General features: G+C 44.4%; 4 protein-coding genes and 1 long non-coding RNA gene across 8 annotated transcripts in view; 3 read left to right on the top strand and 2 right to left on the bottom strand.

Moving 5' to 3' along the window:
* Window positions 1-145,409: 145,409 nt before the first annotated feature.
* SPDL1 (spindle apparatus coiled-coil protein 1) lies at window positions 145,410-167,226 on the top strand. 4 transcript variants are annotated; one of them, XM_045551205.1, is made up of 12 exons: window positions 145,410-145,570; window positions 150,072-150,254; window positions 152,629-152,805; window positions 154,570-154,764; window positions 155,311-155,460; window positions 155,560-155,658; window positions 155,736-155,846; window positions 157,769-157,909; window positions 161,184-161,287; window positions 161,856-162,043; window positions 163,984-164,326; window positions 166,840-167,226. In XM_045551205.1, the coding sequence occupies exons 2-12, from the start codon at window positions 150,096-150,098 to the stop codon at window positions 166,985-166,987; spliced, it is 1,815 nt and encodes a 604-aa protein (XP_045407161.1). In that variant the 5' UTR covers window positions 145,410-145,570; window positions 150,072-150,095; the 3' UTR covers window positions 166,988-167,226. The 4 variants fall into 4 exon arrangements, with proteins under 4 accessions (XP_045407161.1, XP_045407162.1, XP_045407159.1 ...); XM_045551206.1 differs by having other exon boundaries at window positions 166,845-166,936; XM_045551203.1 differs by lacking the exon at window positions 166,840-167,226 and having other exon boundaries at window positions 163,984-165,789.
* A 14,934-nt stretch (window positions 167,227-182,160) lies between these two features.
* LOC123637976 lies at window positions 182,161-186,926 on the bottom strand. Its single transcript, XR_006735123.1, has 3 exons — window positions 186,891-186,926; window positions 185,589-185,725; window positions 182,161-182,303 (listed from the first exon to the last, which is right to left on the bottom strand). It is a non-coding gene; the product is annotated as an uncharacterized LOC123637976 (long non-coding RNA).
* On the top strand, window positions 186,212-569,237 carry DOCK2 (dedicator of cytokinesis 2). Its single transcript, XM_045551201.1, has 52 exons — window positions 186,212-186,330; window positions 200,332-200,415; window positions 212,157-212,197; window positions 213,342-213,397; window positions 213,879-213,975; window positions 216,748-216,896; window positions 221,793-221,928; window positions 223,961-224,115; window positions 228,567-228,648; window positions 233,855-233,990; window positions 235,864-235,939; window positions 236,862-236,938; window positions 237,495-237,620; window positions 239,344-239,468; window positions 244,539-244,637; window positions 247,970-248,042; window positions 248,154-248,257; window positions 250,262-250,445; window positions 250,584-250,681; window positions 252,342-252,431; window positions 253,475-253,575; window positions 254,444-254,578; window positions 273,384-273,492; window positions 283,641-283,711; window positions 284,553-284,659; window positions 320,676-320,824; window positions 347,505-347,600; window positions 478,526-478,624; window positions 481,098-481,192; window positions 492,439-492,517; window positions 502,141-502,241; window positions 502,333-502,391; window positions 512,978-513,126; window positions 521,353-521,438; window positions 527,709-527,865; window positions 530,130-530,170; window positions 534,137-534,227; window positions 535,093-535,212; window positions 538,799-538,888; window positions 540,473-540,577; window positions 542,548-542,689; window positions 546,022-546,103; window positions 547,388-547,472; window positions 548,216-548,302; window positions 554,303-554,479; window positions 555,870-555,953; window positions 562,115-562,252; window positions 563,743-563,870; window positions 564,838-565,009; window positions 566,039-566,159; window positions 567,698-567,840; window positions 568,685-569,237. The coding sequence occupies exons 1-52, from the start codon at window positions 186,288-186,290 to the stop codon at window positions 568,745-568,747; spliced, it is 5,493 nt and encodes a 1,830-aa protein (XP_045407157.1). The 5' UTR covers window positions 186,212-186,287; the 3' UTR covers window positions 568,748-569,237.
* On the bottom strand, window positions 366,322-384,806 carry INSYN2B (inhibitory synaptic factor family member 2B). Its single transcript, XM_045551202.1, has 3 exons — window positions 383,020-384,806; window positions 381,828-381,902; window positions 366,322-366,669 (listed from the first exon to the last, which is right to left on the bottom strand). Exons 1-3 carry the CDS (start codon window positions 384,363-384,365, stop codon window positions 366,483-366,485), a joined length of 1,608 nt encoding a protein of 535 aa, XP_045407158.1. The 5' UTR covers window positions 384,366-384,806; the 3' UTR covers window positions 366,322-366,482.
* Window positions 569,238-575,154: 5,917 nt separating the features above from the next.
* Window positions 575,155-576,716, top strand: part of FOXI1 (forkhead box I1) — a 3,826-nt gene continuing 2,264 nt past the window's right edge. The window contains exon 1 of the mRNA XM_045552681.1: window positions 575,155-575,779. Within this exon, the coding sequence (XP_045408637.1) occupies window positions 575,203-575,779 (577 nt within the window). The 5' untranslated portion in view covers window positions 575,155-575,202. The remainder of the gene's footprint in view (window positions 575,780-576,716) is intronic.

Genomic DNA, 576,716 nt, shown 5'->3' with positions numbered 1-576,716 from the left:
GTGGGGCTTGGTGGTGTCAACATGGGCCCACCTGCTATCTGTCGTGTTCTGTGTGCCCACTTTCGCCGGCCTCTGAGTTGCCTGCTCCTCCCAGGGCAGCAACACAGCGAGGCGTGCCAGCTTTGGAGTCCTAGGAAATGAGTTTTGTCTTTCTCTGCATTTATGCACTTATGAAATTTTTAATCAATCCATTTTTAAGGTCTCCATTTCCTCATCTCTAAAATGAGGGGTCAGGAAATCATGACCCGTGCTCTTGTCAAGTACTAAGACATATGAGTGTTCTCTGAGTCATGGGCAACAAAGGCCAAGGTTAAATTCCAGGATTCATGGAGGCTGTTCTCATAGAAATATGTGGCAGAATTTAAAAGCTTCAAACTGCACATCAGACATAACAAGACAGAAGGGCTATAACTGGCCTCTCTGGAATCTTGGTCTCTTTATAGTTGCACTAGTTCATTATCAAATCCCACGGGCAAGAGCAAAGCAAAAACAGTTTGCATCAGACATGTCTCCTAGAGGGACTGTCCCACCCACGTCCCTAATGAAAGGGCCAACTTGGGTTGTTATGTTTGGTGCTATTGGGCCCCACCCACATCTAGCCACAACTGACAGCACAGGGAACCATGGGCTGCCCAGTGAAACCTTCACCCAAGCACAGTCCTCTATCAAGAATTTAAAATTTTTGAGAGGGGCAAGATGGCGGAGTGGAGGTGACCGCCTGGATTCGTGCTCCCGGAAAGGAAGCCATGGATCTCGACCTGCCACAGCACTAGAGGATTGCTCCTCCACAGGAACGGTGCGGTGAACCCACGGAGAATCACCGTGGGACACAGGAAACAAGAAAAAACAGAGGCGAGTGGGAAGTCAGACCGAGATAATTTGGAGAGTGCGGGACGGAAAACAGACAGCGGAGTGCGGGACGGCCGTACCTGCCTCACCGACGAGAGAGGCGGGTTCAGCCCCACAGCAAAGCGGCTTGATCTCCCCACTGACCCCGACATCCACTCGGTCAGGGATCTGACTGCAATTGGTGCAGAATCACTGCGGGAGACGTGGAGCTCCGAGGACAGTTCTTCCCCTACGGCGGCTTTCCGGCCGGGGAGCTGCTGTGGGCCCTGGCGCCTGCCGAGCTCTGAACACTCTCCCCTGGCGCCCGCGACCGGCGGACGCGCGGTCGCCATCTTGGTTCCCACAGCTAAGCGGAAAGGACCTTGGACTCTGGCGGGTCTCCCTCCGCGGAGCCCTATCTCTTAAAGGGACAGACGCGGACCTGCACCGAGGCGAGGGGCCGCGAGCTTGAAATATTAAAGCGGGACTTTTTTGCTCTTTTCTTCCCCTACGGCGGCTTTCCGGCCGGGGAGCCGCTGTGGGCCCTGGTGCCTGCCGAGCTCTGAACGCTCTCCCCCAGCACCTGCGACCGGTGGACGCGCGGTCGCCATCCCGGTTCTCACAGCTAAGCGGAAAGGAGTTTGGGCTCTGGCGGGTCTCCCTCCGCGGTGCCCTATCGCTCAAAGGGACAGACGCGGACCTGCACCGAGGCGAGGGGCCGCGAGCGTGAAATATTAAAGCGGGATATATTTTTTTTAATCTCTCTCTTTCTTTCTTTCTTTCTCTTTTCTTTCTTGTTTTCTCTTTCTTCTTCTTGTTATTCATATTGTTTCTCTCTCTTTTTTTTTTTCCTTTCTTTTTCTTTTCTCCTTTCCGGTGGCCCTCCAGCCCAGGAGCTACTGTATACTCCTGAGTGCTCCAGACCCCCAGCTCTGATTCCTATCGGACCCTGAAAATTGCCCCCCAGTGCCAGTGATCTGCGGGTGGGCAGCAGCAATTGTGCGGGCCAAGGTCTAACTGCTGCAGAGCCACAGGGTGCCAGGCGGCTCCCCAGGAGGCTCCATCGCCTGATCCATAGACCCTCTCCAGGTCCCCTTCCCAGGTGTGAACACTGAGTGCTTCCGCAGACGCAAGAGTGTGGAGCCCGGACCTTGGGAACACTGGGACAGGGTAGACCCTTGCCCGTGGGAGCTGCAGCAGCTGGGGCACTGAGTGAGTGAGGGCACCGCCTCCTCCACCTAGCCAGTGTCTTTCCTGCGGAAAGAGACAGAAACCACACATCCAGAGGAAGAACCAAAAGACAGGGGGAAAAAAAAAAGAAAAAAGAAAAAGAGAGGGAGAAGAGGCTTTCTGCTTGCAAATAGTGTGAATCCTGCCTACTAACTGAAAGTCCACAACACAGTGATTTAACTTGCCAAACTGGTCTTAGGTCAAGCCAACCCTCTGGGGGAGGACCCATCAGAAGCAGTCCCCCAACTGAGATAGAAAAAAACTCTAAACAACACACAATAGTCTTCCCCTCTAGATAAAGGAAGCAACATACCTAGACTGTTTCACAGCCTAAGAACAGAGTATAAGACGTGCTGTTAACTAGACTAAAGCTGTAAGAAAAGATCTAACGATAGAGCCAGATGGGAAGGGCTCAGCGGAAAAATATGGGGAGCACAAAAAACCAAATGGAAACCTTGCCCCCAAAGAGAAATACCAACTCTCCTCCAATTGGCACAAGCCAGTTTCAGAATACCAACATGTTACCAGAAGAATTTCAGTCTTGGGTTATAAATAAGCTGAATGATATACAAGAAAAAATAGATATCCAACACAAAGAAACCACAAAAAAATTCCAGGATTTGGAAGAAAAATTCACTAAAGAAATAGAAATATTGAAGAAAAACCAAACTGAACTCCTAGAAATGAGGGATTTATTCAGGGAGCTACAAAACACAGTGGAAAGTCTCAAGAACAGGGTAGATCAGATAGAAGACAGAATCTCAGAGATCGAAGATAACTCTTTCCAATAAAATAAGACAGTCACAGAGATAGAGCAAAGAAATAAGAAAAAAGATCAGAGTCTTCCAGAAATGTGGGATTATGTGAAGAAACCTAACGTGAGAGTTATAGGCATCCCTGAAGGTGAAGAAGATAATAAGCAAGGGCTGGATCAACTATTTGAAGACATAATAGAAGAAAATTTCCCAGGCCTTGCTAAATCTTTAGATATACAGGTTCAAGAAGCTCAAAGAACCCCTGGTAGATTCCTAGCAAATAGGAAAACACCACGCCACGTAGTCGTCAGACTGACCAAAATATCCACTAAAGAGACCCTTCTTCGAGCTGTAAGGAGAAAGAAACAAGTAACATACAAAGGGAGGCCCATTAGAATTACGCCAGATTTCTCAACTGAAACTTTACAAGCAAGAAGAAGTTGGGGCCCCGTTCTCACTCTTCTGAAACAGAATAATGCCCAGCCTAGAATCTTGTACCCAGCTAAGCTAAGCTTTCTATATGAGGGAGAAATTAAGACATTCTCAGATAAACAAGGACTGAGGGAATTCACCAAGACAAGACCACCCCTCCAAGAAGTACTCAAAAGAGAGTTACACACGGATCATCACAACAAAGGCCCACGAATGTAAAACCACCCAAGACCTAAAGATCAAATTCTAGCCACCACAATGGCTCAAGAGAGAAAACATAGCAATGAAGTTCTACCCAATAAGATAAACAGAAATCTGCCCCAATTATCAGTTCTCTCACTAAATGTCAATGGCCTGAATTCCCCACTCAAGAGACATAGACTGGGCCAATGGATAAAAAAACACAAACCAAGTATCTGCTGCCTTCAGGAAACTCACTTAACCGGAAAAGATGCATTTAGACTGAAAATAAAAGATGGAAATTGATATTTCAAGCAAATGGTAGCCAAAAGAAAGCTGGTGTGGCAGTTTTAATTTCCAATAACTTAGTCTTTCAACCAACAAAAGTAATAAAAGACAAAGATGGTTACTACATACTGGTGAAAGGCACAATTCAACAAGAAGACATAACCATACTTAACATATATGCACCCAACCTAGGCACACCCAGATTCATAAAGCAAATCCTACTCGATCTAAACCAAATGATAGACAACAACACTTTAATAGTTGGAGACTTTAACACCCCACTGACAGCACAGGACAGATCCTCCAAGCAGAAAATAAGCAAAGACATAGTAGACTTAAACAGAATGCTAGAACAAATGGGCCTGACTGACATCTACAGGACATTCTACCCAAAATCCACTGAATATACATTCTTCTCATCAGCTCACAAGACATTCTCTAAGATTGACCATATCCTAGGACATAAAGCAAGTCTTAAAAAAATTAAAAAAATAGAAATCATACCCTGCATCTTCTCAGATCACAATGGAATAAAAGTAATAATGAACCCTAACAGGAACTCTCATTCCTACTCAAAGTCATGGAAGCTAAACAACCTTCTCCTGAATAACAATTTTGTAAAGGAAGAAATTAAGTCAGAAATCAAAACATTCTTTGAATTAAATGACAAAGGTGACACAACTTATCAAAATCTATGGGATGCAGCTAAAGCAGTCCTGAGAGGAAAATTCATTTCCATAAATGCCTATTTCAAAAAGACAGACAACTTACAAATAGACAACTTAATGAATAGACTCAAAGAGCTGGAGAAAGAAGAACAGACTGACCCCAAACCCAGCAGAAGGCGAGAAATTATTAAGATCAAATCAGAATTAAATGAAAAGGACAACAAAAATAGTATAAGGGAAATTAATAAAACAAAAAGTTGGTTCTTTGAAAAGATAAATAAAATAGACATACCACTGGCTAGACTAACCAAGAGCAGAAAAGAAAAATCTTTAATAACTTCCATCAGGAACATGAAAGGAGAAATCACAACCGAAGCCACAGAGATACATGACATTATTTATGAATATTACAAAAATCTTTATGCATACAAATTGGAAAATGAGGAGGAAATGGACAAATGAATGAATGAGACAGAAATGGATACCTAGTAATAGTCCAGGCCAGAGGTTTGCAGAAGCGAGTGCCTGGATAATTACTCACACTAGCAAAGCCTTCACAAGTCTGTAATGTAAAGGGAAATATAAAAACAATGTCAGAATTTATGTTCCTGAATCTAAATTTATTTGAGCTAATGAAGGCAGCCTGTGGAATGAGCTATTCTCAGAGTCTCAAACGTGAAGCAGGACAGCACCAGATCCCCGGCACCAAGCATTAATCATCATTTTCCTGGTCCTCAACAGATGGGGACAGTCATGCCTCTCCCCACCTCTCCTCCCTCTGTCTCCCTTCTCCCCAGAAGCCCCAGCACTGAAACGGCTGGGATTTGCTTTTACTCCCATCCTGGCCAGCCTGTGCTTCCCTTAGGGAAGAACTCTCACTTCTGCTACGTCACGTCCTTCTTCTCCCCTACCCCAGCACCGTGGCGAAGCACCAAGGGCAGAAAGCAAAAAAGGGGCTATAGGAAGTACAGATATCTGGGGAACGGGAGGATGTGTGTAGCTTTTATCAGATGCAATGAAAGAAGCTCCCAATGTGACAGGAGGAGAATCTACTATTTCTCAAAGCCTTGACCTTGTTTTTAACTTAGCTACTTAACCTATATTTGAGTAAAAATAAGTAAATAGATAAAGTCTTTTAAACAAGATGCCCTCTCCAATGCCTCCCATGGTGTAAATGACCAGAACTCGGGTAGTTTCATAACTGCTGCTACAAATCATGTTACCCTTCTGCAAAGCGAAAGGAAAGACCTTCTGCAGGCTCCACCTCATCCAAAGTTAAGGAGAGCGGGGGTGAGCAGGGGCCAGGGCCCAGGCGTTCCCTGCTGGCCTTCTCCTTAGGAAGGAGATCAAAGCCCGGGCAGAGGGCCTGCTGACTCTGATTTGCATCGTGAAAGTCACCTGTCCAGCTCTGCCCCAGAGGCAAAGCGATCAAAGCTGTGAGGGGAGCCGGGAGCAGGGAGGAAATAAAATATTCATGTGATGAGACGCACACTAATTCTGCGCTGTCCACCTGCTCAGTGAGGAAAGCAGGGCTGTGAAATGACCGTTAGCCATGCTCCTTCCATGAGCTCACATCACGGCTCCCATTGCCCTGCCAGATGGGCCTCTGCAGCTTTGCCCAGGAAAGGAAAAACTGGAGGGACAAGCAAGCCTGAGCGATGCCGTCTACTCAGATGGCTTCCCGAGCACCTCCGCCACCTCTGTGGAAATACCGTCAGGAGGCGAGTTGTGAACTCTTGCAGTCCCAGTTCAAAAATAATTACATGCAGAAGCTCAAAATCTGAAACAGACAAAACAGAGCATCTGCTGCCCTTAAAAAGAGGTGGGGAAGGTACCCAGGACCCCCCTCCCTCCTCCCTGGTAGCTGAACAAGCCACAGAGGACAAATGGAAAGTGACTTTTCTAACTTCTATTGCTGAAACACCCTGAAGTTGACCATACTTGAGCTGCGCTTCGGTGAAACCAGGTGGGTATGGGGTGGGAGGGTGAGAATAAGAAGGGATGTTGAGCTTGGTGGCAAGCTGAGATATTAAAGCAGCGTACAGAACTCAGAGGATGGGCATATTTTCTGGCTGGGAAGGCAGTGGGGGCAAGAGACACATTGACTGCAAGATCTCTGGGGAATTCTCTGTCTCTACTGAAGATGACGTCACTGACCCTCACCAGAGGCCAGGCCCCCGGGAGCTGTGGCTCACCGCAGAAACGGCTATGGTTTCCGTGCAAGAGGAGCCAGGGCCCCCATGGCCCGGGCTGCAGGGTGTGGGCGGGCAAGGGAAGGTGTAAGGATTAAGTGGTGAAAATGATAAGTGAACACAGGCTCCTTAGTCCTTGTCTAGATCTGGAAATCTTTCAGCTTTCTTACTCCAATACCCAAGGAGGACAGTGTATGTATTTGTTTGCCATATTTCTCAAAATATGATAAAATTTGTCTTAAATAAAAAAGGTGGCCTCATGACATTTGCCCCTGGTGCCATTTGCAATCTGGTCAGTCTGTCTACAGCTGAATTTCCCCACTTTCCTCAGCTGCAGTGAGCCCACTGTTCCCAGCTATGGCTTGTCCTGGGTGGCAGGTGTTTTACCCTTTGTCCTGTGCACGTACATCACTGTTCTTCTCAGATGGCCTTCCCACCTTTTTTTTTTTTTTTTTTTTTTTTTTGAGACAGAGTCTTACTCTGTCACCTGGGCTAGAGTGCTGTGGTGTCAGCCTAGCTCACAGCAACCTCAAACTCCTGGGCTCAAGCGATCCTCCTGCCTCAGCCTCCCGAGTAGCTGGGACTACAGGTGTGCACCATCACCCCTGGCTAATTTTTTCTATTTTTAGTAGAGACAGGGTCTTGCTCTTGCTCTTGCTCAGGCTGGTCTTGAACTCCTGACCTCAAGCAATCCTCCCATCGTGGCCTCCCAGAGTGCCAGGATTACAGGTGTGAGTCACCTTGTACAGCCTTTTCCATCTTTTTTATAGCTAAGTGCTATCACCAAGAGCAAGGAATTTTGGGTTCTGGGTTCAAATTCTGGCTCTACTACTTACTGGTTATGTGACTTTGGGAGACCATTGAAGCTCTCGGAGTCTCAGCTTCCATATTATGAGATCTCATACGGATGAAAAGAGGCAACAGGTATACAGCTAGTTCTGTGCCCAGCACAGAGTGTGTGCTCGTGGAGAAAGGCTATTTGCCTGGCAAAGTCCAACTCCATTCGTCAACAAGTAGCTCTAGGGGAACAAGCCCCAAGAACTACCAGTGACTGGGGCTCACTTGCTTCCAAGCACGCCTCTGTATTGTTCACAGAAAGTTGCCCTTGTGCTGCAGCAAACTTACTTCACCAGCAGATGCTGAGGAACAAGCACTCCCCGCGTCAGGACAAGGAAACTGTTTTGTGCACGTCATGCTGTATAGGCAAGATAGAGGATCTGCCTCATGATGGAGTCACAGGAGAGCCAGGAGGATGGAATTCACCCCTTCTAGGTTCCACATGGATCCAAGCAGAGGAAGAGAAAGTCTCCAAAGAGCTCTTCTTTCCCTGTCTCTGGACCCAACCTGTCCCACCTCCACCAACGCAGCAGCCCAGTGATTTTCAAGCCCAGTTGCTCCTAACACCTTTCATCTGGGCCCAAATGTCCTTTCTTAGCCAAGAACCCACCCAAAACATCTGGAGCTCTGAATGTAAAGCAGGTATATCGGATGGTAGAATCTCATTAAGGAGCGTGGGAGAAAAGAGCCCTTGAGACGCCCTGAAGATTGGTTGTGACACAGAGAGCTGTTGGGCTTATGCTTGTGGGGCCTCAGGGTAGTGGGGCCTCAGGGTAGTGGGGCAGAATGTGTCAGTGGGCAAGAAGTGAACGGAAAGAGAAGCGCAATCTGCAGCATTCAGAACATCTGTCCCCACACCCAAGTCCAGCGAGGGAAAGAGCTAGCATCTCCTCAGTATTAACCAGACAAAGGAAGAGATTCAGTACAAGATGGCCCTGCAGATATTTCTCAGGAGGGGAATTTTCGTGGCTGCTGCTACTCCTCACAGGCCCCTGCTGGACTGCAGGCTCACATAGCATTTTCAGTTAGCCATCGGCCTCAAGACACCTGGCCCGCACAAAAACATCATTCATTCACAAATATGTATTGCAGATCTGGTACCCTCTAGACACTGTTCTAAGTTTTTCAGATACAGTTAAGAAAACAGATACCAATTCCTGCCCTCTTGGAGCTTACATTCTAATGAGGCATGCTCATCTGTCTAACATGTAACACGACATTGAGATTCGAGGCCAGCATTCACAAACCCCACGCACCCGGGGGCTAGAGAGACAACAGCCGTGAGCAGAGTGAGCAAGTTGCAAGGCAATAGGGAGAGGTCGGGGCTGTGGGGACTCGAGACCTCACCTAAAGGAGGAAGTTGCTATTTGAATTGTTTCCACATGAGAATGTAATTTCATTGCTTCCAGATTTTCTGGTTTGTCAGAAGTCAGAAATCTAGATTCCTATGAAATTCTCCACTTTTTAAAACCCGGAACAAATCAACCTAAACTTATCTACAGCCAGGTCCTACCTGAAGGATATCTGCTTGTGACTCTCACTTGTGATGTCCAGGGTGGGCTGGTGGGAACTGAGGGGTGGAGTAGATCAGTTATGTGGCTGGATCAGAAGGGTGTGGCCTCAGACCAGCTTCACCTTTGCTCCCAGGTAGTAGGGTCCCTTTCTAAAGGCAGGTTACTTAAACTCCCGAGTCTCAGTTTTTTCATCTGTAAAACAGTAATAAAATCATAAAGTTTACATTAAGCAATAGATGATAACTGTATTGCACCCATGCCTGGTACATAGTAAGAAGCCAATAAATGCCAATTGTTGTAAGTGTCTGGGTCCTGACCAGAAGCAGATGCACATTCAATAGTTTCAACTCAAAGAGTTTAATTGTTCTGTTTACAGAGGCATAGACAGGGGTTTTGGGCAGGGGGTGATTTTCAGGGCTGATGCATGACCCAGAGACTGGAAATATCAGGGAGCCATTACCACCCCCGGCCTGAACAAGCAAAGGGGAAAAGAAGAGTTCCCAGGTCCAGGTGGGAGATGCAGCCATGGATGAAGGGCACTGGGCAGGGGCTGTGGTCCTGAAGGGATGCCGACTCTGCCAGAGTTGGGGGAATAATGCCCCTACCTCGTGGTCTCTCCTTCCAATCTCCTGCAGCTGCCCCCATTGGCCAAACAATCTAGAAGCCAGAAGGCAGGAGAGGCCAGGTGGTGCAGTCTGCAGAGCGCAGTCTCCCAGGGCTCAGGCCAGGGTGGGAAAGAGCAGAGTGGGGGTCAGTGGATTTGGAAGAAGACACAGTTGTCCCTCATGTCTCCTGTCTGCTGCGTATGCACCAGTCCTCTTTCTCACTTTCTCTGCATCCCAGGGGCAACAATCCGGTGGAAACTTCTCCACTCTATCTCAAATATGCTCCCGATTTTAAACCTGTCGAGCAAACCAAGAAGTACTCAAAGGGTAATCTTCTGGGAAAGACTAGGGTGTCCACACTGGGTTCCACATGGAAGGGCCAGGCTGTGTACAAGGCCCAGCAGCTACGAATGGACAGACCTAAAGTCACGGTTTGTCTAAACTATTAACAGTCAGACTTCCTCTTCATTACAGGTCACTGGGAGAGGCAGTTTGCCAGAGAGGATGGAGCGAAGGAGAGAGCAGTCTCAAAGGGCGGCAGGGTGGCCTTCTCTACGGCCAGTTTGGGCTGAGAGTTGGGGGGTTGTGTAGGGAAAGGGGTGGTCAGGAGAAGCTAAACTTCAAGCAATGCTTTTAACATGACCTGACAGCACATGTTAGGCTGCAAGTGACTGAAAAGTCGCTCATGTAAACAGACAAGTCCAGAGGTGAGGACAATGATCAGCGTGGCTCGTGCAGATCTGTGGCACTGTGGCTCTGGGTCCTGCCTTCTTCCCCACGATACACAAAGGCTTCCTCCTCCAGCTCATCATGGGAGGCAGCAGCGGTCTCAGGACTCAGTCCAGACATGACAATGTCTAGAGGAAAGAGGAGATTCAGCTTCTGGCAGTGCAGTCAGAAAAGAATGCTCTTTTTCAGGGGCATTCCTGCATCCATTCCTCTGTCCAAGCAAATACCACATGGTAATTGGCTTAGGTCTGGTTATAAGAAACAATTTCTATAGCAACAATGGTGGGTGGGATTTTTCTGATCATGTGACAGCTTTCTCAATTCTCCCTTGGCTGGTACCTAACTAGTACCATTTAGATACACAGAAAAGAATTCATTACCTACACAGAACATCTTAGGGCTTTGAGACTTAATTCTCTCAATGAGCCTTGTAAAAAACCAATTCTCACATTTCAGCGCCTTTTAAAAACAAAAGTTTATTTCTCATTTATGAAGAGCGTCCAGTGAGGGCTGACAGGCCGCTTTCTCTGCTCCACTGTCCTTCCCCAGATACCCAGGCAGACGGGGCTTCCACCACCGGGAGTGCGCCTGGTTGCTGAGGCAGGAGGGAAAACCTGATTTTCACCCTGCCAGGTAAGCTTCCCCTGGAAGCGACACATGTCAATACCACGCATATTTCAGTGACCAAAGCAAGGCACACAGCCACTCCTAACTTCAAGGCAGCGGAGAAGTATAATTTACATTATTCCTAAAATGAGAAAAAAAAAATACTTGGGAACAGGTGAGCTGGACACTCACAGGCATTGGTAACAGTGCAAATTGCATAGATTGTCTAGAAGGCAATTTGACAATGCATGATAAGGATTTAAAGGAAAGTTTATACTCTTCTTCATAAACCCCTCACAAAGTAGAAACATATATGTGGAAACACTGCATATACAAACACAAAACCTCAGAAACCACCAGAATGTCCAACAGGAGGGTAATTCTTAAATAAATCAAAGTCTAGCCATATGATGGATAATTCTCTAGTATTTTAAAATATTGCTTTTGAAGGGTGTTTAATGACATAGAAAAATCCCCATGTGTTAAGCAAAAGATAAAGAATTACACTGTTCTATTTATGTAAAAATAAAGCACGAAGAAAACAAAGGAAACACACTAAAATATTAATGATGGTTACCTGTAGTTGAATGTTATTGTCTTGTTTGTATTTTTTGTATTCCTTTAGTTCTCTGTACAGATAAGTAACTTTTTCTAATAATCAGTTTTAAAAGATTATTTAAAAACAGAAATATAAAGACATTTATCACAGCAATTTTTGTAATAGCAGAAGTGGAAAATTATCTAAACTTCACAATAGGGAGTTAGTAAATAAATTACAGTTTAGTCAAATAATAGATTATGATGAAGCATGTAAAAATTAAGATCTATTTGATCTGCGATGCAACATTTGCTAAGACATACAAAAAAAGCAAGGTGCAGAAAAGTGGGTTATAGAATACTGACATTTGTTTTCATGTGTATATGTACACACACACATACACACACAACATTTTGAAAAGAATGCACTAGAAACTACTAAACTCAGTTGCCTTTGGATGGGGAAAATTGAGACTGGAGAGGTTATTCATGGTCACGGAAGATGACTTTCAATTTTAAGTCCTTTATGTTATTTGACTTTTTTTTAAACCCTGTGTGTGCATTATTTATCTTGAGTCATATTTTATAAACAAATAAATAAATCAGGTCCTGGCTCTGCCAGATGCCTCGTAACTACCAGTTACCTCCCCTGCCCTGCTCCTGTCTTCAGGCCATTTGACTCAGTACCTTGGTCTCAGGTGGGGCTGTAGCTACAGCTTAACGAGGCTCAGCAATTGACAATGGACTTCACTGATCTGCCTGCGTTCTGAGGATGAGTAACAGAGGGTCTCCCACGGGGGCCTGACTCAGGCGCAGGGAATCTGAGTCATCTTCTCACCTGGGCTACAGGCAGCTGGCACCCTTCCCGGAGACCCGGCTGTTAAAAACACAAAGGCCTCGCTCAGGTGATATTGAACACTTCCTGCACCCGGTTGACATCTTGAACCCAGGTCTTTGTGTCTGCCCAGGGCCATTTAATTCTTGGGAGCTGTTTATATTCATGGATACTGAGCTGCACCAATCACTGTGGACAATCTCAAGGACAAGCTTTCTGAAGAAAGAGAGGCTTTAATACCCGAGCAGAAAACTCTGCTCTCAACTCCCCAGAGCGAGGCATTGGAGAATGGCTTCTTGTAGTTCCACGTCACAAACCTGGTGAGAGGACAGGCAAGAGTAGAGGAGATTTTCCTCCTTAATTTGATTCTGAAATCGAGCTCTACTCTTCTTTTGGCTTCTGCCTCTCGGGTCTTCTCCTAGTTCCTCCAGTGCTTATGTTCCCTCCTTCCCATCTCCCCTGGGAATGCTCTGTGACAAATGTTACTTATCCATGCAGCAAACCCCAGTCTGGGCCCTGGGGACATGGTCATTAGGAGAACTGAACAGAGAACGTTTGCTCTTGTGGAGTTTACATTCAAGTAGACATGCACAAATTATAAACACAATTTTAAAAGTAAAATATATAGGATGACACAAGTGTTATAGAGCAAAATAAAGCTGGGATGTGGGTAAAAAGCTAGAGAGAGGCCTCAGGCCAAAGGTGACGCTCCAGGGACAATCTGAAGGCAGCAGGCAGGGAGCCACGTGCAATGGGGGAGGTGCGTGTGCTTTGGGAGAAGTGGCTGAGTTTTACCCCTCACTCAACCGAAGGTAGAAGCAGACCACGAGCTGAGTTGCAGGAATAATGTTTTAACATTTCTGCAATAAAATATTTTTAAAATTTATTTCCAACAGTTATAAGAAATAACACACCTGTCCAATAGTGCTTATATTATGGTACAACCACGAAATGGATTATAATCTAGTCACTTACAACCATGGATTTTCAAGAGTATTGAATAAGGTGAGAAGACACACCCACATGAAATGTTGAGTGGGAAGAGCAGAATGCAGTATTTTAATCAGGTTGTCCGGTTCCCTGTGATAACCTAGCGTAGCACTGAGAATAGTGGGTGGTGCATGGTAGAGATGCGATCAATAGTAACAAATAGCTGCTGACTAAATTAATTGTTCCATGTAAGCATACTGGGAAAATAACTAGAAGAAAATGCACTGGGTTCACAGCGGTTGGCCCTCAGTGATGCAATTCTTGATCATTCTCATCAGTATAAAGTTCCCCAGATGATTTCAACGTGCAGCTGGGGTTGAAAATACTGTTTTACGGAGGTCTGATTTTATTCTCTGAGATAAGTATTTCAATCCCCAATGTGTAGATGAGGACCTGAGGTTCAAAGAGGTGAGGGTCAGCTTGCCCAAGGCCGTAAGCTAGGAAATGGGAGGGCAGGTGATTTAACCCCAGACCTGGTGGGGATCACTGGGCTGGTATTTTTATTTGAAGCAGCTGATGCCCAGAGAAAGCACTAGGAGGGCTTACCCTCAAGGCACAGACTGGTTACTTGTGAGTCAGTACACCCGACTGAGCTTCCTACACCCTGTTTGGGATCCTTTCCAGATACTTTGCGCTGCAGAGACACTCGGAGAACAGATGACAAAAATATCACACAAAACTGTGACTCACCTCTGACCCAGGCTCAGTAAGAATTCCAGGCTTGGTTCTAGCTAGTCCTGCCTTAGTGAGAATGCAGGGGCTTCCCTCTCATGCCAGCACCTGGTAGGGTGCAGGGTCCACCCTCCTCTTAAGGTTGCAGGAGGATCCTGGAAGCCCCTCAATGAGGGTTGTCTATGTGGGTGCTTGGATGGAGGCCGAGCGACATCTGAAGCCCAATCATTACTTGATTATTGGGGACCATCCGGCTGATGCTTGCTCTCCCTCACCGGTTGGCAGTGACAAAGATAAATGAGTGCCGTTTGCCTCTGCTGATGAATAGTTCCTGCTGTGTTGGAAGCTCCTGGTTCATCAATCTCTCACTGTTGCTCTTCCTCCTCTTCCCTCAATCCGACTGCGTTATTTTTAGTGTTAAGGTAGGAAAACTAACCTGTAGGTAGCCACTAGAATCTTCTTTCCTGCTCACCTTTTGGAAATGGATAGTATAGGTTTTGTGGCCTTTGTTGCCTGTTCCTGCATTTGGTGACTCATGCCTTGTGACAGCAACGGGCTGGAGGAGGAGGGAGGAACCTGTGGGGTTATACTCATCTAGTCTTACTGACTCAGAGTGCAGGGCAAATGTGGAGAGGAAATCAAGATGACTGAGAAAGTAGTGCCTCCCTTTGACAAAGACAACAGGCTGAGAACCTCAATGTAGTCTTTAAAATGCTTTCCCCCCCCTGGGTGAATGAATGTGAAAGTAAACGGAGTGTTATCAATATTACTGCAACTATTATCTCTGCCTTAGTCTACCTACACTGGAGCTTAAAAGAAATCTGGCCAGAGCCTGCCTCTCCAACAGTTGATTTCCTTTTTAGGCAGCCCGAAGAATTTCCTTGGAAGGTTGCAGAAACCACCAAGCACTCTGGGCCGGATGGAACACTCTGGCACACATGCAAAAGGTCACCTCTGGCCTGGGCCAAGCTAGTGAATGCCAACGAGCTGGCGTTCCCTGAAGCTTGGGCGTAGGCATGTCGGGCAGTGAACTTCACCGTCATGCCCAGGCCCTGCCTCTGTGGCCCACGCTGACCGAGGTTGTCCCCTGGGAGACCCCTTCGGAATTGTTCACATGGGAACCTGTCTGTCCAGGGTTCTCAACATAATAAAAGCTCTGGCCAGGCCCCTTTTGCCAACTAGCTTTTTGTCTGCATATAACCATTTACAGATTGGGTTTTTCCCTCCCTGACATGAAGAAAAATAGTAACAGGGAGGCTCGTGAAATTGCAGAATCAGGGAACACAGCTCTCTGCGCCCTTTCTGCAGGCACACCCTCTCGGCTCCGTGTAGGAGCACAATTCTTCATTGTTCCAAGGGCTTTTTGCCCAGAAGTAAACTACAAAGAAATAGGAACATGAAGATCCGCATGTGAGCAGGTCCAGAGAACACGCTGAGAACCTCATGAAATGGGAGGCCCGACACACCCTAGACAGTAACCTCCCCAGTCCCACTGCATCAGCTTAAGCCAGTTGAGAACTTGACCTTCTACTGAAATGTAGACCTTCCTGGGGAAGGCTCTGCTCCAGGTTAGGTATCAGCCTCTCTTTGGGAATCTGTAGGGTGTGGAGAGATGACCTACATTCAGATCCAGGTTCCAGCACTTGCTAATTAGGTGAACTTGGGCAAATTTATCTAACTTCCTTGGGCCTCAGTTTCTCCATCAGCAAAACAGAAGTTATAGTAATATGTATCTCGTAGGGTGTTGTGTGGTTTCATTGAGTTAATCCATGCAAAGTTTTTCGAGCAGCATCCAGCACACAGTTAGTACTCAGTAAATATACTATTTTATTTCTAAAAGTCGTCTCTGATTAGGAGAGGCTCTTAGACAGGACAGGACCCTTCTGGGGGAAAGCAACAAAGAAGAATGTGTTACAGAAAAGGACACACACACACACACACAAAGAAAGGCTGGAGATACTGAAATTGAAATGCCGTCTTGAAATTGTGCCCTGGGATCTCCTGCAGACAGGTGCATAGGCTGAGGTAGGGACAGGGACACAGGTGCCAGTGTGAGGGGGCACAGAGTGCTGACAGGGGGCCAGGGAGTGTGTGGGTGGCACAAACAACACTGTAGTCTTCAGAGGCTAAATGTATATTAAGATTATGAAAATAATGAATACTTCTATAAAAAATTTGGAAGAATGCAAATAAAATTTTTTAAATCAATAGTTCTACTATCCACTGACCATTTTGATGTATTTCATTTCAGTCTTTTTTACCACGTGTGGCTTATATATATAATATTCATTTTGTCCCACTTTATATCCAACTTTAACCATATTGGGATCATATTTTGAACTACTTTTTTTCACTTAAAACAGCTCGAGCACTTTCCCCTCATTAAAGATGGCTTTTAGAGGCTACATTGTATTCCATCATATGGATTCATTTATCCAATTCACTGTAAACATTTAAGCTGTTTCCAGTTTTTTATTATTATAAATCATGAAGCAATGAGCATCTGCATACATAAATCTTTATGTGCATGTCTTGTAACTTCCTGAGGATAAATTCCTAGAAGTGGAATTACTGGATCAAGAGTTTTCCTCATTTTGAAGGACCTTGATACATACCACTCTGTTTCTTGCTGTGAACCTGCACACACAGGTATGGCACGATCATAAGTCAAACACCTTTCTTCCTTCCTCTACTTTCTTGCCTTGACCGAATCCTCCTATTATGCCCATACTCAGCATGCCTTCCCCTGTCTTTCCAGACTGGCTTAGATGCCCCTTGTGTGCACTTCTACACTGCAGTTAGCATATTACATTGCACTTGATGATTTGCATATATGTCTACTGGCTAAGCTAGAAACACCTAGCTGGTGTTTCTGGGTGACCGGTCCATGTGTGTGTTGAAGCAAAAGACATCCACTAAGGAGCTTTCCTTCCATGGGTGAGGGTAGAAGATGTCTGTCCCCAGAGAGAAAGGTGCAGGCTTCTACACACACACACACACACACACACACACACACACACACACACACACACAAGAAGTAAGTCCTAGGGCTTATCTTTAAGTTTTTCACAGTCCAGTGGGGGACCGGACAGGTAAAATAGGCAATTATAAGATCGTGTATTGAGCACACAGACAAGAGAAAGTGCCTGGTATTTATGGTTTCTGAGAGGAGAGGCAGCTCACCCAGCTTAAGCAGTCAAGGAAGGCTTCTGGATGAAGTCACTTGTAAATTGAATCTTTTAGGAGTAACAGGAATTGGATGGATAAAAGATAGAAGAAATACATATTATATGCAAAGGAAATAGCAAGCCCACAGGCTTAAGGTGACGGAAAACACCAAAACTAAAATCGAGAAATGAACACGATCTGATATTGCAGAACTGACAAGGGAGGAAAGTGAAAAGAAGCTCTCTGTTGATATAATTGCTACGTATGGGTATGACGATTATTATCAGATGTGTCAGACAAACCAAATCTTACCTTAATGCATGCCCTATTTTCCTCCCCTACCCACCAAAGAAAACCCCTCGCCCCGTCCCTTCCCGTTGCTTCCCGAGATTCAGTGGTAAGACGGAGGTCATTGGTGGAGTGGAGACTGCTGGAAAAGGCAGAGAACAATTCACCCGAAGGGATGAGACCCTAAGGGGAAGGAAAGATGGAGGAGTAGGGGCAAAAGTACTCCAGCTTTTGTGGTTTTTTAAAGGAATGTGTCATAAAGATTTAAATTAGTTTCAATTTTTCCAACTATTACTTCTTTGAATTTGATTCCATGCCAAGAGTGGACTTTGGGGGCCCAGTTTGAAATACCTTTCACATCTATATATAAATCTGAACCTCCTCTAGCCAGACTATTTCATTTATTGTTCCTTCAAAATACCTGTCTCTAACCCTTTACTTATGCAGTTTGCCCTGCATGGAATGCTTTCCCCACTTACCTAAATCCCTCCCAGTCTTCAAGGGCTAGTTTAGGCTCCCTGGGCTCTGTAAAGCCTGCCCCTGCCCAGGGGAATGCCCCTTTGGTGAATTTAATGCATTTGTTTCTGTGTCATAGACTAGTACTTATCTTCCAGAAAATCTTCATAACGTCCCAGAAAGATACAGAGAAAAATGCATCACCCCTTAAGACTACTGCACTAGAGGAACAATTATTTATTAGGATCCCTTCCAATCCTTTACTATGGGTATAGATAATCGATAATCTTTCAATCACAGTAGGCGTTTTGATTCCATCTCCTAACCTTCTGCCTTATGAGGTTGGTGAACTTTTTATGTCTTGGTCCATGTCTCCTCTACATTTCTGGCTTTTACAGAGCATGGAGTCTAATAAGGTTAGAATCTTGAATCTTTAGTGGAGAACAGCGTCTCAAATGCAGAAGATGCTCAATAAATGTTCATTGTTCCCTTGGGTAGCTTTTTTTCTTTCAAATCTCCCCAACAACTTTACAAAGATCACCCACTCAAAACTCCTCTAGGAGCCGAGCAGGGTCTGTAAATAAATTAAACAGGCCAGGTGTAAGACAATGTGGACAGATTCTGCAACGTTCTGGAGTGTCTGTGAATAGCTTGCGAGAGCTAGTTGTTATGTTGTCAGGAATTTGTGAGTCAGTTTAAACAAAACTTTTATTAACTTACCATTAAATAAATTACAATAAAAACAAAGGTAATAAATACTCAAAAGTCATCACTTCCTAATTATTTTACTAAACGGTACTCTTACTATACTCTTGAGGTTATTATTATATCTGCATGATGGAAATGCTGTGTAACGCTATATAAATAACCCTGCACACCCCTTTTCAGTTCCTAGTTCAGGGATGTCAATTTGCCAAACTGAAGTTAGCTATGGTAGGAAGATACACATTATGGAAATTGGCAGGTACTGCAAATCAAGGCTTGATTGATTTACAGTTTGGTTGATTTTCTGAACTCAGGAGAGGGATGGAGAAAATATCATGAATGAAGATAAAACTTAAAATTGTCTTATGTGTGCAGTTGTTACATTCTGAACAGCACAAAATAACTGAGAGAATGTTCTAGTAACAAAAAAACCATCATATGATTCAGCATAGAAGTTATGTCATTGGAGAATGAGTGCAGTTCTTCAATGCTAAATGCAATACAGCCTGCTCAGTTAAATCTGAACATCAAATAAAGAATATTTTTTAGCATTAAGTATATCACAAATATTGTAAGGAGCACACTCATACTAAAAATTTAATTGTTTATCTGCAATTCAAATTTAACTGAGCTTCCCGTATTTATATTTGCTAAATCTGCAATCCTAGACGTGTATTCATTGTTTCACTTCCATCTTATTTGTTAATATAAACAAAATATCATGTTGGAACAACACCTGTTTGTCAATTATAGCCAGAGATTGTCTGTGGCTTATAAGAGTTTAATAGAAATCAAACTAACCCCACTGAGATTAAAATGGCTATGTGAAATTTACAATAAAGAGTACTAAATATGTCATTGTTACTGTTTATAAATTTTATGCTACACATCCTTTACATCAATAAAATTTATCATAAACTTATGTGTCTATGTATGTGTGTACATATATACACTTTTTAAATTTTGGAGAGCTGGTTGTTAAATATTCATCAGCAAACCACTGAAGACATTGAGACAGTGGTGAATCACCCCTTGAGAATGCACACAAATTTACTTTTTAAACACTGTTCTTCCAAACAAAACTTCACCCATCCCCTTCCAACTGTCATTTTGCTGTGTCAGACTCAGGACAGGTCAAGGTCAGGGCCCAGTTGAGTAGTAAGGACAGAGTTCACACTATAGAGAAATCAATCATCTCTGAAGCAACTAAGCACAAGCAACTGAAATAAGTTATCTCCTGGTGTAAAGGCTGAGTTTTAAAATAATAAAAGGAGGAAGAGGATCATTTCTCCCCAGGACCCTGACCACCCTCTTTGTGAGCCCCAGGCTAATCATCTGAGCTATTGCACATCCATCCTCATCTCCACTCCATTACCCACCCAAGCTGGGAGGCATCTCTGGGTGCCATCAGGCTCTGACACACGGGACTCGTAACCACGAGCAGATAGCATCCCCATTCTTGCCAGCGTAGTGTTACATCTTGGAAAGATCGATGCAGTTGCGAGCTGCCCAGTTAAGCTCTTCTGTTGACCAGAGGCCACGTGCACCATGCCTAGGGCAGTCTTAGGGCCCAAGAGGTCCCTGGAATGAACAGTCCCTCTGAATCACCATTAAAACACATGAAAAGCAGGAAGCACGTCAATGAGGCGACATCTTTAGGCCGTCCCATCCCCAGAGAGGCAGATTGGCAAGGGCAGAAAGGAAGACAAGCAGGGCCTCCAATCCAGATGCCTGGAAAGAGCCGGGGGCTCCAGACAGACTGGGTTCCCACATTTCATGGTTTAGCTCGGCTCCCTCTTGGTTCTCGTGCCATACACTTGCATTGTGTTAGTAAGTAACAAGGGAAAATCAACAAACTTCAGAGCAATACGTACTCTATTGCTTACTTTATGCTCTCTCTCTTCTCTCTCACCCTCTTCCCCGCCCCCACCCCTTCAAAATGAGCAAAGACACAATAGAAAAAATGTAAGAACAGAATCCGAAGTTTTAAGTAAGGGAAAGAAATTAGTAGCTTGGCCCCAAATGCAGAACATTAAACTTCTTATTTGGGTGTAATTTTAGTATTAAACATCCCCATGGATATATTCCCAACTGTAAATCTATGCTCTTGGACAGCACTCCCCAAAGTGTGTTAAGACAGCTGTTTATGCACATTTTATGGAAAAATGGGGAAAGAGTTCCATGATCAAATAAGTTTGGGATATTTCAGGTTTAAAACTTTAATTAGATTTGTTTGCTGCAGGACTTCTCAGAGCCTTCAATATGCAGATGTCTTTGGGAGTCTATTCACGGGAGGAAAGTTCACAACAATTTCTAAATTTATTTGAGTGCAGAATCCCCCTTTCATGGAGTATCTTGCAGAACTAGTGTTCTGTAGAAGAGACTTTTCAAAACTCTATCTTAGGCTCCAACTATTTTCAATACTTTCTCATTAATCAAGAGTAGAGTGGCACTCACATTTCCTGACTTTATTTATTTACTCTCTTCCCTCATCTTCACCTGTCAAGGGACCTCTCTTTCTTCAAGACCCTCCGGTTGTGCTCTCAGAGCCCCCATCTTCGTTCTCCTCTCTCCTTTCTTTGCCTGCACAAGGCTTTCTCCGTACCAATGCCACCACCATCACTGCAAGCTTCTGGAAGGCAGTGGGCCTCAGTGGGCAGGGCCTGGCCTCAAAGTCCAGCCCCAAGTGACCTCATTCAGGCTACTTTACCTTCTAGGGGTTCAGTTGCCTATTATGTAAAATGGGAATAATAATATTTTTGCCACAGAACCTCTGTGACGATCTCATGAAAGTGTTTCGAGAAAGTGCTTTGCTATCATAAAGTGAAACTGAAAAATTATCATTAACCCCATTTCTCCTAAATTCTCCTTATCACAAGAATCACCTGGGCCCCTTACTAAAAAGAGCCAGTCCTCTGAGGAGTCTGTTTCCATGGGTGAGACCTAGAATCTGTCATATTAACAAGCACCCCCAGATGATGTTCACCATCAGGGGAACTTAGAAGGTACTGAATGATCAGAAAGAAATGAGGACTAAATGGTGAATTTGACAGCAAAAACTACAGACAAGTGGGAGATCTTTGGCTGGAGGTTGGGAGGAGGAAAGTGAAACAAAACACTGCAAGTCTCCTACTGATTGCAGATTACACCAGGTAGGCGTGTGTTATGTCCCTTTGGTGGGCAGAGCTAGGCTGGGTATTTGACATTTGTACAGCAATTCTTGAAGTATATACTCCTAAAACTATACTGTCAAATACCCCACTGATCAGGATTTATCTAAAGTGGCCCTGGTTACTTCTTTATTTTAATCTTGTTTTTTTTTTTAAAAAAAAACAAAACAATTATAACCACGTGGATCATCGTAAATAGAGATCTTCATTCAAGAAATCAGTCTCACTGCATTTCTAATTAAGCATTCGCTGGACCCAAGAGAAAGAACCAAAAAAAAAAAAAAAATACATATATATATATATATATATATATATATGCGCCCTGGTGCCACATGTGACATTTATTTATAACTCTTCACATAATTGTTGAGGTGCTCATGAATGACAAAAATAAAAAGGCCCTATCTCTGAAATACTCTCTCTGTGTGTTTGTGCGCATTCTTTACGCTGGCTGCCTCTAGGAGCTGGGATTCCTTAGGATTTTATTTCTTCAGCAGAGGAACTAAATAATAAAAAAGATATTTGCTTTATTAAAAATAGAATAAACACCCCCAAACAAAAACTCGTTATTTCTAGAAAATCCCCTTTCATGTCGAACCACCAAGGGAGCCTCTCCTGCAACTGATTTCTTGAAAAAGTCCAAATGAAAGCCGGGAAAATCTTGTAGCCATTAGACTGTAATCTTATGAATCACCAATTTGTTTTTCATGACTTCTTCTGCATTCCTTCTTTATTTTGTAGTTTATTTTGTTCGATGTTTTCAGCAACAGCTTTGCCAAGCCCCAGAGTCTAGAAGTCATCCAAGCAGGAAGCGTGTGTGTCCTGCTCTGCAAGCTGCTTGCTCAAGAAACGAGGCACACATCTGACTTCTCTCCCACCCGTCCTTGCCCGTCTGGTTCCAGGGACAGGCAGAAAACAGACCTAAACACTCATGGAACAAGGCCTTCAACAGTCGAGGATGCCGTGAGCAAATTCTAAGTGTCAGGAGTGCGTCTTATGAACACTGAGGCCTTTAAGACAAAAAAAAAAAGAAGGAACTGCATTTGTGACCAGTTGGCAGCGGCCTCGCTGTGGCTTAGTTAGTGCAATAAATAGTTTACTTTAACTTAGCTCCAGCTTACCGAGTCTCTCCCTTTTCTACTTCTATACACAAACAATCCACTTTTCATTTACAAACATTACACATCTGCATGTGAAACCACAGTCTCTCTTGTTGAATAGATATTTATTTCTCTTTCTCCCCAACATGGGGAGCTAGTTTGAAAGTAAGTTAACCAGATCAGCCCCTTTCACTGCCCTAGGTAGACTGGTACTTCTGGATCTATTCCGGTGGGGGCAGCAGGGTGGGTATCAAATTTATTCATTCCACCACCCATTCATTAATCCATTCACCCATTTATTTATTGAGTAAATATTACTAAGTGTCTATACTGTGGAGTGCAGGCATTGGGGTAGGTACTGGGGGTGTGATGGTAATTAAATACACGGAGTCCCTGCCTTGGTGGAACTGTATGGTCTAACGGGAGAGACAGACATTAAACAAATGATTGCATGTATTTTTAAATTTTAATTTGAATAAGGGCTGCAAGGAGAATTAAAAGGAGCTATGAATGTTAATAAAGGGGGAACTAAGGACCATGTATTATATGATTCCATTTATAGGAAATGTCCAGAATAGGCAAATCCTGGCAGACAGAAATAGTAGATTAGTGGTTGCCTGGGGATGCGGGACTGGAGGGGGAGGGGATGATGGCTAAGGGGAGCAGGGGTTCTTTTTGGGGTCAGGAAAATGTTCCCAAAGGGATTGTGGTGATAGATGCACAACTCAGAGCCACTGAATCTCTCTATCTCCATTCAACACTACTTCCTTTTCTTTTATTTTTTTAAATATTTATATATTTTTTAATTCAGAATATTATGGGAGTACAAATGTTTAGGTTAAGCATATTGCCTTTGCCCCACCTGAGTCAGAGCTTCAAGCACGTCCATCCTCAGATGGTGCTCACTGCACCCATTAGTTGTGAACAGACCCATCCCCTCCTCCCCCTCCCATCTGCCCGACACGCGATGGATATTATTACTATATGTGCACTTAAGTGTTGACCAGTTAATACCAGTTTGGTGGTGAGTACATGTGGTGCTTGTTTTTCCATTCTTTTGATACTTCACTTAGTGGAATGGGCTCCAGTTCCATCCAGGATAATACAAGAGGTGCTTGATCATCATTGTTTCTTGTGGCTGAGTAGTACTCCGTTGTATACATAAATCAACAGCACTACTTTCTTTGGTGCTGGATTCATTCTCAGGGATTATGTCCACCTACCTCATTTATTCCACCAGCCTAGCAACCCAGCAACCGGGGGGGGGGGCTTAATTCTCTGGTTCCAGCCAAAGTCCAAAGTAGGGCTTTGCTAGGCTTTGCTGGTAACATGCCTACCCCCGCATCATTCACTGGGCAGGAGAATGTGCTGCCACAGCAGGTCGCATGCCCACCCCAGGGGGTGGAGCCAGCTCCACCAAAACCTGTGCTCTGAGACTGGGGGGAAAGATGGTTCTGTCACCAGGTGGAGAGAGGCTGGATGGGCCAAAGCAGCGCCTGCCCATCTGGGGACTGATCAATTGCCTCGTGCAGCCTTGAAATAAGGCTTTAGTCTTGAGGGACCATGGCCCTCCAGGATGCAGACTCACTATATTTCAACTATTGTGTATGCAGCCTGCAATTGCTGAATTATTCAAAGTGTCACACAGAGATCTTTCCGAATGTACAACTCTTAATGGATTCTATTACTTGAATACAAAAGCAACAACAACAAATCAGTCATTAACTATATAGTAAGATTTTTAAAAAGTTAATATTTTTATAAACTGACTTATAATAGCATATTTAATTCATATTAATAATTCTAATTGGCATTGTGGATTTGAGAGGGTTTTAGGGGGGAGGTTGGGATTTCGGTTTGGTGTGGTGTCCTTCCGATGTGCCTACATCAGCTTCTGGGAACCTTGAAGTTTTAAGAGGTATGTAATAAAAACTAGTCAAGTAACTTACATCTTGGGATATTTCCACTAACAAATGTAGAGGAATTACAGGCAACACATTTATCTGCTAATTACCGTCATGTGAAATTTGCTTTGCTAGCAGAAAATGTAATTGCACAATGATGGCAAACTCATGGCAGGCATGTCTCACTCCCTTCTCACATGCAAACAGCATGAATCGATCACAGCAGCGCTTTTCCCACTGCGATCAGATGTGACCTCAGAATCCTCCTCAACACGATGCTCTTAGGACCACCGCCAGTCAAATGGAGTTGGAGACCAGGATAAGCGGTGTGAGGCTGGCTATTATTTAATTTTACGAAGGCTTAGATCACTTGCTTGTACTTATAAAATGTACTTGTGCCTGATAAAGGCAGTTGTGATGATGATGATGATTATTGCCTTCAGATTACATCCACAGAGAATTGTTTCCGCAGTTTCTCTCCATGGGTTAGTGGTGAGGAGGGCAGCAGCAATGATTCCTTTTTTGGTTTATTTCAGACTCCTTCAATCCCTTGAAAAGAGAGCTCCTGGTTCCAAGAGAATGCATGCTTTCATGAACGGTCAAGATACGAACACCCAGATGAAAAACTGCCCAATTCTGTAAGAAGCCAGGGAGGGAGATACCGTCCATTCTCTCTCTGTGTCCTTTACACACTGACTCATGTGATAAATGCCTATGTCTGGTTCCAGGAAAAAGTTTGTCTCTAAAGAAAAATTTGTATGTTTTCCATTGTCAGAAAACCAAAACTAAGTAACCCAACATGTTTCCACTTGGCCTTTGCTGCCAGGAAGCTTGTGCCAAAATGTGTTACCCAAGTGTTACAATTAGCCCAAATCAGGTGCCTAAAGCCATCAACTCCTTTTGCATCCTTCAGACATTCCTAGTTTTCTTTTACCCTTGAATGATTTATTCTATACTGATTGGATCTGTAAGTGTCTTCAATCTCCTGAAAGAGTCGAGTCATCTGACCTTTTAATGTCTCTTTTGACTATAAAATTCAATGAAGTCTTCAATAAAACTCAATCATTAGAGCAAAAATGATTAGTTCTAAACAGGTCCTGTAGCCTGTGGCATCCCAATAAACGGTGGAGAGATGAAGGGACCTTAAGTGTATTCAGGACCTACTGCAGGCTGAGCACTCTACACTGCTCCCCAGCCGTGAGGACAGATGTGGCCAGGCTGCCATTCACAGCCACATTTGCAGCCCGGCGACCCACCACCCCTTGCAAAGCAGCAGAGCTGCTGAGTCCCCACCACCCGTCATTCCTGGGAGTCACTAGAAGTGTCTTATGAGTATTCCTTGTTCTTGGAATGCTGCTATCATGAATATAGGCTTTGTCAGCTGAGCATATCACCATTCAGTCAACCCCTAGTGCTCCTCTGGTAGGCTCTGACCTACCTAGAGGGATGTCTTCTGGAAAAATCCAGAACCTGAGAAACACTTGGTGTGCCAAAATATTACTGTGTATTCCCTTCCCCTTGGTTCTGTTCCATGAAGTAATGGAAAAACCACCTCCCCACCCCTTCCAGTGGACTAAAAATGGATATAGTATGGGTGGAACCAGGGAAGACAATGGTTTCTATATCCAAGTCTTGAGGAGCTTTAACTCAAGCTGGCCCGGTGCGGGAGGGGGCAAAGGAGACTAAGGAGGAAGAGTCAGAAAGGTAGGGACAAAATGCAAGAGAGGATGGTATTGAAAACCCCAAGGGAAGAACATGTCTTACAAAGGGGAATCAACTCTTGCTACATGTATTGTCAAACCTTCACAGCACTGAGGCAGATGCTGTCACTCCCATGTTATGGATGACGAATCTAGGATCCGACAGAGAAATGGGATTCACCCAAGGGTACAAAGCTAGTTAGTGTCAGGCTGAGATCCAACACCAAGTTTGCTGTGCTCTTTCCATGGCACACCTGTGTGAAATGGATGGCAGAACACACCTTTCCTGTTCCTCTAATCTTGTCAATACCTATTTCCCAAACCTATAGTAGACTATGTTTCTATTATAATGTTTCCAAAGTCAACCTCTCCCTCTGACAAATGCCAAGGACAGCAGCCGAACGGCTTAAGAAATCAGACTCCCATCCTCCGCTCTGGCCCACGGCAACAACGAGGGAAGGACTCACGGGGCAGATTTGAAACTGAGATAGGGTTTGGAGGTTTCACTTTTTAATGTTGTTTTCTACCAACATTCAAATAGATGTAAATATGCTTCATAAAAATTATAAAGCACATATGTAAAAGGGATTATCAGCTTTGTGAGCATGAGAAGGGAATGGATCTGTGGGGATTCTGTATTTGCTTATTCTAGCTACAGGCCAACATCAATACATAAAGCCAGATTGAGAAACTCTAGAATAATACTTTCTTTTCACCGAGAGAAGTCTCTGCCTGTCTGTGTCGTCTGTGTGATTGACTTTTTTGGAGGCAAGGTGGATTAAAGAGGCCAGAAATATTCTGAGAGTTAGGAGATAAAATATTTTTTTGAGGAGAACAGCATATTAGGTGAATATTGGTCTAGGTTTTGGCCTTCTGGTACTGTAGCCTTCTTGACTCTTCAGAAAAGGGTCAACAGTGTCTTCAAGTTCCTGGGAAAATGCTGGAGACTGGGTGTCCAGCATGAGTGTATCCTGGTTCCTTATTGCAAGACATGCACTAAGGCATCTCCCACCACTGGGAAACTTTTCTTCCCCAGAATCATAGGGTATTTCAAGGGTGACAACATCCTAAAGACCTGTCCAGTGTTTCTAATGTTTACTCAAATATTTATGGAATCCTTTGTGTGTATATATAAATATACCACGTTGAGAAAGTATTATCTTGACATTTGACATCTCAATCCCTGCCAGGGAGGAAGCTATCATGTTTGGAAAATACCTTGGGGAACATGCTTAGGATATGACATCAATGAGAGCCTAGACCTCAGAGGAGAAGGAAGACAAACTATTTTTTTGATTTTGTTCTTGAATGGGAGGCAGAGAGAGGATTGAGGAGGGAAAAAATGAAGACAGGAGTGAGAGGAACCAGAAATTAAAATAATAATAATTGTGGTCTAACATATACACGTGCATGAGATCTATCTCTACCTATTATCCATCTGTCATTTATATAGCTGCAAAAGCTTATACTATACCTGGCACTGTTCTAATCATTTTACTCATATTGACTCATTTCATTCTCCTATCAATCCTGTGAGTAGATACTATTATTACATAAGCTGCATTCAAAATATGAGAAACTGAGACACAAAAGGCTAAGTAACTTGGCCAGATCCCACAACTAGCAAATATAGAGCAGTCTAGGAGTAGGGGAAATTGCATGATAAAAACAGTAATGTCTGTTTTTGAAGTTAATTTGCCTTGCTACAACATAAAACTGTTTTTGCTTCCTCCCCACATCCTTACCAAATATGTCTTCTGTAAAGTCTACAGGTATTTTGGGTGATTGAGTTAGTTTCTTATGAAATTCAAAGAAAGGATCAAGTCCCTTGTCTGGGCACAGTGCAATGTCGAGCGGCAACACAGCAACCTGAAAGAGAGAGGGTGAGAAAAATATGCTCCAATGCCAGGAACTCTCAGAACCTTGCACAGGATTTTGAACTTTGGAATTGGTGGATTTTAAGCAGTTTAAACTGGATCTCAGGAGGCAAGAAAAACCCAAATGACATCCGGGAACACCGATGGACACAGAGGCCCTCTGGTTGAAGCTGGGTGGGGCAGTGCCCTGGCAGGGTAGCCTCTCTCTGGCCCCAGCAGCAGCCTGGAGTCACTGCCCAGACACCAGACTCCACAGATTTAGGGTCTCGTCTTGCCAATGAACAAGTGGAAAGGAAGGATTTTGTTTTTACCATAAGAGACTGCAAATTGGCCTTTTTTTCATTTTGCCTCATCAGTTTTTTTTAAAACTTTTACTAAGTCATCATTAAAATATTAATATTTAAAATTAGAGGACTTTGCATTTTAAAGGTCAGGATTTCTTGTTTGTCTTGAAAATCTGAAAACCTGTGCACTGTCTTCCAGCAGAATAAACCTCACCAGAGGGGGGGTCTCACCACCTCCTTTGCATGGGACATGAAATTTCTAGAGTGACATGGTCCCCATCCCGCCTGCTGCACTCATTTATTGCCTGATCAAGTTTGGAATTTGAAGCCCCTTGTCATAGTGCACAGATGACACAGTTACTGTCAACTTGGACCTGAACCTACATCTCTGGCTGCCTTGTTCAGAGCTTTACTGGATCGTAGTGATCAAATTCCAGAACCAGAATTTTTGTTTACTAAAGTATTCCAGCACCCAGTACAGTGCTTTGCACATTAAAAGAACTCAAAACATATTGCTTGATTCAAGGGTAAGTGGATGGAGGAAGGCTCATAGTAGCCAATGAGCAAGAAGAGCTATACCCCCATCACTCCTCCTCACCACTACTGTCAACACTAAAGAGCTACATGGACAGGGCAAATGTCACTGCTGACTTTGGCCCTTTGAAGAAAATCTGCCAGATGCCACTATTTTATCAAGGTCTGAAGATTTCCACCTAGGGAGTAATGCGCCACCCCTTCTTATGTGTCAACCATTCCAGCCGGTTCCCAAGGTCAATCTTCTCAGACTCTGGACCTGAAGACCATAAGCCAACCCAAGCCAAAAAAGCAGGGGTGTGGACAACTCAGGGTGGTTTCAAAAGACGGGGTGGAACCCAAGGAAAAATCTCAAAGGAATCAGAAGCTGAGTCATCAAGATAAACCCCAGATCCCAAGGCACAGCCCCGTGCAGCTTTGCTGTTGGCTGGATAGTATTTTAAGGCTTAATTATTATTCTTTTCTGCTTGCAGTCTCGGAGCCTTGCTATTAAAGTGCTTTCAAATGTTTGGGAAGTCAGTCGTGTTTAAGTTTATCCTCTTACTGTTTGGATGACAGGAACTATTTGTAAACGGAGCCCCCTGCCAGTTACCCGCATTTATTTGCAGTTATATCACAAATGTTTTTGAAACTTGTGTTTATCTATAATTTGACACATCAAGAGGACTTTTGCTCTTGGCCAGAGCTCCTGCCAAAGCAAATGGTTATGTGTTAAAGTTGCTTTCATCAGCCCTTCCCAGACCTAATGGCTGACTCTCACATCTCCCTCGCATCAGGGTTACCCAAGCCGATGTTAAGAAGGCAATTGAACACACATGTGACAAGTTGGAGAGCCCAAGTAAGAGAAAAGGGGTAGGGGGCGGAGGGCAAGCTCCACTCGGAGTAATGGTTTAAATAAAGGGCTGTTTTCAGAGAAGCTGGCTCTGACATCCACAAAGGCAATTTGGCAGAGGACCTAGTTACTCTCTTATCCACCTCTGCACTGATTACGATGATTGCTCTTTGCTCTACTGAGAAACTCAGGAAGATGTGTCGGCACCCGAAGGCATCTGTTGCACTCTGCCTGCTCACCCGCCATTTCAGTTAAGCCCTGGGAAATCCTGTCTTGGCCAATACGTGAAGAAAAGCTCTCAGTTGGAAAGACGAATGCTTTTTGTGATGGGTTTTGAAAATCACAGTACTTCGTCGCTGGAAGGAGACCCTCAGAGATGAGCTAGTCCAAACCCTGGTGTATCTAATTCATGCATTCATTCAACAAATATTTGCCAAGCTGCTCGCACATGCCAGGCGCCATTCAGCATGATGGGGAAATATTGGGAACCAAACAGACAAGGCTCCTCTTTCACCGAGCAAGTAAACAAATAGCCTCATTTCAGGAAGACAAAACGGGGTAATGTGCTAAAGAGTGATTGGACAAGTGGTTCTTTAGATTGGGAGGCACTGACAGGAGGCAGTATTTGACCTGAGACTAAATGGTAGTAAACTAGCCAAGCAAAGTCTTTGGGAAGGCAAACAGCGAGTGCAACTGACAGAGTGAGCTTGGCATGTAGGAGAATAGAAACTCCAGTTTATAAAGTTGGAGAGAAGCAGGGACCAGGCACATAGACCCTGGGGACCTGCAGGAGGGTTTTTTGAATTTAATTTAAATGGAAGCAAGAACAGTATGGGTCTTACTTAATGTCTGTCATAGCAGACGCAAGCACAGGTCTCTCCACCCCTATTTGGGACTTTACAATCAGCAAAGTCCCAAATAGGGGTTGTCCCTAAAACAAAAGCCACCATCCTTTCTGTCATATTTTCCCACCGAATTCATCTTCTAGGAGGCAAAGGACGTAGGAAAATATGTCTTTACAAAACACAGGGATTAATCCATGAATATGTCATTCTCATAATGAAAATTACTCTTAATTAAAATGATTGCTCCCCTGAGTTGTTTTATGTTCTTGTTTCTCTGTGTGCTTTTCACTATTTTCCATGCCCTCTGATCCAGGTTATTAACCCCTCTGATCCTGGGAAGAAAATCCCTATATCCAGAATTTTCCAAACTTCACTGATTTGTGGATCACCTTCAGAACTTTTGTCATATCCATGGCCTGCCTCACCTATATTTTACTTAATATTTTTATCCAAACAAATGTTATTTTAAATTTGTTCCTACATGCTCCAGTTGATAACATCCATAAAATCATAAGTTTGATATGCTAGCTAGATGTTTTTGTTTTATTACACAAGAAATAAACACAATATTAAAGTTTAAAAGTTTTGACCTTTGTCTCTAACTCTTGGCCTCAAGCAATCCTCCTGCCTCGCCCTCCCAAAGTGCTAGCATTACAGGTGTGAGCCACCAAACCTGGTCCAAAAGTTTTGATCTTTGTACCACCTAACATCATACCCTAGGGGTATATTTTTTAGGGGAAAGATCTTACTTCCTGTATCCAATAGAGGGTGTGCTCTCTCAGAAGGTTACGCATATAAACCTTCCTTCTCTGTTTCTCGTTTTTATTTTTGCTCCTAACGTCAACATCTATATCAACTTCCAATTGCTGCTCTTATTTCAAGGATAGAATATACAGAATCGCCAGTATGTCTTATTTCTGACAAGCATAGAATTCCTAAATGAGAATAAGTAATAAAACCATCAACTGTTTTCAACTCCCTTGAAAAGTGCTACCTGTAAGTGACTACTGTAGGTCACTTGGGAGAAGTGCAGATGGAATTCCCTCTGGAAAGCCATCCTCAAATGTCACATGTGCCATTGGCAAGGACAGAACCCACTAATAGCCAATATTTGTCAGAACCAAGAACATTTAGAAAATCTTTAGTGCGAAAATTCAAACATTCACCAAAGGTAAGGAGACTAGTGTCTCATGTACCCATCACCTACTTTTAAGAATTATCAACTCATGGCCAATCTTGTTTCACCTACACTCATACCCATTCCTCCCTCCCCAGTGAATTATCGATCCCATCGAATGGAAAAGCAAGACCACCTGTCTGGTTGCTCAGTAACCATGTATGCAGTTTGCCTGAGAGGGCGCTTATAGACAATGGACTGTTTGTGAGAAGAAAATTGGAGTCAGAGCTATCATCAGGCTTGAAAATTTATTCAAGAAACATATACTGAGCACGAACAACTGGACACTTTCTCAAAATTAGAGATACAGTGAAGAATAAGCTCTCCGTCCTACCCTGAAGAGGGCAGAATCCTAATAGTAGGGGGTGGTGCTGGAGGGTCAAAAAACAAATATAGAAATAAATACATCAATATGCAAGAGAATCTCAACTTGGGATATGAGTGTATAAAGAAAATAAACAACATGAGATAATAAAAAGTATGGAAGAGGAGGAGACTACTCTGGATAGCTTGAAAGAAGGAGATGCGGAAAGCTGTGGGCAAAGCAGGGAAGGGCATTCCAGGCAGAAGGAAGAGAGGATGCCAGGACTTTGCAGCAGAAAAGAGAGAGCTGTGTTCAGAGCACAGGTCATGGGTCAGAGTGACTGGAGCACACTGAGCGAGGGGCCTGTGGAGTGAGGCAGGTCAGAGGCACGGGTGGGACAATGTGGCCATGGTTAAGCTTTGGGCTTTTACTCTAAGAGTGAGGAGAAGCCATTGGACCACTTAAAACACAGATGTGGAATGATATGATATATATAATATATTTTTAAAATAACAATTTCATTGAGATATAACTACCATAAAATTCACCCTTTAACAAGTGTTTTTAGGATGCTCACAGAGTTGTTGCAGTGCTTTTTGGTATGATCACAGAGTTGTGCAACCATCACTATCTAATTTAGAACATTTTTGTCACCTTGAAAAGAAACCCCATACCCATTAGCAGTCACTTGCATTCTCCCCTGCTCCCAAAACCTAGCAACTACTAATTTACTTTCTTTCTCTATGGATTTGCCTATTCTGGTTCTTTGGTTTACTGGAATCATACAATATGGGGCCTTTTTTGTGTCTGGTTTCTCTCACTTAGAATAAACTTTTCAGGGTTCATAATGTTATAGCATGTGTCAGTACAGTGCCTTATTTCTTTCTATGACTGGATAATATTGCATACTATGGAGATACAATTTTAATTTATCTTTTCATCTGTTGATGGACATTTGTGTTTTTTCCACTTTTGGGGTATTATGGAAAATGCTTCTATAAACATTTGTGCGCAAGTTTTATGTGGACATATGTTTTTGTTTCTCTTGGGCATATGTTTAGGAATGGAATTATTGACTCACGTGGTAACTCTATATTTAACTTTTTGAGGAATTGCCAAACCCTTTTCTAAAATGGCTGTGCAATTTTATAATCCCACCAGCAGTATATGATGGCTCCAATTTCTCCACATCCTCACCAACACCTATTATTGTCTCTTTTTTATTTTAGTCTTCCTAGTGTGTATAGAGTGATATTTCTTTGCAGTTCTAATTTGTATTCCTCTAATAACAAATGGTGTTAAGCCACTTTCCATGTGTTTCTTGGTGGTTTTTACGTCTTCTTAGAAGAAATGTTCTTTCAAATCATTTGCCCATTTTTAGTTGGGTTATGTCTTCTTATTTTTGAGTTGGAAGAGTTCTTTACATTTTCCAGATACAAGTCCTTTATTAGATATGTAATTTGTAAATATTTTCTACCATTTTGGGGATTGACTTTTCACTCTCTTGATGGTGTCCTTTGAAGCACAAAGGTTTTTACTTTTGATGAAGTCCAATTTACCCATTTCTCCTTTGTCTCTTGTGCTTTTAGTGTCATATCTAATAAGGTTTTACCTAACCCAAGGTCACAAAGATTTACTTCTATATTTCGTACTAAGACTTTTATCTCTTATATTTTGGTATATGATTCATTTGAATTAATTTGTGTGTGTGGTATGAGAAAGAGGTCCAAATTCATCTTTTTCACATAGATATCTAATTGTCTTAGCAAAATTTGTTGAAAAGATTATTCTTTTCTTGTCAAATGGTCTTGGCATTGATGTCAAACATCAGTTGACCATAAATGTGAGACTTTGTTTATGGGTTGTCAATTCTATTCCATTACCTGCCTATTTTATGCCAGTACCATATAGTTTAGATTACTGTAGATTTGTAGTAAGTATGGAGAAGTGTGAATCCCCCAATTTTGTTATTTTGCAAAATTGCTTTGGCTATTCTGCTTCCTGTAACTTTCATAAGAATCTTAGGTTCATCTTGCCAATTTCTAAAAAAAGCCAGCTGGAGGTTTTTGCTGGAGATCATGTTGAATACGTAGATCAGTTTTGGAAATATTGCCATCTTAAAGCTTCCAACCCATGAAAATGGAATGCTTTTCCATTTCCTTATGTCTTCTTTAATTTTTTTTCAACGTTTTATACTTTTCAGTGTACACATCTTGCACTTCATTATGATTATTCTTAAGTATTTTATCCTTTTTGATGCTCTTGCAAGTGGAATTTTTAAAAGTTCATTTTGGATTGTTCATTAGTTATGTATAGAAATATGCATATATGTGTGTATTCCTTTGGATTTTCTATATACGGGATCATGTCATCTGTGAATAGAGATAGTTTCACTTCTTTTACAATCTAAGTGCTTTTTATGTTCCTATGTTTGGCTAATTGCACTTGCTAGAACCTCCAGAATTGTGTTGACTAGAAATGGCAAAAGTGGACATTTTTGTCTTGTGCCTGATTTTAAGGGTAAAATTTTCATCCTTTCACCATTAAATATGATGTTAAAAGTATGTATTTTATAGATGTCCTTTATCAGGTTGAGACAGTTCCCTTCTATTCCTAGTTTTTTAGGTGTTTTTATTATGAAGAGGTATAGTATTTGGTCAATGCTTTTTCTGAGTCAATGGTATTATCATATATTTTTGTTATTTATTCTATTAATGTAGTATATTACACTGATTGATTTTCATATGTTAAGTCAACTTTGCATTCCTGTGATAAATCCCACTTGGTCACAGGGTATAATTTTGCAAATATGTTGCTGGATTCAGTTTGCTAATATTTGTTGGTAAATTTTGCATTTATAGTCCTAAGGGATGTAGGTCTGTAGTTTTCTTGTGATGTTTCTGTCTGGTTTTGGTATCAAGGTAATACTGACTTTATAGAATGTTTTAGAAAGTATTACTCCTCTATGTGGGGGGAGAGTTTGCAAAGGATTGATATTAATTCATTATGGGCATATGATTGCATTAAACAGTAAAGCCATGTGGCTTTGGGCTTTTCTTTGTGGAAAGATTTTTTATTTACTTCTTATAGGTATATTCAGATTATCTATTTCTTCTTGAATCATTTTTGATAGCTTGTGTATTTCTAAAAATTTGTCCATTTCATCTATGTCAGCTAATTTGTTGACATACAATTGTTCATAGTATTCTCTTATGATACTTTTTATTTCTTTAAGCTTAGTAGTGATATCCCCTGTTTCTTTCCTGAGTTTAGCAATTTGAGTCTTCTCTCTTTTTTTCTTACTCAATCTAACTAAAAGTCTGTCAATTTTATTGCTCTTCTCAAAGAATCAACTTTTGATTTCATTGATCTCTATTGTTTTTCTAATTCCTTTTTTCCAATAATTTCCGCTCTCATCTGCATTACTTTCTTCCTTTTGCTAGCTTTGGATTTAGTTTGGTCATCTTTTTCCATTTTCTTAAAGTGGCAGTTTAAGCTATCAGTTTGAGGTCTTTTTAAATATAAACATATACAGGTAAAGTTTTCCTCTAAGCACTACTTTCACTATATCCCATAAGGTCTGGTATACTGTGTTTTCATTTTCATTCATCTCAAAGTATTTTTTAAGTTGCTTTGTGATTTCTTGTTAGTCCCTTAGTTATTTTGGAGTATGTTGTCTAATTTTCACATATTTGTGAATTTCCCCAATTCCCTTCTGTTATTGATTTCTAATTTTATTCCATCATGTTAACAGAACATCTTTTGTATGGTTTCAATTCTTCTAAATTTTTTGGGTGTGTCTTATGTCCTAAAATATGGTGTATTTTGGAGAATGTTCCATGTGTGCTTGAGAAGAATATCTGTTCTACTCCTGTTGGGTGGAGTTCTATAGATATACATTATGTCTAGTTGACTTACAGTGTTGTTTAAGTCTTCTGTTTCCTTTTGATTTTCTATAAAGTTGTACTATCTATTACTGCATATGGGATATTGAAGTTTTCAACTATAATTGTTGAATTATCTATTTATCCTTTCAATCCTGTCATTTTTTGCTTCATGTGGTTTAGGCTCTGTTGTTAAGCACATAATTTCTAATTGTTATGTCTTCCTTATGGATTGACACTTTTATCATTACAAAGTCTCTTTCTGTGCCTCTAATAACATATTTTTTTCTTAAAGTCTATTTTGTCTGATTTTAGTATGGTTCTCCCACCCCATTTCTCTTTGGTTGTTATTTGCATGGTATTTATTTTATATAATTTTATTTTCAACCTAGTTGTATGTTTGAATCTAAAATATGTCTCTTTTAGAGAACATGTAGTTAAAACATGGTTTTTAAAAATCTATTTTGTCAATCTCTGCCTCTTGATGAAAGTGTTAAATTGGTTAAAGGTAAACATAAATGTAAAATTAGTTAAATGTAAATAGACTCATTTACATTTAATGTAATTACTGATAAGGTAAGATTTACATCTGCATCTTGCTATTTGTTTTCTATATGTTTTATGTCTTTTTTGTTCCTCTATTCCTCCATTATGGCCTTTTTTGTGATAAATAGGTATTTGCTGGTATGCCATTTTAATTCCCTTGTTTTTTTCTTTTACTATACATATTTTTAAGTTAACCTTAGCAATTTCCCTGGTATCTAAGTTTAAAACAATTTAGTTTAGATGAATACCAACTTATTTTCAACAATATAAAAAACTTTTATCCACTAAAGCTTCCTTTTCTCCCATCTTCATGCTACTATTATCATCCAAATTAATATTTATACATAAGTCCATCAAAACAGTTTATAATTATTGTTTTATAGACTTATTTTAAATCAAATAGGAGAAAAAAGAATTATAAACACAAATACATTTATGCTTTCTCTTATATTTACCTATGTAATTGGTAACTATGTAGTTACCATTACTATACTCTTTACATCTTTCTGTAAATTCAGGTTACTATTTAGTGTCCTTGTATTTCAGCCTGAAGGACTTCCTTTGCTGCTACTTACGGGACAGGTCTGCTAGTGACAAATCCTCTCAGCTTTTGTTTATGAGAATGTCTTAATTTCTCCTTTATGTCTGAAGGATAATTTTCTGGTTATAGAAAGTTTGGTTGACAGTCTTTTTCTTTCAGCACCTTGAATATGTCATCCCATTGCTTTCTGGTCTCCATAATTTCTGAAGAGAAATCAGCTTTAATTATTATTGAGGATGTTGTGTACATGATGAGTTGTTTTTCCCTTGTTTCTTTCAAGATTTTCTCTTTGTCTTTCAACAGTTTGACCATTATGTGTTTAGTATGGATATCTTTGAATTTTTATGAGCATCTTGGATGTGCAGATTAATGTTTTTCATCAGATTGGGATATTATTCTTCAAATGTTCTTTCTTCCTCTTTTTCTTTCTCTTCTCTTTTTAGGACTCCCCTTATGTGTGTGTTGGTAAGCTTGATGTTTCCCAAAGTTTTCTGAGGCTCCATTTATTTTTTTTTTCCATTCTTTTCCTCAAATAGTTAACTTCAATTTACTCACCTTCAAGTTTGTTGATTCTTTCTTTTGCGTGCTTAAATGTGCATTTGTGTTCCTCTAGTGAATTTTTCATTTCAGTTATTGTGCTTTTCAACTCCAGAATTTCTATTTTTTTTAAATAATTTCTATCTCTTTATTGATATTTTCTATTTGGGAGATCTCATTTTTATATTTTCTTTTACTTTTTCTATGGCCTCTTTTATTTGTTTGACAATATTTACAATAGCTGATTTAAAATCTTTGTCTAGTAAGTCCAATGTCTGGCATTCCTCAGAGATAGTTTAGTATTTACTGCTCTTTTTCTGCTTCTTTGCATATAACATAATTTTTTGTTGAAAACTAGGCATTTTAAATAAGGTAACATAACAACTCTAGAAATCAGATCCCACTCCCTTCTCAGAGTTTGTCATTGCTGCTGGCTGTTTGTTTAGTGAGTTGCCATGACTAATTTTGTAAAGTCTGTGTTCTTTATGGTGTGCAGCTGCTTCTCTGTTTGGCTAGATTCATATTCAACTAATGGTTGAACAGAGCTTTTCTCAAAGGCCTAGAACAAATATGCCCTTCAGCCATCACCAAGAGGTTCTATAGGTGTACTGGGACATGTTTCCAACACACCAGCAAGGAGCTTACAACTCTGCCTTAGCCTTCACTTCCTGATTGTGCAGATCCTCAAGATGAGCCAGAGGTGTGAAATTAGAGCCTGTCATGTTTTTCCTGGGCGGGTGCACTGCCCTGCACATATGCATAGCCTTCTAGATTCCCAAGAATATATCAGAATTTTTCAAATTCCCCTATGGACATCTCATTTCCCAATTTTTCCTTTTAAGTTTTTTGGCTGTAGTCTCCTGTAGCCCCAACGGATACGGACACCTCAGGTAACTGTGATGTTAATCAATTGCAACTCATTGTTTTTGACAAATTCCCCAGGGATAGAGCTGTCCACACAGAGCAGAGCTCTGCATCAGACAAATAAAGACAAGCTCTAATATTGGAGCTTTTCATATTTTTAAAGTGATATTTATTATGGCATATTCAAAGAATATGAAATTCAATGAAATTCACTCTTTTTAGTGTTCATATTGATGAGTTTTGATAATGCATACATTCATATAGTCAATGCCATAATCAAGATACAGAATATTTCCATCACCCCACAAAAGTTCCCTTTTGGCCCTTTGTAATTAATTCCCCCATCCCCCAACCTGGGTCCTAGAAAACACTATTTCCTTCTAGTTTTGCCTTTTCTGTAATGTTATATACATTGGTAGCCTTTTGAGGAATGTACATTTTAAAAAGTACATTCCTGCTGCCTTGTGAAGAATGAATTGGAGAGAGCCAACAGTGGAAGCAGTGAGAACAATTAAAAAGTCATTCTAGTCCAAGTGTAAGCTGTTGGAAACTGAGCTACATTGGTAACAGTGGATGGTTGCAGTCTTTATGGAGCTGGAAATAGAGAGAAATACCAAAAGTTCTAATTTAATCACACTAGAAACATTTTAGGTTAAGGAAAAAAAACATGCTTTCTATATAAAGCTATCAGAACTTACACACTTTCAGATATAAATCTATTCATCTTTTCTCATGGGCACTCAGAATTCCCCACAAAAATACCCATTTTTAAAGGCACTCAAGAAAATACCACTGTCAGGAAGCTCTACCATGGACTACATATCTGAGGGCAGAGTTCTAAGGCGAGCTTTCATCTTCCCCAGGACTGACAAGCTGCACAGGAGACACTCTGCTTTGCCAATCTTCCACTTAAGATGGACCCTAATTAGATCGTCTTCTGGCTTTGATCAAAGAGGGTCTTTGGAAAGTTTAACGGGTCTGAATGAATTCAATTGCCAGACAGAAACCAGTGTGCCAAAAATAAAGCATTAACCAAAGCCAAGAAAACGGTGTTGGCTGAGGCATGACTTGGTATGGGGCTCTAGGTATTTCAAACAGCGGGGTTTGATGGAAGCAATTAGGAACAGCAGTAATTGCCTGTCAGGCAACATTGCCATTTGCTGAGGACAGAGCTGATACATTTAGACACAAAGGCTGCCAGCCCTCCATTGTAGCCTTTCACTTTTGGAGATTGTCTTCTGGTTTCCATTACAATGAAGCTCAAACTGCCAACCCCATTAAAATGTCAAGGTGGGAGGGAGAAGGTCTTTGAAATAAGTCTTTCAAGGCTATTGCTACGGTTGGTTTTATTTATGGAGTAGGGTTCCTGTACACACTTATTTTACCTTTCCTTTCTCTTAAGGGAAGAAAGCACCAAGTCCCTCAGCCCCATCACCAGGGAGCTGAGAAGCCAAATTTTGTTCTCTGTACTCTGTATGGGGGTGGGATGGTAGGGATTGTGGGGAGGGGCACAACCAGGTCACACTCTACCCTTTTCTGTTTTTCCTCATACCTGAAAGAGTAAGTTCAGGTACTCCATAGAATCTTTTCTGCAAAAGTCCCTTAATCACTGACTCCCAACCCTTCATAAGCCTTTGAATACCCAGTTCCACAATCAGAGACCTTGTAGCAATCTGGAATTCCTGTTTCCCTCCCTCTGTTAAGAAATTCCCCCTCACAAGCAGCTACTCTAGCATCAGATTATTTTAACCCAAATTATGGGTCAAGTAAAAAAAAAGATCAGGCATCCATCCTTAGGGCTAGAAAGGCTGTGATGATACATGTAAGATATCTTCATGGAAATGTAAGTTCATTAGTAAGGAGTTCACTGAGTTGCCTGAGACCCAGGCATATTTACGTGCAGTAGAAGCATTGTCAATATTAGAGTCACTCCTTACTTAGAGAGGATATAATTGAAATAAACCAAAACAGAAATGATGACAGGTTTTATTTTACTTGTCTCTAACCAGGTGTGTGCCCCCTGCGTATAATTTTAACTTTGTTCTGTTTAGAGCTGAATACCCAAGGGCCTAGAAGGCCACCTGGCACACAGGTGAGGTGGCTTAAAACAACAGAAATTTATTCGCTCACAGTTTGGGATGGTAGAAGTCCAATATAAAAGCGTCAAGAGGGCCATGCTACCTCTGAAATCCATAGGGAAGAATCCTTCCTTGCCTCTTCCTGGCTTTTAGTGCTGGCTGTCAGCCCTTGATGCTTCTGGGCTTGCAGCTGCGTCACTCCAGTCTCTGCCTCTGTCATCACATGGCATTCTCCTGTGTCTCTGCCTTTCCTCCTCCTCCTCCTTCTTCTTTTTTTTTTTTTAAGTAGAGAAAATCATTTAATGAATCCAGTGAAGAGATGTTGCTCTCAAGTTTAGGCTAGTTTCTAACTTGTTGAGTGGGGCTTACAAGCCAACATTTCTGGTTGTGTTTTTTTTTTTTTATTCCATTAAACATTTCTTTTGTATAAATTTAAGAAATACACATGCAGTTTTGTTACGTGGATATATCTCATAGTAGTAAAGTCTGGGCTTTTAGTGTGACAATTACCCATATAATGTATGTTACACCTATTAAGTAATTTCTCATCCCTTATCTCCTCCCACCTTCCCACCTTTCCGCATCTCCAATGTCTATTATTCCACACTCTACGTCCATGTGTACACATTATTAACCTTCTTCTTATAAGAGAGAACATGTGGTATTTAACTTCCTGTTTCTGAGTTATTTTATGCAAGATAATGGTCTCCAGTTCCATCTACGTTGCTGCAAATGACATGATTTCATTCTTTTTTATGACTAAATAATATTCCATTGTATACACACTACATTTTCTTTATCCAATCATCCATGAATAGACATTTTTCAAAAGAAGACATACAGATGGCCAAGAAGCATATGAAAGAATGTTCAACATCACTAATCATCAGATAATTTCAAATTAAAACCACAATGAGATATCATTTTACACTAGTCAGAATGGCTATTATTAAAAAGTCAAACAATAACAGATGCTGGTGAGAATGTGAAGAAAATGGAATGCTTACACTCTGTTGGTGGGAATGTAAATTAGTACAACCTGTATGGAAAGCAGTATGGCAATTTCTCAAAGTATTAAAAATAGACCTACCATTCAATCTAACAATCCCACTACTGGGTATGTACCCAAAGGAAAAGAAATCATTACATCAAAAAGACACCTGTGCCCTCACGTTTATCACAGCACTATTCACAACAGCAAAGATAGCCAATCAACCTAGTGTCCATCAACAGATGATTGGATGAAGAAAAGATCTTCTCTTCTTAAAAGGACACTAGTCATAATGGATTAAGGGTTCACCCTACTCCAGTATGACCTCATCTTGACTAATTGCATCTGCAACAACCCTAATTCCAAATAAGGTCTCATTCTGAGATACTAGGGGTTAGGACTTCAGCCTATCTCTTTGGGGACACAATTCAACCCATAACAGGGATAATTCCAGTTGTCTAATCCATCTCATCATTAGGAGAACCTGCTAGGATAAGACATGGAAAAACTCTTTAGAAATAACAGATTATCATTTATTTGCTTGAAAGAGTTTCTTCTCACCATTTACCGTGAGGATATAGTAATATATCATAAAGCTTAAGTTGTCAGCTTGGATACTTAATAGGACTTCACAGTTCATTAATTCTATTAATATGCATTATCCCTCTTCAGCCTGCAAGATGGGCAGGGAAAGAACTATTATCCCATTTCAGAGGTAAAAAAAAAAAAAAAAAAAGCACCAAAACTGAAGACTCGGATACTAAGTTGAATGGCACAATTAAAGACATGACATGTAGAAGAACTGGTACTAGATCTCAGGCTGTCAGCCTCCCGGTTGTGACACTGTCTAGCTCAACATGACACCGAGAAGACAATTTTTCCCTGAAGCCTTCATTGTCTCACCATTAGATGGCCTGTTGCAGAGAACCACAGGTTCATCTCCTGATCCACAGACCTGCCAGCACTAAGAAACTTCTGTTCAATTGGCTCTAACTCCCTGCATTGTGGTGCTGGAGATACAAGGTAGGAGAGATGGGAGTGGTGAAAACAGGGATGAGGGTAAGGAGTAATTACAGTGAGTAGGTGAACTCGCAACTCAGCCAACAAGGCATGCATTAAGTGTGGTGTATGGGATAATTAACAGTCCTTTAGCGCAGGAAAATTGCTAGCAGCTGTTCATAACCCAAGACTGAAGGGCCGGTCTGTAAACAGTTATCTGAACAACCGGGGAGACAGCTCCAAAATGAAGCTGTGCCCTAGGGCCTAAAGGGTATGCTTTATTGTCCAGAGACAGCTTTGCCCTGGGATGAATCCATTACACTCCTTAATTGCTATTACGCAAATTTCACGTTCTGGCCCAAAGCCCCTAGAGAACATTGGGTCGAGGGTGTGCAGGGAGTCAGAACAAAAAGGGGCAAAGAGGAATGTCAGAGTCCTGACATGCCAGGGTTGCTCCTCAATGTGTATCTCCCAGTTTTTTCTTTGTAGCCTGCTCAACAAACACGATCCTATCCATCATCAATGTCCACTTCCTCATTGTATCCCCCTGCCTGCCCCTCAGTAGATCAACACAGGCAATATCCTGAAGAGTCTGACATCTCTCCTCAATTTAGTGCCCCAGTGTAGCTGCTCTTCTGAGTTACCTGGGAATCTTCAGAACAATACCAAAAACCACAAAGGCAGAAACTGCAAGATGACCCTGGCATGGCTTGTCACCCTGACAGCAAGGAAACCATCAAAGACTATGAGTATCATGCCAGAAAGTCAGGAATCAACTCAACAAGGCTTCCACTGACTAAAGTGGGATGGTTTGAACATTGATACAAATAATAACATACCAAGGGATTAAAACACCTCCCTCAAATATTTTAAAAATCCGTGAGTTCATAAAGACACTAAAAAGAATATTCATCATCATCTTTGGAGCTTGTTAGGAGAACCGATACATTACTTTGGAAACTGGATAAAGGAAAGAATCAAACGCTTAGTCTGCTTTTCTGCAGGAACTGTTGATCAGATAACAAAGAGTTGATGGAGGAAAGTGTCTCTGCAATAAATGAAAAATAAATGATATTATCCTTTTGCAAACCCCTAACTAAATAATAGGTATAGGCCATGATCAACAATGGCCACTAACCACACAAAAAGAAAGACCACAGGACATTATGTTCCCCCTGGTGACAAATCACTGTCACATCAGACCTAGCCTCTGGATCTCACTACCAGTTTACAGGAAACACAAAGAACAGAGGAACATGTCAAATGACACTACAAAAATGCAATCACAAAATTCTAGAACTTGGAAAATTCCACAGGTCAAATGATTTGGGTTCTTCCGTGAATAAATTATAAGGGAGAAGAAAAAGAGGGAGGGGGAACTGTGATTGACTGAATTGTTGGCTTCTGATCTTCACCCCTTCCAACACCCATGTCCATGCCACAGCCTCACTGTGACAGGAGTGTACTTCCCTGGCCCTTGACTCTGGTGATGAGACTCTCTTGAGTGACAGAATGGAGTAGAAGTGGAACAAGCTCTGAGCTAAGGCCTTCTTGCACCTCTGCCCTTGTCTTGAGAAGAGCTTTCTTCGGGTAGCTGTTGATCTTCAACTGGACAGTGAGCATCTCAATGGCAATAACTGTGGACAGAAGACAGCAAGACACAACCCAATATCCTAGGCAAGACATATGCTATGGATTGAATGTGTCCCCACACTATTTGTATGTTGAAATCCTAAGCCCCAAGGGATGATGTTAGGAGGTGGAACTTTTGGGAGGTGATTCATTCACAAGGTTGGAGCCTTCCTGAATAGGATAAGTGTCCCTGTAGGAAGAAACACACATGAGAGTGCTTGCTGCTTCTCTCTTTCTCTGCTCTTGGCTATATGAGGATACAATGAGAAAACAGCTGTATACAAACCAAGAAGAGGCCCCCCACCAAACACTGGATCTGCTGGCACCTTGATCTTGGACTTCCCAGCTTCCAGAACTGAGAGAAATAATGTTTGTTGTTTAATTCACCTAGGCTATTGTATTCTCTTATAGCAGCCTGAACTGACTAAGATAACATACAATCCCAAGAAGGGGAGAGACTGCTCCCCATCCAAATATGCCCCCATTGATCTGCCACTGCCACAATCATAGCTGCATTTATATTTCCTGACTTTTGTGCAGATGGAAAGAGACAAAAGGAAGCTGATTTAAGAATAAGAAAGAGTGAAGTGTCTTATTTAACTCCACTATAAATTAATTTTAGTTCTCAATCTTTAGTGGCTTGAATACTAAAGACAGAAAAATGTCTCAACTGACACTTAGGACAGAGCCCTTTACTTTTATGGCAGAGAAAAATAGAATTTTTTTAAATCACCGTCACTAGGTTAAAATCTTTATGTTGAATGTTTCTAGGCAGAAACCTGAGTGTGTAAATGGGCAGAGATGGGCATTCCTTGCCATCAGCTCTCCTTCAAGAAGGAAAACTGCTTTTCTAATTTGGAGTATTTAGTCAGGTCCACAGTCTAGGCTCTTCCCCACAATAAGTCATGAGGAAGGACATGGGTCCTTGCCATCAGCTGGTAGGACTTTGGGATCCAAACATTAGGACTTGGTGAAAAGGCAGAAGATGTGCTCAGTTGAATCTCTTAACTTTTAAGGGAAGAATTTATTTTGGAATTTTTTCAGCCTGGAGTATGGAACATGTGAAAAGATTCTCTGCTGTAGGTCTTCACTTTCCTGCCAGAGAAAAACAATTGGGAGAAACCCTAAAAGCCGGGGCCATACTCAGCCCTCAGCACAGCTCATTAACTCAAACCATCAACCCATGAAGCTCCAGACCACTTCAATTAGCAGTCAATCCAGAAGTTGCAAGTGTGTAATGATCTCTCCCTTCCCAGGAACTCCATAGCTTATAAACTGTGGCAGTTCATAATCCCCAAAATGGCTACAGCACTATTTCTGGTCCCATGTGCTCTTCCAGAACCTTGTCGCTCCCTATCAAGAGGTGCGATCTATTTCCCACCCTTGAAACTGGGCAAGACCTCGTGACTGATGTGATGAACACCGTGCAGCGAAGGTGACACTCCATGGCTCCTGAGGCTAATTTATAGAAGGCTATCTCTCTCGAGATGCTTGTGCCTGGAACCCAGTCACCATGCAGTGAGGAAGCCCCATCAAGCCCACGTGGAGAGACCATTTGGAGGCCCACATGGAGAGCAACTGAGGCCTCTAGCCAATAGCCAGCATCAACAACCAGACATGTGAGCAAATGAGCCTTCAGATGACTCCAATGACTCCAGCTCCCAGCCCACGAGGCCCCAAACACCTTGGAGCAGAGCAAGCTATCCTTCTTGTGCCCTGTGTGAATTCCCAACACATTGGATCTATAGAAAAACAGAGTTAGTATGTAAACAGCCTCTGAACTTCAAATCTCTCAAGGACCAAGAGCCTCAGTATCTAGACACCCCTCTGTTGCTATTCTATCATAGGCATATTGGCCTCAGCAATGTGTGAATAAAACGACCAGAGGAGTCAGCCCCGGTTGGAAGAAGATTTGAGCCCATACTTTGAGCAGACAAGTTGTTGCCCCTTTAGAAGAAAGCGCTTAAGGGGCACAAACTGGGAAAGTCAAGACTGCAATGGCAGCAGCAAGCGGGGTCACAGGGCATAGGAAAACCTCCTAAGACAGGGGTACACAAGGGTGAATGAGAGAAGACAGCAGAGAGCCAGACACCCGCCTGGGAAGCGTCTGTAAGTTATCTAATAAATCACTGAAAATTTTAAACACTGTAGGTTTTCAATCGTCAAGAAGAATAAAACAGTGCCAAAATAACTTGTTTTTCTCAAGGACGACCATGTGCCCCAAATTCTCATGTATGTCATTTCAATTTAACTTTACAACAACTCTGTGAGATATTTACCATTTTTATTACCATTTTCTCATTTTATCTTTTATCATGAAAGACTTTCCTTGTGAAAAATAAAAAACAATAGGCATGTTGGAGTGAAAATGAAGATTTCCCTTTATTATCTTACCTAACTTAATTATTCTCCCTGTCTCAAAAGTACCTACTATAACATCTCAAAAGTACCTACTGGTACCTCTTTGTAGATATACCACGGGTGTTCTTCCTCTTTCTGGAGCTTTTTCTTTGTGTTAATATACTTCTATATTTACACATATATTGCTGTTTAAAGAACATAATGTGATTATATTATTTTTGTCATGCCTTTTGCTTTTGCATTTAATAATATATTCTGGACCATTCCCCTTACATGATGTTATTTCATTTCTTTTGAAAAAGGTTTTGGGTTTTCTAAAGCATGGATACACCACAATCATTCAGCTTTTCCCTCATTGATGGACCTAACTTCAGGCTATTACACACAATACTGCAACAAGTATCTTTGTACATATATCATTGCACACATGTGGTAATACTTCCATAGGATGGATTCCTGAAAGTTTGCTTTCTGGGCCAAGAGCATGTGAATTTTAAATTTTATGTTACCCTAATTTTTAATATAAAGAAACATATTGAGAGGTTAAGAAATATGACCATGCTCACGCAACTGGAGAGTAACAGAGCCAAGATTCAAACTGAAGTTACCTGATTCCATGTGTTGGCTCCCATGTCACGCTGTCTAGGAAGAGCCGGGGCTGCATCACAGCCAATGCCTATGAGATGGATCCCTGCATTTTCTTAAACCTGTGCCTGCTCCTCAGGAAACAAGAAGGAGGAACAAAGCCCTAATCGCTTCCTGTGTGAATTTTAAGCAAAGGGACTCACTTGGTATCAGTCAGGGCAGACTAACTGCTATCACAAACCCACTCCCAAATCTCAGTAGCAAATACACCACAAGTTTCTACCTTGCTCAGAATGGGGGTGGAGGGGGGGGCTCTGCTCCACGCAGCCATCCAGGGAGCCAGGGCCCTCTCAAATCGTTGCCTATGTCCCTGGAGCACCGCAAAGGACATAGACAAAGAACCCCTTTTAAGCCATCTTGGCCTGGAAGAGTCACGTCACCTCTATTCACATTTCGTTGGCACAACTGAGTCATATGCCTAGATAGATCATACTGTAAAAAAAGGTTGGGTATTAAAGTCTAGCTGTGTGCCCAAGAGAAAAAAAAACAAAAACCCAAAACACCGTGGTTCTGATGAACATATAGCATTGTCTCCACCACAGTAAGGAATTAGAACACAGGAAAGTAATGAACTCGCATTGAGCAATTACTCCATGCCAGACCGTGCTCTGAGGGCTGTGCTGTACGATCTCCTGAACCCTCACACAAGTCTGAGGTAGGGACCGTTTCCTCTTTCACATGTTATATATGAGAAAACTGAGGAACAGGGACATTAAGTTACTCGTCCAAGTTCACACCTCCTATAAGTGGCAGAGCCGAGAATTCCACGGACTGGCCCCGGGGCCACACTCCCTGGACTTTCTTTCCGCAGCCTTCTAGATCTCAAAGCAGCTGCTCTTGTCTTGAAAAGAACAACAAGCAGCTCTACTTGTGTTACAAAAACAATTTTACATGCAACCTTTTTTTCAGGCAAATGTATTTGAATTTTTTCCATGAATGTTCTTCATGGCATCCTGGCCTTGACACGGGACCTAATTAATCATCTCTTTGGGTCCCCCATTATTCTCTGTGGCAGCCACAAATCCCTCTCTAGAAAGAAAAGCTTCAAGTCTTGTCCTAAGAGAAAGGCTGGGGAAGAAAAGGAGGGGCCGCGTTGTGTTCCTGTTTGAATCAATTGTTTACTTAACCCTGTGGCTGAATTATAAACAGAGCTTTTTTTTTTTTTTTAAGGCTAAAGAGATAATCAAATTAGTTCAGTACAATGATTTAGATGGGAGAGGGCCAAAGTCTGACCAGGGCTCCGAGTGTGCATGAATGTATCCATTTTTTCATACCCTTTTCCTTACATACTGTGTTAAAAGTAGTGAGGAAGAGAAAGAGGCGGGGGAAGGGTGGAGGAGGAGAAAGGGATGAAGAAGGGGGAGACAGGAAAAGAGGAAGAGGAGGAGGAGGAGATGAAGATAGCTCCAAGGCTCTTTGCCCAGCTCCTTGGAGGTAAGGTTAATACTTGTTATGCTTGGGGAAGAGCAAGTCTGCTACCTATCTGATAGTCTCACCTAAGGCAGTACTGAAATGGTTACAAAGAGAAAATGCAAAAAGATTTGCAAACTGGTTGATTAATATCTGTTGCTCCAAGCCCCATAAGCGCCCCACATCACACTACGTGCTTGGTCCACCCCCATGACCAAGACTCCATCACCCTACAACCACGGGAGTATGCCTGATACTGCAGGAGCTCCGTGAACTTGCTCCTGAACGTGGTATTGGCCAGACCTCCTGTCCTACAGGTTGTCAAATATTTTCACTGCCCCTGGGAAGAAATCCATGCACTGCAGCCTGGGAGTGAGGCTGTCATTATGCCCAGGCTTCCTCTCCTTGCTGACCCTTGACTATCCCCAGCTGAACGTCTGATGGTTTGACAACACCAGCCACCAGGTCAGTCTGATGTCACCAATCAACTTGCCTTTCACCACCCAGTCAAAGCTGGGGGTGGAATCGCTGGAAAGGCTCAGAGAGAGCGCGGATGGGGCATACGCTGACTCCCTGCTATTACACAGTTTGTAAAACTCTTTCACATGCATGACCTCACCTGATCATCACACCAAATCTTTTGGTAGGCAGCACAGGGGTGATGATTCCAGTTTCACAGAGAAGGAAATATAAGTCCACAGAAGAGATGTGAATTGCTGAGGTCCTAGAGCTAAGATTCAAACCATGGCATGTGGACGCCAAGTCCCCTCCTCCATGGTGCCTTGTTAGTAACAGCAATTGTTATCACTTCCCTGTCTCCTCTTCCTGGTGGCTGTGAATTCCATTCCCAGGCTGCTCCCATTTCACGGCAGCAGCCCACAACTTCCTCCATGCACTTTCCTAGGGACTGGAGAGGGGTTATCAGATGGCAGTGGCCTGAGCTCTTGTAGGTCTCCAAATGTCCTGGCCTTGAGGGCCCATCTTCATTTGGGCCAGGCTTGACCATGAGGCAACTGAGGAGGAAAGTGGGGACTGTCCCAATTCCTAAGAAGAGTGGTAAACCCAGGTCTGACAGCACTCAAAATCCTTGGGTTTGCATAGCATGTTACTCATTTTGATTTTATTTCATCCTCACTCTTTCCTTGTTCTTTCATAGTAACCATGCAAAGACATTGGAGGACACATGACCGACATTTTATAATAAGAAATGGGATCTCAATGACATTCAGTGACTGAAAAGGTCACACACATGGTGGGTGCTGTCAGGGCCAGGCTGGGGCTCCAAAGTCCAGGCTCCCTATTCAGGGCTCATCACTGCATTGCGCCACCTACTGCCGCACACACACCCCACGTCCTTCCAGGAAGGCAAAGGCTGTTTGGGTAAGAAAATGCTGAGTCATCAGCTGCCCACGCTCCGTCATCACAAGGAGAGTGGGGATGCCGATGATCCACGACACCGAATGAACCAAAAAGGATTCTTTTACTATCTGAAAGTATATTCTCAGGTAAGAGATCTACCTTTTCCATTATATTTTGTTCTGTTTAAATAAGAAGTAAGAAGGGAGGCTGAAAAGAAATGGCTAGTTACTACTTCCACCACGTTATCTTATTTAACCACCCACTGTAACAACTGTTGGGCAAGAGTATTATCATCTACTTGGCATAAATGAGGAAGCAGGGTCTGAGATGATCTGTAATCTGCCTGAAGTCGTACGGCTAGGAATTTGCCTTCCCCAGTGCTCCTGAATGTTAAGGAGGTCCCCCTGTAACGTGGCACAGCTCTGCCATTTGGAAGGAAGAGTGCAAATTCTGGCTCTCTCTGTTCGATTTTGTGTGGTTCAGGCCAGTTATTATCTTGGTCCCTGAGACTCACTTTCCTCATTTCTAAACTGCAGATAATTTGCTGCCTTTTCAAGACGGTTATGAGAATTAATATCAAGAGCTAACACTTGTTGAGTGTTTCCTAGTTGATCCTGTTCCCCTAGTATCTCAGTAACTGCTCCACACATCTCTGTGGGAGTGGGGACTGTTTTTCTAGCCCCACGTCCCAGGAGAGAAATCTGAAGCACAGAGCATTTGAGAGACAGGTCCCAGCTAGGAGCTGGGAGGGCCAGTATTTGAAGTCAAAGAATCTGACTCCACAGTCCTTGCTCCCCGCCTCTGCGGGCTGCCGCCCCTCTGACTTAGGATGACTGGCGCCTAACAGGCTCGATACCCAGCATCCGTTTCATCATCCTGAGGGCTGGTAGCTGAAGGGAACTGAAGTGACCCTGGCCTGGGACATTCACCAGGACCAACTCCCCCAAACAGCTTAAATTACTCAGGAACATAAATGAGGAGGGGCACTGAGTCATCCACAGACAGCAGAGGTGACGGAGGCATTGTCAGGCTTTAAATGCCTGGAGGAGGCCACAGGGAGAGAAGGGCCTCGTCATCCACACGGGGCCCCACGCCATCTGTGGAAAGTCCGGGCCTCCCGTGCCTTTTATCTCCTTTCTCTGCTTGGATGGGAGAATGAGCTTAAGGAAAACAGCTAAGTTCTAGAAACATCCAGAAGACAAAAGAGTCTGTTATTAAAGAAGAAAATATTTGTAAGAAATAAGTTGAATGTTACACGGACACACCCAGACACACACACACACACACACACACACATGCAGATAGATACCCATACAATTTCTCTTCTCTTTCTCTCTCTCTTTCTCTCCCTCTCTCTCTCATACTTTGCAAACATGCTCCTCAGCAGCTGGTAAGCTGTTCCCTGTCCTCCCACTCAGCCGAATGCCAGTTGTCCCTCCATCCCAACCTAGGCGCGTGTAATGCTTTCAGCTTCCAAGAGACAGCTTGACTCAAAATGCCATGCAGTCCCGCTGCCAGGGGGAGAGCCAGGCCTCATCCAGCAGAGAGGGACAGAAAACACGGTGGCAGAGCCAGCGGCCCCGGGAGAGCTCTCTCAGCGTGAGCAGCTGGGAGGTGTTTCTGCCCAGAGGTGGAACTGTGACCTCTGCAATTGCCAGCCTATTAGGGAATGTTTCACGGGGCAAGAGGGGTCTTCAGTGTTAGCCTCTGGCATCAGCGCACGTTTCCAGGAGTTAAATGCATGGGGCAAGCCATGCGTTTTATGTTACTTGTCTACACCTTGTTCTTCTTAGTGGTGCCTCATAAGTACCCCACTTTGTTCTATATTTTACTGATATCTTAGCAAGAACCACAGAGACCCCAGAGGAACAGAATCTAAAAGTCTGAGAGTTCTCTGATTTACCCTTTCTTTGATTCTGTCTCTTCCCTGTCAATTCCCCGTAATGGACTCATGACAATCCTCTGTGGAAACGTCTATCATGTCTCCTTTATCTGGGAACAGACCTGACCACACCCACAGCCCTGGGTATGGATCGGTGACCTAAGCTGAGCCAGTCAGAGCTCACCACCTGTCCACAGAGCTTAGGTCAGGGGGTGAGCACATGACCCAAACCAGCCAATCAGAATCCTTTCCCTAAATTTTTCAAACCAACTGGGATTGAGAAGTTTCCCTTCTCATCTGGTGACACCGTGAGTGGAGCCTGAGCCACAGTCCCAGTCCACTGAAGACAGCCGGTCAGAGGAAACGGGAAGGTCATAAGCTGAGAGGATGACTTCTGTGGTTTCCTGATGCTCCACTTCCTGGTTTCATGAGCTAATAAATCTCATTGTGTGGGTTTTTTTTTTCCTTAGAAGCCAGGATGTTTGAATTGGGTTTCTGTTGTTTAACAAAAATAATGGCCAGTGTTTGAAATGTGGTGGTGTGGGGAACTATTAAGCCATCTCTCCTCCCAAATCTTGTGATAATATAGTAACCAAAGAGGAACTGACTTTTAAGGTTTATAGCTCAGGTAGGGCAATGTGTTGCCAAGTTACTAAAAATCCAATTCAAAATGGCTATATAATAAAGGGAAGGTATTGACTCATGCAGCTGAAAAGTCCCGAAGCGACTCTCACACACAGACACAAAGCTTAATCCAAGAGCTCAAATACTGTCACCAGCACCTCAGACCCTTGCATCTCTCCTTTCTGCCTTCTGCGGTGTCAGCTCCATCCTTGGGCTCCGTTCAGACCACCACGAAAATCACTGAAGGCTGGCAGACTCCCACCCCAATTTTGTTACCTGCAGCCACATTTAGTTGTGAACGAAAGTGAGAAGTTCCAGTATGATGAAAATGAGAATTGTGCTTCCATTTCTTCAAATAATCTCGAAATCATCTATCAGAGTGTGTGTGTGTGCGTGTGTGTGTGTGTGTGTGTAAGCATGAAAATGCTAGAAAGGATACATAGCAGGCCATTAAAATCATTCCTATTGGGTGGGGATGTGGACACAAGCAAAAGTGGGTGAAAGACTTGGGGAGAAAGTGTCCTTGATAATAACAGTATTTACAGTATGTATTAGTTTTCCATGGCTTTTCCAGCTTTCAGTGGCCGCCCACACGCCATGACTCATGGCCCTTCCATTTCTAACACCAGCACTGGTTCACGTTGCATCACTCTCCCACTGATGCTTCTGCCTCCCTCTTCCACATTTAAGGACCCTTGTGATTATGCTGGGCCCAGCTGGATAACCCAGGACACTCTCCCCCACTTCAAGGTCAGCTGATGAGCAACCTTAATTCCATCTGCTACCTTAATTCCCCCTTGCGATGTAATGTAGCACATTGACAGGTTCCGGGGATTAGGATGGGGACATCTTTGAGAGGCTGTTGTTCTGCACTCCATGCATCATGATCCCATTTATGCAGACGTGGCTGCACAGGTGCATAACACAGCAAAGTGGAAAAGCATACGTGTATATACATAAAGTGGCAAAGTGATAAAGTAGATGGGTCATCAAAATGATAGTGGTTATCACAGGAACAGAAGTCAATTCTCTTTACTTTTTTTCCTCAAAATTTTATGTAGTATTTTATCTTTTTGAATATTTTAAAATCTATGTACAGCAAAAAGCAATAATGCTAGTTTCATTGGTGAAAGTTATCAAGTTTAGTGGGGTGTGTGGCCTGAACTGCCTTGTGCGTCTGAAGCTCTGGGCCCTGAAGGTCTATGAGAGGCAGGAGGAGCAGCCCCAGAGGAACTTTGTGCCCACTGGGTCTCCCTCCCACCAAACACCCCTCTTCTGTACACAATAGGAGACACTGAGCCAAGGCAATACAAAAACTCCCATCTGCTGATAATCCAATTAGAGAGATTCAAAGCCAAGTAGCACATGTGGACTGACGGCTGTGCCGAAACCTACTTTGCAGTGGCTCCGCACTGGGGGCAGAGGGGTGGGGAGGCAGGGAACAAAGGAAACTCTGAAGGTCTCAGATTATACACCCCGGAGGAAGTCACCTCCCCTCCTTCCTCCAACAGCCCTCTCTACAATGTCTCCTCATTTTCAGAATCTGTCATCTGTCCCTTTCCACATTCTTGGTCACCCTCATGCACATTCCTTTCAACCTCTCCATTTCCTGGTCCCAGAGGGTCAGCACAGCAGCCCTCTAAGAGCATCCTCCTTCCATTAATTCTTGCTCTCTAGAAGACAATCTGTGACATTAGCATTCCCCGAATCATGAGATATCTATCAGGTGGTCAGTGAAATATACAACTCTGTGGTCAAAATTTGGGAAGACAGAGCTAACAAAATTAAATCCATTCCTTCTCTGCAGGACACCCCAGAGGCGTTGACATGCTAATGTGCACTGCAATGCACTGCAATACTCCAGGAGCTGTCTGGGGTAAGCAGTAAATCCACCTACCTGTGGGATCATGTGATTAAGGAAAATCGATGAAATTATTGCTCTACATGTTAGAAACAGTGTTTAAAACCTCTGTATGATGATAGGGCAAGTTAAGAACTTAATCTGGGAGCCCAAAGAGACTTAGAGATCAGATAGTCCAACTTCTTGATTTTAAAGCTGAAGAAAGGAACAGAGAGGGGAAGTAATTTGCCTGAAGTCACACAGCAAAGATAAAACTCTCTTTCCAGTGCCCTTCCTTGCTCACTATCTTATGCCATCCCAAGTTACCTCTACCACACACAGAAAGGAGGCACACTTCGTATGGCAGCTCTTTGGCAGATCACAAATTAGCCCTGGACACTTTAAGCCTTAGGGAATACTTGCTGTGTTACCTGTTGAGGTATTTCAGACATCATGGTCAAATGACTTGGGTTGTTTTTGTTTGTGATAGTGGTTCGACAGCAGGACATGCAAAATTGTAATGCTCCTTAAAGATCTCTTTATCCAACATTCCACCTGGGACATAACTTTTATCTATGGAAATCCAGGAAAAAAATATTATAAGGTTTTTAAAACCTGCTTTATTAAGGTTTATTGTACAATAAACTATATGCTGTTATTAATAAACTATACATTTATAATTTAATAAGTTTTTATATGTATGTACACCCATGAAATGATTACCACAATCAAAATAATAAGTTTATCCATCACCTCCAAATATTTCTTCATGGCCCACGGGAATCCTGCCTTGTCACTGTCCTGATCCTTAGGCAACCACTGATCGGTTTCCTAGCACTATAGATTAGTTTGCCTTTTCTGGAGTTTTGTATAAATGGAAACATACAAGTACTTTTTGGGGGGTGTTGCTTTTTTTACTCAGCATGGTTATCCTGAAATCCACCAATATAGTTGCCTATATTAATTGTTTATCCCCATTTACTGTTAACTAGTATTCCGTTGTACGTATATACCACAGTTTGTTCATCCATTCACCTGTTGATGAACTTCTGGGTTGTTTCCAGTCTGGGGATATTACAAATACAGCTTCAGTCCGGGCTCAGCGGTGACACTCGGAGCGAACACACACTCCCCGCTCGGAGCCGCCAGACAGCGGAGCGAACGGAGCCGCGCGCCCGGCATCGTCCCGCCGCCCGGCGTCCGCACGCCCCCCGCCTTTTCAAAGGCCCTCCCGCCGCTCCCAGCTCCACCCGGGACTCCCCGACCGGCGCGGCTCCCGGCTTCGCTTCGCGGCCACTTCGGCGGCCGCCCGCCGCGCGCCCTCGCCCGCCTTTGAAGTTTGCTGTGCCGGCGGCAAAGTTGGGACGCTTCCGCCGACGGAATTTTTCGCTTCTCCCCGCTCCGCCCCCTCCCTCTGGTCGCCCGGTTTCCGGACGCCGGCGCCGGGCTGCTCGCGCCGCATCTCGGGGCGGCCGCTCTCCGCCTCCCCCGGGAGGCCGGACGGATCTCTGAGGAACGGCGGTGTGAACCCACGGAGAATCACCGTGGGACACGGGGAACAGGAAAAAACAGAGGCGAGTGAGAAATCAGACCGAGATAATTTGGAGAGTGCGGGACGGAAAACAGACAGCGGAGTGCGGGACGGCCGTGCCTGCCTCACCGGCGAGTGGGGCGGGTACAGCCCCACAGCAGAGCGGCTTGATCTCCCCACTGACCCCCACATCCACTCGGTCAGGGATCTGGCTGAAATTGGTGCAGAATCACCGCGGGAGACGTGGAGCTCCAAGGACAGGTGACATAGGCGGGAGAGAGCTTGGACTCGGGCGGGTCTCCGTGGTGCCCTATCTCTTAAAGGGACAGACGCGGACCTGCGCCGAGGCGAGGGGCCGCGAGCGTGAAATATTAAAGCGGGACTTTTTTTGCTCTTTTCTCCCCCTGTGGCGGCTTTCCGGCCGGGGAGCTGCTGTGGGCCCTGGCGCCTGCCGAGCTCTGAACGCTCTCCCCCGGCACCTGCGACCAGCGGACGGGCGGTCCCCATCTCGGTTCCCACAGCTAAGCGGAAAGGACCTTGGACTCTGGCGGGTCTCCGTGGTGTCCGATCTCTTAAAGGGACAGACGCGGACCTGCACCGAGGCGAGGGGCCGCGAGCGTGAAATATTAAAGCGGGACTTTTTTGCTTTTCTCTTCCCGTACGGCAGCTCTCCGGCTGGGGAGCCGCTTCGGGCCCTGGCGCCTGCCGAGCTCTGAACGCTCTCGTGTGGTCGCCATCTCGGTTCCCACAGCTAAGCGGAAAGGACCTTGAACTCTGGCAGGTCTCCGCGGTGCCAGTGCCCTATCTCTTAAAGGGACAGACGCGGACCTGCACCGAGGCGAGGGGCCGCGAGCGTGAAATATTAAAGCGAGACTTTTTTGCTTTTCTCTTCCCATACGGCAGCTCTCTGGCTGGGGAGCCGCGGTGGGCCCTGGCGCCTGCCGAGCTCTGAACGCTCTCCCCTGGCGCCTGCGACCAGCGGACGCGCGGTCGCCATCTCGGTTCCCACAGCTAAGCGGAAAGGACCTTGAACTCTGGCAGGCCTCTGCGGTGCCGGAGCCCTATCTCTTAAAGGGACAGAAGCGGACCTGCACCGAGGCGAGGGGCCCCGAGCCTGAAATATTAAAGTGGGATTTTTTTTTTTTTTCTTTTTTTTCTTTTTATCTCTCTCTTTCTTTCTTTCTTTCTTTCTCTTTTCTTTCTTGTTTTCTCTTTCTTCTTCTTGTTATTCATATTGTTTCTCTCCTTTTTTTTTTTTTTTTTTCTTTTCTTTTTTCCTTTCTTTTTCTTTTCTCCTTTCCGGTGGCCCTCCAGCCCAGGAGCTACTGTAAACTCCTGAGTGCTCCAGACCCCCAGCTGTGATTCCTATCGGACCCTGAAAATTACCCCCCAGTGCCAGTGATCTGCGGGTGGGCAGGAACAATTGTGCGGGCCAAGGTCTAACTGCTGCAGAGCCACAGGGTGCCAGGCGACTCCTCAGGAGGCTCCATCCCCTGATCCATAGACCCTCTCCAGGTCCCCTTCCCAGGTGTGAACACTGAGTGCTTCCCCAGACGCAAGAGTGTGGAGCCCGGACCTTGGGAACACTGGGACAGTGTAGACCTTTGCCCGTGGGAGCTGCAGCAGCTGGGGCACTGAGGGAGTGAGGGCACTGCCTCCTCGGCCTAGCCAGTGTCTTTCCTGCTGAAGGAGACAGAAACCACACATCCAGAGGAAGAACCAAAAAGCCAGGGGGGGGGAAAAAAAAAAAAAAGAGAGGGAGAAGAGGCTTTCTGCTTGCAAATCGTGTGAATCCTGCCTACTAACTGAAAGTCCGCAACACAATGATTTAACTTGCCAAACTGGTCTTAGGTCAAGCCAACCCTCTGGGGGTGGACCCATCAGAAGCAGCCCCCCAACTGAGATAGAAAAAAGAAACTCTAAACAGCACACAACAGTCTCCCCCTATAGATAAAGGAAGCAACATTCCTAGACTGTTCCATAGCCTAAGAACAGAGTACAAGACGTGCTGTTAACTAGACTAAAGCTGTGAGAAAAGATCTAACGATAGAGCCAGATGGGAAGGGCTCAGCGGAAAAATATGGGGAGCACAAAAAACCAAACGGAAACCTCGCCCCCAAAGAGAAATACCAACTCTCCTCCAATTGGCACAAGCCAGTTTCAGAATACCAACATGTTACCAGAAGAATTTCAGTCTTGGGTTATAAATAAGCTGAATGATATACAAGAAAAAATTGATATCCACCGCAAAGAAACCGCAAAAAAATTCCAGGATTTGGAAGAAAAATTCACTAAAGAAATAGACGTATTGAAAAAAAACCAAACTGAACTCCTAGAAATGAGGGATTTATTCAGGGAGCTACAAAACACAGTGGAAAGTCTCAAGAACAGGGTAGATCAAATAGAAGACAGAATCTCAGAAATCGAAGATAACTCTTTCCAATTAAATAAGACAGTCACAGAGATAGAGCAAAGAAATAAGAAAAAAGACCAGAGTCTTCAAGAAATGTGGGATTATGTGAAGAAACCTAACGTGAGAGTTATAGGCATCCCTGAAGGTGAAGAAGATAATAAGCAAGGGCTGGATAAACTATTTGAAGACATAATAGAAGAAAATTTCCCAGGCCTTGCTAAAACTTTAGATATACAGGTTCAAGAAGCTCAAAGAACCCCTGGTAGATTCATAGCAAATAGGAAAACACCACGCCACGTAGTCGTCAGACTGACCAAAATGTCCACTAAAGAGACCCTTCTTCGAGCTGTAAGGAGAAAGAAACAAGTAACATACAAAGGGAGGCCCATTAGAATTACGCCAGATTTCTCAACTGAAACTTTACAAGCAAGAAGAAGTTGGGGCCCCATTCTCACTCTTCTGAAACAGAATAATGCCCAGCCTAGAATCTTGTACCCAGCTAAGCTAAGCTTTCTATATGAAGGAGAAATTAAGACATTCTCGGATAAACAAGGACTGAGGGAATTCACCAAGACAAGGCCACCCCTCCAAGAAGTACTCAAAAGAGAGTTACACATGGATCATCACAACAAAGACCCACGAATGTAAAACCACCCAAGAGCTAAAGATCAAATTCTAGCCACCACAATGGCTCAAGAGAGAAAACATAGCAATGAAGTTCTACCCAATAAGATAAACAGAAATCTATCCCAATTATCAGTTCTCTCACTAAATGTCAATGGCCTGAATTCCCCACTCAAGAGACATAGACTGGGCCAATGGATAAAAAAACACAAACCAAGTGTCTGCTGCCTTCAGGAAACTCACTTAACCGGCAAAGATGCATTTAGACTGAAAATAAAAGGATGGAACCTGATATTTCAAGCAAATGGTAGCCAAAAGAAAGCTGGTGTGGCAGTTTTAATTTCCAATAACTTAGTCTTCAAACCAACAAAAGTAATAAAAGACAAAGACGGTTACTACATACTGGTGAAAGGCACAATTCAACAAGAAGACATAACCATACTTAATATATATGCACCCAATCTAGGTGCACCCAGATTCATAAAGCAAATCCTACTCGATCTAAACCAAATCATAGGCAACAACACTTTAATAGTTGGAGATTTTAATACCCCACTGACAGCACAGGACAGATCCTCCAAGCAGAAAATAAGCAAAGACATAGTAGACTTAAACAGAATGCTAGAACAAATGGGCCTGACTGACATCTACAGGACATTCTACCCGAAAACCACTGAATATACATTCTTCTCATCAGCTCACGGGACATTCTCTAAGATTGACCATATCCTAGGACATAAAGCAAGTCTTAAAAAAATTAAAAAAATAGAAATCATACCCTGCATCTTCTCAGATCACAATGGAATAAAAATAATAATGAACCTTAACAGGAACTCTCATTCCTACTCAAAGTCATGGAAGCTAAACAACCTTCTCCTGAATAACAATTTTGTAAAGGAAGAAATTAAGTCAGAAATCAAAACATTCTTTGAATTAAATGACAAAGGTGACACAACTTATCAAAATCTATGGGATGCAGCTAAAGCAGTCCTGAGAGGAAAATTCATTTCCATAAATGCCTATTTCAAAAAGACAGACAATTTACAACTAGACAACTTAATGAATAGACTCAAAGAGCTGGAGAAAGAAGAACAGACTGACCCCAAACCCAGCAGAAGGCGAGAAATTATTAAGATCAAATCAGAATTAAATGAAAAAGACAACAAAAATACTATAAGGGAAATTAATAAAACAAAAAGTTGGTTCTTTGAAAAGATAAATAAAATAGACACACCACTGGCTAGACTAACCAAGAGCAGAAAAGAAAAATCTTTAATAACTTCCATCAGGAACATGAAAGGAGAAATCACAACCGAAGCCACAGAGATACGTGACATTATCTATGAATATTACAAAAATCTTTATGCACACAAATTGGAGAATGAGGAGGAAATGGACAAATTTTTAGAATCACACAGCCTTCCCAAGCTCAATCAGGAAGAAATAGAATTCCTGAATAGACCAATATCAACAACTGAAATTGAAACAGCAATAAAAAACCTTCCCAAAAAGAAAAGCCCTGGTCCAGATGGGTTCACACCTGAATTTTACCATACATACAAAGATGAACTGGTGCCCATCCTACATAAACTATTCTTCAATATTGAGAAGGATGGAATTCTCCCCAACACATTCTACCAAGCCAATATAACATTAATACCAAAACCAGGAAAGGATGCAACAAAAAAAGAAAACTACAGACCAATTTCTCTCATGAACGTAGACGCAAAAATTCTCAATAAAATCCTAGCAAATCGTATCCAAGTGCTGATTAAAAAAATAATTCATCATGACCAAGTAGGCTTCATCCCAGAGATGCAGGGGTGGTTTAACATACGAAAATCTATAAATGTAATTAACCACGTAAATAGAAGCAAAAATAAAGACCATATGATCCTCTCAATAGATGCAGAAAAAGCATTTGACAAAATTCAACACCCTTTTATGATAAAAACACTTAACAACATAGGCATAAATGGGACCTACCTAAAAATAATACAAGCCATATATGACAAACCCACAGCCAACATCATACTGAATGGGGAAAAACTGAAAGCATTCCCACTCAGAACTGGAACCAGACAAGGCTGCCCACTGTCCCCATTACTTTTCAACATAGTATTGGAAGTCCTTGCGAGAGCTATCAGACAAGAGAGCAGAATCAAAGGTGTCCAAATAGGGACAGAAGAGATCAAACTCTCACTCTTTGCTGATGACATGATGTTGTATCTGGAAAACCCCAAGGACTCAACCAAGAGACTCCTGGAATTAATTAACGAATTCAGTAATGTCTCAGGTTACAAAGTCAATACACACAAATCAGAGGCATTCATATATGCCAATACCATTCAATCGGAGAACCAAATTAAGGACTCAATACCTTTCAAAATAGCAACAAAGAAAATAAAATATCTAGGAATATATTTAACTAAAGAGGTAAAGGACCTCTATAAAGAGAACTATGAAACGCTAAGGAAGGAAATTGCAGAACACGTAAATAAGTGGAAATCCATACCATGCTCATGGATTGGAAGAATTAACATCGTTAAAATGTCTATCCTACCCAAAGTAATCTATAGATTCAATGCAATTCCTATTAAAATACCAACATCATTTTTCACAGATTTAGAAAAAATAATTATACACTTTGTATGGAATCAGAGAAGACCCCGTATAGCAAAAGCAATCTTAAGCAATAAAAACAAAATGGGAGGTATTGATTTGCCAGACTTCAAACTATACTACAAAGCTGTGGTTCTTAAAACTGCTTGGTATTGGCACAAGGGCAGGGACACAGACCAGTGGAACAGAACAGAAAACCCAAATATAAAATCATCCTCATATAACTATCTAATCTTTGACAAAATAGACAAAAACATACTCTGGGGACAAGAGTCCCTATTCAATAAATGGTGCTGGGAAAACTGGATAGCCACATGTAGAAGACTGAAACAGGACCCACAGATTTCACCTCTCACAAAAATCAAATCACGGTGGATAACAGATTTAAACCTTAAATGGGAAACAATTAGAATTCTAGAAGAAAATGTAGGAAAGACTCTTACAGACATTGGTCTAGGCAAAGAATTTATGAAGAAAACCCCTAAGGCAATCGCAGCAACAACAAAAATAAACGACTGGGACCTGATTAAATTAAAAAGCTTCTGCACAGCCAAAGAAATAGTCATGAAAATAAACAGACAGCCTACAGAATGGGAAAAAATTTTCGCATACTACACATCAGATAAAAGACTGATAACAAGAATCTATTTAGAACTCAGGAAAATCAGCAGGAAAAAATCAAACAATCCTATCAAAAAATGGGCAAAGGACATGAATAGAAATTTTTCAAAAGAAGACATAAGAATGGCCAAAAAACATATAAAAAAATGCTCAACATCCCTAATCATCAGGGAAATGCAAATCAAAACCACAATGAGATACCACTTAACTCCGGTGAGAATGGCCTTTATCAAAAAATCCCAAAACAACACATGTTGGCGTGGATGCAGAGAGACAGGAACACTCATACACTGCTGGTGGGAATGCAAACTAGTGCAACCCCTATGGAAAGCAATATGGAGATACCTTAAACAGATTCAAGTAGACCTACCATTTGATCCAGCAATCCCATTATTGGGCATATACCCAGAAGAACAAAAGTCATTCTTTAACAAAGACACCTGTACCCGAATGTTTATAGCAGCACAATTTACAATCGCAAGGATGTGGAAACAACCCAAGTGCCCATCAATCCACGAATGGATTAGTAAACTGTGGTATATGTATACCATGGAGTACTACTCAGCTATAAGAAATAACAATGATACGACATCTCTTTGGTTCTCCTGGAGAGAGCTGGAACCCATTATACTAAGTGAAGTATCCAAAGAATGGAAAAACAAGCATCACATGTACTCACCAGAAAACTGGTTTCCCTGATCATCACCTAAATGTACATCAGGGAAGGATACCAATTGGATATCAGACTGGGATGGGGGATGGGGGGAGGGGATGGGTGTATGCCTACATGATGAGTGCGTTGCACACCCTCTGGGGAATGGTCATGCTTGAAGGTGCAGACCCGGGGAGGTGGGGGGGGGGAGGGGATGGAGGTATGACTACATGATGAGTGCCAGGTGCACTGTCTGGAGAATGAGAACGGACGCGCTTGGGACTCTGACTCGGGGGGATGGGTGGGACATGGAAAATGTATATAACCTAAACTTATGTACCCCCATGATGAGCTGAAATAAAAAAATATATATATTAAAAAAAAAAAAAAAAAAAAAAAAAAAAAAAACAAATACAGCTTCAATGAATGTTCATGTCTAAGCCTTTGTGTGGACATGTGCTTTTTCTTCCCTTGGGCAAAAATTTAGGAATGGAATAGCTTAATGATGTTTTAAGTGTATACTTAATTTTTTAAGAACATGCCAAATGTTTTTCTGAAGTGATTGCAGCATTTTGCATTTGCAATGAGTGTATGAGAATTCTAGTTCCTTCACATCCTTGGCAACACTTGGTAAAGTTTAGTCTTCATCATTTTAATCATTCTAATAGGTATCTAGGGGTATATCATTATGGGTTTAAATTGCATTTCTTCAATGATTAATAATATTGAGCATTTTATGTGCTTTTTTGTTATTTGGATATCTTCTTTGAGGAAATGTCATTTCAAATCTTTACCCATTTTTAATTGAGTTTTTTCTTATTGTTGAGTTATGAGAGTTCTTTATATAGTTTGGATACAGGTACTTTACCAAATACATGCTTTGAAAATATTTTCTCCCAGTTTGTGGCTTGTCTTTTTGTTCTCTTAGCACTGCCTTTATACAAACAGAAGTTTTTGAAAGTTTATGAAGTCAAATTTAGCAAAGTGTAATTTTCTTTTCTTATGATGTCTTTGTTTTACTCTGGACTTAGAGTAAAAATGGCATCAAAGAATGAGTAGGGAAATATTCTCTGTCCTTCATTTTTCTGGAAGACTTTGTGTAGCATTGGTATTATTTCTTCCTGAAATGTTAGGTAGAATTCATCAGTAGAGTCAGCTGGGTCTGGATGGCTTCTTTGGGGGAAGACTTTTAATTACAAATTGAATTTTCTAAATAGATTTAGGCTCTTAAGGTTATCTAACTATTGCTTCTTGAGTAAGCCTTAGTAGTCTGAGTATTTTAAGAAAATTTGTCCTATTTATCTAGGCATGAAGTTATTCACAATTCCCTCTTTATTACCATTTGGATATCTGTAGAGTCTGTGGCAATGTCCCCTCAGTGGTTCCTGATACCTGGCAGTTCATGTGTCCTCTCTTTTCCCACTGAGCAGTTTGGCCAGAGATTATCAACTTTATTGATCTCAAAGAACTAGATTCTGTTTTCATTTATTTTCTCAATTGTTTATTGTTTTATATTTCATTGATTTCTGCTTTAATTTTTATTATTTTCTTCTACACTTACTTTGGTTTTAATTTGCTCTTATTTTTCAAGTGGAAGAAGCTGAATGCATTAGTTTGAGACCTTTTTCCTTTTCTATTATAGTCATTTGTTACTATAAATTTTCTCCTAAGTACTACTTTTGCTGCATTCCACAAATGCTAATGTCTTCATTTTCATTCAGCTCAAAACACTTTTTCATTTCTCCTTTCATTTCTTCTTTGCCTTACAGGATATTTAGAAGAATGCTATTTAGTTTTCAAGTACTTGGAGATTTTCCAGTTATGTTTTGATTATTGATTCCTAATTTAATTTCACTGTGGTCAGAGAACATACTCTGTATGACTTGAATCCTTTTATTAATACATTTATTGAGACTTGTTTTTATGGCCTAGAATATGATCTATTTTGGTAAATGTTCCGTGAACACTTGGAAAGAATGCCCACTGTGCTGCTCTTGGGGGAAGTGTTCCATAAATGTCAGTTAGGACAGGTTGGATCATAATATTGTTCAAGTCTACAATACACTTGCTTGTTTTCTGTCTACTTGTTCTCAAAATTATTGAGATGGAGTCATTTCTCTCAGTATAATTGGGGATTTTTCTATTTTTCCTAGTATCTTTAACAGTTTTACTTCATACTTTGAAGTCATGTTATCAGAGGTATACATTTAGCATTGTTATAGCCTCTCAATAAACTGGCCCCTTTCTCATCATATAATAACCATTTTATCTTTAGTAACATTATTTTCTTTGAATTATACGTTGTCTAACGCTAGCATTAATATAATCACTCCAGATTTCTTTTGACTAGTGTTACCACAGTATATCTTTCTCATCCTTTTATGTTTAACTTATTTTTGTCTTATTATTTAAAGTATGTTTCTTATAGACAGCATCTACCTGTCTTTTTTTTTTTACTGAACCTGAAAATCCCTGCCCTTTAAATGGGGTGTTTAGACTATTTACATATAATGGGGATACTGATATAGTTAGGCTTAAGTCTGTCATCTTGCTACTTATTTCTATTTTTTTCATTTGTTCTTTGTTCCTTTTTTCTTTTTTTTTCACACTTCTTTTGGATTATTTTTAGGGATTTTATTTGCTTCCTGTTCTATTTTTTGTCAGTTTATTTGCTATAATTCTTTTCTTAATTTATTTGTTGCTTTAGGGTTATAATATACAACTTTAACTTACTGCAGTGAGCTTAAAAATATATTACATCACTTTATATATATGACTTTATAATAGTATACTTCTTTCTGCACTTCCAGGCTTTTTGCTATTTTGTCACATATTTTATCTATAGCTATATAATAAATCCCAGAGTACATTGCTATTCTCATTGTTTAAACAGTAAGTTTTTTTAAGAGGCATTTACTTAGTGAGAAAAACTGTGCATTTACCCATGTGGATTCCTTATCTCGTGCTCTTCATGTCTTTGTGCAAAAATTTTCATCTGGTATAATTTTTATTCTGTCTAATGATTTTCTTTAAAGTTTTTTTTAGTATAGTTATTCTGTTGATTATTCAGTCTTATATGTTTGAAGTGTCTTTATTTTTTCTTTAGTTTTAAGAGACATTTTTATTGGATATATAATTCTGGCTTTATAAGTTTTTGTTTACTTTTTTTTCAGTGCTTAAGAAATATTATTCTGCTGTCTTCATGCCTACATTGTTTTTAATAAGAAATCTATTGTCATTATCTATGTTTCTCTGTATGCTTTTCTTTCTCCAGCTGCTTTTAGTATTTTAATCGCTAGTTTTGAGCAATTTCATTACATTTTGCTTTGATATAGTTTTTTTGTATATTTTTATAGTTGAGATTAATTAAGGTTCCTGATCTGTAGCTTTATAGCTTTCATCAAAATTCAAAATATTTCAGCCATTAATTCTTTAAAAAAATGTTTTCCATTCTCCTTTAGGAACTTGAAGTACACCATGTATGTTAAACATCTTGTAGTTTTCCCACAGCTCACTGATGTTCCTCTTATTTTCTAAATTCTTTTTTTTTTTTCTTAGTGTTTCACTTTGGATAGGTTCTATTGCTATGTCTTCAAGTTCACCAGTATCTTCTTCAACAACATCTAATCTGATGTTAATCCCATCCCATGTATTTTCATCTCAGACATTGTAGTTTTCATCTCTGAAAGTTTTGCTTTTTAAAATATCTTCTGTGACTCTAGTTAATATGGTCAATCTTTTCTCTAGATTTGTGAACATATAGGATACAGCTACAATCATGCTTTAATGTCCTTGTCTACTAATGTTAAAATCTGTATTATTTCCGAAGCAGTTTCAATTGATTACCTGGTAATTTGGGTTGAATACAAGATACTGGGAATTTTATATTATTGGCTGATAGATATTTTTGTACTCCTAAAAGTATTCTTGAGCTTCGTTCTGTGGAATTGTTAAGGTAATTGAAGAGAGTTTGATTCTTTTAATCTTAGATTTAATATTTGTTCGCTAAAACCAGATCAGCATCTATTCTAGGGCTAATTTACCATACTGCTAATAGTTGTTCCTTTTAAAAAATTTTCACTTCTGGGTCCCAGAGGCTGCAGGGCTGAGCCCCAACGCCCTTCCTCCTCCCTCCCCTCCCAGCGCTGGCGACACTCTGAGCAGGCTCCCTAATATCCAAGTGATTGTGAAGTTTTCACCCTGGCTGGTAGTCCTGTATGTGAGCCCCAGGGCGTAGCTCTTTTATTAACTTCAGGTGATTCTTCCCTGGCTTGAGATAATTTCTTCACATGCATATTCATACTCAGTACCCATCTGCATTCTCAAGGGGCGACCTCCGAAGTTCTCCTTCTGTGCAGTTCACTCCCTCTGCGGTTCCATCGGTGAGTCCCAGCGGCCTGGTCTCCCAGACCCCGCTCCACCTAGGCAGGGGGCACTGCCGGGCGCCCTCCTCTGTGCTGAATCCCTAGAAACTGGCTCAAGGCAGTAACTTGGGACCGTTTTAGGCCTGCCTTTATTTGTTTTCTATCCCACGTGGGTCACTGTCCTTTGTTGCCTGATAGCCAGTATCTTGACAGCTTGTTTTATGATATTTTTCTGTTTCATTGTTGTTATTGTTGACGTTGTTTCAGGTGGGAGGGAAAATCTGGTCACTCTTATTCTACATTAAGTGAATTTGGACGTTGCTGATTATAAGACTGGTAAGGCTGTGCCTCCTTAGCTTTCACTGATACTGTTTCCGTTCGCTCGCAAAACTGCATGTTTACCATGCAGTTGGGCCTCCCTGTTAGGGTGTGGAACCCCGAGGCGCTCACGGCGTGGGTGCAGATAGATTTCTCACGCAAAGATTAGGATATATAAAAGCAAAAAGGTTATTTTGCTTTTTCAGAGAAAGAGAGAGGGAGAGGAGGGAAAGCAGGGAGCGGGGGAGAAGGAAGGAAGGAAGGAAGGAAGGAAGGAAGGAAGGAAGGACGGAAGGAAGGAAGGAAGGAAGGAAGGAAGGAAGGAAGGAAGGGAGGGAGGGAGGGAGGGAGAGAAGGGAAAGAGAAAGAAAGAGAAAGGGAGAAGAGGGAGAGAGAGAGGAGGGGAGGCCACACACAGAGGAAGACATGGAAATGTTGGGGCAGCTGAGGAAAAGCAGCTCCGTGTTTTTAAAGGGTAAAAATCGTTTTGTTTTTTCCCCCCTTGCTGCAGACTGATAACAGGAGTGGCTGAAGCAGTTGTATCTGTTTTTTTCATTTTTTGGTTCTTTTCTCTGTGAGGCTGGCTTTACCAAAGTCCTCGGAATCTGGTTCTGGGGACACCAGAGAGCTAGCACCCCTGCTGTCTGCTTAGGGCTCTTCAAGGCTGTGAAAACAAACTCTCAGATAAAACCATTTTAATCTTAAAGATGAGTTGAGTCCCAGGTGCTTCGTTTAATCAAACAAAACAAAGGGCATTTGTGCTGTGAGTTTTCTCTTTAAAGGGGCAATTATGTGCTGTGAGTTTATTTCTTACTTTGTGTTAGATAGTTCATTTCTCTCTGTTAGAGAGTCTACTAACAAGGCTGTCCATGCACCTCCTCCATTTCTTCCTGAGAGATCTCAGTCCAAAGTTTCAAACAAACCTGTATGTTGACTCTCACATTTCTATCATCGTCTCAGTCTCTCCTCCTAATTCCCAGACTTATGTATCCAATGACTCGCTAGTCATCTTTTGTTAGGTATCTCATGAGCTGCTTGAACTCAACATGTAGAAAATGAATAGCCCCTCCCACAAGTTCCTATCACCCCCTTACTTAAATTGCCCTGTAACGTTCATCATGCTATTTACAGCTTGATTTTATGCTTCTTTCTCTCCTTAGATTATTAGCAGTTATTATGTTTTTGTCATGTTTTTAAGCACCTTGCATAGCTCCTGAGCTAAAGAGCTTCTCAATAAACATGTTGAATTAAACTGAATCTTACATACAAGGGAAACTGACAGAGAGGGAGAGAGAAATACTCTAAGCTGAAAGCTTTCACATTGAGCAGGACCTATCATGCCCCTGAAAAGATAGATTGGGAAGCAGAACCAGTCTGGGGCACTGGCTGCCTTCCCTTCTCTGGGCACTGTGAAGGAGATACCTAGGGCTAAGCAAGGATAGAAAATCCAGTGGAAAGAATGGAAGGAAGCCAACTTTCTGGGCTGCTAAATGCTAAATATTGCCACTTAGAACGGTGTCCAAATTAACCACTCCTATTGCTCCCTTCTGTGCTGAATGTGCTTATACCAAATGCATTATACATTGCTTTTTGAAGTGTTTTTGAGTCATTTTAGGCAAAGATGTTTCATCTCATCAATCACATTATAAATTCCAACTAGACTTAACAACGCCCATTTTTTCAGTAGTTTGGGGAGACTTTAGGAGCAAGGACCACGTCTTTTGTATCAGACTAGATGCATCCCAAGAATAGGGAACATGATTCCTTCTCCCAGTGAAAGGTAGTGCACAAAAATATCGATTATCTATGCAAGAAGCGGAGATATAGGGCAGGCTTGGGGGCTGCAGCTCCATCTGGTCAGAAGCCTCATTTACACCGCACTTGCCCCGTCCATGCAACAAGCCTGCTCCTCTCATACCGAGGAGCTGGGCTGTTTCACATTGGCAGACCTACTTCAGCTTTGCCTAAAGCTTGTTTGCCAGGGAAATCTTGGCCCAGCTCCTCTGGATGCAAACTCCCTGGCAGAGCATGTTTGTCTGTCTTTAGGGAAAGTTCTCAGCACGCTCTGCTTCTGTTCAAACTGGCTGGGTGGAGCTAGAATCAACAGGGGATTTAGAGAACAAGCCAGACAGGTGTGAAAGCTTCTTCCAGCAACCCAAATATTAGAAAGCCTTTTCATTCATCATGTCTGGCGCCTAGATCTGGTTCCTCTCAGAGAGGGGCTGGGATGCTTCAGCCCTCTAAATTCCAAGACCCAGCGTTACAGAGAGTGAGAAGTGATTAGATCCGGCTTAGAAGTTATAAGGAACAGTCCAACTTCTCAGCAACTACACAGTACTCACATCCTGTTCTAATAAAGTTCAATAAAATTTTTAAAACTGGAGAGGCAAGGCCAAAAGAAGCTTAAAGATTTTAAAATGATGTTTAATAAATTGAAACAACCATAGGATGTCATTATTTGCCCAAATTGACAAGTTTTTAAAACTGATAATATCCAGTATTGGCAAAAGCCATGAGGAAACAGTAATTCTCTTATGCTCTTAACAGAAATATAATTTGGGACACCATTTTAAGAATGCATTTTAGAAGTATCTATTAAAACCTACTGTGAGTATGCCTTTCAACCTAATTCCAGTTCTAGCTGTCTGTCCTTGAGAATTACTTTCACATGTGCACAAAGATGCACACTTACACACTGTTGCTGAGACTGCAAACTAGTGCAACCTCTATGGAAAATAGTGTGGAGATTCCTTAAAGAACTGAAAGTAGACCTACCATTTGATCCAGCAATCCCCTACTGGGTATTTACCCAAAGGAAGAAAAGTCATTTTATCAAAAAGACACTTGTGCTGGAATGTTTATTGCAGCACAATTCACAATCACAAAGAAGTGGAATCAACCCAAGTGCCATCAATTCATGACTGTATTCATGAAATGTGGTATATGTATACCATGGAGTACTACTCAGCCATAAAAAATGAATTTTGCAACAATCTGGGTGGAACTGGAGACCATTCTCCTAAGTGAAGTATTGCAAGAATGGAAAAACAGACACCACATGTACTCACTATTAAGTTAGAACTAACCAATCAGCACTCATGTGCACAGATGGAAGTAAAACTCAACAGAAATCATGCCAGTGGGAGGGGGGAGGAGGGGAAGGGTGAAATCATACCTAACGGGTATAATGTACACATCTGGGTGATGGGCACACTTATAACTTTGACTCAAGCAGTACAAAAGCAATCCATGTAACCAAAACATTTGTACACTTATAATATTCTGAAATTTAAAGAAGAATACACACTTAAAGATGTTCAATTCAGCATTGTTTTTAATGTCAAAAAGTTACAAGCAATCTAAATCCTTGTTAGCAAGGTTAAGAGAAAATTATTTTTAGTGCCTCCACCTTATGAAATGCCATGTGACAATTCAAAATAGCGAAGAAACCTGGGATATTATGAATATCCCTGAGAGATATTGTTAAATGACAAATGCCAGTAAAAAACTATGCGGATAGATGATCATGCTCATACAAAAAGTAAAAGAAACTTGAGCCTCTATGTCTATGTATAAAATGCAGTTTTGGAAGCCAAAACATGGAACTATTTACAGTAGTTAACTCCAGGACTCTGAGAAAGTGAGTGGATAGGGAACGGTAAGAAAAGTCACCTAGTGGATACAATGTACACTATTTGGGTGATGGATACCCTAAAAGCCCAGACTTCACCACTATACAATTCATCTGTGTAACAAAAAACCCACATCTACCTGCTAAATGTATTGAAATAAAAAAAGAAAGAAGAGGTAATGGTAAAGAGAGACTTTTAAATTTTATTCTACACTTGTTTTGAAAAATAAATAAAATAAAATGACGGTAAGAAGGGAAATCCTTCCTATGTGTTCTTTTCGACGAGATGGGAGTTTACATCTTTTTCAGAAGCAGTGTTCCTCAATTTTGGCTATATTGTAGAATCACTTGGAGAATTAAAAAAAAAAAATCTGTCTTAACTCAGGTTCTGTAGGAAGCAGATCCTGAGGCAAGGATTAGAATGCTGGCACTTTATTTGGATGGTGTAATCCCAGGGTAATAAAGATAAGGAAATAAGTAGGCAAGGAAAGATGCTAAGTGATATTATGCAGTATTACCTTGCTGGCCAACACTTCATAAAAAAGTATTGAAGAGACAGAGCAGTTGCTGAACAGGACTTCTCCAGATATGTAAGGAGATGCCACACCTTGGAGCAGTCTATAGCAGAGAGAAAGAGCATGGGAATCTATCTACCCAGTTCTCTCCTGTCTCCCATTTCTCATTAGTCAAGGTTCTTCTGGTAAGCTGCTCCCTGCCTCATCAAGCCAATGGCTGCTCTAAGGGAGTCAAATCCCATGCCTTGAGGTGTGGCATTTTATCAAAATCTGCAGAAAAAGAGAGATGACTTGAATATGGGTCATGAGAACCATGCTCCTTGAGGTTTTGCCTTGAGCTCCAGCCAGCTCATGGGAGGTGGGGATTGGAGAGGTGTGGGGTCAGCAAGGGTCGAGCAAAGACAGAAGTAGTGGAGCATGGTCCAAGAGCCAAGCAGAGCCTTCAGAAAGATGGAGGAGATTAAGGGATGCTGAGAAGGTGCACAAAACTTGTGTTAATTATAATTCTGACCCTACCTCACCCGTGACCAATTAAATCAGAATGTCTGAAAACTTGTATCACTTTAAAGGCTCCCTAGATTATTTGAATATTCAGCCAGCATTGAGAACCACTGCTTTAAAGTACCCATCAAAAATAACAGTCTGATGCAAATTTCACATCATCGTGCCCCATTTTTCTCCTTTCAACTAAAAATGGCAAAGCTACCTGAAAGGACATCTTACGCAGCCATTGTGTCTCAAAAGCTTAAGTCATTTCAGAGTAGGTTCTGGAAGATGCAGGCATTTCATGACCTTGAATTTCTGTTAAACAGAAGGCCACAGAAATTCTTGATGCAAAACAATGAAATTTTCTATTAGGTTACATTTAAACAGCAATTTTGCAAAGGATAGAAAGAAACAGCGGGTTCCTCGGTCAGACTAAATAGGTTTTGTTTGAAAAAGTAATAATCAGTTCACTGTCTTGGATTTAGAGGGCACATCCTTCCTCAAAACTAACAATGTCACATTTTATTTTCTCCACATAAATTGTGTTCTAACCATGTGTATCCAGATGAAACCAAAACATGAATAAAGTGATTCCTTGAACTTTTTCTATAAATGTATTTCCTTGTACAAACCTCCAGTTTTTACATTTTATACTCAATCTACTACATGCTGATTTATATATGGATAAAGAGCAAAAAAAAAAAAAACTGCTCAGAAAAGAAGTTAAATATTGCAATCAACTGCAACCTCCTTCATGGCCTAATATTATTAGAAGAATGCCTCAGCCCCTCATTGCATTTCTTCACTCATAGCTTACCCTTAGTCAGTATAGCCATTGGACTAAAAATAATCATAATTGGTGGTGAATTTGGAGTCTACTAGGGATAAGGTATATAAACAGTACCCTGAGAGAGCATGTGTTCTTGGGTACATTGCTTCTCCTGTCTGGTCACAGTTTCCCCATCTACAAATGAGAGTGTAGGTCTTGATAATGTTTTCAGTCTGATAATGCTTCCAATTTTGAGATTTTACATTTCTAAATTCTTGGAAAATTTCCCATATGTCTCTGTCAATATACACTCTTGGCTGTGAATTCTGCCCACAAATGTTCCAAAGACTTAGTAGTAAAGAAAAAAATTATCCCAAAATAAAATGATCAAGATGCCTATTTGAAACAAGCTCACATACTGGCTGCACTATGTGCTACAAAATGATGGAGAAAGATATGAAACTCTCCCTCTGGGAATTTATAATTCATTCTGTGTTATTGGCAGATAAAGGAAAAAGTGATAACAACAGAACCCAGATGTTGGGAAAATGTATGCCAAATAAATTTTTTTAGAGTATATATAATGATTTAGGGGCTTTGAAGATTATGTTTGTTGATGATAGTCATGAACCAAATATGAACAAGTCAAAAAATGCCAAATAATAATGAGGACCCAATTCTTTATGTGTAAATCATCTCCTTCAGTCTTTGTCTATATATATATCAGCCAAAGAGCTTGTTGATATCTGCAGCTCAGATTCATGGAGTGCTAGAAGCCTCGTTACAGAATGTGTGTGTGAGGGTCATGTATTCCTGCACTTTCTATTTCACATTCTCATAGTACCTTCTTCTCTTTATTTAGTAATTTAAAAAATTACCTGTAAAATTGTTTAATAGCTGTTATACACAGTGGATTATGAGAATCATGAGAATGGAGTCAGAGGGTCCTATTTACCTCTGATTTTTCTGCATCTGGTTTCTGTTTGCATGGAATATCTTTTTCCATCCCTTTACTTTCAGTCTAATGTGTCTTTGCTGATAAGGTGAGTTTCTTGTTAGCAGCATATAGTTAAATCATGTGTTTTTTTTAAAATTCATTCAGCCATTTTATATCTTTTAAGAGAATTTGACCCGTTTATGTTCAAGGTTATTATTGATATGTGAGGCTTTGTTCCTATCATATTGTTCACTGTTTTCTGGTAGCTTTATGTATTCTATGTTCGTTTCTTTTTCTCTTACAGTTTGTCATTGTGGATTGGTGGATTTCTGTAGCGGTACCATCTGAATCCTTTCACTCCCTTCTTTGCATGATTGCTTTACCAATGAGTTTTTATCCTTTCATTTGTTTTTATAATGGTAAATGTCATCCTTGCATTTCCAGGTTTAGGACTTCCTTGAACATGTCTTGTAGAGTTTGTCTAGTGGTAACGAATCCCCCTCAACATGTGTTTCTCTGGGAGTAACTTTATTTCTCCTTCAATTATGAAGGATAATTATGCTGGATATAATATTCCTGGGTGTTAGTTGTTTTTTTTCTTTCCAGCACTTTGAATATATCACCCATTTTCTCCTGCCCTGTAAAATTTCTGCTGAGAAATCCACTGTCAGTCTGATGGGGTTTCCTTTATAGGTGACTAGATGTTTTTATCTTGCTGTATTTAGGACTTGCTCTTTAATTTTGCCTTTAGACAGCCTGATTATAATGTGCTGTGGGGAAGACATTTTTGCATTGTATCTGCTTGGGGATTGTTGAGCCTACTGTATCTAAATGTCTAAATCTCTTGCTAGACTTGGGAAGTTTTCATCTATTATTTCATTAAATAGTTTTTTAATCCTTTTGTTGTTTCTTCACCCTCAGGGATAGTGATAATTTGTAAATTTGGTCACTTCATGTTGTCCAAATGTCACAAAAGCTTTGCTTATTCTTTTTAATTATTCTTTATTTTTCTCTGCCTGGATTATTTCAAAAGACCTGTGTTCAAGTTCTGAAGAACTTGAAGGCCTTTTCTCTGCCTGATCTAGTCTATTGTTGAGGCTTTCAAATATATTTTGTATTGCCTTCAATGAATTATTCAGTTCCAGAATTTCTATTTGGTTCTTTTAAAAAATATCTATTTCTTTGGTAAATTTCTCATTTATATCCTGAATTTTTTTTTCTATTTTCTTTGTATTGTTTTTCAGAATTTTCTTGTGTCTCACTTATCTTTAAAATCAATATTTTCCATTCCTTATCTGGGATTTTGAAAATTTCTTTTTGATTAAGATCTATTGCTAGAGAAGCACTATGTTCTTTTGGAGATGTCATATTTCCTTGCTTTTCCATATTTCCTGTGATTTTTACATTGATATCTGCACATCCGGTGTAACAGTTGTTGCTTCCTATTTTTGAATTTACTTTCACAGAGGAGGAGGTTTTTCCTGAATATGTATTATCTATGGTGTTGGTTGAGTAGGGTACTTTGGATTTGATTCTGAGTGCATGCGGTACCATAGTCTCTGTTTGATTTCTTTGGCTGTAAACAGTGCTAGTGGTATCTGTGATTTCTCAGTGGGTTGGATGAGGCTATTAGTGGAGGCTGTGGTGAAGTTGTACTAGAGACTGGGATGTTAGGTGGGCTGGTCTTCAGACCCCAGTGGTGGCAGCAGTGGGCTGAGCATGCCTATCTTTGTGACTCAGGGCAGTGTATGCTGGTACCTGTGTTGGAGGTTATCAGTGGGTTGATTCTTAGGCCTTCAGGTGGCTTGCTCAGATGCCAGTAGTGGCAGTGGTGGACTGGGTAGGTGGGCATGTTCTTGGGCCCCTGGGCAGCTGATGAGGCATGGGAAATGGCAGTAGCAATGGTGGGATGATTCTCTGAGTCCCAAGAGATGTATGTTGATGTTGATAGTGGCTGCAATGGGCTGGAAGGGCCAGTCTCCGGCCTGCAGGTAGCATTTACAGTTAGGTTCCAGTTGAGATGGTAGCAGGTGGAAGTTTAGGTCCAACTTCAGGCCCCCCGGGAAGAGTACACAGGTGACCAAGGCAGTGGACTGGGTTGGCCAATCCATAGGACCCTGGGCTATGTGGTCTGTCTGGGGCCAGGAGTGGCAAAGCCAGGGTAGGCTTATGCTCAGGGCCCCCTAATGGTGAGATTAGGCACCAACCATGTAGGGGTGTGGTGGAGCACTCCCCAGGCCCCAGGTGAGTGCTTAGGTGAGGAGTTGTAGTAGTCATGGTGAGGCTCCACCACTGGAGAGGTTGCAGCCTCCCTCAGTGGTCACAGCCTGGGCTGGTAGTTAGAGAGTGCATGTCCCAGCAGGGCTCATCCCCCATTCACCCTGGCTGCAGGAATCTATGCCCAGCTCACAATCCAGTCCCAGAGGCAATTTGTATTCCATTGGCATCCTCATCTTAGATCCTGGCAGGGCAGTGCTCACTTTCCAGCACTGGCTGCTGCTGACCAGGCCTCACTCACTTCTTAGCCCCAGCTGCAGGGGTGCCCCCAGCTTGATCTCTTGTCCTACCAGGGACAGCCCAAGTTTCTGAAATGCCCCAGTCCCAGCGCCCCTGGGTCCCAAAGGATAGTGTGCAGTTGCCAGAGGCTAGTTTCAAAAATGGCACCTTGCTCTGGTCCCTTAGGTCTCAGGAAGGGTGTGGAACCCAGTGCAAGATGCCTCCCTGGAGCAGTTCCTTCCCATGTTCTCCAGGCAGCTGCATGTGTTAATTTCAGGTGCTGGGAGGGTCAAAGGTTCTCCTGCTGCCAGGATTGCAGTGGGGATATAGGCCACCGGAGATCTCTTACTCATCCCTTCCCTGCATTGGGAAGTCTCTCCCAGCTCCCAGCTGATCCTGGCCAGAAAGGCTGCCTCTCCTCCTTCTCCTTCCCTGCTCTCTGTGTCCCCTGTCACTTTTCTGTTGAATTCCAGAATTCTCTCTTGGATAATATAATCAAAGACCATCTATAACACTGCTCTGGTTCTTCTAAGTGGAGGAGGCGGGCATGAAATGCTTCTAGCTAGCCATCTTGAAGCCACTCCCTGAGTTTTCTGCAAATAACACAGTACATAATGTGCACCTGTAAATATTTGTTGGGTAGTTGGGTGAATGAATCTATGTACAAATAGTATCTACTTCCAGAAGAAGATTTGAGGTGACTCACCATAGAGTATACCCTGACCATTTTAAGAAGGACATCAGATCAAGGACCATTTAATGGTGGAGAAGGGGAATATGATTTGACCAGAACCCTTGCCTACAGCTGCTTACCACTGTTAAACACAAAATTTTAACTCTGGGATTTCTGACATCTAAGGCATAAAAAAAGTAAGCTTCATTATGAGCATATAAAAGAAGGATACTGTTCTCTGCCTAAATGGAAGAACATTAAATCAGGACTCTTTCATAAGCATTTCAAGGAATAATGAACAACTTAATGGAAACATCTTCACTCACTTCACCTGAGCTCACAGAGCAGCAGCTGGGTATCTGACAGTGAGCCAGTCCTCACTCACATTTTTCCCAGTTGTGGTTGGAGAGTGTCCTTCAGCCTGCTTAGGATTCTGTTCAATCCAAATGGTTCTGACCCACAGCTTTTTAGTTGGCAATATTTTCAAGGACATTGAAATCAAATAAATGCCTTTCTGATACAGCAAAACTAAAGAGATCATTTTAAGGCTTTTGTGTCAATTCATCATTTCTCAGCACATCATTGAAAACCAAATGTCCATTTCCAAATATTTCACAAATTACAATTACTACAAAAAGGCTCCTCTGTAACTGGTAATCACTCCAATGCCCAAGAGCCCTCGTGTCAAGATATTTATTCAAGGTAGTTTAAACTTCTAAGGGTAAAAGGGAACCCTGCTTCAATGAAATGTTTGGTACAGTTTTAGGTAGATTCACAAATGAGAAAAAACATGTCTGTTTTAGCATGATGACTGGTGGCACATGGGAAATTCTCAATATTATTATTATTACATGTGTAATTTTATTTAATCTTCTCAGTTATCTTGATACCTGAAAATTATTTATTTCCATCTTACAGATAAAGGAACTGAGACACATACAGATTAATTAAATTGCCCAGGGTTACAGATCAGTAAGTGGCATCAGGTATGTAAGCCCAATTCTTTTAGACTACAGATTTTATGCCCTTTTCACTACAATATTTCGGTCTCCAAGAAGTACAAAGTCTATCACTTTTGAAATCTCAGAGTACCTGGCATGATTAATTTGGAAGATTAGAAGTGCTACCCTTGACTATGAAGCATAGTTAACCCTTTAACAAATGACTAATTTCTTAAGAACAGTTAGTAGCACTGTATGTCATGCCTTACTCAAAAGAGTATACTGACATGTATCAGTAAGAATGATTTTTGTTCATCAACATCATAATAACACTTGTGGAATGTCTATTTTGTTCCAGACCTAAATTTTTTACAAGCATTAATTTAATTGGTCCTCTTAATACTCCTGTGAGATAGATTCCCATATATTGAGGTAGGTGGAGACCCTTCCTTGTCACAAGATGGTTGCAACAGTACCAACTCTGAAATGCAGACCACAGGGCAACTAGCGATAAGGACAAGGGGTGTGTCTCCCATGTGCCTCTTACTCCTGGAATCCACCAAGCAGACTTTCTCTAAGGTTCCACGGTCAAACCAACATAGCAAGAAAAATGGAAATTATCACAATTACTTTAAGCAAATCATGATTCATGTAGGCTCCACCAAGCAGGGTTCCCTCTTTCTTTATGCACATGGCCATGAAAAGAGGCATCCAAACCAAATCTGGACTCTGACAAAAGTCTACCACACCATCACTAACTTCTTCATTGCCCGCTGTAAATGGAACGTCCTTAGTCATAGTCAAGGTGGATGGGTGTCTTGGAACAGCAAGGTGCTCAGCTGGAGATTAAAGGGATTGCTGATTTTACTGGTAGGTTCTAGAATAAGTGTCCTGCTTGAACAATTGTAGAAGCAGTAAGGAAAGCCAGGAACTGGGCTGAAACAAACAAAAAAGCATTGGCTCTTGCAGGAGACAAAGTCATGATCTGAGTCTCACCAGTGCAGCACTACTTGAAGTAATACCATTTGGCGTTTACAGACGTGGGGAAAGAAGCCCCAGTGTGACTGTAAAAGTGCTGCAAGGCAGGAAACATTCCTGGTGGGCTACATCATGCCGTGTTAGGTAGAATTTACTGCATGTTCCCCCCAACATGCCTCCAGCAGTGGCAGAATTCCTTCAAGCTTCACTAAGACGCACGTGTATTCTTTGGGCAGCAGCTAAAAACGTGTGTGCCTTCAGACGTAGAGTGTGTGCGTTTAAATGTGTGTAGGTGTGTGTAAAAATCTGCCCAGCTGCAGATGCTTTAATGATACGGGCTGAAATGTGTCCCCTGGCAAAATTCATGTGTTCACCAGTACCACAGAGTGTGCCTGTATTTGGAGATGGTAACTTTAAAAGGTATAATGAAGGTAAAATGAGGTCACGTGAATGGGCCCTAATATAATAGGACTGGTGTCCTCATAAGAAGAGGAGATGAAGACAGATGACGGAGAAGATGGCCATCTACATGCCATGGAGAGATGCCTCGGGATGAAATCAACCTGCCAACACCTTGACTTTGGACTTCCAGCCTCCAGAGGTGTGGGAAAATAAATCTCTGTTGTTTAAGCTGTTCAGTTTGTGGCATTGGTTGTGCCTGACACAACACACTTATGAATTTGTGCAAGATGAAACGATACAGGAAATGCTTCAGATATTCTTGTTACAAATGGCTGTCTCTTCCTGAATTCCTCTTCCTGACTGTGGTGCCGAATGGAGGACAGTGTTGGTTGAGCAATAGCCCACTGACCAGTTTAGCTGTCTTAGCTGAATCAGAGCGACTCTGGGCCAGTTGGGTACATTGTGCAAACATCAATCATTTAAATAGCTCTAAAATGTGACCCGAGCAGCTGCTTTCCCCCCATGCTCTGGCTCCTGCGTCTTTGAAAGCAATTCTGGTCATCAACATGGACATATGGACTCACCTCCTCTTCCCCCTCCAAAATTGGAATATTTCACAGGAGGGATGGGGGATGAGGTGGAAACAGTTGATACCGATCATCCTGCAAAGAAAATCCTAAAACTTGCTTTCAGCCTTTTAATTCTCTCTCAATTTTTTTTTCTTAAAATTAGCAATTTAGAAGTCATCGCTCTTCTTTCCCCAACACCATTCACTTTGCAGACTCATCCCCTCTAGCTGCCCCCGGAAAAGCCAAATCCCAAATCCCTCTCTCCTCTATTTAGTAGCAAAGTCTCTCTTTCATCCTTTCAGAACCTGGATACCAGATGATAATAGCAAGGCCCAGCGACCCTAAAGTGAATTTATCACAGCATTTTCTCAACAAAAGCCAGTGTTTCACTATAAGAAATTCTGATACCAACTGTTCACAGAATAAAATTATTTCTCTATATGAGAGATAGCAAATAAAAGAAAGAAAAAGCGGTTGAATACAAGACTCTTAGATCCTCAAATTTTCTTTTTTCAGAGAGGAAAGCCTGGTGTTTTGTGGCCTAAATAACTGGACAAGTTTATCAGCCTAGAAAGACTAGATTGTGAGAAATCACACAGCTCTCCCTGAGTGAGGGGCAGTTAATCCCGTTCCCAGAGAGAGAGAGAAAAACATTTCTGTTTTCCTTTTGAATTAACATTAACTTGCATTAAATACACACACACAGTAAAATTATATTTAGAAATGTTTTAGCTCTGGCTTCTCAGCAGGACTAAGTGCCTCAATTTCCTGCAAATCATTGTCAAGTGTCTAGACAGGAGAAGTGGAAGCAAAGATAAGAGATCCTGAATTTCAACAGAGGGCCCATCAAGCTAAACCGAGCTCAGCTGCGCTTTTTCACTTGGCAACAAGCGATAACCCTCCGATAGCCACATATCTGACATGTTGCTTTTGACTTCTGATAAGAAAGAGGAAAGTGGGAAACAATGATGAGCGTTGGTGATAAACACCCTGGCCAGGCATTTGCCTTGGTCTTTTCAAGTTAACTGAGCCCCAGAGGAATCCCAAGCCCTGCAAGTCTATCTAGTATCTGGAGAGGTTTATGAGCTTTTGAAGCTACAGATTAAAATGAACAATACTTTAAAGGGTTTGGGAATCGTTTAGCGCCTTAATTTTAAATACACCTTTAAGTCAGTCAAATGTACTTTGTAGAAATTCCTAAAGGCTGAATACCCTTTCAGAAAGTGGGTTTTACAATCTGTTAATCTTTAAGAACTGAACAGGACCTAAGAGGTCAGCAGCAGCCCATACACACAGCCCATATATTAGATTCGCTATGGGAATACGTGAGACCAGTAGCAAAGTATCTTCCCTTGCAAAGATTCGGAGAATACCTGAAGACTTCGTCTCTCACTGTGCAACAAGGCTTGGACGTGTCGTTGGCTGGATTCATTCCTCATTCATTCGTACATCCATCAACTGCTCCTTTGAGTCCTTTATTGAATAGGGTGTGGGTTAAATGGGTGTTCTGCAGTCGGGTTGCCTAGTTTGGAATTCTGACTCTACTACTCACTAGCTGTGTGAATTGGAGCAAGTTATTTAACCTCTTGGGCCTCATGTTTCTTATCTCTAAAATGGGGATAATGACAAGACTTACATCTTAGGATTGCTGTGAAGGGTTAGAAAGTTATGGATGCAAAACACTTAGCACAGCATTTTGACATATAGTAAGTGTTTAATGAATTTCAGTTCTCACTCTTATGTGCCAAACTCTAGTCTTTGACTAGTCAGAAGATGAAAAGATAGATGCAAAGAACATTTTAGAGATGATGGTGAAGAAGAGAAGCCCACCAACTGCTTAAGAAGAATTAAGAGTCAGTGCAGAGGCACAAAGTCAGGTCCTAGCACTTTCCAGACATATTTATAAGGAGCTTCAACAATAACCTGTAAGACAGCACTCACTTCGCTTAAACTTGGAGCAAACTGTTAAACAGTTTGGCTTGAAGCACTACAGGAGTTCAAAGAGAGAGAGAGATCACTGTGGGCTGAAGGGGCCAGACAAGATTTCATGGAGGAGGCATGACTTGCCCTGGGTCATGCTGGACAAGCAGGATGCAGATGAGCAGATGGAGGAGGAGGTTACTGGTGGATGAGCATCAGAAGCAGAGAGGTGGAAATGATTGGGACACAGGTAGCACTGAACACCTGCCCTAACTTTCAGTGGTCAGTGCAGGGAGCTGGCTTGCCACCGTCCTTATTCTCTGCCTTACACCATCAGGGGGACCTCAGCACAGGCCCCGGGCTGCCTCTGGCTTCATCCCCTCCTGTGTGTCCTACATACCCTCCACCAGGTCCACCTTCTTCCAACACTCCTGCCCTCCTGTCTCCGGCCTTCCTCTAAGTATCCAGCGTTCATCCCCCTCGCCCCACCCCCACCCCACCCCATTGCTTTCAGGATAAAACCAAACTCTTTAGCCTAACACTCAGTGCTTTGCAGAATCTGAAATCAAACTGCTGTAAGCTGTGTCTCCCAGTGTACCTTTCCCCTTCTGTTTCTCACAGTTCTTCCATCTAGGCCTCCATTTCCTGTTTCCACCAATCCAAACTCCAAGTAATTACCTCCATTCTCCCCTTAAACATCTAATTTGTCATTATCACTGCAGACAATTTATTTGTGAACTTCATGATTCTTTGTCAATTTTCTAACTCTTTAACATTTTTTTTTTGGCTAACTTTCTAATCTCTTTTGCTAACTTCCCTAACCCAGCACATTTTCTCTCTCTTTTGAGCTTACAGAACATGGCTATTCCACTCATCAGGCAAGGAAATTTGTAGTATTCCTTCAGCTAGAAATTTATACTATTATTTCAATTGGAAGGAGGTTAGCTAATTTTTTTTTTTTTTTGAGACCTTGGTTTTCAATCTGGACCCTTAAGTTCTTCAAGATCAGGACTTGTATCTCATTCTTCTGCCAGCAGAGTAGTAGCTGATTGATTAATTACCAGGGATGATGGGAACCAGAGATGTCAATTTACAAGACTAATTTAAACTACCTAAATGGGAATAAATACAGTGTAAGAAAAGGTTGGATTTCAAGGTTAGTAGGTGTTTTAGATCAGGTGTCCTGGAAAATAGACCACGAGACTGTGAGGGTTATGCTGTTGCTGTTGACGATATTTAGAGATTCTGAGCCTTGCATGCAGGAAGTTACTGCTCTTGGGATCAACATCTCTGGGGGACGGGGGACGAGGGATGAGGGATGAGCATTGGATGGGGAAAGAAGTAAGAAGGTGATCTGTAATGTAGTTTTAACAATCTTCATCCAATCTCATAGGGAACTCTGAACCTGGGGTGACCCTTAAATTGTCTCAATTGAAGCAACGGGCCTGGTCTTTGTATGTCCACTTAGACTACTCCTTGCATGTGGGCTGTACCTGGGGAAAAGGAATAACTTTAAGCAAGACAACTGCTTTTAGCAGTTCCTGGAGAGGGCTGCAGTGTGAGCTGTCAGGAGCCGATGCTCCTAGCAGCTGGGGGATAAGGCAGAGCCTGCTGCTGTGCCACAGCCTAGACTGCAGCTGGGTAGCGCATCCATACGAGCTGTTGGCTTTCCTATCTTAGCTCTGTGCTTGGCACCCGGCGATACCTGGAGCCATTCTGTTTTCTGGCTATTATGTCCTACATGCTTGATCTGACTTTAAGTGTGTTCATTTGCGGATCAAAGACCTAGTCCTTCATAAATCCTTCCTTCCTTGCAGTTTCTTTTGCCACTTATCAAAAAAAAAGAATCAAAAACTCTTTATTAACTGGACCTGTAACCAGTCAGTGTCCAAATCATCTCACTTGCTGTGGAATCAGATAAGTAACTGACCCGTCAAATGACTTCTGCAATCTCAAGTGAAGGGTCTTCCTTCATGGGATCCATTTGTGGCAAGACTGGCAGGCTGACCTTGGGGTTTCAGCATTTCCCGGAAACAAGAACTGACCAAGGACTTGGAAATGTCAAGAAGCCAACAACAGGCTGGTGCTAACTTAACATGCAAAGGAAAACTGGGTTAGCAAAGGGCAGCAGAGAGACTGTGAGAATCTGCTGATCCATGACCACTTTGAAGAGCTGCTGCATCCGCACCCACATCATCTTCAGATGCTTTTTTGCTGCTGTTGTTGATGATCTGAGAAATTTAACATATATAGAAAAGAACTAAGAATAACAAAACAAACATTTATATATTCCCTTCCCAGTTCACTATTGTTAACTTTGGTCATATTTGCTTCTGTATGTGTGTTTTTTTAAATGAAAAATATTATAGGAAAAATTCAAATCTCCTCTGGTCCTACTTTCCATAGGCAAAGGGGATCGCTATTTTGATGTGCATCCTCCTAGCTCATTTTTAACATTTTTAATGTATATGTTGACATCCATGAAAAGCACAAAATATTGTTGTGTATGGTTTTTAAGTTTAGATAAACAGTATACCATAGCATACTATAACCTCATTTTTAATTAACTCTTTTTGAGTTAATTGTTCATATTGCTATCCGTAGATTTAGTTCATTTGTAACAGCTTATGATGGTTTGTTAAAGAACCATACTCATTTGATTTATTCATTCTCCCACCGATGGACACTTAAGTGACTTCCCAGGTTCTTCTCTTTGTGCATTTCTTTCCTGACTTCCTTGACAGATCAACATGAATGACATGTCCTTTTGTTTTTGTTTTTTAATTTCTTGCTGAGATTGACCAGGCCTGCAGAGCAGGATTCCTGCTATATCTTTGTTCTTTACCCTCTGCCTCAGCCGTGACAAGCACCAGGTGCTGGTTCCTAGAATTCCCATTGTTTTCTGAGTTGGTTTTGCCAACAGATTTAATTCCTAGGCAGATCTAAGGAACAGATTATGGAAGTGACACATATGGGAAAAATGAATACAGTTCATTGGGCCTCAAAATAAAGTTGGAGCTACTTCTGGGAATTTTTCCCAAGAAAATAATTCCAAGAAAGAAAATAATCTGTAAGCATGAAGATGTTTATTATTGGACTGCTTTTGTTGGGAAAAAATAAGAAATGACCAAAATGGCCAAAAATAGGGTGTTCTTGTATACATCATGGTACATCAACCTTAAAGAATATTATTTATTCTTTTACAATGATGACTCTGAAAACTATATATTAGGTGGAATCACATGAAATTGCTCTTTCTCACTCAAAATAGTTGACTATCAGCAATTTCATGACATTCATCTTAAGAGTAACAGAGGAAAAGAGATGATGGTATAATGTTAGAGGAAAAATACAGAAAACAAAATTACACCAACAATATGTGAAAGTATCTTTGCATTTGGACAAGAACTTGAAGGGAAAACAACAAAATTAAAAACAGTTACACTAAGGAAGGAGAGTGGGGAAGAACTAAAACTTATTAAACTTAATGTCCAGGACCTTATATGCATTATTCCTTTAATTCTCTCTCTCTGTCATACACACACACACACACACACACACACACACACACACAAAAACAGAAGCTTTTATTATTGTCAATCAGAGATGAGGAACCACAGTTCTTCATCTGTGAACCAGAGATGGTTCAAAGAGATTTAGTAAATTGCCCAGTGTCTTAAGTTGACATAGTAGCAAAGCTAGAATCTGCATCCAGGCCTCGTTGATAACCTGATCTTGGCCCATGTCCCTCTCTGAGGTGATGAAAAACAATCTTTTCTTTATAGGCCTCATAATATTATTTGTTCAGTAAATAGAAATTGAAATGAAAACTTCCCAAAGGGGGAGGGGATGAAGAAGAAGGGTACTGAGGCATCTTTCTCTGTCCCCTTCTGGTCCAGAGAGGCAGGGCACCTACCAGGAGGAGTTTTTGATTTTCCAGTCGTGCCCTTAGGGCTCCTGGTGTAGAACAAGAGGCTGCTGGGGAGAAGATGACAGCTGACAGACAGAGCCTATTGAATCAGGAATGGGATAAGCACGTACTGCCTCAGGCCACTTGATAAAAGCCCTGGAGTGAAGGTATCTCGGTGATTACATGACCTTATCGAGAACGAGCTACAACCCTGGGTAGGTGTGTGGATGTTCTCAGAGAGAAGCTTCTAAATTGCAGCCTGGATCGATGCACAGAGAAGGAGCATGGTGCTAGCAGTCAGGACCTATGGGTTCCTTGGTACAGTTCCTAAGTGAACATGTGACCTTGGGCGGGTCACCAAGATTCTGTTTTCTCATCTGCAACATGGAAGAGTTTGCCTCTTGCACCTCTAAGTGTTTCTCTGCCACCAGAAAGAAGAGTTGCACAGTCTGCCACCTGGAAATATCATGTGTCAGACCTCTGAGTGTTAGAGAAAATGCTTATTCCTCTCACCTTCACGCTTTTCAGGAAAGAGAGGATTCCACCAACTAATGTGATCACTACCTCCCTACCCACTAAATCCTCAGGAAGGCCATGTCCTGGTTCTAGTTCTAGTGAGGGAGATATTCTGCCACGAAGGTGGAAAACGGGCTCTGTCCACTCTCATTTCACCCCTCTGGTCAGCCAGTGGCCCTAGGTGCACTCCCTGCCCCTGCCGTCAGGCGAAGGCATGCCAGGCTGGCTGTGCATCTGCCTCCAAGGGAAGACCTGGAGTCTCAGCCCTCTCCTCATTTTCTTTCCCACCAGCTACAGCGCAATTCAGGCTACAGCCTTCCAGATAGCTGGCTAGCTAAATACCAGCTGTGCAGACCCTAGAAAGGACACGGAAAGTTTAAACCTGGGTCATGGCAAAGAGCAAGTGGTGGGAAGATCCCCTGTGACTTCAAGGTGCACCTGTACCTTCCGGCACAGAGTACTGGAAGCCTCAAATTTGGAGTTAAGTAAAGCTGATCCTGGAATTCAATCATCTCCATGCTCTGTTCACCACTAGTGAAGAACCTAGAAGAGCAAATGAACAGGTAATTGGCATCCCTAAACCTCCAATGCAGAACCAAAGCATGGAAGAAACACAAGCTCAGGATCAGGTAGAACCTCTTCAACAGATGGTTACTTTGAGAGTGAGAGTGAGGGGGGCAGAGGAGAGAAGGAAGAAAAGTGGGTGGCAGAACTGAAATAACACTTCCACAGTTGAGCTCTTCAAGTGACAGAGCTCAGTTATAACAAGCACACTGAGTCCTGAATTTCAGGATCTAAGGGGAGAATGCAGATGCAGCCAAAGCCCACTTGGGGATGTGTCCTAGCTCCCTGGGCACCAGCACACACAGAAACAGGGCAGAGGTAAGAGGTAACACTCTGTTGATGGAACTGCATTGGGAGGTAGGGGAGCAGGATGGATATATGGACCTCAGAGTACCTGAAATCAAATGCCACCATCACCACTTCTGTGATTTGTAAACATGGGCAAAGCTAAACCATTCACCACCCTCAGTTTTCCTGACTACAAAACCGGGATCATAACACGCCCCCCCATAGGGTTGTTGGGATCATTTAACACAATAACCCAAGTAAAGTACCAGCTTATCCTGACTGCTCTACAGTTATCAGGCTCCCCTCCTGACACATTAGATCCTGAGTTCCAAGAGGGCAGCGACCATTGCTGCATTTGCTAACCAGTGGATCCTGAATGCCTAACCATGTCTCAGAAAATATCTGTTGTTGCTATTGACATTGTGGAATTGGAGGAGGGACTTGAAGAAACAAGATTGTACCTTCTTCATCCTCCCTAGACCACCTTTCTCCATATTGGAAGTCAGCTAAACACGTTGGTGAGGGTGAGCCTGCTTCTTTCCATAGGAAGATTCTCTTTTTCAGGAATCATCACTGTATGGGGAGGTGAGAACTAACCCAAACCTACCAATCTGGAGTTTGGTCTGATTCTTGCTGCCCCAGATGGGCCCACAAGGCAGCGTGGTACACTTGCTTTGACTTGACTGATATCATTTGATTTGATTGATTTGATTTCATTTGATTGATTTGTAAATTCCTTTCTTATTTTCACCCCAAATTCAAGGAAGAAAGAATAGCAGATACCAGGAGACAATCTCCAATTATTAATATCTCCAGTTCTCTGTGAAAACAGGGCCTCTGTTGGAGGAAAGAGTCAAGGAAGATATACTTTTTCCAATTTAAATAACTTACTTTTGGAGGATAAAATTCACCCACTTTCTTATATCCAGACTAAACAGTTGGCAGCGAGGCTTTTTGGTCCTGGAATTCTGCCAGTTAGAAGGAAAATTAAGTTTCATTGATGGGGGACCAGAGTTAGTAGCCTAATCGAGTTCCTAGTTTTCATTTCAGATCTGGATTCTACGTAGGCTACAGGTAGAGTCTTTCCCATTAACAGTCTTGTAGCCTCTGAGTTGCCATGATCACACGACATCTTTGGTGGCCAGTCCCCAGGTGACCATCTGCAGGCTGGCGTAGCATAAGGAGTGTCTTGGATGATTAACAGATGTGCAGTCAACTTTAAACATTGAGGTTGTCTGTCTAGACTCTAGACAGCCAAGCAAAGCTTTTCACATCTCCCAGGAGCTCTGCCCCAACTTTCCCTCCCTCCAGCTGTGGAGATGACTGACACTTTGGAATCCTTAGGGACGTATACTTTCATGGACTCTTAAAGCAAGAGAAGGAAGAACTAAATGGAGACAGTAGGACCTCCCTGCTGCAAAGGGTTCACAAGGGAGAGGCCCTACAGTCTGCGACACAATAAGAACTTGAGCCTAGGTCTTTGGGCTCTGAGGCCAGTGCTATTTCCACTCTCTGGCTTGGATATTGAGGAATATTTTGCCATCTTCCACACTTAACAGTATTGACAACCTGTGAAAACAGGATTTATCAAGCCATCTTCTGCACCTGCACTGGGGGCACTTAGAGACACCCAGTCTTTAGAAGCCCACATCTCAGAGACAGCAGTAATCGTCCACGAGGCAACCAACCGGTTTCAAGCATACAAAAATAAATTCTGCATTAGTTCCCTAAGGCTATTGTAACAAAGCTCCACGAACTGGGTGTCTTAAACAGCAGGAATGATCGACTCACAGTCTGGAGACTGGAAGTTCTAAACCAAGTTGTTAGCAGGGTTGGTTCCTTCCGAGGGCTGTGAGGGAAAGATCTGTTGTAGGCCATCTCCTTGGCTCGTAGATGGCTGTGTTCTCCCTGTGTCTTCACCTTGTCTTCTCCCTACACATGTCTCTCTCTGTCTGAATTTCCCCATTTTATAAGGAAACTAGTCATACTGGATTAGGGCCCACCCTAATGGCCTCGTTTTAATTTGATTGCTTCAATAAAGACCCTATCTCAAAACAAGATCACCTTCTTAGGTTACTAAGGATTAGGACTCAAACACATGAATTTGGGGAGGGGGTGCACAACTCAACCCACAGCAAATTCTAAATCAGTGTTTCCCAAATTTCAGTCATTTGTGTATCATCATCACACCCTCGCTATATTCACATGCCATTCACATAATCAGCCCCTTAATATTTACAATCCCCTTGTTTTACTATTGTAAAATAGATTTATTTTAAAAGATAATTCTATCTGTTATATTAATGGTAAACCAATCCTTTTCTAATGTACATTAAAATAATTATTGAAATTAGAAAGTCCTCACACCAACCAACATTGTCTCAGGTACCGCCATCGGTATGCACATTGCTCTCTGGGGAACAAAAATGCAAATGGTTTGTGATTGTGCAGGTTTGCACACATTGCATGTGAGATGGGGTCTCATGGGTATTTACTGAATGAGGCAAATTCCATTTAATGTAGGAGGTATTAGTCCCTGTAACTCCTAGTTCTCCAAAGCTATTGTCTGCATCTCTCCAGCCCCATAGAAAGAGCCCACCTAACTTTCTGCATGGGAGAATCATGAGAAGATTCTAAAAGCGAGAATGCAGGAGTCCCATTTCTTACCTCCCTTTTCTCTAGGGCTTTGTTTATCTACTGAAAGTGACACATAGGAGAGCTATGGAATAGCTTCAGAGAGATAAATCAAGGTGCGGTCAGGTACATTAACCTGTAGCTCATTGGCTAACTGATTTCTGAATAAGTTGTTGATCCCTCTGCTGTGAAAGGCCTGGAGTGAGTAGCAGTGGGATAGGACATAATCTCCATCATCTTCCCAGCTCACCTCCTGGACATGAGGCCACCAGACAAATCGAGCAGGGAGAGTAAATGTGCCCCTAGAGCCCCTCCACTCCCATGGCTGACATGACCCATTTCTCATGGACCACTTTACCACTGAGCCCTTAAGGACTTCTAAATTCTTTTCAACGCAACACCTGGGAAGCCACTACCAAGTTTTCAGCATTGCACACAGCAAGAAAGCCAACAGGCCAGGTACTCTTTGGTGGTTCAGGAAGCTTCCTCTTACCCCACAAAGGGCCAGTCCTATAAGTAGCCACAGAAAAGCTCTTCACCACCCCGTTCACCTGTCCTCTCCATTCCCTTCTCGCCCTGTCTTTTTACCATCTAGGACTCAGCATAAAAGTACCTCCCCAAAGAGACCTTTGCTAATAAATCCCTAAATGCTTCCCATTATTCCATACCCTAGGTTTTTGTTGGATTCCTTCATATAATTTACTATGACTTATGATTATTTATTTGCTTGGGTACTTAGTGTTTTATTAACAGTTCTGTCCACTGGCGTGTAAGCTCCTTGGAAGTAAGGTTTACATCTGCCTTGTTCACCATCCTGTCACCAGCACAGACTAAGCACTCAATAAACATTTGTTGAAAGGAAAAATAGAATGAAAAAAAGGAAGAAAACAAAAAGAATACAAAGGAAGGAAAGGAAAAAGAGCAGGGGAGGGGCAGGGGACCGGGGAGGGGGAGGGGAGGGAGAGGCTGTTGCCTAGGCCACCGACAACTGACCACAGGGCAGGGGTGCATAGTGATTGGTCAGCAGTTTATTTGGGAAGTGGGTGTGATATAGTGGGGTCATTTTTCCATGGCTCAGGATCTTGCCCCAAATTAGGAATGTCCCCTTCTCAGAAGTATGGAAGTAGCAGAGGAGTGAGAGACCTCTGCCCTCCTCTCTACCTCCCGCTGGCTCTCCCCTGTGAGGAGGAGTGACTTATCTGCTTGGTGAGGTGGTCACACTCTGCAATCCACTGATGCGTCATCCTCTATGGGACAGGGTAAGGATTTAGTATACAGTCAGTGTTTGCATGGGACCCAGTCTCTGTCCCGTCTTTCAGGCCTCTGACCTCAGCACAGTGTGGGCCTGGCCCCGTCCGTCCTTTGGCTGGCTGGAGGGCTGTCAGCTGGGTAGACCCACTTTCTCCATGTTCTTCCCAAGTCTAGACTTCTAGACGTGGTGGGAGGGAATAGGATGCACCGTAGGCCCCCATTCAAGTCACGTTCTTCCACCAGCTTTGCCAGTTATGATATGGATATTTTGATCCCCGTCTAAGAGCTGTCTATTTCCCAAAAGGCTTAGAACACCAAGGGGAGAAGGACAATATTAAGTACCCCCTTCAAAAACTCCAACAGGTAAAGAGAAAGAAAGATGCTGTCTGACACCAGCTCTACTTTCCAGTCCTAATAACTTAAGCGGTAGAACATACAGGCCTTTTGGCAGCCCAACAGATAGTTCAAGACCACTCGTTTGCCATCATGCTTCCTCCTCAGACTCTTCCGGAGCTTGTGATGAGAGCCCTCCAGCGCCTCATAGATCAGAAACGTCACAGGAGACACAGAGAGGAATGGCCGTGGAGCCAGGTGATGTCATTTCAGAGCGGCCTTGGCTCGCTGTTGGGTGGCTTTATGGATGAGTACCGCTAAGACGGATGTCAGGCCCTCTCCAGGCAGAGGCCCCTGTCAGATATTGAAAACATTAACGCAAACGCGGAATATTCCCGGAGTGACTTGCTACAGCACTTTATGGGGTATGGGAATAACTGTTTATGGTTGCCAGGAATTTGGGGAAGCTTTTCAGTATGGAGGCCGCCAGCATCTCCAAGGATGTGCGGAGCTGTTCCTACAGTGGAGTTTGCTTTTATCTTTCCAGATGTGTTATGCATCTGTAGACACATAAGTGAGAGAGACTGAAGACATTTCATAGGAAGAAGAAAGTGATTTGAAAAAAGGAGAGGCAGAATAACCCACTTCACCCATAAACCTTTCCTGTCATCACAGAAAATAGTGACTTCCTTGATATTTTTGCCCCGTGGATCTTAGAGCCTCTTGCATTCCATGGGCACCTTCCTCCTCCTGTTTAGGGCATTCGGCCTCCCCAGACTGTCAGCTGGCACGGGGGAATCACGAGTTTATTCCTATTTGGCTTAGTACCATCCCATCATCAAGCACCTTGTCCTAGAGACAGTAGAAACACATTCCACATGCAAAAAAGGGGTTTACATTCATGAATTTCATACTTACAATTTGCCTGCTATAAGCCCGTAACTATTCTGGGATTTGAAGCTACCACAATATTGAGGATGATGAGGATACTACTAATAGCACTAAAATTAATAATGGTTATAATAGCTACCAGTAACTGAGTGCTTACTATATGCCAGGGGCCATTCTAAGTGCTTTACATATACTATCTCATTTTGTCCTCAAAACAACCCTATGAGGTGGTTATTATTAAGCCTGTTTCTCAAATGAGAATACTGAGGCACAGAGGGAATGTCTACCTTTGAGCAATTCACCCATTTGGTGGGGAGTAATCATCCCTTGAGGAATTCACCGTCTGGTGGGTGAATTAAAATGTAAAATAGTGATGATTATGATAATGGTATTCATAATATTAATAATGATAATCATTTGAATGCAGTTTTAAGTAAAAAATTAGGAGACCATTAGACAGAAGAGGGTGTGCCAACTATGAGTGGGGGTGTGTGTTTAAGAGAGGAGAGAGAGGAGGTGCAATTGATGCATTCAGGCACCTCGATCAGATGAATGAGCGCTTCTTTTCTGCATAAATTTAATGGATGTGATCCAGTGATGCTGGTGAATGTTTAGCAACTAGATTTCCAGGTGTAGCTCCTGATGAATGGTGGTTGATATTTTCATTTACATTAATGAGTAAGATGAAAGTGAAATAAATAATGGAAACATATGTCAAAACTTCATTTGTTTGTGAAGGATCTGAGTAATGTCTTTGCTGAATAGGGCAATAGTTTTCAAACATTGGAAGGATATTTCCTCAAAGTTTTCTGCTATGTACAATGTAAAAACTATATACAGAACTGCCTTTTTTTTTCTTTTTTTTTTTTTTAGACAGAGTCTCACTCTGTCACCCTGGCTAGAGTGCAGTGGCATCATCGTAGCTCACTGCAACCTCCAACTCCTGGGCTCTAAGCTATCCTTCTGCCTCAGCCTCCCGAGTAGCTGGGACTACAGATGCACACCACCACATCTGGCTGATTTTTTTTTTCTTTTTGGTAGAGGCGGGGTCTCACTCTTGCTCAGGCTGGTCTCCAGTTCCTGAGCTCAAGGGACCCTCTGGCTTTGGCTTCCTAGAGTGCTAGGATTACAGGTGTGAGCCACTGCGCCCAGCCCACAACCACTTTTAAGTTGAATCTGCATTATTAATATGTTCTCTATCACTTTTTTAAGTCTAGACCAGAGGTTAGCAAACTACCAGCCCTTGGGCCCCTATTTTTGTAAAGCTCATTAGCTGACTGGTTCCCACCCACACCTTTTTAAGAATTATAAAATAGGAGGATGAGGGGGAGAAAGAAAAGGAGGAATAGAAACAGAGACTTACATTCCTAGAAAAACCTAAAATGTTTACTATCTGTGTGGTCCCCAACCCCAGGGCTGTGAACTGGTACCGGTCTGTGGCCTGTTAGAAACCCAGTCACATAGCAGGAGTTGAGCAGTGGGTGAGTGAGCAAAGCTTCATCTGCATTTACAGCTGCTCCCCATCCCTTGCATCACCACATAAGCTCCGCCTCCCATCAGATCAGCTGCAGCATTAGATTCTCAGAGGAGCATGAACTCTGCTGTAAACTGCTCATGTGAACGATGAGAATCTAATGCCTGATGATCTGAGGTGGGGCCGAGACGGTGATGCTAGTGCTGGGGAGCAGCTGCAAATACAGATTATCATTAGCACAGCGGTTTGACTGCACAATAAATGCAATGTGCTTGAATCATCCCGAAATTATCTCCCGCCCTCCGGTCTGGAAAAAGTGTCTTCCGTGAAACTGGCCCCTGGTGCCAAAAAGGTTGGGGACTGCTGTACTACCTGGACCCTTATAGAAAAAGTTTTGCCAACCCTTGTTCTATACACTCAACAAAACAATAAATCAAGCCTGTATTTTGTAGCATGGCCCCAGCTCAGCACAGTGTGATCGCAGGAGCAGCGGGTTGCCCTTGATACTCATGTTGGTGCCACAGTCGTCCACACATTCCTGTAAACCAGGCAGGCCTTTAAAGAAGATGCTCATTATGGCCTTGTTTATAATTATGAATATCCTTAGAGACGTAGTAATATCTAAATATCAAGCGGCAGAAGAATGGATAAATAAAACATTGCATATTTGTGTTACGGAGTTCATTTTATGCCACAGTAATCAGGCATTAACTATCTCTGTGTGTACAATATGGATAGATCTCGAAAACAAAATGTGTGGAAAAGGGTTTCAGAAAAATATGTACAGATGATGCAATTTGTGTTGACTTAAAAATCAAAGAACACAAACCTACTTATTGTTTATGGATGCATCAGCATGTAGTAAAGGTATAAAAACGTGGAGGGGGAGGATGCCTCCCAAATTGTGTTAGCAGTTGTCTCTGTGGGGTCAGGAAAGTAGGAGAGAAATGGAATGGAAGAGTGAGCAAAGATAACTTAAACTTGAGCTATTTACAATGTTTTGTTCCTTTTTTAAAAAAATTAAGCAAGTAAAACAAATGTTGACAATATTATATGGTGGGAATAAGGGTGTTTATTATATTGTTATCAGATTTTAAAATTATACAAGCATAATTTTTTAAAAACCTCTTAATGCAGTTTAGAAGATTTACACCTGTCACTTTAGGTCCTGGATTGTCCAGCGTGCATCACCCGAGGAGTTTCCCTGCCATCCCACAAGATCTGAGCAAGAAGACACACACATGTTCCCTGATGGCAAAGCTGTTTTTAGTCGATGGCAGCCTGTTCAATGCAGATTCTGCGCAGACCTGCCACCTTATTTTAACCAATGTGAAACTATTTTGATTGGAGAATCTGGTTTTACAGGTTAGGCTGTGAATGGTCCTCACTCCCCAGCCAGTCATAGTCCAAAGTACAGCAAGGACTCAGCCCCACCATGGCCAAGTTTGGCAGGGGAGCCCCGCCTTTCCCACATGTGTTCCCCTCCTCTGTTATGTCCGAAGAGTGCAGACCACATGGTGCTCGTTCCTCATGCTGCAAGATCCAGACTTGCTTACTCTCACTCCAGAACTCCAGCTGTGGCCGAGGTATCCCATCCACCTCCAAAGAAATGCCTGTTTGCCACAGATACCTCAGCTGTAGCTGGAGTGCTACTCATTGGAGTCTTGCCAATTGCAGAAATATGCACCCAAACAGGGTCACAAGAGCTTGGAATATCTCCCCTTGTTGCTGCCCAGGTCAAAATTCAAGGAAATTCAGTGATATGAAGAAATGTGGTTGGGGCTGGGTTTCCTGTTCATGTTGCTGACACTGCAGCTGTTGAAACCACTAGTGCAGCGTGATGGTGGTGGCCTCATTTTGGCCTGTTTAGATTCATGTCTGGGTTCCAGGACTGTAGTTGGATGCATGCGTCAGGACAAGTTCTGGTGTGCCTGTCAACTTACAGACCCTTTGGCCACCAGTCCACAGGCCCAACTCATTCTGCTACCAAGACGATTTTACCTCAGGGTGCAAGGATGTGTTCCTGCCCCAGAGGCTTGGCAAAGACCAAATGCAGTCCTTCCTGATGGATTTCAATTCCTTTGGGTGTCTGCTAAGGGAAGTTTCAAATGCTTTCATTTCAAAGGTGCTTAGGCTCCAAATGCATATATACCCATCCTATTCTCTGAACCTTGAAGCTCCAATAAGGGTTCTTTTTGCAAAATGAACACTAAAATATTTAAGGGTGCCAGCTCTAGAGTAAGGGCTTTACTTGGATCTTTTCATTTAGTCCTCACAACAACCTTAAGAAATTCATAGTCTTCATTCGCCCCACTTTGCAGAGAGGAAGAATGGAATGCTGAGAGGTAATGCCACGTTCTTAATAAGTGACAGAGTCAAGACTGAAACTCCGAAGCGGCAATGGCACTCTTCCTGTCCAATTGGAGCTGCCTCGCACATCCTTTTAGTGCCATTTCTGTGCTTCTCATTCCCTGCCTCTGCACTTTTTCTTAGTTGCAGTAAAAGTTTATTAAGTTAAACCTCTGGGTAATTTCCAGGACTCCAACTCCAATTGAAAATAAAGTCATTTTTATTTTTAAATTACTATGAAATAACACACACAAAAGTATATATGTAGCATATATGTAAGTTGTGAAGAATGATAGTTCTATTAGTCAGGGTCCTCCAGAGAAGCAGAACCCATAGGAGATTAGGTTATGGAGGCCAAGCAGTCCCCTGATCTGCAGCCTACAATCTGGAGAATGAGGAAAGCCGCTTGTGTTGTTCAGTCTGAGTCTGAAGACTTGAAAATCAGCAGAGTGGGGGGCGGGGGTGCAATGGTGTAAGTTCCTGGTCCGAGCCCAGGACTTCCTGAGAACCAGGAGCACCAATATCTGAGGACAGAGGAGGTGGATGGCTCAGCTCAAGCAGAGAGGGCAAATTTCCTTCCTCTGCCTTTTTGTTCTATTCAGGCCCTCAGCAGATTGGGTGATGCCCACCTGCATTGATGAAGGAGATTTTCTACTGATATAAATGCTAATCTCTTCCAGAGACACTCTCATAGACACATCCAGAAATAATGTTTTACCAGCTATCTGGGATTCCCTCAGCCCGGTCAAGTTGCAATTAATCATCACAATAAAAAAGCCAGAACATTACCAACACCCCTGTGTTCCCACCCAATCTAATCCCCTTACACTTCCAAAAGTAACCATTATTGAGTTTTAGGCTTTATAAAAATAATATACTCTATGTCATCTTTTGTAACTTTTTTCGCTATGCTATTAATTTACCATGTAGATGGATATTTGGCAAAGATTAACAGGTCTGACAACACCAACCATCAATGAGAATTTAGAGCAATGTGCTCTTCTGACAATAATGTAAACTAGTATAATCACTACTATGGTTTGGCTGTGGTTTGTTTGTCCCCACAAAATCTCATGTTGAAATTCGATCCCCAGTGTGGCCATGTTGGGAAGTGGGACCTAGTGGGAGGTGTTTGGGTCAAGGGGGTGGATCCCTCATGAATGGTTTGGTACCATCCTCGCTGTAATGAATGAGTTCTTGCTCTCATGAGACTGAATTGGTCCTGCGGATTAGATTAGTTCCTGCAAGCGTGGGGTGACCCTTGGGTTTTGTCCCTCTTCACACAGGCCGGCCCCTGCCTTCACCTTCTGCCATGTTGTGATGCAGCACAAAGCCCTCACCAGCCCCCAAGCAGATTCCCTTGGTTAGATACGCAGATCTGTGAGCCAAGTAAACTTCCTTTCCTTATAAACTACCCAGCCTCAGGTATTCCATTATAGAAACACAAAAAAGACTAAGACAAGCACTTTGAAAAACAATGAAACATTATTTTGTAAGAATCAACAAATACATTCCCTACTTTCCAGCAATTCCTCTTCTAAGCCTGCATGCCGGACCAATTCTTGCATACATGGGCCGGAAGACACATGAAAGTGTTCATGGCCGCATTGTTCCTGATTGCAAGAACTGGAGGTGAAATATTTTTGATCTTGGGGATCATTCCTATACTCTACCTCTGAAGGAACGATTCTTGAACAAAATAACATATTATTTGCTTTAGGATAGGACTTACAAAAAAGTGGTTTTATCTATTTTAATAGCAAAGCAATTTGGACTGTTACTAGAGTATGGCTTGTATGATTGTATCCTGTCTTTAGGCAAAACATTTTTAAAATGCTAATTTCTAGTTCTTGGAAATCAATACAGTTGATGTCATCACACTTTAGTAGCAAGGTCTCTGAATTCGTCTGTCAGAGGTTGGAGGGGGTGGAGAGGTGACAGAGAGGCAGATTGAGGGAAAATAAAAAGCTTATAGATTTAAGACCTAGGATCACCCCCCAGGCCCCCATCTATCCATCTGTTGAGCATCAAAGTTTGTCTCTAGTGGAGAGAACCATGTTGAGTCTGAAAAATTATTAGATTAATTTTTTGGCACTTGTAACCTATTAGACGTATAGACATTTTGACTTCATATTCAACCTCGAAGGGTCTCTTCCTGGGAAGAGCAACTGAGAGAAATTTGAGGTTTGACCTTTCCCCTCAAACGATTTTTTGTGGAAAAGAATAATTCTTTTCAGACTCTCTGCAAATGAGCCACATAAGCACAGAATTCCAAAATCTACTGCTTCCTTGGGGTGACTATTCTGTGGTTTAAGTGCAACACAGAGGTATGTTGTACATGTGCAAATACATCAAGTGTTAGAGTAGAATAGATCCCCCAACTTGCGAAACAAAACTCAGCTGTTAGCAAACACCCCATTTCTACCCTTCCCCTCTGATTGGCACGAGAACCCCATGCCATCTTGCCCCAGCACTCACAGCAAGCTGTCCTTGCATTTACTTCTGACGTTCCACGAAAGAGAAGACTCAGCCCCTAGGAGGTCAAGTGCCTGCCCATGACCTCTGGGTGAGTGTCGGGCTTGAGACCAGAACCCAGACCTGAGGAAAGTCTTAGCTCCTAATCAGGCTGCTTCCTGCTCCTCCTACAGTTTTCACGTAAGATTCTCAGGAAAGGAAATGATTTGTTTTTATTTGTTGTTTTGTCTCCGCTACTTCTCAGAATGCTTTGAGAGCTGCTCTTAATTTGGCTCCTTGGAGACATTGTTTGCATTTTCTTCAAATGAAAGAGAGGCCTGACAAGTTCACCTGATAAGCCACTGTGGCAGTACAAGAATACCAATCACCACCCTGAATACCAGGGTGGTCCTCCCTTGTCAATAGCTTCCTTCCCGATAACATTTCCCACCGATTCTACAGACGGCAGGCTGGGCTCAGAGGTCCACAGGGTAGACAAAAAGCTTCCTCCAGACTGAAGCGGAAGATTTTCACAAACTTGTGCCCCTTCTACCTCCTGCCCCGTCTGTCCCCTTCCAAGTATAACCATAGACTTGGCAGCAGTCTTTGGTACTGACTGCATGGCACAGGCGGGGCGGGGGCCTCCATGAAAAATGGCAAGAGGATGCCTCTGGCCACTCTAAGGACTTCACCTATTTTCTACACTGGACACAAGGGAATGAGAAATTCTCATGGTCATGGAGAAGAATGTGACATTTACTGCCTACCCTGCAATGCACCATGCATACACATGTGTGTGTGTGTACAAGTGCACACACACACACATATACACACACCCCAGAGTGCAACTAAACTGTTTTTCAAGATGTGAAATGGCAGAACTTAATACCTTCACTGTGGTTTGAGAACCACTGCCCTGCAAGGGAGTCGCCATGGTTTAAAAGGAAAAAAACGTTTCCCTACAGGTAGGCTATAGTGTCATGGGAAAGGCAGGATTAGGAAACTAGGGCCCTAGGAAACTGCTGGAAAATTCAGAAGGATACTTTGAAGTCAAGACAAGTCAGTAATTTACCTCTTACTTAATCTGAATATTCTCTGCACCCTGGTACACTGTGGTAAAAGAAGTCTGTGCTCTTAGCCCATGCCAGGTGGGATATATGCATCACACAAAGACCAAAATACAGTAAAGGACAAGGCTGAGCATCCCTGGAGTCTTCAGAGAAGAAATTATCCCAACATCCTGAGAGGCCATAGCATGAAGATGCCCAGGTGGCCCTGGAAACAAGCTAAGAAGCCTTGAGTCCTAGAGGCTGCCCCGGGCCATAGCATATCATATGTCCTGCACTCCCCAGAACACATTGCCCCAGATCAAATAGCCTCATGTTCTTCTGGAAGCTTCCAATGTGCTGGTGAATTTAGCAGAAGCAGAAAGGATTCAGAGGGTCCTTTGTGTGGATGAACAAAGCTGAGGAGCTGGATGTCAGAGTCAAAGTGCAAACATAGAAAGGTGCTGTTCTAAGGCTGTCAGTGAGCGCATTTGCAACTGTGTGCAGAAACGTCTCCCCCAGGAAGAATTCACTCAATGAGACTTTTGAGCAGGAAGCCCTGTTACCACAAAAGGTTATGTTATTCTGGCAAAATCACTGTGGACACATAGATTCATGTTCCAAGGAGGAACGGTTCTTGCAGCTCTGGGCTTTAAAAAAGTCCCCACATTGGCAAACTTGTTGAAGGCAGAGACCCCAACCCTTCCTTCTCAGTGCTTCACACACTTGGAAGAGGAGGGTAAGGGCTTCCTCATAGGGTTTTGGTGATTAAAGGATGTACCAAAGATGACAATGTTTCAAAAAGGACAAGGTACCACAAAAATGGACCATCTATGAGCTAGAGCAGGAGTTTTGAGCTCTTAGTTCCCCGATACACCTCAGTCAACCAAGAGCAGCTTTCCGGTTATGCAGAGTGGGCAGTCCCCTCGGACAAGCCACCAGGTAACAGGAGGGCAGATCTACTTTTACAAAATGTGCACTAAGTGCCACACATTATGCTGGGACCTTTTATGCACCGACATCATTTAGTTCTTGCAAAACCCCTACAAGAATACGTATTATCATTCCTACTTAATAGATGAGAAACTGAGCCTCATATTGGAGAAGGGCTTGGCAGGTGAAGGAAGCTGGGAGTCACCACCCTTTATATAAGAGACTACAAATGCCAGGTGCTCACTTTCAACCCCTCCATGTGACATCTGGAGGTCATCCCACAGCCATGATGGCAAACATCACCAGCTACTGCTGTTGGAACCAGCCACTGGTGCCAAGGTGAGGAAGCATCACTGTGATGACACAGATGGGAACAGAGGCAAACAGGACGAAGCATGTTCCATTACCCTTCCCCACTCTGATGCTTCCCCCTGGTGCCTGTATTGGCAAACCTAGAGAGAGCTGCTGCAAAGTAGAAATGAGTTTTTGAAGTCCTAGCCTCAGCATACCAGAGCAGAACATAGAAGGGAGTACTTGAAGCTTTGAGACAATACCCAGTGCAAAAGGTACGTTAGCTTTCTAGGGCTGCTGCAACCAATTACCACAAATTGGGTGGCTTTAAAAAAAAACTGGAATTAATTTTCTCACAGTTCTTGAGGCTGGAAGTCTGAAATCAAGATGTTGGCAGGGCCATGCTTCCTTGGAAGGCTCCAGGGAAGAGTCTTTCCTTGCTTTTTCTAGCTGCCGGTGGTTGCTGGCAATCCTTGGCATTGCTTGGCTTGTGGCTGTGTCAATCCAGTTTCTGCCTCTGTCTTCACATGGCCATCTTCCCTCTGTGTGCCTGTGTCTTCACATGGCCTTCTCATCAGGACGCCAGTTACTGGACACCACTCGAATCCTCTAGGAGCTCATTTCAACTAATGAACATCTGCAAAGATCCTATTTCCACATAAGGCCAAATGCTGAGATTTCAGTGGACGTGAATTTTGAAGGAGACGCTACTCAACTCCGTACAAAGATTTTAGTCTTTTGTGGCAGGATTGGCAGCTGGGAGGACCGCAGGGCTGCAGTGAGACCCCATTTGCTGAATAATCTGTCTGAGTAAGTGGGCAGTGATATGACAGACCCAGAGAGGAAAGGAATTTCTATTTCTATGAGAATACAAAGCTATTCCTAACTCTGTTCCAAACTCAGGATGTTGGCTCTTTCAAATGGGATACAATGGTCTACTTATTTTCCAAAACTAAAGCTGAAAAAAAAGAAAGAATGGAAGAATTAATTAAATAGCCAAGTAAATATTAACTAAAAACATAGAGTACAGATGGAAGAAAAGAACTCATAATAAGAATCCACTATGTGTCAGATTCTTTGCATAGTATCTCTGAGGTCGGGCTGTTCAAGAAAAATGCCAACCCTGCCACATGTACTAGGTAAGGAGGTAGGTCAGACAGCAGTGGACAGGACATGAGCTTGTAGCTGTGCAGTGTGATGCAAGCAAGGGACACAGAAGACATTAATGAATTAACTTTAATAGTGGAAGATACTGTATTTAATATATTTAAGTCATTTTAGAAAGAAACTTTTCCAGACTATGTGGATGCAAATCCTGGCTCTGACTCCTATTACCTGTGTGTAAGTGCCTTAGCCACTCTGAGCCTCAGTTTTCAAATCTGTAAAATGGGACTAACAATAATATGCACCGCACAGGGTTTTTATAATAACCCAAGTTAGTTGACATTTGTAAAATACTTAAAACAATGCCTGGCGCATATTTTTGTTAGCTAAGATAGTGTTTGTGAAATAGATACGGTAGGTGACATTAAATAATTGTCTGTGATGTTAGGATGAGACCCTATACAATTATAATTTCTTGGTTTTGCCATATTTATTTATTTTTATCATGAAGTTTCCTTTAAAAATATTTTAGTCAAGGCTAAAAAAAAAAAGTAAGGGGTGTGTGCATGCGTGTGTGTGTGTGTGTGTGTTGGGGTGGGGCAGGGCGGGTTTCAGGGGGCATAAGGGTATAAGACTGACAGAGATGGGTCAGTCCAGCAGACTTTTGCATTTCTCTTCCTTTGACACCTTTGGGAAACCCATCCATTTACATAGTTCACGTGGCCCTGTTGGGATTATCAGTCACAGAGTGATAGAACCCCTTGAACTTTGATACAGATATGTTAAGAAAAAGGAGGCCCTTAATCTTCTTTTGGCTCCTAAGTTGTTAAGATGAGAATAAGGGATTGCTATCTGCTGTCCTTCCCACTACATGTAAAAAAGCTTAACTGAAATCATCCGGTGGGAATCAAAGGCAAAAGATGAGAGAAATGGCAAAACCAAGAAATTACAATTGTTTAGGGTCTCATTCTAACATCACAGACAATTACTTGATGTCCCCTACCATATCTATTTCACAAACACTATTTTAGCTAACAAAAATATGCGTCAGGCATTGTTTTAAGAATTTTACAAATGTTAACTAACTCGGGTTATTATAAAAACCCTATGAGGTGCATACTATTGTTAGTCCCATTTTACAGATTTGAAAACTGAGGCTGGATGTGAGCTGGATTTCTGTCTTTTGCTACCAAAAGAATACCATCGAATTTACCTGAATCGTTCATTGAAAATATTTTAAATTTCTAAATGGGTTGGATAAATAAAATTATAGCGTTCTTAAGAGATAACCAAAGCCCAACCAAAGAATCCCTGACCAAGTTTCCTACCTTCTGGATACAAGTTCAGAATTTGGCTTCTTCATGGAGCACTTTCTCAGATACTCTGTTTTTCACAGAGTTTGCACTTACCCCTGGGCCACTGTGGGGTGATGTCTCTGCACAATCAAGCCATGCCCCCAGTCCCCTATACCAACTGCAGCCCACTTAGAAGTCCAGGTAGGCAACAGAGCAATCAGAGTCTCAATTGGCAGACTTGAGGGGACCCCTCCTAACCCCTATGCCCCATCAAACTTCACAGTGCACTGTGTTGATTTATGAGAAAAGGTTATTAAAGCATGTAAGAGCTCCCGCTGAAGAGAAAATTATCTGTATAAACAAAGTGTTCTTATGGGAATCAAGGAGGCTGCATGCGGGAAAGGTCATTAAAATAAGAAAAAAACCTGGCATATCAGTCTCTTCTAAGTCACTAATCTCACATGAGAGAAGCTAAATATCTTTATACCTCACAGGTTTCTTTTTGATCATTAGTCTTTCCAGCTCAGAAGGGGGGGGACATTCTCTGATGCTAAACTGTTGAGTACTTTAAATTAGTGGGAATTTCTGAGACATCACTTGTGAAGCTGGGTTTTTGAAGGAGAGCTCAATTAGAGACCGCCTCGTAATACAGGGCAGGCTCTGGAGTCCCTGGGGTCTTATTTTCTCTTCTACAAATGAAAGACTAGTTTTTTTCCTTTGCTTCATTTGACAGAATTTGATATTTTCCACTCTTTCTCCTAATGAGAGGAACATGCAACACTCACACTATAGACAGTGGTATATTTCACAAAAAATGGTTTTCAGGCTTTGGGTTAAGAAAACAAATCCCCTTAGTAGATTAGTTTGTATTAAAAATTTTTTTTGAGCGAGGGCCAGATTCCTCTCATGGAAATCATATCAGTAAACAGTTGGTTCCATTAAGATGTTTTACTTGAGTTTGGTTCTCTGAGCCAGATTCCTTTGCTCTTAACAAGGGGTTTTGACAGCCCGGTTCAGACTTCTGATCTGTATTCTTCAGGCACATGAGCAATATAATGCGCCTTTGATTTCCCCTGTATTCGTTCTTCGGATATTTAATTCTGGACCTTAGAGACAATGATATTACAACTAAATGTTCTCAAAACTTGTGTTTGGAATGTATAATTAGGTGCAATTAAGTGGTGATATGAAGATATTATGGTGGTATTTTAGCCAGCGGGCTTAGCTCTACCGACATTCTTGCCTCGGTACACCAGTATTTCTCTTATGATGTCTCCAAGGGAGATATTAAACAGAGGAAGCAAAGAACAGGGCTTTGACCCCAAATGGCAAAGCAGAAGCAAGCAAGCTGGGCTGGAATCCATAGAGAGCTCCTGCAGCCAAGGGAGGCAAGTTTGAAGGGACTAGGAGCAAGTGGAAAGGCTGTTCTATCTCAGCAAAGCCCAGCTAGTTTGAGAGCTTATTCCTGCAAAGCTTTCAGTGCCTGAAGCTGAACTGGGTGTCTTAGACTTGATCTTAGTCAAAAGTCTGAGAAGCAATGGAATGGGCATTCTTGGGATCCACTGGAGAAGAAGCATTCAAAGAGAGATGCCTGGACTTTCTTCCGGTGTAGTAGGACCCAGCGGTATATCACCCAGCAGGAGAGGAGATGGACCTTTTAACTCTGCACAGTGAGTCCACCCAAAGTGGCCAACCCTACTCATAATTCCCCTTTTCAGGCGGAGGAAAGGGGTTGAAATGAAGGAGCAAAAAGCCTCTGAGCCCTTCTCCATTCCTAGAAACTAAAATATAAAGATCATTCACACTCCCAGCCTAATGTATGTTAACATATGTCATCTTGGTTCGTTTCTTCCTTCATTCATCTTGGTCCACCATCCCAATAGCGTTAGTGCTGCCTTTTAGTATAATGATAGCCATTGTTCGTATCCAACCTGTGGGTTTGGACACACAACAGAACAAGACAGAACTATAATATGTGCTAGAGTCCCCACATATGCCAAAATTCCTCCAAATCTATAATATTTAAAAAGCAATCATGTTGTGAACGTCCATTACTTCACTGTCTGGAATCTTTTAACCTATCTTCACCCAATTTTACCACTTTCAACCTATGCACTTCTAGTGTAGTTAACTCCACCTCTAACTTAAGAGTGGGGTGGATGACTCAGACCTGACCAAGCAAAGTTCTGAATCCTTATGGCATCAGTAATTAAATCAAGGATGAGCACATGGACTAACCTAATCCAGTCATAGTGGACCCTAGAGTTTTTTCTAGAAATGCTGGGATACATATGCTCACTCTTTGAGATGTCAACCTAAAATCATGCAGTTACGAGATCTGATGACAGTTGCCTCTCAATCATGAGACAAAAAAATCACCCAGAATAGAAATAACATCAAGGCAATATAGCTAAGAAATGTACAGAAAAAAATTGAGTTCTGCTGACATAATTTGGGCTCTGTATCAAGCCATATTTGAAGCTGTTATGTCCCCGACTGCTTGATTTACAAGAGACAATAAATTCCTTCCCATATTTAAACCAGTTTGGGTTGAATTTTTATCCTTTATAGACAAATAAGTGGCAAAAGTGTACATTTCATAAAAATTACTGAAGATACACTAATATTAAAGGATAAAGTAAAGATAATTCTATAACCTACCCGTCCTGATAATAAACATCAGAGCTAAAGTTAATGGAGTATTTACCGTGGGCCAGGCAGTGTTTTAATTTCACTATGTCTTAACTCATTTAATTCTAACAACACATCCATCGGGTATGTGTTATTATTTTTTTCTTTGTACAGACAAGGAAAATGGGACATAAAGAAGTCAAGAGAACTGCCCCAGCTCACTGGGTAGGAAGGTGATACTCGAGTACTGGCCCAGGCAATCTGATCTCGGGGCGTAGGTGCCCAACTGCTACATTCTGCGGCAAGGAGTCCCCCAAAAGATATTTGTCAACACTAGTCAGCTATAAAGATATCTGCCTGAGAGATCAGGGTCACCTTAATATTGTAAATACCAAAGGTAACCTTACCGTGAAAATGAAGAGCCTCAAATAAAGATATACCTTTTAATCGGCAACATAACTGGTGCCCATGGAACAATCTCTGTGTTCGGAGAACGCGAGCGCAGCCTCGTGCATCAGTCTGCTCAGTCGTGGGCACAGAGACAGAGACAGCTGTCGTGAGGTCTTTCTCTGTGGGATGGTCCATGGGGAGGGGTACGTCTTAGCCTGTTCAGGCTGCTATAACAAAATACCTTAGACTGGGCAATTTATAAACAACAGAAAGGTATTGCTCACAGCTCTGGGATGGGGAAGTTCAAGATCAAGACACCGGCATATGGTGCATTCAGATGACAGCAGGGTAGAAGTCAGGGTATGGGGTGATGGGGCATATAAACTAAGGCCTCAGTTTCCAGATGGCTTCACATTCAAAGGATCCCGTCCTGTAGGGTAGCTCAGGACAGCGGTGCATTCCAGCAGGGCCAGGAGTGACCATCACAAGCAGATATACTCCTGGCGACCTGAGTCATCAATTCATTGGCAGCAGGCTCTCAGTCCCTGTGATGGGCTGGCTGTGTTCCCCCAAATTCACACAGAAGCCGAGATTAGGACACATAGAGGTACCAGGGAAGTGTGCCCAGAGATAACAGGGAATGTAAGGGCACAGCTAGAAGGTGGCCATCTGCAAGCCAAGGAGAGAGGTCTCAGAAGAAATCAAACCTGTGAACACCTTGGTCTTGAACTTCCAACCTCTCGAACCGTGAGAAAATAAATTTCTGTTGCTTAAGCTGCCCATTCTGTAGTATTTTATTATGACAATCCTAGCAAACTAAGACTGTTTCTATCTGAGGGTTCAGGGTAAAAGTTGCAATAAACCTCATAGGTGGGAACTGTGAATCCATGTGGATAGAGTTTATTAAAATCTGGGCAGGATGCCCCAGTTGCCAACCAAAAAGGCAACTAGAATGCTAACCAGTATTCCCAGGTAAAAGCAAAATTGCAAGAGCAGGCCAGTGGACAGTGTTTGAGAGGCATTGGATCTGATACTCAGAATAAAGTCCTAGCTCTACTGCTTACTGGCTGTGTGACATTGTGTGTCTTTAATGACTCTGAGCCTAAGTGACTTCATCTGTGAGGCTCCCTACCCCATGGATGTAGCAAGAATTAAATTAAAAGAGATAATATAGAGATACATTTAGGGTGGTTCCAAAACCATGGGAAGTACTCAGTAAATGGAAGCTACGTGGTAGCTGAGTTTTGGTAGATGATGTGCGCCGAGAGTTCACCACAGTTAGAACCTACAATTCCCTGACTCATTGCACAGCTCTGGTTGGTGGGCCCAAGCCTTCTGGCCTCTGTCTGCCCTGGTGGAGATCAACTTCCCTGCTGTGTTGTGCTGGTGGGGGCCACATTTCAAGACCCATAGCTGAGCAGGCTGAAGAAACCAGAGCTGAGATCTTTTTCCCCCATGTCCTCATGCATAGATAGTAAATCTATCCAATAGGGTCATCTTTGAACAAAAAAGGACAACAGGCATGAATTCCAGCATCCTGTTTGGTGCTCCCTTCAAAGCACCCTGACCCTGCAGGCCTCCCTTGAATATTGGTGGGAGAAAGCTCCAGATGGAGAAATCCAAGTGCCAGTCTGCAAGGAAGGGATTATCAGTTTGATATGTGGGTGGCATTTGCCTAAAAAAACAGCTTTTGAATACTCATAAACAAAACAAAGAACAGCAAATTAGAGCTGCACATTAAAAATGCCCCAGATCACCACTACAGTGAAATTAAAAAGACGTTTTTAGTCAATCATGATTCTAGGAGAGGAGTTTTTTTAAAAATGGAAGCTCGATTTTAAATCACTTCTTGAAATTCAGACACACTGTGTATGTGGGAGGGGTCTTTTCTTAAGGTGCTTCCATCAAGAACGACTTTGCTCTGAGTAAAAAACCCATTTACGATGCCAAACCATGAGAACAGATCGATCCTGCTATGACAAATATCATTGCCCTGGCCAGTGGTCCAAGCATTACAAACTGTATTTAAAAATAAACATTTCCAGAACCACCGAGAAGGGACAAAAACAATGAATGCCATTCCCTGTTCAAAGATCTGGGGCAAGCTGAATGGGAGACCCACACAGTGTAGGAGGGTCTCTGCTGATGAATTGGTGGAGTGGGTACTCGGTGCATCTTGACAGAGCATGGCTGGAGGTAGGGAAGGGGGAACCAGAGTCATGGGAGAGTCAAAATAGTCATCAGGAAAACAAAAGCAGATGTTAAAATAGAAGCAGGGAGGCAAAGAAAGAAATCAGAAGGTGGGTAGCAGTCTCAGCAGATACGAAGCTAAAGCATAAATGAGGGAGAAGTGTGACATCAGGACCGGGGCTATGAGGAGCATACACTGGCTTTCTTTACGAGGTAGGTAAATAAAGCATGTCTGGACAAACTGAAATCGATTTCCTAATATACATTGTTGGGAAGCCTATCTTATGGAGGGAGACATTTATTGTACAAAACTATCAAAAAGAATTCTAAGTGATATGCTGAGTTTCTATAAGAGTAAAGAAAATTTCACTTTGAGTCTCTATGCCTACAAAAATATGAATGCAATTTTTAGTCTTAAAAATTCCAATGAACTGATGAATTTAAGAACAGAATGACTATAAACCAGAGGTTGCAAATTGGGTATCTGTGTTTGCCCTGGACAGCATTTAAAAAAATCAACTAATTGCTATCAGGGTAGAACTTCCATTCCCCTGGCCTTATATCTTCTACAGGCATACCTCATTTTATCGTGCTTCACTGTACTGAGCTTCACGGATATCACATATTTTGCAAATTGAAGGTTTGTGGCAACCTAGTGACAAACAAGTCTATTGGTACCGTTTTCCCAACACCATGTGCTCACTTTGCCTTGTGGCCCATCTGGTAATTCTCATAGTATTTCAAACTTTTCCATTATTATTATATTAGTATTTGGTATAGTTATCAGTGCTCTTAGATGTTACTATTATAATTGTTTTAGGGCACCATGAGCCATGACCACATAAGACAACAACTTCATTGACAAATGTGTGTATTCTGACTGCTCCACCAACTGGCTGTTCCCCCATCTCTGTCCCTCTCTTCTGGCCTTGCTATTCCCTCAGACACAACAATGTTGAAATCAGTCCAGTTAATAACCCAACAATGGCCTCTAAGTGTTCAAGTGAAAGAGTTGCACGGCTCTTATTTCAAATTAAAAGCTAGAAATGATCAAGCTTGGTGAGGAAGGCACATCAAAAGCCAAGATAGGCCAAAAGCTAGGCCTTTGGTGCCTAACATTGAGCCAAGTTGTAAATGCAAAGGAAAAGTTCTTGAAGGAAATTAAAAGTACTATCCCTAGAGAACACACAAGTGGTAAGAAAGCAAAACAGCTTTGTTGCTGATATGAAGAAAGTTTTAGTGGTCTGAATAGAAGACCAAACCAGCCACAACATTCCCTTAAGCCAAAGACTAATTCAAAGCAAGGTCCTAACTCTCTTTCATTCTATAAAGGCTAAGAGAGGTGAGGAAGCTCAGAAGAAAAGTTGGAAGCTAGCAGAAGTTCTGTTGTGAGGTTTAAAAAAAGAAGCCATCTCCATAACATCTAGAACTTTGCTAGGTAGAGAAGAGAAATCAATGCCTGGCTTCGAAGGTTCAAAGGAAAGTCTACTTTCTTGTTAGGGGCCAATGCAGCTGGTAACTTTAAGTTGAAGCCAATGTTTATTTACCATTCTGAAAATCCTAGGATCCTTAAGAATTATGCTAAATCTACTCTGCCTTTGCTCTATAAATGGAACAGCAAAACCTATAAACACATATATTTACAGCATGATTTCACTGAATATTTTTTTCTTTTCTATTCTTTCCGGTTTTTTTTTTTTTTTTTTAGATCCCATTATGTTACTTAGGTTGGTCTTGAACTCCCGGGCTCAAGCAATCCTCCTATCTCAGTCTCCCATGTAACTGAGATTATAGGTATGCATCACTATGCATGGAGATTTATTGAATATTTCAATCCCACCGTTGAGATCTACTTCTCAGAAAAAAAACTTCCTTGCAAAATATTACTGCTCATTGACAATGCACCTGCTCACGTAAGAGCTCTTATGGAGATGTACAAAGAGATTAATGTTGTTTTCGTGCCTACTAACACAACATTCATTGTGCAGCCCATGGGGTCAAGGAGTAATTTTGATTTTCAAGTCCTATTATTTAAGAAATATTTCTTAAGGCTAAAGGTGCCACAGATAGTGATTCCTCTGATGGATCTTGGCAAAGTAAATTGAAAACATTCTGAAAAAAATTCACCATTTTAGATGCCATTAAAACATTCATGATTCATAGGAGATCAAAATATCAACACTAGGCCGGGCGCGGTGGCTCACGCCTGTAATCCTATCCCTCTGGGAGGCTGAGGCGGGTGGATCGCTTGAGGTCAGGAGTTCGAGACCAGCAAGAGCAAAACCCCGTCTCTGCTAAAAAATAGAAAGAAATTATCTGGCCAACTAAAAATATATATAGAAAAAATTAGCTGGGGATGGTGGCGCATGCCTGTAGTCCCAGCTACTCGGGAGGCTGAGGCAGTAGGATTGCTTAAGCCCAGGAGTTTGAGGTTGCTGTGAGCTAGGCTGACGCCACGGCACTCACTCTAGCCCGGGCAACAAAGCGAGACTCTGTCTCAAAAAAAAAAAAAAAAAAAAAAATCAACACTAACATTAACAGGAGTTTGGAAGAAGTTGATACCAACCCTCGTGGATGACTTTGAGGGTTCAAGACTTCAGTGGAGGAAGTAACTGCAGATGTAGTGGAAGCAGCAAGAGAACAAGCATTAGAAGTGGAGCCTGAAGATGGGACTGAATTGCTGCAATCTCATAATAAAACTTGAACAGATGAGGAATTGCTTCTTAAGGGTGAGAAAAGAAAGTGATTTTTTGAGATGGAACCTACTCCTGGTGAAGATGCTCTAAACATTGTTGAAATGATAACAAAAGACTTCAAATAGTACATGAACTTAGTTGACAACGCAGTGGCAGGGTTTGAGAAGATTACTCCAATTTTGAAAAAAGTTCTGTGGATAAAATTCTATCAAACAGCATTGCAAGCTACAGAGAAATTTTTTGTGAAAGGAACAGTCAATAGATGTGGCAAACTTTATTGTTGTCTTATCTTAAAAAATTGCCGCAGCCACCCAACCTTCAGCAACCACCACCTGACCAGTCAGCAGCCAGCAACATCGAGCCAAACCCTCCATCAGCGAAAGCATTATGACTTGAGGAAGGCTCAGATGATCATTAGCACTTTTTAGCAATAAACTATTTCTAATGAAGGCATGTACCTTGTTTTTTTAGACATTATGCTATTGCAAACTTAGTAGACTACACTGTAGTGTAAACATGGCTTTTATATGCACTGGGAAATCAAAAAACTCATGTGACTTGCTTTATTCTGATTACTTTATTGCAGTGATCTGGAACGGAACCAGCAATATCTCTGAGATGTGCTTGTATTTTCATGGGTATATTGGGGTGGTGTTGGGATTGGGGGGCATTTCTACTCTAGAAGATCTCTGAACTCATTCCCTGATGGGTAGGAGGTTAGTTTTGATATTCATTGGTCTTTGTTTCTTTATCAGATAAAGTTATTCTATTAACAATCTGACAACACCATGGCTCCTCTTTCTCACCTTTCTCCCCTTACCAGACAGTTCTGCACACCCAAGATTTCATCTGAGAGTGGTAATTAGAAAACACATTTTGGCTGCTGATTCCAGCCTTGTTCTCCAATCAGCTTTATCAGTAATAATGTTGACATCTTAATCTCCATCTGTCTCACTCTTGTGTCATTTCTCAATTTGTAATGAACTCGAGAAGGGGGAGCTGTTATTAATTGGCTCCCTCAAATGCCAAGAGATTGCCAACATTTAAACATTGAGAAATTTCATATAAAGATCTAGATTTCTCACTTTTGTTGAAAAATGGATGGTCTGACAGCACTGGAACATATTTGCACATAGTATCAATTTGATGAAGCTGAGTAATGGATGTCACCTTTAGATGGGACATTAATGCTCCAATTTGCCATAGTCCCCATCACTCCATATTACCTTACACCTGGGCCTTCAATTAGCCATCTCAGCCTGGCATTTAAGTTTGCAGTTCCTACTATAATCATATAAATGTCCTTTTTTAGAAAATAGATTTTTCTAAGTTAGTGAAATCCTAGTTATTGGATAGAATAACTAGTAAAAATTTTGAGAACCAGTGGTCTAGAAGATCTTGTGTCTGTAAGTCTGATTGCAAAGCTAGTGCTGTGGCATTCTGGTTCCTGACTCAGAAAAGCTACAGATCTCTGTTGTTTAACTCTACTGTGTTCCCAATGCGATGTAGACCTATATCAACTATTTTTTTCTACTTTTAGGTGAGACTTCACCTACCAACTCAAAAAAAAAAAAAAAAAAAAGCCTATGTAAGCCTTAGAGTAAAGAAAATCCTTTGTCTATAGGTTGTGTCTAGGCATTGTAGGTTGTATCTTTCTGGCCAAAGCAGAGGATTGGAAAAATTATTGAACTAGTTCAAGAAAAACACATGTCAAATGACCCAGGTAATTTCCAGAAAAGCCAATGTTTTCTCTGAATGAGAGTACTTGGATAATTGCCCCAACCACCTGTATTGCTTAGGTCATGGAGCCTGAGACTGTGTTTTCACAACTAAAATAACCATGGTTGAACCAGCCATGGAGGTCTGTCTCAAAAACAGAATCTGCTGCATCCCTGTGCATCAAATTACCTTTAACACAATCAGTTGTGGGGAGAGTAAAACATATTAATTTCACTGTTCTAAAGCAATTTAATCATGTTACATAGATACGACTAACCTTAAACTTTTTCCCAGTTTCATTTTATAAGACAGCAAAATGACTAGTCAATCATCCAATTGTCTGACCCAAATGATAACAACAACTTGTTTGACACTGGTATTTAATTGACTGCAAGTTTGGGATTCTTTGAGATACTCTCATAGTGTAGATGCTATAAGCTAAATTTTAGCTTCTTTAATTATTATTTTTTATTTTTTTATAATCTAGTATTTGTCTACATGATATATTCTGATTGTATGGCTTCTAAATAAAGCTAAATTCCTCTGTTGGCCTCTCTCTGGGGGTTCTTGCCGCTGTCTTTTCTATTTAAAACTAAAGTCTCTCTTCTGGTTTACCTTCTGAGAATTTGATATTGATCTCCTTTGCAAGGTGAAGCATCCCCTAATTATACCTGGAAACCCAGCCACCACAATAACATTCACTTCAGAAAATAAATGCAAAGTAAACATGACTCCAGATTTAAATTCAGCAACTCGAACAAGCTTTACATACTGGAGTGTTTGGCTTTATTTCTTGCAGTGAGTCAGAGCCAGGAGGTTCCCATTAAGGTGTATATGAATTCTATTACTCCACACTGAAGTTTGCCTATAACGTAATGTTGTAAGGCAGCCAAGTTCTTCCAGCAATATCACAGACCAATATTCAAAACATACCAGTATCTCATTAGATCCTTCATTTGTAAAAAGCTTTACATTCTACTCAGCAAGCTATAGTTACAAAGCTATTTTGTTTTAGGGCAAAGTAAAACCCGTTTTAAATAAGTTTATTACTTCCATTGTATTGGTACCTATCAGGTAGGCACATTCATCTGGAATGAGTTGCTGTAAAAAGAGGAAATAAATGCACAGAATTATGCATGGAGTGTGCTTTGATGTAGTTCAAAGTAATAGGAGGGGGATTTTCAGGGAAGATTTGTTCTACACCCCTATCACTGTCGAAAACCGGGGAAATTTCCTCGAGCTAAGTTACATGGCAGTACAAAAACTGTTCAAATAAGCTCAGATCACGAGGAAAAGAGGCAACAAATGCTCTCTCTTCAGCTTCAAACCTCTTTCTTTTCCTCTTGCCCCTCTCTTTTCAATGAATCCCTAAAGAATTTTAGGCAAATATATTTTGAAAAAGTGCTGAATTCCAAAAGACTTGATAGTCGGAGGAAAGAGTTGACCGCTAACTCCTTTCCCACATCTCCTCCTTATTCTTCAAAAACCACTTCTTCAAATGACAACTTGTGAAGAAGACACCCCTCAGCATTAGGTCACCTCTCCCCCCAGTGTGTCACCACCTTCAGAGATGAATGACCTGGGAAGAGGATGAAACCTACTGAGGTTCAAAAGCTCCCGTAGCCTGATGGTCCCAGCACTATAGCTGGAGGGTTTCCTGCCTTGTCTTTCTAATCCTGGTGTTCTGTGCTGAAGGGACAATGGTTATCTCATCAACTCTGGAAGCAAGATGGGAAGGGTCAGGGCTGGTAGACTTGGCACTAGCGGATATAATCGCACGCTTTCTAGGGAAAAAAGGAGACAAACACACTGAAAAAGAAACTGAACACAAAGTGAAATATTAACACTAATATTAAACCTCTAAAGAGTATATTATTGAGAAGCCTTGGGAAAGTCATCAGTATACTGCATGGTCAGTGAGAAAAGTAAAATAGACTGGCATTGATATATCAGAAGAAGGTTATATACTAAGCAAAGTTCCATGACTAGGCAAGTATCTTCTTCCAAATTGGTCTTTAAGATTGAAATAATAATAATTTCCTGCTTTAAGCAAGCAAGTGAACAAACATTCTAGCAGAACCTGTGCATTCTCTGTTCTCCTACTCTTCCAACCTATTTAATAACGTCTGACTGCTAACAGGTGACAGATGGGTTTGCCCTTGTGTGTGTGGTTCCTGTCAAAAGTTGCCAGACATTGTCTCTCTGTTTGTACATGCCTTATTTCTTCTACTGGATTGAAAGCTTCTAAAGGAAAGGACTATTGTCTTGCTCACCTTTGCAAGATTATATTATGAAGACATATATTACAAAGGGTTGACTTTCTCACAACATGAAAGGCAAAAATCTCATCTGGCCAAATCATTCTTGGAAATCTCTTAGGAAGGGGCAATTTGGAGACCATGGGTCATTAAGTCCAACATGGCCATGTTTCTCCAGTGTTGGAACAGGTCAATGGGTAATTAAATCGTATACTTGTATGAAGCTTTACATTCTACTGTTTTGGGTTGGCCACCAGTTGGCTTGTAATGAGGGCTATATTGTTTGAAAGATATAAATTATAAACATTACAATCTCATTCAACGTTAGAAGATGTCTCAAGCATGATAAATATACAATATCTGATGCTGAATGAAGACAGAAAACGTTCATGTCTCTCATCTCATCCTTAATGCAGTCAGGATCCCATCAGGAAAACAGAGACCATCATAGGTATTTCAGACAGAGGTGATTTAACATAGGGGATCAGTTATACAGTGACTGGAGGGCTGACAGAAAAAAAAATGTTGCTTGGGGAATCCTGGTTATTAGTAGCTTGGGAAGCAGCTACCACTCTTAAGGCTGGGAGATAGAAGAAAAGATGGTGTTGCCAGAATCCAGAAACTTGGGGGAAGGGTCCCCACAGAGCAGGTAAACAGACACCAAGGTGCCACTGCACAGAGGATTCCAGAACCTCTGAAGGGGACCTCAAATGATTACTACTTGGACTCTAATGGTGAGCTCTAAGAGGAAATGTGGCACAGTTTCTATGGGTACCTCCAAAGGGGCCACTGTAGAACTGATGCTGGAGATGCCTTAATAAGCTGGAGTCCTACCTGAGTACTGCTGCCGGAGGGAAGGCGGCCGGAACTGAAAACAGAAAGAGTATCCCTTCTGTCCTCCTATAACCTTTTAATTTCCTGCCAGTGCCTTGGGTCAGTGGAACCTAACCAGAAGCCAGACAGCACACAAGTTTGGGAACTGTGGTTTGCAGACTGCTGCCTCCTCTGCCACAGAGCAGAATACAAAAGCCTGGACTTGAGGCTGAGAGACAGTAGGTAAAATCACTCTGAGGCCCAAATCCATGGAGTGGAATAACAGGCAGAATTTCCTGCCCTGTTTATGTCATTTTTCTTTTCTTTTTCTTTTCTTTTTTTTTTTTTTTTGGCCATAGTTGCATTTCAGTAAGTTAAATGTATGCATGATGTGAATTCATTTTTTCTTATAACCTCATAGTTTGTTAGCCCGATACCCTACATATAGCACGTGATTAATGGAGACATTGAATGGATAAATGAAGTCTTTTGGTTTTTTGGTGCTAGGGGGATTTTCTCTGATTATTAGTCCTGTTTAACTGCCATTGAGAAATTAGTCTAGATAAAATATACAGGAACCTAAGGGTAAACTCTTCCATAGTTCACTGCCATTGCAAATGTATCTGTCCAAACAGTTCAGATGGTTTCTATCCCTGATGATATCCCCTAATTCTGCACTTCTGATTCACTATGGAAAAATCTCTGCAGCTAGCTACACTTGCATAGCCTAAGAGTGACATCCAGTGGCTTACAGTTTAATCACTTACTGTAATACATCTGGAAATCTAATCAGCTCTCTATTATCAATATAAATAGAAAGGAGCATAATATATAAAACCCTTAATAGAAGATGAAACTTAAAACCATTAGATTTACTTTGGGAGGTTATTAAAGTAGATTTGCCTAGCTAGTTGTTTGAGACCTCATATTCCAGTTCATTTGTCTTTTTTTCCCTTTTCTGAGCACATGCCTATTATAACTCTGGTGATGTCTGCTAAAGGCATGGGGTGGTGGGCAGAGAAGGAAACCGGGGGCAGGTAGGACTAGGATTGAGAGAATTAACCAGTGCTAGACCTGGCTCCCAGGACTAAAAGTTTAAAATCTGAGGCCCAAAAGGATGTAGGAAAGTCAGCTTAGATCCAAGCTTAAACTAGTATCTAAAGTTGTCCAGTCTGGCAGTAGAGCCTGTCTGTATAGAGCTTCAGGAAGAGATCATTTAAATACTTAGAGTTAGGTGGGCTCTTCACTCAGGGTCCTGGGGCTCAGGCTACTCAAAGAGGACTCCCAGCCAGCAGTTGGGACAAGCGAGTCTGGGATTGGCAGCAACTAAACTGTCTCAAGTTCAGGATGCCACATTCAATGGCAGGAAGCTGAAGTGATTGTTCTATGAGGCTTGGGAAGTCAATCTTATTCTAGCATAGACATAGTCTCAAAAAACTAAATGCACCAACTCCATGTATGTTCTAAATTCTCCTCCTTCTTTCTATAGAATAGTCAAAGTAACCAATGACTCCCTCACATCTCACACTTAAATGAGCTAGGATGAAAAATCTTCTCATCTCTGTGTAAATGGACCCTAGCCTAAAAATACAACCAATTCAGAATTCACAGTGATTTGAATATGTTCTCCTGCTCAAAGGAATTCATCTCAGACAAGCTCCTTCCTCATTTAATAATATTTTCCAGAGGAAAGCCAGCAAAAATGTATTTATTCGTAAATATGCAGCAGTGACTTCAAAGGAAATCTCATGGTAGCTGTAGTTAGAGCTATTCAGACACCTCTTTGATTCAGCTTGATTTGGGAGCAGGATACTAAGAGTGAGTTGTGAATATGATTAGTATAGCTTGTGATGTCAATATATGGTAAAAGATTTGTTGTGGCTTTCTTCCATGTAATTAAATCCCACAGGGAGGTGTGATATATTTTTTAACTACGAAGTCCGTAAGGAAACAGTTTCCACAAAGTTTTCTTTCCTATTACATCAAAGTGATAGGCAGAGTTAGCCTCTCCTACGGAAATTTCCATGCATTTTTTAGAACAAGTAGAAACTGCAAGGCAGAACTATGAAAATTTATAGATGCTTGCAACACCAAAATCTTTTTCTCAGTGAGAATGTGCTGTTACATCACAATGAGGAGGAGGAGGATGGTGATCTTACCTTTTATCAAGACACTTACTTCTGTGAAAAACAAGAAACTCTCAGCAATCAAGTGGAAATAATTTCAAAGTCCAGACTCTTAATGATAATGTTTTAATTATCAGAGAAAAGGGAAATATCTGAAACTTAAATAGAAACTAGATGATACTCATCTTTAACCTTTTTCAATTAATCTGACTTCACAATGGCTGGTTGGCCAACAAAGTATAAAGTCGATATTTCAATTAAAATAGAATAGTAGTATTTTGCCTAATGTTTTTTTTTCTAAGAATGCTTTTGCAAGGAGATCATATTTTAATAGGAAACAGATTGTGTGTAGATTGTGTGTCTCAAATGTAATCAACAAATGAACAACTTTTGTCCCACCCACCCCCAGTTTATTGTCCATAGGCAGACTGCCTCTGTGTTTTGTTTACCTAACCTTGTGCATTTTCCTACCAAAAAGGAGACCACAAGAGAGGTAATAAATCTGAGAAATGCTCCAGAACTTGACATGCCTTCATGACTTATTCTGCGTGACGGCAAACACAGTGATAACGGAAGACGTTATTTCGGGAGACCCCTCAACTCCATTCATTCTATCTCCACCGATGGCTCAAATCCGACTGCACGTCACCTCCTGCACTGCTCACCGGCAGCCCTGGCCTCATGACCCCCTTGTCACACACGAGTGGGGAAGAACTTCAAGGGGAAAACTCACAAGAATCTGCAAAGATGTCCAAGTTATCTTTCAGGAATTGACGTTAACTCAGTGATAAGACTTCTTAATTAATTCGTGTCTTCATAGAGAGTGAGAAAGGTCACTGCTTAAACAGATAATGGAGAGTTGAAATGCGGGGGAGAAAGTATTTGCCTGAGGAAGTTGTACAGTGCATGTAAAGATGAAAGGAAGCTTCTAACTGAATTTCTCTTAAACACCTGGTTTAGGCATTCTACCATCAGTTTACCTGAGGGACAAAGAACAAAATGCATTATCAAATATTTATTTAAGATCTAATAGAGGATAGATTGCATTGGGGTATAAGCAGAAAGAATATTTGCCAGGAAAGCACAAGACAATTCTACCAACAGGCACAGCCTAGAAGCTCAAATTCTTTCTTTTCTGGAAATGAGCATAGAGTCAGGCCCTTATAAAAATAGCCTCTCTGCATATCTTGATGGGGACATCTCATGTAGTACCCAAGAGAGAGAAGGGTACATATTAAATGTGATTTCATACTCTCTGTAACATAGTCCCTGTTCACTCCATGCTTAGGGCACTCAGATGTGAATCCCTGCTTGCATTTACAGTAAATCAAGGTAAAAATACTTGACTATGCAGAAATGCCAGCTCTCTGGACCCAGTTGAGACACTCATCTAAACGAGACACTTAATATGGACACATGTGACCTTGAAACAATGACCTCTATGTTGAGTTTAAACATTGTTCAAAAAGTGAATATGTTATAGTGGAAGAGAAAAAGGTAGCAAGATTAGTAAAATAGTTAAATTAAAAATTTTAGGGAAAAAAGAGTATAGGCTGATGAGACCTTTGAATAAACAAAATAAGCCAGAGGAGATGTGTTTATGTGTTTGTGACCACAAGAATAAGCATAACCAAGAGGACTGTAAGAGTCCAACCAACCAAAAAGACCTGAGGAGATCCCAGTGAGAAGGAATCTGGTCCCCACTCACAATCCCCTGGGCAATGGACCTCCTCCGCATGCTAATTGCATCATTATAAGACAAGCCAAATGCAAATGAAATAAACAGTAATTTGGGGCAGAGCAACATGTGAACTAGTCAACTACTCCTTGGAGATGGAAGAGGGAAGGAGTTTTAGAGGGTCTGCGAAACAGAAGATGAGATCGTGGAATAAAAGGAGAAATTGGGCTTGCAAGCTCAGACATTTCTGAAATCCTAAAGAGGTACCTGTCACATGCTCTGAATTTAGTCATGGTCAAGGTAAATAATGAATCGAATGCAATGAGACTCCTTTTACCCGAACCATCACACTTTGCAATATACATGGTTTTTGACCCAGAGAATGCATTTTTAGGGCTCTATCCCACAGAAATATTTGCACATGGACACAAAGACATATAAACAAGGATTTCCAATGCAAAATTATGTATAATAATAACAAATTGTCATAACTTAAGTATCCATGAATAGGCAAATATTAAATAAAGTATGGCATATTTATACTCGGAGAAAGTGTAGTGACTGTGGCAGACTGGAGTGAGATCCTCCCATTGGCCTTGAGGAAGCAATCAGCCATGTATGTATGAACCGCCTATGGAGGGGTCAGGTACAAGGACATGAGGGGTGGCTATCCTTACTCATAGCCAGCAAGGAAAGGGGAATTTGTCCCATAATCACAAGGAACTGAATCTTGCCAACAACTTGAGTTTGAAAAAAGAACCCAGATCTGAGCTGAGATCACAGACCCAGCTAACACTGTAATTTCAGACTCAAGAGACTCAGGAGACCTTGAGCAGAGGACCCGGTTAACACATGCCTGGACTCCTGCCCCGTGGAAACTGTGAGATCATAAATGCATGTTGCTTTAAGCCACTACATTTGTGGTAATGTCTTATGCAGCAATAGAAAATTAATACACTTGCATTGTTTCAATTATTGACATTATTTGGTTAAATGTTTAGAGAATTTCTCTAAAAATATTGGCAGAGTTGTTGGCAAGATAGAGTAGGATAGACAGATTCTAGTGTTAAGATGAATGGGTTTCTGATTGAGAACAAATTTTAGAAATGGTCATCTCATTATCAAATATTTTATTTAATATTTTAATTCTATTATGATTTTTGCTGCCCTAAGCAATCCTGTAACTATAAAACAAGGGATACTTGGAAAACAAAGACTCTTTTCCCACATGGAAGACAGAATCCCTAGCCTCAAAAAATTTTAATTTATACCTTCAACAATGGAAAAATAGTACGTTTAAAATTATCTCTCTTCCTACTCCTTCCTATTTCCCCTCACTTTCACAGGTCTTGATCCTAAGGGAACCCTTTAATAAACATCCTATATGACAAATTCTGTCTCAGAGTCCTCAGAGTCAGCTTTCCAGGAAATCCAATCTACAAACCCAAATTTCTACAATGAAGTCATCTGCAATTTATTTCAAAAGATCTGAAACACACACAGAGAATAAAAATGTGAAAAATATTAAAAACTGTTGTATCTTGGTAAAGTATATATATAGGTTTTGCACTGTTTTTTCAAATTTTCTATATTTTTCAATATTTTCAAAATAAAAAGAGGAGAAAAGTAGGCAAAGAAAAAGACATTACTAACAAAGAAGCCAAAAAAAAAAAAAAATACTGACTTCTCAATATAAATGATGGCAGTCAGAAGGCAATGGAACTTTATGTAAAAAACATGGAAGGAAAATAACTGTCAATTTATGATTGAATGTTCAATAAAACTTTTCAATGAAGGCAAAATTAAGACATTTTATACAAATACTGAAAGAATTTGTTAGCAACAGACTGATAATAAAGGAAATAAGATAGAAACTTACTCAAGCGAAAGGAAAGCGATCCCGTATCGAAACACAGAGATTAAGGAAGTAATGAAGAGCAAATATTTTTCCTTTTTTTTTTCTGTACATCTTAGCAGCAGCAAATCATGCTCTGAGTGTTAGCTGAGTAAATCCCAGAATCTGAGCTCAATTGTTTATACTATTATTTGAACAAGAATAATTATTCTCCTGTGTTTCCACCAGTGAAGTATTGACACGACAGCTCCCTGATGTCAAATAAAATACTGTCTAGAACTGCACAAAGGGCCCTTAGTTCACTGTCATGAAGTTGTTAGCTTTATAATGCAAGCCTTTCAAAAGTAACGAGGTTGTTATGTTGAAAATCTGCGACTGATTTAAAGTTTAGAAGATATCAGCTCTAAATAATAAACTGAGCTCATCCTCCAAAAAACATTTTCAGAAACTATAAAAAAGCAAGGACACTCTTACCTTGCTATGCTTAGTTTGAGGCTGCTACTGATGCTTTTAGCTAAATTAGGCCTGTGTGAAAGCAATTAACTTCATTACCAGGGGCCTGCAAATTTTCATCTACAATATCACTGATTTCATACCTGATCCACATAATTGTCCTTCAGTGTCCAAAAAGTAGCTCCAAAAGCCAAGTGAAAGTACTTTCTCTCTGGCATCAATTGCAATCATACACCTGCAGGAAGGGAATCAGAAAAGAGCAAGGCTAGAGGGAAGACTGTTGTCCACCAGGGACCGAGTTCTCTAAGCCAAAACAAGGTGACACTGGGAGGACTGTCAAAAACTCTCCCAGCAGAAAATCCACTTTAATGGGAGATACAAATCCATTTTTATGTAATAACGTTGGTCAGGATACTAATTGGAAGTGTGGCTTCCTCCCCTCCAGTCTTCCTTAGCTGGCATTCACTGCTCACAGGATAGGCATCTAAAAGCAAAAATGCAAATAGTGACTAAAGAATTGATCTCTTGGCTTCCAAGCTTCAAAACCCAAGGACTAGGCCTAAAGAATAAAATGAGTTTTCCTTCCTCACTTTTACCTCCTCTCCTTCCCTGCACTAGGTAATCCTTTCAGCTGATACTCTTGATTAAAGGAGAATAAAGACCCACAATGACTAAATGCAGGGCGTGATTTCAGATTGGATCCTAGAATAGAAAGGAAAAAAAATCTAAGAACATTGCTGGGACCACTTGAAAGTTCTTAGACACAAATGTATGCTAGTAATAGCACTGTGTCAATATTGAGTTCCCATATCCCCTACTTGATAAGGTAGAAGAATGCCTTGTTCCTAGGAGACAAATGGTGAAGTATTTCAGGGTGAAATGTCACAATGTAGGTAACTAACTCCATTGATACAGGGGGAAAAAGTGTGTGCATGTGTGTGTGTGCACGTGCGTGCATAGAAAGAGCGAAATAAAACAAATGGGGCAAACAGTTAACTTGGTAGCTGTTGCTATATCTAGATGAGAGGTATACAAATATTCATTACATTAGTATTACAACTTCTCTGAGGTTGAAGTTTTCAAAATGGAACACTTTTAGAAACTGGAGAAAAGAAATAGTATCAAAAATGAAAGAAAAATAGAGAGATGCTGGTCACGGACTCTCAGCAAAGGGGCTGGTGTTTTCTGCAAAGGAAAAGTGATAAAATGTCCAGATATGCTGGGGAACGTGATAGTAGAGGGCACCTGTACCCCACTTCCCACCTGGATTTGTGGGAGGCAGCAACCTTGTACGAAGGAATGAGGGAAGGAGAGTGGCAAGGGATGTTGAGGGCCAAGAGGACTCACAGCAGCCACCCCTATCCAGCCACCCAGAGCAGGGCAGCAGGGCTTTGTACCATTTCCCACACTGCAGAGGGATCTGTGAACTGCTAGCAGTGGGCTCGTCTCCCTGATGCCACAATGCCACCTGCCACTCCAGGAAGAAGGATGGGGAGAAAGAAACACTCAACCTGCTGAGTCTAAACCTGGAAAGACTGACTTCACCCCCAAGTAACTGATTTCATGTTTCATTCCACTCTATAGAATGGGGGCTTGATATTGAAATGAGTTCAGTGCTTAAGAAAAAAATGGAGTGTTATATTTCTTGTACACCTGTGTTCCTGTGGCATGAGTCTGTACCCCCAACAGTATTTTCTCTCTAACAAACAGATATTGCTTGGATGGTAGTACTTTATTCTTTACCTTGGACATTGGTAATTTAATCTGGATTCTGTTTCCAAGGATCCCCTGTGCTCAGTAGTCATGCGCTGGGGCAAGAAGAGAGGAGAAGGAGACTTCACATTGATGAGTATCAAATATGAGGACTCAGCTTTTTGTTTTCCACCAGTCAAATTCCTCTTCTGGGAAGTGCTTCTCTGTTGAAATGACAAACCCTTTTAAAGTGACCAATACTTTTAAAAAGTAGTATGTGGAAAGGCTTTCTAAAATCAAAATCCAATTTTGGTGATTACACAGTTGTTTCTTTAAGCTCAGACAAGGCACCTTATACACTCATAGAGTTTTGGAAGAATTTATAGTTATAATTATCAGCTTAAATTGTGTTTTAAACGTCAGCCCTCTAAAAACAACCCAGAAATATTCCTTGTAGTTTTGTCATTAAGCTGGATTTTTACTTGGCAGCACTCAAGGTGGGGATTTTTGCAACATTAAGATAACAATCTCTTCTCTGTAGATTTTTAGTACCCCAGGGATTCAAAGATCAAGTTGCTTAGAGACTCCATGGAATTTGCAGAAAAAGCAAACTCTAATCTTGACATCTGTAATTAACGTTTTTATCTTACTCTGAAAGTTTAGTTTGCTGGCAGCTTAGCTACTCTTTGGAGCTGAATAAGGATCTTGCTACACCACATCCCACACGACTTTCCATCCTGAGGGTGGGGTGGAGAGATTTGGGTCTCTCTATGGGCGCAGTGTCAAGCTGTTGCTCGTGTTATGCAATAGTTGCATATGCCTAGGTTTCCTTTCGCTCAACCTCCCTGCAGGTTTACGAAGCTAGGCTAACACTTGCCTGGTTTCTGAAGTTTTTTATATTGAGGTCGAAGAACAAAGCCTATGCATGCATAGAAGGTTGTGAAAATATCTGTGGAATATATTATTCAGTGAAATGTGAAAAATATCTGTATAATTCCGGTACAATTAAAGAATATATCTTTCCCTCAGTAACTCAGATCATTGGCCACTCAGGCAAAAGCAAGTGAAATAAACCTAAACTATATGTGTGCACACACACACAGACCACACACACACACACAAATATGAATTTTACTGTGGCTAAGGCATGTGCCAGTTCTAATTGCTCCAACATTTTTTTCATAACTCTTCGGACTGAGGTGCACAAGGGGTTGGCTAACATACCAATCAATAACCAAATAAAAAGAGAGAATCCATCGTCCCTCTCACTCTTAAAAGACAATTTATTGACTAAGTAGCCAAAGTTGTTACAGAGAGTGTGATAGTCATCTTTCATGCATCCGACAACTATGTGCGGAACTCCTAGTCCGGGGCCTGCCATTCTCTCTGAGGACACCCCAGTGAACAAGACAGCATGTGTCCTGCTGCCTCTGACATGCTAGCGAGGGGAGAGGGAAAACGAACGAGGAATAAAATACATAAAATAATGGTCAGATGGTGATGAAAGCCAAGAAGAAACTAGAAGGGAGTGATGTCATAGTGTGACTATGGGGCAGTGTCAGATCGAGGGTCAGGGAACGTCCCACTGGAGGTGACTTGTGAGCCGACACCTGGATCACAAGAGTTCAGGATATAGCTCTGTGCTCTAATTTTTCAGGTTGTTTTACGTGGCCATGAGAAGATCTCCTTCATATACATTTAAATGAAGTGATTAGGATACACATCTTGTGGGTGGGGCTCTGTATTATACTCTCAGCTTCCACCTACTGCCTTTTTAAGCTTCATTCTAAAATGATATGATACCACAGGAATCCATTTTGGAAATGTAAGTGGCAAACTAAACCCATTAACTATAAGTGACATAGACCCAAAAAGACGTCCTAGCAGGGGCTGAGCTGGCCTTTTAGACAAAATTAGTGAGGTCATTGCTGTGCCACATGTGTCATAGGCTTGCACATCTCAACCTTTATCAGTGACCAAAATTATCCAACAAAACAACTCCTTAAGTGCTTATGATGAAGAACAGCTACCCACACACCCAGGCAGGCATTCTTACATTCATATCTCCTGTGAATCCATCAGCCAGCAGTTCCCATGCTCAGGCTAAGCAGCAGACGTATTTCTTGTCAGGCAGTTTATCTATTGAGACGCTGTAGGATGTTCTTTATCTATCATCTTGTGCTTCATGTACCATAACTCTTCTGGCTTATGACTTGTAGACAACAGAAATAGCCACTTGAAGGTGTCCCATGCAAAGTTCTGCTGTTGATAAAAGATAATAACCACTAGTCATATAATCCTGTGCCAATCATTAGTTTTCCCTGAATATTAATTTTTGTGTTTAAAAAAAAAAGAAATTTAACAAGATGAACTCTAAGTTCTAATTCTAGTGTCTTAGGATTCCATGAAAATGATCCCAACAATATTTCTTTGCAAGATAAGATATAAAACATTTGTTTAAAGGCAAGAAAGAATAATATCTGAGCATTGCAAGCACTGCGTCCACTGGGAATATACTTGGCTGTAACTAACGAAAAAGTTAACAGTGGCTTAAACAAATAAGGTTTTATTTTCCCACGTAATAAGATGCCTGGAAGAATGCTTTAGCTGGCGTTGGTTCAGCAGCATCACAATGTGAGGGTCAGCTTATCTCTTGATCTCTCCCTCATCTTGCAGCCTCAAGTTCACAAACCGGCTGCTGTAAGTACAAAAATCATGTCCTCATAACTGGCCGAAGAGCTGGGAGATTAGTGGAGACGGGAACAGTGCCAGCCGGGTTTGACCTTTCTATCTGGAAAACAAAGTATTTTATAGAAGCTCCTGCAGCAGCCAACTCCTTTGGTCTCACGTGCCAGGTGGTCAACTGTAGGTTCAGGGTGGCTGCCATCTTGCTTCTCCAGCCTGACAAATGGAGATCTCAGTTTCTTCAGTGGTTCTTGGGTCAGTCAAGCAACCATGTCTATTACAATTATTTCAGTATTATATCTTCATATCCCTACACATGTCCTAAATTACAATTCCCAGGATAATTACCTAAGATTTCACTAAAATATAAACATACAACCAACATTAAACTATTGAATAATTGAAATCTGTGAAGGCATTGGCTTGTAGAAAATGTTAGCAGGGAAGAGCGATACCAATTGAGTCGAACAGGAATGCCTCAACATTTGCCAAAACAAATTAAGGCTAAGGCTTGGATGATTTTTTAAAAATATATTTTCTCCTTGTAAAAGAAATACAGACTTATGGAACAAGAATCTTAAATGATAGGGATTTATAAAGAAGAAAGTGGAAGTCATCTAAAAGTAGCCCCAGATATATTTGGTATATGCCCTTTCCAACATCAACATTTTTCTAATCATTCAATGTATTTTCTTCCTTCTTCTACTTCATTCTTTCTGTAACTATGCTACATTCTCCTGAAATCTGCATTCTTCTCCTGAATATTTCCTTGTCCTCTTTCAATATGGTGGTTGTGTTACATTCCACTGTGAAGTATTAGTGTTAGAAGCAGAGGCTTGAGCCAGATTGTTTAGATGTCACCCCCAACACAACCACTTACCAGCTGTATAACCTTGGGCAAGTTACTCTACCTGTTTGTGGTTCAATTCCTTCATTTTTAAAATGGTATAATAATACTATCTAGGAAGAGGATTATAGTGAAAATGAAACAAGTTAATCCCTATAATGTACTCAGTAATGTGTCAGGCAAATAAATATTAATAGTAGTGCTCAATAAATGTCAGCTATTTTGTATTGTATGAAAATATGTCAACTAATTTTATTAATCCTGAATTGGTAAATATTAAAATTATTTAAAAATATGTGATCTTATAAATAGCCTATCCAGTAATATCCTTGAAAATACATCTTTGTCCAATAATTTCTTAAGGATACATTCCCTCAAATTTCTGGGCCAAAGGATACCCACACTTTAACTTCTGACACTTATTTCCAAGCTGCTTTTCAGAAGACTTGTTCCAGGCCATGTACAGAGTACCTGTTTTGTGCATAACAATGCCTGTTTTTCCACACTTTTTCCAATGCTAGATATTAATTTTTGAAAAACTAATTGGTGAAAAATCTCATTACTCTTTTAATTTGCATTTCTTTGATTAGTAAAAAGGTTTAAGAATATTTTAATATTTTAACCATTCATATTTTTTAATGAATTATTTGATTGTATCCTTTGAAGCTTAACTGATTGCTGTGTTAGTTGACCTATATATCCTTTAAATTAAACATTCCAATGGCAAAAATGAGTCTGATAATTTCCAAAACATTTCTTTTTGCATTCTTAGTGACTGCTACCAAATTTTTCTCAGTTTGAAAGAAATATCTAATCAAGAGGAATTTTCAGCCTTTATGGGATGTACATCTGGGAAAAAAATCTATAAAAAAGGACATAGTAGAAAGGTAGGGAAAAAAACAGGAAGAAGATTATTTTAAATAAGAATAAGTTAGTGAGTTAACTATTTGATTATGTTTTATTTTGATTATATTTAATTTGTCTTGTTGTCATTTCGATGTCTTGAATTGCCAGAAACAAAGAATGAGACTCTTGTTTGCTAAGTATTCCCAGTGTACATCTTTGCTGGGAATGTAAGTCACATAACATAGCTTTTTCAAAACACTTTCCTGGGACCACTTGCCTCAGCACCACTTGAAGAGCTTAAATATCTGATTTAGCAGTTCAATCTTACACTAAGGCTGAGTGTCTCTAAAGATACAGACTGGATAGCTGCACCTTTTAAAGGCCTTTCCCAGGGGATTCTTACACACGCCAATGTTGCAAGAACTTTGGAAAATGCCAGTTTAGTAACATTAGTCCATTCAATTGTTTATCCATTTGTTTAAACAAAAAGTGAAAAGAATTACTAAGCACCTACAATGCACCAGCCACTGTTCTGGAGACATAACACTGAACTAAACAAAGTCCATGGACGCTGTACTTGAGGAAGTCAAACAACAAACAAACCAATGTGCACTGTTGTGCAAGGCGGTAAGTGCTATTCCAAAGAAAAAGGCAAAGGAAGAGGAAAGACAATGATGTAAGGTGGGTACTTTTTTAGATTTATTAATAATAAGTTTCACTTATCGCTTTTGTAAATAATAAAGTTACTTTAATATCAATCTTAGAGGCATTGCAGTTTCTTGGTTCACCTGAGTTTGGGGCTGGCTCTCAGCATGTCCTTGCTTCCTTCCATCCCGTACTGGAGACTACTGGCCCCATGGAGCATTAGCAAGGGATGAACCCAATGACCAAAGGGCTGGCCATTTCCGTCAGTAAGATCATGAACAAACAAGTGTGTGGTAAACAGCACAGACAGCAATCAAGCACTGGTAAAATATGAACCAAGGCAGTATTTACAGTCTACCTAAACCTAATAAATTATCAACTAAAATCTTTAAGAAACGCACAGGCCAAGTCACCTGGCAGCTACAGCACATGGGACAGCACCAGCAGCATGGTGAGGTGTGGCTGCTGAGGTTCTGCTGGGGAGCTGCAACTTCCTGAGCATTCTGTCGCTCAGTGCTTGGGCCAAAGGAGGGTCTAGGGGTGGGAGCTGGAGGGATGAGCAGAAAGCTCCAAAAGGCCTTGAAACAAATCTGGTTAAACCAAGGACTGGTCTAGAAGCTTTTAGACTCTAAACCTGAAATCCAGCCAGAAACCCATATCAACAATTCCTCCTGTTTTAGAAGTAGCTGCAATAACAACAGTCATGGAAACACATATCTGGCAAAAAGGCATACACAGATTCTTTGGCAGTTAGAGTTGACTACGTAGCCCTGGGGATTCAAGCAAGAGTCTCCTCTACTAAGATCGGAGTTTCTTAACTGGTATCCATGCATTGACTGGTCCACGAACCCTTTGATATAAGCAAACTTTCTCTCTCTCTCTCTCCCCACTGCAATTGACCCATTGTGTGTGTGTGTGTGTGTGTGTGTGTGTGTGTGTGTAGCAAGGAGACTGTAACCCAATAAAACTTAGGAACTGCTATCTTGGATCAAGGATCAGCATCCTTTAGACCTTAAGCTGGAATATCTAATTCAGCCACAGAAGGCTCCTAGTTAGGATGAATGTTGTGAAATCCTATTTCCGCACAGACCCTAGCACACTGACACTGTCCCTCACAGTTATAAAATGTCTCATGCCATGTGAGTTCAGCCCTTTGGACAGGATGGTAAAAGCTTTATCTTTGTTATGTATGAAGACCTATGTTAAGCATTTTAAAAACCACATCACCATGTTAGGTATCTATCAATGCATAATAAACCACCCACAACTTAGTAGTGTTATTTACTCACGATTCTATAACGTCAGTAACATCAGTAACATGGACCCGGTTCAGTGGGACAATTCTTTTGGCTAAGAATTACAATGCCTGCGTTTAGAATCCCATAATATCCATTTTGCCACATTGGTCAGTCAAGGCTCATCACAAGGCCAGCCCAGACTCAAGGGGGCTGAGAAACAGGGTCCACCTCCTGACAGGACACTTTGCAAAGGGGCTGCACACGGAGGAATCATCGTGGCCTTCTTGAAAACAATCTACCACGCCTGCATGCTGAAGAATGTGTGGTTAGAACAACACATTGTCTATGGTTTGCCTGAAAACATCCCAGAGAAATATCAGTGGGAGAATAGTTAAAACAAAAATGGCCCAAAGTGATCACTGTTGCAGCTTGGTGATGGGAACATGGGGATTATTTACATTAGTCTCTCTATAATACTTTTGTGTGTGTTTGTGACTTTTTAAGTAAGAAGATTAAAATTAAATTATCAAAACGCATGGTCTCAATCTTTAAAAAAATTCTCTTCTCCCTTTTATGTACATGGACACTAAGATAGGGAGCAGTCATGTGACTGGCCTTTGCTAAGGTCACTCACATAGTAATAATGGCTAATATTAATAAAGACATACAATGTGCCAGCACCTTTCAACTACATTGTATGTTATATCTCATTTAATCCTCACAACACTATGCGTCAGGTGGTATTATTATCTCCATTCTTCAGATAAAAAATACCAGAAAGCTGCCCAAGGTCACAGAATAAGTGCTGAAAGCATGATTTGGATCCAAGAAACGTGGTTCCAAAGCCCCTACTCTACAAAGAAGCGAAGCTAAGATTAGAATCAAGCTTTTCATGGCCCCAGCAGTAGGCTTTCCATTCCATGGTGCCAGGCTGGGACATTCAGAACTGGGTCCTTCCCAGGTCACATTCTCTTAGTCCATTGCCTGCCTGAGTTTCCGGTCCCAAATCTGCACACAGTACTGACCATTATGTGACTAAATGGCACAACCCATTTCCCATAGGGGGACTCCCTATTTTCTTCTCCTAAATATAATAATATAATATATCTGTAAGTGTTTTAAAAACTGTAAGGTAATATGGAAGGTTCACTCATTCTCACTTCAGTAGCATTTTAAATGAACAAATATTTGAAAAATTATTTTTAAAGACTTTCCAAAATCTTGTGGTGAAGTTCCCCTTTGGAATTCCCCTTACCAACATCTGCAACGGTTAGTGTGTTTTATTTCAGGGTGAGAATTGCAGGGTGAGACACATCACTGCAGGGGGAGAAGCAAGAAGACTCATGAATGAGGGGGAATTTAGGCTATCAAGTTTGTTTCTGGGCATAGCATGAGAAGAAATGAATGGAGCAGCCTGGGATTTTTCAATTACTCTTCCTTCTAAGTGGATATACTCTGTACCACTTCTGAGTACTCTCCTGTCTACTGTCAAAGCCTCAGCCATTCCACTGAGGCTATAGCTCATCACTCCTGACTCTGGGGAAGTGAGAAAGTGCCATTTACCAAAATACTTAGCAGGGAAACTGGAGGAGGGATTTGCTCCCATGTCATGTGAAGAAGCATCACTAGGCATTGCCTGGGGACTCGTTTGTCCAATTCCATAAGCAGCAGCACCACATCCCAACTGCACTGGGAGGTCTACAGATTCAGATCAGAGGGGTGTGTGTGTGTGTGTGTGTGTGTGTGTGCACGCGTGCGCACGCGTGGGTAAATGAGGTCATGACTTACCTAGAAACATACTATACTTTCAAGGGAGCATTCCCTCTAAGAGATAGCTGGTGATACAAAAATCTTGACAAAATATTTTATTGAGATTCAGAATTGAAATTATTCTTCTGGGGTCCTAAAATATCCTTTTGTAAGATGGGCTTGTATTCCTTCCATGACAAAGGGAAAGTAAGTAAAATAGTGCCTTCCTCACATGCACAGACCATTGGCTTTATTTGTCAGCAGTCTTCTCCCAAGCACCCCAGCTTTGCAGAGAGGACATTAAAGGACTGAAAACATTGATTGATTGATTGACAGGGAGCTATGCAATGTTTTCTGATGCTTCTTTTTCATAAGAAATGTAAATTAAGATGCATGAGAATGCAGAATCAGCTAATTACAAAACTTAATACTATATGTGTGTGCGCATATATATAGCTATGTATATATATGAAGAAAGAATGGGAGGGAAGAGAAAAGAAAGAAGAGAGTCAGGCAAGCTCCTTTTAGACAAGCTCCTTAATCACCCAGATCTCAAACCCAGGCAATTACAATAACACATAAAATAGTCAAATATTTAATAAAAACACAGTTGGAACTTGACCTCAAATACTCATAGGTGCATTGTGTGTATCAGGTTTCCCAGAAACAGGAGTCATAAAAACACATTATTTATAAAGAAGTATTTTCTCTCCCCATCCAAGTAAACTCTTCCCCTGGTAACCATGCAGCTGTCGCCTTTGGGGTAGGGGTCGGGTACGGGTGCTAACTTTGCTGCCTTTAAATTTCCTAAAACTAGACAAAAGTAAATCAAAATCTGCATTCTCCCTAGCATTCCGCATTTCAGAGAAAACAGAAGTCCATTCCCGAATAATGGGCTGAGTCGATTAGCCAGATACTGTGAAGGGATCGTACTTGAGAGTTAGAACTGCTGGATTTTTAATTTTAAAGCCGGGGCTACTCAGTGTGGAATGCGCTTGAGGTCACAGCGCTCAGCACATGCCTCCTTGAAATCACGGCCACCAGACATTTTTCTTCCACTGTGGGAAAGTGTCGACTCCTTTCTCTTTTGTGTGTGCATATTTGAGTCACAGGAAATGGTCTTTACATCCTACTCATAGGAATGAATGAGGTGTGAGAACATTTTAATTTCACACAAATGCTTCATGTCTTTATCAGACTGTGTTTACCTTTTATATAGCTGCTTAAATAGTCTAACAATTATAAAAGTGATGTAGATTCATTACTGAAAATTTAGACACACAGATAGTGAATGGAAAGAAGTAAGGGAAACCATTTAAAATCACGCAAAGCCAGCTACTGTTAGTATATCCAGTTTGGAAGCTTTTCTTAAAATATGAATTATAAATTTTTCATTATTAGGTGTCATCTGTATATTTTCAAGAAAAGTGCCTATGAAGTGATTGATTTATAATTTCACCACAAATAATTCTGATACTTATAAATATAGAGCTACGACAATGCTATAATTTTATTGTAAATAATGCTAATTGTAATAAATAAACACCACTGAAAACTGAGAAATAAACCTGAAATTGTATCTATAGAACTGGAGGCAGTTAGGGTAATGGAAATAATATTAGCCTCGGTTAATTCAAAGAGGTTTGAGTCTCAGCTCTGACACCAATTCTTAGTGTAATCAAGAAGAAATCATTTTACCTCTATTAAGTTCAGTTTTGTCTATGAAATGGAGGGGCCGGATTTTACTTATAAGGCCCCTTCTAGCATTACAGTTGTCTGATACGAGGTTGAGCAGAGTCAACAGTTGAGCACATCTTTGCTAGATTTTACTTGTACACGCAACTGCTTCTGAATATTCAAATTACTAATTCCATTTTTCATTTATAGATGAGCTCATCCCAACGATCACTCTAATTCCCTATCAATGAAAACATAGCCAAAAAAGAAAACCAACTTAAGAGTTATTCTCTTGGTCGTAAATTTGTTCATGCTCTAAGCAGACTAAATTGAAATATGACAGAAATGACTTTTAGAGCTACAATATAGTCAAGTTCTTTCCTCAAGCAGAGTACCAGATAATCTATAACAATATCAAGAACTCCATTTTTATAAAAGAGAAGAGTATAGAATCAGCTTGGAAGACATTGGAGTGATAATATAATCTAATCTTGCCTCATGGCATGGATGGCAAATTCAAACGCATACAGGCACCGTGCACGCAGGTGATATTTATATCTAACCCGTGTCATTGAATGAACAAACCCAGTGATAACGTGACGGAGGCTGTGTGAACTGGAAAAAGCATACTCAGCACAAAACACAAAGATCCAGTGGCCTGTTGGCAAGAGGAATGAAGGTATAAGCCAGATCTTCTGATTTTTCAAAAAAAGCTGGTAATCCAGATTGTGTTTGTGTGTGTGTGTAAATTCCCAAGTTTCTAATTTTGGACCAAAGATTTTTTTTTTTTTCCTGCACTGTGTGTGGGCCAAACAGCATAAGGGTGGGCCGCTAATTTGCAAACCTCCAATTTATATAGAAAAAACCAACTTCCACCATTTTCTGGAACTGCATGGTGATGCTACTGAAACATTCAGGTAAAAAGCAGTAGACCAAGCCAATCATCTGGGGGAGGTAGGCCTAAGCCCGCATTGCAATAAAACAACCTCAACATTTAGACCCAAGGAGATACATTTTGAAACTATGTTCTCCAAATAGCTTCATGTTTGTTTGTTCACTCATACATAAATTAGCTGATGATGATTGGATTGTTTTATTCCTAGGAGAATAAACATGCAGCTCTTTGCTTTTCAGAATAGGCATCCTTAAAAAATAAATTAACCCCTTTTAAATGAGCTTGGTAAAAAGCCTTATAATCAATATATGCAATTTCCTTGATTCAGGTTGAGCAATAAAATTATCCCAAAGTCTCTGACCATCCCTGCCACCCGCTGCCAGCCACAGTGAGAAAGGAGGAACATCACTAAAAAAGATACTCTACTGCTTTACCGATACATGGAACATTAGAATGCTTGCCCCTCCCTCTTGTTCCTGTAAAAACATCTGTGCAAAGTGGGCCCAGCTGGCTTGCAAATATGTTCCATGATGCAGGCCAGCTTTCAACCCCTTCCTAGCACCCTTTGTCTGGTTGCCTTTCTGCCAGTGTGCATTTCCCTATTAAACATCTAATGCTTAGTGAAAAAAATCAATGTTAACAGGTTAAAAGTTAATGTACTTCACCTGTTTCACCTCCTTCCATTAGTAAACTTGGGCCAGCGAAGGGGGATCTGACATATTACCTGTTTGCCTATCTCCTCCACAGAGGAAATGAGGAGTGCTCAGGAGTTGTCCATCAAAATGTCAGGCTCCAATTTGGTAAAATCATTACAACACCTGCTTTCAGGGAATTACCATGAAATCTCACTCCTTTTCCCTTTGTAGACAGCCTGCTGTCGGCCAAGAAATACACCCACCCACGACTTTTATTTACAGTTGAAGGCCTATTTTGGGATAATGGGAGGGAAGGAAATTTCAGGAATCACCTAGTGGGGAACAGTCCTTAGAGGTTGAGGCAGAAAGGCATCCAGACTGCTTGGGAAGCCTCCTGTGATTAGGGGGTTCTCACAACATTGTCAGGGACTTCCAAAGTTTCCATTAGTTCAGACTCACTAAGCTATAGGAACAGTTCCACCTGGAAACCATTTCAATTTCAGCCAAGCCAGCGAGCATTTGATATTCAGATAGATGAAGAAGAAATAATAATGTGCAAAGAAAGGGGGAGGAGTAGTCTGAGGTGATTGAAACCACTGAAAAGGCTTAAAAGGGCAAAATGGTGATCTTACAGAGCACAGAGCTGGGGTTTCTGGAACCAAAGCCTATACGCAACATTCAGGTCTTCACCTCTTTCTGTATCCCATTTTCTTGCACAGAAACATCTCTCCTCTCCTGTGTTTCTCCCCTGCTCCTCACATGATGATGCCCTCAGCAAAAGGAAAATGTGGGTCTTCTCGGCTCACTGGGGGATTTTAAGCAGTTTTTAATTCCCAAACTGCTGATGGTTTTTTTCCTACCACGTTGCAGCAAGAAGGTAAGCACTGAAAGATAGGCCACAAACCCTGAAGATTCAAGTGATGGCTCTCTCCCGACCCAGATTCAGCTGCTGACTTTCCCAAGGATAAGCCATGACCTCACACCAATTACTGTTGCCAGCTGTAGCAAATGAAATTACAGGGTGCCAGTTAAATGTGAATTTCAACTAACAGTAAATAATTTTTATTGTCCATCCCAAATATTACATGGGCATACTTGTACTAAAAAATATTTATTTAGCTGAAATCAAATTTAACTGGGTATCCTGTATTTTATCGGGCAACCCTACTACCAACGGATTCAGGAAAATGGTTGGGCTTTATAGCCTAGTGAATTGAAGAAGAAAATTCATTCAACAAAGCTAGCGAATAGGAATTTTAAAAATATATAAACCTCTTGCCTGCCAGAAAAATGCTAAAAAATGTTAAAGGATCCACCTTATCCTACCTTATCCTACTTCTTTAAATGATCAGCTAATCTAGTGATGCTCCCCCAAGGATGCTCATTAGAGTCCTGCAGGAAACAGCTAAACATTTCTGATGCTTACATCCTGCCCTAAACCTAATGAATCAGAGTAAGATTTTCTAAAGATGCCCCATAATTCTAATGAGCAGTCAGGTTAAGAAGCATTGAGCTAAAAGGGCAATGAAGAAAAGCTGAGATGTGGTAGAGAATACGTAATTGTTTTAATTCAAGGTTCCTAGACCTTAATGCACATTGGATTCACCCAGGGATTTTTAAAAAATTACTGAAGCCTGGCACCTACCCCAAGACATTCTGATTGAATTAGTGCTAGGTATAGCCTGGGCATCAGGATTTGTAAAAGTTCCTCAGATGTTTCTAATGTAGAAAAATGTGGAAACCACTCTTCAAACCTAATAAATATACCTCTGTTTCTTAGGATGAGAACAGCACTAATTACTTTTGTGGGAGTAGGAATAAAATATGACCTTCCGACCATATTTAAAAGTAAATTAGATGTTACTTTTTTAAACCTATTTTTCCATGTTGCCTTGAAGATTAACACCTTATGAATGAGATGTTGTTTTCAGGAACTTAACTCTGGCCCTGTTTATAGGATGGTTATTAATCCTTTTGCCAGTTTTATAGATAGGAGAATGACAGTCACCCAAGAACCTTCCATTAGCTCCTTGCTTTAATCATATACAATAATAATGATTACACACCCACATAACTCAGGAGCCATATTTTGTTTGTACGGAGAGATTGCTCAGTGCACAAACTGATAGACTGAGATAAGGGGAAGAGTGTGATGCCAACCTCCAGACGAATCCATAAGAAGGAAAAAAAAAAATCTGGGCCTTGATAATTCACACGTAGTCACAAGGGACCCTGACCTTTCTTACAAATTGCTAAATGCACACTGGTCCCTGGAATTGTTAGTCCTTCAACATTTAAATCTTACTCATCCCCAAGAGATTGTTTGGCCCTGATCTGACGCAGAATGCAAGAGCATTGCTTTAGTGCCAAAAACCGATAGATCTAAACTTCCAAAGAAGCATGATTTGTGGGAGGATGTAGGCTTTACCCCAGCTGCTTGAGTAATCTGAGAGCCAAAGGAAGATAGGACTGTCAGAGAAGACACCTGATGAGTTCCAGAACTTCAGTTTAGGGAAGTATTTCACAAGACTCAACAATTTATCAAAAGTGGCCAAATACTGCCAGCAGTATGTAGTGTGTCATGGGTGAGTTGATGGGATTCATTTGTGATGAAGACAGGGTCCCAGCATCCTGCCAGGTAGTGGAGAGGTAAACAGAACCAGTAGAGCAATGACTAATACCAAGACAGGAGCACATCTGTCATCCCGGCTGCCTCAGGTTTTATCGCCCTGGTAGAAAGAAGGGGGGATTTTACTGTCTGTATGGGGCATTTCAAGCCCACAAAACACTTTCTCATTCCTCATATTTTGGGAAAACTTTGGAAACTTATTTTTTGAAAACATGTAACATTTCTCATGACTGTGCTTTTGGGCCTTGTTGCTTGCTTAGTTAATCGGTTCATAAAGTCCTTCATTAAAGGACTTTAAGGATCACTGAAATTATACACCCTTTTTAATATTTTCTAGTTTGGAAATTAATAGTACAACTTGTGTCAGATTTATTTTGAAAGAGATACATAAACCTGTCCATGACATGATAAAATGTTAGGAAAACTTGTGTTTTAAAACTTAAAGTTCATCAAGGGTAGTTCTTCCTTTAAGAGAACTTAATTTGTGAAATTCAGTATTTACATAAAAGTGAACATTGACTTTAGCTAAGGATTCTTTGCTTTACAGTTCTCTCCAACAGGGTCATTTTACAACCAAGTTCCCTAGTAGATTAAGAATGTTTGAATTGCAGATACTACATCAATAAATAAATTCTCAGTGAAGAAGTATTGGTTCAAGTGGGGGACACCTATATCGTCATAGCTGAATGAAGCAATTAAAATTTCAGAGGGTATCAAATACCTCAAACTACTTATTTGATATACTGTCTTAGGGACATTTAACTTATGTAAACTGATTAAGAAGTGCTCAGCCTTTTTCACTCAGGATTAAGAACAGCAATTCCTTTACAAGTTTCTTTGATCTCCCCAAGAGATCAAAGAATGAGTTTACATATTCCCCCATTTAAATCAATGAATTATATTTAATGCTAGCGATTTGAGTATGCATTTTTTTCATTCATTTGTCAAACTTAACTTTAGCACCTAGCATGCCTCAGACACTATGACAGTTGCTGAGAGAAACCAAAGTGAGGAAAACAGATACAGCCTTTTCTATTGTCAAAGATCTTACAGTTTAGTGAGGAAGTCAGACATAAATTACACAAATTACTACAACCTATTATAGGTGTTCTGGAGGATAAGCACAGGGTGCTATGAACTGTATGTAGGGGACATTCCCTAGGCTAGGGATTCAGAAAAGGAGTCCCCGTGGGAGTGGCATTTGAGCTAATACGACGTTCTTAGTAGTAACAGCTCCCATTTACTGATCTTATGCTAAAAGTGTTAGCTTATTTAGGCTTCATGATGATCTATTGAATTAGGTACTTTGGTTATCCCATTTTGTACATGGGGAAACTGAGGCTTAGAAAGGCCAAGTAGCTTGTTAAAGGTAGCCACATCTAGGAAGCAGCAAAGTGTGCGATGGAACCCAGATGCTGACTCCAGAATATGTCTTATGTATTGCATGCTTAGCCATTACTCATAGGGGCTCTCCCGAGAAAAGGATGAGATGAGTGAAGTAAAGGGAGGAAAAGAGTGTTCCAGATGAGGGATAACTATGACCCCAAATGACTAAGAGTGTAGGTTATAACAAACTTGTGCATTTGGCTAAACTAACTGAAACTATCAAGTAAACATCTCCTAACAGAGTCTAATTTCTGTAACAGAAAGATGCTCCCTTCATATAAAATATTTGCAAAGACTGTCACCTAGTGGCAGCAGGTGGGAAGTAGCTTTTGGGCTAGTACAGGGGTGGGGACCTGCAGCCTTAAGGCCACATGTGGCCTTCTCTTTAAGTACAGCTTTTTGACTGAATCCGAATTTTACAGAAAAAAATCCTTTTATTTTTATTAGTATTTATATTTTTATTTTATTTTTAAATGAACGTATTTATTAATAAAATAAGTTTCAATGAAATAATCCCCCCAGATTGGCCAGCACAATTAGAACAACAGTAAGCCTTAAGGGCTAAATCAACAGCTGCTATGCTCGTGATTTAGTTCTAACTTCCCCTGCCTGACTGGTGCCAGAGGCTGGTTGGTGAGAGTTTATGGGGGTCAAGTACACCAGTCTGTTATCACCTTTTGACAAGAGTGCACCGTGTTTCTGTTTGAAGTGGAATTTGTGAATAGTTGCACAGCAAAACAGTATTTTCAATTCTGTTAAACTAAGTCTATATATTATACATGACAAAAAAACCCAAGCATTTTTAAAAAAGCTATCTTTTTTCAAAACACTTCTTCTTCAAATGGAAATTTCAGATGAACATTTTCCCCATTAGCAAAGGTCACTGAGGAGCAGAATGATATATGCGAATCATTTGAAGAATACACAGCTATTACAGACCTATTAATTGGTGAATATAATGAAAGGTTCACTGACTTTGAGAATCATGACATCACACTCAAATTAGCATTTCAGTCTCACCCAGTTGCCATCACCAAGGCACCTAAAGAACTACAGATGGATATTGACTGGGCTCTCAGTAGATGACAAGTTATCGCTGCTAAGAAAGATCCAATTGAAATATAGAAAAATTCAGTAGAATACGCATGCCTTTGGCAACATGCCCAAAAATGCTTTCTTGCTTTTCAACCCCTTATTGCTGCAAATCTACATTCTCCTTTCTAAGCCAAATCAGGATGCCCTTAAGGTCACAAGTGACTGACACCCATCTAGAGGATCAACTGAAACTGTGGACCTCCATGCTACAACCAAATATTCAAATGTTTTCCAACAAAAAGCAGACATAAAAAGTCATTAAAAGGTTAGTTAACTTTAAAATTAACAAATAGTTTCTGTTTTTGAAATTATTAAATGCACAATAGTTAGATTTTTATAAAATAATGTACATTTTAAAGTATATCTGATTGAAGTTTCTTGAATGTGGCCTTATTCAATAACAGCTAAATTAATGCAACTTTCCAACATGAAAAGTTTCCCCACTCCTGGGCTAGTATTTCTGAACAGGTGTATCTAGCTGCTTAGCTGGAGATGCGGACTCATCAATTTCTTTGCCTACTGTGTGCACCCCAAATTGTTTTTCCTACAAATAAAATATATTAAACTAATCATTATAACATCAAGGCAGCAACCACTTCTTTCAACCGAATTGAAACTCACACACACACAGAAAACTAGTGTGACAATTTCAAGCTTTCAGAGAGAGAGCAAGTGTCTACATTTTATACCATTCCTCTATGACTTGGGCCAAATGTACTTGGGCCAACAGAATAGTGAGTGACATAAATCATGACTACTGAATATGTTTTATTCAGCACTGAAGATTTTATCATTCTACTGGATAAAGAACCCCAATTAGTTGAGGTACTGTCGGAAAAGAAAAGGAATATATAATGGGTACTGGAAGATAGGAGTTCATAAGTATTAACAGCAAGTACAGTCTTGTGAATGGTTGCAAGATCTAGGGCTCTCAGTTTTTAATATACACATACATTCGTAACAGAGTGGGTATTCTTCTCAGCAAGTAAAATACATAACTGATATAAACATGCTGTCTTAATTCTAACAGGCTTAGTTAGGTGCTTAAATCACCTGAAGAAGTCAGTTTAAATGTGGTGTGGTGGTAACCTGAAGTGGGGCCAAGAAATGAATTATACGGTGTTTGAATCTTTGTTTTCCTTTACGATCCACTAAACCCTTTCATTTAGGATAAATCTTCCTTTTTATTTCAACCAAGGCATTTTTCTCAAAGAAGCCATCCCCAGATTCTATCTCTGGAAATTAGCAACTTTCAGTTTTAGCCTCATAAAATCCTAAATGTAAAATGAGAACTTGACAGATTAAACTTGACAGGTTAATTAGTATTAGTCTGCTCAAGCTCAGGCACAAGTATTACTGTGTGTATTGGTTAGAACTCTTTATGTTGCAAGCCACAAAAATATCAAACTGAAGACATTTGGTTGGAGCCAAAACTGAACGGTTCAGGGATAGTTCTAGCTTCATGAGAGGCTTGATACAGGGCTCAAATGACATGACCACGACTCTCTTCTCCTTCTCTATTTATCAGCTTTGCTTTTGATTCTATTTTCAAGCAGACTTGTCCCTCATGAACCCAATGTGGCAGCTGGAAGCTCTGGGTTAAAAAGTTTAAGTACAAAGGCTGGATTAGTCTGCTGGGAAAACTCTTAACAGAATACCACAGCCTAGGTGGCCAAAATCACAGACATTTATTTTCTCACAGTTCTGGAGGCTAAAAGATCAAGATCCAGGTTGGTTTCTGGTTAGACCTCTCTCCTTGGATAGCCACTTTCTTGCTGTTTTCTCACATGGCCTTTCCTTTGTGTGCACACGGAGCAGGGGTTGGGGAGGGGGAAGAAATCTATCCCTGATGTCCCTTCCTCTTCTTATAAGAATACTAGCCCAATCAACTAGGGCCCCACCCTTAAGATCCCATTTAACCTTAAAGGTCCTATCTCCAAATGTAGTCATATGGGAGTTAGGGCTTCAACATATGAATTTGGGGTGGGAGGAGACACAATTTGGTCCATAACAGAGGAGGTTAACAAAATTCATCTTTCCCAGCAGTCCCAGTGAAAAATCTCATTATATCTCATTGGCTTGGATTCAGTCACATGCCTATCTTTGAACCAATTGCTATAACCAGGATGATGGGATATCCTAGAGATGAAAGGTAGGATCGGAATCCACAAGGGTGAAAACAGAGGGTAAGATAAGCTTCCCAAAGAATAATCAGAATGCTTTTGGTGAGAAAAGGAGAAAGGAATTGACGCTGGGAAGTTAACTAAGAAAGAGCAATACTGGGACGGTGCACCCTTGCTCTGAGTGAGGACTGCACCTATTTAAAGGAAAAAAGAGTAAAGCAATGAAGCTCACTAAGAGTTGAAGCTGGTGCTACACATTGCAGATCTAGGAGAGACTGCACACTGGGTTTCATTATCATTATTACTATTGAACAGTCAAATCTGACTTATTGGTACAATTACTCATTTTGATATCTAATTATCACAGTGGCAGTTGTGACAATTAAATTTCGTGATCTCTTCTCAAATGGCTCCTCTGTTTCTTTAGTTTGATCCTTATTTTCCTCCTGTTCCATGGATTAGGACAATCTCCAAAGTCTCTTCTCTCTCTCCAAGCCTCTTTTCCTGATCTAAGCCATTCTCCAGGTTTCAGTGACCACAACCTTGAGTATAAAATCCAGAACTTTGTCTCCCCCCTCATCCTGTGAGTCCTGGAACTTTATTAATCCATTTCTTATTTGCAGACTCTGTGCTTCAGAGTGCTGAGCTTGTTTTCACTCAACCCCAACAAAGACGAGCTTGCAGCTCTACTTAATAATGTGAAGGAGCAAGAAAGTCTAAGCCATCCTCTAGATAGGAATTTACTGTTTGGTAATTGTCTCTTCCACTAAATTCTAAGTTCTTTTAGTACAGAAATTATTCATTTTTAGTACCAAAAACAGTCATTCAGTAAGTTCACGTCAAAATATATACAGCTTTCAATACACTGTCACATTCCCTTCTACAGCATTTCTGATAACTAATCTCCTCATTTCTGCTAGAGCAGTCACAATGAAGGAATGATGACAAGTTCACTATATCAGACTATTCCAGTTCTGAACAGCTATAATATTATGAATTGTAATGGTGGTGGTGGTAGATGTTGTTTTCCAGCTTCTAAACTCCCTTCCTCTGCTTGGTGAATCCACTACTGTGTGAGGAGGCAAAGTCCCGTCTCTCCTTATGTAAACTGAAAATGACAGATATACCTTTTTTTCCTGACCTTTGGTATTTAGGGCATGGTATGTATACTGTATCTGGGTAGGGGGATCTGCATGTGGAATCAGAAGTACTGCATAAGTTATCCTAAGAAGCTGAGACAATCTAGAATTTACTTTACTTGTGACATCTAGCGTTCAGTGGTGGTATCAGCACCACCCTACCCAGACTATTCCTGAAGAATGCCCTTAATTATGATATGGATAGCTTCTATGACTCTGCCAAGGCTGTCCCTTCCCTTTGAATGCATTCCTCCTTAGCTCTGCCATCCTTCAAGGTCCTGCTTGAAGTGCCACCTGCACTGTGAAGTTTTAAAGAAATGTCCAGATAAAACAGACCTCTCTTTTCACACAATTCCTTTAGTGTGGGGCACATACTACTCATATGGCATTTATATACAGCCCTGTAGTTATTTATATGTATATGTTTTAAAATCCCCTACTATATTGTGAGCGTTCCAGACAGTAGTTGGATTTACCATCTCTTTGAATTCCTTCCACTATGCCTAACACATTGCAGTCACTCAATTAACAGATTAAAATATATATTTCAAAAATAGAATTGGAAGAAACATTAATGTTAATGTGGGGTCTACCTTCTATTGTAACAAAAGAGAAAAAAGAAGTTCACCTACAACTTCTGTACTACCAGCCAGTCACAACTGGCCTAGGCTAGAACAGTGTCTTCCTGGCTCCTGAGTTAAAGAATTTTTGTTAAATGATAGGGAAAATAGAATTTGTTTCATTTATCCAAGAACATGGTGGTGATTATAAATGAATGAGCATGTGGCTCTTTGGGGCCCCAGATGCATATACTAGGCTCTACCGTGAGCAACTTGAAGGCATCCTTGTTGCCAATTTTAAAACCCAGATTAACTCTTTGTGGTCTGGCCTAGCTCAGTGAGAGACAGAAGCCTGCAAAGGGAACTGAGAAGAGGAAAGCAAGGAGAGCGTGGCATTCCAAGACATAAACAAAGACTCAGAGAGAGTGGTCAAGTCTGTCAAATGTCAAGAGAAGTAAGGACTAAATAGTGACTACTGGATTTTGCAAGATAGAAATTCACCTCCTGGTGACATTTCACAGTATTGGTGGGTACCAAACCCTGGTTGAAGTGGGGGAGAGAATAAAATGCAAGAAAATGGAGATAGTGAGTGTAAACCTTTTTTTTTCCAGGAATTTTTGTTATAAAGAGAAACAAATGTGTTGGTAGCTGGTTGCCGTCAAGGAGGCTACGATTATTTTTTTTTCGATGGAAATCATTACAGCATATTTGCTGATAGAGAAGATCCAATAGAGAAGGAAAAACTGATAACGAAATAAGAATTAAAGCCAACTCCTCAAATACGCAAGAATTTTTTAATAATGAATAGGCATCAGGTTTAAAAAACATTATTATTTAAAACACATGTACACAAGAGCTTGGACTCTAGAATTAGGCTGCCTTAGTTCAAATTCCAATTCTTCCCGTTGGACTAGACTCTTCTCTTCTGGGGCTTTGCTTTTCTGTATAAAAATAGAAGGGTAATATCATCTACCTCATAAGGCTGTTTGCGGGTTTAAATGAGATAATTGTAAAATTTAATACATGAGGAGGGCTCATTTGGTAAAGAAAGCCATTATGATAACTGTGATTCTGTCATATGATGCTTTTAGGCACCGCCACACTGGTTCTGGTTACTGGAACCATAAGACAGATACCGGAGGGAAGGGACCTCAGAGGGCACGCTGGCCGATCCACCGGTAGTGGGGTGTATGAGATCGGCACAGTGGCGACAACGGTGATCCTCCACCGCCCAGCTTAGCGACACTTCCCCTCCAGAGGCACTGTCGTAAAAAAAGAAAAAAAAAAACAGCAAACAAGCACAACCCCCAAATACAGCAACTAAAGGCAGCTACCTGCACGACTCCCAGGAAACCAGCCCCAGGTAAAATTAACGAGCCAAGGGGCTAAGTCTGCGCTTGCGCCAGGCCCATGTCTCGCCACGCGCACCTGCGCAGTCTCTGCAGGGGGCGGGGCGCTCTGCTGGACGGGTCTCCCAGTTTCTCCTTCACGCGCAGTGTGGGCGCAAAGTCTCGCGAGAGCTGGGGTTCTCGCGGGAACTGCATTCAAAAAGCCCTGGCGCTTACCCGGGAGCTGGCCGAGTGAATGGGCCGGCGTCTCTCTAGTGAAGTGGAATTAACGTCCACTAATCTGGACGGTCTGAAATTATTAGCCGCCAGTTGCCGCAGCAGGGGAGCGGGTGTGGAGAAAGGTAGGGACAAGGAGCTTGGTGGGAGGTGGGTGTGGAGAAGAGCGGTGGGAAGTGGAGAGGGTGAGCGGGCTCCAAGGAAACCTGGGGCTTGGTCTCGGCGGAGGCCTTTAGCTGAAACACCTTCCTCCCGGAACCCTGAGGTGTTATAAATTGGGTTTCGAGCCGGTCCCAATCTTCTGTTGGACCGTATTTCCGTTCTCGGAGCTTCTGGGTGGCTATGGAAGGGCGGGTTCTCTGTCTGGGCCCTAAAAATGATAACAGCCACTGGATCTGCGCTGCCCGGTAGGATCGCCACTAGCCACTCGTGGCAGCCGGGACTGAAACACTGCAAATGTAAAATACACACTGGATTTCAAAGATAGTGTTAGGGTGTGAAGTCCTTACGCGGGGGCGGGGGGGGGGGGAGAATTCCCAGACAGTGGTTAGGACATACAAAGGTAAAAGTTTATTTTCCTGAGAAAGAAAGAGTGGCCGCGACACACGCGCGGAGGAAGGAAATGTCGGGTGGTGAGGAAAGTTGCGTGGTGCTTTTAAAGAGTAGAAATGTTTTTTTTCTCTGCTTCGGGGGACTGATAACAAAAGCAGCTGTGAAGCTGCCGTGTTCGCCTTTTCTGTTTCTCACGTAGCAGATTGATACAGAAATTAGTTTCTTCTTTCTTCTTGATGGCGGGAGGCATCTGGTACTGTCTCTTCTTGAGGAAGCAGGGAAAGTTCTCACTCCTGTCCAGTCGGGAACTTTTTCAAGGCTGAAAAAAGAACTCAGAGATAACAAGTTAGGCCACACGGGTTTTAATTAAACAAAGGGTAGTTGTGTTGTGAGTTTATTTCCCTTAGTTTCTGTTTGATAGTCTGTTTTCCTCTGTTAGATAGGTTATTAGCGAGACCACCTTTCAGATAGAACACAAAAAGAGTAATATCTCTTTTGTTTTTATAATGACTATCAGTTGAAATGGTAATATTTCGGATGTATTTGATAAAATAAAATGTTTAAAATTAATTTTTCACGTGTTTTTACTTTTTTAAAAATGTAAAATATGGTCCCTAGAAAATTTAAAATCACGTAAATGATTATCGTTATATTTCTGTTGGACTGCACTCACTCCCTCAGCTGGGTGTCAAACTCTCCCCTGATTGCTTTCATCCATTATCTAATTTAATCTTCTCAACAACCCTATTAGGTGGGTGTTATTGTCCCTGTTTTATGGATGGTGAAACAAACCATTAAATATCTTGTCCATGTTCATGCAGCCGGTGAGTAGTGGAGGTGGATAAGAACTCAGGCAGCATGATTCCCAGAGTTTCCTTATCTCCTAAATGCTGTTTGTGAGTGGTAGGACAGAAAAGTGGTTGGAGCACCAGGCTTTGCAGCTAGATTCTGGTTCCCATCTCACTTGGCCACTTACTAGCTGATAACCTTAGACAAGTTACTTAACCTTTCTGTGCCTCAGTTTGCATGTGTGTAAAATGGAGGAAATACCTTCTACCTCATTGGGTTGTTGAGAGGATTGAATAAGATTATACAAAGTACCACAATGTCTGGCGCACATTGGCTGTAGTTATTCAAGGAAGGCTACTCTAGGTTGAGTAAGTTAACTTTTTGTCATCCATTAGATCTCTGCTGAAAAGTCACCTTCTCAGGGAAGTTGTTCTTGCCCTCCTACTTCCCCCCACCCCCCAGATTAGGATAGCTCCCCCTTGTTATAGGCTCAGGTAGCATACATTTCTCCCTCTTGAATTTATCACACTTGTAACTGTACAGTTTGATGTAATACCTTTCTACTAATAGACTGTAAGATTCAAAAAGACAGGAATATTGCTTTGGGTTACCACCGTATTACATACTCAGCATTAGTACAGTATCTGACACATAATAGGAATTCTAGCAAATCTTTTAAATGAATGAGAGTTAGTGTTTTGGCTTTCCTGGATATGCCTGGCTGGACTGTCTTGAGGTTAACACCATTTTTTCCTTTGGTAGATAGAGAGGACGATACACACTTAACTCGGGCTCATTAAGAAAATTAGATAAGATAATGTATTTGAAGCACTTGGCTTGGTAAATGGTAAATCCTCAAAAAATACAAATTATCATTAACAATGCAACAATTAGCCAACTGGCCCTACCATGTACGGGCTTTGAAAAGATCTTGCAGTTAGAGTGATAACTGCCAGCCTGGATAACCTAGGATACCCTTTTTTCTCTCTTAAAACTCTGTATCTCCTTCCTTGGCTTCATTTCAAAGACCTTACTTCCCAGTTCATTGATAAATTGAAGCAGTTAGAAACACACAGACTCCCATGTGTGATGCCTGCTTATCATCATTTCTACTCATGTTTTGCTTTACTTTAGATGACATACCCATGTTGCTGTCTAAAACCAGTTCCTCTACATTAAACCTCATCCTCTTTGTTCAGAGACATCACTTTAGCAGTTCTCCAATGTTTGTCATCAGTTTTTCTTCTCTGGATTTTTCCCATGGCCTACCTAAGAAAACACTTGTTCCTACTTCCTCTCCAGCTACTGCTCCATTTATCTGCTCTCCTTTGCAGCAAAATTATACTTACTATTGTCTCCTACCATTCTCAAACCCATTCCAGTCAGGCTTTGCCCCCTACCTGTATATCAAAACTGTTCTTGTGGTCACTAGTGACCTCCATGAATTCAAAGCCAATCACCAATTTTCTGTTCTTACCTTATTTGACTTAGCAGCAGCATTTGGCATGATTGTTCACTCCTACCTCCTTAATATATTTTGTTTACTGGCTTCTAAGACAACACCTAATTCTGATTTTCCTCCTACCTCACTGGTTACTACTAAATATACTTTGCTGTCTTCTTCCCTACTTAATAACAGGGTTCAGTCCTTTGTCCTTTTCTCTTTAGTTATGCTCATCCTCTAGTGATATCGAGTCTCAAGGACTTATGCTGATAACTCCCAAATTTATATCTCCAGCCCAGACTCCTCTCTTACTCTTATATCCAGCTGCTTACTTGACGTCTTTCATGCTCTAAATTTGAATTCCTTCTTTCCTGATGGTAACTCTGTTTTACTAGCTCAGGCCAGAAGCCTTGGGGGCATTTTTGAATTTTCTTTTTCACACATCCCACATTCCATTTGTCAGAAAATCATATTGACTTTACCTTCAAATTATATATAGAATCTGGCCATTTCTCACTGCCTCCTATACTACCACCCTAGTCTGAGTCATTGTCTCACATGGTCTCTCTGCTTCCAACCTTGTTGCCCTCTTTTCAACATAGCAGCCAAAATGATCCTTTTAAATTGTCAGATCCTCTACTCCAGTCTTTGGAATGACTTTCCATTTCACCCAGAGTTGAAGCCAGAGTCTTTATAATGGCCTGATTTGCCTATTTGCCCTATTGTCTGTGACCTAAATTCTATCTTGTTCACTCCTTGGGCCTTCTTCTGCCTTAGGGCTTTCCATAAGGAAGTATGCCTGGAACATTCTTCTCTTAAATAGTTGTATGGCTAATTCTCTCATTTTCTGCCTCCTAGTACACTAACCATCTCTTCATTCAGCTCCCTGATCCTATTGTGTTCTTTTTTCCATTTCTTCTTTCTAATATAATTTTTATGCTATTATATATTGTTGGTTTCTTCTCTTGGAATGTAAGTTTCATGAAGGAGGGATTTTTTGTCCATTTTGTTCCCTAATGAATCTGGAATGCCCAGAATGGAGCTTAGCATATAAGGCATTCAAGAAATACTTGTTCAGTGCATGACTACATGGACTTGAGACAGGGGGGAACATCTTAATAATGACCTGGTGGCTTTGAAGGCAAAGGTGACTTTGAGTCTGGCTTAAGAGGCTGGGGCCAAGTAAGAAAAAATAATGAGTAAGATTGAGTTAAAGTAGAATGTTTCCGTATATAACATTTAAGTCTTTGCTTGAAAATCTAGAACTAAAGCAGTGTCCTTTAATTGCTCTGAATGTGGTTTCTATTTTGCATCCTTATGAATACCTAGTAAAATATTAGTCTCTTTTCAAGAAAGCAGATTTATTATGTTCAAGAATTTAACACTGTTGTGAAAAATCATAGACCTGGTATTCCTTGCTTTACCTTATGAACCTTATTCAAAGCTGCCTTTCTATATTTTAAGTACCAGTGATGCTAATGTAAGTTTCTTGATTTTTTAAAATTCTCTTAACTTTGATTACATGGTACAATTATGAGACCAACTCTACCTTAACATTTAAGGAGGCTTAGCACACAACAGCTAAATAGTTTCCTGATGGTGAATTTTGTAGAAGCAAAATTAAATGTATTCTGCTCTGCTCTTTTTGATTTGGTCTCAAGTCAAGTAACAATATTGTTACAATTCTTGCTCTTGAAACAAAAATGCAAATTTGACTACAAGTTAAGAAAAAATGTTATGTGCATATGGTAGTATTATTGAGTGAATATATTTGTTCTATTGATATCATTGCATGGAGTTTTTTGTTTAAGCTTAAGTAGTTTTATTTCTTCTATTTACAGTAGGCTAAAAACAGGGAAAAAAATATGGAGCCAGATATAGTTACAAATCTTCGATGCAAGCTCAAAGAGGCTGAAGAAGAGCGACTAAAAGCTGCACAGTATGGTTTGCAACTAGTGGAGAGCCAAAATGAACTGCAGAATCAATTGGATAAATGTCATAATGAAATGATGACCATGACTGAGGTAGGACTTTGGACTTTTCTCTCTGTAAGAATGTGCTTAGCTATTGAAGATTTGTCTTGTTTAGCATTATTACTACTTTATTCTTTGAGGATTTTAGATCTAGTTCCTATCCACACCATCCCCATTAACAATGAACTAAATGAATTCCTGTTACTCTTTCCAACCCAGTGTGTTCTGAGTTTGAAAAATCAAGTTATGATTGCTCTTTTTACCACACTTACCACCAAATTTTGTTGTCTCCACTCTTCCTAGGTGATCGTACTTCTTTCAGACCTCTAAAAAACATCCAAATACCCCATGACACTACACCAAGCTCATAGTTCTTTCCTGAAGTCTAAGTTTGTGTGTTCAACTGCCCACTAATGGACATCTCAAATTAACATATACAGACAGAATAGTTGATTCCCTGTTCACTCACCAAATATTCTCTTACTATTTTTTTAACTTATTTAGTGAATATAATAGCATTCATTCAATTGCTTGAGCCAAAAATCTAGGAGTTTTTCCTCAATATCTTTCCCTAATTTTTTTTATTCATACATATTAGATGTACATATTTTGGGGGTACATGTGATAATTCATTACATTCATATAATCAAATCAGGATATTTGGGATATCTATCACCTTAAATATTTATCTTTTCTTTATGCTAGGAACATTTGAATTGTTCCTTTCTAGCTATTTTCAAATATACAATCAATTAATGGTCACCCTACTGATCTATCAAACACCGGTTCTTATTTTTTCTATCTAAGTGTATATTTGTACCCATTAATTAACTTGTCTTCATCTCCCAGTCCTCCCTACCCTTCCCAGGCCCTTATTTCTCACATCTAATTCATCAGTAAGTTCTAAGAACTTGCCCTAGGAGGTATCTATCTACACTACTGCCGCTCTAGTCTAGACCTCCATCATCTCTCCCTAGAGTGACTGCTGAGCCTTCCGACCAGGTTGCCTGCTTCCATTGTTGCTGTTCATGCCATATATCTTCACACAGTAGCCAAGTGGTCTTGCAAAAACACACAAAAGATTATGTCACCTTCTTGCTAAAAACCACACAACAGCTTTCGATTATATTTACGACAAAATCTGAGCTCCTTACTTGGGTTGGTAGATCCCTGTGTGATCTGATCCCTGCCAAACTTCTGATCTCATTTCAAACTGATTTCCCTTATTCTTGGCTGTACTAGTCCCACTTTATGGACATTACACTAGCTGTTGCCTTTTTCTGAGTTGTTCATCCCCCTTCTGCTCATAGATGGAATCCTCAAACTTCAAGTTTCAGTTAAATGTCACCTCAACAGAGAAGCCAACCCTGACTGTGTAATGTAAAGTTGCCATGATTGCCACTCTTTTAAATCTCCACTTACTAATTATCTCCAGATTATAAGCTCCTTGAGAGAGGGAATTTTGTCTGTCTTGTTCACTGCTGTATCCCTAATGCCTGGCACACAAATATTTATGGAAAGAATGAATGGACAAATCAGTTTAATTTAATAAATGCTCAGTATGTTTTTCCATGTAGTATTGTTCTGGACCAAGAATTCAGTACCAAGTCGTAAAGGCAAAGTAAAGATTACAGATCTCTCTAATAGTAGAAAATAACACTGTGTTATACTTAATCATTCTGAGTAATAACTCGTCAAATTGCAGTGTTATTTTAACAGTTTGCCGCCTTTGAAACTAGAATGGCTTTATGGGAAAATGGCTTAATGGGAGAATGATATGAATGTTTTGAGTCTTTTTTCCTTTAATTTAATTGAATTTTATTTTTAAAAGTTTGTTGAAGGAGTTCAAACATACCTTTTTTTTAAATCTGTAAACTTTAATATGAGTAAGCAAAAGTACTTTTAATTACTGCTTTGTCTCAGCACTGTATTCATTCTGGTAGACGTTTTGTGAACATCTCTCAGATGACTGACTACATTCTAAAAGTAAGGGCTAATTCAATATTTCTTTTTTCACCTTTTTTTTGTTTTTAACTACTTATTTTTTTCAGAGCTACAAGTAGAGTATCTCGTTATCAAACTAATAATTCTCAGTAGTAAAACTAAGTGCTAGTAACTCCTTTTTTTTTCCTAGCAGAGATTTCTTGATGTGTTGACATACCATGGAGCATTCTTTACTTCTTTGATAGGGCACAGAAACAGTTAGATATCTCAAGCATGGACTTCAACATAGTCTCAAAATACACCTCGCAGATTAAGACTGATTAGCTACAAAGTTATTCCAGGTTTAGCATGTGATTGTTACTTGGAAAGCAGCAAATGTGTGTGTGAAACAGAAACAAAACAGTTGAAGGTGAAAACTGATTGTATGTAATGGCTTTAAACAATTTTTTTGTAATTGAATTGTAATTGAACCTGTTTTCAGAATTATGAACAAGAAAAATATACTCTTCAGAGAGAAGTAGAACTCAAGAGTCGAATGTTGGAAAGTTTGAGCTGTGAATGTGAAGCTATTAAACAACAACAAAAAATAGACCTGGAGAAATTAGAAGAACAACTAAACAGAAGCCATGGACAGGAAGTGAATGAACTAAAAGATAAGGTTTGAATATCTGTGTATTTCAGAACAAAAATACTCCATGTTTATGCAGCCATCTATAAACTGTAGATGAAAAAGATTTTGCTATAAGTACCAGTTATGCAAAATAGCCAAGATCAAGGTCTGCATTATCCTAATATTGGGAGTGGGAACACTGAGACACAGGAGTTTACCTAAGGGACTTGTGTAAATAATATTATACTAATCAAATAGCTATTTAATTTTAGTAACTGGATATTTGTGATGAAGTTTTATTAATAGTTTGTTTAGTGACCAGCATGGCCTCCTTGGATAGTACAAGTCCCCTTGCAGAAAGACTAGGCCTTTACTGCAGCTAGTGGTATGCTTTGTAATTCTGTGAACCAAGCCAGTAGTTTCTTATAAATTGATGGACATTAGAAATTGTACTTCATAATTTGTTTACTGAAGATTAATATATATGATCCAATTCTCACAATAACTCTGTAAGGAAGATACCGTATAATATGAGAGAGCCAATGTCTAGACAGATTGAGCAAATTGGACACAATTAGAGCTAGAAATTGTCAGTCAAGATTTGAACTGAGGCTGTCTGAGTCCAAAGGCTACGTTACTTGAATGACCATGCTTAGTCTAACAACATGTTATAATAATACTAGCTCCATTTTTCAAACATAAATGCAATGATTGGTTAGTGATCATCCATTCCCTTTTGGTACTTTCAACTACGCAGTGCTTTCAGGTTGCTTCTAAGGAATCTAGAACCTTTATTCTTTGTGTATAGTCTGTGCTCTAATTTTTCCAGACACCTCTCTACCAAAACTCACCTGACTTTTCTCCTGTCTTCGCAGAAGCCTGTTTTCCAATTTTTAGTTTTTTGTGTGGCATCTTTTTTCTATTTCTGTGTACCACATATTACTTAATTTCTCATTAAGTTAACTCTTTTTAAATGTTTTCTCATTTTTAAGTAGTGATATCAATGACATTACATATTTAAGCTGGTTTATTTTTTCTAATGTGCAGTAAAACAAATACAACTAAATATGCTTTTGTGTAATACATGGAATCATCTTGCATACCACTCTGGCAGATAGTGATCCAGCTTGTCTGAAACTAATCTAAGACACTAATGACTGGTAATGATGTATTCTTTTTTTTCCTCTGGATATTATTTTCATTTTAGCAGTAGCTTTCATTATATAGGGGAAAAAAAGGGGCTAAGGCAAGGCCAATTATAGAGATGGCTTTTTTAGGTAGAGCAAAGAGTAAGTTAGTCAAATATTTTTAGTTTTACTGATGTTCTCAAATCACTTGTGCTAAAATTTGGTGTTTTATTCCATATCTTTTTTTCCTCTTATTTCTCAAATTTAATCTACCAACAAGTTCTAAGAACTTGACCTACAAAACATCCGTCTACCCTACTGCCACTATTCTAGACCTCCATCATCTTTCCCCTTGACTACTACTGTAGCCCTCTAATCAGGTTGCCTGCTTTCATCGTGTCTGTTCATGCCATTCATTTCTTCACACAGAGGCCGAGTGGTCAGCAACACAGTGCCTTCAGGTTGCTTCCAAGGAATACAGACCTACTCTGATTAGTTGTATGGATTATTTCTATGTTTATAAGATAAGGTATGTCACTATCTATTAAAAGATGCCTAGCCTTGGACAAATAGGAAACTCCAGTAGTCTCATTATGCAGTAAGTTTGGGTCAATCATTGATGTTTTTCAGAAAGAAAATACTTTTATAAAGTATTTTTATCAGACTCTTTTTTTCTTTGCTTTAGATAGAAAAATTAAAAGTAGAATTAGATGAAGCTAGGCTTAGTGAAAAGCAGCTGAAGCACCAAGTAGATCATCAAAAGGAACTCCTGTCTTATAAATCAGAGGAACTACGGACAATGTCTGAGCGCGTTCACGAGAGCATGTCTTCAGAGATGCTGGCTCTTCAAATTGAACTGACAGAAACGGAGAGTATGAAGGTAATTTTTATGGCATGTGTTTCTCAGGGTTTTTTTTTTTTCTTTTATATTTTTACACGTACTAATTCTTAAGAGCTAGTTTGGAGTTTGAATTATTTCTTGACGTAGTAACATTCATCTAGCTAAATGTTTTGTGGAGGTTTTAGGTGTATTACTTCATAACACAGTTTTAGATTTTACCTTTAAATTAATGAAACCTTTGGAAGAATTTAGAGGTATGTACTCTGATCCTAGTTTGTGTTATAAAATGTTGGTGCAGCAGAAGTCGAGATGCATGTGAACATGGTTTTTTCATGGCAGGCTAAGGTTAATTAAAAATTAAAGCTTTAAATTTATAGGTGGAAAAAGGTGGTCTCTAAATACTTTTATTTTGTTCCCTGCTAAAAGATTTAGCAATTTTTATTATTTTAATATACACCTGACAACCTTTGACTAGTTCATTAGTTTTAATTTTGGATGTGAACCACTATGGATAGACAAACTGAGCAGCTGCTGAATGAAAGATTATTCAAGAGAATTTTCTCTTTTTAAATTCCTGTTGAATAGGCTGCCCTCAAAGAAGAAGTGAATGAACTACAATACAGACAAGAACAGCTAGAATGTCTGAATACTAACTTAATGCGCCAGGTGGACCGGCTCAAAGAAGAAAAAGAAGAGCGAGAAAAAGAAGCAGTTTCTTACTGTAATGCCCTGGAGGTATTATGATTAGAATAACATTGTCTTTTTCAATTTATAATAAGTTGTTTTCTTAGTAATCTAATCTCTATTAGCTAAACTGTTTTCTTTTGAATTTAGAAAGCTCGTGTAGCAAGTCAAGATCTTCAGGTACAGTTGGACCAGGCACTCCAGCGAGACTTGGATCCCAATAGTAAAGGCAACTCTTTGTTTGCAGAGGTACTTATAAGTATTCTAATGATTAAATTGGCATTTCATTTACTACAAGAACAATTAAACATGTTAATATTTTCTAGGTGGAAGATCAAAGGGCCGCAATGGAACGTCAGTTTATCAGTATGAAAGTCAAGTATCAGTCGCTAAAGAAGCAGAATGTATTTAATAGAGAACAGATGCAAAGAATGAAGGTATAGAGTTATCACTATAAATGGCTTATTAAGCCTACTTTGTGTCAGCATTACATGTACACATATATCAAAGAAATCATCTTTTCCTGCAAAGAGTGTATTTATATAGTTATTTCTAGAACTGTGATTTCAAAAAAATGTTTTTAAATTAATCAAAAGATCCATTTATATTTTTTAAAAGTTAATCTTGGAATAAAGATTTAGTAATAGTGTATTTAGCAACTATTGATTTTTTTTGTTTGTTTTAGTGTTTACTCACTAGGCTTGCCAGGGAGGTATAAATCTTTCTTTGTAGATGGGGGAAAAAATCAAAGTATTTCTTGCTCTTGGCCTGATGTCCCTCTAAGTATAGCCCTAGGGTTCCTACTTCAGCTAAAACTAACTCCCTCACCATTCCTCTGCTTTCTCACAAAGGCTTATTAGAGAGTGAAATTTAGATTATTCAGGGTCCCCTTTCCTTGTCACTCCTCAAGACAAGTATAGAGGCCTTTTTAATTTCCAGGGTTTTCTTGGTCATCTTTCTAGTCAAATAAGAGGTTACAGAAAACCATGTGGAAGATAGAAAGATTCCAATGTTCTACCAATCTGTAGAATCCTGATCCCTCATCTATTGTGCCTAGCTCTCCTGGGGTAGTACTTGGAATCTGCAAATCTTCCCTTCTTCTCTTCAGGATGGTGAATTTTATTAAAAAAAGAAAAGAAAAGGTAGGGAAAGGTCAGGGATTAAACTTGGGAGTTAGATGAATTTGGGATTGAATCATAATTCTGTCACTTGCTAGCTCTGACCTTGGACAGGTTTTCAGAGCGTCAGTTAACTTCATTTATAAAGTGGAGATGATAGAACCTACCTCTTAGAATTGTCCTAGAGTTAAATGAAAGTATAGTAAAATACTTACATGGTACTTGGCAAATGAGTAATTGTTTAATAAACAATATCTGTGAGTTTTATCTCTAAGGATTTCTAGACAGTGCTGCTAGGTTTACTGAGATTCTCCTCCCTTTCTGGGAATGATTTCTTTGTAGATTTTCTCACATTTACTCTGTTTTCTTACAGTATCTGTTGGGTTACTACCCTTAGTCTCCCAATGTTCTGTGATGACCCAGACTATCTTTAGAGACTAGAAGCATTCTGAATCTTCTTAGGCTAACTCCTCCCATCTGAAACAGGAACAAAAAGGATATCCTTAAAAATGTTAAAAGTCATCATTCTCCCTAATTCTTAAACATACCTGTAACCTCATATCATTGCTTACTCGAAACTGTATTTAAACTAGTTGATGCTTTTTATAACTCCAGAAATTTTTGAAGGCAGAAAGAAATACGAGGTTTAGAGTCTAGTTAATTTCCTTCTGATTGCTGTGCAACTCCAGATTTAGGTGGAGTCATAATTAGGTAAGTCGAGTGCCACTCTAAAAAAAACAAAAACATGGTACATTGAGGATTGCCCTGATAGAATGCCTTTTACTTTCCATCCTTGTCATTTTTAAATCTCACATTTGTGACTGTTAGTAGCTTAATAATTTTCCCCCTTAATTGAAGTTAATCAAAATTTTTGAGGAACCACATCAGGCCCTAATGAGTAATATGCAACATTTGGCCAGACTTATTTACCAGTTAAGGTGATGTGCTTTCAGACCACAGCCACGTAGTTCAATTTCATGTTTCACAAAAGTACAAATAATTATGCTATAGACTTCAGTTATCATTCATAAAGTCAAAATAAATATTAATATTCAAATGTTATATCTGTAATAAAACTTACTGATATATCTTTTTAAATTATTAGACTAAGAAATAGTTAATTACTTTAGTTTCCAACATGAGTTCCAAGTAATATAATATAAAATATAAATTGCATCAAAAATAGGGTTATCAAAATCTTCCACTCAATTTTATAAGAAGGGATAATTTTATCTTTCTAGTTACAAATCGCCACATTGCTACAAATGAAAGGGTCTCAGACTGAATTTGAGCAGCAAGAACGGTTGCTTGCCATGTTGGAGCAGAAGAATGGTGAAATAAAACATCTTTTAGGAGAAATTAGAAATCTGGAGAAATTTAAGGTATGTGTTACACTTTTTAAAAAAAATGCAACCAAATTTTGTTTTGAATTTGGTTTGTATTTTATGTTAAAAATGTCTTTTTTTTTTTTTTTACCTTAAATGAGTTTATTATATAATTCACTTTCAGTGTCAGTTGCTTGACCCAATATTTAAATTTTTTTTTCTGGTCTCTTTTTGCTTTTCAGTATTTTTTACTGTTGCTTCTTTTAGTAGAGCCAAACTAACCTACTGCATTTTTGTTGTTACTGTCTGATTTTTGTGTGTAAGCATCCATATCTTCAGTAAACAACTCAATGAGTGTTAACATATAAGTACCCGCTTGTAATTATCACCCAGATCATGATCTAGAACATTTCTAGCACTGCAGAAAGGCTCTGTCCAATCCCTTTTTAGTACCCCCACCTCCTTTGTATCTGCAACACATATACAAATACTCTTGAACTTCATATAAGTGAAATCATTTAGTATATACTTTTGTTTCTGTGTTCCAGTCAACATTGTGTCAATGATATTTCTTCCTCTTGATGCATGTTAATCAGGAATTATTTTTCAATGCTGCCCACATTATATGACAACTGGTATTCATGGTAGAAGTCCTAGTAAACTCCTAAGTTTGTTTTATTTTGAAATAAATTCAGACTTGAGAAAAGTTGTAAAAGTATTCTTATTATATACCCTTCCCCGAGATTCCCCAGTTGTCAATGTTTACACATTTGCTTCATTGCTTTCTCTTTTCTCTTTGTATGTATATATTTTTTAAACATCTGAGAGTAACTTGGAAACCATATGTCTTTTTACCCAAGAGTACCTCATGTTATCGTTCTCTTGCATAATCACACTATAATAATTAAAATCAGGAAATTAACATTGATACAAATTAAATCATACTATTAGCTAAGCTACTTTTCACATTTTATTAATTACCACTAATATCCTTTAGACCAAAACAAAACAAAACAAAAAAACAAATGCTTTCAGTTTTAGTGTCCAGTCCAGGATCACGTGTTGTATTTAATTGTCAAGACTCTTCAGTCTCCCTTAATCTGTAACAGTTTCTTAGTCTTTATCTGTCATAACCTTGACATTTTTGAATAGCACAGGCAGTTACTTTGATTGTCCTTCATTTTGGGTTTTTCTGATGTGATTAGATTCAAGTTGTGTCTTTGAGACAGGAATACTACAGGAGTAAAATTATAGCCTTCTCAGTGCATCACACTCAGGGACACATGATATCTGTTTGTGTCAATATAGGTAATACTAACCTTGATTGCTTGGTTAAAGTTTTGTCTGCCAGGTTTCTCCACTGTAAAGTTATAATTTTTCCTTTTGTAATTAATTTTTCCTTTGTAATTCATCTCCCAATGAATACCTTAGGAGATGCTTTGAGACTAAATAAATGCCTGTTTCTCCTTATACTTGAACATCCATTGATGATTCTTGCCTAAAACAGATAATAATACTGTGATGATTGCCAAATGATAATTCCGTCATTTCTTCTACATTTATTAGTTGGAATTCTAATAAAGGGATGGGAAACAACATTCTTCCTTATTTATCCATTCATTTATTTATATCATCATAGCCTCATGGATTCTTATTTTATCCATTATAATCCATTACTTTCTTTATTTACTCTCATATTCACATTGTCCCAAATTTGGCCAGTAGGGACACTCCCTTACTCTCTGGCACATAATTCTTTGAGTACTTCCTTACTTTATGTCACAACAAAGTATTCCTAGTTCACTGCCCCAGCCCTGGAATCAGCATTTCTGCAAGGAGCACTGGTTTCTTTTAGTGGAGACTGGTGTTTAGAAACCAACATCTGGGCACTGGGTGTGTTCATTGCTTCTACAGTGCTATCACTTCTAGACCTTCTCTGCAGACAGGACCAAGAGTACATGTTTGTATATTTATGTGTGTGTGTGTGTACATATATATGTATTTCTAATTATGAGTGAGGTTGATCATGTTTTCATATGTGTGCTTGTGTGTGCATATGTCGAAGAATTCACCCATGTTTTTGACTAGTACCTGTATGGTTTCACTTTTTTCATTTAGAAACACAATCCCTACTGAAGTTTACTTTATGGGTGATTTGAGGTGTAAATCTAATTTTATCTTCTTCCGAATAACTAGGCAGTTGTCCCAGCATCTGGACATTTTGTTAAAAAGTCAGTCTTGGACCCAGTGACTTGAGATGCTACCCTTAGCATATATCAAGTGTCCATGTATACTTGAGTCTATTTCTAGTTTTTCTATTCTGTTCCACTGGTCTGCTTCTCTGTGTGTCAGTACCACACTGTTTTAATTATTGAGGTTTTGGAGGATGTTTTGTCTGTTAGGGCTATTTCCCCACCATAGCTTTTCTTTTTCAGTGTTCTCCTGGCTACTCTTACACATTTGTTTTTCTCTACGAATAACTTGTCTAGTACCAAAAAAGCTTGTTGGTATTTTTATTAGAATTGCATTAAATTTAGAATTTTATAAATTAACTTAGGAAGCATTAATACCTTCTCATTAACATCCTAGGGACCTAAAGTTTATAAATGACAAATTTTTGTAAATGTTTATAACCTCTTAGGTATTCTAAATTGTAGCCATTAGTGTGTCATAAAATTTTAAGTTTCATAACTTTATTTCTCTCTTATAAAAACCGTTAAAGGGCTGCAATTTTGGTTAAGTTCACAGTACATCAGTTGGCAGGTGTATGTAGTCCACCAGTGGGCTTACTGCTATATTTTGAAAATTATGGCCTTAAATCAGGGGACTTTTCTTTACAGTCTCTGAAATTTTTTTTGCAAGTTTTTAAGCAGATTTACCTTTTTCCCCCCCAGACAAATGAGTTTCCATCAGAATCTCAGATGAGGGACTCCAAAATAACTTTAAGAATCTCCTCTTTTTTTCATATTTTTCCAATGTGTGACTTTAACATAAAGGCCAGAATTCAACTCAGCAAGCATTTATTTATTCCATTTTTAAAATCCAAGAGAGGGAAAATAGGATATAGCTGTGGTTAGACCATAGGCTTTGGAGTCAGATCTGGGTTTAGGTTCTCTCTTCTCAATTTATTTCTCTGTGGTGTCTTGAGTCAGTTTTCCTGTCCGTAAGAGAGGAATACTAATTCTTTCACTTATTTCAGAAGGCAGATGAGTTAAATGGATAGTTCTTAGCATAGTGCCTGCCAAATGATAAGTATTCAATAAGTGGGGGTACTGTTATTAATAAACATACACTAACCTAATTTAAGTAAGAATTTTTGCGGTTTTTTTAGAATTTATATGAAAATATGGAATCTAAGCCTTCAGCCAGCTCTGGTGCTCTGGAAGATAACACCTATTATACAGATTTACTTCAGATAAAACTTGATAACTTAAAGTAAGTGTCTGGGTTAGTGGATGGAAAGATGGAGACTTTGCACTTGCTTATAATAGTAGTAGGAGTGACTAAAAATTTTTGTTTTGAAATTGCCAAAAGAAAATTCCAGAAAAGAAAGGCAACAAAAATATTTTATTCAAGATATAATAATTACTGATTATTGAAGAAAAAATACTTTTAACGAATAGTTGAATGTTTTTGTGTTTAGATTTTTATATTGGTAAATGAAAAGAACTTTAACAGAAAATGTTCTTATAATAGAAATTTTTCAAGAATAAATATTATATAATGTAAGACTTAAAGGAATTTATACATGAGTAAATTTGAAAAAGAATATTTCCCCCTTTGTTCATTTCCTTTAAAGAATGCATGGAGTTTTTTCAGGGTGGGGGTGGGGACAATACTATTGACAAAGCTTATTTTAATTGTTTATTATTTCTTTGTTACTAAAACACTAGAGAAATATATTTTAACTATGAGTTCAAATATGCAATAAAATATTTATAACACTACATTTATATTGAATATTACTTTAATAATTCTTGGTTCTCCTTTTTTATTATTACAGCAAAGAAAATGAAAGCACTAAAGGGGAATTGTCCATACAGCGAATGAAAGCATTATTTGAGAGCCAACGGGCTCTGGATATTGAACGAAAACTTTTTGAAAATGAAAGATGCCTCCAGCTTTCAGAAAGTGAAAATATGAAACTGAGAGCTAAACTAGATGAATTAAAACTGAAGTATGAACCTGAAGGTGTGTATTTCTCACATATTTTTGTCTTTTAAATCATGAATAATTCTGAGAAATTATATCAAATTTTTTTCTTACTATAGTTTTAATCAAATGCCATTGCAAACTCATTTGTGGTTATGGATATATAATTAATAAAGCAATTTTACTGCTGTAAAATATGTAGGAAAATTCAAAGAGAACTGGTATACATGAATGTAATATACTTTTTGGATAACTAAATTCATCATAGAAACTTGACATTTGAGACTTTTCCATTTAAGATTTATGTCATACCAAGGAGCTTAATTTTGTTGAAGCAGCTAATGTTTGGGAACTATACTAGTTAGGACTGTTTCTAGAAAACCTAAAATAATGGGGATGTCAACAAGATAGATGTTTAATTCCTCCCCCTGATGAAAGCCTGGAGGAGGCATTCCAGGCCTGGTGAATCACTCCACTGTCAGGATTCAGGCTTCTTATGTCTTGTTGGTCTGCTGCCTTCCCATTGAGCAGAATTGAGTCTTGTGGCCTTACTTGCCTACAGGAAAGGCTGGGAAGTACAGTCTTGATTCTCAGAGACCATGTCCCCACCTGAATAATGACAATTCTTTTATTAAGGAAAAATAAGATAGATATGAGGCAACATCTAATAGGTCTGATCACTGACATAGAAAATAGTCTAACCATACAATCTCTGCATGTTATTCACAACAAAGAGTAAATTTTACTGTATGTAAATTAAAAAATAAAAGGCCAAATGTAAAGAAGTCTGAGAATGTGATGATTCTAAAACACCTTCCCAAAATGTGTTGTTACATGTTTTAGGTTAAGGATTCTCAACCAGTGTTTGCCCCTATACTCTTCACATGCCTAACTCTCTCTTCATTATTGTCTCAGTGAACCACAGTGATTACTCAACAATACTGGGGAGGTTGTCAGAAATAGGAAGGTTTTTATACGATGTTAAAAGGCTTTTCTTTCTCTCATTCTTTTTCTCTTGCCTGATTCTAATAGACTATGCTGATTAAGAATCATCCGTTATGAATTTCAAAGGTCTATTAAACTGAACACAGCAAAGAGATAGGAGGCAGGGTTTTGAGTTTCATGATGTGGGTTTAAGAGAAAGGGGAAATGATGATCTAAAAGCAACAGTGTAGAGCAAAACCACCAACCTTTCCTACCATGGTTCCTTGGACTCCACTGACATTTTGATTTTGAAAATGAAATACACATTGATATGGGGGTAGGGAAGCGATATTAGAGCAGTTAATCCAGTGAATGTATATATGACTTGCATAGGGGATAGAATGATGTTAGACCAGGAAGATAGAAGGCCATTGCTGATGAGACACGGTGTGGTTGGCCTAGAGAGGTCTTCGTAGTAAAAGTAGTCAGATTCTGAATATATGTTGTAAGTGGGAATAATAGACATAAATTACCAATATGCAGAGAGTTTGACCTTTTCCTATCATTTAATCCTTACAGCACATAATGCTGAGTGAAGCGGGTGCTTTTAATCCCCATTTTACAGATAAAGAAAATGAGGCTTAGATTAAATATTAATAATTCCTCATGCTCACCCAGCTGCTAAGTACTAGTACTAGAATTTGAACCTGGACTCTTTGCCTTTGGGGTCTCATCTCAACACTGAGATTTTAATGAACTCCCACCCCCTTTATCAAAATACTAGAGGAGAGTATTTAAGTGTTTATTCCTAGAGCCAAATATATTGATTACTAAGCAAAAATTTATAAATAAACTTTAAAAGATATGGTTTATAGAATCCATGATAATAAAGAATAAAAAATAGAAATAATACATTTCAGGAAGGAGATGAGTAGATTTTAAAAGAATGGAAAAAAGGTAAAGAAGCATATAAATAACTAGTTCTGCTGTCTTATGTTGATTGTGTCTTTGTTTTCTTTCACTGACTGGATCTTTTTTATGGTTTTTATTCTCAGAGACAACTGAAGTACCTGTACTCAAAAAGAGGCGTGAGGTGCTGCCTGTGGATGTAACCACCTCTAAAGATGGATGTGCCAACAACAGTGTTGTCGCAGAAGTTGATGGATTACCGCTTCAGAAAGAGGAGACACAGTCCTGTCCTAACAATTTAGAAAATAACAGCTTGCAGTTAGAAAAATCGATTTCTATAAACACACCACTAGTCAATCTCCTTCCTCACAAAAATCTGCCCATGGATGTGCCATTAAGGAAGGAAAAGAAATGTGTGAAACTCATAGGAGTTCCAGCTGACTCTGAAGCCTTAAATGAAAGAAGTGGAAACACCCCCGACTCTCCCAGGTCAGTGTCCTCTTTTCTGCAAGGCAACCAGCAGACCTCTCCGTCTCTCCTCTCTAGCTGTATTAACTGTGCTATCTATTTCTTTGTCTATTTTCTTAGTATTGCATGCAGCGTAATCCCCCAGTTTCATCTGCCTGCCTTTAACTTTTCCAAAACTTTCAGAAAGACTAAAATGATTGCAAGGGGAAAGGATTCTTGAATAAAGGAACCATTTTAAAAGCTACACATTTCTGTGTTATGAAACATATCACAGTCTATCCATCTCTGAATGTTTTGTCAGTTTGAATAAATGTGCTGTTATTTTTCTCCTGGTTCAAGAGTGGCCATGAAAGAAAAATTAACTTACCTTCTTAAAGGTACTCTTACAGTAGTCTTAAGAAATTTCAGCCCTCTAGAAAAGTTAGGTGAAATTTTTATGGCTTTTGAAATTGTTTATCCTAAGCCTTCAAGAATGGTCTTTGAGACATATTTTGACATTTTAAAATGTCAAAGCTAATTCATTTTCATTGTTTCCAAAGCTTGAAAGTCTCCAGTTTCTGCATAATTGAGTTTTTGACTAAAAGAAGTGTCAGACATGTGTGCCTGAAGGAATTAATGTTCCAAGGGACTTGTCCTTTAAAAAAATAAAAATAATGGAGGTCAGAAGGTAAGAGAAAGTGAGTAGAAGGGGAAGGTAGGTAACAGTGGCTGAGGCTAGGATTCCAAATGTGCACAATAGGACCAAGAGTGGGGTAGGAAAAGAAGTATATGAGGAAAATGGAGAAAGTAAAAGAAAGATGAAAGATGTAGGATGTCTGCATGCAATGGGATGATAGATGCATTTATAATAAATGTCTTTAAATATTTAAAAAAGTAAGGATATTGCTGTGATGGTAGCTGGCTTGGATTGTCTCCTATGAAATGCTATCTTTGAGATGCTACTAGGGCTACATGAGTGGAAGAGGAGTACAAAATAAGACATTTTACTAATGTGCATTTGAGTAGAAAGAGTATGATACAGCCCACCTTATGTAAATGGGCTTCCTATGTTTTATCTGATTTCTCTTCAAGTCTTCAGTGCTACTAAATGTAGTATTCAACAAAGAAAGCACTTCAATGATATTTAGCTGCTATTATTATTATAAGGAAGAGTAATTTATTACTCTCCTTGAATTTTCATATAATGTTACAACCTGCAAGTTACATAAAATTAAAGCCTGATACTGTTAAGGAAAAGTAACTGCAAATGAATGATATCTGCCACATACACATGATTCTAAATAGTTCTGAAATGAATTCAGTGGGTTATGCCTGTTTATATGTGATTCGTTGTGTGAATGTGCTATAGCAGTATGTATTTCTGCAGGTGATTTCCGGACTTGATTAGCACCAACCTTGCTATCTGTGTGGTCTTCATTTCTTTTTCTGCCTCTTTTTGCTTGATAAAAATTACTTAAGCAATGTATGTAGCTATTGTTTGACTCAAGTAGCACGTTGGAAATTTTTTGTCTTGCTAGTTAAGCAAAAACAAATAAAATACCACAAAACATTTGTTTTTGTGTGTGTGAGTCCATCTGCTAACTTAAGATGTTTCAAACCTTTTGTTTCCTACATGCTTAACTTAGACACACAATCCTAAGATAATTTTGGAATAATAAATATGGGTTTTATTGGGAACTTCGCTATTGCATACTTTAGAAATTTAATTGATGCATTTGTTACAAAGAATCTTTACAGTGCTGTTTAAATATCTCCACTGTTTATTTTTTCTAAAACAATTATTCTGCTAGTTGAAACTCAATTTTTTTAAATTTGAGACAAATACACATCTATTTATGCAGCCTACGATTCCATGTTATTTTTATCTTGCGCTTAGCCTTCTGTATGTCATGTTAACATTAAAATATTGCCCTAGCATTTTAATTTTTGTGTTAGGTGTGTTTATCATTGTAGGCACCCTATCATGTTTTAATTCTTTTGTTTTTTAGAGATAGGATCTTGCTCTGTCACTGGAGTGCGGTGGCGTGATCACAGCTAACTGCAGCCTCAAACTCTTTGGCTCAGGCAATCCTCCCACCTCAGCCTGGCATGCTACAGGCATGTGCCATCACACCCAGCTAATTTTTTAATTTTTTGTAGAGACAGGATCATACTGTGTTGCCCAGGCTAGTTTTGAACTCCTGACTTCAAGCGTTCTTCCCACCCCAGCCTCCCAAAGTGCTGGGATTACGGAGTGAGCCATTGCACTTGACCTTAATTCTTTAAGTTAGGCCTTGCCATGACCTTTACTGGCCTTAAAGATGTTCAAAAGTATAAACTTTTGAAATATTGAGCCTATTGATAGTAAAAGTTTCTTTTAGAGAGTCAGTGACTTAGTATTTTTCATGGTATTAGAGTAAACTATAATTTTGTTCCTTGCATACATAAAAACATATATTACCATGCCTCATTGGAGGCCTGTTAAACTAGGAGTTTGTTTCTTTAATTTTTCTTAACCACATTTGAATTCAGAGTGGATGCTTTAATGCCTGTAGGTTAGCTGCTGAATCAAAGCGTCAAACAGAAGTTAAAGAAGGGAAAGAAACTGCAAGCAAATTGGAAAAGGAAATTTGTAAGAAATCACACCCAATTCTATACGTCTCTTCCAAATCAACTCCAGAGACCCAGTGCCCTCAACAGTAAAGACTTTTCTTTCATAAGAGTATGGTACCACTTGCCCAAAAGGTTGCTGTGGTGCTTAATTAAGATTATCCCACCTTCTGGGTTATTTATATCTGTTCATTGTGCCAGGACCTGGCATTTTTATGTTCCTTTCAGCACATGTTCAAAATTTGATTGTGATTCTAACCTGGAGAGTTCCTTAAGTGATGACCCTTCATGGAGCTTCTATTGCAGTGAATAAACTATTAACTGAAAGAAAATGCTATAATTAATATATATTTGCTGCATTGTATTTGAATTTTTTAAGTGATGTAAACCCTTGAGTAACCTACCTCCAGTTCCATATGTTTGAGAAGAGAACATTAAAATCAGTAACTATTATATTTTCCTACTACTTTTTTTATGAACTTAGTATTTCACTATGCTGTAAAAATAGGAAACTTGGTTTAAAAATATATATTGTTTCAGGATTTTGTTAAGGTACCTATGTTTATCTCTATTTATATACATGATTTAAATTTTATGTCTCAAGCATATAAAAAACTAATTTTGAAATTTAAAATAAAACTAAACTGCAATAATTTCTCCCCTTTCTATTTTCTTACTCAGCTCAGTATCGATAATAGGATGTTATTAAAAGGGAATAAAGAAGAAGAAAAAGAAACTTCAGGGATTCTTAATTCTCAGATACATATAATTTTGTATATTTTATATATAATTTTTATATATTATTAGATGTATATATGCAGATGGTCCCTGACTTAACGATGGTTTGGCTTAATTATTTTTCAACTTTACAATGGTGCAAAAGCATTATGCATTCAGTAGAAACCGTACTTCCAGTACCCATAAGACCATTCTGTTTTTTACTTTCGGTTTTAGTACAATAGTTGATAAATTACGTAAGATATTTGACACGTTATTATAAAATAAGCTTTTTGTTAGATGATTTTGCCCAACTGTAGGCTAATGTAAGTCTTCTGGACACATTTAAGGTAGGTTAGGCTAAGCTGTGATGTTCGGTAGGTTAAGTGTATTAAATACGTTTCCAGCTTACGGCATTTTTAATTTATAATGGGTTTATTGGAACATAACCCCATTGTGAGTCAACAAGCATGTGTACATATATATTAAAAAGGTATATACTTAAATTTCCAAATAAAGACCTTTTTTCATTTAAGTGATTATAGATTGGTTTATAACTTAATTTCACACATATATATTCTATAGCTGGGTGAATTTGGATTCTCTGGAGAAATAGAACCAATGGGGTGTGTATGTATAGAAAGATTTATTTTCGAGACTTGCCTCACATGATTATGGAGGCAAGTCCAAATTTGCAGGATGGTCCGGCAGGCTGGAGACCCAGTGAAGGGAAGAGCTGATGTTGAGTTCAAGTCTGAAGGCCATTTGGCTGGAGACCCAGAGAAGAGACTACAGTTCAAGTCCGAGGGGTATGTGCTGCAGAATTTCCACTTGCTGGGAGAGGTCAGTCCTTTGTTCTGTCTAGGACTTCAGCTGATTGGATGAAGCCCCCTCATACTAGAGAGAACAATTTGCTTTACTTAAAATAGAAAAAGATAAGAATGGAAGTGAAAAAAAAAGACTAGTTTGTCCACTTGATAGTCCAGGTAGGAAATACAACTACAAATGGAGGCAGTGGTAGTGAGAATGTAGAATGATAATTGGATTCAAGATGGTGTTGTAGAGAAGCAGTGTGGTCAGAAGCTGCTGTCAAATAAGATGTGGGACTCTGATGTTAGTGGATAAGTGGTGGTGGTAACAGAAAACAGGAGGAGTGGAGGTATTTCAGTTTTGATGAACACCTTTATTCAAGTACCTTTGGGGTGTCCAAAAATAAATCTGTTTATCAAACTTTTATTTTGTAAGGAAAATGTAAGACTAATTTGTAATCCTATTCCAGTAAGCACATTTCCCCCCTATCATTACTAAAAAAGTGACCTTGTTAGTCAAATGTTTATAATCATAGCCTTGATTTTTTCATTTTTCACTATTAGCCATAATATGCCCTTCGTATGTCTAGGTCCTTCAAGTGTGGTCTTTTGATTGAATCCAAATTTTACAGAACAAATCCTTTTATTAAAAGGGGTGCAACAGAGAAAGAAGAAGGTTTTCTTGCCTCCTTTGGTGCCGAAAAAAGAACAATCTTGAAATCAGAAGGCCGCAGGTTCCTTACCCCTGGAACAAAGATGGCAAAACAATTAGGTTTTGTCTCCCCAAGTAAGGTATTGGTGGAAGGGAACTAATGTTTATTGATTTGCTAGGTGCTTTACCTCGGTTATGCCTCTCGATGTTACATAGTTTAGCACGATGGTTAAGATTGTACCATCTGTAGTTAGACTATCTGAACTCAAATCTCAAATTTTATATAAATGTTAGACCTTGGCAAGTTTATGACTCTGGGAATATTTTGTTTAGGTATTGCTTTTTAAATTTTTTTTATAATTATGTAAAATACGTAGATCCAAAAATCAAATCTACAAAACAAAATGTATTTTAAGAAATCTAGCTGCCTGCTTTGGCCTGTCTCACATCTGAGGCCGTAAGCCTCTTTCTCCTAAGGAGGACCAGCCCATTGAATGCAGCTCTATCCAGAGCTAGAAGCGAAGGGAAGTAGACAGATTTGGAAGGACTTGAGACCGAGAACAATGATCTTATTAATTTGAAGGTGGCGAGGCTCAAATCAATGAGCATATAGTTGAACTGAACACATCATCAATCAACTAGATGTAATTGACATGTATAAAACAATAGCAGAGTACACATTCCTGTCAACTTCACACATTCTTTTCAACTTCACATGGAACATTCACCAACATAGACCACATTTGAGGCCACAAACACGTTAACAAATGTAAATGAATAGAAATCATACAAAGTATTCTGTCAGACCGCAATGGAATTAAACTAGAAATCAATAACAGAAAGATAGCTAGAAATACCCCAGAAGAGTTGGAGATAAACAACACACTTTTAAATAACATGAGTTGAAGTCTGAAGAGAAATTTAAAAATTTTTTTAAACTCATGAAAATGAAAACACAACTTACCAAAATTATGGATAGAGTAAAAGAAGTGCTTCAGGGGAAATTTCTCACATGGAATGGATTACAGTAGAACAGTCAGAAGACCTGAAAATCAATCATCTAACTTTCCACCTTAGGAAACTAGAAAAAAAGAAAAAGAAAAAGTTATACCCTAAATAAGCAGAAGAAAATAAACAAAAATGAGAGCCGAAATCAATGAAATTGAAAACAGAAAATTAATAGAGAAAACCAAGGAAACCAAAAGCTGGGTCTTTGAGAAGATCAATAAATTGATAAACTTCTAGCCAGGCTAACAAAGAAAAAAGAAGATGTGAATTTCTAGTACTAGAAATAAAAGTCATCACTACTGATCCCACTGACATTAAAAGGATAATGAAGGCATATTACAAAGAAATCTATGCCCACAAATTTGAAAACTTACATGAAGTGGGCCACTTCCGTGAAAGACACTATCTACCATAACTCACATGAGGAGAAATAGATAATCTGAGTAGGGCTATAATTATTAAATAAAAGGATCATTTATTAATTACCTTCCAAAACAGAAAGCCCCAAGCTCTGCTTCACTGGTGAACTCTACCAAATATTTAAAGAAAAATTTTTTCCAAGTCTCTGCAATCTCTTCCAGAAAACAGAAGCAGAGAGCACACTTCCTAACTCATCCTATAAAGCTAGCATTACCCTAATGCCAAAACCAGACAAAAACGTTACAAGAAAGAAATACTACAGATCAATATCTCTCATGAACATAGACATAAAAATCCTCAACAAAATATGAGCAAATTGAATCCAACAGTGTGCAAAAGGAATTATATGCCATGACCAAATGGGATTTATTCCAGATTTGCAGGCTGGCTCAACATTCAAAAATCAATTAATTCATCACATCAACAAGATGAAGAAGAAAAATCATATGGTGATATCAATAGACACAGACAAAGCATTTGACCCAATCCAGCACCAATTTATGACAAAAACTCTCAGCAAACTAGAAACAGAAGGGAACTTTCAAAATTTGAAAAAGGACATCAACAAAATATGTATAGCTAACATCATGCTTAATGGTGACAAACTGGATGCATTCCTTCTCAGATTGGGAACTGGGCAAAGATACCCCTTCTCACCATTCCTATTCCACATTGTACTGGAAGTTCTAGCTAATGCACTAAGACAAGAAAGGGAAATAAAGGTATATAATCTTGAAAGGAATAAATAAAACTGTTTTTGTTTGCAGATGGCATCATTGTCTACGTAGAAAATCTTAAATAATCAAAAAAAGCACTGCTGGAACTAATAAGTAATTATATAGCAAGTTTGTAAGATACCAGGTTAATATGCAAAAGTCCATTGCTTTCCTGTCTACCAACAATGAACAAGTGGGATTTAAAATGTAAAACAATATCAGTTGGGAACAGTGGCTCAGGCTTCTAATCCCAGCACTTTGGGAGGCCAAGGTGGGAGGATCGCTTGAGGCCAGGAGTTCAAAATCATCCCGGGCAACATAGCAAGACTCTGTCTCTACAAAAATTTTAAAAATTAGCAGTGTTTGCTGGCACACACCTGTAGTCGTGGCTACTATGGAGGCTGAGGCAGGAGGATCACTTGAGCCCAGGAATTTGAGGTTATGGTGAGCTAGATCATTTCACTGCTTTCAGTCTGGGTGACAGAGAAAGACATGCATTAAAAAAACAAAACAAACAAACAAAACCCAGCATAATAACATTTACACCGTCATCCCCCAAAATGAAATAGTTTTAAATCTAACAAAATATGTATAAGATCTATATGAGGAAAAACTTCAAGACTCTGAAGAAAGACATCAAAGAAGATCTAAACAAATGGAGAAATAGTCTATGTTTATGGATAGGAAGACTGAGTATTGTTAAGATATCAATTCTTTCCAACTTTAGATTGAACTCAATCTGAATCAAAATTCTAGTAGGCTGCCTTGTGGATGTTGATGTGAGACTGCTTCTAAGGTTTATACTGCAATGCAGAAGACCAACAATAGCCAACACAATATTGGAGAGAAATGAAATTAGAGGACTGATAATCCCCAGCTTCAAGATTTGATATAAGCTACAGTAATCAACAAAGTGTGATGTTCGAGAAAGAATGGACAAATAGATCGACGGAACGGATTAGAGAGCTCAGAAATAGATCCACACAAAGTCAACTGATCTTTAACAAAGGGGCAAAGGCAAGTCGATAGAGAAAGGATAGTCTTTCCACAAATGGTGCTGGAACAACTGCACATCCACGTGCAAAACAAAATCAAATCTAGACACAGAGCTCACACATTTCAGGAAAAATAACTCAAAATGGATCGTAGACCTAAGTGTCAAATGCAAAAGTATACAACTTCTAGAAGATAACATAGCGGCCTTATGGGCATCATTAATCTCATAGCCACACTATGTCTAATGTAGTATACTACAGTGGGATCCTATAAGACAAAAAACCCCCAAATTATCAGAGGACTCAGAACTCCTCCCCCACGTTCCCAAGCCTTGACAACAAAGCTATTAATTAAGGACTGTATTTTGCTGCACTGACAGAGGGGGTGCCATTTAACAAGGAACCTGGTAAAAATATAGTAGTTCCCCCCACTTATCCACGGTTTCACTTTCTGCAGTCTCAGTTACCCAAGGTCAACAACGGCCTGAAAATATTAAATGGAAAATTCCACAAATAAATAATTCATAAGTTTTAAATTGCACACTCTTCTGAGTAGCACGATGAAATCTCATGCACTCCTGCTTTGACCCGTCTAGGATGTGAATCATCCTTTTGTCCAGTGTATCCTGCTGGCCCATTAGTCACTTAGCCACCTCAGTTATCAAATTGACTATGGCAGTATCACAGTGCTTGTGTTCAAGTCACCCTTGTTTTACTTAATAATGACCCCAAGCTGCAAGAATAGTGATGGCAATTCAGATATGCCAAAGCGTGCTTCCTTTAAGGGCAAAGGTGACAGTTCTCCTCAACTTAATAAGGAAAGAAAAAAATCACATGCTAAAGTTGCTAAGATCTACAGTAAGAACAAATCTTCTACCTGTGAAATTGTGAAGAAGGAAAGAGAAATTCATGCTAGTTTTGCTGTCACACCTCAAACTGCAAAAGTTACAGCCACAGTGCATGCTAAGTGCTTAGTTAAGATGGAAAGGCATTATATTTGTGGGTGGAAGACATGAACAGAAATGTGTTCTGATTGACAGCAATTGTGTTCCCTACTGTCTGCCGATTCAGGCATCCACTGAGGGTCTTGGAATGTACCATTCAAGGCTCTACTGTACCCAAATTTCCATGACATAAATAGGCAAACAAAACAAAACAACTAAAGCTATACAGAACTAGCACATGAAGGCAACAGAAAACAAGACTACCTCCGTTGATGACACTCCCTACACACATGCACACCATGCACACGCAGAAGCCATATGACAGAGCAGTAAATTATAGCACAATATTCCAAACTGGGAAAATTGATCTTGGACACTTAAAACTATTAGACTTTTAAAATAAGAAAAAACCTTCAAGAACTTAAGCAAAAAAAAAAAAAAGATCAAATAACATAAAAAGGCATGAGAAATAGTCTGACATCAAACTTCCCCCAAAACAACATATGGAGGAAGGTATTAAGGAGATAACTTTTCTAAAATTCTTAAGGAAAATATACCTAAGTTTCCTCCATGTAACCAAGGATTTTATTTGCATCAAAGGTATTCTTTGCATATCAACAAATAGTTTTTTTTGGAATTTAAATGATCGTTGGGGACAGTGATTATCTCATAAAAGGGTCTATTCAGGTGTGGTTACATTCTTGGTCTTTTCCCCCTTGATGGAAAATGAGATAAGAGAGAGAGGAACAGGACAACCTTGGCCCCTCCTATGTTTAAGTAGATGTGGGAAAAGTCTCTTCCAAAGCCTATTGATCTCTAAGGGTTTTTAATTGGAAATATTCATTATACCAGGTAGCCATATTTGGGGGTGAAATTCCCTGTGCTCCTTCAATCTTATGCCAGAAAGTAAGAAAGTGCTCAGAGAATGATGGCAGCATGTCAAAATGACTCGTGAACCAAATTGAAGTCACTCCCACTGGCCAAATCTGTGACAATTTGATGATCTAAACCAAAGCTAGTAATGGACTATAACTTATTGATTAAAATAAGAAGCCATGAACCCATACTATTATAAATAAACAAATAAAGAAAGAAAGAAGGAAAAGCTTTTTCTTATGGTAGAATCTCATTTAATGAACATAGAAGGAATGACAGAATTTAAAAATCCATTAGTAATTATTATGCTCATCAATGATTCAGGCAAGAATCATCAATAGATACTAAAACTAGGGCAAAAGTTCGATGATTTATACAATATTTATATAGTCTTGTAGCATCTCTTCACAAATACATATTAATTGCAGAGGGAAAACTAGTAACCCTCACATGGAGAAACCTGGCTGACATCACCTTAATGAGTAATCAAAGTTATCATGATTGTTATAATGTACTTCCTAATATAGAACAGTGAGGAAAATACAACATCACGTATATGGTGTTCTGCAGTGAGGTGTGAGTGTGCCACTGCACTCCAGCTCTGACAACAGACATCTCTGTTGTCTCTCTGTGATGCACACCTGAGCTGCGACTCTTCTCTGCTCTCCTCAGTCCGATGTCCTACCTTCCAGCTGCGATGGGCCCACAAGCGCTGTCTTTAGTTGGCCATCTGGGCTCTCTCCCCTAGATAGTGATTGTTCTGATGGATCGTGGCAAAGTAAATTGAAAACCTTCTGGAAAAGATTCAATATTTTAGATGTCATTAAGAATATTCATGATTTATGGGAAGAGGTCAAAATACCAACATTAATAGGAGTTTAGAAGAAGTTGATTCCAACTCTCCTGAATGACACTGTGGGGTTAAGGACTTTAGTGGAGGTAGTAACTGCAGATATTGTGGAAACAGCAAGAGAACTAGAATTGGGAGTGGAGCCTGAAGATATGACTGAATTGCTGCAATCTCATGATAAATCTTTAATGGATGAGCAGTTGCTTCTTATGGATAAGCAAAGAAAGTGGTTTCTTGAGATGGAATCTACTCCTGGTAAAGTTGCTCTGAATATTGTTGAAATAACAACACAAGATTTAGAATGTTACATAAATTTAGTTATAGAGCAGTGGCAGGGTTTGAGAAGACTTATTCTGATTTTGAAAGAAGTTCTATGTGGATAACATGCTATCAAACAGCATCACATGCTAGAGAAATCTTTCATGTAAGGAAGAGTTAATTGATGTGGCAAACTTCATTGTTGTTTTAAGAAATCGCTACGGCCCAGCAACCACCATCCTCCATCATCCAGATGATTGTTAGCATTTTTTAGCAATAATGTATTTTTTAATTAAGGCATGTACATTTTTTAGACATAATGTTATTACATACTTTATAGTATGGTATAAACATAATTTTTATATGTACTGGAAAACCAAAAGATTTGTGCGACTCACTTCATTGTGATATTAGCTTTATTATGGCAGCCTGGAACCAAACCCACGATATCTCCAAGGTATGCCTTTATTTTCCAAACTTCCTTGTAGGTAGGTATAGGCGTGGGACCAGGTTATGGCCAAAGAAATGTGAGCAAAGTTGATGAGTGCCACCTTGGGCCATGCTCTTTTCTTCCTCTCTCCCTTTCTGTTGACTGCAATGTAAATGTGGCAGTGAGACATTTTGGATCATGCATATATGACTGTAAACCTGAGGGATGGTAGAATAAAAAGAAGGAAGGAGCCTGTACTCTTGACAGTTTCATAGAGTTGCAATACCAGCTAAGACTTTAATGTGAAAAAGAAGTGGACTTCTATCTTGTGTTGGCTAATTTTATTTTGGGTCTCCGGCTTTGGCTATCTATTTATCTTTATCTGTGTATCCACCCACTTTATAGGCAAGTTCTATTGGCACTATCTCTAAAATATATCTTGAATTTGACTGCTTTGCCCCTAGCACTTTGGTACACTCAACCATCATCTTTTCCTGGATGCTGAAACCGCCTTTACCTGGTCTTGTCACTTCTATTCTTGACCTATCACATTTATTTTCCAATCAGAATAATATTTTTAAAACAAGATTATATCACGTCCTGCTTAAAATCCTCCAGTGACATTGTCAATACCTTCCATCTAAAGACCACTAGCAACACCACGAAAAAGTTGGGTTTATTGCTTGTGACTGTCCACCACGGGTGTCTCAGAAAAAGCATGTTAGAAGGGACTTTATTATGGGAACTGGTCTTGTGTTATATGATTTGGGGTAGTGTTTAAGAAAACAGAGTTAGTTCTATGATTCGGTCTCTTAATAAATCTCATCTAGAAGGATGAAGACTACTATAAGGCTAAAGCTGAAATTGAATAAAAGAAAAAAATCAGTGGTTGCTCATATTAGCCATGATAGGGAGCTGTTTGGTCATTTTTGTGGTTTATACAATGCTCACATTTTGTCTGTGTTAACACATGTTTACAGAGTGGCCTTGTTTCTGTCTTGATCCATCCTGGTCACACAGTGGCCTTGTCTGATGTTGGTGCTCAACCTGGGAAACTGTTCATGTTCAACAGGAGAACACCAAGCAATGAGGGCCCAGGGAGCACCTGGCTATCAGGCGCTGCTTGTGTCTTTCTCATTTTCCAGTATGCTTAGAGCAAAATCCAAACTCCAAGGTCCTGCATAACCTGGTTCCTACCTAATTTCCAACCTCCTCTCCCACATAGTCACTGCATTCCCACGACACTGGCCTTATTTTGGTTTCTAGAAGGTGCCACGCTTGTTCTTCCATTAGGACCTTTACAGATGGGGCAACTTCTTTCTGGAATACTCTTTTCCCAAAGGTTGCTTATTAAATATGACTTTCCCAGAGAGTCCTTCTCTGACCCTCCCTTTTCCCACTCCTCCAAGACACTCTATATAATTTCTCTTAGTTTTCTTTTTTAAATGTTATTGTTTACTAAACAATTGATTTTCTGCCTTTTCTTCTCGGCTGCAGGATCTAAGAGGGCAGGAGCCTTGTCTGTACTGTTCTCCATGGTGCCTGTAACAGGGCTTTCCACATAATGGGCTCCCGATAAATCGCTGTGGAGTGGAGGAGCTCTCAGCCTCCAGGAACAGGTAGAGGTCCAGTTAGGCAACAATGACAGCATGGCATGCAGATGAGTATTGGACTTCTTAGGGAAGAGACATACCCAAATGGCAGCAGGCTTATTGCCAGAACACAAGGGCTTATGAGGAATCCATTGTCTCCTTCTAAGCCCGATAATTGCTCTGGTCTTGATTTCTCTAAGGCTGAGATTGTCCTAGAGGCACCCCTGGCCCTAGCAATCTGCTTTCTGCAGGGACACCTACCATTCATACTTCCGAAATGAGGGGACCTGGCTGGGTTGGTTTGCTATCACTCAATACAAAGTCACCATATTGGCCAGAAAGTGTTGGCCTCCCTCATTTCCAACACACCCATCAGGGTCACAACAGAGTGTCAACAGGGATTAGATAGCCAACTCACATGAGTGAAGGAAACCAAGTTTGTTTTTATTACGGCAGCTTCAGAAGAGCTTTCAACATAGACCCACACTTAGAACTATTCTTCACATCTGTAAATAAATACATCCTCTCCCATGTTTCCTAAAACATATATCCTCCTAAGTCTGTCTTGTTTTCCCACTTTTGATGGAATATGAGCTCAAGTAGTGTTTAATTTTTGTCTTTACCTTAAGGAAAACAATTGTGTAAATCTGATGGTAAATGGCAGTTGTGACCTGGCCTCAGTACTGGGGAGAAGAGGGTGTGGTGGGGACTGTGGCAAACCGGGGTGCAAGCTCCAGCTCAGGGACGGCTGCTGGAGCTGCCTCCAGCTGAACCTGCCTTGTGGAAATGCAGACTCCACCTTTATTTAGAGAGAGATTAGAAATCTAGAAGTTTAGGTGAAATCCCTTGATTGTTAATTGCCGTTTATTCTTTTTTTAAAAAAAAAAATTAAACACTGTAATAACCAAATATACTTGTCAAACAAGTCAACCTCCACATTTGGCCTTTGGATGACAAGTTCTGGGTCTCTGTCAAATATCATCATTTCTAGATGAGTCAGTGCCAATCAGACATGGACAAGGAGCAGGGCTGATATCACTTAGTAGCTTTGCAGAAAGAGCTGTGGGAACTTCTAGACAGAACTTCTAGGCAGCTGAAGAGTAAGGACAGCAGTTTATGAGTGTGGGCTGCTGTGGGTACCCAGGAGGGCTGTCTCACTGGAGGGGGAGTTGGGGTGGATGTGTGTGGGGGTGTCACCAAGAAAGTCTTCCCAGAACAGCTCAGCCTGGAGAACAGGAAGGGGTATTCCTGTTGCGGGAAGGACTAGAGTCCACAGAGATGTGAGAAACTGGCACTTTCAGGAGGCTGCAAACAGTGTAGTCTGGGAAGAGTGCAGGGTGACCGTGTGCGGTGCAGGTTGGTGGTGGTGACAAGGTGGGCAGAGGAGGTGGAAAATGAAGCTGTGGAGGGAAACTAGACATCATCATGAGGGCTCTGCCTGATGCTCTTAGGACTTTAAATAGCACCAGGAAGCTATGGAGGATGTATTGAGAGCTATTAATCAGCACCTTGACATCTTAGTCTTACAGTTGAGGTTGACGGAACTGGCGCTCTAACCATTAAAGGAATAGAGTAAACCAGAAAGCTTCTGATTCTCTCTTATCTCCAACCCTCACTCCACAGTTGAGTTTAGAGATTTGACTGTTACCCTAAGGCTAAATCATTTGAGTGCCTACTTGTCTGCGTACTGTCTATGTCCGTTGTTGCTCTTTCCTTTAGTGTAGCTAATTGCTGTGTGTTACTCACGTCCTAGAGCCTTTTGCGGTCCGGATAGGGACCTAGCCTCCTCTCTGGTAGTGAAAGTTAGGTGCGTAAAACTTTTAGCTCCTGGCTACTTGAGCTGCTCAGAACAGACTCACCAAAGCTGTTTGCCATGAATGTTATGAGTAACACAAGAAGAGATGATGATACAAATGTTGAGTGATGCTGTGGGGGCTGCAGTTCCCCCAGGCAGCCTCATGACGGGCACTGGCAGAGGCTGGGCCTGAAGCCTCTCGGCATTCACCTACTGACGTGCCAGTGCTGCCTGCAGGTAGACCTCTCCCTGCTCTGGGTCCAGGTGCACTCTGGCTGGAGTGGGGGACACATGTGGAACAGGGCCCATCCCCATGAACTATAGGGAACAAGCTGACAGGCACCGTGGTGACACTGGTAGTGCCCCATGAGGGCTTCCCAGGGCAGGAATGGGAGGAGGGCACTCCAGAGGCTTGAGACAACGGCTATTTAGTAACCGTATGAAAATATTCCAATATTTAGTAATCATTACAGCCATGCTAGTGAATTCCAGCCAAATCTCAGACCTGAATATATGACTCTGGAAAAGACAGACATCAGAAACTTTCCCTTCTGCCGATCCTTAGGGAAAGGGATTTCTGAGATTTGCCCAAACACAGGTCCAGATAGTAGGATTGCTGGATCAAGTGGTAGGTGTACTTTTAGTTCTTTGAGGTATCTCCATCCTACTTTCCACAGAGGTTGTATTAGTTTGCAGTCCCATCAGTAGTGTAAGTGTGTTCCTATCTCTCTGCATCCATGCCAACATTTGTTATTTTGGGACTTTTTGCTAAAAGCCATTCTCACTGGAGTTAAGTGATATGTCATTGTGGTTTTGATTTTCATTTCCCTGATGATTAGAGATGTTGAGCATGTTTTCCACATTTATTGGCCATTAGTTTATCTTCTTTTGAAAAAAGTTTCTGTTGTCTTTTGCCCACTTTTTAATGGGGTTGTTTGTTTTTTTTCTTGCTGATTTGCTTGAGTTCTTTATACATTCTAGTTAGCCTTTTATCAGGTATATAGCATACAAAATATTTTCTCCCATTCTGTGGGTTGTCTATTTGCTCTAATGATTGTTTCCTTGGCTGTGCAGAAGCTTTTAAATTTGATCAGGTCCCATTTATTTATTTTTATTGTTGACGTGATTGCTTTTGGGGTCTTCTTCATAAATTCTTTGCCTAAGTTGATATCTACAAGAGTTTTTCCAACATTTTCTTCTAGAATTCTTACGGTTTCATGCCTTAGGTTTAAGTCTGTTATCCATTGTGAGTTGATTTTTATAAGTGGTGAGAGGTACAGATCATGTTTCAGTCTTCTACATGTGGCTATCCAATTTTCCCAGTACCATTTATTGAATAGGTATTCTTTTCCCCAATGTATGTTTTTGTTGCTTTGTCAAAGATCCACGAATCCCACTACTGGGTATTTACCCAAAGGAAAAAAGACATTCTATAAAAAAGACACCTGCACTCGAATGTTTATAGCAGTATAATTCACAATTGCAAAGATGTTTAAACAACCCAATTGCCCATCAATACATGAATGGATTAATTAAATGTGGTATATGTATACCATGGAATACTACTCAGCCATAAAAATGGTGAACTAATACCTCTTTTATTAACCTGGATGGAACTGGAGACTATTCTTCCAAGTGAAGTATCACAAGAATGGAAAAACAGACAACACATGTACTCACCATTAAATTGGAATGAATCAGTCAACACTTATGTGCACATATGGAAGTAGCATTCATTGGAAATTAAACAGGTGGCAGGGGGGAGGAGGGGATGGGTAAATTCACACCCAACAGGTACAGTGCATACCATGTGGGGGATGGGCACACTTATAACTTTGACTCAAATGGCACAAAAGCAATTTATGTAACCAAAACATTTTTACCCCTATAATATTCTGAAATTAAAAAAAAAAATGAGTCCAAGTAGATTTCTTTGGCCTGCACTTGAGGCTTTGCATGGCTCTTTTCCGTGGAATGTCTTCATTTCACAAAGGTAGTAAAATCTCACAAGTTATCACAAGCCCACTTTATTTATTTTTTCTAGCTTATTCTAGGAGTTTGTGGAGACCACAGTTGCTTGGGCAAAGGGTTCCAGAGGTACCAGGGGGAAGAGATTGGAAGGAGACAAGGCTGGAGGCAGGGAGCTCAAATCCAAGTTTCAACTGAGGAGGATCGTAACAAGGCAGTGGCACGGGGGAGAGAGCAGATTCAGCAGCTGTTTAGAGTGAAAGGAAGGTTAAGAGGAGTCGAGTTTCTGATCTAAGTGAAATGTGGGGTTATGATACCGTGTGCTCAAAGGCAGTCATAGTGGTTGATGGCTATAATGAGGGGTTTCACTTTGCTGGTCTCAGTTTGCTTATTAGAAAAATGGGGAAAATGGGGGTAACATGGTACCTATTTCAGGTGGCTACTTTGAGGATTAAATGAAATAATGCATGCAAAGTGTTTAAATTGGGGACTGCCGTGCAGCAAGTTTTCAATTAATGGAGCTTAGAAAGGTTAAATAATTTGCTCCAACCCACACAGCTGGATGAGTGGTAGAGTTGGGGTTCCAGCACATCACCTGGGGCACACAGAGGCTGGTCACTTCACCTGTTACATAGAGTAGAAACAGTCAGAAGAGAGACAGGTCTACAGTGTGGCTATGGTGATGAGCTTGGTTTTAGACATGGAAACATTGAGGTGGGGCGGCGGGGGGGGGGGGGATGTCTAGGAGGCAGGTAGACACGTGTCTGGACTCAAGAGAGATCTTGGCTAGAGATGTCCTTTTCCCCACAGTCATCCCTCAGAGTACATGTGAAATTATAGTCATCAAGAGTACACTACCTAATAGCCAGGTAACTGACAGATGGTGTTTAATAAAATTTTGTGGCCAAGATTATTGTAAATTCTTTAAGTGGTTTTAGTTAGACTTTTATATTTGACTATTGATCTCTCTTGCCAACATTTTTTATGATGCTGCAGAATTGTTAACTGTAATGAAAAGCCTGTATCGCAGAAACATAAAAGCCATTTCCTAATCAGTAAGAAGTTTAAAGATTTCTATATTAAAAGCCACCCCATTAAAAAGTTAATTAACCTTTAGTCAAAATAACTTTCTAAACTTCATTTTCATCTCCTTCAACTATAAGCATTTTTTCAACTCTTTTAATATGCTGAATAATTTGTTTATTTAACATTATTTAAGGAACAGATCCCTAGTATAGGTTGTGTCACAAATTTCCAAAAAGATCTTTAGTGCTCATCAAGTGCAATCTTATTTGCCTTCTGGCATCACCACCAACTGCCTCTCATCAAATACTTCACCACACTGTTGATGCGAAGTTGTCTGTCTGTATGTCAGAAACCTAAGATGAAAAAACAACTATATTTACCTGGATGAGTTTATGAAGACAATATAATTGTGTATAGCAGGGGATGGCAAACTATGGTTTACACATGAAATCTGGCTTGATGCATGTTTTTGAATGGCCCATGAGCTAAGGCTAGTTTTTACCTTTTTTTTTTTTTCTGATAGAGACAGGTTCTTACTGTGTTGCCCAGGCTAGTCTCAAGCTCCTGGCCTTAAGTGATCCTCCTGCCTCGGCTTCCCAAAGTGTTGGGATTACAGGTGTGAGCCACCATACCTAGACCTAGCTTTTACATTTTTAAATGTTGAAAAAATCAAAGGAAGAACAATATTTCATAATGTGTGAAAATTGTATAAACTGCAATTCTATTTTATGGAAACACAGCCATCGTCATTCATTTATGCGTCATCTATAGCTGCTTTCATCCTACAATGGCAGGGTACTTGCAACAAAGACTGTACATGGTGCACTCACTGCTTTGTATCGCTGTTCAGCAAACTACAAATCTCAAAGATGAGGTTACAACTCCACAGTGTTTCAAGTGCCATGCATATCATTGTACAGTAACATGGCCTTTCTAATTATCAGTGCTATAACCACCATGTCAAAAAATAAAAAATAGAATCTGGCAAAAAAAAAAAAAAGAAGAAGAAAAAAATAAAAAGAAGAGAATAGTGAGGCTCCAAATGTCATGATTTTAAGACACAGTGGAGTGTGTATTAATTTGTTGTTGAATTAGGTGGCACTATGATTTGAATGCTACTCCCAAAGTTTGTATGTTGGAAACTTCATCCCCAAGGAAACAGTGTTGGGAGGTGGGGCCAAATAAGGGGTGATTAAGTCATGAGGGTTCTGCATGAATGGATTAATGCCATTATTGTGGAAGTGGGTTAGTTATAGAGGGAGTCATAGAGGGTTTGTTACAAAAGTGAGTTTGGCCCCTCTTGCTCTCTTGATCTTGCTTTCTCATCCTCTGCCACGTGATGACAGCAAGAAGGCCCTCACCAGCTGCCATTACCTTTATATTGGACTTCCTGGCCTCCAGAACCATGAACCAAATAAATTTCTGTTCATTATAAATTACACAGTCTGTGGTATTCTTTTAAAGCAGCATAAAACTAAGACAGATGGGAAATCATTGTGTTAATTATGCAGTGATACTACGATTGTAGTAAAAGAATATAATATAACAGATTTAGCAATCATCACAATATTCCCCACTCATAGGAAAGCAATGGCTAGAAAAATTAGAAAATTTAAAACAGAATACTCATCACAGCACAATTTCTTTATAAAAATAAAAATGAGACTACAACCAAATAAGTTTCTTCTGAGTGTCTCATTTATTAGTCAAGCAAGGAAAGATATTTATTGCTAATGAGCTAATTAAATCATGTAGAAGCTAAAGGGCCTTCTTGCTGTGTCATCACGTGGCAGAGGATGAGCTAATTAAATCATTATAGAAGAAGATGAAATATGTCCAGTGAAAATAAATTAGTTTAAGACTAAAAGCCTTTTGATGACAGTTGTTTTCTTGAAGAGTTGAGGATGTTGGGAGCAACATCAACAGTTAATTTAGAAATGAGTTCTAGTGGTTTTGCTTGGTTCTTGATAAATTGACAAATGTTACTGATACAGCTCAATTGTTTTTTATTTGAGGAGTCAATACTGAGTTTCAAGTGATGAATTAATTAGCTTCTATGAATAGACTGTATTGGAAAAACTATGGGAAATATTATTTTCAAAGAAAATACTAATTCAGTGCAACCTGAGGTGGAATCTGCTAAGATGTGTTACAACTGTTTGTGTTAAAAATATCTGTGGAACAGAAAAGGGCTTTGGGGGCAAATTTAGGAAGCCTGTGAAAATGTAAGATGTTTAAAGCCTATGATTACTTATTGTAATATTCATCATAAGGTACTTTGTGGAAAATATTTCAATCTATAATACAATATTGAACCAGTAGTATCAAAGGTGAATTTCATAAAGCTTTTTTGGACTTAAACATTGTCCATTTTGCAAATTTTTGTCATAAACAGCAGCTAAATATCCTGTCACATCAGCATTAACAGATGAATATTTGCAATTAATTTTGATGACAGGGAACACTAATTTTGAACTCCAATACAGTAAAATATTATCTTGTCCCCCATATGTATTTGTCTCAGTACTAAACCTATATTACAAAAGCATATACTCACTCATATCACATTTTGAATTTTATCAATAAAAAATTGTGGAAGCTTGTTTTCTCTTGTATAAGTATCTACATAATACTCTTGATTTTGCCTCTTGGATTACAAAGACTAAAATATTTACTATCTGGGTCTTTAGAGAAGATGTTTCCCAGCTTCTGATGTATAATCTCAATTTGTGATACTGTTGTGATGGTTTGTTTTGATAGTTAACTTGGCAAGGCTATAGTTCCCAGTTATTCAATTTTATACGCATCTAGATGTTGCTGTGAAGTACTTTGTGGGTGTAATTTACATCTACGATGGTTGTCTTAAGTAAAGGAGATTATCCTCAATAATCTGGGTGGGCCTGATCCAATCAGTTGACATGCCTCAAGAGTAGAACTGAGGTTCCTTGAAAAAGAGGAAATTCTGCCTGTGGATAACTCCTGCCTGGGCATTTCCATCCTGCCCTCCTTGACTGCCTGGTGTAAGGATTTCAGTCTTGCATAGCCTGCCCCACAATCACATAAGCCAATTCTTTGCAATCAATCAATCTCTCTCTTTCTCTCTCTTTCTTTTTTTTTTTTTTCAGAGATGGGGGTCTCACTATGTTGCCGAGGCTGGTCTTGAACTTCTGGGCTCAAGCAATCCTCTTGCCTTGGCCTCCCAAAATGCTGCCTTGGCCTCCCAAAATGCTGCCTTGGCCTCCCAAAAGGTATGAGTCTCTGAGCCTGGGGCCAAAAAATTTCTTTATATACATGCATATACTACTGGCTCTGGTCCTCTGGTGTCCCTGTGAAAGACACAACCTGATTTGTGCTGCTAGAAAACTGAAAAGAAAATAATTTCAGAAAAAACAAAATTCATATATATATATATATATATTTTTTTTGCTGCCTGTCAGCTATGATATTGCCTAATGGATCTTAATGATTCTCTAGCATAAGGCAGAAAGGGGTAGTGAGAGTTATGAATAAACCCAGACAATTCAGGAAGACTGAAATTCAGCCTTATCACTGTGGATCAAAAATACATTGTTTCTGGATAGAATCTGTTTCAAGAGAAAAAAATGAGATTTTGTGGGGAAATGTGTCCCTTCGCCTACCTCTAGGACTCTTTCCTAGGGTCCACTGCTGCCGGCTGTCAGAGCACCGTTGACCTCCTGGGCGCTGTTGGTCAATAGTGGGCCTATGTATTTTCAGAAGAGAGTTTCTCCAGCTTTCATCAGATTTTGCAATGGATCTGTGGCACCAAAAGGATAAAAACTTCAGATGACTTTCCTCTAGGTAAATATTTCACTCTCATATGTCACCTGCTGTGTACCTAGTCTTCTCTGATGCTCACAATAATCCTATGAAGTAGGTACCAGTATCTCATTTTACAGATGAGAAAACCGAAGCTTAGAGAAATGAAGCAATTTGTCCTGGTCTGGGTTTGAGCCCAGATCTGACCCCAAAGCTGACGCTAAGGGGAGGTGGGGAGGATGGTCAGTCGTCGGGCTCAGGAGTCAGGGACACTCCTTGCACTTGCCGTGGTCCTCTGGGTACCTGCCCGGCCTCTGCCCCGCTTGCCTGGAGAGGAGACAAGTTGGGGGTGGCCTGCAGGTTTTGGGGGGGGCCTTCTGGCCACCGGCTTTCTAGTGTGCCCCGGCCCAACAGGAGGGGGAGGAGGCGGGAGCGGGGCGCCCCGGGGAGGGCGGGCCCTGAGAGGGAGTTTGAAAAGAGGAAGGAAGTGGGGCCCGGAGAGCGCCCAGCCAGCCCCTGCCGGCTTCCCCACGGGAGGACGCGAGGCCCCCGGCCCAGCCATGGCCCCCTGGCGCAGGACTGACAAGGAGCGGCACGGCGTGGGTAGGTGCTGGCGCGGGTCCGCAGCGGGAGAGGGACAGGTGGCGGGAGAGCCGCGCGCGGAAGATGCGGTGGCTTCTGGCGGCGCGGGCAGGGCGCGCTGAGCGAGGGTCGCAGGGCGCACGGCCCCTGCAGCTGGGGGGGCCCGGGGCGGGAAAGGGGGGCACCCCACCGGCAGGCTGCGCCCGGCCTCGCCCTCCCGCCCGTCTCAGGCCGCCCCCTCTTGGAAACCTTAAGCTATCCCAGATGGGGTCAGGCCAAGGGCTTGGCACCAGGCTGGGTGCCGGGCTCATGGGCTCCATCGCCCCCCATTGATGACTGGGGCTCACAGAGGGAGCCCCACTCTGTCCCCCCCGCTCGGCCTTGGCCGGCCCACCGTGCCTCCCCGCATCCCTCCCCAGAGGACGCCCATCGGCTTCCCCTGCCTGTTCTCCCTGGGTCAGATGACCCCTGCTTTGGCAGAGCATCCAGAGCCAGGGCAAACTTGGGGCGCGGGGCTGGAGGGCGGGATCCTTCGCTGGGCCCCAGAGACCGTCCCGCCAGGTTATCTGGGAATAACCAACCAAGAAGCTGGTCTTAACAGCTTCAGCCATCGAAACTCCCAGAGGCCTCTGCCTCGAGCTCAGCGGAAGTGGTGGCGGGGGGGAAGGGAGGCGGCAGGTGCTGCGACTCTTTCTACCAAGTGGCATCGGTGGTGCAATCCCCGTAGACTCACTGCGGTTTTCAAACTTAAGTGTCAAGTTAAAAATCACCCTGGAGCTTGCTACGCAGGCAGACACCAGACACCACCCCAGAGATAAAGAGTTAGCAGGCGAGCATTCGACAACCCAAGTGCCGAGGGTGATCCCAGGCCACTGTTCGAGAATCATCACTCTGGAGAGAACAACATCCGTTCACTTACTGGGCACGAGATACGTGGGGCACTTTAATATGAATGATCCTCATCTGGAGAACCAATGGTAATTCATATCCTGGGGGAGGTGGTTTGCAAAGCAAGGAGGGGTACAGCCAATGCTCTTGAGGAGTCATGTGTAAAGGTAGAAGCTTGGACTGTGAAGTCAGAACTGAGTTCAATTCTGGGCCTGTTTCTTCATCTATGAAGTGCAAATATACTAATAACACAGGTCTCATGAGATTGTCATGAGGGGTAATGTGTGTAAAGCACTTAGTAGAGTGCTGGCTCACTGAGAATTAGTGGCTGAGGTCAAGGGGCTTACCTAGTAGTTGTAGAACCAAGAGAGACACAGAGCAACTCACCCTAATGCCAAGTTCAGGACAGCCATGCCTTGTAAGATTGTAGTATTTTATGGTTTACCAGACCCACTCTCATGCAGTATCTCTGTCTGACTTCAGAACCATCCATGTGAGGCAGTGTATTATTATTCCCATTTTATAGATGAGGAAACCAAGTCCCAGAGTTCTCATAACTTGGAAGTAATGGAGCTGGGCCTTAAATTCAATTGTCTCCAGACCCCAGGCCCTTTGCACTGCACCGGGAAGGCATCCAGAAGGGGAACATCATGGATAAAAGCAGGAAGCTGGAAAGCATGTTGCATGTGGGTCCAACAATCATAGTCCATTTTGGTTTTAGTATTGTTTGTAGTGAAAAAGAACATGGAAGAGCTAGATTATGGCCAGATTGTGAAGGTCTTTGAGTGCCAAACTAGCAAATTTGGATTTCCTTCTGTGAGCACCGGAGGTTTTGAGGAGTGTCACCTGTAACAAGTTAGTATAATTAATTGGAGGGACAGGGATTGTGCTTAGAGTAGAAGGGATGTGGGTAACAGTTTTACCTGTCTCCTGACTGACTGCCTGGTTAGTTAATCTGGCAGGAGGCCATTTATACACAGCATTGCCCTTTGCCCTTTACCAGATTAATCTTCTCTGCCTGAGGCTTTTGTCAGTGAAGAGAGCTTTCTCCTTGGAGGGCAGAGGGGAAGGGCTGAAGAGGAGGAGGCAGAAAGAGAAACTAACAGTATCAGTTAGGATTAAGTGTGACTATGGATGACAAAAACCCTCCAAGATAGTGGTTTAACCAAGCTACAAGTTTATTTCTCTCTCACAAAGAAAGCCCAGAAGTGGCCTGTGAAGAGGTGGAAGGGCGGCTCATTCTGTGTCTTCCCCTGCTTCCTTGGCGTGTGGCTTCTTGCCTCCTGTGCCACACCGGCTGCTTAAGCTTCAGCCGTCCAGTCCACCTTCCAGCTAGCAAGAACGATGAAGGGAACAGGAAGATTGTGGGTTTTCCCTTTAAGGGTGCTTAAATGAAGGCACACTTGTTATTTCTTATTATATCCTTTTGGCTAAAACGTAATCATATGACTGAACATAGCTGCAAGGGAAGCTAGGAAATGTAGTTTGTGATGTAGGTAGGCTGCCATGGATGCAGCTAAAAATGAGGAGTTCTATTCCTAAGGAAGGAGGGGGGGAAGGATATTGGGGATGATGCATTAGTTTTCCAAGGCTACCATAACAAAATACCACCGACTGGGTGACTTAAACAACAGAAATTATATTCTCACAGTGCTAGAGGCTAGAAGTCCAAGAAGGCCAGCGGGGTTGGTTTCTCCTTTTCCTTGGTTTGCAGATGGCTGTCTTGTTGCCTCTTCACATCACCGTCCCTCTGTGCAGGCACACCCTTGGTGTCTCTTCCTCTTCTTACAGGGACACTAGTCATATTGGATTAGGACCCCACCCTAAAGGCCTAATTTTAACTTAATCACCTCTTTATCTCCAAATATGTACTTACCTTTAACCATGGTTACATTCTGAGATACTGGGAGTTGGGACTGCAGCATGTGAGTTTTGGGAGGGACACAAGTTCACAACAGATAACCTGTGGTGTCTGACATGGCATTTAGGGACTGTAACGAGGGCTTCAACACAGGGGTCCTGCGATAGGTTTATGTACCTGGAAGCTGGGCCTGCCAGGCAGATTTGTGTGGGACTTCAGTTATGCTTCTAGGGGAGGAACAAATTTCTTCCCGTTACCCATCTGAGGTTCTCTGGCTGGGGCCCTGCAAATGAGACCAACAAAAGGCAGATGTACAAGGGAAAAACAAACAGAAGTTCATTAGCATGTTCACTGAACTTTCACATGGAGTACACAGGAATGAGTAACTCAGAGGAGTGGTTTAAACTCAGGCTGCTATAGAATCCTAGCAGAGGAACAATAGAGGTTTCGAGAACTGACAAGACAAAGGAAAAGGGTTTGAGGCTTCCATGGGCAGCAAACTGTGGGAAGGCAAACATATGGGGGACACTCAAGGAAGACAAGGGCTATTTGTGTAGGTCTGTCTTGGAGCTGACTTTCTGTCTTCTTTATGGCCATAAAACTTAGCTGGGAGAGGAGATTTATGGCAGTCCTTATTTCTTAGGAGTTTTTGCTTCTAGTAGATAAAGGAAGATCTGGGAAGTCTTTTTTCTGCATCTGTGGATTTTTATTTGCTTCCAGCTCACAATAATCCTTATGCCAAAGTGACATATTTCGGGTGGCATATTTTGGTGCCTACAGTTCAGGCGTTCTCTATGCAACTTGCCCCGGGTGATGGTGTTGCGCCGTGGTGGTGTTTGGGAAGTATTTGGCAGTTCCCTCTGAAGGCAGGGAAGAAGAGTCTGTTCTTGCCGGCACTCTCTGGGATTCTTTGGCTTATAGATGTATCGGCCTGATCTCTGCCTCCGTCCTCACGTGCATTCTCATTGTGTGCCTGTCTGTCTCCACATTTCTCCTTTTAAAAAGGACATCCGGTCACATCGGATTAGGGTTCACCCTAATGACCTCATTTTAACTTCATTACCTCTGTAAAGACTCTGTCTCCAAATAAGGTCACATTCTGAGGTACCAGGAGTTAGGACTCTAACATCTCCCCTTTTTCTGGAGGGTCGGGGAAGGCACAATTCAAACCATAAGAGGCTCTGCAAAAGCAGAGAAGGGATCTTGGTCGGGGGGTATGAAAGAATCCACATCCACCCCCTGGTCCAGGGGTGTGGGTGCTGTTACTGCAGCCCAGGACCCTGGACAGAGCTGGTCCGTGCAGAGACCGACAGATGTGGAGTGGGCAATGCACGCTGGACTCCTTTGCAACATGGGCTCTTGTTACAAGGAACAAAATCCATTCAAATTAGTTCAATTAAAATGTGTGTGGTGTGTGCACATGTGAGGGCGGGGGGAAGTGGTGTGTTTTAAAGGTCAGAGGAATCACATGAAAACCCAGGAAACAGGAGCAGCGAAGCCTCCACAAGGGTGTGAACTGACACGGCCCTGGAAACAAACCTCTGCCTCTCCTCTCATGGCTTCCCAGCTTCTCTGAGGTCGGGGAGGGACAATTCAAACCATAACACGCTCTGCAAAAGCAGAGAAGAGATCTTTTCCACATCATGGTTGGGGGGTATGGAAGAATCCACAATCACCCCCCTACCTCCCCCACCCCCGGTCCAGGAATGTCGGCTCTGTCCTCCTTTCTGTCCTTACCAGCTCCCTCTCATTCCATTGCTCCTTCTTACCTTTGATATTCTGTAACACTGTAATGACGACCCAGCATGCCACCCACCCCCCTCTGCATGGCCTTGCAGTTCAAGCATCCACCGAGTTTTCTCTCTGTGTCTATTTGTTCAAAGTCCCAAGAGAACATTTGGAGTGGTGGCTTGATTCATCTTTTTAAGAAAGACCACCCAAGTCAGAGGTCACCATCAGCCTAAGAATGGGCCCAACTCTGGTCAGGGTGCTGCCCCTGCCTGGTCCAATCCATTATGGCTGTGGGTTGGTGTGTCACATGGCTTGTTACTCGTCTAGCAGGGGCCACGGGTGGGGACTGAATCTTTGAGTAGGAGGCATGAATGGAACATGCATCCCACACGCTCAGGGGAAAACTCCACTACAAAGGGACCAGTTATACTGCTCTTGTTGCCAAAGGAAACAGTTAAGAAAAAAGGATAGAAAGCACCATTCACTCACTAACTCATTTATTTGTTCACTCATTCATTCTTCGTTTATTTCTTAAACATTTGCTGTGTTTATGTGCCAGGTACTGCACTAGTCACCAAGATTACTAGAATTAGGCCAATATGGTTCCTACCCTTTTGGGGCTGATAGCCTAGTAGGGAAGATGAAAAAGAACTTGGTGGATAAATGAGTAAACCTATAATTACAAATTGTTGTATGTGCTATTGTAACAGGGAAACGTTGTTCCATGAATGAGAATATTGCAGGGAGGGGTCTTAAATCAGATGGTCTGAGAAGGCCTCTGAGGAATGGGGAAAAGAATCCCAAAAGAAATGCTTGGAGGAATCTTAACACATGTATCTTTGCTACAGAGGCCAACTGTATTTTTGGACTGGTCCCCAGAAATTACTCTGGTGCAACAAAAACACATGGGTTAGAAATCTAATTCCTTCCTACCACCAATTCTTAGGTGCCAGGGCCTCCTCCTTTCTGATGCTTCAGCAACTTGGGTTGTTTAGGAGTGCCCGCCGGGCTGGCTGTTTGATCCATGTAAGGAGCTTGTCTAATCCTTGGGTATATGGGAGCCTCATTAGTTGGGAGACATCTTGCCCCCAACCATAATGTTTGTGTTTGAATGAGCCTTAATGACAGATTGTGTTTTCTAAGCTCTGCTTCCTCCTGAGATCAGCATACTGCTGGTGTATTTTGAGACAGGAAATGTAGTCACCATAATGTTCTGCTAATTTCTGGACTTTTGGATCTGTTGGGTTTTTTTTTAAAGCTTACAGGCCTTTAATTTAATAGTCAATTGCACATGGGTGTCACAGTCTCTGCTCTGCAGCGTGTGTTCTGCAAATGAGGAACGACAGTGCTTATCACCACGCAGCTCCAGAGGAATCTGGGTAGAGACACAACAAATGTTCCTTTTAATGGGCACTTTCTCCCTTCTTCCCACTTCCTTTAATTGGTGTGAATTGAAAAACAGTCAGGCTGACTTTGTGAGCTGCTGAAGTCTGATTTCGTTTTTAGTTCTCCTTAGAAAAAGTCATCCCTTGTCCCCCTGCCCCTACCAGGTCAGCTTCCTCATTGGTTTAAAGTCACAGTGGCAGAAACGAGGGAGAGAAGGGGGATGACCAATAATGTGGGCACTTTCCAGATTCCTCTCGAGTCACTGCTCCAGGGCACTTGAGTTCCCCTGACCACACCTGGCTCCGTGGGTCACAGCCTAAACAAGGCTGGTGGAAGGAGACCTAGGTGGACACTGTGACTTGCATAGATGCCCCAGGACTCAGCACAAGGTGTGCACAGAGCACATGATCAGTAGGAGCTTGTTGGGTTGCATTAGTTGGTGGCAACGCCAGGCCTAGAGACACCTGACTGGCACGCAGGCGGCAGCAAAGGGCCATCCCAGTGCCAGCGGGACCATGAGGGTTTGCCCAGAAAGTGGGATTTGCTGCTTGCCTCACCTGTGGTGGCAGTAAGGGAGTTGTCTCAGGAAAGGACATTCCAAGTGGGATGGATAGCCAATGAGAAGTGCTGAGGAGGAAGCCTCTCTGCCGTGTGGAACCCAGAGTGGCTGGAGTAGAGTGAGCAAGGGCAGAATAGTCGGGAGTGGATTCTCTGGGGGATGGTCACATTGAGTAGTGCCTTTTAGGTGTTATGAGGACTTTGGCTTTGCTCTGAATGGGGCATCGCAGGGTTGGAAGTAGATTTGTAGAACAACCTGTCTTATGTATAAAAAGGATTTCTTCTAGCAGATTTATGGTGACTAATAAAGAGCAATTAAATGTGGAAGCAGGGGGACCAGTTAGGCAGCTGCTGCAATAACCCAGGCTCACACCGGGGGAGAGCAGTGGAGATGGCAAGATGTGCTGAGATTCCGGAAGTCTGTGTGGTGAGTTGAGCACATGGGATTTTCCTCATGGACTGGATGCGGGAATGAGAGAAACACAGGAGTCAGTGGTGACTCCAAGGGTTTTGGTCTGAACAGCTGGAAGAATGGAAACTGCATAGAAGACTTCCCTAGTTAAAGCCTCGATCTAAGTTGTCTCAACGTTGTCAAAAATAATATCATTGCCTCACCATTTTATAGCACAGTTCATTCACAAAGCACTTGTGTTATCATGTTTAATCCTCACAGACACTCCAAGAGCCTGGTACTTTTATCTTCATTTCACAGATGAGGAAATTGAGGCATAGAGACCTTTGAGGTCTCATAGAAATGTAACCTGTTTCTAGCATCCTGTTCATTGCAGCTTCATGTTCAATTATCTGGGCTCTTCCGTAGAATATAAGCTCCATGATGGCAGGACCGTGTCTCTTACGCTTCTCCAGCACAGAGTGCCCAGCACAGAGCAGGTGCTCAGTTAGTGGTTGTTGGTTGGATAGATCAATAGGTGAATTGGTAGTTGATAGGTGGATAGCACGGATGCATATGTAGATTGATAGGTGGATGGATGGATGGGTGCAGGGATAGTTGTTGATTGGATGGATGGATGGGTAGACGGATGGATGTGTGGGCAGGGGAAGAGGTGGAAGGAGAGGATGGGTTGGAGGTTTTTCATGTTCTGGTGGCCTCATAAGGTTCAGATGGACTGAGTCGCCCATCTTGCCTTCATTTTCCTACCGCACCTGCTTCCCTGTCAGGAGGCTCGTCCCGAGAGAGCACCACAGCGATCACTGGAGTGCTCCCGAACTCTTCTCCTGACACTGGACGCCTGCAGCTGGCCACGGTACCAAGCCTGCCAGTTCTCAGCCTGGGATTCTATTAAGATGGCCCTGCCCACCATCCCTCCCTCCTCGCTGCCCGCACCCCTCTCACCTGCTCAGGGGCTCTCTCCCGTCCTTCCCCTTGCCCGTCCTCTGCCCTCCCTCTCCCTCCAGTCTCACTTCCTTCATGGGGCCGCTTTTTTCCTCTGAGAGCCACAGCTGCTGTGGCGTGCAGTTAGCCCATTGTTTGTTTTGTTTTGTTTTTTTTTTTAAGACGCTCCTTGTTTCTTGTGTGTTTATTTGGTCTCTTCAACTCATTTGCACGGACGCTCCAGGAGAGCAGGAGCCACCCCCTCTCGCTCCACTTCTCTGACCTGCAGGAGCCATCGGAGCGTTAGACACTCTCTGCATTCGGGGCTGGTTTGGTTGATTTTATCATAAAGCCTCTCTTCCAACTCCGCAGTGTATGTGTGAGTGTGCACCTGTCGATGCAGGAGTGTGTGAGAATGTGTGTGAGTGTGCCCGTACGAGTACTGGGAGCGGGAGAGTGAGATTCCAGCATGATGTTTTAGAGCAGAATTCATTAACCTTGGCACTACTGACATTGTGGGCCAGGTAATTCTTTGTTATGGGGCTGTCCTGTGTACTGTAGGATGTTTAGTGGCATCTCTGGCCTCTACCCACTAGATGCTGGTAGAACCTACTCTCCCCGCCCTCCCCTTCAGGTTGGAAAAAATAAAAATGTCTCCAGACATTGACAAATGTCTCCAGTCATTGACAAATGTCTCCAGTGGGGCAAATCCATCCTCAGTTGAGAGTTACTGTTTTAGAGAACTCGTTGGAATCTCAACTTTCCTCGTGTTGGCTGGGCATGTCACTGTGCCTCACTAAAAACTGAGCACAATAATATGCATCCCATAAGGCTGTTATCACGATCCCATAAGGGGCCTAAAGCACCTGGCACAGTGCGGTGCTAGATCCATCCCCATTGGCCAGAGGCAGCATGGTGCAATGGCTCAGGGCATGTGCTCTGGAGCCCACCTACCTGCACGGAAATCCTGGCTCAGCTCTTTCCTCACTGTGTCACCCTGGGATCTTACACTACCTCAGTGTCCTCATCTGTGAAGCAGAGATGATAATAATTATACCCACCCCAAGAATCGTGGTGAAGATTAAATAGGTGGCTGTGCGTAAAGCACGGGGAATAGTGTCTGGGACATGACAAGTGTTCAGCAGACGGTGGCTGTTCTTGTGGATTCCTCTGCTCTCTCCTGGCTGCTGGAGGAACATCTCCTCCTCCCAGGATCCCTCTGGCTGTGCTCCTTCTGCCACATTTGCTGCTGACTTGCACCCGGGTTTGAGCTCTGGAGTTGCTGCCAGAGGCTTCTGCTGGCTCATGGCATTCACCCTCCCTGGTGCAACGTCAGGATGTTGCCTGGGTGCTGAGGCTGTCAACACCTGTTCAGAGACTTCAGGCACACTGCTTGTGCATTTCAGTGAGCGCGTTTCACTTGAGTCCAAAGTGGACCTGCCAAAGTCCCCGCCCGCTGGACTGGAGACACGCTGAAGCCTCGCTCAGGGACTGGAGAAGGGAGCTCCAGGCAATTACATTCTCTTTCTCCATTATTGTTTTTGTTCCTCTTATACAGCCACTTGTCCAAACTCTATTAACACTTGGTGTTGGCTGAAGCTTTTGTTTTCAAACGTGTCAGCAAATGGCAGGGCCCAGATGAGGTGCGAATCCATCTGGAAGGGTCACAGGGCACTTGGTGGCTGCAGTCACACTGGGCAGCTATGCTGGCTCAGCATCTCTTAAAGCAGTGTCAAGAAATGCAAGAAAGAGTGTAGCCAGAAGGAGGGACATACCCGCCCTTCGTGTTCATTCGTTTTCCTTCAGTCCAACAAGTATTTATTAAGAGTTCGATAAATATTGATTGCACTTCTCTTGTGGTCCACACACTGGAAATTCAGTGGTCAAGAAGACAGACTCAGTCTCCAACCTCACTGAGGCTGGAGGAAAAGGCAGGACATAAGTCCAGTGTGTGTATAATTGAGTGTGATATCAGCACTGGGCTGGTCAGGGAAGCCAGGACTGTGGAACCCAGTCTGAGTTTGAATCCACTTTCTACCACTTTCTAGCTGTGTGGCCATGTGCAAGTTCCTTAATCTCTCTTTGAGTTTCTTGTATGTTTCATGGAGGATAATACCTTGGAGGGTTACTGTGAAGATTAATGAGTCTGGTACAAGTAAAGTGCTAGGGATTTTATCTGCCTTATCTATCACTGTAACCCCAGGACCCAGAACAGTACCTAGCACATGGTAGATGTTCACATGAGTATCTGATGAAAAAACAATGGAGTCTGTGCTTGGTATATAATATGTGCTCAATAAATGTTTACAATTTTCTTGGGAACCAGTGTGTGCAGTGGCTGGAATTCAGATTTCTGGATTGATCTATCTATCTATCTAATTAGTTGAATAAGTTGTTTACTCTCCCCTTCCCTAGTTGCCTCATCTGTAAATAGAAGGGAAACATTGTACTTATCTCCTAAAATTGCACAAAGCACAGAGACCATTCCCTAGTTGCTTTTTGAGCTACAGCTCTATAACGCTGATGTTTACTTTCACCTTACTTCTCTCGATTCGGACTCCTGATGAACAGAATACTTCAATATATTTAGGTAGAATTGGTAGGTACTCAATGAATTCGATTTCCAGGGTTGTTAGAGGCCCAGAGCTGTTGCGGAGGCTTGCCAACCTGGGATTTCCAATATAAGCGTCCTTGTTAGAAACAATGACTCCAGACGGCTCTGGTACTTGGGAACATCCTTTTCGTACTTGGCCGTGAATATTTAATACTTTGGTCTAGGTGGGCTTGTCAGTTAAGAAGCTGCTGTTTTGTTTCCTGGGTACAGTTTTTCTATTCAGGGAGAGATCAAGTCTTCCATTGGGAATGTGTCAGTGTTCTAGACAGGACACAGAGACCTTGTATGATGGCGAGGTGGAGCAGGTATTTGTGAGGACAGCGGATAGCCCGAGGGGCTGTGGGCAGGCTGCCCCCGACTCTTCTATCTTCTGTGGGCAGACAGTAGCCTGGGCGAGGCAGGCTATGATTTCTTCCTCTTGCTTTTCTGCCATTTCCATCCCTCATTTGGAAGTTGGGCATGGTTAGGCCCCTCTCACACTGGTCAGAAACAAACTGAGGGTCACAGATAAGCAATCAAACCTAGCAGGGTGGCATTCTGGTTCGAAGTTTCCTGTTAGTCATCTAGAAAACCTAACAGAACTGGGTATTCAAATGCAAAGCCACTTCCTTTGTCAGTAAGGTCTGCTCTACTCCAAATGGAGCGTTAAGAGGCCCTTGTGCAAAGGCAGAAATACATTTATAAGTTAAATGGCCATGTCAGTTGCTTTCATTTTCGTAATCAGAGAGTCGTCGGCTTGAACACAGACTTTCACGTTGAATTCCCAGTTTCAAGATCTGTCCGAGACATCTTAAGCCACTTGATGGCACCTTCTTGCCTGACGTTGCTGGCAGAGGGTGAGGGAGGAGACCGTCAGGGAACAAGACACGGTCACCTCCACGTACCTGCCAACATACCTGATGTGCCAGCGCCCCAGCAGCTAGAGCATTCTGTGGCCTGTTTCCTTCTGTCTCCCGCACAGCTCTGCCCAGATCCATGGCCAGGGCCCCAGGCAGACCTCTGGGGCTGGAGGACAGGGAGCAGAGTCTGCCAAGTGAGGACACCAGCAAACTGGAGCGTGTCCAAATGACAGCAGCCTGTGCGGGGAGGGGGTTTGAAATCAGGCCAAGTGTGGCGGGAATAAAGAAACAGGCCATGTTTATGCAGGAGGAGAGCGGCCTCAGCTTCCCCTGAGGGCCCTCCCTAGGTTTGCTTTTGGGCAAAGGATTAATTTTCTTCAACGTTGACCAACAGGGCCATTGGTTGTAATCAGCAAGGAAGCAGATTTAAAGGTGAGATAAAGCCCTGAAGGATTGTTCAGAAGTGATGCTAATAAAAGGAAAAGTGACTACCATTTACTGAGCACTTACTGTGGCCACACATGAAGTCACGCCTTTTATAGGCATTAATCTCAGCTGAGCCTCCTAGGAACCCTATAAGGCAGGGACTGTCATCTCCTGCATTCTACAGTTGGAGAAACTGAGACTCCAGGGGACGAAGTTGCTTGTCCAGGCAGGCTGCCCCCACATGCCTTTGTGTGGATTACAAAAGGACACCCTCCTCCGGTGGACACAGCACCGGGACAGGGCACAGGCCTTGGCGAGCGGATCACAGGTTTGGTCACTGCTCTCTCGGCTGGCTGGGCTTATGGAGGGCACAGCCTGGGCGATTGCACACTGCCGCCCTGGGCTTGAAGCCAGAGCCAGTAAAGGACAGAACTGGCCTCAAGAGTCACATCTGCCTGACTCCGGAGACGCTGGCTCTTAACTCGCAAGCTTTATCATCTCTCAGGACGGGGACTTTCCATCTTTCTGAGTGCCGGCAAAGGGAAGTTAGGGATATAGGGCTGGCCTGCGAGGGGGAGGGGAGGACGCCCTGTGCTTAATTCCATTTAAACACCCCAATAACCTTGTGAGGTAGCTACCCACAACATCCCCACTGTAAGAAGGTGAGACCAAGAGAGGTGAAGTCACTTGCCCGAGATCACACAGCAATAAACGGCAGAGCTGGGGTTCCTTCTGAACCCCTCTGCTCTCTTTGATGTGGTTTAGGCAGACACTTGTTGGGGAGGTGGGGGTGGGGGTGAGAAAGGAGGGAAGAGAGAGGGAAGGAGATAAGAGGGGGGAGGAGGAGATGAAAGGGAGCTCAAGCTTGGAGGTGGTACCTGTGATGCACAATAATCCGCACCCTGTGGGAATCAGACTGTCCATTTGGATGCTGGTCACTAGTGCCTCAGACTGTTGTCCTCATCCTCAGAGTTAAAAGGAGACAACTGCGGGGCAATGTACCTGTAGAACAGTGGTCAAGAGCTCGCGCCTGCACACTCCCAGCCCCAGCACTGTGTGACCTTGGACAAGTTAATTAACCTCTCTGTGCTTGTATTTCCACATCTGAAATTTGGAAATAATAATACTTCCCACCTGAAAGGAGAGTTGTGAAGATTAAATGAGTAAATGCATATGGAGAACTTAGAACCATGTCTGGCATAAAGTGTTTAATAAGCACTAGTGCTTATTAGGGTTAGCGCTGGCAACCTTCCAGATAACCTTGACCATGACCACATTTTGTTCCTCTTTGGGAGGAATAAGCACCTATTTAGAATGGAGTCTTCTTATCTTAGCTCCCCACCCGCCTTGTGGGATGGGTTAGCGATGGCATAGCCATGCCTGCTTAAACACGGGAACCAGACCACAGGGAAGGTGAGGCCATTTTGCAGCTGTCACCTGCTAGAGAGGGTTTGGAGGAGTCTGGAAGTGGAGCTACCGCCTGTCGTGTGGGCAGCAGCAGGGCCGAGGGCCTTCACGATGGAGCTCAGCTGGGGCCTCCCTCCTGGTCGGGCTCCATCTTCGCAACAGCACGGGGCAGGGGGGTGAGAGGGGATGGGCCCAGCTCAGCCGCCCCTTCCTCCAGGAAGCCTTCCATGGCCCCACGTCTGGGTCCTGCATGCCACCTGGTGTACACTCTTGGCACCTGTGGTCCCCCAGCCCCGACCACCAGCCAGTCATTGCAGGTGAGCCTATCAGCTTCTCCCCCTGGGGGGCGGGGCCTTCTGCCTCATTCTGTCTTTTGCTTACTGTTTACAGAGCACCATCACATGGCGGGCTCTTCACGTGCCTTTTTGCTCATAATGACTTTTGCCACAGATCCCCGGGGCATCTGAGCTGGAGCTCAACCCTGCGCCTGGCCGAAGGCGGGCACAGGCTTTCAGAGGCCACAGCGCCCTGGCCCTCCTGCTCCCTCGCTCACCTCTCCTGCCCGGCACAGCGCCTCGCCTCACTTCCAGCGCTTAGGCTGTAGTTGCTTCTCTGTAATTGCGGCAAAATACACATAACACACAATTTGCCATTTTAACTGCCTGGTGCACAGGAAGAGGTCGGTCCACGGTAAATGATATTAGCAGCCTCCTTGTCACTCAGGCTGGAGGGTGGGACCCGTGCGGAGGACAGGCCGGGTTTGGGTAATACTCGGAGGTGTTGGGAGCCAGGCCAGGGCTGGATTAGCTCCAGTGGTCGGCGGTAGGTTTCTGCGCTGGTTTTGTTTAGCCCACGTGGGCTGCATGGGTGTGGGACAGGCTTGCAGCAGGGATAACAGGAAGGAGCAGGGGTTCAAGGTGAGCAGGGGTTCAAGGTGACCGGGGGTCTCACCTGGCTGACATTCTCTTCCATTTCACAGCCATATACAACTTCCAAGGCAGCGGAGCCCCCCAGCTCTCCCTGCAGATCGGCGACGTGGTGCGAATCCAGGAGGCCTCTGAAGGTGAGTCACCCACTGCTCACCCTTGGCTGATGGACAGGACATGCCAGACACCTCCAGCCCTCCCTTTGGACCTACAGCTGTGGCCGTCTGTGTAGATACATTCTGCTAATGCTAGTAATTAGCATTTGCTGAACAAAAATGCTTTGTCATGTTAGAAACTTGTGTTTCACAGCGAAGACCTAACTGGGCAATGTGATATTTGTCATCCTCCTCTCCATTTGTTACAGCGTGGGACTGTTTGGGCCTGCGACTTTTTCTAGATACACTTCTTTATTAGTATCAATACTATTGTAAAGGTAAATAAGCCTATTGGGGTTTGGAAGGGTCCCCTAAGTCACACCCCGGTTCCAGGAGAACTGTGCGTAATTGTGTGGTGTGTTCACTGCGCAAAGACACCAGGGAGCAGGAGCTCTGCCCCTCCTCAGGCTGGGAGCCCTGTCTTGGGCAAAGTGACATCTCTTCTTTTCCTGCAAAGGTGCCATCCTTTTGTGAAGCCAAGTGTCCTCTGGGATGTGTCCACCCGTGGTGGTGACGGTGTAGGGGGTGCTTTTTAAAATTTGCACAGAGGCTAATGGCCTTGGACTCATGAGTCAGGCAGTTGGAAATCGATATATCACCCATGTCACTGATAACCTTGATATTGGGAGTATGGCTTGGGTATAAGAACCAAATGAGCTTGCTGACGTGTCACTCACAATCAGGCAGGCTCTCCTGCCCCTCCCTGGCCCAGCTGGGCCACCACGGTTCTCTCCCTGCCTGGACCTGCCTGTGGCTCCTACTTTAGGGAGGGCACCAGATGCATGCTCCCTGTGGCTGGCCAGAGCAAAGGAGAAAGACGAGAGGAGTGGGCTGAGCACCCTCCTGCCCTTGCCCCCAGCTAATCCATCAGCTCATCCATCGGATGAGGCCCTGGGAAAGGAGCGAGGGGCTGGCAGGAGGCAGGTGTGAAGGAGGCCTCCCTTGGGGAAGCAGGGAGCCAGGGGAAGGGAGGTTACCTATGGGAATAGCCATCTCTGGTCCTTTCCAGAAGCCAGACGCTGTGCTAAGTTCTTGATAACACCTTATGCTACTCACTCCTCACAGCAACCCACAGGACAGGCAGTATCATTTCCAGTGCTGGATTAGCTGTGTGCAACTTCCTAGGCGACGGAGCCCTCCAACTCTCGCTGTAGATTTGTGTAGGGATGCTTGTGTACACACACACACACACACACACACACACACGCACACACACACGCACGCACACACACATGCACACAGGCATGGACACATGCACAGACATACACACACACAAAGACATACAGAAACATAAATACATGCACACAAACACAAACACGTATGCACTTATACACAGATACAAACCAAAAAACAAGCAAACAGAAAATCTTTTTTGGGGGGGGAACTAATTTGATATTTGATATTTTGAAAAATGTTTAAAGGAGTCATCATGGGGGGGGGATTGAGAACTTTGTTCACTTTTCTCACGTTCACTTTGTGCTTTTGTATTATTTTTACTTGGGGTTATGTATGAGAGGATGCCGTACACTTTTCAATCTCCAGGCCTGGGAAGATCCCAGGCTGGACCTATGAAATCCTTCTACACACAGAGTGGAGGAGAGTGGCATGGGGTGAGGGGGCGCTTCCCACGCAGTGTGACCCTGTCTTTCACAAATCTAATTCTGCCCAGAGGCAGCAAAGCAAACTGTAGGTGTCTACCGAGGGTGAAGAATGGGAATGAAAACAGCAACAACGCTCCTCAGTGTCGCTTAGGTGCTGCTCAATGCTAATGCTGAGAAACAGGCCTGTTTGCAGGTGAGGGAACTGAGGCTCAGGGATGAGAAGTGACTCACCGAAGGTCACCTGGGGAGCCAGTGGCTGTTTTCTGATGCCCAGGCCCACGCCCTTTCCTCCACCCATGCCTGCAAAACAATGGAAAGGCCTTGTCCTACATTTCTAAATTCAGTTGAGTATTTTTCTCTTCTTTTTGTGCAATTTCCTTGGCTAGAAAGCTGCAGGGAATAGACTCAGCACACGGGCTGCCTGTGGTCAGAGCCTAACGGGTACCTTTGCCTGACCTGGTACTGCGACCTTCAGGAAGCCGACAATGGTGGCCCCAAGCCACCTTCCTTCGTCTTTGGGACATCTTTATTCTTTCTTTGGTTCTGGTTTTCCATTTTTAATTCAATTTTATTAGTCTTGTATTAATGCATCCTTGTAATCATCAGCCACAAAACCTTGCTGGGAAGAGCTGGGTGTATTTTTTGGTAAGTGGCTGCTAATTCACGAATCCTTTGAAAATACAATATTCAGAGGTCTGCTAGAATGATTCTAGCTATCTGAGGAAGTAGTATGTGAATTATTAGGGCTTCTCATGCCTACAGTCATGCCCATACAGAGTTTTCAAACTGGAATTTATGGGATCCTAAGGTGTCTCCGGGGGCCTTGGGTGGCTAAAGGAAGCCGAGCAGTGGAGGGGTCTGAGACCAGGCCTGGTGGCGTCTGCCTTGCAAGTGGGGAGTTTGGCCTGTGATTCTGGTTGAAAAAATGATTCCTTCAAAAATATAAAAAATGTGAACACCACAGTGTGAGTCAAAAATTAGTCAAAACTGTGTAGGAGAAAGAACATGGGTGTGCCCATGAAACCCTCCTATAGTAAACTTCTTGAAAACCAAAATCCAGCCAACTGAGAGATGAGTCAAAATAAAAGAATATAGGATTGAAATGCCGCGATAAAAGCAAATTGTGGTGAACATCGGGTCCAAATGAATCCATTTATAAAAATTGGTATTAAAAGTCATGATATTTATGTCTACCAAAAAGAATGCTATTGTTAAGAGCCTGGACAATGAAAAAAAATCTAATGAAATGAAGAAATGAGAGGAGAATGGGAGAGAATAGATAACTCAATGGCATCTCTACAGCACAGAGTTGATCAATATTAGTTAGAAATAAAACGTGACTTTTTAAAAAACATAACCACTCCCATTTTCGGATGCTCTTCATAACTATTTTAATTTTAGAGGAGTTTTTAGGAAATTGTTTTAGAGATAAAGAAACATTTAATCGAAGTTCCACATTTCCTTTAATTTCACTTGATTTTTTTTCTTCTGTTAAATACAAATAACATTAAATTTGAGAGTTTTATTTATATAGTATCTTTACTATGTGTTCATTTTTATGAGAGCATTTTAAAAATCATATTTTATCTGTTTATCTGTCATTCTATGTGTATAAATATAAGTGAAGAGTTGACTGGAATGATATTAATAGCATTTTTCTTTTTCTGTGTATTGGGATCTGGGATAATTTTTAAGTCTTTTATGTTTGTACATTTCTACTTAGTTTAAATTGTCTACAATAACATATTAATTTTAGACAAAAAAAAATGCAGTCCTGAAGATTGGAAGCAAATATCCTGAGATGTTAGAAATGGTTAATTCTGGGTAGTTGGAATGTGAATGATTATTATTTTATTATTTGTGTTTTTCAGTAGTTTTTAAATATCTAAATATATATATTTATATTTTAGAGATTGGGTCTTGCTATACTGCCCACCCTGGTCTCAAATTCCTGGGCTTAAGCAATCCTCCTGCCTCTGCCTTCCAAGTAGCTGGGATTACAGGTGTGCACCACCATACCTGGCTTTCAATAGTTTTTAAATCTCCCCCACCATCCCCAATAAAAGAAGTGAAAAGAGCATTGGCTTTTAAATCAGAAGTTATTCCTTGCTTCCACTACCCATTAACTGAGTGATCTTGGGTAGGTAAGCTTTGGTTTTCTCATCGGTCAAATGGGTTATCGTCACCTTGCTCCTCAGCTTATTATGAGGATAAAATGAGAGAAAGTAGAGAAGCTGTCTAGCACCATGCCTGGGTCATAGGAGGGACTCGTGTTGGTTAATTCCATCCTTCCCTCCATTACATAGGGCTGCATTGAGACTGGCAGATATATATCTTTAAGGTGGGGTGCAGGTAAGCTGGAAGCTGAATCTTTGATTGCCTGGAATGGTGAGGCTAGCCTTCCTTTCCTCCCCTACATACTAAACCTACTCAGCTGGATGACTGGGGAAAACAAAAACCTGACCTGGAAGCTTAGACATGGATGAATTTCACTTCACATTATAAAGATAATATATTGTGATAAAAACTCACATAGTTCAGAGGGTACCCAGTGCTTGACCTTCAGTATCCAAATGCTATTTTATCTTTCAGGCTGCCTTTTCTACCCAGAGGCAGCGTAAGCATTCTTTGTCCTGATTTTAGATGTGGAAAACAATGCAGGTGCATTGGGCAGTAGGAATTCCTCATGGAAGGGACAAACATAAAAAAGCATTGACTTTTTTCCCTCAATCACTTCCTCTTGTCATATTTGGTTGACATCTTTCCTGATATTTAATGACATCAAAAGACCTCAAGCTCATATCCACTGTATTGCTCACCCACTTCTTCCCTTTACCAGCTTAATCAAGGCCTGAGGAAGGAGGGGGTTTGGAGCACTCTCTCTCCAGTTCTTTGTCTTCCCTACTCAAATAAGCCCAATGATCACACAGTCACTGTACAAAGGGCCATGTAGCTGGGGAATAAGATGCCAGATGTCCCTGACATCTCTGTGTGAAGCTCCTATAATGTACTCATGCCCTGCTTGGTGTGGTTTTGAGGTGGAGAAGCTGTACCCATGCCCTTCTAAGGCAACAATTCCCACCTTCAAAGACTGCCCCCCCCCCATCTATCCCTCTCTTCTGATCACTTGGAGTGTGGCAGAGGGATGCTCCTTATGGGTAGCACATCTTGCTTAGATTCTTCTTTATAAATCCCTCAGAGGGGATGTATGCTCCATGCTCAGTTATTTACTATCTGACTCTTCCTTTTTGGAACAACAGGATTAAGTCCCATTCTATTTATTGATACCTATGCATGTCTGGGCCATGGGGTTCCACTCAGTGGGAATGAGAATGGGATTTCTACACTGGTTCCCTAGGCTCTTTTGGATTTCACTTATCAGTAAAATAAAACCACAAGAAGGAGTAAGGGAGGAGATTGATAGAGGATCTTCTGCTTTTTTAAAGTAATGTATAGATTTTGTTGTTGCTGTTTTCTAGAAATGGGATTACAACTGTGCATATCATTCTGAGACTTGTTCTTCTTTCTTAAAAATATCTAGAGCGCTTTCTAAGTGAGCACATGTACATTACCGCATTGTTGGTTTGGCTGCAAAGAGTCCTGCACAATGAGGCTTTGAATCTACCACTTGCAGAGTCGGGTACATTAGGAGCTGTGTAGCAGTGTCCATGCTACTAACTCCTTTGAGGGTGATCTTGATCTATTCAAGTGCTTTGCTTTTAGGATAAGTGGAGGATGTTATGACCACTTAACAGGGAATCTTTTTAAAGCACCACTTTGCAAGGAGACAGTCTTTTGTTAAGGTCTACTCTAGTGACAGGATGGTCTGAAAAGGGCTCTGTTTTCTTAAGTGGTACTGCTCCATTATCAGGAGTTTGTAAGTGAAGTTTTCTTCCCTTCTGAATGAGGATGAGGCTAAAATGTCAGTAAACTTCCATTATGTTGAATTTGAGGCATGTCTCATTTTCTTTGTTGTTATGAAAATATGTTGAAATGATTTCAGTAAAAAAAAAATCCCTAATCCATAGGTCTATAGGTCTATAAAATAGAAAATATGCCCCACTTTCTCTGCATTTTACTGTTATTTTAATTGATTTTTTTTAAAAAGAGAGAATGGTATCTATGAACTTTTTTGAAGACTTACCATGTGCCAGGCACTGGGAAAACTCTCTGAATTTTAAATCTAATGTAAGCCTCATGAGACACCATTATTATTCCCATGAGACATGAAGCACTATTATTCCCATTTTACAGATGAGAAGACTGAAGCTTAGAGAAATGCAGTTAAGTTGCAGATCTCCATTCAAATTCAGGCTTTGATTCCAGAGCTCACACTTTTAAAAAAAAATAAATTTTATTGTGAATATTCAAAGATACATCATGATCTTATGGGATACATATAGATAGTAAAATAGTTACTGTAGTGAAACAAATGAACATGTCTATCATATCACGTACTCAGTCTCTCTTGTTTTTGTGGCTTGAGCAGCTAAAATCTAATCATTTAGCAGAAGTCCCAAATACAGTACAATTTTATTGATTATAGACCTCCTCTTGTACATTAGATCTCTAGATTTGTTCATCCTACATATCTGTTACCTTGTAACCTCTAACCTACATTTCCCCATTTCATTCCTCCCCCCAATAACCACTGTTTCATCCTCTATCTCTGTATATTTCACTCATTTTTTTTTCTTTTAGATTCCGTGTAGAGATCATGCAACACTCTTCTTTCTGTGTCTGGCTTATTTCACTTAGCATAATGTCTTCTGGGTCCATCTATGTTGTGGCAAATGGCAGGATCTCCTTCTTCTTAAAGGCTGAATAATATTCCATTGTTTGTTTATACCACGGTATCTCTATCCGTTCGTCCACTGGTGGACACTTAGGTTATTTCCATCTCCGGGCTATTGTGGATAACACTGTAATAACCATGAGAATGCAGATATCCTTACAAGACTGTGATTTCATTTCCCTTGGGTGTATGCCCAGAGGAGGGATCGCTGGATCATATGGTAGTTCTATTTTAAGTTTCTTTGGGAATGTCTATACTGTTTTCCACAATGACTATGCCAAATTACATTCCCACCAACACAGTGTACTAGACTTCCCTTTTCTCCACACCCTTGCCAACACTTGTTATCTCTTGACTTTTTGATAATAGCCATTTTAATGTGTGTGAAGTGATATCTCATTGTGGTATTGATTTTCATTTTCCTAAGAGTTAATAACGTTGATCACCATTTTTCATGTCTTCTTTGGAGAAATATCTGTTCAGGTCTTTGCCCGTTTTTTAATTGGATTATTTGTTTTAATACTATTGAGTTGTGTGAGTTCTTTATACATTTTGGATATTGACACATTGACTGCCACACAATAAAGTCAGAAACTTTTCCTTGGGGCCACAGTGCTTTATTATGAAAATAGAATAAAAACTTTGAGTATAATTTAAATGTAAACATAAATAGAAAAACAAAATTTATTGACTTCTATTCATTTAATTCACATTTTTAGAATTGTCAGTATTAATTGTAACAATAAAAACTTCAACAAGTAAGATTTTATATATGCTTCACGTGGCCCCAGGGTCAAAACTAGAGTGAGTTAATATAACTCTTATGGCAATTAATGTGTTAACCTCTTATCAGATATATGGTTTGGAAATATTTTTTTCCCAATCTAAGTTTTTGTTTCATTTTGTTGATTGTTCCCTTTGCTTTGCAGTTTCTTTTTAGTCAGGGCTCACACTTTTAACCACTGATAGGTACTATCTTCTATTTGATCTTAATAGTATTATATAGTTCAACATACAGGAAAGAACAAGTACTTCCAAGCACTCGTGACTCAGATAAATATTAACATTTTGCCATGCTTGCTTCAGACATTTTTTTAAAAGAAATAATTTCAGATGCAGTCAAAAGCCCCTTTTACTCCTCATCTATTCCATTCTTTTTCATTTTTCCCCACATAGGGAACACTTTTCCTGAAATTGGTATGTTTTCTTCCCATCCAAGGTTTTAGATAATAGTTTTAATAAATCCTGTTGGGGTTGGTGTTATTTTCCTCATTTTAGAAATAAAAACACTGAGGCTTAAGTCACCTGACCACAGATCACGCTGCTTGGAAATGGCAGGGAGGGAACTGCATCTCTGTATTCTTTCCTGGTATCGTGGGATATTTTTAATCTCCTCAGTCCCTTGACTCTTATGGGACTTGAGAATTTAGGTATACTTCATTTCAGTATTTCAGATGTGAAAAAAGAGGATGATTTGAATAACTGGTATTTCATAGTTGTCCAAAAGAATTGTAAAAATATTCCCTTTTCTCATCTTCCCCCAGAAGGCATGTCTTAGTTCAGAGACTGCTATAACAGAATATCATAGAGTGGGTGGCTTCAACAACAGAAATTTAATTCTCATACTTGTGGAGACTGGGAAGTTCACGATCATGGCACTGGCAGATCTGGTGTCTGGTGAGGGCCGGCTTCCTGCTTTGCACATGACTGTGTCTCTCTTGTGTCCTCACATGGCCGTGAGCAGAGACAGGAGGAACAAGCTCTCCTGGAAGGGCCCTAATCCCATGCATAAGGGCTCCACCTTCATGACCTACTGGCCTCCCAAAGGCTCCACCTCCCAATGCCATCATGTTAGGTGTCAGAATTTCAACATGTGCACGCCTGTAATCCTAGCACTCTTGGAGGCCGAGGCGGGATGACTACTTGAGCTCAGGAGTTTGAGATTACCCAGAGCAAGAGACCCTGTCTCTTTGGTAGAGACCCCGTCTCTACCAAAAAGAAAAAGAAAAAAAAAAAAAAAAAAACAGCCAGGCATTGTTTTGTGCATCTGTAGTTCCAGCTACTCAGGAGGCTGAGGCAGGAGGATGGCTTGAGCCCAGGAGTTGGAGGTTGCAGTGAGCTATGATGACGCCACTGCACTCTAGTCAGGGTGACAGAGTGAGACTCTGTCTCAACAACAACAATAAGGAAAAAAAAAACAGAAAAAACAAGGAAAAAAAGAATTTCAATACATAAATGTTGGGAGCACACAAACCTTCAGTCCATAGCTATGCACACTGTGAATTTTACGTTTAAAAAAAGTGAGCGGGGTGCAGTGATGCGTACCTGTAGTCCTACCTACTTGGAAGACTGAGGTGGGAGAATTGCTTGAGCCTAGGAGTCAAGGCAAGTCTGGGCTTCCATCTCTAAAGAAAAAAACAAGTGATTATCTCATGGAAAGAGTTAGCAAAAAACAAACAAATAGAAAACAGCCTTTGTTATTATTTAATTCAGAAAGTATTGAGCCCAGGTGAGAGTTCTGGGACACAGTAAGTACCATGTTACACTGAGCCTGCTTTTGATGATGGGGTCCATTGTCCTAGGATTTTGCCCTTTTTGTGCCAACTGTTGTTATCTGCCACTGCCTGGTCAGTTCTTGGAGTGCAGCCAGGTACAGCTGACTGGTGACCAGATGAGGCAGCTGACATCGGTGGTCACTGATCAATGGCCCAGCAGGATGAGGATTTTAGAAAAAGTCCTGAGGACAGTTCCTATGCAGTAAATGTTGGCTGCTGGTGTGGCTATGTCACTGCTGAAGAACGTTGGGATTTCTTCCTCACCTGCTTAATCTCAATGCCATCCAGCAGGTGGAGGTAAAGGCTTCTTGCAAAGGATCACTGGGGATTTATTTCTGAAAGCACGTTGCCCAGTGCAATATGCACAGTAGGTTCATAATCAACGCTGATTGAACTTGAATCTGGAAGCCAGAACAGGAATATTAGGTGCAAGATTCAGCAGAATCCTGTAGTTAGGAGTGAGCCAAAATCCCGAGAATTAGGAAACCTGCAAGGTGTGCACATGTAACTGAATCTCAAATGTCACACAGGCAAAGTCCCTGGACCCAGGGATCCTGACGGAGGCCCTGTCACATGAGCTTGGTGTAGGGACAGCTGGTGCCTCGATTGTTTTTCTACTTCCTGGTGGATTTTGGTGGCTTTGGCCATCAAGTGAGTTCAGGTCATTGTGACCGGATAGCCTTATCTATATTTGTACTCTAAGACCATCACATGGGGGACAATATGGCTATACAGCTTTAAGGGCTGCCTTTGAAGTCACAGGGACTTGAGCTTTCTCCCTGGCTGTGTAATCCTGGCCGAATACATCAACTGACTTGAATATCAATTTCCTAATCTATACAATAGGAATGATAATACTTAGCTCTCAGTGTTGCTGTGAGCATTAAATGAGAGAAGGCACGTACAGCACTTGGCATACAGCTTTGAATGCTTTAATTGATCAGTGAATGGCAGCTCGTAATAACACCACAAAGATGCATTTGCATCTAGTTGGTGGAATGGAGCAACTAGAGAGGTTGTGTGGTGCAGTGCAGCCGTGTCGTCTCTGGAGTCAGCTGCTCGAGTTTAGGTCTCATCTGCGTCACCCACTAGCTGTGTGACTGTCAGCACATTACTTAATCTCTGTGCCCCTCTATTGTCCTTTGCAAAGCTGAAGCAGTAATAGTACCAGCTTTATAGGATTGTTGCGAAGATTAATTTATAATTTGACAAAACAAAACAAGAAAACTGTAACAGAGTTCCCAGCATATAGAAAGCACTCAGAAAGTATAAGCACTACTGTTCATTGCGAATTATTTTCCATAGTTATTGACAAATAATAAAGGCAACGGAAAATACGATGTGATGCTTCATGAGGCAGATGAGCCTCCATCACCGGAGACATTCAGTTGGAAAGTAGCTTAGTGAGGATTTAGTTCTGGGGACTCAGATGTTGAGAAGTTGGAAATAATAGGTCATCACCAAACTCCTTCCTCCAGAAAACAGGATGCACAGGGTGATGGCTGCATACATACGTTCAACTCCTGACACTGCCATCTATTAGCTGTGTGACCCTGGGCAAGTTACTTAACTTCTCTGTGCCTCAGGTAGGACACTCATCTGTATAAAGGGATAATAACAGTTCCTCCCTCATATAGTTGTTATGAAGATTAAAAGGCTTAATACACAAAGAGCAGGTAGAGCAGTACTTTTATTCCAAACCTGAGATTCTTTCTCTCCAGCCGCCCTTCTTTCCTTTATATTTTCCCTCTTACCTTCCTTTTCTCCTTCTCTCCTTCCTCTCACTTTCTGATTCACAGTAGGAGCCCGGTGGGCCCCTGTCGCTTCAGAACTTCCTTTAGGACTTGACCATCAAGCTGGCTGAGGGCTGTGAGGGGTGACTTTGCATTTTAAGTTGTTTGTTTTGGGGCTTGCAAATATGTCTGTTGAGAACATATTTCGGCAACAATCTGTCAGCCCAGTAATGAGGGGCAGCTAATAAGGCGCCTGACAGACGCTTTTTATTTACAGAGATGACAAATGCCACTACTTGGCTGTGCTGGAATCATTTCAAAGGCCAACAGACTCATTAGAGTCATCAGCACTTGCCACACTGAGGCTCATTTTGTCAGAGGACTGTGCGTCATTGGGATTTCTGTTAATTGAATCGTTTTGATATTCTTGCAAAAGGAAGAATATTTTAAAATTTCTGTTCCTTCATTCATCTCTGAACTTACATGTTTTGTAATGACTAACTTTTGCAAATCGCGTTTTAGACACCGTTTGCTGCTGTCAGCACTGCGAATTGTTGTTTTAGGTTGTTTGCCAAGATTCCTGAGCCTTTCTATGTCCCCAAGGCAGGGGGTTGAAAACATGCATATGACCGCAGGGCCCAGGCAGATAACGAAAATGAGGGAAGGGCTGAGCGGAGGCTGGTGATTGGAGGCACCTGGTCTGCTGGGACCGGCTGCTCCACTAGCTAATGGCCAGCGGGAGCAGGGGCAGGCAGTGCTGGGGCACGTCATTTTGCAAAAGAAGGAAGAAATTTGCATACCTTTGTGAAATCTATTTTTATATGTTGTTTTGAGATGTTGGCAACCAATCCAAAAGAGTTTGAAGACAACGGGTTTCCAGACTCTGATCTGTACCTAAGGTCTAAAGCAGTTGTTTCTTTGGTATTCATAGTTAAAAACCAAACCAAAACAAAACAAACCAACAACAACAAAAAAACCTCACCAGCAACAAACTTATAAGAATAAATGAGAGACCTGTTTTTTTGTTTTCTCTTTGCAGACTGGTATAGGGGATACCTCTTAAAGCACAAAATGTTACAGGTAAGGTCAATTGGTTCTTATTTGGGACAAGACTGGATGTTTTCGCACGGCCCTGCCACCCTGCTGGGGCAGTTCTCTCTGACCATTGCTCTTCAGCAAACCAGACCCGTGCTCCCTCCATGTGCCCTGCGCCCTGAGCCCTCTGTGTCTTGGTACTCACTGTGCCTTGACTCTCTCCCCTTCCCCTTATTCTTTAAAGCCCATCTCCGGTGCTGTCTTCTCCCTGCAACCTTTCCTGATATGCTGCTCACATGTGGTTCTCCCTCCCCCAAGTCCCCGTGGAATTGTGGCTGTCTTATTTGAAATTTATCTTCTGCTGCCTTCCTTTAGAGTTGTGTGGGGATTCATTCATCTCCTCGCTTGTGTATCCAGCATGACGTAGACAGGCCAGGCCGGGTCTCTGCCTGCCCGTGGTTCTCATGCTCCAGCCCCACACCTACCTCATCTCCGCAGCAGCAGGCACCTGCTTTGCTCATTTCCTCTCATGGCATCCAGTGTAGTGACCAGATGTCCCCAAGTGTGCACACTGGTTGCATCTATGAAAGAATCTCCAACTAGTTGATAAACTTCTCTTGTTAACTGAGCCAAATTATGGAGCAAGGACATAATAGAAGCTTTTCCCTCTTCCCTGACATGCTGTGTTGGGAGGCACGGCCCTACTTTGCTCTCTCCAAAGAACAATGAAATACATCCAGGGAGACTAGGTCTCAGATCTAAGTAGCCCAAGTGTAACCCAGAACACCGCTGCTTCAGGACCAGTTGCTCCCGACCTTCCAGTTGTTTCTGACTGTGACAGGTGGCTGCTTTCCAGAACTGGGCAGGAGAGGGGAGCAGAGCCCCTGTCTCACAGTGCTGAGTGGTTTAGAGTGTTTATCAAGCGATGCAAGTCCCTTGTGGCCCACCAGACAGGGTGGGCGCCATAATGGGGTTGAGGCATCCTTTGGGACCCAGGGCTGTTGTGGGGTCCAGAGCAACTGACGGCAAACTGGAAGGGAAACTAGACCTGGGATTCTCTCCCTGCTCTGTCCGACTCTGGGGTTATTTCTTTAAAGGGTGAGGGTTTTGTAACAAACCCAGAAGGCCTAGGGTCAGTCGTTTCTGTAGGGATATGTCTTTTTATTTTATTTTATTTTGTTTCCAACAGGGCATTTTTCCTAAATCCTTTATCCACATCAAGGAAGTGACAGTCGAGAAAAGAAGGTATTTGCCATTCCTTGCCACGCTTGACCTCCAGCGGCTCGTACATGTCTTTGTCCTGTTTACTTTGAAAATCTGCCTTGGCAGGTCTGAAGGGTGTTCAGCGTATCTGCTCTGTGCCTGTGTTTGTTTGTGTGTCTCCTTCCCCTCACTCGATGGGAGAGCTAATCCAAACTGATTACTGTTCAGATCCGATTCTGGGAGATATTAATTTGGAGAATCAACTTTTTCGCTGGCAGCTGCCTTTGAACTGTATTAAAGTAGATTAATCCTGAATAATGAGCCCACCCTGGCGAAGGAGGACATTACAGAGGAAGGTCCCTGTATTTGCATAATGTAATTGGTGTGGCTATTGGAGGCAGCTCATTCTAATGTCAGGAAGGCCCCTCCCAGCAGCTGCAGCTTAATGCAAATTCACCAGCATTTTATCTTATTAGCACCTGGGTCTCAATTTCACGCCCTTTTTTTCTCCCACCTCAAATAGAAATACCGAGAACATCATTCCCGCAGAAATTCCTCTGGCACAAGAAGTGACAACGACACTTTGGGAGTGGGGAAGCATCTGGAAACAGCTCTATGTGGTGAGACTCGAAAGTTGCTCCCTGGGTTGGAAGCTGCTTGCAGTCTTCAGTTTGGTTCAAGTTTGCAATTTAGCCTTGAGCCGGGCAGGCTAAGGTGGTTTTGGTGACATATCAGAGCACGCACTGTTATGTATGAGTACATCAAGGCCCGGAGAGGTTAGGTAACTTTCTCAAAACCACACAGCTAGCTAGTGACAGAGCCATAATAAACAGGGTCTGGTGTGATCCTTATGTTTTTAAACTAGTGTAAAAGTTGCCAAACTTGAGTATGCATAACAATCACCTTGAGAGCTGTTAAAAATAAAGCTTTCTCTGATGGGGTCTAGTGATCTTTGTTTTTAATAAACTCAGGGATTTGATTAGGTAGTCTGCTGATAACACCTAATATATGAGAAATACTGTTCTCATATATTAATTAACCGATGACAATATTGTCTTCAGATCTGTGAAGAAGCTTTGACCCTGGAAAAATAAAGAGCATATTTTGCATTTGTTTTCCCTGTTTTGAAGCAAATTGAATTTTAGATTCTCCTTTGATGCGCCAAAGCTCCTAATGAAAGCAATTAGCTAAGCAAACCATTAAGCTGAGAGTGGAAATGTCAACCCAGGCTTACTGCGTATTTGCCAGAGCACCGCGCACACCTGCTGGTGTACGCACACTATTTGTAGACTTTTATGGTCTTAAATGTTGACTCCCATGTAGGCATTTCATAATATGTTGTAATTGGCACACTCAATTCTGTAAGTTTCCCAAAATTTGTTAGGAAAGTTTGAAGGGAAAACAGTATGTTTCTGACTAAAGTGATTTCTTTACTACCCCTTGTAAAACATCACATCACATACACACGTACCATTTCTATGGCTTAACATTTTCCCTTGAAAAATCTTTGAATAGCAAGTCCCCATGCCCACCCCCTAGAGATCCTTAAACATCTGTTATTTAGTATCACCTTCATGAGTCTTGCCACATCTGTATACGACATGGTATTACTTAATACCTAAACTGGCACTCCTTTTAGTAAACCTAAATCATTTACATAGTGAACTTTATGAAGTTCTGACAACAATTCTCTGATTCTCCAGCACTAACTGGGCACCTTACAATTTGATTCAATTCTGACACGACTACCTAGAGACTTCGTAGGCTCAATTCCACAAGAGCCCTCCCTTCGGTGGTCAGTCTCAAGTTCCAGGTCCCCAGGATACCTGTGCTTCAGTTAGAATTGTTTACAAACTGAGGGATTCCTGCTACCGACCAGGCACACCCTTTTCCTGCCTCAGGTTCCATAATTCTTAGAACAGCTCAGAACTCAGGAAAGTGCTATTGTTATGATTACAGTTTTATCATAAAGGCTACCACTCAGAAACAGCCATGTGGAGGAGATATGTAGGGCAAGGTATGGGGCGCACGGAATGTCCCTGTCCTCTCTAGGCATGCCACCCTCCTGGCACATTGATGTGTTCACCATCTAGGAAGCTTCGCAAACCTTACTTTGTAAGAGTTTTAATCAAAGTTTCATTACATAGGCGTGATTGACTAAATTATTGGCCGTGGGTGCTTGAGCTCAATCTCTAGCCCCTCTCCCCCTCCTGGAGGTTGGGGATGGGACAGACAGAGCAGAGAGGGGCCAAAAGTTCCAAACCTGTGGTCACATGGTCCATTCCTCTGGCAACCAGCCTCCATCCTGAAGCTATCCAGGGGCCCATCCAGACTGGCCTCTTTAGCATAAACTCAGCTATGGTTGAAAGGGGATTGTTACGAATAATAAAAGACATTCCTGTCACTTGGGATATTGCAAGGGTTTTAGGAGCACTTGCCTCAGGAATCAGGGACAACGACCAAACGTATACATACATACATATATGTAAGCATATATATGCATGTATATGTATGTTTCTTTCTTTCTTCATTATACCACACACACTTTCCCAAATGGAAAGCCAAAAGCACTTGGCACAATTAGAAGAACACTATTCAAATAAACACAATGAAAATAAGACAGTGTTATTAGATGCTTGCTATTGTACCCATCTAAATCTCTGAGCCCGAGACCCTCTCTCTCTGTTAAAGAAAGAAATTAAGAAATGTGTGAGAGGTGTTAAAGACGTATTACCATAAAACTGCAACTTTCTCTTTCCCTGAAACAGAAGGATGGAAAGAGAGTGGAAGAGAATCACTGTATGGGTCAGTGTTATTTGACCTTGTACCTTTGTACCACAAGAGCCATCTCACGTGCCACAGACAGTGCACGTGCAACACTTTGGGAGGACTATTCTAGAAATAGTCCTTCATCACTGGAGAAAGGGCCCTGGCTTCCAGCCTCAAAGGGCCTGAGTTCTGGGACCTCCATTATAGCAGATGTTTGTCAACCTAAAATAATCAAAAGGGTCAGAATCCAGTTTAAAGAAAGTTTATTCAGGTGCAAAGTTTAAGGACAGCCTCCCAGGAGGCGCAGATTCCAAAGAATGGAAGCCAGGGTTCTGAAGCGTAGAGGTTTGGGATCATCCATTCAGACAAAGGTCAGGGAAGCTTAACAAAATTTCCTTGTCTTTCTATATAAAGCTTAATGCATAGTTACAAGGATCGACACCAAGCCGTTCGTGAGGGATCCTCCCACGTGACCCCGTGACCCAAACACTTCCCACGAGGCCCCCCTCCAACATTGGGGATCACATTGCAACCTGAGATTTGGAGGGGACACATATCCAAACTGTAGCAGATGCCCAAGCACCTTTGGCGCAGGAGATTAAGGATTGTTTCCTGTCCCCTAGGCCAGCAAAAAGGAACGTTTCCTCCAGGTCCAGTCCATGATGTACGACCTGATGGAGTGGAGGTCCCAGCTGCTCTCAGGAACTCTGCCCAAGGATGAGCTGAAGGAACTGAAGCAGAAAGTCACATCCAAAATTGACTATGGCAACAAGTAACCTCTCTTTCTGAAAAGATGCTTTCTCCCCCACCCAGCCCCCTTCTTTCCTTTTTCCTTTCCAAAAAGCTTGGTTTCATTTCTAGATGTGAGTTAGCCACTTTCTATCTGGGAGAAGGCTGTTACCGGTGGCCATGCCTGCGTGCCTTTGTTGTCAGTCCCCTGGGACCCAGGGACCTGCAGGTGGAGCCAAGGCTTGCTTATGCAGTGACTGTTACCAGGCCGAGAAATTTAGGGCACTCATTTAACCTACTTCGAAGGGCTTCAGGGGCACAGTCATGCTGGTTCACTTTCAGCTTAGGTGTCATTTTGTCCCTGCATTTGCAAAACTCTCCTTTAAGTCTCAGTGTGAGACTTAATGTCTCCTTCCCAATCCTACATTATGCAAGCCATCGGCTAACTCACATGCACTATCATTATACAAAAGTGTTACCTCAAAGAGAAGCAGAAATTGGTTGGAATTTGAATGTCATAAAGTTCAGGAGAAAGTGAACCAATTATCTGAGGTGGGACAGACCACTGCTGATAATATTATAGCCAACACTTAACCAGAGCTCATTATGTACCTGCTCCATGCTAAGTGTTTTACATGCTATTGTCTAATCTAATTCTTATAAGAACTCCATGGGGCTGGCAGTTTTATTTTCCCGTTTATTCAGATGAAGAAACTGAGGCTCTTTAATCGGTTAAGTAACTTGCCCAGAGTTGCACAGCTGGTAAATGGCAGAACCGGAATTCAGACCCAGGCAGTCTGGCTCCAGAGTCCATGGGCCTCAGCACTCTGCAGCTTGGATAGCCTTTGAGAACTGTCCAGAGCTTCCGCTCCCTCTTGGTTTTTTGAATGCCCTCCAAACATCCTATTCATTTGTTCACTCAGTCCAACAACAAGCCAAACATGCATTGAGCATTTATAGTTGGCTGGATTTCCTGCTAGGTGTTGGGGTTACAGAAATAAGAGTCCCTGTCCACTAGGGAATCATGGTCCAGTTTAGGAGTAAAGCACAAGTAAGCTATTGATAAGTATTGTGATAAGTATGATGGCTTAGGAAGCAAGAGTGCTCTTAATTTGACTTGGAGAAGGAAGTCAAGGAAGGTTTCCTGGAGGAGGTGGCTCATGAGCTGAAGTTTGAAGGATAAAGAGATGTTAAGCAGGCTTAAAAAAAGGGAGGGCAGGGGTTCATGAGAGAGCATGCATGCTCAAGAGCCTGCAAACTGGGTCTGAAGGCTGGAACATAGGAGGGGGAAGTAAAAAGAACCCATTTAATGGGAATGAAAAGAAATTTTCCCAGCAGGCTTTCTTGCCCTTATCATATGCACTAGGAAGAGGAACCAAGGAAGAAAGCAACTTACAGCTGCTTTCCATCTAGCAAGCATGTCCAAATCTGTTGATAAAGCACGTCATCCCAAAGTGATGGGAGGGGTTTGCCACGCAGCTGCTGCTGCCATTGGTGTGGTGGCATCTTTAGCTGAACACAGTTGCAGCTGGGAGTGTGGGAACTGAGGGCATTTCGCTGCTTTACAGTGACATCTGTGACCTTCAGGTGTTGTGTCCTTGGGGCAGGGGGGTGGGGGTGGGGCTCCAGAGAAGAAGGACCAGGGATGGAAGAAATGGTCACCCCTCACAGGAAGCCTTCCCTGATTTTCCCCTACCCACCCTGGGCTGGGTTAGGTGCTCTTGCAGGCCTTTAGCATCCAGAACAGTAAGCTCTTCTATCCTGGCCCGGCTCCCCTACCGTCCTGGGAGCTCCTCTAAGACACTGACTGGCTAGTTCTTCTCCATGCCTGTGCCTGGAACAGGGTCTGCACGCAGTAGGTGCTCAGCGAGTGGTAACTGAGTGGACGGACGAATGGCGGTGATGGGAGCAAAGAGAGGCAGGGGGTCCTCCCCACTCCAGGCCGTCTGTAGCCCAGCCCTGCACTTTCAGTTTCAGTCAGTTTCCTGTGGGGAAGTGAGACAGACACTCTCGGGGAGGTGGGGCCCCCCTTCCCCGTCTCCTTCAGCCAGAAGTGAGCGCCTTGGGCACCTTAGCCCTGGCCTGGCTCTTGAGGGCTCAGAGCTCTGGTACGGGATGGGTGGCTTCCCCAAAGCCGAGAGGCCTGGCACGTGGGCAGCAGCGTGACGAAGGCCAGCCTCCAGCCGTGAGGGTCAGGGAAGCGGGAGCGGAACCGAGTCTGGGAGAATTGGCCTGCCTCTCCCCGCATCCACTGCATTCTTTCGTTCAGACATCGTGCTTCTGTCGCACACCTGGTCGGCCCCAAGGGTAGGGACAGGCACAAAATACAGCCTCTATTTTTAACCACTGCAATGTAAAAAGCAAGCAATAGGAACTCATGCTAACTAACCAGTGCCCCCTGTGTGCCAGGGGCTGTTGTGAGCACTTCCCATGTGCCTTTGACAACAGCTTGATGGGGTAGGTGCTGTGATCATCCCTGTTTCTCAGACGAGGAAATGGAGGCTCAAGAGGGATTAGGCGGTTTTGCCCAAGATGCAGTGGGATTGGAAGCAGGTCGTGGCTCCGGAGTCCAAGCGCGTACCACTGCCTTCTACCGCCTGCCACGGGCGCTGCGGGCTGGTGGGGGAGGCAGAGCAGTGAGCAGCCCCTTTGGGGAGGAAGGTGTACTCACCATGAGCGGAGGAAGCATGCACAAGAGGGTCAGAGGGGGCTGGGGGGTGACAACTGCCCTGAATCTAACAAAACTGGCAGGCATTATTAGGGAAACTCAGAGAGCGAGAACGAGAGGTTGTGGGAGCAGATGGGAGGGGCATGAGTAGAGGAGGACAGGCAGGCGGGGACTGGAACCCAGAGGGCCTCAGTGCCAGGTGAGTCCACACGTGTCCAGACAGTGACGGGGAGCTGTGGCAGGAGCCATTTTTGTTTATTTTTGCCTTTTTTTTTTTGGAAAAAGGCATACAGTGGGGGTTCCTTCCCCTGTCTTCATCTTGGGTTCATTTTATCTACCTTCTTGAACAGAAGAGAGCCGTGGGGTTGGTTACCTCCGGGGGAGGAAATGTGCAAATGAACGGCCGCTGCGTCCAGGCGGGCGCTGTCGGGCGCTGTCCCGTGGAGGGCAGCCTCTCCCGCCCCGGGGCCACGGGAACCCCGTCGATCCTGCTGAAAACTGCAGAGTTCCAAGTGAGATGGTAACGGATGAGCTCTGTAGGGTCCAAGGAGTGAGGAATCCTCAAATGACTTCTCCAAATCCCAAGACAGCTGGATCTGGGAGAATGTTTTATTCATACATTTGAGAACCGAATCCACTTTGATAAATTTTGAAGAGGAAAAGCTAGAGAGATCTTGGCGTTAAATTATGTATCGGCCGTGCTCTGTCTTCTCCAAGGTCGGGGGAGCCTCCGTGCATCGTTAGCTGGATGCATTTATCCCCCTCAGCCATCGCCCTGTAGGCAGCGTTGCTGTGCAGCGCCATGAGTCATATCTAGCTGGGAGTTAATTTCCTAATGAATGTGGACAAACGGGTGAACCTTGGCTCCCTTCCTTTTGCATTTCTATGAGATGAGAGATGTGCCTCTCAATTCGATTCTCAGATAGGACATGAAGACTCAGTCTCCTTCATTTGCCCTTGCTACCCTTCCAGAATCTGGCGCTGGGTGGTGGTGATCATGCGAGACCACTGCGGGTCCTTAGAACCTTTGTCAGCCCCCCTCCCCCTACCTTCTTTGTATGGCCAACTGAGGGTGTCCACCTCAATGTCAAGTGCCAATGCAGCTTCAAGTCAAGGCCTCTGCAAACCTGCCCCATCCCACCCCCCAACCCATATTCTCCTCAGCTCCTCCTGTCTTGCAGGCGAACCATAGAGGTTAAGGGTGCAAACAAGATGCCATATCATTTTTACCAGCTATGTGACCTTGAGCAAATTAATCAGCCCCCATATGCTCGGTGCTTTCTTCATTTGTAAAATGGGGATATTAGTAGTACCTCCCTCATCGGACTGTCACGAGTGTTAAATGCATTAATATGTGTAACAAATTACCGGCTGAGAGCTTCTTGGGAGTGCAGTGTGTTTGCACTGTTAGTGTCACTGATGCCGGTCGGGGTGACAGGTGTAGCTGAAACAAATCAATACCCAACAGGGAAAGGCTTGTGGCCGGAAGTCGAACAGCTGAAGAGCAAGCTCTGGGTAACCATCGATATATCTGAGATTGTTTTCCCCCAACACAGGTTTTTGAATGTTTACTGAATAACACATAAATCCCTTTAATAAATTAGGCAAGGCACATGTTCGCCTTGAGCCCTCCACCTCTCCCAGCCCGGGCCCCCAGCTCCCCTCATAGGTGACCCGTGTTGGTACTTTGGTCCTTTTTTGTCCAGATCTTTCTCTATTCATTGTTACTCTTATGCATGCGCCCAGGTAGCACATCTGGCCTGGTGTTTCTGTTTTACTGTTGTCTATTTATTCTTTCCTATAAAACACACTGCGCATCTTTCCATGCTTGATTTTTTTCACTGAGTTCTATCATCAAACATATCGAAACTATCTAATATTTCTAAACCCTGCTGCGTGGTGTTCTCTTACTGATCACAGTTCATTTAGCCATTCGCTTTTGGTAGACGTTTTGGTTTTTCTCAACACTTCACCGAGGTGAACAACGGTGCAACACACATCCTTGTTCAAGTGTGGGGTGTTTCTTTCGCTTTAATATCAAGGGAAATATGTATTCAAACAGATTTAACACACACTGCCACGGTGCCTTCTAAAGAGGCTGTGCTGTATGCCACACTCTGCCCAGCGGCGTCCCAGGCTGTTGGTGCCGAGCTCTCCTGTGTGAATATATGATCCCCAGAAATCAGTTGAACTTTCTGGTAAAAAAACCTCCTCGCCAGCGACCTAAAGTTCTTCCCTGATTTATCTTCGCCTCCGGTTTTTGCTTTTCAGAATCCTTGAGCTTGATCTGATTGTCAGAGATGAAGATGGAAATATCTTGGATCCTGATAATACCAGCGTCATCAGCTTGTTCCACGCACACGAGGAAGCAACCGATAAAATCACAGAGCGTATCAAGGAAGAAATGGTGAGCTTTGTTAAATAGGCTTTGGCCGAGGGAGGCAGCCATTTAGCACATCGTAAACTTAAAATAATAGGCTAATTAACCAGACTGTGTAACGCTCAAGGGGCCATCTGTCTATGACCTGAGATGATCAGTAACCACACGCATTTTATTGTGGCTTTGCTCTCAAATCTGTAATTCATTCAACATCCATCTCAGGTAGTTAGATGCCAGGCAAGTTTCCTGATCTCTTGGAGCTTTTAGATTCCAGGGAGAAACATAGAAGAAAGGTAGTAAAAAAATAAATAAATAAATGAAAAAATTAATTCCAGTTGGTGGTAAGTTTCTAAAAATGCAATAAACTAGGGTTATGTGAATCAGAGTGACTCAGAAGCTGCTTTAAAAGGCATGGCCAGGAAAGGCCTCTCTCAGAAGTGACATCTGAGCTGACACCTGAATAATGTGAAGGCACCAGGCCTGGGAAGATCTGGTGACAGAGTATTTCAGGCAGAAGGCACAGCAAGTGCAAAGGCCCAGGGGTAGGACCTCTTGAATGTTCAAGGTGTAGAAAGGCCAGGGTGGGTGGGCATGGAGAGCAGTGAGGAGTATAGGCAATGGTATAGAGAGGTAGGCAGCAGGAGCCAGCTCTCAAAGGACCTGAGGGGTTGTGGAAAAGGGTTAAGATGTTATTCCAAGTGTGATGGGAAATCAATGGAAGATTTCAAGAAAGGGTTAATCTGATTTATATTTTTAAAAAATTATTTTAGCTGCTGTGTATTACTTGAAAGCAGTATTATGTTTACATTTATTAAGGTGTAATTCTCACACGATAAATTTCACTTATTTTAAACTACACTGTAATGAATCTTAGTAATATATAGTGTTGGATAACTCCACCATAATCAAGATATAGAAGTGTTCCACCATCCTAAACGTTTCTTTGTGCTCCTTGCATGTCCCTGAACTCCAGGCCACCCTTAATTTTCTGTCACTCTAGTTGTGCCTTTTCTAGAGTTTCATATAAATGGAGTCATACAATATTAGTTTTCTGTGTTTGACTTCTTTCCATCAGTGTAACGTTTTTGAAGTTTATGTTGTACATATCAAAGTTTTGATCTTTTTTATTGCTGAATCAATACACCACTGACCAGTTGTCAATGGCACATAGCATTGACCAGTTGTTGGGCATTTGGGTAGTTTCCGGTTTGGGGCTATTACAACTAATGTTGCTATGAACATTTGAAGACAAATCTGTGTGTGCACATGTTTTCATTCCTTTTGGGTAATGCTTAGTAGTGGGATTGCTGGATCATATAATAAGTATATGTGCAACTTTTTAAGGTACTGCTATATTACTTCCAAAAATAGCTGTACAATTTTGCATTTTTATCAGCAATATAGGAGAGTTCCAGTTGCTCTGCATTCTTTCCAACACTTGGTATTGTCAGTGTTTTTAACTTTAGCCATCCTGGTGGTTGTGTAGTGTATCTCACTGCGGTTTTAATTTTCATTTCCCTGATGACCAGTGATGTTGAGTTCTCTTCATGTGCTTACCGGCCTTTTCCGTTTGTTCCTTCTTTTGTGAAGTGTCTGATCAAATATTTTATCATTTTAATTGGGCTGTTTTCTTTATGATTAGTTGTAAGAGTTATTTGTATATTCTAGATAAAAATATTCATTCAATATATGTTTTGTAAATTTCTCCCAGTGCCTTGCCTTTTCATTTTTAAATGCATCTTTCAAAGAGCAAAAGTTTACAGTTTTGATGAATCCATTTAAGCAATTTTTTTCTTCTATGGTTTACATTTCTTATGACAGTAACTTTATAAGGAAGACTGGGTCAGTGGTGGTATTTCTCAAGATGGGAAAATATAAGCCAAGAGAATCAGTTACTTGACTCAGACTGCAGAACGTTCTGGTGGTAGAGCTGGGCATGATGCCGACATCTTCAGGCTTGAGCATAAGCGGCTCTCGACCACCTGGACTAGCTCCGTATTGTCCTAAGTGGGGCTGGGCTGATTTTCCATCTTCCTCTCTTCTTCCTTCCACCTCTCAGTCAAAAGACCAGCCAGACTACGGAATGTATTCCCGCATCTCCTCATCCCCCACCCACAGCCTCTATGTCTTTGTGAGGAACTTCGTGTGCAGAATTGGGGAAGATGCTGAGCTCTTCATGTCCCTCTATGACCCCAACAAGCAGACGGTCATAAGGTAGGTGTGTGCAGAATGCCTGTCCTGTCTGTGCGGGACCTTTTCCTTCCGTCACTGCCTGTGGAGCGATTCCCACCTGGAAGAGAACTGGCCCTCGCTGAGAATGTGGAAATAACTTCTTTGCAGAGTGTGGGAGGCAGGTGGCAGTATTACTTGCCACCAGACTTTTCCCACAGTGGGGTTATGGTTACAGGGTTTTGTGAAGTAGGTTTCCATTACCAGAAAATGACCAGCAATAACAAGAGTCAGACGGGTAGCATTGGATAGAATAAGAACATCTACTTTTACAGCAGGAGTTGAGGAATGAATGGTGGTAACTCCAAATCCTCCATGGCAGCAACAGGCTGAGAGTATCGGCTTTGCAATTTGTCTAGGTTCACGTCTCGGCCTCACCCTTTACTCTTTCTTAACGTTGGGCAGGTTGTTCATCTTTTTTACACCTGAGTCTCCCATTTGCACAATGTGAGTGCTGACCTCACGGGGTCATTTCTTTCAGGCTGTGGTGAGAAAAAGCACGTGACGCCCAAGGCCTGACACGTGGTGCTTGTGCTGCAGCTGGCAGTGCTGTCGTTACTAGACTTTAGTTCAGGTCATTGCTCTGGGAATGGAGGAAGTGAGGGGACTCCCGGGTGCCTCTGCCCAGGGAAGGGAAAATACTTCTGGGGATCTCCAGGGCGGAGACCTTGGTGTGCCACCAACCCCCACTGCCGGCCCCCTGGCCTCTGCTTGTGGCTCAGACCATCCTTCCTCCCAGGTGACCACTGCCTGTCCTCTCCACTGGGGCTTTGGGCCAATGCCTGGTCTCATATTTGAGGTCACTGACTGACGTATTAGCATGGAGCTTCAACGTGATCTCTCTGCCTTTATGGGGAAAGATGGAGGAAGTGGTATCTTCCTCGCTTGGTTGTTATGGTGAGTAAATGAAATCAGATGCAGTGCCCAGAGAACAGTGGGGCTTGAGCAAGTAATGGGTCTCCTGGAGACGTTTGTGAGACAGGGAGGGGCTGTCTGTCTGACTGTGCTGAGGTCTGTACGTGATCTCATCCAATCCTCATTACTCCATGTCATTGGCGTGAGAAAATGAGGCTTGGGAAGGTCAAGTGACGTGCCCAAAGTCACACATGTTTATAAATTGCAGGACTTATACCCAGGTCCATCTGACTCCAAAGACGAGCCATTTCCCACTTACGTCTATCACCAAGGAATGAGTTGGGTGAAATATTCCAAATGGTTCTCACCAGGGTTGCAGCACTGTTATGGTGGAAAGCTACTCTTTATAGTGCACCTAAGCCCTGATATTAAAGAATCATCTTGGCTGGGTGAGGTGGCTCATGCCTGTAATCCTAGCATTGTGGGAGGCTGAGGTGGGAGGACTGCTTGAGATCAGGAGTTCAAGACCAGCCTGAGCAAGAGCGAGACCCTGTCTCTACTAGAAATACAAAAATTAGCCGGGTGTCATAGCACGTGCTTGTTGTGGCCTCAGCCTGCGAGGCTGAGGCAGGAGGATCGCTTGAGTCCAGGAGTTTGAGGTTGCTGTGAGTTATGATGGAGCCATTGTACTCAGAGAGACAGAGGGAAACTCTGTCTACAAGAAAGAAGAAGAAGAAAAAAAAGAGTCAGCCTAATTCACGTGGCTCGGCCTCAGTGGACACTGAGAGTGAGTGTTCCTGGTCCCTTCTAGCCCACCTTGAATGGTTTGTGTGTCCCGGGCCCATTGCTGGTCCCTGTCAGCTGCTCCCAAGGCACCTGTGAAAAGACCTGAAAGTGCTCCGTGGACCCTCCCTGCCTCTCAGGAAACACAGGGACTCCTTGTGGCCACATTGACCAGGAAGCCTGTCTACTGGCCCATCTTGGTGACAGGTGGCGTGGACCGGCTTTGTGGGAGGAAGTGAAGGCTCAGCACAGGGGCGGCCGTGCCCCTCGCTGTGCCACTCTGTGTGCTGTGCTGGATAGGGCATGCCTAGGGAGGCCTCGGAGACTGTTGGAGACAGGGACAGCTCTCGGAAGAGCGGGAATGAGAGCCGGAGGAGGACAAAAGGGGAGGAAACCAGCAACAGTGCGAAAGAGGCGAAAGTGGAGGAAGAGAGAGGAGGCCCGACACAGGGCAGGGCGGGGAATTGGGGAGCACTCCCTGTGTCCGTCTGGCTCCGGAGAGCGGCTCCTGCTGCTCCTGCTGCTCTCCGGCCGGGCAGACATACAGTGAGCAGCAGGGAAACTGAGGCATCCTCGGTGTGGCCCGAGTGTGCCCAGGGAGACTCTGGCTGGGACTGACCTGACCTCTGGCTGTTGGGCCCAATCATGGGCAGATCCCCAGTGGATCCGTTTTGGCGTCATGTTGGACACTGTTTGGGAAACTCACAGTAAATTTTTGTAGGACAAAAAAGGAAGCAGTTGAGGTATGAGGCCGGTAATAAGGCTCGTGTCTACAGAGAGATGATGCAGGACTCGGAAAGGCCCCCCTCCCTCTGAGGAGGTGTCGTCTGGAGGAGGTCTCCCCGCCTTCCGATTCTGCCACCCACATCTGCCCGGGCAGGATGGATGGGGCCAGCTCGGCCCTCTAAATTGCTTTTCTTATTTATAATTGTAGTTCTCCTAGAAGAAAATTGCTGGTACCTGCTGTTTAGATACAGTGTGTTGGGCCACTAAAGGGTTTGCTACGTGTGGTGGAAGGTATTAGAAAATACCCAGGCGTTTCACTAAGCACAGTACAGAAATAACCAATGACAGCATTTAAAATTTTAAAAAAAATTTCTTTTCGGATTCAGCCTTTCTGGGTAGCTTGCTGCAAATTCCAGTAAATTTTTAGATCATACTGAAAAAAAAAAAGAAAGAAAGAAAGAAAAGGTACATTTAACTTGATTGAGTATTAACCATTGGTTAATCCAGGGCTGTTTTCATTCTGCTCTTGGTTGGGTTTCCCCCTTGAACTTTGCCCAGACTGCTCCCTTAACCTTGTAGGGGTGAGTGCAGAGAAAGGAGCAAAACGTCAGAGAGAAGAAAGCTCTAAAAAGAAGGCAATTCTCCTTAACTTTGCTGAGTTCTCTTATACTTCCTTGGGCTAACTTGGTTTTGAATTTTTTTGTTTGTTTTTTTTTTTTCTAATTCAGAAAAATAGGGCGTTTATTTGGCACCAACTACATGCTCCTAGGTGGCATGGAAAAGCTAATGATGCAACTCAGCAAACTGTACTAAGCTTCTTCTAACTATAAGTGCTAGACTTCTCAGTCTCCCTGATGTGGCTGCACTGACAAGTGTGGAACATACAGGGTGGTATACGGTTGCCATTCTAGAAGGTGTGAGGTCGTAAATGATCACAGGTCAGAACCATGTGACTGCCCCCCTCATAATACCCTTCGGTGGGTTTTCATGACTCAGCATCCTGTCAAAATCACTGAATGGCTTCAAGAGCCTACTTAGTCTGGCCTCTCCCTTTGATCTTTCTTTTATCACTTTCCCCTTGAATCTGTTTCTTAGCTGCCTCAAGCTCCTTCCTGCCTCATGGCCTTCACACACACGTTTACTCTGCCCGAGACATTTTCCTTGTGAACTTCATTACATGCCATTTCCTAGCAGAGTCCTCCCTGCCCACCCAGCCTAGGTCAGGCCCCTTTGATACACATTCTCACCACATCCTGGACTTTTCCTTTGTGCGTATCCCTTATCCAAAATGCTTGGGACCAGAAGTGCTTTGAATTTCAGATTTTTGGGGGTTTTGGAGTATTTGCATTATATATACTTACCAGTTGAGCATCACTAATTTGGAAATTCGAAATCCAAGTTGTTCCAATGAGCATTTCCTTTGAGCATCATGTTGGCACTCGAAAAATTTTGGATTTTGGAGCATTTCCGGTTTCAAATTTTCAGATTAGAGATGCTCAACCTATAGCACAATTTTATGTAAATAGCATCACACAACTGCGTTTAAATACTTGAATTGACCTTGAGGTTATGCCTAAGGCTCTATATGGTCCATCACAGCATGACATTCCATTCAAGGAGACAGTGCTACGCTCCAAGGGTAACTTAAAATAATTCAAATCTTTACTTAGTCTTGGAAGGGGAATGGGCTGGAAAGGGCAGATATATTCTTAATGTTCACTAAAACATACTAAAATCCTTCCCCCTTCATCTCTGCCACTCTCAGTAACCTCTACAGAGGATGCAGCTGCTCTTCAAAAGTATTAGACAGCTGTGCCAGAATTTGCTTAGCAGATGGGGGAGGGAAAGGGGTTGCGGAAACACACGTTAGTAATTCTTTGCCCCTGCCTGTCTAATGTCCCTCTCCCAACACGACCGATCTCTCGGAGGGAAGGAAGGACCATGCCTGTCTCAAAAGCCACCGTGTCTGCAGCAGCCAGCACGGTGTTGGGCACCCAGCAGAGGCTCGGGGAATATTTACTGAGCGCATGTCAAGCCCCGGCAGTAACCGGCTGCCGCTTCTCTTCCCACAGTGAGAACTACCTGGTGCGATGGGGCAGCCGGGGCTTCCCGAAGGAGATCGAGATGCTCAACAACCTGAAGGTGGTCTTCACGGTGAGTGTGCATGCTCTCCTCCTCACCTCGCTCCGTACTCACAAGGGCGTGATCTCGGCAATGAGGCAGGTCGGTCGGTCAGGGTGGAGCGTGGCCTCGGCGCAGAGCCGTGTTCTGGGCTTTATGCAGAGTCGACGCTGACCAAGGACGTCGTGTGCCCAGAGGAAGCTCTTGGGAAGATGGATTTTCTCCTTCTCTGTCTGTCTTCCTCCCTCCCTGGCTCGCACACACACGGATCCCACGCAGAGTGCTGTGTGGACAGGCACAAAGCCCTTTGAGCAACGATGCCTAGGTGAACTGGGCACAGCAGCCATTTCAGTTTTCCGGTTAATTCACGGTTAGCCTGAATTCCTTTCTTTGGTTTAGGCCTTTCTGAAAACCTTTCTAAAGTATAGCAGAAAAAAAAAAAAAAAATAGGACCTTCCCAGAGCATTGGCTGCCTTGCTCACCCGGACACCCTGAGCATAATTAAGTCATAGAGGACTCAAGGTCTGGCAGGCCCTTAGGATCATCCTTCTAAATACCAGTGCTCACTGGCAAGATTTATATGTAGAAATGTTGAAATCAATTGTTATTTGGATGATTTACTTCTGAGCGTGAACCAGGCTTTTTGGCTCTAAATGGGGGAAGCAGTGGAAAGAGGAGATAAAAAGGGTTATGTTTCCCAGCAGAGACCCCTCTCTTGTCCTATCTCTGCAAGGCTGTGTTAAGACACCCAAGGATATTGGTGTTGTCCACAAGATCCTTTGGAGAGAAAACCATCTGTGAGACTTTTCCCTGCGTTGCCTGTATGAGCAAGAGAAATTACAGAGGAGGAGCCGGGGAGGGATCTGGGCTTTGACCAAAACCGATGAGTTGCATCCAGGAGTGACCGGCATGCTAGATTAACCTTCCTTGCTCTACAATAATTTTCCAGTTACAGCCCATTCAGGGCAATGTCTTATGTCACATCATCATTAGATTGGGGTAGAGCTGATTTATTTTGTTTGTTATTTTCTAAAAAACTGGCCAGAGGCATGGAATAGGATCATAGGCCCTAATTGCTCAGATGATGTTTTCCTGGCGTATATAAATGTGCCTCAGTCTGGTTTATCTATTATTAGTTAGAAGGAGGAGCCTATTTATTTTCTTGATAAATAGGAGAGTCCCACGGGACTTCCTGATTACACCACGAGACAGATGTTTCGTGAGAGGGAGAAGGATGGGGAATCAATCAGTGGTTCATTTTGCAGAGAACCAATTCATGATGTAAACATGAGGGAAAGAGCATCAGTGAATTTGTGTCACACAGTATTAACGAGGATGGGATCCTGTCATTGTGGTGGAATTCTGCCCGTGCCACGCCTCTGCTCCTCAGAGCAAGTGACTTGAGAGCTTGGTTGGCTGGTTCAACAGGCTGACACTTCCCTCTGTCGAGATGATCAGAGTCTTCGTTTGGGGACGAGGAAGGTCCTGGTGCTCTCGTGTGTTGATCCAACAGCTGTGCGAGAACCTACTGTGTGTAAGCCCCGTGCTAGGTGCTGGCGAGACAGCAGTGAATGAGCCGATGCGGGCCCCTGCTTTCATGGGGCAGTGGGGTGAATTAAAATGATAAATGCATGAGTAAATAAACAAGAGCAATGCCAGAAAGCAATCCAAGCAATGCAGATAATTAAAACAGGGTGATGTGATGGTATTTGACCGGAAGTTACTTTCAACTGGGTGTCGAGGTGACGTTCCAATTAGAGATGAGATAAGGCTTGGCAGGCATGTGCCTTGCTGGCCTTATCCTCCTCTCTGGATGCCGGCTCTTCCTGGTGTCTTTGGGGGCAGGCTTCCAGCTCCCGGAGCCCGAGGAGCTGGCATGTGTGTCCAGCGACTATTGACTTTCCCTGTGTCTGTTTTACAAGGCTTCACCCTCCCTGACCGTGTAAGAGGAAAGCAGCATATAACAGGAGGTTCCCTAAGACTTAGCCCAGTTTGGGGGTGGCTGCTAACACACAGGAAACAAGAGTGACAATGAGCACTCATGAATTACTAAATCAGGGGACGCGTGCTCTAGGTTCCATCGCCCTGCTTCCCCAGCACGTCCAAGTTTTGTAAGGCCAGAGTAGAAAAGATTGGGGACACTACAGACTGGCACATCTGAGTAAGGGTTGCCCATTTATGTGCCCTCCAGAGAATAATTATAAAATGCTCAAGCATTTTGCTAGAGTTTATATGACATGTTAGGATTCTCCAGTGCAGGGGTGGGGGCTCTCCAGGGATACAGTGCTTAAAGATGTGGCATCTTCCTCTGAGCAAGTAAGTGTTTTCAGAGAAGGGGGTGGAATGGGGGCTTATACAAGAATCTTTGGGTTTAGCTAGCGTGTTAGCTTGCTAGGCCTGCCATAACAAAGTATCACGGATTGTCTCGCTTAAACCACAGAAATTGATTTCCTCACAGTCCTGGAGGCTGAAGGCTGAGGTTGCAGTGTTGGGTGGGTTGGTTTCTCCTGAGCTCTCTAGTCTTGGTTTGCAGGTGGCCGACTCCTCCCTCTGTCTTCACCACGGTCTTCCCTCTGCGTGTGTCTCTGTCCTAATATCTTCGTATAAGGACACCAGCCATATTAGATGTGGACCTACTCTAATGACGACCTCTTTTTAACTTTATTACCTCTTAAAGAGCCTGTCACATTCTGAGTTACTGCAGGTTAGGACTTCAATGTGTGAATTTTGGGGGGTGGGTGGGTAGAGCAGGGACAATTCAGCCCATAACATCGCGGCATCTTTCAGATGCCAGGGCCTCGGTGGCTCTGGAATGCCCCTGAAAGACACAATCTAGATATCTCAGGAATATGAATAATCCTTATGGGAGGAGAGAAGTAACTAGGGACGAAGGTCATTCTAAAGGAAGCAGAATTTGAGTTCCTAAGATGGAAGGGACTTGAGTATGGAGAGGAGGAAGAGGCAGACATTGGAGGCAGAGGTGTGGGAGGCGGTGGCTGGGGAGAAAGATCCAGAGTCGGATGAGCCTCGTGTGCTTACAGAGCAATAAAGAGATCTTTGTGACAAAAATAGAGCACTTATATTCCAAGAATAGTGGGGAATCGGTTGGGTGGGACAGCTGGATCTATCTTGTCTAGGCCCTTTCGCATCAGCTGGAGAAGATGAGAACTAATAGGGGAGGTGATAGGGAGCTATTAATGTTGTGTGGAGAGAAATGAAATAATGCATGAGATGTCTAAAGGTGAGTTTGTAAAAGATTTCAGGCTGGGTTGGAGGGAGGAGTCAAGCAGGTCATGGAAGAGGCTGTTCAACCATCTGGAGGTGAGATAACTGGGACCCCAGATGCAAATGCCTACAGGGCAAGGCAAAGGAGTAGAGGGGGCCCTCTTAGCCTGAAAGCCCACTCCTCCCCGCCTCTCCTCTCTCCCTGGCCGGGAGTGAGAGGCGGGAGAGGAGAGAAGCACGTGTCCATTCCTCCCGCTGGGCGAAGGACAGCGCTTGTGCCAGTCAGGGTTCTCCGGAGAAGCAGAATCAGTAGGACATAGGTTTGAAATCTGTAGGGCAGGCTGGCGGGCTGGACATGCAGGTGGGATTTCTATACTACAGTCTTGAGGCAGAATTCCCCCTTCTCTGGGAGACCTCAGTTTTTTGCTCTTAAGGCCTTCAATTGATGGGATGAAGCCCATGGCAATTTGGAAAGTAATCCCCTTTGCTTAAAGTTTAACTTATTGTAGACGTTAATCAGGTCTACAAAATACCTTCACAGCAGCATCTAGAATGGTGTTTAACCAATCAACTAGGCGCCGTAGCCTAGCCAAACTAACACATCAAATTTAGCCATCACAGCACCCAAGCAGGAAGGTGTGGACCACATTAAGGCCTTCCCTTGTTTCCAGAGACTGTGCACACCCCTCCTCCCTTCCTCCCAAACCAGCCACAGTGAGAGGCTGGGGCTGGCTGCTGTGCTGGGCCCTGGGTCTGACAGCTTGTTCTCAGTGCCCATGCCCACACGAGACGTACCTTGGAGGAGAAGAAACTGGTGAGGCTGGGTCCATCATTCTCTGCTCTGATGCCAACAGTGGGCCTGGTTGTTCCTTCCCCACCTGATGCCAGTCGGGGGGCCCAGGATCACTGAAGCTTTTATCTTTGAGCAGAGCAGCCCGGTGTTCCCTCCTGTGTGCTTTTCTGATGGCAAGGGAGCTCCAACGTGGTAGCTATGATTGTGGTCTTTGGTGTTACAGTGACTGGGCTCAAAGCCCAGAGTCTCGCAGGCTAAGGTTATGACCTTGGAGAAGCTCCTTATCATCTTTGTGTCTCAGTTTCCTCATCTATAAAACGGGGATGCAATAATTGTATGTGCTTCAGAGAGTTGTTAGGTATCAAATACAACGATGACCTCTGAGCCGCTGAGCACAGTGCATGAGACGTTAGTGCAGCTCACCAGTTTCGGCTTTTCTCCTCCTAAACACACAGCTGAGTGCAGTTCTCTGCCCACTTAAAGTTAGGTGGGTCACATGCCTTGCTTTGACCAATGAAATGCAAGCAGATGTGATGTGCGTCTCTTCTGGGTAGAAGATTTAAGAGCCAGTAAGTGATTTGCCATGTTCCCTTCCCCTGCTGCAGGGACAGTGGCAGCACCTGTGTTGACATAGATCTGTCAGCCAGGAGCCCAGAGTGAGTGAGTGTGCAGAGCCCTCGCCCACCTGCACTGAGCCTGCAGCCTGCACCAGCAGTAATCACTGGTATTATAAGCTCTGACATATTGGGGTCATTTGGTACCACCACAGCCCAGCCGATGTGTTCAGTGAGTGGTAGCTGTTATTATCTCCCTCTTCCTTTGGGCTTCTCATGCAGAGGTGCTGAGCAATGATGAGACCCTTGGAGTCATTTGTAGCAAATGCTATTTTTGGATCCATCACCTTGAATACAGGGAGTCCTGCCCATACAACCCATACCGTCCTTCGACCCTTCTCTCTTCCCTGTCAGTTTGAGGTGGAAGAATTGGGATTAAGCACCAGAGTCGTCTCGGTCAGTGTCCTTGGCAAACCTCACTTTCTTATCTATGAAATGGGTGTGAGAGCCTTGTTTTCTACCTTTTGCAAGACTGATGGTGTGATTGGTGCACGTACCATGTATTAAGCGCATCCCTCTGCAATGACCATTCCTGGGCTTTCTTTTCCACCTGATTTTCCAGGAAGTTCAGCATGTGATGGGTTCCTCTTTGTTTCCTGCCCCACAGGATCTTGGAAATAAAGACCTCAACAGAGATAAAATTTACTTGATTTGTCAAATAGTCCGAGTTGGGAAGATGGATCTTAAGGATACGAACACAAAGAAGTGCACGCAGGGACTGAGGAGGCCCTTTGGGGTAGCAGGTAACGTCACTGGCTTTCGCTGGATTGTACATTTTATACGGCTCAATTTGAAAGATCACTTCTCTCCCCCCTCCTCCAGCCGCCCCCACCCCTGCAAAATTTATGCCAGACAGCCATTAATAACTACATTGCTGGTGACTAAATCGAGATAATTGGTGACTAAGTCCAGATTGATGATGCGTGCAGTGAGTAATGGGATCCTCGCGTCTGGAGCGGAGCGCTGGGAGCGGGGCGCTGTCTGAGCAGTTGGCGCCTTCGCTCCCCGGTGCCATGGAAAAGCAAAAACAATACAGGCAGGATCTAATTATGAGGAGCAAATCATTTAAAAAAAAAAATACCCAGGGCAGGAAATGCAGTTACACAGAATGAGTCACCTCCCATACATCTCGGTTCCAGATGGAAGCGGACGTCTGGAGAGAGGCTGTGACCTTATGCAGAGCCTGCTGCAGCGGCTGCTCGTTTCTCGCCGAGCTTCAGCTTCCTCGGGGTTTTCAGGGCTTCATCATTCTTGTCCCGCTTTTATGGGGTAAATAACCCGCACTGTTATTTACCTAATATATTTTCTTTTAATCGACCCACTTTATTTAAGCTAAAGCATGTTTTTCTTAAAAGACAATTTACCTGTGAGCATTGCAATTGGATGTGCCAGTTGTATTCTTTTATTAAAGTATAAATTTTTAATAGTGCACCATTTATAATTTCTGTGTACCGTGTCTCAAGTCAGGGTCTGAAGCTCCTCACTTCGGGATGCCCTGGTCTGCAGTCAGAGCCCCGCTGGCTCTCCAGCTACTCCCCTGGCACCACTGGCAGGGGTGGAGGGGAAGATGTTGAGCTGAGCTGACGCTGTCGATAGCTAGCCAGTCAGGCGGTCAGTTTCGTCATGTGCCAAATGAGGGATCCATAACTTGGACCTGGTTAATCCATGACATTTGCCCCTGCTCTAAAGTGCTCTGATCCTATCTGTGGGACATTCTTGACATCACGTTGTTCCTGGGAAGGCAGTGAGGGTCCTCCAACCCTCATTCTTTCAAAGTGTGCTTTTGTCTTCTGCTGTGGTCTGCTCTCTCTTTTGGTGTCAGGTGACAGAAATCTGATCTAAAGTGGCAGAAGCAAAAACACAAAAAAAGATACCCTATTTACTGGTGTAACTGAAAGGTTTAGGGACAGACTGCTTCAGGCATAGCTGGATCCAGGATCTCAAATAAACTTGCCTCTCTCTTGCTCAGCACCTGTGTCCTCATCCTGGCTTATTATGAAGATGACTGTCCAATGAGTTAGCAAAATACCGGCCAGCCGTTCCAAGCTTGCATCCTACCACTTAGCCACCCAGTGTTAAGAATGTACTTCTTCCTCGTTATTTTCTCAGCCCACTATTCCTCTAATCCCCACCCTAGGGCAAGAGTGCTTTACCTTGGTCTTACGGACCTTCAGTGGCTGAGGTAAGAAGTTTCAGAGGATCCACGATCCCTCTGGAATTTCAGAATATTTCATTAGGTTCTCAGATCCTGCAGAGACCCAATCACTGCAGTTGGGTTTTGTAGGCACAGTAGACACTCAGTATATATGTGTCCCATCCAAACTTAATTGCTTATTTCCATACCCACTGCTCTGAGGCTTTTCTCTTGGCCTCTGTGAAACCGGGGGGCTGCTGGATGCTCCCCTGGCCTGCTGACCTCCCAGCCTGCTCCGCCCAGAGCCATTTGTCCTGTGCTGTCTGTGTGTCGTCCAGCACTGGCTTGCTCTCCTTTTCAGGCCTCTCTGACCCCCGGGCAGCCCAGGCCCTGCCTCCTACCCTGCGGTCTCGTCCCATTATCATCCTATCCCGTGAGCAGGGGGATGCTGAACCACTGATTCATTTCTCTCCTCTTTCTAGTGATGGATATAACAGACATCATCAAGGGGAAAGCAGAGAGTGACGAAGAAAAGCAGCACTTCATTCCTTTCCACCCGTAAGAGATTTCCCATTTCTTTCCATTCTGTTCAGTCACACCCTTTGTCACCAACGGCTGCTTGAGGACACAGTGAACTGTTCCCTGCATTAGTGAGAGGCAGGCTGAGCACGGTGGGCTCAGCGCCCAGGCTCTTCTCCCCTTCATTTGTCAGATGTTATTTTATTCAACAGACTTTTACTGGAGGCCTGGCAGAGGCTGGCACTGTGCTAGGCGTGGGGGATGAAGGGGTGCAGAAGATTGGCTTGGCCCTGTCTTCATGGAGTTCAAAGTTCAGAGGGGGAATTAAACAGGTGTTCAGCAGAAGATTAACGCATTGATTGCAAGTGCAGCAGGAGCCATGCAGCTGTGGAGCAGCAGCAGATAAGGAGCACGAACAGGGAGCCCTAGCCTGGTTCTCACGGGGAGATAGACATACCTGTGACTTAGAACAGGGGTGGTGAGAAAGGTGAAGATCCTCTCCTTGCTCTAAAAGGCGTCTCTGAGAAAGCAGGACCCCCAGTTTGAGAGCAGTGCCAATGCTTACTAACCCCAAGGATGGTCCAGGTGATGAGGCCAGTGACTTTGGGTAAGGCACATGACTAGAACTTAGCAGGACCAGCTGCAGTCTTTGCCACCTTGCCGAGCAGATACTCATGTTGAGGGGTTGAGAATCCTTCCTTCTTCAAGCATCTTCCTAGGGAATAAAAATGTGGCCTCCACTTGTGGCATTGGTATTCCCAAATGTCAGAGCCACATTGCATTGTGAAAAGAGTGATGTGTTCTTGTTGGCATACATATTCTCTGAGCTGACACAGGCAGGCTCACTTTCCACCTAAGGCATGTGGAGGGATTGGGAAGTTCCCTGGAGCACCTCAAACTGCAAGCTGGGGACCCCTGGTAGGTACCATGCACACATTTTGTGCTCTCTTTTCCTTTCCAGGGTCACAGCTGAGAATGACTTCCTACACAGCCTGCTGGGCAAAGTCACAGCCTCCAAGGGGGACAGTGGAGGGCAAGGTACTGTGCTGACACGCAGAGTGGGCTGAGCCTCCCCCAGCCCAGGAGCCCTGGACTCTCCAGCAAGCTGATAAAAATCCTGAACCTTGAGAAACTGAGCTTCCTTCCACACAGACCCCTGGGAGGAATGGGAGCATGAGATCCATAGGGATGGACGCCAATTGGAGGCATGTCTGAGTGCCTAAAGGAAGACAGGAATTAATGCATCTTGAAAATCTCCTATGTGTCAGGCACTCTAATAAGTGACCTTGTTTGATTTCATCCTGACCCCAGTCCTGAGAGATAGATGGTGTCATTCTCACTTAAGAAAAGATAGGGGTGGAGGGGTGGGATAATTTGTCAGAGGCTGACAGTGCTAGGAGCAATCAGTGGCATTCAGACCCAGAGGCATCTTGCTCCGGATCCCCTTCCCGGGCTGGGTCACTGCGTCTGTGGCCATATGGTTCTGCCTCCAGTGGTCTCCTCCAGAAAGAGACAGGGGGCAGAGGTCAGGGGAGGGTAGACTAACAGGACACCTTGAAGAAGTTGGGTCTTCATGGTGAGTGCTCCCTTCCAGGTCTCTGGGTGACCATGAAGATGCTGGTGGGTGACATCATTCAGATCCGCAAGGACTATCCACACCTGGTGGACAGGACCACCGTGGTGGCCAGGAAGCTGGGCTTCCCAGAGATCATCATGCCAGGTGGGACACAGCTGCTCTGACCTTCCCCTGGGGGATGGGGGCAATTCAGCTTATCTGATGCATTTTTTTAAAGCGAAGGTGCCTTCTTTTGCACCACCTCTCTCTGTCTCTCCTTGAGGGTAACCACTAAAAACGATTTTTTCATATCCAAAAACGTCTATGCATTCACAAAATAAACAGAAACACATAAATATACACACACGCACTTTTTCCTCACTAATGGGATCACGTTTTATATACTTTATATATCCTCACTTAATAATATACTTTATATAGTGTTCTGCAACTTGCTTTATCACTTAATAATTTATTATGGGCATCATTTCTATTTTACTACATGCAGAACAATTCCACTCTTTCTGGGGGAACATTCTCTTAAATTTTTAAGCTATTTTTTTTTATTACCGAAAGAATTCATGCTCAATGTAAAATATTCGAATGGCATGAAAAGGTATAAAGTGAAACGTTAAAAGCTCCCTCAAATGTGTGTTTCCAGAAGTAACCGCTACTGTTAACATTTTTCCAAATGTGTGTGTAATAAAAAACAAAACAAAACAAGTGAGATTGTATAATGTTGAGCAAAAATTATCGGAGGGCATTGTTTTGGGCTGAGCTCCTGCACTAGGCCCCAACAGACCAGGCTAAGGATTGAAACGGAGCCACCTTGCCCAAGTTCCAGGTGACTGCCAAGCCCGAACTGAGTTGTTGTCCGACCTTGGGAGACATCAGGAGAGAGAGAACAGCCAGTTTCCCAAACGGGCCAGCCGCAACCTTTACTTGACATGGGAATGAAGTTTCCTTTGTATTAATCCTTACAACTAAAGATAACCTGAAGCAACCTAATGTTGACCAGTTGGTTTTCCATTATTCTCTTTCCCTGTGACAAGGACAGTGACTCTGATGACCAGGTCACTTTTCACTTCTTGCTTCTGCCTTTTTCAGCCCTCTCCGTCCATAGAGCTAACGTCTTCTGCTCGGCTCACTGGAACTTACCCTGTTTGATGGAATGAAGTGTTCTAGAATCATAAACCATTCTTTAAACTAAGTTTGTTGTAATTTTGTCTTGGGACAATAATAGTGCTCTTTTGAAACCTCCCCTCTTGTCTTAAGCCCGTGTCCGTGACTGCTCTCGCTGACTCACCCTTTCTTTCCGCGTTGGCTTGGGGTCCACTGGGGGCCTTTTTTGTACCTGCTTTACTTGAGATTTCCATTACCACCTTGTGCAGCCCCTCGTGGGATTTCCTGTTCTTACTGCCCTCCCCTCCTTCCTGAAGATCCTCTGTGCCTGTCCCTGACCGCATGTCCTAGGACGCCTGGACGGCCGCTCTGTTCTGCTTCTGCAGACAGTGGGAGATCCATGCATGTGCCGGTTTGGTGGTTTTTCACAGGGCAAGAGCCATTCAGTGGGCGCTTTCTTTTGCCTGCCCAGAAGGTGTCACTAGAGGATGAAAATTAAATGATTTCATCGTAGAGAAAAACATGGCCAATTTTCACCATCCTACCTCCTCTTACTGCAATTGATTTCCTACTGTTCCTTCATCCCCTTGTTACCTACTTCTCCAGCCTCCCTGATGAGGTAAAAATGCTTTTTCCAAACAGTTCTGATTTAAATTTCATTAATAGCAATCAAAGCGGGGCACCTCCTCCCACCTTCCATCCCTCTAGTCTGCGTGGCTCCTGCTGCTGGAGACCTAACTCTTGCCTCTCTCTGCCTCTGCCTCAGGGGACGTCAGGAACGACATCTACATCACCCTCTTGCAAGGTGACTTTGACAAGTACAACAAGACCACGCAGAGGAACGTGGAAGTGATCATGTGTGTGTGCGCGGAGGATGGCAAAGTGCTGCCCGTAAGGGACTTGGCTGCCGCTCTGGGTGACAGGGCCCCCTCGGGGGGCCCCTGCTCGTAAAGATTTGCTTTTCCTCTCCCCAGTTCTGCTTTCTAAATGTCAGGGGACTTTAGGATGGTGTCAAATGATGTGATCTTCACCTTTGGAGCGTGGTTAGCACAGTGCCCCTTAATAAGACCTCGTGTTATTTCTTTACACCAGAGCCATCTCTTTCAATGTCTGTTCCTCTCCTTTCATGACCCCTCCTCCTCCTTCTTCTTTTAATTTAATTTTTTTATTATTATTAATGTTTTTTTGCTTGGTCTCAGCTTATGGGTTAGCTTTTTGCAGTTAAGATGTTTTCATTGAAACTTGAACTTTAAGCAGGCAAAATCTGCGGTAAGGAAGAGGATCGATACAATGCTTTGGGCTGGTGTGGAGGCTCAGGATGTCCTCAAAGCAGACGTTCTCAACACTTAATCTAGCTCCCCAGCGCTCAGCCAGAAATTCTGGTGGAAAGCCTTATCCATAAATTGGTCTCCGGAGGGCTAGCAGAGTGTATTCCAGAATGCAAAGCACACGGCTATATTTATATAGCATATGTCCTGTCCAATATTTGTCATGTGTGTTTACATTTATTTGATTATATTTCCTTTAAGGTTGTCAGCATTTGTGTCCAGTGTGTGGGAGGGTTTGCTTCTCGATTCCTCCTGTCGGAGTACCTAGCTGAAAATAAAATCAGCTCTCAGCAGAAGTTTTAGCGTGGGCAAATCTTCTTAGGCCACTGTAGGTGATCAGATAGCCAAGTAGGGTGGATGAGTTAATCAGAGAGGGGATGTGAAGACTGATAAGTCATCAGCTCTTTCCCTGGGGCCTGGAGTGCAAGCTGATATTGCTACCTTCCACCTAAGACAAACCGATGCAGGGGCATTGTCAGGGTCAGGCTGGCTGTGTGAGGTGTGCCGCATTCTGTTATCATCTCACGTTTGGCAGATGGGGAAACAAAACCTTTGTCAAGTAAAACAACTCGCCCAGGGTCCTCAAGTTAGTGTATTGCAGAGATGGGGTTTGATTCCATGTCCCAGGCCTTCTTAAATACTTTACCGTAATGCCTATATATTTTTAAAAAATTCTTTCATTTGCTTCTCATTTTAAAAATGAGGCTAAAAAGCCTTTCTAATAAATTCTGGGAAGGTACATGGTTATTTTTTAAATTTAAAGAAATCCCCACAATTGCCTTTTTTGTTCATAAAGACTAGCCCCATTAATTAATATCTGTTTAAACAAATTCTAAGCGTTTAACTCATCCTCCTTTTGTTGGAGTCTGAAACGTTTCTGAAAAATAAAATAAGTAAGAAACACTCTGCTCAAAGGAACACAAAGGAAGAGCAGAGGGTTTTTATCTGAAAGGAAAAATTGCATTTCACAAATGTATAGACCGTCCCTTTGAAGTTATTTTTATCTAACTACCTGTTGGAGAACTTTTTAACCTCAGCTTCATTTTTAAAACACTGATACGCTTGCCTCTGTGTTGGCGAAGGACAAATTAAAAGGAACAGGTAACAGGCAAGCAGGCACCTTATCTCCTGTCTGAACCATGCTTACTTCCACTCTGGCCACCTCTCAAGTCACACCCGACCAGGTCGAGTGGCTGCGCTTACCAAGGATGAACCGATGAGCAGATATTCTGGGGGAAAGGGGATTGTGGGGCGCAGTGATAATTTGCAGTTTCCTCTGTTAGGGAAGTTATGGGGGAGTTCAGTTGACTGACTATTGAAAATTGCTAAGGAAGCCTGTGGGAGGCTTTTCCTTTTCTATTTGCAGAAATAAATATTACTGCCTAATTAAGTGTCAGGCAGCACATTCCAACACTTTTGTCTGATACTGGCAGGTTCTTATGGGAACAGTCCCCTTTAGGAATATTGGTTTCTCCTCCTGTTCCAGGTGCATGTTGCCTCTGGCAGAGCGAGACCGGAGGGCAGAGTAGGGTAGGACTGCCCCCGGCTCACTCTGGGGTCCCAAGGACCTTGCTCAGGAGGGGCCTTAGCAGGGAAGCTCATGGGCTGGGCTCTGGGGTCAGACAGACAGGGTTCAAATCCTGGCCTCCCCTCCTGTCAGCTGTATGATCTTAGGCAAGTTTTTCCATCTATAAAAGAGAGAAGGAATAATAACCTCTTCTCATGGGGTTGCAAGTTAAACAAAGCAGTAGATGTAAGGCACCTGGTGACAGTCATACGCAGTATAGGAAGGAGAGTAACATTCCGAGAAGGACCAAGTGCAGGGTGAAGCCCTCGGAGGGACCTGAGGGAGTCACTCAGGCAATGCAGCCACAAGCAGGGTTCTGGAGAAGAGAGAAGGCTGAGATGCTGGGCCCAGAAACCCCCGCTTCCCTGAGACAAGCCAGCTTGAGGAGGTGGAGGCAGGGGCCGGGCGGTGCGGGGTGGTGGTTAAGACCATCACCTCTGGGGCCAGGCAGCTGGGCTCAAAGCCCAGCTCAGACTGGATTAGCAAGATGACATTGAGCAGTTACGTAACCTCTCTGAGCCGGAGAGTCTCTGCCTGAAAATCAGACCAGCAGTGGCACTTTTCCCTTGTGAATATCCGATGAGGTAATCATCTGATTAGGTGTTCGTTACACGGAGCCATTGTTACTGGGGAGGAATCCCGACTCCAGGCCCGAGTCCCTCCTTACGGATGCTCACCGGCATCTTCCCACGAGGTGGCCTTGTCAGAGGAGTGGTGTCAACTGTGCCTCACGTGATTCCCACAGAGTGATCGGGGCATGTGTTAGGAGGCGGGTTTTTCTTCCTGCTGAGATGTCTCTTCCTAGGCCACATCGGCATTACAGCCCCCAGACTCCCTGATTCTTAGACTTTCTCCAACTGACCGAGGCCTCCCACACCAACTGGGGCTCTCACCGTTACCTGGGGACCGTGGGGATGTCACTGTGGAAAGTTACTGAACAGTCCTACTTGTGATACATACAAATGTATGTTTTCCCTGAAACTGGGCTTGGTTCCTGGTCAGGATGCTCTGCTACGTGCTTTGCAGCATTTGGTTTTCTCTCTGAAGTGTTGAAGGTGAGGGCAATCTTTGGTCTTTCTCAGAATATCCTGAGACTGTTTTCTCCAGCCTTGGGAAATAAAAAATTTTCATCATCAGGATAGTTTTGTGAGATTCAGTTGCCTGCCATACAGCAATTTTACTTCCATCAGAGATATATGTGTATTTTCTAATTTTATAAGCTACATGGGATTCACCGGAGCTACAGAAACACTAGGCCCATAAATGTCTCCAGATATAAATCTTTGCAGGCTGGAAGGCATCTAGGTTATTACAGGAGGAACATGGACAAGGCATTAGAGGGTCTGGGAAGGAGTCCCAGCTCTGCCACTTTTTGGGGAAGTGACTTAACCTCTCCGGGCCTCAGTTTACAGAGCTGTGAAATGAGGATAGTGTCAGTAATCATGAGAGGTGGTTGTGAGGATTGAATTAAGTGAGGAGGTGTGTGTAAAGGGCTTAGCACTCTCTAGATAGAGACAAAGTTGGGAAGCATGTTTTTAGTTCAGTGCCTCAGGAAGTTCTCAAAGGCTTCCTCCTGCGGAAAACCAAGAGAGTTGTGTTATCTGCCCATTTCCAGTTCACTGTTTATCGTTGTTTTTTTTTTTAAGACAAGTTCTGAAAGGACTCTGTATCCCACTTTCAAATGGATTCAGTGGCTACCAGTAGTATCAGTTAATGCTGAAATCAAGCTCATTCTTTTCCTGTAGAAGCAGTAAGGAAGCTTCCAGCAAGAGAGTAGGGTCCTCCTTCCCACAGGTCAGCAGGGCTCACCAGGGGTCACGGGGTGCCTCCACGTGGCCAGCTTTGGTGACTTAGCCTGGTGGGGGTCAAGGATCCATTGGAGAAGCTAAAGGAATCTGGTGAGAGGCATGAACCATAAAAATGCCCAGAGGCACAGAGTTTTGCCATTTCGGGGGCTGGGGCTCAAAAACGAACCCTTTTGTCCCTAGAAGTCTGGCAATCTGAGGTTAAAAGTCTGTTGGACTGTATTTATGCCCCTCTGGGTGATCCTAGGTTGAATCTTGTTTTGAGGCCAGACAAGCTAGAATGAACAGAGAGAGAGAGGGAGAGAGAGAGAATTAGGGGCGGTTGTATGCTACTAGAAGATAATTCCTTGTTACTCAGTCAACTCCTTTCTGAAACTCTGAGGGAGGTTTTTATGGCACAGAATAACTATCCTGCGCAGGTTTGTTTGTGTGCTCTGTGCTCGCTCTGCCCAGAGTGCCCTTCCCGCATTCCTGCCCAAAGCCAACTCAGCATCTTTCTGCAAGGTACTCAGTTGTCATCTCCTCTGTAATCTACAGCTGCACCTAACTGTCCCTCCTCTGAGCCCCACAGTAGTATGTATGTGTGTCTGTTGTCATGTCACATTGCTTTAGTGACTTGCCTGTTCTTCCCTCCATCAAGCTGTGAGCTCACCTCATATTCAATATCTGATTCATCCGCAAGCCCCAGTGCTTAGCACAGGCCTGGAACCCAAAAGATGCTCTGTCACTGTGGGCTGAACCGGGCCTCTCTCCCCTAGCTCCCTCCACCCCAAGGAGGGCACCTGTGAGTCTCTCTGCAGCCCCTGTTCTCTCCCCTTGCTTGGCACCCCCCTGCCCCGCAGCACCCTGGTGTGTTAGAAATCCATCAGAAGGAGTTGCTGCTTGGCTGATCTGAGCCTGTTTGTAAACTTTGTGCACATTCGGCTTTAGGAAACAAATAGGATTAATAAGACTGGCAGTAACTCCAAGGCTGGTTACCATTTACAATAAGGCAGCCGCGTCAACGCCGGGCGCGCTCCAGCGGTTTCCGGGATGGAAGTAATAGAATTTCTGTAGTTAAGCAGCTGTCACTCCTGTGGCTGAGGGCACCCATGTATAAATCCGTAATGTAGAAGGTCCGCGACGGGGACCTGGCGGAAGGGTTAGAGAAGGCAGAGTGATCCCAGCCCCTAAGGCTGGCCATGGCCTTGGGGCCAAAATTGCTTCAGGACAGAAAATAGCAATTCTGTATTGTTTTCTCTCTCTGTTTTTCTCGGGTCAGAATGCAATTTGCGTGGGAGCTGGGGACAAGCCCATGAATGAGTATCACTCCGTCGTGTACTATCAAGTCAAACAGCCACGCTGGATGGAAACCGTCAAGGTAATAATAATAATAATAATAATAATTAATAATACTAATAGCAGCAAACATGTATCTAGTTCTCACAATAAGCCAGTCACTGTTTTAAGTGCTTTATTTAAACAATTCACTGATTGCTTGCAACAGCTATGTGAGGTCCGTAATATTTCCCTCATTTCCTAGATGAAACTGTAAGACAGAACAGGTAAGCAGCTTGCCCTCGATCACACTGCTGGTAAAGGTCAGAGCCAGGGTTCGAACCCGAGCAGGGTCTGTGCTTTTCAACACTACCTGCGGGCACAGGGCGTGGACTGGACCAGTTAGCATTCTTCCTCCTTTTTGTGGGAGCAGTGGAGCAAAGCAGCTGTGAACATGAACCCTGGACCCAGAGGATCTGGGTTCATGTTCCACCTATAATGCTCACCAGCTGTGTGGCCTTGGGCAGGTCATTCAAGTGCTCTGTGCTCTGGTTTTTTCCTCATCTGTAAAATGGGAGCAACAGGATGACTGTGGGGAAGAAAGCATTTAACACACATAACACTGTCAGAAGAGTCCTTGGAAGAGAGCACACACTCAATCGAGATAATTCATGGTCAATCATACTTGGCAGTTTTCTTACCATGGAAAACCAAATTGTATTTTTCACTCCTTTGAAATACCCCTCAAACACTTGGCCCTTGCCTGTTTTCTACCCCCTTGTCTACAACGTGGTAGGCGGCCTTGTGCCCCTCTGGGCAGTGGGGGATGAATGGGGAAGAAGGATGTACTAGCTCCGGTATGTGATTCAGTCTCCCTCAAGGTCTTTCTCATATAGCGGTCCCCCCCAAACTGTCCTGTGGAATACTAAGTGGTGGTGTGTTAAAGCAATGTTCCCTGGTCACTCAAATAGGAGAGATGTTGAGACATTTGAGAACAAATATGGAAGTCAAAGACTTCTTTATTTCAGGTTCTCAGAGCCTTTGGATGTCACGTGCTCTGCAGATCGGCAAAAGGAAGTGAGAGTGCAGAGCCCATCCCACACCTCATTGACTGTGGGCACTTCCTTTTTCCCTAGTGCCATATCCCAGGGCTAGTACTCTGTTGAACATATTTTATTAATAGAAATTCCTTGTTTTGGCTGGGTGTGGTGACTCATGCTGCAATGCCAGCACTTTGGGAGGGAAGGATTCCTTGAGGTCAGAAGTTTAAGACCAGCCTGTACAACATAGTGAGACTCTGTCTTTTCAAAAAAAAAATTTTTTTTTAATTAAAAAAAGCTAGCCGGGTGTGGTGGCACACCTGCAGTCCCAGCTACTCAAGAGGCTAAGGCAGGAGGATCAGTTGAGCCCAGGAGTTCAAGGCTGCAGTGAGCTATGATTATGCTATTGCACTATAGCCTGGGTGACAGGGTGAGACCCTATCTCTAAAAAAAATGAAATGTAGTAATAAAATTTAAAAAAGAAATTCCTTGTTTTAATCTAAGCAGATGGGAGGCTTGATGGATCCATGTGACTGTGAACAACACAGAAGAATAAATTATGTTCTTCTTCCTGAAATGTCCAGCTCAATTCTGGGGACAGTCATGACAGAAAAGAACCTTAGCTCTGGGTTACAGCAGAAGTCACCACTTGTAAGGGCATAGTGTCCTCAGAGCCACCCCTTGGATCTGTCATGCACCCTAGCTTGTGTCCAGTGGCCTGTCAGGCAGTAGAAATGGAGGCCTGATGGGTTTGCACCGTGGTTCTCTTGATCACCGTTCCCTGGTCACCTAAGCAATGTGGAATTGTCAGACAGTCTCTTGTGGACACTGCCCAGCCCGTCGAATCCTGCTGTGCTACTTGGCAGAGGGGAGTAACAGAGCTTGCAGGCAAATGCGAGCCTATAAAAGGCCGCATAGTGCCTGAAAGATGTCATTTTGTTAGTTCCACTAGATGAAAGTGGAATTAACAACAAATATTCTCACTACCAGATCATCGCACTAAGCAGAAGGGAATAACCTGCATTGGAATAAGAATTTGGAATTAGTTCTGTGAGCAGTGAAGGTTCATCATTTAAATCTCTCTGCCTTATAATAAGATATTATTATTAGTAGTATTTTTTTACCTACCATGTGTTCTGATTCCAAACTCAAGGCATACACATGACTTCCTTTTCAGTGATGGCTATGCAAACCCAATGGTTCTTGACTTGTCACACATATTACTATTTAATATTTTTCTCAGTGTATCTCCTGGTACGCACTGTCTTCAGATTGATGACTTGCCCAACTTTGGGGTCAAAAAATTATTGGACTGGGTTGGATTTCTCCTCTCTGTGTGCTTTGGCACCGCCATTCTGTCTCTTTGCTAGCGCTTGTCACGGGGTTGTTGTATGTCGCCCTCTGTGGACCGTGAACTCTTTGAGGGTGAGCGCTCTGCCTTCCATCAGCATGGCCAGCGCCTCTCATGATCACAGTTTCCGGTAACCATTCAGTTCACAGTGAAAGGCTGGCTGGACTGCAGTTGCCCACGAGGCCCTCGGTTCTTCTGCTCTGTTTGAGACGCAGGGTGATGGGCCGACTCAGGTCACATTTCATTTTCTCCAACAGAAAGTGCCCCAAAGTATACATCTGTTTTGGCTTTAGATAGTCATCTCTACAGTGCAAACTTATCCCTTTTTAAAACCAAGGTGTCTTCCTCACGGGTAGCTGAGTTTCTCTGCATTGGCCTGAATTGCACATTGCAGAGGAGCTGTGTGGCTTTGGGGGGTGGGTGGCGCAGGGCCAGGCCCAAAACATCTCCATCAGTGGTGCCGGTGGGCCACTCACTGGACAGCGATGCTGGGGTGACCAGTGGGTGACTGTCTTAGCTCAGTGTCCTTAGAAGCAATGTGTTCAGCCAAGGGTGGGATGAGCCCTAAGGATTTTTCCAAATATTATTGGATTAAAGCATTTTTATTAATTTGTATAAATGAGAGTCCTCAAGCAAACTCCCTAAATACCATTGTTAACCTGCTAAGCCCTGCTGCAATCGCCAGAAGTCCTGGCGCGTGTGAGGAAAATGTGCACTGTGCAGTTTGCAGTGCATCAAATCCTGTGCTAAAGTTATGTGACTTTTATATCAATTTGGGGAGATTCATTTTTCCTCACTATAATTTACGGACCTCTTTTCATTGGCTGGGAATGCAATTTGCCAAATGGATTACATTTGGTACTTTATTTTCTCTTCATAGCTAGTTCTTATGTAATTTATTTACAGTTCATCAGGCTGGATGGATGTGTAGTAAATCAGCAGGCAGCTCTCGCAGTTAAATGGTCTGGCTGCCGCTGAGGGTGGGGTGTCGTGGGAGGGCCCTTTAACTCATTGTCTCCTGAGCTCTGGTTTCTGCCTGCTGAGGTGGCTGTGCCTATTGAAGACATGCAGAGGATCCATCTGCGATTCATGTTTCGACACCGATCATCTCTGGAATGTGAGTACCCAGCCAAATGGTATCTCTGCGGCTCCTCTAAGTGGGGAAGCATGGAATAGCTGGGGGGCCCACGTATCATTGCCTTTCCTGACCTCACAATGCTATTTCCAGCTAAAGATAAAGGAGAAAAGAACTTTGCCATGTCCTATGTGAAACTGATGAAAGAAGATGGGACGACTCTGCATGACGGATGCCATGACTTGGTTGTCCTCAAGGTACCACGAGTTAGAATAAGCTCTGCCTTGAAGGGGGTACAGAAGGCAAGGGGGCAGTGGCAGAGTTGCTTAGTGGTTAACAGCAGGGACCCCAGAATCACACACACACACCAGGGTTTACCAGCTGTGTGGCCTTTTACAAAACCTTGACTTCTCTGGGCCTCTGTTTCTTCATCTGTGCCCCCTCTGTGCATAATTGCGAGGATTGTATGAGACAGTGCACATAAACACAGCATTTATGGGTACATGGGAGAGCTCTATAAATGGAAAAGGTTATTGTTAAGTACAGAAATGGGCCCCTGACTCTGTAAGGACCTCTATGGGACGTGTAGAAGACCTGCAACAGACATTGGAAAGATGCTTCACTGTAGCTCATGGAAAAATATTGGAATCTGGGGTCCTGATCCTGCTGCTGACTAAATCTGGACTCATTTCACATGCCTTTCTGAGTCTCAGTTCCTTTTTCTTAAGCAGCGTTGGCAGTATTTATGACAACCCAATGAGATGGCCCATGTGAAAGGGCCACGGAAACTGCAAAGGGAACACATGTGCCCACTATTTTTATTTTTACATCATGAGACTTGGACTGTTTTTGCGAAGTGCAGTGTTTGCCTTGATCTTACCTGCACGTTTCCTCCCGTGTGCCCCCTCATGACAGCAGAGTGCACCTGCTGCCACCTGGATGGGTGCAACGTGTGTGGCTGTGAAATATACCAAGGTTAAGTGGCCAGCACAGGGATCAAACACGTGCCCTTGGCTTTCTTAACCTTGAAGTCTGAAATTGCCCTTTTTGCCTATAGTGTGCGTGGCCAACACAGCCTCCTCAAGGCCTTAGCATGCAGTACTCTTCTCTGAGTCTGACTTTTCTGGAAAACCATTTTTCTTCTGTGAAGCCTCTATTTTCTCATTTATCACACTTTGAGCTAGTTCTTGGCTTGAAAGCCATCCTTCCCCAACAGACTGTGCACTCCTTGGGTGCAGAGGCCCAGTTGCAGTCAGTTTTCTTTTTACTTTCCCCCATTAAGCCTCAGTTTCCTCAACTGAGGATGATAACAGTGTCTGTTTCATATGGTTGTCATGAGGCTTTGATGAAATGAACTAAGGCATATAAAGCACTTGGCTCAGCTCCCAGTGCAGAGTAAGATAAATGTTATCTCCTGTAATGCCTCCCTCTCATCATTCATTTTTCCCTCTCATCATTCATTTTAACTTAAGTGTCTATCACTCTACTATGCATTCTCTATGCTTTATCCATATTTAGTTTGCTCTAGCATTCTAGGAAGTGGGGATTATGATTTTCCTCAGTTGACTCATTTAAAAAAAGTAAGGGACAGAAAGGCCAAGGAACACACCCCAGATGGCATGGACTTGTGAGTGGCAGAACAGGGTCTAGGTCCCAGGATGCTCTTACTTAGTGCCTTTGCCATTAACTTCTTTAACACATTAACTGCCATGAGTTTTGTTCTTACTGTTACAATTAATATTGGCAATTTAATTCTAAAACATGGGTTAAATGAATATAAGTCAAACAATTTTGTTTTCCTATTTATGTTTTCCTTTAAATTACAGTAGAAGTTTTTATTCTATTTTCATAATAAAACACTGTGGCCCCAAGGAAAAGTTTCTGTTTTTTTTGTGTGGCAGTCAATGTGTTAAGCTGTATTCCTTATCTTGCTGGTGGGCATGTATTATAACCCCCAAAAAATTAGGATTACTTAAAATGGCCTGTGTAGGAATCTTCAGTTCCCTTTTTTGTCATTAATGAACTTTACAGAGACTTCAGTTGGTTGATCAACACTTTTTCATTAATGTAACTTTGGATTCTTGCCCATTTTGGGGAAAAACAGCCTTGCCTCACCAGCTGATATTTATTTCTTCTCTGATGATTTTCCGCACTGTCTGTGGCCCTCTCCAATTCACAGTGTGTGATTTGGCCACTGCAAGCTCTGTGCAGCGTTGGGTATGTAGCCTTGGTGAGGGCAGTAACCAAAGTGTTGTTTCCAGGGGGACAGCAAGAAGATGGAGGACGCCAGCGCTTACCTGACTCTTCCTTCTTATCGACATCATGTGGAAAACAAGGGGGCCACCTTGAGCCGAAGCTCCAGCAGCGTTGGGGGGCTGTCCGTCAGCTCCCGGGACGTGTTCTCCATTTCCACTCTGGTGTGCTCCACGAAGCTCACCCAGAATGGTAATGGAATCATCAAGAGTTATGTGTGTGTGTGTGTGTGTGTCTGTGTGTCTGTGTGTGTGTACATGCCCAGGGAGGTCCTGGTATGGACAGTTTAGCCCAGTGACAGTAATTCTGCATGTGTGGACTCTATTTTAGTGGGCTTGCTGGGTTTGCTGAAGTGGCGTATGAAGCCTCAACTGCTACAGGAGAATTTAGAGAAGTTGAAGATTGTGGATGGAGAGGAAGTGGTGAAGGTCAGTGGGGCTTCATTTTGTTTATATTCGTCCACCAGTGGTAGAAATGTCAATCATGGGTGGCTGCAGGGGAGAAATGAAGCATTGAGGGAGATGGAGCAACTTTTTCTCTGGTGATGGGACTCATTGTCCCAAGTTGCCGTGAGGAATCTTTATTGGAAAATCCAGGGGGATGACTGTATCCAATGGCCGTGAATGTCGAGTCGCAGAGAACTATGGCTGTGCCCAGTCTCAGCCTGAGTGTATATCGCCACTCTCCCACTTGCCAACTTCATGTGATAACTTTATGAATGTGACATAGTTCTCAGGGTTGTTATGAGCAGTCAAGGTAGTAATGTTTAAAAATTATGCAGCAATCTCTTACACATAGTACACAATAATTAAACAAAGCATATGAAGCATACAAAGTTCAATAAATAGTAACTATTAATTATTTTTGTTGTCATATGTTGCTATATATAGTAGAGTTATCCCTTAGTACTACCCACACATCATTGTTAGAAATAAAAAGTATTCTTGGTTCCTGCTGCTTGGAGAACATTATGTATTAAAGATGAGAAAGGGGAAGACATCAGGGCTTACATTTTAAGTGAAACAAGCAGAAAACAATGCAAATGTCAGACGTATTATTGCATCCACATAGTAGTGGAGAGTATGAAGTGTCTGAGGTGCAGGTCTAATTAAGGCAGCCCTCCTCTCCAGCACGATGAATTGGGACGAGTGTTTTCCAGTGATCCTGGTGATCGTGTTTCTATCAGGAACTTGGTACAACTAGAAACACTGGGATTAAACATCTTTATATGGTTATTCTGTTTTGAGGGATTGTAGGAAATATTGACCCATCCCTTAGGAGGGAGGAGAATCAAGTTTTATTTAATTTACCATACCTGAGAAACAGTGGTAGAATTTCCAGATGCTTTAAATGTACACTATTGACCCACCCACCTGGTTCAGCAATTAATGGCAGGGTAATTCCCCAGACACCCCTTCCGTAAACTCTATAGCCTTCGGGTAGCTTGTCACAGGGCTAGGGGGCTGTCCATTGCCTCCCTTTTGCATTCTTTTTAAAACGGTTTGTTGTTGAGGTATAATATACATATGAAATAGGTACAGAGCAGTTACGGTGAGAGTACAGCCCAGTGAATTTTTACATGTGTGCACGTCCATGCACTCACCACCCACCATCAGATCAAGACACAGAACATTTTTAGCATTACCGTAGGTTCCCTCCTATCCCTTCTCAGTCAACAACCCACTTTGTGTAACCACTATCCTGACTACCGTCATCACAGATGGGTTTTTACCTGTTCTTGACTTCTGTAAGAACAGAGTGGTAAAGAATGTACAATTTGTGTCTGGTATCTTTTATTCAATCCTGTGCTTGTGCAGGTCATCCTTATTGTTGCATGTAGAAGCAGTTTGCCCTTTTGTGTAGCTGTGCAGTGGTCTCTAGTGTGAAAATGCCGCCATGTATGCAGCCACTCTGCCATTGATGGGCAGCTGGGTTGCTCCAAGTTCTAGTTCTTGTGAATAAAGCTGCTCTGGACTTCGCGAACATGGCATGTGGTGGATATGTGCTCTTGTTTTCTTAGACACTTAAGAGCAGGATTTCTGAGTCACCTGCCCTCGTTCTTAATGAGACCTTCATTATTTCGTCCAGTTTCTCCAGGACACTCTGGACGCACTCTTCAACATCATGATGGAGCATTCTCACAGTAATGAGTATGACATCCTCGTCTTCGATGCTTTGGTAAGAGAGGGGTCAGTGTTTAGTGACATTAGGCGGTAATGGGAGTCTGTGAGAATACGGAGAACCTGTGGCCCTTGTGGCCCTTGTCATGAATTCTTTGGAGGCCTTGTAATGTTTGGCAACCAGACCAACGAACGAGCTGTTGTTTCTTTTTGCATGTTTCTGGTTCATTTGAAAGGGTGGGGCGTGGTGAGTGAAAGGAGAATGTTAAGTGTTGATGTCAGATTGACACTGGTTGAAGGTATATGAGGCTAGATACTGTGAATGGTCACTTTGGCTTTCCCTGAATGCTGGGGGCTAGTCTACATTGTAGAGCACCAAAAATGTTTCCTACCTGTTCTTTTACCTTCTTCTTCCTCATATCCTCCAACTCACTGAGGCATTACACTCCTCCTGTCCACTGAGAACCTTTCATGATGGGAGGCCATCCAGATCTTTCCTGCCTCAATCTTCCTACATGGTTTCTTTCTCCTCTCCCTGTCACAACTCACATTTTCTCAGTGTCATGTCAAAATAAACATAAGAAACATCTGCATTAGGGTATCTGTGTGCAATAAAGTCTTCGTAGGTTGACCTCTAGCGTCAAGGGCATTTGCATTTTTAAACTTGGAGACAACTGTGGCTAATCAAGTGCTTCCCAAGAGGATCCCCTAGAATGCTAGCCCTATAGGAAAGATGTTTCATGACAAAAATATCCTTTGATTAATTAACGCAGGGAAGTGCTGAACGTTTCATGACCCTCTTAGAGATTCACAATGCACATAAGTAGAGTAAAGGCTCTGAAAAGTTCTGCAGTAAGAAAGGCAGTCTAATGATGATAACCTGTTATTTGACCGTGAAATCCTTTTATCTTATAACACCGTGTAGCACACTTCATGAAACACTTTTTGGAGGGACAGTACCTTAATGAAAAGGACTAACTATATATTAGTGAACTAACTCCTGGGTAAGAGAATTTTGATAGGGGTTGAGTTATGCCAGGTGAATATGGCTTCTTGCCCTGTGTTTGCCCTGAAAATACTGATTCCCTGCGTCTTCCTCAGATCTACATTATAGGACTCATTGCAGACCGGAAATTTCAGCATTTCAATACCGTTCTGGAGGCCTACATCCAACAGCATTTCAGTGCTACCTTGGCTTACAAGTAGGTAACTGTGCACGTGGGGATTTCTTGTCCACCTCCTTGCCCTGCCAGGATGCCTAGGGCACAAGAACTTGAGCAATTTCCTCTTGTCACTAATCTGTTGTGAGTTCTCCCTTTTCTGACGAAATCTAACCCATGCCTAGGTTATTTGGATATCAATAAAAATATGCAAAACCCATGGGTTGGGATGAATCTTTATAGTGGCAGTAGTTTGTGGAAGTGCCTATTCATTCATTCATTCATTCATTCAGCTGGGCAACTATCATTGACTGAGCAGTTACTTGTATTTGTAGTGGATACCAGCATCCAAAGCTGGAGAAAAGAAAGTGCACATACCACATAGCTCAGTGTAGCTTGGGAGTAGGAAGCCTAGGGTTAGAGGTGGGAGATGATGCTAGAGAGTTTGATGGGGACCAGTTTGTGAAGGGCCCGTGAGAGGCAGGCAAGTAGTTTGAAGTCTATTCTACTGGTAAAGAAGAAACATGGGAACTTTCTAACCAAGGAAGTTCCATGATATTATAAGAACACTTTCTGTAGAAAGAAAAATCTGAAAAAGACATTATCGCCACCATTATTCCCACTTGTAGCCTGATTGTGACTAGTTTTCCTAGTTAAAAGATCTTTTTTCCTCACTAATTCTTTCTTTGCTGACATTTTTATGGATAGGAAATACTTATTTATTCCCTATAATAAATATGTTTTTTTTTAAGCAGAATTATTTTTATGCTTACAAATGAGTGAGTGAGCTTGGCTCTACCACCACCTTTCACCTTTGATTGAATGCCTTATAATTTACTGAGCAAACTAATTACCATGCTCTGGGTAAAAAAGAAAGAGATGCATTCTGAAAATATTACCCCCTTTTCAGGAAGTTGATGACAGTGCTGAAGACGTACTTGGATACCTCCAGCAGAGGGGAGCAATGCGAGCCGATCCTGAGAACTCTGAAAGCTTTGGAATACGTGTTCAAGTTCATTGTTCGGTCGAGGACATTATTTTCACAGTGAGTACTTGTTATGTTCGAGTGATTTATCAGCTTTGCAATTCTTGTGGGATGCAACAGTATCTTTACTGTAGGAGAAACGTCTTTAAAAAATTATAACCAGCTGTCGATCAAAAACAACTTAAGAATACAACCTAGAGAATTTTGAGTATGTAATAATTGTACCCTCTAAGTTCATTTGAGAAAAAAGAAAGAAATCTTATCATGTTGCAGAGTTATGTTTTATCCAGTGAATGTGATTTGTGAGTTGAGGCTCCTCTGTGTTTAATCTAATATTCTTCACTTGATTTGAAAAATGGTGAACATTTTCCAGGAATCTATATTCAATGTTAGAGGAGCTGGGAGTGGGAAGAACAGAACTCAGGGAGTTTGACATTTATTTGGCTCTTGTACTTTGTGCATGGCAGATGAGCTGGTATTTGTAGTTGACCTGTCTGTCCTTGAAATCCTAATAGCCAACAAGTGAGCTGGTACGTTTGAGCACTTAAAGGGATTTTGATGGTGACGGCCAGTATCAGAGAGGCTAGCTGCCTTTTTCTTTTTAGGATCACTGCAATGGGGTCTTGCAGTGGGAGAGAGAGACTGGCCTCAGCTCCCCAGCTGCCTCTTTGAAGGGCTTTGGAGACGGAGGTATTCAAATGCACTCTATGAAAGAACAATTTGTATTCATCCTGGCTATAAGGCAAAGTTAGGTAGAGGATTGGTGGTGTATGTGATCAGGTTGGTTATGTGTGATGGGAAATAAGAAAAAAGCATACAAGGAATGTATCGTCTGGGCTCTTATCAGTGTAAATGAAGAACATTCACCAGAAACTAACTTAAGGAGAAACAGGACTTTATTTCACATCATTGGAAAATCTGGGGTGTCGTTGGCCTCCGTCATGGCTGAATCCAGATGCTCACTGTCTTCGGGAGAGTCTTTACCTTCAGATCGTGACTTTACTTTCGTTTAGTTGATTTCCTTCTGAGACAAGTTTTCCAACGTAGAGGCCACTAGAAGCCTTAGGTTCATATTCTACATACTGAAGGTTCCTTGTTGTTCTAGCAAAACCCTGTGCCAAGAACTGTCCTGGGTATGTGCCAAGGTCTTTATCAAACAGTATGGCTGGGGGGATGAATATGCAGCTGTGTGGTTGTGGCCACATGTGCATCTCTGGAGCCATGGGTCAGGTCAGCCACTTATGGTGTGGACTTGTCTATTGGAGAGTTGACTTCCCAAAAGAAAGTTGAAGTCTATACCCATCATTTTGATCATGACAATGGGTGGGCTGCTACAGCTTCATACTTGACAAGGCATCTGAAACGGGTAATCACTTGGGACTCTCTTAAAACTCTCTTTGAGATTTCAGATGATGAGTAGAGAGGTGTGAGTGTCTTGAACCATGCCACAAAACCTGTGTCACTTAGGTTATTCTGAAAGTGAAGTATCTGTTTCAAATTCCTCTGGCTTGCCAGATAGTCAAGTCTTAGCAAGGTATTCTTCTAGATTGGAGAGATACTTGTCAGTGTTCTGAAAACCAAGAGGAGACTCCAGTGAGTCTTTGTAAGAGTTGAGTTTCTTGGAGGAGTTCAAGGATTCGGACATCATAGTTCCAGGGTAATAGGCAAGGATATCTTATCCCATCTTCCAAGTGAGAATGTCCGATCTATAGGAAGAACGTATTTTCTATTTATCGTATCTTCTTCCCCAACTCTTCCTTTTGTTTATTTATTTTATTGTTTCTACTCCCTGCTGTTCTCCCTCCCTTTCTTCCCTCTTTCTTTCCTTTCTTCCATTTCCTTCTGTTTTTATCTCTCTTAGTTTTTGTCTCTTCCATCTTCTAGAACAAAGTACATTTGTACATTTGATTTAACCTTCTGTGCCTCAAGGCATATCATCTTGCAGAGCCCCTAACTCTTAAATTGGTGTAGATTCAGTGCTGCTTGAATGCTAATCGACTTTTGGCTTATTAAGGAGCAAGGTGATCTGTTATTCCTTGCTGTGTCCTTAGTATAGCATTAGGAACATCACTGACATTTGGTCAGAAGAGATGTCCCTAAAGCAACGCAGGCCTAATCTTGAATCCTTTCTCATAAACAAAAATGTAGGCTGACCTGCAAAGAGGGTCTGGGACCTCATGCTGGGAGAAGGTGGGTTTTGTGTCTTGATCATTTTAGAATCTTTAGCAATGATCTGCTCTCTAGTGGGGCCTCTGAGGCATTGGGAAGTGATCAGGGTATTTCCCCACACGAGGGGGCATCTTACTTGGAAAACTAGGAAATAGAAGGTTCAATGCTTTGAGATTTCTAAACCAGCTGGTGGGAAATCAGAATATAATTATTACTCTTGGGCTTATTGTATCTGGTATTGTTTCTGTTTCCTGTTATTCCTTTGTTCTCTTTCCCCATGTGCATAATTGCAGCTGATCTAGCTTCCATTAGTTGTTCCCTTGACATTTTTTTTTTCTTTTTGTACATACTGCACATGAACACTTGCCAGGGCTAAGGATTTTCCCCTATCAATATGCAGGATGCAGTTGGGTGAGGGAGGAAGAGAAGTTGTTGAGAAGGAGTGGAATTGTTATTGTATTATTTTTTTCAGAATGATTCATTTCTATTGATAGTCAAAGAAAGTGAGTTCCTTGTCCCCCGTTCTTGTGTCATTAACTCCTGAGTCAAAGTCTGGGGTAGGTGTCTCTGATTCCCGTGCCATAGCTGCAAAGGAAGCTGGCAGAGCAGGTTCTAGCTTCTGCCACAGGAGACGGGCTTAGAAGTCTAGAAAATTCCTTAATTGTAGGAAGTGTGTCCAACAGATGCTGGGTGGCTGTAAATATGACCAAGATCCACTAGGCTTTTGTGGAATGGCTGAGCCCCTGGGAGGTGTAGAGGAGAGTGAGGCACATTCTGAAACAGTTGAGGTGATTATTTTCTAGACATTGAGCTTCTTTACAAAGCCCTTGCAGTGTCTTTGATCCTGAAGCTCAGACAACCCGCTGTGCTGATCCCCACGGTTTCTGAGCTTGTGGAATTGCTTGGAGTCTGGAGCAGCCTGTGCTCCCGTGTTGCATGTGGTGGATGCTGAGCAGCTCCCCTTCCTACTGGCTAGTAAGTGAGGATGCAGAGCTTCTGCGAGGGTAAGAGAGGAGAGCCAGAACACGGTGCCCTGGACAAGGCCTAATGCTGCCACAGCTAGAGTATGGGGGCAGCGTGGAGTAATACTGTCAGTACAATGTTCATGCTGGACAGACCTCGAGGGGAGAGAGTGATATTTTCGTCCCTGTAAGTGCCTGGCTTAGTGAGAACTTTTTTCTGGGCCATGCAAGTGTGAAGTCTGGTTGGCCAAGCAGAGGGGCTATCCCGAGAGAGAGCAGCTCCAGCTGGAGGCTGAGCATCATCAGGGGCTGCTGAGAGGTGCCGGGCTGTGTGGGTTTCGGTACTAAGTCTCATGGTACCATCCCTAAGCGTGGGTAGGAATTCAGTAAAGAAAATGATGGCTTGGAGCAAGAGTGGTCAGGAAAGGCGCCCTCATCATTACGGTGAAGCTGTCCAGGCAACTGTGACTTTATCCTTGTCCCCAGGGAATGAGTAAAACAAAGCTGATGTAGGGCAGGCCAGGTGAGCTCACACTGCTTGGAAACCAGTCACCGGTATGGGAAAGAGAGATTACACTCTGCATCCTGATGGGGGCCACAGCTTCAGGAAGCATCATCCTGCTCCCCACTCCTTGCCTGGGAGCCCGGAAGGACCGCCATGGCGTGTGCAGTGCCACCAGGGGCTGCCACTTCATTAACAAGGGCATCTTAGGAGCGTGGTCCACAGCCGCAGTGGACATCTCTAGTCTAGCTCACCTCAGCCAGGGCCGGATGTGATTGCCCTTCCTCTGACCGCCCTTGGCATCAATGATCGAAACCCAGACACCAGCTTTCTAGTATTTTCTTTTGCCTTTTTTCTTCTTTTTTGGATCTTTCTTTATTCTGCACCCCCCCCCACTGCTACCAAGCTACACCTTATCCCCCCACCAGCTCAGTTTCTTCTTATGTAAATAGTATATGGTGGTTCACCCTCCAGCTCATGAATATGTTAGGCAGCAAGAATGCCTGAGTGCGGCTCTGGCTTACTCAGCTTAGCCCGCAGTCCAGGAGAATACATAAGCCTCTGCCTTTTTAAACAAATATGAATTTAACTCAAAGGTACTTGCCAGTGTGATTTGTTTTCATTGTTCATGTATGAATAAATATTAAAATGTAATCATGTGTTTATGCTGAGCCTGGGCTGAAATGCCTGTCACAATGCTATTCCTGTTTCTCTTGCATGTAATTTGTTTGCATGTTAATGCCATTTATTCCCACGTAAGCCTCTGTTTTCGGTTTTGAATGTAATTTTACTTTTTGATGACAGTAATGGCTTAGTAAACTGCACAATCGCAGTTAATGGGATTATTTTATGGTAATACTAACTTGGCATCAGATCAGGGTGGAAGAGAAAACTGTCATCAAAAGGATATTGTCAAACAGTGACTTCTCTTTAATTTATTATCTATTTTATGTGTTGCCGCAGCGTTGAGGGGGAGCTAACAGCCTGTTTCTCACAAACGTATGTGAAAGTGCTGTGTTAACTGTTAAGTCAGTTGTCGTTATTATAACGTGAAATTGTGTATATGTACGAGCTTTTAAATAGTTCTCTTTTCCCTTTGCCTATGGAAACATTGGTAAGCATCTACTGAGCACCTATTGTGTACTAGGCACTGTGTTAAGGGCTGGGGACTCTGAAATTGGTAAGTCAGACTTCCTTAAATACTGGCAAGGTAGTGGGCAGGATAGACCTGCATCCCAGAAGTCAAGTCACAGTTCTCTGGGCTGAGCAATGGTCAGTGATATAATATCACAACAGAAGCTTACAAATGGTTCTTGGGGGGGACTGAGAGGTTTGAATGACAAACTCCACCTTGGGCGGATCAGTAATTCTTCTCAGAGGAGGTGGTGTTTTGAGCCAGACATTGAATGGTATTTGAGAAGCCAGCCTATGGGAGAACAGGGAATCCCAAACTCCAAGCACAACGTATGTAATAGAACTTCCGATTACTCCGGCTGCTCTCTGGTACCGTTTATTAAGCCTCACTCTGTGCTTGTCCCTGCATTACTTTCCACTCTACCTCACTTAATACAGCACAGCAAGGCAGAGGTCTTATGTTCATTATACAAAAGAGGAAGTGGAGGCCCAGAAAGGTGCAGAAAGTGACTCCAGGTGACACAGCTGGATGCTGGCAGGGAGGGATCTGACACCCAAGCTGAGGTTCTTTGTGCCATGCTGTGCCCACACGTGAATAGCATGTTTGTGGGGAGGAGTGGCCACTGGGGGAGGCCGTGGTGGTGGAGGAAGGGGCCGTGATGCATCTGGACAGGGGGGGTTGAAGCTACATTGTGAAACGCCTTTCGTGCTAGACCCAGGAGCTTGACTTTGACTTCATCCTCTGTGCGGGGGGACGTCAGTGGAGATGCTGCCCTTCATCATCAGAGCACACAGTGGGTGCCCAGTGGGCCCACAGACTAATCCACCGGGATCAGATAAAAATATTAAAATTTATTTTATCCCAGATGAAGAAATTAAACTTTATAAACACAGCATAGTACGTGGATATCATTTATAAATAAATAAGCCTCTATTGAGAGTCATGCTTAAAATGCAAAAACATTTTTTCTCATTGGAGCAGCTTGGAAACCACTGCTTTTGGCAGTGGGGAGTAATTGAGGTTCTAAAACAGGGGATTAAGATGATTAGATTCACCTTTTAGACAGAGTTCCACGGGGGGAGGAGGGTTAGTTTGTGGAAGGTGGCACAGAGAGGGAGAGGCTGGAGATGGGAGGTCCGTGAGGAAGCTGTTGCAATAACCCGGCAAGAGGACTTGAACTACGGCAGTCACAGCGGGATGGAGGAGAGGAAGAAGATAGGGGTTTCTAGGCAGTGGGCTTGCCAGAACTAAGTGAATGTGGGCATGGAATTGGAGGAGACGCAAGTCACCTGAGACTCTGAACTTTCTGGCCCGTTTGACCTGGCATTGCAGACCAGCATGTTACGGTGTGTTTAGTTGGGGACATAAAGTGTTTGAGATGTTTATTGGCACAGCCAGATGGAAATGTATAGCAGGCAGTTAGATACAGATGTGGAGTTAAAGAGAGTGGAGAATGGAGATATAGTTTTGGTAGAAATTGATGCAAAGAGGTATTTGGAACTATCGCGTAATCGGTGAGTAATATTATAAAACTGAGAATGCAACCCAGTAGCCCATTGAAGGGATGGGCAAACGAGGGTCCCACTGAAGGCTGGATCAGGCCACAGGCGTTCCAGAAACCAGGAAAGGGAGTGTTTCAAGGGGGGAGTGTCAGCAGTGTCAGCTGTTCAGTGGGGTCTTGAGACTGAAAACTGATTAGAGGCGTGACGTTTTGCAATTAGGAGGTCATTAGTGAATTAGCTACCTCTTTCCCAGAGCTTAGCATCTTTCCTGACATCCAGTCCAGTCCAGAGGCATGGAGAGTGATTAGGGTTTGAAGTGCAGTTGATTTTCCCTCATCTGCATGTGAATTACTGACATTTGGATGGTTCTTTGCCAGGGTGCAGTCCTAGACTGGCTTCCCCCTGCTCATGCTTCAGAGACTGGGCAAACTCTTTCATGCCCCGCCCACAGCTCAGTGTAGGACATGGGTCTTGTTTTCTCCCATGTCCCTTTAAATGGCTTAATTTTGCAGAACAAGGCTATCCCGTGCTGTGGACAGTTAAGGGAAAGCCACAAGGACTCAAGATACTCATTCTTCCAGGTTGAACCAGTAGATGATTTCCTTTGCTTGTTACCCCCCTGTTAGAAGTCTGAGAGCTGGCTTGCGGCAGGACCCTTGCCTGAGCGCAAACGTGGCTATTGCTGTCAAGTGCCGGGGCTCTGACAGTTCCTCAGAGAATGACTTGGGTGGGAGAGCAATTTACTGAGTAAATATGTAGTTTTAGGAAATGTGTTTGCAAATCCCCTGTAACTAAACATGGACACACCGGATAAAAAAGGTCTGGTTTGCCAGAGGGGTGGAATTCACCACGCTAACACGATTGTCAGGGACTCCCACCGAGTGGAATTGGAATGACGAGATGCGCTTTGTGATCTCGTCAAATGCGCTTGAGGCAGGCATCACCCTGAAGCAGAAGTTGTTTCTTTAGTAGAAAATAATGTATGGCTCACTTGTTGGGCTTGCTGCTTATTGTGTCTTTGGGTAGAAGGAAGATTGAAAAGGACTTAGTCAGGAGGTACATATGGTCACTGTCCTTCAGGGCTCTGAATTTGTCCTTCTATCTGCCTGATCTACTGTTCTAATGTAGCCTCCTACAGAGACACATTGATTTCATTCATTCATTTATTCATTCATTTGTTCAGTAAACCTTTTTGAGTCTTACCATGTGGCCAAGTTCTATGCTAGGATACTGTCGTGAACAAGAGAGCTGTAATCTCTGCATCATGCTGCCTTCATGTAATACTGGGATCGACAGAAAAAAAAAAAAAAGATACGAATAAACCAAGTAGTTCTAAACTGCCACAAATGCCAGTGAAGGAAATTAGCAAGTGTGTAGTTGAGACAGGTGGTGTGGCAGAATTGTGGTGAGAGGAGGCCCTGGAGCCAGACTGCCTGGGTGTGAATCCCAGTGGCTGTGTGACCTTGGGCAAGTCACGTCACCTCCGTGCCTCAGTTTCCTTGTCTAAAGTGAGGATTGCCTCACAGGATTATTGTGAGGATCCTGAAGAAGTGACGTGTAAACTGAGATGTGAAGGATGCAAATGAGCCAGCCATGCAAGGGATGGATGGAAGGAAGGAGGAGTTTTACAGAAAGTTAGAGAAGACTAGTGTGGCTGAATATAGTGAGCAAAGGGAGAGGAGGAGAAAGAGGAATTCTGAGACTGAGGCAGAGGCTACCATGCAGGGATTGTTCCAAGTGTATTGCAAAGTCCTCAGAAGGTGCTTAACTAAAAATGCTTGCACATGAGGTAGCATGCTATAATACCTAGATGGCAAATGCCATGGGCCACATGTGTTTCATAAGCCCTGCAGGCCTCTCTGGTCACTTCATGATGTAAGTTGTTCCTGCTTTAATAGGGCTAAAGGGTAGACATAGTTTGTGCTTTCTCAAATCAGTAAGTAATCCCTAGTTCTTCTTGCAGTCTCTCAACCCTGCTAAACATTATTGTTCTACAGTCACAACATTTACTGGTTTTAAAAGCTATTTATGTTTTTGCCACTGTGAATTTTGGGTTGTGGTTATGGACAAATTTTTTTTTTCAAGTATACAATTACAGTCACTTCTCAGTTGTCTGTCAATGTGTGTGTCTGAAGACCACTATTGTCTAAAGCAGCAGCTGCTGTCAGAGTCATTTGATGCGGTCATCAGAGTGCACTATGCAGCGGGGCATTCTTGTGCGCAGGGTACCTTTTCTCAGAAGAGTGCTCTGCCAGGGTAAAATTTGCTTGGCTGAATAGTATTAATTATGTTTTCCTAATTTCCTGTCAAATGGGCATTCTTGGGGAGAGGGTAAACCACGTGTCTTGGGTACCATAGGGGTGATAAAAATGAAAAGGTTGCCAATAATTAAACATATTTTGTGACTAAGCCACAGATAATAATATTACCATGCCAACAATTAGCATGGTAGTATGAGCCACAGCATTTTATGCCACTGACCTCTCTCTCCTCCTTGAAACACTTTCTCCCATGACTTCTGTACCCAAGGAGGGGGTCATGGGAACCCTAATTCATAGCTGGTAAAGCAGAAGCACAGGTGAAACAGCCTGGGCTTGCCATTGGCATAAGAAGTTAGGGGAGTCTTGGGGACTGAGCCCTCGCCCTGTGGGAATCTGACCCCATCTCCAGGTGGACAGCATCAGAATTGAATTGAATTGGAGGACACCCAGCTGTGTCCTCTGCAGACCTGCTTCCCTGCTTGTTGTGCGGGAGAAACCCCCACACATGTGGTCACAGAAGTCGTTTGTGTCGATTGTTGTGGTGTGAGAGCAGAGGGAAGACAGTTTGTGTTTTTTCCACTCAGGAACTATGAGAGGATTTTAAACAGGAATATGCTATGATCACATTTGTGTTTTTAAAAGAATCCCTCTGAGCACTGCATAGAAACTAGCTAGAAAGGGGGTAAGAGAGAGGAAAGGGGCGTTGGTTCAGAGATCCCCAGAGGAGAGAGGTGATGGAAACTTGGGCCGTGGTGGTGCTGATGAAGGTGGGGAGGGCGAATGGCTTTGGGGTTGGGGTTAATGGGCCTTGAGGACTGAATGACATTAAGCTTTTCAAGACCCACCCCTGCATACCCTGGGTCTCCGACTTGGGCACCGGTGGGGCCACGTCCTGTGCTGGAAACTAGAGACAGAGCAGGCTTGGTTTCGGACAATCGGATCATCAACATGTTCTGTCCTGACTCTTTGACGATAGACGCCAGATAAGGATCCTGGAGGTTTACCCCAGTGGTAAATAGTTTACTTAAAGACGAAGGAACGATGTCTCAGACTGGAGTGATCTGCTAAACCTCATCATGAGTGATGGAGTCGGTTTGGATTCACTCCTGGGCAGTAACGTACCCTCAGTGTGTTTAAATGCTGCACTTCCTCGGGTCTGCCCAAATTTCAAAATGAAAGAGTTTGACCACACATGTATTTTTAAAACTGGCACCATTAGTAAGAAAAATGTTAAAAATTCTATTTAACTACACACCAAGTGTCGAGGTTCTCAGTGGAAGAGCAGGAAGCCTGGGGTTAATTAGCCTTCTCAGGAAGCCATGGAATCAAAGGACAAAGTTCAACGCTGTTGGCATGACCGCAGTTTAGAGTAATAATAACTTGGCATTTCTTAGGCAATTGTCTTTCCAGCTGCAAGTCAGTGCCAGAAACAGGAGGTGAAAAATCAGCATCTCTACTCTGTAATTGCACAGGGAAAACCGCCTCCAGTTGTATGACCTTGAATTAGATTCCCTGGCCTTAGCCCGAGTTCCCACGTGAGAACGAGAAAATTCAGGAGAGGTTTTGGGGAAAAGGGTTGTTGCAGGAACATGCTAGAAGGCAAGAAATATTGACCACAAAGAAAGAGTTCTTTTTTAAAAAATTAAATGTAATATTTGTTTAAAAAAGAGACTGTAAAATAAATGTGTATAATGGGACTGTTCTCGTATACAATCCCCTTTCCAAGAGGTAACTAAATTATTGATTTAAAGTATAGATTTCCAGATTTTACTAGTTTTGCATACATGTGTGTATAACCATTCTGCAACTTAATTTTTTCTGTTATCACTTAGGATTTCCATGGAAACCTCCTAGGTTATTAAAAAATTAAAGGAAGAAATCATAAGAGAAACCGTTAAAACCTAATTTCTTCTTGTCATCCAAACTTTTGGACCAACTGGGCCATAGGGAAAGAACTAGAAGGACTCTGCTGAATCTCTTTCAAGTAGATGATGCGATGCCATCTATATTTTTGTCTATATGTCTTGGAAGCATGTGGGGGGTGGAGGGAAAAAGAGAGAGAGAGAGAGAGAGAGAATTTCCTTCTATCTTTAGCAACATTGTTTTGGGAACATTCAATTTCTAATTATATTGGGGGAAAAAAACCCTGAATACCATTTTTCATGCTAATGGTGAAATTTACTTAAGTGCAGAATTATGCAACTTAGTCCTTCTTGCCAAATTACATAAAGTCTGCTCTTCTCTGAGTGGAATGAAGGATGGCACGGGGCACACGTCACATGCTATCCATAACTTAAAGTTCTTTTCAAGGCTTTTTGCCTGCATCTTATTACCTACTTACTATGAATTTATTACACAGGGTTGCCATATTTTAAAAGTAAAGTGAATGTTTTAGATGGATTGTTTTTCTTTCATTTCTTCCATATTGTTAACTTCTATTTTTTTTACATTTAGGCTGTTTATGCTTCCACCTGAGGCAGTTTTTCTTCAGTGATTGCATTAATTTTTATGTGTTCATTCTAGACATTTTTCAAAACAGGCTCCCCACATGTTTGAGTTTGCCTTCTTTCCTCTCAATCACAAATCATCCTTCCCTGGGGTTATTTACAGGGAAAAGACTGTTTAGCGAAACTTATTTGCAGTTTGCCCTAAGGGGTGATCCCACCTCAAATGTCAGAATCGGGAAAAGTTAACAGCCTGATAGAAATAACTTTGTCATTGATGAGAGGATGGGCACCAGGAGCTGGTCTGAGCCCTCCCTGCCTGTGGGCTGCCGGTGGGATTCAAAGACAGGGGCCCGTGGGGAGGCGACTCTGGCCACTGGGGCCACTTGGTCATTCACACTGGCAACATCCCTACCCTCCCTTCTCTATTCCCTTTCTAATAGAGCTTTCCTCTTTCTCTTCTCACAGAATAAATCTTTACATCTCAACTCTGGCTCCCTTCGAAACATTTCTCTGGCCACTAACTCCAAGCTTATTGGACCAAAATTCCACGTCTTAATCTGCAATTTATTTATTTCAGGTGCATAGACCTTGGTGGTGGGGGAAGGGGTAGGGATGGTGGCAGTGACCGTCCAGGGAAGAGGTGAATCAGGAAGGGGACCCTGTCTTTCAGGAGCCCTTTCCAGCCCTGTTGCATTGACTCAAACGTGCCTGCTGAGTGCGCTGAAGGTTTCATTCTGTAAGTAGGATCAATAAATGCAAGGATGATCCTCAGCCACTGGTTTAGCCATAGCTATTCTTGGTCCCAGGTGCAGGGGGCGAAGCGGGGGGAGAGAGAGAGAGAGAGGAAGAGAGGGAGAGAGAAAATACACTTGACTACTCAGCTCTGGTCTTAAAGTATTGTGATTTTCCCAGAATGATCACTCTTCTGAAACCAGGAAAGACTCAGCGGTTCTTTTTGCAAAGTCATTAATTTATACCTACCTGAATAAAGCAAATTATTGACTGAGGGGTAGGAATACCAGCCAAGTCACCTTGGATTTATCGCTGGAATAGAAAAAGGTTAGAGCCAGCCTGCTAGCTTCGCGCCAACATTCCCATAACATCACCCTCTGGGCAAACGGTGCTTCCCTACCCACTGACTTGTTCCAGCTCCCGGCAATCAGCTGTTACTTTACTCTATTCCAGCAGTAACCACTGGCAGTCTTGTCTGGTGGTTAAAGGGGTGAAATTTGGAGCCAGACACTCCTGGGCTCAAATTCTGGCTCTGCCATTTATTAGTTGAGTGACCTTGAGCAAGTTATGCAACTCAGCTGAGCCTCCATCTCCTTCATTTCATGGTGATGATACCTGTATCACAGGGTGCCGCGTGGATCAAAGAACAAATATTTACAAAACACTTAGCACAGCGCCTCATGCATAGCAAATGCATAATAAATAGCAGCCAGTAGTAGCAGTAGTAGTCTTAGTAGTTAAAGGTAATAATAATAATAATAATAATAATAAAGGCTACATAGTGGAAGCTATTAATAGCATCCTTGAGATCTTGCGTGGGTACTTTATAATTAACCGAACTGTGATGAGTTCTGAATTCCTAAGACATTTCCATAGAGCTGCATTGAAGATGCTTAGGCTCATTTATTCAACAATTTATCGTTTGTTTATAACTCACTTTTGATGTTCTAGGCCTATTGCTAGACATGGGACATTATGACAAAGATAACCTTGATCTCTGTCTGCATGGAGCTTATACTCCAGTGGAGAAGATAGAAAACTAAGTGATGATAAAGAATGCAGGATCATGGTAGAGAGGTCTCAGCTGCTATGATAGTCTGAATTAATGGTGTATAAACTGTGTATCATTCACCTGGGGAAATTCAGTAGATAAATGGCCTCTCTTTTATGGTGTTCCTTAAGCACCTTGCATCATATTTGAGGGGCACAAAGGTATTTTGACTTGTGTGGCAAGGTAACAAAATGGTGTGGTGATCTCATTGAGTAACTTTGTTCAATTCCATATAAGATCATGGAATTGTTTAAAACACATTTTTTTTGTTTTGAAAAGCTTTCAGTTAATCTGGTTTTGCTCCCAGGCTCTTGTGAAATGAGTTGGGAGTGTGTCTTGGCCAAGAGCAAATTTAGGAAAAAAATGACCAGGTGAGGAAGCCAGAGGGGTGACCAGGTGAGGAAGACAGGGCTAAGCCCGCAGTGTACTCCTGGGACTGCTGGGGAAGGAGCAGGTGGGAGGACAGGCTGAAGTGGGTGGTGGGGCATGGTAGGGTGGGTACGGATGGCAGAGAGGTGCCACCGAAGAGCTGGCAAAGCTGTGTTCAGTGTCCACCAGAGGCCTGGCTCCCCTTGGGCTTTAATTCCCCTTGCTCATGCTTTTTTTTTTTTTTTTTTTTTGAGACAGCGTCTCTCTCTGTTGCCCTGGCTAGAGTGCAGTGGCGTCATCACAGCTCACTGCAACCTCAAACTCTTGGGCTCAAGCGATCCTCCTGCCTCAGCCTCCCAAGTAGCTGGGACTACAGGTGCACACTACGATGCTGGCTAATTTTTCTATTTTTTTGTAGAGACAGGGTTTCGCTCTTGCTCAGGCTGATCTTGAACTCCTGAGCTCAAACGATCCTCCCGCCCTGGCCTCCCAGAGTGCTAGGATTACAGGCATGAGACACTGGGCCTGGTCCTGCTCATGCCTCTTTAAACCTTTGTAGATCATAATAGCCCCTGTCAAATGAGCTAATCCATGTGAAGAACTTAGCACAGTGCCTGAGCCCTAGGGAGTGCTCAGTAATAATATGAAACTTTCATTTTTCAGTTTTTGTCACTGTATGGTAAAAAATGATTTACCTAAGTTTTTTTTTTTTTTTTTCCTTTTGTTTATCTCCAGTGCAGTGCCTGGCATGTAGTAAGTGCTCAGTGAATGGTCGTTGTCTTCACAAAGATGCTGATTTCTTTCTCCTTAAGGTTCAGGAAGCAAAAAGGGATAGATCCAGAAGAAAAATTGGATATGATGTAATACTAGCCAACATTTATTATTGACTGTGTGCTAGACACTGTGCCAATTGCTTTACATGCATTATTTGATTTTAGAACAACCTTATCGGGCTAATAGCATTTTACTAATGGGAAAATTGAGCCTTAGAGAGATGAAGTAACTTAGCCAAGGTTACCTAACTAATAAGTGACAGAGTAGGGCTTGGAACCCAGGCAGTGCTGTCTCAACTTCTCTGTTGCCTCAAAGAGGCAGGGAGGGAATCGGGAATTTGGGGGAGGTGGGGTAGATGCCCGTGAATGAGGCTCAAAGGAGCTGGAAGTGGGCAAAGCACAGAAAATAAAATAGGGCCAGGGCGTCAAGAGACCCTCCCTCCGCCTCTAGATTCTAAAGTGAATCTGCCCACCTGCTTTCCCCAGACTGAGGTTGCTTTGGTTGGATTCTGCTCCCCTGGGCTGCCAGCCTGAGGTTGGCATCTCAGTTTCAGGCTTTATGTACCTGCGTGGAAGGGGCAATGCAAAGCATTGTACACACCATATGGGGCTCCATTTGCAGTTAGTGAGTGCTCAGCTGTGCACAGTGTCTCCTTAATGAATCACATGCAAGCGAGCACCGCTATATTTATCCAAGCCCTGGGAGCCGGAGTGCTGGCTCCGGTTGGACCTGCATGCCCCAGAACAGCACCTCGCAGGTTGTTCCAGTTTTCCTTGTGGTCAGGGCCTTAGGGCCCTTCAATAATTTGTTCCCTGGCAGAATCAGCTGGTTTCTGAAGTACCTTTCCAGGCGTTGGAGGCCAGAAAAAATGTTTACCTCCTGAAGCTATAACAGAGACCAAGCGCTAAAAAAGAACCTGGAAGCTACATCTGCTGTGCCCTTGACTTCAAGGCCACATTTAAAGCATCACAGTTAGAGAAGGCTCTTTTATTGTCCTTTCAGGCTTCGCAGGGGAGGTCCCACGATGCTTAATCACCCCACTATCATCAGGTTATGTCTTCCATATAACCTAAAACCCTTGTTTATTTTTTTCCTTAGTAACTCCTTATTTGAAATATTCCTTTTACAGCCAGGCGTGGTGGCTTGCACCTGCAGTCCCAACTGCTCGGGTGGCTGAGGCAGGAAGATTCCTTGAGCCTGGGAGTTTGAGATTGCAGCGAGCTGTGATCGTGCCACTGCACTCCCCAGTGAGACCCTGTCTCCATCGGAGAGTTTGCCAATATGATCGCTTTTGTGCTTGGGAATCAACAACAATAAAATTGCCAGTGTTTACTTAACACTTATTAAGTGCCAGCTACAATGTTAAGCACTTGAAAAGCATTATCTTTCTTTTCCCCACCTCAAAATAACCCTTTGAGCATTATAGCTCCATTTTATCAATAAGGAAAGTAAGATTTCAGAAAAGTAATTTATCTGAGGCTGCACAGCCAGTACATGGAGGAGTCTGGCTTGATAGCGAAGCCCTTTACATCAAATAGCTCCCTCTTTCCTTTCTTCTTCCCGACTATCGTCAATGTCCTCTAACTCTTCTTGCCATCCCCAGCCATTCCCTCACCTAGAAATAAATGTGTCTGCACGTATATGTGTACACATATTTCCCATTTCCCCCTAGAATTGCTTTTTATCCTTTATAAAACCTAGGCAGGTGCAGAATATATTTCTATCCCTGGACTCAAGTGTGGTGTTAAGGTACTTAGCCTGTGACGTGAGTAACAGGGAGCAGACTGGGTTCCCACTGAGGCAGAGGCCCCTGACGTGGCTTCGTGGGATCCGTGTCATCTGCCTTCCCTTGTTAGAGTCTCAAGGCGCAGACAAGTGCTGCGTTCTGGTGTGAGCTGTGCCGCCGGGCACAGTGTGTGGCCCAGGGCAAATCCAATCTCTCTTGCTGGTGGAAATCAAATTCGGTTTCCTACAAAGCTTAAAGTTGAATGGAGAGTATGGGCTTGGTTTTCTAGTCTGAAAGTCCCTTTTCCTTCCCACCTCGGTCAAATAATATTTAAAAGATGGTGAAGCCAAGCCACTTCCCCACTCCGGCTCTCAGTCTTTTCATCGCTACAATGAAAGCAGGGACTAAGGGCTCACTGGGCTTCCCAGCAGCTCTTGGTTTCAGACTTCAGGGAGCTGCAGGAAGAACCAGGGCCAGTTTAAACAAAAAAGGGAGTATATTGTAAAGATATTTGTGCAGTTCCTAAGCTCCCAGAAGAGTTAAATAACGAGACACAGAGAAGCAGGGAAGCAGGGCAGCCTCAGGATCCCTGCAGCAGGAGTTCGTGACCGTTCCCTCTGAAGTGCTGCCATTACGATGACACCCAGCAAAGCCCATTTTTATGTTTCTTTGTTAAAAATGACAAGTCCTAGTGGGAGAACTGGCATGGGACCATTCAGTTATGGAGGGCAGGGTGGCAGGTCACCAGCAGGGAAGTGTTGCTGGAGGCCATCCTTGTGGGTGGAGCAGGTGGTTCCCACGAGGACCTGGTTGAAACCACCCCCGCCACACTCACACGCGTGCACATACTCACACACAGAGCACACCCTGCAGAAAGAGCCCATGTGTATGGGCTGGGTGTTAAATGTGGGCGGGACACAGAGTGGACAGGCTCAGTACTACTGCTCAGTATCAGCAACTGTGATGTAGTTTATCAAACGTTCTCAGGCACCTGTGGGTAGTGGAAAGAAGAACAGGTTTTAAGGCAAAAGATTTGAGGGATGGACCATCCATTAGGTAGAACCAGGGCTGTGGGCACAGAGATCAACAAGCAGCTCATCTTACAGGGAAGCATCAGCCCTGCGTTGGGTTAAGACCCTCTCCTCTCTGCCGGGGCAGGCAGAGGATCCTCTGGTCCCACCTTTTCTACTTTGGTGGCACTTGGGCAAGTTCCGCCTCTTTAGAGTTTTCTGTTTCCTTATCTGTGGGGCGGGGATGATGGCAGTAATAACAATCCTACCGCTACATTTAACAACCGCAGGACAGCAGCTGACAGCCTGTGCCCAGTGCTCTGTGTGTGGCCTGGTCTCCTCACAGTCCTTTGACACAGCACTGTGCAACGCCTGCGTTTTGCAGGGGAGACGCCAAGGCTGCAGACATTGGGATGGGCAGTGAAGTGCGGAGCACGTGAGCATGCAGACAGACGGAGAGGATGGGTTCGGGAGCCGGCGGCAAGGTGCAAGTTCTGGCTGTGACACTCAACGGCGTGGTGTTCTTGGGCACTCGGCTTGAGCTTCATTAATTTGCAAAATGGGCATCGTGCTAGGGCCTGTGTCACGGTGTGGTTGTGAGGAGTAAGTGATTTAATATAGACACGAACAGTGTCTGGGGCGTAGTAATGCTTTGCCACATTTGCTATGATTAATAAAGGGTCCAGTTTGTGCAGGCCAGAGTCAGGATTTGAACCCAGAGCTGATTGACTCTAGAATATGTGCTCTAAGGCAGCTATCTCTGCAGTAGCAGCAGGAGAAGCTTCAGGAGTGAGCGGTGTAAATGGGAGGGGTGGGGAGAGGAGAGCAGACTGTGGAGCTAGGGAGGGGGAGAGAGTGAAGAGCCTGAGGCATGAGGCCACTTCAGGCCTCCCGGGGCCTCTCACAGCCTTGTCTCTGCGACCTTGAACTAGGCACCTGGGAAGTCAGCAGCACCGCCGGGTCCCCATAACCAACTGGAACATTCAGCAAGTCCTTATGCTTCTTACTTTACAGAGGGGTTAGTGCGGAAAGGAAGGACGGAAAGACAGAGTGACTAAGACAGAAAGAGACGGGTGGAATCAGAGAGAGACAGGGCGAAGCAGAGAAAAAGACCTGGAGACAGGCAGAGAGAAAGAGAGTGATTAATACTCCGGCAGATAAACAGACGAGACACACACAGCAGAAAGCAAAGGAAAGCAGGTGTGGGCATGGGTGAGGGTGTCGTGGGGACAGCGCCCAGCGGGCCGTGACTGCCTGGCTTGTTCTGTGGCTGAGAAGCAAACAAGCCTGTTAAGTGTGTCAGCGTTTTATCTGAGGAAAGCACCTTTGCCGGTGCCGGTGTACCAAGGAGTGTTTGACCTCGTAGAGCTGTGTGACAGGAGAAACTGTCCTTATCTGAATTGGGGACAGGAGCGCTCTTCTGTGCATTTCACACTGGATGCCACAGATTAGGCCGGAGTATTTCACAGTGGGTGATAAAGGCTTGTTTGGAGGAGCCCTGGGCTGAGCAGCGCTGGTACAGCGGGCCGAGGGGTTGACACGACTGCAGCCTGCAGCCGGGTTTTCCATGAGAGGATGGCTCTGGGCAGCGTCGCACGTGCGTGTTGGTGCCGGCATTGGAAACCTCCGCAAGGATACCCATCAGAATGCTGACGATTGCCAGTCTCCCCAGATGGATTAATGAGTCTCCCTTTTTCTGCATCACGTCCTTCTATTCTGTTTACAATGTTTACAGTAACAGCACAGGGCTGCTATACTCAGAGCAACAAAGGTTTACAGTAGGTTAATAATTTAAAACGAGAGGTCGGGGAAGCAAGGGCGCCCGGTGTAGCGCAGGCTGGCAGTGCCCATCTGACCAGCAGGCAGCGGCTAAGTGGAAAGGCCAGCGCATTCGAACATGTTTCCCTTTCATGTTTCCAAGAAGCTTTGAAAATCTGATGACCACGATCTCCCCTCTGATTCTTGAAATTATTAATATCCCCTCAGCTCAGGCAGATTTCCTTCCTTTGAGGTTCCTTGGGGTTTTAAATAAGACAGAAGGGGGTGTACGCTGTGCTGGTGGGTGTGTTTCTATAGAGGACGTGAGCTGCGAAACTCACTCCTTCTCCCTTAAGTCCCCGTCTCTCACCCCTTTTTCTTTTAAATTTTAAATGAAGGATGTGGCTGGTATACACCGTGGCATTGCCCATTGGCTTGAGAAATGACCCAGATGTATCTTCTTTCAGGCTTTACGAGGGCAAAGAACAGATGGAGTTTGAAGAATCCATGAGGCGGCTCTTTGAATCCATCAACAACCTGATGAAAAGTCAATATAAAACCACCATCCTTTTGCAGGTTGGTTTATACTACAATAAAATCTGTCTTTTCCTTGGTCAGCCAATAAATGAGAGCATGCTGAGATAATGTCTATTTTTACCTAAACATGCAGCCTTGTGTTAATTGAATTCCTGGTCTGGCCACGTGGTTTGATAATCATGACACCAAGGGCTCCTCGTGGCAAGAGAGCGCATGTTTACTGTTTATTGCCTGTGAAGGCAGCAGCGCCTTCTTTCAAAGTAGCTCTGAAGCTTCTGTTACCTGGAAGGAAATAAGTCAAACCTGATCCACTTCTGATGGTGAGAACAGTTGAGGTGGCAGTCTTTTAAACTGAGACTCCAATAGTTCACTCTTAATTTTTGACAACATAAACTCGGGTTCCCTTTTGGGATTAAAGAGGTCTCCTCTATAAACAAGAGGCACTTTGGAGAGAATGGATCCTCTAACATAGTGGTTCATGATGCTAATGTGCAGTCTGTAAATCTTTGAGAAACCTGAGGCCCAGCCCTGTGTTTGAGAAAGAGAAAGTCTGGATGAAGAGGCTGTTTTGGGGAGACTTTAGAACTTTCACAGAATTTACTCACAAGCACCTGGTGGGAGGGGGAGGTCTGCCTGATGTGTCGTGAATAAAGAAAACCCAAACACATTTATTTAAATCAATGAGTTACTGCAGGTTTCTTTTTCTCCTTCCTCCTCCTCCTCCTCCTCCTCCCCCCTCCTCTCCTCCTCCTTTTTCTTCTTCTCCATCAGTGTTATTCTTTTAGCTGCTAATTTAAATATCCATGTGCCTGGGATGCCCAGCGTCTGGTTAGAATGGCTGAGGTGCTAGTGTTTACTAGGACTGAGGTGAGGAAGCAGAGGCAGCAGTTTGCCTAGGGAGTGTTTCCTGCTAACACTGTGGGTTCCAAACTTTGCACAGTAGAATACTTGGGGATCTTTCATAAATTCTGATGCCTGGTTACCACCACCAGACTTTCTAGCTTAATTGGTATGGAGTGTGACCTGGGCAAAGGGATTTTAAAAATTCCCAGGTGATTTTAATGTGAAACAAAGTTTGGGAACCACTCTGGTAATGGCTTCCTTTAACTCAACAACTAGTAGAAACCAGGTGTGTGCGTGCATGTGTGTATGTGTGTGGAAGGGGCGGGTCATATTCACAATTGTACAGTCCTAATACATAGTTTATGCTTAATAAATATCTGGTGAATGAGTGAATGAACAAATGCACAATCCTAGGGATAGGTCTTAAAATCTCCATTTTATTGATGAAGAAACTGAAGCTCAGAGAGTTGACAAAGCTTTCTCCAGGCCCCGTGTCCCTGGGAAGTGGGATGGCCGGGATTCTGTTCCTCCCTGGCTCCACGCTGACAACCACTGCACTAGACTGTTCTTTATATGTTCATTTAGCACCTGCTGGAGTTGGACGTTTTCCGTGGGGTTAGTTGGGACTGCAGTCTTAGAGTTTTCACCTTCCCTTACGTCTTGCTGGTTTTTCAAAACATCTTCCCCGTATTCCTAAACCCTTCATTATTCTCTAACAATGGAAGGAACAGGAAGAGCAGGGGCAGCATGAAGAAATGTGGCAGGAGTCCCAGCCTGTCACCCTGCCTGTGTCATACTGGAAGCAGCTGAGCTTCCAGTCAGAGGCCGCAGCATCAGGACATCCGCTGAGAGCTGAGGATGGCCAGTGGCAATGGGAGAGGCCACAGGGTTGAGTCGGGTCTGAAACAGGCTCCAGGGAAGCTGACGTGAGAGCGAGCAGACATGAACAAACAGATAAGGCCAGCTGGTGGGGAGGAGAAAGGAGCAGACTGCCTGCAGAGGCAGAGGTGCCACTCTTTCTGATTCCAGCACCTGTTTCCCTGTGACGGCTACTGCAGCTGGTGGGAAGGAACAGGGGGAGAGAGGGAGGAAGGAGTTAGGGAAGGAGAGGAGGGACAAAGGGAACAGGAAAGAGAGGAAGCGCAGATAGCACGTGAGCACCTACCGGGTTGATAAGAATGTTCTTTAACAGCTGCAGGACCTCTCGCTGCTCATTTGACCTCTCAGAGCCTCAGTTTCCTCATCTCTAAAACTCCACTGTCTGGGTGAGGATCAAATCAATACTGCCTGCAAAAGAGCAAATTATAAAACACTATGCAAATGCAGAGAACTAACATGATTATTATGGCCTATGGTGGTTTGAGCGTAAGTCTTTTCACCCAGGGTCTTGTTGTCTGGGTAACTGTGTGAGAAATGCCTCCCGTTCCTTGTGATTTGGGCCAGACCATGCTGGTTTCTTCTCCTGGGCTGTAGTAATGGGCTTCATCTCTTTTTAAATTTTTGAATTTGTTCAAAGAGCCAAATTTAGCTTTAGGGATTTACATAAAACCAATGATGCTTTCCACCTATTTACATGGCTGTTGAAAAGTTATCAAAGAAAAACTTAAAGTCATATTCAAATATGGAGAGCAGTACCATTGGGAGGGAATGCAGTGCTGTTTCAGGGTGCAAGGAACGGGCTGATGGGGTGGGGGGCCAGGTTCTGTGACGTCAGCAGGCCCCACACAAGGGATCATCTGTAAACGCTGACGTTTGCAGCAGGAAGAGGAGCTTTGGCTTTTGACCAGAGACCTGGGTGGGCACTTGGGCACATAACCTCATCATTTCAGCTTCTGTGCCTCAGTTTATCCTTTTATAAATTAGGAAGCCTAATGTCTAATTTAGAGAATTATTGAGAGTACTAAACAAAGCAATAGATTTAAAGCATGAAGTATAAAGCCTGTTACATAGTTTAGTTGAAATAATTTTTAGTCGTTTATACCTCTTCCTCCTTTAGCTCATCATAAAACAGAAGCTTTTTGCATGTTTTACTAGAGTGGCATCTGGAAGGGGGTATTTGTGTTGCTAACCTTGTTACGTGACACCAAATAGTGTTAGGACATCCAGTTATTCAGTTAGATCAAGAAACGTAGATATGCATTTCAAGGAGAAAAAACCCACAAGAACTGACTGTGTGGGAAAAGATGGATGGCAAGGTTTCACCTAGTGCAATAGTGCAAGGCTGTAGGGACACGATCAGGTAATGTCTGCCACAGGTGTCGGGTGGGAACATGGAGTGAGGATGACAGTGATTGACATTCCTGGTTCAAACTGTGCTTCCAGCTGTGTAGCGGCTTGTGGTAGAAACCCTTATTCGTGCCTGCCTTAATTGTAAGTGGAGCAGCTCGGATTCAAATCTCAGCTTCATCCATCGTGAGTTCTGAGACCTAAGCAAGTTATCTCCCATTTTCTAGTGCTCATCTGGCTTTTGCCAATTGCTTTCTGTGGTTTTCCTTCTTGTTTTGAGTTGGCATGGCAGTGGCTCACTCAAACCTGTGGAGAATTTAAAGTCAGTAGTTCAAAGGGGGCAGAAAGAGCAGTAGAAATACCTTCCATTGATCAAGTACCTACCATGTGCCAATCGTGGCACTGGGCTCTTCATATACAGTGTTTTCAATCCTGCCAGAGATCTGCAAGGAACCACCATCCTCAGTGTCTACAGGAGGCTCTTAAAGTTAAATAGCTCACCCCAGATTACATCTGTTTATAGTAGGGGAGTGGGGATTTGAATCCACCCTGGTCTTCTGACTCCAAACTCACTGTTCTCTATGCCACAGGAAAGGCTTAGGCCAGGGGTTTCCACGTGTTTTCAACAATGGGCCACATGCTCAGAAGTCCCTGTGTGTGCCAGCTTGTGAGTGTTGTTGATAAAACTGATGACAAGCATGAGGGTCAACTCCAGACACTTGTGAATTGGATGTAGTTCAAATGCGGGTAAAGGGCACATGGTGACATTACGCAGACCAATTTGCCCCATTCTCCTTAAGGTCTGTGATATTTCATAATGCCCAGTTTGGTGGTGCAAGTGGGATTAAATGAATAGCTTGTAACGAATGAGATGCTTTCTTGGCCATTATGATTGTCACTCATGCTACAAAGTCACTGCAGTGTCCAGGAGGACAAGGGACTCTTTTACATCCCCAGTGCCTAGAACAGCAGTTGCCACATGGAAAGTACTTGGATATCTGTTGTCTGAATGAATGAAAGAATGAATACTAGCTTCCACCGCTTTGCTTTGTTCTGTTTCGTGTTTTAGCATTTATTGTGTGTCAAGCTTTGCGCTAAAAGCTTTACATATATTGTTAGCTCATTTGATCTTGATAATCATCTTTTAAGGCAAATATTCTCTAAAAATTTCAATAGATTTAGGAGATACAAGTGGAGTTTTGTTTCATGCATAGATTGTATAGTGGTGAAGTTTGGGCTTTTAGTGTACCCAGCACCCTAATGGTGTGTACACTTTATCCAGTAGGTAATTTTTCATATTAAAAAGGAAAAAAAAACCCAAATATTCTTCTTATTTCCACTTTACAAATGAGGAAAAGGAGGCTTAGGGAGGTTGAGTGACTTAACCACAGCTGAAAAGTAGCAGATCTTGGATTTGAATCTTGGCTATGCAAGTCCAGAGTTTTAGTTCCTAATCACCACCAAAAAGTAGGGTAGTTTTATTAAAGACCTAATTCTTCTGGAAAAATACCAGGTAGATAAACACTAAACAACAGTGAACAACAGTAAAGATGGACAGATATTTGGTCTGTAGTCATGCAACAAGCTAATAAAAATGCTTCTTTCTTCCCTCTCTTTTCTTTGTTCATTGATGTAAAATGTTCCAGTGTCTGAACTAAGGGAAAAGGTGTCCAATTCTTGAGAATTGGCCCATAGGCTGTACGCTGAACCCCCAGAGGTAGGAAAATGAGAATTAATATTTAACAATAGGAGCTGGAGTTCCAACCCAAACCTCTAAGTGATTCTTCAGTCTCGTCCCCTTTGCAGCCATATACTCCACACTCCACTTAGGGCTGATATTTGGGAATGGTGGATTCGGTGGCAGGTAGGATGAAATTTTGTCCCAAGAAGGAAGCTGTAGTCATACATAGCTCACATTTTTCATTTCGTCTTCATGTTAACACTATAAAGTAGATAACTTTATTCCCTACATTTTCCTGATGAGGAAACTGGAGCACAGAGTTCTCTTTCACAGAGTCCCACAGGTAAAGGTGATCTGAAGTCAGCTGGCCTGGCTCTGCAGGCAGCTGTTAAACACTGGACTCTACTGCCCTGCCAAGCTCAGGGGCCAGCACGGTGTTGAGCTACGGAAGCATGGAAACACACATATTCCAGAACCTGGTTCCTCTTCCCTTCTCTCTTCCTGAATGATCAGTGACAAGGCAGAATGTCCTGAGAGAGTTACGTGTATTTTCCTCAGGGACAATCCAGCATCTCTAAGGAGGCTGCCTTCTTGCAGTCATGCTCTGGTGAATTCCTGGGACATTGCTTGTCCGTGGCCCTTGACCGTCTGTCTAACACTTAGCTGAAATAAAAAGAGTGGAAATTGGCAGGATGGGAATAGTACCTGTTTTGAATGCCTGTGGCTCTTGAATGAGGAAGATGTCTAGCATTCTTGCATAACTCCGTATCATTTCAAGACATATTCATTTTGGCCAGAGGTCTGTATCTATTGACACCAACACTGGCCACTCTCACTGTGTTTGAAAGAGAGCAGGAGACAGTGAGCCTGAAAACACTCAGCAGACAGGTCTCCTTTGAGCTTGGGGGAGGGCAGCCGCTTGGTTTTGATTTTTTGTTATTATTTTTAAATATTTGCTACTTGCTAACAGCTCAAGATGATCAATCCAGGTGAAGTCCTTCTAGACAACAATGATCTCAGTTGTCCTCCCTTGACTTATCTGTGGAGCAGTAAAATCACTATTGCCAGTTTGCCCTCTTCTTGTGGGCTGCACCTGGCCTTTGGCAGAGAGATGCAGAGCTGACGATTAACCTAGGAAATCCACTGATGCCACGCAATTACCTGATTGCTGCACTAGCAAACATATTCCTGCTGTCATTCTCACACACCCCGTATGTGTGGTAAGGGGGAGCCTTAATTTAAGGGATGTCAGAAAAACTGCATTTTCTTTTTGAAAACTATCCTCACTAGATGAGGGAGGCTCTTTATCCACTTCCTCCCCCAGATCAGCGTTCTCTCCCCTGCTGCAACCTCCTCACTGCCGTGACAGGCTGCCTCTCCTGCAGCGTGACGGGCAGTAGCAGAGCACACTGGGTAAGAGCCAGCTGGGCAGAGTCGGGTACACAGCCTCGCTGTGCTACTTACCAGCCACGTGGCTTTTGGCAAAGTATTAGCCTCTCTGTGCCATAGTTTCCTCATTGGTAAAATGGGGTAACAATAGCTGCTCAGAGTAGTTGTAATAATTAAATGAGATCATGCATGTAAAGTGTTTGGCACATATAAAGTTTCCAATAATGTTCCTATTTTAAAACCTTCTTGTTAATAATCCTATTATATGTGTGTAGGTATGTGTATATGTGTGTGTGTTTTATTATATACCATATAGGAATATATACCATAGAATGAAAGTAATAACAATACAACATTATTTTACATGTAATAGTATTAATAGTGAGAGTAAAAATAATAGCAATGGCAAGGCAACACAGTTTTCAGGAGGCTGGTGGATCTAGAAAACCAGTCTGTTTCTAGACCCCAGGCCTTAGAGACGTGTGACAAATGGAGGTCTCTGGCAGGTCTTGTGGCTGAGATGCCCTGTCTTTTGGGAGTGCTTGGTGGTAGCACCTGCTGAACTTGCCTGTTGTCACCCTCTCAGATGTGTCAGGGTGTCAGGGGAAGACCAGGGGCAGAAGCCCTGCGGCCGCTGCTGGCCGTGGGTCCAGACTTGGCAAACTTCCCGAGTCAGAGATGTGCTGTCCCCATTGGAAAAGGGCAACATAGGCTGCCACTGCTCTGTGAGGCCGCCTGCACCAAATGACAGTTTAACACTCCTGTCACGTTGCTAACACCCTCTGAGTCTCAGGTGACCGTAACTCAGTTTGTTTGACTTTACTGCCATCCCGAGTGGGGAGGCTGGGGATACTGGCTCCTTCCGGGCAGCCCCGCCCCTCGGTGCTGATAGCGGAAGTGCCCGAGTGCGTAAGTGGGCATGTCTATGCAGACTTCCGGTGACTGCTGTTCTGTGGCATCACTCCAAAGCCCTGGAACGCCATGCAGTTCTTGAAAGCCAGCAACCTCAGCGCCACTGAAGTCCTGGGTACACGTTATACTCTGTCCAGGCTCCGGGGAACGAGGACAGGTGCCTGAGTAATGAGATGAGGAGAGACTTGGCACACATACCTGTGAGGTGCACAACAGGCTTTATTTCCTGGCATTCCCTGTCACCACACAGCAGGAGGCTGGAGCCTTGGGGTGAGGAAGTGGGCCCAGGCTCCTCCAGGTGCTGGGTGAAGAGCTGGGATTATTCACGCTCAGGTCCCTGTGGGCTCCATGTTCTTTGGCCTAAGAGTGGACGAAGAAACGCCTCACTAGAAGTGCTCGGGTGAGTCCTTTTTCAGGGCTTGTGCCTCAGGATATGGTGTCCCTTTGCCTTTAGAGGTTGTAAACAGGCAGCCCATGGGGGAAATGCAGCCTGCAGATGTGTTGGGTTTGGCTACCACAAGTCTGAAACAGTTGAACAAGAACGACTCATCCTTTAGACTGAGTGTGGATTCCACACACCTCATCACTTTCCGCTGCCCTGTGCTTGTTCTCCGTCACTCCTTTCTCATACAGATGGTCTTGCCCAGCCTGCCTGGTACAGATGGTGCTTGACCACCCAGGTTGTAATGTACTGTGTAGTGTAACCGCCTGGAGGAATGTCATAATGCTTCTTAGCATATTAAAATTCTGAAAAGTCCTGTTGCTAAAAAAAAAAAAAAATCACTGGCTTGTCTTTGCTTAAATCAATGTTTCTCAAACTTATTTGATTGCAAACCCCTTTTCCCCTACACAATACCTAGCACCATCCTATGGGACAAGAGTGTCCAATAGAACATAGTTTTAGAAACACTGACTTTGGAGCCTTGTTTTCTCTTGTCAACTACATTTGAAAGAGTAAAGAATACGTCTCTAGATACAAAATCTAATTACTATAAAGAAAAAGTCTTGACAACTTGACAACATGCAAATTAAAATCTTTATGTGCAATGAAACAACAGGACAAGCAAGAGGAAATTCTTGCAAAATGTGTTACTACAAAAGGGTTAATATTAATGATGTATAAAGAATTCTATAAACTAATAAGAAAAAAGAAGAATGGAAAAAGGATATAAACAAGCAGTTTAGTAAGTTTACATGTTCAATAAATGTAGAAAAGATGCTCAACTGCACTGGCAACCAAAGAATTGCAAATTATAGTTGCAAATAATGCATTATATCAACAAAAATGAGAAAGATCATATATCCAATTTTAGCAAAGGTATGGGGAGAGGGACAGTCAGTAAAAGGAAATTGGTTGCCATGGCTTTTAAAATAACTTGACAATATCTCCTAAAATTTATATGTATATATATTTTGAAACATGAGTTCCCCTTTGAGCAATCCATCCTACAGTTAAATATTTTCTCACCACCTGTTTTATAATGAAGAAAAACTGAAAATGGCATGGAGCCTTTCAGCAGGGGTTAGTTGAAAGAGATGTACCCATTTGGGGATTGCTGGGTAGTGGTTAGAAACGATGAGAGCACACTCTATGAAATGGCAGGCCAAGAGCCCACTGGTTTGTGGTTAACTGCAAAAAGCAAGTTGCAGACCTCTATAGTTACATACATACACATGCACACACATGTTCATGCATAGGAAGCAGTCTGGAAGAAAACTTACCACAATGTTAACGGTGGTCCCTTCTGGGGAAGAGAGATTGGAGCTTAGATGAGGATGTGATGTAGGACTACGGGGACAATTTTCACCCTAATACCTTATCTTGTGTGAATTTTTTTATTTTACATCAAATATATAGTACTGAATTTTTAGAATTTAAAAGTCATAAACTACAAGAAGAAAAAAAGGATGAGTGCACAGAGACAGAGAGTTGCTATTTGAGTAAGTGGCCATGTGGCTTAAGGGTTGCAAGGAATGACTCTACGAGCAGCCTGCCTGAATTTGAATTCTGGCTCTCTACTACCTAACTTCGTGGTCTTGGGATAGTTATTTAATCTTGATAAGCCAGAGATTCCTTACCTATGAAAATAATATTTCCCTTGCAGGGCTGTAATTAATAAGATAATCTATTAGCAGTGTTCAGTACCATGTCTGCCTCATGGTAAATTCTCAGAGAATAGTCATAATCATTATTTATGTTAAGTAAGAATCCCAGTTTTATATGGCTAGGAGTGAGATTTTCTTTAAGAAAGGAATTTTTCCTATTTTTGCTTTGGTCTGATTTTTAGAGGGGCATCCATGTTGATAATAGAACCCTTAGGATATACAGAAAAACAAAAAGAAAGAGAATAAAAAACGCCTACTTCCATTAGATTCTTAAACATTATTTTCTATTTATGTGACTTACAACTGCCAAATTTGTAGTCTGCCCTGCTGCTTAGCAAGTGGTGTTGCTGTGCAGGGGGCACGTGTGGCTCACACCTCTGGTTACATCCGTTAACTTAAAGGGAGTAAATAATCTACCACAATGCTCAGCTTTCCTAACCCAGTTAGTGAACCAAAACATGCCCGCTGTTGTTCACAGAGTGGCTGGGGAGAGGAAATACGAATAACTCAGTCCAATCCATTCTTGCTATCAACAAAACAATTCAAGCACACCATGTTCCATTAATAATGGAAGGTACCATTTAGTGAGTACCCAGAATATACCTGATGCTCTGTTAGATGACTCACATATATTATTTTTAATTTTCACAATCCTGCAAAATAGGCATTACTTTCCCTATTTCAGAGATGTGTAAATATCTGAGAGGTTAAGTGCTTTGTCAAAAGCCACATGGCTAATAAGGTGTGGAAACAGACTCTGACTGCAGATCTATGTAAGTTCAAAGTCTGAGTTCATTCTGCTGTACATTACTGCCTCCTTGAAGGTAGAAGCTATGGCTTCACTAATATTGCATATAAAGAAGTACATGCTTATGTTTCAGTCTACATGCAGAGTCTTGCGTCATTATAGTAGCGCCCAAGGTACAGGGTCATTTTCCCCTGATCTGTGTCATGTTGCAAAGTACCCTCTTTGCCAGCACAGACTGGTTAGCTGTGGCCATCACTCACATTTATTTCCCATTCCACCTAGGTGGCGGCTTTGAAATACATCCCATCTGTCCTCCATGATGTGGAAACGGTCTTTGATGCGAAGCTACTCAGGTAAGAGCTTATGTTGTACTTTCCTGGGCTCTGTTGGCAAACCAGGGATTCAGAAGGGGAGGAGGGCTCTTGTGGGGAGTTCCAGATGGCCCTCACTTGAGGGACGGGGAGGGCACAGGATGGGAGCCCTGTTCAGGGCTTCCAGTGTGGGATTTTTACCTTTTGGTTTTGTTGTGCCAGACTTTGGTGAAAACCAACTGTATAATAAACATCCCTCTTTGATTATACAGAGGGTAAACAAGTAGGCTAAAATTTGATGTTTGGGATAAATGTCTCCATATCACCTGGCATTGAAGGTTATTTTGGGTTCTAGTTTTTGCCCTGTAAGCCCCACAGTTGTGAACGGAGAACAACCTAAGGACACTTAAAGAGATGATGGAGATGGGCCCCCTTCTGCTTTTTCCTTCTTAACTCCATCTCATAGATGAACGCCTTATGTTGGTGTGATCATGCTGTTGGAATGGGGGCATCTGAGTCAGACATACCTTCTTCTTCCCTTTTCTTAGCTTGATAGAGCCGTGAGGTCTAAATGGCATAATGGATGTAAAATGCAAAGCATGTGCCTGGTGCACAGTAAGTGCTCAGGGCTGTTGGTATTATCTTCAGATTTTCACATCTCTTTGAATGCTATTGACAGTCAATGCCACCAGCAACTTACACATAGTTACTGAAGGCTTCCTGTGCATCTGATACTCTGCCAGAAATTGGGGGTCTAAGGGGAGCAAAAGCGGAATAGTTTCTGCCCCTACAGAGCTGACATCCCGGGATAGACTGTAATTGCTATGAGGTGGGAGGCATTGGTCTAACTTGCTCTAGTAGCTCCTGTTTTTCCTGCCCTCAGCCAACTCCTGTACGAGTTCTACACCTGCATCCCTCCCGTGAAACTCCAGAAGCAGAAAGTGCAGTCCATGAATGAGATAGTCCAGAGCAACCTCTTCAAAAAGCAAGGTGAGTGCAAAGCATCCTGGCTGGGGGGCGAGGTGTCGGGGAGAGGGAGGAGTGCCAGCCTCATATCCTCCTTCGGAAGCCTGGCAGGAGAGCGCAACCTGTCCGGTGACGAAAACATCTCTTCTCTAGCAATTCCCTTGGTTCACATAAGTGCAAAAAGGAGAAAGTGGCTGATGACTCAGATATCAGAATCTAAATTGATTTTAGGAATGCTTAGGTTGCATGGTTTATGTCTCTTAAGAAAGTTTAATGAGGAGTCATGCTTTAGATCGTTGTGGTATGAGGCTTTTTTGCCTGCGTGGTTTATTATTCCTGTCCTTGAGGGGAAGTGGATGAAGTTCTTTTTAGTAGAAAGAGCCTTTAATGGGGAGGTTCTCAAAACCTGGAGTGTGTAAGAATAAACTGGAGAGCTTATTAAAATGCTAATTCCTTGGACCCATCTCAGAGATTCTGATTCAGTAGGAATTAGCATTTTTTTTTTAGTTTGTAGAAAAATGTAAATTATTTTTGAATAGGTAACACATTGACATGGATTAAAATGCAAAGATACGAAAGGGGACCACATGAAAGGGTCTCTCCAGACCCTGTACATGGCCACTCCCAGCTCCTTCTCCAGGGTTAACCAGCGTTTCCAGTCTCCTGTGTTTGCTTCCAAGGACACTCATGGATGTGCAATCACATACATGCTATGCATTCTCCCTGGTATTTTATTATTATCACTCAAATGGTAACATATTATGTAACTGTTCTGTACTTTGCCTGTCTTTATTTAATGGTGTGTATTTATGGAGATCAGGGAATGGCAGTGGAGTTATGGTCAGAGCTTGTGCTTACCCTAAACTGGTGACCACTGGGTCCTCTGACCAACCCCACTGTCAAGAGACTTGGGGGGTTCCCTGTTTTTGAGGTCAAAAGCTCATCGACTAGATGTGCATAGCTCCTCCAGATAGGGCCAGGCAGGATTTAGAAGCCCTTATTCATCCTCCATCTCTTCTTCAGCAACTTGCTGGATCAGGCAAAATAGATGATGCCTTTTGCTTGATGTAAATGAATTACTTGTTCAGAAACTGTGCATTTTTCACTTCTATCTGTAAGGGTGAAGAAATGACTTTTGAGGGTCAGTAGTGTTTTCTATACCCTGAGACCAACCCTTTATAATTTTAAATTTCTTTGTCCATGCTGATGTCAATAATAAAATGAGAAGCGAACTGTGCAAGAAACAAGAGGTCTTAGAATTCAGAGGATCAGCCGTCGCCCAACTGAAATTTATTCAAGGAGTGAAGCCTGAATATTTATGCAAATTGCCTGGTAATCACAGAAATATTCAGGAACCACTTCACTGTAAAGATGTTTTCTTCCAATGCTTGGTTAACATGGTGCATCCAAAATTGCTGTCTGGATCCTCTCCCTGGAGTTAAGGGTTGGAAAAGGACATAGGGAAGAAAAGTGTGGTTTTTCTTGTGATTTTAATATTCATGTGTGTGGTTTCCTGACCATTTTAGACAGATGTGTGGCAACAGATTAATTCAATCCATATGTGGTTTGTGCAAGGTGGTTTGTGTGAGGTGATGGGAGACTAATCCTGGTTAAGTCTTGTTGCATTCCTTGAATTACTGTGCCTTTTAAAAGTGGGACTTCCATGTTTTTAAAGTTCTGACTTCTACCTCCAAATGAATTGCCCTTATTCTGAAAGCTTTGAAATATGCCTGTCCCCTCCTGCCCTGGCAACCCCTCTGAGATCTCATGTAGTGTCACTGTAGGACAAATTGAGTCTTGTCCTAGGGACGTGACAAGGACAACTCTAGCTACATATGGTGCTGCACAGGCAGCAGAGAGCGGGCTACTTGGCTCTCCTTCATTGTTCAGAGCTGCCGTCATTGTCAGCGGCCCGGCCTGGCACCGAGGCCAGATGGAGAGCTAGCGCGGTCCTGGACTGGGCAGGTGGTGTCAGTTCCAGCCTCGGGGAAGTCAGAGCAATTCCTTTACTGGAGCCACATCTCCTGGGCTGGGAGGTGGCCCCTGAGGGTTGGCATAATCACAGGGCAGGCTGGACAGCTGCTGCTTCCCAGTCCTGCTGTGTGTCTGAGTTTCGGATTCAGTAAAAACCCTCTGATTAATATTAACTGACAGAAGGCCAGCCCTAGTGTTGTACACAGTTACAAAGGAAATGCAAAATTCTTACCTTTCAATACATACAGAGACTAGAAGCAGACACACAAAGTGCCCTTTGGGGACTCAATTGTGAGAGGATGCAAAGTATAGCCAGTTGGCTCACACGTGACAGCAGTCTGCTGGTGGCCACGGCTGCAGGGTAACTCCTCTGCGCTATTTACTTGTTAAGTGAACCCTCCTACAAAATAATCCCCACGGGAAACTCCAGCTGATCGCCTTTCTTAAGTCCTCAAGTTCCCAATGAGTAAGAGCTGCATTCATGTATACTTACCAGGTGGCCATCGCCCTTGGGTGAGTATCTCTTTTTCTGCCCTCACACAAGGTGAGTTTGATTCCTCCGGCCAAGTTTGCGCTGTAATGACATTCCTCCTGTTCTGCTCCCTGTGAAGTATCCTGTGCCTCAGGGACGTGATTTGCTTTGAGCCCACACTCATCCAACTGCCAGATGTGCAAATTGCCTGGAGTATTTTTGGTGACATCAGCTTGTACTCACAGCCCTGAACATTTGTATTGACATCAAGCAGAGGGGCCAGAAGGCTTTTAAGCACTCTGAGATTTTGGCAGGCTACCCTCTTGGCCCGTCTTCAGGAGGATCCTGTGGAGAAGGAGAGAGGGTTTACTGGCTAAGGGCACTGGTTCTTGGGTCACACCAGACCTGAGTTTAATTCCTGGTTCAGCCCCTTCTCGGCTGTGTGACTGTGGGTCATTTTCTTAACCTCTCTGATCACCAGTAAGTGCATCTGTAAAATGAGAATAATAATAATAATGTCTGTCTTAGAGGGTTATTGTGTGGGATAATGAGATAGGTGATGCATTTCAAGTACTTTACACAGTGTCGGGCTCAGCATAATATCCCATGCTAAGCAGTAACTCTTATTATTGGTGGTGTTGTTTTCCTGCTGCACCCTGTAGTATCACAGCTTCTATTCCAACCTTTAGATTTCTTTCCTTCGTGTTTGATAGCTGCACATAATCCTAAACCAAGCTTCCTTGTTTCCCTGGAAGCCACATGGCTTTCCTCGGGGTCTGAGAAACACAGGACTTAATGAATGTACGGGCCTTGGTCTGTATGTGCTTTTCATTCTGGCTTTGAATGCCTGTTTCCATTTTTATTTCATTTCCCTAGAGTATTTTTGTGACAGGGCCATGTTATGTATGCCTAGAAGAATAGGGCACAGTGAAATGTTTGTGGTTTCTTCCTTCATTGTTTATCTTGCTACAGGCCCCAACATAGTGACATAGTTTTGGACACTTGACAGCCATCCTCTATGATGACTTGCTGCTTGGGGCTCTTTTAAAACACACACACACACACACACACACACACACACACACACACACTAGCAATATTTTTCTTTTCTTTCATGGAGACAATCAGCTTCAACTCTGACTTGCCCTGTGATCTTGAGTAAATTACTTAATCCTTGCAAGCATTAATTTCCTCATCTGAAAAATGGGAATAGCTACAGAATGGGTCTCATTGGGTTGTTGTGCAGACTCAGTGGCATAATGGGGCTTGTTGGCCTGGGGTATGCAAGGTCCCATATGGCATGTCATGCCCTATGTGAATGCCTTCAGGGTGCAGCAAGAGGAGAACTGAGAAATCTACAAAGAACCAATTTGCTGTCTGCTTCAACACAAGCTCAGACCTGCCTGGCAGTGATGACGGGAGAAAGGATGAATAGAGGTGCCTGGAGAAAGCTCTAAGGGGAGTCTATGAGGAAACCAAACCATCTATGCCTTGGGAACAGACTTGTCCCTGTGAGAACCTAATCTCTAAGGAATGTGTCTTTTTAGTCTGATGCTAATCAGAGGCACCATCTGGTTCAGTGTAAACTGCTTTAGGATCCACATTGCTCGTTATTTTCTCTTCAACTTCCAAAACAAACAGAGAGATTGAGAAAGAGAGAGAGAGAAGAGAGAGAGACCTGAAGGAGATTTGGAAACTCTTTCAATGTTTACTTTCAGCCGGGGGTTTTTCACTGGATACTTTATTGAGAAGCTGTTCTTTGAGCACAGAGCACCCAGTTTTCCTTTTATCAAGAAGAGGTAGCTGCCTTCTCCCCCCTCTTACCTGTTGCCCACGGCATCTGGGGCTGCTGGGTCCTCACTTTATAATTCCCAGTGGGCTGGCAGATGCTGGGGGAGGGGATACAAATAATTGTGCCCAACCCCAACAGGGTTTATCTTTTCTAATCGTCGTATCATTGCAGCATTGGCTGGGAACAGAGAAGAGTCCTCTGACTCTAGCAGTTATTGCTTTGCTTGGTGATCTTACATAACATCTCTGAGCCTCGGATTTCCTGTCTGAAAATCACGTATAGGAATGTCATCATGAGAATAAGGGCCTTTTGATTTGGAACATCCTTGTTTCTGATCATGGCTTGATCACTTACTAGCTGTGTTGCTTTGAGCAAGTAATGTCTCTGAGCTTTGGTTTCTTTCACTACAAAAATGCAGTAGCTTATGAAAAACAACTAGCAGAGTGCCTGAGATACAGTTGCTGGTTATTAAAAGGCATCTATTGTATCTATTGTATAACAGTTATAACCACAAGAATACTAACGATATCAATAGTATCTTAAAGGGAGAGATTTGTATTTATTAAATGCCAGCTATGTATCCAGTGCTATATAAAGCATAAAATATATTAAATTTTTACACCGAGTCCATGATGTATTATTCCCATCTTACAGATGGGGAAAACAAGTCCTAGCAAGTTAAGTAATTTTCACCCCATTGAGACCAAAGGTTACACAACGTATTAGGGTACATTGGGTTATGTGATGCCAGGGTAATGAATTAATCTCCAAATCTCAGTGGTTTAACAATGGAAAGGCGTATTTCGCCCTGTGCAAACTCTGAGGAAGATCTTATGCCTTTCCTAAGTCCCTCCTGAAGTCATGCCAGCTGGTACAGTAGCCTCCCAGCCACAGGGAGGAGAGGGAGGGAGGGAGAGAGCACAAGCGCTTCCGACTACCTCAGCCTGGAAGTGACACTGCCAGTTCCAGGTCCAGTGGCTGGAAGCCATCACAGGTACCCAATGCCAGGGCATCTGGGAGGTGAAGTGACAGGCGTGCAGCAGCTGATGAGCACTGGCTCTGCCCCTGGCAGGTTTTAAGTGTTGAAGCTGCGTTCTGAACACAAGCCATTTGAATAACAAAACCTGTCTTGTCCCCAGGGCATCATGCTTTATGCTTATAATGACTAAAGAGGAGAAAATAGTGTTTATTTTCTCCTTGGTAAGGCTTCCTTCTCCATGGTAGGAAAAGTGCCTTACCCTTCCTCCTGGGGGATTTTGTTCTCTTTCATTCTGCCCTCCTCACCCCTGTTCCAAATGCTGGCACCGAGCTCTCTCACAGGGGTGTACAGGGACCTTGCCTGGGAGGGGGATGGGACTCCTGCTGCACGAGGTTGCTCCTGTGGCTTTGCAGGCTGCAGCCCCCCTGCAGCCAGCAGGGTGGTAGCAGGCAGCTGCCTGAGACCTGGGATGCTGGCGTCAGGCTTGGCCGCTGAGCCGGTTCTGAGGGAAAAGGCAGACAGGAGAACAAAGCCTGGTCCTCTCAGGATGTGCTCTGGCCTCCTGGCAGGCCTCTCGTCTTACATGCCCTTGCTCCATTCTGTTCTTTGCGTACACTGCCTGGAACACCTTCTGTCGCTGCCCGTTTCCTTTCTCCACCCCCACGCACACTCAACAGGTAACTCCCACTCATCCCTTTGAGGCCCAAAGCAGACCTCAAGACTGCAGTAAGTCCTGACGTCTCAGGCACTTGGCTCGTTCCATTTAACACTTACTCAGTCTCTCAGGCAGATCAGGCCCTGGGGAGATACTGTGGATAGGTTGTCCCTAGTTTGCAAATTTCTGCACCGGCGCTCCATGTGCAAAGAAAATGAAGCTTCTTATTTTTGTTTGCTTGTGATCTAATTTAATCTTTCTGAGTCTTCACTTTGTACTGTGGCAACTTAAAATTTTCAATTAATAATATCTTATGGCTCAAGATTTAATCAATCTTTCTGACTCAAAACAGTCCTTCCTTTTCTCACCGGGACCATGTCCCAGGGACTCAAATAGGAAAGGCGAGAAAGACTTTGCTTTTGGCTTTGCCCTCAACTTATCTAAAATGGCTCCCTTTGGGACTTTAGCCCCGGAGGGGATGTTGTGACACACGTGTCTTGTGGCTTCCAGTCTCAACACCAAGTGAAGGGACAGCTAATCCTTCCTGTACATCCTATCTTCTTCCTTAGTGAGGAGGCCTTCCTCATTCCTCTGCTCCTGGGCTGTGAAAACAGAATGGCCACTAGGGTACCTGACTAGTGGGGGAGGTGTGAAAGTAGAGGGCTTAATGGATTCCAGATACTACCCTGAGTTCCAAAGGGGACAAAACAAGGTGTCCAACCTCTGAGAGAGAGAAATGTTTCAAAGCTTAGATGCCCCTGGGGAGTTTGAAAGTTGCAGAGCCCTGGACCCTACCCCAAAGATTCTGGCTTTGAAGATCTGGGAAGCGGGTCAGGCATGTACATGACATCAGCCTACCAAAGGGAAGCAGATGCAGGTGGCTCCTGGCCCCTCTCAGCAGGAGGCACAGCTCCAGGGGCCTGAGCGGGAAAAGGAAAGCAGTGTGGCTGAGAAGTGGCTCCCAGTACGGAGGGCAAACTGACATCATGACACTTGACATTTCCTTCTAGCATCTGTCTGTTTATGTGACTGTCTATGCTGATGGAATGAACGCCTTAAGGATAAGGGATATGTTTGATTTTTTTATGTGCCCAGTCTGCTCACTGTCTTACCGATCCTGCTCTCAGAGGCTGGTGTGGGGACCTTGGCAGTGAAATACACCATTATTCAAGGACCGGTGTCCCTTAAAAAAGAGAAAAGGAAAGAAAGGACTTCAGTTGTACAGAACTCGAGTAGTCATGGTCCTTGATGCATAATACACCTTTTCATTGGTCCACACAAGACCTGCTTTTATGTATTTACTTATTCAGTTAGTTATTTTTAATAATAAATTAAGCAACCATGCACTCACCCCACAAAATGAAAACTAGAAAGTTAGGAATCCCTTAGATATCCACACTCTGCCTTGTCTCCCCTAAGGTGACCACATTCTCGAATCTTTTGTTAATCATTCTACTGCTTTCCTTTGTATGCAGTTGTATTGCATCATTTTATATTCCTAGTGCTGTAGTTATTTTGACTTCATAAGAAGTGTATTGAACTGTTGGCAATTTGGGAGGACTTAGTTTTTTGCTTAATATTACACTAAGAATCATTCATATTACAGATTGCTGGAGTTCATTGTTTTGATGACTGTGGAAAACTCCATGTGTGAATAAACCACAATTTGTTCATTCATGCTTTCAATTTCAGGCACTTGGGTGGTTTCAATTTTTTTTTCTATTGTAAGCACTTCTGCTAAGAACATTCTTGTACATGTCCCTTGTTGTAAATGTTCAGGATTCTCCTTTGGGGATATATTAATAACTGCTAGTAGATTTGCTTGGTCACAGGGGATGTGAGCCTTTAGGAGATAGTGCTAAACTGTTTTCCAAAGGTGGCTGCACAAAGTTACACTCCTGCCAGCAACGCACGAGGGGTCCTGTGGAACCACATTCTCTTCAACACTGGATATTGTCCCACTTCTTAATCTTTGCCAATAAAACAAACTTAAAGTACATCATCACTGTCTTGATTTTCATTTCCTTGATCACCAGTGATGCTGAAAATCTTTTCTTCTGTCTCTTTGCCACTTGTGTTTTGCTTCTGCTGTATGTCTGTTCATGTCTTTTGCCTGTTTTCTATTAGGTTGGTTGTATTTCTCTTACTGATTTGTAGGATATTTGATATATTCTTCCTGTTGATCTTTTGCTGATTTTATGTACTGTGAATATCTTCTCCCAGTTCATAACTTCTCTTTTCATTTTACTTAAGATGTGTTTTTGTGAACAGAAGCTTTTAATTTTAATACAATCAAATTTTTATTGATCATTTTAATAGTCAAATCTTTTTTTGTCTTGTTTAAGAAATCTTTCTCAATCCCAAAGTCTAAAAGATTTCCACTATTTTTACTAAGAGTTTTATAATTTTATTTTTGATATGTGGGTTCTTAATCCATCTACAGAGTTTATGTTTTATATATGGTGTGAGGTAGGAATCTGATCTTTTCATGCCAGTGTCATTTTGCATTTCCAGGACATTGCTCTGCCCTGGAGCTAGGGAGGGTTGCTGTAGCCTGGACTTGGTCCCTGGCCCACAGTGTGCAGGTCCCCTGTGCTGTTGCTCATTGAAGGCTGGGTGGTCAGAAGGGTCTCCTCTCCAGGTCAAACCCCAAATCAGGCTCCAGTGTTATGTTTGCATCCTGGGAATTATGTGCCAAGACATAGCACTTACCTTCTCCATGCTTGTACCATCTCAGTTTTGAAAGAAATAATTTTTCTTATGGCAAGAAATTGCTTTGACTTGTAGGGCAACTTTCTTGTAGTATCTTTATATATATACTGAGCTGGGAGTAAGGAGACCCAAATCATAATAACAATAACATCAACGTAGCAGCAGCAGCTGATGTTTACTGAGTGCTTATTGTGCTCTCAGCTAAGCACTTAGGTCGTTTATCTCACTTGATGCACAGTTGTGTGTTCTTGGACAAGTCTCTTAACCTCTACAGAACAACTATAAATCATGAGATTGAACACGATTCTCCAGAACTCCACCAAGAATGAAAATCTATGATTTAAAAAAAACCATCCTTTGATTCACAATGATAATATTTCTGTATCTTTTTCATGTAAAACCATTTAGTGCCTAAGAACCACTCCTCTTCCCATATATTGCCCCCAACACTTCTGTGTGCCCTGCCTGCGCTGGGGAGGCCATTTCACAGAAGGTTAAATGCACAAAGGGAAACCGTATGACGCCCTCGAGGTTGCACAGCCAGTCGTCAGCAACGGCAGGCTCAGAATCCTGGAAAAGCTAAACGGACTTACATGCTGGAGCCAATGTTATTTCTTCAAGAAAGAACCAGTGAATTTTAAGGACTTAAGTTTTTTTCTCATCAGAGCATTTACAGGCATCAAAGATCTCCAAATAGGGAGGCCATTTTGCCCTTCTCGACCGCAGTGTTACAAAGCCACGTCCAGCTCCAAATCGTCCCTTCCACTCTGGGGACCTGAGAAGGCCTCACATCCTCTCTTCCCTTTTTGATGTGACTGATCGCAGACTTCATTCTCAGAAAGAGACCTTCAGATCCAGAATCACAGAAGGCAGTGATTTAATACACTGCAGGACAAATCCAAGGGAGATTTATTAAAGTGTCTTTTTTTTTGGCTGAAGTTAAAAAAAATTGGCATACAATCAAACAGAAATTCCCTTTTGAACTTCCAAAAATACTTAGAATAGCAACTTTTAATGGCATTATGAAGTACAATCTGATTGGAGGGGAAAAAAAAATCCCAGATCACTTCTTTAATGGCAATCTAAACCAACTCTTCTGCAAATATATCTGTCTATCTATATATATAGATATATGGTGTTTTTCAAATAATTTACTTCATTAAAATAGAGAACAACAAAATCAGGCTGTTCGCATACCTTTCAATCCACATTCTATGGGGTTCTTTCCCAATTTTGGAAGGATTCTTTATATTAGTGGAAGCACACATAATGAGAAAGTTTATATACATATTTATAGGTTTATATGTTTAATCCAAAATTTTTTTGTTTGTTTTCACTGTGAAATTACAATGATGGACAGTTTGGATTCTTTATATTAGTGTAAGCACACATAATGAGAAAGTTTATATACATCTTTATAGGTTTATATGTTTAATCCAAAATTTTTTTGTTTGTTTTCACTGTGAAATTACAATGATGGACGGTTTGGATTATAGTGAGGCCGGATTTAGAATGTCCTGAGACTTTTATGTTGATCTGTTTAAGTTTGATTTTGCTGGTTCTTTTTTCCCCAACATGTTCCTAGAAAACAAGGAAGTTTCCTTAAGACCATGGTACAGTTGAATTGAAAATCAGCTTCGGATTCATTTCAGTTCAAGTAATATTTATGGAAATATTTGTTGAAATTCCCCACTGTGCGTTGGGGAATATGAAAGAAATACATTAATAAATAATTTTGTGGCCACCATTTATTTAACCATTATTTTGTGCCAGGTCCTGTGTTAAGCTTCTCACCCGTTAACTCATTTTCATTATCATGACATCCCTGTAGAGTGTAGGTATTGTTATCACTGGGTATTTTATCCGTGAGGAAGCTGAAGGTTAGAGAGGTCCAGAAACTTCCCAGTGAATCCGTACCAAGTAACATGGCAGAGCCAGCCTTTGCTTAGGGTCTGCTTCCCCAGTGCACCGTCTGAACTGCTGTGCTCTGTGACATCTGGAATGGAAGGGTTTCTGCCCCAGGGAGCTTACAGCTGGGGGAGAAAAGATTTACCCAAAGATCTCTTCAAACTTGACCCCGTATGGCCCAGACAGGCAATTTAAATGAGTTAAGAGGGCGAGGTCATAGTTATTATGAGATTGGTAAGATGACTTTATCTTTTCCAATAGATATTCCTAATGTCATCTTCAGTTGTATTTTTACAACACAGATTTTCTACTTGCCTGTTAAACACGTGGGAACTTTCTTCACTGCACAAAGAAATCTGATTTCTTTCATTTTTCCCCTAAAACACAGTGCCATTTGGTCAGTCATCCATTTCCCCACCTTTGACAGAAACAAGCATGCAGAGAAATCTTCCTCTACCACTAACGGCCGTGATCAAAAGCCACTCAGCTCAGGGAGGAGACAGGGTAGGGTCTGGTGAGGACCACAGAGTGTGTGCGATGGGGACATAGGGTGGCAGTGAGTTAGTGCCACGTGGACATGTGGACATGGTACTGCCTCATGTTCTCATGTTCTCGCTCTCTCTCTTTTTTTTTTTGAGAGAAGTCCTGCAAGTGTGTTTTTTTTGTGAAACCTGCTGATTTATTTTTCAGTGATACACAGGCTAAACAAAACCTACATGTGGACCCAGGACAGCAGCCTCTGGCGTAAATTTATAATTTATAAAGTTTATAGGGTTTTAATAAATTTGTTTTACAGTAAAGTTTTATAAATTTATAAATATAATAATTTATAAATGACTAGGTTTATATATAACCTTGTAAAATGATTATTACCAGAATTCAGTGAGAACGGTGTTCTTGGAATGTTAGAGAGAGGTTTACGGAGCAGGCAGGATGTCAGCTGCATATTAAAGGCCGGTGAGTGTGACATGGGCCCTGTCTGGACAGCAGTCTGACCTTAGAGTGTCAGAGCTGCAGACCCTGCCTCTCAGCTCCACAGAACTGGGATTCTTCGTTGCCTGCCACACTCCCTTGCTAATGGGGGCCCTCAGACCACACCGTGAGCTCCACCAGGCATGCTTCTGGGGATGTTGGCCCAGAGTTGGGAAAAATGACATTTATTGTTCGTAAAGGTTAGTATTATCAAAATATTGTGGGTTTATTATGGGACATTTGGAAATATATAAAATGCCTACCTATGATCTCATGATTTAAAAGTAACCATTGTTTATTCTTCTTCTCTTTTGTGTCGCATATTTTATATAATTGGGATACTGTTTTACCAGGTTTGTAATCTGCTTTCTTTGCTGAGATTATTGGGCACACTTTCCAATTCTATCTTTAAGGACTTCATAGGACTGTGTTGTATATAGATGGGCTGTAACTGATTTCCATATTTTCTTATTTATGCACGTTTGTGTTCATTTCATTGTATGCTCAAAAACTTCCTGAAATTTATAGCACTGATAGACAAATCATGGTCCTGTTTGCTCACTATTTCTTTACCTTAGGGCATGAACCTCACCCAGCTTTCCCAGTGCTTGTCCAGGGTTTTGACTCTCCTTTCTCCTTCCTCTTGACACACACACACACACACACACACACACACACACGATTTTGCTCCCTCCTTATGTGATAGACTCAGCCTAATGCAGATGGCGTTGTCCTTGAGTAAGGAGTTGGAGTGACATGATCCAATTCGGGAGGGACATGTTTTCACAACTGCACTGTCATCCTTGATGGCAGGGGGTGTGTCTATGCGTGGACATTCCCTGCAATACCAGGCACTTAGATGCAGCCGCACTGAGAGCCCTCATTAGCCCCAGGCAGCCAAAGCAGATTTGCTGAGTGTGACGCGGTCCAGGCTGGAGAGACTGCCCAAGTGGAACCAGACACCAGAGCAACGAGGGAAGCCAATTATCCGAAGGCAAATGAGACTCTAATTATGGCTTTAGCTAAAGAGGGTAAAATTATTTGAGGAGAGACTTCCCATTTCTGGTGTAGGCACAACACAGGGCAGTTGTTCAGAACAAGAGCCTGTATCAAGTCCTGATTTTGCTCCCTTAACCAGGACACTTCACCTCTAGAAGCATCCGATTCTTCATCTGTGAAATGGAAACAATATAGAATGCTAATCTCATTGGTTTATCATGAGCATTAAATGGGATGATGCCCGTGAGAGGAATAGAGAGGTCTGGTACTTAGCAAGGGCTCATAAACAGAGTGTCATCATCATCATCATCATCATCAGTAAATATTACTAGTATCACTATTACTTGTAGTCATCTGACAGCAGAATAGAGTGTTAGAGTGTGCAACTGGAAGTCAGGAGGCCTGGATTCTCAGCTCTGCGGTTTCCCATATATTCCCACTTAGAGAGTGCATTCATCCCTCCCTCTAATTTTCCTCATCTCTTCAAAAAGCTTGAATTAGGGGACAAGTCAGGCCGCTTTCACCCTGAGGTTTGTGGACTTGAGCTAACTGTGACCAGAGGGTTCAGGATTTGAGTCCCCTGTGCGGCGACACTCAGCGCTTCCCCTGCCACAAGTCCTCCTCGCGGGTGGAGAGGCGACTTCTCGGCCGACATGCATGGCGTGCTTGCGGCCTTGCTGGGGGTGCGCTGAGCACAGAGCCACAGGGCTCCATCTTCACGCATCCTCACGCCCGCCCTGTCTCACAGGGCTGTTCATCTCCCTCGTGCAGCTGCTGAAGTTGAGCCTTAGACGGGAAGCTGGGATTTGGCTGCAGGCCCCTAACATCCAAACCAAATTGTCTCTGTGTCCCCAGCATTCCGTGCGGTGACTAGTAACATATTCGTGCTCATAAACGTTGGTTGGGCCACCCTCAGGGCCGATGAAGGACTGAGATGGGGAGGACGCTCAGCAATGTGCACGTGTGGCACTCTCCTTTCTTTCGCTCAATTCTCCCAAAATTGTGGCACAAAAGTCAAGAAGCAGATGCCTGTCAGACTTTGGGGACGGGTTCTGATACCTCAGTTCTGTTTAACTTTCCCCCTCTGTAAAAGGAGACTCATAAATACTTGCCCGGCCCTAGTGGCTGGCGGAGTTATCTTGAGTCACATGGAGGATGCATACGCATGTGTGCACCGAGGAACTTAGCATCCTGGGCACATCAGATGTCTGGGCTAGAAGGAACGTTAGCAACCAGCTGCCCAGAGATAGTCAAATGCAGCAATTCAGGGAAACCCAGAACAGGCTTCACCCTCGCATGCATGACAAGGAGGCCCATTCCCTCCTGCTTCTGCTAGAGTGGCTCTATCTATCTAGCTAACTATACATCCAGGACAATTTTAAGCAAAAAATTCTAAGTCTAAAGAAATATGTGGTATTTGTCTTTCTGTGGCTGGCTTTTTTCACTTAACATAATGTGCAAAATTGACCTGGCTCTGCTGGGGGATGTCGATAGTGGGCTGGGCTGTGTGTAGGTGGGACAGGGAGGGGGTATATGAGAACGGGGTACTTTCTGGTCAATTTTTCTGTGAACCTAAAATTGCTCTAAAAATGTCTTATTAAAAGAATTGAAAACAAATACAGTGAACTTCCCCCACCCCATTGGTCTGGTTCACCCCCTCCCCAGCGCATTTTACAGAGGAGGCAAACAAGGCCCTTAAGGGCACATGGCTCCTCCACGGCTGGTTGGTAGGAGAGTCAGGGCTAGAGCCCCTGGCCAGATGTTTTGCCCACACCCCAGTTGTTATCATTGGCGGTGTGGCCCTCTCCCTTCCTGGCTCAAAGGGTGCACTTCCGTGCCGTAGGGAGGTGGTGTGGACTTCATTCTTACTGCCTGTGCCCATGGTGGTGCCAGTGGTTGGCATTGCTGCCTCTCAGGCATCGCTGTCCCTGCAGTGAACCAGTGCGAGTTGTTGGTGGCAGTGGCAGAGTGGGATGATTTCCCAGGGCTACCTCTGGAGGAGCTCATGAGATGATTGGGTGCCGGTTCAGGCCCACCGCACAGCAGCGGTCAGCCGTGCAGGTCTAACTGTCTGTTCTTGTCTGTCTGTCTCTCGTTCCATCTCCCCACTCCCACCTGCCCACATCATCCCATGCAGCCCCTTCTTTAAATCTGCTGCTTTCACCCATCCCTCGAGGAACTCACCTTGCCCCTTGCCCTCTGCTGAAGCCTGAACTACCCGCGTCTGCTTCACACATCAGCCAGCTCTCAGGCGGCTCTCCTCTGCCCAGGTGCCTTGGGGTCAGGATGTGGGGTAGGCGTGGTGACTGACCGCAGGCCCCACACGGAGAGTGGGGCTGTAGGAACCCATTCCATTTCATTTTCCCTCCCAGAGAGAGCTCCAGCCCATTTTCTTTCTGGGCCATCTAACAGGGAAGGCACACCTTGCCCAGGTGAGCATCGGTTTGTCTCAGACACGGCACATCTGATCTCCTTTGAGGGCAGCATGTTTCCCCTGCTCATATGGCTTTGGTCTTGGTCCCGTTGGAGCCACCGACCCTGCTGTTACTGTGCTAAGAAGGATCTGGCTGTCTCCCACCCAGCATGAGCCCATGTTGCCCTGGTTTTGCCACCCTGGTCTGGCTGTAAACTCGACTCTGTTACCCAGGAGTGACAGAGTCAGCTCTGACTAGATTTTTAGATTTTAGGCCCATCCCCTCAATAAAAGTGTGTGTGTGTGTGTGTGTGTGTGTGTGTGTGTGTGTGTGTGTGTGTTTAATGTGTGTGGGGTCATTTTAACATACCTTCCCCTAGTGAAATCTTTGTGGGCTCCCCAAAATGGATGGGAACGTTGTCAACTTCTCTTCCCATGTGGAGAGAACTTGGCACTCAACAAAGTTCCCCTGGGCCTGGCATACTGGCGGCTCCCAGGCAGGTTGGAATCTCCTCCCTGTTCATCTCTGGTCCATTGTGAGCCAAATAAGCACAATGAGAACATTCCCACACACTCTGGATGTGAGGGGCTCTCCCCTCCTTCTCATGCTTTTCTGAGCTTTCCCCTGTGTTTGTTTTCCTTGCATAACACTGGCTTCCTGACTTCCGGCAGAGAGTGTGTGTTTTCCTTGTCTTCCCAGTAACTGGCACTGAGTAGGTGCTAAGTAAGAAATTCAAGGACAAAGGAACAATTGCCTTAGTTGAAGGAAGGTAACATCATCTGTTGGAGAAAACACCGTATAGTAAGTCCTCACTTAACGTTGTCGATAGGTTCTTAGACACTGTGACTTTCAGTGAAGCAATGTATAACGAAGCCACTTGGGCCATGGCTAATTGGTATAGACAAGAGTTAAGTTCCTACAACATATTCCTGGTCATCAAACACCACCAAGCTTCTAAATGAAGACCCAAAACACTTGTGACATTAAACATTGAAATAAATGTGAGCTATACATACATTTAAGAAAGATTAATAAAAAGAAGCAAGATAATTATTTTCCCATTTATTCCAGTTCAGGGTTGCAGGTGGCCAGAACCCGTCCTGGCAGCTCAGGGCCCCAGGCGAGAACCAGCCCTGGACAGGACGCCATCCCATCATAGGGCGCACTCACACACACACACACACACACATACACACACACACACACAAATACTGGGACCATGTAGACATGCCAATGAAGCTGATGCACACAGCTTTGGCATGTAGGAGGAATCTGGAGTATTGGAGAAAACCCATGCAGACATGAGGAAACATGTACTCTCCACACAGACAGTGGCCCTTGGGTGCAAGTGATGTTTTTTTCTCATCAACATTATAACAAAACAGTGTTGATGTTATCCAAAGACCTGCTGTACTAAAAGCTGGAAGATTTAAACTCTAGGCCAGGAAAGCTACTAAGAAGCTGTGTGACCTTGGACAAACCACTTAACCTCTCTGGGCTCCATTCCTCATTTGTATGATCAAAGAGTTCGAGCTCTAAGATCCTGTCCATCTCTGATAGTCAGCAAGTCTGTGTTGTCAGGACAGCATAGAAAAAGAGGCAGCAACTTCAAGTGTTATTCAAACTGCTTGAAAAGCATTTGTTTTCCTGGGGTTTTGAGGGCACTGGTGCCAGCCTGACATGAAAGACGCTGCAGGACTCACTGTGTTAGATGTATCCAGCGCAGTGTCTTGTCCACACAGGCCACGGTGTGCGAATCCACAGTGTGTGATGCAGAGGTTTGTCAGGGCCAGGCCTCTGTTTCCTGGCATGGGACCTGGGACTCCTGCAGTCGTTTGTGCCCCATGGAAAGGGCCAGCACTCAGGACAATATTGCCCCACTTGTAGGTGGATATTTCTCTCCATGCAAATGTCTGTGCAGGTCTCAAAAATGGCTTTTCATCAGCCTTGCCCCCGCCATTGTCCCGGGTTTGCCAGAACCTACATCCGCAGCAGGAAGCTTTGTTTTGTTTGTTGGTTTATGGGGATTCTGGGCTCTGTCTCTGGTTGCAGTGGCAGGTTTTAAAATCAATTACCATCCAGGTAACAGGAGGCTCGCCACAGCATTCTGCTGTCTGTTCAAAACCTGTGCCGAGAAATCAAGCAGGTCCCAGTTAACGCTCAGGAAAATTTGCGGTAGTTCAGGGGCTACAGAGAGTCGCAAATCTTGGTAGGTGGTGGGACCTGTCTGCAAACAGCAGAATGGCGTGTGCTGCAGTTCAGCAGGGAAAGGAGAAAGTAATTCCCTGAGAGTAAGGTGTGTTGTTGCCTCTTCTAGTTTATTCGGAGATCTCAGCCGCATACATCAAGAGATCCCAGGCTGGGGAACAAGCAGCAGACTATTTCTTGCTCTTGTTCCGTGGAGAGGGGGCAACTGTGGAGTCCAGACTCCTTTCTCGTGGCCAGGCCCTGGAAGCTTTTTGCTCCCCAGGCCTGACGCTGACCAGTTACTCCTTCTCCCTCACTTGCCAACCTAGGGGAGAACACTGGGCAGCCCTCCATAGGTTTTTTTTTTTCCCTCCGTAGTGGATCCTGGGAAATGGGGACATCCTCAGAATGCACTGCTGCGTGGCTGCAAATCTCTGGGTCCTTATTTCTTTGCCCGAGGGTCAGAAATGAGGGGTGCAGGGAGGAGGACTGCTTAACTGCCTTGGAGAAATTCAGGTCATTCAACAACTGCACAGGGCTTTGGTTCTCAACTGTGTTCCAGTTTTGCTCTCCCTGTTCTTGCCCAGGGGATTTCGTCCACTCTGGTGGCTCAGTGCCATCTAGATGCTCACAACTCCTAAACTTCATCTTCGGTTTAAGTCTTTGCTTCCACTTCAAGACCTGCATCTCTAACTGCCTCTCTGACGTGTCCGATTCTGCATGCGAGAGATGGAGCCACTTTTTTGATGAGTGAGGCAACATTTACCATAGGTTTTCCAATTTGATAAATGTTTATTGATTCCCTGGAATAAACAAAACATTTTGTGGCCATTTAGAAAATACGAAGATGACAAGAATATGGTGATGTCCTCAAGGAGCTTGCCTTTGTTTGCAAAATGAGGCACTCTTCATTATAATGCAAAATGAGTATTTCATAGTAGAGATATAAGCAAAGTGCTATGAGACTCCAGAGGATAGAGCTAGATGATCTTAAAGTCTTTCTTGTTGTTTAAAGCCTCCAACATATTATTTGTAACAAACACCAAGGTGTTTCTTGGAAGAAACACCAAGGCGATTCAGGAGTTGGAAATACTCAGCCTTTATTAAGTTACATTTGGTAACCTCTGACTTTTTTTGTGACCTTGACTTTGGCCCCAAATGTACATAGAGGGTTTCTTGGATGATCTGCTTACCAAAGGCTTGAGTTCTGAGAGACGTTGAGAGGCTTTTTATTTTGTTTCAGAATCTCTGAGTTGTATCCATCAGTGACATTGGAAAAGTTATGTCACTTCTTTGGTTCTCGGTTTCTTTATCTGTAAAATGTGGATAATGATGGGGTTAAATGTGAATATTAAATGAAATAATGCTTAGAACAGTCCCTGGGTGGTAATAAATGCCCCATAAATGATAGCTTAAAATTAGTAGGATTATTATTTCCATTTTAATTATTCATTTATAGTTATTATGCCCATTTTTATGCTTATCAGTTTGAACTTGGAGCCAATGTAGAACATTAAAAGTTGCTTAAATTGACTGTTTTGAATATCAAGATAGGAAAAAGATTGTGTGAGAAAGAGGATATGTATGTATACTACAATAATTTTGATGATAGTTACTTTTTATAATTTCTTATAGAAACCTTATAAAGTAGGTTGTTCTCATTATTTTATAAATGGAGAAACTTGCTTAACTATGCCAGATCTTGCAAGTAAGTGAGCTTGCAGATACTTAGCTAATTTTTAACTACTGATGTGTTTGGGTTTTTTTTTTCCCCATCACGATCTACATCTCTCCTAGGAAGGGAGAGATAAACCTAATAGTTGGCAATCAGCACCCTCTTTTACTTAACTGGCGTAGATGGCTATTTGACCCAGGCAAGGGATGAGATGATGGTTTGTGAGACCAGTTTAAAGCAGTGACTTGCCCATTGGCTTCCAAAGCCCAGGGATGCACAGGAATATATTTTGGGCAGTCAGCTGCTGTTGTGCGTGGATTGCAGTCAATTTCATTGATTTTTGTCAACACAACATCTTCAAAAGGCTCTTTGGCTCCAAAATAGCTGATCTTTTCAAACCTTTACTCTTTCTTCCTGGTAAGACTTTCAGATAATAGTGTAAATGCAATTAATAACCATATGCTTTACATCATGAATGGATATTTTTGAACATGTGTAAAGGTTTCACAGCAGACAGGTAAAGTTGAATGGCTCCGTGGAGAAATTGCCTAATGCAACCTCTTCATTTTACAGCTAAGGAAACTGTGGTCCAAGGAAGGGACTTGACCGGCCCAAGGTCACACCACAAGGTAGTGGCTGGTTTGGGATTAGAAGCCTGGAATCTCGATTTTGATTTCTTTCCTTTTAATGTGTTTCTCAAAGTGTGAAGCTATACCACAGTATGCAAAATGATTTTCCTTGGCACGAGGGATAATTTCAGGTGTGCATGGATAGAATACCCTATCACAGAAGTGAAGATCATTCCTTTGTTTTCAATTCCCTTTCAACCTCTCTGATTACGTCAAGGATTGTATACTTTTGCTGTTTTGTCTTTGATCTTTCTCTACTAATCGCCTTTGATAACAAAGCAAGAACAGACCTCAGGCTTAAACTCCTCTTAGAATTTAATAAACGTGTTTTGTTTTCATTGTCTTAATTGCTATTGTTACCTTCCATGTATGGCCACTGATACTGGTTTTCCATTTGAGGTAGCAAGTTTTCTTTTAAAATAAATGTAAGCAAATGAATGTGAATCTGCTTTATGAAAAATATTAAGTAAACAATAGTGCAGCTTGTGAATTATGAAGACTACATGGTGGGTCTCCCATTGGACAAAATGATTAACTAAAGCTTAGAAAATACTTTATTTGATTCTGACCTTTAGAATGTTCTAAGCTCTTTGAAGATAGACATGGCTAAATCCCAGTTTCCTTCTTATTCATATCATGTCTTTTTTAAGTAACAGCCAGAAAAACAATTTTTAGATCTAAAAGGAGAACATAAAAACTACCCATATACCAGAGATGAACTCATATGTCGACAATTTCATTGCTGGTAGCTTTCCCACAAGCTAAAAAGTTGGATTGGCAGCCAGCTGAGTTTCAATGTGTAGGTATTTTTGTTTATATTTTAAACTATAAACTTGATACTGTTGCATTTATTGAAAACAGAAACTAGTTTTATTTTTCAGGGACTCTATTTTAAGATGTTTTATGCCTTATTCTTGCCTTTTTTTCCCTTTCTAAGAAATTCTCTAACTTCTGATTATCTTGCTATTCAATTAAAGGGTGTGAATGGAAGACAAAGATGAGGCAAAATGCAATTTATCAAACATTGTCCCTCTATTATCATGTTTTAAAAATTAGCATGTATGGAATAAATGGAATAGGAATATTAAAGTTATTCATCAAAATTGGGTATAGAAATTTCCACATGTTTCTTTTATCTACGATTTACCTATATCAAGTGACTACTTGGAAAGAAAGATGTATTAGCTTGCACTATTTGGGTGATTTTCTCATTATCTTTAACAGCAAATCTTCCAATATTGCTTAATTTGTTTTCCTGCTCCCTGAAGCGGAAGTTCTTTCTCAGCTCTGACTTAGTTATTCAGGGGTCCTGGAGCTCTGAAAACCAGTTACTGCTCGTCTGGGATGAGCCTGCTTCCGATAAACACCACACAGAGCTCAGTCCTGCCCCTGTTTCCTGTGGGTCTTTTTCCACTGGCCATTATATATTTTTTTGTGAAATGCTCCTTCAGTGGAAAATTTATTCTCATTTAGAGGAAACTGAAAAAAAAAGGGAAGGTGTAATCAACTTCTGGTGACTTATGGGCAGTTAGAGTCAAACGTTTGAAAAATCGGCCTCTGAATCAGCAGAGATTTTGCAAAGTGACTGGTAGACCTGCATACAGATAGGTACAGTATCGGGATGCCAAGAAATAATGCTACTTCTATCACCACTAATAAAAAGACTGCATTGCTAAATTCAGGGATAGAAAGGTTACTGATGATACATTCTTTTTTAGTATCAAAGATTAACATGATAACTTGCATATTAAAGTTAATTCAGACACACTGCTAATGGAGGAGGCATACAAAATTAATTCCTACAGCACATCATAAATTATGATCACTCACTGCTCTTTGGCTGATGTTCTTTGTCTTGGCAAGAGCTGCATGTTTGCCAAGAGTGGGCACACTTCAGCTAGTGGCAGGGCGTCTTTGGCCCCTGAGGAATTTGGGGATTTTGGGGTGTGTCCCTCCAGTCCTTAATCACTGTCAGTCATCTGCCGGGTGTCTGCCTGCTGGGATGTGTGTACTGCATCACCAGCCAGGTTGCTGCTGGGCAGGGATCTTGGTTTTAATAGTTAATGAGACAGTAAAACTGGGCTGAAATGAGAAGAGGTTGGAGAAGGTGGCAGAAAGAATGGGGGAGATGAGGGAAGAGCTGCTCTCCTTTGATGGCAAGAGGTTCTCCAAGAAGAGTATGAGACAGCATCTTTGGACAGCTGCTTGCTGTCTTACTCTCTGTTGAGGACCAAGGCCCAGCTGGCATAGGAACCTACTCAGCTCAGGCTTTAAGAGCACAGGCTCTGGGGTCCAAACGCTTGAGTATAAGTCCTGGTATAATACCTCGGGCAATTCATTTGACTTCCTCAAGCCTCACTGTGTATACCTGTTAAATAGAGAAAATATTAATAATAGCACATACATTATAGTTTCATATACATATATTTATGCTTTGTATAAAATAAAATCTATGTATATTTAATTTTAGTGTAATTTCATAGAGCAAAATGCAAAACTCTTAACTATACAGTTTGTGAATTTTTTACATAGGTACATCCACATAACCACCACCCATATCAAGATACAACGAATTTCCATTACCCAGAAAGTTAGACATAAATATTTTAAAAATTAAATATTAGTGGCTTATGCATTTCTAGTGTTTACCACGGGCCAGGTGTGCTGCAGTAAGTGCTTTATGTGTATTCTCTTATTTCATTCTCACCTGGGGAGGCACTGTTATTCTCTCCACTTGACCGGTAAAGAAACAGAGGTTCTGTGATGGGTGCAGGATCACACAGATAGTGACTGAGATTCCACACTCCTGACTTCTACACTCTACGACCTGTTAACTCTTCACTTGCTGCAGGGGAACAGGAGTGGAGCCTCCTCCACGGCTGACATTTCTTCGCGTTCCTCCCCTGTGCGGCCCAGTCTCTCATTCCGCCTTGCTGGGCTAGTGGGCTGCGCACGGCAGTCTGGCAGACAGTCCTGGGGAGGAAGGGCTGTTCCGTCCCCACCTCAACAGTCAAACGCATCGTGGGTTGTTCTAGAAATAGTCACTGACTGTTGGTCCTGGAGAATCCTGTCCCCGGCCTCCCACCCAACTGGCAATACTTGGTGAAGGGACAGTGTAGACAAACTTACTGGTCGGATCACCTGGGTTGGTGGCTGATTGGGCTGTTTTAACAACCGCTGGGCTCTATCTAAGCCTCGTCCTGTGATAGTCTAAGAATTTCCAGTGAAAATGCCTCCTGGTTCTGAGCATCTTTTAGCTCCCTTGTTCCGACTTCCCATGTGCATCTGTCCCCCAGACCCTGTGCACACCCCGGTTGTTGCTGCTTTTCCTTCCCTGCCTTTGCTTTCTCTTCCTCTTCCTCCTTGTCTTCCTTGTTTCCCTGCACCTCCTCTTTCCTCTCCTCCTCCTCCTTATTTTCTTCCTCTTTTATTTCTTCCTCCTTTTTCTCCTCCTCTTTTCCCTCTTTCTCCTTCTTTTTATTTCAGCATGATCTTCATGATCACCACCAAATAAAATTAAGAAGCCCCTGTCTGCTAAATGCATTGTAACTACCCATTGTGAATTCTTTTTTGTAGGAGGCAGCCACGTTGGATGTATCTCTCTTATGTTAAATTAATGCTTACCCATTTGTACTAGATCATGTTCAGACACATTTAGCCAACTATTCCTTTGACATTTTTATTTGGATGCCTTACAGGTACTGAAACTCAGCGTTTCCAAAACTGTATTCATTCGATTCATGAAAACCTTCTCCTCTTCCATGATTTTTCTGCCAGAAAGACAGAGCTAGCCCTCACATCTTCTTGTGCCTTGTTTTTCACTTTCAATCAATCACTAAGGCCTTTGAATCTTTTTCATATATGCCTTGATTCTGGTCACTTCTCTCTATCACATGCAGCCTGGTCCTGTGCACCCCTGTGCTGTGTATGATGGTTGACATTTGGCAGACATGCAATACAGACTTGTTCATATGAGTAGATACGTGGAAGTGCTCTGGAGGGACAAACACGCAGTCATGAAACCTCCTCCCTTTATTTATTTATTTATTTTTTGACGTTTCACATGTGCTTGTAATACCGTCAAATGAGTTGAAACCATTAGCTTTTCTCTAGTTCTTTTCAGAGCTAAAATTTCACAATTTGATGTTAAAAGCAGCTAATTACTATTAATCTTAATGTGGAACATTAAGGTTAAAGCTCAGTATGAAAAATGTCTTTAGGAATTTGGTGCCAGAAAAAGCTGTGGTTGCTGCAAGAAATTGGTCCTTTTTTCCCTTTTAATAATCAGCAGACTGTAGAACTTGGATGATTTCCCTCACTGCCCCACACAAGGGCAGCTGGAGCTCTTGCATTATCTTTTATGTTGGCATGTCATCTTTCTTCTTTCATTCTTTTTGGACTGTGGTAGTATATAAAGAAATACACATAACTAATAATAAATATATGAATAAGTAATGCCCCAAATAAAATATTAATATCAATTTCATAGGAGTCCAATCTGAGATTCATTGGCAGGGATTGAACATAAGTGGAAACATAGTATGTTTCATTGTATGTATTTTTTATACTATTCCCATCAATTGACTGGTTCGTTTTAGTACACTTGGACCATTCCAGGGGCAAGGACCATATGTTGTGCTCCCTTTTTACAGAGAGCTCATTACATTTGACTGATATTTATTCTCTTTACTTCCTTCTTTTCTCATACTTTCCCTAGTTTCTCTTCCATTGCTGCAGAGTCCAAGCAAAATCTCTTTGATCCTCCTATTTAAATATTGGGTCTAAGGGTGTGATTCATTTCTTAAATTTTGCTTTGGGTCTTCCAGGGAGGGCTCCCACTGGCTCTTTTGCACAAATGAAGAAATAAAGCACATAAGAGCCCCTGCCCCTCAAGGCTGTCTCTGCTCGCCACCTTCAGAGCTGAGTGCTCTCAGGAAAAATAACCAGGCCAGAGAATAAATTCTTGCCATTTCCATTTTTATTTACAGGGAGGAAAATGGCAGTGTTTTTTTTTTTTCCCCTTCCTCTTTGAAGTTTGTTTCCAGTCCTTCAGCTTATTTGAAATATATTGTGCGTCTTGGTTTTCCTTTTGTGATAAACACTAGGTTTTAGGTGTGTGGAGCTGTAAATGACAGGGGCCCCAGCCTCCTCTCCTTTGGAGCTAATGTGAGGAAGGTGAGGGGAAGAGAGAATCAGATGATGATTGTAAACGATTATGCAACCATTCCATTTTGCTAATGCTTGAATCCAGGAGAATTTTCTCATTTAATTCTCTGAAATGAAGGGCCCCTCTGTTAGCCTTAAAATGTAAACAAGAAGATTTTAATGCATGCTTTTCCCAGAAATGGAATGCTAGTTGCTCATATCGATCCAAAACATTGCTGTTGGCTTTTGTTCTTTTCGGTATTTGTAAGTTTTGTGATGGCGATATAGGATTGTTCATGTGTGGTTTGAGGATTGCCAGTAAGTGGCATTATTATTCTAAGTTGCAAATAGAAATGTAAAAGAAGGTTCAGAGAAAGCGTGCTTGAGCCCTCTTTTAGTCTATCCACATACAAAAGGGAAAATTAAAAGCTGAGGCATATATCCAATTATTTCAATTTATATGCACCTCTGGGAACTCAATTCTCTGAGTTTGGTATTCAGACAAAAGTGTACTTTGTTTGAATGATGCAGACAATAGTTTCGAGTCCATTTCATTCCAGCGTGTCTGGACCAGGTGTTTTGGAAAGTATATAAGTTAGCTGAAGGAAAGTGAAGGTTCAACATGCTCTGCTTTGGAGTCAAAAACTTCTTAGGCATAGCATCAGGTCCCGATGCCTCCCGACACTTAATAACTGCAATTGAATTTGTATCATGTTTATTTTGATCTTTGCATGAAAGAGGCATTCTAATCCCCGTTTTTGGTGGAAGATAAGTGAGATGACTTATCCAAGGTTACATAATAATAGCTTGGCAGTGATAAGGCTGGAATTCAGACCTAGATCTCCCAGCCTTTAACCCAGAGCTCTCCCCACTTCCCCATACCTTCCTCTGTGATTAGGTAAAGCTGAAATGGGAGGTATGGCCAGAAGGGCAGTAAGGACTGCAGGGGAGGTGAAGAAACGCACAGAGAATTCTCCTCCTTAAACACCCCCACTCCAAGCCCCCAGGGACCACCACCTGGTTTCCTCAAGGAAACACAGAATGATGATATTGACTAACCTGACACTGAATAGCCTTCTGATTCTGCAAGGTACCCTAGGTGTGGGCAGATAGGCCCCCTCTCTGACACCAGGAGATGCTCATTAATTCATCTAACACTTACTATGATTCTACTGTGTGACAGGTGCTGTGCTAGGAACTGTAGGAGATAGGACTTGATTGAGATTGGATATCTCACCCCAGGCTTCCTCTGTCTACTGAGGAAGAGGGTGGTGAACGGTTTGCAGACTGCAATTGCTGTTTGCAACCAACTGCAATGAGATGGGGAAGCTCAAACAACTATAGTTGAATAAAAAAAAAATGAAAGAAGTGAGTGACTGGATTAAAGGCTAAATCACTGGATTGAATAATGCTCATGATTTTTTAATTCTAAGATTATAGGACTGGGATTTTTTTCTCTCTCTTGGGACTGTACCCTTATAAAACAATAACAAACACCAACCAATCATTAAGCAAACCAACCAATCAGCATCTGGATCTTCTATTTAAGGCCAGTTTGAAGGAGTTAACAAATTCAAAGAGTGGCTGCCTGAAGCTTGCAGAATCTAGGATCTGGTAATAATTGTCTTGCACTCATGAGCCCGAGTGAGTGTAGTTGGAATCGCACGAGTGTCGGACCCAGACAGGTCTGCATCAGGACCTTGCCTCTGCTGCAGACACACTAGCTGGGTGACCCTGGGCAAGCTGCTTGGAGTTCCTATTTTCTCATCTGTAAAATGGGACAGTGCAATCTATAGAACAGGTTTCAATAAGGACTAAATAATTTCTCAGTATGGTGCCTGGAACCCAGCAGGAGTTCCACATACGTTATGTATCTCTCATAGTCATTATTCTGCTTTCTCACTTCCTTTCCTTCCCAATAGTTTCTGCCCATTGTTAAAACATATCAGTCATAGTGGCTCTCACTGCTGAGAAAACCCTATATGAGCGTGTGACCACAAACTAGTTCATAAAGAGTTAAAGATCTAGGAGTTTCTGGTTAAGTAGAGATTGGGATTCATAAAGCCAAGGAATTCTGTGATTCTCCAGAGGGGACAGGGCCTGGGTTGAAGGGAGTAGGGGATGAGATACACAGTCTTCTATGAGGTTGAGCTGCACTCACCTGGTGTGGCATTGCAAATGTAAGCATTCTAAGCACTAGGGAACAAATCAAACTTTGGGTCCCAACTCAGTTGGCTGCATCTGCATCTTTATTTTTCTAAAAGCTCTTCCTCCAGAGCTGGATTGTGTTTTAATGAGCGAGCTGGCAGTAAGGAGGCCAGTCAGCAGTTGCAGGAAAGTGCAATGGGGTAACTAAAGGTGCAAGTACCTTTCAGAACACATTGATTATGTCCTAATAGCTTTCAGAGGTGTGATGATAGGCCATCTCTATGGCCACTTCACACCATCAGAGGAATGCTGGTGGGAGTCTTTCATTACTTGCTAGTTGAGGCAATGAAATGGTCTCCATGATTAGATCCTAATTTGATAAACCCTAAAATGAATCTATTGCTCTCTCAAATGCTCAAAAGTGCATATGCGTACACATACATATAGCACATCTAACCCATCAGCAAGTCCTGTCGACTCTGCCTCCAAACTATAACCCAAGTTCGTCCACTCCGCCTGTCTCTACTGCTGTGAACTGACCAAGCTTTCATCTTCTCTCCCCTCTACTATTGCAGTAAAGAGACAGGATAGTTTGTAGGTATGGGCACAGATGCAGGAATTGCATTTCCTGGGTTTGAGTCAGCTCTGCCACATACTAACTGTGTGGTTGTAAGCAAGTTACCAAGCATCTCTGAGCTTCAGTCTCCCCATCTGTAAAATAGGTGTAATGATGTACCTCGCAGAGAGAACGTCTGATAGACAGTGAGGGCTCAGTAGATATTAGACCTCTTCCTCCTCTCTATGAAAAGCCTCCTCTGTGTTCTCCTACCTTCCTCTTTAGGCCCACACCCACTCTCTATTAAAAACACAAAAACAAAAATGTTGATCTCTATGCAGTGATCAAACTCCTTACGTGGCCACAGGCCTAATGAGACCTGGCTCCAGCCCATCTCTCCAAGTTTGGCGTCCACATTCCATTCCTTGCATTTCCTGCAATCGACCCCACACTTGTGTCTCTACACAATTCCTCCAATAGGTTAAGCAGATTTCTACCCCAGGGCCTTTACATGCCCTTCCCTCTGCCTGGAATTCTCTTCCCCGATATCCTTGCACAAAGCTCCCTCCTCCACTCTTCAGGCCTGAGCTCGAGAGTCTCCCTCTCAGAGATGCCTTCCTTGACTACTGTATGAAATGATCTCCCTAGTCCTAGACTCTCTGTATCATGTCACCTGGTTTATTGTCTTGTTGGTATCAGTGTCTCCTGGTGCAGTATCAGCTCTCAGGGCTCTGCCTGGGAGGACTTTGACTCCCAACAGACAGCACCTGCCTCCCAGGGCTGCTCTCCGGCTACAGGAACCTACTTTGCCTGTGCACTGGAAACACCCAGCGTGTCCGGGACTGTCCATCCCTGGGTCTAAATACTCCAGGTCCTTCACCCTTGGGCTCTACACTGTCTCCAGAGCTCCCTGTGGTCTTGAGCCCGAAAGCTGCCTTCTGCGAGGCCTGCTTGATTTTTGTACCCTGCTTGGCCTCCTTCCCTTCAGGACTCTACTGCCCCACTGCCCTTCAGTTTTTTTCTGGAACACCCCAGTAAGTCACCTTCACCCAAACCTCATCTCAGAGTTTGCTTTTAGGGAATCTAACCTAAGACAACTATTATCTTCTTTATTTCATTGTTTATAACACCCTGCTAGAATATAATATCCATGAGAACAGTGCCTGGCCCAGTAAGTATTCATTGACTATTTATGTATATATGTATGTGTATATATATTTAAACATACATATATTTAAGGATATAAACACTGCATATAGACTATCAGAGCTTTCAAATTATATTTATAATCAATTTGATTTTTTTGATACAACATATTCATATCCTTTAAAAAATTCTAGCAAGTATATGTCAGTCCACCCTTCCTGCTGTCACTGTGCTTCCAAATGGCATAAGCCAACTTGTTATAGGGCACTTGCTTATAAGTTTAGTGCAGGCCGGGTGCGGTGGCTCATGCTTGTAATCCTAGCACTCTGGGAGGCCAAGGCAGAAGGATCACTTGAGATCAGGAGTTTGAGACCAGCCTGAGAAAAGTGAGACCCCATTTCTACAAAAAATAGAAAAATTAGCCAGGCATCGTGGCACACACCTATAGGCCCAGCTACTTGGGAGGCTGAGACAGGAGGATCACTTGAGCCCAGGGGGTTGAGGTTGCAGTGAGCTATGATTATGCCACTGTGCTCTAGCCAGGGCAACAGAGTGAGACGCTGTCTTGGAAAAAAAAAAAAGTTTAGTGCAAAATCACATATTATGTTAAATATAAAGGATATATGGTAAAAGCAAGAGCTTGGTTTGGGCTTTCAATGAGTATCTAGTATAAAATTCTGAAAGTACTTTCTTTCTTAAAGATTTACTGCCTAATTATATTTTCTCCCTTCTAAGGTACCTGAAGAGAATTGTAACCGTTGCTGAGTTCTAAAATCTCTAAATAGGCTGTGTTTGTTTAGCTGGGGAGACATATTTTGGCCCTCAGGGTTCATAAAGTGGAGCTCTAGAGCGTCGTAGGGGCCGGCTGGGGGCATGAGTGATGCTTCCGGATCTTGTAATTAGGCGTTTTCAGGGAGGTGAGGAGAGTGAATCATGAGTCGCTGCTGAAGGGCGCGCCGGGGGAAATGCTAGCGGAGTTGTAAAAGGCTTGTAACCTGGTCTGGAATATGAACTTGGGGGGCAGTTATTGATTTCCCAGTGGGCAGGATTAGTTTTCTTCCTGACGCGCTGGCTGGAGGAGGGAGGCCGTGAGAACAAATTGCTCGCTGTCAGACTGGAACTGTGTCTGGAGGTCCTCCTGTGTGTCTCATTGATCCCACCGAGTGGGCCCTGACATCTTCAAATGCTCCCAAACCGAATGGAGGAAAAGTGGGCGAGCGGGCGGCGGTGGGCTCACACTGCCCAGCCTTGCTGGGGAGAGTTTGGGGTTTCAGCTGCGGGGAGGACAGCGTGAGCCGTGACAACCTCAGGCTCCCTGTCCCCCAGGAGAGGTGAGCTGAGCCGAATTTGACTTTTAGTCAATAGGAACGTGGCCAAAGCCAAGTGAATTTCACCTTAAAGTCTGTGGAAAATCGAACAGGATTGAAGAGTCGATTAACCCGTGCCGGAGACAGAGTCAGGGGCTGGCTGCGAGAGGAATGAAATCCCACGTGCAGGCGGCCGCAGTCAGGCTTTGAAATGTGGGCACCCACACTGAGGATGTGACTGAGCCCCCCACACAAATCCACTGCTTGTGTTTAACCTTCTTCCCCAACAGCAAGAGAAGGGCAGAAAAGCACAGTGGACCATGCTCCAGAATGTTCTAAAGTCTCTCCATTCTGATGATGGAACCAGGGTGTCCATGCGATCATATAATAGATTTGCAAAGCTTTCCCTAGCAGGATATAGGGTGCCAGTCTCGTCTTCCTGTCATTCATGAGTGATCCTTTTGGTCCTCCCTCTCTCAACCTGAGTTTCCGGGAGGAGAGGGATAATGACATCTCTTCATTGGCATTGCCCTATATCCAGAGGCTCTGACCCTCTCTCAGTTCTGGGGTGAAAGCACCCAGGTTGGCGTAGGGTGCTACTAAACTGGTACCTCTCAAGAAACTTGGAGGAATGACTGTGTACTCCAACTCCTGAGACAATTTTAGTTTTGAATGTGGGATAATTAGCACCTTTTGTCCTCAGCTTGGGCCTTAGCTTCATTTCTGGGACGACAGCAAGGCTCTCACTGGTTGTCCTATTGTGTAAGCCGTGATCGCATAGTGTGCTAGATGGTACCATAGAAATATATTCTGGGTGCTATGGGGACACAGAAGAGTCAGCCAAGTCAGAGTTGGGGTGTCAGGAACTTTGTCCTAGGGGATTTGATATCTAAGTTAAGAGCTAGAAGGCAAGAAAAAGTTAGTCGGGTGAAGATGGGTAGGACGAGAGCATTCCAGGCAAAGAAAATAACGTGCAAAAATTCCGAAAAAAATCAAGAGAAGGAGCACTCATGGCTGGAGCACGGAGAGGGAGGGGAGGAGTAGCAAGTGCTAAGAGTGGAGAATGAGGAAGGCCTTGCTCAGAGGGCCTTCTGCTATGCCAAAGAGTTCATAAAACACACCCCGAGGGCAATAGGAAGCTACTGGAGAATTTCCTGAGCACAGGGGCTCCCTGTGTATGGCGTGGAGAGATAGGTTGAGAGACTTGGCACAGAACATGGAGGAAGTTGGCTTGGGCATGGGATGGATATAACTTCATGATATGGGCTGGGTGTTGGGGGTAGAGAGGAAAAGATGGTACCCAGCTTTGCCTGGTTGACTGTGTGATGCGGGTGTCGGCACTCAGAGAGCAGAGGAGAGGAAACAGACTTACGGGGACAATAGTCAATTCAGACGTGGTTCTTAGGAGCGTTTCCCTCAGGAGCTGGGACTGTGGCAGTGGTCACAGATGTACTTTTGGCCTGATGCACTTCAAGGTGGTTTTGCAAAGTGGGCAAAGAATTTCTATTTAGTTCCTTCCATGGGGCTGATATTGGGAAGGAGCAGGTGAGGAAAAGGGTCTTCCTATTTGTAGAGTCCCTGAGTCATAAGATAATTGCAAAAGCACATCACACTTCAACAGGGTATGAATTCAGCTAGGATGCACTGACTGCCACAGGACAAAACTTTACTGAGGAAGGGAGAAACCAGAGCCCAGAAACACTACATTTTCCTCTCTGCAGTCACTTGGACAAAGGAAAACTCTTTATGATTAAAATACAGAGTTGAGTAGCTCTGCAGATTCCTCTGTGGCTGGTCTGAGCTACGATTTGGACTTGTCTCTTGGTGGCAGAGCTCCCAGCCTTTGCCAGACATCAGGTACCTGGGGCAGGAGCCCAGCTTGAGTCTGCAGACCCCTGGTGTTCATTGCCTCTGCCCATGAAGATTGATTTAGTATTCGCAATATTTATCTTTTAAACCATTTCTGCGTGTTTGCTCGACAATCAAGCAACAATTTAGAAATGCTGCTTCCCGAAGCTTTGCAGACTAATATAATTTCACAGCTCCAATTACAAATGAGAAAAATTATTTCATCTAAAAACAGAGGAGCTAGACATTTCTGAGAAATCATGGTTAGAGAGAAGACTAAGTACTTTCTGAAGAACTAGCCATGATACTAATGGCTTCCTCGCTGAAAATCTTGCCGACTCTCGGAAGCCTCCGTCTTACGGCGATGCTGGTTTTGCTAACTGTGAAGCCACTGGCTTTCAGACTGACAAACCATTGCTTCTGCTGGGGCCTGGGCTGCAGCTCCCACAGCCTCAGTGCACTGAGAGCAATGCAAACGTGTCCACGGGCTTTCCACCTAGTAAAAGTATCCTTCTTCCTGCCACTTTCCCTGAATCTATATTTTATAGAATCCTAGAATTTTGGATGGGGCTTAGCAACCATTTACCTCAACCCTTCATCTGATACCTTACCTTCTCAGCATCCCTGTCTGTAGGCAGCTACCTACTGCTCGAATACTTCTAGTGATGGGGAACTCACTACTAGACCTTTCCATGAGAATCTACTAATTTAGCTCAATTTTAAGTAGTATGTAAAGTCTAGTGACTTCCCAAGTTGATCATTAATATCACTAAATTAATATCTAATATCAATTAAGATCACTAAAATCTCCCAAGTGGCCTTTTCCCTTGGATTCATATCTTTGTAGTGGGATCTATCTGAGCTATCTCAACTAGAGTACTAACAGACTGAACTTTGAAGGAAAACCTTACCTTGGTTATTCCACTGCTCTGTTTTACGGCCACTCCTAACAAATTGCCACTCCCAAGAGGTAAAGGCATTAGGTGTTTTTTCTTGTCTACTCAAGTCTGTTTCTTGTCTCTGTTGGCTCCATTGCTGTGATGCGTAGTGAACCCCTGGTCGTTCCCTTCTATCCCCCAATAGTGGCTGCACGTGGGGAGCCCTCAGTAGATCCGGTGGACTGCATGGGTGACTGAGCTAATTAACTGCACGGATGGGTCTGCTCTTTACCTGCCTTTACGTAGCTCCTTCCTGTAGGTTCTAGGGATCTCATTTTGCAGATGGGGAGAGTGTTGAAAGGTTTTTAATCTTGAGTCACAAAAGGCTATTTTAGGCCTTAAAATATTGTCTTCTTCTTATACGTTAAACTTCAGATAATTGACCACTCTGGTTTGTTTCTTATCACCTTCCTTCAAAGGCTTATCAAATCTTTAGCTTCGGCAGAAGACAAGTATGTCATGTCAGACGCGAGGACTCTGGGGTCGGGGGTCTCCAGCACTTTATTCTCGTTGTTGTCCCCTGGGTTACTGCGATGGCACCTGCATGGATCTCTGCCTCTTGATCTCCTTCAGCCACCCCACCCACACACTGCAATGATACAGAACGACACAAATCTCCTTAAGGCACATCTTTTGGTGACTCCATTTTGCCCAGAGAACTGTGTAAAAACAAGATTTTGTGTTTTAAATCTCCTCTGTTAGAATCTCTTACTGATTTTACTTTTCAAAGAGGAAGACTACAATCCTCATCCAACTCAATAGAAGAATGCACAGTTCTTATCTCCTGGTTGGGTTTAGTTGTGACGACATCAGTAAAGGCATAATTGGGAAGTCAAGTATCATGAATTTGGTGAGGTTATTCATTTTCCAATGACAAAGAATTTAACCACTTCAAATGAACTCACCTAGCTTTTCTACAACAAGCATTCTAATGCATATAATTTCCCTCTAGCAAACAAAACATTTCAAAGTTACAAGTTCATGTCCTCTTAAAGATAACGTTTAAAACGAACTTTTGAACAAACATTGTAAAAATTTTTTATACCTTTTGATAAATAGATCTGGATAAAAACTCAACTTTATGATGACAGGATATGGACTGAGTATAGATTTCACTTAAATGATACAGTAATTGGTGTTTAAATACTCTTCAACCTTCTCCCTTATTTCTCTAAACAAAGGGTAATGGCTAACCCAGTGTCCAGCCTTCTTGAAGATCCTTAGGCCAACAGTTTCTTAAGTCCAGATTTCTCATAAAGTATCATTGAACCCTCAGCCTATGATTTTATCTACAAATTTAAGCAAGCTGAGTGAAAGTTTTTGTTGTCTATGATTTTCTGTTTCCATAGTACTGACACCTCCTACTGCATTTCAGAACTCTTATTTTAAGTGTTATCTATCATTATTCTACTTCCAAGAAAATATTCCACTTACCATAGATCTGTGTACTCTGAATCACCCACTGTTCTCTAAATCCCCACTCTTCCTATAGCAATATTATCCACCTGTCCGGGACCATCTCAAATGCCACCTCTTCCGTTCATTCAGCCAAGGCTTATGGATTCACTGCTATGACCCAGGCACTGTATTAGGCACTAGAATTTTAGTCTAGTTCTCATGGAGCTTACACTTTGGTGGGATGAATAGACATTAATTATACTAATTAGAATATGATAAAAAACTGAGATTGGGGCTCTGCAAGACGGAACAGGACTCTGTTAGAGCCTGTGAAGTCTTCTATGAGCCTTCCAACCAGAGCTCATGTCTCCCTCTGAAACCCTTATGGCATTTTATGACTCCACCAATTGGGAGTCTTTGGCTGCAAGCAAGAGAACCCTACTCTGGTAAATTTAAATAGAAACAAATGCATTTGGAAGATTGGGAATAGCTTACAGAATCAGAGGAGAAGCTTGGGGACCAGTCATAGGAGAGGAGAGACCCAGAATCTGGAGGGAGAGGGAAGCATGAGGCACCCACGGACAGCCTCTCAGGGCACTTCTGTGACAACAGCCGAGCTCCATGAGAGACTGTGCATTTCAAGTAGTGATTAAAAGCACAGGTCCTGTAGTTACACTGAGTCCACCACTTACTAGCTGTACACACAGGGCAGGTCCCTTTGTTTCCTCATCAGCAAAATGGAGAAATAATGGTATCTACCTCCTAGGGTCACTGGGGTGATTAACTGAGGTCATTCATGCACGACACTTGACACAGTGCCTAGCACAATGCAGGCACCCAATATTAGTATATTAGTAATGTCAGCAGTTACCGTTCTTAACATTCCCTCAAGATTCAGATTTCAGGCCGCCATTCTAACTGGGGTCAGGTGCCGGCCCTTTCCCAGAGGAAGGTAGGGAGCTACAATGGCTTCCCCAGGATTATAGCCCATGGCAGGATAGCGCCCGCAGTGTAGTCAGGGTGCTGTGCCAGAAGAAGGGAGTGTAGTTGGGCTGACAGAATAAGATGTGTCCTCTACCTCTTCCCACCTTTGTCTATTCAAACTTCTGCCATTGCTCATTGTTTTGTTTTGTTTTATAATCACTTCTGTCAGATTTTATGTACCTAATGGGCAAGAATGATATCATATCTCTGTACCTCCGGAAATACAGTGCGTTCCACGTCAAAGATGTTCAACATCTATTTGGTGGATTGAACTCAAGTAAAATATTGGTACATATGATTCACATCTCAGTTCAAGTAGCATCTGGGCAGAGATGGCTTGACACATTTTTGGATTTTTTTTTCCTTTGATCCCTCAAGGTTTTTCTATTTTCAAGGGAAATACAGAGACAAAGCTGTGTAGGACTTCAGAACCTTCCAGAAATTTCCCAAGATAGCAGTGTCAGGAGAGATACTCTTCTCTGCAAAAGTTTTAATTTCTTTAAAATGAAAGTAATGTGCCAAGGATGCAAGTAGAACGTTGTTTATACCAGTGAAACCTGTCGTTGATACAGGTATGGCGGAATAAACAAATATAGCCATAATAGAGAGTACTACAAAACAGATAAAAGTAATTAAGTTGGTCTCTATATGTAATAACATAAAAAATGCTCCAAGAAATGTTAGTGAGTGAAAAAACATCAAGATGCACAGTAATACATATAGCATGGTCCCCTTTTGTAACAAGGAAACAAAACAAAAGACACTGTATGTTTTATACTGATACATACATAAAATCATATAAAGAGGTCTTGAAGGCTTATAATCACAGTATAATATGACTTACTCAAATGAAAAGTAAAATCAAAATGACAATAGATGTTTCACACTATAGTGGTACATTTATATATAAACACACACATATACACATATAACACACATGCACACACATATATAAAAGTACCAGTATTTTATTTTATTAAATAAAATGATTGCCTCTGGGTAGCAAGGGTTAGGGGAGGGATCAGAATTGTAAATGATGTTCCGAGGAAATCTTAACCTAATCTTTAATATTTTAATTCTTTATAAGGAGAATATATTCATGAATAATTTATTTGATGGGAAATTTTACATATATATGAAAGAAAGAAAAGAAACTAAAAAAATGAGGAAGTACACATGCCTCTGAACTGTCTTCGTTCCAGAGTGCCGGGACATTCTGCTTCCTGTCATCACCAAAGAGCTGAAGGAGCTGCTGGAACAGAAGGATGACATGCAGCACCAGGTCCTGGAGAAGAAGTACTGCGTGGAACTGCTCAACAGCATCCTGGAGGTCCTCAGCTGTCAGGATGCGGTGAGTCCCCTCAGTGATGTAGCTGTCCTGGACTCAGACTAGGCCTGAGTTGATTAAGTTCTAAAATATTGATGCTGATGAATACCAGCAGAAGTCTAAAGATAAAAGTCAAGGGCTTGCTCGGCAGCCCTACTTTCCCGTGACTAAGCCCCATTGCTGTGAAAGATGGCTTGGGGACTGGAGTTCAGCGTGGAACGTTGTGTCGCCCTAGGTCTTGTTGGGCAGGCTTTCTCAGAGTGTAGGTGTGGACACTGGTGAACCAGTGGATGGCTTGTCCATTTACTCAGGCCCTGCCCTGCAGGGGTGGGCGGGGGAGTTTCCTATGCCTACACAGCCAAGCAAATGCTCTTATCTGCTTTCGTAGCTGATTTCCTTGGGTTTGTTTCTCCAGTCATTTTCTGCAATGGTTAAAATGATTGACTGTTCCTGGATGAGCACATTGCCCAGCCTCAGACTGAAGCGATAGGGCACAGAGTGGGATGGTGGCAGGGAGATGGCTGTGCGTGAAGACAATGTGTACTTTGTAGACGTCATTCCGAGATTAGGCGGGGATGGAACCAAAAAGAAAGTCTCAGTGGGAGTGAGGGGAGGGCTTCCAAAGGGCAGAATCTGCGGAATACGATAAGCCACGTGAAGAGGTAGTGATTAGACACAGGCCTAGAATTCTTACGGGTTGGAAGAGGCAGGTGAGGGTTCTTGACTTGACCCGGGTTCCTTTGGCAACTCCACCTTGTCCTGGAGCAATGTCCAGGAGGTACTTTGGCCTTAGCTGGGGCTGGTCTCAGAGGACTACGTAGGCCCAAGCAACCAACAAATCTTTTCTAAGTGTTTGTGTGAGCATTGCCCCCCTCTCTTCCTCCCTAGAAAATCCTCAGAGAAGAGCTGTCTGGATAAACTGTATCTGGGACTGACGACAATTAGAGAGCTCTGCAGAGCAGCGTTCCTTTACTGCTCACGTCCCAGAGTCAGCCTTTGTTACCCATTTCCTTGTGGGCTGTCTCTCCTGTCTTTTCGTTTCTATTCTTAACCATCCTAACTAAGCTGCTTCTTATCTTATTACTAGGCAAATGCAGTAGCTTGATTCATTCATTCATTCGTTCACTCATTCACTTAGAAATGCATATGATGCACCAGGTCGATGCCAGGCATTGGGGACATTTTAAAGGCATGGTCTCTTTCCTTAGGAAAATCTATACAGATATGCAAATAAGCAATTGTTATACAGTATGACGACTAAAATCTAGAGGGGGTGCAAGAGCTATAAAGGACAGTGTGTGTGTGTGTGTGTAAGCATTTTTGTCAAGGAAACCTTCGCAAAGGTGATAAAACTTCAGCAGTATTGAAGGGTGAATAATGTTTTATTACAGTTGTTACTTTATTGGTTGGTTTCTAGACACTGTGCTAAATGCAATCTGTGCATTCTCTCTGCTCACCCTGATTCTAGATTAGATACTAAGGCTCATTATTCCCATTTTATAAATGAAAAAATTAAAATTCATAGATTTTTAATTAACGTTCAAGGCTAGACAGCAAATAAATGTCAGGGTCAAAATGCAAACCCAGGTCAGTCAGACTCCAGAGTCTGTGGAACCACGGGTGCAGGGGTTACAAAGACTTGGCCTTTTCTTCTCTTTTGCTTCTTATCCCCACCCTTGTTTTACGGAAAGAGAGTGTAATATCCAAGAGTTTAGATACTCAAGATTCGTTCAGGTGATGATGTTAGGATGATGACGTTGTTTCTGTAACCACATTCACTAGTTGGCTGTTGAGCTGGTTCCAGACTTTGCTATTTGATCTTTTCTTGTTGTTTTTTTAAGGGAGAGTTTGGTCTTACTCTTACTTATAGTGTAGAAACATGAGGGTTGGCCATCATTTCTGTAGTAACATCCTAAAGAATGTTGGTTGAAAAGCCAGAAAGCCAGTTTGCAATGTTTTTGGTTTTTTTTTTTTTGTTTTTTTTTTTACATTTCAATAATACTCACACCCCTTTTAATGGGGAAAAAAAATCATAGATCCTTGGGAATATGACAGTGTACCCCAGTTTGAGGAACCCAGCTATAATGGGCTGATGGTCAAGTTCCTGATTTGGGTAGAAGGATAGCCCCAGTTCACAGTTTATTTGCAAAGCAGGATACTGAGGCTCTGCCTATCCCAAGACAGTGGCCCCCTAGAGTTCTGCTGTGACCAGCTGTCATCGTTTTGCACATTCCATAACACCAGACACTGGTGAGAAGAGGCTGCTGTCTTACACACCCTAGTACTTAGGGCTTCAAAGCCGAGAAATGAGTGGGAGGCTCTGAGCTCCCCGTGGGGGCTTGTGGCATCTGGACTTGAGGTGTGTGGGAGGCGCAGTGTCACTCTTTCCTGGCTCTGAGTGCATTGCTTTTATAATGAATTCTGACTGTGGGGACCAGCCCACCCCTTCTCAAGGTGAGCAACTGTCTTTGCTGGATGAGTGATTAAATACTGTTATCATCACTGAGTTTGGTACAAATTTTGTTGCTTCTGCTGAGCTTCAGATCTCACCTCTCCAGCTCGTGAGGATGGGAATCTCTCTCCTCTTCTCAAAAGCCTCTTCGACGAATAGGACTCATTCAGTGGCCATGATGACTTTGAGCTAAACTGAAAATCAGAAGCCCAAAAGTATCCAAAAGTAGATCTCTCTTGTTCTAGCATATAGCAGCTGGCAACTTGGACTGCATGTTCACATCGCCCGGGGAGCTTGTTAAAAGCAGCAGTGCCTAGACCTCACCCTAAGCATTCTGATTTATTTGGTCTAGGGTTGGTGGGGCCATTGCGATGAGAAGGTGATGACAAACAGGTGATAATGGGCAGCCAAGGTGAAGGACCACAGTCCTAGTGCAAAAGGTCTCGAACTTGAGGGGCACCCCAGTGACGTGGAGGAGTTGTTGAAACACATTTCTGATCTTCAGCTCTGGAGGGTGGGGTCCAATAACTTATTTTTCTAACAGGTTTTCAGGTGATGTTGATGCTGCTAATCCAGGGACCATGCTTGGAGAACCACTGCTCTAACGTGACTTATTTTTTCTTTAGTATTTACTAGGAATGGAGGAATAGCTTGGCTCTTTCATTGATTGTCCTTTTACCTTTTTAATTGAAGAGCCTTCTCCAGTCTGTAAAATCTAGCTTTTTCCACTATGCATTTAATAAACCACAAAATGGCAAAGACTTCAAATACATTCATTTGTACTCATAAATTCATTTTCGTGGAATAGTGGGGCCATGGCGTGTGCAAAGATATGACTTAGAAAAGCCAGACCATAGGATGTGCTTGCTGTTTGTTTTCTACAGGCACCAACTTCTCAGAATTAGAAATTTGGAAGAAAACAAATAAAATAGGCTTCCGGTTGTTTGGATGCTTTCTTCCAATAATGGCATAGCCATTTTTTACTGGCTCTAGGCTGGCACCATGGAACCACCCATTGTCCCACCCCAAGCATGGAGATTATGTCCACCTACCAATCCAGTGGAAATTTAGCAATTATAGCGCAGGAAGCCAAGTCTAGGTTTTGGGGGGTTCTGCGTTTGGGGGATGGGAAAGGATGCTTGTCTTCAATTCATTGTCATTATTTGGGTAATTACAGCCCAGCACAGCAAGCTAACCTTATTCTTTGTAACCCCAGGTGGCATATGACTCAGGAGGAGACGTCTGCCTTAGCCCTGTGTTGATTTTTTTAATGATAGTGTTAAATTCCCTCACCCAGCTTGCTGGAGTTGCACTTAGCATATGAAAAGGACCAGCTCAGGTGAAGGATAAAAAGCCTGACTTCTGCCTCTATTAACTCCTTTTCTCCCCCTCACTGAGCAAGTTTAGTTGTCAACTCCAGTTACTTTGAAAGGCGGTTTCACACTGGCTTCGTTCTGTGCCTTGCCGGCTGCTGAGTAACTCATAAAATTTAATTTTGCGCCAGACCCAGAGGGAGTTGGTTTTTTCCCCTCTTAAGACAGGGTTTTTGCTTTTATGTTTCATTCCTCTAAGAAAAAGGAGAATCATCATTTTGTACCCTGCTTAGCAATCAGAAAGTGGGTAAAGATGACTCCTAATTCTGAAGAGGAAAAGGTGTTGGTTGTATCTGAATCATGGAGGTAAGGAATGCCCAGAATCATCTTTTTAGAAAAATTCTTTGAGTCTATTGACTAAACATGGGGAGATTTACCCCAGGTACTATATTAGTCATGAATGGTTTGAGGGTTCTGATATTTTTATTTATCAACTTAGATACTGGTAGGGAGGGCTTTTGCTTGTGCAGTTTATCTTGCTTGGAATGTTCTTCCAAGTTCCCATCCTTTCCATGCAGGTAGACCCTTAAACTCCTTTTTAGGTTCAGCTCAGCTAAATCTGAGATTTTCTCAATTCTATTCCCTCTTCCCTCCCCTTCCCCCTGCCCTCAGGTAGAAATGGGGACTTTCTTGTTTGTGTTTCCATAACCCTGTGTTCACGCTGATACCAGCACCAGTGGTTCTGTTATCCTCCCCTGGCTGTGCCCCACCCCCTTGCCAGGCGTGCGAGCAGGAGCTGGTGTCCCCCCACTTTGCAGAGCTTACCCTCTCAGCCCCACCTCTTGCGAGTCCCACCTACACTCTCCATCTTCCTGCTCCGCTAAAAAGCCTCTCAATTACTCAGATGTGCTGCACTCTCACGGCTTGGCTGCCGCCTGTACTGTCTGCAATGCCCCAACGCGTCGCCTCCGCTCTTAGCCCAGCTAAATCCTACCTAATGCTCAGAAGTCAGCTTAAATGTCACTCTCTGCAGGAAGACTTCTCTAATCCTCTTCCCCACCTCTGCTGTGGTCCCAGGAGCAGGTCTTGTGCTGCTTCCTCGCAGCACCTGTGTTGTCACCCTCTGTGGACTTGTCTATTTGCCTGGGGAACTGGAAGTGCTGTGAGGATGGAGATCTTGATGCTCTACCTGCCCCCCTCGCGCATCCTGGCACAGTGAATAAATAAATGCATGTGACTCACTCAAATCAGTGGCAGGGCCTGATTTCTCCCTGGAGGCCTCTGTTCTGGGTGCGAGTGCGGTATTCTCTTTCATCTTTTGCCCTCCCTTGGATGTCAGGTAGAGAGAGCTGCATTGATCGCACTCCTCAGTTCATGACGCATCATCCTGGTTGGTCTGTGCAAAGCCCTCCCTTGTATTTTGTGTGTATGTGTGTGCATTTTGTCAGAAAATTTTCATCAAAGTGATCTTAATGATTGAATTGGCTCTTTTCATAATTAATGATCTAATTGCTCTTTTTCACAATTCATGTATCAGGCAGCATCCCATCTGAAAAACAGAGGAGCTCTCGTGGGCATAGCAGAACAGCTGGTTTTTATACGGTAGCTTGAGCAGGAACAAGGAAATAGAATGATACAAAAAAGCAGGTTGGTCAACATCAGGCTAGTTCAGGTTATGTTCCTTTTAGGGTTAAAGCAGAGGAGACTTCTTTATCATGCCAGCTCAGGTTGGCTGGGCCCTTTCTGATTTCTTTGAACCTCCTGTTTTTAAGAAAAACCTGTTCTGTTTGGAGGATTTTCCTCTTTCCTTAAATTTTCCATTTGATCATGGGGCACTTAGCACGAGTGACTCCATTTTGGTTTGAACTGTTGGGACATAGTACAGGAGCTCAGTGCAAAACAACAGACTCCTGTAATTTTATTTAACAAGTTCTTACCTTTAATCCCCATCTTCCACTCCCATTTCCACTCTCCCACGGTAAAATGTCTGATGTGTTGAACATACATGTGCACACACATGCACACATGCCTGTGTCCCTCCTTTAAAGAGGATCAGACAAGGACAGCCAAGGGCATCTGTATCTCAGCTCCGTTAGGGTCCTGGTGGGTGGGGAGGGCACTGTGGCAAGAGCAGGAGTCATCTAGACTGTTGGGCATTCTTGGCCCAGCCCTGCCCCTGACCTACTGTGGGGAAAGGAGCCCACCCTGCCAGTCTGTGCCTTCTGAAACGCTCCTGTGGCCACCCTGGGTTGTGGGATCTCTGATAATCCCAGGCAGCCTGCCCTATTGAAGGGCAGGTTGAAGGGAGGCTGCTGCCACCTCTTGCATTACTATTTAATTCCCAGGAATCAATACCACCCTGCAAAAGCTGCAGGGTTTTCTCCTAGTCTATCTGCCCCACCCCGTATTACAAATACAAGGCGGGTAGACAAGACTGAAATTCTTCTGTCTGTGATGCATTCCAGAGAGTAGCTAATTATGCCCCAAACTTAAAGGTGAGGTGGACGACACTCCTGTACCTTCTGCTGTGTCCAGGGCCATTTTGTTTTTACACCTTGTGCCTCCTCTGGGGTCCATGGAGTTAAATGTGCCCTTCCAAGGCCAGTGGAAGACTTCCCATGAATGACATGCTGTACACTCTCCCAGCACCTTGTGACCCACACAGTGCCTTCTCACACATCACAGCTGTTTGTTTCTGGCCCCCACGTGGAGTAGGTTTTTTCATCCCCATTTCACTGGGGAGGTAGCTGAGCCTCAGAGAGAGGCTGGGTGGCATTTCCAGCCGAGGTGAGAGAGTTAGTAAGAGGCCGAACCTAGAGGGAATCACCCCCTCTTGTTCCAAACTCAACTTTGTCTTCTCCCACTTCACGTTTACCCTTCCCCGGTTAACAGCACTTCCCCGCATTGTTTCCTGGGTGGAGGTCAAAGCACGAGCTCTGGAGCCAGGCTGCGATCTTGTATCCGCTCTGCAGATGTTCAGAGAACGCCTATCCTGTGCTCTATTCCAGAAGTGGGGGCTATGGCAGTGAGCAGAGCCGGGGACTCATCCTAGCTCCTTTTCTAACTGCTGTGGGGTTTGGGCAAGTCTCTGTGTAAAACGGGGCTTCTCTTCCCCCAGGTGTGTCAGGCTGGCCGTAAACAGGAGCACCTGTGAAAACAGCCAGCATTCTCCCTGGTGTGTAATCCGTGCCTCATGTATGTGGCTTTCCTTCTTCCCTTTCTGTTCCCCTTCCCTCTTAGGCTCCATCCACTATCTCAGGGTATTCCTTGAACATCTCTATAATTCATTTAAGGACAGCAAAGGGCCAAGTGACTTCCTGGGAGAATGGCAGACAGGGACTGAGCCTGGAGAGGACTCTGTAGCTGCATTGGCATTGAAGGCAACCCTCAAGTGAGGCCTGGTGGCAGCCAGGTGCCTTGGAGCCTCTCAGCTCTGCAGAAAGCTTGCCAAGGAGTGGCAGAGGCCCCTGCTGGAGTCCAGCCCCCCTGCAGGGCATCAGGGCCCCATGGGGGTTCCTGGAGAGACTGGAGCAAGGAGTCATCCTGCTCTTTTAGGGGCTCCTGGCAGGTATTTCAGAACTTCAGAGCTCAAGAAGTGAGCTTGTGGGGCGGTGGGTGAGAGTTGGCTCATACCAGCTCAGGAGAACCATGTGTTAAATTTTTGGAAATTTTGTGAGGCAGTTGTTAACTAACTGCCATTATTAAAAATTTATAGAAATCTATAATTAAATAAACTATATTAAAATCAGGATAATAAATCCTCAAACTTCAAAAACCCCCTATTATCTTGCTGTATTTTACTCTTAGCTATGTGTTTGAGGCTGTTTACATCTTTCGTGTCTGCGTGGTGGAAATGCTGTTTAAGGCTCTGCCGCTGTGCCTTGAAATCTGCCATGAAGGGCGTGTTCTTGCCATGGAAATTGGCAAATGTTATATGTATATCTCCAGACCTTTGTCTTTTTCTTCCTGTAGAGCCAATTGACAAACATCCACCCTCACACCACTGCCAGGGACTCAAAACAATGGTTCAAACCAAGGAAAACCCGGAGGCCCAGGGGAGCTGCCTGTGCACGTCTCTCCTCCCCAGTGGGCTCTACATCTGCTGCTGTCTAAGAGTCCTCAAGGGACTGGTCAAGGACGGTTCACTCCAGGGATGTGGCCATTGTAAGGCAAACTAAACACCCAGCCTAGATGGAGGAGGGGGGAGATAGGTTTCATTTCTCATGGCAATTCTTCATGATAGGCAGTGGCCTCTTCCCTAATAGTGCTGAGAATTTTGAGGTCTTACGTAGGCCAGTGAGAAAGGGAGCCTTGATTCCTGCCGTAGGCAAGGGGTGGGGATGGCATGTCGTGGGTACCGTGGATTTCTTGTGCCTAAACTAGATGTCTAGTCCCAAAACGTGGGGAAGGCAGGCTTGACAGAGAGATTTTCATCCTTCACCTCAGCAGGCTTTGACCTTAAGTAGGGTTCAAAAATTATGAAAAGTTGATTTTTGATTAGGCAAACAACGCGGTATTTATTGTCACGAGGAAGAACCATTGATGGTTACTAAAAGTAATGGGCAAAAGTCTGATGAGAGACAGAGTATTTGCATCTTCCCAAAGTATCCACTTATTAGTGGCACAGGGAAAGACAGTGACTTTGCAGTGGAGAACCTGACCGACACCATCGTAGCCAGTGAAGACAGGGGACTCCCCAGCAACGAGCATCAGCGTCACGGGCCTCCTGCTACGATGCACTGGGAAGGGCTCACATGGCTCCTGTGGGAATCTTGCCAAAAATCGGATGAGAGAGACCTTCAGCAAACCCCCATTGAGGAGTACAAAATAACAGACTAGTCCTCTTCAAAAGGAAAGGTCATGAAAGATGAGGAGAGACTGAGGCACTGTCACAGATTGGAAACAAGACAACTGGATTCAGCATGGAATCCTGAATTGGAGCATGGGCCAGAAAATGCACGTTAGAAAGAAAACTGGCAAAATTAGAATAAAGTCTGTAGTTTAGTGAGTAGTATCGGACCAGTGTGAATTCCTGGTTCGATCACTGTACTCAGGCTATGTAAGAGGTTAACGTTAGGGAATGCTGGGTAAAGGTCTGTAGGAACTCTCTGGACCATTTTTGCAACTTTTCTATGAGGTTAACGTGATTTCAAAATTTAAAAAGTCTTTAAAAAGCTTATTTTTGAAGAATTTAAGAGATGATGACTGACAAAGAATGAGTGTGGAAGGTGAGCAGTTCCACAAGGTACACCTGTTCCAGCGTGAAGGGAGGTGACAGCTCAGGGTGTTTTTTTTTTTTTGCTTTATGAGTCAAGACCACAAAATCCACAGACAAATGACTAGCCTTACTAGAGGATTCCACTTGCAAAATGATCATTAACTATTAACTGCCTCAGCCAGTCAGAAGGCCAACGTAACCTCCTACCAAATGAGCAGTTGGGCAATGACGTGATGAAGCCAGCATGTAGCATGTGCTAACCCCGGACGGGGCTTTGGGGGCTGGGGACATGGAGGAGCACGGGAGCTGTCCTCAAGGCCCTCACTGGGCTATTTGAGCCCAGTCCATGCGGTGATTCCTAGGCCAGGGTGTGGGGCTTGAATGTCAACTGATCTTTGCCTGGTGGGCTTAGGAAATGGTTGGTTTGGTATTGCTCACTGGATGGTCTTTGAGTTGTCTATTCTCAAGGGACCATCTGGAAACTTAGAAAACAGCTTTTGTTGATAGTTGACTAGAACTGCCTCCAGTAAACTTAATAATGCAACACATTTTGTTCTATCAGCACCAACTAGAAATACTTCTTGGGGTGGTCTTCAATATTCCTTTATATGCCATGACCAAAGTTTAAAGGAGCCTGCCTGCAGCCAAACCCATGACGTTTTCCCCAAACTTGCTCCTTCCCGTCCTCAATCCCACACCCTTCTTCACGGCCTCTCAGGCCCAGGAGGAGGGTGAGGCACTTGCCTGGGGGTGAGGGCAAAGTGTAAGGGGCCCCCCAAAATTCAATGATCAAGTCAAATAATATTTTAATGTGATATTTTAAAAAATCAATATTTTGATATTTTGTTCACCATGGAGTTTTTGCATTAGTTTTTACATTTTAAAGAAAAATATTACATTCCATTTTGTCTTGATTCCTGAGTTTTTGGCACCCCTTTAATTTTGTCCCTTAGACAAGTGTCTCACTTGCATTACGCCCTCACCTTAGTCCTGGCCTTGCTTGGTCCCCTGGCCAACGCTGGCCACCTGCAGTCACAGAGCGGAGCTCTGACCCATGAATGGTGTGGCAGCGTGCAGGAATGGAGAGACAGAGCAGGTACCTGTCTGTTCCCCCTCCAAGACTGTGGGGGGACTCGGGAAGGTTTCTGTCTGCAGGGAGCCAATGCACAAAAGCCCTTGTTGAAAGGAACAGCCGTTTACACTCTAAACCTTCACTGGGCCAGCCGCTTGCTTTCTGAAAAGCATTTCTTGCATAATGTTTGAATTAGATCTCCCCTTCGCAGTTGGGAGGCATGAGTTAAAAGCCCTCTCAGCAGCAGAAAAATATAGCTATGTTTGGTCCAGGTTATAGTTACTGAGGGAACCATAACTTTGATTTGCTCAACTGGTGTAAATGTAAATCCGTAAGTGAAATGAGTTAAGTGAGGCAGGAGGTGCTCTGATTTGGAGGATGCTTCTGATCCACAGTCTCAGCTGTCACATACAGTCTGGGAACAGCGGCCAAGGCCTGCACCTGGGCAGCTTCCAGCCGACAATCCCAGAGTTCTAGAGTGGACATCATCCTGGGAAATTTTAGATAACTTTGGTCTTAGAGATCAGCACAATTGATTTAGCAGTCCAGAGTGGAAAATAAAGTTTAATTTCAGCATAGTTTTTCCAAGCAACCTAGATTGCTAAAGTCATCTTTGACTCTGTATTTATTGCCTTCTCCTCCTCCTGGGATTTAAACTCAGCTTCGCTTTTATCCCCAAGTGCATTTCCTACTGTGTTCAGTCAGCGGTTTGTGTTCCAGGAGGCCGGCCTCTCCCACTCTCCCGCCAAGCCTTCATGCTCGCTCTTCTTGCCTTGTCATTTACCGTGTTTCTTCCACCTGGAAGGCACTCTTCTTCTTCCTACCTGTCCTGAAGGTCTCCTGCTGGTGGCTCACAACCTGAATCTCGCCCACAGATGCATTTTGTTCGTCTTGCAGAGTTATTTCATCAAACTCACAGTCCCACGACTTCCCGTTATTTTCTAGATGACGGGATTCACACTCCTGTATCATCCACCCTGTCCGTATGGACATCCAAATTGTGACCCCTGAAAGCCAAACCTCGCCTTTCCTAATAGGCCCAACCCAATTTCCCCTCCATTAAGAAATCATCCTCGATTCTGGCAGCCTCATCTGAGTCACTTCCTCTGCTGCTTTCTGATAACTTTTGGCTTTATCATAGAATTTCGTACTGAATTACGTGCAGTTTGACATTTGCTCTTGTCACGTTAGGCCTTTCTGACACATGTTGAGACAAGACTAGCAGTTTTTATTGTTATTTCCATTTTCAACTAAGGCAATATCTTTCTGTCCAACAGCTCACTAAGCATTAACTGAGCACCTACCGTCTGTCAGGCACCATGCTAGGCACTGGGGATGCAAAAGTTATTAAGACGAGCTATTGTCTTATCACCATGGACACCTTACTTCCCAGCATTCCCAGTGCTAATCTTTGGCTTCAGTAGTCTATTCATCTTGTCCTCTGCCTCTGTCCATGGTTAACTCATACAATGAACTTTCTCTGAATATTTACATCATATCTATCTTTTGAAACTTGGGTTAATTTTCCTTATTTCTGACCCACCCGGCCCATTCCACGGACATGTGTCCACCTGTATCTCTTTGAAATTTGACGCACGCTAGCACTTACTGGAAGTGCTCTTTGTTGGGTATCCCATATCTGGTTTACAGACTCTCCAAGGGTTGGGCTGATCCAGTCGTACGTTTCTCCTGTATTTCTACACTGCCCGGGCACGGTGCCCAGCTCCGAGCAGATACTCAATAATTAATCTCTGTGGTTTGATTGATCCTCCCATCTTCAATTAGTCTACTTTCTAGAAATACATGCTGACACTAATTTTATTTTTTATACTCAGCAGAACCTAATGAGAAAGATAAATCTGCTGCTGTTGCATTAAAACATCACATAAAAACCAAGTACCAATGTCAAGCATTGCCGTGCTCCCAAAGTTGTTTATATATCAGTTTAGAATGCATCATGGATCGTCCCACAGAAATAATGCCTCAGGGCTGGTCACATTTCCAGGCCACCTATGTGAGCAAGCTTAACCTGTAGCGTAATGAACTCTAGGGCAGAGAGGCCCACATTTATTTGTCCTCATTACCTGAAGCGTTTATGGACATTGTATGAACTTCGCCTTACCTGCCACTCATCACACCATGCTCACCTTCACAATGTCTGTTTTCTCCTCTAGGTTATGGGCCCACGAGCACAAAGACTGTGTCTGCTTTGCTCGCTGCCATATCCTAGCATAGCGAGCACTCAATAAATATTCTATTTGCATTGAGTTAAATTCTAGTTGAAAGATTATGGACTTTGGGAACACAGAGACATGGATGTACATTCCAATGTCACCACAAACTAACTGTGTGGCTTTGGGGAAATGACATGGCCTCTCTGAGCCTCAGCTAACCTCTCTGTAATGTTTTGTTAATCATAACTACCAAGTTGTTGAGCATGTGGTTAATACTTAATATATGCTTTTTCTTTCCTTCTCTCTTGCTCCAATGTAATCTCTCTAAAAGTATTTCATTAATTAATGATGTCTGCTTTCAGTGCAGTATTGGTGAAGGGAAGGCAATATTTGATGTCAGGGCCTTTCAGCGGCTTTTGGGATGTGGGTTTTGTTTCCAGCTCTAGTTCTAACAGTCCTTGTGATCTGAGGCAGGTCACTTAAACATCTGGGAAAGAGCGATGAGAGGTTTCAGTTTTATTTCAAGCTTTTCCACTTGAGTATTGCTAACTCCAGGTGAATGAATATAAGTGCTCAGTGTTCTGGGAATGGAGCCCAAAGGTTGAATTTATTTGAATTCAATCTTGTATTTTATCTTAACTATTCATGCATGCTTTTTATTCTAATGCATGATAGATCTATGCTTTTAAAATACTAATGTAATGTTATTCATGAATCACATGTTAGTGAATGCCTGCTATAAGCCAAACACTGTGCCAAGCACTTTATATTAATTTTTACCACAATCCTGTGAAGAAGGTGTTATCATCCGTATGTTACTGATGAGCAAACTGAGGCTTACAGGAGTTTAAAGAACTAGGCTCAAGCTACAGGGTAAGTTAGTGGCAGAGTCAGAATTTAATTCATCTAAATCTAAAATTGTCCCCTACACCTCATCAGAGGGTAAGTAAAAACAGAGACTTTCTGTGGCCAAGTATGTTAATAAAAATGCTTATGCTTTTGTGCCTGGGGACAAGGAATGGTATAATTTAGTGAAGGCAGGCAAGGAGTAGTTACACTCCTCCAAAAATAGCCCCAGAAGACTAATTATTTATCCACTATTGAAACCTGTCCTGGAAGACAAGTCACAACACCACATTCTCTTGGCTATATGGTGAAAGGTGAAGGAAGAAGAGAAGGAGATGGCGCACATAAGCAAAAAAGGAAAGAAGTTGCCAGCATCTTTGTTTTTGGAGAATAGGCAACTTAATACATCTATTATTTTGCATCCAACTCTGAATTGATATAAAGTAGATTTGGGCAATGTTGTTCACCCATCCATTCATCCTTCCATCCAGCTGTCTCAGCCATCCATCCATCGGTGCGTTCATCTCACATATGTATACCACACTTAGTGCTCACTCTGTGTCAAGCATGATGCTCCACTTTGGACTTTCAAAACTGAAAGATGTGGTCCCCTACTCCCAAGAAGTATGGGCGAGATTTTCATGGGAACTCAAAGAAAACAACGACCAGCTCTGCCTGGAGTAAGAGGGAGTGTGGAGTGGCAGAGTCAGGAAAGCCTTCCCCAGGTGATGATCGTGCTGAGTTTTTGCCTGGTGTGTCGGAGATTGACAGGTGACTGGGGGAGAAGGGCATCTCAGACACAGGTAAAGACATGCTTTCATCATCTGATCTCTGGCTGTTCCCCATGGGCAGGACAGGCTGACCAAGACTAGCTGGGGCAGGGCCTGGGAGAAACAGAACCTTACCAGACCCCAGGGATTGACCTCCTTCAAGGAGCTGCCCACAGTCCAAGGTGAAGGTGTGGTGAACTCCGCCTCACGAAGACATCATGCCAGTGGGAAGGTGATAATGAGAGTTCCAGGGAGCAGCTAGGAATCCAAGAGTGGTTGAGTCAGACTCACTCTGAGACTTGACGCAGGTCCAGGGAAAGGGGTTGGTAGCAAGAATGTGTAAGGTTGGTTGTATGTTACTAAGCTACGCTCAACATAGAGAAGCGCTCGTCATAAAGCCTTACTTAACTGTTGCGAGGAGCTCATCGGGTGCATACTTCTCCCTCAGGACATCTTCCCAGATGCCCCCAGATTGGGTTACTCATCTCTGCTTCCTCCGCACGCTGTGATAACATTGTCATGGCCCTTTTCTCACTACGTGGTTCTTCTCTGGTCATACATTGCCAACAGACTGTGGCCTCTTAAGAGGAAGGAGTAGATTTTCTGTCTCTGAATCCTCAGCACCTAAAACAGAGCATGGGGCATAGTGAGTCAGTGGTGCCAAGTACCTATCCGCATTCATGTGGAAAGCTTTCAAAATGTAACAGTGCTTGAGTCTTACCTGCAAGATTTAGAATCAGTTGGAGGTATTCAAGGTGGGCATGAATATGTATAGACAGAGAGAAAATCCCCAGGTTAGTCTACAAACACAGCCATGGTTATAATCCATGTATTGAATTATAACAGGTATTATCCTCGCCATCTTGTTTTTGGTAGGGCAGGGGGTTGGGGAAGAGCAGCAGCCTGATGTTTAGGCAGCTCCTCCAGGATCTAAATCCACCCCAGACCCCAGAGTGCCAGGAGCAGACGACTGCTTCTAGATGCCACACACTCATCTGAAAGAAACCCTACTGTACTTCCAGAAATAAACACTTGGTTCAAGATGAATGGGTTATACCAACCAACTAGTCTGGGCTGGGACTGGCTGAGAATATGAAGTGGCTGAGCATTCTCAGAGAAGGGTTTCCTGCCGGCCAGCTGGTCAGAGAAGGAGCAGAGCCGGGGGTTAACAGTGGGGGCACTGAGTATATGTTGGGGACTGGGGAAGGAGGTGGCTGTCTTCTTTTCATCCAGAAAAGCCATGAGAAGCCATAGATCAAATTGGGAAATTTGAAGCAAATTAGGGAAAATAAACTAGTTCTCCCTGTCCCAAGTTTTTGTAGATGTATATATAGGTTGATCTGAGAGAGTCAGTGGAGGAAGTGGGAGCATGCAGCCTAAACTTTCCAGAAAAAGCTGGGTGGGGATGACGGTAAGTGTTAGGAATGTGATAGAACTTTAAAAACACGTTGAAATCACCAGTTACAATTAGGGAACAGTGAAAAAAAATCACACATGCTTTATCGACATTAAAACTGAGTCACACTCTGGGGAGGTCAGGAGAGAGAGAGACACTGAGAGAGAGAGAGAAAGAGATCATTCTTCTCAAGATAAGGAGAAATGCCCGTTTTCTAGGAGGCAAGAATTATATCAGCACCAAGGAGAAAGGCACGAATTCTCTATTGCTTGTTCTTTGTGCAGATGGGTTTCTGGGGAGGGTTTTGGTTATACCCAATGTGAACTGGAAAAACAACATTGATGTCTGTGTAACCGCACACGTAGGTCAGAGGATAACACATCCATTCCTCTGATTGATTGGTCCTTTCTGGCCAATTCTCTTGCATTTAAGATTGACGTACTTCTTTTGTCCTTTCCCAGCAAAGGAAAAGAGGTTCCAGGGTGAGATTTTAAAGCCTCCCGATGCTGGTAATTTTTCTAAAGCTTCTGGTGTAATTGATCCCAGGCAGACCGGTCAGTGAGAGCGGGCTCTGAACTCGGGCGAAAGCACAGGAAACGGTGATGTCCGTGAGTCTCCCAGCTTGGTTTTGTGCCTGCCTGGCCTGGAAGGGATTTGTGGGAAGAGTCCATTTGAAAAAATGAGGACAGCCGAGTTTTGATTTGGGTAGACCCTGCTGAGGAAACGGTATCAGTCATCACCGAATGAGCTGTCTGATGCCGTGTTCCCTGTGGAGGATGGCGGGGTGATTAGGGGTATTCTCACTGCAGGATGGAGGGGAGAAGATTACATATATTTTTGGTTTCTCTCTTTCCCTGTCTAAGAACCTTAGTCTTTTGTATGAGGTCAAGCTGTGTTGCCAGCACAGTTGAAGAAGCTGAGCCCGGAGCTTCCAGATTCTCCATTCTGGTTCCATCCCCTCATCTAGGAATCTCTCCTTACTCTTCATAGCAGTTGCCTGACATCTGCTATTAGCTTTTCTAACTGATTAATTAAATGAAACCTACATCCACGTAATAAAATCATGGTCGTCATTTATTCTGTGTCAGGTACTGGTGCTAAGTGTTGAACCTAAAATAATGACACAGGCCTTGTTCCCGTTCTCAAGGAGCTCACAGATGACTCACAAGCTGTTTGTTCAACAGTGTGGGCAGGGAAGGAGGTAGAAGTGGAGATGTTCAGACCACCTGCCTTGGAGGAGCTTGTAGTCTAGTATTTGAGTGTTCTCATTAAGGGCTAGTGACGAGGCAGAGGCATAAAGCAAAAGGAAACAGAAACCAGAGGAGGAGCCCCAGATTGCCAGTGGAGGGGGAGAGAGAGGGGAGGGAAGGAGGCAGCTTCTGGGAAGTCAGGAAATGGAGGAGTGGCGGGGGGGTCATATCTTGCTTGGATGGCTTTCTGGATAAATTGAAGCAAAGGCGTTCACTACCATGTGGTCCTTGTCTTATCCCATGCCCATGGATCCATGTTTTAAAATATATGGCGACTCCAACAAGCCGCATGCATTAAACATTAAGTAATTTGTTTCCTCATTTGAAAAAATTAATACTATACAAGCATCATTCAGAATTTTCTGACAGGGAGAGTTAAACAGGTTGCCTACCTGGAATTTATCTTGTTCTCATTCAAGCGGGGAACCTTGACATTTTAATTAGCCCATGCAGTAGTACTGAAGATGAGTGAGTGTACAATTTCTGTTAAGTTTTTTGAAATATTACAGATAGCTCATGGACTCCCGTTTCTGCAGTTGAAACCTTATAGGAGCCCATTGCCGCAGGGCCATTTGTGCATTTCGTTTAATTTGCACTTAAGCTTTGACAGTTTACACTTTAGTACAGTGTAGGTATGGAACCCAGGGCCTACGAGTGACTGTATTGGCTTCAAACGTTAATCAGCATTAACATAGAAAACAAATACATGAAATTGAAATTAATAATCTCTGTGGTAACTATTTACAAAATGAATAGTATATTAGCCAGTCAACTACCACTCAACTCTTATGCAATTGCATTTAAATTATATTTAGCTGGGGAGGGTTTTTTTCTTTTTAATATTTTTGACCCATGATGTGAAATGGGGCCTTCAAAAGTAACTTTGTCTAGAGCCTGCTCCTTTGCCCAAAGAGCTCCAAGAAAGGAGGCTCAGTGGTGTAATCTGAGCTTTGAAGGCAGATGAACCTGTTCTTCCCAGAGAGAAGTCTGCAGTTGCAGGTCCCTTGGTCAAGACATATCTATTATCTTCTATTCCGTTATGTGGATAAACCATATTTATATAATAGGATTCCAGATTTGGGGATATTTATCTTCCTTGTTACATTTAGATATTATGAATAATACAATATTGATGTAAATAGCTGTATACAAAAGCCTTGCAACTAAGAAGACACGTATTCAAATTGAGCTCAGTCACCTGTACGATTCTGTGGCTCCGGACAAGTTATATAAACCTCTGAATTTCCTCATTTGTAACTTGGGAGGAACCGATATAGCAGATGTTTAAGACTACTCTGTGAATTAAATGAGTTGGTGTATGCAAAGCACTTATTATGGTCTCTGGCATATATTAAGTGCTCAGTAAATATGGAATGATAATAATAATTAGAATGAATCTTATTTTACATCTTAAAATGGGGTAATGCTTATCTCTGGAGTTTTTGTCAAGACTCATTGATATAACAAATACAAAACACACAGCCCATTGCCTGGCTCATAGTACGAACTCAACAAATGTTAGTTGTGTTCTTTATCCATTTCTTTTTTTGCAATCCCCATAGATTTCTCCTTTTCTGAGGAACAAAATACAAAAGTAGAACTTCACTGAGGTACATCTTCATAAGTGTCTCCAACCAATTTTAATTCATCAGCATTAAGATATTAGACTTACGGACTTTGGGAGGTTTAATTTTTTCCACTGTAGACTGCAGGTTGGAGGATCCAGTATATTTTAATAAAAGCCCTCACCAAACAGCTTACAGCATCTGAATAAAAATGGTGTTCTGCTCCAAGCACAATGAGATTTTTTTGTTGTTGAAGGTGATGGTTTTGTTATATTTTTTCCTCTGGTTGCTTTAAGTGCATTTTTTTCACCTGCCAGGAAATGGAAGTTAAAAGCATTTGGTAAATGGAATAAAATATGTCATAGTTGTGCCTTTTAAAAAAAATGTTAACCCAGGTTACTTTGTAGCGATTAATTCAGTAACATTGACAACAGCCATCCAGCTTGTGAGCACCAGGGTGACATCTGTAGCCCAGCATGGGTTGGCAGATCTTGTGAGGGGAGTGGAGAAGGGGTGAGCCATGCTCAGAGCAGTCTGACACCCCTAAACACAGAGTTTCCTGGACATACATTCCTGGGATGTATCCGCTTAGTCTCCTATGAACATGATTCCTTAGGATTACAGACTCATTTTCATTTCTGTTCAATTAAGAAATAGTTCTATTTCCTTTGTTACATACAAATTGTGAAAATTTCTAACAAACCTTAGCTAGTAAAATTATCCCTTTCACCTCACATCGCCCCCATCTCCCCTTACTCAGTGATACCCTTGCTAATAGTTTGCCATACATTTTTCCAGACTTTTTGGACATAGAAAAATATGCTTCCAAAAAAAATGGGATTATATTCTACATGGTACTCTGCAGCCCTTTATATTGAATATGTTAAGCATATCTTTCCAGGTCAAGATCTATCTACCTTCTCCTACTCTGTTGTATGAATAAAAAGTCCTGTATATAATATGATTCCCAATTTGGGCACATTTATCTTGCTTGCTACATTTGGATTTTATAAGCTATACAATATTGCTACAAACAGCTGTGCACACAAATGTTTGTCTTATGGTGTTCTTTGGACAAATTTGCAGGATGATATACCATTTGCAAAGTGCTGCCACATCGACTCATTTATGTGCCCCTAGGAGATGGAGGCAATGGCACTTACAAGCCTGGACTCCAGTCAGGCAGGCCTGGGCTGGAACTTAGATTAGCATTTGCAGGATGTGTGACCACAGCCAGAGTCTCAGTTTCTCGTCTGTAAATCTGGAATCATAGAAGTTATTTCCCTCATTTTAGAGATGCTTGCAGGATTCCTTAAGTTAATGTATGTAAAGTACTTAGAAGAATATGTGCCACATAGTAAAAACTCAAAAAATATTAGCTATCAGTGTTGGAACTAGCTACAGTTTCTCAAAACAATTCTGATATTGTGGGTGCTATTGTGTCCAATATACAGATAAAGAAACTGAGGCCCAGAGAGGCAAGATGGATCAAGGTCAATGACAGACAAGGAAAAAAGCATAGTTAATAGCAACAAGGAGAGACTTCTTGCAGAGCACTTTTTGTAATACTGGAAGACATTTCCCGAGAGGTTGTGGAAGGCCTAAAGCACCATCCCTTCGTGGCACCACCACCATTCTTCAGATTGTGGAAAGAACACAGAATTGGGCAGAACTGAGCTTGGGTTCAGGCTTGGCCACCTATGAGTGGATCATTCTTGGGCAAATTACTAAACCTCTCTAATTCTCATGTTTCACATCTGGGACTACACTGGGATTTTATTAAAAGTTAAATAAGATTATAAGATGCCACGTCTATATGCATAGTTCCTGGCATATAAGAAGACCTTAAAACTTGTTAGGTCACAGCAGTGTCAGAATCAGAACCCACATCTTCTTTGCCTTTTTATTGTATTCTCCTGCCACCAGCTCCAACCCTCGCCTTCTAGAGAAGGCCAATGCAAAGTGCAAGCCACTCGTGACAACGTGAAGGCACTGCCCAAGTCCTGCTGGGAGACAGAGGGCTCACCCAGCGGTGGAAGAAGCAGAGATGACCGGATGCAGCAACACCGCTCGCCCACCCTCACTGACCCCTGACTCGGCTTTTCTGAGTTCTCTGTCCCCAGCTGTCTCTGCTGCTTGTTTCACACAATGAGCTGTTAATGCAGTAACATCTTTGAGGACAGAAACCAGTTCAAACAGAGGAAAGAGGACAGACAGCACTAAACCTAGAACTCGTGAAAATCACATTCCCTCTAGGGGCCAAAGAAAGAGAGAGGGTGACTCTACCTTAGATGATAGCTATTACTACCTTTTCAAAGTTAGATGTTTGCTCTCTGGGTAACTGTTTGTGGTGCCTGCAAGATAAGAAAGAAGTTGGAAAGACCTTTTACAAAGGAACAGAGAACAGAGAAAAATAGTAGCAACCATAGATTGCAGCTATTTTCATTATCTGAATATGTATCATTTCTCTTTTGTTAAAAAAAAATAGGCATTTGGATTTCACTCTGTAGCTGTGACCTTGTGATCTTCATCTTCCTACTGAGAAGTCCTAAAGACAAAGCAGGCAGAGGAGGTGGGATTGTCCTTGGCCAGGAACACAGGGCCAAGGCTCCCTGCTTGCTGGAGTGGAGGAAGCAGTGGCCCTGGTATTGTTCAGCAGAACTGATGACATTTCCTGTTGGACGTGACTTGTCACATGACCTTGTGCAAACCCCTTCCCCAAACTGAAACTGAAGTTTTTTTGGAATTTTGGCTAGGGTGCCATGGTGTCAGTCTAGCTCATAGCAACCTCAGACTCCTGGGATCAAACCATCCTCCTGCCTCAACCCCCCCCCAGTAGCTGGGACTACAGGCACGCACCACTATGCCTGGCTAATTTTTTCTATTTTTAGTAGCGACTGGGTCTTGCTCTTGCTCAGGCTAGTCCTGAACTCCTGACTTCAAGTGATCCTCCCGTCTCGGCTTCCCAGAGTGCTAGGATGACAGGCATGAGCCACTGTTCCTGGCCTGAAGTTTTTCTTTCTGGAAAATCAGAGATTGTGCTATCACTCTTTTCAAAGACATTTGCATAACACAGTCACATTTTTAAAAATTTATCATTATTACATGTACTTTTAATATTTTAATGAAATCAACTCACTCAAAGATATTAAAACATGAAAAATTTGGGTAGAATTCCCTGTAAAGATGGTAGATCAAAATGGGCACCTAGTTTGTTCCCTCTTGAAAACCTACTAAAGAAAAGCAAAAGGGTTTTTTTAAAAAGGAAGGTAGACCCCCACAATATGCTGAAATAATAATAAAAAAAATAAAATAAAAAAGGAAGGTAGAAATTATATGGAAAGTTAATAAATGCCTTAGCAGACCCAAGAAAAGTGTTTCATAAACACCCATAGTAGAAAAAGCTAAGGATTCATCTGATCTAAAGTGAAGTTCCCTAAAGTTTCAGGAAATGGTAATACGGGGTGACGCGGGAAGCAGGGTGAAGAAGAGGTGCTCTAATGAGGAGGATCGATGGAAAGTCTGTTGAAGCAGCAGCCCGACTCCATGCAGCTGAGTCACTGGGAGCTTATTCTATAAAGAAGATAAAATAGAGGGCAGCCGGACTGGGAGACGCCAGACATAATTGAGGGCAGTGATACCTAACTCAAAACCAGATTTCAATCAAAGTGTGCATCCTGGAGGCAAAAACCTCCAGCACTTTCCTCCTACTCAGTCCTAGAACACTGTCAGCAGGCGTTAACCTGGGCAGGGGATCAGACAATTCTTGTCTGTGGAATTCAGCCAGCCCAAGAAGAAACATTTGCGTATATCAATATTGGAGTCTCTCCAACTGAATGTCCCCACCAGATCACCGTGCAGTGAAGCTCACAGACTGCAAGCCCTGCTCACGTGCCCAGAGCCAGCGATCACTTTAATGTCACCCACACCAGAATGAGAACATGCTTCTGTGGGTTAAAGAGACCTAAGAAACAAAACTCTTAAGACAGAAGAGAGAGTGCAGAACAAGCAAACAGAAGGAAAGCAACTTGGAGGAAACAGGGCTTTGCAAGGCAAAGCAAACTTTAAAAAACAGGCAGAGAGAACTTCCAAAAGTAGAAGAGGCAACTGTAAATCAGGAAAAAGATAGTATTAAGAAAACCCTAAACATTCAGAGGAATAAAAGGAATCTTGGATTTTTCCAAGTCGCTTTTTTTTTTTCCTTTTTGGGAAGTGGAAAGTTGTGTAAGAAATGGGAATTCATCGTAGGTTGCAACATGGATAAGAATGATATTTACATGGTCAAAATATTTTAAATACTAAATGAGGATCAAAGCAAAATTATGCTGTAACTGTATGGGAGGGACACATGGCCTGACTGGGGGGGGAGGGAGGTAAGCATGAGATACTTGTCTTTTACGGTGGACAGTCAATAGATGATGCCAAAAAGTCAGGGGAAAAGTTTAAAAAACGAGTTACACAAGTATGTTATTGGCAATGTGGTCATAAATACCAAAATAATTACAACAGCTAAAAGTAGTAAAGAATTTCCTCTGGCAAAGGGTACATGAGAGACTGCTACTTTTTTTGTTTTGTCTTTGGTTTCTTCATAAAGCTTGAGAATTTAAAAAAAAAATACATACATTTATAATTTTGATAAAAATAAACAAACTTTTATATCACTACTGGAAGTAGCATCATTTGTGTTAAAGTAGAATTCTCAAATGCAATTAGATCCTGAGCATGTATCAAAATAGACCAGGGAACAAGCTGAACAGCTAGAGCCCGTTCAGAAGTGCTTAGGATTCTTGATTTTTTGTGAGAGAAGAGATGCTTATATAAAATTTTCATTAGGTATAAGATAAACTTTCTATAGAGCAATAAAACTGTAAGTTTTGGCCAAGCAGCAGACATCACATTTGGTCATTTTTCTGCAAGTTATCCACTAACTCTACAAGGTTATAAAGTGTCCAGTTTCTAATCAATTGTGGGTAGTTAATCAAAGTTATGTTTTCTGAGAGAGTAAGAGGACCTTTGGTTGGGTTTATCAGAAACATTCTACTAAAAAGTCATGCAATCCTCATTTTGCTTTGTCTCCAAGTTTTGAATCTTTTTCCTGTGCACGTGCCATAGATCTAACTAACTAAGTTCTAACTAGATTCTGTTTGCTGCCTTCTCTGACCTGAGGACTTCCCTCTTTGTTAGGAGAGGGGTTTTGTAAGAACTAGGGAGATGTTAAAGAAATATTAGCACCAAAGGGGGATTTTTCTACTTGTAATCATTAGGAGGGTTGAAAGAAAAATGAAAAAAGGGTATTTCTTTCACGTAATTTGATTTAGTGTTATGCAGTGCTGTGTTCGTGTGTTATTACTTAAAATATTCCCATATTTGGTATGCTCCATTATTGTTCTGGAAATACTGCAGGAGACTAGTAATTTTACATTACATTCAGCAAAGTCCTAGGGCTGGCACAGGGCCCAGGGTGATCCGAGAAGACAGAGCTTGGCTCCCCCCTGTGCCCCACCCTGCCCTGTCCCATCCACTCCCCACTCTCCTCCTGCTGGGTTATGTAGTGGGCTTCTGCATAGGACTTCATTTAAAGTCCCTTCCAGACACCAGAGCCTATAATTATTAAAAGAAAAAAAAATCACTACAATTTGCAGTGTGTTTAGGTTGGATGGATTAATTTCTTTACCAGGGCCATAATGGGAAGACTGATTTTGTCATTTCAATTACAAGGCACCGTTTAGTTCGAGCCCGGAAGACACTTCCCCAGAGTTTCCCTCCACTTGCCTGGCGCTGGAGCAATTAACAGTGGGTGATTTGTGGCTGCACTTTTACTGCTTAGCACAGGTTTATCATCTTGAAAGTTTTCCATTTGCATATATGCCATACATTCTTTGGGTGACATTTCGGTATCGCCCAGAGTTTAGATTAAGCATTGCCTTGCACTGCACTTCCTGCTACGTGCTGGGAATCTGCAAGCCCAGCCAGAGTGCCGGTGCAGACCAAGGGGAATGGGAATTGCAGCCACCACCGACCAAGGGCGTACCGTGTGCCAGCCTTTAGTATAAAGGGCTTTACCTGCATTGCCTGATTTATTCCTCAAATCAATAGCCTTGAAGTTTCTATTGTTTGCCACATTTTATAAATAAACTGAAATTTAGAGAAGAAAAGCAATTTGCCCAAGGTCACCCAGCTCAAATGAGCAAAGCTGGGATTCAAACTCAAGTCTGTCTAATCTCAAAACACTCTACTTCCCAATCTCCCATATTGGGAGCTTTCAGAGTGAAATGAATTGAATTTGACAGTTTTCCACTTCTAAATACCAAACTTCCCGAGCAGTCCAATTGCTGCTCTTTGGACTAAGAAGAAATGGCTGCTTAAAAGAAGCAAGGGGCAGGAGGTCAAGAAAGGGAGTTTTAATATCTCTATTGGTAAGGGCAGAGTTGTAACCCTGGGAAAAAAAGGTAGCATCAATGGAAATGATTATATAACTTGATGAAATTGCAAAGGAATGCAGAGAAGATAAGGGAGTAATGAATATATAGTGGCACTGAAGATTTTGGAGAAGGGAAAGCAAAGATCAGAAGTCACTGAAGGAGTTAGAAGTTGGCCCAATTGAAGGCTCGGTCTATCCATCTTGACAGATGGAAAGAGGCTGATAACCCCAGAGTACCAACCAGAGGCCTGTGATCATGTTCCAATCTGCCTAGACGAGTTTAGAGGATACTCTGGAACAAGACTGCTAGGTCTGAATCCTTTTTTCCCTGACTTGGTAGCTGGGTAACCCCGGACAAGTTACCAAGTTACTTAACCTTTCTGGGCTTCAGTTTCTTTACCTGAACAATGGAGATCATAACGTTGCTCACCTTGGTGTGAGATGAGGTAGAGTGCCTAGCAGAGTGCCAGGCAGAGTAAGCTCTCAAAAAGGTCAGCTATGGCTGTTGTTGTTATAATCATGAACATTATGTTCACATAATGAAAGAAGGAGGAGGCTATAATTCAGCAAAAAGGCTTGAAGAAATAAAGGAGAAGGAAGTCAGGAGAGAGGTTCAGTTTCAGCCAGGAATTATGGGGAGATGCTGTCTTCCCTGCCCCGAGGCTCAGGAGGGGAGAGGGCTGGATGGTGGGGAGCCCGTGTCTGGTGAAGAGACTGAGGTCTGGCTGCACAGGATGAAACACAGGAACTTGCTCCGTTGCAGAGGTTCTGCTGGTGGCTCCACTGGGCTAGAGAATCTGGGACTGGCCAGAGTACTGAAGAAGTGAGTCTGCGGTGGAAAGAGAAAGCAAGTGCTGGGTTATTCATCTTTGGATGCTGAAAGTCATTGAAAGTGTGCTGGGAGGGGAGGACATTTTTTTAATAAGCACATCTTCTTTCTTTTTCTGGCCCTTTCCCCCAAGCTGCAAATCTATTTCCTTTCCCTTGATTCCATTAAGAGACAAAACCACAGTTAAGTTGAATACAGCAAAGCTTCATGATGTGCTGAGTGGTCACCCACTCTGTCTGCCACCATTTATTTATTTAGCACTTTCTTGATGTCAGGCTCTGGCTAGGTCCTGGAGACACAAGGCTGTTCCCAAACCCACGCCTCCATCTCCAGAGCTAAACAGTGTGCTGTGTCATGGTTCTCAGCCATCAGAGTAACACACGTACAATTCAGAAACTGCTGATGCCCAGGCTCTATCTCAGACCTACAGAGCCTCCTGCAGTGGAACAAGGCATGTGTATTTTTCCAGAACTGCATGTGTCACTTTTATGTTCACATCAACCTTGGGAGAACCTTCCACATTTTGTAGATAAGAGAGTCGAGGCTCAGAGAAGTTAAGTGCTAAGTGAGATCGCACAGCTGGCAAGTACAGCCTTGAACTTCAGACCCAGAACTTCTGAACCTAAACTGCCAAGGCCTTTCTGCCTGGCCATGACCATCCTCACAAGCACGCATGGATGAAACTCTGTGCCTAAAGACTATGCTGGTAAAATGATCTGAGGATGTGGGTAAATATGCATAAAACCTTTGCTGACTACAGCAAAAATTCAAAAAAGATTAGCAAGTCTTGGACCCTATAAATGTTGCAATCTGACTCATCATAAATTCTGCCCAAGGTGGAGAGTGCAGTTTCTACTGTATAAGCACCCATGGTTAGAGTGTCCATAATATAGCCCCACTCCCTGGGCTCCAGAAACACTGCCTCTTCTCTCTCTCCCGCCGAGGGCTGATGGGGGCTCCCTGCCATTGCTGGCCTTTAGGTTTCCTGTCTGCTGCCTCCACTTCTCCATCACCTGTGTAACCAATCCCCTGCATTAAATTTCCTTCTATTCCAGCTTAGATCCTGACTGTTAGATGAAAAACCAAAGTTTAGAGAATTATGTAACTTAACCAATGTAACCAATTCTTGTCAGAGCTAATATTCTAAACCCAAAGTTCCTGATTTTGAAATTTAAGTGAGCTCACTAACTTACATTCAAGGTGACTAGTGGAATTCCTGGTGCCCAGTGCTAGGTGGTGATGGAGATATGATGATGATGAAGATGATGATGATGGCGCTGGCATTGCTGGTGATGGTTGTGATGGTGTTGGAGATCATCACGTCTGACCACTACTGTCTGTGCTCTTTGCTGGTACGATGTCCTGGTTGTCACTCAGATGTCTCTGACTGTGTTGCAGGCCTTCACCTACCACCACATCCAAGAAATCATGGTCCAGCTGCTTCGCACGGTGAACCGGACAGTCATCACGATGGGCCGGGATCACGCTCTGATTGTGAGTAGACTCTTTCCTCTTGTCAAGCATTTCAGTCTCTTCAGGTCTTGGTATGGATTTCCTAGAAGATCAGATCACATGGAATACCAAATGCTGACTGTCGCTTTGTTTGGGGGTACACGGGCCACATTTTTCTTGAGTTGGGAGGACGGGAAATTTAACTACAGTTGTTGATAAAAAAACAAGGCTTAGAACTTGTTTACTAAGTCGGGTGTGCCAGTGAGGGTTGAATGTCACTGGTAAAGAGAGAAGTTAGAGACGCTTTTCTTAAGTGGACAAGATAGAATGTTCCAGATGTCCACTGGAAACCTTTTCCTCTGGCCTAGAATCACACAGTGCCCAGTCTCAGGGTCCTGTGCACTTGGTTTTCTTAGTGGCTTCATTGTGTGTTAACTCTGCCCGTGGATACCAGGTAATTCAAGGTCTCCGCCGTGTGTGTGGGGTTATTCTTCCACAAAAACACTGTATTCTGAGGATCAGGAGACTTCTGCCGCACGGTCTGATTATTTTCCTTCTCTAGACGCAGAACTCATTTCTAACCCTTTAACCTCTGCCCGTTTTGCTTTAAACCAAGGATCAAAATCTCAAATGTTTACAGGGCCAGTCACTAACATAAATGAGTACGTCCCACCATATCACTCCTCTGGTCAAACCTGCCAGGGGCGTCCCGTCTCACTCAGCATAAAATCCAAATCGTTGCCAAGCCTGAGATACCGTCTGCTCCTTGCTCCTTCCTTTATGAGTTCCTCCCACATACGAGACGTGATTCCAGTTGCTGTTTCCTTGGTATCTGAAGACTTGTTCTCTCATTTTAATCAGATCTTGTCTCAGGTATCACCTAATCAGAGCAGCTTCCCTGCCTTGACCACCCTGTCTGACACCTCCCCATCCCCTTCCAATCTCTACACCTTACTTTTTTATTTTTCTCATTACTTAGAACCTGAAATATCCATCACTTTGTTTATTGTCTAGCTCACCTCACAAGAGTATCAGCTCCAGGAAAGTAGGCATGTTTGTATATTTTTTTCATTGCTGTGTCTCCAGGTCCTGCCAACAGCACCTGGCATATAGTCGCGGTGCTCGATGAATACTTGTTGAATGAATAAGTGAAGGAATGATGAATGAATGAATGAATGACTTGTACTGGGCAGAAACTCTAAGGTTTAAAGGAGGATAAGTGCTGCTCAGCTCTGACTGTTGATACCATGCAGTATTGGGCCATATAGTTGCTACAATTCCCAGTTTGTTAAGAGAGGCTGAAAACCTGTGTGCTTTATGTGAAATTTTCTGATATTTAAGTGTTGGCAGTTAATTTTTTAAAATAATGAATGTTAGTGAACATGATATGACCCCAAAACAGCTGTGCTCACTTTTCAGAAGGCCAGTCTGAGATCTCTGCTTTAAACTAGGACAGTGTCAGCCAGGTTTGGGGATGTTGAGTGACAATATACTATATAGTCCTGGTTGATGGATGCAGAACATACGGTGCTGAGTATTGTTCTAACGGCAGCTGAGGGAGGAGTTGACTCCTAGAAGCAGCCAGTGTAACATCTCCTTTGTATCCATTCGCGTCTGTCTGCTCATGTCTACACATTTTTACTTCATGTGTAGTATGTGCATGAAAGAAGTGGTGACATCCAGGGAGAGCAGCAGCAGTGCCAGTTACTCCTGCTTTCCTGGGCCAGAGAGCTGGGTAAACTGCTTTTTTTTGTCATTTGTCTCACTTACCAACGTAGAAGTATCACCGTTTCTTACTCAGTTACGAGCTCCCGAATCCGTGGTTTCGGTACGCACCTTGGGTAAGCATTTTATAACCTTTCTAATCTTCATTCCTTCTCTTTGACACAAACCTAAAGATGATCATCCATCCATCTGCTCATTCTGTACATAGCAGGCTCCTAATTCTCTTTCCTTTAGAACAGTGATTCTTTAAAACAGGGCCTGATCCTAGAAAGCACCAACTAAGAGGTGTCTATTATTATTTTCCTTTCTATCTGGTACAGCGAGGCTCTCTGTCCCTTTGCATTATCGAAGCAGGCAGGTGATCAGTCGGTTCTCATTCCCTCCCACCACCCTGTGAGCCTTCAGTCTGATACTCTGCCCTAGTGGCTTGCCCTTTCAACACATCCCCCTCACTGCTGCCCCATCCATCTTTGCCAGGACACTGCCCTACTCTGGAATGTTCTGCGGCTCCCCACTGCCTACCAACTTAAGTCATAAATGCATTAGCCTGAGCATTTCTAACTCCCGTGATCTGATCTAGCCACAATCGTGTCTTTCAGTCTTTTCATGTATACTTCTCCATCCGAATATCCAGCCAAGATGGATATGTAGATACTGCCCAGACATGCTGGCACTGTCTCACTTTCAGGGTAACCTCTGCTGCTTTCTTTGTCTGGAATCCTTTCCTTGCCTTCTCAGCCTGTTGGAACCCCATGTAGTCTTCAAGGTCCAGTGCAAGGCACCCCCTTAGGAAGCTGCCCTGGCTGGGACCTTCTGTTCTTCTAAATCACACAGCTCTCTCTGCCTTTCTTTAAAAGGCAGTTTTATTGAGGGATAATTTATATATATTTTAAAATTTAACCATTGAAAGTATTCAGTTTGATGAGTTTCAGTAATTTTATACAGTTGTGTAGCCATTACTGTAATTCAGTTTAGAGCACTTGTGTCCCCAGAAGTTCCATTTGTAGTCACTCCCATCCCACCCCCAGCCTCTAAGCAACCGCCCATCTCTATAGCTTTACCTTTCCTGGAAATTTTATATAAATAAAATCATAAAATTTGAGGTCATTTGTGCCTGGCTTCTTTCCTTAGCATAATATTTTTGAGGTCCATCCGTATTTTAGGATTTGTTCGTACTTCCTGCCTTTTTTTTTTTTTTGCTGAATAATATTACTTTATATGAATATGTCATATCTTGTTCATCCATTCACTAGTTGATGTCTATTTGCATTGTTTGCAACTTTTGGCTTTTGTGAATAATGCTGCTATGAACATTCACATACAAGTTTTGTATGAACATGTTTCAATTTCTCGTGGGCAGATATCTAGGACTGGAATTGCTGGGGCATATGAGAAATATACGTTTAACTTTATAAGAAACTGCCAAGCTGTTTTCCACAGTGTCTGTACACTCCACACTCCCACCAGCGGTGTGTGAGGGTTTGTTTATCCACATTCCCACCAAAGTATCGTCAGTCCTTTGGACTATAACAGTTCTAGAGGAATCTCATTGTGGTTTAAATTTCCATTTCCCTGGTGACTAATGATGCTGAGCACCTTTTCATGGGCTCTGCCTCTTTTTCCTTTTTGAGTCATTTTTATCTGTGAACTTGTCATAGCTCCTCTCTTAAACCATAAGACTTTCCAAGGCTTGTACCTATCTACGGCATCAAATGGGAGTAATAATAGATCTTTCTCATAGAGTTGCCGTGAGAATTAAATCGTTTAATGCAGAGAACCATTTGCACATATGCTTCTTACACATACGTCTTACATAAATGCATTTATTTGTTCATTCAACATTTATGGAGAACATATTATACACTCAGCACAAAGACTCAGAAATGAGTTAGCATGGTCTGTGTCCTAAAGAAAATCAGGCCTCTTCTCACGGGACATCCCTCAGGTATCTCAGATGCACCATACCCAAAACTCAACTCACCGCCAGCTCCCTGAAGCACACGCCACACCCCACCTGAATTCAAGAGCTCGGTTGGTGGCACTGCCGTCCTGGATGCAGAGGTGTCCTTGGCTCCTCCCTCTCACTCACCTGCCTGCCACCTCCAGTCGCCCACCAAGTCCTGCTATTTGCAGCACATGTGGCCTCACTCCTTCCCCACTGGGGCTGGACAAGCTCCCCTGCCCCACTCCCTTGCCACAGAACTCTCAGAGCCCCCGGGCAGGGCTAGGTCCTGTGCTCTTTGCACCTAGTACATTGGAAGGTGATTTTCTATTTTTGTGCTTCCTCAACCCCCCGCATTCTGTGGATCCTCTAAGGGTAGGCACTGTGTTTTGCTCATTCATCTATCCTCAACCCCCAAAAGAATGCTTGGCATACATACAGTGGGTACTCAATTAATGTTTGTTGAGCAAATGAAGGAACTAATGAGGGAGTGAATGAAATACTGCAATGTTCCTTCATGCCTTCGTATTTTTGTGTATTTCCCCTCAGATTGCTTTTCCTTCTTCAACAAACGTGTTTTCTAAATATTGGGAACCCACATTTTAGGGAGTAAGGAATTGCTGCTTTGGATTTTCCCTGGGCTCATCCTAGAGCCTTGCAAGCATTGTAAGTTGCAAGCGGTGTCATTAGTCTCAATGACTATGGAGTTTGCTGATGTAATTACAATGCCGAGAGGGCTGGGTGGGGAGGGCCAGCGGCCTGCAGCAAGCATACTGCACTCAGAGCAGGAATGTGCCTGAAATAGAAGGAAGATACCAGCAGGTTTTTCTTAAGACATAGCTTCATCTTCATAAAATGAGCCTTCCCAGCAATTCCTAGAATAGAAATATCTCCTCCAAATTAAAGAAAATGATGTTGGAAAGTAATTACTCAGGGGTCAGGGGTCCCTGACTTGGCGCTGAAGGCCCCAATTTAATTTCAAATTGAAATTTGACAAAGAGGAGAGTTTCCTATTCCACCCGTCACTTTTAATTTTCCAGATGTGATTTTTACTGGTTAGTTTCCATTGCTTGGGAATATCAAACAATCAATATTTATGGTAAACGCCAGACATGGTGTTTCAAAATCCTTAAAAGGCCCCAAATAAGTATGGGGTGGCTGGTTGCAACTCTCATTCTTATATGGGATTAGTGATTTTTTTTTTTCTTTTTGCAAGAGTAGGCACACTGCGATAAAAGGTGTTGGCCATTGAAATCACAGGAACGGTGGTGCTGGGATGGCTCGCTTTGTAATTATGATGTGTTAGGAATGACCATTCCTGATTTTTCTGTAGACCACCTCACTGAGCAAGGAATTGTCGATGGTGACAAATGAGCAAAAGGAAGTTTCACAGAAACCAAAAGCAAAACACAGTTCCATGACTAGTTCCCTCTCTTCCTCTCTTTGTCACAGTCTAATCTGTCAGGTAATGGCCTCCTTACTTACACTCTTAAGGAATTTGACTTTGATGCTGAGAAAGGGAGCATGATTTGGCAGAAGGGATATTCCGGATAAGGGACAACAGGAGAATAGTTCCATGTTCTTTCTGCAGAGAATCGGCTCAGTGAATGATGCCAGTTTAACCTCTTCAGACCTTGGTTCCTCTGTGCAATGAACTGTATTGTTTTTGAGATCTTCCTCATATATCTAAGTTTCCTGACTTGGCCAGTTCCTATTCCCTTTCCCTATCTCCCAAGCTCCATGTGCCAGCCTGGTTAATTGGGCATGGCCGCCTGGAGAATTGTGCTGAGAAGTCTGTAGGGGTTTCATCTTGGCTCAGTGGGAAGACCTGCTGAGTTGATTAGTGCTGTCTGTCATAGCATGAGATTGGAGAAGAGTGATGTGTGCAAGATACTTGGCAAATACTATGTTTTGACTTAAACCATTGGTAAGTCAGCTGTTGTATAACCAATACTCTCTTCTACATATTCTTGGTTCCTTTAAAAAAGCTGTGGTGTAAGGGCAGAAGAGTAATGAAAAAAACAGTCTTGGAGAGCCTACGTTTTATTCAGGAATGGTGTCTGTGTGCTACATGCCACATCTTATTGCAGGTAAGATGCACCATGATTTTATGTGTCCGTAAGAAAGGGAACATGCTACCAATTATACTGGGGCACTACTGTAATCATCAGAAATGTTAAAACATAAAAAAGGAAGGTTTGACTTAAAATCCTTACTGTGTGATAGGTCACATCGTGAGTCCTCACACACGGGATTATTACTATCTCCCGTTGTTTAGACCAGTCTGAAGATCAGAGGATGAAAGCATCGTGTTTAAAATGACACAGCCAGTAGCAATAAGGCCAGATAGGAACCCGGGACCCCAAGCGTGCGTTTGCATCCAGTCCCCTGGGTATCCGGGAAGAAAGCTCCCTACCCCATGGTCTCAGGGCATTGTGAGGAAGAGTGTGCAGGCGCGTGCCCATGGCAAGGGGTGCCTCAGGGAGCCCTCGCTGGCCAAGGTGCCCTGCTGCTGACAGCCACAGAGAGGACTGTCGCTTGCCTCCTGCCTCCCGGTGCTGGGGACAGAAAATCCCGTAGGGAGAATCGACCAGGGAACTTAAGCACTGCCAGAAGTTCTTGGAAGGAAAACAATCTGGTAATTTTGTTGAAAATGGGATCTAGCTTTTATTTCGGGTAGTTAAAATAAGCCTCTGGGTGATATATTTTGGGCCTAATGACCCCGGTTTTCACAGAGGAGTCTATTGAGTGATTAAATAAAGGTAAATGCAATTGGCATCATACCAGCTCCTGAAATTCAGAGCAGTTTGTTTTAAAAAGAAAAAAAGTGGGACTCTGGAGCTCACCCCATCCTCCGCTGCTTCGCCTCCCGGTAGCGCTGCAGACTCCGGACGACGTCTGTGTCGTCAGAGGCTGAGCTCCAAAGCTCTGCCCCACCTGTGTGAGCACTCTGATCAAACCATAAGCCCAAAGACTGCAGGTGGCCTATGCAGAGGCCACGGCAAGACAGTACCAGGTCCTCTCAGGGCCAGTCTGTTGAGAGCAGGTGTGAGGACAGCCCAGGACACGAGGAGGGAAGGTGCCCAGCCAGAGTATTGACTTCACCCTTGGCCTTCATTCAGTGACCCTGAATCTTGTTAAAAACAATAGTTATAGTAAAGCTATCATTTATTGAGCAAACATCCTGTATACCGGGCAAAGAGCCGAGCACCTTGCGTGTTCTACCTCACTCAGCCGGCATCATGTGCTTAGTCTTATGTATGAGACCACTGAGGGGCAGAGAGGTCGTGTAACCTGCCCTTCACACAGCGTGCTCGTGGAAGAATTAGTGTCTGAACCCAGGGAGTACTGTTTCCAGAGTCCCTGCTCTTAAACAGTATATTATATACTCCTACACTATTAATAACTGAAGTTGTTCTTCAGAAATCAAACATTTAAAGATGGTAATGAGCACCTTAAGCCAGTTCCCTCCCTGCCTCGAGTGTGGAATCTAATGAGATGATCCACGTGGCAACTTTCAGAAACCTGTAGAACAGCACAGAATAATTGGTGGTTTTATGATGACAATGATATTTTTAGGATTGATCTCCTCAATTCTGATAATTAAAATACAAAAAGCTATAAACTTAGAAAAAGAATTTTCTGTTTGTATGAGTTTTGGTACTTATGAAATGGCAGGCTTAACGGAAGAGGACAGGGCTAGCATGGAGATTCTAAAGGGTTCTGGAGGCAGACAGAGTCTCCTTTTCCTTCTGCCCCTCGCTCATCTCCAGGCACTGTTTGTCCTAGTCCCCAGAGACCCCTCAACTCCAAATGCTTCTCTCCCACCGATGCTGCAGGCCTGGTCTAGCCACGACCATCTCTCTTCAGTGTCTCTGGCCTGCAGCATGTTCTCAGTGAACACCCATCAATTAAAGAAGTTAATGAAAGATCTTTACTGTCTATTTTTATTGACATGCAAACCATCATTCTTTTCCGTAACAGATAAGTGTTATTATTGTGCAGACCTTTATGTCAGGATTAGACTAGGAGAGGAAGGGAGGAGAAAGGGTTGTTGAATAATTGGACCCAGTGGGAAAGGAGTGGGGTGGGGTAGGATTTGTCCTCTGCACAGGATGCGTGTTTTGGTAACAATGGTGAACATTTATGGAGCATGGGTGTGACAGAGATGGTACCAAGCTCTTTAAGGACATTATCAAATTTTATCCGTGAGGTTGGCAAAAAATATTTCCTCCCAAAGAAGGCTTGAAACTTTGCCCAGCATTGCAAGCCTGGTGAGGAGGAAGCTAGAAGTCATATCACATCTCGGTGTGCCAGAGTGCAAAGCCCGTGCTCTTGTGCATTTCACTGTACATTTGTAGGAAATTGTTTTCCTAGGTAAAATCAATTTAATTGAGAGAATTCCCGAAAGTTGTGTATATGTATGTATGTATGTGTGTGTGTATTAGGGGGATATCAGGGAGAGAATCAAGTTAAGGAAGAAAATAGTAAAATTTATGCAAGAGACTTGAAACTACAGTTGGTAGACAGAAGGTAGCATCATTAGCTCAGGGTAGCTTGGTTGCTACATAATACAGTAATGTGGACGGTTCGCATGTACTTTGGATGGGAAAGCATTGCTTTAATAACTGTTTTGGTGATTGCATGTTAGTATGCACTTGGCCTAAAATATACATGCAAAATAAGGAATAAGATCCTAACTTTCAAGGAACCCACGGCATACATGGGCAGGATCATTTATCAAGGTAGACTTCATGGAACTGGGTCTGGGTCTTGAATGCCATGAAAAATGTGAACAGGTGAAGAGGAAGGATTGGGCATTTGAAGTGGGAGCAACATTTCTTGCCTTGCCCCATCTTGTGGTCTGTGGAGCTCCCGTCATTCCACTAGGCCATCTTTCTTCACGGTCCCATCGTTCTTTGTCCATGTTTCAGGTACAACATTCCCACCTCGTACTAGAATTTTCTCTTTGCCTCTCTATGTGCCACAGTACACTAAGATCCATGAGGGACAGTATCTGTTTTGTATTTTTTTTTTAGATAGGGTCTCACTCTGTTGCCCAGGCTGGAGTGCAGTGGTGTTGTCATAGCTCACTGCAACCCCTAACTCCTGGGGTCAAGTGATCCTCCCACTTCAGCCTTCTGAGTAGTGGGGACTACATTTGCACACCACCATGCCCAGCTAATTTTTCCATATTTTATAGAGAACAGGTCTCACTATGTTGTTCAGGATGGTCTCAAACTCCTGGCCTCAAGCAATCCTCGTGCCTTGGCCCCCCACAGTGCTGGGATTACAGGTGTGAGCCACTGCACCCAGCCAGGGCTGTGTCTTTTCATCTTTGAAGTTCCTGTCTATTCTTCTGTCCAGGGCTTGGCATGTAGCAGACACTCAGTTCAAACTTATGGGAGTGAATTAATGGAAAGAACAAACTAATTGAAGGAACAAATTAATGACAAGCTTCAAAAAGTTCCGATTTTAAAAATAAGGCAAGAAAAGATTTGTTTTGTGCCAGTCTTTCCCTTAAGGATATTTTTTATATAAAATTCCCAAGTACCTTATTAGCTCTGTGTGATAGAATTCTTTTAGACAAATTTAAGCATAAAAGCTGGGGCATAAATCAGCGGGTTCCATTCTCCAGACCTTTCTTCTGTTCCATTGTTAGGTGCGGAAATGAGAATTAAGAGGCAATATGAGGTTCCCAGACTGGTTAAGACAGTCACGGCATTGTCCCTGCTCTGTGCAGTGGAGCAACCTTCGCTGTGAGCAGCAGGTGCTCCCAGGCCATACAGATGCTGCCGCTGCTGTCGTGAGGGTTTCCCACTCAACGCGGTAACACAACTTGTGGTTCTGTAGAGCAGGTGAGCTCAGGCCTGGAGAAGCTGCTGTCCCAGCTGTCAGCACCGGGTAGGGGTGAGGGGTGGAGGTGGGGCAGAGAGAGAGATATTAGGAAAAGTCCCGGGAGATCAAGTCACACAGAATGACCAGTATGTCCTCAAATCCTAATGAAATTACCCCCAAATATCTCGATGCCTCATGGCCTGTGTCAGGGGGCTGGACACACCCGATGTGGACGAGTGATTTGAAGTGTGTTCTTACAGGTCAGGTTCCACTGTGTCTCTTGTCCTGTTTCCTGGTGTGGGAAGAGAGGCCAGCTTTTCTTGTCCTTGGAGGACTTTAGGAACAGAGAGTCTGCCATGTGGACACTGGCTGGCACCTTCGTGCCCATGTTACAGCCCTAGGGCTGTGGAGCGGGGCCCGGCTGTGGAGCTTGGCAGGATCTGGCAGGCCAGAGCTGTGTCCTCCTCTCCCCAAGGGGGGAGGAGGCTTATTCCTCAGCTGAGAAGTCTCTTCCCAGCTCACACCCTCGGCTCCGGTATCTGTAAAATGAGGCCAGTAACAGTTATTACCTGCCAATCCCATGATGGGGATATAGAATAAAAGCATACATGCCAAGCTCACAGCGCAGGACCTAATGCACAGTAGGCCCTCAGTAAGTAAGAGCTGTCATTATGCTCCCTCATGCTAGCATCTTGCTTGACACAGGTGTCATGAATAGGATTGCAAACTGTGCTGTGGCCCTGTTCTGGGATCTTTCCTGGATTTGTGGGGTAATGTTAGGCTGTTACTGCAGCTGGGCTGTGAATAAAGCTGCCGTGAGGTGCAACGGGGCTGTGTCTGAGACCAAGGCCTGGACCCCGACTGTCCTTCCCTGGGGCGCAGCTGAGGGGCTGTGGCTGTCCATGGGGGAGCCCTATTGCAGCAACTGCTAATGAAACAGGCCCCCCACGAGTCTGGAGTCCCCGTCATCCCTGCCCAGGGCACTGGCCGTATTAAGTGACTCGAAGGAATCAATTCTATGAAATGATCCTTCAAAATCAGAACCCAAGTTTCAAGATTTATGCTACAATCTAGACAGTGAGGTATTTGTACAGGCATTAAATGATTTTTTTAATAAAACAATAACATTCTATCACTTCAGTATAGAGAGAGACTTACAGGAAGATAGCAACAAAAGTCATCAAAGGAATCAAAATTCAGGGAGGGGAAGGTAATGGGGCCTCTCACCAGGGGCCCTGAACTCCCAGGTCTGGTCTATTCTGAGGCTAACGTTGTGTTAGTATCTTCTGCTTAAAAGACGCATGATTTGCACATTTCTGGAGGTTCACTTTTTCTAAAATCATTTTGCTTTCCTTTTATAATCAGGAAAAGCAACCTCAAACACAATTTCTTTAAAAATAGGAATTAATGGGGTAGTCAAAATTACTAAAGCATTTTCACATATATAATTTTACTTTTCTTCCAAACAGCTCGTGAAGCCAGAAAGGCAGATGGTTTCATTTTCAAGGTGGGGGTGGAGATGAAGATACTTGTTCAAAATTATGCGGAAAATCGGGGGCAGAAGTCAGGACCCCTGGCCTGTCCTGGTCTGTCTGTCTTCCCCTGGGCTGTTTTTCCTTGCAAACGTTTTCATAGTCGTATTTTTTTCCCAGTTCATTCGACAAACGTATATAAAGCATTTATAGAATCTCAGACAACCCGAGAAGCCTTTAGAAGGTCCCAGAGATGGAAATGACAATTCTGTGCCCCTGGGATTTTTCTTCCTGGTGCAGATGAGTATGAGAGATTGGCAAAAAGAAATGTCAATAGAACATGAGAAGTAGCAGTCTGCACAACGTGCCGTGGGTACTCGGAGGATGGAGTGACTAATTCCATGGCAGGGGCGGGGAATGATCAGAAAAAGTTACAGAGAGGAGGTGACATTTAAATTGCAACGTGCTGTCTGGCATCGGAGTTAAGAGCCCAGGCTCCCAAATTTGGCAGACCTTGAAAGAACTCCAGCCATCACCACCTCCCACCTGTGGTCTTTGACAAATTACTTATCTCCCCACAAGCCTCAATTTATTCTTCTGGAAAATAAGGTAATCATAAACTACCTTGTGGCGATTTTTTGAGGAATAAATGAGATAAGAGAAGCAAAACATTTAGTAATAGCCCATTGTAACTTCAAGAAGCTGCAGCTTTTATTATCGCTCCCAGTAGTAATATTACTACTCTTCTTTCTTCCCCCCCTCACAAATGAAAATTATGTCCTATGGCAGATAGGTAATGGAACAGTGTCCCAGGTAGGCGGAACAGTGTGTGCAAGGTCACTGATAGGTAGCAGGCTCTGACTTTTTGGAAAGTGACAAGGAGATGGAGTTGGGGACACTGAACCGGTAGCAAGTTAGGCTGAAAGCACTAGGTTGGTGTCAGATGATAAGGAACTTGTTTGCTGTGGAAGGAATTTTTATGCTCTAGGGTGGTGGTGGGGTGCAATTAGAGATATAAAAGCCAGGCAATGCCGCGGCCGGATATATGTCTTAGAGAGGCTCCTCAGGCATCTGTGAGGAGGCTGGATGTGACAGGGTGGAGGTGGGAGGAGAATGTAGACTTTGAAGACCAGTGCAGGGGTGCACATGGGGAAATAAGGGCTCATGATGGTGAAGTCTTTCAATTCAGCTAAAGAAGGCTTCCTGGATTTGGGCATTGCAAGGTGAAGAAAGCAGTTCTTACTCTCAGGGAGTTTAACATACATTGGGGAAAGGGAAAGAGACGAGAAATAGCTGCAAGAGAATTCAGGAACAGGGTTAGGAAGGTCAGAAGGAGGGCGCTGTGACGTGCAGGTGGGCCAGATCAGAAAAGGACACCTGCTTATTGTGGGACCCCCTCCCCGACTGGACCATGGGCTCCGGGAGGCAAGGCTGTGTCTGCAGCTGTCTCTCAGCGTTCTTGGCGCCTAGCCTGGCACAGAGAAGGGGCTTGACACCTGCTCACTGAGCAAAGTGACAGTGGCCTGAGGTTCACCTGAGATGTTTTCTTGGAGCCGGTGGGTGCGTTTCAGGTCAGAAAAGGCAGGATCCAGTCCATGAAACCCAATCCATGGTCTGAATGTGTGCATGTTGATGCTTGACCTTGCTTCGCCTTTGCTCTCTGATCCCCAACCCCCAACTACTGAAGGGATATGTGTTTTTTTTTTTTTTATTTTAAAACAAAAAAGCAAACAAAAACAATGACAACAACAAAAAACTTCCTGTCTCCTCCGTTGCCTGTCCGTGGTCTCCGCCTGTGGGACTGGTGTGCTGGGTGGAGGAGCCGTGTGACCCATTCTCCTCGAGTTCAGCGACAAAATGACTCAGCCCATTTGGTCAGGGAGCAGGAAGGCTGTTCTGTCAGCGTAACCGGGTGTCGCAGCCTCGTGCGTGCTGCCTGGGAAACCAAGGTGAAGCACCAAGGCGAGGTCACAGTGTTTAGCTAATGATTTAAAAACCTGAGGTTTTTGTCAGGAGAAAAAATATGGGTTTCATTGGAGTAAAATTTAATATAATATACTTCTGGATTCTGAGAATTTGTGAAAGCCATTCACGATAATAAAGCTTTTATTTGCTTCACAGCAAATTATCCTTTGGTGTGATTTTATTGTCTTTTCATCTGAGTCGTGGTTTAAGCCAAGGGAAAATGCGTTGTCCAAAATGCTCCTTTCGTTAGACAGAGCTTGTCTCTTTGGAATTGCATTTTGTCTGGAATGGACTAGGTCGCAAGTAATAAATTCCGGGATTTTAATGGAAACATTACTGTGAAAATAGTTAACAATCTGCTTTAATTTCAAAACTCATTTTCTCTTTCATATGGTAAGGCAGTATCTTGGTAAAATGTGCAAAATGCATTGGGATTTAATTATGATGGCAATTTATTCTGAAACAAGGTTAAGCTGGGCTGTCAATATTCGGGATAAATGTCCTGGGGGTGGGGGTGGGTACTGGAAGTGGACATCAGTGTCTTTTTGTCCTTGGGTCCCCAATGCCATGTGGGCCACAGTAGAATTAGGAGCTTTGGGCACAAGCCAAAGACCCTAATCCTGGGAGCACAGATGTAGACCCTGTACTCACTAATGGTACCATTTCCATATGGGGACTGAAGGACAAGAAAAAAAATAGGGAATCATTTTTTTAGTGTCTCGCTACTGGATCCAATTTGTTCAATAATTTATTCCAGCAACAAATATTTAAATCCCATTGTGGCAAGTGCTAGAGATACAAAGACAAGCAAAAATAAACAGGATTCCTGCTTTAGGAAGATCATCGGCTAGATAGAGGGAAATACATTCATCAAAGAATGACACAGGTGTATGTACAAGGACTACTGTGCCAAGGATTTTGATGACAAAGTCCCTGGTGCCAGGTGAGTGTCTAAGAGGGGTACTGGGTATGGTCTGGGCAGTGGTGGTAGTGGCCATGGGAGGCATTACCTGCGATATTACCCAACAGGGTTTCAACAGCGTATGCAGACCCTTTAGGGGCTGTTAACATGGTGGGTCCAAGGAACCCAAGGAAGCCCTGCGTGACTGGAGGGCAGACAGCGAAAGGGCCCAAGATAGGAGCTTACAGGAGGGCCAGGGACAGGTTGCACAGGGTCTCTGGGCCAAGACAACATACCTGGTCTTACTTCCTAAGTTTATCAGGAAGCCATTGAATGGATTTAAGCCAGAGCGTGACGTGGGTCTGATCCAAATTTTGCATCAGTTGCTCTAGCTGCTGTGTGGACAGTGTACTGGAGGGGACAGAGTGACTGTGGGGAGACCATTTGGGAGGTTCCTGTGGACGCCGGGTGAGAGGCGAAGTGGGCTCGGAGCAGGTGCCGCAGTGCAGAGCAGCGAGAGAACCCAGCCCTGCGCGCTGCCAGCAGGCGCTTCCTGCTCTTTACCCACTGAGGGACCTGTAGGAGGAGAAGAAATCAGACACTGTGAAACCTCAGGAGTGGGGGTGCTATGACGTGCTCCATAGGAATGTAGGCTGCATGTCAGAAAAAAGGAGATGGGGAGGAGGTTGAGGGGAAAGCACCCAAAAACAGGGTTCTGATCAAGCCGGTCAAACCCGGTCTGGGCCACACGTGAACAGTGTTGGGTTTGCATTTGTCCCTCAGCGCTTTTTCTTGCCAGCAATGCTTGATGGGCGTAATGATCATAAAACATCTTTGTTTCTTGGAACTTAAAAAAAGAAATATGTTTTTAGCATACAGCAAGTTGCCTCTAGCAGCTTAAAATTAGAGGCTTTTCAAGGGAAGGTTATACTGAGGACCCAGCTCAGCTGGTGAAGGTGAGAGTGGGTTTCCAGTCCAGCCTCAGTCGTTCCTGGAGTTGGCCCTGGCCCCTTGCACTTCCCACCCACCACCCACATTGCCCACTGAACTTCCTGCCCATGGATTGGCACAAGTCCTCGGGCAAATCATCTAGCTTTCCTTGACTGACCCATCTTAAAATAAAAGGGACCTGGCCCTTCAAGTCTCTGTCACCTCTAGGATATTTGATTCCATGCAACATGAATCCTTCATACACACAAAGTGGTGGTTCTCGTAAGGCCAGGAAGACTTCCTTCCTTGCCCTGAGAAAGTCTTAAGCCCGTTTCTGAAAACCACTGCAACCCCATGGTGCCCTCTTCCCTCCTCTCTCCCAATTGACTTTACTCCGCAAATGAGTGAATACGCATTTATTGAGCACTTGACGGGTGCCCCATGTTATTTGAGCTTTCACTCAGTTCATTGTCAGGACACTTTTGGGACGCAGGGGTTATGTTGAGCATTATAAGAAGAATCAGGCTCAGAGATTAAGTAACCTGCTCGAGGTCACTCAGCAAAAAGATGGTAGCAGAATGCTATCAAATCCAAGACTTCTGATTCTATGTCCAGGGTTTTGTTTTTGTTCTTGTTTCCCTGAATTGGTGTATCCCAAAGTGGGGGACTTACACATCAGGTATAAACAACCTGATTTTAGATGGTTCGTAGACAAGGCAGGGCAAAAAACATTGACTCACATGATGGGAAAGTTGTTTTCTTTTCGGTTCTCTCTCAAACATCCTGATTAGTCAAGTAGAAAATGGGTTTGGTGTTAATGTGGCTTTAGTGTGTGCTGAATATTTGCTAATATCCCTTTTTAACAAAGGGAGCTGGTCTCAGGCGTAGCGCCCTCAACATTTGACAGTGTTTAGCAAGAATTTAATAAAATTATTTTGATTTCATCTTCTATTTTTGGAACGTGATATTGGTTTTTCTCATATTGGCGATATAAAGTTACCTTTTAGGGAAAAAAATTATGGGGAAAATAATTAAAGAAAAACATCAAACAAATTAGAGTTCAGGTGTATGGGCATGATGATATGAGTCATGAAGGCGTGGTCATCTGAATGAAGCTGGGAGTGGCTCTGTGTGATCACTGTGACACTCAGTTCTGAATCTGTGCTCTGTTTATTTGCTTCCCTACGAAATACATAAACACAATTATAATGAAAGCCATACTTGCCCTTAGGAACACTGAGGTTTCCTTCTTAAGTTTAAATTTTATAGCCCAAATCAACCCAAGCTAGTAATAGAGTCTTAAAACCTAGAAAAAATATGTAAGTTTATTGCAAAAGATAATATCCCATTTAAAACAGTTTAGAAATTTACAAAACCTTATATTAGTACATTGTCTTTAAGAAGATGCTCTATAGATGAGCTGGTATTAAGTTCCAAGGATAGTGAGTACGCATTTTCTTTTTAAACTACAGAGAAAGCAGCTACATAAACTCCTGCAATTTAAGTTGATGTATTGGTTTTTTTACCTTCAATTTTATAAAAGTAATTTTTGCTAAATTAATACCTCTCCATAAAACCATACAACCTCAAGTACAGCATTTCTGTAGAATATCACGTAGATGTTACATAATATTTTACAAAGAAGCAGTGATTTTCACATGAGTAGATGAGTATAGAGTTTTGGTATATATGCCTGCGTGGTTTTTTTAAACATAGGGATGATTATTTTTGTTCTTCGGGAAGGTATTTGTCAAATCCTTTTTTCCTCATAATGATCTTAAATGTTAAGTTTTCTGAAGAGAAGCCTGGGTTCCCAGTGTCAGGTTGGTGGCCCAAGCAATGCTGTGCTGTGCTTTGATTTAGGATCATTATGGCCTCAGTTGGTTTTATTTCTAGAAATGTCAACATTTTCCAACCCCAGTTTTATTTAATTCAGTTGAGGGTTTATGTGAGACCCCCAGCTCAGCATATGTGTCTGACTACGTGAGCTTCTTGATTTTGTGTGAGGTGCCTCAGACATCTGATCATCCTTCCAGGCTAACTTTGCCCAGTGATCCAGTTCACGTGATGTTGGAACGTGCACAGAGTTTACAAAGTAGGTAGGTAGGGCAGGTGTTCTTATCTCCATTCAAGAATGGATAAACAGGCCCTGAAGATTTAAGCCATTTGCCAAAGGGTAGTGGAATAGACTGCTTGGTTTCCTGGGTCTCTTAATTCTAGGAACAGGATTATTTGCATTCTACACGGTGCTCAAGAATATAAATTCATTTGAAATTAGCGTAAGCAAAACAAATTAGGATGGAAGCTCTATTACAAGATAAAATTACGTAAGAGATCCCAAATGATTTTGCTTTATTGGATTATCCTTTATGCTGTTCTTTTCCATTGCGTAGGCCAACTGAGAGTTGATCCTATGGATACAGAAAGAAAGATCTGTGGCTTTTAGCCAGGGGTAGCATATCTTATTGAAATGTGGCTTCCTAAGTATGACAAGTGTATTTATCTTAATTCTAACTTGACGTTCTATATTCCGGTCTCATTTTGTGGGTTTAAACATTACTCTAGAAACAGAACAAGAACATCTTGAATGACATTCCAAGACTTAAATAGTGCAAACCGAGATTCCTTGCCAAATTTCCCTCTTGCTCTCACTGAAATAGCTCTGTGCACGGCAGCGCAGTGACAGGGGAAGGTGAAACTGTCGGAGTGGTTTGCTCAATTTGTCTCAATTTGCAGTGGGGTGCATACGTCCCAGGTTCACGCAGGGTGCTGTGCCCAGACACTAGGTCTTCAGCAAAGGGGATGACTAAATGCCTCCTTCATTTAATGTATATTTAGCTTCAGGATCCCTTTCTAGCAGCATCAATCCAACCACAGGCTGGTGGAGAATTTAATTTAACCAGAAGGAATCTGAGCTTTGCCATCCTACTCCTCATCCCCAAGAGTATGTAGCAATTACTTAATTATATTACTTTAGTAGTTTGTTCAGCCATGCAAGTTTCACTGGACCCAGAGGTATGGGGGTCTTGTCAAAAGAATGAGCCAGACCTTAAAGAACTCAGACTTTGGGAAAGGAAGGTCTTTAATGCTAAAATGGGGGGGGGGCAAAAAAAACCTATATCCTCATCCCCACTCCTGCTGCTTCTTCAATCAGGTGACCATTGCCTGGTCACCAGGAAGGGAGATGGTTGATTAATATAAGTTTGCACCTATCTACAAGGCTGTTGCAGGTATGAATGGACAAGAAAGAGTGTTGTGTTTTATCTTAGGCTTATTTATGTTACTGATTAACATGTAACTGACAGACAGGCGGCTGGATCTCATGATCTTAAATGTTGCTGTGGAATCTTAAAAGTTCAAACCCAAACCAGATTCCACCAATTTGCAAGGTGGTCTCTGGCCCCGGGCCAGAGGCATGGTGGTTCAGGGTGGGCCCTGGAATAGCTATAACTGCTGAAACCCTCTTTGAATTACAACTGCACAGGCCATCCACACTAAGTTACTCAAGCCCTGGAGTGACCTTACTCTGCCACACGCAGTAAGGCCCACACGCACTAATGCCCACACAGCATGCGATGACAGATTCTTGATCTGGAATCAAGGGGCTAATTAAAAATGAAAGTGACCCCAATATACCAGGGTGCTCTTGCATTCTTATGCCCTGCCTACTCTGTTGTGCTTATGTACACTGATATCTTAGAAACTGCCAGTTTATTGATCTAATTTTTTTTCTGGGATATCTGCTTATAACCTTCCTCTATCTTCCAGCTCTGCACAACACTTTTTTTTTTTTTTCTTTTGGGTTGATGAACCCAGGATGGGAAGGAAGTGCTTAGATCACAGAGGTGTTGGAAGGTGTCGTGGGGGTTTGCTCATGGTGGGAATCTGGACTTGCAAACCAGGTGGAGGGAACTTGGCAAGTGGTCACTCTAGTGTCCATGAAGTCCTCAGCAAGCAGTGGCACGCACTCAGGTAAGGATGGCGATCAGGTGTCCAGCGGTGACTGAACCAGATCCAAGGCGCTCCTGCTTCACAGGACAAGGGGCTCACAGCCTGGGGCCTTTGCAGAGAAGCAGGGAAGCCCATGAGGCAGTGGCTTCCCCATCTCAGGGAGGTACAAGGGAAGGGTGGAGGGGATGGTCCCAATGAACTCAGATCCACCAGAAACATTTCTTCTTCACTTTCTTGGTTTTCCGCCTTAAGTCCTGCTTTTCTGGGACTGGGGGTTCTGCTGGGGACTTTGGTGGGGGAGATGCCTCTTCAACTGGCTCGGCTTCCTCCAGACTCTGCAGAACTTCATGGAACCTGCCTTCCTGCTGCCGAAAATCATACTCTACACTGGAAAACACAGAGAAGAAGGAAGGAAAGCACATTCAAATCAGCACAGACTGATTTAGCATCACCAAACGCCCAACTGACATGGAAATGCATGCACTTTGGGATTGAATCCCAGATCCTTAGGTACTCACTGGCTGTGTGACCTTGGGAAAGTTATGCCACCTCTCTGAACTTCCAGTTCTTCATTGATTGAATTGGCGCCTGTAATGCCTTCCTTACAGGTGTGTTATTAAGTATAAATGAGACATGTAACATGACAGCCTGTTGGTAGGTATTCAGTCAATATTGGCTCTAGTGTCTCTCTTACATTTATTTAATGCTCCTAATTGTTCATGGTATTTATTTATTTTTTGCTCATGTCATGCATGAAAACTGTCTCACTACAAAAGATTTAAATAATACAGAGGAACATACAATAAAACTGACAGCTCAGTTTCCTCACCTGTAAAATGGAGGCAATGCTAGCACCTATCTCAACGGCTTTCTTTGGAAGTAACCTGTGTAAAGTGAGATAATATAAATGAAGTACTCGGAGCGGTGCCTGGCATACACTAAGTCTGACATAGTGTTAGCTTCTGTTACTGTCATTATTATCACCATTAGCATTATTACTACTAATACAGTATGCCTTGCTCTTTGAATTGCTTCTGTACTTAACAATGTATCTTGGAGAGCTTTACATATAAGACTGCCTGATAGTATTTCTCAATACAGATGTATTTAAATACTCCTCTATTGATGGACGTTTCTTAACTCCATTTGTTTTGTTTTTTTTTTTTTTTTGCTACCTTACTTGTGTGTTTTGAAGTCATTAATATACAGACACCATTGTGTTGTGTTGGTTATCACAGAGGGCTGTGAGGTAAAAATGAGGCTGTCGGGGACCAGGGTACCCGAGGTTGAGGGAGTTGGGACTCAGCAGAGGCTCTGGCCTGTGAGGAGGGGGTGCTGGCGCTGCCCTGACCTCTGCATGCCTGGGAGTGAGGCCAGCAGGCCTCAGGCCTCTCAGCCTGCCTTGTCACTCTGTCCTAGCCTGCCTGGAACCCAGAGAGCCGGGGCAGAAAGAATGAATCCTGCTGGACGCCCCTGCAGGCTGAGCACAGCTCCCTCTGCCCCTGACTGTTCGCTTCCCTCCAGAAGGAAGATTCACTGGTGGAGGAGTTTTCAGTGCACGCCAGGACACTTGTAAGAAGGCTCCGAAGCTTTTAGATGTGTTTGTTACCTGTTTTCGTACCAGGGCTCCCAGAAGGCTCGAGGATAAGGAGCCAGCATGGGAGTGTGGAAAGTTCCTCGTGAAAACAGTGCGTGCTTGTTTAGCTGGGAGGAAAACGAAATGTTGCGCATGGAAGACGAAAGACCCCATGTTGGTTTGTGATGTGGCATGACTGGCTGAAGCCTTTATACCCAGCAAGGGCTGAAGATCAGCTGTCATTAGAGGGACACCTGGCCTTGTCTATTATCCCCATGTCGCCTCCCAGAGCCCAGGATCAGAGTTAGTGCTGCTGAAAAGGCACATCACATGGCCACACATGACTAATGAAGCCCCTTGTCCTGAATTCTGAGATGGCAGAGGCAGGACGAAAGAGTACAAAGGGCCAGACTGCTGGAGGGTTGGTTCTTAGGGAGCAATGGGAAAGGGTGTCTAATTGTTTTGTTTTTGTATTTTTGATAAATTTCACCCAGGTTTTCTTCTCCTCTTACATCCTTTCTCTTTCTGTTCCTCCCTGTCCCCCTCTGTAGGGACATAATCCTGGCCGGATGACCTATATAATGGATGAAACACAGGCTGTTTTTTAAAGCAAAGCTCCACAACTTATCAACTGTGAGATCTTGGGGGAATTCATTGCCCATTTTCATGCCAGCATGTCCTCATCTGTGAAATGAGCGCACTGCCTACTCAAGGGACCTCAGTGAAGTTCAAGTGCCGTGTGCGTGTACAACATGCAGCACAGAGCAGGCTCCAAGTATTCAGCCAGTCATTCAGCAAACATATATTCCATGTGCCAGGCCCTGCTGTAGCAGCTAGGGAAGGAACAGTAGACAGGCAGACACTCTCCCTGGCCTCCTGGCACAGCTGGTCCAGTGGCTCTGTGTCCTCAGTAAATGCCAGTCAATATCAATAGCTATTAGAATAGACCTTCTAGCCAAAGCCCAGGATTTGCCAGGTCAGTGGGCAGAGGCATCCACAGACTCACACGCTCAGTCTCCCACTTCCAAGATGCATCACCTGGTACTGCAGCCCTCTTTGTCTCAGGAGGTGGAGTGGGTGCACCAACCTGCACCTCATTCTCCTCAGTGGAAACTTAAGGGGATAGATTCAGAGGCTGAGCAACCTCTGCATTGCAGCAGGATTGGAATTTAAAACAATGAGTTGTGAGCTACTCTGATTCTCACCCCTCTAACACTGGGAACACGCATGTTCACAGGTACAGAATATCCATAGTCACAGTTCTCCTAGCTCCAGAAATAGCCCTGCCCTCCCTACCATGGCAGATAAACAGTCTTTACTATAGAACATCAGAGGGAGCCAAATAGAATGGGCACTCTCTCTAGGATTTCCAGGATTCTAGGATTTCCTAGTGCTTGCTGGTCCAGAACATTCCACCCACCCATCCATCCATCCATCTATCCATTAATCCATCCATTCTGCTCTGGGCCTCACACCGTGCTAGGTTCTAGGGACATAGTAGTAGCCAGCTAGACAGACATGGATACTGTCCTGTGGATCTTACTTCCCAGCATCTGAGACAGGTGATTAATAACAATTGCTTTCAAAATATACTTCTTATTTCTCTCAACTACTCCTACTTTCCAGTTCTTCATCCATATGCTCCTACCAAACAATACGAACACACGCACACACCAGCTGCCTTCCTCTCCATATATGTGAACTTTCTCCGACTTTATAATTCAGACAAACAAACAACAACAATGACAACAAACCACTTGAGTTTGTCAAGATTTACAAGTATCCTAATACCTATTAAAAAAAACATAATACTGTCAGTGCTCCCGGAATGTGTATAGAACTGGCAGGCTTGTGTAGAGAAAGAGCCGGGAAACAGAGCGTGAACTTGATCTCATCGTCACAACTTGAAGTGCAGTGCAGTAGGGAGGACGGAGCAAGGCCTTCTGCCCTGAACACTCCCGGGCTGGAACTGAGGCTGTCCCGCTTCCTGGCTGGGTGACCCTGGGCGCATTCTTCCTGTTTCCGCTACTTAGTTGAGTGTGGCAGTTGTACTAGCTTCCTTGTATCTCCCCAGCCAGCTGTGCAGGTGGGCTGCAGTAACAGGTGAATTCCCCTCACGTAGTGCGCAGTCTCTGCCTGCTCCACTCTCATCACTAGGTCTTCCCGTCTCGGGCCAAACGTCTCACCCCCTCACACCCACCTTCAGCTCTTGAGTAGCCGTCCTTGCACCTTGCCATTGCTGGACACCCCTCCCCTCCATCTACACCCAGGGAAGAATACCCTGTTTGTGTTTCTATGGAAACACAGCAGGTTTCCATTATAATCACTGGGATTTAGGGAGCTCCCCACTCCCGTCTTGTGACTGCCCCCACTGGTCTTGACAATTTAAAGGGGATTGAAAGTGACTTTCCTTTCAAGACCAGGCAAATAGCAGAGTATAGAGAAGTGTGTGCGCTTTGGAAAGAAATTGATTAATGTTTTTCAGGCCAAAGCAATTTATTAGCGTAAAGGAAAATTGCCACTTTTCTTCTTATTCATCGGTTTGACAAACTACTGTTTAGTTTAGAGGGGAGGAGAGGGAGTATATTTTGCTTTGGTGGCAGCTGCCTTATAAATGGGGAGGGGGCAGTGCCCTCTCGTCTGCTTTTCCTCTTGAGGCCGGGTGGAAAAGAGGAGATGCCCCTCAACTTCCTGCTCAGCCAACTTACACCACGTTCAGCAATCCCGTGAAAAGAGGAGCAAGTTGCCAACTTGGTGAAAATTCAAGTAAATTCTTAGCAGAGGGTTGTTTGTAGGTACTGCGGAGGGACTCTCTGCTTTGAGTTTTGGCTCAAGTATCAACATAGAACACCAGTAACCTTTCCAACCTCAGCCTTTTCTCTCCTTCTTCCTCTTACCCTCCCGACCCTCCCACCCGTGCCATTTTCTACCATCTGTATTCCATATATACTCTACATTCCATGCAGGGTCATAAGGAGGAAGATGAGTGTTGAGTGCTTAGGTTTTGCAGAATCCTGGCTTACAGTAGGAGCAAATAGTAGTCCAGAAATTGTTACCATTGAGACAGCCCAGAGCATTTGACATGTACAGGGCTGGTCCTCCGAAGGTCTCATGGGATATGGGACCTGTGATTCAGGGGTGTCGAGTTCACTGTCTGGGGAGCCTTAGGGCCCATCACACCCAGGATGTCTGAGCATGGTGCCACACTGCATTTAGTAAGTGAGCTATGTGTACACCAGGAATGGATGAGAATTTTCAGGTTCCCCTCTCCAGGGCACCTCACTAATCTAGCTGACAGATCAATGCTCCAGCCATCATGCTAGCTGAAAAGCAGAAGGATGTTTTTCTAGGTAATTGGAAGCAGCGAGAGCCCTAAGTCATGGCTTGTCTGGAAGAAGATACAGTGAGGAGCAGATAGCAAAAAAAAGGTAAATATATAAAATACATGAGCAAACAACAGAGCTGGGTTCTAGCTGTGAGATCTTGGCTGGGCAAACTGATTTTGGGTAAGCCAAAAGGAGATAAAAGTTTATATGGAAACAAACAAATAACAGAAACCTCTTGGTTTTATGTAACACTTTTGAATTTGCAAAGCACTTCGGATCTGTGTTTTCGTTTTATCCTCAGGACAGTCCAGGAAGGTTGTTATGCCCCTTAACCAGACAAGCAAGCTGGCAAAGGGAGGTCACACTGTGGGTTACGACTGGAATCTCAGCCTGATGTCTTAGTCTATTTGGGCTGCTGTAACAAAACACCGTAGACTGGGTGGCTTGTAAACAACAGACATGTATTTCTCACAGTTCTGGAGGCTGGGAAGTTTAAGATCAAGGCTCTGGCAGGTTCATGTCTGGTGAAGACACTCTTCCTGGTCAATAGAGGACTGTTTTCTCTGCCTGAGTCCTCACATGGCAGAAGGGGTGAGGGACCTCTCTGAGGTCTCTTTTGTAAGGGCACTAATCACGGTGGGGGGGGGCTCCACCCTCATGACCTAATCACCTCCCAAAGTTTTCACTTCCACATATCATCACACTGGGCATTGGGAATTAATATATGAATTTTGGGGAAGGGACACATTCAGCCTATAGCACCTGGTTTCCTGACCCCTAGTCCTTTGATTTTCCTTCTAAAGAAGGATCAAATGTTTCAGCTAAGGGCCTGGCTCTTTCCAGGATTTTATTCTAAGAAGAAGAAACAACAAGGGAGTACCTGGACCGCAATACATTAGGACACGTGGTAATTTAAAGGGGCAATAATAATAATAGTGATAAGAAGAATGACTATCATTTATGGAGTGAAATCTATATTGTAGACACTGTGCTACAAGTTTATGTTCCTTCTCATGAATTCTCACAGTTCCATGTGAGAATTATTAGCTTCGTTTCACAAATGTGGAAACTGAGGCAAAGAGAGGTTAAATATTCTGCCGAGGGCACGTACTAGCAAGTGACAGAGGCAGGATTTGAACCTTGACTGTCTAGCCTCAAAGCTTATGCACTAAGATATTCTGCACTGAATATCTGTATGCATGTGAATTCCTGATTGCCATATGTGGGTGGAGGTAGGATGGGGTAACCAAGGTCTGGTGGTCCTAAATGACCTCACAGTCCCCTGTGGAGCCAGACCTAACATGGGCCGGGCTGGGCTGCATGGGGGGCCCTCTATGGACCAGCTGCCAGGCCCACCCTGCAATGATCTTTCTAGGTTTCAGGGTGGCCTTCGCAGGGAGGCTGCCTGTCCGGCAAAGGTGGCTGCCCACCCTCTAAGGAGGCAGCCTATTCTGGGTAATATCTGGGCTCAGCCATGTTGGGTCTGGTGTAGGCTGATGGTGTCTCCAGTGGGCCCTTTGCACTTCCTTCTCAGCAGCGGGTCTTGGTCTGTTATAAAGAGAAACGGTGACAAGCCACTGCCATCAACCACGCACTCCAGGCAAGTTGGCTGAGAAGTGAGTGATCCACAGAGTCTCCCTGAAGACAAAACATCTTCCAAATTCCTCTCCACCTCTTCTTCATCTCTTGTTGGAACGTTTCTGTGGTCCTTCCCTGCACAGAGCCCAGGTGACTGATTGAGTTCCTGCGACTTTCTTTTTTCGAGAATTAGCTGTGAGAATCAATGGATGCAGCGAGGGTTATGTGGTTCCCGTCTGTTTGGATAAATCGTGACACTTTGGGAAGTGTCTTTGGGGAAGTAGGAACTTCAGGTTATGTGCTTCCCCCCCACCAGGCCTACAAGGGATATTATTCCTCAAACTTTCTCCTAATAACCAGTTTGCTCATTTTTTATAGGGTGTAATTTTGAGCTCACAACTTGCAGCCATTTCCAATTGGCAAGTGCTCTCCTTCTCCCGGGGCATCTATCTGCCCTGAGTCCTCAGAAAATCACCGGTTCTCTGCTTGGCACATAAATAAGCAGGATCAAGCTGCAGAAATCCTCTCTGCTGATAGCTATCTTTGTAAGAAATCTGTGTTCTTGGTTCTGTGCCAAGAAAGTCTGCATGTTAAGCCCTCAGAAAGGGTGGGTCATCTCAGAGAAGTTTGGCACTGATGATACGAGGTCAAAAGGAAAGAGGGGAAGGAACAGGAAAACCTCCTGAAAGCCCTCCTAGGTTTGAGCCCTGACTCCACTGGGTCTTGAATAGATCACTTAACCTCTCCGAGCCTCAGTTTCCTCATCTGTAAAATGGTAATATTAATCCTACCTACATTTTAGGGTTGTTGGGAGTCTGAAATGAGATGATACATATACAGTGTTTAGCAAAATGCCTGGCGCCTTGGCTGGTTGGACAAATGGTAATAATTATGACATTGACTTGACAGAGAAATAAAGATTGGATCACTCTGTAGTCACCTGTGGACTCAGTGCCAGCAGCCACCCATTTGTTATGCCTGGGAAATACTCAACATGTTTGGTTTTATATTTATGGCATGTTTCAGCCTCTTTAGCTATTAATGCATTAAAATATGTTTCATTTTTTATTGCAGATAAATTGCTGATGCTGTAAATCCTACATCTTTCCCCCAACATGGTAGGGAGAGAAAGAGAGGAATAACAGCCACCCAGTAGGAGCAGGGAATACAGAGGGATGTCTTGGGTATCGGCCTGTCGGGACTCAGAGATTTTTACATGTACCCCAGACTTCATGACTGTTTCCCAGAGAGACAACTTAAGCTGTGTTTGTTGTGGAGTGTTTGGGGGATGCTGGATGGTATTGCCATGATGTTTTTGTCCCAGCCTTTGAAATAGTGTTGCTCAGCCCATGCTGTGATTTGAGGAGAGGTGCAAATGCATCCGTGATTGCTAGAAAGAACAGATCTGCTGTGTGCTTTATAATTGTTTTTTTTAGTGTGGACTTTATTGCTGGCCAGAGAGCGGACTGTGGCTGGAAGACGAGGCTCTCACAGTTCACCTGGCTCCTTGCTGGGGAATGTCATAACAGACAAAAGGAAAATACTAAATAATTTAAGTGGAAAGTTGGTTGCTAAGCCCATCGGACTGAGTGCTTATTGCTTTTCCAGAGAAGTGCCGTTTTCTCTGGTTAGGTAATAGCTTTCAGTGGCAGGCAAGGCCAAAGCCCAGTGGTCAAATGGCTTAACCAGAGAGGGAAACTCAAGGAAGAATTCTCAGGCCACCAACCACGTGACCGCTGGCGGCTCACGTGGCTCTCTTTCCTGGGAAGGAGGAAGTCCTTGCTCTCCTCTTGCAGGTGCATGGCTATGAGGCTTTGGTCTGTGTTCCAAGGAGCCTCCACACCGTACTCCGAGTAGCAAAACCATGGTGGGGAAGCACCAGGAGTGAGAATGCTGGTTGCTAGGTACAAAGGGAGGCGCTGGCAGTGAATATCCTTTTGGGTAGCCATGAGTTCTCTGTCTGGTTCAGAAGGAACCTTAACAGTAGAGGCATCAATAATGAAAAAGAGCAACTCGCAGTCTGTGGCGTGTGAGGAAGCGAGCGATCGTGGTGGGCATCCAGCGTGGTGTTTAGCTCCACGCACAGTCCGTGAATCAGGAGCGCAGGATGATGACACTCTTGTCTTGAAGGTGGTCGTCACCAGCTGGCACACACACCCTTGTCACAGGTCTGCTGTCAGTCCTCCAGAACCCACCAGGCAGCAGTTCTCAGCATTTGGACTCTTGGCTGGGGAGCAGGATTAGGCTTTAATTACTCTTAACCTTTATTGGAGGAGGCATGCCAGCCTGGAGTGCCAGTCAGTTCCTGATCTCAGATGAGGCCCCAGGAGCCGGGAGATGTAGAAGGAAGGAAAGGCTACAGACGAGTCCCCTAAGTAACGCATAATGCAAGCCTGGGCCCCAGAGTGGCCTGAGAGGGACTCATTTTGTCTTCTCATTGGAAACAGGAGGCGTCAGAAGGTACGGCTACTCCATAAACAAGCCCCTCTCTCTCCTCCCTCTCCCCTCCCCTCGCCTCCATTCTCACCTGTACCCTGCATATATAATTAGGCCTACAGGTGACCATCTAATCCTAAAATCAAAGCCAAGCAGAAAAGGTAACCCATCTGTCCAAGGATATATTAAAAACAAAAGCTAGTTTTGGGGCTATTTTATAAGCCAGTATTTTCTATTTGTAGGCTGGTTGTCACAAGTTTCTAGTAAATCAACTGTCATCTCCTCCTTTCAGGACCCTGGCTTTACCTAGTTCAATGTTCCAGAAGCCTTTCCCAGGGAGCTTGCTGCAACTGCAGAGTCTTTCTCTCTATCCCGCACCCCGTAATTCAGCAGGTTTGGGGGTGAAGCCCAGCTACTGGTGTTAACAGAGCCCCAGGGGGTTCTGATGCAGATGAGCCATGATCACACTTTGAGAACATTGTTTAGTGTCTGCAACTTCAACATACACCCGCACGACACCCTTGGCTAGGTGGAACTTAGCAATGGTAGAACATTCCAGTGAACCCTAACATCGATTGAGTGAGTCTGGCCTCTGAAGGTGGCAGGCTGTGGAAAGTGGCTTGCAGGAAGACGGCATTGTGTTCTGATGTGACCATTGCTGTTGTTAGTTCTAGAAGAATTGTGCAAGGGCCTCATCTCTCTCAGCTTCAGTTGCCTCATCTGAATATTGCGCAAGTGCCTGGCCCTCCTTGAGCCTCAGTTCCTTCATCTGTATATTGCGGGTACTTTATCTGGTATGGTTGTGAGGATTAAGTGTGAAGACGAAAGGTGCTTTAAATGACCAGGAAATAATGGCCCAGGAAGAGGCAGCTCTCTCCTTCTTTCTTTCCCTTAGGTTTCATCCCCACAGATCCCTGTCCTCAGCAGTTGTAACTGTAAAAACCATCAAGTATGGTCAAATAAACTGGCCTCCAATTGGATGTGTGCAGTTTATGAATTATAAGGATTTAATCTGAGTGTACTAGTTTCTTTTTGCTGAAATTACCACAAATTTCATGGCTTGAAACAACACAAATTTTACTCTTAAAGTTGTGGAGGTGAGAAGTCCTTCAGAACTGTAAATCACGGTGTCATCAGAACTTCGCTCCTTCTGGGAGCTCTACGAGAGAACACATCTCTTGCCTTTTCCCGTTTTCAGGAGCTGCCACATTCCTCGGCTTGTGACCACATCACTCTGACCTCTGCCTCTGACCTTCATCACGTCTCCTTCTCTGACTCTCCTGTCTTCCTCTTTCCCTTCCAAGGACCCTGTGGTTACCTTGCGTCCACCCAGACAGTCCACAGTTCTCTCCCTGTCTCAAGTCCTTAACTTAATTACATCTGCAAAGTCCTCGTTGCCATATAAGGTCACATATTCACGGGACCCAGCAGCTAGGATGTGGACGTTTTAGGCATTATTCTGGGTTTTGGTATTTTATCAAGAGAACCTGCAGATCTAATGCTATAAATCCCCCTTCCAGAGACATCACTGGGGCAGTTCAGCATTTGGACACTTGGCTGGGGAGCAGGACAGAAAGAAGATATTTTAGCCTGGAGGGAGTGTTGTGGTTCCCCAGTCAAGCCTTGCCTTTCCCACAACTGGTGCAGAAGTACCGGGCAGTGGGAAGGCCGTGAGGAAGAAGGATCTCAATGTCCTGTGAAAGTGCATAAGCTTTCTGAGTCATCAAAGAAGGATTTGATTCGGTTACATTTTGTTGAACGTATGTGATGTTCCAGATATTTTAAAATTGTCAATCCATGTTCTACATTCAGTCATTGTTAGATTCAGTTCAAAAGGATCTACTGAGGACTGGCTACACAGAATTCTTCCTTCCCTAATAAGAACGTTTGCCTAACTTAGATCCTCTATTTCCTTAAACAAATGGTAACAATGACTTTACATTTGTGCAATCTAAATAGCTGTCTTCAGCTCACCACTACTTTTCCTTCCTCCCCTGTCAATATTCATTCCCTTCTTTGATAAGAATCTATTGAGTGCCAGCTGTGTATGAGATACTGGCCATGACTTTGCGAGACTAGTCATTTTCTGAAGGAAAGATTTCATAAACACTGTATTGTGTCACAATAGGATCAACGGTGTAGCAGAGAAACGCACATGCCTTGGTGGCCCTTCTGAGGATGAGTGTAAGGTTGGCCAGAGAACCGGCTTTTACGCTGCAAGACTAGGAAATGTCCAGACAAAGTGGGGCAGAAAGGCATGCCAGGAAAGTGCAGGAGCTGGTGCAAAGGCACTGAGGCTAGACAGAACTACCAGCTGAGTGTAGTTGCCTGTGGCTGGAGAGGAGCTAGAGCCGCAGGGAAAAAGGCGTTAGCACCACATTGAAAGGGCCTTGAGAAAGTAGCTAATGGAAACAGCAGGAACCAGGACGAGGTCGGTTAGCAGGGGAGTGACATGGTCAGATTCTACTTTTCAGGTATAATTTAGCAATCTGCATGGAGGATTACTTGGGATGGGGCAAAAGGGCCCTATGGCAGAAAGATCAATTAGCATACAAGTGACAGATGATGAGAACTTTTGCTGAACCTGAGCCCCAGGAGATGGAGTGAGGGCCGGGTTTGGCAGTTGGAATCAGTAGCGCATTCGGTGTGTTGTGAAGGAGAAGAGGAGGTCCAGGTGGACTGTGGTTTCCCTGTGGAATCACCTCATGGTCGGTGTGTTGAATGAAATAAGAAATATGGGTAGAGAATTACTTTTGTGGGGGAAATGAATGTGTTTTGGGATGTGGTGAATTTGAGATGCCTTGGGGTATAAAGTGTAAATGTCTGCAGTTAGTCGAAAATTATATGTAAATACACACACACACACACACACACACACACACACACACACACACAATCTATCTCAGGGAAAAGGTAGGGACAGTCATGCCACAGGAGTCACAGCAATACAGTCCATGAGTGCAGATGGAGTGATGGGAAGAGGCTAAGGAAGAGAGGAGGGTGGGCTGTCCAGGGAGACCCTGGATGAACAATACCTCTTCTCTCTGGCACTTTTAAAATCTTACACGGCCAACCTCTCCTTTTACCGATTGAAGTAAGTTTGCGGTTCACTCTTTATTTCCAATTCCTAAGCAGCATGTTTGGCTGGTAGATGAAAATTTTTCTGCAAAAGACCTCCTATTATTTTCCCTTAAAACACGTTAGAGGCATTTTACAACTTAAACCAAGCAGATTTTTCCTGGGAGTTACATCCAGAGAAGAAATGCATGATCTGTGTGGTCAAAGTCTGCCGAAGAGGCTCTGCTGAGTATTTTTAGAGCGAACATGAAGATGAGGTGCAGATATGGCCGGAACAGCAGAGGAACGGGTGGGGGAGAGAGCGCGAGGGGGCTGGGAGAGACCTTTCGCTCTTCAGAAGAGGAAAAGGAGCCAATTCCTTTGGACGACACTTCCCAAATTTCAGTTCACCACTTTCATGATTTTTGAGAGATTCCCCACACCATCTGGCCAATTATTTATTTAACATGTTTTTTTTTCCTCTAGATCAATTCACTTTTTTAAATTTAAAAACTTTTTTTTATACAAAACTGGTAATATCACTTTTGAAAATGGAGAGCTACATCGATTACAATAAACAGTTAAGAGGATTAGTTTTAAAGTTAAAAGCTTCAATAAAAAAATTGAAAGTTATTATGTTCTGGCTGGATACTGGTGCTTGCCCAGGGCTATTAACCGGAGTCCTGCTCTGTCTTTGCAGAGAAATGTGATAGGAAAGCATTAGGTTTTGAAGATGTTCTAGTACCAAACGCAGATTTTCCCCTCTAGGTAATTGAAAGGATTGAAATAAATTTGAAAGGAGAAAGACTTTCTCATGAAGTAATTTGATGTTATTTAATGTTGGGGACTACAGGTGGCATTCACTCAGCCCTTTGGGTAACTTGTGCTAGGATTAATGCTAAGGCGAGGTGAGGCGAGTGACTGGGGCCTAAGCAGCTTGGGACCAGCTTGAGGTTTACAGCCAATTTCCACCCCCTCCCCTTGGAGCCTGTGGCAGTGAAAACTCAAAGGAGTCCATTCTCCTTGGTGTATGTAATCCCCCGAAAGCTCCTAAGAGCTGTGCATGGAATCTTTAGGCATTGGTGTTGGTGCTCCCTGATGGAACAGGATCTATCCAGGGGATTTATGCTAAGAGGAGAGCCAATGAGGCTTCAGGAACAGAGAGAATGAGTTGGGTAGAACTGGATGACCCTACAAGTCCTGATGGGAGCAAGCAGCACAGCCATGGCCTTTGGCTGGTGACGCCTGTGGCAGTGCCACTTAGGAAACCTTATGCATTGCTAACTTAGCAGCAGCCTCCCCAGAGACGACCCGGTGGGCAATCTGTCATGTGCCGGTGTGCTTTATGAACAGCGACGTGCACTCAGCCCATCTGTCATCGGGGAAAGAGACCGCGGCTTAACAAGGCCTGGGGATGAGTATTTCACATCACGTATTTCTTCGTTTCTAAGATCTGACTTTCCAGGACACAACACAAGTTTGAAGTCATGTGAAATGTTAAAAAAAATAAATGACAACTCTCATCTTCCCACTGTTACTACGATGGCGATGTTCTGATCTCTCTGCTTTCATCAAATTAATTGCCCGTTCCTTCGCAATGGCTGAGATACAAGGATATGGATACTGTCTGAGAGAAGAGGCTGGCTTTGAATGGTAATGAGGGATATATGCATACGATAGCTGTTCTTCTGGAAAACGAGGTGTGCATGAAGGTTTCCGAACCCATCCAAGGGTGCAACTTAATTTAGAATGTTTGCTTGGGATGTTTGAAGTCAGTGCTAGAAAAATACAAACATTCTCAGACGTGTTGGAAGGTCATAGTTTAGCCAAATATTGTCACTTTTAATTCAGCTTAGACTATCAGAATGTCAGAACTAAAAGGGACCATTGGGACACTCTAACGAAAGGCCCTCATTTTTCAGAAGAGGAAACTTAAAGGCTGGAAATGACTTGCCCAAGGCCAGGTCACGAAACTCGTAGTGGACTGGCCAAATAAAAGATCATAGAAAGTAATAGAAAATACATCATCTGGCTGCTGAAGAGACGAGAGACTATCCAAAATTCAGTGGAGGTTAGTTCAAATTAATTCTTCTTGTTTATGATGAATAGTTTCTTCTCCTCCCCAGCTGTCTAGACATTTAATAATTTTTGTCCTCCTAGTGATTAGAAAATGTACTTAAAATAGGAGATGTAAACAAAGAAGCAAAAAGGTAGCGATGGATGAGATGCCTACTTAGTCCTACTTAGATGTCACCCTGCTGCAGGGCTTTCCCTGGGCCCCCTTTTACGAGAGGCAACTTCACACTGAGGTGAAAGGTATTTTCTGTGAACAGTCCTGAATCTTCTGTTGTTTGGTGAAACCGCCTGGTCCTGTACAACTGCTTACCGAGGCTCAGTGAGAAAATGCCCAAGGCCCTGCCCAAGTGCAAGCACCTCCTGACTTCTAGGCACATGGTATCTTATTAAAATGAAATCTTAGCATTTTACATGAGAGAAGGAGAAATTTTTAGAAGCACACATAGGCAACCCAATGGAGCTCCAGTTTGCTCAGGCCCTGAGCTGCTGTTCTCATCAGAAATAGAAAAGTAATGGAAAAGGCAGCCCTGTTCACTTTTGTCAAACGAAATTAGATGTCATCAACTGAAATGACTGCTTTTGACCACTTTTCCACCATGCCATTGAAAGTGGGCTTCCAGCTAAGGGGGCATTGATCTTTCTAGTAATAACGGTAATAAACCCTTGGATTTGTACAGAGGTTTGCAGTTACAAGAGGCATTCACTTACCTGTATTGTCTCATTTTGTCCTCATGGCACCTGTGGATAGGGATAACTGTTCCCACGCTATAGGCAGGGAAACTGAGCCCAGGTCAAGTTAGCTGGCTTGGGAATTAGAACACAGGTCTTTTGACTCGGTGTTTAGTGCTCTCACCACTGTGTATGATGTTTGCTTTTATCACGTGTAAAAATCTACTTTATTACAGCACCATACCCTGTGCTGGAAGGAAATACTGTACTTAGAAATGAACAGAAAATGCTTAGCACAGTTCTTGACTCATAGTAAGTGCCTGGCATGGGATAGCTACTGTTGAGGAAGAGACAGTGAGTGTGGTGGAATAATTATTATCACAGGTTTGGGATTAGAAAAATCTGGATGTGAGTCTCAAACCTGGCTCTTTCTGCTCTCAGAAAATGCTCTACATGAGCTAGGCCAAATGGTTTAACTTCCCTGAGGACCATAACAGCCACCTCGAGAGGTCTAGCTGTGAGATGAGCTGCCAGTGTGCACGCCGGGCTCACCATAGTGACTGTACTTAGTGTTTGATAAATGCAGGGATGATTACATCAAAAGGATATGCTCATAGGCCTGTCGTCATGAAAACAAGCAAGCCTGCCTCGGAACCAGATGTTAACATTTCATAGTAGAACTCCTTGTTTTTTAAGTCTCAGGTATTCAGAGGCCTCCTGTCTCTGCCTGTCTCTTGACTTTCTGCACTTAAGAGAGTTTGCTAGCGTGCTCAGTGGACCCTGCGGCCTCATGGTGTACAGAGCAGGCCTTGCTTATGGCCAGGTACCTGTAGATGATGCAGGCCATGTTCTGGCAGGTGCTGCAGTTGTTGAGATCTTGGCCAGTTCGGTAAAAGTTGCGCCTGCAAGACAGAGCATTTGCTGGATCAGTCTAGGGGCAAAAGCCACGTGGGCCACACACATTCGCCCAACTGGCCCCTTAGTCCCTACAGCACAGCATTCACGACGCTCTGAAGCTGCATGAGCACTACAAACAAATAAGAAAATCGTCACATTTAAACACTTCTCAGTCTGAGGGTTTCCGTGCTGACGACGGCCCTGCGAGAGGAGGGCTTTGCACGGCGCAGAAGGAGATGATGAAAACTCTGACCCCTTGGTTTGGTGCGTTCCCCTCTGCATCATCTCAGTGCTGCTCTGTGACGCTGCAGCCTGATGCTGATTCACAGCAGCAAGTGCCAGTTAATTTCTTCTCTCTCCCATCCCTTCTTGGTTTCCCTTTTTACTTATTTCAAGGTATTACAGAGGTACAAATGTTTTGGTTACAAGGATCGCTTTTGTAATGATGAACTTTAGCCACTGCTGCTTCTCTGTGTTTAGAGAGCGCTCTCTGGAGAGAGGAGCATTTCACACCTAAACAAATAGCTGCTTTTTCCTCCCTAGACTGGTGCTGAGTCACCCGGGAAAGCATTTTGTGACTGTTTTCTCTTCACAGAACTGTGATCTCATTTCACTTCCTACTTAGTTGGTCAGTGATGGATCAGCCCAAGTCATCAACGTGGTCAGTATGGGGGCAGGTCAGTGGTAACTTAATGGCCACCTTACGTCCTTTGTGACAAACACACAAAGAACTGAGATACCTTGCAAATGCAGGAACTCGCTAAGAGCATGGGGCGGGGAAGTACCTTCCTGCTATCCTTTCCCCCATCATTGGCCAACTCTGCCCTCATTGTTATAAAAATCATTTTTGAGCCTGCTGCTTCATTGCTGCCTTTCTCCAGTCTGGTGACACCTGAACACAAAAACAAATAGCAGTGGAAATCCACACAAATCCCCCAAAGCCTAGAACTAAATGAAACCCAGTCTGAGCAAAGGGAGGCTATTGGTTACGATTTGGGGAAGCAACAGAACCTCAAGCATTTCGGAAACATTTTAGTAATGGAAACCAATGCTCTCCCTCTGCCCCTGTGTTGGCAAATGACTTCACCCAGTGGTTTTTAATATGGAAAAAATTCCCCTTACCCTTCAGTGAGAGCTCGAGCTTTCTCCAAGTCTTGAATTACATTCAAAAGGACTTTAATTTTCTCTTGATTTGAGTGCAGAGATTCCTCCACGGATTGCAGCCGGCCTTGGAGGTCGCAGAGTTCACCCCGTGCCAGGTGAATTTGATTAATGCCGCTAATCTCCCTGTTGCTCTGAAGTTTGGTCTCACTCCTGGGAAGGGAGGATGGGGGGTAACTGCTTCCTGGACAATTTGGAAACTCCAGGGTGTCCGACTGGGTGGGGTCCTTTGCCATCTGCTCCTGACACACGGGGGCAGATTTTGATGCACTTTTAGTTTTGAGTGACACCAGATTCTGGTGATTGCTACTGGATGCAGGACAGTCTGAGGCTCTTGCTGGAAGGGCTGGCTGGCTGTGCAAACCTGGCGAGGGGGAGCTGTGAGTCCGTGGAGGTGAGGGAACACACGTTTCCTTTGACTGAGATGACAGTGGGCCAAGGTCTTTGTCATCCGTGTTGTCTTTGGGCAAAAGCAATTCAGGTTTGAGTTTCTCTGTGCCTGGCATGTGGTTGGCACCGCTGGTGGCATTTGAACAGGAGGGGGATCTTTCTGAATCTGGTGGAGTCACCCTTGTCCTATCACCTGTACACGTGTCAACCAAAGGGTGTAGAGAGTTGCTTATTTCAGCCGGCCTGTCTGGACTGAAAGTGTACTCTCTAGCATCCCAGGAAGGACTGTGATAAATATCATCTGGGACCTGAGTGGCAGCTGTTGCTTTCTCTGCAGACCTCCAGGTTCCTGCTTCTAAGCAGATGCTAGCAGGCCCATTGCTCTGCACCTTGGACACCCCAGGGGGAAACGGGTGGGGCGCCTTGACCCTTTGAGGCCCATCTTCAAGATGCTGAGCCAACCTCAAGTAGGCAAGGTTAGAAGATACAATGTCCTGTTCGGAGAGGGTGCCGTTGACCTGGCTGGCACTTGGGGATGCTGTTGGCATTTCCACCAGGGACTTGCTAGATGTGAGCTTCTTCCTTTTGAAAACTGGGAAATGCTTCCTGAGACTGGGGGAAGTTTGGATCGCAATGTTCCGAAAGCCCCCTGCCTTCTGGGACCTGGGGAAGGAGAGTGAGTAGGTAGGGGGGTGATGGTGCCTGGATGCTGGAGTCTTCCCCATCACCACCGGGTCTTCAGGAGTGTGGACGTCAACCTCAGCTAGGCCAGTTGGGTTCTTTGTGGTCCCATCTTCCTTGAATCTCACCTGCTGGGATTTGCTCCTGCGGTGGTGAGCTTGTTTCACAAACTCCACTGACTCTAGACTGTTACGCTTTAGAAGCACAGGTCTCACTTTCATATTTTGCTGGGCCATTGAGCCTTAGTGGAAAGGATTGGGTCCATATGCTTCTCTGGGGCACATCTCCCTTAGGTCTTTGGAGCAGCATCTAATGATGGCATCTCTGACATGGAGAACTGCCAGCCAGGATGGAGTGGTCCTCTCCTCTTGGTACAGGATGCCCTGTTGGCCATTCCCAGCCTCTAGATTCTGTGCAGGAGCTATCCATAATGCTTCCCCTGCAGTTAAAATATTATTTCATCACAGTCAAAATTGCTACTTAGATAAACAATAAGTTAGGCTGACTATTAAACATCTGATCTACCGAGAGAGCTGGTGGGCTGTTTATCAAGGGAGGCCAGCAGGCAGTTCTGATCTTGGAAGAAGCTGGCTGTCTTGAACGAAAAGACAACAAAAGTACCATTTAGGGGGTAGCGCCAGACGCCCAATGTGTGAATTCCAAAAGAAACCTGCTATGTCTAGACCATACAGCTTCCTTTCCTGGAGCATCAATTTCCAGTGTAAAACCACAGGAAACTTACACACATCTTTTTTCCATAGCATGTAAACAGGCGGAGAAATAAATGACCTGGGAGTTTGCTTCTGTGATGATACATGATGCTCCTAAGGGAACATCCCCATTTATGTCAATCACGGATGCCTCCTTTGGGGCCATTGTTTTCTTTCATGCTGCCTCCGTTTTCTTCAGTGAGGGAAACTTATCTTCCTAAATAGCCTCACAGAACCAAGTGGGGTGTGACCAGGACATGACTGAGACGTCAGAGAGGAATCAGAGGGCAGGGTCCCTGTTGTGGTGTCGTAGCTGCAGTTCACATGTGGGCAAAGTGAGCCATGTCTGCAGCCTCTGGGATGTTGGGCACTTGTTTGGCCTTGTGGGTCGTGTTCTGAGACAAGGCAGGCTTTGCGAGCAGGTCAGGAGCGCCTGAAAGGGAAGAGACAACAGTTCCCACTGAGAATGCAGTTCCTGTGGACCTTGGTTTCTCTCCAAATTCCAGCCTCCTAGCTGAGCATTTTTGAATGGAGTGTCTAGGAATAAGTCAACCACACCACACTTCTCTGTGTTCTCCTAGTGAGCCAGGCACTTTGGGGGTGCAGGGCTTTGGAACAAAATGCCTGCCTGCCTGAACCCTTTCCTCCCTCACTCCCAGGCACCCCCCAGCCAACTCCTATTCATCTGTCAAGTCCCAGCCTAAATGTTCCTCAGGGAGCCTTTACGATGACTCCCCCTTATACATACCCCTGGAGCTAGATCACATTGGGACTCCCATTGTACATTCCCATCACATTCTTCACACCACACTGCAGCTGGCACTAAGTCATCACTTGCATGTGTGTTTATTTAATGTGTATCTGCCCCCTGCCCTGTAGGCTCCAGGAGGACAGGAGCTGGAGCCACCTCACTCTCTGCTTGGGTATTCCCGGCCCTCTGTCCGGCTCACTGTAGGTGCGGGGTGAGCACTTGTTGAAAGAGTTGGGGCTGAATGAGGGCAGGTCCTGTGGAAGCAAAGGACAGCCTGGGCTCAGGGCGGAGTGGAGGTCCTAGTGTATCCTGCCGAGGCAACAGGGCTCGTGGGTTCTCTCTGCTCTGACTGCAGCATTTACTTAAGGACAAGATTCCCCCCAACATCTTCATATTTTATTGATTTGCAAGAGATAAATGTGCATGAAATTCTCTGAGGAACTTGTACTTTGTAATAATAACAGCCACCATTTATTGGACATTCATTTGTACCATGCTGAGAGCTTTACATGCATTAATCATAACAACTCGTATTTACTGAGTACTGATGTGACAGGTGCTGTTCTAAGCACTTTCCAAGCCGTAATTCATTGACTTATCACAAAACTGCCCTATAAAGGGAGATTCTATAATTGTCCCCATTTTACAGTTGAAGAAGCTGAGGCCCAGGAAGGTTAAGTAACTGGCCTAAAGATACCCACCTCCCTTTCCAATATTGTATTATCTCATTTAATCCCTACGACACATTCATGAGGTGTCAGTATCCCTCTTAGACTGATGAGGAAACTGAAGCTTAGAGAGAGGTTAAGTATTCCATAGAGAAGCTGGAATTTGAACCCAGGTGTCTGCCATTCCAAAGTACATCCTTTTTTTTTTTTTTGACATAGAGTCTTGCTCTGTCACCCTGGCTAGAGTGCAGTGGCATCATCATAGCTCACTGCAACCTCAAACTCCTGGGCTCAAGTGATCCTCCTGCCTCAGCCTCCTGAGTAGCTGGAACTACAGGCATGCACCATGCTTGGGATAATATTTTTTTATTTTTAGTAGAGACGGAGTTTCATTCTTGCTCAGGCTGGTCTTAAATACCTGACCTCAAGTTATCCTCCCTCCTCAACCTCCCAGAGTACTGGGATTACAGGAACGAGCCACTGTGTCCAGCCAAAAGTCCATGTTCTTAACCATGAGGTTATGACTGTGTCCTTTTGGTATCTGCCTGGTATGTGGACAGATGGTATCAGTGCCTTGGCAACAGGATTTAAAGACCGCTGCAGGCTTGGAGAGATATATGGATACATCCCCTGGCCTTGCAATGGCAAAGCAAATTAGGGGGTTTGCTGCCAAGTCCAAGGGATCCCAGTGGCCCTGGGATGAGGCAAGTTCCAAGCCTGTCTGGATTGAGCAACGCATTTTAAAAGAAAATAAGAGTGATAAATTAGTCCCCAAGTATTTGGATATCTCTGAGAAAATATTCTTCCTCCAGCACCCATCCATATCGTACAGATCAAAACATTAGCTCCCAAAGTGGGGACTGTTAATGACATCTTCCATCCTTCCATTTGGGGTATCCATTTAGTGGGTGCAGCCCAAGTTTTGTCTCCAAGTCTTCTGCTTTCCGCAGGGTTTGTAAATAATGCCCATGGCAACATTGACTTTTCCTGCTCCCAGCTGTCTTGAGAAAGTCCAGCTAACCCGGTGGGGCTGGGGGAGCATGCAAAAGGTCCTGAAAGAGACTAGGATTCATCTAAAATGTGAATGAGTTGTCAGCTTGTCATCACCTCCTACAGCTGACCACTCCTCACGTTCCTGTTGTACCTTAGAACTGTGTTCGAACCCTGCCCCTTACTGGCTTACTTTGTGGGTGCCTTTTCCCATCTGCAAAAGGGGGATGACACTCACAGCATAGACTCAGACTGATGGGTCTGGTGGGAGGTCAGTGAGACAATGTCTGCAAGGCGCTCAGCCCAGAGCCCGGCACACAGCAAGCATCAGTGTGTGTTTCCTGTCATTGCTGTTATTACAGTCATAAGCACCTGAAGCCGGGTTTCCTTGTCCTGAATGCCAGAGAGTGTGTAGATGCGCACATCTCTGAAGAGAGGGACCGTAGCTTTCAGCAAAGCTCACGGGGCTCTGTAAGCCCAAATGGTGGGTGAACCACCATCTGCAGCTTTCTAGGGTAGGTAGAGCCACTGTTGGGACAGAGAATGAGCAGAGTTTGGGGGGCCACCTCACTTGCTTCACCTGTCTGAAACGCAGTGCTGGCCCCTGAGAGCTGCATCATCACATAACTCTGGAGGGAGATGACCCTGCTTGGGCTGGGTTTCCCATCACTGCACAAGAGTGCCAAACAACCCCACTTTTAAAATCAGTTCTACATTTCAATGACTTTGAAAAGGATTTTTAGGTCTGGAAGAATAACAATAGTCCGTTCCCTCCTTCCATGCTAAGTCCTCTCTCCATCCTCCTCTTCAAATAGTTACTCCTGCCTGGATACCTGTAGTGACAGGGAGCTCACTACCTGATCCCATAGTCAGTAATAATTATCTTCATTAATGGTAGCAAATATGTATTGAAAACTTACTGTTACTAAGTGCTGTGTTAGCACTTCGCATTTAATCCTCAAAATGACCTATATATGATCCCCATTTTAAGAGTGAGCAGTTGAGATTTATGGGATGGTCACATGCCTGAGACCATCATGCAGGTCACACCCTTGACCCTTGTACTACAGAGCTTAGATATTTGTATGCCTACTCTTGTGGGTTTCCTTGCTTCATTATTCTTTACTTTCTTCTTAACTGCTCATTAGCACTTCATTCTGGGAACATTAACTCACATAGGCTACAATTGTCTGAAGCTGGTTTTCATAAGAGCTAATGTCTAGTGAACAGTGAGTATTTGCCAAGCATTGTGATAGGTGTCTTTTGTTCACTCTCTCCTTTAGTCATTGTGACACTTAGAGGCAGGTGCTATTAGTCCCCCATTTTTTAATTGAGGAAACTGAGGCACAGAAGGTTAAGATATTTCTCCCAAGTTGCTCACCTGGTAAGGGGTAGAGCTGACATTTGAACCCACGGACTGATCCTGGAGCACAAGTTCCTACCAGTGGGCCTTCCTGTCCTCTCCAGAACTGGGAAGAACTAACCTTTTGTGCAAGGCTAGCAAGCAGGTTTCAAACGCCCCCCGAATTTCCATTCTGAAAATCAACCCTTATTCTAGTTTTAGCCGTGCCTTTTCTCCATGAAATTTATGTACCCTTTAGATTGTCCTCTTTTTTTTAATCTTTAAAAATAGCTGGTTTTCTGTTTACAAAGATATTATCTGTTCATTGCAAAAATTGAAATAATACAGATAAACAAAAAAAGGTGTGGGGGGCACACCTTAAATCTCACCACCCAGAAAGAGCCACTGTGCACCAGTGATTTGGTGAAGTTCATTCTTGGCATCTCTCTGCAGTGCTTGCACTTGGGTTTCATGCACTGGCAGCTTTAGAAAAGAGAAGCCTTTTTATCACTGAACAACCTGGAGAAAGTCACACATTCTGGTTTATAGATCACGCTGTCCTTTTAAGTAAGCTAAGAAGATCTTGTTGTCTAGCTATAACATGATCTATTTAAATAATATTTTTGTGGATATTTAGGTTATTTCTAAATATTTGGTATTATTAATAATGCTATAAATAACATTTTTCCATGTGAACCTTGGAGCACTTGTCTAATTTTCTCCTTGGAATAAATTCCAAGAAGAAGAATCAGTGAGTCAAAGTGGCCATACATTTTGCATTTTGTTGATATTACCACGTTACCACTTTTCCTTCCGGAATGTTCTACCAATGTGAAACCCCACCATTACTGCAGACCCTCTCACCAGACCTCTTTGCCACTGTGTTTGGTCAATTTATGATGATTTTTTTTTTTATCATTGTCAATAAAGTGGGAGGGAAATTATACCTCATTCTCATCATGGAATTAAAGATTGAGCATTTTTTCCTATGTTTATTGGTTTTACACTACATTTGGTATACGGTAAGACTGAAAAGTTGTGTTAACAAAAGACTGTGAAATCCAGGGAGGAAAAAGGGAGAGCTTTATTTTCTATAGAAAACAATCTGCAGATGGGGAAGACACAGCCTCTGGTGTGAAACAAAAGCACATCCTGGAGGACAAAGAGGGGATCTGGCTTAAATAGGGACAGTTCCCACCCCTGCCGTCAATGGTCAATCAGGTCTGTATATGCAAATGAGTGTTTAAAATTAGTTCTGCCCTGATTGGTTGAAAATAACTGAGTACCCACTGGGTAGTTTCTAAGCCCCAAACCAGAAGTCTTTGTTGGGTGCTGCTTTCAGGCTGGTGGAGGAGTTTTCTGCCAAGTGACTCAGCTCCAGTTACAGGAACAAACCGTCTTAGCTCAGAGCCACAAACAGGACATTTGTTTTGAGCCGTACTCTCCGGGGAGCAAAGTCTGTGTAACTGCCCCTCTCTCTCACGCCATGGCCACTTGGGTCTGTTGTCTAAACTTGGGTGTCTTTATTAGCCACAGGGAGTCCATCTCATCTGGAGAGCTAGGGGTCCTATTTACCATTTTATTTCAGTTGAAAATGAAAATTTGAATGGTCAAGCTAATGTGTAAACTCTTGTGTCTTGGACAGAGCCTAGGAAGTTTGGGGAATACAAAATTTCCTCTTTAAACTTACTTTTATTTGTGTCCCGACTCTCCTGCCTTCAACGTCCACCGAGACCTCTGTGTGGACACACCCTGGGGAGGGCACCTGGCTCAAAGGAATAACCCTCTGCACGCCCTTAAGTCTCACAGGCTCCCAGCTGCCTACTAATAGATAGGGAGTTCCCCACACATTAGTGATTAGAGCTTAATTAATATCCTGGCCAGAGTCCAGAATCGCTCCCCAGAGGTCGTCACAGCAGCCCGCCGCACACCCAGCCGCGGGGAGTTATTGCTGATCTTTGCAACACTCATTCCTTCTTCCCTCGATTATTGACTTATTGAACACAAAGCAACTGTTTATGTTCCAGCTCTGCCTTTGGTCCACGTCAGATGGTCCTCATGGAATCAGTCTCCATTCGGTAGATATAGAAACATTTAACACTGTCTGTGTAGGCTGCAAACTTTAGGCTTTTTCTGGAATATACTCCCAGTTCTCTTTTCTCCCATGTATTTAGGCAATACAGTGAGGGGTTAAGCGCATAAGCTTTAGCTTCATTGACCTGGACAACAATCTTCCACTTTCTCATTATTGACCAGGAACAAGTGACTTGGTCTTTGTAAAACCACATAGATTTGTTGTGAGGATTAAATGAGATAATCTATATAAAACGGCCAGCATAGTCAATGTTGGCTCTCCAGGTAGAACCCAGCTGGAGCCCATGAGATGCTTGTGCCTTGCTCTTGGTCCCTCCACGTGCCCTTGGGAGGGCAAACTATAGGTGCATTTGTGGGAGAGAATGTGGAGAATGGCCTTCCCAGGAATCCTGCCCCTCCTCCTGCCGCCGTCCTGTTTTGCACGCTTTGGCATTGCACTTGTCTCCCCGTATTGTGATCGTCTGCTGACTTCCAGCCTCTTCAACTGGACTACGAGCTCAAGTGCAGGACATGTGGTGACAGTCTGAACCCCAACCCTTACCCCCAGCTTGGCACAGAGCAGGTCTTATGTGAATTCTTGGAGAACAAATGAATATAATCTCATTTTGTCTAATTTGCCTTAGCATCTATGGTATGGAATAGCTGTATAGTTGCCATGGAATAAATATTTGCATAACTAATTCATTAAGAGCCAATGAATTAATTCACTTCCAACTTTCAGTTTCAGTGATATATTATCAATAAGTCTCTGGGATGAAGGAACTGTGTCTGTTCTTTAGTGTATTATGCTGCCTCAATTTATGACTCAGATTTAATTTGATTAAACTTTATTGAGAACCTGTTACCATGTGGGTACTACAGTTAACACTAAAGATCCCAAGGAGGAATAACACTTGATCCCTACTATAGCACTAAGAAAGGACCTTGTGATGCCAACCTCATGTGGAATCGTGGAATTGGTCCCTGGGAAGTGTTACAGAATGTTGTACAGACTTGGGGAGGACTTGGAGGAAAGTATCTGATTCATTTCATGTATCCAAATCCTGCTTTTAAGTATCAGGACTCTTTACATGCCAACTGGGATTCAGATTTTATCCTTTAGGCTGGGAGTCAGCAAATTTTATCTTTAAAGGGCCAGATAGTAAATATTTCCAGCTTAGCTGGCCACACGGTCTCTGTTGCAACCATTCAACTCTGCCTGTGTGATGAGAAAGAAGTCATGGACAATATGTTATCAAATGGCTGTGTATGTGTTCCAATAAAACTTTATTTATGAAATGGGCAGCTGGGTGGGTTTGGCCTGGGGACCATAGTTTGACAACCCCTGCTTTAGGCCCTGGGAAGTCATTGGTGATTTTGGAGCAGAAGGCTCTTCATCAGGGTTTTTGTTTTTCAGAGAAGGCTCTGTTTGCTGACACACTGCCATCCCCCTTTTCCTTCTGTACTTAGAGAGTCAGTAACAACCACCTTTACTATTTACACCACACTTTACAACTTACAAAGCATTTTCAAATCCCATATAATCCTCACAAGGAAGTCTGGGAGCATTGTCCTGGAAGAGGAATCAGACCTGGAAGGGTTAGATGATTTGTCCTAAGTCCCAGAGGTGGGACTGGAACCCATCCACCCGATGCCAGGCCTGGGCCTGTGATGGAGGCCTGAGTCCTCCCTCCATTTAGTTGGCCAGACATCTGAATATTTTATGCATTGGTTGTGTTTTCCCAGCTGAAGGATGCATTCCAGAAGGGTAGGGATGTGTCTTATACTCCTTTTTTTCCTCCACAAAGTACTAGGCACAGTGCTGAGTCTTTGGGAGGCACTTACTATTGACTGCTAACCTGGGTCTTGCGGTTCAGAGTTTCCATTCCCTTCCATTTGTATTCAGTTAATGGCTTGGTCAAATCTATTGGCAAACATTACTGCATACTCATCTGAAATCAAAGAGTTAATGCTCGTGATCCAAATCTTCATTTGTCTTTCCAATTTGAAATTGTCCCAGCAGCTTTCTTAATAAGGAAAAGGGAGCTGGTATATTTTGGAGGGGTCTAAATCCACATCTTTCCCTTAAAGGGTCAAGAAGACAAAGGGAACTGGCTTTCTTTTGGCCATGTGGACTTACCAAGCATGGATGTAGCCGAGGGCAGAATTTGGCACCAAAAGGTGAAGTTAAGATCCAGGCTTATATACTCAGGGTCTAGAAAGGTGTTGGATGTGTACTGATCATGAAATCTTGTTCCCATCTTTCTATGTACTGCCTTTGACCTTTTCTTCACAAAAATGTCTGCTCTTTTTCCCCAGGTCTCCGTCACCTCTCATGGGTACCACCCTGAGAGTAGTCTCCATCCTTGCCCCCTGTACCATCTGTCCTCTACACAGCACCCAGAGTGATCTTTGTATTTAATAAAATTTAGCCAAATCACACCAGCCCCCCCCCCTTGAAACCCTCAAAAGTGCTTTGCTACATTCAAATTAAAATCCAAAGTCGTTCTGTAACCTTCGAGTCCCTATGTCATCTGCATCTTTTGTGATCCCATCTCATCTCACGCCACTATTCCCCTCGCTTTCCATGACCTGGTCCCCAGCCCTGGACACATCAGACTCATTCTTATCATCTGGCCTTTGCATTTGCGTTTCCCCAAGATCATTCCAAGGCTGCCATCTCCAGGAGACCCTCCCTACCCCCTCCACCTTCTATGTCCCCTCCTCTGTGCAGCAGCACCCGGTCCTATTGGCTTATTTGTTTATTGCCTGTCTCTGCCCCTATTTATTGAGCAACCTCAGTAAATATTTGTTGAATGGATGAATGAATGAATGAATGAATGATTATAGTTAGAGGCCTCAAAGAATCATACAACCTTAGAAATAGAACAGAGAACTTTAAAACTTTAGACCTTGGGGAGCACCTTTATAAGAACTTTAAAAATTCCTTTAGCAGCAGAATCACCTTTCCAAATCCAAGCTTAAGCACAATTCCAATATCTAAAACAGAATTAAGTGGAACTGTTCCAGAAACAGTCACTCTGAGCCACACCCTGAAATCCCAGGGCTCTAAGCAAGCCCTGCCCAAAAACCACTGAGACAGCCCCCCTGATTTTACAGACGAGGAAACACTGCTCTGACCAGCTCTCTTCTACCTGTAAATGCCTCCCGAAGAACAGAGTTGCTGATGTGTGTCCCAGCCCCGGCACGGCTGCTGGTGCGGAGCAGGAGCCCAGGGGACACTGGTTGAACTGCTGGGGCGACGCACTGGGTTGGAGGCAGGAGTGTTACAGGACACCTCGCCTTCTGTTCTCCATTGTGGCAGTGAGAATGGTGGAGGGCCATGGCCTGTCTAGTTCCATTCAGGTGCCTCACTCGAAGGCAGACCTAGTGGCAAAGACAGGCTTCCTGTTCCCAGGGGCCTCCCCCATGGGTGGGCAGGCCACCGACGCTATTTCCTTCTACCTCTCAGCCCTTTAATTGTGTCTGTCAAAGAACCCAGGAAGATGTGGTTACTGTCTTCCTCTACCTCCTCTTCATTTTTATCCTCTTTCTTCTCCCTCCTCTTCCTTTTTCAAAAAATTGTAAAATGTTTCAGGCATCTAAAACGTGGAGAACAGTAGAGCGAACATATCAGGTATGGTGAACCCACAGTCTAGCTCAAGACATAGAAGGTTACACATCCAGCCGAACCGTCTCCCTTTTATCTCCCTCTGTCTTCCCTCCTCCTCCCCTCCTCTGATGTTTTCTCCCACGTGGCTCCTCCCTGTCTCTCTCTCCATCTCTTCCATCCCTCCATCTCCTCCACACTCTCTTTGCCCCACCACCTCTCTCGCCTTCCTCTTTCCCACACCCCTCCTTCCTCTTCCTTCTCCCTTTCTTTTGTCCCTCTCCAGCCCCTCTTCTTGCCTTCTCCTCTCTTGCTTCTTTGTAAGTGTTTTGGGGTGAGTAATTCATTCCTTTCGCTGTTGCACATCAAGGGCGGAGACTCGGCATCTCATGGAATTGCCTCTCCTACAAGCCTCAGGGCACCTGCCGCGTAGGGACTATTCTCTGGTCCACGCATCCCCCCAGCTAGGGGCATAGGCTGCTTCTGCTGCTACATGGGAAAGGTCACCTCCAGCTTGCTCTCTCCGGGGAAAAGCTTTACGACCATCAGATGCAGCTGCTGGCCCGTTCATGCAGCTTCTCATAGATGAAGGAGCATTAGCTTAATATTATCTCTACAATTCTCGGCATTTTGAATTCTTTCCAGAGGTTTTTCTGATATTTCTCAATGCATTTCTATTTCACTACATCATTGGGGATATTTTCTTACCATTTTTTTAGATTATACTTACTTGACTTTAAAGAATTTGATTTATTCTTCCCGGGGCCATACACTAGGGGGGCTGCCTGCTCAGACAGATAGAAGAATCTAGAGCCTTTTGGATTTATCATCAGAGGAATAGCTGAGTGTCAGAGGGGAGGGGCAGGGCAGAGATGAGTGGTTATGTCTCACTCCCCTCCTCCGTCAGCTCAGTGCGGGAAAGACAAGAAGCTGCACAGCCAGCGATTCGCACTGTTGTGAACGGATTCATTTGTAGGCTGTGGCGTTGGCACAGGCCTCTCTAGGAGGCCGAAGGTTCTTGGTTCTAGGTTCTTTGCCGAAGTTAAGGTGCAGGCACTTCCCGCATGGGGAGTGGACGTAGGTGCAGTGGAAGAAGGCAGGGAAGTCCTTCTCTGTCTCAGCACCAGCTTCTGTGCTTGTGTGGCACCTGGGAGCTCAGCTTAGGCAATCTCATCCTGTAGACGGTCTAAAGCCATTGCGAATAAAATTGGAAAAGTCTTCCCATTATGAAGGGACCTGTGCTCCTGTGTAGACCCATCAGACGTATTTGGCTGATTAAAATACTAGTGTTTGGTGGCTCACGCCTGTAATCTTAGCACTCTGGGAGGCTGAGGCGGGAGGATTGCTCAAGGTCAGGAGTTCGAGACCAGCCTGAGCAAGAGCGAGACCCCGTCTCTACTAAAAATAGAAAGAAATTATCTGGACAACTAAAAATATATATAGAAAAAATTAGCCAGGCATGGTGGCACATGTCTGTAATCCCAGCTACTTGGGAGGCTGAGGCAGAAGGATTGCTTGAGCTCAGGAGTTTGAGGTTGCTGTGAGCTAGGCTGACACTGAGGCACTGTAGCGGGGGCAACAGAGTGAGACTCTATCTTAAAAAAAAAAAAATACTAGTGCTTGCACTAAAAATAAGAATGACTCCAGGGACCCCTTGCTCTTCAATGGCAATGCTGAAGTTTCAAGGTGTTTTGGATGCACTAGCTCATTTCCACCCACAGCAAGTTCTGCCAAGGCCAGGCACGATCACTCCCATTCTGCAGATGTGGAAACTGTGACAGAGAGGAGGAAGACGAGCGTGCCTGGCAGAGCCAAAGGGACAGCAAAACTGCATTAGATCAGGAGCTTCCATGGGGCCTGGAGGAAGCCGAGGGCCTCTCAGAGGAGCCTTGGGTGGGGGCCTCAGGCAGGACCAGCCACAGCATGGGCTTGGTGGTACCCCTCCACTGACGTGGGTACACACTGCACGCTCGCCAAGGACAACTATCAGGCACTGGGTCCTGCAGTGCGCCATCCGCCCTGGCGCTGCAAAGCATTGGCAGGCAGCTGCAAAGAAGGTTCCCTGCTTCTGGATCCCTGCCCGTGCTGCAGAATTTTCACAAGGGGAAGGAAAGGGGGGGAGTTTATGGTCTGATCTAATCACAGATGAACTGAGAACTTGGTGGCAGAGAGCAGTTTGCAGAGTGCCGGGACTCCAGTGCCATTAAAGAGCCCACCCTTCATTTCTGAGACAAGCAAAGGCTGTGCCCGACATCACATGTGGCACACAGTAGGTGCTCAGTAAGCGGTAGCTGCCACTGTTCTTATTTTTGCCATGATTACTATCATGCATTGGGCCCCACACTGACAGTGCACAGTCTTAGGGTTTGGGAGTCCCCATGGGGGCTGTGGCAAAGCTCAAGTAACAGTGAAGGCAGGAGAAATAAAACTGAAACTGAAGGAGAAAGCACTGCAAGCGTCTCCTCCAGTTCTGGTGCTGTGGTTCTCCGTGAGGTCTGCTGTCTCCCAAGGGGCCAAGAAAATCTCTGTGGCTTTTGCTGTCCGTTTCCTCCTCTCTTTGACTCTTTCCTGGTACTCTGGGGTAGGAACCTTGGACCATTGCTAGAATCAGTGCCCATTCTGGCACTTACGCTCCATGTGCTACTTGGGCAGCCCCATGTTCCTGCCATGAAAATCACAGCCCACCTTTAAATGCCTCTCGCCTGATGGGCCCTTGGTGTTTGCCTAATGACAAGGGATGTCCCGTGACTCACAGGTGTTGGTCAAATCACAAAAGTGTAAAAACTCATTTTAAACATCCTCCTTCCTTCTTTTTCCTTTCTTCCCTTCTTTTCTCACCCTCCTCTTTCCCTCCCTTCTTTCTTGCAAAGTGAACGGCGGGCATGTGGGTGGAGAGAGCCGGGCATGGGCCTCCAGCAGTAGCCCAGCCTGCACCCAGCCCCAACCCCACTTCTCACCCTCCGGGATAGGGGACAGACAAGGGCACTGAGATGGGTGGGCACCTCTCCTGGGGACCCGGGAGCAGCAGGGAGCTTCTCTCCTAGCCACCCCTCTCGTCTGAGTCTTCTCCGCTGCCGTGGAGAGAAGCAGCGGCATTCATTACCTTCTCTGGCTGCGAGTAGGATCACACTCTCCAAAGCTCCCCCAGTGCCCCATGCTGTCACCCATCCTCCTGCCACTGTGGGTTCTGCCCTCCTTCCATATCCACAGTTGGAACCACAGCCCCCAGAAGCAGGAGTGACATTCTGTCTCCTGGAAGGAAATACGTGAAACCTTTCTCTAACAAGGATTTATTCCTGTGTGCACATCTACACTTGCTGAAGGACCTAGGACAAGTCATCTCATGTCTGTGAGCTCAGTTTCCTCATTTGAAAGTGAGAAGAATATTTGGCTTCCATAAAGAGGCATCTGGCACATAGTAGGTCTAGTAAGGATCAGCCAGCAGACCTCCTGGCTTCCTTCTTCCCTTCTTTCCTATTTTCTGGCCTGGAGATGTCCCCTGGTCACCACTGCCCTTATCTTGCCTGAACAGGGACCTTTATGTGAATGATACAATCTCAAGCCAGGCCCCAGCTGCCCTCCATGATCGTTGCTGGGCCGATGGCTGGAGCGGCCTCTCTGTTCCCCAGCCCCATGTCTGGGCCCGATGGACCACACAGGGGTGCAGGAACTTGGAGGAGCACCCAGAGCACACAGGCAGATGATGAGAGCCAGAAACCCTTGCTGTGGGGGTGGGGAGGGCAGGGTGAGCAGCACATTAAAGCTCACATCAACATTCCCCAGGGTGAGGTCCAGAATCGCATGGGGCCAGAGTTATCTGAAACACCAGGACCCCTTAAACCCCACGTGGAGTGGCCTGGAGTGGCCTGATAATCTAGGCAGCGTAGCCTGGACAAGCGCATGCATTCTGCAGACAGACAGCCTAGGTGTTGTTGCCGGCTCTGCCATTTTGTGCGCCTGTGAAGGGGGGTAGATTACTTAACCTCTCTGAGCTTTGGTTGTCCCATCTGTAATATGTGGCTAATTATATTACTTAAGAAGCTGGCTGTGAGGTTCAAATGAGGTGACACACTCGTAAAGCATTCAGAAAAGTGCCTGTCAGGCCGGAAGCTCTTAATAAGTGTTGGCTCCTGTCATCGTTACTGGCATTATTACTATTGGCAGCAACATCATGTTTATTACCAAAGTGTGAGAACCAACAAAAACTTCTATCACTCACTAATCGCCACTCACACTCTCCGGTGAAACAGGAGTGTTTATGATACCATCCCCTACTTACTGCGCACAGTGGGTGGGGAAATTGATTGATAATGTACAAGGTGATACATGAGATAGTTTATAATAAAATGCAGATGCCATAAAACCAAAAGTGATTAGTATACAATAGAAGATAGGAGGTAAAAAATAAAGTTAGGAAAGAGAAGAAAAACTGAGCATAAACTTTGCTATGAGCTTCCTAGGAAACCAAGGTGAAAATGGAAATCCAATGGGACATATCCTTATCATTACTTAGTGCTAGGAAGTATATTATTTCATCATCAGTATCAACCTATTTCATAGCCTTGAGCTCTTAGAGAAACTTAGCATAAAAATATTCATTATGAGCTTTTTTGCAGATCTAAAATTTCAGGCCTAAAGTTCAAGAGAAAGAGAATTCTTATGAGATTTGGAAGGTGTCACAGTAAAAATGGTTGGGGGAATGTGAGCTCTTTAACCCAGAGAAAAGCAACAGGGAGATGTGGTGGTCCATTCGAAGGACTTCGCCACCATATCCAGTGGAAAGTGGGGTTGTCCTGTGGCGTCCCAAAGACAGAACCGCAACTCCATGGAGTGCCTCAAGGATACAAATGGAGTTTCAGCTAAAGGCAGAAATCCCCCCAAACTTGAGTAACCCAACACTGCCCCGTGAGATGGTCAGATCGCTGACCACACAAGCATTTGTGCAGAGGCATCCTTGGGGCCATGTGGGGGAGCTCGCTGCATCGTCAGAAGGCATAGAGAGGACTCCTGCGTCCCGGGCCACGTTAATGTTCTCCAAGTCTGTGGAGCAGGGGAGCGGACTCTGTAAAGGAAAGATGAGCTCTCCTGCCTTGAATGTGGATTAACCACCCCGAGAAAAACCGTTTCCTACAAAGCTGCTCCCTCGGAAATCAAGGAGCAGGCTGGCGAGAGCAGCCAAATCACTTTCGAAAGTGACTATTTAAAATGAAAACTATTAGGAAATGATTTGGCCAAGCAATTGTCGGCAGATTTGGGGAAACAGAGTGACTGTGCCACCTGCCACCACTTTTCTTGTGTGGGCTCCTCCTCTGTGTGCCCCAGCTGCCGTCAGAACGTTCTGGGAGTCTGGTGATGCCCTGGGCTGCATGACGAAGTCATGTCTCCAAGGCTCCCATAGCCCTTCCCTGGCTGTCCTCTGTCCAGGCAGTCATCTTGCCTTCGTCTCCTCCCTTGCAGGGGCTCTGCTTGGGCAGGGCCATATCTTGCTCAGCACCACGTGGCTAGTGCTTACACGGTGCCGGACCTATGGCAAACAGGGGTGCCACATGGCTAGGAGCATGGGCTCTAGAGCCCCACTGCCCGGGTTTCAGTTCCAGATCTATCATTTACATGCTCTGTGACCTCAGTCAGGTTATTTCAACTCTTTGAACCTCAGTTTCCTTATTTGCAAAATGGGATCTGACCACCTTATGGGGCAGTGTTGGATTACTCAAGTTTGGGGGGATTTCTGCCTTTAGCGGAAACTCAGTTTGAATCCCTGAGGTACTCGAGCATGGGGTTGTCGCTCTGTCTTTGTAAATATCACAGGACAACCCTACTTCCCAAATGATATGGTGGTGAAGTCCTTCACATAGACCATCACGTCTCCGTGCACGCACACACACACACACACACACACACACACGTAGGATTACAGTAAGAGTTAAAGGAGATATTGAAAGTTAAGTTTTTAGCATAGTGTCTGTCTTTTCGACTGTACCAGGAGTCAGCAAACTATGTTTATCAAGAGTTAGATAGTAAATATTTGCATCTTTGTAGGCCATGTTGTCTTTGTCCCAACTACTCAGCTCTGCCATTGTAGCATGCAAGCACCCACGGGTAGTGTGTAAATGAATGGGCATGGTGGTATTCCAGTGAAACTTTACTTACCCAAGCAGGTAACAAGCGAGATCTGGCCCATGGGCTGTGGTTTGCCACTCCCATATAAAGCAGCAAGTCAGAGGACCAGATGGGAAACTTAAGCAACCATAGAAACCAAGGGGAAGAAACCAAAGAAGATAGAATGGTGCCTTCAACAGTGCACCCAGTGCTCCAGAACTCAGTCTGTGGAGTAGGATAGGTCTAGATTCAAACCCGGTTGGATGAATGGTGTTCACTCTCTGAGCCTTGGATTCCTAATATCAAAATGCAAGATGGCAAATGAAAGGGACCTGTCTCAAATGGCCGATGTGTGGGTTAAAAGAGATAGGAGACGTGGTGCTAGGCATTACTAAAAGCTCAAAAAATGTTAGCAATGAGGATAATGATGACAAAGTGACTGTTGAACTGAGTTAAACTAAAGTGAACCACAGCCTCCCCTTCCCTCGAGGCTGCCCGTCAGTTGGCTCATTAGGTAGAGTAAGGGTTCTGGATCCTAAGCACACCTGACATCCTGCCTTGAGTCTTCTATTTCTCTCTCTGTGAAGTGGAGCCAGTGCACATTCTTCCGAGAGCAGACGCGGTCAGGACACGTGGGGCAGCGTGGGCACACTAGTGCACATTCTTTCTACCTGCAGAGAGTCAGCTGTTATGAGACCATGGAGGGAGAGCCTGCCTTCCACCTACCTGTAAATATGATGCCAAGCCAGCACCCAAATCCATGATTGCAGGTCAGAAATGAGCCTTGACATTTCAGTCTTGCCCTGCTCAAGTGGATCAGAGGGTAGCAGGGCCAAAAGATCAGCAATGGGGAATATGAATTTTTTTCATATGTGCCAAGCTGCTTGGGGACTCTGATTTGGAGCAGGTCTGGGAAGGCCCTTGGCCTTGGATTGCTTTTGTTTGATATTATCGTCCTGGAAACAGACCTGTCTACATACTACATTTTTTTCAGAGAGGATATTGCTCTCAAAGGTGAGGCTGACAACATTCCTTTCCACTCCTCTTGCATAACAAATGAATTTCCTCAATGTTCATATTGTGCTTTATTTTTTTTACTCCAGAAGTTTTTATTTTTCCTTTCTTTTCCTCCAGTTTCCCAGAAAAGAAAATTGACTCTTACAGCCATAATTAATGCTATCAGGCATCTGCCTAATCACATACTAACTGGTATTGATTTTTAATTATGTCATCTGCGTCCACTAAGATCATGAGATTCTCAAAAAATGTCCAATTTTATTTCCATCTGGGTCCCCAACACTAGAAAACACAAGCTCTCTTTTCCCTTCTTCCTTCTTCCTTCTTCCCTTCCTTCCTTCCTTTCTTCCTTTTGATATACTCCTGTTAAGCACCTACTATGTTCCAAACATTGTGTTGGATATCAGGGGCACCTTCAAGCTCTTGAAATCTAAAGGATGAGATGGGCAAGGAACAGTATAGGGAGAGGCAAGCTCTAAGCAACGTCAGGGGCCTGTGGAAATCCACCACCCACGCCCTGACCTGTCGTTACAGTTAGAAATGCTTCCTGGTGGAGACGACATCTGAGATTTTTAGGCTGAGCAGGAGTTAAGATAGTTGCATAAGACAGACAGAAGCAGTGGGTTCAAAGGTGTGCCTTTAGTCTAGACAGAGAAATCAAAGTTGTTTCTTCCACATAAACTTGATGATTATGGCAGAGCAGGGGCAAGTGCCAACTGTCGGGAGAAGACTGGCTGGGAGGAGGTATGGCATGAGGACTTTACAGGCCAAACAGATCTTCTAGAACTTTCAACATCTTAAAGCTTAGGGAAGCTGTACATTTTCGAAGCAAACCTAAATGTCGAGTCTCTCTGCTTTTGGCTGTAATTATGTCAAGAGTATTGTCCCCTTGGTTCACTGCTACTAATTAGAAGCTTTGATTAGCAGTATTACATGCCTTGGATGAATAAAGTGGTAAAATAAGCTAATTATGACTCAATACGTAGAGTTTGTTACCCACTGTCTTTCAATACACTGAGTCAGTGGGGGAGGGAAGCAACAGAGAGGCTCTTGGTGGTGACAAAAGCTGAAAAATATTTCCAGCCATTACCAAGATGCAGATAAAACCTGTTCTGGCATTGAATTTGAGTAAAGTGATAAACAAAAACAAGCAAATCATTGATTAAGAGTTTACCGAATGTGGTTCACCTTTTAGATACAACTGCTATACCAAACGGCCTTCCTCCTGCTCATTTTGGAACTCAGTTATCGGTAGGGGAGGTCAATATTAAGCCAATAAACTCACAAATAAATTTATATTTATAAAACATGCTAAATGTTATGACAAGAAGTGGAGTCATGTGAGAGAATAATCAGGAGACCTAATTTACTTTGGGGGTAGGGGAAGTGCTTTCTGAGGAAGTGACGTTTGCGGTCGGGGAACGGTAGGCATTATCTCCGTGACGGGACGGGCATGAGAGACGGCGTTCCGGGTGAAAGAACGCCGTGCACACTGGTCCTTGTGCAGGAAGGGCACTTGGCTGTTGCAACGGCTAAAGAAGGGCCAGTGTGGCTGGAGCCCCGCGAGCAGGCCGCAGCTGGCCTTGAAGAGATGAACACGTGCAGTGACACTGGTCCCAAAGGCCCCATGAAGTGTTTTGGTTGATTCTACAAACAGGATGACTTTAAGACTTTAGGAAGGGTGTGTGTGTGTGTGTGTGTGTGTGTTGACTTGCCTTAGAAGGCAACATTTTGAGTCACCTAGGCTGATGGCTTCCACAGGATGGGCCAGGGATGCGGCAGAGGGATTTTCTGGACCTCAGACACGTGCTGTGATGTGACCACCACATTTGCTTGCATCTTTTGGAGAAGAGGGACCGCCCTCCCCTGGTGTGGGGCCACCCTGCAAGAGCATGTGTCTCTGGGGACTGGCGTGCCCTCTCCTACCGTCAGGTTGAGGGGTACGCACCACATCATCTAAGGCACAGCCCCTCGGAGGAAGGGGACCACCCAGGCGCCTGATCAGTCACACGGCCTGGTTCTCCCTCCCGTGTGCCAGGGCGGCCACAGGGATCACAGACACAAGTGAGTCTGCGTGTTGACCAGCGGGGATTGTGCCGCTTATGGGAAACGCCACAAAAACGCTGAGAAGACCGAGGGAAGCGCAAGAAGGGGCATCATCAGTTAGTCTAGCCGCGTTTCGCTCCCCCAGAGGAGCTGGCGAACTCCCAAGGAGAGCTGTCACGGGAGCAAAGGGCCGCGGTAATCATGAGCATCCGAGCTCTCCCTGCGGACGAGGCCCTCTTTTTAAAGGCTGCGGATGCTATTTCATAGAACCCCCACAAACCCAGCGAGCCCGATTTTAGGATGCTGAGGCCCAGAGAAGTTTAGTGACTTTGCCAAGCTACCACAGTAGTAAATGTGAATTGTACAGCGCAGGTCTGGACCCAGGGACTTGTGCTCCAGAGCTCATGCTCTGAGCTGCTGTGTAGTTCTGTAGCGAGAGGCCACAGGCCATTAAAGTTAGGTGGAGTGGCTCCTGCAGGGGACGGTCTTGACCTGGGATGAGAAAACAGGGAACCACTGAGTCTCCGCTGCCCTGCAGGCTGCACACTGCTGAGCCTCCACGAGGCCATCTGGGGGCCGAGGTTGCTGTGTGATGCTGCGTGCTCTAGAGCGGGGGGCCCTCCTCCTGGCCTCTACTCCCTCCTCAAATCCTTCTGGGCACTTTGAGCTGCGGGGGCTGCGGTGGGTGCTAGGGGTACGGCGGTGAGCTCAGACCTCCCCCCGGGGCCCACAGGGTGGTGAGGGAGTCGGTGGTGGAAAGGGCTCATTTAGACGCAGGGTGGGGAACACCCACCGTGAGGGAGTCGGGGCCCTGCAGGAGTCCCCGGGAGCAGCACGCAGCCCTGATACGGTTTCGGGTGGTGTGTGAGGGGGGTGAGGGAGGGAGCGTCCTCAGGGAAGGGCCACCAACAAGGCTTGGAAGATGGGAGCTAGCCAGCCGGAGGGGTTGGGGGGCTGGACACGGGTGGGGACATGGGAGAAGGGATGTCCCTTCAGGAAACAGTAGGCACAAAGGTCTCTGAGTGTGGAGATGAGGGAGCGGGGCTCTTTTGAGGAGCTGATAGAAGTTCAGACTCGCTGGAGGGTAGAAGGCAGCCAGGCGGGCCTGGAGGGCAGTGAAGTGTGTCGGGGGAGAGGTGGGCTCAGTCATCTACAACAGGGAGTGTGGACTTGGCCCCCAGGGGGTTTGAGGGCAGGGGAAGGCAGCATATTCTCTGCGGCATCTGGATCCTTTGTAGTTGTCTTGGGTTAAGGTGACATGCTGACTTAGTCCTTGGCAGGGAGCCCAGGGGTGAGATTGGTTGGGTCTGAGGAGGGTTTTCCTCTCTCGGTCTTACCAGAAGTTGTCCCTTCTCCTGGCCACATTGTGCTCACCAGGCAGCTGAGATGAGTTTGTTGTTGTTTTTTTTTTTTAAAGAGCTACTTGCTCCCTCTAAATCATCTACCTGTCTATGGAATTTCTACCAGTGTTCAAACGTGTCTCCAGGGTCTCGCTTCTGGGTGGCTTCCCTCTAACCGGGGTGATGGGGGAGACGCAGGCGACTGGAGGGAAGCCTGCAGGGGTGAGGTGGGGAGGGGCTGGCAGAGACCACAGGCTGTAGGGTGAGAGCGAGCGCAGGAGCTGTCAGCTCACCCTCTCTCATTCACACGGAGGCCTCCGATCAACCTCTCCCCAGCAAGGGCTCCTCTGTCCTTTCCGGACTTGAACCAACACTTTGGGGCAACTATAGCAGCCAGGAAGTTTTTACTTTCTGACAAGAGGACGTCTAAACGTTCCTTTGCAGAGTCAAACTGATTTCCTGAAATCAACTCTCTTGAACCTGACTATGTCTAAAATGTGTGCTGCCTTCCTTCGGAAAGCCTGTATTCCATTTTGTCCATAAACATTTTCCCTTATGCAAGGTTTAATTATCTCAGCAGGTGTTGGATGGTTGGAAGTAGATGGGGTACTAGTTATAAATGAATATAAAGATATTTTTCCTACTCCAAGAACTACTGAAAATTCTTGAGTTTGACCTTCTTTTTATTCATTCATTCTTTTATTCAGTAAATCCTCCGTGAGTGACTACCCCATGCCAGGCATTGTGCATGGGGCCTTGGATGTCACAATTCTGACGTCAAACACAGGCTTCACTGCTTGCTAAGAGAGCCTCAGTTTCTTCATGTGTAAAATGGGTATGATGGTGGTACTAACTGGTATGATTATTGAAAGAAACACCCAAGGCCGTGTGTGCACATGGCCAGCATTCAGTAAGCATTAGCCACCAAATGATCGTGCATCTCAATTAAAACTGCCAATCTTTGGGGTTGGGACTGTTATCCCCACTCCTCTAATAACAGAGCAGGAAACTGAGTTTTATAGTGATAAACTACCTTGTGGAAAGTCACACACCTGAGCACGTGTTGGAGCTGGGATTGGCCAGTCATCTAAGCTCATTGTCTTTCCACCAGGCCACCCTGGTAGGGACGAACCATTCCTAGCTCCTTGCTTTACTGTCAGAAGGAATTGAGGAGCAGTCCTAAGTTTAAGCTCTGCAAAGTCTACAGGGAAATTAGGGCCTGAAGTAGGAAGACTGCCAGCCACTTTCTCCTGGTGCTCAGGGTGCTGAGAAAGCAATGCTGTTTGGAGGGAAATGCTCTCATTCAATAAATATTTGGTGAGTTCTGTGAGTCAGGCACTGTCCTCGTGACTGGGAACACAGCAGCGGATAGAGCAGGGTCCCTGCCCTCACAGAGCTCACGGTCTGTCACAGTCCTGCAGATGGAAAGATGCCAAACACACCTGTGAGGTTTTAGGAAGCCCAACTGAAATGAACAGAAATGCATTTGGGAGCCACATCTGATGGCTGCTGAGGCATTCTGGTCACCAGTGATATGGTTTTTTGCTTATTGACAGGAAACTTGATTTTGCATTTGGTTTGCATCCATTCCTAGAGCTACTGAAGATATATGAAGGTGCCCAGGTCATATGAACAAGCCTGATTTTAGGAGAAGATCCTGCTTTGAGCTGGCAGTAGTAACATGCATTTCCCGAAGGGAGCTCTTGGGAAGATCCTCTGGCCGGCTCTATATCTGGTCTCTGTTTACTCTCTGTTTGGATTAAACGCCAGATAATTGGGCTCGTGCAGAGAAGCAGCTAGTCTGTGGCTTATGTGCTTGGAATACTTTAGAAAGTCAAAGTAGTTAATGACAATGGTAACTACCACTTAGTGAAGACTAGTTGCCAGATACATTGGCAGATGCTTTACATGCATTATCTAATTTAATCCTCACAAACAATCCAGTACCATTGAAAGTACAATTATCTCTATTTTACACACAAGGAAATTAAAGCTCAGAGAGGTCAAAACCCTCCTCAAGGTCACACAGCTGGAAATTAGCAGAGGGGAAAATGAACCAGGCCTCCCTCTAGAGCAGTGGTTCTCAACCAGGGGTGATTCTGCCCTCTTGCCCCCACCTTCCAGGGGACATTTTGGGTTGTCACAACTGGGAGGGGTGCTACTGGCATCCAGCGGGTAGAGGACAGGGACGCTCTACACATACTGCAACACACAGGAACCATTGCCCAGTCCCCATCAGTAAACAGCTCCTGTGTAGGTACCTCTTGCTAAAACATTTTGTATTTTATAAAATATTCCCAATCTCCGTTGAAATGTTGTGTTTACATCCTCTCTTTGCTCTGTCTTCATCTAAAAGCTGTGATGGAACAATTTAGATCAAGCCATTCTCAGGAGAAGCTTTCAATGAACAACAGAACAAGGGAAACCCCAATGTGTTTTGTAGCCCCATTTCAGCTAAGGTTCAAGTTCACTAATGCCAGGAAAGAATTCATTGTCTTACGGGCTGCAGGACAAATGTTAATAGCTTCACCTCTAATTTAAGCTGGGCTTTATTTTTATAGCTGGTCCCTTGGTGGCAACTAGATTTATTAGGGCATTTTTAAGGTCTGAGACAAGTCAATGAAGTACACAAGCACGTGTGATTCTTGTGCTATTTGCAAATATAATTTTGACTCTTCATGTACATATAGGCATACTCATGTATGTTCTAAGAATATGCTTCCCTTTGCTCCATGTTTTAAAACTGATCCCCAAATCATGGCATGTGGTCTTCTAAATGTGACCTCCCATGTTATGAGATGGGCCAGGGTTGAAATGAATGGAAAAATGAACACAGATTGATTTCCACCTGCTAGGGGAAAAACTGTCTTAAATCATATGGGCCCTGGATGGTGCTTTGCCCATCCATAAGAACAAGCCACATATTGCAATACTGAATCATGATCAATGTTGCAAAACTAAGGATATGGCGAACTGTGTTTGCAGTTGCCCTCGTTTTACAGGTTTCAATACATTTTGACATTTACAATTGCATTTCACCTTGAAAACAAACCAGAGGCATTATCCCCATTTTATAGATAAGAAAACAGGTTCAGAAAAATTAGAAAACTCGTCCAAGGTCACAGCACTTGCCTCTAGCAGAGAAAGCCACTGTCTGGTGCTATTTCTGTCACAAGCGCCAGCCCCTAGAGTGGCTGCGAGCCGGGCTGAGCCAGTCTGCCAGTCTTCGTAGCTGCTGCTGGTGTGAGGAGGGTCTGGGGATGATTTCCTCACCTGTGCTATGTCTACATTTCCAAATCCCTCACTCTTTATTCTGTCAGGGCTCAGACTTGATGTGCTGTCTGATACAGGAGCCACAGACCACATGAAGCTATTTAGATTTAAATGAATTAAAATTCAGTGTAATTAAAAATTCAGTTCCTGGGTCACACTGGCCACATTTCAAGTGTTAAAAGCCCCGGGTTGCTGGTGGCTACCCTATTAGCTAGCGCAGAACATTTCCTTCTATGGAATAACACTGGACCGGAGTGATTAAATTAAGGAAATGAAACCAGTGGGACATGCAGTATTTCAGAAAAGTGCTATTTAATTTGCAATGACTTTTTTAAAAAGCTCCAAGTTTTCACTTCTTAAGGAAGAAAGTCTAAATGTTTGGTTATGGACCCACTCTTTGCCAGGTACCAAGCTGGGGCTATTTCCCTTGTGCTAATCTTTATGACTGTCCTGCAAAGTGAATATTATTATCCCCATTTTATGGGTGAAGAAACTGAGGCTTAGTTACTTGCCCAACATATGTATCTTCTAAGTAGCAGAGCAAGAATTCAGACTTAAGTCTGCTCTCTAAACCTGTACATCCAGTTTGCTCTACACGATGAGTCTTTGATAAAAACAACTTTGGTTCCACCTCAGTGTCAATGTCACTTTGATTAAAGTACAATCCAAGCTCATGGTTTACAAGGATTGTCATTATCCAGATTTGAAACTTCTTCCCAGGCACACAACTAGCCTTTGTCCAGCTGTAGCCACCAGAGGCCACTCCACTTTTGCACCAGCATTGTGTTTTTAATGACTCAGCAAGTCAGCGGAGCGCCTTTCTCTCAGTTCTTGGAACAAGTTTGCCATGGATTAGCAGTGAGGACGCTTAATGTTTACTTTGAATGGCCCCAAACCCAGGCTTGTTTCCATGTCCATGCCCTGGTGTTAGCTGAGCCATATGTTAGGACAAATTCCATCCCCATGTGGCTTTCCCAGTTGTAGACGATTTGAACCACAAATCCACATCCTGAGTCTGTCCATTTACAAGAAGGAGGAGAGTCACCAGACAACCATTTAATTGTTAGAATTGGCCATTCGAGAGAAGCAGGACATTTTTCCAAGCGAGTCGCTGCATGGAATGCATAAGGACAATCTCTCTGGAGCCCTGAAATCACATAGGCAAGGTCACTACAAAGTCATTTAAAATTGTATCTCCAGACAGTTTGATGGCAAAGGGTCTACCCCTTACTGCTGATTTATTGCTTACGCTTTTAACTTTTTTAAAAAGATCAGCAGATTGATTGTGCTGCCTGTGGTTGGAGACGTGCTTACATTTTCTCAGGCCTGATTCGTAAAACATGACTGACCTGTTTTCGGCATCCTTCCCTGGGTGCCCGGGGAGCTCCTCTGAGGTCCACAGCACTAAGTGTTTAGCCCTGAGTGAAAACAGTATGCCATGTTCACCGTGGGCGACCCAGCAAGGGGCACGGCAGTGAAGTCCCCAAAATGACCCATTACATCTCCAGCTGTAAGACTGAGAAAACAGGCGATTTCCAGTGGGCTCCATGAGGAATTTAGAATGACAGCTGGGAATGTTTTAGGTCACAGCTTTCTGGAGAAATGGCAGGTGCCCCTTCTGTGTCTGGTGAGGCTATCAGTTCCGGTTCCCCTGGGCCAGTAGGCCCTCTCCGGCCCATCCAGGGGTTTATCGTTTGACCATTTGTCCCCCAGGCACTATCCTGACAAGGGACAATTTCTGAGCCCTTCATATATTTGGGGTATGAGTCACCTGGAAGTGAGAATGACAAGCCAAACCCCTGGGTTCCTCCAAGACCCCAGGAAAAATATTCCTACTTCTGTTGATGTTCCTTGGCCAACTTGCAGGCAGCTGCTGTTCTGGCTGCTAAATCTCAGTGATATCACTTCTTTTCTGGGTTTATTCCTTCATGAGTATTTTTATTGCATCTTGTTTTTCGCTGACAAACTGTCCCCTAATCTGCCAGTTTATTTAACAGGTCAGGTATGTGCTATGCTTAGAAACAGGGGATTAGAAAAAAAGATGATTATTAATTTGAATTTCATGCCTTTCTGAGAGCCTTCTTAAGACGCTGCGGCATTCTACACACATACCAGTCTTGTGCCAACTGCTGTTTATTAGAGAATGCGGTCTTCACTTCCCTTTTCATGTCATGGTCTTCACAAGACATCAGAGCCAGTGGAGCTTTTAGAACTAAGAGCTGTTCCCACTGCACTTAGCTGTACATAAAATTGCCCTCCGTGTCCAGACTGGGGGATGTTTAACGTGGCCAGTGACATTTTTCCAAATCTGTTTATTGCCTGCTGGTGAGAGTTCCTCTGAGACAATTTGAGATAAAACTTTAGGAGTAATTATACTTTATGAGGACATAATGCCCTTCAGGCTTAATTTCATATGATGTTAAATCAATGCTCATATTCAATTCTTTTCTGACTGCATTCGAGTTAAAGGGCACAATATTAAAGTTTCTTATAATTAACCAAGAACTTGGTGCCACACAAATGTTAAAAATTGACGTCAAACCCTTTGTTTGATTGTGCAAAACCAACACAAGAGGGGTGGTATATTGGGTCACCAAGTGGTATCAATAGGTTCCATGAGAAAGCCAAATGCCAGGAAAGAAAATAAAGGGAGGGAAGTGTTTTCCAGTAAACTGGTGGTGAAAATAATGTTCTACCATCTCCGCTACCAAAATCTCACAGGGCTATTAAATATCCTTCTGCTCTCATTTCCATGATGTTTTCTGGGTGGCAAATGTCTTCGCTAGAATGATGGCATCATCCAAGACCTCTGAGACCAGAGGGCACGAGCTAACTGGGTACCCAGCAGGTCAGACTGGAGAGCAGCCAAAGCGCCTTGCTCTTTTAGAAAATGGCGTCTACCGAGAGACTCCTGATCATGTGAGGGCCCTGAGTACGAGAAGAAGAAAGTGATTATTTTTTCTTCTGCTCTGATGCCTTTCATTCTGCCTTTCAGCTGTGGGCCAGGCCATTATTTACTTTTGATTTAAAAATATATTAGCTCCTTGGCTGAAGGGTGGCTCTTATTTGCATGCCCTTTCTTATTGTTACCGGTTGACTTTCAGGATTGTTGCTCTATTTGCAGAGGGTCATAAATAGTCTTAGCCACACACAAATCCATCCTTTGGTGGCCTTATAAGTGTATGTGTGTGTGTGTGTGTGTGTGTGTGTGCACATGTTTTTTCTTAGGGTCTTATTGAGACACCAGCATTCTCCTCTACCTTAATAACTTTTCCAATACGTAGCACTTTCTGTCTACTTCAACTCATTACGTCATAAACATAATTCTTCATGTGCCACTGTGTGTGTGCACATTCATTCACACTGCGTTGTACCCATAATGTATAAAAGTGATGGGAAAATAGAGTGGTCCAGTTTATCGTCCAATGCCGTGTGGTTTTCGATAAACAAAGAAGGACCAAACATAGCAGAGTAGCTGCAGCTATAGCAACAATATAACCAGAGCATTGAGATTTTTTCTATGGGGTACTTCTTTTTTCTTTTTTTTAATTTTTTCAATCAACTCATTTGAATAGATTACTTAATTAGCATTTATTGTTTGTAAAATTCCTTATCCAGAAGTAACAGTTTAGGGCCTGCAGTTTTGAAGAAAGACAATTTAATGGGTGATAATCTCGTATAGAATTTTTAAATTGATTTCTTGGTAGTAAATTGTTCCTCAATTGTAGTGCCTTCTCAACTTTCATTAGACAGCAAGGCTTCTTCCCAAATGCATTCATAACCATTAAAGTGTTGTCTCTAGTTTCCTGTCATTTGAAACAGGTCATAACTTCAGGCACAAACATTTAAAGGACAACAATACTTTTACAATTTCATTAGTGTTCTAGGAGAGTCAGAATGTGCTATTGAAGTTTATAGAGCTTTGCAGTTCCTGATGGAAACTACTCAGCTCTACTCATCCCGAGAGTAGAGATAACCTTTCTTTTTGTACACAAAGTTGTTTTCATTTAAATTCCACTCTGCCTGAGTCTTATTTATCAGCCTGGTGTATGGCTAGGACTATACAGAGGCTCCCTAGAACCTGTTTACAATTTGCCTGCCCTCCTTTTTCCCTAGTAACACCCTGGGAATCGAACAAGCTCATTGCCAGGGTACTACTTGGTCCTATTTTCAACTGGCTTCTTTGGACTCTTTCGAAGATGGTACTTGAATGTATTACTCAAAAGGAGATCTAGAAAATTTGAAATGAAACAAAAATAAAAATTCACAAACATATTGAAATTTCCTATGATATTTGTGGCAGTGTGTATGCTTTTTGCTTTCTGGGAATGAGTAGCTTATGAACAGAGCTATTTCAGACTTTGCTGTTGAATTCAGTGGGAATGATGTCTTATGATGCCTGCATATTTTCTAGCCAGATTTGGTCTAAAACATGATCTCATTGGGCTAACTCTCTCATTGTTATCAATGAGGGATTAGATGCCTAGGTATTAGTAACAACCACAATGTTGATCCCCTTTAGAAACTGTTTGTGTACTGAGCAGGAGGCTTTAAGGACATTACCTCTTTTAATCCTCAGTGCTGGCTGCCAAGCTGATGAAGGAGGTGGGCTCATGTCCATTTCTACAGATGAGGAAATAGGCTCAGAAAGCTCAAGTGCCTTGACCCGTATCACACAGCAGTTTGGTGGCAGACTTTGACTGACAGCCTAGGTTTACTGAGGATATCATTTCAAATGAAGATTTCCAATGAACAAGCAAAATGCATGCGCCAGCTCCTCAGGTTGTCTGCATCCTAAAGACAGCCCTTCCAAGTAAGCCTTGGCTCCAACAAAGCTTCTTTATTCTCTGTGACCTACCTCCCTCAGCCCCTGCAATTTGTTGATTTTCAACTTTATGTGTTCCTCATACTATGTCCTAAAGCTCAAGTAGGCTTGCCCCACCCATTCTGACTCTTTCATAACCCATATCCTTAACTTTCTCTTCCTAAACCTTTCTTAGATTAATCTCACTGATTCCTTCATTCAGAAAAGAGAACAGTATTGAGTGTCTACTCTGAGCCAGGAACTGCTCTTGGGGTTTATCAGTGAACCAGGGTGACAGTCCCTGTTCTGGGGAGCTTACGCTCACTTGTGGAGGGACCATTGGAAAGCACAGAACTTGGATTCAGAAGACCAAAGCTAAATCAGAATGTGAAAACTGGCAGAGATGGCAAATGATTATATTCTATTTGGCTAGTACAGTGTCTTAAAAATCAAATTAATTGGTACCATTTTAAAATCCAGAGATTCCACATAGAAAGCAATCTGGATTCTGGAGTCTCAGTAGTGACCTGGGCCCACATCCCCCTAAAGCACCAACCCATGTGATAGGAGCAGTTCTGTGCCCCTCAGATGGGGCAGGGCCTCTCTGCCACCTCTGCCCCAACCGTGCCTTCTCATGCCCAGCCAGCTATACTCATGCACATGATCTGCTGATCCTGGTGGACACTTTCGCGACCCCTGGAGTGAATGATCTACAAAGTGCCTTCACCCTCTGGCTTCCCATGTGCCACTGTGGCCTGTCCCCACCGGCAGCACCTGACCAGAGCTGGCAGCCAGACAAAGAGAATCTGCTTGGCCCTGGAGGAGGCTGGATCACCACAGCCCAAACTCACAACACATTCAGCACCTGGACAGCGACTAGCTGTCTTCCCCCCGGGGCCATTTATTATTCAACCCAGGCCTTGATGCTGAGGTCTGCTACTTGAAATTTTCATGAGATTTCGTGCAAGTTAATAAAACCAACAAAACTAGAAAATTAAAAACTACCTCTGGCAGGAGCCAAATGAATTAGAAATGAATATGGAGAAAACTATTCTTAAAGTTTTTTTTTTTTTTTTTTTGGTACTTTGAAAATCTTAACTCAAAAGCAGCAACAAAAGCAACAACAATAACAGCTAATATTAATTATAGGCTTATTGCATGTTGTCTATTTTATTTAATTTGACCCACTGTTCCCACTTTACAGATGGGAAAATGAGACCCGTGGAGATTAAGGAGATTAGGTCACTTGTCCATGGTCATGTAACTAATGTATTCAATCTCTCAAATGTTTTAATAATTTTTTTCTCATTTCCAATTTGCCTGACTATATGGAGAAATGATTTCAGGAATTGGTAGAAGTTCTCACACACACACAGGCACAGAGGTTGAGCAGAGTATTTCCCCTGATGTTTATTATTTAAATCTATTTTCAAATTTAAAAACTATTTTCATCATGGTCAGTTCAGCCATATGAGACCATCAAGCGCCAATGAGAAAGTGTTTTACTGAAGAGTCCACATATGGAACTAGATGATTTCCCCCAAACAAGCTGGTAAATAAATCCAAGAAATGTGGGTGTGAGATTGGTGATTTGGGACTTGATCCCCATGGTAAATCTCATTGAGAAATGTATAATTTGATTTAGAAAAACAATGTACCAGGGCAAATCCTATCTCTTAAAAAATGTTATGCCGAATTCTTTAAGATTATAAAAAATATGTCACGCTAGACCAGAAATATTAAAAATGGTCTTGGATTCTCTTTCTCCATTTTCTCATGTTTACACTCAAAGTACGGGAACTCGTAGGGCAGAACAGAGGATTGCCTGGGCTGTTAATGAGAATTCAAGCTGGATTTGAGGTCTTCAATTCTGCTTAAATTATGAGAATAGAGTCCTTTAAGAGAGTGAGATTCACAGAGAACCTATTCTAAACAAACTGTCTGCCTCCTAAACGTGGGGCAGAATAATTCTAGGTGTGTTTGTCCAACAGGAGCCTGTTCCTTATGAGCTATGTGTGTGCATGCATAGATCTAAGGAATCAACCACTCTGGCAGGGCCCTTGGTCAGTGTCTCTGTGGTTGTACTACGTTCCTGGCCCTCCCAGCTACTCCTGTCCTGGAACTGAAGAAACCTTGCTTTGGGGACAAGGGAACTTAGAGGGTGAGAGCGGCATAGCAGAGTGGTTAAGGGCACGGACCCTGGAGCTTGGGTTTGAACCATGGCTCTGCCGCTAGCTGGCTGTTGGGCAACCTTTCATTGTCTCAGTTCCCTTCTCTGTACAATGGGGATAATGATAGTACCCTCCCTCGAAGCATTATTAAAGGATCAAAGGAGTTAATATATTTAAAGTGCTGAGAATAGCACCTGGCACATAGTGGGTGTTAGGTTAGAGGTTGTAAAAAACTTTTCAAAACATGGGATATTGCTTTCAATAACAACCTGTATTTTGATCCCTTTTATGTGCCGGTCACCAGTCCAGGAATTTAGCATATGTGTAATTTGATCTTCAGAAGATATGAGGTATATAGACAGAATATACAAGATAATACTATTCTTACCGCTGTTTTCACTTGGCAGAACTGGGGTGTAAAAATGTTAGCAATACGACTAGGTCACTCAGCTGGTCAAGAATGGAGCCCAGATTTGAAAGCAGGCAGCAGTCTCTAGAACCGATGCTTTTGGCCACTACGAGAGTTGAAGACAAATCCAGGATTTACTCTTCCAAATTCAGAATTGAATTCATTTACTGAAAAGATGGTGGGTCCCTGTGAGCCTGAGGAAGGAGATAGGCCCATGTGTGGCTCCCCTTTTCCCCACGGCTTGAAGCCAGTGGGGTTGGCGTACAATCAAGCCATCAGATCACAGCTTTTCCTTGGACAAGAGACCCGCCTTCCTAGTGAAGGAAAATTCACAGCCACCAATCTGGCTAGGGATTCCAGGTGCTTCTTGCCACCTTGTTTTTAGTTGCTCTCACCAATGTTGGTTCCACAACTAGACTATAAGCTTTTGGTAGACTAGGCCAAGTTTATACAACTGCTCATCTCTCCCAACACTCATGAGTACTGGATCTTTGAGGTTCAATAAATACCAGTGAGTGAATCGATTCCACTTGTTTTCCACCCTGACACCAATAGACTTCATTGCTTAGAGGTTTTTCCAGCAGTCAAGGTAGGGATCCTAGAGCTTCCCTTGGTGCAAAGTTCAAGCTCTAGTGCTTTTTAATTCCTGTGACTATCAATTATTTATTGATAATGAAATCATCATAGGTGAGGCTCTGCTGATAATCTTTGACTTCCAATCAAGAGAATCGTAGGATAAAATGAAAATTGAACATTGTTTGTGGAAGATCATTTAATTGATTGCTCAGTTTTTTAGTGACTGTGAAACATTAGAAAGTCCCAAAGGAACAAGATGTACACAAAAAGAGAAGTGAAAGGGAGAATGTCCATAGGGTAGTCCTACAGGGAAGGTAATTGAAGATGACAGAAGCCATAGTGTCACACTCAGAAAGGTGGTTTCTGCCCCCTCCCCCCCTCGCCCGTGGCCACACCACATAGGAAATGATGACCTTGCGGTGGAGAGATAAGACTGGTAATTAAGGAGGAGTTATTGTGCTGAAGCTGGTCCTTCCCTTCCTCTGGTATTTCATTTGGGAAACTGAAATGGGCTATTAAATAAAGAACGGTGCCTCATTTCAGGAGAGTGGGACTTACGAACTATCAAAAATAGGATTGAAAGGAACTCTGAGCTAGTGTGTGCTCTTTATTACAGAATTCTGTCTCTCAGCAAGGAAAGGTGTTTAGCTGGGATCTGAGGATTAGCGTAAACTTCTGACATGCTATCCTTCATCTTCAGGAGGAAAAAGTCAAACCTTAGATAGGAGAATTTGAAAGCTTAAACATATCCATTCAGTTTGACTTGGATGACATTTGTTAATATCTATTAAAATAAAAAAGGATACATGATCCTTGTCTAGGGAGACCACACATCCTGGTTTGTCTGGGTTAGTCCCAGTTTCTATCTGTTGTGCTGGTGTATTTATTAATGCCTCTCAGAATATTATGGTTTGACTAATAGATCACACTCTGCCTGTAGAGGGATTCCTGTACAGGAGTCTAGGGATTCCTCTGCTAAGTACGTGACCCAGCACCCACACATGTGTACAAGGAGGTTATTGCAGCACTGTTCACACATCGAAACGTAGGGAACTACACAAATGCCAAATGGCCAAATGAAATACAGAGTATCCGTCCTAGGGAACACCATCTTGCAGTTGACAGGCTGTGATAGATCTGTATTTACTAAATGGACAAATCTCCTAGATATGTCCTGAGAAGAAAGAAAGAAATTTTAGAATATTGTCCAATATGACAATGGTTATAAGGCAAACTAATTTAAAATACACTTTAAGGACCACATATATGGGTATGTAAAATGGAAAACTGAAAGGACATTCATCAGACTACTAACAGGGGTTGTGTTGGGTAGAAGTGATGGGTTGGGATTTTGGTCAAGGGTGACTTTCACCACAATGTTTCAGCTTTTTCCCAAAGACACTGTAATCTCATATTGCACATGGGATTGATCATGTACTTTAAATATAACTTAAAACTTAAAACAATGTTCCAGAGATGATGTTGCTCAATTCATTGTTTGGAATTGAGGTAACTGGAACCCCGAGGGGCTGCACATATTTTCCAGGGTCACACCACCACTATGGGGCAGAGGTGGGGTCCAAGTGAGTCTGCTGACACCCCGCTTCTTATCCACTGCCTGGACAATGCTCTCCTCCAAGGCTCATGAAGATTTATTAAGTTGACTTAACTCCGTGGAAATGAATGGCTAGACACAAACTTAACCACGCTCATCAAATTTTACTTCCTCTGAATCCCAAACTAAAGAGTAATGGCCCAGGGCCATCAGTATACCCCAGACTGGCAACCACTTGATTTATTCTCCAGAGTCTACCATCTCGTTTTGTTTTGGTCTTAATTCCCCAGCATGTGTTCATTTAATGTGGACATTAAAGTGGTCATTTAGAGTTTGAAGAAGTGGCAAGTATGTGAGTAGGATTTTCCTGTAATGTTTTTTATTACGATTATCCTGGGGTTACTTGCCTTGGTTTCTGTCCCTGCCTTTCCACGGGTGAGCAGTATGTTCATGACCTTCCCCCCACCCAAGCCCCAGTGATTCTTTGGGTCTCAGTGAAATCTGCTCCTGTGGAGGTAATTAGAAGCCCCTAAACCATTATTCTTCCCTGGAGTATTTACATCTTAACAGAGATCACGACCCAAAGTTAAATTTGATGATACTTTAAAGATGGAAATTTAAACATTAACCAGCAGATTAGTATTAGCAGGAAGGATTTTATTGGACTTTTTTCCTGCTTTCCTAATTTTCCTGAAATTACACCAAACGACTACACTTTCTCTTAATTACTAACACACATCCTGGTGATCCTTGCTGTCTATGTTGTTTAATTTAGAGCCCAGCACTTCACAGGAATTACGTTATATAATCCACAGCACAACTTCATCATGAGATAGAGACTGACTTTATCTCCACTGAATAGATAAAGAAATGCGGAGAGATTGGCTTTTTGCGATTTACAGTAGGAGACAGAGCTGGTCAAACCCAGGTAGTCAGGCTCCAAAGCCTCCCCACCTCAACACCGTGCCATATTGCTGGGACCATAATAATGATTATGTAGTTATTATGACTATACAAAATATAATGTAATACAAGAAAATATAATATTATGTGAGATATAATTATATGCAATTAGCTGTGTGGGTGCTCATTTGCATACTTTGATTTCAGAAACGCCAAGCCAGGGGGTGGTGGGGAGGGGGCGGGAAGAAAACACTTTCTCAGAGGGTTGTGACTAGAATTCCAGAAACTGGGTAGGTTTGCTAAAGTTTATAAGGTGCATGTTTCCCTTCTTTCCTGGCTCAGCAGTTTGCTCCTGGCACTCACACTTGGGAGATAAATGCAAACCCAGATCTCACCATTCATACCGCTCGCAGAGGTCACAAGTCACTTACTGAGTAACTGATGGGGTTGGAAAGAGGACATGGCTGGAACTCAGCTGCCGAGCTCCACTGATTTCATAAAAGGTGATAGCTCAGCCCAGTGGCAGCTGATGGACAGTGTAACCACTGAGAGCCATCAGCACTGTGCTCATTCCCCTCTCCACAGACTTCATGTGTGGCTGGACTTGGCCCTTCCTTTGGACTTACAGGAAAGCCTAAGTAAGAACTGAATGGCCGAGCTTATCATGGTCCATGTGGACCGCTGTTCTCGTCCTTCTGACCTCCGCCCAAGGACACCTGGGGCCCTTCCAAGCCCAGTAGCTGAGCAATGTTTTCATAAAGATTGGCCGCCCTTATCGTCAAAATATGTAGTTAAACAGTTCATTAAATGAACTAAGAATCATTGTGTTATGTCTTAACTCAGTCTGTGTGGGCACTTTCCCAATTACCTTTGCAAGAACACTGTTTATTCCTCTTATTTATTTCGCAATTCCTTCTACAATTTCTTTTAAAGAGTTTCAGTGCTAGTGTCTTCCTTCCATAAGGGAAAAGTGTGTTGAGTGATGGTCAGCAGGAGTGAATGCCGTGTAAACCTAAGAAAGTGACTGAGATGGAGGGGAGGAACACTCGAGACATCCTGTCTGGGATTCGAACTGAGTCCACGTTGCTCCTGATGTAAGATTTTGGATGAGAACATTCCACACCATCATTTCCTAACGAGAAACACTGCATAATCTTTATTTTCCTTTATATGTTATTGTTCTTTCTCAGCATAAGTTTTTGTGAAGCTTTCCAGAAAAAATAATGGGTCTGGATTTTTGAGGACTGTTATGATATTTTTTTAAAGATGAGGATTGTGTTCAAGTCAAATTTTCCCAGTCACATTCCACAGAACACACGTGGGAAATGCTGCCCCTTTCATCCCTCTCTCAGGAACTTTGTAGCTTTACAAATTCCTGCATCCAGTAAACATATCTGTTGAACTTTGTTTAACCCAATGTCTTCCAATCTCACTGCATTAAAGGGCCCTACACTGCATCAAAGAGCCCTTACATAGCTGTGGAGAGGCGTGCTTGGGAGAAGCCAATTTTGGAGATGGGATTGCATCCCAAGAGTGCATTGAAATGATTGCTTTCTCGAGGATTAGGGCCCACTGCTCAGAACAGGCTGTAAACGGTGTTAGGACAAGCTTTTCCCAGCGATCTTAATCAAACTTTTAAGATTCTCAATTGAATGGTGCACAAACACAATATTTTGCCCCTTTGCTGGAGGAAACATAATAAATAATACTGTGATAGCCCCTTGACAGTGGAAGGACTATCTTAAAAAAAGGAAAAATGCCCCAGAGGGGTTCGAGATGAGAATTACTTTTATCTGTGTCTGTCAGAATCTCATGTATGTCCTGGTACTGGGCAAATATTATTTAAGAGCTTTGCCATAACTCAAATAACCTTTCTATTCAGTTCATTTCGTTTTCTCTTCAGCTTTAATGCCATTCCACTTTTGAGAGAGAATGTTAACATAAATTGCAGCAATGTCACTCATCAGTATTTGCATAGCTGAGTGCAACTTTTGAAGGAAGCTCTCCAGAAAGAATTATAATACAGTATCCACATTGCTTAAGGTATTTATTGTTTCCAAAGGATGAATCCCCCCATTTTAGGGATGAAGAGGTGAAGGCTCAGAGAAGATGAACCCTAGTTTATGCAGGTAGAACCAAGGAAGTATTCAACCACAATACTAAGAAATGATGTTAATAAATTAAAATAATGTAAATAATGTCAATAAATGGAAGCAGTTAGCTGGAAGATTTGGACCTAGTTCACCTAGTCAGTTTAGAGCTTTCTTAAAACCCTTGATATTGTATTGGGACTTGGCCTGATATATTTAATTATCTCAATAAGGTAGATCTTGGCTATTACCTGTGTAATCATAACAACAATGAGAAAAACAACCCTTAATGATTGAGGATTTACAGTTTACAGAATATCACCTACATTATTTTCCTAGGCTGGCGGAGTTAGCTCATTTTACAGATTTAGAGTTTGCAAAAAGATTGAGTGATTGGTGTATGGTCACAGAGCTTAATACACAGCAGAGCTGGAGCCCTTGAATTGTGCTGTCTCATTTCATGGAGTTCCTCCAGCAAAGCTGTTTGATTGGATCTAACCTACTTTTTTTGTGTATCTGATACATTCTGGGTAGTTTTCCAAAGGGAATTATTTGGAAGGGAGCTTGGAATTTGTGTGGCGAAGTTGGGTAACCCCTTTATTTAATAAACATCTAGATAGTTGTTATTGTCGTTACAGGCATGCTTCTAAGCACCTTGTAAATATCGAGTTGTGAATTATCAGTCTCACAGGTAGATATAATTTTACTCCATTTCACAGATGTGCACACTAAGACCAGAGAGGCTAAATCACTCCCCTGAGGACATATAGCCACCACCTAGTGGAACTCGGATAGTGCCCAGACTCTTTGGCTCCAGGGTCTGTGGTTTTGACCTCCGTACTGGGCTCCTTCTCCTTTTACCTCCTCTGTTTATGCAAGAACAGGACTGGGTAGAAAGATTGGGTCAAGGGTGATTCAGATTGAGATGTTTTCTTGGTCTAAACATGAGATATTTAGCTGGTAAGTATATGTGAATGGTTTTTACTTTTTTATATGTTTTCTAAATTCCCTACAGTATTTATGTGTTACTACTCTAGTTTGAATAGTTGACCCTCCAAGTCTCATGTTGAAATTTGATTCCCGAATGTTGGAGGTGAAGCCTAGAGAGAGGTGTTTGGGTCATGTGAGCGGATCCCTCACGAATGGCTCCATGCCTCTCAGTAATGAGTGAGTGCCAGTCTGTTAGTTCCCATGAGAACTGATTATTAAAAAGAGCCTGGCACCTCCCCTCGCTCTCTGGCTTCCTCTCTCACCATGTGATCTTTGCACATGCAGCTCTCCTTCCCCTTTTGCCATGAGTGGAAGTAGCTTGAGGCCCTCACTGGCACCATGCTTCTAGTACAGCCTGCAGAATTGGGACCCAGATAAATCTCTCTTCCTTATAAATTACCCAGCCTCCGGTATTCCTTTATAGCAACACAAACAGACTAAGATAGTTACTTTCCTAATAATAAAAGAGCATATAGTAAACATGCTGTTCTAGTATAGAGTCATGGCCTTTATCTGAGGTGTAATGCTGACATATTGGCAACACACACACATACACACGCATACTCTTACATGGGAAATTTTGATCCAGAAACTTGTCTGTAAGCCCCTATTCATTCGTTTTTACACATTCCCTTTGTGACCTTGGGCATATCTCTGTACCTCTTTGAGCTGCTGTTTTCTCATCTGATAAAAGAAGATAATACTATTTCAAAGGAGATTGGGAGGACCAAGTGAGGCATTGAATATGCACATATTTTATGAGTTTAAAAGCACTATAAAAATTTTAATCTGTGTTTAGGTAAAAACACATAAGACATGTTGTTTAAAAATTTCCGTTCTCTGTTATTTGCATAGATGTTATGCAACTTGTGTTTTAGAAAGTTTGCCAGGAAGATTTTTATCCTGCAGCCCTCAGCCAGTCAGGATGTGAGCTAGGGTAGAAGTTTTGTGGGATAAGCAATCTGCTGCTCCCTTGGAGAATTCTCTAAATTTGCAAGTAGAAACACTGCAGTGGCTAAATAGAGCTGGAGTAATAACATTTATCATTCAGGGGGAGCCTTTGTGTTTGCAAAGGGCCTGTAATTGGTAATTAGCTGGCCCCCTTGCCTCCTGCCAACCCCCTTCCTCCTCCCTGCTGTGCCCCCTGAAACCCAGAGGCAGAGGCACCTGCATCCTCTCGCTCTGTTGCTCCCCATGTGTGGCCTGCAAAGTCCCAGTGAGCCACAGCTATCTGATAAGTTGGTGCAGCCACACACATTAGCTCCAGCCCTGAGCTGAGAGGAAATGAGGTCAGGCCTAGAAGACCTCGGGCTTCAGGCATTAGGTATTTTCAATATTAATAGGAATAGTCTCTGCTCCCATCCTCTTTCCCTCTTACCTTTTCTCCCCCAAAAGCCCAACCTGTGTGTTGTTGGTTTCATGGTCTCCCAGTGACTCATTTTTGCTTTCTCCAACCATCCTGATGGCAAGTCACATTTCCCTGTGTGGATGGATTTTTCTCATTCATTTGTTCCCGAGAAGAATTAGGAAACCTATAATCCTGATGATCTTTCTGCCACTTCTTGGCTAGCAGCTTAGACTCTGCCTGAACACTCACTTCGTCTCTTCAGCTCCCTTCAGTCATGTTGAAGTTCATCGGAAGGAGCTGGGATTTCGTATTAGCAACCCCATCCTGCCTAAGAAATGGAGTCTCCTCTCTGCCATTCAGCAGATCTGAGAGACTTCTCTTGAAGGAGGGCTAAAAACTGAATAATTGACAAAAACTTTTTTTCCTGCCTTATTTTCTTTTCTTCTTGTCATCAGTTGAAAGATTCTGCCAATCTCTTTGGCCTGGCATGTGGGTGGATAGACATACTGTCCAACGCCCAACTGCAGTTCCTCCATGTGTGACTTCACTAATGACTCCTTCTCCTAGAAGCCTCCAGAACTGAAAATGAGCAGTCTGTAGCCAGACACAGTTGCTCCCTCCAATCCTCCTGGGGATGCTCCAATCTTACCAATTCATTTCTGTTTCAGACTGTTTTTTTTTTTTTTTGTAATGCATGTAACCATCTATAACATTAGAGATCTCTTTTTCCTTTTTTAAATTTTTTTCCTCTGTGATGCTTTTTCTTTACTACCCACCCCATCCGCCATCCATAGTTCTTTTTATGGAAGGCCAAAAAGTTGAACAGAGTCAAGAGGGGAGAAATGAACTCTAAAGTAGGGAGTTGAGGACCTGGTTTAGCCAGGCAGCCCTGCAGAGCCTCACTTTCCTTTTCTGTGCAGTGGAGAAAGTCATATCTGCCTCAGGGGAACGGAGATTGAGATGCCACAGGAAAGACCCCAGGACAGACGGGCCATGGTCAGAGCATCGTCCTGGGGTGGAATCCCAGCCCTGCCATTGGTGTGTGACCTGCAGGAACCTCTGTAGTTCCGCTGCTTCATCTGTAGACAGAGTAACAGTACCACTTGTTGTGTAGGCTTGTGTTGGGAGGATTAAAGGGATCATTCATGCAAAGTGCTTGCCAGGGTGCCCAACCAATATGTCTTTCATAGCTATTATCTATTGCTGCTATTGTCATGGTTCCTGGGATTTAGCAATTTCTGGTTCCCTGAGGGGAAGATGTTCCCTAACAGAAGGGCCAGTTTTAGGTCTGGCCTTTGCCCGGAGACACTTGTGAAATTCCTGTGGGTGCTTTGTGAGCACCACCGCTGAGCGGAACTGTGGCCCAGGAGCTCACAACACAGCCCGTGTTCCTTGCCAGGGTGTCGTAAGCGCCAGGCGGTTTCTGAGCCCATTGCTTAGAGCTGAACTTGGAAACAGGGATCCATCTCTCATATAAGCCCTGGTATTCCTGTTAACAAATAGGCCCTTTTTCCTAATTGCACGAGCCTTGGAACAGCAACAGTCTGCACTATCTTCTATGAGTCCAGCTGGCCGTGTCGCAAGAGGGCCTTGTGAACATACGCCTGGCGAAGATGGATCTGAAGCTGCATGAGGCTGGAAGGTGGGAGCAGTAACGTGGCTCGAAGGCAAGGACAGGCTGGACAGACCAAGTTTCATCATATCAAACAATGCTTTCTGCATCATATTGTACCCTATAGCACCCGCAATACCAGGGCATAGAGCTAGAGAGACCTTGAGGATTATTTAAAGATAAACAAACTAGTGCCTTGAAGGCTGGTAACTCTGTAAATAGAGGCGGAGGCGGCTGGATGCATTCATTTAACAGTTATTTACTGAGGTTTCACTGTGTCTCAGGCAATGCACTGGAAACACAGGGTGAATAAGACAATGTCCCTGCCTCTAGGTCTTCTTAAAAAAAGGCTAGTGAACCAAAAGCAATTGTAAATTGTGGTACAAAACATACAGGGAGCAGAAATAGGCAAGAAGCAAAGGTTAGGGCAGAAATGAGGCTTTAGGTGGAGTGGTCAAGCGTAACCTCTGTGACGTTGAGATCAAGAATTAAAAACATGAAAGTCTTGCCTTATGAAAAGTGGGAAGAAGAGCAAAGAGCATAAAAGCATTCCAGGTGGAGGAACTGGCAGAAGGTTCAAGATGGGAAGATCTTGGCCCTTTCCAGGACTTAAAAAGCCACTAGCTGGAGAATCGTGGGAGTGGGAAAGAAGCTTCCGATGAGATTGAAGAGGCTGGAAGGAGCCACATCAGAGAGGAGGCCACAGCCCGGGGTTGAGTTGTAATGCAAGGCAGTAGTTCTCAAACTTGAGTATGAATCGAAATCGCCTGGAGGGCTCCTTAAACATAGATCGCTGGGCCCCATCCCCAGAGTTTCCAACTCCACAGGTGGGACCTGAGAATTTGCATTGCTAACAAGTGCCCAGGCACTGCTGATGCTGCCTGTCCAAAGCCCAGACTTTGAGAACCACGGTTCTAAGGCAGTGAGAAGGCTATCAGAACGATATTTCATGGAATCAAGGGGATTCCAAAGGTACAATCCTGCGTGATCAGGAGGTAAAATGCATAGGAAAGATTCTTTATTTGGGGTTGGGTGATGAGATGGCAAGGAACCTTCCTTGGGTTTCAGTGGATGTGGGAATGAATTCACAGACCCCTGTGCTTTGTACAAATGTCGGGGAGGAAGTGTACAGAGCAGGAATCACCTCTTGTCAGCCTGGGGTTTCTCCAGGCCTTCCTAGCCAGCACCTCCCCCCTGCAGGCTCAGGGCCAGCTGCCTCATTGGTTTGCCCAGCCCAGGGTCAAACCAATATTGGCAGCCACCCAAGGCCACCAGCAGGTGGGGTCTACAGTTAGTCTTGCTGCTGCAGATTTTTTTAATGGTCCCAGGGGGGCAGCTTTTTATTGCCAGCCCCCTCCTCTACCTTCTTGTAGGAGACTGGACTCTACTTTATGCACCTTAAGGTGAAAAAAACTAATTCACCTGACCAATGGGACTGACCAGTGGCAGTGCTGCCTGACAGGGACACCTCGTCTCCATCTGAATGGACCAGGTCTGAGTTTGCCCTGCTCTGCCCCAAAATGCCCCACTGTCTTTCTGCAGCCGAGTGTCCCAGCCTCAGTCCATTCTCTTCCCCATCAATCTGTGCTGCCAAGAGTGAATCCAAGCTATGAGGACAAGCTTGCTGGGCAGAAGGACAAAACCAGTAAGTGACTTGAGGCATGGTCCTTCTGAAAGAGGAGCCAAGAAAACATGGCAAGGGCGGTATCATGGAGGCCAAAGGAGAGAAGAAGTTTTAAAAGAGGCAGAGAGGTCCAGATACATCCAAACTGTTGAAAAGTATAAGAAATTAGAAGAAAAAAAACCACATGATTTGTCAACCAACTATGACAACTTCATAGAGCACAGCTATACGAGAGTGGGTGGGTGGAAGAAAACAGCAATCACAGCCCAATAATGCGCATCTAATGTTATTAGGTTAAATACTACACAAGTAATTACTCAGCGATGAAAATTATTAATTGTGCATATGATGCTCACTCTATGCCCCGGGTTCTTCTGGTCCTTGAATAGTGGAATAATTAGCAGATAACTGCACTATTAATTATGCCAAGGCTTGCTTAGAGATAGGCTACGAGGTCAAACATGTAGGATGAGAGGCATCTATGTGCCCCTTTCATCTTTGTATCTTGAGCAGAGCATATGGAATGCTGAGGTCAGCCCGAGCCCACACCTGCCCAGGAGACTGAATTTGTGTTGTGCTTTACCCTGGAAAGGAAACCAGAGTGCCTAAGCAACTGGCACTGAGTATAGCCATGAATTGTCATGAATTGAACTGGAGACCACCTTTAACCCCCTGCTATGGGGGTTAAAGGTGGTCTCCAGTTCAATTCATGACACATTTATAAACCAGGCCCCCAGGGCCAGTATTCTCTTCTCTCTGCCTCATGCATGCTTGGCTGTACAATAAACATTTCTCACTCCTTGCCCCGTTGACACGGATGAGATCATCCCACATGTATAAGAACAGACACAAAACCCATAGCTTTTTACACCTGCATTTTCCACAAAACAGATCCTAGCAAATTATTGATACATGCAGAATGCCTCCTAGCATGTCCTGTCATGGAACGAGAGGGTAAGAAGCCATCCTGTTGGAGTCTGAAAGCTTGACCAGTGCTGTCCCATAGAACCTTCTATGATGAGAGAGATCTTGCTTTGTGCTACCAGTAAGGCAGCCACGAGCCATGTGTGCCTACTGAGCACTTGGAATGGGGCGAATGTGATGGAGGAACAGAACTCTGTTCTACATAATTTTAATTAATTGAAATTTAAATAACCACGTATGGATAGTGGTTAAAGCAAGACTTTGGGAGGCGCTCTGGCTTTGGTTTCTTCCTTATGTACTCATGACTAGGGCTGCCTGTTGGGGCTTGAGGGACCTCAGAGCCTCTTAGGGTCTTGTGTGTCCTCTGGATGACATTTCTTGGACAATTTCCCTCCTCCCATCAAACGAGAGCTTCATTCGGGGCAAATGAGTAAAAATCTGCCTGAAATTACTTAAGGGGATGAAGGATGAACATATTAACAGGCCATAGATAATAAGAAAGTGCTTTAAAAATGAATGCGGTGGCTGCCAAATCAATTCATGCAAAATAACAGTAGACAAGGATGAGCTGTGGCTGACACGGAGCAATTAAGCTTCGTGATTTTGCCTTGAATTATTAATTTCCAGAAGGGTTGTTTCTCTCTCTCCAGTCTGCATCTCCTGCCGTTGAGGGTAGGGAGGAAAGCACTGCAGGTGAGCCTCTTTCCTCTCTTTCTTTTTACAAATTTTTTGTTGAGCAACAATCTCTCTTGGTTTCTTTTCTTCTGCTTTCAGCTCTTCATCAGGGTTTGCATTACGTTTTCTTCCCTCATTTGCAACAAATTAGCCGTATAAATAAGTTAACAAAACAACACAAGGGAGACGTGTCCCAAGATGAAAGCATCCTCATCAACAGTCTCTTTTCCAAGGTGCCCCTGCACAGCTGTGGCAGGTGCTGCTGCGTGTGCCAGAGGAAGGGGAGTGTACAGGCTAGGACAAGTGAACTCGTGCGAGGTCGTTTTCCTCCTGGGAAACATAAAATGACTTTAGCTGGTCTGCTCGTTGGGTGGACTCATGATGCTACTGACACCGTTGGTATTAGGATTAAGCCTTGTATAGGGTATGTTCCATCATAAAGGATGCCTTTGTACAGAGCCCAGCCCCAGGAAGCCATCTTACAAATGCATGTGCGTCCTAAAAAGGACCAGGAGGGTGAGGGTGGCTTGGCTCAGCCCAGCTCGATGGCTGACAGAAGCCATCAAAGCGCACACCTTGCTACTGACAGGGGGTCAGTGGGAAGGACCCACATGCGCCATTGCTCCAGGGGCTTGCATCGATTGCACCATCTCCCAGCAACTGAACACTTCTCCCCTCCTTTTCTTAAACCCTCTGACTTCTTTGAAGAAACTCTTCCCACGTATTCAAGCACACTAAGTGCCTGACATATAAAATGAGATTTGGTTATTTTGTGAGGTGGGATGGTTTAATGAAAAGTGCTTTGGGGGTCAGACCAGCCCATTGGGGTTTTAATTCCATTTCAGTCACTTATTGGCTGTTTGAGTTTAGCAAAGTGATGCATCTTTGAGCCTATTTCCTCACCTGTGAAACTGGATTAACGCAGCCTTGTGGGATGATGGTGATGATGGAGTTCCCAGTACAATAACTGCCCTGTGGTAAGGGGGCTGGCATCGTGCTTGCAGTGACGGTAGACAAGGCCAAGACATCCAGGGGACATTTCCCAGCTAGTCTCGGAGGTTACGGGAAAGCTTCCTCCAGGGAACATGTCCTTTTGAACTGCTTCCCTCCTGCCTGCCCTGTTCTTTGTTCCTCTTTCTTCATTGTGGGCTAGGGAAAATATCATTCGTTCACTCATTCATACATTCAGCAAATACCTCTGGGGCCTACTGCAGGCCAGAAACTGCTCTAGGAACAAGGGGTAGAGCAGTGAGCGAAAACAGAGGCCTGACCCCACGATGCTTGTGTTTTGGTGGCGAGCTGGACACAGATACAGTTAACGGTGACGATTCAGTGTCTGATGGTGGTAAGGGCTATGGGGAAAGATAAAGTCCCTGAAGGGGATAAGATGGAGGGGACAGAAGCCTGTTTAACGTTGATCGTTACCATCACCTGCACACACAGAGTAAGGACAGTGGACCCCTCATTTCATGGAGCCGCTTTGTGAGTGAGGAGGACAAGGGGTATGAAGCCCTGGGCAGTGGGATCTCGGGGGTGGGAAGTGCTTGGATGAGACATGCTGGAGGGCAGTTGAGGGAGAGAAGGGGAAGAGGCAGGTAGGAGATGTGGAGCAGGGAGAGGATGGGAGGGAAAGTGGCAGCTGCCACGTGGGACGGTGCATGGGGGGGAAAGACAGAGGGAAGCCTTCGGCGCTCTTGCAGCTGATGGCGCCCACTGCTGGGCCCCGCAGAAGCCTCAGGGACACTGTGCCTCGCTGACGCGCCCACAGTGAGCTCCGGCGATTTGAGATCTGGGGCGTGTGAAACTGACCACTGGCTGAGGGCCAGGCTGGCCCAAAGAGCCAATATTTATATGCTTTGTGTTTTAAATAATCCAAACCTCATAAACAAGTGTAAGGGACAAAGCCCAAGTCCCTTCGCTGTTCCCCAAATTCTAGTCTCCAAAATGACTAGTATTAAAAGTGAAATGTGTATCTGCTCTGATCTTTTCCAACAAATAGACACTCACCCATGCATACTGTTTACAAATAAACAACGGTTTCCTTTTCTTTATTCAAGAAGAGATCTGATGGTCATAATTTCTCAGGGACCAAACCCCAAAAATGACTACTGGAGTCTTCTAGTACCAATGCTGCACCCTCAAATTACAGCAATTCTGTAATAAAAATCCCCCCCCCCCCACTGTCAAGTGCTAACTTCTCAGAGCGCTCTGCATCTGCTTTTCTCCGCAAAGAAATAGTTTCTCCAGCAGGTGTGGACAGGCAAGATTACATCACCGCCCTCCCCCACCCCGCAGTCATTAAGTAGGAGAGATCCCCTTCCTCCAGACCCTCTCACCTGAAACAGGGCGTGGATAAGGGCACAGAAACTAAATAATTCACATTTCGTTGTGCTCTGAAAGGGAGAGGAGCTGAACGATGTGTTGCCATGGAAATCAGGTTCTGTTGACTAGCAGCTTCCTCTACTTGGAGTGTGGCAGGTTAGCCTGCAGGACAGTGGCTCTCAGGCCTGGTTGCACGTTGGAATCTTCTGGGGCTACACAAATATGGACACCTGGGCCCTGTCCCTAAGGATTATGATTTCACTAGTTTGTGAGGCAGCCTGGCATCCCCAGGTGGTTCTCACGTGCAGGTAAAGATTGATAGCCGCTGCTGCAGGACAGCTCTCCCCTTTCTGGTAAATTAGACTCTATCCTGAGCATCGAGTCAGCATAAGTGAATTGAGGACTGTTTTATTTTAATATTGATATCACCTTCAGCTGGGGAAGGAGTCTGCTCATTTTTTCCCCTTGCAGAAACAATGCCTCTCTAGTCCAACCCTTTCTCTTTTCTTCCCTGATTCAGCCCCCTTCCTTGTGAGAAGGAGCGATGCATGTGCAAGCCAAGGGCCCCTGCTGGCCTCTCTTCTGGAAATATCGCTATGCTAAGAAAGCTCCTGTATGTATCAGTCTTCAAGCAGTTAGGGGGTCAGACATCCACTTCTCCAACTTCCAGGCAGTTGCCAACCTTTGCCTCCCCTTCTTGGATTTCCTTCAACATGCAGATTTATGGGGCAGGGAACGGAGGCGAGGTGGCTGGCGTCCAGACTTGCTGTGATCATAGAGAAGAATGAGTGGAGTGTGCTCCAGGGAACGGACGGCCCGTGCTTCCTGAGCATACTACTTGTGTTGTCATCAGTGGTGCTGACTTAGGGACTTTGTGTGGGTTTTTTGTCTTTTGCTTCATTGAGCTGGACCCAGAATCTATGGCTCATGTGTTAGGGCACAGAGAGCCAAGCTTCCCTTTGATTGTGCTGCATAGCCATCAGTGGTCACAGTTGTAGCACAACTCATGACTGTGGGGGTTGGCCCTGGGGTTGAGAACTGCTGAGGCAGAGGGTCAAGTGGGTCCCCACCAGGTCTTGGTAGTAAGCAGTCACTAGGGCAGGGCTCACGTCACTTGCTTTATTTTTCATTTAGTAGAAATGGAATCATATTGTGAATTCCTTGGAGCAGCATGAGTGCCCTCCGCCATGTTTTCCCGGGAAGACTGCCCTGATTTCCTGGGCTGATTTGTGTTCCCCTCCTAGGTATTCTGGTAGTCGTCCCTGGAGTGGGTCATAGCAAATGCCAGCCTGTGTTGTTCCCACTGATTTACCTATCCACACACCCAGGAAACACAGACCCTCCAGCGCCAGGTATCCCCCGTGCCTAGCACAGCACCTGGAGTGAGGGCCACATGCACGTGTGCCAGGACGTGGACATGCTTGTCAGTGTCCACATTTCTCACAACCTAACTGCGTGCACCAAATTCACACAGATCTGGAACTAAATCCTGCTCTCTGCTTCTGCGCTGTCTGGCCTTGGGCAAGACGCTTCCCTCGCTAAGCCTTGTTTTTCCCATTTCTAGAATGGAGCTAGTGATAGGACTGAAGCGATCTGGGTACTAATGAGGATTAAATGTGATCGTGTGTGCCCAGGCTTAGCACATGCTGCTCACAGGGTCAGTATGTGGTAAATGCCAGTCGTGCCATCGTTAGTATCAGTCTCGTTATTATCTCTGTGATAAATTGATTGTAGCATCATTTGCAAACAGGCACATAAAGTAGGATACATTACCAAAACAACTTTAACCATCTTAGACTTGATATTCCTTCTGATGATTAATAAAAAACAACCACCTGAGAAAGTGGTTTGTAAAGCGATCGTGCCATGCCGGATACACTATTAGCTAGAATGTGAACTTTAGCTGCCAACATATTGGTTGTGGCCATCCACGACTGAGAGTTTAATCTCAGAAATATATTATAGTATAATTAATAGAAAGAGCACTGGAGAGGGAGTCTGTTTGGGCAGGCTGTTCCGCAGCAGTCAAGACACTGTGGCAGGGTTTCTATGGAAAGACTGGCTTGTGCTGAGAAGAGCCCTCTTAATTGGGAGGAACAGCAGTGCATAAGGATGGTCTGTGGAGCACCAGGCTGGTGCCATTTCTGACTGCACTGGCATGCTGTTTGCAGGAAGCAAGATCAGTGAGTCATAGCCAAGATCCTCTCTCCTGTACATTAGCAGATCAAAATTTACAATCAGCAAAGGAGCAGGCCTCATCTTCCATGCCAGCGTAGGGAAGCTGAATCCCAGATGTGCCCTTCTGTTCCCACTGAGCCATCGCAGAGGCCTGGATTGCTCCAGCTTCCCTTCCCTTCTTTTGTGCTGAGTTGCCAAAGTCTGACATCCTGAACGGGCAACTAAATGGAGACGTGCTGGTTGAGAGCCAGTTTCTAAAACCACTACCACCTCTGGACGGCAGCCATTCGAATATCAGGTCAAGGTGTGGCAGACTATGAGGAAGCGAACACCAAGACACTGGTTGAGAAGTCGGCGCTCTATCATGTCCTGCCTACTTTGCAGTGAAATGAAGGTCTTCATAGCCAGGCAGTGATGGAACACTGCAGATGCGGAAAAGTCATCTTTCATCACCGTGTTATTTTGCTTAGAGCTCCAACCGCTACATTATGTCTTAAAACTTGTCAAGTTGTGCACAGTACACTGACTTCATATGAGAAAAACACGTTCTCTAAAAATATCAAAACTCAGATATTTCTAGTAGAACAAGACATTATTACTCAAAAGTCCTGCAGATAAATAATAATTAGGAATGACATTTACTCCGCAGAGCAGGCAGGAAACAACATTCTCTATCAGCTACATCCTCAAATGGTTACAGTTTCATGCCTCTAACCACAGCTAATAAAAGGCCAGGCAGACAGGCTTTAGGAAGTTAGCAAAAATTTTTTCTAGGTGAGATAGGCGAGGAAACAACTTCAGAGAAGTATTTTTCTGTTTCCCAAGTATGTTTGCCAATAAGAACAAAATAGCCCCCCAGTTGTCAGAAAATGTTACAAAACCACCTGTCTGCCCTTAAGGAGATAGAGAACAAAATCAACAACATTTGCATGTTGACTGTACACACAGAATTAATTCACAGAAGCGTAGAATTTTTGGAGATGCAAGCACGATAATGCTGCCGTGCATGGTTTCACAGAGAAGGAGATGTCTGTGCTTCTGCGACAGAGCTGGGGCCAGGCTGCAGTGAGGGGCTGCCCAGGGCAGAACATTTAAGGAGGACCATGTGAGCTCAAGGCACCTCAGGGACCTCATCCCAAAACTAGAAACTTCCCTGGCCATTTTAGGGGAGGAAACTGAGGCAGTAGGAGGTGACATGATTTACCAAGGGACTTTAGTCAATAGCAGATCCAATGTTGAGGGAGGGAAACAGCCCATTGTAAGATAAAATGAATATCGACATCTACCCTGTGTGTATTTTGGGGGTGGCAGGAACATTTGCAGGTCTTTATCATGGTGATTAGCAGACTTGTTTAGGCTTAGCAGATACTTGGGTGCCATTGGAGCAACCAGTTTGGCTACAGATCCGTGTTACAGGATCACACAAATCTCATGAGAGGCCTGCTCCAGCCTCTGTAGATTTGCTGTACCAACACTGTATTGTCCTCGTGAATAATCTCTGATCGGAGGATAATAATTAAGACGTGGCAATGCCCACTTAGTAAATTAGCTAAGTAGGCAAAACTCAATTTAAATAGCAATTTTGTCTTCAGTGATAGAATTATAACAGCACCCTTCACTTAATGAGCCAGACACTTAATAATTCAAACATACTTAGAGAAAAATCAGACAAAGCTTCTCCATCCCAGACTGGATTTCCTACCCCCTCGCCTGCTGCTGCTCTGCAAACATGGCAGTTTGGACCCTGGAGGAGAGGCTTGGTATTTGGTGAGCAGGGAGGGACTGCCCGGCTTCTAAGTGGAATAACTGGTTAGGTGAGTTCTCTGACAAACTTCCAGACAGCTGTGTTTTGTAAGTAAAGTTTTGTTGGAACACAGCCCTGCCTGTTTGTTTACACACTGTGTATCTGCTTTCACACACCATGGCAGGGACCTCAATGGCTTGCAAAGCCGGAACATGTATCATCTGGCCCTTTAAGGAAAATTTGACCCTTTAAGAAAAAGTTTGCTAAACCTATACTTGAGCTGCACCCTGAATCTATGGTTCCCTGGGTGTGCAACCTTGGAGAGATACTTCCCACCTCTCTGGCCTATGGTCTTCTTGGGTGTAAAATGGGAATAATACTAAGTCTATCTCCTGAGACTATGAGGATTAGGTGAGATGACACATACTTATCTGTGCTTGGCACTAATGACAATAATACTAATAATGATAATAGGAACATGTTGAGTACTCCCTAAGTGCCAGACCCTGTTCTAAGCTCTTGACATATATTAACTCATTTAATACCCACAACAACACTATGAGATAGATATTATAATTATTTTGATTTTGCATTAGAGAAAGAGTATTTATTATCCTTCTATCCCTTCTTCTAAACTCTGCTATATTTACCTCCTTTATGTAACATCTGGACCCATCCCTTCTTCTCTTGGTCACTGACAACATTGAAGTCAAATATTTCTTCTCATGCATGGCTGGAGGTCCCTTTCTCCACTCTGCCAGCCCCTCTCAGTGCCTCACCTTTCGCATCTTTCCCTGCCCTTTGCAGTGTGGTAGAAGGTGGACATCCCATGGACCTCACCCCTAGTATGCAAAGCAAATGGTGACAACTCAGGCGCGTGAAAATTCTGAGATCCTGAGAGCCATTAAGCTTTGAAATAGGCAGATATCCATATATTCAACTCTCATCTATTGTGTGTCTATAATGCATTGGCACACGTAAAAATAAATGTGTTCTTCCTGGGATCTCCATGTTCAAATATAGTCATGCGTCACTTAACAGTGGGGACACATGTTCTGAGAACTGTATCGTTAGGTGATTTCACGGCTGTGGGGACATCATAGAGGTGCACTTTCACAAACCTAGATGGTATCGCCCACTACACACCTAAGCTGTGTGGGATAGCCCATTGCTCCTATTGCTACAAATCTGTATAGCATGAACACTGCAGACAACGGTGACATATAGTAAGTATTTGCATATCTAAAAACAGAAAAGACACAGTAAAAATATGGAATAAAAAATTAAAAATGGTACACCTGTATATGGCACGTACCACGAATGGAGCTTACAGGACTGGAAGTTGCTCTGGGTGAGTCAGGGAGTGAGCGGTGAGTGAATGTGAAGGCCTAGGGCATTACTGCACACTCGTGTAGACTTCATGAATGCTGTACACTTAGGCTCCACTAAGTTTATAAAACTTTTTTTCCTTCTTTAATAATAAATTAACCGTGCTTTACTGTAATGTTTTTATATTATAAGCTTTTTAATTTTTTAAAATTTTTGACTCTTTTGTAAAAACACTTAGCTTAAAACACAAACACACTGTATAGCTGTACAAAAATATTTTCTTTTTTTTATATCCTTATTCTATAAGCTTTTTTCTACTTAAATGTTTTTTTTTTAACTTTCTTGTTAAAAACTAAGACACGAACACACACATCAGCCTAGGCCTACACAGGGTCAGGATCATCAGTATCACTGTCTTCCACCTCCACATCTTGTCCCACTGGAGGGTCTTCAGGGGCACTAGCCCACACGGAGCTGTGGTCTCCTGTGATAACAATGCCTTCTCCTGGATACCTCCTAAAGGACCTGCCTGAAGCTGTTCTACGCTTACTTTTTTTTTTTTTTGTAAATAGAAGGAAGACACTCTAAAATAATAATGAGAGTATAGTATAGAAAATACATAAACCAGTAACCGCCGTTTATTATCATTATCAAGTATTATGTATTGTACATAACCGTATGTGCTAGACTTTTATACGACAGGCAGCACAGTGAGTTTGTTTTCAGCCACATCACCACAAACATGAGTAATGCATTGCACGACGATGTTATGACAGCTAGAATATCCCGAAGTGATAGGATTTTTTCCGCTCCATTATAATCTTACAGAACCACTGTCCTATATGTGGTCCATCATTGAGTGAAACATCCTCATGTGGTGCATGAGTATTTGTTTTTGTTAAAATTAATAAGACACTTAAAATTCTTATAAGGAACTCAGCTCTGTATTAAGGTCCCTGAAGAATATAAGAAAGGGAAGGGGAAAAAAAGTCAACTTATAGTTAGCTCCCCTCTCTGTCTCGGGCACTGGATAAGCTACTTTGAGCACCGTAGCTCATTAGTTCCTCACCACAAACCTGCAAGGTAGAGTTGGAGTTTCTAAATTATAGATGGGAAGACAGAGACTCTAGGCATTTAAGTGACTTGCTCAAGGATACTGGTTGGCTGGTCCGATAGTAGTGGGTTATCAGAACTTCTTAACATTAATGTCACAGAAGTTGGTACACAGCCCCCCACTGCTAAAGTTGACTGGCTTTTTTTTTTTTCTTAAAGGATAACTGGTTATTAAGAGGCAGAACTGTCTTCTATTTTTTGCCCCAAACTCCTATGCCCCCTCTTCCCCTAGGGGTCTTCTAATCATGTTCTCCAGAGCCCTGGGGATGGCTACAGGGAGAGGGGTGATTATGTGGGTCCCAGGACCCCCATGCCTCTACGGGAGCAGCACTTGCTTCCACTGTTTTCTGTGCTAGTATTCTGCTGGTTTTTTAAAAAGGGATCTACTGCTTTAAAAACAGAAAGTAAAACTGGTGCCAGGAAGTGGGTGGTGCTGTATGGAGTGCCAGCTAGGTGCGAGACTCTAGTCCAGTAATTCTCAACTGGGGGTGATTTTGCCTCCAAGGGGACATTTAGCAGTGTCTGGAGACATTTTGGGTTTTCACAGCTTGGGGGTGCTACTGGCATCTAGAGGTTAAGAAGCCAGGGATGCTGCCGCTAACCCCACAATGCACAAGGATGGTCTAACCCAGAATGCCAGTAGCGCCAAGGCTGAGAAACCCTACTCCAAGGTAAGTCTTAGGCACACAGAGGTGAGCAAAAACAGAGCCTGCCCTCACAGAGTATGGCTTAGCAGGGGTGGGCAGGTATTAATCAAGTCACCCACAGTTGAGTGTTTAACCTCACAAACTGAAGACGTGCTCTGGGGGGAAGCCATGTGGTGCCAGGAGAGGAGATGACAAGGAGCCCTTTTCTGGGAGGTGCAGAGAGGCTGGGATCCGAAGGCTGTAGAGGGCAGGTGGAGCAGGAGTGGTCTAGGCATAGGTTACTGCAGGTGCAGAGCCCCCCATGGAGCGAGGGCGAGCAGCTGTTTGAAGACCTGTGGGCTAGACCAGGGAGTGCAAGAGGTGGGCTGCACGGTGAGGAAGGGAGGAACCACATCCAGCAAAACCCGTGGCCGTCTTGAGGATTCAGGACTTTATTCAACTAAGAGCTGTGGGAACCATTGAGGTGTCTTCATCAGGGCATGGCATGATTCCATTTGGCTTGGAAAAGATCACTCTGTTGTGTGGAAAACAAACTGGTTGGGGTAAGAGTGGCCCACACACTTTCTTGAGGTGGTGAGACGGGATGGGGACAGACCCCTCCAGAAGAGAGACCCCCTTCCAAGGGGCTGCCTAGTTCAGTGTGTGCTTAACAGCAAGGGCTCTGTGTGCAGGAACGCGGTCACCCATAAATGTCAAGTCCCATCCTTTCTCCCAATTTAAAGACATGCGCCATTTGGAAATAAAATCCTACCATATCATTTTGGCTTCACATCTGTTCTGCAGTTGCAAAATAACACTTCCACTGCTGCTGTCAGCGTGAAGGGAGGCAGTTTGACACGAGAAGGATGCAGCCCTGTCTCTAATTTCTTTTTTTCTTTATTGACCTTTTCCAAGGTGTCAGAAAGCAGATTCTCTCATTAAGATGTTGACACCTTAGAAAGTCTGGAGTATATCTTATTTACAGCAGTGTGTGTATGGGTGATGGAGAAGGGGGTTGAAAAATCAACTGTCAAGGCAAGAAAAATATTTCCTTGGTCTATTCTCTTTCCCCAGTGACTTCTGACTGCTCTGAATCATGAAGTGTACCCATGCCTCTCCCATGGTCTAATTAACTTAGAGGGAGACTGGGTAGGAGGAGAAAATATCTAAAGATGCCCAGAAACACAGGTCTGTGGAGCTGGTACAATTCATTTCTGATGAGCAATAGTTCATGCACTCGTCCATGAACCACACAGATGTTCAAGTGGGATGTCTTGAGGTATTGGGAAATTATCATAAATTTGAACTCATTTGCAAGCATCTATTTCCATATTTTACAGAAAACTGTAATTTTCCCTCCCAAGTTCCCTCTGCAGTGAGGAGGAGGAATTTTTCACCAAGGTGGCGCGAGCTGCAGCTTCCATGAGTTGAGGACACAAGTCCTGCAGGCTCTGGCCTTGGGGCTGTGAGTGACACAGGGAAACAGAGGACACAGGCCCTGGCCCCTCCACATCGGGGAGACCACACGGGCTCAGGAAGCAGTTAAACCACCCACGAGCCTACCAGAGAGTTAACTTAGTCTTTGATGCTTCCAATCCCTGTGGGAAACTCTTCCTCCGTCACTGACCACTGAACGTGCTCTCTCTGAACACAGGTTTTCTTACTCAGCTGAAATGCAGGGATGAAAATAACCCCTTCACAATATTGTTAGGATTAAACCAGAGACAAAATGTAAAATATCTGGAAAACCGTATTCATACAACACACACGGTTGTTGATACCAATAGCTAAAAAGCAGGCATAGGCACAGGAAAGTGTCAGGGTGGGCTGCCAGAGCTGCGGGTCTTTGGAACACTCCCTGCAGCTTCCTCCTTCCCTTACATGGAGGTAACGTCGGGTTTTCCTCACACCCCTGTCATAAACGTCCCTGCTTCCTAACGCACCTGCTCGAAGCTGAGTTTCAGCTTTGGAGAATGCTCCAGGAATGTGTTCTGCACAAGGGATGTGATTTATTGGTCCAGACTTTTTAAAAATGAGAGTTGCTACCATTTAAACATGAATAGTTTTCACATAAAAGAGACAGATTTTAGGGCTTCTCTTACGAAAACAGAAGGTCCGGCATGCCTGCATGAGGCCATCCTGTGTTGACAAAGAGTGGCTGTTCCCACGAGATTCAGCAGGGTCCTCAGTGAGCCTCAGCTCCTGCTCGCCCATTATGCTATTAGAACACAGCTGCCTGCCCCCCCAGACACCAAGGTTTGCTGACCCTAAGGCAGCGGTTCTCAAGGTGTGGTCCTGGGACCACTAGAGTCAGCATCACCTGGGAGCTTGTTAGAACTGCACCTTCTCAAGCCCCACCCAGACCTACCAATGACGGGGACACCTGGGGGGCCCAGAGAGCCAAGCCCCCAGGTGACTCTGATGCTCATTAAGTTTGAGAACCCTTGCCCCAGGGTAAGGGACAAGCACTGGGAAATGAGGGAGACTGGTTCTAATGTCATCTCAGCCACTTAATTCGCTGGGAAAATTGAGAAAAGTCACTTTACTTTGGGGGGCCTTTTTTACTTTCTCTGTAAAGTGGGAAGGTTGGGCTAATTAGTTTCCCAGGACCTTCTTATCTTAAGCGTGGTGTGATTTTATAATTCTTCGGGTCTGAGTACTGATAATCAGCATTTATAAAGTGCTCACTGTGTGCCAGGACTGAGCTAGGGACTTTACCTGGGTGATGTCATTTAGCCCTAACTGCAGCAGTGGTTCCCTTTGAGGACTCATTTCACACAGGCAGAGAATGAGGCTCAGAGAGGTGAGATGACACACCAAACCCCCTCCCTCAGGGGCCACGGTTTTATGTAACCTGGAGAGCTGGTGAGCCCTCAGCTCCCTGATATTCTGTTTCCTGTGACCCGCCCTCGTGGAGAGGTGTCTGAGAGGTGATGAGGGTGGTGACACCTCACAACAAAGCTGGCAGGTCCTTCAAGGCAGGGAGAGGCACACTCTGCCAAGCAAGGAGGCTTATCAAAAATAGAACATAGCAGCAGTGGCCTTCCCTGTCCCAATTACAAGAAGCCAGCGGTGACCTTTCAGAGACGCAGAAGGGAGGCAGGAGGTTTGGCGAGGGGAGGATGGAGAGCAGCCAGCCCTGTGTGGGGAGGCTTTGGGTACCCCAGTCTTCTGTGGAATCCCAGCTCCATCCCTCACAGACAGTGTAGCTTGGGAGAGCGTTGCAACACCTGTGCCTTGGTCTCCTCATCCGTGAAACGAGGACTACCTGCACTTCATGATGAATGACGTGGAAACAGGTTGACTGCATCTGGGGTACAGTAAACACTTGAACAAGTGGCACCTAACAGCCATGCAAGGATCCTTGCCCTTTCCGGACAGCTCCAGGAGCACCTGGTGGCGTTGGCGGTGACGACAGAGAAGCTGAGTGGTCTCTGACCATAGGAAGAAAGACGTCTTTCTCCCGTTTGCCCAGCGGGCTCCAGTTGCTCAGAATGCCTCATTTCCCAGATAGCTCGTCTCACCTTCCTGTCTCCGTCTGTCCCATGTTCTGATTTTTTTTCCTTTCAGAAATTCTCTGGGGTCTGTCCTGCCTGAGAATGGCTAGCAAATGACTCTAGGGGGATGTAGATCTGGATTACAGCTGCAGAGGCGTCTTGTTGACATGACCAGGACAAAAGAGCATTCACATTCGTAAGAGACCATCAATCCCCAGGTTAGGGAGCACAGTGTGGTTCCCTTTTCCTCCTCCTGGCCCCAGACAATCCTTTGGCTTGGTTTAAAGAGTGTGGATTTAAAAGCAGACAGCCTGGCTCTGCCGCTTACTAGCTGTGTGACCTTGGGAAAGTCGTGTAACCTCTCTGGGACTCTTGCTGTCCATACAATGGGTCAATAATACCTTATTCATACTTTAGCAGGTGCATAATGAGTGGTAGCTCTCTTCCTTCCTTCAATTAGAGGAGACGTCATTTTGTGCAGAAAGATCAGGGGGACAGAAGAGAAGAAATCTGAACTGTTTGATTCTCTGAAATATCAGCGAGGATAAACGTAACTGAAATGATAATAAGTACCAAAAACTGAGCTGTTACTCTGTGCCCGGCACAGTGCTAAACATCTTGTATATATTGTCTCATTCAGTCTTCCCAGGTGTTCTCTTTTAATTGGGGAGGTATTATTATGCCCATTTCAAAGGTGAGAGAATCAAGGCGCAGGGAAGTGAAGTAGTTGCCCAAGGCTCACGTCTAATACTTGGCCGGGCTGTGTCTGCAGGGTGCAGTGGCCTCTTCACATGCATAGGAAGAAGGACTAGAGCTAGACATGCTCCTCCCACTTAAAAAATCACTCATTCTTCCAGCCTGCAGAATACCCTCCGTGTCTCTCTGCCCCCAAACTTTCTCCAGCCGCCAGCACCTCTGTTTCTTGCCTGTCATTTTGATTTGTCCGTGGCCTCGGTCCTTTGTGCAGCCCGTTGTTTTCCTGGCTTTGGGCCCTAAGACTTGTCCTTATTTGCATGAGAGTCACCCAGAATGTTGATGTGGTTCTTTTCCAGAGAAGCGCCGGCTCCAGGATGCCACATGAGCCTGGAGCAGGCTCCAGCCGTGGTGCAGCCCCCGCCGCCATCCCCCGCCCCCGCTGCCCTGCGTCCATTCACAAACCGTCCGCTGAGGGAAGCTCCTTGGAGCCAGAGCTGTGCTTACCTGAGGGGACCCAGCTCACTCCAACAGGCGATCTCAGCAGCAAGACTGTGGGGAAGGAGTCATGTAACGGTCTTTCTGCCCCTGCGGGAGGAGGGGACTTGAGCTTCTGGTCACTTAAGAGAAGGGCAGGTCTCCAGCCCCGTAGAATGATTCTGGAAAGCCGCAGTGAAGAAAGGCGTGTTCCAGCCCCCTGCGTCCACCCAGCCGGGAGCATCAGGAAGCAGGACTCTGAGGGAGGTGATGTGTTAGCTCCTCTGCTGGGTGACTGGGGGTGATTAGCCACAGGAAGTCCCAGAGGGCTCTCCCAGGAGCTGTCTTTGGGCTTTATCAAGTGTCTCATTAGCTGGTTTCCATATTTGGAGGAAAGGGCAGGAGAGCTTTGTAAATTGGTCTGTATCATAGCGCTTGTGTTGGGCATCAGGTGGACACAATTCCAGCTAACACAGCAGAGAACTGGATGAACCAGCACAGTCATTCATTCATTCATTCACTTCTTCATTCCTCCGATCTACTGAGGACTCACTGTGCATCAGACACTGTCTTAAGGAATGAGACAGGCTGGTCCCTGCTCTCCTGGAGCTACGTTCTAGAGGGATGGGGAGAGACAATAAACAAACAACCCTAATAGGAAAATAATTTCATGTAGCGATAGGTGATCTGAAAATCACACAATGCAGTTTGTCATTGAGAGGGACTTGAGGTTGAGGGACACCAGCTGAGATTGGGTGGGCAATGAAGGCGTCACCATGGACAGAGCCTTTAGGCTGGACTGAGTCTTGGGATGGGGCCAGCTGTGCAAAGATCTGGGGGCACGGTGTTCCAGGCAGAGGAACAGCAAGGGCGCAGGCCCTGAGTTGAGTCAGGAAGATTTCTGTCATAGGAGGGACAGAAGGAGGGTTGCAGAGGAGCGTTGAGTGTACTCATGCTGGGAGAGTTTACCGTGCACCTGGCGCTGTTCTAAATGCCTAACCTGCAACACGCATTTATCCTCACACAGCAATGAGCCCCTGTTATTGTTTTGGAAACTGAAGTTCAAAGAGATCACCCCGCCTTCCAAGGTCACACACCTGATGAGGGATAGAGCTGTGAGATGAACTTGGGCAGCCTGATGGGGAACCCATACTTTTAACTGGACATTGTACAGTCACTGTGAGCCAAGATTGGGAAAAGGAGGTGAGTCTTGGGATAGGACGGATCGTTTCCCAAGGGGAATGTGGAGGGAACTGGCACACATTGATGTGCCCAGGCTGAGTGGCAGGCACTGGGCTTTGTGCTTTCTCATCGGTTATCCTTACCCCAGGGCTCCAAGGAGACATCATTAGCCCCTTTTTACAGATGGGAAAGCACAGAGCTAAAGTGTTCTGTCCAAGGCTACTCAACTAATACCAGACTTCCTTGATTAGGGTTCAGGTCATCTGCCCGGGCACCTGGGCTTTTCTTACCCTCCACATTAAATTACTTCCTTTTTGTCTCGTTATTTCCATTCTCCCCCTCTAAAAATGAAAGTGACTATCCCCAACAGTGATAAAAAGCCTTAAGTGATAAGTGCACCTGCTTTAGGGCGGAGGGAATGCCTGGCTGTCAGCGGTTCTTCAAATTACCTGTTACCTAGGGGAGAGGGGCAGGACCAGATCCTTCACTGTCGCGGTGCCTGCTGGCGATGCATGAGCACACAGGTGTCCCATAGATGAGCAGTGAATGCCACACTGTGCAGTGCGGTGCATTCTGCGAGGCTTCACCCGGGGGGCCTTGCAGTTGCCAGAAGCAGGGTCAGGAGTCGCCAGTCTTCCTCCCCTCCGGCCCTTCCCCCGGGGCTGACCCTTCCTTTGGGGAGAGCCAGAGAGCTTCTCTTGTAAGGCACCAAGAGAGGAATAAGGCCACCATTCGGTCCACACCCCCTTTACTTCCAAATTTAAGTTCTGGTGTGAAAGTTCTATCTGACAGCTGCTTTTATTCATTCACTTAACAAGTAGTCATTTGTCTATTATGACCTAGACTCTGGGGATACCGTGGGGAACAGTGCAGATAAAATCCCTGCTCTCACTGAGCTTATATTTTAGTAGGGAGATTCAGAACACTTTTTTTTTTAAAAAAAAAAGGGTAAACAAATATACATAAGTGGAATGAAAAAGTAAAAGGAGGGCAATGACTCAGAGAGACTTGGGGTGGAGGGGAGAATGGTTATCTGTTCCTTTCTCTGTTATCCGTCCATTCTCGCTCTCTCTCCCCCCCATCATCTACATACACACACCTATATTAGATATTCTTTCTAGGCCTAGCAGAGTGGTTTGGCTATTTTCTTTGTGGGCCTAGCAGCTCCCCAGTGACTGGCACCTGGTTGTCCCTCCACGCCACCTCGGTGCTGAACATGCTGTTTGGCATAAGGCAGGCACCACAAGCGTTTGCCATATTACCAGATTAAAAGGCTGCCACATACCATTTCTATATGTGTCCAGCCACCAAGGTGTAACAGAAACCACCGCATGCCCTCCCTGCCTTAGAATCCCTGTGCTTCTTACGTGAAGGGTTGCTAACAAGCAAGAAGCAGAGTGTGCAGATAAAGGTGAATAGCTGAATAGCCTTGGATTTGAGTCTCCCTGGCATCTTTTTAATGTTGACACAAAAATCCAAGACTGTTCCATTCATGATTCTGTCCCCAAATTATTAATTCAACTTCAGAAATCTTGCTGTGCACCTACTATGTGCCAGATGTGGTGGGCATGTGTGGAGGGTACAATCCTTGCCCTCCTGTTTCATCCTTCCCAGGAGCGAGCTCGTGCTAATGTGGGCAGAGTTATGCATAGAGGGGCCTGGGCAGCCTCTGGAGACCCAGGAGAGGACAGATCCCGGCCCATGTGCTTTGGGCTGCAGGAAGGGACAGTTTCTGAAATGTTCCTTGGAGGAGATAACCCATAGCCCCATGTGGCTGAAGAGAAGAAGTCAGTGAAAAGTGAGAAATAACTCGGAAAGGCAGCTGAAGTCTGGAACTCCTAAACTGAGAGGTTACTTGGAGGTGTTGGTATCTAGAGGTGGGAGCACAGCAGCCCTATAATAATGGGTGACAGGGAACGAAACACTGTGATCAGGTTAGAATCCGATTTCTTTGGGCCACGGCTCACAGAGCAAATAACATGCTCAATGTGATCTTTAAAATAAATTACAGAGATCAAAAGGGAACAGAGTAGGAGAGTTTCCGAGTGTACACCGAGGTGTAACATTTCAGATTCATTTAATTACAGGAGCCAACCAAGAAGGCTGTCACCCTGTCATTTAAGACTTGTTGATAGCAGAGCTGGAGGTCTTGTTTTTGAAGTGGGGAATGCAAATGTTCTCAGCGTACTCGTACACGCTCATATCAGTTAGTAACTCTCCTGTCTCGACTTTCTTTCATAGTGAGTACTGGCTTAGATTATCCTCTGGCAGAATTCACACTTGCAAGAAGAAATAAAAGTCACAACAAAGGCGGGCTCTGTTTTAGGGCATCTCAGGAGCTTCGCACTGAGGATCTGGGCCCTCTGTTCCGAGGAATGCTCGTGTCCACCTTGCAGTGTTCTCAGTAGGTGGTGAGGCCCTTCTCTTCCTCTTTCTGTCTCGGTATCACGACAGGAGACAGGAACCATCACGGCCGGTGGATAAGAGCTTGGGCGCTGGAGCCAGCCTGCCTGGTTCAGACCCCAGCGCTGGTCTTCACTAGCTACGAGCTCCGTGCCCCTAGAGAAGTTATTGACCTTTCTGGGCCTCATTTTCCTCATAAGGGAACTGGTAGACCTTCCTCGCAGGGTTGTTTGAGGATTAAGTGGGTTGATACGTGCAAAGGGCTTAGACAGTGTCTGGCTTGTACTTAGTGCTCAACAGATGGTATTATCTCAGCATAACAATCTTTTCAGACTTTCAAACAGCAGAAGCTTTCAGAAGGCAAATCTGGGTAAATAAGAATGGAGATCAGTGTGTGAACCAGACTGAGAGGCTTGAGTCTGGGGCCACAGAACACGGCCCTGTCTTGCAGGAGCAGGTCAGTGTGGGTTGTCAGTTCCTATTTTGGTTGTGGTTCACGCACCCGGATTCTGCTGTGGATTTTCCATGTGACAGGATTCCTTGGGTGTGCTGCTTCCGCCTATGAAGTATTTTATCTAGTGTTGTGTTTTTCTGGGGATTTTTTCATTATTCCTTATAATAGACACATTCTGTCACAGCATAATTTGATCTCTTAAGGCTGGTGTGTATCAGGACCAGATTCTATCTGCAGCTCTGTATGACGAGCCAACAGCTCAGACAGGGTCCAGGCATGGTCTGGGCTCCAGGGTCCTACTTTGTAGGCTGAGTCAGTTGGATGGGTTAGAGCAGGTCAAACACTGGCAGCCCATGGGGCAAATAATGGTCCGTGATGTTTTGTTTGGTCCTCATAGTGTAGCCCACTCAAAATTATAAAATTAATTTTGAATTTGATGGGAATATATAAAATTTGGAAGGTTTCACATAAATGTTTAGATTTCCAGCTGCTCAGAAGGCAGAGTAGCTGGCGTCACTGGGCCTGCGTCCCCACAGCGCAGTGACTGACTGGTTTGATGAGAGCCGCCTGCCTTGGATGGGGCATAGTCCCCACCATCTCCTCCCTCCTCCCCGGATGCTCTTAGTCATTATCACTCTTGCTGGGACAAAGTCGAGGTAGGAGAAAAGGGCATTTTATCAGAAGTGGGAAGACTTTGGGTTTTACCCCCCGAGCGTGGACAGTCTCAGAGGCCCTTGCCGCTGACCTTCTCTTGCTTGTCCCCTGGTCATTCCTGCTGAAGCTGCTTATGGGGCCCCAGACAGGTTCTTAATTCTTCTAAATAATATAACAAATGGCAGAGTCGGGATTGAATCCAGATCTTCTGGATACAAATTCAGAGCTGTTGCCTCTTCCCCAATTAGTCTTCTGAATTAGGAACTTCGGTTAACTCACTTAGAGAGCCTGCTATGTGGCATCTGCCCAGTTCTAGGGACGCAGAGATGGATTCGGCGGAACACCTGCCTTGGCGTCTCACCCTGATCAATCTAGTGCATCCATTCATTCAACTAATAGTTGTCAATAGAAATCAAGTGCTTGGATATTGAGAGAGAATAGCATTATGATGAGAGTCTAGAGCTTGTTGTAAATAATAATAGTATAATTTTGAACTTCCATTTTATACACATACATGCATATATACAACATACATCAAGCATTGTGCTCAGTATTTTACTTATATTATCTTGTATAATCCTTTCCCCCACACTATATAAGGTAGGTACTATTACTGTCACCATTTTACAGATGATGAAACTGAGAAACAGAAAAGATAAGTAACTTGCCAAGGGTGACACAACCAGGAAGGAGGTGCCAGAACCAAAGCCCCATGCTCCCAGGCTTCACTGCCCCACTCTCAGGCTCTGTGTTATTCTGACCATCTCTCAGCCAGGAAGTCACTCCTTTTATACAAATGACATTGTTGATGCCGATTGTTAAATATGTTTCTATCCTTGCAACATGTGACAGAGAAAGCCTTGTAGTTTGTTACCCAAGCCCCAAGGGTGTCTCCTACCATTTCAGAGAGACAGAAGTTTTTCTTTGCCCCTGAACTGTGACTAAGCAAACAGAAGCTGGGTGGGGGTGGAGGGGTGGGGGGAGAAGCCATCAAAGGACTAAAAACTCTCATATCTTTGCAAATAAGAATTCATCGTAACAGCTTATCTGCCTTTAGCACTGAGAGGAGACCCTATTTTTATTCTACCAGCTTGTCCGTTTAACAGTTTATTGAGGACCTACTGTGTGTGAGATTCTCTGCTGGCGTTGGGTATGTAAAAATCAGTGCACCATGGTCCTGTCCCCAAGTAACTCAACCTGTTGCCTGGTTCTCTTTTCTGGGTGATTTTATTGTGGATCCCCTTTAAGCAAAGGACACACAGAGAAGCAGCACTGAGTCGGATTTTTGCCACCAGTCTTTTGCAGGTGCCTGTTCTTAATGCCTCTCACATGTGGGGTCTGAACCAGCCAAGCCCAGAAACCTCCCAGGCTGGGGACATAGTGTGGCCCTTCAGCACATAGGACTGTGCAGGGGTAGAACAACCTGGCGTGTTAGCCACAGAAGCCTGCTGAGGGTGGGGGACAGCAGGGGCACAAGGCACCCCACCTGCCTTTTCCTGGTCCCATGGATATCAGGGCTCTGGTCAGCCTCGCCCTTGGAATCGTAGCATCTCAGGGAGGGGCTGTCATTGCTCCAAGCTGCCTTGGATGTCTTTTGGATCCCGGATGTAGAGTCACCACGTGGAGAGACCGAAGCCACCAGAATAAATAAGTGAGGAGGGAACGAGCAGATGGACAGATACCTAGGCAGACATGTAAACATGGAGCAAAGCTCTAAGGAGGATGCTGATGGAACTATTAACAGGGGAGTACAGGGAGAGGGCATCGGATAGGGAGAGATCAGTCAGTTGATTGCGAGAAATGGAGGGCTGCACTTTTTTATTCAATATATTTCTTTTTTATGGAATTGTTCAAACAATCAGTATATATTCCTAACTAAAAGAGAGACTGGACTTTGGAATGACCCAGAGCGTGAGTCCTAGCCTCCACCGCTTCTGAGAGCTGTGTGACCACAGGCAAACCATTTCGAATCTCTAAACCCCAATTCCTTTGTGTGTAAAATGAAAGTTGTTGTGAGGATCGAAAGAGATTAAGTCCTATGTAGAATGCTGATGGGGCTGTCAATGGCTATCAGCTCTTTATTATTATTATTTGAATTATTAATAGCGTGTAGGTGGGACCGAGAGTGGGCGGAGGGGAACGACAGAGGCGGCAGGGCTGGAGCCAGGGATGGGTTCTATCAACTGCGGCATGACGTGCTCTCCTAATTTGCAGACGCACCTCCCTTCCTTCCCATCTGCCATGCTTGTTTTCTCCTCTGGAAACGCCAGGGCTGCCAGGCATTGTGCGTGGTAAAGTGGCGAAGATCATGAGCCCTGCAGCCGTTGGTTTCCCGTCCTGGCTGTTTCTTACTTATCTCTGAGTCAGTTTCCTCACCTGCAAAATGGGACTAGTACCTGTACCTCCCCCAAATGCTGTCTCACGGATTAAATGAGCTAATAATGCATGCAAAAGGCTTAGAGACAACCTGGCACAGAATAAATGCTTCATAAATATGAGTCCTTACTGTTATATACTCTGGTTCTAGAGCAATTTTAAGACTTTCAAAGACCCTGAGCACTCTTACTTTTGAAGACTTCACCTCACATTTTATCAGACATATTGAAAGTTAACCACATTCCCCATTAATATCTTTTGCCACAATATATTTAAAAGAGATTTTTATGATTCGGCTTTTGAAAGCGCTTGGCTGTCAGTAACTCATGGCTGCGAGTCCTCATCAGTCACCAGATATATTTGAAAATCCTTTCAAAGTGAGAGATTCGAAGGAACAAATTGTTTTTAAATGGAATTAAATTTTTATGAATATCAAATTTAACAATTAATGACTTTTACATAACATTCCATTATGTAAACATTTAATTAAACATTTATCCATTTTGATTTTGCAGTTTTCTCTTTTTGTATTTTGAAGCAAAATAAGAATTTTTTTCCCAGACCTCGGGCGAGGTCATCGATGAAGGCAGTGAGCCGGTGGCTGGGAAGCCCCTTCAGCCACCCTCCCCGGAGCCGCAGCTCAGCAGAGCCAGGCGGGGCCTGGATGCCGAGGAGCCAAAGGGACCTGCCAGCTCATTTACCCCTGTTCTTGCATTTTATGAAGGGAAACTCGGGTCCAAGGAAGGGGGTGACTTGCCCAGAAGATAGTTTGATTCCCCAAACGCAGAGTCCTGGGCCCTCCCAAACTTATTTTTTACACATTCCACGATGATCTTCAAGGAAGCTCCCGAAGGCCAGGACAGTGACCTCCTGGGAGGTCAACACAGCCAATGCTGAGAAGGCTCAGACAGGTTCACCCGGGCTGCACGTGTGTGTAAGCTGATGACAAAATCAATAGTGACTTGACGGCCAGCCAGGGGAGCGGCGGTGAAATATGAGCTGGTACTTTCACCAACGGTTAAAACTTAGCAGGTGCACTAAGCATCAATAGCAGACAGTGCCCCTGTGACTTGGCAAGCCTCCAAGAGCAGGGCTCAGGGGAGCCAAAGAGCAGTGACAGGTCTCCACTGGTCAGGAGCAAACCTGAGCAGAGCTAAGCACTTTTGTGCCCTCTGGAGCAAGGCAGCCCCGTAACCTTGCAGAGATTCCGGAATGGTGGGAAGCTAAGGAGCTACACGGCCATTTCGAGAGGATAATGAGAACGCCAGGCTTCTGCCATTGAGTTAAGTTTCAGAACGTTCCTGGGGGAGAAGGGGGTCATGTCCCTGCCCAGGACCACTTGGGGCAGAAGGTCATTTGGACAGTGCCAAGGTATGTTCAGAAAGTGCAGGGCCTTTCTTTCCAAAAGGAAGGTTCTGGGCTCAAACACTTACTGAGCACCTACTGTGTAGCTGGCATGTTCGATACGTGTTTCGGGAAGGGAAGGAGAGAGGGAGGAAGGGAATACAGGAGGAGGGGACACCTGGCCGGCAGGTGCTATCGGCTGTGAGGGTCCCCATCCCTACACTTTGTGGTGTCTACCTTACATCTTTAGACTTTTGAATTGGATGGACTGGATTTTCTGTTGGTCATTAGGGCGCTGATGCACAATTTCAGTATGTCCTTGTTCTTTCCTTCTTCCTGGTCATTAAGGTTCTGGGGACTGTGTATGAAGCAGTATCACACAGGAGGAGGTAGGCAAACCTGGTTTCAAATTCCAGCTTAGCCACTGTCTGGCTATGAGACCATAGAGACCTTCTTTAATCTCTCTGAAACTCAGTTTCTTCGTCTATAAAATGGGCCCTAGGAATGCCTGCCGCCCAGGGCTTTAGCTAAGTGCTAACATGATCCCTGGTCCATGGCACTAGCAGGGGCTCCCTAGGTTCAGTTCCTTTTCATGTCTTGTGGCCGAGGTGGTCTTGCCTGAAACCAGAGACAGAATGCATTGTACCGCTCATGTCGGAGCAAGCCGAGAGGCTTTTCGGCTACTAATGTGCCTAAGCCTAGGTTGTGAGAGTCCTAAAAAAAGAACAAGACATGGCTTTGGACCTCAGAGAAACAAAGGGTCAGATGTAGGGGAGACTTAGACCTGTATAGGGAAGAGCACCAGGTTTGGGGGCTGGAGTCTGGATGCTCTTCCCAGTTTTGCCACAAATTTGCTGCACATCCTCGATCAAGTCACGGTGGTTTTTGGAATTTCAATTTCCTTCTCTATCCTGCAAGGGGATGATCTCTAAGATTTATCCTGGTTGAGCAAGTGCTAAGCTTCGTGGCACAAATTACAGATGCTGCTTTAAATGTCTCCGAGAAGAGGATGCTCAAAGACAGCCTGCGTGTCTGGGAGCAGCTGGAAAGAATTAGGGAAATGATGCCAAGATTCAGCCACAAGTGATGTGACTAACCCAAGAGGCTGCACTAGATCTCACAGGAGTCCTTAACCCTTCCCTCTGGTCCCTCTCCCTCAGGTTGTATTTGAAAGATCACTGAAGTGGCTTTAAGCACTGCAGGTAGGATTCAGGTTAGATTTAAGGAAGGACTTCCAAACAAATGCTTTGAGAGGTACGAGAATGTAACTGAACAGGGAGAAAGGCATCATCTACCTTTAAGAAGCCTTAAGATGCCAGGCACAGGTATATTCTGCATTCCTGAAAAGCTGTGTGCTAGGAAAATGCATTGAATCAATTCTACTTAAAATGCACCAGGAGTGCTCACTATTTAAAGGCGCGGGGAATGCCCTTAAATTCACCTGTTTGTAAATACAAGCTTTGTTTAACCAGGTTTTTAAAGGGGAGGCTCCCTGGCTGAATCTCTCTCACAAATAGTTCAAATGTAATCCTTCTCAGAGGCAAAGAAATGAATTCATTCCATTCTCAAGCTTCCTTCCAGACCTGTAAGTCTAGAAAAGCATTGAATATAAGGAAAATGCATGTGACATTTCTGGCCAACATGCCTGATTTCTGTCCCTGGAGGACCTGCAGAGCCAACCACTGTCTTTCCTAAGTATGTCTCAATTGTCAGCACCAGGCAAGTCCACAGGTTGTCCCAGAGAGTTCAGTAGAATTTGCGATCTGATTTAACTTCCGTTTACTGGGCACCTTGTCCACTGCAGTAACAAGACAGTCAGTGCCCTGAGGGCAGGGACTGTGTGTGGTTGCTTTTCAGTGCCTGGCATGGAGCAGGTACTCGAAAAACAATGGCAAATGAATGAATGAGCTAAAATGGGCACCATCAATACTAGTTGGCTGTGTGACCTTCAGCCAGGTGCTTAAATGCTCTGAGCCCAAGTGTCTGCCTCCATAGCATGGGTCTAGTAAGAGTTTGTACCTTGTAGGATTGTCCTGAGGATTAAATGAGACCAAATATACGAAGCACTTAGCACATTGCCTGGAATGTAAGTACTCAACCAATGTTAGCTCTTATTATTATTTCAAGAGCTTTGAAATAATTGTTATGTCAGTGTAAGGCTCTTGCGTTGTCCTTCCCACACCCCTGTAAGGATAACTACCCCCGCAGAATAGATGAGAAAAGAGACTCAGAGGTGGCAGGTGACTGCCTGAGGTCACAGGTAGTACAGGAACTCCTAGGTCCTTCCTCTTTGCACTGCTGCCAGTCGGTGAAGCCGCAGAAGGACCTTAGTCCTGCTAGGGGAGGCCCTGCCCAGGGAGGCTCGGAGCACATGGAAACCCTTCGAGCTGCCTGGCCCCCAGAGCGCCCTGGCTTTGTGAGGTGAAGTGCTTTGACCTCAGGTTCTCGACCTGTTCATGGCCCTGTTAGCTCCCGGGCTGGTAGAGTTCCAACTAGGGATACTGTCCTCCTCATCCCCCAAGTCCCCCACTGCTCCACACCCGCCTCTCCTTAGTGGTTTATTATTTCCTTAAACAAGCCTATTTGCAGAGACATTGAGCTGAGCAGTAAAAGTGGAGGTTTCCAGGGAGAAATCCACCCCCGAGGGAATACGGCACCAGGAAAGGTGCTACCAGCTCACCTTGACCAAGACGCTGATGTGCTGTGCTTTTGAAGATGCCAGCAGAGCAGGAACATTTACAGTTCACCCAGTGGGCATTCCCCCTGCGTGGAACAGAGCAGGTGGACATGCACGTGTAAAACACGATGTCCACATGCACGTGGATGGGCAAAGCACAGTTTTTCGTCAACTTGATTATCTGCCCTTGTGCCGGGGAAGAAGGAAGGCCTGGCTAAATGGAACACACAGGGAATCTGGAAACTTGGTTTAGCAGGAAAACGAACCTACCCCATTCCCACCTCATTGCACCGTTATTAATGAGGAGCTGATGAGTCTATTAGACATGGTCTTTGCCTGCCTTCCTCCTTCCAGGCTTGGCTTTCCCGAGGCAGCGAAAAGGCCCAGGGGGGGCAAAACCAGAGCAGGGCAAGCAGCAAGTGTGCAAACTCCATTATCCGAACAGCAGGGCTGACGGTTTAGAACGTTCTCCTTGAAAACCTGGTGTGCATATTTAAATTACAGCTTTCCGTACACATGCAGGGCAGCTGTTCTCTCCATCCCACCCCCTCTTCCCTCTTGTTATTAGAATAGAGGACAAAGGGGGTATTTTTCTTTTTCTTTCTTTCTTTTTTTTTGGGTATGGATTTGCAGCATGTAGTTTAAATATTGATTTTATAAGAACAATGTCACATTTTCAGATTCGATGTTAGGCATAGAGCGCTCTTAAAGATTGCTAAGTAAGTGCTAAGGCCCAGGCAAAAGCTGGTGTGCAGCAATGGCCAGCAATGGCGAGGCCGTTCAGCGGGGAGGGGCCGGCATTCATCAGCCAGCAGTCACCCTCATAATTGCGGCAGGGGAAAGGGCTCTCACCTTTTCACGCTTCTCTGTTTTGCCAGAAATACTTAAGAGAGTGAGGAAAATATGTAGTATGCTTTGTGTCTCTCAAAGGATTGTGTTTTATCAGCATTAGCAGCTCATAGTAGGTTTGATAAGGAATGATGCAGGTTCCTAGAAGCCAGGTCAAACAGGTTCTGTTGACAAATTATTACTGACTTACAAAGTATTTAAGCCTCAGACGGGGCAGAAACCACATAGGAAAATTTCGGTAGCATTGCAGAATGTTTCAGTGAGCAGAACTTATGTATAAAAAGCATAAAATTTTCCAAACAATTTTAGGGGAATCAGAAGATCATTCTTCAGAAGCAGAACTGGTTCAATGGCTTGAGGTTACTAGAAAGACGTTTAATGGCCTAACATAGGAAAGAACTTTCTAGCAATGCTAACAGTCCATAGGGTGAAAGAGTTCCTGATTAGGTAGAGATTTCTCTCTCTCTGGAATCGTTCGAGCTGAGATCTCTGGATCTTTTATTGGGGATGCTACAGAGAGGATCACGCAGAAGGGTGGGAGTTGGACTAAAGAACCTCAGGGAGTCCTTCCAGTTATAAGATCCTCTGACTGTATGGTTCTTAGTCTTGGCCAGATATTTCATTAACACACGGCATCCTAGTTATGCCTCCTACATTTTAAGAGTCACCCTAGATCCAGCAATATCTAGGAAGAGTTCTGTGGAGACCAGGTAGAATGCTTGGAGGGCAAAATAGGAAATATAACAACAGAATGCAAAAGAGATTTGGCCAGGAAAAAAGGAAACAAAAGCATCTTAGAGTCTTCTAATATTTGCAAGGAAGGCAAACAGCTGGTTTGGTTTCTACTGAGGTCCAGATAAGAGTAAATTGGTTAAATTAAATTCACAGGCTAGATCATCAGAAGACAGAATGCTGGATGCCATGCTATTAATCCCTCAAAGAATTGCCTTTGTTGAGGGTGGATATGGGGTCAGGTTGAGCAGCATTTGATGCTTTTGTGAAACTGATTAAGGCAAGATTTACCCTGCCTCTCTAAGTTCCTTTATAATTCCTGCCAGTGGAAGTTAGAGAAGGAGAAAATAATGTGGTTCCCACAGGAAGCTGTGTATGCCTTCCATGTCAGAAAATTAAAACCATGTAAATTGGTATATTTTCTTTTTTATTCCTTTCCTTCTTTCTTTCCTTCCTTCCTTCCTTCTTTCTTCCTTTCTTCCTTTCTTTCCTTCCCCCCTTCCTTCCTTTCTTCCTTCCTTCCTTCCTTCCTTCCTTCCTTCCTTCCTTCCTTCCTTCCTTCCTTCCTTCCTTCCTTTTCTGTAGTTCTGAAAGAACTCAGAGCCAAACCCTCGGGTATTTACATCAGTGCAGTTTTGGTGCCCACAAGTTGCTATTTCTGCTTCTTGTAGTAGATGAACTCACTTCAGGCCATAATAATATGTCTCGTTTTTTAATCTGTCATTCATCTTACATCTTTTGGGAAGTGAGTAGGCTCAAATCTCATATACTCAAAATGAAATGGAGTAAAAAGGAAAAATTATCAGTTGGAAGGGAACACGAAGTCTTAGGGTAGGTTTTCGAGATGGATGGGAGGGTTTCCATCATGTAAGATGACCAGTAATGGAGGACCTGTCATCAGACTCAAGGTTCTTGGGCATCGTCTCATTGGGCAACCTCTGCTGGTGTTGTACTATATTCAAACCTCTATACAGGTGTCTCCCCCTCATCCGTGGTCTTGCTTTCCACAGTTTCAGTTACCTGTGGTCAACCATGGTCTGAAAATATTAAATGGAAAATTCCAGAAATAAAAAATTCATAAATTTTAAATTGTGTGCTGTTCTTAGTAGCATGATGAAATCTTATGCTGTCCTACTGTGTCCACCCAGGATGGGAATTATCCCTTTGTCCAGCATATCCACACTGTACAGGTACGTATGTATAGGAAAAAACATAGCATTTATAGGGTTCTTTACTATCCATGGATTCAGGCATCCACTGGAGGTCTTGGAACATATCCCCCAAGGATTGAGGAGGATTATAATTATCCTTGGCAACACTCCCTTACGTTACAGTATTGAATGATGGCAATGAGATATAGTTTAGGTCAACCAGTACCTGTTTGCAAGTTCATGGATGGAGGTAAGATCCACTATGTGTCCTATAATTGTCACTGGCCCTAGAGGAGGGGAAATAAATGGGTAGTCCCCTGAGGGCAGTCAATGCATCATCTTCATCACTGACTTTGCCACACCTAGAATAAAGGATGTCAGAGTTCTGGTGTCTGTGAAGGTTTGTTGAATTAAATTAAGATGAATTGAGTATAACTGGAGCGACTTGAGCTGCCCTGGACAGAATTAAATTGAATTGCCTGGTCTTGCCTTTCATCGGGGGGAATGTCTTACCTTTACTGCCTAATCAAGTTGAACAACAGAGCAGGAGTAGGCATGGCATGCTGAGCATAATGTTTAGAATTTAAACATGTGTTCACTTAAAAAACATTTACCATGCCCCTTTTATGTCCAGGCCCTGTGCCGAACGCTGGGTAGACAATGGTGGGTGGAGCAGACATTTTCCCTGCCCTTGAAGAGCTCCACCTGGGAGAGCAAACAGGCACGAAACAAGTCAATACATAAAATAAATATCTAATTAAGAATTATGACAAGCACTAAGAAGAAAAACTATAAAGTTGTGTAAGAAGAATAAAAGGCAGAACCTATCAGAACAAACTAATTTGTCCAACTTGGAGAAAGCCAGTGTGTCTGAGCAGAGTAGTGGCAGATGAAACCAAGCTAAGGACTTTAGGTTTTTTGTGGCTAAGTAGAGGTGTGACTTGGGTTGTTTGTTTGTTTGTTGCTTTAAAGCCTACTCTGGTTGCTCCCTGGAAGGGAGGGAGCAAGACTGGAAGTAGAGAACAGTTAGGAGGCTATCGCTGTTGTGTAGGAGAGACCTGTGGTGGAGAAAAACGCAGAGTCCAGCCATATGTTAGAGGTGCAATCAGAAAGAACCTGGGGGTGGCAGGGACAGAGGTGCCATTTCCTAAGATAAGGAAGAGAATCAGACTTGGGGTGAGTGAAGGGGGCAGTGAAGATCAAGAATTTAAGCTGAGCATCTTCAGTTTGAGATGCCTGCAAAATGCCCACTTGGAGTTGTCAAATAGGTAGTTGTGTTTCTGACCCATTCCGAAAATATTTCATGAAAAGAACCTGTGTCAGGCTCTGCGGTGAGTATGATACAAAGGCGTAAGTAAGACAAGATCCCTAACCTCTAGGAACTTAATACCTATTGCTTGAAATTGTATATTGGAAAATATTGCCATAAAACTTAAGAAAAGATAAAGACCACTAGAGAGAAAGAGGAGACAGGGCCTGCTGTGGGAGTTGAAGGGGAAAGGGCAGATGTCCAGGGAGAAGTCAAAGCCAGGAGAAGGGGCCTCGAGGTCGGGCTGGGCACGAGGCAGTGTTCTCCTGGCCTGGAACAGAGAACGCGTGAGCCTCAAGCCTGCCTGGGCTGTGCTCTGCCATCACCAGGCTAGGGGTGCAGTGGGAGGTGGACCAGTAGTGGATTGTCAGCTCTAGCTGAGCCAAGGCCCAGGGTGTACGAATTGATGTTTTGATGGTTAAGTGTGGCTTTGGGGCTGTCTTGACGATTTCAGCTCCCGCCCCTGAAATATCTGTGTCAGGAAACAAAACATTCCACTCCTTTGCTCTGTTTTCATGTTGCCTCAAGGGAGGTTGGGAGGGCCTGAGAATGTTCTTCACAGCTGCGCCTCTTTAAAATAGTCCAGGTGTAGTGGACGGATAAGTTTACATCCGTGAACTTGTGCGACAGAAGATGACAGATCCCCATTTTCTCTAAACCAAATTAAATCTAAGCTACAGCAGCCCTGCCTTGGCTCGGCTGACATTGACAAGAACTCAATCTCAGCCTTTTCTTAGGCCTCCTTCTTTCTCTCCCTCCCCACCCAAAGGGTCATACAGAAGTCCATGGGGACTTAACGCTTAGCAGAGCATTCATGGTGACCCCTCTGGTCTTAGGCCTATTATGGTCACTGCTGATATGGTCACTGTGCAGTCCTACGTGTCCCTAAGAGCTGGAGGCTTTGCTGGTTCAGCAGTGCTGGGGCCAGGGACAGCCATGGTAGGGCACCTCGGCAGCCATCCCCTCTGGGGCACGCCCAGGCAGGGGCTGCTGCTCTTTGCCACTCAGAATCTCAACCTCCCCCCGCCTAGTCTTGGGAGTCTCTTTTCACCCCTTCTTTGTCTCAATTTCTGCTTCTTTCTCCCTGCCAACAACATTTGGTCCTCTTCCTCCCCACTGATGTCAGCTACTTCCTGGAGAGGCTTTACCCCAAAGCTCTCCCAGGCACTGGTTCTTACACCTTAGCACCCAGCAGAGTTCCCTGGAAGGCTGCTGACACATCTGATGCAGTAGGTGTGAGGTGGAACCTGAGAATTTGCACTTCTAACGAGATCCCAGGTGCTGCGGATGCTGCTGGCCCTGGGACCACACCCTGAGACTCACTGCTCCAAGGGGAGGGAACAAAAGTCCCACCCACATGGAAATGGCAGGAATAGGGCAGGGGGAAGGGAAGGAACATACAGGAAGGTTGAAGCACAAATCAATAGTTCTATCAATTACCCTATGTCCACCACCTCACGTAGAATGATGACATTATATTGACTGAAACACGATGCAGATGAGGAATTTGGGGAACTCATCTATTTGGTGAGGAAGACCCAGGGGAATTACATTATGTCTTTTATCCCTAGTGACCATGGCCCTGTGCTTGGCCTGGAGCTTGGGACTCTTGGTTTGGGACTCCCAGACTCTGGCCCACATCTGGCAGTTTTTAGAAAGTTGCTCCACTCCCATCCCTAAGCCCAAACAATGATTTATTTTTCTCTTTTCTTTTTTTCTTTTTTTTTCTGTTTACTGGGCTTGTCATTGAGAAGACTGGTGTCATCGGCAGGATGTATTTGCAAGTAAAATGTCCAAGCTGCAGGAGAGAGGCCTGGGAGGGGCAGCGAGATGCAATGAACTGTGTCAGACAAGTAGCCCCCGGAGCTGGCAGCCCTCCGGCCAGCTCTTCTGCTGGGAATAGAAACCAGCATCCCTGCCCTCAGGGCCTCCTGCCGCCTCTCCCCTCAGCGCCTAGAGACAGGGCCGACCTTGAAAGGGCCATCGTGAACATTGCTGAACTAAAAATCACCCACTGTGCTTCATCTCCCGATGGCAGTCCTGCAGGGCGGCCAGGCGGGGCCACCTTGTCTTCAAAGCTTGTGGGTGCCATGTTCTAGCTGAGTGTGGCTTTGGATGAGCTACTTCTCCTCTCTGAGCCAAAGTTGCCTCGTTTATAAAAGGCAGATAATAATAGCATCTACTTCCCAACACTGCTCGGAGGATTCAAAGAGATAATGCATATAAATCGCTTAGCATGTACCTGGAACAGAGCAAGTGTGCAAACGAAGGTGAGCCTTCATCATTCGTTACTGTTACTCTGTTCTAGATTTTTGCATTCATGTCCTTGTTTTCCTCCTAGACTAAAAGCTCCTTGAGAGAAGGAGCCAGGTCTGATTCCCCTTTGTATCAATTCATCCAATCACCAAGCATGTGTTGAAGCCCTACTGTGTGCCAGTCACTGTGCTGGGGCTCATGATCTGGTGCTGTATGTGGTACACAAGTATTGCCTGATGGTTGATGAATGAAAAGGGAGGCCTCAGGAGAAGGCTCACAAAAGGCACATTCTGTTGAACACCTACTGTGTGCTTCAGTAGTGCTTCTCAAACTTTAATGGGCCTATGACCCACCTGGAGATCTTCTTAGTTATGACCCACCTGGAGATCTTCTTAACATCAGATTCTGATTCTTCATCTGGGCAGGGGCTTGAGATTCTCCATTTCTAACGAGCTCCCGGTGACTAATGCTGCTGTTCTATGGGCCGCACTTAGAATAGCAAGGTACCGGATTCCCATGCTTTATCTCACTTCTTGCTTGCAAAACCTTTTATGAGATGAGTTTAGAAATGAGGGTTCCTGGGGATTAAATAGCTTGCTAAGATCACACAGCTGGACAGTCTTGGAGTCAGGTCTGCCTGCCTCATTTCTGTCTGTTGAGCTTACTGACCCTTAAGAGCAGAGCGGTGGTTCCCAAAGTTTGCTGCATGTTAGGATCGCCCAGGGAGCATTAAACATCCCGATGTCTGGAGAGGGACAGCAGGTCATTCTGGTGTGCAGAGCAATTTAGGAACCACAGCCTCAGAGCCCACCCTCACACATCCAAGGAACAAGAAAGGAAAAGAGCCAGATTTTGAAATCTCTCTAATTTCAGGTACAAATCATAGACTTTCAGAATTTGGAACTCTAGGCTTCTATATGATTTTGCAGATGAGGAAATTAAGGCCTATAGAGGTTAAGAAATTTGCCCAAGATCACTCAACTCCTTGATGGCAAAGTTGTGGCTGGCACCCAGGCCTCTTGGCTCCCACTTTCTGTGTATCCCTTGCTCTGACCAGCTGCTAAGGTGATGAAGCACATGATTCCTGTGCTGGAGGAGGATTCCGGGAACAGAGGGTATTCACTGGAAAGGCAGCTCCATGCTCCTCCACCAGCTGGGCCCTTGGAGACTCAGAGGAGACCTAGTGCATCTCAGGGGGACATCAGCTGCCCTCAGAAGGGCAGGACAGTTTCCTCTACAGTGTCCCATCAATATTGAAATGGCGATATGCAACAGAACACACTTTGAAGATGTAAGGCCTTTAAAAATTCCAAAATGAAATACATAATCTCATTATGGTAGGAGCCTAATTGGTGGCTTGATTCAGTGCACTAAGCATTTATTGTCTTAATGATAACTTAGCATCAATTTTGTTGAATGCTTCATTACAAAGACAAAGTAGGCTGCAAATGTGCACAACCAGACTTTTTATGGGATGGGGGTCTGGCACGACTCAGAGCTGAAGAGCCCTAAATCTTAGCCGTGTCTGTGTAGCTTTCCCATATAACCCGTTGACAACTTAGCCATATGACATGCTGTAGTCTTAATTGTTACCATTTATTGAGTACTTCCTCTGTGAGCAGTACTGCGTTATCCACTTAAGGAATATAATCACATTTAATCTATATAACATCCCCATGAAGTCAGTATGACTTATAGAACCCTACACACCTAGTAATTGGGGGATGCAAATTCAGGTCTGGGTGACTCCAAATCATCATGCTCAGAGTAGAAGGAGCAGACTCCATACCCTTATTTTGTGGGTAAGAACCAGAGAGGGAAAGCAACCTGCTCTGGGGCACACAGACAGCAAATGGCAGGACTAGAGCTGAGGCAAGTTCTCCCAACTCTGTGCCCAGTGTTGTTTCCACCTTTGTTGATGGCAAACAAGGCCAGAAATGATGGCCGCGGTTCCACAAGGTGTTCCCCTTCCCACTCAGGCTTTAGCTGTCACACAACGAGGAAGTGACTTTCCATGACAGACCAGACTTTGGTCTAATTCCCTTGAGGAGCCTATTTGGTTAAAGAGAGCCCTTCACCAATCCTTGTGTCCCTTCAAACTAGACCCAAGTTAGCACATGCCATGTAGGTACACCTTCCCAATCTGTGCCCGCTCACTCTTCCATCTGAGATCATATATCCACCCACTGAACAAATAATTGTTAAGTCCCTCTTAGGTGCCAGGCACTGTGCTAGGTGCTGGGGATAAAGAGAGAAGAAGAAAGGAGGACTCTGAGCCAGTCTCTGACTCCTTGATCCTTTGGAGGACATAGACAGATAAGGAGAGCTCCTGAAAACTGTGATCAGTGTCGCGATGATGAGGGTGTGAGGGCTCAGAGGACGGCCCCTGACCCAGCTAGGGGTGGAGGGAATCCCAGAAGCCTTTCAGGAGGAAGTTATTTCAAATATCAGACTTGAAGTTCAGTAGAGGTGAACAAGCAAACTGTTTAAAAGGGGAGAGAGAGAGAGAGAGAGTGTGTTTTCTGAGGTTGGGTTGTGAACATGCATCAGGCAAAGGGAACAGCATGTGGTCAGGCTGTCAGAGATAATCAACATATGATGAGGGTGTGTGGGTTGGAGGGGAATGAGGACAAGCTCTGTGTGGCCTGATGGTAGACTTTAAAGGAAAGAGTAGGAAGAGTGGAAAACATGAGGCTGAAAAGGGAAGGGGCCGGATCATGCAGGGAACCACACCCCATTCCTAGGAGCTTTGGATTTTGACTCTTAAGTGTTAAGTGGGATCCTCTGAAGGTTTTAAGCGTAGTCTCATTTCCCCTTTAGAAAGATCACCCTTGACTGCAACCTGGGGAGTAGATGGGGCAGAGTGGGAGGCGGGGGGCCACTTCGGAGGCTGCTGCAATAATACACGTAGTGACGATGGTGGCATCAATCAGTGCAGGGAGAGTTGGGGGAGAGAAATGAACACACTCAAGACAAGTTTCTAAGTCCCCGGGGCTTGGTGATTTATGGAATGTGGGAGGAACAAGAGAAGGGATGGAACTAAGGACTGTGGCCCAGTTATGTCTTGGGTATGTGGACAGTTCTGAGAAGGAGCACAGGGAGGGAAGGATCGTGTTGACATGTTGACATGGGCTGGATGTTGAATGTGTAGGTCTGAAGCTTCGAGGAGAGAAAAATCTTCCTAGAATCCTTTTTATTTATCAGAAAAGACCCCGAAGCTCTCAACACTTTGTAATCTTGTGATCTTACAAGGAGTGGCCAACTTGACCACAATCGTAAACTGGTTGTTCCGGCCTGCAGTATGGCTCAGGGTGATCAGCTAGGCTTCAGTCCCTGTGGGCACTGAGACAGCTGAGAAGACCTTTGTCCTTTAAAATGATAGCAAATGAGACTGTTTTGTTAGCCTCTTTGATGGGAATTCAGCCACTCACTCACTCACTCGGGAAACCTTTACTGAGCACTTTCTCTGTGCCAGGTATTGAGGACACAGGATTTAGGAGGAAAGTCCCTGCCCTTGAGCATCTCCAGGGCTGATGGGGGACAGACACATGAACATATGATTAAGACACCACGTTCCAGGCGGAAGGAAATTTGGATGCCGATGCTCAGGAGCCCCAAATGTTCTTAGACTTAGGAATGGTAAATATTGCTATGGAGTTGGTGCAGGTACACGTGGAACGGCTTTCATTTTTCATTTTGATGAATGATGTGCAAAGCTCACAACTGCAGAGAGACTGAGACCTCAACTTAAGTTTCACAGTCTTCACAATTTTCAATGGTATCACAGTTTTGACTCCCTCAAGTTATTAGGAAAGTCATCCCTGGGGTCTACTCCCTTGATGCTGTGTTAATGGTGATGGATGCTATATAGAGGAGAAAGAATTGAGTGTGATTGGAGCACAGGGAGGGAATGCCTCTCTCTGCCCGAGACAGAAAAGAATCAGGTGGAATCAGAGAGGGCTTCCTGGAGGGAGAAATGACACTTGTGCTGGTCATTAAAAATGAACTGGACTTCATGTGGTGTCAGAGAGAGCATCTTTGGCTTGTGCAAAGGGAGTAAGGAGAATCTGAGAGTAGGCAGTGTATGTAGGAGAGCGGGGAGAAGCAGGATTCAGAGGGTGGACAGTCTTGCCTGTCATCTCGGGGAGGCATGAGGGCACAGGGAAGCTGGAGGGAAGAGGTGGCACATGCAGTGCCCACAGGGCCAGGTAGGTGATATAAATGGAAGAACTAAGTAGGGTGACCAACTGTCCCGGTTACCCGGCACACAGGAATTTCAGTACTAAAACTGGAAGGGTCCCTGGCAGACCGAGATGAGCTGATCACCTTAGATCAAGGCGACGCCTTGGCTACCTGGAGAGTGCACACCTTCCCACCCCTGAAGGACGCAGCCCCGCCCCCCTGCTTATGAGAATGCAGGCTGCGATTGCTGGATCTCCCCAATGTCCGAGAGAATCGGAATGTCCAGAATTTTGTGCAATCTATTCTGGTTTTTAAATGTTGACAACAAATTCCAATGTTTTAAAAACACCACGCTGGCCAAGCAAAGCATTTCTGTGGGCTGCGTGAGGCCTGTGGGCTGCCGGCTTGAGGATCTGTGGATCAAGTGACGTAAGTCTAGCCTCCCACATCCCACCCTCTTCCTGCCCCGAGGCCCCTGAAAGGCATGTTCAGAGGATTTTCATTACGCAGAGTGACTTCAGTGATCAATCGTTTGGTTTTTAATTTGATGTTCTTAACCAGATTTGGATGCTGGGCACAGAGTGTCATAGATCAAAATCGGGATGAGCAGTGGTAATAGAGACACCCATTTGATTTTTCTTTTTGAAAGATGAAATTAGTGTTCAATGGCTTGTTCTGCCCCAAACCTGGAAACCTATGTGGCGAGGAAGATAAAGATTATATATCTTAAATATCACCCTTAGCTATTAGTTGAGGTCCATTTATTCTGAGGATCAAGACAGTCCCTTGGCTGAGATAAGGCTGGGAAAGAATGGTCATTTTTTTTGTGTGGAAATTGAAGGGTCAGGGGACTGCTGTTTGGAGGTGGTGGAGGGTGGGATAGTCAGCTTAACAGTGTGGTCATGCAACTGGGTTCTAGTCCCAGCTCCCCCACTTTCAGAGGCTGTGTGACTGTGGGGAAACCACCTAACCTCTCTGGTCCATTGCTTCCCCATCTGTGCTTCAAGGACACTGGCTTACAGGGTAGCTCCCGAGGAGCATCCCCCCATCAACTCTCTAACTCTAAGCTTTAACTTTCATTAGGCGTCTGCTGGGATTTCTCCAGGCCTTCCAGGGTGAAAGAGTCAGCAGGGGGCTAAAGAACAAATCAGTCCAGACAACTGTGACATCTTTTTTCTTTTCTAGATGGAATTAGTAGATATGGGGCTTTAATAAGTTGATCTGCTATCTGGGCTCTACCCGTCCAGCTTTCGGGATGGCATTTTTCATTGTGTCACTTGATTTTTCTTTAATTGAGTGCGGATCAGAATGTAGGTGTGGCAGCTTGGAGTAGGAAGAAAGCTTCAAAGGCAGGGGTTCTGTGGCCAGGGAGCCTTCCGCTCCCAGAGAGGGGAGGCTGGGGCAGGTGGGGGAGGACCTGCATTCATTCCAAGCTGCAGTGTCACTTTTATTAATGATGACGGGGAGAAGGAGTCAGCAGGCAGCTAATGCGGACTGCAGAGGGTGGTAATCGGAAGGCGTTGCTACCATTCCAAAGAACAGGGAAGTGGGACAAATGGGAATTTAAGAGGCAGGAGGTGAACGGAGGGAGAGAAAGGCGAAAATAAAACCCATGGAGTATGATGTCATTTGGAAGATTGCAAACCAATGAATCAATGAAGTATCATTCCCAGAGCAGGGAGGAAGCTGCCAGGGAAGGAGCCAGCCTGCCGGGGAGCTGGGGTCAGACAGCAAGCCCAGGATGGGTTGGCAGCCCAGCACCCTGCCAGGGGGGCAGCTGGCATGGGAGTACCAGGAATGGACTCCCACTTCTGCCCCCTCCTCCCAGAGCCTTTTTTTTTTTTTTTCACGCGAACGACATCAGAAGGAATGCTCTATCCAAAAGGACTTTACAAGAGCTCATTAATGTGAACCCTTGGAGTCAGCTTTTCAAACAGTTATCTCTGAGTTCAGCTTCATAGGATTTTTTTCATCATGGGGATCAGCTTCATAAAAGCCGGAGCGTGATGATTCTGCCAGTTTTTGCTGTTAACAGATGAAATAGTACTCCCTTTATAGAAATGAAGAGCAAGGACTTTGGGTAGCTTTCTTTAGTTCTCAAGACCTTGTCAGCAGAGCTGGCTTGGAGGCGACACAGGGGGCAGGCGCCTTCCTGGCATCCCACTACCTACAGATGGAGGATCAAAGCCCTTGGCCCGGTGTTCAAGGCCCTTCCACAGTCTGCCCCTCCAGATATCTTGGTGATCTCCCCCTGTGAACTCTGTGAACTTGCCGCTGTGCCAAAGCACCTGGCTCATTTTCACCTCTGCCTCTTTGCTCCTCCTGTTCCAGCATATGAAAGGGGAACAGCAATTTCTCAGCATATACATGGTGACTTTCCTTGGCCTGTGGCAGACATCACTAATCGATCACCACGCTCTTTCCTGCTGAGCTAGAACTCGGCCTTAGAACCATTCCTGGCACAGCTCTCCAGGGGGTCACTACCAATCAATTAAATTAATCAAATTATAAAAATGAAATGTATTGTCTATTATTGATCTAAGATGTCCTTTCTCATTCTCAGCTTGGTCTCTCTGAGTCTTGTACTTCCTCAATGCCTTCATGCTGTGTGAAATTTTCCCTGGACCTCCCTACACACATAGGTCATTTCCACTTCTTAAAAGCCTAGAGCAAACATTACTTACAGTGTGCATTTTGCACTTGTCATTCAGTATCATAATGTATCTTTCTCTTTGTAGGTCAGAGTTTCTCAGCTTCAGTGCTAGTGCCATTTCCGGCCAGATCATTTTCTTTGTGGGGGGTGCCCTATGTATTGTAGGAGGTTTTACTGGCATCCCTGTTCTTTACCCAACAGATACTGGTAGCAACCACCCCCTGCACTTATGACAACCAAACATAGTCTCAGACATTAAATGCCTTTTGGGGGCCAAATGACCCCAGTGGAGAACCACTGTAATGTAGATGGATAGATAGATGACAAAATCTTCCCTATTGGGTAGGAAGGTAGGTACGTAGATAATTGATAGATAGATAGATAGATAGATAGATAGATAGATAGATAGATAGATAGATAGAATCTCCCCTATTAGTCTGAGACCCTCAGAGTGTGGACTGTATTCATACCTGGCATAGTTCCTTACACACAATAGGTGCTAAGTAAATATTTGCTAATTGATTGATCAATTAGGAGTGAGGAGTGAGGAATTGGGAAGAGGGAAAGTAAAAAACTTTAGTGTGGACTAAGAATCACACCTTCAGCGTGTCGTTGCTTTGGTGAAGCACTGCAGGGGTGGGCAGTGCAGAGAGTCTGCAAAGGAGCCTCCTCCACACACACACCCCTAATAAACTGTCATCAGACCCTGGAACCTGGAGTGTGTGACTAGAGGATTCCTTGTAGCAGGAACGACTAGACTTATACTGGGGAGGTGGGAGGAAGTGGAAGGAGAGGCCTGGCTAAGTTGGGCTTGAAGTTTAAAACATGATGTGAGAGACCTTCTTCACTCTTCTTTGGTCCTCAGAAAGGAAAACAATAGATAAACTACGGAAATCCTTTTATCCACACAGCAGTCTTCCCTCCTGAAAGCTCTCGGGCCTGGTGGCCAGGTTGTCTGGGGATGTATTTATCTGCTTTCCCTCACTTATTTAAGCGTGGAGACTTTGTAAAGGCAAATGGGAAGGAGAGAGACTGTATAAATCCTCATCTGCAGTGCAGCTCCCCCAGGTCTGCAGGGAGGTTTAAATCAGCCTCCATGAGTGAACCCAAAGCTAACTCTATACATTTCTGGCTGATCAATAAACTGTTCCTGGTGAGCCAGGAATGGGCTGAGGCTGAGTATGGCAAGGTCTTTCTGAGCCCCTGTGTGTGCCAGGCTCTACGGGGCACCCTCTGCACATGTCTTCCACCTTTCTGCTCACTGCAGTCCTACAGAGCCAGCACTGCCACCCTTGTTTGCAAAGAGAGAACTGAGGCTCAGAGAGGTAAAGCATATTGCCCAAAGTTTCAAAGCATGTCAAAGAAAGCTGGGATTTGACCCCAGGACTGAGGATGTGTGCAGTGGCTTCCAGCAAAACCACTTCAGTAGGGAACCAGATACATGTCCTAGTATGTGGCATTGGTGTCTCACACAGAACCCTTCTTAGCCTTCAAATCCCCAAGTAATGCAGAAAACGGAGGGTGTCTCCTCAACTAAACCTAAAATCCTTAGAAATTCATCTGCCTTGGAGCACAGTCATTAAGAGGGCCGGTTCTGTCCGTGCAACTGCCCTGGTCAGTTGGTCTGTCTTCCTATATCCACCACCTAGCTCCGTCTATCCATTCGTTCCTCCTCTCAGTATAGGCACAGAGATGTCTAGAATGATGTTTCCTAATATTCAAGGTTAATCTAGAAGGGGGAAGGGTGGTGAGGCGAGCTATTACGTACTTTTCCTTCATTGTCTTTTGAGGTATTATTTAATTTTAATTATAATAAGAACTATATCATGTTTGCAAAACCTATAGCCTGGGTTTTTTATTTCTTTCTAAAGAAAGCAAAAGTATTTTAGAGTCAAGCTGATCTAGTCAGGTGGCATCGCCCCTCTGCCCCTTGGTTTCCCCGTCTGTAAAGTACAAATGGTATTGCCAACACCTGAATGTTGGGAGGATTGAGTCAGATGAAGCACATGCAGCAGTTGGCCCGTAGTAAGTGCTCAGTAACTGTCGGCTGTTGTGACCATCAGCGTGCTTTTTAGCAATGTCTGACACATAAAGATCTAATACTAGCTTCTCTTTCTTCCAGTTTTTTCCTTCCCTTGCTACGACCCCATAAAACGTCCTTCCAGATGGAGCAACAGAGGGCTCAGCACAGTGTCTAACACATACTTAGCCCTTTAAGTGGTAGTTATTAGTACTGTTGTCTAGCCCACAATACATCCTGCCTGAGACTTAATATCCTTTTCTCACACCTTTTCCCATGGAAGGTTGACCTTGTCGTTTTAACGTGATGCGCACTTGCAGGGGACGGTGAGGAGCTGCTTAGGATACGCTTCCAGAGCACCATGCTCTAGTGATGCTCCTAGTTTGAATTTTTCTCAGGGAAGTGTGAGCTGAGGAATATACCGTATTGTCCAGGACTCGAAACAGACACTTCCGTACAGCCTTTCTTGAGATGTTGTATGACGCTTGGAAGCCCATCATTGTTAGACGCATAGAGAATAAATCCTTATTTCTCAGACCGGTCTTTCCGCAATCATATTTGTGACCCTCCCTGACCACGCCTCCACGGGTAGAGTTGAAAACAGAATCAGTATCTTCTGTTTAGTTAATAACTGGGGTGTGCCGAATGATAACCCATCTCCTGGCAAGCAGGCTTTTCAGGTAGGGCTCCCCAGATCCGAATGGCTTTAATCAGAGACTGGGAGCCTGTTCATTCAGCTCTGCATGACAGGGAGACGAGCCCACTTAACCTGAAGACAAATGGAATCCATGTGAAACTAGAGTCCATGTCCACTCCCTTCGAAGGAGGGCCAGATTCTGCTACCAGATAATCATTTAGCGAGAAATGCTAGCTGAGGAACGATGACACCACCAGGAATGAGGAAGAGTCAACACCGAAAACATAAAATGTGCTTCTCATGACCCCTGACCCTGGGAACAACTCCAGTCTAGTGCCTTGGAGATGGGCTTGTGTAGTAAGACGTGGAAACGGCTTCTGCAAAGAGGGGATCATTCAGCACACAGCATCCAGAGCAGGTGTCTTGCAACCCAGATCAGTAGCTTTCTTTGCACTGAGAGGAAAATCCAAACTCTTGTCCCTGACCCCCAGGGGCCCTTGGGATCTGACCCTTTGCTGTCTCTCTGACCTCATCCCGTACTGAGCCTTCCTCACTCATTACTTCCAGCCATTCTGACCTTCTTTCAGTTCCTCTGACGGGACGAGCACATCTGCACTTCAGGGCCTTTGCATCTGCTATTCTGCCAGATTTTTCCCGTGACCCATTTTCATCATTCAGGTTTCTACTCAAATGTCAACTCTCAAAGAGGCCACCGCTGTCTACCCTATGGAAAATAGGGTAGACCCTGCCTCTCTATCCTGTTGATTTGTAACATTTTATTATTAATACGTATTACTGTCTAAAATGATCTTACTTATATATCCCCTTGTTTAAGGTGTGCTCCCCCTGGCCCTGGCCCTGCCCAACAGGGATGTGAGCTTATTAAGAGCAAAGCCTTTGTTAAGCTTGTTCACAGGTGTATCTCTAGCACCTAAAACCATGGCTGGCACATAGTAGCTGCTCAAGAAATCTTCATTATTTCTTCGTTATAATTGAGGAATGTGTGAAAAGAATTATCTCACTCTGGCTTGACGGAATGTAATTTAACAAAGGGTATACTCAGAGGGAGAACAGAAATTCTTTCATTTCTGGCCTCTCCTAAGGTGAAGGGAGTGAACACATGCCCCTCACTTTTCAGAGTTTGTGTGTGTAGGGGTCCCTGTAACATTGTTTTAGAGGTGGGGAATGCTGTAATAAATTCGATCTCCCATCTAACAACTATTTATTGAGCCCATACAATATGCAAGTTCAATTCTAGTTTCTGGCAAACAGCAGTGACTAAATGGACAAAGATCTCTGCCCAAGGCAGTACTGATGTGGGAGACGTGGAGAGTTTTTGAAAAGAACACAGGTCTTAGAGTCAGAAAGCCCAGATTTTAATTCCTGTGCCATTATATGCTAGATGTCTGTCTAGGAAAGCTACCTGACCTCCAAGCATATCTCACTTTCCTCATCTGTAAAATGGGCATAAAGCTTATTTCATGAGGTTGTTGAGAGGATTCGGTGAGATGTATGAATGTAGGGTCCTGGGCACAGGGAAATGAGTGAATGGAATTTTCTTTCCTTCCACTTCCCTTTGTGATTAAGCATCCCATCATCTCCTTGGAATATTTAAAGTGATCTCACACCACAGAGCCACAAGCACCGGCTCCAAACATGTCAGAGGTATTGATGTCAAATGAAGAGAGTGTAACAGATTCAGGCTCCTCTTTGAGCCTGCCGCTCCTTGTCAGTGAGGACAGCCCTCTGAGCAGGTACCAGGTGTCAGTCCTGGCTCTCATGTATGCTCGAGAGCCGGTCTGCCTTGGACGCCCAGGGGTCCCTGTGTGTCAGGGGTGCACACAGCTAGCTCTACTGGAGTTGACATGTCCTACAGACCGAACACCTCAGGGCCCATCCAGGGCATATGACATCCAAGTGGCACCTTTCTGTTTTCCTGTGATGTTGTGCCTTCAACATGTAGTAGACCATGAGAACCTTCTGGATCTGTGGTCATCAAGAAGCATCTCCGTGAAGGAGGAGAACTTGGCTTACTCTATGGCACAGCCAGATTCCCTGGGTAGCCAAGGAATGTCACTGCACACAAAGATAGGCTCCTCCCAAAGCCAAACAGGTGGGGGACTCAGTTTTTGATGAAGACAGTTAAATTCCATGCTGTTGAACAATTTGGGCAATGTCGTCACTTTTGCTACCTGCCAGCAACTGTGCCTGAATAAAAGAACTCTCCCAGCATGCTTTGCTCCACGAGGCACACGCTGGACTTACTAAACAGCTGTGCTTTAGGCATGCCGTTCACCAAAGGCATGTTCAGAGTCAAAGGCACTTAGCTGTTTGTCCCAGGCTGTGATTGGGAGCACTTGGTGTCCCCATAGATAGTCGTGGGTAGGTGGAGTCATCATTTCCTCTGTCCAGGTCAGGAATTTCAATTAGCTAATCTGCATAGTTTCTCTGGGCCAGAGTCAGCAACAAGACAATACAAAAATAGCTGGCATGAGGGCTTTCTACGTTCTAAATTCTTTCCACAAATTAATTTATTCCTCACCAAAACCATATGAAGCAATGAGTATTTGTATGTCCTTTAACAGAGGAGGCAGCTGAGGCACAAGACTCCACTCAAGGTCACAAGGCTAGTAAGAGGTAGCACTGAGATTTGAACTTAGGCGTTGCAGCTCCTAGGCCCCCACTGCTGTGCTCCACATCCTGGCAGAGCCAGATGTAAGCTCTTTGCAGCGTGGCCTTATCCCTCCTGCTCACTGCTGGACCCCGGCACCCATCTCAGAGCCCAGCACGCGGTGGTTGCTAAGACAGCCTGCACACCTTAGTTCCCCCAGAGATTGCTCCAAATTACAACTCCGAGCTGCCTGACAAAGCTCTGAGATGAATGGGTTTTAGAGTCCCTGTTTTTCCTGACACGAAAGCCTCCCACTTCCAGTCCTGGATCCACCACACAGACAGCACCAATTTCATCCAAGAATAAAATGTGTTACATAACGGCGTGGCAGACATGGGGGTGACTGGAGGAGCAACCCGGGAGTGCATCTGGCCACTCGGTCTCCGTAGGGTGGCTCATAGGAAAAACTTTTCATCTCCCTCTGAGCCTCCCTTGGCATGCAAACTTTCCTTCATCTCCTCTGCTTGGTGCTTTCTATATTTTATTTTATTTTGGTCGTGCACATTATTTGAAGTTACTATAGCAACGTGTCACCAGCTGGTATCGCATAGTAATGTTGGCATTTAGGTAGCAAGCTTCCGAAGTTGGCTGTTTCCCTCCCTCTGCGATCTCATCACTCCCACTAATCTTAGGTGAGTGGCGGGGGGGGGCGGGGGGTGGCGCATTTGCAGCAGCCATGCCCCTCTCCCTGATTTTGTTTGTTTTCCAAGTCAAGGCAAACAGATAGCCTCTTCCTTGGTTCTCTTGGCACTGCAGGGTCCTGGCTCTGTGTGTGTGTGTGTGTGTGTGTGTGTGTGTGTGTGTGTAGGTGTAGGTGTGTTTACATTAGAGGTTATTAAGTAGATATGTTTAAGTTGAACGTTGTACACTATTGGTATTATCAATATGATGATGATAATGATGATGATTTTTTTGAATGCAAAAAAGTGGAATGATTTGGGGAAGGCTGCTGTCTTGATTGCAATCACTTAGTGTCCCAGCTAATTAATTTTGACCACACACTATTGGGTTCCTCTTTTTCTCTCTTGCCATCACACAGTGAAGAGACCCCCCACTGTTTTCCTTTGGAGCCTCAGCTCTCTCCCAGGTGTACAAGACCTCCCTGCGTACTGACGGGCTGAATTAATTAAGAGGATTGATTGTCTTGGATCACTGAAGAGCGTTCTATACAGCAAATAAGCCCTGCCACTCAAGGTGTTAAGTAGCCCCTCATCAGCCAAGTGCCTGTGATGATTATACTTATTTTTACACATTTGACCTAGTTTCAAACCGGGTCTCTTCATGCTGTGATTCATTAGCCACATTTTAAACCACCCCGATCAGAGCGAGGTGACACTGCCTGGTTTGCGCCAGAGTCTCGGACACAATTTCTCTCCGGAATGTAATATGCAAGTCTCCCTGGTATTCTGTTTTAAGAAGCAGTTTCCCACCCAGGAACCCGGCGTGCTGCTTGGGTATGGATGAGTGGCTGCCTCATGCCTGGGTAGTAAATATATGTCGGTTACAGAATTTCTGCCAGGGGTGAAAGGAAGGGGATTCTCCTTCGCCTGAACTTCCAGGGGATCCCTCCACTCTCCTGTCCCCCAGGCAGTGTTCAGGCTTGTCCTGATTGCCAACGGAACTGGGAGTCTGAGCTCCTACACAGTAAAGTTTGAGCAACGTCAATGTTAGGGCTGTCTGGGTTGCTAGGGCAAATGCAGTCTGATCACCACCTCCACCCCCAGTTCCTGCACCTCCCAAAACTGAGCCATGGTGGATATGGAAGTAAGGTCTCAAACTTGTACAGAGGGGAAGGAAGGATGCAAATGCCATATTGAGGATATTACTGAAAAGGGGACACACGTCAGAGAAGCATAATGCCATTCCAACATTCTATCATTATGTGACCAAGAGAAATTTTTTAAAAATTCAAATGACAGAGAGGAGCCTTTTCTGAATGCGAACCTGCTGCTGGTGTCTCACTCCCTCTCAGGTATCAGCCAGTCACGTCGGCGTGATTTCTGACAGATCGATACCCAAGTGGGCTAGACACCACAGTAGGAAAAAAAGGATGCTTCCAATCGGAAGTAAAACACTGTCATTTTTCATTAGCAGCCAAATGCAGGTAACTTGTCCAAACTTCGGTCACATCGCACTACAAATTGTACCGAAAGACACCCAGCTGGGCTTTTCTTTCTATGTGGCAGTTAGAAGGAAGAAATTAACCAAGCTGGTGAGAGTAATTTTGATTGATCAGTGAACTATAACGCACTGCCCAACTCCTAATAAAAAGATAATGGTTTCTTTCATAAAACGGTCACTCGCTCTAGATGGGGACTAGAATCCCCCTCCCCACCCCTTTTTTTCTTTTAAAATGAAGAATGGAAGTTTCTCTAAACAAGGCTTAAGACAATGCAGCCTTTTCAAGGTAATTCCAGGCAAACTTCAGGTTTGTTTTTTGCCCCCCGCCCCACTTCAAATTCAAATTAAGCCATTGGAAATAACAAGCTTTCCATATCTATGCATTTGGGGCAGCTGCAGTTCTGACAATGGGGGGTTTTCCACTACACACCACACACACACACACACACACACACACACACACACAAGCTCACAATCCCGGTACTCATTTAAGTCAAATCCTTAAAAGTAAACTATTGTGCAAGAGACGACAGCATTTTCTCCCAGAGGCTCATCCACCGTAGAGAATAAAGCTACCCACGTCTCTTACCTTGAAGCCGCGGAGTCACCTGCAGAGGCTGTCCCCTCTTCCTTGCACAGCGAGCCAGGCTCTGACCGGCAGCAGAATTACTCCAAAAGGAGGAATAATAAGTCCCTTATATTGTAATTTTTACTGTTTATATGCAAGAAGTGTAGTGGGTCTGCTCACGTAGGAATAAATAAAAAGCCGAACTGCACGGCAGCTACCATGTGAAAAGAAAAGACCTCTAGTGGCCACAGGCTGAATTTTTTGAGGAAGGGAGAGGAGATTGAGGGAGTAGAAGCAAACACGCTCGTACACACACACACAGGCACACACGCATGCACATGCACACACCCCTTTGCCCCTCAAACTTTCTCCTTTTTTGCATTTGGCCTGGCCAAAGGTGTAAGCAGTAATAATGCTCATTTCTTGCTTTAAGTGGGACCCGGTTAAGTTCACAGTGATGGTGGTGTTCTATCTGGTTTCAAAGGGATAATTTCACAAACTCATTACCACCCCCTGGGGGCCCAAGCAGGAGAGAGGATTTTACTCTCTGGATCTTCAAGGAGGTGCCACCCGGTGTACAGGCTGCGGGTTCCCGTCAACAAAATGTCATCAGCCATTGCTCCTGACAGCCCCTGCGTGGCACTCTCTGCCAGATTTGCATGTTTTCTACACATTTGTGGTGTGCAAGTGTGGTGGTGCTGGCAGGCAGGGCCAGCTTCCTGGGCGTATGGACCGTGTAGTCAGTTGTACACGGCCCCTTGCTCAGAAGGGCCCCACGGCTGTTTTGAAATTCTGAATAATTTTAAACAGGAGCCCTGCAAAGTGAAAATCATTTTGTTCTGGGCCCCACAAATTACATAGCTGGTCTTGCTGATGTGAAACTCACGATTCCTAACTTCCTAATTGAAAAGAACCTAGAAGAAAATGAGAATCCGTATCTTTGGGAGCTACTTTGGGGAATGCGAGCTTGGAGAACATTCAGTTTCCCAAAAGACTACCTGTGGATGAACTCAGAGGGCCCTCCTGGGGTCACCAGCGCTGTTCCTCTACCAATGAACTAAATTGTAAACCTGGGAGAATGCACGCGCGCGCGCACACACACACACACACACACACACACAGGTATACCTCACTTTATTGCACTTCACAGATACTGTGTTTTTGACAAATGGAAAGTTGGTGGCAACCCTGCCTTGAGCAAGTCGGTTGGCACCATTTTCCCAACAGCGTGTGCTCACTTCCTGTCTCTGTGTCACATTTTGGTAATTCTTGCAACATTTCAGATTTTTCATTATTATTACATCTGTTATGGTGATCTGTGGTCAGTGATCTTTGATGTTACTATTGCAATTTTTCTGGGGCACCGTAAACCATGCCCATATAAGACCACAAACTTCACTGGTAAGTGCTGTGTGCATTCTCACTGCTCCCCTGGGACAGACGTTCCCCGGCTCTCTCCCTCTCCTCAGGCCTCCCTCTTCCCTGAGACACCACAGCATTGCAGTTAAGCCAGTTAATAACCATACAGTGCCCTCTAAGTGTTCCAGTGAAAGGAAGACTTACACATCTCTCATTTTAAATAAAAAGCTTAGCGAAGAAGCTGTGTCAAAAGCTGAGATAGGCCAAAAGCGAGAACTCTTGTGCCCAACAGCCGAGTTGTGAATGCAAAGGAAAAGTTCTCGAAGGAAATTAAACCTGCTAATCTAGGGACCACAGAAATGATAAGAAAGTGAAACAGTTTATTGCTGATATGGAGAAAGTTTGAGTGGTCTGGGTACATCAAATCAGCCACAACATTCACTTAAACCAAAGCCTAATCCAGAGCAAGGCCCTAACTCTCATCTGTTCTATGAAGACTGAGAGAGGTGAGGAAGCTGCAGAAGACAAGTTGGAAGCTGGCAGAGGTTGGTTCATGAGGTTTAAGGAAAAAGGCTGTCTCCATAATAAAAGTGCAAGGTGAAGAAGCAAGTGCTGACGTAGAAGCAGCAGCAAGTCATCCAAAAGATCTAGCCAAGGTCATTAACGAAGGTGACTATTTGAAATAGCAGATTTTCAGTGTAGATGAAACAGCCTTCTATTGGAAGAAGATCTCGTTCTAGACAGGACAGGTCGTTGCCTGGCTTCAAAGAGCAGGCTGACTCTCTTATTAGGGGCTAATGCACCTGGTGACTTTAGGTTGAAACCAATCCTCATTTACCATTTTGAAAATCCTAGGACCCTTCAGAATTATGCTAAATTGACTCTTCCTGTGCTCTAGAATGGAATGACAAAGCCTGGATGACAGCATATCTGTTTATAGCATGGTTTACTTAAGATTTTAAACTCACTGTTGAGACCTTCTGCTCAGGAAAAAAAAGATGCCTTTCAAAATGTTACTGCGCATTGACAATGCACCTGGTCACCTAAGAGCTCTGATGGAGATGTGCAAGAAGATTAATGTTCTCATGCCTGCTGACACAACATCCATTCTGCAGCCCACGGATCAAGGAGTAATTTCAACTTTCAAGTCTTATTATTTAAGAAATATATTTTGTAAGGCTACAGTTACCATAGATAGTGATTCCTCGGATGGATCTGGGCAAATTACATTGAAAACCTTCCGGAAAGGATTCAGTGTTTTAGATACTGTTAAGGACATTTGTGATTCATGGGAAAAGATAAAAATATCAATATTAATAGGAGTTTGAAAGAAACTGATTCCAATCCTCATGGATCACTTTGAGGGGCTCAAGACTTCAGTGGAGGAAGTAATTGCAGAAGTGGTGGAAATAGCAAAATAACTAGCATTAGAAGTGGAGCCTGAAGATGTGATAACAACATTTGAATGGATGGGGAGTTGCTTCTCCTGGATGAGCAAAGAAAGTGGTTTTTCAAAATGAAATCTACTCTTGGTGAAGATGCTGTGAACACTGTTGAAATGACAACAAAGGATTTAGAATATTACATAAACTTAGTTGATAAAGCAGCGGCAGCATTTGAGAGGACTGACTCCAGTTTTGAAAGAAGTTCTGTAGGTAAAATGCTATCAAACAGCATCTCATGCTGCAGAGAAATCTTTTGAAAGGAAGAGTCAATTGACACAGCAAACTTCATTGTTGTCTTATTTTAAGAAATTGCCACAGCCACCCCAGCCTTTAGGAACCACCACCCCGACTGGTCAGCAGCCAGCAATATGAAGCAAGACCCTCCACCAGCAAAAAAATTACAACTTGCTGAGGGCTCAGATGATCGTTAGCATTTTTTAAGCAATAAAGTATTTTTAATTAAGGTAGTACTTTGTTTTTTTAAAACATAATGCTATTGCACACTTAACAGACTAACGTATGGTGTAAACATAACTTTTATATGCACTGGGAAACCAAAAAATTTGTGTGACTGGCTTTATTGCAATATTCACTTTATTATAGTGGTCTGGAACCAAACCTGCAATATCTATGAGTTATGCCTGTATATATTTTATATTTGTTATATATTTTTAACAAAAGATAACCTTTTTTAAAAAAAAAAAAAACAAAGGCGGTAGTTTCTGATACTCCACAAACCTGCCTTGGACTGGGCCACAGTGGAACTATTTTTGGCCACGATGGCAGCCCCAGGGAAATCTTGCAGGAGACAGCTGAGAATGGCTTCTCACCCCAGGTGGATTCATGGCCAGTGTTTCCTTTACCAGGTTCCAGCACAATCTCCCTAAATGCTGCTTGCAGCCGTAAGTGCAAACAGAAAACCCACCCTGATATGGACTCATAAAATCTAGGAGGGAGACAGAAGAAAAGGCTGTACTGTGTCTTCTGGTGCACAAAAGGGCGTGGTGCTCCCCGGGGCTCCTCTCCAAGTCCCCACCTTTATTTCGCTGTTTTTTGAATCCTTCTGGCACTGATTCTGCCTTGCAGATGAAGAGTCTTATTATTTTTTCCTTCATGGACATTAATCTTGTTTCCCAACTAGATTATAAACTCACAAAGAGCAAGGGCCATCTCTTCTCATTTCTTTTATCCCTTACTGCCCCTAGCAAGTGCCAGGCCCGGCAGGTGATGGGTTCTCACTGGCTGATTCATGGAGATCCAACAGATGATCCCTCTGCAGAGAACCTTGGTGCATTCTAAGGTGCTATAGCAACCGTCTGATTCTTTTGCTACTCCTCTCGGGGTAGATATGGGTGGATTATCGTCCCGCTTGACAGATGAGACAATTGGGGCTTAGCCATGTAAAATTATTTATCAGAAAATGAAACTCTCTCCAGGATCTCGACATAGGCTGGGTCTCCAGACATCAGTACGGCACCCTTTTCCCCATGCACAAGCATCAGGGTAGAAAATGGATCAAGTCTTATGTCTGGAGCTCCTATTATAGTCATGGGCACATAACAGTTATTCGACGAATGAGCCATACGGAAACCTTTCGTCATAGGGAAATCTCCCATGCTGGTCTGGTAACGGGAGATTCTCCCTCCCTGGAGGGCCTTTGTGTCCCGGGCTGGGATGGTCGGGTGTTTTCCAGGGTGAAGTCAAGAAAATGGAGACGGTGAGTCTCGTGGTCCTCTCTCTGCTGTTTCATGGTATTTTTCTTCATGTCTTGTAGAGTCACTTTGTGGCATGTATGACAGCCATCCTAAACCAGATGGGCGACCAGCACTACTCCTTCTATATCGAGACCTTCCAGACCAACTCTGAACTTGTGGTGAGTCTGCAACATGCTGGGGTTCGGGGAAGAACTCTCGGTTCTCATGAGTTTAGGGCAAGAGTTCTCCCCGCAGACCTCGGGTGTATGTGTGTGTGTGTTTAAGTTTACAGACGTGCATGTCTCATACCCTGTTTCTTGTATTTCTCGTGTCTTCATTCCATGTCAGAGACAAGACCTGAATGTCTACTATATAATCTAGATGTGCTTTAACCAATATTTGTTGAATCACAGACATTTTGGAGCTTAAGAGCATGAGTGAGGGAGTCACACAGTCTTAGGTTTGAATCTAGGATTTGTTACTGGCTAGCTATGTGAGCATAGGCAAGTTGACCTCTCATAGGCCTCAGTTTCCCCATCTGTAAAGTGGGGATAATATCATTTATGTCGCAGGGTTGCACGAGGACATGGTAGTTCTCACATAGCAAGTGCCCAGTAAAAGACAGCCATTGTTATATTAAGATCACAAATGCATAGAAGAAGTTGGCCTCTGAGCCTGCCTCTTCTGGCCTCTCAGGACACATTTGCTACAGGACTGCCTGCCTGTGGCCTGTAGTCTGTGTCCTGTGGCTCGTGTCTCTGCAACAGATAACTTCCTCAACATAGAACCCAGCCCAGGCTATCCCTGTCCTGGGCTTGTAACAGAACACCCTTTGCCCTTAGCATGGTCACCTTTGTCACTGTCTCCTTACTACTGCCAGATTCAGGAGTCCTACTGCCTAGTTTCACTCTCAATGCTCCTTGGAGGGACCAAGGGTACCGGAATTGGACCCACCTCAGAGAGTGGCCCGTGAAAAAGGAATCATTAGAAAGTCAATGCCCTACACCCGCATCCACTCAACAGTAAGGTGTTTTCCCCATTGGAGTAAGATTGGCAAAAAAATGGAATCCTCCCTCCCACCCCCAAGCTGTCCATGTCTTAGGACATGGCAACAGAAAAACTGGATTCCTGATTTTCAATTCTCTGTAGAAGGAAAGATTTCTGGGAATGGGAGGCAGGAAAGGGAATTTTTGTCTGTTGAACGTATACATTTTCTTATGTAAGCCTCACAACAGTATGTCTCAGGTGTTCAGAGTCACATTTTGCAAATCTACAACCTGCTTGCTCAAGGCCCCATAGCTACTAAGTGGCAGAGGTGGATTTGAACCTTGGCACGAACCCTTACTTACACTGTGCTGCATCTCCTCCTTCAGAGCCATGTTTTCCATCTGTGAGCCACAGCATTCTCCATTCCCACGGGAAGGGAGTGTGCTGTGACGATAGCCACAGTTCCCCGGGTGACATCAGGGATGGTAGTAATACTCAGCACTGTCATCATCAAGCATGTGACAAGCGTTTACAAGGGCCAGGCCCTGTACTTGGCATCTGAGCACAGTAGGCACCCAGTCCTCACAGTAGCCCTTTGACGTGAATGTGGTCCCCGTTCTGCTGATGGGAAACTGGGATGGAGAGTATTGAGGCAGTTTTCCCTAGAAACAAAGACTGCTGGAAAGGAATAAATGCCATTTCCAGAATTTTGCAATTCAGCTTAAAGCAGTGATTTTCAAATTATGTTGTTCATAGCCTCACTATCAGCCAACATAAACACACACACACACACACACACACACACACACACAGAATTCAACCAGAGCTGTTCTACTTTTATTTATTTTGTATATTGGGTTCTAGGTGAGATTTTATTTGGATGAAGTAATCTACTGTTAAGATAATTTGAACACTACTGGCGTAAGGAAGAACTCTGAGGGCTTCCTCCAGGTTTTAAACTGTACCTAAAGCGTGCAGGTGGCATGACTTCATTACCTCCAGCTCGGAAGGGTCCCAGCACCACTGGTTCTGCTCTTGGTTGTCTGGCTTTGTCTTCAATTTGTGTTCTCCAAAGAGGGAGAACGAGTGAGGCCCACTGCAAAATCTGATGGAGTGTGTTGCGATCCACTCGGAGCCTCTTCAGTGGAGAGAAAAAGGGTCTCTGTCATTGTGTTTCTTTAAATCTGCTCATGTGAGTGTGTGCGGTGTATGAATTAGCTGTGTTTACAGCACTGCTAATTAGATGTTCATTTTAATAATAGTTTGTTTGCTCAGTGACCTGCGATGCTTTCATACAGTGTCAATTATTTCCTTCTCAAATGCATATTTGGGACGATGATTATAAAATTGCCACACCAACGAGTGCATTTACTTTTTTTATTCCCAAAGACAGAATTAATCGTGCTTTACTTTGAGAGTGTTTTAGCAGCCCACATTCATAGTCCGCTGATATTTGCGAAATAGTCTCCCAGTAGCCAGATTTTAAGCTTCCATTTAAAATCCACTGCTGTGGGTTTCACTGAATTTAGCTAGTGAAGGCTACGTCCTCTACCTTTATCTTCCTCCTAAAAATCATAAAGAAAAAAATTTAAAGAGCCAACAAGCTCTGAGCACTTCCAGTCAGCTGCTAGAAAACAGGATGACTATTGCGCTTGACTATTTCAGGACTTCTTGATGGAGACCTTCATCATGTTCAAGGACCTCATTGGCAAGAACGTGTACCCTGTAGACTGGATGGCCATGAGCATGGTTCAGAACAGGTGAGCTGCCGCCCCCTTCCAAAAAGCCACCTCACTCTGTGGTCACTTTGAAGATCACTGGCAGAGATGAGGTGGAGATGGTTTCTCCCTGGTCAAAAGAAATTAAAGTGTTAAACATACCCTTTCTTTCTACCTTTAAACTCAGGGAAGAGCTCCTCACCAATCTTGAAGCTACTCAAAAAGTCCTCTCAACCCTCTCCCTGCTTTCAGTCTCGGTTAGGATATCATACTTTGTGTCTGTGGCTTCCCTAAACTCTCGAGACAGGAGGGCTTAGGCAAGCATTTTTAAAATTATAGTATTTTTAAATATATTTAAAAAATTACACTATTAACATATTTCATGACATATGGTAAAAGAAGTTTAGGAGGCATTGGATTAAACAGCTTTGAATGGGTTTTTCTGCTGCAGGACTTCTCAGAGCTTTTAATATGCTAGTGTGATTTTTCTAAGAGAAGGATTTAGGATACGGCATTTCGCAGATTTATTTGCCCATGGAACCATATGGAACCATGTGCATTTGCTCCATCTTTATGTTTATATATGATACCTATTAACATCTCATAGACCATCAGTTTAACTCAAGTATGACTTAGATCCCACATGGCCCAGCAGAATGTGAGATAAAAATGATTATAAACAATTTCAGTCTTAACTGCTAGCTCTCTAATATCATTATACCAAAGTGAAATCCAAGTCATAACACTCATTAATATTTTCAAATATTCACTTTCTCCGTTCCTCTGGCTTTCGATATCTCTCATGCAATGGGTTCCCCAAGCTGCTCTCAGAGCCTTATTCTCGAATCCTGTCCGTAAGTTCCTTTACAGCAGCACATCCTTGGCCTCTCTCTCTTCTTCCTCTCCCCTTTCCTTTGGCTTCTTACATTTGTTTTAGGTCTTTTCCATGGACAGCCCTTCACCTCATACTGGCTTCTTGTTTTGTCTCCCTTTACCTACTGCCCTTGTTTTATATAAAAAAGCACAGCATTGGTCAACAAAGACAGAAATACCTTTAGAAGGGAGAGTAAGGGCAGAAGCTGAAAAGGCAAAAGCAGAATTCTCTTAACCAGAGGGAAAGAGGGAAGACTATAAACATTTATATGTTAATAGTTGTGTTATTGGATGCAGTTGAGAATTTCTATCTCAGGCACATCCAAAAGCTGACACTAATCCTAGATAGCCTCCACCTTCCCTTTCAGTCTTCTGAAAAGCTGTTCTTGCATTGTCTGGATGCCACAGTGCCCAGCCATGTGACCACAGAGACACACTTGGCCACAGTGTGCTTGGGGCCAACTTTAGGGATCGGTGGAGGGGAGGAGGGGTTTGTCCAGGTAGAAGGAAGCACCTGCCTGTGCCTCTATGCTTACGGCGAGAAGAGGGAAGTCAGCTGAGCACACAGCACCGGAAAGCATGCTCAGCCTGGGTTGACCTGCCTCCCTCTCCCTGCTCACACCACGCAGGTGGGAAGCTGGCCTTTGCAATGATGGAAGTGCTGGTGGGAATTAGGCCCAGACCACATCGTGGGTCAGAGGCTGGTCCCTCCCTAGCTCTATGTCTGGGCCAGCTTCCTGGGCATGAGACCTGTGCAGTTGCATAAGACCCCACACTCTGAAGGGCCCTATGCTTGGTTTAATGTTCTGACATCATCGCTTTGTTGTGCTTGATAATTTTTGAACAAGAGGACTCACATTTTCATTTTGTACCGAGCCCCACAAACTGTGTAGCAGCTGGTCATCCATTCTGTCAATGCTCAGTCATATTGAGTTGAGATCGAGGCCACCTCCTACCCTGTGTGTGGCCCCTTCGCTATTTGCCAGCCGGTCAATGACATTGTGGGGTTTGCCAAATTACATGAAGCACTTGGGAGATGCAGCAGTGGTCATTTTCTTTTCACCCTGCATTTCAGATGCACTCGGCTTCTCGATATTACCTACTTGTCCATACTTCTATGACTTTGCATAAACTATGGCTCTGCCTGCATGTCTCTCTTCCCTTCTAGACCAGACTCAAGATGAAAGCATCCTTCAAATTCTTGACCACATAATCCTTTCTGGTCCTTTGTGAATCCCTCTAGGACTCTCGGGCACGTCCTGTGCTGCCTGTAATCATCTCTTCATCTGACTGCCTCTCCCATTAGGGAATGGGCTTCTTGAGGGCAGACAAGCACAAGTGTAATTTATCTCGTGCTTCCAACTCCTGGTACACAACCTGACATTCCTGAACATGTACAATGAACTCTGTATATCCAAAGGGTACTTATTGATAAGGATTTTTAAAGAGATGCAACTCAAAGTTGCCTAAGCAAAAAGAGAATCTAGTGGCTCAGATAACTGAAAGAACCTGGAGGTATGGCTTCAGGCATGGATATATCTAGGTGCTCAAATAGTGACGTGGGGAGTCCGTTACTTTGTCTCTGCTTTTTCTCCTGTTGGCTTCATTCTCAGGCAGATGTTCTCTTGATAGTGGGGAAAATGGGCTCTAGAAGTTGCAGATATCTGTCTTGTTGGATTTGCAACCCCAATAGAAAGAAAAAGCTTTTTATTTAATAGGTGCAGCAAACATCCCCAGGCTTATCTTCAAAGGCCTGGTTTGGGCTACATGTCCATCCATAAACTTCTCTGGGTGGCAGAATGAAATTGGGCTTGGATTTCATGACCCACCTTTGGTACTGGGCCAGTTCTACCCAAACCACAAAGTCTGGGAGCAAGGCGGGAGGAAAGGAGATTAGTTCTCCAAAAGAAAATCTAGCAGTTGCTACCAGAAAGTGGAATAACTGATGGGCAGGCAAGAGCGCAGGTATCCATCACGGATACAGGGTCAGGGGATGGGAGCCTCGGGCAAGCTTCTCCCTCTGAGCTGTCTGCGTGGTCATTCTGGGAGAAACGTGTGCTGATCCTCGTGGGGGTGCTTTGGAGGAACGTCCCCTTCTGAAATCCCAGCTTGCTGTGGACTGTAGTCATTTTGGGGACAGGCTCCCAGAGATGCTACAGTAATCCTTGTTTCTTCATACCTAGGGAATTAGAATACAATTTTTTAAGGGACTTAAGATAGTGGAATTGTCTCCTAAATAGAAACATTTGTATCCATGAAGGATCAATGGAGTACTTATGTTACATTAAAAAAAAAAGAAAAGAAAGAAAAGAAAAGGTAGACTCAGAAACAGAGCCCGGGCTTCAGACTCCTTCATTCTGCCACTTTCTGTTTCTTGGGGAGACATTTGACCTCGTGGAGTGTCAGTTTCCTAGTCTTTAAAATGGGGCTAGTGATAGTCTCCATTGCATGGAAATTTCTTTCTGTGTGCGAGGATAGAGTGACATTCCTTAGCACAGTGCCTAGTATCTAGGAAGAGCTCAGTAAATGGCAGCATTGCCATCAGTAGGTGATGACAGCAAACTTAGCCTTGGCCTAGAGAAGCATGTGATAATGTCAACCAGAAAAGGTGACTATTTATTCTCCTTACAGGCACATAGCTTAGTTTGTAGATTTCCTTTTTCTTCCAGCCACAATGACCCTGTATATTTATAAAGCACTTGAAATTTTTTTCTCTGTTTTTGCATTTTGTGTGATATTATAATAGCTAACAGTTACTAAGCACCTAGATCCATCACTGTTGTAAATGTTTTTACATGTGTTAGCTCATTTAATCCTCCCTGCAACTTTACAACGTAGAACTATTATAATCAGCATTTTATATGAGGAAGCTGAGGCACAGAATAGGTAAGTAATGTACTCAGTGTTGCATTGCTAATAAGAAACAGAAGCCTTTCAATGGGAGGCCATGTCCTTAATCTCCACTGCTTCGCTCAGTAAAATAGTGAGGCTCGTATTATTAAGTGCTTTGTAGGAATATGCAAACCGAAGCCCAGCGAGGTAAAACAACTTGCCAAGGTCAAGCAGCTAGTTAGTGGAAGATTTCAACCCAATTTGGACAAACAGAACATGTCCCATGACTTAGCCCAGACCGGTATTCCCCAGAACATCCTCTTCTTTTCTCCAAAAATATTCAACTCATTCATGTGGCCAAGGCCAACGGCACTTGTCAATAAGTCCGGACATTACATTAACATTCTTTCCTTCTTTCTTTTCCTTTTTCCTTCCTTCCTTCCTTCTTTCTTTTTTCTTCATTTTCCTCTTTCTCTTTTTCTTTCCCCTATTATCTATATGTTATTGTGATTTACCTATTTTTACACTTTTCTATTACCACTTATTATGTGTGTAGGTATGTATTAGTCATCTATTATGTATGTGTTTATCTGTTCGTTGGAAAAGGGAGTAGAGTTCCCGAGATTTGAGTGTCTCTCCAGCTGTGCACTGTTTGTGCATGCAGACATAGTGACACATCAATTGCAAGAAATACTTCCTGTCAGAGCATTTTTCTCTTTGGTAAGATGCAACACTTAGTAAGATCTCATTTACATGATGTTGTTAATTTTTAAATGATCAAGTTCTTTACAGTGCTGTAAATTAACAAGATTGTGCCTAGGAGCCTCATTTTCCCCTCTTCAGTCTGCACCTTGATCTGGAAATCCAGGGTTTTGAGGGAGCTTGCGGATTTATACACATCCCTAACGCTCCCCTCATGCAGTCAGCCAGCGCCTGTTTATTGAATGCCGTGGGCATGCAGGGCTCCAGGGAATGGACAGGCCCATTTAAACTCTAGTCCCAGAAGGCAGAGGACTTCCAGGGTAGCTGGGGAGATGATAAATATTCCCATGGAAATAGGACCAAGTGCTACAGTCACTGCCATGAGTTCAGAGCCCAGAGAGAGCTCAGAGGCAGCACAAAGAAGGTAAGACTTAGGACTGCCTGGGTTCAGTTCCCATCGCCACCATCCGATAGTTGTATGACCTGGGGCAAGTCACTCAGCCACTCTGGACTCAGTTTCCCTCACTGTAAAACGGGGTTAATCCTAGTACCTATCACAAAGGATAAAATGAAATGATATGCACACGGTACTTAGAGCAGTGTTTTGGCACATAGCAAGCACTTTGTAAATGCCAATTACTTTTATTTTTGTATGCCCATGGTCCGGGTATATCTAAAACACTTCGCAGAAGAGGCAAATGTGGGCTGGATCTTGTCTACCTTTATTAGTGATGTATTTCAAGGTCTAATATTATCTCAGGCCCAGAGCAGGTGCATAGTAGGGTCAGAGCAGTTGGCCCTAGGGAGTTGCGTAGGGCAGCAGTCACCAATCACACAGTGGCCCCATCAGCATGCTGGTGAGTCATTGACACCCACTCTGCCTTTGTCCTGCCTACCTTAATTTGTAGTGAGTATTCATTTGTGGGGTCTCCACCTCCTCCAATCCACATCAGCCAGAGGGGCCTCTTCATGGTCTTTAACCAGCACAACACTCCTAATGCACGATTTCAGATTCTAGGAACCTGCTGCATCCCTAACTGGAATCTCAAATTATGCAGGAAATGTTGGGGGGCACTTGGGGTGAACCGTGCACTGACACTGAGCTGGAATATGCTAATCCACCCTAACCTTTCGGTGCATAGAGCGTTCCGTGCATTGTTAGGGAAACAACTTAAAGGCTCCGGGAGAGTGGATATCTCAGTGCCGCGAAGGGAGGGATAGGACCTCCTATCTCCTGGACAGCTCTTTTATTTCCATCTTCAAGTTTTGACCAGTAGAATCAACTACATCCCAGGAGCCATAGAAGAAAGGGGAATGGGACTCAGAGCAGCCCTTCCCCTCCCTTGGTGAATCTCACCAGACAGGGCATGCCGCCTCCTCCTTTGTTCCCATCATATAACCCGTGGGCGTGGGTCAGTGCTGTGTTGTCACATGGCGGTGTTATCAGCCTCAGATCCTCCTGCCCCAGAGCTGTGAGGCAGCCGGCAGTTAAAGATAATGATATAATGACAACAGCAGCTGACTTTTGCTGGAGACCTATGTGTGCTGAGGCCCTGGGCCACTGCTTCACATACTGCATCTTGTTTAGTGTTGGAGGTCAGGCAAACCGCCCAAGGCCACAGCTCAGACGAGTGGCTGAGTGGGAGGTTGACCTAGGCAGGCTTGCGGCACCTACGGAAGTCCTCCCGTGTGCACCTCCCATTCCTGGATCCAGGCCAGGGAGTGGTGCATAGAGTGCGCTTGTATGTGGGCTGACTCCTGCTGCCTCCTAAAGCAAGGATTTGTTCTGCCACATGGGGGGAAGTAAGAAGCTGGGGACCTGAGCCAGCAGTTGCCGTGAAGCCTCACGCGGAATAGTTTTTGGGATACCAGCCCTGGGTTTGGCTTCTCTTTCTGCCAGTTTCTTCCTACTCACAACAGCTGACTTCTCTGTTTCCCTGCTCCATTGCATATGGCTTCTGGATCCTCATGGCATCATCTGCTCGTGGCTTCTGCTCATGGCTTCTACTCATGGCTTCTACTCAAGATTTGGTCCACTGCATTCTCCCTCCTTTTGGACACCCTAAAAGGATTTGATCTACTCCTATCTGGGCTCAGGTATTCCCACGGGGCAGTGCTACCCTTAAGACCACCCATGGCTTGCTGGCTGGCCTGTGGAAGACTGCTTTGAGTCAAGTGTTGGCCCTGGGCCCAGTCAACAGTGAGCAGGGCAGTAGGGTGACATGGACAAAGTATGAAGGGACTGTGTACATGGTGAGCATGCCCAGAAGCACGCCAGAGCCAAAAGTTCATGGCAGGTTGACCTTCCCAGGAGCCAGTGTATCCCTCTGGTTAATTGTGTAAGTTTTAGAGAAAGACAGACGGGAGACTGGGTCTGGACTCTGCTGCTTATTGGTGGTGTGAATGTGGGGAAAGTATTTGATCTTTCCAAGGCTCAATTTCCTCTTCTGTTAAATGGGTATATTAGCTTCTACCTCAGTTTGTAGAATTAAATGAAATAATGTAGAGCTCTGAGCGTAGGGTATATGGAGGATAACTATTGATACTTCCATTGTTTTTATTAATAAAGTGAGCTCACTGATTGGATTGAATGGAATTACAGAAATGTCCTTGCAGACAGAATTGCATAGTGGCTAAATACCTGGATTCTAAAGGTAGCACACCTTCGTTTAAATCCTCATTCTATCTGTACTCGCTGAGTTACTGGGGAAGTTACCTAAACTCACATCTCTAAAATGAAGACAATCTCTGACTCAGAGAATTAATGTGAGAATTACAAAAAAAGATAATAAAGTAAAGAATCCATGCAAAGCACTTAGCACAGACCCTGGCACATAGTTGGTAACTGTGGGTGTGATTATCATTACTCTTACCCAGCCTGCTAAGCATCCTGGCTGAGATGCAGGAGGTGTTAGGCTGAGATTTGATAATGAACTTTGTTTTCAACAATTCAAGTTCATTGTTGAGAGTAACAGAGAGTTGAATGTGTTTTTATCCCGACCCGCTTCATCATATTAGTGTCTAGGGACTTTAGGTATTCATACAATTATTTTTTGCAAAAGAAGAAAAAGGAGAAGAAAAAAGGCCTTCTTTTCCAAACCTAGACATGGGAAACCAAAGCTAAGTGATATTGTGCTTCCCAGTGTGTGGCTCTGGAAGAATCCAGAGAGAGGGAGGCACCTTGATTTACCTGCCACTAACCCCCATCATCGACACAACGGGCCCATAAATTCCTGGTCATGGGATGGGCCTTGGAGAGCTGGAGACAGGGTTAGGCTGACAACCAAAATAATGCCTGTTACTGGAGCTACTGATAGCTTTGTTGCTGCCAAGAATGTATAAAACCCCTCATTTTGGTATTGTGTTCGAGATCTGAGATGTTTATACATAAGATGACAGCCACTCAATGCATTTCCATCTGGGGAGTCGGATAACTAATCTTTAAGAAGAAAATACAGATGTTTTTTTAAAGGGACATTAGCAAATGACAGAATAGCAAGACCAAATAAATCTTACTTTTTGACAGCCTGGTAAGGCAGTGATTTTGTGGGATTTTTATTTCTGTCCTGCCTGCCTCAAAATTGTTTGCTAACTGCTCCTTGTCCTTTGCTCTTTTTGCTGTCAGCCCCTGGCTTTAGAAGAATGACACAATGCAAAGGAGTCTTAAGTGACCTCAGCTCCTGCGTTGCTATCCTCACTGTGTGTCAGGTGCTGTACTCAGCACTTCCCAGACATTTGCCTCCTAAGCCTGGCAGTTGCCCTGGGAAAGAGTTTACTGCTGTCTCACAGGGAAGAAACTGAGACTTCAGAGGTGATGTTAACATGTTCCAAATCCACACAGCTGGAAAGTGGCAAAGCCAGAAATCACATCCAATTGCTTGTGTGTGTGTGTGTGTGTGTGTGTGTGTGTGTGTGTCTCCAAATCCTGTGATCCCAATACTGGGATACATTGCCTTCCTTGTTCAACAAACATTTAGGTGTTTAATGAACACCTGGCCCAGAATTCTTGACAAGCAATACCTGATGTAGCAAATGCTGTAGATACTTTGCTGCCACCCAAAATATAGCCACCTAATTTTGTCCCACCCAAACTATACCCACAGCTTCAGTGGACATTTCCCACACATCCTGAGAGCTTTCTACTTCTTTCTTCCTCTGGGCTTTCTCTGGCTGCACAATGCTCAGCTCACCTGCAGAGTAGGCCAGAGGTACCAGGGACTCAACGCTGATAGGAGCAACTGTTCACCAGTGAGGGGCTGGTGTTAGTGGATAGACCAGCCTCCCTGGCCCCTGGGAGGGGACACTTCTGTTGTGCACATGTGTCCTAGAAAGTCTCTTGGAGGTTCCCAGGCGGAATTGAGCCCCAGTTTTTGCCCACTGCAACAACTTGCTCACCAACGCTTCCTGTATTGGCTTCCCATTGTGGCTCAGGTAGGCCAAATAGGTGTTTTCCCTGGACCAACCCCTCAACGTGCAAATATTATTGATTGACCACTGTTAATCAAAAATGATAGACAGTGGTATGGCTAAGATGCGGTCCCCACCGTCTAAGGTTGTATAAACACACACATGCGTACAACGGACACATGGTCATTGGGAGGCTACAGGAAAGATCCAGAAGAGAAATAATGGGGGCTTGGTGCAGGTCAGTGGCAGTAGGTGATGTGAAGTAGTTGGATTCTGTATATATTTGGAAAGTGATGCTAAGAGCATGTGCTGACAGGCCAGGTGCAGGATATGAGGGAAAGACAAAAGTCAAGGACGTTACCAAAGTTGTTTTTTCCCCTCTGAGCAAATGGAAGAATGGAGTTGTCCTTAACTTAGATGGGAAAACTACAGAAAGAAGTGTTCCTATTTAGGGGTGGAGAGGGCAGGTTTTAGGAGTTTAGTGTTTTTTTTTTTTTTTTTTTTTGAGACAGAGTCTCGCTCTGTTGCCTGGGCTAGAGTGAGTGCCGTGGCGTCAGCCTAGCTCACAGCAACCCCAAACTCCTGGGCTTAAGCAATCCTCCTGCCTCAGCCTCTCGAGTACCTGGGACTACAGGCATGTGCCACCATGCCCGGCTAATTTTTTCTATGTATATTTTTAGTTGGCCAGATAATTTGTTTCTATTTTTTTAGTAGAGACGGGGTCTCACTCTTGCTCAGGCTGGTGTCGAACTCCTGACCTCAAGCAATCCACCCGCCTCGGCCTCCCAGAGTGCTAGGATTACAGGCGTGAGCCACCGCGCCCGGCCAGGAGTTTAGTTTTTGACATGTAAGTTTGAGATGCCTCTTAGTCATCCAAGTAGGGGTGCAGAGCAGAGAGCTGGAACACAAGCTGGTGCTTGGGGGAGAGGCTAGGATGGAGATACGAATTTGAGAGTCAAAAGTATGTGGATTAGGGAATATGTGAGGTTGTGCAGAGTCTCTGATCCCCAGGAGAGAAGCATCAGTGGAGGAGACACACATTACTGAGTCATACGTAAGTCATCCGAGAGCATGAGAATGCTGGGGAAGGGAGCTGCAATGAGCACCGTTTGAGGGACACAAAGATGTGGCACATTCTGCCCTACAGCAGCTCCTGGTATAAAAGAGAAGGTTTGGCTGCGAACAGACAGCTACAGTATAAAGTGCGGCAGTGAGAGGGGTACAGGGAACAACCGCAGAGAGTGCAGCTGGGAGCAGTCACCGAGGCTGGGGAGCATGGTGGCCACCTTCACAAAGGAGGCCTTTGAGCTGAACCATGAAGGACATGCAGAGTTTTGACTTTCAGAGATTAAAAGGAGAGGGGCATTCTATTTAGTACGCAAAGAAAGAACATGCCCAGGTACTCAGGAAACAGCCAGAAGCACAAGGTAATAGAAATAAGCCTAGAAAAGAAGGCTGGGGTCGAATCATGAAGGGTAGTGACTGTCAAGGGAGAGAGTTTGGGCTTATCCTGTGGGCAGAGAGGAGCCACTGAAGTCAGTGAGTGACGTGGTTGGAACTGTCCCTTAGGACAAGATGCTCTTCAGGACAAATGGGCAAGAGATGGGAGGCTGCAAGACCAGTCAGGAGGACTTGGCAGGAAGGAAGGAGAGGACAGGGTGGGAGGGAAGACATTTACGGAGAAATGCAATTTGACAACAGGGACCAAAATGTTAAATGTGCATGGCATTTGACCAGTATTACTACTTGGAAGAAAATACAAGAGGAGAAGTGTATGTAGGAGGAACAAGATATACGTGGAAGAATGATCATTGGAGCATTGTTTACGACAGAGAAAGCTGAGAAACAACAAAAAGGTTTGTCAATGAGAAACTGATTAAACAAACCATGATACATCTGTACAGTGGAATGCTCTTCAGTGATTAAAAAGATGATGTATGTCTACATTCACTGGCATGAAAGAAGCACAATTTATTGTTGAGAAAAAAAGACAGGCTGTGAAATAGCATTTATCTGAAACCCTATTTATCAAAATGATATCCTTAAAATATCATCCATGTATATACGTCTAGAGAGACCTTTGAAATTATGTTAATCAAGATGCAGATGGCAGTTTTCGCTAGATGATAGGATTTGGTGGCGTGTTGTTTGTTTGGGGAGGGGCGATTTCTCTTTAGATCTCTTCTGGATGACATGAATTTTCTGCCATAAACTTGTAATATCCTAAACATAAGACAAGGCAAATTTTCAAAAAGAAGTCAAACAGTCAGTTCTTGAGTTCTTGCAAGGCAAATAGCCCCAGGTCTAGAGTGTGAGCAGTTGTTAATCTGTATTATTATAGGTGACCTCTCCAAATCGGTGTTTGCTGTTTGAGCCTCTCCCAGAAAGAGGTTAAAGGATTTCAGGTTGGCACAGGGGGAAGGAGCCTGAGGGAGCATGCTCAGAAGGTCTGGTAACCTTCTTCCCTCTTCCAGGGTCTTCCTGAGAGCGATCAACAAGTTTGCAGAAATCATGAACCAGAAGTTCCTGGAGCACACGAACTTCGAGTTCCAGGTGAGTGTGGGCACCTGGGCTGCTCTGGCATCTGGGGCTGAGGGCTCCGTGGGACACGTCGCAAAGCCCATGGAAGGTGTCCCTGGGCATTTCCACAGCGGGGTGTGGGTGAGGAGGGAAGTTTCAGGCTTTGTAACCAGGGCCTCAATTAAGCAGACATCAACGGAGCAACCTATGCAAATGTGCCTGTGTAACGGATCTTGTGCTAACAGGGAGACTCGCATTCATTCACTGTCAGAGTGGGCGCCATCTTTTAACAGGGTATCACCGTTTTTTAACTTTTCTGTTCACTGGAGCCAAAACAGCAGCCAGTCACAGACATTGAAAAATGCTTTATAATAAAGCTCCCAAGTACGTCTCTGTGGCTTCCTGATTCCTTCAAAAGTCATTTTTAGTCTTCAGCCGACACCTGGGGCCTCCGAGACTCAGGCGCCTGAAAGCATGTCCCTGGGGCGCACAGAGTGACGCACTTGCCCCGGGTCTCTCCCGGGTCCAGACCCAAGAAGGACAAACTCTTCAAAGCCTGTGGGAAAAATCCAGATTGCTGCTGCTGGCTGGAAGTGTGAGAGAGAAGGCCCCAAAAGGGGGTCCCCTCTGGGGAAGTCCTCGAGCTTCTTGCAGCAGGGCTTAGGGAGAAGCAGCCCCTGCGCCCGGTGAGTGGGATGATGGTGTTCTCTGTCTGTCCCTCTAAGGTCTCAGATCCCAACTGTGCTTTCGCCTCTCACCAGCTGAGCACCTTCGGGCAGGGCCTGGGCTGTGTCCATTCCTCAGGTGATTTATCTGTGTAATGCCAACAATAACGACACTTTCTACTTCACTGGGTTTTTTTCCCAGCACTGGAATGTGCCAAGGGGCTTGCTGGGAAAATTGACTTGTAATGTCCCGCTAGTTTCTGTTCAAATACTTCCTCCTTAAAGAGGCCTCCCCGGCCTGACTCCTCTCTGGGGATCAGCCTCACCAACCCCAGGGTCATTATGCGTCATCGCTTGGCCTCGTGGCATCTCTTCATAGCACCAAACGTCATTGGATGCCATCTTTCGGGTCTACGTGCATGTTTTCTCTCTTTCCTCCAGGAGAACATAAAGTCTCATGAGTACAAAGACCTTGAACTCACAGCACCTCGATGCTGTGCCCAGCACACAGTTGTTCTCCTTGTGAAGGGGACGTCTGGGCTGAGGCCCATGAGACTCGCCCTGCTGGCAGCTCCAGCCTATCAGTACTTGCTAAGCTGAAAGGATGAGCGTTGTCTTTGCACAAGGTTCTCTCGCGTGACCTTGCATTAAATCAGGCAACTGAACAACAATGAAAACGATGGCGAAATGAGTAGCTGCCATTGCCTGGTGGCTTATACACACCTGATCTCACAAGAAGCACATCAAGGGCATTATTCTTCTCCGTCCTTATAGCCACCCTACAAGTCAGCCGCTGTGACTAATATTTTTTTCTGCTCTAAGGATGTAGGGAGTAAGACTCAGAGAGGACGAGTAGACAGCCTGAAGTTGCACAGGGCGTCAGTGCAGAGCTGGGACCAGAACCTGGCAGTGGCTGACACCAAGGCCCACACAGATGACTGTGGCCACATGCCAGACGTGGAGTTTGCCACTGCACTGGGCTGCCTGCCTGGCAGGGTCTGGGCGAGAGTTTCTCCCAGCATTGTAAATCTTTGACATGGGAACGAAACATGTTTCTTTAGCTGCTTTGAATCAGGAGAAATGTTTGATTCCCTTCCATGTGGCCCAGATGCCTGCAGACTCTGGTTACGGCTACGCGCAGGGAAGTGAGAAAGGCCGTTGCTTTTTTGGAGGCGCAGCTTGGAACAACATCCGTAGGAGCCAGCAGTGGCAGCGTGTGGGCCATAAAACTGCAAGCTGGTTTGCTCATCTCTTCCTGTGGGCTCAGCAGTTGCAGCCTCGGACCTGCTTTCCTGAGTCCGGCTCACCTCCATGGTCTTGGGTAGGAATTTTCCAGAAGCTCAGCTTCAGTCCCTCACGCCATTCCTTTAGGTTTTATCCTGTTTTCCTGAAAGAAAACCTGTATCTGGAAGATGCCCAGAGATTGGGGGTTTCATACTTGGAAAGTTCAAGCTCATGAATTATGTGACTTTAAGCAAATTACTTCATCTCTGTGTGCTTCAGTTTTCCCAACATTAAATTAAGATATTGATAGTAGCTATGTCATTGGGTTGCGGTGAGGATTAAATGAATTAATTCATATAAAGCATGTAGAACAGTGGTAGGAACACAGTAGCCATTTAATAAATGTTAGCTCATTGTAATAATAGTAACTGTTCGCATTTTGATGGTGACAATGATGATGATGGACCTAAATGTGTCAGGGCTGGAAACTCGTGTCAGTCCTTGATAAACAGTAGGGGAGGCATCTTTCTGGTCGCCCACAGTGTTGCCTGGGGCTCTCTCTCCAACAAGATTCTATAAAACAGGAGAGTGGCCAACATCACAAAATAAATAAGTCTTGTTTTCTAATGAGGCTTCCATAGATATTTATTGAAAAATACCCAAGAACAGGATCATTTTTCAACCTTATCTTTGTTCTCCTCCCTTTTCCTCCCCTCAGCATGTGAGAATGGATTTGTTCTCTGTACCCTGCCTGGAACACGCCTTGTCTCCTTCTTACGCTCTCATTAATTATGCATTTAATATCAGCAGGAACAGCATCCATCACTGAGTGCTGCCTGCCTTGGCAGCCACTGTCCAGACGAGGGGCAGGTGCAATGAGATTATCCCTAATATCTTTTCTGGAACTGTGGTTTTGTGATTCAAAGGGCAGAAAGCAAGACGCTCCGTGGGTGCCACTCTGTAGGCGACAAGACCTGGGAGCTGCAGAAATGGTCTTTCCTGCTTGGGGCTAAGATCATTTGCTTTCCTGGGCCCTATTCAGGATGCTGGGCCTTGGCGTTTGCCTCTGTTAACGTGGTCAGAGAAGACCAAGAGAGGATTTCAGATTTAACTTGGCAAGGATTTTTGTCTAAGAGCAATTGTCATGGGTCCAGGCCATTGCAGCATCTTTGAGGAATTCAGAAGCAAAGCAGAATACTGCCCTGCCCTCTAGGATCTTGGGATTTTGATAGAAGACTATACACATCCATTTTCTAACGCCCAGGCTTTTGAAGAAGGTGACGAACCTTTACTGGGCATCTATGTAGGGAATTTTGATCCTCATGATAATTGTGTTTGGTTGGGATATACCCATTTTCCCGGTGAACAAACTGAGCTTCAGAGACGTGGCTGACTTTTCTGTTAAAGTCATCTAACTATTAATGCAACCCCAAGCCTGTCTGCAAAGCCCATCCTTTTTCCACTCTTGTGCTCTGTCTCTCAGAAACAGGGTGCCTTTGGATGCTAGGAGACAGGTCTGTTTACGTCTAGAAACACCCTGTGCCGCCAGTTCTTCCTGGCACTGGGATCAAGAGCTCTAAGATAAGTCACTGCAGGATTAGACACTCCATGTTGAAAATTCCAATTGGGCCTGGAACCAGTGCTTGCATTTAGGCTCCAGGGCAGCTCTGTGATTGGTAACAAGATCATTCTCTCTGCTTGGGAAGCTCTAATTGGCCCCAGGTAACTTCTGGGCACCAGGCCCATCCAGGGACCATTTCTGAACATGCATTAGAGAGCCTGTGAAATGAAAACCTTCCAGAATATTCCCAGCCATTAGTGGAGGAATGAGGGCCAGGTTAGTCATAATGGGAAATGTAACCAGTGATGCCAAGAACAGGTGAGGTCACCAAAGCCTTGCAGAAACCCATTGCACCGCCACAGGGGACGCACGGTGGGATGGCCGCCAGGCAGAAAGGCAGCCACGTGCCTGGGAACTGTTTCCTCAGCCCTGCCCGCTTCCGCTTTTGGGCCCCAGACAACCTCTGGTCTGTTGTTCCTAGCCTGAGTCCACACCTGGAACCTTCCTTTCCCAGAGCCAACCGCATCCCCAGAGGGGGCATGGCAGCTGTGCCTGCACACCTCAGAGTGGGGCAAGCTGACTGCATTTCAGCGGCAGTGCGTGCTGGGCTGTTTTCTATTTGTAATAATTCAAGGTTATTGAAGAAGAATCCCATGAGATCAAAATCCTTGATCTTTCTGCTATAAAGACTATAAAACATCAGATGAACCAGCAGACACGTTAACCAGCGGCAAAGGCTGAAGGAAACCAAGGGAAGACAAGAACGATTTTAGCAGAAGAGCAGGATGGTGGAGAATGCAAGTCTTGAAGTCAGATAAACTCAGATTCAAATGCCACCCACCTTCGCCATTTTGTAGCTGTGTGACCTGGGCCAGATATTTAACCTATGCAGGCCTCAGTTGCCTGATCTCTAAAATGGGGAGAATAATAACACAAATCTCGTAGTCCCTTAGGAGGATTTAACAAGAATGCATGCAGAGTGCTTGGCTCGTTAATGAACTCACTCAACAGATACATCCTGAGCATGTGCTGGGTTAGACATGATGCTAGACTCTGTGTGTATCACAGTGAATAAAAAAATGAAGTCCTTGACTGCATGATGTTTGCACCCAGAAAATAAATTAATTTTGTTTAAAATATGTCATAAGTGAGGGTGAATAAGGGGTGGATCTACTTTAGTATGGGTGAGTGGGGAAGGCTTCCCCAGGAACTGATATTGCAAGGCTGAGTAGGAGTTTACTAGACAGTGATTCACTCAATTAGTCCTTATAGCCACGCCCTTTAGATACTATTAGCTCCATTTTCTAGGTGAAGAAACTGAGACTGAAAGAGATGGGGTAACTTGTCCATGGTAAGGGAGCTGGAAGGCAACCTGACAGTATCTATGAAAACAAACAACAAAGGTAATAAGCAAATAATAACAAAACCAGTGTAGATCCTGTGACTTGGCAATTTCAGCTCTAGGAATGTATACTACAAATATAGTTTCCCATGCATAAAGATGTTTAAATAGGGTGTTGATTACAGCACTCTTGCTAAAGAAAAAAAAATTGGAATCAAGCTAAATGTCTATAAATTGGGAATTGGTTAAAATTAAAGTACATCCTTATAGCAGAATACAATGCAGCAATAAAAGAGAATGAGGCAGATCTGTATATGCTGATATGGAAACATTTGTGAGATATATTAGTAAGAGAAAAAGGCCAAGTACAGCAGACTATTAAAAAATGTCTATACACATATTTACACATGCAAAATTTCTGAAAGCATATCTAAGAAATCGTTAACATTTTCTTCTGGGGAATTATACTAGGGTCCTAGGTAAGAGGAAAATAACTTTTTTATTTAATCTTTTCCATAATTTAATTTTTTAAAATCATGGGTATATATTATTTTTATAATTTTGTCGAGAGTTAATTAAAAATAACTAAATTCTCATTAGACTCCCAGCAGCATGACTTTGGGTGGTCTTTAACGTATCTGGACCTTATTGTTTACATGTGTGAAATACAAAAGTTGGACCAGATGACCCTTCAATTCATTCCAATTTTAACTCTCTATTGTCCTATGATTTCAAAATACTGAATTCCCAATCAGAAATCACCTGACCTCTTCTCCAGGGCAAAAAGATCTGCGTGCTTTACTAAAGAGACCCTGTGGCTTCTCTTAGTCAGCTGAGCTGGGCACTTAACACCACCAGACGGCTTGTCGCAGGGCAGAAAGAAAAATCTGACCCCTTCTGAGGCATTTCTCTGACAATAGGGCGATCAATAAATAAGTATTATCTGGAGCCCAGCTGTGTTCGAGCCATTGTGCTGAGCACCGCGTTAGGGATACAAATAAATGGAAGACGGGACCCAGGATGCTTGTGGCGCTTACAGTTGGAGAAGACAGAACACGCAGGTACTCTGCCACCAGTGCCACCACCACCACCACGGTTCCATTTACTGAGCACGTGTGTGTGCCACGCCTGTGGTGGGTGCCCCTTGCTCGTATTATTTCATCCAGTACTTACAATGGTCCTTCATAGTGGGTACCATTATTTTTGCTGCTTTGCAAGTGGGGAAATGAAACTCAGAAAGGTCAAGGAACCAGCCGAAGGTGACCCAGCTAGTAAGCAGAACTGGTTTTCACACCCTGGCATGCAAGATGCTGATGCGCGTGCTCTTAACCACTGGAGGCTGCTTTCGCAAGAAGCCAATGGAGCCCAAGGCCGCGTGCAGAACAGTGGACTGAAATCTGCAGTGGCACACAGCAAGGGCTCCTCAGATTAGGAAGAAATCAGGCAGACCCGGTGTGCCCTGCAATGTGGGAAAGCTTCACGGAGGAAGTGGGTCTTGAATTGGGCTTTGGTGGAAGAATAGGACAACAGAGACTTCAGGTATGAGAGCCCCTGTGGGCAAAGCCATGGAGACCGAAATGGTCTGAGCAGGCCCACAGTGGGCAGTTTATTGAAGGAGAAAACACTGGAGTCCAAGGAAATCCTATGTGGCCTTCAAAGCCAGGTTAATGCATTTGGCCCTAAGTCTTTGGAAACAAGAATCAAGGAAGTTTTGGGACAGAGGTATTAAGAACGTCCAGCAGTATCTAGTTGTGGCCACCACTCACCTCTCAGGGCATTGCACAGAGCCACCGACTGTAACAACCTCCTCTTAGTTCCAGAGTCAGCCCCACAGGGCTCCATGGGCAGGGCTGGGCAGGGGCTGAGGCTGAGACTTGGGTGTGCCATTTCTGAGCCACTAAGATGAGACACAGCTGTAGCCTCAGGGTCCACAAAGCTTTCCCAGGAGGGGAGCCTTCTTCTCCAAAAAAACACAACAGGTCCACTCCCAGGTGTATACCCATGAGAACTAGAAACCTATGTCCACACAAAAACGTGTACGAGAGTGTTCATAGAGCATTATTCAAGATAGTTAAAAAGTGGAAACAACCCAAATGTTCATAGATGGATGAATGGATAAACAAAATGTGTATATCCATATGATGGAATATTATTTGACAATAAATAAATGAAGTACTGATACATACTACATCATGCATGAACCTTGAAAACATTATGCTAACTTTAAAAAGTCATGCCTGAAAGGTCACATATTGTATTATTTTATTAATATGAAATGTCAGGATAGGCAAATCCAGAGACAGAAAGTAGATTAGTGGTTGCCAGGGACTGGTCGTGGGGTTCGGTCGCCTGACTGCTGGTGGGTAGAGGTTTTCTTTTTGTGGTGATGAAAATGTTCCAAAATTAGAAAGTGGTGGTGGTTAAACCACCTTGTGAAGATACTCAAAAATCACTAAATTGTACACTTTAAAAAATGAATTTTATGCTATGTGAATTATGTCCCAATTTAAAAAAAAAAAAGAAAATCAGGAATAGGGAGACAGAGAAAACACATTTTTGAAGGACTCGTTCAGGCAGAGCAGGAGCTAGTGAGAGGCTCAATCATATTTGAGTGTCTTGTGTATTGAGGGCATTTCTGAAATTATTCTCACAAGTAGTGGCAACTTGACTTGCTTTGTCAGATATCTGTTTCCTTTTGTAACCTTAATTCTCTGATGCACTCCCCTGAAATCAGAGATTTTTCACTTTAAAAACACTGGTTTCCATGTCCTGTGGCCATGGTTTTGTCTTTCCCTGGCTTGTCGTTTCATATCCTGGTCTTAAATGTGAGGAGGTGTGAACTCTGGGCAGGAGCAGACCAGAGCAGCACGTTTGCAAAATAGGCCCTGGAGAACCTGCAGGAAAGGCAGCTGAGGGAGACCCAGCCTGCAGCGGGTGTTTGGAGGTTACTATGGAAACAAAGGGATTTGAGTCAAAGGGTTAGAGGAAGCCTTTGGAGGACTTTGCAGAAGGGAGTGGCGCATCTGACTTGCTTAAAAAGATCCTTCTGGTCTGTGTGTGAAGAGTTGACTTTATGGGGATTATAAGCCAGGAGGTCACCTCACTGTACCCCAGAAGTGGCTTGGTCTTTTGGGCCCTGGAAGATAAAGGTCCCAGTAAAGGCAAGTGCATTCACGCAACAAAGTGCAACCTGCACGGGGCAGCATCACTGTCTGTGTAACCGCTGCTCTGTCAACACACGATGGCAGAAACATATGTCAGATGGCTGAAGACTGCCCATGGCCTGCTGAAAGAGCCCAAAACATCAGTCAGAAGACCTCGCTGCAAATCCTAGCTCTGCTGTGTATGGAACAAGCTGAGCAACCTTGGCCAAAACACTTAACCTCTCCAAGCCTCAGTCTCCTCATCTCTAAAACAGGAACAATAAGAGCTATTGAGTTTTGAGAGATGGAAGGAGGGATGTATGCCAAAGTGTCAGGCCTGTGGTAAAACCGATGTGTTTTGCTTCTTTCTGAAACTGGAACCACAAGCCCATTTGAAAGTCATGCTCTGGGCAGCAGTGATGACGTTATCAATGGTGGAATTGCCTTTTTGCTAGTCTTGGCCATCTGCAGACTCTGGTGGACATCTCAATTGAGACGGAGGTCTCGATTGTCTGTGTGATTTCTCTGCTAATGTTACCCATGCTCTTGCTATGCAGTGTTGAGCAGGGCCTAAAAGTGGGTGGGCTTGTTCAGCAAGCCTGTCTCCCACCTGCTCTTTGAAGGGCTGTGGCATCTTGCGACAACTGCCCTTGAGAATCCAAGGACCTAGGCTCCCACTTGAACAATGAAAAGAACAGCAGTGAGGCTAACCAATATTTCCGAGCCCTTACTATGATTCATGCCCTTTAAGCACATCACCTTGTGTCACCATTATCACAACCCTCTGCAGTGGGGACCAGAGTCATCTCAGTTTTGCAGACAGGTTCCCTGAGGCTCCACAGCACCTTGATTTGGACCCACATCTCTCTGGTCTGTCACCTGTATCAGTATTGCCATCCCAGCGGCCAGTCTTCTCGAGCACACGCCATGTGCTGACTCCTTTAGCTGCTCTCGTTGACTGCAAGCTGGTGGAGTGGGTTCTAGTATTAGTCCCTCATGTTTAGCATCAGCAGATCGCACGCCTGTGAAAACTGTGATGAGCCTATGCATAAACTGGGCCCGCAGGGGTCCCACCTCCAGCAAGCAGGGTGACTGTTCCCTACACGTTTCCTGGCCTCACCCTCAGAACTTTGGATTCAGCAGGTCTGGGCAGGGGCCGGAGAATTTGTATTTCTAACAAGTTCCAGGCGCTGCTGCTGCTGCTACTGGTCTGAGAACCACATTTTAAAACCACTGAGGAAAAGGCAAAATATTTTAAGAGAGAATGAATTGCAGGCCGGTCCTCTGAGCTGTCAGGTGAATGTGGGAGAATTTCCAGAGAGGCTGTGGGCCCCTGAACTACCTTATCCTTCATCGCCCTCTAATTCCAGGGCAGGAACCAGCTCACTAGGGCACCCAGCTTGGGCGAGTTCTTTGTCTTTCAAAAAACAAAACAAAGCACGACAGTGACAAAAAATAGCCCCAAAATTGTCCTCCTCCCCCAAATCCTATTGTCTGAGAGTGGACAGGATCAGCGCCTAGAGAAATCCATCCATTGTCCTTGCTTTGGCCAAGATGTTAATTTCAGAGTCAGCGCCAGTGAGGAAATTGCAGTGGGCACAATTAAACGGGCTGTGCCTCTCTATTCTGCCATCTTCATAAATTATTCACGTTACCCAGCACTTAATATGCCTTCCCACTTCAGGCTGTCTCCGTAACCGTCTCTGCTCTTTCATTTACAGCTGTGGAACAACTATTTTCATCTGGCGGTGGCTTTTATCACTCAGGATTCTCTGCAGCTGGAGCAGTTCTCGCATGCCAAGTACAACAAAATCCTGAATAAGTAGGTTGCATTTTTGGGTTTCCAGAAGTGGGGTTGGGTTTATGAGCTGCTCTGAGACGGTGCCTGAAGCAGAGGCTTTTGTTTGTCCTAGGTACGGGGACATGAGACGGCTCATCGGCTTCTCCATCCGTGATATGTGGTACAAGCTTGGTGAGTAGGCCCGTGCATCCAGACGGACACATCTGCACCCGCCACACGCCTTCCCGAAGACCATCTGTTAGAGGGCCACGGGGGTCTCGGCAGTGGCAGCTTGAAATAACAGTTTGTCATTGGGTGCACCCCTGGTCCTTAATAAGTGCCTGACTGTACTCTGAATGACAGAGGGGCCCACTCCCACCTCAGCTTCAACCTCTGCTTCTGCTCTGCCCCGAGGGGTCCCAGAGTCAAATTGGCATTTAGAAGAGGGAGCAGGACTGCTGTGGGGACTCACATGCTCACATGTCACACGAAGCCTTGATGCTGATTGGTGGGTCACCTTGCGTCCTGCGTGTGATGTGGTCCACAAAGCGTCCTCTAACCTCGTGGGGGAGAATTGGTTCTCTGGATGATGAGAGGGTCTTTTGAGCTGAAAGGGGACCCGTTAAAGCTGTCCCTGCCTCAGTGAGCTACAGGAATCTTGTACGACTACGTGAGTGATACCCAGGAGGGAGGGACGGGACCAGGGAGACGTTTATTGAGAGTCTGAGTCAGGCCTGTGCTAAGGAGATCTTATTGCATCTTCACATCACTTTCTGCAAGATAGAAAAATGTCCCCTCCTTTTGTGTATCAGGAAACTCAGACAGGGAAGCAGCTTGCTTGAGGTCAAACAGCTGGAAGTCTCAGAACATGGTTTTGATCCATGAGGACAAGGACCACAAACCTTGCCCACACCCGGATCTTCCTCCGTAAATATGTGCCGAAAGGATAAACGGCTGGGTGGCTGGATGGACAGTAATGAATATTTTATTTTTGTGCTCCCTCCTTGACTTTCTGAGGTTGAATTGATTGTCCCCAGTGCTTGGCACAGTTGACCCTCCTCAGTAGAGGCACTTACAGGGACTGGCTGTGCCCATCTCTCAGATTTAACCTTCTTTACCTCCCCGGACTGTGCTTCTTGCTTCCCCAGACCCCTTCGTGTCTGCCAGTCCAATCAGCTTTTCTAGACAGCAGCTGCTTGCCCTTTCCAGCAAGTTCCATCCACTGTGGGGGCAGCGTAGCACAGTGGGTAGACTGCCAGTGCGGGTTCTGCCGGTGCTGGTGGCGCCAGACTCCACCTGGAGTGCATGCTGGGTAACAGAAAGGTTGTGGGCTGGCTCACAACATCCAAGGCAGAGCTGAGGACCCAGGCCCAGAACGGACCACCGCCTCTCTGCCTTGGGCCTTGCCCTGACATTGACACACTATGAAGCCTAAAGCAAGGGGACCTAGCATCACTGGGCCACAGGTGGGGAAACAGCACCTTCTCACATGGTGCTTATGAGGGTCAGGAGAGCAAAAACTGGGGGGTGGGGGAGTGCAGCCATGGAGGCCACTGCACCCATATCGGAGTTTTTATCATTATTCTTACCCTGCCCACTAGGATGGAACCTACTTTTCCTGCTCTGGCTCCTTAATCTTCAAAGCTGGGCCTGTATCCCTAAGGACTGAAGGGCAGGGCTCAGGCAAATGGTATAAAAGAATGAAAGCTGGAGTGGGTTAAACCCAAAGAAATTCTGCAAAGCAGGTACAACATTTGGGGTCGAGTGATTCTTTGCAGTGGGGGCTGCCGTGTGCATTGCAGGGTACTGAGCAGTCTCCCTGGCCTCTACCCTCTAAGATGCCAGTAGTACCCTCCCTGGTTGTGACAACCAAAAAAAATCTCCAGACATTGCTGAATGTCCCCTAGGCAGAGGAGTACCACCTCTGCCCTGTTTTTTCTAGAAAAGCGTGTCTTTCTCAGGCTACCTTCAGTTTGTCCAGCTGGGTAAGGACTAGGATATAAGCAGTAGCTATGTTCCATCTACCCTTGCTTTGTGATGGAGAAGCGCACGTGGCAGCCAGTGCCCGGCCTCGGGCTCAGGCAGACGGGAAGGAGTAGATGCCCGGAGCAAGGTGAAGAGCAGACACAGCTGCTGTTCCTCCCAGCTGATGGCTGTCCTGCTAAAACACGAGGCCCTGTTGTCACACCTTACAGTTTTTCAAAAGAAGCCAGGAAACTGGGTTTTCCAATGCATTTTCCAATTCATGAATATTAATGATAACTAATTGAAAGTTGTCAAAATATTGAACGTGCCCAAGGAAGGGATGGAGCCCAGATTCAGTTCTCTTCTGAGTCCACAGTCTTGCTCTGTGACAGCAGAGACGGACACGCTGCGGTGGGCTTCCCTCCCAGCTCCACACCCGGGCGTTGCCAGAGCTGGGAAGCAGGGACCTACCTGCACTCTGTCCCCGGTGCTTCCACACAGCCTGCTCTTTTCTGAATGTCCTTCACTGCCATTGTTTTGCACCCAGAAGATTTTACTTAGATATAGATTATGTGTTGGCAGGCATTCCTGCGCTCCCAATTATGCTGATGAATGAAAAGATGTTACCAAATATTCCACCTGCTTAGAATTACACAACATCAGAGCTGCAAGGGCCCTTTAGAGATCATATTGTCCAGCATTTTTCAGACATTTATTTTTAGCTAAGGACCAATAAAAAAAAAAAATCTCATGCGTGATAAGTAAGTTGGATGAAAGGAGAGCTATTCTAATTGAAGTGAATGGGGGGGAGCTCAGAGCTTATTATACTGGGCTGCTCTCAAGCACCCCATGTAGACCCCTGGGGCTTTGGGGGAAGTGCTGAAGCACTCTGAGAATGTTGGAAGCTGCTGGTCTGGTCCAACCCACCATTTTACCAGTGAAGAAAATGAGCCCCAGAGAGGAGAAGTTTGTACCAGGTCATTTAGTGGATTAGAGGCAGAAACCGGACAAGAGCCCTGGCCAGAGTGTTTGCTCTGACGCATCAGACTCCTTGCTGTTTACAAATACCTAGGATGAGTTAATGCAGTTAAAAGATATGTCTGTCAGGGTTTGGGGGTTGGTTGCAAGAAAGAGGCATGAGCTATGGCTGCCTTAATCAGAGAAGGTATGTGTTGGGAGGGCCAGGAGGAACTGAAGAACCAGGCCCTGGAAGGACGGGGTCCAGAGGCATTCTGGGATCCAGAGAAGGTGGTGCAGCCTCTGGCATTCCCTTCAGGATGCTCCATCCCTTTGCCATTCTGCTAAGGATCAAGTCTCCTAAGAACGCTATTCTGTTGGCCTTCCTTGGGTGACCTCCTAATGTTTCCACCAAGCCTACATCCATTGTGGGAGGAAGAGTTTCCTAAGACAAAATCCAGGAAGATAATATCACTGGAAAAGGAGTTACGAACAGAGGTCAAGCAAAAACCACAGACATCCACTGCAGACTACAAGAAGCAAAGGACGCTTTGCAAAGACGGTCACCCCCTCACCTCTTGGCCTAGCTTCCGAGGAAGAGGAAAGCACATCCACCCGAAGTGGTTTTCCTGGCTACATCAGCATTCCACTCACTGGTTCCATGGCTGCCTTCTCCTTGCCTGTCTCCTTCAGGGAAATGAGAACAGAAAGCGGAGGCAGAGGAAATGGGCAGTTCCTCCATTCCCACCCCACCCTGTGCTCTATGGGATGCTGGCATTAGCCTGCTTTCTCCTAGCACGCTAAAGACATTACCTTGATAATCCAAATCTAGACTAAACACTGTGTACATTAGGGACCAATGTAGTGAGACCACTACGTTGGCTAATGATAGGTTTTAAAGTGCAGTTCATGGAACGTCCAAGGCAGAGTGAAACTCAGAAGCTGTCTGTGGCTGACTCTGCTGATCGCCCGTGCAAAAGTCATTCCTCTCTTCTTCCTGGTTAAATGAATCCTGATTTTGTTTTGTTTCGGGATTGCAACTTGCTCAGTTAACAATGTCTTGTAGCAGGTGATGGCCATGTGACCCAAGTCTGTCCCACTAGAATCAGCAGAAACATACTTATTGGGACTTCAGGAAAGTGCTTCTTTCCCAATTAAGAAAATAAAAACAAAAACTAGATGCAGGGAGAGGATAGATTCAATGAACACAACATATTTTTTGGTCATATCCCTTCCCCCCTCTTCCTTCCTGGAAAGGGATGAGACACCTGGAGGGACAGTAGCCATTTTGGCACAATGAGGACAAATGTCACACGCTGAGGATGGAGGAGGAGCTGTGGACTGACCAGCTTTGGACTTCTTGTTAAGGAAGAAAATTAAAGCTTCAGTTTAGCCATGATAGTCATATTTCTTTTACATCTCTAACTGATACATTATCTAATTCAGCCTGCTGATTTTATAGGTGACGTTGCCAAGTGAGGCCCGGAGAAGCACAAGGATGTTCCCAAGTTCAGCAACAAATTGATGACTGAGTTGAGGCTAGAAGAGCCTGTCTCTTGACTCCAAGTTCAATGTTCTCACAAATTATATTTTTTCAAAGAGTAGGCAAATTATTTTCAAAGGGTGTAAAATAGCCAACTAACTCTGTTTTTCAAAAACTACAGATAATGAGTAAATCATAATGCATGCTAGTTTTGTAAATTTTGTTTTAATGCCAGAAGCAATCAGGGCATCATCATCATGATCATCAGTATCATCATCTTCTTCTTCTCATCAAGAACAACTTGAGCAACCCTGTGATTATAAGATAGCTAATTGCAAAGCTATAATTCAGGCTTGAAGATTCTTTAAAATTCTTCATAGGAAAGTCTAGACAAATGTGAGTGTGTGTGTGTGCGTGTGTGTTGTTTTGAGAGAAGATGTGCGGGAAGGGAGGTCTTCATGGGTAGAAGGACAACATGTTTTTGAGGAGACAGCCACTAAAGGGTTAACATCATTGTATTTTTGGATCCTGGGGCAATGCCAAATGTAATGTACTTTTCCCAGTAGTGTAGCATCATAACATTTGATTTCTGCTTGGCATGAAGCAATGCACATTTTGCTAAAATGACTTTGCACCTAACCCTCCCACGTTCACCTGGGTTAATGCCGGGCTGCTGTGTTAATAGCCGTCACGGGAGAGAAAGACACAATCCAATTGCTGGCATCTCAGCCTCACGAGCTCCCGGCAGAGCTGTGGGAGCAACTGGGCCATTACTTGTTAAGCATCTACACAGTGCCCAGCTCGGTGCTAAGCTCTGGGGAATGGTGGAAGGGTTGGAGAAGCATAAGGCACGGTCCATGCAGTACTGTCCAGTGGGGAAAAGTGGCAATAAGGGTATTTAAAGTGAATAGTGGCCTACAGTAGAGACTCAGGCATTCAGGCAAAAGGGATATAAGGAAGGCCTATAAGGATGATTCCATTTGGGGAAACATCTTTTGACTTAGGCACCAAAGGTGGACCATTTCAGCACTGAAGGAAAGACAGGAAAAGGGCAGGAATTCCAGGAGAGCAACCAGCTAAGCCAGCTCAGCTTCTTAGGGCTGGGGGAGAAGCTGCTGGGAACGAAGGGGAAAGGGGTTGACAGGCCGTCCATCCATTCATTCGTTTAACAACCAATACTGAGTGCTGTGGGTGCTCCCCAAAGATGTCCGTGTCCCAACCCCCAGGGCCCACGGAATATGTACCTAACATGGCAAAGGAGGCTTTTCAGGTATGATGAAGTTAAGGATCTTGCAGATGGTGAGAGTATCTTGGACTGTCTAGGTGGACCCAGTGCAATTACAGGGTCCTTATAAGTGACAAAGGGAAGCAGGGGAATCAGAGTCAGGGAGGTTTGGAGACACTGCATTGCTAGCTTTGAAGCTGGAGGAAGGGGCCACAAGCCAAGGAGTGCAGAAAAGGCAAGGGAACAAATGCTTCCTTAGACCTTCCAGAAGGAACTCAGTTCTGCCCACACCCTGATTTCCAGACTTCTGTCCTCCAGAAATGTAAGATGATGAATTTGTGTTGTTTTCAGTGACTAAGTCTGTGGTGATTTATAACAGCAGCCACAGGAAACTGACTCATGCACCCTCTAAATGCCAGTAGCTGGGGCTAAACCCCAAAACAGGGTAGAGATGTAGTCCCTGACCTCACAGACTGGTGGTCATTGCCCTGGACAGTTATATACTAATTGCAGATTTATTTCATTATGGCTGTGAAGGGGAAACAGCCAGGGAGCAGAAACTCGGGGCACTCAGAGAATCGACGACAGACTCCTGCCTAGCGAGTGAGCCACAGGCGGCCCTGGTGCGGAAGCGCCCGAAGCCCCGCACTCCCAGCAGTGCTGTCCTTTCGAGGTAGAATGGGAGCCACCTGTCCAATTTTAAATGCTCTAGTGTCGACTTCAAAAAAATTCTAAAGGAGCAGTGAAATTAATTTTAGCAACATATTTAACCCCAATATTCCAAAGTATCATCATTCCAGAGTATTACCATTTGTAATCAATACAAAATGTTACTGAGGTTTTTCTTTTTGTTTTTTCTTTTTTTTTTTTTTATTGAAACTCCTTCTTTGAAATTGATGGAATTTTTTACACTTACACCATATTTCAGTTTGGACTAGCCGTATTTCAAGTGCTCCAAAGACACACGTGGCTAGTATGCATAGTATTGAATAGCATGGCTCCAGAGAGTGAGTAAGGGTTTACTTGCAGCAGGGGCACGTGTGGGGTGGGGTTCGGAGTGGGAGTGGGGTCCAGGAGAGGGAGGGAAGAGCCAGCAGGCAGAGGAGGGCACGTGTCAGTGCCCATGCCGGGGAGCAGGGTGCACCAGGTGGATGGAGGACGGGCAGGCGAGAGGTGTGAGATGAGTGTGGAGAGGGAGTATGGCAGCAAACGGGCTTGCAGAACTTGACCCCAAGAGCAACGGATGCCTTGGAGAAAAGCTATGAATCAACATGATCAGATTGGGCCTTTTTGCACATCTTTGAGGCTAGATTATGAAATATTTCAATGGGATAGAGAAGAGTGTGGAGGGTCGTGAACGTCAGCCATGGCAGAGAATATAAATCCCTCCCGACCCTTTCCCTAGTTTGGCTGTTTGCTCTAAAAATGAACAAATAAAATGACCAGCCTGAACATTTCCATGGAAAGCTCCAGGGAGCTCCGCAAGGTTGGACTTTGTCTCTTCATACTGTTTTATGCAGAGCCCAGCATGTGGCTGCACCCAAAGTACTCACCACCATCATCATCATAATCAGCATCGACACTTCCAGAGCTTTCTTTAATGTGCCAGACACTGTGCAAAGCCCTTTGTTTACATCAACTCTTCTAAGCTTCTCAACAGTTCTACCAGGAAGACAATATTCTTATCTCCATTTTACAGATGGGATCATAGAGGCTCAGAGAAGGCAGATGAAAAGCACAGTGGCGCCCAGCCGTGGGGTGGCAGTGGCAGGACCTGACCCAGGTTGTCAGGTTCACAGACTTTACGGGGCCTGGAGGGAGGCAGCGGCCAGGCATGTCCTGAGTAATGAAAGAGAACTGATTGCCTATCTCAGAGCATGGCCAGAAGGAGCTTTCCAAGCCTAAGAGAGAGGAGCAGAGATCTGCATTCTTCTCCTTTTGAGCTGAATGAGTGATGTTTTATTATCAGCCCAGCTTTATTTCAGAGTCCCCCCGGGGGCTTGCCAGACTCTGAAATCCAAGGAGTTATAACTTGCCCTCATCCCTGTTCATTGCAGGGGCTATGCCAGCCTTTAGAGACCCTCAGTCACAGTGCCCCTTCTGTCCCATGCCAGCCTCAGAGGGTCAGTGGCTTGCCCAGCTTCATTCTCAGCCAGATCCGCAAAGGTCTACCTTTTTTTTTTCAAGGTCATCTTAGTGGTCTCAGACCCTTTGCCTTCTGTCTTACAGCCTGCCCCAGAGAGCAGTGATGGATGAGGCCATTGCACAGATTAAAACAAGGCCAGGGAACACGCGGGACTCCTTTCCACCCACACACCTAAGCTCTTCTCTGCACTGGCATTACCACCGGATCCTTTCCTAGAGCCTGTGTAATTCGGCGTTGGGATTTATCCTGCTGGCTTATTGTCACTTTAAAAGCCCTTTCTAATTGGTATCTGTTCCCAGTGAGATTCAGCCTCAATTATATGAAAAAGACCCTCCTACTAATTCCCTTCCTTGCCTTTTTGTGAATACAGCAGCAGGTATGTCTCTTGGATGAGGACTTTTTGTTTTCCAAATAAGTTTGTATTTAGTGAACCACAAATATGTTCAGTGTGTATGTATATAAAGATATGCAACATACACACACATTTGGATTAATTGAACACAAAATCCAATGTGCTGAAATTTCATTTTTTATGTAAATAAATAAGATTTCTTTAGGGAGCATTATGAGGGCCATTGATATATTTAGAGATCAACATCTCTCTCTCCTCTTTCCTGTTCTGACAAATATCTCCTCAAGTGACTGCAGAGAATGCAGGTCAAAAGTATATAAGCAACCCCCGGTCTACAGCATGTCTGCCCTCTATTTTAAACCATCTGAAATATATCCTTATCATGCCCAATGCCCTCCAGTATTCTAAAGGCCTTTGTTGCATAAGCAATTTCTCCATTCCATGGTAGCTTATCTGACAGTTTCCCATTTACCTTCTACCTATTTTTGCATTCGGCTTTGAATTTTAAAACCCCACTGGTTTTGAAAAAGACTTAAAGGATCTTAAAGGATGAAATCAGAAACCTAGATGGCAATTACTATAAACCTGCCAGAAAGTAAGTTGTTGTTGTTGTTTTCTGTATGGGCCAAAGCGAAGACTGGAGGCCTAAGTGTAATACACAGGGGTTGTGTAATGAAACTGATTCCCTGGAAAAGTATCTTTATATTTCACTCGACTTGCTGCCTGACTTCACCGTTTCATTCTCACTAACTGAAGATATTCCGAGGATGATGCCTTTTTTATCTGAATTCTGGGGAAATACTCCAACATTAAGCCTCATTTAGGCTGAATGGAAATTCATTTTCTTGCCATCTTCCCTCTCGGCTCCTTTTCTCAGCGTTAATCGAAAGCAACTGTGTCAGGCCACACGCCATGCCACCCGAGTTTCTGCACCCCCAGGAGCTCTCTGCTGCAGGCGAGGACCACAGATTTTTGTCCTGACAACGGAGAAAACCGGGGTGGGCTTCTTGGGCTCTGCAACTCAGGAGGAGAAAGAGCAGCAGCTGATGCAATATGCAGAGTGTCAGCTTCCATGATGAGGCTGCTGGAACTTGCCTACCCGCGCTTCCCCGGGGTTCTCTGCAATTCCCAAGTGTCCCTCTTTATCCCCTGTCTGCCACTTCTGATAGATACAGTCTGAGGAGTTTGTTCGGTTCTACTCAACAAGTCTGCCCTCTGCGGTTCATTGTGACCAAACATCACAGCGGTAATAGCTAACACCATAGAAAGTGTGCCAAGCATTGTCCTGGTGCTCAGTAAGTGATAATTCATTTACCCTTCACAACAACCCTATGAGATAAATGCTGCTATTATCCCACGTTACAGATGAGCACACTGAGGCCCTGAGGGGTAAGACAACTTGCTCGCCATTACTCAGCTAGTTGATGGTGGAGTCCATTTACAAATTCAGGCAGTCTGGCTTCAGATTTGGTGCCTTGATCACTGGGCAACACTGACTCCGCCACTTGTCACTGATTCTGCCACTCTCTGTGCTAAGTACATGCAGATACATTTTCACACGATCTTCTCAACAGCTGGGCATTGCTATTGCGCTTTTATGAGACACATGTCCAAGTGAGTGTAGGGGCTAGACAAATGGTATTTCCTCATTTAACAGATATTTACAGAGCATCTAATATGTTCTGGGCTCAGTGCTACAGATACAATGGTGAGAGCAGACATGGTCTCTACTCTCATAAAGCTCTTGATGGGGGAGAGAGATATTAACCAAACGATTCCACAGATAAAGACATCTTTTCAAAATTGGGTAAGAAGGCAGAGCATTAGGAGCCAGTACAGGGAATCTGATCTAGCTGGGGATGATGTGGGGACATACAGGGGCTCTTCTCCCCGAGGAAGGAGTGTCTGGGCAAGATGGGACCCATCGAAGGGAAGCCACATGTTAAAGAGTGTGGATTGGGGACCAGGCATGGAAAAGTATTCCCAACAAAGGATCAGTGTGTGCACAAGCCTTGTGGTGGAGGAAGCAAGGTGGAACTGTGGCGTGTGAGCTAGGCCAGTGAGGCTAGGATGGCAGGGGCCCCGGGAGGGGGTGCAGGGAAATGCTTTGAAATGAGGCAGAATAGCCAAGAAACTGTGGTTCATCTGGTCCTCAAGCAATGTTTTAAATCTCACTGTTCCACTGACCACACTGGTGTAGCAAGTTCTTAGTAGCAAACGTTGTTTTCCTCATTTCATGAAACAGTAGGTAGAAGCACATTTTTCCAATATCAGAAACGCAGTTTGTGTTGCAGACAGACTTAATTTCAAATGTCCCTGTGCTTTATCGTCACTAACGTATTCAATCATGGCCCTATTTGCAGAGCAGATAATGCAGGTGAAAACCCTTGTAAACAGTGCAGTGCTTTACACATGCCCGCGTTATTATCCTTAATAATGGGGCTCATTTGGGATGATGCATGTGCCTCTTCCTGGAGTTAATATATGTAAAGTGTTCAAAACGGTGCCTGGCTCGCGGTAAACAACTACATAAGTGTTAACTGTGGTTTTTACCGTTGTGCCTCTCTTTTCTCTCTCCCCGGGCTTGGTCTGGGGAGGATCTGTGCTTCACAAAACCGTTTTATGTGTCCATATCTCTCTTCTCTTTCAGGCCAGAACAAAATCTGCTTCATCCCAGGCATGGTGGGACCTATATTAGAGATGACACTTATCCCCGAGGCTGAGCTCCGGAAAGCCACCATCCCGATCTTCTTCGACATGATGCTGTGTGAATATCAAAGAAGTGGGGATTTCAAAAAGGTAAAAAATGAGGCCAGAAACTCACGCCAGCATCCCTAATCCCCAGCCCATTTCCCCGTAATGATATCCTCGTTCCATCTGCCTGAGTGACATTCACAGGCTCAGCGGTGGGATAGGGACAATTATTCATGTGCCTGGAATGAGCTGGCAGATTGGATTTGGTCAGTATTCTATCACACTTTTCTGTCCCCGACCAAGATTAAAATGCACTTTCTTCTGTGTATTTGCTTGGCCCTTTCTCGAGAGCGTAAGAACCTGCTTCTCTGCTAATGTTTCCCTAAAGGTGTGCTCCAAGGGCCCCGCCAACCCTCCCTACTCTCGCGCCCTCTCTAGTCCAGCGATGCATTTTCTGGGATGAATTGGAAGATCTACATTATCTAGAAAAAGCCAACCCTGCCAGGCAGCATGCTTGGCCGTGCATCAGTTTTGACAGCAAATGGTGTTCAGGGCGTGTCACTCAGAGGAGACCTGCCAATCTGTGGGGACTAGGAAGCTTCCCCCAGCACAGAGAGAGCCAGAAGCTCTGTAAGACACGGTCATTGGCTAAGTATTTTCATTGAAAAGCGGGTCAACCTTGAAGAATGAGGGCCACTTTCTGGGCCCAGTCACGCCAGGAGCTCTGGCCATGGAAGAAGTGCCATTTCCCCAAGAGGTGCCTGGCACTGCTCCGTCATTGCACCCGGTTCGGGAAGGTTGGTCTTTAAGTCCCATCAAAGCAGCCTGAGCAGTTCCCTAGGGCCTCGCACCCCGACCCCAGCCCTCCCTGTCCTGCCTCCCCACCTCGTTTGACCTCTAACTGGGTCCCTCACTTGGTGTTTCAGCCTCTCATTCTGTACCATATCCTGCAGCCGAATTATTTTCCTTAAAATGAGTACTTAAAAGGTAGCAGGTTCCAAACTGCCTTTCCTTAGGATCCTTAGGGACATTACTCTTCCCTTACCCGTTAATTCTCTAATCCCCACTCGATAAAGCCCAAACCCCCTAGCCAGCATTCGAGGCCCCTGCTCTGGCCTTCTGCAGACCTTCTCAGCCATTCTGTCCGGCTCTTCCCCACGCCACCCCTCGCCAGCATCCCTGCAGCTCACCTGAATGGCGCTGCCCCAGTGCCTGTCATTCTTCACACTTTTTTTCCCCCCCTTCTCTGCATGGTCAAAACTCTGCCTGCCAATACCTATCAACCTCCTACTGATCCTGCAAAGCCCATCCCAAATGCCATATCGCTTAAGGGATCTTTGCTCCCTACCCCTATGCCATTTGTCTTTCTAAGGTATGACTGCTATGCACCTCCTTGCTTTATATCATTTCTGTGCATTTTTCTTCATCTTCCTCCTCCTTACCTAGTAATAAGGACGATGATGATGATTACAATGACTGACTTTAACTGGATGTTCACTATGTATCAGGCGCTGGGAAAACTACTTTTCATGTATTAGTCCAGTCAGTCTTCTTTCTTACAGTCTAGGAGGTAGTTAGCACTGTCATCCCCGTTCTAAAGATGGAAAAAACCTGAGACTCAGAGAGCTGAAATCCCTTGCCCAAAGCCACACATCAAGAAAGTGGAAGAACAGAAGCTGCAACACAGACATCACCGCGATCCCCAAACCCCTGCCGTGAGCACTGCACCGCCCCGCCCGCTGTCTCACAGTCAACACTGGCTGAGCAGTGGCATCCGCCGGAGCAGCACATCCTCAGAAATGAGTGTCCCGTGGAGCATTAATCCGACAAGATGCTCCAGAGAAGAGGGTTTTGAGGTTAAAGGCCTTAGGAATAAATGCCACTTCGAGGTTAAATACCACTGCACGTGGTAACGCTCTTGGAGATCCCAGCGCACATCAACACAGTCAAGGCACTGAGACGTTTCCACCGCAAGTCGACTTGTTCGATTTCTCAAATTTATGTATGCAAGAAACACCTATTGGATCCGCCATCCTAGCAATCTCACTTGGAAAAAAGTGGTTCTGTGAGGAATGAGACACTAGTTTGCCGTGATGATACCACTGTAAGAGTGCTCTCCCCTCTCAGGGATTGTGGGGTCTCTCTAGTCTCAGGAAAGGCCAGTGACCAGCAGCCCCTTTGGGAGGAGCCTGAAAAGAAATCAGGCCGAGGAGTTCAGATGGAGAAGGGGGCAACGTCCCTGCAGCCTGGGACCATGTGAAAGGCATACACCATGAGACGAAGGCCATTGTACCTGCCCTCACATCCACTTCTGAGCCCAGCCTCGTGCCTTAGAAGAGTTCCTAGAAACAGGTGTGCAAAAGAAACACCCCAAGTACCTGATGGTATGCAAGGTCCTAAAAAGAAACCGGACCTGGTTGCTTCCTGGATCGCGACCGGATAAATGTGTTTGGCGGCCTCATGTCTTCAGTGTGATTTTCCTTCCCTAAAAGATTTTCGTATCACGGCTTCCCCAAGCGGTGCACCGACCTGTTTTCCATGTTGGGGTCACTCCTTGGGCTGCTCACTCCAGCACGCGTTCATTCTGAGCATGTTCCCCAATTGTGCCTCCTCGCTGCTCCCTTAGCAAAACAGACAGGACAATCAGGCTGAGTAGTGGAGCGGAGCCCCCTGTGAAACCCAGCTGGTGTTCTTGGTAGGAGCTCAGCTGTGGGACAAGCATGCCAGGAGTGATTTCTTGTTTAGGGTAAGCAGCCATGAAAGGTGTCCCCAGAAAAGGGAGGTGGCAAGGCCCTGCCGAGCCCCAGCTAGCCCTGATGGCCAGAATGAGGGTGAACTCCAGAACTGGGGTCTAGAATCCGGGAGGGCTTTAACGCAGTCTGGCTTTAGTGCATGATGCCAAAATAACCAGATAAGACAAGAACCAGGTGCCCAGACGGTGACATAGTTCCCTCTCTAAAACTTGGGTTTCTTAAGGGAAATAGCAGAGTTGAGAAGAAAACACAGCAGGAGTTTTGCTCCCAGTTCATACCAGGCCCTCTGACCTGATACCAATTTCTTGAAGCTCTCTCCCTGTTTCTCTCCTGCCCTTGCAAGGGCTCTTCCTTTGATTTCTCTGCCTGAAGACATCCTAGACACCCTTCAACGGAGGCCTCACTATTTGGGAAAGGCTTTACTGCCTCCTGGGACAGTGGCTCTTCTGGGTGCAAGAGAAAAGGATTTGCTCAAAACAAACACACACAGGCCGGAACTGGGACAGGAAGGTGGTGGACTCTGAGCAGCTCAGGGGACCTGGGGGCCGGAGGGGAGGAGGCCCCAGGGCAATCTCTCTTTCTGCTCTGGGTTTCTTTTGCAATGTCAATGCCACATTTCCCTGTCCCCTCCTCTCACGCAAATACCACAAAGAGCTGGGTTTGACTGATAACCTCTACCCCTCTGAGTATAGCCTTTCTTCCCAGACCATCTCGGGGGTCTCTGTCCTCTGGCTAGGACTAGGTGCCCTGTCCCTGGTGACAGCACACGACTCCCTTGGTAGGGCTCTGGAAGGGCAGTCTCGGCAAGAGGGCCTTAGGTTGGCCACACTGTGGCTGGCTTGGGCCCCAGTCGCAGTGAAATGTATCTTGTCCTGCCTGCGTTGAGCTGTCATAGCGCTTGTCCTATGTGGCACCATGACCTGCTCACAGGTCTGCCCCTCACACGAGGGCCAAAGCTGGCCTTCCAGTCCTGGACTCCCAACACCTCTCCAGTGCCTGAAATGCATATGGCGGGCACCACATCAGTGTGTGGAGAACGAATGGAGGCATTCGGATCCCATCCCCCCAAGTTTCAGGGGAAGCATCTCAGCACAGGGAGGAACATTGCAGGGAATGTTTTTATAGTGTAGGGTCAGTGGGGTTGCTAATGAGTGCTCGAGTAACTACCTGGGTAGACCAGCTGTCTTGCTGGCCAGTTCTTCATGGAAGGAGGGGATGTAGGCTTTCTGGATAATGCTGGTGGGAAGGAGTAGACGCCCTGGGACACAGAGATAGAGGAGATTGATTAGCTGTGATGCGGACTATAGAACAGGCCTGTGTGCCAGTCACCCGAGAGTCTGAGCCCTCAGCAGGCAGGAGATCCCAGAGAAGAAAGAGGTAATAGCATCTGACAGCAGCGCCTAGAACAGTGCCTGGAACACTGTAGGAGCTCAGTAATTGCTTCCTGAATGAATTAATGGATGGAGATGTCAGTGTTGGCAGATTCCACTGAGACTGAGTCTTGGCATGGAGTGGGTTGGTGATTCAAATATTTTAGAAACATAATGTGGAAAAGATCAAATCGATTCAATAAATATGTACTGAGCACCTACTATGTTTGGGGACTATGCTCTGGAGTCAGATAGACCTGTTGTTTATAAGTTGAATAGATTGTGGAAAGTTATTTACCCTCTCTCAACCTCAGTTTGTTCATCAGGAAAATGAGTATAATAATATCACTACAGGTTCCCACCTCAAGCTCTTTGAGGGGATGAAGTGAAGCAATTAGAGACCAGGTGACCCAAAGAAAATCAGGAAGCTGCCCTGACTCCCATGGATTTCCCTTCTTATGTGACATTATCTTTTCCAGCTTCCCCCCCAAGTCTGCCTCTGCCCATCCCAGAATAACTGGCATTTTGTTAACAAAGAAGGTCAAGGGCTGACTTACTGGTGGTGATTTCATCCTTGTTATCTCTCTGACATCCAGAGACACCATCTCTGCCCTTCTCATGTCACAGGCAGTGCCATACACGGGAAGACCAGTTGTTCTCTAAATGTCACACTTCCGCACGGCGGGGCTCCTATCAGAAAGCATCCTGGGTATGCAGATGTCTGAATAGTCCAGACACTCGAGTAGTCAGGAGAGGCGGCAGAAGCAAGGCGTGCCGCAGATACAAGGCCCACCCAGGAGGTCTGGGCTCCTGGAGTTCACTTGTGTTTTCTCAGGGCTTCTTAAGATGCGTATCGGGCCTCTGTAGCATCTGACTTCTGTAAAGTAACCTGTGGGCACTCCTTAACATGCACCTGCCTCGGAGGGGTGGGGTAAGGAGCCAGTGCTGCCGTGCAGTCATGCAGCTGTGAATGAAAATGGAATTCATTTGGAGGAGCCAGAGCTACACCCTAAGCTCTGCATAGTGACAGTGTCGGGGGTAATGCCTGTCACAGCAACGTGGTGGAGTGCATGTTGGGGAGCAGCTTCTTAGGTTGGACCCTTGGGCCTAGCCTCGCTCAAGTTCATCCACCCTTTGAAACTCACAACAAAGGTCCCGCTTTGTTTGTGTGTCCTCATTTGTAAAAATGGGGAGGATGATATCCATCTCCCTCGGCTGTTTTAAAGGTTAAATGAGATTATGATGTCTGTGATGATGACAACACAACAATGACAGTAACATCATGATCATCGCTGACAATTACTGAGTACTTACCATGTGCCATGTACCATGCTTGACCTTTCACGTGTGTTTCCTCATGAACTTCTCACAGCACCCCTATGAAGGGGTGCTGTTTAAAAATCTCCATTTAATAGATGAGCAAACTGAGCCTCAGAAAGGTTTATTAACTTGCCCAAGGTCACATGGCTGGGGGAAAAAATAATCAAAGCAAGACGCAAACCAAGTCTTTTCAATGCCAAAGCCTGTGGTCATAGCCACTCCTAAGCACAGCACCCACCCTGGGATGTGCCTGACTGAGACTTTGACCCCCCAGCCCACCGTGGAGGGCTCAGGCATGGCCTGGTGTCATCCGGCTCTGCACGTTCCCTGGCATCGTGTAATTTCCCTCCTGGAAGGCTCTTTTGTGACCCTGAGACAAGTGCTTAGTTACTTCTCTGCTCCAAAGAAAAGTTCATCTCACCAGGAGGAATCGTGCCAGCATTTCCCAGGGAACCACTCAGACAAGAAAAAAAATGCTGGTTTTCTCCCCCAGAGCTGCTTTCCAGTAACATTCGGCAGTAATAACAATAACATTAGCAGTGCTAACAAGTCGAGCTAGCACGGTGCACACTTGATCTTATGCATTTCGCTAGTGCTTAGCATGGGAAATCTCTTCTCCTGACGATGCCGTGCTTCAGGTATGCTATGCCCACTGTACTGAGAAGGGGTTGACAAATGCTGACCCGCAGGCCAAATCCATCCTGCCACCTGCTTTTGTAAATAAAGTTTTATTGGAATACGACCATGCCAGTTTGTTTATGTGTTGTCTGTGGCTGTTTCTGTGCTACAGCCGCAGTCGAGTAGTTGCGAAAGAGACCATCTGGCCTGCAAAGCCTAAATTATTTACTATCTGGCCCTTTACAGAAAATGTTTGCTGGCCCTTGATATAAATCATGAAACTGAGGGTTGGAAAGAGCTACCAGCTTTCCCAAGAAGGGGGAGAGAAGAGAGGAGGGATCTAAAGCCAGACAGCCTAGTATAGGAGCCTATTCGTGTAGTCCATTGGCTGTATTTCTTCCTGCCCTTGCCTTGGCACAGAAGACATCTCTAAGCATGGCAGCCCTGACACTGGATAATACTTAACACAAACAAAATGCTTGGCAGGATGCACCATGTACAGGGTGTGATTCATTTGCAGACTGGCAGCCCAGACCCTTGTCAGATTGGCCCTCATCTTGGTGCCTGTCCTTCCTTCCTTCCTTCCTTCCTTCCTTCCTTCCTTCCTTCCTTCCTTCCTTCCTTCCTTTCTTCCTTCCTTCCTTCCTTCCTTCCCTTCTTCCTTCCCTCCCACCATCTCCCCCGCCTGGAGTGCCCTTCCTTTTCGTATTTGTCATAGTCCTCCCATCTTCCCAGGCCTGGCATGTCTCCCTCAATAGGTCTTCCCCAACTGTGGTAACTCACAGAAAATTCTTTCATACTTGTGCCAAATCAGCACAAGGTCCCTTCCTCTGATCCTTCGAGCACAAAAGTGAGGGAATAATGGCATCACGCATGATGTGTGAGCCAGGGGGAAAGTGAATCTGGTCCCTGCCTTTTCATCGCCTAATGATTCCAGCTCAGCTGGGCTCCATCCTTTGTGTGCTGGAAACAGGCTGCCACGAGGTCTCTGCCATTTGTCTGAGGCTTTAGACAGGTCACTTAAACTCTCCCAGCCTCCGCTTCTTCATCTGTAAGAACAGCTGACACATACTGAAGGTTGTGCCAACTGAGGGCTGGCCGCTTCTCATGCATTGTCACATGCAAAGGTGACCCTTGACCTCCAGGCCTCATGGAGTGTTGTGAAGACTGAGTGTAAAGGGGCTCAGTTAGGAGCCTGGAGTCCCCAGGGCATCCCTTGGTCTTGGTGACTTTCACCAAGGACCTCCTTTCCCTCTCCAGGTGCCAGTTTCTTTTCTAATGATGAAATGGGGCAGGGATGGACTGCATGATTTGGATGCACTCCTCAGGGTGTGATATTGAAACAGTGCAAACCATTTTGCATGACACTCATGTAGAAGAGATACAGGATGGCCCTTCAAGAGAATATGTTCATTGGCCAAGAGATACCCAGGGGGTAAGAAAATTAAAAAAGAAAGAAAGAAAGAAAATAATGTTGAATAAGCCATGAATGAGCCACGGACAGGCCTTCGTATTGGTGTGATTCTCAGATAGCCTCTTTCATTGTGGTCAGCAGCAGCAGCCTCGGGCTTATAACCTTCTATCTTCAAGTTGAGCAGAAAGATTCTTTTGGCTAAGGATTCCAACAAAGCTTCAGGTTAGAGTCTTGCTGGCTTGGCCTGGGACTATATTAATCCTGGGGTCTGGATGATGTCATATACTGATTGGGAGCTAGGCTGTGTCAGATCTCCACAGCTGGAGCTAGGGCGATGTACTCAGTCCACCTGATCCCCAAAGACTGCAATTAGGGCTGGTTTCATCACCCAAGTATGGAGAAAGGAATGCCAGGCAGGCAGAAAAATAGCTGTCCATGACAACTTGCCATTCCCGGAAGATGCAAGGCTCTGTCACATACCTCTGTGCCTTTGCACACACTGTATCCTCTGCTTGGAATGTCCTTTCCCTTTTCATCTTCTTGCAAAATTTCTACTTAAACTTTGAGAATATGCTCAAATGACAGGGGCTGTGAGAATCCTTCTCCGACTCTCTGCAAGTTCTCTCTCTCTCTCTCTCTCTCTGCTCCAGCACTTATCATGGCTGTTCCTCTCCACTCTCTGGTCCCTCCTAAAAGGCAGACATAGTATTCTGTTCCATTTTGCATTCCCAGATCTCAGCACTAAACCTGGGAGATAATAGGTGCTCCCTAAAACTTTGGTTAAAATAATGAATGGACTAATGTTAACATTCAGCCTTCTAATGTTATCACTGATTTTCATCTCCTGCTCCTTCAGTTTGAAAACGAAATCATCCTCAAGCTGGACCACGAGGTGGAAGGGGGCCGCGGGGACGAGCAGTACATGCAGCTGCTGGAGTCAATGTGAGTGCAGCGCCCGGGCGTAGGAAGAGCCCGTGGGGGTCTGGCCGAGGCTGGGGCGCCCAGAACTCTGGGGGGGCTGCAGGTGTCTCTGGCCTCACCCAAAGATCGATCTAGAGGCTCATGGGTATTGAAGAAACCATTTTTGGAAGATACCTCACATTTCTCTCTGGAGTAGCTATTTCTTTGGTATTAATGGAATGGGCCAGATAAAAAGAATCTTCATGGGTTAGGGAAAGGGAAATAATCCACCAAAGTGTCCACTTTCATTATGTCTTAACTGTGGAATAACGGTTGCTATTTTTCCGTTTTTTTTTCTTTTTAAAATTTTGACAGTTATTGATCATGACCTACGTTTATTGAGCACACACAATAACTTAGCACAACACCGTGTAAAGCGCTCTCTGTGGAATGCCTCCATTAATCACACTTGCTCTCTTTGATGCCCATTCCACAGAGGTGGGCCCCGACACTCGGGGAAATACACACATTGTTGCAGGAAACCACCACAAGCCAGTGGAGTGTCCAAGGTGGGACCTGAACCTGGCTCTGCCTGACTCCGGCACCCGGGCTGGGGGCAGGCGGTGGACAGTGGACAGTGCTCAAGACCACTGGGCTCGGCATCAGGACCTCGTTTTCCTTTAACAGCTTTATTGAGATGTAATTCACATACCATACAATTTACCCAAAGTGTGCCATTCATTGACTTTTAGTATATTCACAGAGCTGTGCAACCATCACCACAATCAATTCTGGAACATTTTTATTACCCCCCAAAAGAAACCCTATGCCCCTTACCTCCCACCACACATACACACACACACACACACACACACACACACACACACACACACACACACACACACACACACGCTCTACCCCATACCCCATCTCCCCTGGCCTAGGCCACCAGGACTCTGCTTTCTGTCTCTGTGGTCTTGCCTGTTCTGGACATTTCATATAAATGGCATCATGTAATATATGGCCCTTTGTTACTAACTTCGTTCAGGTAGTATAATATAATGTTTTCAGGGGTCATCCATATAACATGTATTAGTACTTAATTCCTTTTTACTGTCAGATAATACCCCACTGTATGGATGTACCCCATTTTGTTTATCTATTCATCAGTTGGCGGCTATTTAGGGTGTTTCCACTTTTTGCCTATTAGGATTGATTCCACCATGAGCATTCACACGTACATTTTTGTGTGACACGTGCTTACAGTTCTCTTGGATATATACCCAAGAGTGGAACTGCTGGGTCATACGGTACCTCTATATTTAACCCCCCGGGGGTTATAAGAACCCCCCAGACTGTTTTCCACAGTGGCAGCACTGTGTACATTCCCACTGGCAATGTATGAGGGTTCTAATTTCTCCACATCCGTGTTAACACTTGTTAATCTCTGTCTTATTGATTATAGCTGCCCTCGTGGGTGTGCAGTGATATCTCACTGTGGTTTTGAATCGCATTTCCGTGCTGGCTAATGATGTTGAACCGTGTTCCATGTGCATATCAGCTGTTTGTGTATCTTTGGAGAAAGATACTGGGTTTTCATCCTGGCTGCACCACTTAGCAGCTGCACAACTTTGGGCAATCGCATAACGTCTCTGGCCTCAGTATCCCCATTTCTAAAATGAGGCTAATAAGCTCCTGTGGTTGTTCTGAAGACTGAGTGATTATAGAGCACCTGGCACATAGCAGGTAAACACTCAGTAGACTCACCTCAGTCCCTCGGCCTGACTCCCTGTCTCTGTCCTTGGCAGCCTCGTAACTGCCCGGCGAGCCCTTCTTCCAAGCTGTGAGGATGTGGCCAGACATCCCAAATTCACCCCCAACTGTGTATTCTCTGATCCTGTGCTTCTCTGATATAACTCTGGTTTTGGAATCCTTCCCCAGTCCCGTTGGAATATTTTTAACATTAATAACAAAAGCAAACTAAGGCCTTGCTCTGACGCCCTTGCTGTCCCTCCTCACCCTGTCCAGCCAGTCGGAGGCGGCAGGAGCCCCAGGCTGTGCCATCGCAGCTAGCCCCTGGCCCTCACTCAGCACCCAAAATGCAAATGCTGTTCCGCTGGGAGCAGAGACCCGTTGTCTGGCCCTCGGGTGGATATCCAGACAGACTGTCCAAGGGAAAAAACATGACATTTGGCTGAGTCATTGTTTACCTTAAAGTTCTAAACAGGAAAATCTAAATATTGACCAGAAGTGAAGCCATGCACGGTGCTGGCAACTGCCATTTTTAAGCGGATGGGGCTCTGCGGCAGTCTTCAGACGATCAGCAGGATTTTCAAATACTTCCTGAGTGATTATTTATACATGGAGTCCTTAGAGGTCGAGGAAATTAAAGACAGCTCATTGTTTTTCTCCGGTGATGGAGGTGTGAATGATTTTTGCCCAAAACTGACCAAGCTCAGCCCAGGACTCAAGGCCCCATCAGAACATCCAAGGGGCCCCAGTTCCTGCTTCTTCCTTTCAATTTTCTGAGCCCCGGTTTTCTTATCTGCCAACTGGGGATGAAAAATATTATCCAGCCCTTAGAGTGTTTATTGGCATTCAATAGGAAAAATCATGTTAAATGTCTAGCATAGTTTCTGATACCAAATAGGTAGTCCAGAAACATTAGCTTTCGTTAGTACTGGTTAAGTAGCCCTTATCTGAAATGCTTGGGACCAGAAGTGTTTTGGAGCTCATATTTTTTCAGATTTTGAAATATCTGCATTATACTTACCAGTTGAGCACCCATAACCCAAAAATCCAAAATCCAAAATGCTACAATGACCATTTCCTTTGAGCATCATGTCAGCTCTCAAAAAAGTTTGAATTTGAAGCACTTTGGATTTCAAATTTTCAAATTAGGGATAGTCATATTATGTTCCAAGTGGATAGCAGTGTAGTTATTTGAAGCCATGAGCCTACCCATGAGTCATTGCAATTCCTCCAGCCCTTCCTCCCAGCCATTATTCAGGCTTCCACAGATACACAGGGCCCCTCTGGGTGAATACAGCCCTGTGGGCACGTGGCTTGGTAATTGGATGGTACCTTTGTGAATAGAACAAAGCTTCCCTCCCTGTGGCAGCTGCAGCCTTGCATCAGGGAGCAAGGCTTAGGGCATGGAATGGGGATGAATTTCAGTCCTCATGTGCCCTTGTGCAGTGCACAAGCTGTACGACCTTATACAGCACCCCAGTTCTCCCTGCCCTGAGCCCTCCTCAGACCCCATTCTCATAGATTCACATATGTCTTAAAGTGTGAGCCTCAGGTAGCATGGAGTGATGAGGCACACCCCTACCCTCTTGTGTGCCATGCCTAGGAATATTTCTAGAAGTGGTGAAGGAACTAGAAGGCTGAAAGAGACAGAACCTGTGTTCTGGGGCCCACACCAGTTCAGTACCTGGAAGAGGACCAGTCACATAAGAGATGCTCCATACATAGTTTTAAGAGGAATAATGGAAGTTTAGCTCCACCAGCACTGACAGGGGCCGAGGGCTGGAAGCCTGCCCGTGCTGAATGCCAGTGACTCCAGGGAGGTGTGAGCGGCCTCTAGTCCTCCCAAGGCAGGAGCGGAAGCACAGAGCCCTCATTCCACGGAGTCAGGCGTTGCCTTCCTCTTCTCACAACTCCCACAGCTCTTCTTCACTGTCACTTACACTCCGTTGTGGGATTCGAAGGAGAGGAATAGCCGTGTGACCTTGGCAGGACCAGCATTGGAACCCAGCCCCCTGGTTCTCATCTGTAAATTGGGGGTTGTGATAATGCCGACTTTAAGAAGTTCTGGTGAATATTAAACAAGATGACCAATTAAACAGGCTTAGCACAGGGTCTGGAACACAGGAAGTACTCGATGCATAGCAGTGTCATTATATGTTATGGCTGATTTTTGTCTGTGTCTGTTTTCCCTGCTACACAGTGATCTCCTGGGGGTCAGTGTATTAGCAATGTCTGACTCCCTGGTTTCCAGAACAGCACATGTCGAGTGCATCGATGGGTGGTGGATGGATGGGTGATTCTAACCTACCTTCCCATTCATCTCACCACTCCTCGATGGCATGAGTAGCTTTCTTGCCTCATGTCTAAAGAACAGAGAAAGTAAGAAAGCCAAGACCTTATTCTTCTAAACCCTAGTAGTTCGTAGGGTGGTCCATGGACCAGCAGCACTGGCATCACCCGGGAGCTTGTGGCAAGGCAGAATCTCAGGCCTCAGCCCAGACGTGATGAATCAGAACCTATTAACACAATGCCCAGGTGATTCCCGTGCACATGGAAGTTTGTAGAGCACTGAACCAAACCAGTGGTGCTTAATGTTGGCCACATATGGAATCTCCTGGAGAATGTAAACAATAAAGGACTGCTGCCTGGGTCCCGCCCTCCAAAATTCCAAAGTTGTTGACCTAGGGTGGGCATTTGGCTTTGTAAAAGCTTCCCTGGTGATTCTAACATGCGGCCAGGGCTGAGAATCCCTGGTCTGGCCAACCTCAGGCCCTGGGATGTCTTTTGCCCCGGGAGCCTCTGAGAAATCACATCCCACACTCTGGGAAGAAGCTTCCTTGCATTGTCATTGGGGTGGGACACAGGGCTGGAAGTGAATGTCCCAGAAGGAGGCAGGCACAGCTGCGACTGAGCCAGACAGGTCTAAATCACAGGGCCATTTGCGGCTCTCACTGAGAGCCGGGGAACAGGTGGTTCTCCCAGAGCGAAGACGGATTTGTCTCATCACAGCCACAGTTTGAGACGTCGCCTCCTCGCAGCCCGGCTTGGCATCCGGGAGGAAATGACCTTCCAAAGTCCTTGCTGTTCCCACCTTTACCCTTCCAAGAGCTCTTGGGAGTTACCTGTGGCTAATGCTTGTCTACTCGAGTTGCCTGAGTACACACCGCAGTGTTTCTCTGCGAGAAAATATCTCCTTCAAATGGAACAATAATTGGCTTGATTCCCAAGGTCACCGCTTAAACTTACTACCAGAGTGATGCTGGGAAGGGCCTTTAGCCTTTCTCAGCCTTGATTTCCTCATCCATAAAATGGGGAGAATAATTTTTACTTACGAGGATTTCTTCAGTACCGTGTCCAGCAACAGAATAAGTAATTAATAAGTAGTCATTACTCAAAATTTTAACCCATCTGTCTCTCCCTACCCAGCCTGTGGGCCACCTGGCAGCAGGCATGGTTCTTTTCATATTGGTGTCTTTCTCCCCACTGTATAATGCCTCCCGTAGTGCCCAGCAACTAATAGATGCTTAAAGAATGTCACTTTTTTGTTTTTAAAATTTAGAATATTAATTTACAACAAATTTAATTTTTAAAAATAATATACACATATGTATTTAAATAGAAACATGGAAGCTTTCCCTCCATATTCGCCCACTTAGAGCCTTTTGAAAAGCAGCCACCACTGACAGTTCGGTGTTTATCCTTCCTGACCGTATAGGGCACATTTATAACCACTCAGAGACACGATGCTGACTCACATTTGCACACACGTCCTGTGTTTGGTGGCTGAGACCCGGATTCTAGAGCCAGACTGTTGATATTTACCAACTGTGTGATCTTGGACAAGTTTAAAGGACTTCTCCATGCCTTAGTTTCCCTATCTACAATATAAGTGAGTTAACAGTTGTAAAATTTTTAGAATAATACTTGGGACGTGGTAAGCTCTATGTCAGTTGGTTAAATAAAAAACAAATATTGTTGAAGCTTACTTTTCTCACTCAACTCTATATTTTATAGAGCTTTTCACGCCAAGACATATTGATCTCTCTCATAATTTTTAATAGCTTTGTAGAATTACTTTTGGTGAATATCCCTTAATTTATTTAATCATTTCCCAGTTGATGGACATTTAAGATGGTTTCATCTCTTTAACTATTAGTCACAATTTATAAGTATTATAAATGCATCTGTGCATACTTCTGGGAATATTTCTGTAGAACAGTTTCCCCGAAGTAGAGTTACTGGGTCACAGCATACGTGCATTTGCAATTTTGATAGATATTGTGAAAATTACTTCTCAAAAAAGTTATGCTGATTTACTTTCGATGTGGGTGTATTGAAGTGACCGTTTCTCCCACACTACTGCCTATGTTAGAAATTATTTTATTTTTTTCCATTTAAGAAAAAAAAAATGCTTGCTATGCTAGGTGGTAAATCCACATACAAATGAACAAAATGAGCTGACACATGAGTGGGGAGCCTACGCCCCATCCCTCCCCGCCTCCAGCCCCAGCACAGTCTCTGCCCCGACCGCGACCTCACTGCCCTCCCGTCTGCCCACAGCCTGATGGAGTGTGCCGCGGAGCACTCGACCATTGCCAAGTCAGTGGAGAACTTCGTGAACCTGGTCAAAGGCCTCCTGGAGAAGCTTCTGGATTACCGGGGCGTGATGACCGACGAGAGCAAAGACAACCGCATGAGCTGCACCGTGAACCTGCTGGTGCGTGGGGCTCGCCGGGCCTCCCTGCTGTCCCAGTCTGACCAGAGTCCCCGGGGACGGGCTTAGCTTTGGGTCTCACAATCGCTCTTGATAGGGAAACAGAGCTAAGGGCTTTGGAAATCAGACGAACATGGGATCGAATCCCTGCTCTGCCATCTGCTAGCTCTGTGTCTTGAGGCCAGTCACTTCACCTTTCTGTGCCTCAGTTTCCTTACCTGTGAAATGGGACTAATGAGTATTCCCCTTAGCACTGAACACGGCTCATAGAAGGGAGATGGCAGTATAGACTGCTTAAGAGTATGCGCTTTAGAGTCATGCAGCCCCTGGGTTTTCATCCTTCCTCTGGTAATTAATAGGCTAGACAAGTCAAGGAAGTGCTCTGAAGTCTTAGTTTGCTTGTCTGTTACGTGGAGAAAATAATAGTTCCTATTTCATTAGGTTGTGTTGTCCTGGCCCAAGGTTAAATGCTCAGTGTGTGTTAGTTTCCTTCTTCTTTAGAATGGAGTAACAGAAATAACTAGAATGCTTGTCACTGTGGACCAGGTTAGCCAGAGCAGCTAATCCCAAACCCAAGTCCCAACCCCTGTATCACACGAGCCCCCCTGGCCAGCTCCCAGACAGCCTCTGTCGCGTTCTGTGGTTTGGCCAGGAGACAGGTAGTAGCAGCCGTAGTGCTTCATGCCCACATGTCAGTCCACCTGGAAATAGTTTAGAAGAATCAAGTTGACCAAAAGACCACGTAGCATTCATCACATCAACCCCCCTGCCATTCCCAAGGCTCTAGAAATCCAAACTCTGTCCCTTTAGTTCTGTTGTGTGGCCTGTCCTTACCCAAAGTGGTCTCCTTTTAACAGCCTAGATATTGCCATTGATTTTCCGGAATGCTAAAGGGAGTTAAAAATCCTGATTACAGCAGGAAGGAATTCACTGCTAATGACTCCACCAGGCCCAATTTACATAAAGAGCATGAAGAGGGGTTTTCCAGGAGTCTAGCAGCTTCTCTCTAAGGAGAGACAGAGTTGGTTTAAGAAATTGACCTTTAACAGCCAGACTAGGATCAAGGAGGAAGCCTGGGACAGACAGTTCTCTAAGCAGTCAGACCCTACTAGGTTTTGGTACGTGACTTACATGTGGTGTCAGGGAGGAGGACAGGATGGCATGGGGAGGGAGGTGCTGTCAGGAGAGGCAATGTTTACTATGATCTGCCACCCCTTGACTGTGTGCCCTGGAATGTGTCACCTCCCCTCTCCAAGCCTCCGGTATGTATGGGGACACTGGATTAAACTAGGGTTTGCTCCTGGGTTGGATCAGGACCTCCTGGTTCAGAATCTGTAAGGACTTGTTTAGAAATGCCACAGGGGCTAGGCACAGTGGCTCATGGTAGCATCCCAGCACTTTGGGAGGCTGAGGTGGGAGGATCATTTAAGGCCAAAAGTTTGAGACCAGGCTGGGCAACATAGCAAGACCCTGTCTTTACAAAAAATGAAAAAAAAATTAGCTGGGAGTAATGGCACGCACCTGTAGTCCCAGCTACTCAGGTGGCTGAGGAAGGAGGGTCACTGCTTGAGGCTAGGAGTTCGAGGCTGCAGTGAGCTAAGATGGTGCCATTGCACCCCAGCCTGGGTGACAGAGCAGGACCCTGTCTCAAAAAAAAAAAAAAAAACTAAATTAAAATGTCACAGGCTCAAGATCTCTGGTGGTGAAACCCAGGACAACTACTAGTCTAAATGGCCCCTGAGCTGGAGTAGGTATCTGACTTCGTAGATATTGCCAAGTTTGAATGTTTTGGCTGTGGAATGCCATTGTCACTTCTGACAGTTCTGCGCTATGGGGAGTTTTGATCTATTACTATTACTGGGATGCTATTACTTGCTTTCCAACCCAGGTTCTTAAAATGACAAGGCCTGAGTGTTTAAACATAAAGGTGGGCTGCCTCTCAAAGTGGACTTTGTCAGAGTGGACTGCCCCAGTCTTGGCAACCTACCTCCTACTGCTGCAAATAACTAAACTGCACTTCCTGATACATGATGGCTGAGACACTTACTCTGTTCTTTTATTGTCTAAAGATCAGGGAAGTAAGTGAGTTTCAAAGCAGAATCTCCCAATTAGGCTGTTTGATGCATCCAGGAAAGTAAATTTCTTGCTCCCATCTCAGGGTGCTGGATAGTAAACAACAATCTCCCTCTCAACTCTGTAACTACACCTTTGACCTCTGTGGCTCTGCAAAGAAAAACACTCATCACTGTTTTTCCTCCCCTACCTAGAATTTCTACAAAGATAACAACAGGGAGGAGATGTACATAAGGTAAGATTTTTATTTTCTAAAACCCAGACCTGCTGTGTCACTGCCCCTGCTGAATATCCATCGATGGCTCCCTGCTGCCTTCAGGATAAAATTTGAACTTCTCCCCGTGACACGCAGGCCGTCTGTGTTTTGCTTCCTGTCAATTCCCCCAGACTCAACTCCTTTCATTTTCCTACAATCAGCCCCATAAAACCACTTGGAATTCTCTGACCTGCCATACTGTCTTGCTATATCTTTGGATTATATTTTCCTTAAGAGTAGTTACTTGTGGGTTGAGCTGTGGGGTTGCATTTGCATTTGTTGTGGGACTGGCAGGTGAAGACCTGGCCCAGGCATGTAGTGAGACCATTGACTAGTGCAGATTTGAAGGGAAAATGAATACCCAGATGCATGATGTCTGCTTCCTTGTAGGCATATAATAGATATTTATTTGAATATATCATGAAGGGTTTTTTGGAACATTAGCCTGGAGCAAAGCACTCCTTTGCCAGATCTTCTCAGAATCTCATGTTTTCTCTGCAAAGTTTCTTTTTTATTATTGTTATTTTTACTCATTATAAAAAAATACATACTTATTACCAAAACAAAAAAACTCATAAAATACAGACAAGCAACACAAAAATGAAATAAATCCCCATAATCCATACATATTTCCAGACCTATTCATATTTTTATATATATTGAATTCTATGCATGCATATTTTTGCAGAAATGGAATTATAGTACTCACAATTTATTCCTTTTTTTTACTTGACAAGAATTCCTTGTCAACATCATTTTTAATGAAACTATAAAATTTCTCTTTCAGAATATACCATAATTTACATAGCCAATCCTAAATTGTTGAACATTAAGGTTTTTCCAACTCTTTTCTACAATAAATAGCATAAAAACAAAGTTCTTGGATATATACGTTTGCACACATCCTTATGAGGCTAGAGCCTTAGAGGTGGAATTAGCTAGAAGGTAAAGGTATTTACCAGGCTTTAGGCATGTGCTGTCAAAGGCCAGGGACTTCAAGTCTAAAGTCTCTCTGCTATTACTGCAGATATTTTTAGGTACTTAGTTTAGCTTTACTCCAGAAATAGGAACTATCATTTGGAAAACAAAAATAATGCCATAGTTTGTCCTAAGCTTTGGGTATTTATAACATCATTAGACGTGACACTATTGTAGCAGCACAAAGCTCTGGAGTCTGAAGAACTTGGGGTCTTCACCTCGTTTCCTCTGTGACCCTGGATAAATTATTCAGTCCTTATGGGTTGAGGTTTTCCAATCGGTAGACTGTCTCAGCCCTACCTTCTGTTTTGAGTATTAAATGAGATACTATAAGAAATATGCCTGGCACATGGTTCCCTCCCTCTAACCTCGTTTCTCTCCTTCTCAGTTTAGAAACACAGATGGCGAATCCCAGGCCTCCACCAGCTTTGGAGATTTGAGGTCTATAGTAATCTAGGAAAACCATATTTGTCTAAACCAGACTGCAAACAGGGTATGGTCTGAAAATCTGTTCTGTTTGGCAAGCAGAGTATTTTAAAACATTTTTTTAACTGGTTGCCAACATTTAAAAATCTAGAGATTTTTACATAAAAAATATTAAAATTTCCTTCTCCTGAAAAACTCAGAAGGTGTGACAACACTGGGCCCTCATCCTATTCTGACAATCGCCACCTCAACTGAGTAGTGGCAGCCCTTTTAGATGAGGCTGGAGCCCTGTAATCACGTCATCTGTATTCCCCATTGCACCTCACCCCATCCACATCACGCAAGCATCTGGCATCTGGAGGGGTCTGAGTTTGGTAGCCCCGGTTGAGCTCATTAGGGTGATCATCAGACCCTTGAGTTAACAAAGGAGACGGAACCTTGGCCAGTGAGGGAGTTGAGAGGAGCATGGACGCTCTCCCTGGGGCGCTCTGCCCAAGCGTCTTGGACCCAGCCACCTGGGGGGCTAAAGGACAAAGGATGGCAGGAAGAGATAAGGCAGGATCCAGTCATGGAGGCACACACACATTTTTAAATTCCAGACTCTTCACTGTTTGCTCTGATCAGCAGAACATTAGCGGGGAGGAGAGCAGAAAGGCCATGCCTGCGGAAGCAGAAATAGCTGGGCTTGAAATCTGCTTCTCCCTACTTCTGGCTCTGTCTGTTTTAACCTAGATGTCAGTTTTCTCATCTTAAAAGCATTGCGGGAAGGATGAATTGATAAAACTCATGATAATAAAGCACATATTTGGTGAATGAATGAATGAATGAACAAATCTTCCTGCCTGGGATGCTCCCCCATCATCCCCTTCCCCCTCAGATCCCAGCTCACCTGTCACACTATGGGGACCTTTCTGGAAGGCCCTCCTTTGCCCAACTGGGTACATCCTGCTCTCCTAGTACCATAGACTGCTCTTTCACATTCATCACAGCTGTGGTTGTGCAGTTATTTACTTGGTTATTTGATTCATTTCTGTCTCTTCTCCTAGACTCTAAATCCCAAACCCTGAGAATGGTCTTTTGTCACCATTTATCTCTAATGCCTGGTACTTCCTGGATGCTCAGTACAACCTTGCTGAATGAATAAGTGAATGAGCAAAAGGTTACTAGGCATCCTAGTGCACTAGCTATCAAATAACTGCTAGGTGACCTTTCTTCCCCTTGAAGCCTGTGGCAGTCCTTACCCTGAGTTCAGGCAGCCTGCATTTGGCCCGCTGGCCTGTCTTCTGTAGCCTGAGGAGCCCTGTGTGCCCCAGGCTGACACAGTGATCAGGGCAGAATCCCGCAGCACGCGGACAGTGCCTCTCCTCTCTAAGGCACTCACCCTCTTCCCGTCACCAAATTACTAAGAGTTGGGCTTAAATCAACGTTTCTAAAGATATGCAAGTCACCAAAGCAGTGGTTCTTTGGCTCTAGATTTTGTTTCCAACAGTGGCGGGAGGGGATGTTCTGGAGAAGAACTTAGTTCACAACGCTAATAGATAACAGCTGTCCTTGCTCAGTGCTGGCCACAGGCTGATCACTTCCAGTGCGGACTCGCATTCCTTTGCAGCAATGCTGTCACTTATTGAGCCTTTTGTGTGTCACACATGGTCTTCTTGGCCCTTATATGCCCAGTAACTTTTTAGGTAGGTTTTGTGAATATTGCCATTTTTCAGAGGAGTGAACTAAGGCACAGGAAAGTTAATTCGCTGCTGCTTAATACCTGTTGTGGATCAATTATCTAAGAATTTCCCAAAGCTCCCTTCCTTTATTCCTGTTCCTGTCCTCAATACCCCTCAACTATATTGTCATCTCAGGGTTCGTAACTTTGCAAAAGGACAGAAAGTTAGAATGTGATTGCTGTTGAATAGCTGATTCTTCCTACTGACAGCTCCAGGCCTCTATATGAATATCCATTCTCTAACCCCCATCCACTTCCTTTTGTTACCAGAAAATGCACTTACGTCACACCCAGAAAACACAGAAGGGAGGGGTAGGAGCTGCCCTTGACAGTTGGTGTGGCTTGTTCATTCTCCTGCAGTTACACAGTGATTAAGGCTGGGGACCATGTCCCAGCTCTTCCGTTGATTAGCATATAACTTCTGATAAGGTATCTCTCCTTGCTTTATTTCTCATGCTTGTCATATTGCATTGGCCAGTATCAAGCTGAATACTGGCCAGGGTGGCACCTAACTTCTCCGGGCCATAGTTTTATCATCTGAAACTGAGGATCCCTCACGGACCCATCTCACTGGTTGCCATAAGGATTAAATACTTGAAGGCATTTGAAATACTTGGCATTAGTACCTGCAGTGTACTAAGTGCCCAACGAACACTAGCTATTGTCATTGTCACCCACGCAGAGGAGGGCTGGCTATCCAGGGTGGACGACTCCCTTGTGACACAGAGATGAGCCTGGTTGTTTTGTCTGGCTCCTACCTGCCCTCCAGGATGCCTCCTTATCACTGCACCTGGTAATTCAGCGTATTTTCCTCCAAACAGATACCTGTACAAACTCCGCGATCTGCACCTGGACTGTGACAATTACACAGAGGCCGCCTACACACTCCTTCTGCACACCTGGCTGCTCAAGGTACTGTCCACCTGGATGAGGGGGATTCATGCTGGGATCCCCATGCAGCCCTTACAGCAAGTTGAAGAATTTTAAAAAAGAGAGAGAAAAATAGAAAAAATAATAACCCAAGTAAATTTTTTTTTTTTGGCTGTGTGCCCCAAACTCTTGACCTGGCAGGATATTTTTCTGCCCTTCTTCACCTGGTCACCTAAGGTTTTGAGTGACTTTCACATTTAGCACCAATAATAACCCCCCAAGATATGGTTTGCAGTTTTATATACTATCTAAACTGTTATCAACTACAAATCATTAGCATGCCCACAGGGCTGCCTTCCTTCTCCTGCAAACTTGCTGTCGCTGGACACAATCGGAATGATTTCCTTTGCCTTTTGGAGAGCTGGGAGCGTGCCTCACAGGGGCTCAGAGTAAATCCCTATAAACCACATGCAGAGAGCCACTAAAGAGTCAAATAAGTGCAACTCAGTCAAAATCAGGAGGTGCTTCCCAAGTGGAAACTGCAGGCCAGCACCTCGCTTACCGAGCGCTGACATGCGGGGCGGCGGGGAAGCCAGCGGAGGGTGTTTGCAGGGCTTCATCCGACCCTCACCAGTGTGGCTCTAACAGCTCACGTTTCCTCATTTGTCTGTTTGGGACGTCAGTGCTGCCTGGAGGGCAACCTCCAAACATCCGGGGTACTCGTGGCCCGAGAGGGCAGCCTCCCCGGTGGTTCCCCGAGTTTCCAGAAATGAGCTGAATCTGGGAGAGGAGGAGAGGAAGAAAGGACGGGGTCTGGGGAGGGAGGTCTCTGCCTTTAATCCTGAGAAGACACCTGTCCCTGGCAGCCTCTGGGGCCCGCGTGACTTCCCGTGTCTTCTCTTCGCAGTGGTCAGATGAGCAGTGCGCGTCACAGGTCATGCAGACGGGCCAGCAGCACCCCCAGACCCACCGGCAGCTGAAGGAGACGCTGTATGAGACCATCATAGGCTACTTTGACAAAGGAAAGGTAATTTGTCCCTGCCCCTACCCTCTCCCTGGGGACCCTGGCTCTGGAAGGATGGTTCTCTCCCCTACCTTACATCCAGTCCGTCCTCCGCTCTGGCCAGCTACCCTTCCAAATCCGAAATCTGATCACTTCTCTCCATCGTCTCTCTACCTTCATTCTTACTGCTTCCATTCATGGCGTCAATGTCACTCACCTGGGCACTGCCGCAGATCCTGAGCCGCTTCCTCGTTTCCTCTATTTCCCCCAGCAGATCATGCTCCATAGAGGAAACAGGGCGACCAGAAAACATATATTGGGCCATGTTCCCCTGCTTACAGTCATCTCAATGGCTCCCCTGTTCTACTTAGAATAAATTACACAGCCCTTCCCATGGCTCATGAGGCCCCATATGAGCTGTGCCCTGCCTGGTTCCCCCTTGCTCACGTGCTCTATGCGAAGCTGTCTTCAACCTCAGGGCCTTTGCACCTGCTCTTCCCAGCTTGAAGCATTCCTCCTCTGTAGCCAGGCAGGCTGGGCTCCTCTCGCTGTGCAGGGCTTCACTTGGATGTCAGGCCCTAAGGAGGCCCTGGCCATCACCAGACAAAGCAGCAGCACCGCTGCCCCAAGTCACCCTTGTTGCTTCTTCAAAGCTCTTGTCACCATAAGATTACCATCTTTTTCGTTTCATTTTTACTTGTTTATTGTCTGACTCCCCACTTTAGAATGCCAGTGAGAGCAGGGACTTGCCTTATCCTCTGCTGAATGCCCAGTGGTTAGAACAGAGCCTGGCATGCAGGCCCCATAAATATATGCAGGGCAAGTGAATGAATTGAATGGGTAAATGACAATGTGGTGCCACCATTGATCTTTAAACAGCAAAGGTGCTTGGCTGGGTTTGGTAGGAGATTGGACAGACCAGCTGTTGCCCAGCTCCAGCCCCAGTGGACCTTCAGGAAGCACCAATCTAAACGCTGCCAGTCACCCTATGGGAAACAGGCCATGTCGGCCACATGCCCAGGCGCTGGGGCCAGATGGCCTGGGGCGCCATCCTGGCTCCTCTACCACCCACATTTCCCTTGACTTCTTAAAGACCCCAGTTCCCCACCCATAACTAATAGTACCTATTTTCTAGTTGGCCTGCAAAAATTAAGTGAGAAAATGCATGGGACCTAGTACATAATAAGACCTTGTTAAATGTTAATTCTCCTCATTATTATCCTACTCTACCACTTCCTTCATCAAACCTTTCTTGAGTCCTGCTGCTCACCTGCCCCCTCCTCTGAATTGCACGGCCTCTTACAGCTCATCAGGACATAATAGAGCACTTAATTTTGGTCTGTCCTGTCACCGCAGTTCATTACATCCGTCTTAGTCTGATCTCTCCACCTTCCCTGGAAAGATAAAATGAGATAATGTCTGTGGCAGGGCTTATAAATTCCCACGAGTCAAGCAGTCAGAGAACACTGTTCTTATAATTTACGATTATAAGCCTCTTGAGGGCAGACTCTGCCGTCCCTCTCACCTTCTTCCCTGCTGGGCATTGAGCCAGAGCCTGCTGTGTGTGCCCGCCGATGAAGCCAGTTGCAGTGTGGGAGCCCCAGAAGCGCATGTTGGGCTTTGTCCTCTGCAGGGTGTTCAGATCCGCCCACTCTGTACTAGCAGGGAGGAAAAAGACACCGGCCTCAAGGAGCTTACCCTCTAGTTGGCAAAACAGACGTGCCAGCATTTACCTTTTTTGAACAGTGCCCTCTGCTATTGTGCAAAAATGAGGGAGAGGGCAAGGGAACAGGCTGGTGCCAAAGTACTTGGGGAGCAGAGAGGAAGAAGCAGATGGGTACAGCTCACCCCAAAAGCCACCACTGTGGAAGCTTCTAGAATGAAGCCCAAACTCTTTAGCACCCCCTTCAGCTTTGCTTCTCCACACCTCCCCAGGGGGACTCGTTGCTGCAGACACACAGGGTGGATTTCCACTCCATAAGCCCGTCTTGTCATCGCCTGGTGGACGCCTCTGCATTCCTCAAAACCCAGCTCTCTCATCTGTTGATGCGTGTGCTTTGCCACTTACGTTCCATGAGAGCAGAGACTGTGTGTTGTCCACCTTCGTATCTGCTCTGTCCCTGCACACCGCACCACGCCCAGAACCCAGCAGGCGCTCAATGATGAATGTTTGAGACTCAGACAGATCAGTGACTGTCAGAGGTCCCGGTGGCCACACAGCAGACCTGGGACGAAATCCCAGGCATCTGACTTCCTGCCCAGCCCATTCCTTAGTCTCTTAGTGATCCCCTAACACGTGGGGAGAACGTTTCCTCTCCCTGTTCGTATTACCCTGGGGAGCAGGAAAGACTTCTACGCGAGCCAAACCGGCCCTGACCTCGCCCAGGGGCATCACCACAACCTTCGTGTTCAGGGTGAAGAGAAGGCCCCAGGCCAGCCCAGCTCGGTTCCTCCTCCTAGCACATAAAGCATTTTTATGCTGCTCGCCAAGCTGTCTGTGGGTTTACAGCCACGGCTTCTCCACCCGGCATTTGGTTTTATTTATTTTTATGCTTGGATGCAGAGAGAGCACTTTTGCTACAAAGCTCGCGCTGCATTTTGGCAATCTCCCTTCCCTCCTCCTCCCACCTCCCCCAGCTTCTCCATTTAGATGCATTTTCCATTTTAAGCCAGAGGTGAGATGTAAAGGGCATCCCTTGAGACTGCCAGATCTGGGGTCTGCCCTGCGTCTCCCCGGCCTTCTGTAGAGGTCTCTGACCCCTCAGGTCTAAGATGACAGATGATCTCTTGGCTTCTGGCCTAGGACAGAGCAGACAGAAAGTAACTCCTAGGTACATGGTTTGTTTAGTTTGTTTTTTTCAGATTTTTTTCTTTTAAAATGGAGAAGACCTACTAAAAAAGTCATCATTATTTTTCTAAACTGCAGTACCATCCCTACTTCCAGCTCTGCGCTGTCCCCTCCTCACCAATCACCTCACTAAGAAGATCAGCAGAGGGGGGATCCCAGGACCAAACATCAGGAGAACTGGGGTCTGGCCCAACTTGGTCCCTAAAACTCTCTGACCTGGGGCTACTGTTCACTTTTCTGTGAACCATTCCTCCTTGGAAGTTGGGCCAGCACCTCCCCGGGGAAGCTGAGAGAGTCAAAGGTTTCATTCACCAACCACATAGGGGGCAGGGAAGGAAGATCAAGGCTATGGAGACACACACGCTCCACTCGGGTTTGCATCCGGGCCCTGCTTTTTGTTGCACATTTGACCCGGGACAGGTTGCTGGGCCTCTCTGCACTCCTGGTGCTCACCGGGGAAATGAACATGCTGTTAGTTACATCTCGGAGTGGCTGTGAAGAATCAGAGAGCATGCAAATAAAATATTTAGTCTAGTCTGTGCCTTCTCCATTATTTTTCAAGAATAGGAGGTGAGAGGCCAGAGGAAGGTCTCCCCCCACCCTGGAAGTCCCAGCTCCCTCTGTGTGGGGCATGGGGATGGGGCAGAGTGAGGTTCGTGGCTCAGTCCCAGGGAGCACGGCCAGATCAGTGTCCCTTCCTCGGCAAGGGCTCTGCAAACCTGGAGGTGCCTCCTAGCTTTTGTCCCTGTGACCTTCCTGCAGATGTGGGAAGAGGCCATCAGCCTGTGCAAGGAGCTGGCGGGGCAGTACGAGATGGAGGTCTTTGACTACGAGCTGCTCAGCCAGAACCTGGTAAGGCACCCTGGGGAGGGCTGCCTTCCCGGTGTCCAGGGCCTGGGCCGCCCCGAGAGCCTGGGGGAGGGGAACGGGGTCAGACGGGGTTAGGAAAATGGGAAAAGAATGGAAGCAGGACCTGCGCGAGGCTGTGGAATATTTCCAAAGGGAGGTATTGTGGGAAAACTCTTCTGCGACAGTTCCTCAGTGGAGTGTCGGGGACCTGCGTGTGCTGGGCTGCCGCTGCTGCTGCACACCCGATAAACGCTGTGCCACACTTGCAGTAAAAGTTCCACAAATCACCAAACCAATTAAATAAAAACACAAGTTTGTGCTTTCTGATTAACAGATAAATCACATCAAAATGCGCCCCATCTGGCTATTCCCATTAGCATCTCGATGCTCATGATTTGGTGGGGGAAGTGCAACGTGGGGGGAGCCAGCCTGTTTCTGCTGGTGCTGCAGAAGCCAGGACTGGGCGGGGAGTTGGGCCCTGCAGGGAAAGGCAGAACTCCAGGCTGCTTCCCTCCCCTCCCCCACGCCCGCCCCCCGTGTATTTCCTGGTTGCCTGAGCACCAGGACCCCTTCTTAGCCCATTTAGAGAGACTGGTCCAGCCATTTCTGGGGAACTGTAAAATGAGAATCAGAATGTTAGAAGCCAATCGCTAGCTTTTTTTGGCAGGGGGGGAAGGTATGGTGATCTTGTTAAAAACAACTGAGCCGTTAGCTGTTTTCACTGTGTCTAAGATATGATGCAAATACACATAGACACGCCCTTGCACCAAGAGACACTTGATAGCTGCCCCACGTGTGTATCCACATAGATGTTTGCCAACGTGGAGGCAGGTGTGCATTCATGCACACATACACACATGCCCAAGACACATTCATGCACACCCCTATGTGTGTGCACATGCATGCATGAAGTTCACATCCTACAGGCACCTGCCTAGGTCCACATATATCTTCCATATTGTACCAAATTGAAGATGCCATCGATTGTGAGATGCGCCATTTTTTATGTGCCATGTCATGATTTCTTCAGGGCCAACCACAATTGTAAGCTGCTGTCAGGTGTAAAGTAAGATTCAAACTGTTTTCAGAGATGTTAAAATATGAAAAACACACACCTTTTAGAATTGATGGAATATATTAGGTATGCATACACAGGAAAACATCTATATGCAGAGACGCTTAACCCTCTGTATAGCCTCACAAACACATGCACCAGTGTGCGCGGAGGTGGGAGCAGAGTGGCAATGATGGGGACGCTGGCTGCAGCTGACTGGGCTCAGCTCCACACTTGCAGGCTGCACTCTGAGATTCTATTTCTCTACCTGCAAAGTGGAGATACTTGTGGGGTTGTTATGAGGACAATGCAAGTGAGCGTGCTAGTGCGGGTGTCGTGATTAACTCAGGACCCAGTATACTGGAAATATAGCTATCACCGTCGGGACTATAGACATAGCCGCAGATACGCAGATATGTGCACTTGGCCCATTGGTTCTGATATAATGATAATGTCTTAACTGTGGCCTCTCTGAGTTGAATGTGCATTTGATACACGTCTGTGTTGTTATAAGCTATGTTTTCTTCTCTTAGATCCAACAGGCAAAATTCTATGAAAGCATCATGAAAATCCTCAGGCCCAAACCAGACTACTTTGCTGTCGGATACTATGGCCAGGGATTCCCCTCCTTTCTGCGGGTGAGTCTGTGGGTGACGAGGGCCCCAGGGCCTTGGCATCTCAGCTGCCCCTCTGTGCTTCGAGGATCTGCTTGTGCTCAGAATCTGTGCCCTCCCCTGTCTGAGCACTGCCCCCACCCCCGGTAGACTCCCTAATCAACCTCTCTGCCACCATAATCACCAGCCCCTGTCATCTGCTGTGCTTCTCTAACGACACAGCAATTAGAGCTGCCTCGTGAGGTGGTGAGCTCCCCGTCACTGAAATGAGGTGTTCAAAGAGAGGCTGCATGATGTTTGCTACCCAGGAGTCACTGCAGAGCAGTTGTTCTCAGAACTTTTGGTTTCAGGACCTTTTTCTCTCTTCAAAATTAGTGAGGACCCCAAAGAACTTCTGTATTTGTAGCCTGTATCTATATTTACCATAGGAAAAATTAAAGCTAAGAAAATTTTTTAATATTTTTCCATTTTTAAAACAATAATAATAAAAACCCATCCCATGTTAGCATAAACTGCATTCTTAGAAGAAATAGCTCTATTTTCTGATAAAAAATTAGTGAAAAGGGTGAGACTGTTTTACGTTTCTGCAAATCCCTTCATGTCAGACTCAGGAGAAGACAGCGAGGTTCTCATGTCTGCTCTGCAGTCTGTTGTGATCACACATCACGGAAAGCCCCACTGCACACCCTGAGAGAGTGACAGTGAAAAAGGCAAATGACAGCTTTCGTGTCCCTGTGAAAACAGTTTTGATCCCGTGGGCTTCTGGGAGGGCCTTGGGGACCCTCAGGGGTTCCCAGAGGCTCCGCACAGTCTCTGGCCATTGCTTTAGTGGCTTGCTCGTGCATTGGTGGAGAACCGGATTAGGTCACCGTAGGCTTCCTTCAGTCTGCGAGTCTAAGGCGAGGAAGACGCAAAAGAAACAGCAAATCTGATCTTTGGCCTCGCTCGATTTGCAGTCTAGTCAAGCAGATGCATCTCTCACCGTTACCAGCCCATGTGGAAGTCGGGGTGGGCTACGGGTGTGATTGCCGTGAGCAGACAGGGTAGGTGGTGAGGGTTTCCTGGCTTCCCATCAGAATCCCCTGAGGAGCTTGGGAAAATACGTGTCCCTGGGCCCACTCCCTTACAACCATTTCAGCAGGTCTGGATTGAGGCCTGGGAATCTGAACTTTAAAAGTCTCCTAGGCTCCTGTGACCATCTGCTGATATACAGAGGTGAGTAACAGAACTGGGTTTGGACAGAAGGACTCAGGGGCCATTTGAGGCAGTGCAGATGGCACAAATGTGGTCTGCAACAGGGTTTCTGAGCCTCTGCCCTGTGGACATTTGGGCCTGAAGATTCTTCGTCGTGGAGGCTGTGCCGTGTGTTGTAGGACGTTCAGCAGCATCCCTGGCCTCCACCTGCTAGGTTCCAGTAGCACCCTCACCCCCAGTTGTGACAGCTGGAAAATGTTTCTAGACATTGCTTTTGTCCCTTGGGGGACAATGTGAGCCGCAATGGAGAACCGCTGGTCTACACGAGGCTACCACGGTCGGGAGGGGTGAGAGGGTACTTCCACGGTCGCAGAGCCAAGAGCCAGGTGAGGAGGGTGCCGCATGCCAGCCCTTCCAGCCCACAGGCCCCGCCACATGGCCTGTTACAGGCAGGGGGGAATTCTGTGGCTGTGTAAATAGAAGAGTGGGTGTGACACAGTGAAACGCGAGTGAGGAATTAACCTGGAAGCCGTACCTAGGATGGTAAGGCAAGAAAGTTCTCAGCATCCACAATCTTCCCTCCCTCTAGACTCAGACTCTTCCTTTAAAGCAGTGATGTGCCCAGCTAGAAGGTCAGTGAGTTGAGCTCCTCATCCCCGCTGGTGGGGAAACCCAGAGAAGAGGGGTCTTCTGGGGGACCCCCAGCCCCACGCTCATCGCACAAGCTCCCAGCTGTGTGCTTGGGCCATGTCCTTCACGCCTGGGCCCCGGAACCTCTGACAGGTGTCATCTCTCTGCAGAACAAAGTGTTCATCTACCGAGGGAAGGAGTATGAGCGGAGAGAAGATTTCCAGATGCAGCTGATGAGCCAGTTCCCCAACGCAGAGAAGATGAACACGACCTCTGCCCCCGGCGACGCTGTGAAGAACGCCCCGGGCCAGTGTATCCTTCGAGAACGCCCCGGCCAGGGTCCAGCCTGGGTGGTCCTGCCAGGGCTGTCCTGCCAGGGCTTTAGCCCACAAGGACCCACCTTAGAGCTCAGAGCTGCTGCCAGAATCATTGCAGTGGTGCCATTTTAGTGTCCAGCATGGAGTTCAAAGAGCCCGTCTCAGTACCTTGTAGATGTGGCACACATGGAAGAATTCAGTCTCTCACTCATGCCTTCATCTGTGCAATGACCACTCCCGGGGCCTGACCCGACGCCAGGCGTTGTGCAAAGCTCTGGAGATTGACACTCACCAAGTGGTCCCACCTTCAGGGAGCTCGCAGTGTAGCCAGTAAAAGAGACACTGAACAACTAATGGTACTATTATGCATCTGTTTATAAAAATAGGATCCATGCCGAGAGGAAGCCGTATGGGATACTGAGGTTGAGAGGGCAGGGATGGCTTCCTTGGGAAAGGTGACGTTCGGAGGGCAGGACGCCTGTGTGCCAAGGCCTGTCATGGGAGGGAGCGGAGCAGGTTCCGAGAACTGAGACGGCACCACACTGCTGCTATAATAAGATCCAGCTCCTGAGTGAGGCCTGCAAGTCTGTCCGTGGTCCAACCCCCGCCCGCCTGTCCAGTGTCATTGCCCCGACTCTTCCTTCTCTTTCTCATGTCCCTCTGACCGCCTTGTTTCTGTTCCTTAAACATGCCCAGCTTGTCCCCACCTTTGAGCATTCACATTCTCTGTTCCCTCTGCCCGGGACGCCCTTCCTGCATCCTCGGAGGGCCGGCTCCCTCGCCTGTCACGTCCTCTCTTGATGCTGCCTCCTGCCAGGGGCCTTCCTTGGCCTTTATAATGTCTGACGTGGCCTTTTCTGGACTCTGCGTGACCCTGTTATCTCAAACCCTGTTTACTGTCTTTAGAGAATTGATCTCAATTTGTCACTGTCGTTTGTGCTTGTTAACGGCGCAGGAATGGGAGCTAGGACACCAGCTCTGCGAGGGAAGACACTTGCTCTGCCGTGTTCCCTGCAGCGATCCGCCCCCACCCGTCTCCCCCGGTGCTTGGTACAAAGTGACCTCAGTAAATATTTGTTAATCGATAGAAAGAAAAAGAAAACAAGGCAGAAAAAGAAGGAAGAAAGAAAGAGAGACAGATAAATAGAGAAAGGAAGGGAGGAGGGTGGCGGGAAGGAACCAGCTCACTTAGGGGACACGGAGCACGGCTGTGGTCACGCAAGGTAAGGCGAGTGAGGTTGGGTGGGGTGTGGTGCTGATGGACACTGAGGCAGCAACGCGTGGTGTCCGGGGCCAGGGGGTGGCGCGGGGCAGCAGGCAGGATGCGCTGTGACCAGGAGCACGCGGAAACGCAAGGCGAGGCTGGCTGCCGAGCCGGGGAGAGCAGTCACTCCGTCCGGCTCCCTGCATTGCCCCCGTTAGCACAAATTAAGTCGCAGCCTTTAAAATGGGGTTGACAGGTCGCATGGCTGGCCTGCTAAGTCTGCTAAACCTTAATCCAGGTATTTTTCCCTGGGGTGATAAATGTGCACCTGTGACCTTTTCATCGTGCTTGCCTGCCCTTCCTGCCTCCTCTGCCGCGGTTCCGTGCAGGAGGAAATGCAGCTGGTGCTGGGCCTGGCTGGTGATGAACAGGAGTTTGGTTACAGGTGAGATTAGCACGGGACGAGTACTAAGGCCCTTTGAAGTGGACATCCTGGTGCTGACCAGCTCCATGGCCTTTTAACCTGTGGTGAGGGCCAGGGCGTGTGTGACTGGGCCTTATCGTCCTATTTAGGCCCCTTTCTTTCCTCCTGGTCCAGTGCTAAGATCCAGGTGCAAGAGAAAAGGGGAAGGGCTGACATTTGCTAAATGTCCTATTCGTGGGACTGGGGGCTTATAACCATTATTTCCTCAAACCCCATAAAACCCTGTAACGGGGTGTTCATTTTCCCTGTTTCATAGAGTAGCAATATAGGGAGGGCAGAGATGTAAAGCGGTTCACCTAAGGTTACAAAGCTAGTTAGTGATAGATTAGTGCTTGAACCCCAAGATCTGTCTCCAAACCTGTGTTCTAGCACACCATCATCTTTTGTAAGTGCTGTGGGGGCCAAAGGAAGGAAAACGACTCCGGTTGAGGGTGAACGTAGTTGTTATGGACTGTGGTCCTTGACTTCTACCCAAAGGGTTCTCACGGGAGAGATGGTGATGAGGAAAACGTTCCAAGCACAGGGAGTAGTGGGATGTATTGGATAGCCAGAGATAATTAATGGTGGGAATGTGGGTTATGGCCGCATCAGTCCGGCTTTGAAATCCAGCAAGAGGAGTTCTTGACTCCTTAGCAGACATGTCAGGCCCGGGAGATGACTTTTTTGAGTTATGGGGTGGTCATCGGGCAGAATAGAGGGAGGAAAGGGCTTGAATACCTAAATAAGAGATATGGGTAAAGAAGAAATGGAAGGTAGGGACAGGGAAGCCGGGTCAGGGCTGGGACCAGTGACCACTGCTTTGTTCATTTGGTTTGCCATATTGTCTGCTTAATGAATGAATAAAGACAGGTCTAGAAGAGGCATGACAAAGCTCTGGCCCACACGGTGCCTCTCCACTATCCGTGCCCGTGGCAGGCATCACTAATTGATCACAGAGCTCTTTCCCACTGAGCCTGGATGTGGCTCCTTACAATCCTGCTGCAGCTTTCAAACTTTTAGAGTCAGAGTGCAAAATGGCATTTATTTACATGTTACAAAGCGGTGTTTCTCCAACATTAGCCTGTGTGTGAATCAGCCGAGGGTCTGCTGCTGCTGCTGGTCAGAGGACCATCTCTGAGTGCAGAGTCTGGAGTAAAAGATTTCTGAACTTAGGGTTAAAAGAACTAAATACAAACCGCGATCTGTTCTTATAAGCTGTGTGACCTTCAACAGGTTGCCTGGCTTCTCTGACCTCTGTGGGGACGATTTACATTAATAATGCCACTCAGTGAAATTGGAGAGATTAAATCAGGCCATGGGGAGGTGTATTCTGCAATGGATTGAGAGCTATAAATTCATTAGATGGTATCACTGTTGATGATAATATAGCAATGATAATGGCAATTAAGAGCCACCACTAGCCAACTATGTTAGCAGGAGCTGAGCCCTGGAATAGGGTTGCAGGTGACAGGCAGCTCTGACAAGGACCTTGGTGACTGCACACTGGTCATTAGTACCTAGTTGGCAGCCAGCAAACTGAGCTTGATCATGCAATAAAAAGAAGGGCTGGCCTGGAAGGTCTCAGCTGGGACCTGCTAGGCTTGGAGCTGTCCCTGCAGCCGACAGATGTGTTCTAAGTCCTTAACTTCAGGGATTCCAGACATCCAGTGTTTCACTGTCCAGCCGGTCTTGGATGAACACCCCAGGTTCAAGAATAAGCCGGTGCCTGACCAGATTATAAAGTAAGACCCACAGCACACTGGGAAGACGAGTGGGGAAGAAAACCATTCCTCGGGTCTCAGGACAGCCCCAGTGCCCTCTAGTCCCCTCTCTCTCTTAGCCAGTTTGTCCCCACTTTACCTCTTGGGAGAATCACCCCCAATTAGGTAGATGCTGCCCCTGACAAGGCGGAAGCGGAGACGGGTGGGAGGGACGGGTTCTGGCTCGGCTGCAGCACAGCGAATACTCTGGAAGCGTCCAGGGAGTCACTGAACTGGATGAGGAGAGCCTGTTGCTCAGTTTGGTCCCAGAGTGGCTCCAAGGAACCTGCAGGCGGAGGGTGTGGCTGAGCAGGTGACAGGCAGAGTGGGGACAGGGGGGCCTTGGTCATGCTGAGCATGTGCTCCCAAAGAAACATCTTTTCAGCACTTGTGAAGGTTGTATGTTGACAGTGGGTGTGTTCAGGCTCTGATAAAGGGACATTGGAGGAAACAGCGTGAAGGCAGGTGTCCATATGTTCTGTATCAGCCTGAAAGGTCATTGGTGAGGCCACGAGGTGGGGGCTCTGAGGAACACAGCCTGCATCCCTCCCAGATGCCCAGCCCACCCTCCGATGCCCCCATACCCAATAGAGCACCTTAAGTGTCTTAGAATAAGTCCACACCTCTGGGTGGAGCAGTCAGAAAAATGGGGAAGAAGGGCCCTTTCCTTCGGGGGAGGCAGCCCCTCCCAGCAGCCTCACGCCAGTGCCACGGCCGAGCAGGGGTAGCTCCACTTGGATCTCAGCCTCCCCTCACTGTCTGGATCGGGCACCAGGGGCAGGGGACAACAACTATGCAGCTAGCACAGCGTGTGCTGGCCCCGAGTTAGAACCTCACTAGGGATTCAGGAAGACTGATTTTGGGGGATGGCTGTGACAACTAAAGAAACCCTTTGAGGACACCCCTGGGACACTAGGCTCAGACCTTAGGTTTGTCTGGCTCCTTTGTTGGAGTCACAGGAAATGATGACCTAGGCTATCCTTCTGCATTAATGCTAGAATTCCAATTGCTTAGATACTTTAGGGATGCTATGTTCTTGTGAGGGCCTAAGTCCAGTCTACCTTCTAAATTGCCGTGCTAGGAAAGCCTGTGCCAGGGTCACCTTTATGGAGCCCAGAACACAGAACCTGATTTTAAATGCTACCCCAAGGACTCTGGCAGACCTCCAGTTTACTGTAACGAGCCTCCCTGGACAGTGCAGGGTCGGGTCGGGGGTCAGCAGCCAGACACAGCTACCAGGAGCCTCCGCCCCTTCTTGTCTTTCAGCTTTTACAAATCCAACCACGTGCAAAGATTCCACTACTCCCGGCCTGTGCGCAGGGGGACCGTAGACCCCGAGAATGAGTTTGCTGTGAGTATCTCCCCTACCCTTGTTCATTCCTCTGGGCCACCTTGAGCAACCAGAGCGTGCATCTGCCAGCCTCAGGGTGGGAAGGAACTTGATCCAAAGCCAAAGAAGATGAAACTAGCCCGTGGATACAATGACACCCATTCACAGTCTCTTCCACTGGGTTGGTTTTCTCATTTCTGAAGCCTTTTCTTTTTTAAAATGGAACCTGGGCCTGGTGTCACATACATCCCTTTCACCACAGGGCACTCAGGCCTTTCCAGCAGGTGGAAACCCTCAGGCTAAGAGGGGGGTGTTGAAGTCAAACCTCCCAGCAGACACCAATAAGAAGCCACAGCAACTCAGCCATCACTGTCCCCCGAGCGCTCGTCCCCTGTGTGTGTGTTTCCCCGCAGGCCCTGTCCCTCTCAGCTCTTTATTCTTAATATTTTGAGAATCTAATGAACACCACGGAGCCTACCCCTAGAAAACGCCAAAGGAAACATTCAATATTGCCTGAAAATTCAGACTGTTAATAAACCCAGGTTAAAATGTACTTAGCCTAAGTCCGAGGAGAGCTTAAACTTAGTGTTGGGAAAGAATCTTAAGGGTAAGGTGAGAGTGTGTTTCTGGGTCTTGCAATATTTATTCCACTTTCGGGTGGATGAAAGGCCTGGGGGCCTGGCTGGGTTTCTGCCAAGCTTCTCTGGTTCCCAGGTTTCATAAGTGTGTTGCTTTCCTGCCCTTGCCCCTCTGCCCACGGACAGTCGATGTGGATTGAGAGAACCTCCTTTGTGACTGCGTACAAGCTTCCGGGGATCCTGCGCTGGTTTGAGGTGGTGCACATGTCCCAGGTGAGTCCGGGGCATTCGTGGGGGCCTCTCTTCCTCTGACGGGCAGAGCATAGCCAGCCTCAGGAGGCCACTTTACAAAGGGGACATGTTTTTATTTGAAGGTACTGTGGGAGTCCCAGAACTCCAGTGCAGGAAGAGACCCAAGGCAGCATCCAGAGTAGCCGCTTTGAGATTTTTTTTAAGCATCAGATAACTTTTCTTTTCCCTACCGATGAAACTTTCCATCCAGTAATGAAGCGGATGAATGGGGAGCCTCTAGAGTGGGGGTGGGGCATGGCAGAGGACCTGGAACTGCATCTACTCAATCACCCTCTTATACTCCTTCCATCCCAGAAACCCCTTGGGGAGCACCTGTGCAGTATCCCACTGTGAACCTATTGTACAGTAGTATAAACTGAGGCTCAGGGAGGAGAAATCACACAGAGCCAGAGTTCTTACTAGAATCCCAATGTTTGAACTCCCTTGTGCAGATGGCCCATATTTTGCTTCTCAGCACACACCTTAAGGTCTCCATGTGCTCAGGCAGCGAAGGATCTTGTAGTTCCCAAGATACAAGGGAAGCGCCACCATGGTTATGGGGAAACCTTATAAACGGGGACATGTTCAGGATGTCTTATTTATTTATTCATCCAAAAAATATTTAGTGAGTACCTAATGCATGCCAGGCCCTGTTCTAAGACCGGGAGTTTCTGCAGTGGAGCTCACATTCTAGTGGGACAGACAGACTACACAGTCAAAGTAAATACGTAATATGCCAGATGGTGATAACCATGATAGAGAACATAAAACAGAAAGGTGATGGATGAGGATTGTTATTTTAAATAGGGTGGTCAGGGAAAGCTTTCCTCTAAAATGGCTTTTGAGCAAAGGCCTGGAGGAAGTGGGAAAGGGGTCCATGCAGACATTGAAGAGAGGGACCTTCCATCAGAGGGAACAGCAAGTGCAAAGGCCCTGGGGCCAGAACATGCTTATGTCCAGATCCAAACAAGTGAGGGGTGATTAATAGTAGTCTGGTACCAGATCACGTAGGACTTAATAGACCAGCATACGGACTTTGGCTTTTCTGCTGAGTGAGACAGAGCCATGAGCATAGAAGGGATGTTGCCTGACTCAGGTTTTCAAGCTACTGTATTATCAGCATTGAGACCATCTCACTCCAGCCCTTAATGCCCCGTCATTTTCAGAGACTTCAGTAGCTCAGCAGCACTCGAACCTCCTTTTCATAGGCATTGCCTGGACCTTGGAAAAACATAACAGTGGTGATGACAGCAACAAGCACTGTTTTGAGTATGGGCTAAGCTGTTCACATGTATGGTCTCCTTTAAACCCCTTAATGACCCTGTGAGGTAGATCTTATTATTCTCCCCATTTACAGATGAGGGAACTGGGGTGGAGAGTGAATTAGTGGGTTGTTCAAGTTTAGTAAAAGAGATAGGGTTTGGCTTTACCTCCCATATCAGGAACCTGGCCTGGACCCGTTCTCTGCTTCATCAGAGTGTCCCCAGACCACCCCAGCAAGTAGTACCCTGGGGAGGAAGAAAGTATCTCTGCCCTTGGTTTATGGGACATGTGGCACATGAAAAATTTTAACAAGTGTCCCAGGCACTGGGTCAAAGGCTTTATAGCATTATCCCATTTAATTCTCACAAAGTCCTGTAGGTAGATTAATCTTGTTCTTGAGGTAAGGAGTCAGAAACTTTCTACGAATCTGTAGCCTCTGCCCACCAGCCCTGGCTGAGCCCTGTCCCCTGGTGGTGCTCAGCAAGGCGCCTCTTCTCCTTCAGCCATTCCTGCTAGACTGTACTACTGCATTTCTCCTCAAATCTCTTATCATCTCCTGATAGACTACCTAATTTTCCTATTTGTTTATTCTTAACATTAGTAGAATAGTAAATATAATATGTTGGACTATAAGCTACACTAAAAGACAGAGATTTTTGTCTATTTTCTTCCTGCCATTCCTCCAAGGGCTAACAATAGTCCCAGGCCCATGATAGATGTTAATGGAAAATACATAAGTAAATCAATCAGTCAATATGTAGACACCCATAATGTCTGAACTGGTCACCTTATTTTATAAACTCACATTCTGAATTTAGGAAAGAAATAGTCAACATTTTTTACTTGCTCCTTCACCCTGATGCCTTCAATAAAAGGATTGGGAAAACATTCAAAACATTGACCAGAGTGAATTTATCTTTGATAGCCTCTCACATATGAGTTACCAAGAATTTCAGGATGTCTCAGACACAAAAGTTTAATGCCTGGCTACATGACTCTATTTCCAAGTATTTGTGTTTGTGTTCCATGAATTTACATCTTGTTCTCAGTTATTTCTTTCATAAATTGTCATGACCACAGTATTTTTTGTATAGAGAGGTGTTTTCTGATTGGCTGTAAGTGTAAGTTCTACTCACTGAGGATTCATTTCTTGTTCTTGGCTCTGAGAAATGTGGTCTTTACAAGGAACTTCCTGATCCAGGGTCAGAGATCCAAATTCAACATGGTCATCAATAAGCTGTGTGATATGTTGGACAAGCACTGTGTATCTCTGTAAACAATGATTGCAAAACTATGGAATTTCAGAACTGAAAGGGAACCTAGGGATCCTTTAGTTCAAATGCTATACATTTAAATACCTTCGGAGCCCAGTATGATAAGGTAAAATATGTGAAACAGTCACATTAAGACATTAGGAAGCAGTGGGGGCTGTGGCAAACTGTAGTAGCAGCCCCTTCCCCCACTGAGTTAATTTCTAAAAGTGATAATCACTGTGCTAGGTAAATGCTAGACCCCTGCAGTGCTCCAGTTTATGTCTGGTTCTTCCTGGTTCTTGTCCAGCTGTACTATTTTCCATATGAGGAAACTGAGGCCCAGAGATGGGACTTGAACTGCCAAAGCAATCTGAGGCAGAAATCCGAATAATAACAGCACCTTTCCTGTGCAGCTCACAGAATTCCTAGGGAGATATAAGCAGGCAGTATTGGTAAAATGCCTTTGAAAAATATGAAACTCTACCTAATTGTCAGGGATTGTGATCACTTCCTCTTTTGTGTGATGTCCTCTCCCCGCCCCCAAACACACACACACACTTCTACATTTTTTTCCAAAGCATTTTCCCCTAATAATTCTTTTTCCCTTCACAGCAAGCTCAGCAAGGGTTATTATACCTATACTGCCAATTAAGAAACTGAGGCTCAGCTTAGGAAAGAAACCATAGATTTGAGGGCTTGACTAAGTCCCAGCAGCCAGTTAATGGCAAGTTTGGTATCAGAGAAAAACCAGAAATGCTCGAGTGCTTTTTCCAGATCTGCCACTGTGTGCTCAGGGACGTGGGACTTAACCTGCTGTTGAAGAATTAAATGAGCACGAGTGTGACATGCCCAGCATGGGCTGGCACATAGGGGGCAATGGATAAATGGAGTCATCTTCAATATCATGATCATGACTTTTATTCCTGTTACCAGCTTCTGACGTCCAGGCCTTCCACCAAATGTGTAACCCCATAACCATGCTCTAAGAGGTATATATTTGGTCTACACAAATGTCCTTAGGTGAGAAGCCAAAAGTATTTTCATTCTCTGTTCCTGACAGCTGTGATGAGGATAAAGATCTGGGAATCCAAAAATAGCTTCAAAAATGAGGAGGAAAGCCAATCAATAGCTCTTTCCATTTTTAATGACTCACCTTAAAGCCCGAGTCTTTCAGATATGCCAGGCTATTGTTGAAATCCAGGTGTGATGCAGGGCCCAGTCCAAGCGGTGGTGACAGATGTTCCTTACAACTCAGTCTAGACTTTGGCCCCTTAAAGCTCCTGCAGGGCTGGTCTGTGCTCTTGACAGATATTAGACTGTGGGTTTCAGTGTGCAGGATTATGGACTGCAGCCCCTGCCAGGGCAAGCAGCATTCCGCTCCCGTTCACATTGTGTGTGTGTGTGTGTGTGTGTGTGCAGGTATAGGGTGTGTGTACCGTGTGTGTGCATGTGTGTGTCCATGCATGTGTGTGTGTATGTACATCTGAAGACTCAATTCTCTGAAAACAAATTCAATACATATGTTGTGCATCACATACAACTCAATTCACATGCAGTGTAAAACTTGATTCTAGCACTGCATGAGTTGCACATAACACACACAGAAAACAATAAAAAAAATAACAAATTTTCCATTAAATAAGAAAGGATTGTTTTGTTTTTGAAGTTTATATTCTATTTTCATAATAAAACATAGTGGCCCCAGGGAAAACAATTTTTTTCTAGTATGGCAATCAATGTGATAAAATAGCCAGTTAGAAGATGATTTATGTAAGCCTCAGGGTGACCACAAAACAAAAGCCTATAATAGATAAACAAAAGGTAAAAAGCAAAGATGCAAAGCGCACCACTACAAAAAACCAGCAAACCACAAGAGAAGGAAGTAATAGAGGAGAAAGGAACAATGAATCTATAAAACAACCAGAAAACAATTAGCAAAATGGCACTAGTAAGTTCTTACCTGTCAATAATTACTTTGAATGTAAATGGATTAAATTCTTCAATCAAAAGCATAAAGTGGCTGAATGGACAAAGAAAAACAAGACTCAACTATATGCTGCCTATAAAAGACTCATCTCACCTTAAAGGACACTCATAGACTGAGAGTAAAGGAATAAAAAAAGATATTCCATGCCAGTGAAACACAAAGAGAAAAGGGATAGCTATGTTTACTTCAGACAAAATAGACTTTAGGTAAAAAAAACAAACTGTAAAAAGAGACAAAGAAGGTCATTATGTAGTAATAAAAGTGTAAGTTCATCAAGAGGATATAACAATTGTAAATATGTATGCATGCAACATTGGAGCACCTAAACGTACAAAGCAAACATTAAGAGATCAGAAGGGAGACATAGATTGCAACACAATAATAGTAGAGATATCAATACCCCACTTTTCAATGTTAGACTGATCGGCCAGCCAGAAAATCGATGAGGAAACGTTGCACCTTGCACTTTAGACCAAACGAGCCTAGCAGACACATACAGGACATTTCACCTAACAGGGACAGAATACACATTCTTCTTAAGTGCACGTGGAACATTCTCCAGGATAGGTCATATGTTAAGCCACAAAACAAGTCTTAACAAATTTAAGAATATTTGCACTCAGTTTTAATTATTTTAGTTCAGGTCAGGGGTCAGCAAACTAGGGTTCATGGGCCAAATCTCACCTGCCACTTGTTTTTGTAGAAAGTTTTATTGGAACAACCATGCTCATTCATTTACATATTGCTTGTACCTGCCTTTTCCCTACAATAACAGAGTTGAGCAGTTGCAACAGAGACCATCTGGCCTACAAATCCTAAAATATTTACTATCTGGCCCTTTGACAGAAAATGTTTCTTGACCTCTAGTTCAGTTTTTTACTCCAGAGCCCATTCTCTTGCAAACTACACTGTTTGGCCAGTTGGCATCTGATGGCCATCTGTATTGCTTTCTAAGAGGTGTTGGAGAGGTATTTAGTTTTATCTTCCCAACTAAACCGAATCTGCCTTGGAACAGCAACTGCTCTAACAGCAACCAGCCCTAGGATCTACTGTGTGCTGGGCTTGGTGCTCACATTGCAAGCTGCTCTGATCTCTCCAGCTAATTAATAGCTCCCACATAGTAACTGCTCAACCAATACCTGCAGGGTTGAGTTGGAACATGTTTCACCCAGGTAATAAGAAGGGAAAACCCTCTCTTGGGCACACTCAGCCTCTGAAACCTCAGCGAGTGCCTGACCCTTTCTGCCTCTGCCCTTGCAGAGAAATGTTTTTCTTGCTAAGCAGAAAGTCAGCCCTTCTCTCCCCAGACAGCAGACAGCCCCGAGAGCTCACTAATTACAACAAAAGCCTTCTACAGCTCCCCAGGGAGCATGGCCTCATTTGAATTTCCACCCCAAGTAAAATCAATGGTAATAATTATATCTGTCTTTAAAGCGACCTGCTAAGGCCCTTTCTTCTCGGTGATCTTGTTTTCAACAGACCACAATCAGTCCTCTGGAGAACGCCATCGAGACCATGTCCACCGCCAACGAGAAGATCCTGATGATGATCAACCAGTACCAGAGCGACGAGAGCCTCCCCATCAACCCGCTGTCCATGCTCCTGAATGGCATCGTGGACCCTGCCGTCATGGGAGGCTTTGCCAAGTATGAGAAGGTGAGGGCTTCCTCGCTCCAGGCCTGGTGGGGGCAGAGCAGTGGAGGGAGGGATCATGTTGCTGATCCTACTGTGGCTGTCCTTGTCCCCCAAAGGGACTCTCAGCTTGCACCTCATTTAGCTCCCAGCATTTCTTCAGCCTGGTGTCTTAGCTGAGCTGCCATCTCTTTCCCGCCCTCATGGCCACGCCCTGTGCTAGGACAGGCAGGGGCAAGGCTCATTCGGGGCCCTTCGCCCACTGGGCAGATCCAGCAGCTCTGCAAAGGAAAGGCTCTGGGATGACTGAGACAAGCCATAAAAGGACAGGGACCACGAGTCGAAGTACATGCCACTTGGATAAAGCCGTCCCTTCCACAGAGGATTTGAAATGATGTATACAAGTGGAAAGAAACAAAACTCAGAATATATGGAAAGACAGACAGACCAGGAGATCAGGTGTAATCTAAATGTCTGGGTCACAATGGCCCTCCAGAAAACCCCACATATGTGAGCCACGTATTTCATCTTTGAGCTTTCTGGTGTCCGTGGCAAAGAGAGAATTAGCATCAGTTATGTGGGGTGGCAGGGGGAATACCAGTTTCTTAGTAGGGAGACGTGAGTTCCTTGGCATTGAAGAATAGAAAGTCCTTACTTGGTTTTCACATAGCAGACATTAAAGAAAAGATAGGCTCTCATTGCAATAAATCTCATGATGAATTTCCTGTTATCTTTCCTCTGTTATTCATTGACGTAAAACCAAGAACACAGCACAGTAGTATTGTGACTGTGGAGTCAGTCCTTCCAGCTGCCCCCAGATGCCCCACACGGTCATCACGGGTAACCTCTTGCTCAGCCTGAGGATCGATGAGCTGTGCCTGGATGGCTGTGTGCACGCCTTAAGGACAGGAGCCCCAGAAAAGCCTAAGGAGCTGACACACTCGCTGGCAGCGAGGGGAGCCCCGAGGGGAGCCGGAACACCCACTGAGTGAAGCTCCTACCGAGCTCTTGTCCTCAGAGCACGGTTCTCCCACTTGAAGGTGCATCAGAACCACCTGCAGGGTCCCCACCGGACCCCCAGAGGTTCTGATTCAGTAGGTCTGGGCAGGGGCCAGAGAATTTGCATCTCTAACAAGTTCCCAGGTGCTGCTGCTGCTGCTGCTGGCCTGGGGACCCCAATTTGACAACTACTTTTCAGGACTTTGCAGCCCATTCCCAGTGGGTGCTGGTCAGAGCCTCCAGGCACAGACAACAGTGTCAGTCCCTACAGGTGTCTGACTGTTGTCTCCTCCAAATGCCTGTGACCTCATCCCTGACCCTCTCAAATCAAATCTTCTCCCAGGGCCAAAGAGATTGGTTGTGGGGTCAACGCCAAATGAACAGGGAACCCCAAATTCCTGTCTGTCCTCCCCAGGCCTTCTTCACTGAGGAGTACATCAGGGACCACCCCGAGGACCAGGACAAGCTGAACCGCCTCAAGGACCTGATTGCGTGGCAGGTAAAGCAGAGCTGGGCTCCTTCCCGTCCCTCACCATGGTTCGCCGGCCCTGAGCTGGGCTCTAGCTGACACGGCCTAATTTCACATGACCTGCTGTCCCTTGCTTTTATAGCCTCTTCTGACTCTATGTCACACCTGAGCTTGTTCCCCCGGAACAGAGGTTGGGGGGGTGCACGGGTGCAGGGCAGCAGTGCTGTGCCGCATGTTGCTAAGATGGCTTTATTTGATGTTGAATTCAGGAGGTGGCTTTTCACAGTGGGACGAAAGTGAACACGAGCCCCCACACACCCACCAGCACCTTCCCCCGACACCCAGCACAGGCCAATCAGATAACAGAAGACGTGGGCCCCCCCACCCCCACCTCTCCTCCTCCTAGGGCTGACCCAGTTTGTTGCAGTAATGCTCCAGAGGATCTCAGGTTTTGAAAATAATTGAGGTCTTTGTTTGGTTGGCTGTGGGTCAAAGGGTCTGCATCGCACACCGGCTGCTGCTCTGAGCCCGGGGATGTAGAAGGCACTGCCCTTCCCACTGCCCTGCTCCCCCGGCTGGCCACTCGTCTTCCTCTCTGTCCCTTCTCTCCTTGCAGCCCTCTCCTTCTTTTGGACTCTTTCTTTCCTCCTTTCTGTGCGTCTGTCTCTGCCTTTCCCCCTCTGTCTTAGAAGCCTTTTGCTGCCACCCCAGGCTCTCTGTCTTTTGCCTCTCCCCCACCCCCTTCTTATTCCTCTCTCAGCTTCTCTTCCTCTTCTCTTTTCCTCTCTCTCCCTCTCCCTGCAGAAGAAGCAGTCTGCTAGATCCCTCCCCTGGAGGCTTTCAAAGGACCAGGCTCCCCCTCCCAGCCTGGGGCAGCCCCTTCCTCAAACATCACCAGCTCTGGGCTCTCGGTGGCATTACGCAGGGGCGGGCTGCGGAGGGCAGGGGCGGGGCAGGGAGCAGAGCTTGCAGCTGCCTGCCTCCCTCCCTTCTTGCCAGTCACTGTGCAAAGAAAAGCAAGCTTTTGTGGCAGGGAGTTTTTGTTACTCTAGGGAAATCAGGGAATGAGAAGCATTGGGTGCAGCCTTTTTTCTTAAAATAAGGATTCCTAATTCAGGTCCTTCTCTGCCTCTGCCAATTTATGCAAAGTGGGGCTTTAAAAATGAAACACCAAGCACTGCACAGACATACTTTTTCTGAATGCATTTTGTGTGTCTGTCTGGAATTTTCTCTCCATTTTTACTTCTTCGTGCCACCTGTGCAACTCAAATATCCCTGAGGTCCCAGCCTCCCGGGGTCATCATGCCCTTTAATATTCCAATAATGATATTCTCCTTCACCACCTCCAACTTGGGAAGCAGGAAGGCCAGGCTTTGATGGGTTCCCATCCTCAGATACTCCTGGGGTGCCAGGGAAAGCTAACATGTCACACAAATTCGCATCATTGTTGGGTATCACTGTCAATTGATACACTGCCCTGGTCCTCTCTACTGGGGACCTCTTCCCACCTGGTAACAGCTTCTCCATGCTGTGTCCACCATGTCCAGAGAATGGACCTCAGCCACTGCACAGATAATGCCAGGATGTACCTTCTAAGAAAATTCTACCAATGTCTTGGATCTAATGAGAGGGGCACTACCAACACAGAAGGGAAACTTTGAAAGCAGGGGTCCTATGAAGATGTTTCTGCTTCTGAAACCCATTAGCCAGGCACCTTCAGACAGCGCCCCTAGCGGCCATCTCCGCCCCACCCACTGCTCCCAAGCCACCTTGTTACAAGAGGCTTACTTAGCCCCCAAAGGAGGTTGTCCTGGACCACGTCCCTCCCACCCAGAGCCCAGACACCCTAACTATGGGCACCTGCACTCAAAAGATACATCCTTGCTCGTGGTGAAGGCAGCCTTTTACATCATGACACGCAGCAGACGAGCTCTTCCCCATCTATTCCATCCCAGTCGTTCTTGCAACCTGTAGCCATCAAGTCTGTACTGTGTCCTCGACAGGTACAGAGCCAGGCAGCAGAGATCGGATGGACAAAATTGGGCCTGTTCCTTGCCCACTTGGAGCTTCATTCTAGATTGGCTCTTGGTTTTGCAAAGCCAGATACGCTTTGGATTTTCTCAAAACATGGGAGTCTTAGATTTCAAAGAGGAATGAATATACTTGCACCTCCAGCAACCCAACAAAGGCTGAAGCTTTCAAAGTGCATTTGCTGTTCAAGATTTCACAGATTTCAAGACAGATAGCTTCTTATTTTTTTTCTTATTTTCCTCTATATTTATTAGCATGAAAAGATGTCTACAATATATTCTTCTTTTAGACTTTTTATTGGAAAATATAACCTACAGAATAGTGCATGTAAAAATATACAGCTCACTGATTTATCACAAAGCACACACCCTTGGGACCACCACCCAGGTGGAGAAATAGAATTCTGATGGTGCCCCCAGCCCACCTTAGGCCTTCTTGCAGTCATGATCATCTTGCCTCAAGAGTGACCACCACGCTGCTTTTAGAGTAGTCATGTCCTTGCTTTTTAAAAATAGTTTTACCACCCAAGCCTTTATTCTTAAGCGCTATATTTTACTTTTGCTTATTTTTTTACCTATATATAAACAAAATCACATAGTATTCATTCTTTGCTGTCTAACTTATTTTGTGCAATATTATGTTGGTGAAATTCATTCATTTTGTTGTACATAGCTATTTATCATTCATTTTCATTGCTGTATAGTAGGCCATATAGCTGGATTGTGTAACTATACCAAAATGTATTTATTTATTTTTCTACTGATGGAGAATTGGGTTCATTTCAGTTTGGGGCTATTATGAATAAAGCTGTGCTGAACGTGTATGTGTGTGTTCTTTTGGAACACACATGCACAATTTCTGTTGGATGTATACCTGGGCGTACAATTGCTTGATCATAGTATGTGAGAATATTTAGCTTAGTAGATAGTGACAAACTTCTGTCACCATAAGTTAGGTTAGTTTGGCCTGTTCTTAAACTTCTTATAAATTGTTATTAATGTGATACAGTATGTGCTGTGGTATGTCTGGCTTCTTTTGCTCAACATAATGATGCCTTTAAGATTCATCCAGTTTGTTGCATATATCAGAGGTTTGACTTTTTTGTTTCTAAGTGTTATCTGTTGTACAAGTATGCAGTATAACAACAATTTACCAATTTATACATTCTCCTTTTGGTAGACATTTTGGTTGTTTTCAGCTTTCATAAGTAAAGTTGCTATGAACATTCTTGTTCGTGTCTTCGGCATAAGCACTCAATTCCCTCGGTATACATCTAGTTGTGGAATTGCTGGATCATGCATATTTACTAGATACAAGAAGTAGTTTTCCAAAGTGGCTGAACCAATTTTCACTCCCACCAACTTCTTTTTTTTTTCTTAAATGACATCCCTTGAGTCATAACTCCCACCAACTTCTAAGAGTGAGTTGCTTCACATTCTCACTGACACTTGATACTGTGCGTATTTTTAATTTTAGTCCTTCTGGTGGTTGTATAATGGTATCTCCGTTTAGTTTTAATTTACCTTTACACATGCTTACTGCTAATTGGATTACCCTTTTGTGAAATACTTGTTCAAATCTTTTACTTATTTTATTGAGTTGTCTTTTTATTATCAATTTATAGGAGTTTATAGATATTCTAGATATTAGTTGAATTAAACCAATTTTACGTACATGACACAAATCTCCCTTGATCATAATATATATTATTATTTTTTTGAGAAAGGATTTCACTGTCACCCAGGCTAGCGTGGCAGTGGCTTCATCATAGCTCACTGCAATCTCAAACTCCTGGGCTCAAGAGATCCTCCCACCTCAGCCTCTTGAGTAGCTGGGACCTCAGGCTCACGCCACCACATCTGGCTAACTTTTTTTTAAATTCTTTGTAGAGATGGGGACTCACTATGTTGCCCAGGCTGGTCTCGAACTCCTGGGCTCAAGTAATCTTCCCGCTTCAGCCTCCCGAGTAGCTGGGACTACAGGTGTATGCCACCATGCCTGGCCATCTTATGATTTTCCATAGTTTGTACCTTCTGTAATGAGACTCCCTTTTCAATCCTAGTATTGGTTATTGGTACCTTCTGTCTTCTTGATTAGTCTTTTCAGGGGTTCATCACCAACTCTTGATTTTGTTGATCTTCTGTGTTGTAAGTTTATTTTCTTTTTCATTTGTATCTACACTTTATTATTTCTATCCTTTTGCTTTCTTTGGATTTAATTTACTGTTCTTTTACTAATATCTTGAGATTGCCACTTAGCTAATCAATTTTCTCTCTTTTCTAATATTTAATACTAAAGCTGTAAATTTACCTCCATTTACGGTCTGAACTATATCTCACTACTTTTTATATGTAGTATTTCCATTATTATTCATTTTTATATAAAATCCATCTCTTTTTTCCATGGATGGAGGATCTTTTCTGTTTCTATATATTAATTAAATTTTTTTAAAAATAATGTTTTCTTAGTCTCTCTTTAGCTTATGTTCCTTCCAAATTCTTTGGTTTTTCTTTCCTTGCTTCCCTCTCTCCTTCCTTCCCTCTCCCATTCCCTCCTTCCCTCCTTCCCTCCTTCCCTCCTTCCTTCCTTCCTTTTATATTGGAGAATTCTCTCTAATATGTCTGGTGATCCTTGGCCGTCTCTTCATAGTTAAGAGTGGGACTAAATGAAAATGAGTAACCATGAGAGGGAGCCGTGTCAGCTGGGTGGCATTGCTCTATGGTAGCTGAATGATTCACAGATGTCGGTATCTACACGGGACCATTCACCGCCTCCAGAGCCAGACCCTTCCAGCTGCCGCAAAGGAAGATGATCCTCACCGCCCGCCCGCTGGGCTGCTGCCGCTTGGGGTCTGGGCAGTGCAGGTCCCGCTATCCAGTGCAGACTTGCCCTTCAACCCCTGTTTCCAGTCTGGCTCCTCATCCTGCCCCCTGTTGTGCCTGATGGCCCTGAGCCCACAGCCCCGATTCTGATTGTTCTAGAGTTTAAGCCACTTCTTGGGAAAGCGGGAAAATACGGCCCCTGGCTACCAGGTGAAGTGGTGGCACCTGGCACTCCCCCTGCCCTGACACAGATCCCAGCCGGCCTTCTGTGTCTGGCCCTCAGCCCACCCAGCTTCCCTGTGGGGCCCAGCGCCCCAGCCCCTGAGCCCCTCCTGGGCTCCTAGAGGCAGGTGGGCCTTTTCTCACCACCAGCTCCCCACTGTGTTCTGGAAGGTCAGTTACCGTCCTCCATCCTCCTTCCACCGCACGTAGCGTGAGGCAGGTTCATGGACGTCTCCACGCTTCACTGAGGTTTCAGTTTCTCCTTCACCTCGTCATTTCAGGGAGACCTCCCAGAGGAGGCAGGAATATCTTTACGTTACCATCATGAAAGGGTAGGGGTAGGGGTAGGGTTTTTCTAAAATAATTCATAGTCTACGCCTTTGCACCCCTGTTTCTGTCTCCCCCAGGCCACACCACTAGTGTCCTGAGCTTCTCCTTTGAGCCGTGGCTCTGCAGGTCCCTTTGCTCTGTCTCCCACTTAGACAGCATGCGTCTGCCCCCCGCCCCCGTGGGGGAATAAGACTTTACCTCCCTTGCGCCAGTCCACCGTCCTCCCTCACCTCCCCAAGGCTGGGTCTCCACTGTTAAAGCTCCCTGCTGGTGGGTAACTTCATGGCATCAACGCGCTCATGTCTTTGTCTGCAGCTGCATAATGTTGTAAGATGAGGCTGCGCCCACTCCTCCTTTTCCTCTCAGCTCTTCCCTTCCTCTGTCTCCCACCTCCTGACATTCAAAATTTCACTTTTGTGTTGCCAAGAACTTCTTAGGTGAGGCTTTAAGTCAAATCAAAAGAGATTCTCTCCTGGGCCCCATGTTCAGGCCCTCAGTAGATTGCGTAAGGGGGCGATTTTCCCAAGCCTGTGGCCTCTGATGGGGGGTGTCCAGCCCTCCCGGGAGGCCGGGGCAGCTGGAGTCTTCTCTCCCTTCCAGAGCAAACCCCCAAGGCTGCAGCTTCCCCTGTTGCCCGTGGCTGGGGACCCTGTGCTCTGGCCTCTGAGGACCCCAAAGCCCTTGATGGATTCTTAGCAGACTCGTCTTCAGCCGCTGTGACAGGCCAGATCCCGGGCCGGGTCCCGCCAGCCGCCTCGGGTTCACTGTTTACTGTTTTCTCTCCAGATCCCCTTCCTGGGAGCTGGGATTAAGATCCACGAGAAAAGGGTGTCGGAAAACCTGCGTCCATTCCATGACCGGATGGAGGAGTGCTTCAAGAACCTGAAAGTGAAGGTGGAGAAGGAGTACGGTGTCAGGGAGATGGTACGTGCGGTCCCCCTGGCCAGAAGGGGCGCGACGGGGCAGGGTGGGGCAGGGAAGGACGCCGAGGCTGGAGTGGGAAGGGACCCGGCAGAGGGACCTGCCTCCAAAGAGCCAGCGTGGCTGGAGCCGTCCAGGGCAACCTTCCTGTAAGCCTAGTCCCTCAAATTCATTCCCAAATAAACTCCAGTTGCAACTGGGACTGGTTAACACCGATTACTCAAAGGACTCTGTGATAACCAAAGCTACAGTGATGAAGCACCTACGTGCGCCAGGCCTGATCAGAGCACTTGACATCTACCAGGTCATTTAATCCTCACAGGCCTGGGAGGGAGGAATTATTTAAAACCCTTTGTGTCTATTCAGAGGGTCCAGTAGCTTGCCAGGAGCTACATAGCCAATGGGTGTGGGTCCAGGTCTGCACCTGGTCCTAGTGGCTCAAGGCCACTGCTTTTGGCCGCTAAGTTCCTTGGCCCAAAGAAGACACTGGCCTGGTGCTCACAGGGACATCTTTATCCTCTTTCTTATAAAATGGAATTACAGAATGTTAAGGCTGTGCAGTCCCTTAAAAACCAGCTTGTTCAACCTTCCCATTTTACAGATGGGAAAACTGAGACCCAGACAGGGGAAGTGAGTTACTGGAAGAGCCTAGAGGTAAACTCAGGTCTTTTTTGATGCAAGGTTTTTTTCTGTGAGATGAGTTCTCACTTCCAGCACTGTGTGAAGCCCTTGCAAGGTCATTCTGATGCAAACGACCTGGAGTTAGGTCACCTTGCACAGGCCCCTTGCAGTCTTAGATTCCTCCTGCTTCAGACGCCAGCCACAAGCCCCAGGGTCCCCACCACCAACACTTCTGCCCAACTGGTGACAAATTGGGGGGTTCCCACCACCTGCCCAGGGTTGATAATTCACTGGAACAACACACAGATCTCAGGAAAGCTCTGTACTTACACGATTTCAGTTTGTGATGTAAATCAAGACCAGCCAGAGAAAGAGATGCACAGGGTGAGTCCTGGGAAGGTCCCAAATGAGAAGCTTCCATGTCCTCAGGCCATGTCCCCGTTCCAGCACCTCGCTGTGTGGTACCAACCAGGAGAGCCCACCAGCGCCCGAGTGTCGAGTGTCGGAGTTTTAATGGGGTTTCACTGTGTAGTCATGATTGATTGGATCGCTGGGCACGTGACTCAAGTCAGTCTCCAGCCCCGTCCACTCCCTAGAGGTTGAGCTGATGTCACATGGCTCACAGCCCCTGTAACCTCAGGGCTGGTCTTTCTGGCCATCTGGAGCCTTCCTGATAGCATAAAGTCAGGGACGCTCCAGGGGGTCACCATGACAACAGACACTCCTGTCACGTGGGAAAAAATTCCCAGGATTTAGATCTATCTCTCCCAGGAACCGGGAATGAAAGCCACATTCCTTACTCTACCACCACCTCCAGCCTCAGCCACCTGGGATGCCCTGCTCAGCCCCAAACTCTGCTCTCCCACCCACAGCCCGACTTCGACGACAGGAGGGTGGGCCGCCCGCGGTCCATGCTGCGCTCCTACAGGCAGATGTCCATCATCTCGCTGGCGTCCATGAACTCTGACTGCAGCACCCCCAGCAAGCCCACCTCCGAGAGGTCTGTCCCTGCCCCCGGGCAGCCCCCGCACCCTGCCTCCCTGGCCCAACCCCCAAACCCCGCTCCTCTCTTCTGTCCCCCTCGCCCCTTTCAAATAAGCCTTTCCCCACCTGGAGCCTCACGAACCCTCACAGCACCCCAGGAGGCTTGGTGCTGTTCTTAGAGAGCCTTCGGAGGGGCAGAGAGCAAGGCGGCTTTTCCCGAGGGCCCTGCAGAACTCACCTGCGGGCCCCCAACTCCCAGTCCAGTGATCTGTGCCGGCCAGCCAGAGCTCCTCACCGGGCCAGCATCCCTCTGGAATGTTCTCACCTCCTTCCCTCCTGAGGAATCTCCTCCCAACCAGGCTAGGATGTCACCGTCCCAGAGCTCCTTCTCCTGCACCTCCCACACCCCTGTTGGGGTCCCCCCTCCCCTCCCGTGGCCGCTTCCACTTCCTGGAACCCTCTGGCTCTACCTGCCCAGCTCAGCTGCTGTAGTATCAGACACCAGGAATGATCCAGCACGTGCCGGGTGCCAAGAATGTGCTGAGGGTTCCCCGAACCTCATCTCGTGGCCACTCTGTGAGGTCGCTGCAAAGTCCCCTGTTTACAGAAAAGGAAATGATGACTTGAAGAAGTTTAGGAATTTACCCAGAGCCATTCAGCTAAGAATTGGCGGTGCCTAGATTTGACCCCAAATCCACATTTTAATCCATTTTCGCTCCTCACCACCAGTTTCTTTTTTATGTCTCACCCCCTTCAACTTCATTTTACTATGAATAACATAAAATAAATTGTATTTACTTCATCTGAATGTTTGTAAATCGAGCAAATGGCTCCCCAATTTTCTGCCAGGCTGGCTGACCTCTCCCTGACCCTGTAGTGACAGTTCAGGTCGCACAAAGGCCCTTTGGCCCCCTGGGTCCCTGCAAGGCAGTCCCACTGCAGCTCTAACCGCAGTTTCCACTGCTGTCCCCCTCGCCCTCCAGCTTCGACCTGGAATTGGCGTCCCCCAGGACCGCGAGGGTGGAGCCGGAGGAGCCCATCTCCCCGGGGAGCACGCTGCCCGAGGTCAAGCTGCGCAGGTCTAAGAAGCGGACGAAGAGGAGCAGCGTGGTGTTCGCGGATGAGAAGGCCGCAGCCGAGTCGGACCTGAAGCGGGTGAGCGGCTGAGGCCAGTTGCTGTCGGACACTGCCGGCAACTCTCTGCTATGTGCCAGGCACGATACCCGGGGCTCCGAGGCCCTTCTCGCTCAGGCCTGGTTCCGCGGTGCCCTGGGGATCCCGGAGGCAGCACTGGGGGAGCAGGGAGGGGAGCGCGTGCGCATGCGCATGCAAGGGATGGCTGGGGCCAGACGCAGCCGGGGTTTGAGCCCAGGCATCGCACTCCGGAGCCTGCGTGGGTCCCTTCTGCCATCACAGGGCTTTGCCAGGCGGGGGAGAAGCAGCCTGTTCTCCCACTGACGGGGAGAGCGGCCAGCCTGGCAAGGGGCCGGTGTTCCTGCAGCCCCCAGCCCCTGTCCCCAGCCCCAGGGCCATTCTAACCACTGACATCAGACTCCACCACCTCCTCCTTTGTACTCAGAGCCCAGGCAGGAACGAGGAGAAAAAATCTCACTGCCTTGGCATGGAGAGTTTGGTCTCATAAACTAATAACTATTTAGTAATGAGACTTGATGTAGACAGCCCTGGGGTCAAGCTTAATTTTCCCCTGAAAAGAGGTTTGTTGAAAATGTTCTGGGTACCTGGGAGGAGGACAGGGATTATCTGCCCTGGCAAGGGAGGGGTGCCAGATGAAAGGGCAAAGAGCCAGTCAGGATGCCTTCTGGCGGACAAAGGATGCTCCACAAACCTCCCAGTGGGCCCCACAGGCTACTCTTGTCCAGGGGGAAAAGGATGGAAATGTTTTCCGTGTTTCACAATTCTAGGGGACACCATTCACATGATAGTCTAAATGAATACCCTCCAATACTCCTGGAGTTGTATACTGTGCAACCTGTGCAACCATACATGGCAGGCTGGCATGGAATGTTATAAAACAAAATAGATGACCTTGGAGCTGGGTTCATAGAAATGATGGCAAGCCCTTGTCTCTGACATTTCAAGGACCAGATCTGCCTCATGCTAAGCCTCTCTGGGGTGTGTGTGTGTGTGTGTGTGTGTGTGTGTGTGTGTGGTGTATTCATCCAGCTTTCCAGGAAGCACGAGTTCATGAGTGATACCAACCTCTCGGAGCATGCGGCCATCCCCCCGAAGGCGTCCATCCTCTCTCAAATGAGTTTCGCCAGCCAGTCCATGCCCACCATCCCAGGTATGCGCCCTGCCACCACCAGCATGGGGAATAGCGGTAGTGCAGGCCACCAGCCTGGCGGGTGGAGGATGGATAGGGACCGTGTCTACACAGTACGGCAGACCAGGCATCCTGAAGGTGAGAGAGAGGCTCTGCTCACAGCCCCCCTTCCTCTGATCTCTGTCCACACCCACCCTTCCTGTGGGTAAAGCCATCCCAGCAATCTCCACCCAGGGCTGGGGTGGAGGCTTGCTGTCCCTCTAGTCCTCAGGATTTGCTGGGCATTCATTTGTCACAGCAGATGGCCCTGCATCCTTAGTTACCCAGGCCTCCCAGGGGCCAGAAGTCTGTTCTTGGTATGTCCCTAAGACCTATGGCTCCTTTTTGGACATGGAAGACTATTTCTGGATTACAAAAATTGCCACCACATCTTACAGCTGCAGGGTGTTTGGTGCATAGATGCCACCTGTCCCCCACCCCTCATCACACACTGTCCTGTGAGGAGGTGAGCAGGGCACAGCTGCTGTTCCTGGTTCACAGAGGGGATCCTGAGGCCCTAATGGGGGGCATGGCACGCCCGAGAGCACTCCATCTGTTCCCCAGCAAGCCCTTAGCATCTGCTTCCTGTGCCAGGCTCTGTGCCGAGGGGTCACACGGGAGCAGGACAGGGCTGGTGCTGCCCCCGTGGCCTCGGCAGGCAGCTCACAGGGAGGCCCCAGCTGTTCCCCGAGTGCACGAGCTATACTCCTGCATTATTTCATTGCCCCACTGCACGTAACTATGAAGTAGATAATGTCATTTGCCCATTGTATGGATGAGGAAACTGAGGCACCTAGACTATCAATCTCTTGCCTGTCACTGGCTAGTAAGTGGCGGAGGCTGAGTTCAGACCCAGGCCCTCTGCCCTGGAGCTGTGTCCCCGTCCCCTGCCCTGTTGGACCACGCAGGGTATCCCGTACCTGGCTGTGGCACTGAAGTGAGCACAGCCATTTCCCTCGCGTCCTCTCAGCAGGGCTCGCAGGTGCTGGAGGTCTGGGCTCTTACTCCAGTTTTATCAATGTCAAAAGCAGCATTGAGAGAGGTAGCTAATTTTTCGGGTCTCTGTAAAATTCCAAGCTGGGGCTGTAACCACCAGGCTCTCTGGCCCCTCCACCAGGTGACGCCCGGGTTGGAGACTCTTTCCCCACTGCCCCTGGCCTTTGGGGAAGATGAGAAATCCAGGGTGTTGGCGTTGGGATGTGGAGGAAGAGCAAGCTCACACTGTCCCCACCTTGGGGCAGAAGGCTCTGTGTTTCTGAGGCAGTCGGCCCTTGGACACGGCTTTGGCTGGGGGCCAGGAGGCCGGACCCCTGTCTGCAGGGTTGGCAAGTCTCACACGATGAGGACAGCTCCAACGCCCACTGGCGAGGCAGGCAGTAGGCCTCCTGCTTCCCTCTTGGCACACAGGACATGCGATCCTTGGCTGCTGGCTCTGTCCCTAGCTGTCTGCCATCTCCCTCCCCCGAGGCACCACCTCTCCTCCGCCCACCCACTCGGGCCTGTCTCTGCTCTCCTTCCAGCCCTGACGCTCTCGGTGGCCGGCATGCCTGGGTTGGACGAGGGCAGCACGTCCCCCCGCCTCAGCCAGACCTTCTTCCACCTCTCAGACGGCGACAAGAAGACGCTCAAACGGAAGAAAGTCAATCAGTTCTTCAAGACCATGGTGAGGACCCAGACAGGTGGGAGGAAGGGAGGATGTTGGAATGGGGGAGGGAAGAGAGCAATGTGGAGAGAGAAGGAAACGGGGGTTCATGTGTCGTGCGTGTGTGGCACGTGCTCACTCCCTAGGAGGTGTGGTCGGGGGCCCTGAGGTCCGGGACCCTGTCCAGTGATGCCCAGAGTGCAGTTCTCCCCTGGGGCCCCCGAGGGACGTGCAGGGCCCCTGGGACCCCAGCACCAGTAGGTAGCCGGCCCTTGCCTCGGTCACCCCTCGTGCTCGCACGGCAGCCACAGCGGCCGCTGGCTTTGGAAGCTGAAAGCGCTTTTTCTCTTTTTGGAAGCACTTTCCTATTCACCTTATATTACAAAATCCTACAAATTAAAGTTAGTTTCCAAGCACTGACTCTTCAAGTCTCATCTCCTATGGTTACTCGTCAGTCTCTGCTTTAAGATCAAGAAGGTACCATGACACTTCTGATCCTCAAGATGATACTAAACCAGAACTGCGCTACTATAAAAATGGCAACTGTGCTGTGAGTCAGGCACCACGCTAAGCACTTCCCAACATCGATCCTTCTGATCTCCCGCTCTCCCGGGAAAGGGTTTGATAAGGCTCAGAGTTCAGTAGGCAACGTGCCCAAGTCACCCCGGTTAGTGAGGGGGCCATGAGACAGCAAAGCCTTGTCGCTCCGCTGCCTAGGTCCGCACCTCTGGCCAAAGTCAAGGTCATGGCAGCTCCCGCTCCCTGGGCTTTGGGCAGGCGTCGGTGTCAGGGCCTCACGATTCTTTGGCGCTCATGACAACCCCATCTTGCTGTTGTGCTTTTGTTTATTGTCTTCTCCCAAAAGCTGGCCAGCAAGTCGGCCGACGAAGGCAAGCAGATCCCGGACTCGCTGTCCACAGACCTGTGAGATGCTGCTGACCAGGGCAGCGCCGGGGAGCCAGGGAGGGGAGTTTCCAGAAGAGGAGACATTGAAGCCTCAGGGAGGGGAGGCTGCCCTCATCAGTCGTCCTCACTTAGAGGAGACAGAGGGGCCAATCGGGTCCCAGAGCTCGAGTGGTGACAAGTCCAGCGTCACCTGGGGAGTGACGTGGCTGGGGGATTCTTGGCCCGTGGGGGACCGGCCAGAGCACCTTCTCTCAGTCCGCCCTCCCCAGCAACCTAGGCACCGCTTGTCACAACCCAGTTGCCTGGGGACAAGGAGCTGTGCTTTCATTCCATTTACTAAGTCCCAGAACTTAACAGAAAAGAAAAGCCTTTTAAATATTCTTTTTTATTTTATTTTAGGTTCACAGTTTTGTACTTTACATTATTAAATACAACCAGCCAGTCTCTTTTCTAGCTGTTAATCTCTGAAGTGTTGCTGTGTCTTACTGACAATAAAAAGTGATTTGCTCAAATAAGCCTTGTTGCGTATTCCATTGGCTGATTCTCTCAGCCCAGGGCTGGACAGGGGCTCCTGGGAAGAAGGCAGGGAGGGAGGCTGGCACTGGCCTTGCCCTCTGCCAAATCTCCCCAGCGCCTTTATGCTACCCCCAGAGTCTTCCCCCTGACTCTGCTTCCTTGGGGGCCGACCCCTGGGCTACCAGGATGCTGGGAACGTTGGTCTGGAATCTTCCTAGTGGGTCTGAACAGTGGAGAGTGTCATGCTACCTTTCTCTGCTTCTGGAAAGAAATGGCAATACCACCCAAGCCCGGTCACCCTCATAAAGACCCCAACCAATTGCTACAGAGTTAGGAAAAGAGGGGTCTCAGGTCCCGTAGATTCATGGTCCAGCCCTTGGATCTTGTCACCGGGTCAGAAGTGGTGGCTTTCCTTGGTGGAATCCACACGTTTCTCCAATGAGACCCATGGGAGGCGAGGAGCTCTGTCAGGCAGGGACCAGAGCGGGCAGGAGCAGAGTCCCACCACCCCAGCCGGGGGCAGCAGAGAGCTGTGCAGGGCGGGGGTCTCAGCAGGAGGCTGAGGACTCCATTTGGGAAGGAAATTGACACGGGTGGAGGTAAGAGCATGGCGGGGTGGTGTTCAGAACTACAGCCCCCTAGAGACGGCGGGTGGATGCTCGTTTAGAGGCTGAGTCCTGGGGTACAGTGAGTGTTGAGAGACGAAGGTCGTAGCAGCTCAGATTTACTGAGCCCTGACTGTCGCTGGTGCAGTGTTACAGACGTGACAAGAGTTAACTTCCTAAACCTGGATAGCAGCCCTAGGAGGTAGGTACAGTTGTCACTCAGATGAAGAAGCTGGGGCACAGAGGCATGAAGGGACCCGAGGTCACACACGTAGTACGTGGAATGGCTGGGTTCAGACCCGGGCAGTGGGGCAGGGAGGCTGGCTCCTGGCCACCATCCTCCATCGTCTCTGGAACACCTTAGTGCGTCGGATACCCTGAGTCCTGGTAGCCTTTGTCTGGTGGCCTCTGTGTCCCTTCCTCAAGCCTGGCCCAGCTTCTACTTTCCTCAATGGTCCAGAAAGTCCTGCTGTGGTTGGGGTTTTGGCTTGTCAAAGCCCTCTGGGCTCCCTTGGGTGAGTAGGTGGCCCCTGAAGGGTCGGGTCAGGCTGAGTGCACTGTCCGAAGGCCCAAAGGGAGTGCCTGCTTCTCATCCTCCTTCTGCACGGATGCTGAGAGGAAAGCATTCACCAGGTGGACAGCCACACGCTCAGCGGCACAGGCTGTGCTGATCTGTTCTAATAAAGATACCAAATCCCACAAAGCACCTAGTAACATCGATGAGAGATCACTGTCATCCTTTGGGATTCACTTCACAGTTAGAGAGGACACACTGGTGAGTTGAACGGGAATATTACAGGAACCATCACCCCTACCTGCCTCAAGTCCTCCACTGCTGTGTCCATCTCTGCAATTCTTCCTTCTGATCCTGACATGAAGGGTAGATTGTGGGGCTCCCACTCAGACCCTCCTGCTGCATGTAATGGGTCCAAGAGCAGAGGTCAGCAGACACGTGTGTATGCGTGTACATTCTACCGTCAGGGTCAGGCCAAAGCTCCTGTCACTTGGTCTCCAGTGGCCACTCTCCAACCTGCAGACCTCAGTGGAGTTTCAGGTGCCCTAATGTTGGTGCCAACTCAGATCCCATGTCTACTAGTGTCTGAGAAATCCAGATATCCCTTTTCCCCTGGACCACGGCTACCCTAAAAAATGGCCATAATTCTCTTTGGGGAAAGATCATAAGACTATTTGCTGAAGATACTTATGGGTACTTTGCAGGGTTTTGTCTTAAGGAAACACGGCCGGAGGGATCTGATCCGATCCAGTCCAGCCCACCTGCTGCTGGGCTGCCTGCTGAGACGTGTCTCCCCACTTCCAGCGAATTCTCACGGTTCCCATGGCAGCAGAGAGAGGGGCTTTTTCTCTGAGCTGTTCGTCCTGGGAAGCTGATACTTAAATTTCTCATTCTGGTCTCCTAGCCTTAAAGGGCCTGGAAGAAAACTCTTGGCCTGCCCTGAAACTTCACCCGAGCCCCACACTCTACTTCCCGCTGTTAGAGAAAGGGCCGCTAGAGGACGGTACTGATCTATGCTTCTCAGTCAGGATGGCCAGAAGCCAAAAAGCAGCGCCAAGACCATCTCCAGCCTGGCTAACAGCTTGCCATACCTGGGAAGGAAAAGCCAGCCCCATGTCAAGCCCCAGAGTATCACAAGACATGACTCTCAAAACGTTGCTGCTCAGGCAGGACGGGAAGCCATTGTAGATATCAACAGTAGGCGGGACTGCAATTTTTATCTCCACTTTGCAGATAAAGGAACCGTGCTGCAGAGAGGTTAAGCTAGAGACCAACTAGTGCCTCACCCCCTGACACCCCATCCAAACACATTTCGACCCTGCCAGGCTCCTGGGAACCCTGGAACTTAGAAACTATGTGCATTTTGTGTGAAGAAAGGAGAAAGAGCCCACGGAGCCAAACCCTATGAAAGGTGAGTTTGGGGAGAGGTAGGTAAGGTCCAAGAGCTTAGGGATGTCGTAGCCCCAGCTGGGGGCCACTAGCATCTGCCATCACCCTGGGCTCCTGAGTCCCTAATGAGAGGTGACATTTACTGAGCATGTACAGTACCACATGCCTGACAGTCCTCAAAGCAGCACTCGGAAGTAGTCGGTTCTCTTCATTTTACAGATGAGGAAACTGAGGATGAGGTCAGACTTCTAAAAGAGCAGGATTCTTCATCCCCCGAAAGTCAAGGCCAGAAGTGATGGCCCTGGTTGATCACGGTCTGCCTGGGGGCCTGTGTCCATTCAATCTTTCTGCAGAACTAGAGCCAGTGTGGGCTTCTGGACCCGGCAGTGTCTACAGCTGACCGCTGGGCACATACTCCAGAAAGAGTGGCAGGCCTTTCCTCCTTCCCTGGGGTCATGGCTTCCAAATGGCAAGGTTTTCCCAGGTTGAAAGCAAATGGTAAAACGTTGCTCAGAGGAGGCGATGACGCCGGGCCTCCTGCCCAGAGCCACCTTCCTGTCCACACCTGGCCTCAGTTTCTCCAGCATTCATTCATCATCACTCTTTTCCATGGCCTTTGCCAGACCCTGGGCCCTACACTTTACACACATCACTTTCCCCTTCAAAATTCATGACAGGTACTATTTGTATCCCCATTTTATTGATAAGCAAATGGAGGCCTTGTAAGATTAAGAAACTTGGCCATGATCATACAGCTACCAAATAGCAAAGCAGAGATTTGAACCCAGCTCCATCCGATCTCAAAACCCATGTTTTTAATCATCTGTTACCTTGTGTCAAGTATCCCAATTTGGAGTTTTTCTCATTCAAGAAGTCCTCCTTCTGGTCCTCAGGATGCAAGCTGCAGCCCCTGTCCACACAATTCTTATTTTTTATTCATTATTTTATTATTTTTTCCCTAATGATAGGCAGAGAACATTTTCTCAGGCTTGAACTTTCACTTGCAGAAATTTCAGAAAGTCTAAAATAATCCACAAAGTGACCCCAGGCGATAGAGACATTTGATTCTTTTCCTGGGACTGGTCAGGGGGCTTTGGGGCTGCAACTCCCAAACCTCACGGCAGGGTAGAAGCAGGCAGCTCCTATCGTCCCCCTCCAAGGGCTGCAGCTGGTGTTTATAAAAATCTGGAATGAGGGGCCCTCTGGGGATGCTTTGGACACCCCTGCCCTGCAGGCTTAACCCCGTGGCTAAGTGCAGGGAGGGTGGGATACCCGGCCACTGGCTCTGGGTGCCAGAGGCTCTCAGTGTAGACAAGGCCTCCTAAGACAGGCCAGGCTTCCTATGAGGTCCTGGACAAAAGAAACTGGGACCCACATGCACCTAGGGAGACAGGTGCACAGGCCTCAGAAAATGCTGCTAAGGAAAGAGACCCCAGAGATGGGCCAAGGGGAGCGGAATGGTGTGGACCGACTGGGTCCTGGCCTACTCAGCCGTGCACTGTGGGCTCAGGGCCCTCTCTGACCACGGTCTGCAGACGGCACTGTCTGGCTGTACAGTCGGCGTCTACACTGATTATTCCTCCCTCTGTTCGTTCACCGTAATCCCTGTCACACCTCCCCTGCCTGCGGGCTGTTGGAAGGGATCAATTAACTCGCAAGGCAGCAAGCTTGGGAGTGCTCGCCTGTGCATACCAACATAGTCTATTGACTATAATGTGTAATAACCCGCATTTACTGAGTGAGCCTCAGTGCGCCAGGTGAAGTGACTTACGTCGATTGCATCGACTGCCCCAGTGAGTGCACGTGGCAGGAGTTAAGTGCTGGCCTCATTCCCATTTCCACCCGAGAAAACTGAGGCTGAGAGAAGCTTACCCTCCTGTCAAGGTCTGCACGGTTATTCAGCACCACGGCTGGGATGTGCACCGAGAACTCCTGGTCTCAGAGCTCCTGTCTGCTACATCCCTGCTGTGTGGCCGCTTTCTGTCCCTTGACACTTAACCCCGAAAGCAAATCGCCTGTGAGCTTGCTGCTCTCTAATCATATAGATCTTTTAAATCATTTAAAATAACAACAATCACATCCAATTCTTTATCCAGAAATAATAATTGACAATTTTATATTTATATTTCTAGATTTCATATATACATATGAATATATGTTTTTACCAGAAAATCATGGTGTTTTGCAGCCTGGTTCTCCAAATAATATCAGTAGAGAACATAAATATCTTTCTAGCGGGTCCATCCTCCTGGCCTCACTCCCTCCACGCCAGGAGCCTCTGCGAGGGGGACCCCTGCAAGCTGGAACTCCACAGCACTCTGGGTCAGAGGAGGAGGCTGCTGCCGGAAAGAAACTTGAATCCTTCAAATTCTCTCTCGTTTTTCCCTGAAGTCTGACTCCCACTCTCCCCTGCTGTTGTTCCTCTCTGCCCCGTGCAGCATGTGTGCGTGTGTGTGCGTGTGCTCACACGCGTGTGTCGGGCCGGAGGGACTCTGTGACCACCTGCCCCGTGAAGCGGGCCAGAGGCCAGGCTCTCTGCTCAGCGCCGGTGCCCCAGGGCCGGTTCTCTCCTGGCAACGCCAGAAGGTTCTTTGCCCAGCAAACCAAGAAAGGGAACTTCTGGTGAAGCCCTTGTCTAGTCTAACGGGGACAGTGGATCAGAGAATGAGGGGTCCGTGGGGAAGACACAGGAGATGCGGGGGAAGAGAGGCCCAAGGAGAATGAGAGGCAGAGGGAGAAAGAGAGAGAGAGTAAAAGAGAAAGAGAGAAGCCAGGAGGGCAGATAATGAGGAAAGAAGAGAGAGACAGAAGTGGAAAGAGCTAGAAGACTAGAAACATGGCGGGGGCAGAGGAGGAGTGGGAAAGAGAGAGACAGAGAGAGACAGCAGGAACAAGGGAGGCCAGAGCAGTGCATAGAAAAGAAACACAATCTGGAGAGAAAGAGAGAGAGAAAGACAATAAGAGGCAAAGGGAAGAGGAAGACAGTGTGAAAGGAAGAAGGAAGGGAACAAAAGAGACGCACAGAGGATAGGGGAAAGAGAAGGACAGCAAGAAGGGTGGAAAGGTGTGAGGAAAAGGGACAGTGAAAAAATGAGACAAACCCAGGCAGAATGAAGGAGGAAGAAGGGGGAAGTGAAGATGATGAGGAAGGCTGGAGAGAGAGAGGAGAGAGAGGGAGGGAAGAGGGGCGCCCCTGTCATGTTCACATGGGCTCCAGGGAGCCGGTGCTGGCATGTGCTAGTGGGGACCTGGGGCTGCCCGGTAAGTCCCCTCCCCTGGGCCGGTGGCCGAGGGGGCGGGCCCTGGGCGGGCCTGCAGGCAGGTGGCCGCCCCTGGGTGGGGCCGCCGGCCAAGCCCTCGGGGTATAAGTGGAAGGGCCCGGCCTGCTGAGCACCTGTCGGGGCGGCTCCCAGGCCGGTGCCAGGCAGGTGGCTGTGGCGGCCCAGCCCCAGCATGAGCTCCTTCGACCTGCCGGCGCCCTCCCCGCCTCGCTGCAGCCCCCAATTCCCCAGCATCGGCCAGGAGCCCCCCGAGATGAACCTTTACTATGAGAACTTCTTCCACCCGCAGGGCGTGCCCAGCCCCCAGCGGGCCCCCTCCTTCGAGGGGGGCAGCGAGTACGGGGCCACCCCCAACCCCTACCTCTGGCTCAACGGGCCCGCCGTGACCCCGCCGCCCTACCTGCCCGGCGCCAATGCCAGCCCCTTCCTGCCGCAGGCCTACGGCGTGCAGAGGCAGCTGCTGCCCAGCGTGGCAGGGCTGGGGGGCGGCGAGCTGGGCTGGCTGCCCATCCCCTCGCAGGAGGAGCTGATGAAGCTCGTGCGGCCCCCGTACTCCTACTCGGCTCTCATAGCCATGGCCATCCACGGGGCGCCCGACAAGCGCCTCACCCTCAGCCAGATCTACCAGTACGTGGCCGACAACTTCCCCTTCTACAACAAGAGCAAGGCCGGCTGGCAGAACTCCATCCGCCACAACCTGTCGCTCAACGACTGCTTCAAGAAGGTGCCCCGCGACGAGGACGACCCGGGTAAGGGGGCTCAGTGTTGGAGGGCTGCCCCCAAGGAAGGCTTACTTTGTTCCTCCCCAAAACCACATTCTAGAAAGTTCTCAATGTGGCTGTGCCCCCCACAACTGGAGGCTGCTGTGAGGCTGGGCTGAGGGGAGCTCGGTGGTGGGGGAGACGTGTGCCCAGGGGCAGGTTTGGGGGTCAGTCGAGGCTGTCCCAGGGGCCACTCGGGGACCCGAGCAGGAGAGATGGCTGAGCCTGTTTCCTCGCCTGAAAGACAGGCATGGCAACAGCATCTGCAGCTGTGGTGCTGGTAACGAGACGATGTATGTGAGGCCTTTGGTGTTAGCACGAGCTTAACCGACTGCAGTAGCCGCTGTGAGTCACGTGCACCCCGAGCACCAGCACAGAGAAAGGCTTCGGAATGGATGACTGGACCAAGCAAAGCCAAGTGCATCCCAAGCCTGACTCGGGCAAAACAAGGATCTGACTCGGTTAAGCACCCACTGCCGGCCCATTCTGCTGCCTGTCCTGTTTCTAAAATCTCCTTTAATCCCCTCAACACCCCACAAGGTAGGCTGATGAAACCCATTCTACAGATAAGGAAAATAACACTCAGATGTGAAACCTAAGGTGCCTCCCGAAGGTGGCACGGAATGAAGTGATAGTGACAGGGCTTGAACGAGGTCTCTCTGACACCAGAGATAGTGAACTATTTTCTTTTTAATGTCGCATTTCTAGAACACAGAAATCTGCAGCGTGGTGTGTTCAGTATTCACACATCCATTTCTCAGAACTAAAGTCCACTTTGGTTCCTCCACAGGAAGCCGGGGTTGGCTCAGAGGAGCCCCCTCTGCCCACTTGGAGGTTAGCAAGGGCCAGTCCTGTTTGTCCCCCAGAAGAGCACAGGTGTCCTGGCCAGGGATTGCCCTATCCTCAGGCTGAGAGGAGAGTTCAG

The sequence above is a fragment of the Lemur catta genome, chromosome 5 (assembly GCF_020740605.2).
Source record: "Lemur catta isolate mLemCat1 chromosome 5, mLemCat1.pri, whole genome shotgun sequence".
NCBI lineage: Eukaryota > Metazoa > Chordata > Mammalia > Primates > Lemuridae > Lemur > Lemur catta.
The sequence above is the reverse complement of the archived record's forward strand: the minus strand, read 5'-3'. Positions and strand labels throughout refer to the sequence as shown.

What these genes read in the sequence shown, in the direction of transcription:
- SPDL1 (XM_045551203.1), top strand. Translation starts at nt 150,096, where the DNA reads ATGGAGCCAGATATAGTTACAAATCTTCGATGCAAGCTCAAAGAGGCT. An exon ending in TGAATGAACTAAAAGATAAG is followed by an intron (nt 152,806 to 154,569) that starts GTTTGAATATCT and finishes TCTTTGCTTTAG; the next exon opens with ATAGAAAAATTAAAAGTAGA. An exon ending in CAGAAACGGAGAGTATGAAG is followed by an intron (nt 154,765 to 155,310) that starts GTAATTTTTATG and finishes CCTGTTGAATAG; the next exon opens with GCTGCCCTCAAAGAAGAAGT.
- DOCK2 (XM_045551201.1), top strand. Translation starts at nt 186,288, where the DNA reads ATGGCCCCCTGGCGCAGGACTGACAAGGAGCGGCACGGCGTGG. An exon ending in AGACCAACTCTGAACTTGTG is followed by an intron (nt 478,625 to 481,097) that starts GTGAGTCTGCAA and finishes TGACTATTTCAG; the next exon opens with GACTTCTTGATGGAGACCTT. An exon ending in AGCAAGCCCACCTCCGAGAG is followed by an intron (nt 563,871 to 564,837) that starts GTCTGTCCCTGC and finishes CTCGCCCTCCAG; the next exon opens with CTTCGACCTGGAATTGGCGT.
- INSYN2B (XM_045551202.1), bottom strand. Translation starts at nt 384,365, where the DNA reads ATGGCCCAGCAAAATATGAAAGTGAGACCTGTGCTTCTAAAGCGTAAC. An exon ending in GCTCGAGCTCTCACTGAAGG is followed by an intron (nt 381,903 to 383,019) that starts GTAAGGGGAATT and finishes TCTGTCTTGCAG; the next exon opens with GCGCAACTTTTACCGAACTG. An exon ending in ATGGCCTGCATCATCTACAG is followed by an intron (nt 366,670 to 381,827) that starts GTACCTGGCCAT and finishes TGTGTTTTCCAG; the next exon opens with TGTAGAGTATGATTTTCGGC.